The sequence below is a fragment of the Pseudophryne corroboree genome, chromosome 6, assembly GCF_028390025.1.
Source record: "Pseudophryne corroboree isolate aPseCor3 chromosome 6, aPseCor3.hap2, whole genome shotgun sequence".
Taxonomy (NCBI): Eukaryota; Metazoa; Chordata; class Amphibia; order Anura; family Myobatrachidae; genus Pseudophryne; species Pseudophryne corroboree.
This window is the reverse complement of record NC_086449.1, coordinates 391,205,113-391,781,828: the sequence shown is the minus strand read 5'-3', so window position 1 is coordinate 391,781,828 and position 576,716 is coordinate 391,205,113. Positions and strand designations below refer to the sequence as shown.

The window sequence follows — 576,716 nt, the reverse complement described above, 5'->3', positions numbered from 1 at the left end:
AATCTCCTTTCCTCTAACCTGAGCGAGTGTCCACGAGTCCTCTGTGTTGATCTAACCAAAAACAGGTCCCGCGCAAGCTCTGTGTATTGTCCCCTTATATATTTGTAGATTTTGATCATATCCCCTCTTAGTCTCCGCTTTTCCAATGTAAACATGCCTAGTCTTTCAAGCCTTTCCTTGTATTCCATCGTCCCCATGCCCTTAATTAGTTTGGCCGCCCTCCTCTGTACCTTTTCAAGCTCCAGGATATCCTTTTTGTAGTACGGTGCCCAGAACTGTACACAGTATTCAAGGTGTGGCCTCACTAGTGATTTATATAACGGGAGTATAATACTCTCGTCCCTAGCATCAATACCCCGTTTTATGCATGCTAATATCTTATTAGCCTTCTTTGCTGCAGTCCTACTTTGGGTACTACTGCTTAGCTTGCTATCTATGAGGACACCTAAGTCCTTTTCCAGTACAGAATCCCCTAATTTTACCCCATTTAGTAGGTAGGTGTAATTTTTGTTCTTGTTACCACAGTGCATTACCTTACACTTGTCTGTGTTGAAGCGCATTCTCCATTTGGCTGCCCATGCTTCTAATTTAACTAAGTCGTTCTGAAGAGACTCGGCATCCTCCTCTGTATTTATAGCCTTACACAATTTGGTATCATCTGCAAAAATTGACACCATGCTCTCTAGACCTTCTGTTAGGTCGTTAATGAAAATATTGAACAACAGCGGTCCTAATACTGAGCCTTGCGGCACACCACTTAGCGCTTCAGTCCAAGTTGAAAAAGATCCATTAACCACAACGCGCTGCTTCCTATTATCTAACCAGTTTTTGACCCAAGTGCATATTGTGCTTCCTAGCCCTGATTCTTGTAGCTTGTATATAAGTCTCATGTGTGGTACAGTATCGAATGCTTTGGCAAAGTCTAAAAAGATTACATCCACGTCTTTACCCTGATTTAGGTTTGTGCTTACTGTTTCATAAAAGCCAAGTAAGTTGGTTTGACAGGATCTGTCCTTCATAAACCCATGTTGATTCCTTTTAATGACCTTATTGGTGTCAAGGAACTTCTGAATACTATCTCTTAGAATACCTTCCAATACTTTCCCCACTATAGCTGTAAGACTAACTGGTCTATAATTACCTGGTTCAGCTTTACTTCCCTTTTTGAATATAGGCACTACTTCCGCTATACGCCAGTCTTTGGGAACCATACCTGATACAGAGGCAGAACTCTGGGAGGCAACGGAGTCATCTGCCGCCGGGCTCCTGCTCTGAAGGGGGGCACCTCTCCTCCCATTCTGTGACACCAGTGAATTAAGTTAATTGATAGCTGCCGCTATCTTTTCAGAGGCCAACTTCCTCACTAGTCCCTGCACCTTACAAATCACACCCTCTTTATTATACACATTTTACAAGTGTCACACCCAGGATTAGAAACCACAACCTATTACACTGGAAGCAGACACCTTAATGATGAAGCTGTTTGCGCCTGTATAGGAAATATGAGAATTTTAACTATATGAAGATACTTCTCTGACAATTACACATAACTTCATGTAGTTAGCTTTCTCATGCTTCCTCTACAGGAGCAAATAGCTCCATCAGTAAAGTGGGGCACCAATATTTATCTTGCCTCCGGGCAACTGGGACAAACTTACGCCACTGACCTGATATAACTGAATCCTCAAAGATCAAAGATAGCGGTTTTGCCAGTTCAGAGTGAAGCTCCATTAGAACCCTTGGATGAATACCATCGGGCCCTGGTGATTTATTAATCTTTAAATGTTTTAATCGGTCACAGACTACTTCCTTGCTTAAATAAGTACCTATCAGTGTGATATTGTCATTATTGAGATTGTGTGTCAGTCCCTGAATTGGGTCCTCTCTAGTGAATACTGTTGAAAAAAACTCATTTAGTGTGTCCGCTATGTCATTATCATTTTTGCTTAAGACTCCCAACTTGTCTTTCAAAGGGCCTATACTCTCCTTTTTTAATCTCTTGCTATTAATGTATTTAAAGAATTTTTTGGGATTCGCTTTGCTTTCCTTTGCTACTAGTTTTTCAGTTTCTACTTTAGCCGCTCTTATTTCCTTTTTGCAATTTTTGTTACATTCCTTATAGTGCTGAAATGACTCTGCTTCCCCGTCAGATTTGTATTTTTTAAATGCTCGCCTTTTCTTGCCCATAAGTTCCTTAATCTTTTTGTTAAGCCACATCGGTTTATGATTTTTATTCCCTTTTTTGCTACTCATAGGAATATATTTGAGTGTATTTTTAGCTAGCAGGAATTTTAGTACCTCCCATTTCTCCGTAGTATTTTTTCCTAAAAACAAACCTTCCCATTCAATATCCCTGAAAAATACCCTCATCTTTTCAAAATTTGCTTAAAGTTTAAAGTCCTAGTTGAGCCAGTATAGGGCTGTTTGTAGAAACTGATATTGAATGTGACCATATTGTGGTCGCTGTTTCCTATGGGTTCCCCTACTATAATACCCGATACCAAATCCTGATTGTTTGTTAATACCAGGTCTAAGATTGTGTTTGTCCTATCTGCCTATGCTACACCCATTGAGATACTGCATGGCATATGTATCAAAGCTTGGAGAGAGAGAAAAAAAATTACCAACCAATCGACTCCTGACATTTTTGAAACACAGCCTGTAAACTGACAGTTAGGAGCTGATTGGTTGGTATGTTATCTCTGTCTACTTTCTCTTTCCAAGCTTTAAAACATAAGCCACTATGTCCCCTTAGAACACCGGTAATCATGAGTGTCCTTGGAATTCGGTACTACTGGTGGCTATACAGTACCTACATAGTAATATTTATATTACTTATCTTCTGTTTATTGTCTGTCTGCAAAGTTAATTTTGTCTAGCAGGACTTTCATTCTATTGTTTCTGCCACAGACCATTTATCAATATTTATAGATGAAGACTACACACATCTATAAACACAAATTACCAGCACTCTCCATTGCTGTCACTGTATAGTAATTAAATGGAAGGAGGATTTATTGTTTTCTGCTAAAGAGTTTTTTTTTCTCCATACAGTAGAAACGTATGGGTCACCCAAAATAGAGACAACAGGCTGGGAAGGTACTGTATGAACATTTACTACTTTAAGTCTATATTCTATAATCAGATCATTGGAGCAGTACTTATCCAACAGAAACACATACAGGGGTGGATTAAGAGAGGCGTGGGTCTGTGTGCAGCCTCTATGCGGGCCTCCCCTCTCTCGCCAGAACATGCGTAGAGCAGCCTCTTATGGGTTGGGTACGGGATCCCGACAATCAGGTAGGCGATGGTCAAAATACCGACAGCTGCATCCTGACAGTCAGAATCCTGACACATTTTGGTAAGCACCGTAACCCTTACCCTCCCCCTAAGCCTAACCCACCCCTCCAATGTCTTGGGATTCTGACAGTTGGAATTTTGCGGTCGATATTGTGACCATCTACATCCCGACCATGATACATAAACTGATCTCACACATTAAGGGCTCCACCTAGGTTTTTTGTTCCTAGCATGGTAGCAAAAGTATAGCCTAGCAAAAGTATAGGATATGATCTCCTGTACGTGCGCTAGTCTTTCTGCCAAACTGCCACAGCAACAAATGTCTCTGAAAATGTGCCTGTTCCACCCCATTATGTCATATCTTGCTCCATACCTCCCAATTTTACCTTCATGGGAGTCGGGACTATCGCGCGACCCGAAAAGGGGGCATGGCTTTGGCCATGAGGGGTGTGGCCGTGGCCTCACTAAATCGAGCATTTTCCAGCCTTTTGGGGGCATGCCCAGCGCTCCCCAAGCAGCTGGGCAGCCCCCAGCTTTGCAGAGCAGAGCAGTGGGTAATCAAAGGCTCCCCTAACTGCCCCCACCCCCACACACGGGACTCCCCGCTCCCCCACCCACGGGATACTGCTCCCCGCGGGAGTGACAGCGGGACAGTGTCCGAATAGCAGGACTGTCCCACTGGAATCGGGACTGTTGGGAGGAATGTCTTGCTCCACAAAATTTTATATAATTTCTACCCTGTTTCACAAATCACAAATGAACACGTACAGTTGTTTGCTATGAACACCTCTACTCAGTCCACCCAACACCACTGACTGTGCAAACTTCTACCAATTTGCCTAAGACACAATTTAATCTAAGTGCAGTGAGGGCTAAAAGCTGTTTTTGAACGATGGTGCAGCCATTTTGCGATTTGTAAGTTATCTCCCTCTTAATAAATTCTAGTTTGTCACGACTTCTGGAAATAGTCCCATAGTCAGGCGCTTACCTACTCTGGTGAGACGCCAGCATGCTCTGGTGGTCAGTGGTCACGTAGCTCTTACCGCTAAGATGATCTCTGCGGTAGACTCTGTGGAAGCCACTGCTATCGAACCACGAGGCCGGTTGTGAGATCCGGGGTACAGGCCTGGCGATCTACATGGCGACGTTTATGCTGGGACAGCAGCATAGACAGCGCAATCTTGTTCAGCATCATGTGATGTCATTTTGACCAATCCTGCTCAGTCTGTCAATCAGCCGATTGCTCCAGCCAATCCGAGCATGGCCAAGATTGCGAGTTCCATAAATCACACAGCTCTGTGTATGAGCGTTGTAGCTGTGTTCCCCTGCTGTACCAGTCTATTCCTGAGGACGTAGCCAGTGACCCCGACTCTTCCTGTGCTAAACTTGGTGACAGCATTAATCCAGTGTATATTCCTGACCATCGTTGCAAGTCCAATATTCCTGGCCATCAGTGCAAGTCCGACATTTCTGACCACTGGTTCAAGTCCGACACTCCTGACCATCAGAGCAAGTCTGATATTCCTGACCCTCGGTGCAAGACTGATATTCCACACCATCTGCGCAAGTCCGATACTCCAGATTCCTGATCATCGGTGCAAGTCTGATACCCCTACCCACCAGTACTAGTGCAACTCTCCAGACCATCGGAGTCATCCAACATTAGAGCTCTAGTCTAGTCTAGTCTGTTGTCTACTTTAGCCTAGTACCAGCCCCAAGTCTTCAGTCATTGGAAACAAGTCCGATATCCCTCGGTCATCGGTCACTAGACCTATTCCCATTCTCACTTTCTAGTGCTAGCACAGGTGACTCAGACAGGAGACCACGATCGGCCCATCAGGTGCAGTCGAGCCCAAATTTCTACGCGGGAATCCCTGGTGAAGACCACCGGCAGGGTATGAGTCCACGCTTATGCTCTGGGTCTTCGCCAACTACCTCTTGCTAGTTTTCATACACGTATTAATGTACCTTCTCTGTAGTTCCACCCGCCACTATCACCTGAATGCGAAGAAGCTATATAAAACCCTCCAGTTTTACATATTCTTCCAACCCAACTCCGTCCAGTTCTGAGTCAGAGTTGGATACACAAATATCCCAAATCCTGACATAGTTATTATTAGATATGAGCGGGTTCGATTCTCAGAGAACCGAACCCTACCGGACTTCACGTCACGAGCTCGGATCCGAGTCAGGCTCGGGTTTTCGTGTCTGACTCGGAAACCAGAACGAGGCAAAACGTCATCATCCCGCTGTCGGATTCTCGCTGGATTTGGATTCCATATAAGGAGCCACATGTCGTGGCCATTTTCACTACAGTCTCGGAGAGTCTAGTGAGAGGACGTGTCTCCGTCCTCAGTGTCTGTGTGGGCGGGAAAGTGGGGTGGCGATTCTAGTACTGTCTTGTGCTGCTCAGTCCAGTGTAGTCAGTGTCTTATGCTGCATCAGTTCAGCCAGTCACAGTGTTGGTGTCCTCTGCTGCTATATGTCCTCAGTGCTGCTGTATAAATCCCTTGCAGTTTTGCTGTGTTGTCTTGCATCAGACCAGGGGTAGTGTCTCTCTTGTGCAGCATCAGTTCAGTGACCAGTCACAGTGGTGGTGTCCTCTGCTGCCATATATCCAGTGATACTGGCGTATAATTCCTGTGATATTGCCATATAATTACAGTGATATTGCCATATAATTCCCGTGATACTGGCTTATAATTACAGTGATATTGCCGTATAATTCTCGAGATACTGGCATATAATTCCTGTGATATTGGCGTATAATTACATTGATATTGCCATATAATTACCGTAATACGGGCATATAATTACAGTAATATTGCCGTATAATTCTCGGGATACTAGCGTATAATTCCTGTGATATTGCCGTATAATTCTCGAGATACTGGCATATAATTCCTGTGATATTGCCGTATAATTACATTGATATTGCCATATAATTACCGTAATACAGGCATATAATTGTAGTAATATTGCCGTATAATTCTCGGGATACTAGCGTATAATTCCTGTGATATTGCCGTATAATTCTCGAGATACTGGCATATAATTCCTGTGATATTGCCGTATAATTACATTGATATTGCCATATAATTACCGTAATACGGGCATATAATTACAGTAATATTGCCGTATAATTCTCGGGATACTAGCGTATAATTCCTGTGATACTGCCGTATAATTACAGTGATATTGCCATATAATTCCTGTGATATTGCCGTATAATTACAGTGATATTGCCATATAATTCCTGTGATACTGGCGTATAATTACAGTGATATTGCCATATAATTCCCGTGATACTGGCGTATAATTACAGTGATATTGCCATATAATTCTCGGGATACTGGCGTATAATTCCTGTGATATTGCCATATAATTACAGTGACCTTGCCATATAATTCCCGTGATACTGGCTTAAAATTACAGTGATATTGCCGTATAATTCCTGTGATATTGCCGTATAATTCCTGTGATACTGGCGTATAATTCCTGTGATCCTGCCGTATAATTACAGTGGTACTGGCGTATAAGTCCAGTCCAGTGATACTGGCGTATATGTCCAGTGATACTGCCATATATGTCCATTGATATTGCCGTATATGTCCAACTGTACTGCCATATAAATCCAGTGATCCTGCCGTATAATTACAGTGATCCTGCCGTATATATCCATGTGTTCCTGCCGTATAATTACAGTGGTACTGGCGTATAATTCCAGTACAGTGATACTGCCGTATATGTCCAGTGATACTGCGATATATGTCCATTGATACTGCCGTATATGTCCAGCGGTACTGCCGTATAACTCCAGTGATCCTGCTGTATAATTCCAGTGATCCTGTTGTATAATTACACTGGTACTCGCGTATGAGTCCAGTCCAGTGATACTGCCGTATATATATATATATATATATATATATATATATATATATTTGAAACAACAAAATTCAATTTCTGCGCTGCATGTCCGTGTTTTCCAGAGTCTCTTAGAAATTAAATTATTCCAGTGCCGCTCAATCCAGCTCCCAGCCAGGGAGCAAGGGGTATTGGTGCTAGAAACAAATCAGGAGAGCGCACCGGTAAATGTAAAATAATTCACTTTATATAGAAAAAAGTAATATCCACATACATTGCAGTTTAAGCTTCCAAGCTCCGTGAAATTCACACGATCAGCAGGTATATGCTCAATCGAGCTGGAACTGTCTCGTCGGCTCTGGACCCGGCGGCTGACGTCACAACGTCCTCAGCAGTTAGCCACGCCCAACGCGTTTCGACCAATCACAGTCTTCGTCAGGGGATGTGGTTAATGTGCATAGGCAAGATGTTATATACCCATTCCGATTCAAAACAGCTGTTGCTCAATCATTATGCTATTTAGTCACACATTCACATTTAGTGATCGTATGAAGTTATAATAGAGAAAGATGAAAATTTTCTCTCCAAAAGCAGAATATACATGCAGGTTTTTCAGTGAGAATTGTCTATCCCATTTATTGCACATCCTTTAGTTTATAATTCATTATACTACAAGTATCTAGAAACATTAATTACCACATGCAGGTCTCCCACAATCAAGCTATTTGCTAGTAACAGCAGTTAATCCCAGCTGTTCATTCAAGCGGCAGAAAATGGGATTGACACCTCTCACTTCACAAACTTAAAAACTATCTATACCAGTACTAATTCATTTTAATAGTATATACAATTTAAACCGTTAAAAACATATGCACGAAACATAATTTTAAAAATATGACCATAATTATTATATTCATTACAGAGGCTTATATGTAACATTTTACTGCAATCGATATTTTAATACTCAGCACTGCGATTTTTCATTAATTTTTTTCCCAGTTAGTGGAGGTTTTAAGAGCATCGATCAACTTTCAACTGGAATCTAGCATCACTAGCTAAGGAGGAATTTATGTGCTTTAATATATAATGTGTCAGCCACAAATCCCCTCATAGATCCATTCGCCGGGACTCCACCACTGCCACGTCTGGATCTTCAGAAGGGGTCTGACTTACACATTAACAGTGTAGGAAAGGTACTATATCACAGCCCTCATTCAGACCAAAGGGTACAAATGTATTCAATGTATAAATCCAATAGGTTTCTCTCTGACTAAGTTTTTTCAACAAATCCCCACCCCTCTCATCCAAACACACTTTCTCTATTGCCTTAAAAGAGAAACCATTTATACTGGATTTAGTGCATTCTGCAAAGTGACGTGGAACACTATGATTATCTACTTTATGTAGTATATTACGTGTATGTTCTAATATACGTAGTTTCAACGTGCGCTTGGTCTTTCCAATATAGCGCTTCCCACATTTACACTCCAGCATGTAGATCACATGAGTGCTCAAGCAGCTTAATTTGCCCTTGATTTTCCAGGCTTTATTATTACATGAATTGGAGAATTGTTTGTTGTCTCTGTTTACAAATTGACACATTTTGCATTTGTTGCAGGGAAAAAAGCCTTCTAATCTATTTCCACTTATATCATTAACAACTTTCTTCAAATTGCTGGGAGCTAAACGGTCCTTCAGGGAACATGATTTTTTATATATGATCCTAGGATGTTGTGTAATCACATCCTTAAGTAAAGGGTCAAGGCATAAAATGCCCCAATGTTTATTTAAGTTTTTCTCCATCTCCCCCCCACCTTTACTAAACCTGGTCACAAACGGTACTCCAAGCCTATCATTAAACTCGTTATCTTAGAAACTGGCCCAAACAAAGAAAGGATTGGAATAAAGATGTTAAATCAAATTATCAATACAAAACACAATATACAAACAGGAGGTATTATAAGGGTAATGATAGAGAAGAATATAGGATCCCTTTGACAAATAGATTTGAAACATTAACTACACCAGACTACAGAAAACAGAATACACATTTTTTTCAGAAAGATCGGAATTGGAGGGAACGGAGAAACTTATACAACAGGGAATCGAACCCCAGCCCAATAAATGGGACAAAAAGAAAGAAAGACGAACAAAAAGAGGAAAGAGAGGAGGAAAGAGGGGTAAAAATGAGGAAACAGAACTCCCATTAAAAACAGATGTTTTCAATCTATCAAATCATGTGTTAAGTAAAGACGAAATTTCTCTGTTGTCAAAGGGTTTATCCTTTGCCCCTAACACTGCTCCAAAAGGTTTCGAACTATTTATAGATATAAACAAGTTCACTAGAAACCTCACTCTGAAACGTCATTTTGCTAAAAATAAAAAAATTACTGAAACAGGAGAGACTGTAAAGATCTCTAATGCCTTTAAAAAGAGATCTAATTTCTATCCAGTAGAATCAAGGGGAAATTTTATTGACACATTTTCTAATTTAGTTAAAAAGGATTTGGATAAAATGTGTAGTAATGAATTTAGATTTAAAGACAATTTAAATAAAGGAGAGAGAGTAGCTCTAAAAAGTTTGGAGAATGACCCCCTACTTGTCATTAAAATGGCAGATAAGGGGGGGGGGTATAGTTTTATTAAATAGAATGGATTATCTGATGGAGTGTGAGAGACTCCTGAGTGATAATAAAACATATAAAAAATTAACAGAAGATCCCACTGAACGAATTGTTGAAGAAATCAGATTACTTCTGGATAGGGGTGTAAAAAATGGCAGTATAAATATGGATGAACTTGGTTTTATGTTTAATCCACATCCTCGGGTTCCTTTATTTTATAGTCTACCTAAAATCCATAAGCGACTGGACAAACCCCCCGGTCGCCCGATAATCTCGGGAATTGGATCCGCTTCGTCAAACATGTCTGAATTTATTGATGCGCATATAAAGGATTATGTTTTAGGTTTAACGTCTTATGTCAAGGATTCCACACAGGTCCTTAAAGAAATTGGTGACTTAGAGTGGAAAAGTGAGTATAATTGGGTAACGATTGATGTCGAAGCCCTTTATACGAGTATTCCACATGATGGGGGAATTAGTGCTGTAAAAATGTTTCTGGATGAAGATGTGAAATTGAGTGGTAATAAGAAAGAGTTTATTTTGGATTGTATTAATTATATACTTAAGAACAACTACTTTAATTTTCAGGGAACATTTTTTAATCAGGAGTGCGGCGTAGCAATGGGGACGCCGTACGCTCCGAGTCTAGCAAACTTGTATATGGGGAAATGGGAAAGGGAGTTTATATTTAATAACAATCCATTTCTGAAATATATACACAAATATAAGCGCTTTATAGATGATATCATTGTAGTATGGTCGGGAGGCATAGATCTGTTGGATCAATTTATGGCTGAATTGAATAATAATGAATATAACCTACACTTTACTTATAAGTATAATAGTGACACTATAGAATTTTTAGATCTGGTATTGGACAGTAGAAAATCAAGTGAGGGAACAGAGATTGGTACCTATACGTATATTAAAGATGTAGATCGCAACAGTTATATACACTTTCAAAGTTGCCATTATAAAAAATGGATAGAGAATATTCCCTATTCGCAGTTCGTTCGATTGAAACGTAACTGTTCTGAACAAGAGAAATTTAAAGAACAGGTTCAGATCTATAGTGAAAGGTTTAGAGAAAAAAAGTACCCAGATAAGCTTATACAGAAATGCTATGAGAAAGCTTCAAATAGAGATAGACAAGAACTTCTAGTATATAAAGATAGAACAAAAGATAACGAGTTTAATAATAGGCTTGGAGTACCGTTTGTGACCAGGTTTAGTAAAGGTGGAGGGGAGATTAAGAAAATCTTAAATAAACATTGGGGCATTTTATGCCTTGACCCTTTACTTAAGGATGTGATTACACAACATCCTAGGATCATATATAAAAAATCATGTTCCCTGAAGGACCGTTTAGCTCCCAGCAATTTGAAGAAAGTTGTTAATGATATAAGTGGAAATAGATTAGAAGGCTTTTTTCCCTGCAACAAATGCAAAATGTGTCAATTTGTAAACAGAGACATCAAACAATTCTCCAATTCATGTAATAATAAATCCTGGAAAATCAAGGGCAAATTAAGCTGCTTGAGCACTCATGTGATCTACATGCTGGAGTGTAAATGTGGGAAGCGCTATATTGGAAAGACCAAGCGCACGTTGAAACTACGTATATTAGAACATACACGTAATATACTACATAAAGTAGATAATCATAGTGTTCCACGTCACTTTGCAGAATGCACTAAATCCAGTCTAAATGGTTTCTCTTTTAAGGCAATAGAGAAAGTGTGTTTGGATGAGAGGGGTGGGGATTTGTTGAAAAAACTTAGTCAGAGAGAAACCTATTGGATTTATACATTGAATACATTTGTACCCTTTGGTCTGAATGAGGGCTGTGATATAGTACCTTTCCTACACTGTTAATGTGTAAGTCAGACCCCTTCTGAAGATCCAGACGTGGCAGTGGTGGAGTCCCGGCGAATGGATCTATGAGGGGATTTGTGGCTGACACATTATATATTAAAGCACATAAATTCCTCCTTAGCTAGTGATGCTAGATTCCAGTTGAAAGTTGATCGATGCTCCTAAAACCCCCACTAACTGGGAAAAAAATTAATGAAAAATCGCAGTGCTGAGTATTAAAATATCGCTTGCAGTAAAATGTTACATATAAGCCTCTGTAATGAATATAATAATTATGGTCATATTTTTAAAATTATGTTTCGTGCATATGTTTTTAACGGTTTAAATTGTATATACTATTAAAATGAATTAGTACTGGTATAGATAGTTTTTAAGTTTGTGAAGTGAGAGGTGTCAATCCCATTTTCTGCCGCTTGAATGAACAGCTGGGATTAACTGCTGTTACTAGCAAATAGCTTGATTGTGGGAGACCTGCATGTGGTAATTAATGTTTCTAGATACTTGTAGTATAATGAATTATAAACTAAAGGATGTGCAATAAATGGGATAGACAATTCTCACTGAAAAACCTGCATGTATATTCTGCTTTTGGAGAGAAAATTTTCATCTTTCTCTATTATAACTTCATACGATCACTAAATGTGAATGTGTGACTAAATAGCATAATGATTGAGCAACAGCTGTTTTGAATCGGAATGGGTATATAACATCTTGCCTATGCACATTAACCACATCCCCTGACGAAGACTGTGATTGGTCGAAACGCGTTGGGCGTGGCTAACTGCTGAGGACGTTGTGACGTCAGCCGCCGGGTCCAGAGCCGATTGAGCATATACCTGCTGATCGTGTGAATTTCACGGAGCTTGGAAGCTTAAACTGCAATGTATTGTGGATATTACTTTTTTCTATATAAAGTGAATTATTTTACATTTACCGGTGCGCTCTCCTGATTTGTTTCTAGCATATATATATATATATATATATATATATATATATATATATATATACATATACATATACATATACATACACACTGCTCAAAAAAATAAAGGGAACACTAAAATAACACATCCTAGATCTGAATGAATGAAATATTCTTATTAAATACTTTGTTCTTTACAAAGTTGAATGTGCTGACAACAAAATCACACAAAAATTATCAATGGAAATCAAATTTATTAACCCATGGAGGTCTGGATTTGGAGTCACCCTCAAAATTAAAGTGGAAAAACACACTACAGGCTGATCCAACTTCGATGTAATGTCTTTAAAACAAGTCAAAATGAGGCTCAGTAGTGTGTGTGGCCTCCACGTGCCTGTATGACCTCCCTACAACGCCTGGGCATGCTCCTGATGAGGTGGCGGATGGTCTCCTAAGGGATCTCCTCCCAGACCTGGACTAAAGCATCCGCCAACTCCTGGACAGTCTGTGGTGCAACGTTGCTGGATGGTACAAGACATGATGTCCCAGATGTGCTCAATTGGATTCAGGTCTGGGGAACGGGCGGGCCAGTCCATAGCATCAATGCCTTCGTCTTGCAGGAACTGCTGACACACTCCAGCCACATGAGGTCTAGCATTGTCTTGCAAGCAGAACGTTCTCCTTGGCGTCTCCAGACTCTGTCACGTCTGTCACATGTGCTCAGTGAGAACCTGCTTTCATCTGTGAAGAGCACAGGGCGCCAGTGGCGAATTTTCCAATCTTGGTGTTCTCTGGCAAATGCCAAACGTCCTGCACGGTGTTGGGCTGTAAGCACAACCCCCACCTGTGGACGTCGGACCCTCATACCACCCTCATGGAGTCTGTTTCTGATCGTTTGAGTAGACACATGCACATTTGTGGCTTGCTGGAGGTCATTTTGCAGGGCTCTGGCAGTGCTCCTCCTGTTCCTCCTTGCACAAAGGCGGAGGTAGCAGTCCTGCTGCTGGGTTGTTGCCCTCCTACGGCCTCCTCCACGTCTCCTGATGTACTGGCCTGTCTCCTGGTAGCGCCTCCATGCTCTGGACACTACGCTGACAGACACAGCAAACCTTCTTGCCACAGCTCGCATTGATGTGCCATCCTGGATGAACTGCACTACCTGAGCCACTTGTGTGGGTTGTAAGTAGGTCATACAGGCACGTGGAGGCCACACACACTACTGAGCCTCATTTTGACTTGTTTTAAGGACATTACATCAAAGTTGGATCAGCCTGTAGTGTGTTTTTCCACTTTAATTTTGAGGGTGACTCCAAATCTAGACCTCCATGGGTTAATAAATTTGATTTCCATTGATAATTTTTGTGTGATTTTGTTGTCAGCACATTCAACTATGTAAAGAACTTAGTATTTAATAAGAATATTTCATTCATTCAGATCTAGGACGTGTTATTTTAGTGTTCCCTTTATTTTTTTGAGCAGTGTATATATATATATATATATATATATATAGTCCACACGGACCGGCACTCCCACCTTCTTCTGTATACAGGCTCCGGTGCCCTCCAAGGGCAATCCACAAATAGCAAAAAAAGAGGCGGCACTCGGAGACTTTAAGGTGCAGATAAATTGTATTCCACAAAAAGAAGACTAACGTTTCGGGGTCACAATACCCCTTTGTCAAAGTGAACAAAGTGTATATAAAAACAGTGACGTACCTTAAATACATGAGAATCCCGCTCAGTGTTCAGACGCCGTCCCGGCCGCGCTGGCTGCTGCTTAACTTCCGGTCTCCCTTAGATGACGTCATCGGTATCGCGTCTGGTTACCTTGGTAACCGTAGACTCCAGGCGGCCGGGCTGCGGCGCTGTATAAGTGAGAAAGAGTGTTGTTAAGTACAGTACCCTGCTACCATAATAGAAACAGAAATAGGTTGGTAAAGCCACTACTGAGACATCAGGCAGAGATGTAATGATATGATTATTGTCTTTTAGAACGCATACTAAGTGTTAATAAAGATCGCACAAGCGCTCCCACTGCCTATAGATCAAGATTCATGGGAACACTGGGGCCCCACATGGCTATATAGATAAATAATTTATGAAATAAAACTTCTATATAATTCCCCCTAATATATTAAATCGGGGTTCTGACTGAAGTGTCAATAATAGATCAAGATACACATATTCCCTAGAAAGGGACAGGGGTGAAATATTGAGGTAGGAAAAGAAAGGGTTAAAAAGAAAAAAGGGGTCTGTATTTGAAAATATTCAGACTCAATTTCTCATTAAGACCATAGGGACTGGTGGTCCCGAGTTCAAAAATCCATATTGGATTCAGGTCTGGGGAACGGGCGGGCCAGTCCATAGCATCAATGCCTTCGTCTTGCAGGAACTGCTGACACACTCCAGCCACATGAGGTCTAACATTTTCTTGCATTAGGAGGAACCCAGGGCCAACCGCACCAGCATATGGTCTCACAAGGGGTCTGAGGATCTCATCTCGGTACCTAATGGCAGTCAGGCTACCTCTGGCGAGCACATGGAGGGCTGTGCGGCCCCCCAAAGAAATGCCACCCCACACCATTACTGACCCACTGCCAAACCGGTCATGCTAGAGGATGTTGCAGGCAGCAGAACGTTTCTCCTTGGCGTCTCCAGACTCTGTCACATCTGTCACATGTGCTCAGTGAGAACCTGCTTTCATCTGTGAAGAGCACAGGGCGCCAGTGGCAAATTTGCCAATCTTGGTGTTCTCTGGCAAATGCCAAACGTCCTGCACGGTGTTGCGCTGTAAGCACAACCCCCACCTGCGGACGTCGGACCCTCATACCACCCACATGGAGTCTGTTTCTGATCCTTTGAGTAGACACATGCACATTTGTGGCTTGCTGGAGGTCATTTTGCAGGGCTCTGGCAGTGCTCCTCCTGTTCCTCATTGCACAAAGGCGGAGGTAGCGGTCCTGCTGCTGGGTTGTTGCCCTCCTACGGCCTCCTCCACATCTCCTGATGTACTGGCCCGTCTCCTGGTAGCGCCTCCATGCTCTGGACACTACGCTGACAGACACAGCAAACCTTCTTGCCACAGCTCGCATTGATGTGCCATCCTGGATGAACTGCACTGCCTGAGCCACTTGTGTGGGTTGTAGACTCCGTCTCATGCTACCACTAGAGTGAAAGCACCACCAGCTTTCAAAAGTGACCAAAACATCAGCCAGAAAGCATTGGAGCTGAGAAGTGGTCTGTGGTCACCACCTGCAGAACAACTCCTTTATTGGGGTGTCTTGCTAATTGCCTATGATTCCCACCTGTTGTCTATTCCATTTGCACAACAGCATGTGAAATTGATTGCCAATCAGTGTTGCTTCCTAAGTGGACAATTTGATTTCACAGAAATGTGATTGACTTGGAGTTACATTGTGTTGTTTAAGTGTTCCCTTTATTTTTTTGAGCAGTGTATATACTAGAGATGAGCGGGTTCGGTTTCTTTGAATCCGAACCCGCACGAACTTCACTTTTTTTTCCACGGGTCCGAGCGACTCGGATCTTCCCGCCTTGCTCGGTTAACCCGAGCGCGCCCGAACGTCATCATGACGCTGTCGGATTCTCGCGAGGCTCGGATTCTATCGCGAGACTCGGATTCTATATAAGGAGCCGCGCGTCGCCGCCATTTTCACTCGTGCATTGAGATTGATAGGGAGAGGACGTGTCTGGCGTCCTCTCCATTAGAATAGAGATAGATAGATTAGATAGAGAGAGATTGTGCAGAGTCGCAGACAGAGTTAGTTTACCACAGTCAGTGACCAGTGCAGTTGCTAGTTAACTTTTATTTAATATAATATATCCGTTCACTTCTCTCTGCTATATCCGTTCTCTGCCTGAAAAAAAAAACGATACACAGCACAGTCAGTCACACAGTGTGACTCAGTCTGTGTGCACTCAGCTCAGCCCAGTGTGCTGCACAGTCATCAATGTATAAATTAAAAGCTTATAATTAATTGTGGGGGAGACTGGGGAGCACTGCAGGTTGTTAGCAGGAGCCAGGAGTACAATTATATTAATTAACAGTGCACACTTTTGCTGCAGGAGTGGTGACCAGTGCCTGACCACCAGTATAGTATTGTTGTATACTACTAATATCTCTTTAAATATCAACCAGTCTATATTAGCAGCAGACACAGTACAGTGCGGTAGTTCACGGCTGTGGCTACCTCTGTGTCGGCACACGGCAGGCAGTCCGTCCGACCAGAATTGTATTATTTATTATTATATACCTACCACCTAACCGTGGTTTTTTTTTCATTCTTTATACCGTCATAGTGTCATCCTAATTGTTACGAGTATACTACTATCTCTTTATCAACCAGTGTACAGTGCGGTAGTTCACGGCTGTGGCTACCTCTGTGTCGGCACACGGCAGGCAGTCCGTCCGACCAGAATTGTATTATTTATTATTATATACCTACCACCTAACCGTGGTTTTTTTTTCATTCTTTATACCGTCATAGTGTCATCCTAATTGTTACGAGTATACTACTATCTCTTTATCAACCAGTGTACAGTGCGGTAGTTCACGGCTGTGGCTACCTCTGTGTCGGCAGTCGGCAGGCAGTCCGTCCATCCATAATTGTATTATTATTATAATATATACCACCTAACTGTGGTTTTTTTTTCATTCTTTATACCGTCGTCATAGTGTCATACTAGTTGTTACGAGTATACTACTATCTCTTTATCAACCAGTGTACAGTGCGGTAGTTCACGGCTGTGGCTACCTCTGTGTCGGCACACGGCAGGCAGTCCGTCCGACCAGAATTGTATTATTTATTATTATATACCTACCACCTAACCGTGGTTTTTTTTTCATTCTTTATACCGTCATAGTGTCATCCTAATTGTTACGAGTATACTACTATCTCTTTATCAACCAGTGTACAGTGCGGTAGTTCACGGCTGTGGCTACCTCTGTGTCGGCAGTCGGCAGGCAGTCCGTCCATCCATAATTGTATTATTATTATAATATATACCACCTAACCGTGGTTTTTTTTTCATTCTTTATACCGTCGTCATAGTGTCATACTAGTTGTTACGAGTATACTACTATCTCTTTATCAACCAGTGTACAGTGCGGTAGTTCACGGCTGTGGCTACCTCTGTGTCGGCACTCGGCAGCCCGTCCATAATTGTATATACCACCTAACCGTGGTTTTTTTTTCTTTCCTTATACATACATACTAGTTACGAGTATACTATCTCTTTATCAACCAGTCTATATATTAGCAGCAGACACAGTACAGTGCGGTAGTTCACGGCTGTGGCTACCTCTGTGTCGGCACTCGGCAGCCCGTCCATAATTGTATACTAGTATCCAATCCATCCATCTCCATTGTTTACCTGAGGTGCCTTTTAGTTGTGCCTATTAAAATATGGAGAACAAAAATGTTGAGGTTCCAAAATTAGGGAAAGATCAAGATCCACTTCCACCTCGTGCTGAAGCTGCTGCCACTAGTCATGGCCGAGACGATGAAATGCCAGCAACGTCGTCTGCCAAGGCCGATGCCCAATGTCATAGTACAGAGCATGTCAAATCCAAAACACCAAATATCAGTAAAAAGCCTCTTTTTTTCTTTGCGTCATGTGCTGTTTGGGGAGGGTTTTTTGGAAGGGACATCCTGCGTGACACTGCAGTGCCACTCCTAGATGGGCCCGGTGTTTGTGTCGGCCACTAGGGTCGCTAATCTTACTCACACAGCTACCTCATTGCGCCTCTTTTTTTCTTTGCGTCATGTGCTGTTTGGGGAGGGTTTTTTGGAAGGGCCATCCTGCGTGACACTGCAGTGCCACTCCTAGATGGGCCCGGTGTTTGTGTCGGCCACTAGGGTCGCTAATCTTACTCACACAGCTACCTCATTGCGCCTCTTTTTTTCTTTGCGTCATGTGCTGTTTGGGGAGGGTTTTTTGGAAGGGACATCCTGCGTGACACTGCAGTGCCACTCCTAGATGGGCCCGGTGTTTGTGTCGGCCACTAGGGTCGCTAATCTTACTCACACAGCTACCTCATTGCGCCTCTTTTTTTCTTTGCGTCATGTGCTGTTTGGGGAGGGTTTTTTGGAAGGGCCATCCTGCGTGACACTGCAGTGCCACTCCTAGATGGGCCCGGTGTTTGTGTCGGCCACTAGGGTCGCTAATCTTACTCACACAGCTACCTCATTGCGCCTCTTTTTTTCTTTGCGTCATGTGCTGTTTGGGGAGGGTTTTTTGGAAGGGACATCCTGCGTGACACTGCAGTGCCACTCCTAGATGGGCCCGGTGTTTGTGTCGGCCACTAGGGTCGCTTATCTTACTCACACAGCGACCTCGGTGCAAATTTTAGGACTAAAAATAATATTGTGAGGTGTGAGGTATTCAGAATAGACTGAAAATGAGTGTAAATTATGGTTTTTGAGGTTAATAATACTTTGGGATCAAAATGACCCCCAAATTCTATGATTTAAGCTGTTTTTTAGTGTTTTTGGAAAAAAACACCCGAATCCAAAACACACCCGAATCCGACAAAAAAAATTCGGTGAGGTTTTGCCAAAACGCGTTCGAACCCAAAACACGGCCGCGGAACCGAACCCAAAACCAAAACACAAAACCCGAAAAATTTCAGGCGCTCATCTCTAGTATATACCCTGTTGCAAAGCAGATTACTGAGGCCATAACAACTACGCTGGTGTTAGATGTGCGTCTGGTATCTGCCACTAGTGCAGTGGGACTGCAGTGCCAACCCTAGATGGGCCAGGTGTTTGTCCCGCACACTTGTGTTGCTTAGCTTAGTCATACAGCTACCTCATTGCCCTCTTTTACTTCTTGGCATTATGTGCTGTTTGGGTACTAGTTTTTTTTTTAAGTGCCTCATGTCTGACACTGCAATGCCACTCCTAGATGGGCCAGGTGGTTGTGTCGCTTAGCTTACTCATACAGCTACCTCATTGCACCTCTTTTACATCTTTGCATGATGTGCTGTTTGGGGTCTTTTTTTTATATCTGCCCTCCTGTCTGACACTGCAGTGCCCCTCCTAGATGGGCCAATTGTTTGTGTCGCTTAGCTTAGTCATACAGCTATCACATTGCCCTCTTTTACGTCTTGGCATGATGTGCTGTTTGAATACTATTTCTTTTTAAGTGCCCTCCTGTCTGACGCTGCAGTGCCACTCCTAGATGGGCCAATTGTTTGTGTCACTTAGCTTAGTCATACAGCTACCTCATTGCACCTCTTTTACATCTTTGCATGATGTGCTGTTTGGGGCCTTTTTTTATATCTGCCCTCCTGTCTGACACTGCAGTGTCACTCCTAGATGGGCCAATTGTTTGTGTTGCTTAGCTTAGTCATACAGCTACCTCATTGCCCTCTTTTACTTCTTGGCATGATGTGCTGTTTGGGTACTATTTTTTTTCAAGTGCCATCCTTTCTGACACTACAATGCCACTCCTAGATGGGCCAATTATTTGTGTCGCTTACCTTACTCATACAGCTACCTCATTGCACCTCTTTTACATCTTTGCATGATGTGCTGTTTGGGGCCTTTTTTTATATCTGCCCTCCTGTCTGGCACTGCAGTGCCACTCCTAGAAGGGCCAGGTGTTTGTGCCGCACACTTGTGTCGCTTAGCTTAGTCATATAGCCACCTCTGTGCAACCTTTTGGCCTAGAAACAATATTGTGAGGTGTGAGGTGTTCAGAATAGACTGGATATGAGTGGAAATTAATGTTATTGAGGTTAATAATACCATAGGATCAAAATGACCCCCAAATTCTGTGATTTTAGCTGTTTTTATGTTTTTTTCAAAAATCATCCAGATCCGAAACCAAAACCAAAACACGAAAGGGTGGTTTTGGCAAACCCAACCTAAAACCACAACACGAGCGGGGAATTAGAACCAAAACCATAACACAAAAAGTGCCCGCCGCACATCTCTAGTTATTATAGGTTTTGGCTTATCTAAGCTGTAGACACATACAGGTAACATCATTTTGAGAGCATTTTGTTATGTAAGGATCATTATTTGGAACCAGGTGCATGGTGGCAAACAGCGCAAATCTGGGCATCTTAGCTTACATTCTGATAACAATGCAAATAGAGAACATAAAGCAGATGCACACTCTATAGTACCAAGCACTGCTAATCAGTATATTTATAATGAACTGTACAATCTAACATAGAGCAAAATAGAGGTGCTTGGCATTCTGTTTGGCCAAAAAATATGGGCCCAAAAAACAGCATCCAGATTACCTCATCTGGTAGGTCCCTAACACTAAGGTTCAAGTCCAGGGTGCGGAAACCCACCAAGTCAGCAAAGGCTAGCCGCCTCAAGGCACCACAATAGTGAGAGGCTAAGGTGTTCGTGTCAATAAAAAAAGCAGCATGAGCTATGTGTTAAGGAATGTTCCATAGGTGAAATTGCTAAAAAGTGTTATTAGTAAAAAAAAGTATATAATAAAGTGCTAAATAAAATGTTACAATGTGATGCGGCACCAAGTCAGAGGCTATGGCATACCTCCCAACTTCGCCTCGTCTACCCTAAAGGGGCGTGGACTCATCAAAAGGGGGCGTGGCTTCACGTGGATGCTGCAATCACCTGCCACGCCCCCGTTTTCTCTGTGAGCTGCTGGCATGCCCCCTCTTCCTCTGTCCCCTGTGAATAGACCTAGGTTTCTAAACACGGTTCCAACCCAGATTAGACCTGGATCAGACCCAGTTTACATTGCAACTGGGACCCAGGGTATTCCCGGATCAGCCTAGTTTACACTTAACCGGCGTCTACCCTACATGTCACTTACAGACACTCCCTTGAGGCAGACCTCTGCATACACAACCAATCAGCAGTTTGTAAGAATAGTTTGGGTCGAATAACCCAGCTTGCGCTGTTTAAACTGCAGCCTTACCCAGGTCCGACACTGGTAGTTAGCTACAAGGGTGAGATTTCTGGGTCACTCCACCCGGCTTATTTTTCAAGGACCCTTTTACACTGAGCCATGACCCAGGTGGACCTAGCAATAACTTAGGTTTTTTGTGGCAGTGGAAAAGGGGTAAAAGAAAGAAGCATAAACTATATGTTAAGTAGTGTTCCATATGTGAGGGCCTCCCCCTATATAAAAAAAAAAAATGCAAGATAACCATTGTTTCACCGAATGTTATTTAGGCTACAGTTTAAAATATAGTAAATTAATTTATACACCTCTTTGTTTCTTGTTACAGCTGCATACATCACTCTTGGTGTTCTTTTCCTTGTTGTGGTGATATTTTTATCTTCATTCTATGGAAAAGGACAATGGTGCGTATTCGTGCAAAGTATATATTTTTTATGTTAATATAATATAAACTTCTTTGGTTTATTAAAAATAACCCAGTAAAGCCTACTGTCCCTGTTAATGAAACAGTATATTAAAATTTATTTTCTTTTTTTATGCAGTTTCCGTCCATCCTGTCTTCATGACTGAAAGGATCGCTGAGCTGTTATATTGCTAAGTAACAGGCAAGATATTTGCTTTTAGCACATTATGTTTTCTCTAAAATTCAGGTTATTGTACAACTCTAGATCTTACTATGAGTTGTGGGACTGATTCCAAGTGAGTAATATGCATAGTCTATGTTGCGTACATTTGCATGTCCATAAAAGTGCCCTTACCTACAGTATATGGGCCCATGCAGATTTGTGTCATTCTGACGCTTACGCCTGATTGTATCAGGATAGAGGGGACCGGGTGCGACAGGGTCGTTCTAAGGTAAGCAGAGTAAAGTAAGTACTTGCTCACATAGTTATGGGCAGATGCAGAGTGGGGTACAGACTCGGACTGTTCTGCTGGGGAGTTGGGGTATTCCCCGATGGGCCACAGTAACCATAAGCACTTCCCCCGACAGTGGGGAGGATTGACCTGTGGGTGGTAGGGCGACCACTGTGCCTCTGTGCCTCTTTTACTATCCCTGTTGTTGGCAGACAGGATGTTACAGGGTGGTCAGGGCGAGCACTGACTGTGATTAACCAGCACGGGAGATAACTAAATTGATAGCAGTGGAATTGGCACTGCAGGGAAGCAGCAGCAGCCTGCAAGTGCTGCCATCAGTAAGGGTAGAGGAGATCTGTGTGCTGACCCCCCACCGTGTGAGTGCTCCCATCCATTGACTGCAGCTCAGTGTCTGTACTCTGGGGAGCAGCGTAAGTACAGAGCGGGACACTAATGTGGAATAATGCGGGTGTCCTGCTGCCCCACCATACACCTGCTACTATATTTCTCTCCAGCACCATGGGAAAGTCCAGACATTCCCCTGCACTGATTGAACATCTGGACCTGTACCCATTCACAGTGGGGGTAAGCTCCATTAATTACATTATTCCTTATTAATAGTTGTCCCTGACTGACTTTTTTCTTTTTCTCTCATCTTCATCTCTCTCTCTCTCTCTCTCTCTCTCTCTCTGTCCTGTTTGGCAGTAAACAGGGCTTTTCTCTGCTTAGTGCCATTCTTAGAGCGGCTTTCCATGGAGAAGTTATTTACTTCTTCGGTGGCACCCCTCCTTCATAGCTGAATCGCATTGCTGTACTTTGGTATGGTGAGTGTGATTCATAAAAGGACGAACAGCAGAGCTTTCCGTTTTTCCAGTGTGTTCAGATTCACCATCTTAGGATAGCGTAGTCTGAACACTGACGAAACAGGCATGGAAATTGCTTAGTCCCCTGTCTACTGGCCGGCATCCATTCTGGCCCCTTGATAGAATATTATGAAATGTACAGTATCACAATAACAATATGCAGGTATCTTAATAAATATCAAATTAGCATCTATACAACACAGAGAGCCATCTAATGACTCCTCATCACTGCAGAGGGTTTTTCTGTGACCCCCTGCACAAAACAGAACCATCCAGTGACTCTTGCAAAATGCAGAGAACATTCATTTGACCCATGTGCAATACACATAGACTTCCAGTAACCACTACACATCCTATCCAACCTGATGGAGCTTGAGAGGTGCTGCAAAGAGGAATGGGTGAAACTGCCCAAAGATAGGTGTGCCAAGCTTGTGGCATCATATTCAAAAAGACTTGAGGCTGTAATTGCTGCCAAAGGTACTTCAACAAAGTATTGAGCAAAGGCTGTGAATAATTATGTACATGTGGTCTCTTAGTTTTTTATTTTTAATAAATTTACAAAAAATCTTAAAAAAGCTTTATTCACATTATCATTATGGAGTATTGTGTGTAGAATTTTGAGTAAAAAAATAAATGTATTCCATTTTGGAATAAGGCTGTAACATAACAAAATGTGTAAAAAGTGAAGCGCTGTGAATACTTTCCGGATGGACTGTACTGTCCATCAGTTGTTTATTTAGTAAGTTGGTAACCTCCTACTCTAGCTGCCAGATGCAAACATAGATTCCCCTGTTTCTAGTGTTTTTTTTTTATCTATACCTATAATAATACTCTAAGAGTTGTGTTTGTACATAGCAATTTTTTTTAGAATTATACTTCTAGAGACTTAGTGGTGGGAAAAAAAAACAAACGGAATTTTTATTTGTTTGTTCCGTCATCACGCAAAAACTGCTGGATGAATTTGGATCGCGTTTTCAGTATGGTATAACTTAGTGACCTTGAAAAAAACTGAAGTATGTATGATCTCGATGTAACATCAGGGAGAGAAGCAATAAAGATAAAAACAGCCGCTCGGCACGTGCAGTGTGCAGGCTCCTTAAGTTCAAAATGTCTACTGTATCTGTGTGGAATTTCTCAATTCACTTAGGGCCTAATTTAGACCTGATCATAGATGTGCTAAATTTAGCACATCTATGATCAGTCTTCAGACATGCGGGGGGACACCCTGCACAGGGCTAGTCTGCCCCGCATGTGAGGCCCTACCGACCCCCGCCTTGCACAAGTTCAAAAGCATTGCACAGCGGCGATGCATTTGTACTGGAAGAGTAGCTCTCTACCAGCGCAGCCACTGCAGCCTGCCCCCTAAGCGGCAGCCAAACGCCACCGACCCGCCACCTCCAGCACAGCAACCACCTCTGCCTGTCAATCAGGCAGAGGTAATCTCAGGGATAAGACAGCCTGCGCATGCGCAGTTCAGACCTGATCGTTGTTGTGCGAAAACGCACAGCAGTGATCTGGTCTGAATTAGCCCGAGTGCAGCTGGACTTCCAGCACACAGTATTGCACTGAAAGTTGGTGTTCCGATCATGCTTCTGCAGATCTTGACTCAGCCCAAACCACAAACTTTTCATATAACGTAAATATAAAAACTAAATAAAAACACACAAATACAGAATTTGTGTTCAGGGTAACATGGACATCTTAGGCATTTAGTTTGCATATAGTCAAATGTCATAGTTTATTGCATATATATAAGCTAAATACTTAAGAGGTATGATTTTGGTATCACGCTTTTATTTCATTCTATCTTTTTTCATTCTCTCAGAAGGTCAATATATTGTAGGTTGTTGCCCAAACTCATTGTTACATTGTAGACCATGGTGTGGAGCTAATGCAGTCCTGCTGTCAGTGTATCTGAACTAAAGCAGGCAACTTGTCAGCCTTCAGAACAGTTGAAGAAATAAACACAACATATTACCCAAGCAGTTATGATTATGCATCAATAACACTCCACGTTTAGGGTCAAGCCGCCCCTAGGCACAACATTATTGGTCGCCCTCATCACATCACTGACCCCTTCATGTAAGGGCCTCACGACTGCCAAAGCAAGACTTACCTCACCCCCCACCCCTTCACCACCACAATTTACTGATCATTGCTTCCCGGTTTCCCTCACCGTTTACAAAATAAAAAAAATAAGTTGTAGTGATGAAACCTAATAAAAAAAAAATCACCTGACCATCAGCCTAGCTTGGCTCTCAGACAAGTGCCACCCGTCCCATAAAGTGTGACCCGCTAGGCAATTTAAAATCAGAGACCTGATTCTGTACACAACTGTAACACACAAAAAAAAATCTAACTACACTACACTACCCCACATAACTCACACACAAGTACCACATACTGCACTCACAGCCTAATTCACTATAAATCGCTATTGAGGATGAATTAGCAATTTTTACTAACCTGCTTTTGCTAAAATTTGCATGTGAAGAGATGCCCAGAAAGAGTAAAAGACACCCATTGTCTTGCATATGCGTTAGCAGAATCGCAATGCATACGCAAAAAAATGAGCACCATCAACAGTTGCAGCTGACCCCAGCATACTCTGATCAATGAGAATGCATTGCACCGTGTGCCATGTTTTTCAATGCAGCGTTTGCAGATGATGTCAAATACATGCCCCGAAAATGGCCTGCGTTTTCCCAATCACTTCAAACAAACACAATGTTACTACCCACAAACAGTCACTTCCTGTTAATCAAAATGCGTTGTCTTTACAATTAGGCTTCATACGCAGTGTTATTCTCATGTTGCCCTTCTGCCGATAATCGCTCACTGTGTGCAATCTCACATTTGAAAACGGTAGTGAATCAGTCCCTTGGACGCCGATTTATACATTATTTTCCCCGTGCAACAGCGGACCACAGAAGCTGGCAGTGGCGTCAGGGGCAGATTGGGATGGAAAACCGGACCGAAAAATTTATGGAAGCAGCCCTAATGGGGGCTACATCTGTTGTGGGGGTGCTGCTGTTGTGTCTGTGAATCTATATGCTAATGACGCTACAATGCAGTTCCCTGGTTTACATTCGTGCAGCCAAATATGCAAGGACTGAGATCCCTACTGTCAGTGTCTGCAGATGAATCAATCATGCTTTGTGCATCTCTAGATGCCCCCATTGGTCGCACCATTGAAACTATGCTAGGTGCAGTTCATCCGTCTGCTTATTGCCTTCAATGTGAGCATTTCCACGTCTCTATATGCAACCATTTTCAGCAAAACGCACCCACACTAGGTTACATATGTGTGATGAGACAACCCCCTGTAACCACACAGGAATGCCCAACATATTTCTTTTTATCGGAAATATTTTTATTGAAGGAGAGATTTTTTTTTATTGCAGACCTTTCAAGACAATATAAACATACAAATGTTATAAAACACATAAATATCCAATCTGTAATAATATTAAAGTAAACAATAAGGGGGAAAGAAGAATAAAAGAGGGAGAAAAGGAAATAACAAATGTCAATTATAGATGTAACAATTGATCAATCAATGATTATGTGCATGCCCTTGATTTAGATCAATTAATCCATGTGAATATAGAATATAAAATTTGTGACTTGTTCAATAAAATTAAAAACCTTGGTCCATAACGGTTTAATTTTCAGACATCACCAGCATATATAAGTCCAGTGGCGTAACTACTGCCCCCGCAGCCCTCGCGGTGGCTTGGAGGCGCAGGGCTGCGGGGGCGCCGCCACTGATTTAGCGCAGATTGACTAAATTGTCAATCTGCTGTCTCCTCTCCCTCCTTCCCTCTGGCTCCAACCCTCCGCTGCTGCCGCTGCTGTAAGGAGGGACACGGAGGGCACAGCGCGCGCCTCTCCTGTGTCCCTCCTGTCTATTGAATGAAGTGCCTGTTCGTGAGCTCTGATTGGCTCACGAACCGGGAATTAATTTAACACACACGCCGGAGATGCAGGAGGGACACAAGAGAGGCGCGCGCTGTGCCCTCCGTGTCCCTCCTTCACAGCCGCGGGGAGCTGGGAGGGGGGGGGGGGAGCAGTACCTGGTACTGGGGCAGGGGGAGCATATTTGGCACTGAGGGGGCATATGTGACACTCGGGGGTATAAGTGTACCTGGCACTTGGGGGGGGGGGCATATTTGGCATTGGGCGAATGTGTGTACCTGGCACTGTGGGGGAATATCTGGCACTGGGGGCATGTGTGGCACTGGGAACACAGCCCTAGCAACAAGCATTACCCCCTAGCAATGAGCATGACACTCTAGCAACGAGCATGACACCCAGTGCATGAAACCCCTGGCAACGAGCATGACACCCAGTGCATGAAACCCCTGGCAACGACCATGACACCCAGTGCATGAAACACCTGGCAACGAGCATGACACCCTGAGCATGAAAACCCCTGGCACTGTGCATGGAACCAAGAGCATGAAACCCCTGGCAACGAGAAGGTAATTTAAAAGTAATTAGTAGCCTTACTGTAGGACTTAATGTGTAATGGGCATAGCGGTGTGTGGCATAATGTATCACGGACATTGCGGTGTGTGTCATAATGTGTCACAGGCATTACGGTGTGTGGCATACTGTATCACGGGCATTGTGGTATGTGGTATAATGTCTCAGGGGCATTGCAGTGTGGCATAATGTATAACGGGAATTGCGGTGTGTGGCATAGGGTATAACGGGCATTGCGGTATGTGTCACAGGCATTATGGTGTGTGCTATACTATATCACGGGCATTGTGGTATGTGGTATAATGTCTCAGGGTCATTGCAGTGTGTGGCATAATGTATCACGGACATTGTGGTGTGTGTCATAATGTGTCAGGCATTACGGTGTGTGGTATACTATATCACGGGCATTGTGGTATGTGGTATAATGTCTCAGGGCCATTGCGGTGTGTATCATAATGTGTCACAGGCATTGTATGTGCTATAATGTATCAGGGGCATTGCAGTGTGTAGCATAATGTATAACGGGCATTGCGATTCCTGTCATAATGTGTCACAGGCATTACAGTGTGTGCATATTGTGTCATGTGCATTATTATGTGTGGCATACTGTCTAAGGGCCATTGCAGTATGTGGCATAATGTATACTGGGCATTACTATAAGGAGGAAAAATGACAAATAATGTAAGGGGCATGAATCAGGATTATTATTCTTTCCTGTGGTGGCCAACGTATGGGCGTGCAGGGTGCAAAACTGGGGTATAAGGTAGTCTTTTCCTGCAATGCCACGCCCCTTTTTGCAAAGCCACGCTCATTTCAACAAAGCCACGCCCCTTTTGTGGCACGCACGCCCCCTTTACTAGTGCCAATTATGGGGATGGAGGAAGGGGGGGGGGGCCTACCAGATAATTTTTTGGCTTGGGGGAGAAAAATTTCTAGTTACGCCACTGTATAAGTCAGAGTATCTTCCACACCACAATGCCTCCAACAACATTTAGGAGGCTCCGGACGAATTTTATGCAATTTATCTGGGGTGTGGTAAAGGCTGTGTATTAATTTAAACATCATATCTGAATGATTAATGCATCTAGACATTCGAAAAACCAGCTAAAAATACTTTATTCCAATCATCTGACAATAGGATATTCATTTCTGATTCCCATCTAACTTGTATTTGAAGTTTTGATTCATCATGAGGAGCTAAGAGAGTGACACACCATAAGGAAATACCACTTTTGTGACCTGGAGTGGAAAATTTAGATAGCACATATGGTGGAGGAGAAGGGAGAGAATGTGAAACAGATGAGTTTGCTATAATCTAGTGTCTGATGTGTAAATACTTATAAAGTCCTTGATCTGGACAGAATATTGTGTTTGTAGTTGTTGGAAGGATTTGAGACCCGCATTATCATACAAATCTTTTATTGAGAATATTCCTAAATCTTGCCAATTCTGTAAAGAAATATCAGAGATTAATTTCGATACTGTCAAAATGGATAAACTGGAAGAAGGAAGGGAGAATTAACTAGTAGAAGTAATTAATTTATCCCAAACTACTAGGGTATTTGAGACACTCTTTGAGAGCATAGCAGAGGATGATCTATGAGAATTCTCAGTCCAAATTAGGTCACCTAGAGGAAAACCCTGGCACATATGTCTTTCGATATCCACCCAAGGTTTCGTATGACTAGGTGGAAGCCAGTCTTTCAATTGATCAAGTAAAGAGGTGTGCTGGTATAGCTCAAGGTTAGGGAAAGAAAGACCCCCGCTTTCATTTAGACCTGTGTAGAACAGATCTGGCCATCCTAGGTCTCTTTCCTAGGTTGACATAACTGTATAAAATGTATTAAGTAGGGTACGTGGAACCAATATAGGATGGCTCTGAATAAATAAAGGATTTTAGGGAGGAGCATAATTTTGATATAAGAGAGGCACACCATCCAGGTTATGTCATCATTTATCCACTGGTTAGTGAGTTCTGTACACTGGGTGAGAAGGGGTAGGTAATTAATTAATATTACATCTTAAAAGTTTAGAGGGATTCTGATTCCTAAATATTGAAGAGGTTTCCCAAGAATAATTATAATGAGATTGCAAGTAAGAGATTAAGCGATACCCAAAGGAAGCGCTTCAGTTTTAGAAGTGTTTAGTTTGTAGTATGCTATATTGGAGTAGTCCTGAAGAATACTACGAAGAGCTGGAAGGGATGATTTAGGGTTTGTTACAAATAAGAGGATATCATCTGCAAATAGGCAAATCTTATGGTGTATCTATCTGCGGTGAAGTTCTGATTTTTTCTGCCAAGGGTTCTATCCCTTGGCGAGTTCCATTGGTCGGTATCAAGTATCTTCCATTGAAATCCACCCACTTACTTTCCAATTGAAAAGGAGATGATGTATGAAAGAGTATAGCTACTCTGTTTCTCCTATGCTTGCCATACACTAGGTAGGTACCGTGTATGAATACGCAATATCGACCTATCATTCAACCCATTGCATGCACATCGTGCATGTTAATGGGTGTTAATACGATGCGATGCGCTGCCCCGCTAGTTGCACGTTGCATCAGCTGATCATATGTGTTGCACATATAATCAGCAGTTCCTGGCCGCCAGCAATTGCAGAGGTATGATAGATTGTACGGTGCAAAAGTACCGTACAATCTACTGCATGCCCCATAGCTGGCAGGGGGATCTTTAGTATGACTCGTATCTAGGTGGTCATTCCGAGTTGTTCGCTCGGTAATTTTCTTCGCATCGCAGCGATTATCCGCTAACTGCGCATGCGCAATGTTCGCACTGCGACTGCGCCAAGTAAATTTGCTATGCAGTTAGGTATTTTACTCACGGCATTACAAGGTTTTTTCTTCGTTCTGGTGATCGTAATGTGATTGACAGGAAGTGGGTGTTTCTGGGCGGAAACAGGCCGTTTTATGGGAGTGTTTGAAAAAACGCTACCGTTTCTGGGAAAAACGCGGGAGTGGCTGGAGAAACGGAGGAGTGTCTGGGCGAACGCTGGGTGTGTTTGTGACGTCAAACCAGGAACGACAAGCACTGAACTGATCGCACTGGAAGAGTAAGTATCGAGCTACTCAGAAACTGCACAGAGAAGTCTTTTCGCAATATTGCGAATCTTTCGTTCACAATTTTGCTAAGCTAAGATTCACTCCCAGTAGGCGGCGGCTTAGCGTGTGCAAAGCTGCTAAAAGCAGCTTGCGAGCGAACAACTCGGAATGAGGGCCCTAATGCGAGTTGTACTGATCTATGGCCAGCATTAAACGGGCCACAAGAGATATAAGATGTTAGATAATTATTATTGGAGTATTGAGGGGGGAAGTGCAATGGAAAATGGGACTCCTGTATACCAACAATTTCTGCTTTCTGATCTGCAAAGTATTTCAGCACCAGACACCTCTTTAAACCTTTAAGATTTAAGACTTAAATATTTCACCATGCAGGAAAGAGGACATGTTGTGATGCAAAACAGTTAAGAACATCTGCAAATAATTTATATTTTGGGGCATGCGCATACTTTACAAATGACAAAAGACCAAAATATGCATCACATAATGGTAAAGACAAAACAGGACAACAGAGAAAAAAAAAAAAAAAAGGGAAAAAACAGAAATATCATCCATATAGGAGCTAGAGACTCCATCAGAAGGACTACGTGATGGACAATTAATTATATGTGGGAGGCAGGTCAGCTGTGTATACCCACTGTCGCCTCCTAACTGCCACAATAGAAAATACAGCTTATAGTCATCCTAGCTGTAAAAAGTCAACATCATATCAAGAAAAGAAAAAGTGGCATCTAATCTAGGGTAGTCTTCCAATGTACTTAAGCTCAATGAAACCTATAGGTCAAAACATGGGAAAGGGACTATATCATTGAGCATAACGTGGTCATAAAAAAAAGAAAGGAAAGCAAAACATAAATCAAGTTATGTACAGTACTTGGAACCTCAATAATACCCCAGTATATAGTTAAGTAGACAATATCAGTAGCAAAGCCCATAAGGCATAACCTATTTTAACTCAATAAAGAGAGAGAGAGAGATAAAGAGACATCAAAACATAATCACCCTACTTTCTTGTTGCTGTAGAGTTTAATTTGAAACCAGAGACCACTCTTCAGGAATTCTTTTAGGTGGTGTAGCCAGTTGACTGTCAACAGATATGTGCCATTTTTTATTAAATTGCAGGGCCATTTTCAGGAGGGTGGATCACAGTAGAGGTACCATTTCGTAGAACTATCAGTTTGGTTGGAAAGACCCATTTGTATTGCAGACCTGCTTTCCTCAAAGCAGATGTGATAGAATAAAATGACTGTCTCTTAGCAAGGGTTGCAGGGGAAACATTCGGAAGAGCCAAAAAGAGTCCAAACAGTCCGCTGAGGGTAGTGCAGCTTGGAGAATCCATTCTTTAATATGAAAAAAATGGACTCTGAGGAGAGTATCTCTAGGTGCTTCAGTGGGGGCCTGCTTTGAATTCGGGAGTCTATGAAGTCGATCAATCAATAAATCCGATAGAGGTAGCTTCTGAAAAAGATCTGTAGTGAAGTTGCAGTACAGCATTTGTAACAGAAATCAGGGATACCTCTTATCTTTATATTATTTCTTTAAGATTGATCTTCTAAATCCATGACTTTCCCAAGGATAACAGTTACCTCCTCTTGTAGAGAGTCATGAGCGGAGATTAAATCATTATGTGACGCAACAAGTTCAGCCATTTTATTTTCTATATGGTCAGTTCTAGTACCAATCTGAGAAATGTCAGAGTGTAAGGCTTGAATAGTAGACTTAAGTTCTGCAGTATTGTCCATTTTGAAGGTAGAAAGCATAGAATTTATAGAGCGTAGTATAACAGGACCATCCAGTTAATCCATATCCCCTTGTGAGAGTGTAATTGGGCTGTGAGAATTTGGAGAGGAAGCCTGAGAACTCAAAGCTGACTCTGAAGTAGCAAGGTGGTGGGTGAGATTTGCCCCAAGATGACAAGTGGTCAAAGATATGAACAGATGGGGCTGATTTGTTCCCTTTTACCTTTTTCGGAGGCTTATTGATGAGACTCAGTACAGTATTATAGAGGTAAATGTAGGATGACTAGATCAGGAAGTACTTCAAATAGGAGACGACAGTGGTGAAGAACCCACATTATCAAAAGGCCATGCTTTGATGCAGGAAGATTAGTAAATTGCAGTATCCAACGTTATCCAGTAGATGGCACCTGAGTGTCAGCACTGAAGAATTACAGTATATAGAATCCCTTTCAGAGAAAACGCAGATAGACTTTTCAAGTATGTCCCCGGACTAGTCGACAGAACACACAACTTTATTTTTATAAGATATAATTGTCAGGAGGGGGAAGGCGGAAAAAAAGATACTCCAAAGTGCTGTAAGGTTTGTACCTGGTAGAAAGATGGCGTCCTCCCAATCTTACATCACCACCGGGCTCCGGAGTCTCCTCAGTGCCCACTTTCACAGCGTCGCTATACCTCGGCGGTGAATGCCATTTGGAATGCTTAAGTATGTATCCAGCAGCAAGGGGGAAATGACCAGAGGAATGTCAAACTGGTAGTGCACAGGATGTAGGGCTGGAGATGAGAGTGGACTTATGCTTTTTTCTGTGTACCTCCAGTTGGTATTCTCAGCTGCTTAAAATCGCGGCTTCCAAGTCAGAGGAGGTCCACAACCTGCGAAGACTCCATGAGTGTCTTCCGGCTCTGTGGATTAAACGCTTATAATTCCACAATTTATTATTTATATCCATATAATTCCATCAATCCCTGCCTGGCCCTTAGGTTAGCTTGGGAGGGAGAGGTTGGATTGCACAGTTTTTATTGTCAGCAGCCAGTGTTCAGTGGATCTGCTGACCTAGAGCAGTACTACACCAAAGGCTCCAAGATAGCATCCACCCATTACTCACAGGCTCCCTCACCACTAGTTTCAGGCATCAGAGGATAAGACTGGGAGCGGGGTCTGTGTATCCCACTGCAGGGGGGTCCAGGGAAGCTGCCGACTCACGTGGTGGAGGCCATGGCAGGGGGTGACAGGAGTCGCGCTAACAAGGCCCTGTACTCCAGACCGCGACTTCAGGACTTGTAATAGTACGCGGCTGGAGCATGTTGTCTTGTTGCAACGTTGCACAAGCAGAAGAGAAATGAGTATCGGTTACTCGGCAAGGCTCGAGAGGGGAAAAAGTTGGGGGTGAGGGAAGAGGGAAAATAGACCTGAAGTTGTGGGTTGTGAAGGAGCTGCAACAGAACGCATCCTTTCCGGCTGGCAGCTCCCCAACACATTTCTAATACACTTCTTGGTGTGTGCGACTCTATACTGCAACTCTGTACAAACACCACTGTGGTGTATGCATGCATGGAGCAACTCAGATGCAAACGTAGATGAAAATCATTGCACAAGAAAAATATAACACATTGGTCCTCACAGGAAAAAATACACACATTGGGCCCCACAGAAAATCCATAAACATATTGCCCCCAACAGGATTTTTTTTTTAAATGTATAACATAACTTTTGGTATTACAATTTGTTTCAAATTTCCAATGCTGTTTGAAAGGCCCAGTGACACCAAGAGGTTTAATAATTCTTGTCTATAACATATATATAGTCATTTATTTATTAACATTTATGTTGCACTAGCATATTCCATTGGACTTTCTTTCAAAGTCGGGCAGGAGTGGATTGGGAACTAAAAGTGGCCCTGGAAAAATCTGCGGAAGTGGCCTCACATGGGTAGCACCAGAGGTATACCATATAACCATGGTGGTAGCACCACCCCTCACATATCAACAAACAAAACAGGCCCCACATGCACATCTTCCCTACGAACCCCTCACATGTCAACAAACAAAACAGGCCCCACATGCACTTTTCCCTACGAACCCTATGGCCAATCCGCCCCTGCTGGACGTCTTTTAACACATATTTTTGTCAATATATCCTATTGACGTAGAACAATAGGCACCAGCGGAAAGTAAAATGGAGGAAAAGCCAGACAGTTTACCCTTAAGCAGGTTTGGAGGTTTATTCAGGATAATAGCAGTTGTCAGCGGTAACAGTGGTAACACAATGTAGTACAGTTTAAGCCATTATGTCACCAGAGAAGGTGGTAGCAGTAGTGCTAGTGGTGATACCTGTGGCAAGACTTCCCTGTAGGAATATGTGCTGCATGTCCGTGTAGTACATCATTGTCTGATACGCACAGTAAAATGATGCAGGGGCCCGCATGCACAGTAAATACTGTAGCATCCATCTTAGTAAGGGCATACTTACCTACATTTTGGCTGCTCTCTGCGGGAGAGAGCAGCCAGGTCAGCTCAGAGGGCGGGCAGGGGAGGCTGTGACGTCGTGGAGGGGGTGGGCCGGAGGCGGGACGGGGCGAAGAAAGGGCGGAGCGGGGGCGGAGCAAGGGTGGGGTCATGACGATGCCTCTCTTAAGCCATGCCCCCGCTCTGTAATGCCGCGATCACCGGCATTACACGGCAGGGGGCGTGGCTATGATGACGCGATTCAGCAAGAATCGCGTCATCAACTGCCCGGACCGCCCACTTTACACACTAAGTGGGCGGACGGGCAGGGGGGACCCCACGAATCGGAAGACTTGCCTCCTCTTCCGGGGGGCCGGGAGGGTCACCCGATTTTCGGGAGCCTCCCGGCCATTCCGGGAGAGTAGGCAAGTATGAGTAAGGGTGTCCGTCTGCCTTCAATGTAAGGAGTAGGAGATAGCATTAGAGCACACCCCTCAGTCTCTAACAATTTTTGCACTTTTTTTTATGCCCACCACACCATCATATAATTTATTTTATGCCCTTCTCTTCCTCCACCCCATACTGTATATGGCATGCAAATCATCCCCTTCATATATGTTATATGCCCATCATCCGTCTCATATTTTTATGCCCATCACTGCACCCACCTCTTATATTCTGTTTGCCCATCACACACCTTATATTTTCCATGCCCTGACCCCCTTATATATTTTATTGTCATCTCTTCCCCCACCCCATTCTGTTTATGGTATGTCGATCATCCCCTTGATATATTTTATGCCCATCATCCATCTCATATTGTTATGCCCATCAACCCTTTGCCCGTAAACCTAGATATATATTTTTAAAGACATCACCCCCCCCCATAATACCCCTTATATTTTGATGCCTGTGCCCATTAGCACCTTGCCAATCATCACCCTTATATTTTGCACCACCACCCCCTTGCCAGTCATACCCCTTATATTTTGCTAAGCATACCCTTAATTCCCCTTGCCAATCATCCCCCTGATATTTTGCTAAACATAACCTTAATGCCCCTTGCCAATCAATCCCCTAATATTTTGCTGCATGTGCCTATCACCCTTTTGCCCATCTCCCACCTTACATTTTACATCATACCCCCTTGCCAATCATCCCTCTTATATTTTGCTACCCATACCCATAATGCTCCTTGCCAACCATCCCCCTTATATGTTGCTGCCTGTGCCCATCATGTCCCATTGCCCATCACTCCATTTATATTTTGTCGCCTGTGCCCATCATGCCCCCTTGCCCATAATCTACCCATTATTTTGTTGCCAATCACCCCCTCAACTTATTTTTATGTGTGTTATCATTTGGTGGCTGCTGCTGGGAGCAGATGGTTTATCATGTCCCTGCAAGGAGCTGCCCTGGCTGTCGGTGAGTTGCAGACTAGGGCAGCACAGCTGGTTTGTTGCATGCCATGCATGGCTTTCTTGCTCTGCACTGTACAGATCTCACTACTTAAACAATTGGAAATCTTGGAATAGATAAAATATCAAACATTAATAGGGGTCAATTTACTAAGCCTTGTATGGAGATAAAGAAGATGAAGATAAAGTTCCAACCATCCAGCTCCTAACTGTCATTTTTCAAACCCAGCCTATAACATGGTAGTTAGGAGCTGATTGGCTGGTACTTTATCTCTGTCGACTTTATCTCTGTCCAAAGCATAGTAAATAGACCCCATAATCTTTAATTAATAGCCTTGATCAGACTTAATCAATAGTGGTTCTATTCTTGTTTTTCAGGTCCAGAAATGATGAGGGCCCCATCAATTGTCTCCAGAGGAACACTGGCTTTTTGTCAAAACTTAACTTTTTAAAGGAGACTGTAAGCAATAGTGCGATATAAGAATTTGGGATGGGTTCTATTGCTTCAACCAGGTTCATATAAAGAGGGATATGCTTTGTCTGACAATACATTCATAAGTTATTTCTTTGTGGCTTTGTCATTCTTGGAATGTTAGTGGACCCCATAACCACCTACAGCCATTGGTTCTGCAACTGGCACTTATGTTCTAGCAAATGAGGTAATGCAAGATCAATAAATTCCTCAAATCCAGTGGGGGAATCTATCTATGAAAACAAGTTCATCTTTAATGTTGTCATTGAGACCCATCCAAAACTGATGATGTTTAACCGCAGGCAGGTACTTATTCATCATGCAGTACCATCGGGGAGGCATCTGATTGTCTCCAAATGTATTCTGCACACGACCCCAAACATGCAGGCAATGTCATTAAGAACTATCTTCAGTTGAAAGAACAAGGAGTCCTGTAAGTGAGGATATGGCCCCCACAGAGCACTGATCTCAACATCATCAAGTCTGTCTGGGATGAATAAAACAGAAGGATTTGAGCAAGCACACATTCACAGAAGATCTGTGGTTAGTTCTCCAAGATGTTTGGAACAACCTCCCTGCCTAGTTCCTTCAAAAACTGTGTGCAATTATCCCTAGAAGAATTGATGCTGTTCTGAAGGCAAAGGATGGTCACACCAAATTTTGATTTGATTTAGATTTCTCTTCTGTTCATTCGCTTTGCATTTTAATTGATCCAAATAAACTATTGACACTTCTATTTTTTAAAGCATTCTTACTTTGCAGCTTTTTTTCCACACCTGCCTAAAACTTTTGCACAGTTCTGTATGTTTATTTCAGTGCCAATCGTCTATGAGAATTCAGTTAGAACTTTAAATTACAATTATCAGGTGCCATTGACCCTAGTTACACCCTTTAAGTAATGTCAGACTGAATACAACCTTTAAAGAATTAACAATTAACAATTATCAGGTGCCATTGACCCTAGTTACACCCTTTAAGTAATATCAGACTGAATACAACCTTTAAAGAATCTTGGAAGACGAAACCACACTGAGCAATAAATTGTAAGACCACAATTCCTATTCCTATTCAGTAGCTGGATGCTTTTATCTTTAATAGCAGCTGCAGGTTAACATCTTTGTGCTACAAGGGATAGTTGTATAGTAATTATCTGCATATCTTCTAACCTGGTTTGAACAACAGTTAATTGAATTTGTATAGCCTTGATTAGGTGATTCTGTCACTCTGTAATTATAAGTACTGGATCCCAATGACAAAAAAAAAGCTCAATAGTAAGCTGCAATTACACAGTAATTAAACTTATAATGAAACTTCTAACATGCTCACAGGGGCGGATCCAGACTAAAATGACAGGGGGCACTATAAGTGACGGAAGGGGGGTAGATCCAAGGGGAGGGGGGGGGGGGCAGTGAATGAGGGAGATATCACCATGAGCCCATAGTGACTACTGGGTTTTCCAGCAGTTAATCCAATACACCCAGGGATGGACTAAGGCTAACAAGTGGCCCTGGCATTACTGTCATGCCCACACTGTAGACATGCATGCCAAAAGGGGGCATAGCCATGATTCACTAGGGTGTGCTGCGAGTCACAGAGGTGTGGCCATGCGTTACGTTATGTCTTCGAGCTACTCCCTCGGACCCTCAGTATGACATCACATCACATCTGAAAATTAAAAAAAGATTGCCAGCCAAGCAGAGTGCCGGGACGCAGAATTGCTCACCACCAAAACAACTATACATACAAAACCCAAAATACATACAATACACAATGCCAAGATAAGTCATGTGCTACCTGCACTTGCCGCTTTGAAAACGTGCTGCAACTGCCAACTAGTGTTCTAGGTTCTGTTGGGGCGTGTATAAATTATGGAGAGTTACAGGCCTGGAGAGAGTAATAACCACCTCTTAAAAAGTCAAATGAATGAACATCCTAGCCCGCACACTGTCATTATCCCTCCCTCCATATCTGTCTCATCAGCACCTCCATATCTGTCACTGCCCCTCCATAGTTTCCTCATTGCCACCTCCAAAGCTCTCTCATTGCCCCCTACCTCTGTACGGTATATTTCTGCCTACTTCCTCCATAGCTGACTTGTCACCCTATGAGCACCACTCCATACACAGCTGTCTTATTACATACTCTGTATCGCTCACTGCCCCTCAATATCTTATTACCCCCTCCATATCTTTCAATGACCGCAATGTCTCTCTCTCATTGTCCCCTCCATAGATCTGTATTACCCTTACTATAGCTCTCACACTGCCCTCTCCGAGCCCCCTCTCTCCAACTCTTACTGCTTTCCCCTCGATAGCAGATACAATTACCCGCCTGAGACCCCTCCCTCCGTATCTGTCTCATCGCCCTGATCAAACAATTTTATAAACTGCAGTGAGCGATCAGGTCAGAATGACCCCCATTGCCCGAAATAACCAATATCTTCATCAGGTCCAAGGGATCCACAGGGTTAACCTTGTGATATGCTTGGTGGAGACCAGGATCAGGCACCGAACAGCAAAGCTTTTGAGCCTCCCAGGATGCACTGGGCCCCTCTTCCCATATACCCAGCCCAGAGCTCAGGCACATTGGCTCTGCATGACCATCTCACAGGCTCACATGCAGGCTGATCTTCCAGTTACAAGTACAGTCTCTGCTCACTGTACTCGCTCTGTGGGTCCTTCGCGGGCAGCATGCCATGGCGTGTCTGCTGAACAACTGCGCAAGGCCACTACGTGGTCTTCTGCCCACACGTTTCTTAGGTTCTATGCCTTTGATACGTTTGCCTCTCAGGATACAACCTTTGGCCGCAATGTCCTCTTTTAGCTTAGGAGCATTCCCTCCCTATTACAACTGCTTTGGAACATCCCCAGGGTTAACCCTGTGGAGATCATGAACCCTGAAGAAGAAAATAAGAGTTATGGTAAAATTAACCCTTGTTAACTCTTTTTATTTGAGGTCCATGGGATCCACAGGGCGCCCACCCTGACGCATATAGCTTCAATGGGTGAACCTTCTCGGTCACCAGTTGCTGTTTCCTGACTGTGAGAGTGTGTTTTCTGTGTGTACCATTTTTCCTGCTCTCTTCTCCAGCTACTGCTTTGGACTTGTTAACGAAAACTGGAGAGCCTGAGCTGTGGGTGGGGTATGAGCGGAGAGGGACCCATTGCATCCTGGGAAGCTCAAAAGCTTTTCTGTTTGGTGCTTGATCCTGGTCTCCATCAAGCATACCCCAAGGTTAACCCTGTGGATCCCATGGACCTCAAACAAAAAGAGTTAACAAGAGTAAGTTTTACCATAACTCTTATTCTGTCATACCGATTTGCCCAAAAACTACAAATTGGGCAAATCCGTCCACTTTATCTCTCTTCAAGGCTTAGTACATTGGGCCTAATTCAGACCTGATAGCTCCTCTGCAAGTTTGCAGAGGTTTGCGATAAGATAGTCGCGGTCCAGACAGAGTGAATACCCACCCCGTGCAAGTCTGCGTACGCAGTGCGAAAAGCTTTGCAAATGCCGGTCAGCTGTAAATCCATTCGCAACTCACTCATCATCAAATGTTTTTTTTTTCCAGTCTGTGCGTAGCTCAGAACCTACTCCTACTAAGCGATAGAAACAGGCTGTTTGGGGCCAGAGCTGACGTCACAAACCCTCCCTAAAAATGCTTGGGAACGCCTGCGTTTTTCTTGACACTCCCTGAAAACGGGCAGTTACCACCCACATACTGTATGTCTTCCTGTCAATCAACTTGCGTACGCCTAGCGATAAAAAAAGAAGCTGAATTCTTATGCAGTTTGCATAGCGGGTGCGCACCACGATCCGTATGCATGCGCTGTCGATCAATAATCGGCCACCTTGCGAATTCGCACAACAGAGATCAGGTCTGAATTAGACCCATAGACCCCAAAGTACCAATGAGCTCCAAGCCATGTGCAGAAGAGCTCCCGTGTCCTAAACCCGGAAGCTGTTCTATTGCAAATGACAGCTCTTATCAGGATGGCTGTCCTTTGTGAATTACATCACATTTCAAGTACATAACCAAAAGGTATGCACCCAAAGTGTGGTGGGATGTACCGCATTATGGATGTAATGCTTAGTACATCCCGCTCCACTTTATCTCTCTCAAAGGCTTAGTATATCTGCCCCTTAGTTATGTATGATCCACTGTGCTGGAGGACAGTAAATACATACCCTCCAACACTACTCATACCCTCCAACATTTTACACATAAAAATCGGTACAAATGAGAAAAGGGGGCGTGGCCACGGGTAAAGGGGGGGTGTCCACGCTCATTTTCCTATACTTTCAACGGAAGTTTGGAGAGCCAAAAATCGGTACAGACCATAAAAAAAAAAAAAAAAAAGGTACTGTACCTATTAAAAAGGTACAGTTGGAGAGTATGCACTACTGTGCTGAAAACCTGTACAAATTCAGAAAGTGGGCATGGCTCTGTGACGCTCCCATAGAAATGAATAGGAGTGGGAGACACCAAAAGTCGGTGCAAAGCTCTTTTGGACAGTACAGACCATAAAAAAGCAGTACTGTACCAGCCAAAAAAGTACAGTTGGAGGGTATGTAGATATGTTATAGGGGCAATGTTGGCTAATGTCTATGATATAGTTACCAGTGGTGGAATAGATGCTTGTGTTGGATAATATATTTGGTAGGTGAATGGGGATGAGGTTAAGCCCTAACCCTAATAGAGTACAGGTACGAATGCTGCCTCTTGCACTCTAAGGCTACAGCCACACATAGCTGCTAAGCGGGAACCGCTTGGTCGCAAGGCGCCCACACATGTGCGGCAGTCCCGCCGTCGCCGGCTTGGACCGCAGCATGCTGCGGTTGGGATGGATGACAGGACGGCGGGATTTCATAGTGAACACATACACAGTTGCACAGGATCCGTGTGCACACAAACCCCCCCCCCCCCCCCTCTCGGTCAAGGGTGGCGGATTATCCTAAAGGTACTAAAATGGATTCAAAGTTCCCTGACGTTTTATTTATTTTTTTGATCACATACAAACAGAAGAATAAACAGGATTTTAATATCTACCGGTAAATCCTTTTCTCCTAGTCCGTAGAGGATGCTGGGGTCCACTTCAGTACCATGGTGTATAGACGGTTCCGCAGGAGCCATGGGCACTTTAAGACTTTTTCAGAGTGTGAACTGGCTCCTCCCTCTATGCCCCACCTCCAGACCTCAGTATAGGAACTGTGCCCAGGCAGACGGACATTTTCGAGAAAAGGATTTACTTTTAAGTTAGTAGTGAGATTCATACCAGCTCACACTTCAACCATGCCGCACAACATGGCATTCAACAAAACACATGCCAACGGGCATGAACATTACAGCAAATGTGCTGAAAACATTTTCAATAAATTAACAACTGCAGGTAAAGTACGCACTGGGCTGGGTGCCCAGCATCCTCTACAGACTAGGAGAAAAGGATTTGCCGGTAGGTATTAAAATCCTGTTTTCTCATACATCCTACAGGATGCTGGGGTCATCTTCAGTACCATGGGGTTATATCAAAGCTCCAGTATGGGCAGGAGAGTGCGGATGTCCCTGTAGCACTGATTGACCAAACTTTAGGTCCTCATCGGCCAAGGTGTCAAACTTGTAAAACTTAGCAAACGTGTTTGTCCCTGACCAAGTAGCTGCTCGGCAAAGTTGTAATGCCGAGACCCCCCGGGCAGCCGCCCAGGATGAGCTCACCTTTCTAGTAGAATGGGCAGCCACCGAATTCGGTATCAGCAATTCTGCCGTGGAATGAGCGTGCTGAATCGTACCTCTGATCCAGCGCGCAATAGTCTGCTTAGAAGCAGGACACCCAATCTTGTTGGGAATATACAGGACAAACAGAGCCTCTGTTTTCCGTATCCGAGCTGTTCTTGCGACATAAATTCTCAAAGCCCTGACCACATCCAGAGGCTTTGAAGCAGCGAAGGTGTCAGTAGCCACTGGCACCACAATAGGTTGATTTATATGGAAAGAAGAAACCACCTTTGGAAGAAATTGCTGACGAGTTCTTAACTCAGCCCTATCTTCATGGAAAATCAAGTAAGGGCTTTTGTGAGACAAGGCCCCTAACTCAGACACCCTCCTTGCAGATGCCAAGGCCAACAGCATGACCACTTTCCAAGTGAGAAACTTCAACTCTACCTCCTGGAGAAGTTCAAACCAATCCGATTGAAGGAACTGCAACACCGCGTTAAGATCCCATGGTGCCACAGGAGGCACAAATGGAGGTTGGATGTGCAGAACCCCTTTAACGAATGTCTGAACTTCTGGAAGGGTTGCCAATTGTTTCTGAAAGAAAATGGACAAGGCCGAAATCTGGACCTTGATTGAACCCAATCGTAGGCCCGCATCCACATCCGCCTGGAGAAAACGTCCTAACTGAAACTCTTCCGTTGGAGCCTTCTTGGTTTCACACCAAGACACATATTTTCTCCAAATACGGTGGTAATGTCTAGACGTTACTCCTTTCCTGGCCTGAATAAGAGTGGGAATGACTTCTTTGGGAATACCCTTCCGGGCTAGGATCCGGCGCTCAACAGCCATGCCGTCAAACGTAGCCGCGGTAAGTCTTGATACACGCACGGCCCCTGCTGCAGCAGGTCCTTGCGAAGAGGAAGAGGCCGAGGATCTTCTATGAGGAACTCCTGAAGATCTGGATACCAAGCCCTCTTTGGCCAGTCTGGGACAATGAGGATCGCTCGAACCCCTGTTCTTCTTATGATCTTTAGAGCTTTCGGTATTAGTGGAAGTGGAGGGAAGACATATACCGACTGAAACACCCACTGGGTCACTAGTGCATCCACTGCTATTGCTTGAGGGTCTCTCGACCTGGAACAATAACTCTGAAGCTGCTTGTTGAGACGAGATGCCATCATGTCTACTTGAGGAACCCCCCAAAGACTTGTCACCTCTGCGAAGACTTCTTGGTGGAGGCCCCTTTCTCCTGGATGGAGATCGTGTCTGCTGAGGAAAGCTTGAGGGTCTCTCGACCTGGAACAATAACTCTGAAGCTGCTTGTTGAGACGAGATGCCATCATGTCTACTTGAGGAACCCCCCAAAGACTTGTCACCTCTGCGAAGACTTCTTGGTGGAGGCCCCTTTCTCCTGGATGGAGATCGTGTCTGCTGAGGAAGTCTGCTTCCCAGTTGTCCACTCCCGGAATGAAAATTGCCGACAGAGCTCTTGCATGTCTTTCTGTCCAGAGGAGGATCTTTGTCACCTCTGCCATTGCCGCTCTGCTTTTTGTTCCTCCCTGACGGTTTATGTACGCGACTGCTGTTACATTGTCCGACTGCATCTGTACGGGTTGATCTTGAAGAAGATGCCCTGCTTGTAGAAGGCCGTTGTAAATGGCTCTCAACTCCAGAACGTTTATGTGAAGACAAGTTTCTTGACTTGACCATCTTCCTTGGAAGCTTTCTGTCACGATCCAGGTAATTCCTTATCAGTATTTACCTTCCAAATGTCTCCTGAGACTGTCCCAGTGTTCCAAGCCTGGATTCCATCTGCACTGTCTGTGTGCAGCACGCTGCATCTCATTGTTTCTAATCTCTTTACTGTGATTCTGGCAGCATCAGGGTTAAGTTTCACATGCAAGTTACAAACAGTCTTTCCCTCCAAGTTCAAACATGGGCGCAGCCATGTTTGTTTTCATCACATGTTACTTTTCAGCCTATCAGCTGTACTCTGCTCTCGGCCTGATTACCCAGCAGCTGCACTCTGGACTCTGCTTAATCAGCCAGCCAATCCCTGTTTCCCAGCTGGTATAAATATCTTGTTCCTGGGCTGGAAAGAGTTGTCAGTGTTTCAATTGTCTTCAGTGATTCCAGTGTGCAGTCCTCCCATGGACTTTCTCTGCAGTACAGCCTGACTCTGCAGTGTCTCATCATTGCATCCTGTGACTGGCAGTTACCTGAGACCGGCTTCCAGCTTCTAGCTTCCAGCGGTGCCCTGCCCTGCCAGTAACCATCGGTGTTCCGCCATCGATCCCCAGTAACCATCGGTGTTCCGCCATCGATCCCCAGTCTCCATCGGTGTTCCGCCATCGATCCCAAGTCCCCATCGGTGTTCCGCCATCGATCCCAAGTCCCCATCGGTGTTCCGCCATCGATCCCAAGTCTCCATCGGTGTTCCGCCATCGATCCCAAGTCACCATCGGTGTTCCGCCATCGATCCCAAGTCACCATCGGTGTTCCGCCATCGATCCCAAGTCACCATCGGTGTTCCGCCATCGATCCCAAGTCTCCATCGGTGTTCCGCCATCGATCCCAAGTCTCCATCGGTGTTCCGCCATCGATCCCAAGTCTCCATCGGTGTTCCGCCATCGATCCCAAAGTAACCATCGGTGTTCCGTCATAGATTCCAAGTCACCATCGGTGTTCCGTCATCGATCCCAAGTATTTCTCTGAACTGTGATTCCTGTTACCTGTACCAAGTCATCAGTATTCCTCTGAACTGTGTTTAATAAACCTTTGAACTTTCCTTCGTTGTCTTGGTCACGCCTTCGGGCATTTGTTCTAAAGGTTCCCTGCATGTCTAAGAAACCTGTACTGCCTCCCAGGTACACATATACCTCAGCCCCTACAACTGAGGCTTCCCCCTGGTCAGCACCAGCCCTCAGTTGTGACACTTTCCCCCTGTGTGACTGCTCCCCAGCCTCGGAGACTTGCATCCATGGTTACTAGGGCCCAGTCCTGAATCCCGAACCTGCGTCCCTCTAGTAGGTTTGAACTGTGTAGCCACCACAGGAGCGAAATTCTGGCTTTGGATGACAGGATTATCCTCTGATGCATGTGTAGATGGGATCCGGACCACTTGTCCAACAGGTCCCACTGGAATACTCTGGCATGGAATTGGACAAACTGTATGGCCTCGTAGGCCGCTACCATCTTTCCCAACAACTGAATGCATTGATGAATCGACACTCTTGTTGGTTTCAGAATTTGTTTGGACCATTCTCTGGATTTCCCGAGCCTTTTCTACTGGAAGAAATACCCTCTGTACTTCTGTGTCCAGTATCATCCCCAGAAAAGACAATCTTGTCGTCGGTTCCAACTGTGACTTTGGAAAATGTATGATCCAACCGTGTCGTTGAAGTACTGACAGGGAGAGTGCAATGTTCTGCACCGACCTTTCCCTGGACCTCGCTTTTATCAGGAGATCGTCCAGGTAAGGCATTATATTGACTCCTTGCTGTCGAAAGAGGACCATCATTTCCGCCATCACCTTGGTGAACACCCTCGGTGCCGTGGAGAGTCCGAACGGCAACGTCTGAAATTGGTAATGACAATTCTGTATTGCGAATCTCAGATAAGCTTGATGTGGAGGATAAATGGGAAAATGTAAGTAGGCATCTTTTATGTCCACTGACACCATGAAGTCCCCTTCCTCCAGACTGGAAATCACTGCCCTAAGAGGTTCCATCTTGAACTTGAACCTTTGCAGGTAGAGATTCAGAGTTTTCAGGTTTAGAATCGGTCTGACCGAGCAGTCCGGCTTCGGAACTACGAATAGGCTTGAATAAAACCCTTCTCCTTGTTGTAACAAGGGAACCGGGACAATAACTTGATCCTGACACAATTTTTGTATTGCTGCCGCTATCACTTCCCTGTCTGGGATAGAAGCTGGTAAGGCCGATTTGAAAAATCGGCATGGGGGAATGTCTTGAAACTCCAGTTTGTACCCGCGGGACAATATTTGTACGACCCACGGGTCCATGCCAGATTGAACCCAGAACTGACTGAAGAGTTTCAGACGTGCCCCCACCTGAGCGGACTCCCGCAAGGGAGCCCCAGCGTCATGCTGAAGATTTGGCAGAAGCAGAGGTTGATTTCTGCTCCTGTGATCCTGGAGACGCTGTTCCTTTTCCCCTTCCTTTACCCGCAAAGAAAGGGGAACCTTTACCCTTTTTGTATTTATTGGGCCAAAAGGACTGCATATGGGAGTGATGAGTCTTTTTTTTTTCCGGCGCAGGAGCATTAGGCAAGAATGTTGACTTACCCGCGGTAGCCGCAGAAACGAAAGCATCCAGCCCATCCCCAAACAGGCCTCACCTTTATACAGGAGAGCCTCCATATTCCTTTTGGAATCTGCGTCAGCATTCCATTGGCGAATCCGCAACGCCTTCCATGCTGAGATTTCCATGGTAGCGGCTCTTGATCCCAAGAGACCAATATCTTTGATGGCTTCTAGCATGTACGCGGCAGCGTCTTTGATATGACCTAACGTTAGGAGTACTCGTCTTTATCTATTGTGTCAATGTCTGATGACAAGTTTTCTGACCACTTTTCAATAGCACTACTCATCCACGCACAGGCAATGGTAGGCCTGAGTAGTGTCCCATTGGCCACATAAATAGATTTCAACGTATTCTCTAACTTGCGGTCTGCCGGCTCCTTAAATTAAGCCGTCCCAGGCGCAGGGAGAATCACCTTTTTTGTTAACCACGACAGGGCACTGTCTAAAACGGGGGGTGACTCCCACCTTTTCCTGTCCTCTGCAGGGAAAGGGCAAGCTACCTGAATTCTTTTGGGAACCTGAAATTTCTTTTCAGGATTTGTCCATACTCCCTCAAAGAGACCGTTCAGCTCATGAGATGGAGGAAAAGTTACATTAATTTTCTTATCTTTACAAAAGTAAGCCTTCTCCTCTGGTAAAGGAGGGGCCTCCGTTACTTCTAACACCTCCTTTATAGCAACAATCATTTATTGAATGTTTTTTGCTAACTTTGGATCTATTCCCCTGGAATCACTAGTGTCGACACAGGAATCAGAGTCCGTGTCGGTATCAATTTGTACTATTTGTGCAAATTACCTTTTATGTGACCCAGAAGGATGAAAAGGCAGAACTATTAAAAATCACATCTTCAACAGATTTTCTCCAGTTTTCTGCATGAGACTCAGACTTATCCAATCTCTTACTGATATGATTCACAAGATCACGTAATTCTTTCACCCATTCAGGCTCTTGGTGTGACAGCAGCGCCACCACATTACAACTCTGTGTCCCTAAAATGGCTCCCTCAGGTGAAGAGCTCCCTGCCTCAGACATGTCAAACACGTGCACAATCACACCACAGACACTCCAGGGCTTATAGGGGACAGACCCACAGAAAAATCTGTCAGAGGGACACAGAAAGGAATTGCCAGTCCACAACTCAGCGCCTAAAGAAAAAATCCCTGTGTTGTGTACTTTGTACACAGAGACTTTCCGCGCTATATATATTGCCAATAATAGGTTATAGTACCACAATATACACTTTCCCCCCTTTTTGCCCCCTGATACTTGATTCAGAAGTGGAGAGGAGGATCAGCGTTTCTTCCCCTGCTGTCTGCTGGAAGAAACTGGCGCTGAGCAGTGTGCTGGCTGCCTTAGGAAGAAGCCCCGCCCCCTACAATGGCACGTTTTTCCTCAGCTATTGAACTAGATATTTATACTGGCGGGGGTGTAGGACTGTGCCACAGCATCATATGCCAGTGAGAGTAGGTTTCATGCTGCCCATAACATAAAGTCTTTTAGTGAAACTCAGTAGAGCTCCACTAGAGTGCGACCAGTCTGCCTGGGCACATTTTCTAAACTGAGGTCTGGAGGAGGGGCACAGAGGAAGGAGCCAGTTCACACTTTGAAAAAGTCTTAAAGTGCCCATGGCTCCTGCGGAACCGTGTATACCCCATGGTATTGAAGTGGACCCCAGCATCCTCTAGGACGTATGAGAAATATAGTTAGCATATGAAATCACAAGTTAAATGTAAATGAAAATGAGTAAAAAAAAAAAAAAAAAAAGTGTACTGTGTCTTTAAAAAATGTTGCGCATCTGCCTTGTTACAAGCAACATGTATGGAAGTAAAATTGAAAGTGAAAGTGCTGCTATACCTATGCATCTGTTCCAGGCTCTGTCTACTAGCCGCCTCCATTACGCGTTGTGCAGTGAAACATGCTGGACTCCCAAGTGCCTCTCCGCAGGTGTCGATGTGCAGCAGTATACATGTGTAGCGGATGTGTAAGAGCACACATGTGCAGTGGCTGTGTAGCCCTCCGCGGCTAGCTGTCGGTTGTGTGCTGCAGGCTCTGATGGCCCTGGCTGCTAGCAGCACTACTACAAACCATGCTGCTTCCATGATTGTTTTAGTGGTTGTGACACTGCAAATGCTCCTCACAAAAGGCAGCAGGCAAGGTAAGTGGATCATTTACGTGACTGCAGCTGACTCTAATCGTTTCCCATTTATAAGTGATGCAAGTTTTGTGCAAGTGGTAGAACTTGTGAAAGATACAGATAATGAGTGAGGGCAGAAGGAATTACTGACACGACTTCTACTCTCCAAGCTGCTCTGTGACTATAGAATGTTGTGAGACTATATAAGGTTGTTCCCTATAGGTGATTATAAGGAATTTGTGCTCATTGGTCTTGCTCTGCTAGTTGGCATTAAAATGTATTTCTCTAACGTCCTAAGTGGATGCTGGGACTCCGTAAGGACCATGGGGAATAGCGGCTCCGCAGGAGACTGGGCACAACTAAGAAAGCTTTAGGACTAACTGGTGTGCACTGGCTCCTCCCACTATGACCCTCCTCCAGACCTCGGTTAGAATCTTGTGCCCGGCTGAGCTGGATGCACACTAGGGGCTCTCCTGAGCTCCTAGAGAGAAAGTATATTTTAGGTTTTTTATTTTACAGTGAGATCTGCTGGCAACAGACTCACTGCAGCGAGGGACTAAGGGGAGAAGAAGAGAACCTACCTAACTGGTGGTAGCTTGGGCTTCTTAGGCTACTGGACACCATTAGCTCCAGAGGGATCGACCGCATGGAACCGGCCATTGATGTTCGGTCCCGGAGCCGCGCCGCCGGCCCCCTTACAGAGCCAGAAACAAGAAGAGTCCGGAAAATCGGCGGCAGAAGACATCAGTCTTCACCAAGGTAGCGCACAGCACTGCAGCTGTGCGCCATTGCTCCTCATACACACTTCACACTCCGGTCACTGAGGGTGCAGGGCGCTGGGGGGGGGGGCACCCTGAGCAGCAATAAAAACACCTTGGCTGGCAAATATATCACAATATATAGCCCCAGAGGCTATATATGTGATAAATACCCCTGCCAGAATTCATTAAAAAGCGGGAGAAAAGTCAGTCGAAAAAGGGGCGGAGCTATCTCCCTCAGCACACTGGCGCCATTTCTCCCTCACAGCACCGCTGGAAGGAAGCTCCCTGGCTCTCCCCTGCAGTCTACACTACAGAAAGGGTAAAAAAGTGAGGGGGGGCACTAAATTTAGGCGCAATATACATATAGCAGCTATAAGGGGATATAATTTAGTTAATCCCTGTATTATATAGCGCTCTGGTGTGTGCTGGCATACTCTCTCTCTGTCTCCCCAAAGGGCTTTGTGGGGTCCTGTCTCCTGTCAGAGCATTCCCTGTGTGTGTGCGGTGTGTCGGTACGGCTGTGTCGACATGTTTGATGAGGAGACTTATGTGGAGGCGGAGCAAATGCCTGTAAATGTGTTGTCACCCCCTGCGGGGCAGACACCTGAGTGGATGGACTTGTGGAAGGAATTACGTGAAAGTGTCGACTCCTTACATAAAAAATTTGATGACATGCCAAATGCGGGACAGCCGGCTTCTCAGCTCGTGCCTGCCCAGACGTCTCAAAGGCCATCAGGGGCTCTAAAACGCCCGCTACCTCAGATGGCAGACACAGATGTCGACACGGATACTGATACCAGTGTCGACGACGAAGAGACTAATGTTATGTCCAGTAGGGCCACTCGTTACATGATTGAGGCAATGAAAAATGTTTTACACATTTCTGATGTGACCCCAGGTACCACAAAACAGGGTATTATGTTTGGAGAGAAAAAACTCCCAGTAGTTTTTCCCCCTTCTGAAGAATTAAATGAAGTGTGTGAAGTAGCGTGGGCTTGCCCAGATAAAAAATTGGTAATTTCTAAAAAGTTACTAATGGCGTACCCTTTCCCGCCAGAGGATAGGTCACGTTGGGAAACACCCCCTAAGGTGGATAAAGCGCTTACACGCTTATCAAAAAAGGTGGCACTACCGTCTCCGGATACGGCCTCCCTGAAGGAGCCTGCTGATAGAAAGCAGGAGGCTCTCCTGAAGGCTATATATACACACACTGGTATTATACTGAGACCAGCTATTGCTTCAGCATGGATGTGCAGTGCTGCTGCTGCATGGTCAGATTCCCTGTCAGAAAACATTGACACCCTAGACAGGGACACTATATTGCTGAACGTAGAGCATATTAAAGACGCTGTCTTATACATGAGAGATGCACAGAGGGATATTTGCCGGCTGGCATCTAAAATAAGTGCACTGTCCATTTCTGCCAGGAGAGGGTTATGGACTCGGCAGTGGACAGGTGATGCAGATTCTAAAAGGCACATGGAAGTTTTGCCTTATAAGGGTGAGGAGTTGTTCGGGGATGGTCTTTCAGACCTAGTGTCCACAGCAACGGTTGGGAAGTCAGCATTTTTACCACATGTCCCCTCACAACCAAAGAAAGTACCGTATTATCAGGTACAGTCCTTTCGTCCCCAAAAGAGCAGGCGGGGTAGAGGCGCGTCCTTTCTGCCCAGAGGCAGAGGTAGGGGAAAAAAGCTGCAGCATACAGCCAGTTCCCAGGAACAAAAGTCCTCCCCCGCTTCTTCTTCTAAGTCCGCCGCATGACGCTGGGGCTCAACAGGCGGAGCCAGGTACGGTGGGGGCCCGTCTCAAAAACTTCAGCAATCAGTGGGCTCCCTCACAAGTAGATCCCTGGATCCTTCAAGTGGTATCTCAGGGGTACAGGCTGGAATTCGAGACATTTCCCCCCCGCCGTTTCCTCAAATCTGCCTTGCCAACAACTCCCTCAAGCAGGGAGGCTGTGATAGAGACAATTCACAAGCTGTATTCCCAGCAGGTGATAGTCAAGGTGCCCCTACTTCAACAAGGACGGGGTTACTATTCCACAATGTTTATGGTACCGAAACCGGACGGTTCGATGAGACCCATTTTAAATTTAAAATCCTTGAACACATATATAAAAAAATTCAAGTTCAAGATGGAATCGCTCAGGGCGGTTATTGCAAGCCTGGAAGAGGGGGATTACATGGTATCACTGGACATCAAGGATGCTTACCTGCATGTCCCCATTTACCATCCTCGCCAGGAGTACCTCAGATTTGTGGTACAGGATTGTCATTACCAATTCCAGACGTTGCCGTTCGGCCTGTCCACGGCACCGAGGGTATTTACCAAGGTAATGGCCGAAATGATGATACTCCTTCGAAAAAAGGGAGTTTTAATTATCCCATACTTGGACGATCTCCTGATAAAGGCGAGGTCCAGTGAGCAGTTGTTGGTCGGGGTAGCACTATCTCGGGAAGTGCTACAACAGCACGGCTGGATTCTAAACATTCCAAAGTCACAGCTGGTTCCTGCGACACGTCTACTGTTCCTGGGGATGATTCTGGACACAGTCCAGAAAAAAGTGTTTCTCCCAGAGGAAAAAGCCAAGGAGCTGTCATCTCTAGTCAGAGACCTCCTGAAACCAAAACAGGTGTCGGTGCGTCACTGCACGCGAGTCCTGGGAAAGATGGTAGCTTCCTACGAAGCTATTCCATTCGGCAGGTTCCATGCCAGAACCTTTCAGTGGGACCTGTTGGACCAATGGTCCGGATCGCATCTTCAAATGCATCGGCTGATAACCCTGTCTCCATGGACCAGGGTGTCTCTGCTGTGGTGGCTGCAGAGTGCTCATCTCAGAGAGGGCCGTAGATTCGGCATACAGGACTGGGTCCTGGTGACCACGGATGCCAGCCTTCGAGGCTGGGGGGCAGTCACACAGGGAAGAAACTTCCAAGGACTATGGTCAAGTCAGGAGACTTCCCTACACATAAATGTTCTGGAACTAAGGGCCATTTACAATGCCCTAAGTCAGGCAAAACCCCTGCTTCAAAACCAGCCGGTACTGATCCAGTCAGACAACATCACGGCGGTCGCCCATGTAAACCGACAGGGCGGCACGAGAAGCAGGACGGCGATGGCAGAAGCCACAAGGATTCTCCGATGGGCGGAAAATCACGTGTTAGCACTGTCAGCAGTTTTCATTCCGGGAGTGGACAACTGGGAAGCAGACTTCCTCAGCAGGCACGACCTCCACCCGGGAGAGTGGGGACTTCATCCAGAAGTCTTCCAAATGATTGTAAACCGTTGGGAAAGGCCACAGGTGGACATGATGGCGTCCCGCCTAAACAAAAAGCTAGAAAAGTATTGCGCCAGGTCAAGAGACCCGCAGGCGATAGCTGTGGACGCTCTAGTGACACCGTGGGTGTACCGGTCGGTTTATGTGTTCCTCTCTTCCTCTCATACCAAAGGTACTGAGGATAATAAGGAGAAGAGGAGTAAGAACTATACTCATTGTTCCGGATTGGCCAAGAAGAGCTTGGTACCCGGAACTTCAAGAAATGATGTCAGAGGACCCATGGCCTCTGCCGCTCAGACAGGACCTGCTGCAGCAGGGGCCCTGTCTGTTCCAAGACTTACCGCGGCTGCGTTTGACGGCATGGCGGTTGAACACCGGATCCTGAAGGATAAGGGCATTCCGGAGGAAGTCATTCCTACGCTGATTAAAGCTAGGAAAGAAGTAACTGCAAACCATTATCACCGCATATGGCGAAAATATGTTGCGTGGTGTGAGGCCAGGAAGGCCCCAATGGAAGAATTTCAGCTGGGTCGTTTCCTGCACTTTCTACAGTCAGGGGTGACTATGGGCCTAAAATTGGGTTCCATTAAGGTCCAGATTTCGGCTCTTTCGATTTTCTTCCAAAAAGAACTGGCTTCACTACCTGAAGTTCAAACTTTTGTTAAGGGAGTGCTGCATATTCATCCCCCTTTTGTGCCTCCAGTGGCACCTTGGGATCTCAACGTGGAGTTGGATTTCCTAAATTCACATTTGTTTGAGCCACTTAAGACCGTGGATTTGAAGTATCTCACGTGGAAAGTGGTCATGTTGTTGGCCTTGGCTTCGGCCAGGCGTGTATCAGAATTGGCGGCTTTGTCATGTAAAAGCCCTTATCTGATTTTCCATATGGATAGGGCAGAATTGAGGACTCGTCCCCAGTTTCTCCCTAAGGTGGTATCACCTTTTTACTTGAACCAACCTATTGTTGTGCCTGCGGCTACTAGGGACTTGGAGGACTCCAAGTTACTGGACGTAGTCAGGGCCTTGAAAAATTTATATTTCCAGGATGGCTGGAGTCAGGAAGACTGACTCGCTATTTATCCTGTATGCACCCAACAAACTGGGTGCTCCTGCTTCGAAGCAGACTATTGCTCGCTGGATTTGTAGCACAATTCAGCTTGCGCATTCTGCGGCTGGCCTGCCGCAGCCTAAATCTGTAAAAGCCCATTCCACGAGGAAGGTGGGCTCTTCTTGGGCGGCTGCCCGAGGGGTCTCGGCTTTACTACTTTGCCGAGCTGCTACTTGGTCAGGGGCAAACACGTTTGCAAAATTCTACAAATTTGATACCCTGGCTGAGGAGGACCTTGAGTTCTCTCATTCGGTGCTGCAGAGTCATCCGCACTCTCCCGCCCGTTTGGGAGCTTTGGTATAATCCCCATGGTCCTTACGGAGTCCCAGCATCCACTTAGGACGTTAGAGAAAATAAGATTTTACTCACCGGTAAATCTATTTCTCGTAGTCCGTAGTGGATGCTGGGCGCCCGTCCCAAGTGCGGACTGTCTGCAATGCTTGTATATAGTTATTGTTACCTAAAGGGTTATTGTTGAGCCATCTGTTGAGAGGCTCTGTTATGTTCATACTGTTAACTGGGTATAATATCACGAGTTATACGGTGTGATTGGTGTGGTTGGTATGAGTCTTACCCGGGATTCAAAATCCTTCCTTATTGTGTCAGCTCTTCCGGGCACAGTATCCTAACTGAGGTCTGGAGGAGGGTCATAGTGGGAGGAGCCAGTGCACACCAGTTAGTCCTAAAGCTTTCTTGGTTGTGCCCAGTCTGCTGCGGAGCCGCTATTCCCCATGGTCCTTACGGAGTCCCAGCATCCACTACGGACTACGAGAAATAGATTTCCCGGTGAGTAAAATCTTATTTTTTCTTTATTTTTTAACAACCTAAAGTCAGTGGTTTTCACTCATTTTCCCCTATGTACCCCCTGACAGCCCATTTATATTATTTGTATCGCCAGCATTTGCAAAGCTATACATTTGTAATTAATATATCTGTTATATACAAAAGCAATAAGGGGCATATTCATCATCAGCCACATTTTTAATGTGGATGGGACATGACAATTATGGGGTATATTCAATTAGTGCCGAGTTTTCCAACAGTCAGAAAATCAGCACTAATTCAACATGGGTGTATTCAGTAGCGGGTGTATTCAGTAGCGGGCGTTTTCGCCCGTTTTTTTAATTAATTTTCACCCAAGCCTTTTCATTAAAAAATTTTTTTGTTGAATTATCATGGGCAAAAACAAACCCAAAAACTGTCAAACGCCCGCAAATACGACAAAATATGTGGATTGGCTGCGAATTCGCTGATCCACGTGGTTTTCACCTGTGCAGACCAGCCGGAAAAAAACGGCATGGGCATTGAATAGGTCGAATGTGAAAAATACATTTTTTTTTGACTGATCGAAAAAACTGCACTAACTGAATACCACCCAATGTGCCAATTTGTGATGCAGTAATGAAGATTATCACTTGCATTTAGTATTCTCTAGATTCCAAGACAGATCTTCTGATAAAGCCCTGTTTCAGCGAATGACTAGAAATAAAGTGCTATCCTCCGCCAGGGCCAGATTAAGGGGTAGGAGGGTGACGGGCAGTTCCTGCGAGGCCTCCCCGCACAGGGTTGGTGTGACCCTGCAATTGCAGAGAACAGGTGCCCAGAGTTACCTGTTCCTGGGTGGGGGCTGTGGCGGCTGTTCTGCATTCACAGTCAGTGCTGCAGTGCATATAGCACAGAATGCCATATGTTCTTTTTCAGGTACACAGACAGATTTTTTAATTTCTGTTATCAGGGCACACTGTGATGCCTTTGGTTAGCGATCCCTAGGACACAGCTTTTACTATGTGTCTTATACCCCTTTTACACTCGCAGAAAAATCCCGGGATATTGCACGTGAACGCGCATCATCCCGGGATTTTTCTCAGTGTGAATGGGTACAGGGTCCATTTCCCGGGACGAGCATCCCGGGATTTCATCCCAGGTCTCGACCAGGGTTGAACCCGGGACCGTCCCGGGAAGCTGGCAGTGTAAACTGGTATACCGGGTCAAGGCGACCCGGCACCCGTTCTCTTCATAGGAGGAGGCGGTGCTTGGAGAAGATTATCTCCAAGCACCGCCTCTGGGAGACTCAGTGGTGACGTCACTGACCCGGCAATATGCCGGGTCAGCCCGCTAATGTGAAAGGGTCATTCCCGGGAATGTGTCCCTGCAAATATACCGGGACACATTCCCGGGAATGAACTTCACTGTGAGTGTAAAAGAGGTATTACACCTGGATGTCCTGCCCCACCGTCACAGGAAAAATTTCAAGTACCCTACATTGAGAACCACTGCCTTAGGTAATTTATGACGTGTAAATTAATCCCACAAAGCTGGTGTACGCCAGCCTTTGTGCTAGTGAGACTAGATTTTCACTGGGGTTCATAGGTTTGGAGAGCAAGATGGATGCGTTGCTCAAGGAGCATCTGAGAGAAGTTGGGCACAGTGTAGTAATTCTGAAGAAAACGGAGTGGGCAAACCAGCGTTCCTTGTTTACTTGTTACACTACAGGAATGAGCTGTGAGGTAGGGCGAAGGCATTTTCAAGAGAATTCCTTCCTATATAGATAGGCACGCAAACATTTCCTCTCCTTGTTACTGTGTCTTGTACACTTTAAATAAACCCATTTTGAGCCTGCCTTTTACACCTACGCTATGGCAGAGGCTTCCTAGCTGGTGCAAAAGTGAATCTCCTTGTGTCCGCTCCTCAGACTTTCGTTGTATGGCATCACGTGTATGGTCAGACTTAGGGCCAGATGTACTAAGCCTTGAAAAGTGATACATTTCACGGTGATAATGTGCCAGCCCATCAGCTCCTAACTGCCATGTCACAGGCTGGGGTTGAAAATTGATAGTTAGGAGCTGGATGGTTGGCTGGTAGGTAATTTATCGCTTTTCAAGGCTTAGTACATCTGACCTTATGGGATCAGGTTCTAAACTACACTTGAATTATACGGATGCGGTTATGTGACCGGCGGTCATGAGACCGCCGGCCACAATACCGACGCCAGGATCCCAGCATCTGAAAATCCCGCTGGTCGGCATGCTGACCAAAAGGGACTATTCCTACTCGTGGGTGTCCACGACACCCATAGAGTGAGAATAGAACCTGTGGTGAGTGCAGCGAGCCAACGATCCCACAAGGGGCTTCGTTGCGCTCGCCCCCCCCGCAGGCCATGTAACAGCCGGGATCCTGCCATCCTGCCTGTCACACATACCCAACCCGAATTATACATTACACATGTTACATTATACGGGACTGTGGTGTATTCGCTACAGTGCATTGCTGTTATTAATCTGGTACATTATAATGCATGCACTAGCGTTATTTACTAAATAGTAAGGGGCCCAGACCATGCAATCTCTAATGGTATCTGGTCTTTCTGTTGACTTCACTTAGGGCGACCACTATTGGTTGACATGCTTTAGGTCGACTTGAAAAGGTCGACACATGAAAATATCGACATGGGTTTTAGAATTATTATTTTGCTTAGTTTATTTAAATTATTATTTTTCTTACTTTACGATGCACGTGGACTACGATTGGGAATCGTTACCTGTGCTGAGTGCAGTGGTAGCGGAGCGGGGCACCTTGCCCACAGCATGGCGAGCGTACATGGGGGGGGGGGGGGGGGGTGTAATTCAGCAAATTTGTTAGTAGTTGGGCAAAACCATGTGCAGAGAGAGTTATGGGCCCTACACACTGGGCGACAATAGTGAAAGATATGAACAATCTCATTCATTAATGAAAAAGATACCGTTCATATCTTTCAACGTGGAGGCACCAGCGATGAACGATGCGCGGTACCGCGCTCGTTCATCGCTGGTGCCCCGTCGCTTGTGCATGCAGGTCAATATGGATGAGCCGGGTGACGGAGGAAAGTGAAGAAACTTCACCCCCCCCCCCGTTACTGCTCCCCAGCCGCCGGGTCGACCGTCGGCTGTATCCGCCGCCGGGGCAGACGGCGGCGGATCGCAAAGTGTGTTGGGCCCATTAGATTTGGGTGGGGTGTGTCCAAACTGAAATCTAAATTACAGTGTAAAAATAAAGCAGCCGGTATTTACCCTGCACAGAAACAAAATAACCCACCCAAATCTAACTCTCTCTGCACATGTTATATCTGCCCCACCTGCAGTGCACATAGTTTTGGACAACTGCTAACAAATTTGCTGCTGCAATCCACTCTGAATTACCCCCGCGGGGCACTAATTGGGGTTCCCAGTCACTTATGAAGAAAACAACATAAAAAAAAACCCTCTAAAAACTCATGTCGACCTCTTTCCATGTTGACCTTATGACTGTGTCAACCTATTCCAGGTGTCGACCTAGTCACTGTCGACCAATAGTGGTCAACCTAATGACTGTCAACCTAGTTAGGGTTGACCCAATGATCCACACCCATCTCTAATGGTTAGCCAAACCTCTGTGGTGGCTGGCCACGTCTCCTGCAGAGACTGGCCACATCCCTAAACATGGTCTCCTACCAGTGCATTCCCCAGGTGGGCCCTATATGCCCCAGTCCGACACTGGATGTGACGTTTTAATAACGCTGCCAGAGTACCACTACTGGAAGGCTTGGATACTAGGTGAGTATTAGATTACTATGATGTAGGAGGTAACAATACATGTTGTGAATAGCTGCTTTACAACTGATTGGCATATGGGGCCAATTTCTGTAGATTGACATACAGGGCCGGCGCTACCACTAGGCAGCTTTAGGCAGCTGCCTATGGGCGCCGGCACTTGAAGGGCGGTGCTGAGTAAAACAACATAAAAAAATATATATATGTAAGGCCACCGCTCTCTGCTCACCACTTCTTCACTGCTGCGTCGTTCACTCCCCCTCCCTTCTGTTACCCGCCCCGATGACCGGGGGCGGCACCTTCACCCAGGGAGGAAAGGACTTTTTCCACTAACGGCAGATCCGTCACCCCTTGCAGAGGGTGGGCGGGTCCCTGGGACGCGCTCCACAGCAGCCTGGCTGGATTGGACTGGATGGAGGGACTGGATGTTTCCGCAGCGATGGGGGAGTGGTTCCCAGTGTTCCCGTGGCTGGTGCGCAGGGGGGTTTGGAGAGGACGCGAGGCCGGGCGCTCTGCTCCTGCGGGGATAAATGGCATCCTGCTCAGTGTCCCCGTGTCTGGTAGGCAGCCGGGGGAATGTGGGTCCTGATGCTCAGTGCTCGGCTTCGGCGGGGGAGAGTTGCAGCTGGCTGTGTGCTCAGTGTCCCTGTGGCTGGGGGGGGGAGAGGAGACGCGCTCATCGCTCTGGTGGGTGTAAGTGGCAGGTGTGCTTATTGTTCCCGTGGTGGTGATGGCGGGTATCTGTGTGCTCTGTGTCCCAGTACTGCCCAATCTGCCATCTACCCTTACCCCCTCCCTACTCTCTAGCACTGCGTGCCCCTAGCCCTCTCCTTACCCTAACTGCCATCTACCCCAACTCCCCAGCACTGCCCATAGTACTAGCTGTCTTTAACCCCCTCTTTTCCCAAGTACTGCCCCAGTTATATACCCCTACCCCCCAGGCACTTTCTATAGTACTGCCTATCTCCCCTTGCCCCAGCTATCTAATACCCTTCCTACTCCCCCAGTACTGCCTCTCCCAATAAACCTCCTTGCCCCCAATAGTGCCCTAACTACTAGCCACCCTTACCATCTCCCTACCACTCAGTGTTACCTGTCTCTAACCCCCTCCTTGCCCTCCAGTATTGCCCCAGCCGCTATCTACCCTTACCCCCGCCCTATCCTCAGCACTGCCAACACATCTGCATGACCCCCTCCCCCACACACACACACAAACACGCCAATAATATGTTATGGGACCCAGAAATGGTGAAGTGTGACCCCAATTTTCTATAGTGAGGGGTCCCAGGGACCCACAATTATTTGCTCCGTGCGATCACTGATGTTGCTCCCGTCCCTGCTCGGCTGCTGGCGGCTGTGTAGAGCGCTGTACTAGCTCACAGCCAGACGCCGCTCACCACCACCAGCCACTCACTGCTCACCGCTCACCATCTGCCAGCCACCAGCCACTCAGCCGCAACAAATGAGTCAGGTAATGTTCCCCTGCTGTCACCCTCTCTCCCTGTCGTTACTGTCCCTGTCCCTACTGTCACTCTCTCTCTCCCTGTCATCACTCTCTCTCTCCCTGTCATCACTCTCTCTCTGCCTGTCGTCACTCTCTCTCTCTCTGCTGTCACAATTTCGGCTCATTCAGTGTGCTATAATGTGTTATTTCGGCTCATTCAGTGTGCTACAATGTGAATTTGGGCTCATTCAGTGTGCTACAATGTGAATTTCGGCTCATTCAGTGTGCTACAAGGTGAATTTCGGCTCATACAGTGTGCTACAATGTGAATTTCGACTCATTCAGTGTGCTACAATGTGATTTCGACTCATTCAGTGTGCTATAATGTGAATTTTTGCTCATTCAGTGTGCTACAATGTGAATTTCGGCTCATTCAATGTGCTACAATGTGAATTTCAACTCATTCAGTGTGCTACAATGTGAATTTCGGCTCATACCGTGTGCTACAATGTGAATTTCGGCTCATTCAGTGTGCTATAATATGAATTTCGGCTCGTACCATGTGTTATAATGTGAATTTCAGCTCGTACCGTGTGCTATAATGTGAATTTCGGCTTGTACCATGTGCTATAATGTGAAAGGGGCACCAGTACTAGATAGTATAAGGGGTTCTACTACACTGGATATACCCCCCCTTTCTGGAGCGCGCGCGCATAATTGCGTCCTTGACTCTTGCATACCCCCACTTAAAAATTTCCACTTCGACCACTATATATATATATATATATATATATATATATATATATATATTTATAATATACATGCATACATACTCCTCTTAAGGTAAATACGTGCTGCGGTGCCCTCCCAGGGGAATGAATCCTCTATGCATAAACGTGGAAGAAAGGCGGCACTCGGACAGTATATATATATATATATATATATATATATATATATATATTCTCTAACGTCCTAGTGGATGCTGGGGACTCCGTAAGGACCATGGGGAATAGCGGGCTCCGCAGGAGACTGGGCACTCTAAAGAAAGATTTAGTACTATCTGGTGTGCACTGGCTCCTCCCTCTATGCCCCTCCTCCAGACCTCAGTTAGTTAGAATCTGTGCCTGGCCGAGCTGGGTGCTCCTAGTGGGCTCTCCTGAGCTTGCTAGAAAAGAAAGTATTTTGTTAGGTTTTTTATTTTCAGAGAGCTTCTGCTGGCAACAGACTCTCTGCTACGAGGGACTGAGGGGAGAGAAGCAAACCTACTCACGGCAGCTAGGTAGCGCTTCTTAGGCTACTGGACACCATTCGCTCCAGAGGGATCGTACACAGGTACCTAACCTTGATCGTCCGTTCCCGGAGCCGCGCCGCCGTCCCCCTCACAGAGCCAGAAGAACAGAAGCAGCAGAAACAAGAAGACATCGAAATCGGCGGCTGAAGACTCCTGTCTTCACTTATGGTAGCGCACAGCACTGCAGCTGTGCGCCATTGCTCCCACAGCACACCGCACACTCCGGGCACTGTAGGGTGCAGGGCGCAGGGGGGGGGGCGCCCTGGGCAGCAATTAAGTGCCTTTTTGGCAAAAAGAAGCATATATACAGTCTGGGACTGTATATATGCCCGAGCCCCCGCCATTTTTTACACATTAAAGCGGAACAGAAGCCCGCCGCTGAGGGGGCGGGGCCTTCTTCCTCGGCACACCAGCGCCATTTTCTCTTCACAGCTCCGCTGGAAGGACGCTCCCCAGGCTCTCCCCTGCAGTATACAGGTGCATTAAAGGCTTTTTTGGGGGACTAGCCCCATAAAGAATTCCTTTTTGGCGCACTTTTAAATAAATTTAAGAAAATATGATGTAAAGATATGATGTATATGATTAAAACGTAACCTTATTTCTTATTAGCATAATATATATAAGGAGGAAAAAAAAATTATTTGTACACGCCGCGGGGACCGGAGGGACACTTGTGAAAAAAAGAGAAGAAAAAGAGGGAAAATGTAATATATTACCAAATCTTCGATCACAATTGTTGTAACAAAATAACGAGGTTAAGATCTTTTTTTCTATCAGCACTGCAGTATTTCCACTCTCACTCTTCCTCCGCTCATATGATGAGGGAGGGCAGCAGATGGGAAGATCTGCCATATATGCTGTACTAATTTTATGATTTTCTTTTTTCTCTATACACTCCATTGATTAATAGGCTTTATTAGCTGTAAAGGTTCACTTTGAATTTGAGACTAATTCTTGTATGCACTAATATTGATGTCTAATTATATGCCTTTTTTAAATAATGGAAACATTGATGCTGCCAATGCTTGTGCACAGACTCTACAAATAAGATGTGTTTAACTGTGGATATGGAATTGATACTTTGTATGCTTCTGCGAGAAAAAAATTGATGCTCTTTTAGAGGATGCGGATACATTGTATTGCAGCATAAGAGACACCTGTATACTTTTATAATTGTTTAGAATTGTCCTGAGGGCTATAAAAAGATTATCTCTCTTACGAGCTGAATTCATACCTAATGAGAGGTTTATGTGTGGGTTATTAATTACTAATGAAGTGGTAATTGAATTCATGGGTTATGGTCGGATGCTTACCAATATTGCTACCTTACAGAGACATAATTTTAAATATGACAATGTCATTACATACTGTTGCAAAGGTATAATTGTGTTAAATGTAGCAGCTTTGAAGGAGCACTACATGCATAAGAGAAAGTGATTGCTTGATATTTCCTATTGCATTTGTTCTAGCTGTAGGACTCATTTTTATATAACAAGGAAAAAATTTGATAACATCAATTATAACAATTATTATAAACAGCGACCATTAATATCCATGCTTTTGTGAACCCCATTAACCATCAAGCCATTAGCCCCCTTTTTTGCCCCCCCCCTTCCTAGGAGGATATATATGGTTTTATTTATGTGTTGTTAGGGTCTAGAATCTTTGAAAGCATTTGACCCCAGTAAGGAGAGAAAAGAATATATATTTCTGTAGTGTACAAATAATTTTTTTTCCTCCTTATATATATTATGCTAATAAGAAATAAAGGTTACGTTTTAATCATATACATCATATCTTTACATCATATTTTCTTAAATTTATTTAAAAGAGTGCTCCAAAAAGGAATTCTTTATGGGGCTAGTCCCCAAAAAAAGCATATTCATGTGAAGTTTTTTCATAATTCCAGGAGCACCTCCATCTTAAATAAATTATATACAGGATTTTCCTGTAGAACCCTTTTCTAGCTGGTTATAACTTGATATTTTCAATACTCATAGTCTGGTGCAGGAATCAACCTTAGCTTTAGAAGGTGCATTAAAGGGTAAAAAAGAGAGGGGGGCACATAAATTTAGGCGCAGTATATATATTAACAGCAGCTACAGGGTAAACACTAAGGTACAATGTAATCCCTGGGTCATATAGCGCTGGGGTGTGTGCTGGCATACTCTCTCTCTGTCTCCCCAAAAGCCTTTGTGGGGTCCTGTCCTCAGTCAGAGCATTCCCTGTGTGTGTGCTGTGTGTCGGTACGCCTGTGTCGACATGTTTGATGAGGAAGGATACGTGGAGGAAGAACAAGTGCAGCTGAGTGTGGTGTCGCCGGCGACGGTGCCGACACCTGATTGGATGGATATGTGGAAGGTGTTAAATGATAATGTAAACTCCTTGCATAACAGATTAGATAAAACTGTAACCGGGGGACAGTCAGGGTCTCAACCCATGCCTGATCCTACAGCGCAGAGGCCGTCAGGGTCTCAAAAGCGCACACTATCCCAGATAGTTGACACAGATGTCGACACGGAATCTGACTCCAGTGTCGATGATGATGAGGCAAAGTTGCAGCCTAAAATGACTAAAGCCATCCGCTACATGATTGTAGCAATGAAGGATGTATTATACATTTCTGAGGAAAATCCTGTCCCTGACAAGAGGATTTATATGTATGGGGAGAAAAAGCATGAAGTGACTTTTCCCCCTTCACATGAATTAAATGAATTATGTGAAAAAGCGTGGGATTCCCCTGACAGGAAGGTGATAGTTTCCAAGAGATTACTTATGGCGTATCCTTTCCCGCCAACGGACAGGTTACGCTGGGAATCCTCCCCTAGGGTAGACAAGGCGTTGACACGCTTGTCCAAGAAGGTGGCCCTGCCGTCTCCGGATACGGCCGCCCTAAAGGATCCTGCGGAGAGAAAGCAGGAAGCTATCCTGAAGTCTGTTTATACACATTCTGGCACACTGCTGAGGCCAGCAATTGCTTCGGCCTGGATGTGTAGTGCGGTAGCTGCATGGACGGATTCTCTGTCTGAGGAGTTAGATACCCTGGACAGGGACACTGTTCTACTGACCCTGGCACATATCAAGGACGCGGTCCTATATATGCGGGATGCCCAGAGGGACATTTGCCTGCTGGGCTCTAGAGTTAACGCAATGTCCATTTCTGCCAGAAGGGTCTTATGGACTCGGCAATGAACAGGGTATACCGAATCTAAAAAACACATGGAGGTTTTACCTTATAAGGGTGAGGAATTGTTTGGGGACGGTCTCTCGGACCCAGTTTCCACAGCTACGGCTGGGAAGTCAAATTTCTTGCCTTATGTCCCTCCACAACCTAAGAAAGCACTGTATTACCAAATGCAGTCCTTTCGTTCTCAGAGGAGCAAGAAGGTCAGAGGTGCGTCCTTTCTTGCCAGAGGCAGGGGTAGAGGAAAAAAGCTGCACCATGCAGTTAGTTCCCAGGAACAAAAGTCTTCCCCGGCTTCCACTAAATCCACCGCATGACGCTGGGGCTCCACAGGCGGAGCCAGGAGCCGTGGGGGCGCGTCTCCGACTTTTCAGCCACCAGTGGGTTCGCTCACAGGTGGATCCTTGGGCTATACAAATTGTGTCTCAGGGATACAAGCTGGAATTCGAGGTGATGCCCCCTCACCGTTACCTAAAATCGGCCTTACCAACTTCCCCCATGGAAAGGGAGATAGTGTTGGAGGCAATTCACAAACTTTTTCTCCAGCAGGTGGTGGTAGAGGTCCCCCCCCCCTTCAACGGGGAAGGGGCTACTATTCCACTATGTTTGTGGTACCGAAACCGGATGGTTCGGTCAGACCCATTTTAAATTTAAAATCCCTGAACATTTATCTGAAGAAATTCAAGTTCAAAATGGAATCGCTCAGAGCGGTCATTGCAAGCCTGGAGGAAGGGGATTTTATGGTGTCTCTGGACATCAAGGATGCTTACTTGCATGTCCCCATTTATCCGCCTCATCAGGAGTACCTCAGGTTTGTGGTACGGGACTGTCATTACCAATTCCAGACGTTGCCGTTTGGCCTGTCCACGGCACCGAGAGTTTTTACCAAAGTGATGGCGGAAATGATGGTGCTCCTTCGGAAGCAAGGGGTTACAATTATCCCATACTTGGACGATCTCCTCATAAAGGCGAGGTCCAGGGAGCAGTTGCTGATCAGCGTAGCACACTCTCAGGAAGTGTTGCGTCAGCACGGCTGGATTCTGAACATTCCAAAGTCGCAGCTGATTCCTGCGACGCGTCTGCCCTTCCTGGGCATGATTCTGGACACAGACCAGAAGAAGGTGTTTCTCCCGGAGGAGAAGGCTCAGGAGCTCGTGACTCTGGTCAGAGACCTCCTAAAGCCAAAACAGGTGTCGGTGCATCGCTGCACGTGAGTCCTGGGAAAGATGGTGGCGTCATACGAAGCCATTCCCTTCGGCAGGTTCCATGCGAGGATCTTTCAGTGGGATCTGCTGGACAAGTGGTCCGGATCGCATCTTCAGATGCGTCGGATGATCACCCTGTCCCCCAGGGCCAGGGTGTCTCTTCTGTGGTGGCTACAAGGTGCTCACCTCCTCGAGGGCCGCAGATTCGGCATACAGGACTGGGTCCTTGTGACCACGAATGCAAGCCTCCGAGGGTGAGGGGCAGTCACTCAAGGAAGAAACTTCCAAGGGTTGTGGTCAAGTCAGGAGACTTGTCTGCACATCAGTATCCAGGAACTAAGGGCCATATACAACGCCCTGAGTCAAGCGGAGCCTCTGCTTCGAAACCAACCAGTGCTGATTCAGTCAGACAACATCACGGCAGTGGCCCATGTAAACCACCAGGGCGGCACAAGAAGCAGGGTGGCAATGGCAGAAGCCACCAGGATTCTTCGGTGGGCGGAGAATCACGTACTAGCACTGTCAGCAGTGTTCATTCCGGGAGTGGACAACTGGGAAGCAGACTTCCTCAGCAGACACGACCTCCACCCGGGAGAGTGGGGACTTCATCAAGAAGTCTTCGCGCAGAATGCAAATCGATGGGAACTGCCACAGGTGGACATGATGGCGTCCCGTCTCAACAAAAAGCTAAAAAGATATTGCGCCAGGTCAAGGGACCCTCAGGCGATAGCTGTGGACGCACTAGTAACACCGTGGGTGTTCCAGTCGGTCTACGTGTTTCCTCCTCTTCCTCTCATACCAAAGGTGCTGAGAATTGTAAGAAAAAGAGGAGTGAGAACAATACTCATTGTTCCGGATTGGCCAAGAAGGACTTGGTACCCGGAATTGCAAGAAATGCTCACAGAGGACCCATGGCCTCTGCCTCTCAGACAGGACCTGTTACAACAAGGGCCCTGTCTGTTCCAAGACTTACCGCGGCTGCGTTTGACGTCATGGCGGTTGAACACCGGATCCTAGCAGAAAAGGGCATTCCGGAAGCAGTTATTCCTACGCTGATAAAGGCTAGGAAGGACGTGACAGCAAAACATTATCACCGTATATGGCGAAAATATGTTGCTTGGTGTGAGGCCAGGAAGGCCCCTACAGAGGAATTTCAGCTGGGTCGATTCCTGCACTTCCTACAGTCAGGTGTGACTATGGGCCTAAAATTAGGGTCCATAAAGGTCCAGATTTCGGCCCTATCCATTTTCTTTCAAAAAGAACTGGCTTCACTGCCTGAGGTTCAGACGTTTGTTAAGGGAGTGCTGCATATTCAGCCTCCTTTTGTGCCACCAGTGGCACCTTGGGATCTTAACGTGGTCTTGGCTTTCCTGAAATCCCACTGGTTTGAGCCACTTAAGTCGGTGGAGCTAAAGTATCTCACGTGGAAAGTGGTCATGCTGTTGGCCCTAGCCTCAGCTAGGCGTGTGTCAGAATTGGCGGCTTTGTCATGTAAAAGCCCCTATCTGGTTTTCCATATGGACAGGGCAGAATTGCGAACTCGTCCACAGTTTCTGCCAAAGGTGGTGTCATCTTTTCATCTGAACCAACCCATTGTGGTGCCTGCGGCTACTCGTGACTTGGAGGATTCCAAGTTGCTTGATGTAGTCAGGGCTTAGAAGATCTATGTTGCCAGGACGGCTGGAGTCAGGAAGACTGACTCGCTGTTTATCCTGTATGCATCCAACAAGCTGGGTGCTCCTGCTTCAAAGCAAACCATTGCTCGCTGGATCTGTAACACGATTCAGCAGGCTCATTCTGCGGCTGGATTGCGGCATCCAAAATCGGTAAAAGCCCATTCCACAAGGAAGGTGGGCTTTTCTTGGGCGGCTGCCCGAGGGGTCTCGGCATTACAGCTTTGCCGAGCTGCTACTTGGTCAGGTTCACACACATTTGCAAAGTTCTACAAGTTTTATACCCTGGCTGAGGAGGACTTGGTGTTTGCCCATTCTGTGCTGCAGAGTCATCCGCACTCTCCCGCCCGTTTGGGAGCTTTGGTATAATCCCCATGGTCCTTACGGAGTCCCCAGCATCCACTAGGACGTTAGAGAAAATAAGAATTTACTCACCGGTAATTCTATTTCTCGTAGTCCGTAGTGGATGCTGGGCGCCCGTCCCAAGTGCGGACTTTCTGCAATACGTGTATATAGTTATTGCTTAATAAAGGGTTATGTTATGTTGGTATCCATTGGTTGATGCTCTGTTGGTTGTTCATACTGTTAACTGGGTAAGTTTATCACAAGTTATACAGTGTGATTGGTGTGGCTGGTATGAGTCTTACCCGGGATTCCAAAATCCTTTCCTTGTAATGTCAGCTCTTCCGGGCACAGTTTCCTTAACTGAGGCCTGGAGGACGGGCATGGAGGGAGGAGCCAGTGCACACCAGATAGTACTAAATCTTTCTTTAGAGTGCCCAGTCTCCTGCGGAGCCCGCTATTCCCCATGGTCCCTACGGAGTCCCCAGCATCCACTACGGACTACGAGAAATAGAATTACCGGTGAGTAAATTCTTATATATATATATATATATATATATATATATATATAAATATAATTCGTTTTTTCATTTGGTTTTCTTTGAGGAGGGGGTGGGGGGATTTGCCGAAGATTTGCCTATGGTGCTGGGAAACCTTGCACCGGCCCTGTTGACATATCTGTAGAATGTCAACATATCGGTAGGCATATGAGTGGCATAGTGATACTATTAAGCATTGTTAGTAATCCAGTATCTTTCTCGACTTCAAGGAGGCGGTAGCAGGCTCTGGGGACATATGTTCTAGATCTCTGCTATTTCAAGCAGGTAGAGAACAGCCTCTGAGTGCACATCCTGTACTTCATTAAGTGCTTCTGTTCCAGTTTGAAGCTCCTACTTAATTTCATCTGTGTTAATTTTGTTTGTTTTAGCAGATTGTAAAGTGTTAACTTCCCTTTTGCGATTCATCTTGAAAAGTTGCATGAATGCATTTTACAATCCTCTTAGCACAGGTTCCAATGACCACAGATGGCCTGGGGGTTTTTTTCTTACTGTTTATTATTTTTCAAACACAGAATACAGGACACAAAATGGTCAAAAAATTATTCAACACATGCAGAATAATAATATATGGACTCAAACACAGATTAATCATCAAAACACAAACAAAATATAGCAAGAGACTCCAAACCAGTACCCAGTATAAAAAAGACAAAACATGCAAGACATTTAAAAAAACAAAGAAGCAATTAAACAAGTAAACAAAAGCAAAGACATCACACAAATAGCCCCGATGCGGTTCACTCCTCCCCTGGATGTCGGCACTTATCAGTGATTATGTTTGGGGTGCCCCAGGATGTAGTCAAAAGGTCGACAATGGGAATGTTGACATTCATGATGTCAATACCAGTGTTGACTGTTATGTTGAAATTTCCAAAATGTCGACCAGCAATGTGTCAACATTTTCAGAATGTTTATAATACAAGTAAAAAAGGAGTCACATCAAAGCACAATTTATTTATCTGGACCAACCCAATCTCAAATCATCACATTCAATAAATATCTTTCCATATAATTAGTGGTGTGCTACTCCATGGCACAAAACAATACAACCACTATAGACTTTATATGGAATTTTCCATTTAAAGGACTTTTCATATAGTGATTCTCAGAATGACTAGAGGTGATAAGTCAACGCTGTTAGATTGTAGTCATTAGGGTTAGGTGTGGGGGAGATTAGACTACTGGGGAGGTTAGGCACTAGAGGTAAAATTAGGGTTAGGGATTAGAGTTAGGGACAGTGGAGAAATACTCACCTGAATGTCAGTCACATGACCGCCGGGATCTGAAAGATGCAGCTGCCAGGAGCAGGTAAGTAATCGTAGGGACATCAGGGACGCTATGTCGACATTTATTATTTATTATTATTTTCTCTTACGTCCTAGAGGATGCTGGGGACTCCATAAGGACCATGGGGTATAGACGGGCTCCGCAGGAGACATGGGCACTATAAAGAACTTTAGATCTGGTGTGCACTGGCTCCTCCCTCTATGCCCCTCCTCTAGACCTCAGTTAGATCCTGTGCCCAGAGGAGACTGGGTGCTTTCAGGGGAGCTCTCCTGAGTTTCTCTGTAAAAAAGAATTTTGTTAGGTTTTTTATTTTCAGGGAGTCCTGCTGGCAACAGGCTCCCTGCATCGTGGGACTGAGGAGAGAGAAGCAGACCTACTTAAATGATAGGCTCTGCTTCTTAGGCTACTGAACACCATTAGCTCCAGAGGGATCAGAACGCAGGTCTCACCCTAGCCGTTCGTCCCAGAGCCGCGCCGCCGTCCTCCTTGCAGAGCGGGAAGATAGAAGTCGGGTGAGTATAAGAAGAAAGAAGACTTCAAAGGCGGCAGAAGACTTCTGATCTTCACTGAGGTAACGCCATTGCTCTCACACACACACACACACACACACACACACACACACACACACACACACACACACACACACACACACACACTCTCTCTACAGGCACGGATGGGTGCAGGGGGGGCGCCCTGGGCAGCAATAAAACCTCTTGGCTGGCAATATTAAGTGTATATTTTGCTGAGGCATTCAAATATACGACCCCCGCCAGTTGTTTGTATTTTTGAGCGGGACCGAAGCCCGCCGCTGAGGGGGCGGAGCTTGATTCCACAGCACTAACCAGCGCCATTTTGCCATTTTCACCACAGCACTGCTGAGAAGCTGGCTCCCTGGACTCTCCCCTGCTGAACACGGTGACAGAGGGCTTAAAAAGAGGGGGGGGGGGCACATATATTTGGTGCAGTGAGTGTATATTGAATATATATATATAAAAAGCGCTGTGTATCTGGGAATTGTTTTTTCCAGGGTCATTTGGCGCTGGGTGTGTGCTGGCATACTCTGTCTCTCCAAAGGGCCTTTTTGGGGGAACTGTCTCCAGATTAGATATTTCCCTGAGTGTGTGGGGGTGTCGGTTCGTGTGTGTTGGCATGTCTGAAGCAGAAGGCTCTTCTAGGGAGGAGGTGGAGCAAATGAGTGTGGTGTCTCCGTCGGCAACGTCGACACCTGATTGGTTGGATATGTGGAATGTTTTAAATGCTAATGTAAATTTATTACATAAGAGGTTGGACAAAGCGGAGTCCAGGGAAAATGCAGGGAGTCAGTCCTTGCCTTTCACTGTGTCACAGGGCCCTTCTGGGTCTCAGAGACTCCCACTATCCCAAGTAGCAGACACTGATACCGACACGGATTCTGACTCCAGTGTCGACTACGATGATGCGAGGTTGCAGCCAAAATTGGTAAAAAGTATTCATTATATGATTATTGCAATAAAAGATGTGTTGAATATCACAGATGACCCCTCTGTCCCTGACACGAGGGTACACATGTTTAAAGAAAAGAAACCTGAGGTTACTTTCCCCCCTTCTCATGAGCTGAATGAGTTGTTTGAAAGGGCTTGGGAAACTCCAGACAAAAAACTGCAGATTCCCAAGAGGATTCTTATGGCGTATCCTTTCCCGGCTAAGGACAGGATGCGATGGGAATCCTCCCCCAGGGTGGACAAGGCGTTAACGCGCTTATCTAAAAAGGTGGCGCTGCCGTCTCAAGATACCGCAGCCCTCAAGGATCCTGCTGATCACAGGCAGGAGACTACTTTCAAGTCGATTTATACACATGCTGGTACCTTGCTCAGACCGGCGATAGCGTCGGCTTGGGTTTGTAGCGCTGTAGCAGCTTGGACAGATACCTTGTCTGCTGACATTGATACCCTGGATGAGGATACCATTTTATTGACCTTGGGTCACATTAAGGATGCTGTCCTATATATAAGAGATGCTAAGAGAGACGTTGGCCTACTGGGTTCAAGAGCCAACGCCATGGCGATTTCTGCTAGGCGAGCCCTGTGGACCCGCCAATGGACGGGTGATGCCGACTCAAAGAGGCATATGGAGGTTTTGCCTTACAAGGGTGAGGACTTATTTGGGGAAGGTCTCACGGACCTGGTTTCCACAGCTACTGCAGGTAAATCTACTTTTTTACCTTATGTTTCCTCACCGCCAAAGAAAACGCCACATTATCAGATGCAGTCCTTTCGGTCGCATAAGTCCAAAATGAGTACGGGGATCTTCCTTTCTCGCCAGAGGTAAGGGCAGAGGGAAAAAGCTGCCAGCTAGTCCAGTTCCCAGGAGCAGAAGTCCTCCCCGGCTTCTACTAAATCCACCGCATGACGCTGGGGCTTCGCGGAGGGAGTCCGCCCCAGTGGGGGCACGTCTTCGACTTTTCAGCCACGTCTGGGTTCAATCACAGGTGGATCCCTGGGGAATAGAAATTGTATCCCAGGGTTACAAGCTGGAATTCGAAGATGTGCCTCCTTGCCGGTTTTTCAAATCGGCCCTACCAGCTTCTTCCCCAAAAAGGGAGGTAGTTTTAGATGCAATTCAAAAACTGTGTCTTCAACAAGTGGCGGTCAAAGTTCCCCTGCTTCAACAGGGGACGGGGTACTACTCAACCCTGTTTGTGGTCCCGAAACAGGACGGTTCGGTCAGATCCATTCTGAATTTAAAATCCCTAAACCTTTACTTGAAAAGGTTCAAATTCAAGATGGAATCACTCAGAGCGGTCATCGCCAGCCTGGAGGGGGGGGGGATTTTATGGTGTCACTGTACATAAAGGATGCGTACCTTCATGTCCCCATATATCCTCCTCATCAGGCGTTCCTGAGATTTGCTGTACAGGATTGTCATTACCAATTTCAGATGTTGCCGTTTAGGCTTTCCACGGCCCCAAGGATTTTCACCAAGGTGATGGCGGAAATGATGGTGCTCCTGCGCAAGCAGGGAGTTACAATTATCCCATACTTGGACGACCTCCTGATAAAAGCAAGATTGAGAGAACAGTTGCTGAAAAGCGTGTCACTCTCCCTGAGGGTGTTGCAGCAGCACGGCTGGGTTCTCAATCTGCCAAAGTCACAGTTGGTTCCAACGACCCAATTGACTTTCTTAGGCATGATTCTGGACACTGAACAAAAAAGGGTTTTTCTCCCGATAGAAAAAGCCCAGGAACTCCAGACCTTGGTCAGGGACCTGTTGAAGCCGAAAAGGGTGTTGGTCCATCAATGCACTCGAGTTCTGGGAAAGATGGTTGCGTCTTATGAGGCCATTCCTTTCGGCAGGTTCCATGTGAGGACTTTTCAGTGGGACCTTCTGGACAAGTGGTCTGGGTCCCATCTACATATTCATCAGAAGATCAGCCTGTCCCCCAGGGCCAGGGTATCTCTCTTGTGGTGGCTACAGAGTGCTCACCTTCTAGAGGGTCGCAGGTTCGGCATTCAAGACTGGGTTCTGGTGACCACGGACGCGAGCCTCCGAGGATGGGGAGCAGTCGCACAGGGAAGAAACTTCCAGGGACTGTGGTCAAGCCAGGAGGCTTGTCTACACATAAATGTACTGGAATTGAGGGCCATCTACAACGGCCTACGTCGGGCGGAGACTCTTCTTCGCGGCCTGCCTGTTCTGATTCAGTCAGACAACGTCACAGCCGTGGCTCATGTAAACTGCCAAGGCGGGACAAAAAGCAGAGTGGCGATGGCGGAAGCCACCAGGATTCTTCGCTGGGCGGAAAGTCACGTAACCGCGTTGACAGCAGTCTTCATTCCGGGAGTGGACAACTGGGAAGCAGACTTCCTCAGCAGACACGATCTCCATCCGGGGGAGTGGGGGCTTCACCAAGAAGTCTTTGCAGAGATTGCAAGTCAGTGGGGACTTCCTCAAATAGCCATGATGGCGTCACGCCTCAACAAGAAGCTTCCGAGGTATTGTGCCAGGTCAAGGGACCCTCAGGCAGTAGCAGTGGACGCCCTGGTGACACCGTGAGTGTTTCAGTCGGTCTGTGTGTTCCCTCCTCTTCCTCTCATCTCAAAAATATTGAGAATCATAAGACGAAAAGGAGTACAGGCAATTCTCATTGCTCCAGATTGGCCTCGAAGGGCCTGGTATCCGGATCTGCAGGAAATGCTCACAGAAGATCCGTGGCCTCTTCCTCTCAGAGAGCACCTGTTGCAACAGGGGCCCTGTCTGTTCCAAGACTTACCGCGGCTGCGTTTGACGGCATGGCGGTTGAACGCCAGATCCTAGATGGGAAGGGCATTCCGGATGAGGTCATCCCTACTCTGATTAAGGCTAGGAAGGAGGTGACAGCGAATCATTATCACCGTATCTGTAGGAAGTATGTCTCTTGGTGTGAAACCAAGAATGCTCCTCCGGAAGATTTCCATCTGGGACGTTTTCTCCACTTCCTACAGACTGGAGTGAATATGGGCCTAAAATTAGGCTCCATTAAGGTTCAGATTTCGGCCCTATCCATTTTCTTTCAGAAGGATTTGGCTTCTCTCCCAGAAGTCCAGACTTTTGTGAAGGTAGTGCTGCATATCCAGCCTCCTTTTGTGCCTCCAGTGGCACCATGGGACCTTAACGTGGTGTTACAATTCCTTAAGTCTCCCTGGTTTGAGCCTCTTCAATCCGTGGAACTAAAATATCTCACTTGGAAGGAGGTCATGTTGTTGGCCTTGGCATCGGCAAGGCGAGTGTCTGAGTTGGCGGCTTTGTCTCACAAAAGCTCCTATCTGATTTTCCATGTGGATAGAGCTGGGTTGCGGACTCGTCCTCAATTTTTGCCTAAGGTGGTTTCCTCTTTTCATATGAACCAACCTATTGTGGTGCCTGTGGCTACGCGGGACTTGGAGTATTCCGAGTCCCTTGATGTGGTCAGGGCTTTGAAAATTTATGTAGCCAGAACGGCTCGGATTAGGAAAACAGAGCCACTGTTTGTCCTGTATGCAGCCAACAAGGTTGGCGCTCCTGCTTCTAAGCAGACTATTGCTCGCTGGATCTGTAACACGATTCAGCAGGCTCATTCTACGGCTGGATTGCCGTTGCCAAATTCGGTAAAGGCCCATTCCACTAGGAAGGTGGGCTCTTCTTGGGCGGCTGCCCGAGGTGTCTCGGCATTACAGCTTTGCCAAGCGGCGACTTGGTCGGGTTCAAACACCTTTGCAAAATTCTACAAGTTTGATACCCTGGCTGATGAGGACCTTGTGTTTGCTCAATCGGTGCTGCAGAGTCATCCGCACTCTCCCGCCCGGTCTGGAGCTTTGGTATAATCCCCATGGTCCTTACGGAGTCCCCAGCATCCTCTAGGACGTAAGAGAAAATAATATTTTAAAACTACCGGTAAATCTATTTCTCCTAGTCCGTAGAGGATGCTGGGCGCCCGTCCCAGTGCGGACAACATTCTGCAAGACTTGTATATAGTTATAGCTTGCATAAGGGTTATGTTACAGTTTGATCGGTCTGTGACTGATGCTGTTTGTTTCATACTGTTGACTGGTTCGTATTTTCCAGGTTATACAGTGTGGATGGTGTGGGCTGGTATGAATCTTGCCCTTGGATTAACAAAATCCTTTCCTCGTACTGTCCATCTCCTCTGGGCACAGTTTCTCTAACTGAGGTCTGGAGGAGGGGAATAGAGGGAGGAGCCAGTGCACACCCATTCTAAAGTTCTTTATAGTGCCCATGTCTCCTGCGGAGCCCGTCTATACCCCATGGTCCTTAGGGAGTCCCCAGCATCCTCTACGGACTAGGAGAAAAAGATTTACCGGTAGATTTAAAATCTTATTACCAGTTATTTATATAGCGCACACATATTCCGCATGCGCTTTACAGTGAATATTTGCCCATTCACATCAGTCCCTGCCCCAGTGGAGCTTATAATCTATATTCCCTACCACATGTACACACTGACACAAACTTGCTAGGGTTAATTCTTGGTGGGAGCCAATTAACCTACCAGTATATTTTTGGATTGTGGGAGGAAACCGGAGTACCTGGAGGAAACCCACGCAAGCACAGGGAGAATATACAAACTCCTCACAGTTAGAGCCATGGTAGGAATGGAACCCATGACCTCAGTGCTGTGAGGCAGTAATGCTAACCATTACACCATCTGTACTGCTCGACATTTCATCCGTCTACATTATGAATGTTGACACTTAATGTCGAACATTATATAGCTATGTTGAATGAATGTCCACATTATAACTGTTGACATTTCATGCCCAACCCTTATTGAGTTATTGACACACAAATGACAGAGCAGACAGGTACAACTTTATTTTATAGTTACGAACAATATAGTACTGGGCTGCACACTAGATATGCATCATAAACCTACGAATGTAGCCATGCTCTTCTTTGCTACTGAATGGCATGCCAGGCTGTGACTATTTGCAGCTGGCGATCACTCCATTTGTTCCTAATGGAATTAATGGAGCGATCGCCATCTGTGAATAGTCACAGCCCAGCATGCCGCATTGCAGCAATATGGAGGTCATTCCGAGTTGTTCGCTCGCAAGGCGATTTTAGCAGAGTTGCTCACGCTAAGCCGCCGCCTACTGGGAGTGAATCTTAGCATCTTAAAATTGCGAATGACGTATTCGCAAGTTTGCGATTACAAACTTCTTAGCAGTTTCAGAGAAGCTTCAGACTTACTCGGCATCTGCGATCAGTTCAGTGCTTGTCGTTCCTGGTTTGACGTCACAAACACACCCAGCGTTCGCCCAGACACTCCCCCGTTTCTCCAGCCACTCCTGCGTTTTTTCCGGAAACGGTAGCGTTTTTTCCCACACGCCCATAAAACGGCCTGTTTCCGCCCAGAAACACCCATTTCCTGTCAATCACACTACGATCGCCTGAGCGAAGAAAAAGCCGTGAGTAAAAATCCTAACTTCATAGCAAATTTACTTGGCGCAGTCGCAGTGCGGACATTGCGCATGCGCACTAAGCGAAAAATCGCTGCGATGCGATGAAATTTACAGAGCGAACAACTCGGAATGAGGGCCTATAAGCATAGCTACATCTGTTTGTTGCTACATTTGTTTTACTGGAGCGCATAGCAGCAAGTTCGGAAGAGTTGCATTCTGAGCCAATAAAGTAAAGAAAATCTTTGGCACATAATTATTCAGATGATTAAAAATGTAAAAAAAAATACAAAATTCCTATATAATAAAAGGCTAATGCTGCTTTTTACCTCTATGGGAGGAATTCAAGTGTTTTGCTCACCAGCGGCCACTAGATGTCGCTCGACAGATAAGTCTGTCTTGCTGTGTTCGGGCAGGCACAGCTGCCGGCGCTGATATTACTGTTATGTTGACCGTCTATCTGACAGGCTGGTAACTAGTAGTATAAAGTATAATATAATATTCTTCTGTAAATAATGTTTAAAGATGTGTCCTCCTACAGTTATGCTCAATACGCCATGAAGCATGAGACACTTGGCGTGAGTGAGCTGCTGGGTCCTGTGCGACTCTGCTTGAGAGTGTCTTTCATGTACTTTTCACCTGAAAATGTCTTGGTCGCGATGCGACTAGGACGCACCAGGAAACTGCACTGGTTTAATATGTGACATTTGTATATCTATGTGCGACTGAGGCTGTTTATGTAGCACAGGGGTGTCCAAAAGCTAGATTGCGATCTGCCGGTAGCTCGCGGAGCATCCAACAGTAGATCACGACCAACTTAACTAAACGTAACCAGCTCCCAACAGTGCATCGCGCCAGTGACGTCATGGTTGCACCCGCGCGCTGTGAGGAGCCCACCACCTCTGCTTCTCTTCCTTCGACTGCCTGGGCTGCCTGTCAGGATTTGCTGTCATGGGGACCTGCTGTTCCTCCTGGCTGCCTGCTTGGTAGGTAGTATTTGGCGGTGTTCTTGAAGTGTTATATGGGAAAGGGGGAGGGGGGAGGAGGATCGAGGGCTGAGGCAATTTAATATATGTTTTATATTTTTTGTGGGGGACAATTGTGTTTCTCTATCGTCCTAGTGGATGCTGGGGTTCCTGAAAGGACCATGGGGAATAGCGGCTCCGCAGGAGACAGGGCACAAAAAGTAAAGCTTTAGGATCAGGTGGTGTGCACTGGCTCCTCCCCCTATGACCCTCCTCCAAGCCTCAGTTAGATTTTTGTGCCCGGCCGAGAAGGGTGCAATCTAGGTGGCTCTCCTAAAGAGCTGCTTAGAAAAGTTTAGCTTAGGTTTTTTATTTTACAGTGAGTCCTGCTGGCAACAGGATCACTGCAACGAGGGACTTAGGGGAGAAGAAGTGAACTCACCTGCGTGCAGGATGGATTGGCTTCTTTGGCTACTGGACATTAGCTCCAGAGGGACGATCACAGGTACAGCCTGGATGGTCACCGGAGCCTCGCCGCCGGCCCCCTTGCAGATGCTGAAACAAGAAGAAGGTCCAGAATCGGCGGCATGAAGACTCCTCAGTCTTCTTAAGGTAGCGCACAGCACTGCAGCTGTGCGCCATTTCCTCTCAGCACACTTCACACGGCAGTCACTGAGGGTGCAGGGCGCTGGGAGGGGGGCGCCCTGGGAGGCAATGAAAACCTATTTTTGGCTAAAAATACCTCACATATAGCCTCCGGGGGCTATATGGAGATATTTAACCCCTGCCAGAATCCGTTAAGAGCGGGAGACGAGGCCGCCGAGAAAGGGGCGGGGCCTATCTCCTCAGCACACAGCGCCATTTTCCCTCACAGAAAGGCTGGAGGGAAGGCTCCCAGGCTCTCCCCTGCACTGCACTACAGAAACAGGGTTAAAACAGAGAGGGGGGGCACTAATTTGGCGTTAGAAATATATAAAAAAGATGCTATAAGGGAAAACACTTATATAAGGTTGTCCCTATATAATTATAGCGTTTTTGGTGTGTGCTGGCAAACTCTCCCTCTGTCTCTCCAAAGGGCTAGTGGGTCCTGTCCTCTATCAGAGCATTCCCTGTGTGTGTGCTGTGTGTCGGTACGTGTGTGTCGACATGTATGAGGACGATGTTGGTGAGGAGGCGGAGCAATTGCCTGTAATGGTGATGTCACTCTCTAGGGAGTCGACACCGGAATGGATGGCTTATTTAGGGAATTACGTGATAATGTCAACACGCGCCAAGGTCGGTTGACGACATGAGACGGCCGACAAACAATTAGTACCGGTCCAGACGTCTCAAAAACACCGTCAGGGGTTTTAAAACGCCCGTTTACTTTAGTCGGTCGACACAGACACAGACAGGGACACTGAATCCAGTGTCGACGGTGAATAAACAAACGTATTCCTTATTAGGGCCACACGTTAAGGGCAATGAAGGAGGTGTTACATATTTCTGATACTACAAGTACCACAAAAGAGGGTATTATGTGGGATGTGAAAAAACTACCGTAGTTTTTCCTGAATCAGATAAATTAAATGAAGTGTGTGATGATGCGTGGGTTCCCCCCGATAGAAAATATGGGCGGTATACCCTTTCCCGCCAGAAGTTAGGGCGCGTTGGGAAACACCCCTTAGGGTGGATAAGGCGCTCACACGCTTATCAGAACAAGTGGCGGTACCGTCTATAGATAGGGCCGTCCTCAAGGAGCCAGCTGACAGGAGGCTGGAAAAATATCATAAAAAGTATATACACACATACTGGTGTTATACTGCGACCAGCGATCGCCTCAGCCTGGATGTGCAGAGCTGGGGTGGCTTGGTCGGATTCCCTGACTAAAAATATTGATACCCTTGACAGGGACAGTATTTTATTGACTATAGAGCATTTAAAGGATGCATTTCTATATATGCGAGATGCACAGAGGGATATTTGCACTCTGGCATCAAGAGTAAGTGCGATGTCCATATCTGCCAGAAGATGTTTATGGACACGACAGTGGTCAGGTGATGCAGATTCCAAACGGCACAAAGGTGTATTGCCGTATAAAGGAAGAGGAGTTATTTGGGGTCGGTCCATCGGACCTGGTGGCCACGGCAACTGCTGGAAAATCCACCGTTTTTACCCTAAGTCACATCTCTGCAGAAAAAGACACCGTCTTTTCAGCTTCAGTCCTTTCGTCCCTATAAGAGTCATATCTGCCCAGGGATAGAGGAAAGGGAAGAAGACTGCAGCAGGCAGCCCATTCCCAGGAACAGAAGCGTTCCACCGCTTCTGACAAGCTCTCAGCATGACGCTGAGACCGTACAGGACCCCTGGATCCTACAAGTAGTATCCCAGGGGTACAGATTGGAATGTCGAGACGTTTCCCCTGCGCAGGCTCCTGAAGTCTGCTTTACCAAGGTCTCCCTCCGACAAGGAGGCAGTATGGGAAACAATTCACGAGCTGTATTCCCAGCAGGTGATAATTAAATTACCCCTCCTACAACAAGAAAAGGGGTATTATTCCACACTATATTGTGGTACTGAAGCCAGAAGGCTAGGTGAGACCTATTCTAAATCTAAAAAAATTTGAACACTTACAAAGGTTCAAATCAAGATGGAGTCACTCAGAGCAGTGATAACGAACCGGGAAGAAGGGGACTATCTGGTGTCCCGAGACATCAGGGATGCTTACCTCCATGTCCCAAATTTGCCCTTATCACTAAGGGTACCTCAGGTTCGTGGTACAGAACTGTCACTATCAGTTTCAGACGCTGCCGTTTGGATTGTCCACGGCACCCCGGGTCTTTACCAAGGTAATGGCCGAAATGATGGTTCTTCTTCGAAGAAAAGGCGTCTTAATTATCCCTTACTTGGACGATCTCCTGATAAGGGCAAAGTCCAGGGAACAGTTGGAGGTCGGAGTAGCACTATCTCGGATACTGTTACAACAGCAGGGGTGGATTCTAAATATTCCAAAATCGCAGCTGATCCCGACAACAAGTCTCCTGTGCTTAGGGATGATTCTGGACACAGTCCAGAAAAAGGTGTTTCTCCCGGAAGAGAAAGCCAGGGAGTTATCCGAGCTAGTCAGGAACCTCCTAAAATCAGTGCATCATTGCACAAGGGCCATGGTAAAAAAATGGTGACTTCCTTCGAAGCAATTCCAGTCGGCAGATTTCATGCAAGAACTTTTCAGTGGGATCTGCTGGACAAATGGTCCGGATCGCATCTTCAGATGCATCAGCGGATAACCCTATATCCAAGGACAAGGGTGTCTCTCCTGTGGTGGTTACAGAGTGCTCATCTTCTAGAGGGCCGCAGATTCGGCATTCAGTTTTGGATGTTGGTGACCACGGAGGCCAGCCCGAGAGGCTGGGGAGCAGTCACACAAGGAAAAAATTTCCAGGGAGTGTGATCAAGTCTGGAGACTTTTCTCCACATAAATATAGCTAAGGGTAAATTTATAATGCTCTAAGCTTAGCAAGACCTCTGCTTCAAGGTCAGCCGGTATTGATCCAGTGGGATAAAACATCACGGCAGTCGCCCACGTAAATAGACAGGGCGGCACAAGAAGCAGGAGGGCAGTGGCAAAAACTGCAAGGACTTTTCGCTGGGCGGAAAATCATGTGATAGCACTGTCAGCAGTGTTTCATTCCGGGAATGGAAACTGGGAAGCAGACTTCCTCAGTAGGCACGACCTCCACCCGGCAGAGTGGGAACTTCATGGGGAAGTTTTCCACATAATTGTAAACCGTTGGGAATTACCAAAGGTGGACATGATGGCGTCCCGTCTGAACAAAAAATGGGACAGGTATTGCGCCAGGTTAAGAGACCCTCCGGCAATAGCTGTGGACGTTCTGGTAACACCGTGGGTGTACCAGTCGGTGTATGTGTTCCATCCTCTGCTTTTCATACCTAAGGTACTGAGAATTATAAGACGTAGAGGAGTAAGAACTATACTCATGGCTCCGGATTGGCCAAGAAGGACTTGGTACCCGGAACTTCAAGAGATGCTCACAGAGGACTTATGGCCTCTGCCGCTAAGAAGGGACTTGTTTCAGCAAGTACCATGTCTGTTCCAAGACTTACCGCAGCTGCGTTTGACGGCATGGCGGTGGAACGCCGGATCCTAAGGGAAAAGGCATTCAGGAAGAGGTCATTCCTACCCTGGTCAAAGCCAGAAAGGAGGTGACCGCACAACATTATCACCACATGTGGCGAAAATATGTTGCGTGGTGTGAGGCCAGGAAGGCCCCACGAAGAAATTTCAACTCGGTCGATTCCTGCATTTCCTGCAAACAGGAGTGTCTATGGGCCTCAAATTGGGGTCCATTAAGGTTCAAATTTCGGCCCTGTCGATTTTTCTTCCAGAAAGAATTGGCTTCAGTTCCTGAAGTCCAGAAGTTTGTCAAGGGAGTATTGCATATACAACCCCCTTTTGTGCCTCCAGTGGCACTGTGGGATCTCAAAGTAGTTCTGGGATTCCTCAAAACACATTGGTTTAAAACCAGTCAAATCTGTGGATTTGAAGCATCTCACATGAAAAGTGAACATGCTCTTGGACCTGGCCTGGACCAGGCGAGTGTCAAATTGGTGGTTTTTTTCTCAAAAAAGCCCATATCTGTTTGTCCATTCGGACAGGGCAGAGCTGCGGACTCGTCCCCAGTTCTCTCCCTAAGGTGGTGTCAGTGTTTCACCTGAACCAGCTTATTGTGGTGTCTTGCGCCTACTAGGGACTTGGAGGACTCCAAGTTGCTAGATGTGGTCAGGGCCCTGAAAATATAGGTTCCAGGACGGCTGGAGTCAGGAAAACTGACTTGCTGTTATCCTGTATGCACCCAACAAACTGGGTGCTCTTGCTTTTAAGCAGACTTTTGCTAGTTGGATGTGTAATACAATTCAGCTTGCACATTCTGTGGCAGGCCTGCCACAGCCAAAATATGTAAATGCCCATTCCACAAGGAAGGTGGGCTCATCTTGGGCGGCTGCCCGAGGGGTCTCGGCTTTACAACTTTGCCGAGCGGCTATTTAGTCAGGGGCAAACACGTTTGTAAAATCCTACAAATTTGATACCCTGGCTAAGGAGGACCTGGAGTTCTCTCATTCGGTGCTGCAGAGTCATCCGCACTCTCCCGCCCGTTTGGGAGCTTTGGTATAATCCCCATGGTCCTTTCAGGAACCCCAGCATCCACTAGGACGATAGAGAAAATAAGAATTTACTTACCGATAATTCTATTTCTCGGAGTCCGTAGTGGATGCTGGGCGCCCATCCCAAGTGCGGATTATCTGCATTACTTGTACATAGTTACAAAAAATCGGGTTATTATTGTTGTGAGCCATCTTTTCAGAGGCTCCGCTGTTATCATACTGTTAACTGGGTTCAGATCACAGGTTGTACAGTGTGATTGGTGTGGCTGGTATGAGTCTTACCCGGGATTCATAAATCCTTCCTTATTGTGTACGCTCGTCCGGGCACAGTATCCTAACTGAGGCTTGGAGGAGGGTCATAGGGGGAGGAGCCAGTGCACACCACCTGATCCTAAAGCTTTACTTTTTGTGCCCTGTCTCCTGCGGAGCCGCTATTCCCCATGGTCCTTTCAGGAACCCCAGCATCCACTACGGACTCCGAGAAATAGAATTATCGGTAAGTAAATTCTTATTTTTTTTTGTGTGTGTTTTTTTACTTGTAAGGGGCACTGTATTTTTACTGTTGTGTGGGGGCAATGTGTTTTTACTATTAGGTGGGGGCCAATGTGTTGTTACTCCTGTGTGAGGGCCAATGTGTTTACTCCTGTGTGGGGGCCAGTTTGTATTTACTACCGTGTGGGGGTCAGTGTGTTTTTTTACTCCTGTGTGAGGGCCAATGTGTTTTTACTCCTGTGTGAGTGCAAATGTTTATTTACTACTGTGTGGGGGTCAGTTTGTATTTACTCCTGTGTGAGGGCAAATGTGTATTTACTACTGTGTGGGGGTCAGTTTGTATTTACTCCTCTGTGAGGGTCAGTGTGTTTTTACTCCTGTGTGAGGGCCAATGCGTTTTTACTCCTGAGTGGGGGTCAGTGTGTATTTACTACTGTGTGGGGGTCAGTTTGTATTTACTACTGTGTGGGGGTCGGTGTGTTTTTACTCCTGTGTGGGGACCAGTGTGTATTTACTACTGTGGTGGGGGTCAGAGTGTTTTTACTCCTGTGTAGGGGTCAGTGTGTATTTACTACCGTGTGAGGGTCAGTGTGTTTTTACTCCTGTGTAAGGGCCAATGTGTTTTTACTCCTGTGTGGGGACCAGTGTGTATTTACTACCGTGTGGGGGTCAGTGTGTATTTACTACCGTGTGGGGGTCAGTGTGTATTTACTACCGTGTGGGGGTCAGTGTGTTTTTACTCCTGTGTGAGGGCCAGTGTGTTTTTACTCCTGTGTGAGGGCCAGTGTGTTTTTACGCCTGTGTAAGGGCCAGTGTGTTTTTACGCCTGTGTGAGGGCCAATGTGTTTTTACTCCTGTGTGGGGGCCAATGTGTTTTTACTCCTGTGTGGGGGCCAATGTGTTTTTACTCCTGTGTGGGGGCCAATATGTTTTTACTCCTGTGTAGGGGTCGGTGTGTATTTACTCCTGTGTAGGGATCGGTGTGTATTTACTACTGTGTAGGGGCCGGTGTGCATTTACTACTGTGTAGGGGCCGGTGTGCATTTACTACTGTGTAGGGGCCAATGTGTTTTTACTCCTGTGTGGGGACCAGTGTGTATTTACTACCGTGTGGGGGTCAGTGTGTGTTTACTACCGTGTGGGGGCCTGTGTGTATTTACTACCGTGTGGGGGGCCGGTGTGTATTTACTACCGTGTGGGGGCCAGTGTGTATTTATTACTGTGTGGGGGCCAATGTGTATTTATTACTGTGTGGGGGCCAGTGTGTATTTTTTACTGTGTGGGGGCCAGTGTGTTTTTGCTCTTTTGTGGGGGGGCATTGTGTATTTACTCCTGTGTGGGGGCCAGTGTGTATTTACTCCTGTGTGGGGGCCAGTGTGTATTTACTCCTGTGTGGGGGTCAGGGTGTTTTTACTACTGCGTGGGGGGCCAGTGTTTTTGAGGTTTTCACCTGTGGGGAGGCCAATTTGTGATTTCGGGTGAGACAGTCCCTACACCCTATGCAGGGAGGAGGTCACGCCCACTTTTTTGTTATGCCATGCCCCTTTTCAGGCACACGCCTGTGGCACGCGTTATTGTCCCACTTCACTAGATCACAAAAGCTTTTCAGCTTTCAAAGTAGATCGTCACCTCCAAAAGTCTGGCCACTCCTGATGTAGCATAACAAAACTTGGCGTGGTAAAAAAGTCGTGGCTGCTGCTTTCTAGCACTCCGTTACAGATTGAGACTGAGTCGCACACAGATATGCTGTACAAGTGTCATATATCAAAGTAATCAGTAGAGTCTCCTGGTGCATCCGAGTCACATTGTGTTGTGAATAAGACAAAAAGATGCTAAAAAGACACCCAGCGCTCACAAATTTGCACTGGACCTGGCACGCCGAGAGGGGCTGTTTGGCACAACTGCAGCAATAGTGTATGAGGACACATCTGTATATTACAGTTCAATTCAATGTGATGAAAGGCTGCTAGATCAGTCCAACCCAAGAGAAGCTCACTTATTGGTGCACTCTTTTCTGTGTCTAATGAGAATTAATAAGACTTAACTTTTAATATATATGCTTAAACTAGAGGGACAGATAAACACATGATAAACATACACAACAATTATAAAAACAATTTGTTTCATTCAGAGGTTGAATTTCTCATATAATAGTAGCTCATACATTAGAGGTTAAATGCCTCCTGAAGTTGTGGCTCAATGCAATATCCCTTTAGATACCAACAGATTATATTTTTATATGTATTAACAGAGGGGATGATTCAGACTTGATTGCTGGGCTGCAGACTTTGCTCTCCTGTGTTCAGATAGTCGCCGCCTACAGGGGGAGTGTAAATTTGCCGTGCAAGTGTGCGATCCCATGTGTACTCAGATCTGCAAAAATCCACTTTGGCAAGTCTCTGCGCAGCCCAGGACTTACTCCTACAGTGCGATGAGAAGAGGCTGATCGGGGCCGGAGCTGACGTCAGACACCCTCCCTGAAAATGGTTGGTCACGCCTGTGTTTTTCCGCACACTCCCAATAAACGGTCAGTTACCACCCACAAACGGCTTCCTCCTTTCAATCACCTTGCAACGCTCGTGCGATCTGATTTTTCGCACCATCCCATCGCTGACCGGCGGCGCCTTTTGTTGTTGTCTGATGCGCATGCGCATTGCGGTGCATACGCATGCGCAGTTACTACCTGATCGCCCACTGTGCGAAAACGCACAGCAGCGATCAGGTCTGAATCACTCCCAGAATGTCTTAATATATAGATATCACTGAAGTTGGCAGAGGATATACACGTCCTCATAAGTATAACTGATACCTAAGCCAAAGCTTGGTGAAAAATATATATGAAAGTCGGATGCAATCAATTTGTTTGCTGTCCGGATCCCGGCTGTCAGGATACCGACGCCGGAATCCCGACAGCTGGCAATGCCGACAGCCGGAATCTCGGTGCACAGGGGCTATTCCCACTCGTGGGTGTCCACGACACCCATAGAGTGAGAATAGAACTTGTTGCGCTCCCTGCTGCTGGCATGCTGGCAGACGGGATGCCGCTGTTGGGATCTTGACAGCCGGCATCCTGCCGGCTGGTAAATAGTATGTAATCCATGAAAGTATACCAGTCATTGTTTAAGGGAGTACTTATATGCACTTTAGCATACCAACATGTAGTTTTGTACTTCTTTGGACAATACTCATTTATGTGGAGTATACTCGGTTATCTCCCACTGGTATAAAACATGGGAATACCGCCGTGATTTCTGCCGTGTACCTCTAGTGGTTTGTGGAAATTATTTCCCTATGAATTAATCTCACCTGCCTATATGTATACATATACATGAATTGAATGCAATTTATTATTGTGTGTGGATACTATTGAAGCAATGAGTATAACAATATTGTTTTACAAATAGATGACGTGTCACATTGTGTTTAAACAATAAAACAAGTGATTACACAATGCCATAATCTCAAGAGTCTTTTGTTACAGTATGATCCATAGAAACAAAACCGTTCACAGATTGTGAAATTACATGGTACAAATGTTATACACTAAGAACATAAGGCATGACATTTGACACTATGGGTTTGAAATAAATCTATAGTCATTAATTAAAACAGGGAAAAGGAAAACAACTTGTGCTCCCCCCACCCCCCCCCCCCCCAAAAAAAAAGAAGACATACCACACAGTACTGCATAGTGAGCCGTGAATTTGTGATCTAATAGCATTAAAAAAAGTTTCCACTTTCTTATCTCTTTCCAGCACCACTCCCACCCACTCCATTCAGAAAAGATGAGTTTGGTCTTAATTAAGGACCTGTCCCTATATTTTAAGCATATATATTAAAGGTTAAGCCTTATTAATTCTCATTAGACATAGAAAAGAGTACACCTGCGAGTGAGCTTCTCTTGCTTTGGGTTGATCTAGCAGCCCTTCATATCTAATTGAACTGTATATTTCTCACTGGTGCACCTCCAACCGTCTATACAATAGTTAAAGGATCACTGGATACAATAATGTTTTATAGGGTTTTTTTTATTATTGTTATAAACCATTTTTTATTGTGCATATTCTATGCAAGTTTTTACATCTGTATATTAGTGTGAAGAGAAAGAGAAAACAGCTGCTTGTATATTTTTTATATATGTAAATTACATTATTTTCTCTGACGTCCTAAGTGGATGCTGGGACTCCGTAAGGACCATGGGGAATAGCGGCTCCGCAGGAGACAGGGCACAAAAGTAAAGCTTTAGGATCAGGTGGTGTGTGGTTTGTTTTGGAATATTACTGGCGCTTCATTTGACACGGTGGCAGCCTCTTTACTTCACGATTTGACTTATCCCAATTTAGTCAAAAAATGATTCTAGTGAAAAATATGGAAGTTGTGAAAAAGATGGCGCTACTGTGATGGTGAGGATGGAAAAAATAGTGGAAAGAGGAACTCAGAGGTATACTTACTGGCAGATATGTGTGCAGTCTAAGTCCCTTAGTCTATCCCTTATTATACCTTCTAGTGTTTTCCCCACTGTAGATGTCAAACTTACCAGTCTATAGTTACCGGGATAAATTTTAGTTACCTTTTAAAATATTAGGACTAGTACTTCTCCCCCATAATTTGGTAATCCGCCTGTATGTGTATGTGTGGTTGTATGCATCTCTGCAGACAGACCGCCCCTATTTGTACCCTTGATTTCATAGCCGTTCTCATCAGTGCACACTTGCAACAACCATATCCTTGGTGTAAAGATCCATCTTAAAACAAGCGTAATTACTCATATGCAAAATTCTGCATAGCCTGCAATCCCGTCTAAGGGGGGTATCCAATTACCTGTGGTCAATGACCGCAGGTAATTGCATCGCTGGGGGCTATCCTATTAGCCTTGATGTGGTACGATCCTCCCCCCGATGCCAGCACTTATTGCAGATTATGCTTTGGGTGCCTCAGGCTGCCGAAGCCATGATAGCTCATGAGATCGGGGACTTATTACGGCTTTAAAAATCTGGCCAGACTCGCACAAAATCACACACTTCCTGCTTCTCGCTGGCTATTACATTTAGCCAAAAGTATCAATCAACTCCTAACTTTCATTTTTCAAACACAGCCGTAAAATGACATTTAGAAGCTGATAAATCTCCTCTTTAGACGTAGAAATCACAGGATTAGCTCTGAAAGTAGAGTATACAGGTAGTGCAGCTGATTCCTCAAACATCAACTGAAAAATATATCTAATATTACCAACAGGAATCAGATACCTTAAAATAAGAATTTACTTACCGATAATTCTATTTCTCGTAGTCCGTAGTGGATGCTGGGACTCCGTAAGGACCATGGGGAATAGCGGCTCCGCAGGAGACAGGGCACAAAAGTAAAGCTTTAGGATCAGGTGGTGTGCACTGGCTCCTCCCCCTATGACCCTCCTCCAAGCCTCAGTTAGATTTTTGTGCCCGAACGAGAAGGGTGCAGGCTAGGTGGCTCTCCTGAGCTGCTTAGAAGTAAAAGTTTAAATAGGTTTTTTATTTTCAGTGAGACCTGCTGGCAACAGGCTCACTGCATCGAGGGACTAAGGGGAGAAGAAGCGAACTCACCTGCGTGCAGAGTGGATTGGGCTTCTTGGCTACTGGACATTAGCTCCAGAGGGACGATCACAGGTACAGCCTGGATGGGTCCCGGAGCCGCGCCGCCGGCCCCCTTACAGATGCTGAAGAGTGAAGAGGTCCAGAAATCGGCAGCAGAAGACGTTCCTGTCTTCATTAAGGTAGCACACAGCACTGCAGCTGTGCGCCATTGCTCCCAGCACACTTCACACTGCGGTCACTGAGAGTGCAGGGCGCTGGGGGGGGGGGGGCGCCCTGGGCAGCAATGTAAATACCTCCTATGGCAAAAAATACATCACATATAGCCCCTGGGCTATATGGATGTATTTAACCCCTGCCAGTTTTCCAGATAAAAGCGGGAGAAGAGCCCGCCGTGAAGGGGGCGGGGCCTATCTCCTCAGCACACGGCGCCATTTTCCCACACAGCTCCGCTGGTAGGAAGGCTCCCAGACTCTCCCCTGCACTGCACTACAGAAACAGGGTACAACAGAGAGGGGGGGCACTTATTTGGCTAAAAATATATATAAGCAGCTATAAGGGATAGACACTTATTATAAGGTTGTCCCTATACAGTTTATAGCGCTTTGGTGTGTGCTGGCAAACTCTCCCTCTGTCTCCCCAAAGGGCTAGTGGGGTCCTGTCCTCTATCAGAGCATTCCCTGTGTGTGTGCTGTGTGTCGGTACGTTTGTGTCGACATGTATGAGGAGAAAAATGATGTGGAGACGGAGCAGATTGTCTGTAATAGTGATGTCACCCCCTAGGGGGTCGACACCTGAGTGGATGTACTGTTGAAAATTACGTGACAGTGTCAGCTCTGTATAAAAGACAGTGGTTGACATGAGACAGCCGGCTACTCAGGTTGTGCCTGTCCAGACGTCTCATAGGCCGTCAGGGGCTCTAAAGCGCCCGTTACCTCAGATGGCAGATACAGACGCCGACACGGATACTGACTCCTGTGTCGACGGTGAAGAGACAACCGTGATTTCCAATAGGGCCACACGTTACATGATTGAGGCAAGGGAAAATGTTTACACATTTCTGATAATATGAGTACCACCAAAAAGGGGTATTAAGTTTGGTGAGGAAAAACTACCTGTAGTTTTCCTGAATCTGAGAAATAAAATGAGGTGTGTGATGATGCGTGGGTTTCCCCCCGATAACAATTGATAATTTCTAAAAAGTTATTGGCAGTATACCTTTTCCCGCCAGAGGTTAGGGTGCGTTGGGAAACACCCCCTAGGGGGGATAAGGCGCTCACACGCTTGTAAGAACAAGGGCTCTACCCTCTCCTGAGATGGCCGCCCTTAAGGATCCTGCTGATAGAAAGCAGGAGGGTATCCTAAAATGTATTTACACACATACTGGTGTTATACTGCGACCAGCAATCGCCTCAGCCTGGATGTGCAGTGCTGGGTTGGCGTGGTCGGATTCCCTGACTGGAAATATTGATATCCTAGATAAGGACAGTATATTATTGCCTATAGAGCATTAAAAGATGCATTTCTATATATGCGTGATGCACAGCGGAATAATTGCCGACTGGCATCAAGTATAAGTGCGTGGTCCAATTCTACCAGTAAAGTGGTCAGGTGAGGCGGATTCCAAACGACATTTGGAAGTATTGCCTTAAAAAAGCAACAGCTGGGATATCCACGTTTGTACCCCAGGTCGCCTCTCAAAATAAGACGCAGTATTATCAGGCGCAGTCCTTTGTTGGCAAGCGGACAAAAGGTTCCTCTTTTCTGCTCGTGACAGAGGGAGAGGAAAAAGGCTACAGAGATTAGCCAGTTCCCAGGAACAGAAACCCTTTCCCGCCTCTGCCAAGCCCTCAGTATGACGCTAGGGCTTTACAAGCTCAGGCACGGTGGGGGCCCGTTCTCAATGAATTTCAGTGCGCAGTGGGCTCACTCGCAAGTAGACCCCTGGATCCTTCAGGTAATATATCAGGGGTACAAATTGGAATTCGAGACGTCTCCCCCTCGCCGTTTCCAAAAGTCGGTTTTACCGACGTCTCCCTCTGACAGGGAGGCAGTTTTGGAAGCCATTCACAAGCTGTATTCCCAGCAGGTGATAATCAAGGTACCCCTCCTGCAAAAGGGAACGGGGTATTATTCCACACTATTGTGGTACCGAAGCCAGACGGCTCGGTGAGACCGATTCTAAATCTAAAATCTTTGAACACTTACATACAGAGGTTCAAATTCAAGATTGAGTCACTCAGAGCAGTGATTGCGAACCTGGAAGAAGGGGACTACATGATGTCTCGGGACATCAAGGATGCTTACCTTCATGTCAAAGAAATTTACCCTTCTCACCAAGGGTACCTCAGGTTATGGTACAGAACTGTCACTATCAGTTCAGACGCTGCCGTAGGGATGGTCCACGGCACCCCGGGTCTTTACTAAAGTAATGACCGAAATTATGATATTCCTTCGAAGGAAGGGAATTTTAGTTATTCTTTACTTGGACGATTCCCTGATAAGGGTAAGATCCAGGGAACAGTTGGAGGTCAGTGTAGCACTATCTCAGGTAGTGTTGCGGCAGCACGATTGGATTCTCAATATTCCAAAATCGCAACTGGTTCCGACGACTTGTCTTCTGTTCCTAGGGATGATCCTGGACACAGTCCAGAAAGAAGGTGTTTCTCCCGGAGGAGAAAGCCAGGGAGTTATCCGAGCTAGTCAGGAACCTCCTAAAACCGAGCCAAGTCTCAGTGCATCAATGCACAAGGGTTCTGTGTAAAAATGGGGGCTTCCTACGAAGCAATCCCATTCGGCAGATTCCACGCAAGAACTTTCCAGTGGGACCTACTGGAAAAATGGTCCGGGTCGCATCTTCAGATGCATCAGCGGATAACCCTGTCACCAAGGACAGGGGTATCCCTCCTGTGGTGGTTGCAGAGTGCTCATCTTCTAGAGGGCCGCAGATTCGGCATTCAGGACTGGGTCCTGGTGACCACGGATGCCAGCCTGCGAGGCTGGGGAGCAGTCACACAGGGAAGGAATATCCAGGGCTTATGGTCAAGCCTGGAGACATCACTTCACATAAATATCTGAAGCTAAGGGCCATTTACAATGCTCTAAGCTTAGCAAGACCTCTGCTTCAAGGTCAGCCGGTGTTGATCCAGTCGGACAACATTACGGCAGTCACCCACGTAAACAGACAGGGTGCCACAAGAAGCAGGAGGGCAATGGCAGAAGCTGCAAGGATTCTTCGCTGGGCGGAAAACCATGTGATAGCACTGTCAGCAGTATTCATTCCGGGAGTGGACAACTGGGAAGCAGATTTCCTCAGCACGACCTCCACCCGGGAGAGTGGGAACTTCACCCAGAAGTCTTCCACATGATTATAAACCGTTGGGGAAAACTCGACAGGTATTGCGCCAGGTCAAGGGACCCTCAGGCAATAGCTGTAAAGGCTCTGGTAACACCGTGGGTGTACCAATCAGTGTATGGGTTCCCTCCTCTGCCTCTCATACCCAAGGTACTGAGATTGATAAGATGGAGAGGAGTAAGCACTATATTCGTGGCTCCGGATTGGCCAAGAAGGACTTGGTAACCGAAACTTCAAGAGATGCTCACGGAGGATCCGTAGCCTCTACCTCTAAGAAGGGACCTGCTCCAGCAAGGACCCTGTCTGTTCCAAGACTTACCGCGGCTGCGTTTGACGGCATGGCGGTTGAACACCGGATCCTGAAGGAAAAAGGCATTCCGGATGAAGTCATCCCTATCCTGATCAAAGCCAGGAAGGATGTAACCGCAAAACATTATCACCGCATTTGGCGAAAATATGTTGCGTGGTGCGAGGCCAGTAAGGCCCGACGGAGGAAATTCAACGATTCCTACATTTCCTGCAAACAGGAGTGTCTATGGGCCTGAAATTGGGGTCCATTAAGGTTCAAATTTCGGCTCTGTCAATTTTCTTCCAAAAAGAACTAGCTTCAGTCCCTGAAGTTCAGACGTTTGTAAAAGGGGTACTGCATATACAGTCTCCTTTGGTGCCTTCAGTGGCACCTTGGGATCTCAATGTAGTTTTTGGGTCCCAAAAGTCACATTGGTTTGACCCACTTAAATCTATGGAGTTAAAATATCTCACAGAAAAAGTGGTCATGCTGTTGGCTCTGGCCTGGGCCAGGCGCGTGTCAGAATTGGCGGCTTTATCCTGTAAAAGCCCTTATCTGATTTTCCATTCGGACAGGGCGGAATTGAGGACTCGTCCTCAGTTTCTCCCTAAGGTGGTTTCAGCGTCCACCTGAACCAACCTATTGTGGTGCCTGCGGCTACTAGGGACTTGGAGGACTCCAAGTTGCTAGACGTTGTCAAGGCCGGAAAATATATGTTTCCAGGACAGCTGGAGTCAGAAAATCTGACTCGCTGTTTATCCTGTATGCACCCAACAAGCTGGGTGCTCCTGCTTCTAAGCAGACGATTGCTCGTTGGATTTGTAGTACAATTCAGCTTGCACATTCTGTGGCAGGCCTGCCACAGCCAAAATCTGTTAAAGCCCATTCCACAAGGAAAGTGGGCTCATCTTGGGCGGCTGCCCGAGGGGTCTCGGCTTTACAACTTTGCCGAGCAGCTACTTGGTCAGGGGCAAACACGTTTGCTAAATTCTACAAATTTGATACCCTGGCTGAGGAGGACCTGGAGTTCTCTCATTCGGTGCTGCAGAGTCATCCGCACTCTCCCGCCCGTTTGGGAGCTTTGGTATAATCCCCATGGTCCTTACGGAGTCCCAGCATCCACTTAGGACGTCAGAGAAAATAAGAATTTACTTACCGATAATTCTATTTCTCGTAGTCCGTAGTGGATGCTGGGCGCCCATCCCAAGTGCGGATTGTCTGCAATACTTGTATATAGTTATTGTTACAATAACATCGGGTTGTTTATTGTTGTGAGCCATCTTTCAGAGGCTCCTACGTTTTATCATACTGTTAACTGGGTTCAGATCACAAGTTGTATGGTGTGATTGGTGTGGCTGGTATGAATCTTACCCGGGATTCAAAATCCTTCCTTATTATGTACGCTCGTCCGGGCACAGTATCCTAACTGAGGCTTGGAGGAGGGTCATAGGGGGAGGAGCCAGTGCACACCACCTGATCCTAAAGCTTTACTTTTGTGCCCTGTCTCCTGCGGAGCCGCTATTCCCCATGGTCCTTACGGAGTCCCAGCATCCACTACGGACTACGAGAAATAGAATTATCGGTAAGTAAATTCTTATTTTAAGGTATCTGATTCCTGTTGGTAATATTAGATATATTTTTCAGTTGATGTTTGAGGAATCAGCTGCACTACCTGTATACTCTACTTTCAGAGCTAATCCTGTGATTTCTACGTCTAAAGAGGAGATTTATCAGCTTCTAAATGTCATTTTACGGCTGTGTTTGAAAAATGAAAGTTAGGAGTTGATTGATACTTTTGGCTAAATGTAATAGCCAGCGAGAAGCAGGAAGTGTGTGATTTTGTGCGAGTCTGGCCAGATTTTTAAAGCCGTAATAAGTCCCCGATCTCATGAGCTATCATGGCTTCGGCAGCCTGAGGCACCCAAAGCATAATCTGCAATAAGTGCTGGCATCGGGGGGAGGATCGTACCACATCAAGGCTAATAGGATAGCCCCCAGCGATGCAATTACCTGCGGTCATTGACCACAGGTAATTGGATACCCTTAGACGGGATTGCAGGCTATGCAGAATTTTGCATATGAGTAATTACGCTTGTTTTAAGATGGATCTTTACACCAAGGATATGGTTGTTGCAAGTGTGCACTGATGAGAACGGCTATGAAATCAAGGGTACAAATAGGGGCGGTCTGTCTGCAGAGATGCATACAACCACACATACACATACAGGCGGATTACCAAATTATGGGGGAGAAGTACTAGTCCTAATATTTTAAAAGGTAACTAAAATTTATCCCGGTAACTATAGACTGGTAAGTTTGACATCTACAGTGGGGAAAACACTAAAAGGTATAATAAGGGATAGACTAAGGGACTTAGACTGCACACATATCTGCCAGTAATGTGAGGTGCTACCTACTGAGATTTGTAGTTTTACAGAAAAAAAGGGGGGTGTTGTAGGTGCACTGTCTCTAGCATTACTGATATCATACAGCTTAGCATATAATAAATAGTGGAGTTTAGTTATGTATTGATCAATGCATGTAGCTGCAGCCCCATGGCAAGGGACTCCACTCTGCTGCAGTACCTAACACTATAGGGGTTCAAACCTAGGGCACGGGACCCCCCAAACCACCACAGCCAAATGCTAGAGACAGTGCACCTGTAGTACTTGGATGCCTAAAAGGTCTGGTCCCTCCTGCGTTTCTCTGGACACTCCTTAAAAATGGTCAGTTGCAACCCACAAACGGCCTCTTCCTGTCAGTCACCTTGCGATCGCCTGTGCAATCGCTTTTCTCGCACTATCCCGGCGCTCCCCATCACTGCGGACCGACGCGCCTGCGCATTGTGGTGCATACGCAGTTCAGACCTGATTGCAGGCTGTACGAAAAACGCAGCCTAGCGATCAGGTCTGAATTAGGCCCTATGTCACTATAGTGCCATTTATCGTGCTGCTATAGTTCTCCAACTGCTTTGTCTCTTATTGAGGTAAAAACACAGAGGTGTATTAAAATCTTGGGAGCCAAAGTGGGGAAGAGAAAACTGTGCACTCAAGCAACCTCTGCAAGACCCACAGGGCATCGGCCATGATAAACCACAAAAGTTTGCTCATCGTTTTTTAATGACATATGAATGATTTTACATGTGACAGCAAAATTGTTGAGTGCAGATAACATGGAAAAATTAGATTTCTCTATCGTCCTAAGTGGATGCTGGGGTTCCTGAAAGGACCATGGGGAACAGCGGCTCCGCAGGAGACAGGGCACAAAAGTAAAGCTTTTACAGGTCAGGTGGTGTGTACTGGCTCCTCCCCCTATGACCCTCCTCCAGACTCCAGTTAGATTTTTGTGCCCGGCCGAGAAGGGTGCAATCTAGGTGGCTCTCCTAAAGAGCTGCTTAGAGAAAGTTTAGCTAGGTTTTTTATGTTACAGTGATTCCTGCTGGCAACAGGATCACTGCAGCGAGGGACTGAGGGGAGAAGGAGTCAACTCACCTGCGTGCAGGATGGATTGGCTTCTTGGCTACTGGACATCAAGCTCCAGAGGGACGATCACAGGTACAGCCTGGATGGTCACCGGAGCCGCGCCGCCGGCCCCCTTGCAGATGCTGAAGACAGAAGAGGTCCAGAATCGGCGGCTGAAGACTCCTGCAGTCTTCTAAAGGTAGCGCACAGCACTGCAGCTGTGCGCCATTTTCCTCTCAGCACACTTCACACGGCAGTCACTGAGGGTGCAGGGCGCTGGGAGGGGGGCGCCCTGGGAGGCAAATGAGTACCTATAAAGGCTAAAAATACCTCACATATAGCCCTAGAGGCTATATGGAGATATTTAACCCCTGCCTGATTTCTCAAAATAGCGGGAGACGAGCCCGCCGGAAAAGGGGCGGGGCCTATCTCCTCAGCACACGGCGCCATTTCCTCTCACAGCTCCGCTGGTCAGGACGGCTCCCAGGTCTCTCCCCTGCACTGCACTACAGAAACAGGGTAAAACAGAGAGGGGGGGCAAATTTATGGCGATATTTTTATATAACAAAGCAGCTATAGGGGAGCACTTATTATAAGGCTATCCCTGATATATATATAGCGCTTTTGGTGTGTGCTGGCAAACTCTCCCTCTGTCTCCCCAAAGGGCTAGTGGGTCCTGTCTTCATTAGGAGCATTCCCTGTGTGTCTGCTGTGTGTCGGTACGTGTGTGTCGACATGTATGAGGACGATATTGGTGTGGAGGCGGAGCAATTGCCAAATATGGGGATGTCACCTCCTAGGGGGTCGACACCAGAATGGATGCCTTTATTTATGGAACTACGGGATAGTGTCAACACGCTAAAGCAGTCGTTTGACGACATGAGACGGCCGGACAATCAATTAGTGCCTGTCCAGGCGCCTCAAACACCGTCAGGGGCTGTAAAACGCCCCTTGCCTCAGTCGGTCGACACAGACCCAGACACAGGCACTGATTCCGGTAGTGAAGGTGACGAATCAACCGTATTTTCCAAAAGGGCCACACGTTATATGATTTTGGCAATAAAGGAGATGTTACATTTAGCTGATACTACAGGTACCACTAAACAGGGTATTATGTGGGGTGTGAAAAAACTACCAGTAGTTTTTACCGAATCAGAAGAATTAAATGACGTGTGTGATGAAGCGTGGGGTGCCCCGATAAAAAACTGCTAATTTCAAAGAAGTTATTGGCTTTATATCCTTTCCCGCCAGAGGTTAGGGAGCGCTGGGAAACACCTCCTAGGGTGGACAAAGCGCTAACACGCTTATCAAAACAAGTGGCGTTACCCTCTCCTGAGACGGCCGCACTTAAAGATCCATCAGATAGGAGGATGGAAAATATCCAAAAAGGTATATACACACATGCAGGTGTTATACTACGACCAGCTATTGCGACTGCCTGGATGTGCAGTGCTGGGGTAGTTTGGTCAGAGTCCCTGATCGAAAATATTGATACCCTGGACAGGGACAATATTTTACTGTCGTTAGAACAAATAAAGGATGCATTTCTTTATATGCGTGATGCACAGAGAGATATCTGCACACTGGCATCACGGGTAAGTGCTATGTCCATTTCGGCCAGAAAAGCTTTATGGACACGACAGTGGACAGGCGATGCGTAGAGGAGTTATTTGGGGTCGGTCTATCGGATTTGGTGGCCACGGCTACGGCCGGGAAATCCACCTTTCTACCTCAAGTCACTCCCCAACAGAAAAAGGCACCGACCTTTCAACCGCAGCCCTTTCGTTCCTTTAAAAATAAGAGAGCAAAGGGCTATTCATATCTGCCACGAGGCAGAGGACGAGGGGAGAGACAGCAACAGGCAGCTCCTTCCCAGGAACAGAAGCCCTCCCCGGCTTCTACAAAAGCCTCAGCATGACGCTGGGGCTTCGCAAGCGGACTCGGGGGCGGTAGGCGGTCGTCTCAAGAATTACAGCGCGCAGTGGGCTCACTCGCAGGTAAATCCCTGGATCCTGCAGATAATATCTCAGGGGTACAGGTTGAAATTAGAGACAGAGCCACCTCGCCGTTTCCTGAAGTCTGCTTTACCAACGTCCCCCTCAGAAAGGGAGACGGTTTTGGAAGCCATTCACAAGCTGTATTCTCAGCAGGTGATAGTCAAGGTACCTCTTCTACAACAAGGGAAGGGGTATTATTCCACTCTTTTTGTGGTACCGAAGCCGGATGGCTCGGTAAGGCCTATTCTAAATCTGAAGTCCTTGAACCTGTACATAAAGAAGTTCAAGTTCAAGATGGAGTCACTCAGAGCAGTGATAGCGAACCTGGAAGAAGGGGACTTTATGGTATCCTTGGACATCAAGGATGCGTATCTCCACGTTCCAATTACCCCTCACACCAGGGGTACCTCAGGTTCGTTGTACAAAACTGTCACTATCAGTTTCAGACGCTGCCGTTTGGTTTGTCCACGGCACCTCGGGTCTTTACAAAGGTAATGGCCGAGATAATATTTCTTCTTCGAAGAAAAGGCGTATTAATTATCCCATACTTGGACGATCTCCTAATAAGGGCAAGGTCCAGAGAACAGCTAGAGATGGGTTTAGCACTATCTCAAGAGGTGCTAAAGCAGCACGGATGGATTCTGAATATTCCAAAATCCCAATTAATGCCGACAACTCGTCTGCTGTTCCTGGGGATGATTCTGGACACAGTTCAGAAAAAGGTTTTTCTTCCCGAAGAAAAAGCCAAGGAGTTATCTGACCTGGTCAGGAACCTCCTAAAACCAGGAAAGGTGTCTGTACATCAATGCACAAGAGTCCTGGGAAAAAATGGTAGCTTCTTACGAAGCAATCCCTTTCGGCAGATTCCATGCAAAGGGATCTGTTGGAAAAATGGTCAGGGTCGCATCTTCAGATGCACCTGCGGATAACCCTGTCGCCGAGGACAAGGGTATCCCTTCTGTGGTGGTTGCAGGAGGCTCATCTATTGGAGGGCCGCAGATTCGGCATGCAGGATTGGATCCTGGTGACCACGGATGCCAGCCTGAGAGGCTGGGGAGCAGTCACACAGGGAAGAAATTTCCAGGGAGTGTGGTCGAGCCTGAAAAATTCTCTTCACATAAGCATTCTGGAACTAAGAGCAATCTACAATGCTCTAAGCCAGGCGGAACCTCTGCTTCAAGGAAGACCGGTGTTGATCCAGTCGGACAACATCACGGCAGTCGCCCATGTAAACAGACAGGGCGGCACAAGAAGCAGGAGGGCAATGGCAGAAGCTGCCAGGATCCTTCGCTGGGCGGAGAATCACGTGATAGCACTGTCAGCAGTATTCATCCCGGGCGTGGACAACTGGGAAGCAGACTTCCTCAGCAGACACGACCTTCACCCGGGAGAGTGGAGACTTCATCCAGAAGTTTTCCACATGCTATTAAACCGTTGGGTAAAACCAATGGTGGACATGATGGCGTCTCGCCTCAACAAAACACTGGACAGGTATTGCGCCAGGTCAAGAGATCCGCAGGCAATAGCTGTGGACGCGCTGGTAACACCTTGGGTGTACCAGTCGGTATATGTGTTTCCTCCTCTGCCTCTCATACCAAAGGTATTGAGGAGTATACGGCAAAGAGGAGTAAGACTAGTGGCTCCGGATTGGCCAAGAAGGACTTGGTACCCGGAACTTCAAGAGATAGTCACGGACGATCCGTGGCCTCTACTTCTGAGAAGGGACCTGCTTCAGCAGGGTCCTTGTCTTTTTCAAGACTTACCGCGGCTGCGTTTGACGGCATGGCGTTTGAATGCCAGATCCTAAAAGGAAAAGGCATTCCAGAAGAAGTCATTCCTACCTTGATAAAGGCAAGGAAGGAAGTCACCGCGAAGCATTATCGCCGTATTTGGCGAAAATATGTTGCGTGGTGCGAGCAGCGGAGTGCTCCGATGGAGGAATTTCAACTGGGTCGTTTTCCTACATTTCCTGCAATCAGGATTGTCTATGGGTCTCAAATTGGGATCTATTAAGGTTCAAATTTTCGGCCCTATCAATATTCTTCCAAAAAGAATTGGCCTCAGTCCCTGAGGTCCAGATTTTTATCAAAGTAGTACTGCATATACAGCCTCCTGTGGTGCCTAAGGTGGCACCGTGGGATCTAAATGTAGTTTTAGATTTCCTCAAATCCAATTGGTTTGAACCACTAAAGAATGTGGATTTGCAATATCTCACATGGAAAGTGACTATGTTACTGGCCCTGGCTTCGGCCGGGAGAGTATCTGAACTGGCGGCTTTGTTTTATAAAAGCCCTTATTTAATTTTCCATTCGACATAGGGCAGAGCTGGGGACGCGTCCGCATTTTCTCCCTAAGGTGGTATCAGCGTTTCACCTGAACCAGCCTATTGTAGTGCCTGCGGCTACAGACGACTTGAAGGACTCCAAGTTGTTGGACGTTGTCAGAGCCTTAAAAATATACATTTAAAGGACGGCTGGAGTCAGAAAATCTGACTCGCTGTTTATACTGTATGCACCCAACAAGTTGGGTGCACCTGCTTCTAAGCAGTCGATTGCTCGTTGGATTTGTAACAAAATTCAACTTGTACATTCTGTGGCAGGCCTGCCACAGCCTAAATCTGTTAAGGCCCATTCCGCAAGGAAGGTGGGCTCATCTTGGGCGGCTGCCCGAGGGGTCTCGGCATTACAACTCTGCCGAGCAGCTACGTGGTCAGGGGAGAACACGTTTGTAAATTTTTACAAATTTGATACCCTGGCAAAGGAGGACCTGGAGTTCTCTCATTCGGTGCTGCAGAGTCATCCGCACTCTCCCGCCCGTTTGGGAGCTTTGGTATAATCCCCATGGTCCTTTCAGGAACCCCAGCATCCACTTAGGACGATAGAGAAAATAAGAATTTACTTACCGATAATTCTATTTCTCGGAGTCCGTAGTGGATGCTGGGCGCCCATCCCAAGTGCGGATTATCTGCAATACTTGTACATAGTTATTGTTAACTAATTCGGGTTATTGTTTAGGAAGCCATCTTTCAGAGGCTCCTCTGTTATCATACTGTTAACTGGGTTTAGATCACAAGTTGTACGGTGTGATTGGTGTGGCTGGTATGAGTCTTACCCGGGATTCAAAATCCTCCCTTATTGTGTACGCTCGTCCGGGCACAGTACCTAACTGGAGTCTGGAGGAGGGTCATAGGGGGAGGAGCCAGTACACACCACCTGACCTGTAAAAGCTTTACTTTTGTGCCCTGTCTCCTGCGGAGCCGCTGTTCCCCATGGTCCTTTCAGGAACCCCAGCATCCACTACGGACTCCGAGAAATAGAATTATCGGTAAGTAAATTCTTATTTTTTCTTTATCGGTTTTCATTCATACCGATGATCCTTGTGTCATATAATGCTTAGCTTATTATTTTTCACTTTCACCACTTCTTACATCTATACCTTAGTTCTGAACATGCAGTTATGGGTGCATCGCCGGACTGGCCATCTGGCACATGCCAGAAGCGCCGATGGGCAGGTGGGCCGAATCGGTCGCTCAGAGAGCCAGGAAGGCCGCGCGCAGCGCAGCCTCCGGCTCTCTGGTTCCCTGGTCTCCTTGGAAATGGGGGCATGCCGCGAGTACACGCCCCCGGACTCGCGGCGCGACCCGCCCCCAGCAGCCGTCGCCATGATAATGGGGGCGTGCCACGAGTCCACACCCCATACGTCGTGTGGCGCGCCCCCCCCCCCCCCCCGTGTTCACAAATGCTAGGGCCGAATCGAGGCCCTAGTCCGTCGCTGTATGAGTCACTTGCATTTAACTCTGTGTCAACCCTAGACTGTACAATAATACCATATGTGACCGATTTGTTAAGAATAATATGGAAAACAAGTGGTTTTATGCAAGGTTAGCTCACATTGAGTTAACTCTTTAAACCACTGCTTGCATTCTGTTGAGTTAGTAACATTATTTATATTTAACAGTAATTCACGTAGATGTTGTAATTGGAAAGCTGCCTCTTATACATTTTATCTTATTATTGGCACACATATTACTTTGCTGTACATTTTAGCTCACTTTAGGCGCTTTCTTCTCACCCTCCCCATATATCAGCCGGTTTCTTCGTGGTAAGTAACCCAATTTTCTGTCCAGCACTTATACTGTCAAAGGCGTTGGGTATGAGATCCCCGCACATGTGATTCCGGCTGTCAGAATACAGATGCCGGCATCCTGATGATGAAGATCCCAACAGGAGTGAGTTGAGCATTCTAACTCGCTCCCCTAAACCTCCAGTACTGCAGCCTAACCCTAACCCGCCCCCCACACACATTAGTGCCTAACACTAGCCTCCATGGTTAGTGCCTAAACCTAACCCCCCCCCCCCCCCCCCGGTGGTGCCTAACCCTACCCCCCCCCCCCCCCACACACACACACACACACACTTCCTGCAGCCTGACCTTAACCAGCCTAACCTTAATGCCCCCAGTGGTGGCTAAAGGTACCCCCCCCTTCCCCCACACACACCTCCCCCCACCATGTAGCCTACCCTCCCGGCTATGCTTACCTTCGGGATTCCGGCTATCGGGATTCTGACTGTTTTTTTTTTTATACAATCTGTTTTTATTGAAAATACTACAGACATAAATCGATATGTAGTCACACCAAACATACAGTATTGAACACATAGAAAGCAGTCTTACACATCAGTGTACAATCGTATAGACGGAATTCAACAATGTGTCCAATATGGCAAAAGTCTGCAATAATATATTTTTAAAACAGAAAAATAAGAAAGGGACAGGGGAAGAGGGAAGAAAGAAAGAGAAAGAAGGAAGGATAGGAAAGGTGACCTAGCCGAGAATGCAAAGAAAAACGTATCTAAATACATATACTAGGAACAATTTAATAACCACATCATTTCAGGGAAGCTATATAAGTTTTGTAGGGCTCAGAGGATTTATATTCAATCCAAGGAAGCCATATGGTTATAAAATCGGTCTGTCTATCTCTAGAGCCTAATAAGATATCCTCCATATTCATATAGTAATCCAGTCTAGAAAACCAGATGTTCCGAGTAGGGGGATTAATGGACTTCCACAAAGTAAGAATCACTGTGCGGGCGGCATTGCCAAGGTGTCTCAACAATGTTATCTTGTAAGTGGATAGAGGTGTAGAGTAATGGTTCAATAACCAAAAGGCCGAGACGGATGGGACAGGAGTATGTAGGATATCACTGGAGATGGAAACTACATCATCCCAAAAAGTTTTAATAAGGGGACAAGTCCACCAAATGTGTAACATAGTACCTAAGTCTTTATGGCACCTCCAACAGGCGGGGGAGATAGACGGAGACATAGCATGTAGAAGAGAGGGATGTCTGTACCATCTCATCAGTATCTTATATTGCGTTTCCCTCACTTGTATACAAATAGAACTCCCATGTGCCTTAAGAAATATAGATTCCCATTCCCTCTCTGAAAGTGAGAGGTTAAGATCGCTCTCCCATTTCTGAGTGAAAGGAGGAGGTGTTAGAGTCAGAAATTGTAGGAGTTTATAGAGGGTAGAAATCGTGTGCAAGGGGTGTACATGTGCAACACACATCCTTTCAAATGGGGTCATCTCCCGAGATGCTTGGCGGTAAATATTGCCCGTATACAAGAAGTGTCGCACCTGTAAAAACTTCCAGAAATCAGCCTGTGGAATATCCCATTTTGCCCTGATATCTGAAAATTGTTTAACCCCAGATGTTTGTGTTAGCAGACCTACTCTAAAAAGTCCGCCCAGAGCCCAGTTTTGATAGTAAACTAGAGAGAGGCCAGATGGGAAAGATGGGAAAGCAGGGTTGCCCAAAAAAGAAGTGAGGGGGCCAAATTCCGAAGAGAGAGACGATCGTCGTCTCATCACTTTCCAAAAGGTGAGATAGTCGGGTGGGGTTGTGGAAGCTTGGGAAGGGTCGGGAGCCAAGGGAAAATTTCAGGGTATTGTTGAACATATAAGCCTTCCAAGACCACCCATTGTTTAACCTCGCAACTCCTGGTCCAGTCCAAGATCCTGTTCAACAGGATTGCATGGTAGTAATTTTTGATATCTGGGAGTTGAAATCCGCCTTTTCTAGGTAGGCGAGACAGAATGGATCTGCTAATCCTGGGCATCTTCCGAAGCCAGATAAATTGTTGGATCAAGGATCGTATGGACCGAAACCAGGAGTCCAGGATTTGGATCGGCAATGTTTGGAGGAGATAGAGCAGCTTGGGCAGGGGGTTCATCTTCACAACATTTATTCTGCCTAGCCAGGAGAGATTATTATGTTGCCATCTACAGTAGTCCTTTTTAATGAATTGGAGTAAAGGGTAAAAGTTCAGGGACAGTAGGCGCGATAAATCACTGGGAAGCTGGACCCCTAAGTATGTAATATGGGAATCCCTCCATATGAATGGGAAAGTAGATTTTAAAAAGGCTAATGTCGTGTGGGGGGTTGAGATGTTAAGGGCATATGATTTAGATGCATTAACCTTGAAGCTGGAAAGTGAACTGAAAATGTCCAATTCACACATGAGGTGTGGAAGCGAGTGAGTGGGTTGCGTGACGACTGTCAGTAAGTCATCAGCGAATAAGGCGAGTTTATAGTCCGTATCACCCACTCGCAGCCCGATAATGTGATCATTTGCTCTAATAGCCCTGGCCAAGGCTTCAATACAAAGGACGAATGTCAGGGGGGGATAAGGGGCAACCCTGTCTTGTTCCATTGCTGATAGGGAAACTGTCGGAGAGGACCCCATTAACCCGAACTCGAGCTGATGGCCGTGTATAAAGGGATAACACTCTGTGAAGTGCTTGTGGACCCAGCCCTATATGCTCCAGTACAGCCCTCATGAAGTCCCAGTTGACCCTGTCAAAGGCCTTTTGGGCATCTGTAGAAAGTAATATAGTAGGGATCTGACTTTTAGAGGCCAAATGGATAAGGCTGAGGATCTTTGTAGTATTATCTTTTGCCTCACGGCCTGGGACAAAGCCTACTTGATCGTTGTGGATAAGAGATGGGAGGAACTTATTCAGCCTAAGAGCCATCCATTTTTTTTGCGAAAAATTTAAGATCCACATTGAGCAAGGATATGGGTCTATAACTGGAGCACACTGAGGGGTCTTTCCCTGGTTTAGGAATCACAGTGATTTGGGCTTCCAAGGATTGATCGGAAAAATGCGCATCAGCCGAGATGGAGTTAAAGGCCTATAACAGTCTGGGGGCTAGAGCATCTCTAAATACCTTATAGTAAGCGGCGGTAAAACCGTCTGGGCCCGGACTTTTACCCGAGGGCGTAGAGGATATAACTTGTTCGACCTCTTGCAAGGTAAGGGGTTGTTCTAAGGAGTCTCGATCAGAGCAAGACAATTGAGGATATGCCACTTTTTCTAAATATTTCCTAGATCTCAGCATATTAGAAAGGGGATCGTGAACTGGGGAGGGGTCACCTAGATTATATAAAGTGTTGTAGTAATGTTTAAAGCACGCAGCAATCTCAGGCGTTCTAAAGCAGACAGCACCTGCACTATTTTTCATAGAGGGAACAAAAGAGGCCGCTCTCTGGGATCTAAGTGCCTGTGCCAGCAAACGGCCTGGTTTATTACCCCATTGATAGTATTTATTACTGCATTTACGCAGAGAGAGTTGGGTTTTGTTGCTGAGAATTTTCTTAAGGTGTGCTCGGGCCTCAGACAACTCCACTAAATCGGAGGGAGACAGGGAGGATTTATGAAGGGTCTCTAAGGAATGAATTTTATGCAATAGTGCGGTGGTTAGGGCTAGTTTATCTTTCTTCACATAAGAACCCAATTGGATCAATTTGCCTCGTATAACACATTTGTGAGCCTCCCAGATAGTTATGTTGGATACTTCTTCTGTGTCGTTAATGGAAAAATAATCCGCAAGTGTCTTATCCAGTACGTCCTTGCAGAATTTCTCATATAGGAGGGATTTATTAAGGCGCCAAGTCCAAGGGCCAGGGGATCGGGATGGAACTGAGAGAGACAGAAACACCGGGGCATGGTCTGACCACGTAATGGAGCCAATAGAGGCTTCTGCTATAAGAGGGAGGTTAAAACACAAAAAAAAGTTGTTGTGAATCCCTAGCAAATGGCGCAAAAAAGAGCAGCCCGTAGGCCGGTTCACCACACTAGAACCTCACCAAAAAGTTCAAATAACACAATTTTTGAATACAAATGTGTGGGACACCAGAATAACAGGCACTTAACAAATTTAAATATCGAAGTATACTTAGTAACACGTCCCTGGAATGTACAGGAAAGGTGGAGCTTCAAATTGTCGTGTGGACGGGCGTATTTCCCTTTTCTGAAGCGATTCTTTCTCCTCAACTCGATGTTAACATGAAAGAGATGGTATATATATATACATGTGTAGTAATGTTTCAATAATGAATAAGTCTCTTTTAATGTCAGAGATATACAACACAGGAAAGGCTATATTCATCCTTCGGTGAGGCGTACCCCAACTCACTTTCCAAACGAAAGGAAAAAGCCTATCAAGGTATCTTTGTCCTATCCACCTCGGTGTTTGGAAATCACAGGTTTAAGTAGTGAACCCCTTTTACCAAGGAAATGAGCGTACCTCACTCACACAAAAAGAGGGTGGTTGACACACATAAAGGTATCTTTCATTCCTTGTATGTTAGATGTAAGGCGTACCCTACTCACGGAAGTAAAGATTATATTCAAGCACATCTGGGTTTCTTTCGATGATCAGACGTGTTAGTGATTAACACTAGTTTCCCTCATGTATGGATGGTTCCCAAAATCAAAAAAGAATATGGTTCACGATGTATCCACATGAAAAAGGTTTATATTTTATTAAAAAATGCCCCATACATAAGGGGTGAAGACAATGAACAACAATAAAAACGGTGTGCACAGTCCAATAGATATTATAGCAGCATGGACAATGTATCCAAAAACATAACAGAAAAAAATTCTAAGTCCAAGATTTAAATAAAAAATAGTAAAAACAATATCAGTTCATACCTAAATGGTATAATAGAAGGTCCACACTCTCAGCTGGTCAACATGTTTCGGCCTGTCATAGGCCTTTATCAAGACATTAGGTATGAACTGATATTGTTTTTACTATCTTTTATTAAGAGTAGGTTGTAGGAAAGATCTCATTCCCGGCTGGGTCATGTCTGTGAGGGATCCCATAAATACATCCGCAGAATCACGAGGGTCCTCCAATGCGGTCACCCTGTCAGAAAGCTGTGGGACATCATGTTTGATAGACGCCAACTCTCTACGCATGGTATCCTGGAGATCTTGCTTAGTGGGTAGAGTTTTCATTAACGTCAAAATGTCCTGGATTTAACAGGAGTAGGTTGTAGGAAAGATCTCATTCCCGGCTGGGTCATGTTCACCCTAGGTTGTGTTGTATTACTTTTTTTTCCCCGGATCTGACCATGCTGAGAGTAAAACAGATGACGAGGCGAGGTCATACGGCAGAGGGTCGAGCTGCAAGGGAACTGCTCAGAACGCTGTGAAGTGCCTTCAGTATGGTGACTCCCAGTGGAATGGCATTAGCACGCCATTAATCAATTTTCAGCCGATAGGGCAGCAGGAACACATTGGGTACAGGACTCGTCATTCCTCGGGGAGGACGAATCGAGTAAAGGACAACAACTGCACCACTAGCACACCCAAAATAATTTGCAAAATCTGTCAATGCGAATATATCCAAGAAAGGGCAATGGAATTACAGAAATGTGTCAGTGCATCCAGGTGAGCCGCTAGGGGGAGCTCCAACCCAGCATATGGACTGTACAATGAAAATCCACTGTGATGTAGGAGGCAGATAGTAAAAGGTAATAGCCACTGTGCCAAGTGCAGTGGGAACAAATGATCTTTCAAATAGTGGTGTAACAATAATGAAATAAAATAAAATAAAAGGGGGGCCAGCAGGGGTAGAAGTAATGGTAAAAGCTCACCAGCGTAGAGGAACCCCTTTTTTAGGCTGCATCAAATTTTCTCAATGGATGCCAGTCAAGTACAGCTGCATAAACGGGAGGCCTCAGTAGATAAACTCCTCCGCACCCCTCTACATTAAGGAGGCAGGCGGGCGGGACGAGATCCCGCAGTACGGAGGGCTACAGCGCCGAACACAGGTCCCAGCAGGAGGGAGCCACGGCAGTGACTGGCGTCACTGGAGGAGTTCAGAGCCGCGTCTATGGCTGTGCGCTGCAGACAGCGGGAGCAGACGCTGGCTGGCGGCAGGATCGGAGCAGGGGGACAGACTCCGTGGGCCTGGCGGTAAAGGTATGTGGCGGGTCAGGAATGGAGGAGGCACTCGGGTATCACCAGCAGGGTGCAGGGAAAAATTGAGTCCCCGGCCTCGGCAGAGGAGGCAGGCCGCAACCTGCAAAGGGGTAGGAGTCCCCTCCCGGCTCCGCGGACCCGGCTCCTATAGCAATGTAGATGTCCTGGCGCTGAGAGGATACTCGGGGAGGCAGTATAATAGGAGTAAGCCCCTGGGAAAAGGTATTTTAAGGCTGTATATCTGGAGCTCCCAAAAATCCAGTCCCACTTCAATGGCTGCCAAGCCATGCCCCGAATCTGACTTTTTATGGATTCCAGTGTCGGTGTTCGGACGGCTGTCGGGATTCTGGTGTTGGTATTTCGGCTGCCGGAATCACGGCAGCCAGGATCTTGAACGTAACCCCTGTAAAAGTACCACAATAAAGTATTGGTAAAAAGTAGCAAAGTTGAGGAAATAGTACACAGCATGGGAATCACACGAAGCTTATTACGCCACATGGCAGAAAAGAGATATGTGTATGAGGACACCTTAAATGTTTGTTTTTGTTGGTAATTACTTTACGGGAACTAAATATACTCAAGGTTCTAACTAAAGTTGATTACCTTATTTCAAATTTTTCTGCATATCTTTGAATTTTGAGCTTGGTAGGCGTCAATGGTACCACCATACTGGTTCATAGTACTGATCTGTGGTGCCTGAAAGGAGTTTAACTTACTGGAAGAGGTCAGCTGTTCTACACATATGTACATTTTGCGTAATGAGGTGATATTCATATAGATTAGCCAGAAGTCATATATCAACACGGACAATGCAATTAGGCTGTAGCAAGCCAATGATTGGATGATTGAACTATTAGGACAGGAGCTGGGAAATGACTTTCTCCCGCTTATAGGGCTTTACTAAACTAAAAACGCACTATTTGTTGCTAGTTCAGTAATGTCCATGGTACCTACTGCTTAATTAGTCATAAGACCATCTACTTTTTACTTCTTGTGTAAGTTCCAACTGCCATCTTCCCTTTCAGAGATGATCAGTGTAAATCTCAGTCTTTTTTCCCGCAAATCTCTGGAGTCCAGTCACATTCTATAGCAACTCACTGATAATTCGCCAGATTCCTGCCAGTTTCCTCAAACAGTAGGCTATTACATGCTGGCCAGAATTTAGCTCATGATTAAACTTTATCATGGCAGCAGGGGACATGGGAATTCTGATACTGATTGCATGCAGAGCATTTTGTATTTTACAGTCAATAGTGGTGTACTTAGAAATGTAATTTCCTTCTGAAGGTGGGATCAAAATGCATCCCATTGGGACTAATTCATGCCTGCATGCAATGGGCGATGTTCACACAATGGGGTGATTGGTGGCAGACTGCGTACGTGCTGTGATTGCAATGGGCATGCGCCGAGGTGCCGCATGTATCCAGCTTGCAATGAGTATTTCATGGCAAAGTGATTGACAGGAAGTGGCCGCTTGGAGGTGTTAACGGGGAGTTTACGGAGAGTGGCGTCAAAAATGCAAGCGTGTCTTTGCCGTTTTCTTGGTGTGGATATGCTTTTAGCTGTAATCATGTACACAGAAACATGGCGCCAACGCCGCTGTTGCTTCGTCCAGTCTGCATAGGACAAACCTAGCAGTCGATGTTCTCCTTTATTGTGTGTATGCTGCAAACGTCTACAAAAGAGTTGCGATGGCTCCAGTGGACGCCATTCCTGAACGTCCACTTCACTTGCTTACTTTAGCAGCTTAGACAATCGCAGTTGCGTACAAACATGAATTGGCCCTGTGTGAGATCCATTCTCCACCAACTGAGAGCTGAGCTAAATTCAAGTCTTTTTGGAGAATGGAATAAACCATAGAGCCTTCTTTACACTGAGGTAGTTCCACATAAATATCTACTTCCCACCACTATATATCATTTCTTGTGCCACAAATTGAAATACCATTTTTGCACGAAACTTCCTCACTTCCCACATCAACAAATGCAAACTACACTGCAAATGCCACAGCCTTGATCTGTAAACATATGCTATGCCAGTACTTCCAGAACGGGCGCTGCGCCGTGCCTCAGCTGCTTTGCACTACGTATACCTGGCACATTGCGTTACTCTTAGTGAGTGCATCTGCCTGCACTCACATAATGGAGAAGTTATGTCACACTGTGTAAGCCAAGTCTGCCTCCCAGACTGTGCCTATTTGCTGTTCATAGCCCATCACTATGTTGCGATAGTGATTATAACTTATGTGACCAGTGCACATGCCCTCCATCATGTTTTTAAATGACTGAAAACCAACCGATTGGTCCATTTTATGTCCTCTACCTAGCAGATCTCTACTGGAGTACCAAAATGACGTTTTCTTCAAGTCCTATCGCAGCAGTGCATGAAGGTGCCTCATTCCTATAAATTGTTTGGGTAATTAACATGACTTGTGTTCTTGGAATTGGACTCTGAGCAGATTGCTGAGAGTTGTCTTTATACTTTTCCAGGTGAAACTGCTGTACAGTCAAGAGGAAAACCTACAGTATTTTCCAAATGTCACGCACTGCCATGATAGAACTTTAAGAAAATAGTGGTAAGTAAATTAATACGCCTTTAACAACGTGTGGTCAGTTTTACTGGGATTGTCATCACACACTTAATGCAGCCTGATTATATTCTGACATATGATGCACACACGCACTCACTCAGAACCACACATGCTGACAAGTGGATGGCTTAAGCTGGGTGAACACTGGTCCGATGTCAATCTGAGATGTAGGTTCCGATGTGCTCTACATCAAACCTAGCGATAACGCTTGTGACCACAGCATATCTAATGACGGAAGGAGTGATATGTTGCTCTGACCTTCATTACCTCGCTCAGTGTGTACCCAGGCAATGACATATCGCCATATCAGGCAGATATATTGCATTGGTGCACATCGCATCAAATAATAAAATGGTAATATACTTACTTTAATGCGTTTTTGTTCTGCTGCTGTACCATATGTAAACACTTGCTTACATATATATAAAATATACAGTATTATGCAAAAGTTTTAGGCAGGTTTGGAAAAAATGCTGCAAAGTAAGAATGCTTTAAAAAAGAGAAGTGTTAATAGTTTATTTTTTATCAATTAACAAAATGCTAAATGAATAAACAGCAGCAAAATCTAAATCAAATTATTATTTCAATATCTAAATCAAATCAACCTTTGCCTTCAAAACAGCATCACTTCTACTAGGTACACTTGAAGCAACTCCCTGCTGGTTGTTCCAAGCATCTGGAGAACTAACCACAGATCTTCTGTGGATGTAGGCTTGCTCAAATCCTTCTGTCTCTTCATGTAATCCCAGACAGACTTGATGATGTTGGGGGTTCTGTGGAGGCCATATCATCACTACCAGGACTCCTTGTTATTCTTTACACTGAATTCTTATTGATTGAGCAAGCCTACATCCACAGAAGGTATGTGGTTTGTTCTCCAAGATGTTTGGAACAACCTCCCTGCCGAGTACATGTTTGAACATCCCTGCCTTAGAGGGTGTAATAACAGTGTGTTCCAATACTGCTTTTATACAGAGAGCTTGTGATTAACAAAATTTGGGACACATGTAAGAATTGTTTGCATCAATTTTTTTTTAGGCTAAATTTACTTCTATTGCTGCAGAACAACTGTAAGTTCTTAACCCATTACTTGTTCCTTGAAATATGGCTTTATATTTTTTTATAATGTTGAACTTTACATAATTTTTCCGTTTTTGGTAACCTAAATTCTTTTTTCTAACATCTACTGTAGCAGTTTACTGCTTGCATTTGTACTATTTCAGGTTATTTATTGGACTTGAACTCTTACATTTCAAAATTGGAGTGTTCTAAAAGTTTTGACCAGTAGTTTATTTGGAAAACTGTAGCACAACTTAAAAAGTGTGTTGTATACTACCCTACCTGGTTATACAATCACAGGTACCATGCAGCGATACAAGTAAAGATGCAGTATAGGAAGCAGTTAGACAATAATCTCCATATCTTACCTTTAATAAACCAAGAAGCTTTTTACTAAATCAGATAAACTAATTTGGCCCTAAAAGGGAGATCTCACTTAACTGCCTAGTCCTAAAAAGATCACCTGTTTTGGGTAGGCAAAAGACTTAACTAATACATAGTTATGTTACAAAGAAAAACAAAGGTAAATAACAAAACATACAATTATGAGATGCACAGAGTGACTTCAAGTAAATAAAATGAATAAAAAGCCAGAAGCCTAAATAATTTTATTCTGAGGTTTTCGGTGATCTGTGTGGGGAGACCGCATAAGGCAGAAGATGGGACTCCTAGCACAATTCTACTCCTTTGTAGAGTCAACACTCGGGAGAGTGTGTTTCTGATCCTTATAGTTCCACAGCCACACTCCGCCTAGTAGCCTCCCTCTCTTGTGATTTTATGACCCTTTCAAAATCAGAATTGATTGTTTGTACTTCAGTATCTGAAGGTCCTTTGTGTGTCCATAACCTCTGGTGTTTCCCTGTCAAGTGGGCAGGGGATACAAAAATTTACAACCTTTGTCAGAAGTGTCTTTAGTTTATGACCAGCTGAGCCCAGCCATGGCAGGAACCATGGCACTTCCCTTTGTCTTCAAAAGACCTTGTCATGACTGAGGTTTTGTGAACCCGGTGTTAGTGAAGTCTGTGCGGGCGACTGGAGGACTATGTGAATACTTTCACTGACCTGGTTTGGGGGTGTTGTGGGCTTGGGGTTTCTTCCGGTGACCAGGAAGAGGGACCGCAGCAGAGATGACCGAATCTAGGTTCTCCTCATGCAGGATTTGGTCGGCAGACAGGAAGCAGGTATGGATGCTGGAGGTCTCCTGAAAGAGAGAACTTGAAAAGGTGCTGAGGAAAGAATTAAGGAGTACCGGATGCTGGAGACACCAACTACGCTTGTGAGCACTGGGTTTTTGGAGGCACTGAGGTGCTAGGAGGCACTGAGGTGCAGAAGTGCCTGGAGGCACGGAGGTGCTTGGAGGCACGGAGGTGCTTGGAAGTACGGAGATACTTGGAGGCACGGAGATACTTGGAGGCACGGAGATAATTGAGGCACGGAGATGCTGAGGCACGGAGATGCTGAGGCACGGAGGTGCTGAGGCACGAAGGTGTTGAGGCACGGAGGTGCTGAGGCACGGAGGTTCTTGGAGGCACAGAAGTGCTGAGGCACGGAGGTTCTTGGAGGCACGGAAGCCACAGGGATACGGGAGCTCTGGAGATCACAACTACAACAGCAGTAAAACTGAAACACGGCAGCTGTGGTTTACAGTGGAGACTATGGAATACAGTACTGTGCCTTTAAGATGAACCACTGCAGCTGTGCCTTTACATTGAGACTCATGGAAATAGTGAAAATCAGTGGCAACACAAAAGTAAACCAAACAGGGTAACAAGGGAACAGAGTTTCCACAGGAACTTAAGTACAAAGGTTACCTTTAGGGAGCTCAGCTTTAAGACTCACACAGAGCTGTGTGTGACACGAGGAACTGGCCCAGTTTCTAACTCAGCCTCCCAACTTATACTTTCTGGTCCTTGGTGATTGGTGAGCAGGATTAGGTGATGCAGAGAGTCTCAGGCTGGCAGAGGATTGGATAACTCTGGGTCAGGTAAACAGTCACTGTCATGTGACTACTCTAGACTAGGCTGTGATGTAGAATGAGGCCTAGCAGGCCGAGAGAACACTGAAGCCTGAACTTCTGCAAAACATAGGATGCTGGCTTTTAGGCCTAAACTTCAGATTACTGAATTCAGCCTCACACAGGAGCTCACCACAGGTGGAGCTAATTAACTATTACCTTTCAGGCAGAGAACTCAGGAAAACTCATAGTGCTGACAAGCTGTTTAACTCAGTGAGTAAAAAGACACAGGATCCGGGACAGATGGCAGGGGTAAGTCACCAAATATGAAACCTACAGTCAGGATTGTGACAGTATCCCCCTCTTCAAGGGTGGACTCCGGACACCCATCTTGAATCTTAGAGGAACTTGAGAAATTCATATAGAAGAACTTAGGACCTTCGTTGATGCCTCTTCTTCTTACCGGAACATTTGGTTTTGACCAGGGAGAGCGGAATCTCCTGTAAAGAAAAAACTTCCTTAGAAAACATGGGACCTCCCCTGAAAGAAGTAGCATGAACTGGATCAAATTCAGAGACTGAGTCCAAGTCTAACGGAAAATACGAATCTCCTTTAGATACACAGTTTGAAAATGACAAAGAAGTGCACTGTAGCTTTGAATTTTTTGGCGGAGAACTTAGTATTGGGCTAGGAGAGACTCCTACATGACCAACCTTAATGGTCGAATTCTTACGGAAGGAGATACTTGGATTATCTTTGGCAGGACTGCACAAACTTACTTTCTCTGACGTCCTAGTGGATGCTGGGAACTCCGTAAGGACCATGGGGAATAGCGGGCTCCGAAGGAGGCTGGGCACTCTAGAAAGATTTATGACTACCTGGTGTGAACTGTCTCCTCCCACTATGACCCTCCTCCAAGCCTCAGTTAGATTTTGTGCCCGGCCGAGGTTGGATGCACACTAGGGGCTCTCCTGAGCCTTTAGAAAGAAAGTATAGAAATTAGGTTTTTTATTTTCAGTGAGACCTGCTGGCAACAGGCTCACTGCAGCGAGGGACTAAGGGGAGAAGAAGCGAACCTGCCTGCTTGCAGCCAGCTTGGGCTTCTTAGGCTACTGGACACCATTAGCTCCAGAGGGATCGACCGCAGGCCCAGCCTTGGTGTTCGGTCCCGGAGCCGCGCTGCCGTCCCCCTTACAGAGCCAGAAGCAAGAAGAGGTCCGGAAAATCGTCGGCAGAAGACATCAGTCTTCACCAAGGTAGCGCACAGCACTGCAGCTGTGCGCCATTGCTCCTCACACACACTTCACACTCCGGTCACTGAGGGTGCAGGGCGCTGGGGGGGGGCGCCCTGAAAAGCAATAATAACACCTTGGCTGGCAAAAATACCACAATATATAGCCCCAGAGGCAATATATGTGGAAAATACCCCTGCCAGAATATAGGAAAAAGCGGGAGAATAGTCCGTGGAAAAGGGGCGGAGCTATCTCCTTCAGCACACTGGCGCCATTTTTCCCTCACAGCTCCGCTGGAAGGAAGCTCCCTGGCTCTCCCCTGCAGTCTACACTACAGAAAAGGGTAAAAAAGAGAGGGGGGGCACTAAATTTAGGCGCAGTATACATTTATATAGAAAAAGCAGCTATAGGGGACATAACTCAGTTAGTCCCTGCATTATATAGCGCTCTGGTGTGTGCTGGTATACTCTCACTCTGTCCCCCCAAAGGGCTTTTGTGGGTCCTGTCCTCTGTTAGAGCATTCCCTGTGTGTGTGCGGTGTGTCGGTACGGCTGTGTCGACATGTTTGATGAGGATAATGATGTGGAGACGGAGCAGATGCCTTTAGAAGGGATGTCACCCCCTGCGGGGCAGACACCTGAGTGGATGAGCTTATGGAAAGAAATGAGTGCACGTATAGACTCCTTACATAAGAAATTTGACGACATGCCAAATGTGGGACAGCCGACTTCTCAGCTCGTGCCTGTCCAGGCGTCTCAAAGGTCATCAGGGGCTCTGAAACGCCCGCTACCTCAGATCGCAGACGCAGATGTCGACACTGATACTGACACCAGTGTCGACGACGATGAGTCTAACCTGATGCCCACTAAGGCTATTCACTGCATGATTGAGGCAATGAAAGAGGTGTTACACATTTCTGATATAAATACAGGTACCACTAAAAAGGGTATTATGTTTGGGGAGAAAAAACTACCCGTAGTTTTTCCCCCATCAGATGAATTAAATGAAGTGTGTGAAGAAGCGTGGGCTTTCCCTGATAAAAAAATGGTAATTCCTAAGAAGGTACTAATGGCGTTCCCTTTTCCCGCCAGAGGATAGGTCACGTTGGGAAACACCTCCTAGGGTGGATAAAGCGCTCACACGTTTGTCTAAAAAGGTGGCACTACCGTCTCCGGATACGGCCGCCCTCAAGGAACCTGCTGATAGAAAGCAGGAGGCGATCCTGAAGTCTGTATACACACACTCAGGCATTATACTTAGGCCAGCTATTGTGTCAGCATGGATGTGCAGTGCTGCCGCTGCGTGGTCAGATAAACTGTCAGAAAATATTGACACACTAGACAGAGACACGATCCTGCTAACCATAGACCATATCAAAGACTCAGTCTTATATATGAGAGATGCACAGAGGGAAATCTGCCGGCTGGCATCTAAAGTAAGTGCATTGTCCATTTCTGCTAGGAGAGGCTTATGGACTCGCCAGTGGACAGGAGATGCAGATTCTAAAAGGCACATGGAAGTTTTGCCTTATAAGGGTGAGGAATTATTTGGGGATGGTCTCTCGGACCTAGTTTCCACAGCAACGTCTGGGAAGTCAGCATTTTTACCCCATGTCCCCTCACAGCCTAAGAAGGCGCCGTTTTATCAGGTTCAGTCCTTTCGGACCCAGAAAAACAAGCGTGGAAAAGGCGGGTCTTTTCTGTCCAGAGGCAGAGGTAGGGGAAAAAGGCTGCAACAAACAGCAGGTTCCCAGGAGCAAAAGTCCTCCCCCGCTTCTTCTTCCAAGTCCGCCGCATGACGGTGGGGCTCCACAGGCGGAGCCAGGTACGGTGGGGGGCCGCCTCAAGAATTTCAGCGATCAGTGGGCTCGCTCACAGGTGGATCCCTGGATCCTTCAAATAGTATCTCAGGGGTACAAACTGGAATTCGAGGCGTCTCCACCCCACCGGTTCCTAAAATCTGCCTTGCCGATTGCTCCCTCAGACAGGGAGGCGGTGCTAGCGGCAATTCACAAGCTGTATTCCCAGCAGGTGATAATCAAGGTACCCCTACTTCAACAAGGCCGGGGTTACTATTCCACATAATTTGTGGTGCCGAAACCGGACGGTTCGGTGAGACCCATTTTAAATTTGAAATCCTTGAACACACACATAAAAAAATTCAAGTTCAAGATGGAATCGCTCAGGGCGGTTATTGCAAGCCTGGACGAGGGGGATTACATGGTATCCCTGGACATCAAGGATGCTTACTTGCATGTCCCCATTTACCATCCTCACCAGGAGTACCTCAGATTTGTGGTACAGGATTGCCATTACCAATTCCAGACGCTGCCGTTTGGACTGTCCACGGCACCGAGGGTATTTACCAAGGTTATGGCGGAAATGATGATACTCCTTCGAAAAAAGGGAGTTTTAATTATCCCGTACTTGGACGATCTCCTAATAAAGGCGAGGTCCAAGGAACAGTTGTTGGTGGGAGTAGCACTATCTCAGGAAGTGCTGCACCAGCACGGCTGGATTCTGAATATCCCAAAGTCACAGCTGGTTCCGACGACACGTCTACTGTTCCTGGGTATGATTCTGGATACAGTCCAGAAAAAAAGTGTTTCTCCCGGAGGAGAAAGCCAGGGAGTTGTCATCTCTAGTCAGAGACCTCCTGAAACCAAAACAGGTATCGGTGCATCACTGCACGCGGGTCCTGGGAAAGATGGTAGCTTCTTACGAAGCAATTCCCTTCGGCAGGTTCCATGCCAGAATCTTTCAGTGGGACCTGTTGGACAAATGGTCCGGATCGCATCTTCAGATGCATCGCTTAATAACCCTGTCTCCAAGAACCAGGGTGTCTCTACTGTGGTGGCTGCAGAGTGCCCATCTTCTAGAGGGCCGCAGGTTCGGCATACAGGACTGGGTCCTGGTGACCACGGATGCCAGCCTTCGAGGCTGGGGGGCAGTCACACGGGGAAGAAACTTCCAAGGACTATGGTCGAGTCAGGAGACTTCCCTTCACATAAATATTCTGGATTTAAGGGCCATTTACAATGCCCTAAGTCAAGCAAAATCCCTGCTCCTACACCAGCCGGTGCTGATCCAGTCAGACAACATCACGGCAGTCGCCCATGTAAATCGACAGGGCGGCACAAGAAGCAGGATGGCAATGGCAGAATCCACAAGAATTCTCCGATGGGCGGAGAATCATGTACTAGCACTGTCAGCAGTGTTCATTCCGGGAGTGGACAACTGGGAAGCAGACTTCCTCAGCAGACACGACCTTCACCCGGGAGAGTGGGGACTTCATCCAGAAGTCTTCCAGATGCTGGTAAACCGTTGGGAAAAACCACAGGTGGACATGATGGCGTCCCGCCTCAACAAAAAGTTAAAAAGATATTGCGCCAGGTCAAGGGACCCTCAGGCGATAGCTGTGGACGCTCTAGTGACACCGTGGGTGTACCAGTCGGTTTATGTGTTCCCTCCTCTGCCTCTCATACCAAAGGTATTGAGAAGAATAAGAAAGCGAGGAGTAAACACAATTCTCGTGGTTCCGGATTGGCCAAGATGAGCGTGGTACCCGGAACTTAAAGAGATGATCTCAGAGGACCCGTGGCCTCTGCCGCTCAGACAAGACCTGCTACAGCAGGGGCCCTGTCTATTCCAAGACTTACCGCGGCTGCGTTTGACGGCATGGCGGTTGAACGCCGGATCCTGAAGGAAAAGGGTATTCCGGAAGAAGTCATTCCTACGCTTATTAAAGCCAGGAAAGATGTTACGGCAAATCATTATCACCGCATATGGCGGAAATATGTTGCATGGTGCGAGGCCGAAAAGGCCCCAACAGAGGAATTTCAACTAGGTCGATTTCTGCATTTCCTGCAAGCAGGAGTGAATATGGGCCTAAAACTAGGCTCCATTAAAGTACAGATCTCGGCTCTGTCGATTTTCTTTCAAAAAGAACTAGCTTCAGTACCTGAAGTTCAGACATTTGTGAAAGGAGTGCTGCATATTCAGCCCCCGTTTGTGCCTCCTGTGGCACCTTAGGATCTCAACGTGGTGTTGAGTTTCTTAAAATCACATTGGTTTGAGCCACTAAAAACCGTGGATCTGAAATATCTCACGTGGAAAGTGGTCATGTTATTGGCCTTGGCTTCAGCCAGGCGAGTGTCAGAATTGGCGGCTTTATCATGTAAAAGCCCTTATCTGATTTTCCATATGCAAAATTGAGGACTCGTCCCCAGTTTCTCCCTAAGGTGGTGTCAGCGTTTCACCTGAACCAGCCTATTGTGGTGCCTGCGGCTACTAGGGATTTGGAGGACTCCAAGTTGCTAGACGTTGTCAGGGCCCTGAAAATATATGTTTCCAGGACGGCTGGAGTCAGAAAATCTGACTCGCTGTTTATCCTGTATGCACCCAACAAGCTGGGTGCTCCTGCTTCTAAGCAGACTATTGCTCGCTGGATTTGTAGTACAATTCAGCTTGCACATTCTGTGGCAGGCCTGCCACAGCCAAAATCTGTAAATGCCCATTCCACAAGGAAGGTGGGCTCATCTTGGGCGGCTGCCCGAGGGGTCTCGGCTTTACAACTTTGCCGAGCAGCTACTTGGTCAAGGGCAAACACGTTTGCAAAATTCTACAAATTTGATACCCTGGCTGAGGAGGACCTGGAGTTCTCTCATTCGGTGCTGCAGAGTCATCCGCACTCTCCCGCTCGTTTGGGAGCTTTGGTATAATCCCCATGGTCCTTACGGAGTTCCCAGCATCCACTAGGACGTCAGAGAAAATAAGAATTTACTCACCGGTAATTCTATTTCTCGTAGTCCGTAGTGGATGCTGGGCGCCCATCCCAAGTGCGGATTGTCTGCAATACTTGTAAATAGTTATTGCTAACTAAAGGGTTATTGTTGAGCCATCTGTTGAGAGGCTCAGTTGTTTTCATACTGTCAAACTGGATATAGTATCACGAGTTGTACGGTGTGATTGGTGTGGCTGGTATGAGTCTTACCCGGGATTCAAAATCCTTCCTTATTATGTCAGCTCGTCCGGGCACAGTGTCCTAACTGAGGCTTGGAGGAGGGTCATAGTGGGAGGAGCCAGTGCACACCAGGTAGTCATAAATCTTTCTAGAGTGCCCAGCCTCCTTCGGAGCCCGCTATTCCCCATGGTCCTTACGGAGTTCCCAGCATCCACTACGGACTACGAGAAATAGAATTACCGGTGAGTAAATTCTTATTTTTGTATCAGACTGTGGTAGTTTGAATGAAGACGAACTGAGATTCTTTTTGGAGCATGATCTTTTAACTGAGTCAGATTCCGAGGGCTTTGGAGTAAATTCTTTAAAGACTGCATTACTAAAAGTCTGTAAATCATGGAACACAGGATCATTACTCTCAAAAAGCATGTTGGCCCACTCCAAAGCTCTTCCTCTGAATGCCAGGAACAGATATCGAGTAACGTTGGAAGGAGTTACTGCACCTGAAGGATCAGACTCCATCAGAGAGAGAAATTGTTCAACCAGAGCGGCATATTGCAATAAATCTCCATCAAAGTAAATAGGTGGTAAACCATCAGACGAAAGCTTAGAGGCTGAAACTGGAGAAATCTTTGGCTGGCGAGTAGGACTGGATTGGATCCGAGGATACTTGAATTGGCTGAAGCCAACAGAGACTGACCAGGCAGGGCCTGGAGTATCGCTGGAACCGGGACGGACTGACCTGGCGGAGCCTGGAATATTGCTGGACCGGCAGGAGCCCCCTCTTCACGGGGCTGGGCTGAGGCAGGAGCCCCCTCTTCACGGGGCTGGGCTGAGGCAAGAGCCCCCACTTCACGGGGCTGGGCTGAGGCAAGAGCCCCCTCTTCACGGGGCTGGGCTGAGGCAAGAGCCCCCTCTTCACGGGGCTGGGCTGAGGCAAGAGCCCCCTCTTCACGGGGCTGGGCTGAGGCAAGAGCCCCCACTTCACGGGGCTGGGCTGAGGCAAGAGCCCCCACTTCACGGGGCTGGGCTGAGGCAAGAGCCCCCACTTCACGGGGCTGGGCTGAGGCAAGAGCCCCCACTTCACGGGGCTGGGCAGCACTCTGTAGACTCTCTGGCTGGGCAGCACTCTGTAGACTCTCTGGCTGGGCAGCACTCTGTAGACTCTCTGGCTGGGCAGCACTCTGTAGACTCTCTGGCTGGGCAGCGCTCTGTAGACTCTCTGGCTGGGCAGCGCTCTGTAGACTCTCTGGCTGGGCAGCGCTCTGTAGACTCTCTGGCTGGGCAGCGCTCTGTAGACTCTCTGGCTGGGCAGCGCTCTGTAGTCTCTCTGGCTGGGCAGCGCTCTGTAGTCTCTCTGGCTGGGCAGCGCTCTGTAGTCTCCCTGGGGCTGGACCCTCTGAACCCCTCACTGGGGCTGGACGCTCTGAACCCCTCACTGGGGTTGAAGACACAGACGCCCCTCCTTGGGCTGAAGACACGGACGCCCCTCCTTGGGCTGAAGACACGGACGCCCCTCCTTGGGCTGAAGACACGGACGCCCCTCCTTGGGCTGTAGACACGGACGCCCCTCCTTGGGCTGTAGACACGGACGCCCCTCCTTGGGCTGTAGACACGGACGCCCCTCCTTGAGCTGTAGACACGGACGCCCCTCCTTGGGCTGTAGACACGGACGCCCCTCCTTGGGCTGAAGACACGGACGCCCCTCCTTGGGCTGAAGACACGGACGCCCCTCCTTGGGCTGAAGACACGGACGCCCCTCCTTGGGCTGAAGACACGGACGCCCCTCCTTGGGCTGAAGACACGGACGCCCCTCCTTGGGCTGTAGACACGGACGCCCCTCCTTGGGCTGTAGACACGGACGCCCCTCCTTGGGCTGAAGACACAGACTCCTCTATGACTCTAAATGGCTTGAACATTCTTCTCTGGACACCCAACTTGGGATAAGGTCTTTTAATCACCGGACCCCAGTCATAAATTTGAGTCTCTTTCAGAGTAGCCATCTTGATACCCCTGTCAGCAGTAGCAGGATCGGCTACTGTGGATGACTTGTAGACATGAGCACTGTGATACTGAGATTTGTCACCATTCCCTGGCTTACGAAGAATGCAATCTTTAACAAAATGACTGGAATTTCCACAGTAAAGACAGAGGTGTAGCTCCCTACGCCGCTGACGTTCAGCTTCAGAGGGTTTGGGCCGTGGATAGCTCTGATGAACAACTTTTCCTTGCACAGAGGAAGAGACTCTATTAACTGGATGGGACAAAACAGGATCAACAACGTTGGTAGTATTCCTGAAGAGATCAGGCATCACAGAAAGAATACTAGACAAAAGTTCTTGTAACTGTAATAACATCTGGTAGAAAATCTGCAGTTGGTCAGGAGTCTTAGTGCAGAAGGTCAGAGAATCTCTGGAGAAAGAATTCCGCTGCAGACACTGTGCTAATTGACGCTGAGTCGACTCCAGACCTTCCAAGCATCCTGCAATATTGCTTAGGAGGTCCTGGGTCAGACAAACACTTTCGGCCAGTTCCTATTGTCATGACTGAGGTTTTGTGAACCCGGTGTTAGTGAAGTCTGTGCGGGCGACTGGAGGACTATGTGAATACTTTCACTGACCTGGTTTGGGGGTGTTGTGGGCTTGGGGTTTCTTCCGGTGACCAGGAAGAGGGACCGCAGCAGAGATGACCGAATCTAGGTTCTCCTCATGCAGGATTTGGTCGGCAGACAGGAAGCAGGTATGGATGCTGGAGGTCTCCTGAAAGATAGAACTTGAAAAGGTGCTGAGGAAAGAATTAAGGAGTACCGGATGCTGGAGACACCAACTACGCTTGTGAGCACTGGGTTTTTGGAGGCACTGAGGTGCTAGGAGGCACTGAGGTGCAGAAGTGCCTGGAGGCACGGAGGTGCTTGGAGGCACGGAGGTGCTTGGAGGCACGGAGATACTTGGAGGCACGGAGATACTTGGAGGCACGGAGATAATTGAAGGCACAGAGATAATTGAAGGCACGGAGATGCTGAGGCACGGAGATGCTGAGGCACGGAGGTGCTGAGACACGGAGGTGCTGAGACACGGAGGTTCTTGGAGGCACGGAAGTGCTGAGGCACGGAGGTTCTTGGAGGCACGGAAGCCACAGGGATACGGGAGCTCTGGAGATCACAACTACAACAGCAGTAAAACTGAAACACGGCAGCTGTGGTTTACAGTGGAGTGCACAGCCTTATTGTCTCCTGGAGAGCACAGTTGTTAAATAAGTGTCTCCTACACTTGACTTCATGCTGTGAAGAGCAGATATTCAATTCCTTTTATTTTTTTATATACATTTTTTATTAAGAATTTGGATCAGATATCCACTTCCTTACAACCAAATGGTTTAGAGCAGAACCTGGCTTGTAATTTGTCATGAGAGAACAATATACATTTTGCGAGCACTATAATAATTTTCATCATGGTCATGGCCAGGCTATTAGTCATAGGACCGTGAGCACAGTTTACCCAGGGCACACAGAATGCATACAGTGATACGTGACTTTGAGGAATTGCTGTAACCCATGGCGACTACCACAGTCCCCTTTTCCCACAAAGTTTCCAATGACCTCTACTGTACATCAGCTGTGATAACCAGGTTAAGTCTTCCTTATGGGGGCACTCCATTCTCAGCTGAGCTCATTTACACTACTGGGGGTCGTGGCTGGGCACAGCTCCACAGATGAATGGAATAGACTTCAAGCAGTTGTGGTGGTAACTCATACAGTAAAAAAAATTGAAGAATGCATGGGACAAACATATGCGCCCCCCAAAAAAACAGACGAAAATATAAAAAAACAAACACAGAGAAAAAAGAGCATGAATCTGTGTGTTCTTTTCTTTCATCAAGTGTAGTGTTTATCGCTATTTGGACAGTGGGCAGTGTGTATGGATTTAAAGGGAGAGATTCAAATGTTTGAAAAGTCGGTTGGGTGTCTGTTTTTTCCTGTCTGTTAGATAGGAAAAACAGACACCCAACTCACTTTTCAAACATTTGAATGTCACCCCATGAGTCTTTCAGATTTGACTTCTGTTTAGGAGTACATACTATACATACTGTGCTGTGTAAGTCTTGTCACATTGTAAAAAAAAGTTTAAAAAGCGTAAGTATTGTTGTATCCAAATAGTGTTATGGCTTTGATTCTATTCTTTGTTTTTTGTTTTTTTTTACATTTATGTGTTTATGAATATATATATATTTCTATTTCTCACTAATTAGCCTGCAGTGCCCCAAAGAGCGTGGAAAACACTGTGTGTCCTGAAACTCAAACCTATTTGGCTAATGAATACTTTCGTTATGTGTGCAAAGATGGCTTCAAAAGGCAAGCTGGTACATCAAATCTCGCTGTTTGCTTTTTTAATACCACTATTAAGGAATTAGAATGGAAATATGGAAACATCTCATGCATCCGTGAGTACTAATGTTATGAAGTAGAACTAAAGAGATTTTATTACTTTTTTGACTTTAGCATAAATAATTCACATAGTGTTGTTGTATTCTGCTCCTGTGCACATGAAAACAAATATTATTATACTTGTTCCCTGAGTCGTAATATTGCCCCAAACCACCACAGGAATATTAGGTATGAAACTGTATTTTACTACCAACTTTAGAGTACCTTTGCCCCAAACTCAAGGATTAAACGCATAAATGTTCTCAACTAGGTTTAGTATTGCCCAAAATGGAGGTGCGGAATATAATGTACCCGTGGTTTTCACAAGGAGTCCCCCGCAAGGGAATTTGGACTTCGCTGTGACCGATGCGCAGGTCTTAGCCCTCTGAGTATCCTGTTTGACAGGCTAGTACCCAGAATGGATGCAGGAGAGTAGATGGCATTGCCTATCGGGTCCAAACTTTCCAGCATTTGGTACATATGGATGATGCAAGCAAAGCTCAGAAAACTGCATTTTCAGGGGTTTGACTGCATTTTTCACATTGATGTATCCCGCCCATAGGATCAGATGCAGAGCTACCAGGGAGATCCTGTCACCGCTTCTTGAGGCGCGTGCCAGGGTCTCCGGCTACAAGGACATCAGTCCCTGGGTCTGTCCCAAGGCAACTGCGTGCGGCTTGCGTTAGAGTCACCTTCGGCCACACCGCCACTGGTCAGCATGACAGCGGTGAGTATAACCCGGCTAGCGGGGAATCCAGGAGAAGACAAGGTGGTACTTAGGGTCAAAAGCAGTCCGATAACATGCTCTGCAAACTACCAGTGCTTAGTATAGCCGTCTGTATACAGCGGCAGTGCTGCTCGGCAGAATGCTACAAACCAAGTATTGATCTCTGGCTTCAGGTCTAGTCTAGGGACACATAGCCACGGCCACCGCTATTTCATGCAAAGAGCTACCTACGCACATCGGGGAGACATCTCCCGCAGACTCCATTGTTTTGGTTTTTTTTTTATTGGCGCCTGAAGCGGATATCGGAAGGGGCGGAGCCTAGCTCCGTGTAGATTTCCAACTCCTGGACTCCCCAGCGCTTCCTGTTAGTTACAGGACAGCCCATGCAGCTTAGACCGGGGAACAGGGATGCTGATATGCTGTTGTTGACCTCGCTGCTATGTACTGTAAAGCGCTGACACTCCTCTTCAAACAAATGTGAGTCTCATTCTCGGAGGTGGTGATAGGGGGAGACCACGTTATAGAAGGCTGCAAAAGCCTAAAGGGACCCATACACTACAACAATATGTCCTGAGGCTGAAGTCGGAGGCGATTTGCCTTGAACTCTCCCGGGAGCTTCCCGGGAGTGGTTCCATAGGACTCCATACAATTTGGTACATTTTGCATGAGATATATCATATGCGATCCCAGCCATGCCTGCGGGAACCGACATATCACAAGTGCAGCACTAAAGATCTAGGGGAGCCGATCCGACCCTCACGGGAACGCGGATTGGAAACACCTCCAAAATGCCTGATTTCACCCGATAGATCGGCCCAAATGCCCGAAATTGGATGAAATCGGGCATTATCGTTTTTTTGTGTAGTGCCCATAAGGGGCTTATGCTCAGGCATACTACTCTAGATTGCCTGGTTTCACTGAAATGCTGTGCATGAGCCCAGTGAGCATGAACATGAAGGGACTGCTTCATTTAACTAAAAAGTCTACTGTTTATACACCTGGAGGATTTAAACAGCAGTGGGGAGTGTGTTCCAGCATGTATCCGCTCTGTCCCTATAGGTGTAGTTAGGCACAACCCACCCAACGTCATTAGGTTCTGGTACAGCATGGAAGGCTCATACCTTTCCCGAAGTTACACATGTAACCAACTCAGGGTCTCCGGTTCCTCGGATGGTATTCAACACACCTTCTAGAGGGCTGTCACTTAGAGCATGGCCCTTGGTTTCAGAATGAGGTGCTGTGAAGAGGGGTGGGGGGTCACTGCCAGGGGCGCTGGTCTCATCAGGAGTTCTTCCTACCAATCAACACATGGACACTCTTGGCAGTATACAAGGTCCTTCGTCTGTAACTTCTTTTACTCTGAAAATCGGGTTACGTAACACAAAACTGATGGAACTCTAAGCACAGGGCAATGCGAGAGGTACATAGCATCCTCCTGTGGGCTGCACAATTCGCCATAGCGTTCTCTGCGGTATTTCGCTGCATAGAAATTCATGAGGCAGTCTACCTCCGTCATCAGAATCTTCAATCTGAGGAACTGGATGCTCCTTCCACCACTCTTCACACAATTAATCCATAGTTGGGGTGGGCCTTAACAGTCTTTGGTACTGCTCCGGACCTCTGGGTTGGGAGGCCAAGGCTGTGGGCGCCTTAATGGGAGGCTGAGCTGCTGTTAAGATGAACAATCTTCTATCATACTCCACTCCACCATCAGGTGATGGTTCGAAGTCACCTCCCAATTTTATTAAGTCTCCTTGACCGTTCCTTAAGTACTTGACTTTCTGCCTCAAGTACTCTAATGCTGAAAGTGCAAGAATGCAACAGTCATCCTGTTGGCTCCATATTGACCTTGCATGGTTTGATACACTAACTGTGTCTTATTCGCGTAGACATCTCGTGTCCACTGTCTCTATGGGAGATCCTTTTCTAACAAGCTCCACTGGTCGGTACACACTTACAGCATTCGTGGTGTAGCTGATGAGGCCAAGATGAGGAGTGCGTGGAATTTTCCCTGGTCTTTTCTTCCCACTATGCTTCGTGTTAGACAGACGGTGACTTCCGTACAATACTTCCAAAACTGGAAGTGATATCTGGCATGGTGTAAAAGGCGATGATCTCCTACTACGTTGTTCAGGTTGTCCCGTGTATTTTTTTTTTCTCTTCAGTCTGGACTTTAGACGGGTTTAAGGTTGGGGTCCTTAGCGGTACACTCCCCTCTCTAACCTTTTGTATTTCAGAGACTCAGCTTTGCTACAGGAAGGGCAGACTTCTCTCCAGAGAGCGTTTCACATTCAGTCCCTCTCTCTCTCACTCTGCCCATTTGGTATTCTCTGTCCTCTGGTCATACTTTTTGACTCTTGGGAAGCAGTTTACTTAGGATTTCCCTCCTGGAAGACTTTGCTTCTAAGCACCTTTTGGCTTCGGATACCTGGGTTTTTCCGACCTACTAGTTCTGTTGTATTGCTTTCCTTTTCTGGTCTTCCATAAGGATCAAGCTGTACTCTGTACGATACTGGATTTTTTATCCCTACAGTAGTCTCTTCTTGATAAATGAACCTGTTCTGTCGTGAGTTCCTCAATCCTTTCACTCCTTGGACGTGGTACGGACCCTATGTATATACACAGATAGGGCGGAGAATGGATACTATTTTGTCCTCTTTTATGCAGCTAAGCCAGGATTGGCTGGCATCTCAACGGATGTTGGCTCACTGCATTTGACTGGCCCTTCCACAATCATCCTCCTCGAACTCTGCCAGCATCCATTTTTTCTGCACACTCCAGGCGTGCTATGGGTCCCTTGTCAGTGGTTGTCCAAGGGAATCTTTTACTGTGCACGACTACTCTGTGTGGTTTCCTGGTTAGTCAACAACACTTTTGTCCAGTCATACTGGTTCTATTCTTTGCGGTCCCTGAATCTTGCTTTGACCGCTGTGGTGCAGGTGTCTCAACGCTCTCCCGACAGAGGAGGGTGCTTTAGGACGTCCCCACTGTCTTAAACCTCCAGTGTCCCCTGGTGGATGAAGGAGAAAACAGGATTTTGGTACTTACCAGTAAATCCTTTTCTCCGATTCCACAGGGAGCACTGGACGCCCGCCTAGCGCTGTTTTTCCTGCCCTGGAATGTTGACTCTTGGTTGTGACTACTTCTGTTATTACAGATTGTTTTGCAGATACTTGTATTCCGTTTTCTGGTTTCACCTCTTTCTCTAAAGTTCTGTTCTTTCCGACTCTCCTCTGGCTCAGTTTCTCTAACTGGTCTGGAGGTGGGGATAGAGGAGGAGGAGCCAGTCACACTTTATAACATTAAAGTGCTGGCTCCCATCCACCACCATCTATACCCCCAGTGTCCCCTGTGGAATTGGAGAAATGGATTTACCAGTAAGTACCAAAATCCTGTTTTATGGCATCCGCACTTACAAGAGGGGAGGCACAAACTGTTTTATAACAGGTCGATCTTGCGTAAGCAAAGTTCAGTGAGGGTTTGTTTACACAAATGCAAGCTATGCAGAACTGGATGTAAGTGAAAATACATCTGGTTGAAAGTATATTTACACTTAGTATAGGGTAGATACAAGTTTGCATTAGTGATAATGACAAGTAGTAAACCAGACGCACACATGTTCATTCACCTCTGCCTTTGGAGCATATGTGCATTGTTTCTATGCAGTTTCTTTTTTAATGAAGTCATGATGCTTAAGACTAAAAATGGTGATTACATTTTGATGCAAAAACATAATTACAAACATTCTTTAAAAATAGTATTCAAGAAATGGAAGCAAACACACACACACACACACACACACACACACACACACACACACACACACACACACACTTTTACATAATCTACCGCTTAGGGAATAATAGTATGTGTGGACAATTCTTTAGTAGAAGAGTTGTCCATACATAATATTAAGTTGATCCCCAAAAACTCAAATCATTTCTAAAATCAATTTATTGCTTCAACTTTTTTTCTTGCTAATTTGCCCCTTTTGTGATGTCACAACAAGAGGTTTGCTGGTATACAGTGCATCTGGAAAATATTCACAGCGCTTCACTTTTTCCACATTTTGTTATGTTACAGCCTTATTCCAAACTGGAATAAATTCATTTTTTCCCCTCAAAATTCTACACACAATAACCCATAATGACAACGTAAAAAAGTTTTTTGTGATTTTTGCTAAGTTATTAAAAATAAAAAAACGACGAAATCACATATACATAAGTATTCACCGCCTTTGCTCAATACTTTGTTGATCCACCTTTGGCAGCAATTACAGCCTCAAGTCTTTTTGAATATGCTGCCACAAGCTTGGCACACCTATATTTGAGCAGTTTCACCCATTCCTCTTTGCAGCACCTCTCAAGGTCCGTCAGGTTGGATGGGAAGCGTCGGTGTACAGCCATTTTCAGATCTCTCCAGAGATGTTCAATCGGATTCAAGTCTGGGCTCTGGCTAAGCCACTGAAGGACATTCACAGAGTTGTCCTGAAGCCACTCTTTTGATCTCTTGGCTGTGTGCTTAGGGTCGTTGTCCTGCTGAAAGATGAACCATCGCCCCAGTCTGAGGTCAAGAGCGCTCTGGAACCGATTTTCATCCAGGATGTCTCTGCACATTGCTGCATTCATTTTTCCCTCTATCCTGACTAGTCTCCCAGTTCCTGCCGCTGACAAACATCACATCATGATGCTGCCACCACCATGCTTCACTGTAGGGATGTTATTGGCCTGGTGATGAGGGGTGCCTAGTTTCCTCCAAACGCCTGGCATTCACATCGAAGAGTTCAATCTTTGTCTCATCAGACCAGCGAATTTTGTTTCTCGTGGTCTGAGAGTCCTTCAGGTGCATTTTGGCAAACTTCAGGGAGGCTGCCATGTGCTTTTTACTATGGAGTGGCTTCCGTCTGGCCACTCTACCATACAGGCCTGATTGGCGGATTGCTGCAGAGATAGTTGTTCTTCTGGAAGGTTCACTTCTCAGAGGAATGGTGTAACTCTGACAGAGTGACCAACAGGTTTTTGATCACCTCCCTGACTAGGGCTCTTCTCCTCCGATCGCTCAGTTCAGACGGCCGACAGCTCTAGGAAGAGTCCTGGTGGTTCCGAACTTCTTACGTTTACGGATGATGGAGGCCACTGTGCTCATTGGAACCTACAAAGCAGCAGATATTTTTCTGTACCCTTCCCCAGATTTGTGCCTCAAGACAATCCTGTCTCAGAGGTCTACAGACAATTCCTTTGACTTCATGCTTGGTTTTTGTTCAGACATGCACTGTCAAGTGTGGGGCCTTATATAGACAGGTGTGTGCCTTTCCAAATCATGTCCAATCAACTGAATTTACCACAGGTATAGCTCTCTTGGCATAGTGGTATCACTGATGGTTACCATGTACGTGAACTAGGCTTCAATTCCCGCAAAGGACACATTTGTATTGTATAGCTATGTAAAAATTACCATCCACAGTTTTTTTTTCTAATTTTCCCAAAACAAGTTCTGTCATACTTTGTATACAGACTCAGACATGCACACAGATATACAGTTCAAAATTAGAAAAAAACTGTAGGTGCTACTTTTTGCCAAAAGGCAGAAAAATATGTACACTGAACTTTCATGTAAAGTCTAGAGAGATTCCGCATAAAATTAAACTTTTCTCATAACTTTTCTTACGGACCACAGCAATTCCAAAACTGCATTTACACAAAGCCTTGACTAGTTTGATGCCAGTTTAAATGCCTTCTGTTGGCCATAATATAGATCTCCAAATTCTCTTGAAAGGCTGCATGGATGAAATGTGTACACTGTGAATTGTACAGATTTTATTTTATTTTTAAAATTCCACATGCAATGCCAGTTTAATTGTTTTTATTCATTTTAGGAGACCCATCTATTCCAATCACCCCAGCCACTGTTCTAAATACTCCACCCACAACATCGGGTAAGTATTTTTTTTTTTCTTCCCTTTTTAATGCTCTGCCAAGTTATAGCATTGTATCACAATTTATTTCTTAATGTGCATGGCACTCATTAAATCCCAAACTGATTGCTTCATCTGAAATATATTGTAAACAATTATGAATCGTTGTGTAAATACTGCTGCTTACAGCGACCAGTTTCAAATGTATTTTTTAGCATGTCAAAGAGCTTCAGGTCCTCATTTATAAGTAAATCAGTCTGTAGCCAGGACACATGGAAGGGTCCTTACAATCCTTAAGGCCCATATACACTAGAAGACTTGATCGATGTGGAAGGTGAGCAATTTCCCTTGAACTCCCTGACAAACGATATTAAGTTTACAGACTGAGTTTTTTTACAAACGATTTGAACGACAAACAATCTTGTCTGCTGGGATTGAGTTGCATGCATGGACGACTGACAACCTGCTTCCAACGACCACGGGTGCATGCATCATTGATCATTTGCTTTGTACACACTAGAACGATTTGATCATTCACAACCGTCCTCATATCTATGGAAAATATCTTCTTGTGTGTATGGGCCTTTAGAGTTGACCGCAATATGTGTCTCCAATGATTGACAGGAAAATAACCAGCGGTATCAGAAATATCATTAGTGGCAGCCAGCAAGGAGCCACTTTTATTATGAATGGCTTTATAGCCGTTAATGGTGAAGCCATCAGGGCCAGGCCTTTTGCGGGAAGGGGTAGACTTTATAACCATCTCCAGCTATCCTAAGGTAAAAAAAAGTGCTCCAGCTCATCTCTGTCCTCTGCCGAAAGTGTAGGAATCCCAATTCTATGTCGGTTAGAAGCATTCAGTCACTTGACCACGACCCTGTCCAGATTGTGAAACATTGTAAAGGGAGGAGCAGTAGGAGCAAAATACCCTCGGTGTCATGATACGTCTTGCCTGTGTCATGATACGTCTTGCCTGTGTCATCTGATTTCGCGTATAAAGGTAGCAGCTCTCTGGGCTCTTAGAGCCCTAGCTAACAAATTGAATGGCTATCACACCAGTGGAAGTAACTGCAACACTTCTGAATTGAGTACTTAATTTCATCTAGAAGTAATTGTCACGGGAGAGGGAGACCTTATGAGTTGTCTCCACCTGCCAAATACCTATTTAAGTCATGTATCTTAGTGGTTAAGGGGGACATGTACTAAGCAGAGATAAAAGTTGAGAAGTAAGCCAGTGGATAAATTGCCCATGGCAACCAATCAGCTGCTCTGTATACTTTTTATAGTATGCAAATTATAAACGTTACTTCAATGCTGATTGGTTGCTATGGACAACTTCTGCACTGACTCACTTCTCCACTTTTATCACCGTATAGTACAGTACAGTACATATCCCCCTATATCAGCTATTTATACTTTTATATTAGATAACTTCTAGAAACCTTTTGGACTTACTCGTTCCTCTGTCTGTACTGAGGGGGATAATGACAGTATATATGATAAGAGTGTATCTAACATGCATGATGAGGCTGAGGGTCTGCTTGCTGAGCTGCAGGCAATACTGATGTTCACATAGTTAAGCGATTATTTGCAACAAATCTGAATTGCAGTGTAACAATAAAGCAGCTCGTATTTACCATGCACAGAAACAGTATAACCCACCCAAATCTAAATCTCTCTGCACATGCTACATCTGCCCCACCTGCAGTGCAACATAGTTTTGCCCAATTGCTAACTTTTTTGGTTTGCTAACAACTTTGAATAACCCCCATAGGCCTCCTCCTCCCTCAAACTGACTGTGTGTGTGTGTGTGTGTGTGTGTGTGTGTGTGTGTGTGTGTGTGTGTGTGTGTGTGTGTGTGTGTGCGTGTGAATTGTCTCTTGATTACAGTCACAGTCGTTGTTCTTATACTCTGTTTTAAAATATTACTGCACTGCTACAAGTTATTGTTCATTTTCTGAACCACCCTAGAAATATGGAGAACACCTTTCCACTACAGCTTGTTATAGTCATTTGCATTACCCTTTTTATTACGTGTGCCTGGTGGTTTGTCCCAAACCAGGTGTTATCTACCTTACTAATTTACTAAGTGGGCATTTCCCGGAGTATAATTCCTTGTAGTAATCTGACAATACTGCTACTTTGTTCTTTTGGTTGCTTAGCTGAAAATTGCCCATAGTTTTTTTTTTTTGTTGTTGTTTTTTTTTAAATATAGTGTGTAGTATTTAAGAGAATAACTGTTAAGGCCTGCAGTCAGGCCTTGGCCAGCATTTTAAGGGGTATATGCAATTAGCGGCGAATCGCGGCAATTTTTCGGCCGTTTTTTAATTCGACACAATTCGACCGTCTAATTTCGGCAAGTGGGTGCCGAAATTGACCATATTCAATAAAAAACGGATTCGACAGTCCCGCTGACGAAAAACGGCCGATTTGACGGATTTTGTTCCGATTTTTAAAAAACGGGAAAAAACCCGGAAAAAAATTGCGTCGGGTCCCCCCTCCAAAGCATAACCAGCCTCGGGCTCTTCGAGCTGGTCCTGGTTCTAAAAATCCGGGGGAAAAATGGACAGGGGATCCCCCGTATTTTTAAAACCAGCACCGGGCTCTGCACCTGGTGCAAAAAATACGGGGGACAAAAAGAGTAGGGGTCCCCCGTATTATTTACACCAGCATCGGGCTCCACTAGCTGGACAGATAATGCCACAGCCGGGGGTCACTTTTATACAGCGCCCTGCGGCCGTGGCATTAAATATCCAACTAGTCACCCCTGGCCGGGGTACCCTGGGGGAGTGGGGACCCCTTCAATCAAGGGATCCCCCCCCCAGCCACCCAAGGACCAGGGGTGAAGCCCGAGGCTGTCCCCCCCCCATCCAAGGGCTGCGGATGGGGGGCTGATAGCCTTGAGAAAATGACAAGAATATTGTTTTTTCCTGTAGTACTACAAGTCCCAGCAAGCCTCCCCCACAAGCTGGTACTTGGAGAACCACAAGTACCAGCATGCGGGGGGGAAATGGGCCCGCTGGTACCTGTAGTACTACTGGAAAAAAAATACCCAAATAAAAACGGGACACGCACACCTTGAAAGTAAAACTTTATTTCATACATGCCGACACATACATACTTACCTATGTTGACCCGCCGACTGCCACGCCCCCTTCGTCACTGAAGAATCCGGGGTACCTGTGAAAAGAATTATACTCACCTCAATCCAGTGTCCAGGTTATAATCCACGTACTTGGCAAAAAAAGAAAACGAACACCCGGACCAAACGGACTGAAAGGGGTCCCATGTTTACACATGGGACCCCTTTCCACGAATGCCGGGACCCCACGTGACTGCTGTCACAGAGGTCCCTTCAGCCAATCAGGAAGCGCTACTTCGTTGCACTCACCTGATTGGCTGTATGCGCGTCTGAGCTCAGACAGCGCATCGCACAGCTCCCTCCATTGCTTTCAATGGTGGGAACTTTGCCGTCAGCGGTGGGGTTACCTGCGGTCAGCCGCTGACCGCGGGTGACCTCACCACTAACCGCAAAGTTCCCACCATTGAGTATAATGGAGAGGCTTTGCGATGCGCTGTCTGACAGCTCAGACGTGCAGCCAATCAGCAGAGTGCCAGGACGTTGCGCTCGCTGATTGGCTTAAGAGACCTTTCTGTGACAGCAGTCACGGGGGGGTCTCTGCATTCGGGGAAAGGGGTCCCATGTGTAAACATGGGACCCCTTTCAGTCCGGCTTGGTCGGGTGTTCGTTTATTTTTTTTGCCAAGTACGAGGATTTATATCTGGACACTGGATTGAGGTGAGTATAATTTTATTCACAGGTACCCCGGATCGTCGGATCAGGAGACGTGGCAGTCGGCGGGTCAACATAGGTAAGTATGTGTGTGTCGGCAGGTGTGAAATAAAGTTTTACTCTCAAGGTATGTGTCTCCTGTTTTTATTTGGGTATTTTTTTTCCAGTAGTACTACAGGTACCAGCGGGCCCGTTTTTCTCCTGCATGCTGGTACTTGTGGTTCTCCAAGTACCAGCTTGCGGGGAGGCTTGCTGGGACTTGTAGTACTACAGGAAAAAAACAATATTCTTGTCATTTTCTCAAGGCTATCAGCCCCCCATCCGCAGCCCTTGGATGGGGGGGGACAGCCTCGGGCTTCACCCCTGGCCCTTGGGTGGCTGGGGGGGGGACCCCTTGATTGAAGGGGTCCCCACTCCCCCAGGGTACCACGGCCAGGGGTGACTAGTTGGATATTTAATGCCACGGCCGCAGGGCGCTGTATAAAGGTGACCCCTGGCTGTGGCATTATCTGTCCAGCTAGTGGAGCCCGATGCTGGTGTACAAAATATGGGGGACCCCTACTCTTTTTGTCCCCTGTATTTTTTGCACCAGCACCAGGCGCAGAGCCCGGTGCTGGTTTTAAAAATACGGGGGATCCCCTGTAATTTTTTCCTCCGGATTTTTAGAACCAGGACTGGCTCGAAGAGCCCGAGGCTGGTTATGCTTTGGAGGGGGGACCCCACGCCATTTTTTCCCGGGATTTTACCATTCCATCTAAAAAAATATATATATATATTTTTAAAAATATATAAATAATACTTGTGCCTCCCAAAAAGACAAACCAAGCACCTAATCCCTTCTAATATAAATAGATATGCTATTACCAATAAAAAAAACACCAAAAAAAAAACGTTTTAATTTTTTTTTATTAGATTCACCCACCAAAGTGTGGCGGATTGAAAATGACGAATTTACTGTCTAAAAGCACTGTTGTCGAATTTCCAAACTTCAATTGAATATACTTTTGGCGAATTGCCGCATTTGTACCATTGCAGAAATGTCGAATTTGACAAATGTCAAATTTCAAAAAGTTGAATTTTGAAAGTCCGTTTTTTTGACGGAAAGTACTGAATTGCATTGTCGATATTTTTTTTTTTGGGCGAAAAAGTACAGTTTTTCGACAATTTCGGGAATTCGACCGCAATTGCATATACCCCTAAGAGTGTCATTTCAAGGATGCAGTTAGAACCGGAGTTTGAACTGGGTTTGAACTACTCTAGAATCTCAAATGAAGCAATATTTTCAAACACTGCAGTTCAGTATCATTATGTGGCCTCTCCCTACCACTGCCAAGAGATCACCAGGACCAGGCCTACTACCCCACCATCTGAAGACAGCAGTACTGTCCCCAGGCCTACCCCTCAGGGTGAGCAGGGAGCTGAGGGAGGAGAGCACCAGGACCAGGCTCAGCAGGGACATATGCATCGGACATTAGTGTGCTCCCCACATTCTCACAACCATCCGTACTGCTCCCATGAGTCCAGGACACTTAAAATTTATTTTAAAAATAATATTCTATCCTGATTTTCTTCCATCCATCTGTACCTCACGTGAATCTTTCCGTACAGGGTACAGCTGTAGCCATGCTCATCTTTTCTGCAATGCAGCATACTGCCACATGGCTTGATGCATGACGTGACAGGAAGCGACTATACACGTCTGGCACGCCATACAGCATGCCGTGATGCAACATCTCGCATCACAGTAAAATGAGCATGCCTACATCTATATATCATACTACTACACAAGTGCCTGTTTTCCCATATATACATTGGGCCCTTGTATGGCTCACCTCCCACTGTGTATCCTTCTTTGTGCGCACAACATGACTGCCTTATCTGGTGCGTTGGTGGAAGGGTTGACAAATAAATGGACCTGACTGTTTTGTGAGACCCTTCTCTGAGCATTAGGACGCTGCAATCACCCCATTTTGTGTCATCTCTTATAGGGGTAGACTATTCCATTCAGGATAATCCTGCGCAGTGCGTCAAAGATGGCTGCATCACCTTGTACCTTGTGAGGGTGGAATACACAACCCATGGAAGTTATTACCTAAAATGCCTACACCAGTCCTACATTATGCTTACTGTGCGCTTTAGGCTTTCATTTTTTTTATGTCTATGTGGCTTGTGTATTGCTGTATTACTTAAATGTGCATTGTTTTTGATGTCTGTAAAGCATATTGAGTCCTGTTGGTGAAGGAGCGCTATATAATTAAAATTATGTTATTATAAATCTTTTTATGGAGGTTATACATAACCATATACAGAGAGAGATTCATAGAAACCATAATGCACAAGCATTAAGAGGAGTACAAAATAGAAATAGCACATTATTCAGGAACAGCAAGTAGATGGAATGAAATAATGTTGAGGAAAAAAAAGTCTGCATCCCATATACTGGGACAATCACAAGTGTGAGTTACAGTATATAACCCTTTATGACAAAAGGCAAAAAACAAATTAGGAAGAAGAAATAAAAAAAAAAAAGTAGAGGGATGACAAAAACATTAACAAATGAGAAAATGCTAACTAGGAAAGGAAAGAGGATAAGAGAATGAAAAGCATCATATTCATATAAGTCAAAGACAAAGATAATACCCCTTTTCCACTAGCTTTAAAAACACTGGTAAATGCACGGGGGCGCGCATTTACCTGTGGTTTTTCCTAGTGGAAAAGGGTCCCCCTGCAAGTTCCCGGATCATGTGATCTGGGAATCCTACCCGGGTAGCTTGCCGGGTTGAACACGTGGTAAGCTGTGTAGTGTGAACGGGAGCCGTGTCGATGCGACACAGCTCCCGTTCACAGTGTATGGAAGGGCGACGCTGGGAGATCATGTGCTCTTCCAGCGCCGCCCCTGCCGCGTCACTAGCAGCGTCACCAACCCGGCAATATGCCGGGTTGGTGAGCGCTGTGGGAAAGGGGGCTGTAGCACGGATCGCAGCCGTGTCAGGCTCCCGGCTGCGACCCGTGCTACAGGTGGAAAAGGGGTATAAGTTTCATCAGATGACCTAACGTGGTGAACAGAAGTGTCTTATTGGCAACCTGGTTGAGAATATCTTTCAGGTCAGGTATTGTAATATCAGAAAATGTGAATGTAACTTATATCAGTCCTGGTTCAGTAAGAGTTTGCGATGTAAACACCACTCTGTAGACCCAAATAGTCTGAATATATGTTTCTGGTCATTACGATTACTTTGATACAGTGTAAGTGTCCCATTTATTGTAAAACTTCACCATCCCTTTCTCAATATCTGGCAGGGACGCTCATCTATCAAAAACAGAGCAACTGTAAAATTTTCTATTTAACCATTACTAGAAGGAGAGGATCTAAAAGTCCAATGAATGAGAATTATTTTTTGGCAACAGTCACCATTATTGTGAGGATCGGAAATAACTTGTTTTTCTTTGGGCGTAATGGCTTGTTGGAAAAGTTGAGCATAAACCGGCCAAAGGATCTGGGAGCAGGTGTACAGAGAGTAGAATTTATAAATCCTTGGCGCTTATTCCAGAAACGCTTGATATTGCTACAGTCCTAAAAGCAAAGCATAAATCTTACGTACGAAGAATGGCATTTGCAGCAATTTCCCAGTGCTATTGGGACCACATGTTTACATTGCAATGGGGGCATGTAGGCGAGTGAAGTGGGGGTTTCTCGAGTATAACCCCTTGTAGTAATCTGACAATACTACTGCTTTGTTCTTTTGGTTGCTTAACTAAAAATTGACCATAGTTTAAATACATGGATACCTCATGTCCAGAGTGATAGAACTTGCTTCAGAAGGATGATTGTACATCATTATGCAAAGTGATTCAATCACAGTGCAGAATTGCAAATGTTTTTGTGATCAGCAGACAGTAGTAGGGGGCAGATGTTAGGGAAAAAACAGGATTAGCAATTACAGTAGATGGGAAAAAGAATGTAGATGAGTGGGAGCAGGAATACAGGAAGAACATTATAATGGGGAGTAATAACCAAATTTAGAGAAACATTCTGGCATGAGAGACCTCAGGAAGGGAGCAAGGTAGCATATTTGCAAGCTGGAGCTACAATATTTGCATGACAGGCAGGATGGGAATGCAGCAAGTGTGTATTGGAACTGGCTTATTATGCACTACTACTCTGTATTACTTCTATCATACTTATTACTGATGACCTGTGTACCAGACCTGGGCTGTTCAGATTACTCTTCTGTTTATGTTATATAACTGTGTCCAAGGTGCATAAGGTTTTTTTCCCTTCACTAATGAAGGACACAGTGAAATCTATTCAGGTATGACACATTATTGTGGAGGCTTAGCTGCTCTATTCCTCTAGCACAGTGGTTCTCAAACTCGGTCCTCATTACCCCACACAGTGCATGTTTTGCACGTAACCCAGCAAGTGCACAGGTGTATTAATTTCTCACTGACACATTTTAAAAGGCCCACAGGTGGAGCTAATTATGTCACATGTGATTCTGTGAAGAGATCTGCAAAACATGCACCGTGTGGGGTCCTGAGGACCGAGTTTGAGAACCTGTGCTCTAGCATATAACCATAGTGTATGCGTGGATCTGGTAGCCAACACTTCAGCTGTCCGGTACCCTGGTCTAGGGAGATAATTAACAAGTAATTTTGAATAGAATTGTATTTATACAATACATTTAGGGGTCTATTTACTAAGCCTTGGATGGAGATAAAGTGGACAGAGATAAAGCACTAGCCAACCAGCTCCTAACTGTCATGTGTAACTCTGTAAGGGAACAAGGTGCCGTTTCCTGGGGTAAATGTCAGCAAGCAGCAGCTGAGGAATCATACAAGTCCAGGTTGTGGTGCAACTGGCCACAACCAGTTTTATTAAACAGAAAATAAAACTTTCATCAAAAGAAAATACCTTGCCTGTCCGGCACTAACTAAACACAAGATGTTCCTAACTGTCTCTAAACAAAAACACAAAGTTTTCCAGTCAACACTGTATGGCTCACTTGTATAAGGAAGTGTGTTTCTCTCACAGAGATTATCCAGTCTCCTCAGGCAGTCTGCACATACTAATCAGGCTAGGAGCCATATAAGGCTCTTGCACAGCTGAAAGCCCTGATTAATCCTCTGTGAGGCAAAAGATCCGAACTGGGCATTTTCCTAGAAGTTTTCATTTTCTAAAACATGTAAGACAAGGACCTGGGACAAACATACCTGCCCTCAAACACTATTCCAGTGTTCTTGTCACATATCCCCCTCCCCTGTTTCAACCTAGGGGCCGGAACACTTGTAGCCCCCAAACAGAAGATGCGGGACAACGCATCTGCGTTGGCCAATTGTGTACCCGGTCTATGTTCAACAGTAAACTTAAAATATTACAGCGCTAGAAACCATCTAGTTACACGAGCATTCTGACCTCTATTTACATACATCCATTTTAAAGGGGCGTGATCTGTCACTAGTCTGAACTGTCTACACAAGAGGTAATATCTCAAGGTATCTAATGCCCACTTAATGGCCAAAGCCTCCTTTTCTACAATGGCATACCTTTTTTCATGCTCATTGAGTTTCCTACTCAAATAAATTATAGGGTGTTCGTCCCCATCTCGGGTTTGGGACAACACGGCCCCTATGCCTACCTCTGAGGCATCCGTCTGTACAACAAATCATTTTGAAAAATCTGGTGTTATCAATACAGGTTGTGAACACAAAGCCACTTTTAACGCTTGGACCGCTTTTTCTGCATCAGGGTTCCATTTAACCATATTTGACTGCTTCCCTTTGGTAAGGTCTGACAACGGCACTGCTGTAGTCGCAAAATTGGGAATAAACCGTTTATAGTACCCAGTTATTCCCAAAAAAGCCCTTACCTGTTTTTTATTCCCTGGACGAGGCCAGTTTTGAATAGTATCCATTTTATTCAATTGGAGCCTAATCAGACCTCTGCCTATGGTGAAGCCCAAGTATTTAACCTCCTCCATTGCGAGGCAGCACTTCTTTGGGTTAGCAGTTAACCCTGCTTCTCTGAGTCCAGTACGGCTTGTACTTTAACCAAATGGGACCCCCAGTCCGTACTGTGAATTACCACATCATCCAAATAGGCAGCTGCATATTTTCTATGTGGCCTCAAAATTTTATCCATCGCCTGTTGAAAGGTTGCTGGAGCCCCATGCAACCCAAAGGGTAACATCTTATACTGGTATAGCCCCTCCGGAACCGAAAAGGCTGTTTTTTCTTTTGCGCTATCAGATAAAGGTATTTGCCAGTAACCTTTGGTCAGGTCCAATGTGGTGAGAAACTTGGCTGTTCCCAGCCTTTCTATAAGCTCATCCACACGGGGCATGGGGTATGCGTCAAGTTTGGACACCTCATTTAACTTACGAAAGTCATTACAGAAGCGTATGCTACTGTCTGGCTATAGGATAAGAACTATGGGACTGGGCCACTCACTGTTAGATTCCTCTATGACTCCAAGTTCTAACATGTTTTTAACTTCTTTAGAAACAGCTTCTCGCTGAGCTTCAGGATTCCTATATGGCTTTAAATGGACCCTGACCCCTGGTTCTGTGACAATGTCATGTTTTATTATGGTCTTTCGGCCAGGCAGCTCTGAAAATATCTCCCTATTTTGGATGAGAAATTCTTTAACCTGATTTGTTCTGATCAGCTGATAATGTCTCTGACACCTTTACTGCGAGAAGCAACCGAGTTGAAGACACCGAAGGGCAAGGCTCCGCTGACAGAGACAACCTATCTTTCCAGGGTTTGATTAAGTTAACATGGTAGATTTGTTCGGGTTTTCTCTTTCCCGGTTGGTATACTTTTTAATTAACCTCATTCACTTTTTCCCTAATCTCAAATGGACCCTGCCATTTAGCTAGGAACTTGCTTTCCACGGTGGGTACCAAAACAAGAACTCTATCTCCAGGAGCAAATTCCCATATCTTGGCACTCCGGTTATATACCCTCTGTTGAGCACTTTGGGCCTGTGCCATGTGCTCTCTGACAATAGGTACCACGGCTGCAATCCTATCCTGCATTTGTGTTACATGTTCAATTACGCTTCTATATGGAGTGGGCTGTCCTTCCCACGTCTCTTTGGCAATGTCTAACAGCCCTCTGGGGTGTCTACCATACAACAAATCAAAAGGAGAAAACCCCGTAGAGGACTGAGGAACTTCTCTGATGGCCATTAACAAGTAGGGCAACAAACAATCCCAGTTTTTCCCATCTCTATCAACAACCTTTTTTAACATACTTTTTTAATGTTTTATTAAACCTTTCCACCAACCCATCAGTTTGGGGATGGTAGATGAACGTCCTGAGGTGAGTGACCTTAAATAATTTGCACAATTCTTTCATGATCCTTGACATAAATGGAGTACCTTGGTCAATCAAAATTTCTTTTGGTATTCCCACTCTACTAAAAACCTGCACCAGCTCCCTAGCTATCGCCTTGGTTGTGATAATGCGTAAAGGGACAGCCTCAGGATATCGAGTGGCATAGTCCATTATTACCAGGATATACTGATGACCCCGAGCGGACTTTAAAAAGGGCCTCCCGAGATCCATGGCTATTCTGTCAAACGGGACCTCTATAATAGGCATAGGAACTAGTGGGCTCCTGAAATGGGGTCTAGGGGCATGATACTGGCATTCAGGACAGGAAGAACAATATTCAGACACTTCTTTATAAACCCCTGGCCAAAAGAACCTTTGTAAAACTCTTTCAGTGGTTTTTTCTGCCCCTAAATGTCCTGCTGTAACGTAACTATGAGCTAAATCTAGTACCGTTCTCCGATAAGGCTGGGGAACTGCCAGCTGTTCCACCACATCCTCACCCCTTTTGACAATGTGGATCAAGAGCTCATTACAGATGGCCATGTGGGGATACGTAACCCTGTCACCTGGTACCACAGGTTCCCTATTAACAATCTTACACGTCACACATTTGTTTTTCCAGCTCAGGTGAAGGTACCACAGTACAGGCTAACCTAGCAAAGAAAGACATTCTGCGACATTCAAAGGCAGCATCATATTGCATGGGTTCTTGCATGACTGGGCAATTGGCAATAACATGACCTGGCATACCACACCTAAAACATTTAACCACACGATTATCAACCTGTTTGGGCAGCATAGACCTTTCTAGCCCCATTGGCCTGTCTCCAGGGCCAGTATTTACAGTCTCTCCAGCCTTGCGTTCTCTTAACCGCCCAGCAACGTTTTCCCATGGAACAGTCTTACCAGTCTTTACGGAAGGGCGCTGTCGAGGATCTATGGGTTGCTGGGTGGTCATCAGTAGTTCCTCTGCCGCCAAATACCTCTCAAATACCTCTCTACCATGTCCACTAATTGGTCAGCAGTATCCGGGTTTCCATGGCTCACCCACTTGCGCAGGACCACGGGCAAAGATCTCAAATAGCGGTCCATGACGACTCTTTCAACCATCTGGGGACCAGTTAATGTCTCTGGCTGTAACCATTTTTTTGTTAGCCGAATAAGGTCGTGCATCTGGGAGCGAGGAGGCTTCTCCATGGCGTACACCCAACGGTGCACCCATTGTGCTCGTACTGACAGCGTGACTCTCAGGCGGGTCAGGATCTCAGTCTTTAGTTTATCATAGTCCCAAGCCTCAGCAGGGCTTAAATCAAAGTACGCTTTTTGGGGCTCACCTGACAGAAAAGGTGCCAGCAGACTGGCCCACTGTGCTTTCGGCCAGTTCTCACGCTCGGCTGTCCTTTCAAACGTGGTCAGGTAGGCTTCCACATCATCAGCCTCTGTCATTTTCTGCAGGAAGTGACTGGCCCGTATAGAACTAGAGCTGGTCGGAGCACTGACGGCCACATCTCCAATCCGGGCTACAAGGCTCTGCACCACTTCTGTTAAGGCCTCTCTATCCTGACGCTGTTGCCTGTAAAGTTCATCAATAGCCACCTGCTGCTGTCTCCTATTTTCCTCCATTGCCACCTGCTGCTGTCTGTTGGCCTCCTGCTGAGCTGCTGTAGCTTGCAGCAAGGCTTTGAGCAGTTCCTCCATGTCGACAGATTTTTCAGGCGGCTTTGCAGCTGCTTTCACCCAGGACATATATCAAATCCTCAGGGCGAGTCTCAGCAACTTCACACTGGACTGTATCTGCATAAACCACCGTCTTCTGCAGGCCTCATAAAGCTGCTGCTTTCACTTATGCGCAGAACGGAGTGCTCACATTCTCCACCAAGTTGTAACACTGTAAGGGAACAAGGTGCCGTTTCCTGGGGTAAATGGCAGCAAGCAGCAGCTGAGGAATCATACAAGTCCAGTTTGTGGTGCAACTGGCCACAACCAGTTTTATTAAACAGAAAATAAAACAAACATCTAAAGAAAATACCTTGCCTGTCCGGCACTAACTAAACATAAGACGTTCCTAACTGTCTCTAAACAAAAACACAAAGTTTTCCAGTCAACACTGTATGGCTCACGTGTATAAGGAAGTGTGTTTCTCTCACAGAGATTCTCCAGTCTCCTCAGGCAGTCTGCACATACTAATCAGGCTAGGAGCCCTATAAGGCTCTTGCACAGCTGAAAGCCCTGATTAGCCCTCTGTGAGGCAAAAGATCCGAACTGGGCCCAATGTCTGGAACTCGCCCTATCTCTCTCTCAGGGCCCTTATCCAGCTTTTCCAGCAAACTGAAAAGGTTCTAACAAAACAAGAGCATTTTCCTAGAAGTTTTCATTTTCTAAAACATGTAAGACAAGAACCTGGGACAAACATACCTGCCCTCAAACACTATTCCAGTGTTCTTGTCACACATGTCACAGGCTGGGATTTAAAAATGACAGTTAGCAGCCGATTGTCTGGTGCTTTAACCCCGTCCACTCCATCCCCTTAGTTCTTTGGTGCTTCCCTGTTGGTTAATTCAATACGTACTTCTTATTACTTGTTATAACCCCACTAGAGTTATTGCTTGTGGTAACCCCAATAGGTAATAGTGAATGCAAGCCATTACGTTAGCAAACCTTGTATGCTCCTTAATTCTTAGCCATGAAAATTTGAATCGATTTGCTTGTAGCTGTCAGATAACAGTAGACCTTAGATGGACATGTGCTGTAATATTTGGACAATAAAGGCACACAATGCATACAGTATATATGGTATATACAGTATGAGCCTGTAGTTGAAATTTATCAGTATATGGCTTTTTAATTTTGATTTTATTTGATGGTTTTCTCTCGCACTATGTTTACGGGATCTTGTCAGAATTCCGGCATTCAGGATCCTGGCAGTCTGAATACCGATGCCGGGATGTTGACATGGATCACAATGCCAGCGCCGGAATCCTGTACATTAGTAAACCAGGCCTGCTGGGGGCCAGGCTGCTGGTAAGGGGGTTAGGGATAGGCACCACTGGGGTTAAGTTTAGGCTATAGGGGGGGTTAATGTCAGGCGGTGAGTGTGTGTGTGTGTGTGGGGGGGGGGGTCTTGGGGGTTAGGGTACGTCTTGGGGGTTAGGGTAGTTACCTAACAGGTGCTGGCATCCCAAGCTTACTACTATGTATAATTACTGTTATTAGCAAGTTAGCATAAGTCCAGAGGGGGTTTGGTATATTAGGTCAACATTTATCATGTTGACATTCAGCATGGTCAGATTGTCAACACTGACTGCTTAAAATAAGCCTAATCCTAACCCTACCACTAACCCTAATACTGACATTGGCAACATTTCATATGTTGGCATTCTGTTCATGTGAACATTTTAACCATGTTGCCATCATAACGGTCGACATTGTGATTGTTGACTTCAGAGGATATTTAATGCAGTTTTGTATTTAGTTTGGTTTCTGTGTATATTGTAGTGTGCTGTTCACTCTAATAAAATACATTAAAGACCATTTCTGAACTTGGGAGCCTGTAATACAGATAACATTGTGCTTCTTCCGTTGTGATGCCCAGATGTATTTTACACAAAGTTTCCCGTTTATGGTGTGAGTCTGTGTTAGTATGTATAGATAATGCCTTTTGCCAAGGATTGAAATGTTGTTGATGTTGTTCATGTCTTTATCTTCTCCCAAGTACTGTCTTTTCAGTCTCATTGGTGTGTGAGTAGTTCTAGGCCATTTCCCAGTGGCAAGGCAGACATCATGGTGGGGTGTGACATCAGTAGGATGTGGCCTGACCAGGAAAAGACTGAACGTAGGTCAGAGAGAAGGCACAGAGGTGGCAGGTACAATTATCTCAGCTTTCCATTAGGTTGCACAGGTATGAATTCACCAAGTCGACATTCACTAAGTCTACACCAGAATATTGAATGTTATGGTGTGGACATGGTTAAAATGTCCACATCTAACATGCAGACATTGGAAAATGTTGTCATTCGTATTATGGTTAGCTGTTTACATTGTGAACATGTCTACATTATGGCATTGTCGACATGTTACAAGTTGCATATATAGTGGCAAGCTGCTCAATCAGATTGGGATGTCACACCCTAACACTTTATTAACACTTATGATTTTCCCTATCACTTTGTATATATTTTTGTATTATTTTAATCACACTTCACTTACATAGCACGTATGTGCTTCTTATTAACCCTTATTAATTTTCACCTGTGTGCTGACCTGGGGTAGCCGACCTGTGCCGACGTGATGGGGTCCTGCTCCCCGGACCCACACCTAGTATTAGGGTCCCCCAGTGACGGAGACGCCTTGCCGATCGGCCTGGGGGCTTAACCCTATATCTGCAGATATACGCAACTAAGATCTCCGTATCATCTGATTATTATGTAGTATTATTTTTCACTCAGTGTGCATTAGGGAACACAAATTGTTTTTATGTTACAAGTTGACATTGTGCATTTTAACGTGATGAACATGTCGACATGTACTCTGATGACATAAATTACATTATGACATGATTTAGTTAACATAAATTCTAACCGCCAATATAACATATGTATCCTCTGTCACAGAGTGATAGTATACATCTGTATATAATATTATAATCGCTTGTTCTACCCCAAATCAGCAAAGAAACTATGAGGTCTTACATTTCTTTTAAGATATAAATTGTGTTTGTGGGTGGATTTTAGGAAAGAAAAGGGATGATTGAATGAGTGACGGAATTGGTCCAAAGTAGAGGAAGCAGAGATTTCAGGGGACGTCTCTTACTCTGCAACATGCAAATCCCTAGCATGGACCACAGTGTTATTGCACATTATAATTATACAACATTTGGTAGCCTTTTGTGACTTGAAATTAAAAAAAAGTAATTTCTGATTTGGTTATTGGTCAGTACACCTTTTAATTTAAATGAAATGTTATGGTGGATACACACTGGTAGATATATCTGCAGATCAATGGATCGGCAGATATATCCATAGGCGGATCGAGCAGTGTGTTGTGCATACACACTGTGCGATCCGTCGTGACTAACGTCGCAAACTGGGCGGGCATTTACACCCGCCCAGTTGAGCCGCCAATCACCGCCGGCTTGTGCAGGAAGTGTACGGGTGGTCGGCTGAGCACCGTACACACAGAACGATGCACCAGTATATCTGTAGCTAAATTGGTCATTGTGTGTGCTGCAGGGGCAAAGCGATATGTCTGTGAACAACGGGGTTCACAGAGATATCGTTGGTACACACTGGCCGACGGGCCCGCAATATTTCTGCCGTTCAATATCACAGATAATATATCGGCCAGTGTATACCCAGCTTTAGCAAATAAACCATATTGTTTGGCATAAGAATGTTAAAATTGTACTTTGTGTAAAAATCCCAGTAAGTTTATGGGGTATATGCAATTGCGGTCGAATTGCCGAAAATGTCGAAAAACGGGGCATTTTCGACAAAAAAAAAATTTCGACAATGCAGTACAGTACTTTTCGACAAAAAAACAGACTTTTCAGATACGACTTTTTTAAATTCGACAGGTGACAAATTCGACATGTCTGCAATGGTAAAAATGCGGCTTTTCGACAAAAGTATATTCAATTGAAAAATGTCGATTCGACAACAGTGCTTTTCGACAGTAAATTCGTCTATTTCATTCCGCCTCACTTTGCTGGCGGAATCTAATAAAAAAAAATTAAAACATGTTTTTTTGTGTGTTTTTTTTTATTGCTAATAGCATATCTATTTATATTAGAAGGGATTAGGTACTTGGTTTGTCTATTAGGAGACACAAGTATTATTTATATATTTTTTAAAATAATATTTTTTTTTAACTGACTAAAATAGAGAGCGCATGGTTTTCAGTGGGAAGGGGCGGGAATGGGTTAAAATTCTGGAAAAAAAATGCGTGGGGTCCCCCCTCCTAAGCATAACCAGCCTCGGGCTCTTTGAGCCGGTCCTGGTTGTAAAAATACGGGGGGGAAATTGACTGGGGATCCCCCGTATTTTTAGAACCAGCACCGGGCTCTGCGTCCGGTCCTGGTGCAAAAAATACGGGGGACAAAAAGCGTAGGTGTCCCCCGTATTTTTTGAACCAGCACCGGGCTCCACTAGCTGGGGAGATAATGCCACAGCCGGGGAACACTTTTATACCGGTCCCTGCGCCCGTGGCATTAAATACCCAACTAGTCACCCCTTAAATCAAGGGGTCCCCCCCCCCCCTCCAGCCACCCAAGGGCCAGGGGTGAAGCCCGAGGCTGTTCCCCCCCCCCCCCCCCCCCATCCAAGGGCTGCGGATGGGGGGCTGATAGCCATGTGTAAAAATAAACGAATATTGTTTCTCTAACGTCCTAGTGGATGCTGGGGACTCCGTAAGGACCATGGGGAATAGACGGGCTCCGCAGGAGACAGGGCACTTTAAGAAAGAATTTGGATACTGGTGTGCTCTGGCTCCTCCCTCTATGTCCCTCCTCCAGACCTCAGTTTGAATCTGTGCCCGGACGAGCTGGGTGCTACTTAGTGAGCTCTCCTGAGCTTGCTATAAGAAAGTATTTTGTTAGGTTTTTTTATTTTCAGAGAGATCTGGCAACAGACTCTCTGCAGCGTGGGACTGAGGGGAGAGAAGCAGCCCTACTCACTGAAGATATGTCCTGCTTCTTAGGCTACTGGACACCATTAGCTCCAGAGGGATCGTACACAGGATCTCACCCTTTGTCGTCCGATCCCAGAGCCGCGCCGCCGTTTCCCTCGCAGAGCCGGAAGACAGAAGCCGGTGACAGAAGCAAGAAGACTTCAAAAGCGGCGGCAGAAGACTCCAGTCTTCAAACTGAGGTAGCGCACAGCACTGCAGCTGTGCGCCATTGCTCCCACATTAAACCCACACACTCCGGTCACTGTAGGGTGCAGGGCGCAGGGGGGGGCGCCCTGGGCAGCAATTAGGAACCTCTTGGCAAAAAGTAGCATATATACAGTTGGGCACTGTATATATGCATGAGCCCCCGCCATAATTTTACACACAAACGCGGGACAGAAGCCCGCCGCTGAGGGGGCGGGGCTTCTTGCTCGGCACTCGCCAGCGCCATTTTCTCTCCACAGCTCCGCTGAGAGGAAGCTCCCCAGGCTCTCCCCTGCAGAAACACGGTAGAAAGAGGGTAAAAAGAGAGGGGGGGCACATAAATTAGGCGCAAAAAGCTTTATATACAGCAGCTACTGGGTTAACACTAAGTTACTGTGTGATTCCTGGGTCATATAGCGCTGGGGTGTGTGCTGGCATACTCTCTCTCTGTCTCTCCAAAGGGCCTTGTGGGGGAACTGTCTTCAAAAAAGAGCATCCCCTGTATGTGTGTGGTGTGTCGGTACGCTTGTGTCGACATGTTTGACGAGGAAGGCTATGTGGAAGCAAAGCGGGAGCAAATGAATGTGGGGTCGCCGCCGACGGCGCCGACACCTGATTGGATGGATATGTGGAAGGTTTTAAATGATAATGTTAATTCCTTGAATAAAAGGTTGGATAAAGTTGAAACCTTAGGATAGTCAGGGTCTCAGCCCATGCCTGATCCTATGTCGCAGAGGCCGTCAGGGTCTCAGAAGCGCCCACTATCCCAAATTGTTGACACAGACACCAACACGGAGTCTGACTCCAGTGTCGGCTATGATGATGCAAAGTTACAGCCTAAATTGGCTAAAGCTATAAGTTATATGATTATAGCAATGAAGGAGGTGTTGCACATCACAGAGGAAACCCCAGTCCCTGACAAGAGGGATCATATGTATGGGGAAAAAAGGCAGGAGGTGACCTTTCCCCCTTCACATGAGCTAAATGAGTTATGTGAAAAGGCTTGGGAATCTCCAGATAAGAAACTGCTGATTTCCAAACGGATGCTTATGGCGTATCCTTTCCCGCCAACGGACAGGTTACGCTGGGAATCCTCCCCTAGGGTGGATAAAGCTCTAACACGCTTATCCAAGAGGGTAGCCCTGCCGTCACAGGATACGGCCACCCTAAAAGATGCTGCGGATAGAAAGCAAGAGGGTACCCTGAAGTCCATTTATACACATTCAGGTACCTTACTAAGTGCATGGGTTTGGGGAGTGGTACCCCCCAGGTCTGGTGGGGCTGGGCCACCTTGGGGTAGCACGCCATATTATTTATTTAGCACTTATGTAACACTCCTATTTTTTCACTAATATTACTCTTTTGAGTATTTTATGAACACCCTTATTTTTGTAGCACTTTCTAACCCATAGCTTCTGCTTCTTTCTTAACACATATTAACACTTTAGTATTTCAATGGTGTGCTGCCCTAGGGTGGTCGGGCCTGAGCCGATTTTGTGGGGTCCAAGCCCTGGACTTATGCTTAGTTAGGGACCTCCAGCAATAGAGCAGCCGTGAAGTGGCCTGGAGGCTTATCATATCTTTTGCAAAACATATGTAACGAAGAGCTCTAAATTTTCTATTATTACATGGTGTATACAGTTCTTCTTACTAACAGCCAGCAGAGTACGTGGGAAAAATCCCTTTTGTATTTCTTGTCTAGAGTAACCCCCTCCCGCAGCATCTGGGGATTGTTACCAGCTTGATTAGAGCAGTTTTCCACAATTTATTGCAGTTCAGTGAGGCATAGATGGAGCCAGCATTAGGAGGGCATGCTGGGTCCTGTGGTGCCATTTGGAGGATATAGGGGTGCCTCCAGGTAAACTAGCTCTCAATCTGGATATGTTTTGTATGTGCCATTATCATGTGGCCATACATTAAGCAATTGTATGACCCATAGTGGATGTTATTATTATTATTATTATTATTATTATTATGCGGTGCATGGGTTTGGGGAGTTGCACCCCCCAGGTCTGGTGGGGCTGGGCCACCTTGGTGTAGCACGCCATATTATTTATTTAGCACTTATGTAACACTCCTATTTTTTCACTAATATTACTCTTTTGAGTATTTTATTAACACCCTTATTTTGTAGCACTTTCTAACCCATAGCTTCTGCTTCTTTCTTAACACATATTAACACTTTAGCATTTCTATGGTGTGCTGCCCTAGGGTGGTCGGGCCTGAGCCGATTTTGTGGGGTCCAAGCCCTGGACTTATGCTTAGTTAGGGACCTCCAGCAATAGAGCAGCCGTGAAGTGGCCTGGAGGCTTCTCATATCTTTTGCAAAACATATGTAACGAAGAGCTCTACATTTTCTATTATTACATGGTGTATACAGTTCTTCTTACTAACAGCCAGCAGAGTGCGTGGGAAAAATCCCTTTTGTACCTTACTAAGGCCGGCAATTGCGTCGGCCTGGGTGTGTCGTGCTGTAGCAGCATGGACGGATACTTTATCTGAGGAACTGGATACCTTAGACAAGGATACTATATTAATGACCCTGGGGCATATAAAAGACGCTGTCCTATATATGAGAGATGCTCAAAGAGACATTAGCCTACTGGGCTCTAGAATAAATGCAATGTCGATTTCTGCCAGAAGGGTCCTGTGGACTCGGCAATGGACAGGCGATGCCGACTCAAAAAGGCACATGGAGGTTTTACCTTACAAGGGTGAGGAATTGTTTGGGGAGGGTCTCTCGGACCTGGTCTCCACAGCTACTGCTGGAAAGTCAAATTTTTTTGCCATATGTTCCCTCACAACCCAAGAAAGCACCGTATTACCAAATGCAGTCCTTTCGTTCACAAAAAGGCAAGAAAGTACGAGGTGCGTCCTTTCTTGCCAGAGGCAAGGGTAGAGGAAAGAAGCTTCACAACACAGCTAGTTCCCAGGAACAGAAGTCCTCCCCGGCTTCTACTAAATCCACCGCATGACGCTGGGGCTCCACAGGCGGAGCTAAGCCCGGTGGGGGCACGTCTCCGAAATTTCAGCCACAAGTGGGTTCACTCCCAGGTGGATCCCTGGGTAATAGAGATTGTGTCTCAGGGATACAAGCTGGAATTCGAGAAGATGCCCCCTCACAGATACCTCAAATCGGCCCTGCCAGTTTCCCCCTTAGAGAGGGAAATTGTGTTAGCTGCAATTCACAAATTGTATCTTCAGCAGGTGGTGGTCAAGGTTCCCCTCCTTCAACAAGGAAAGGGTTATTATTCGACCATGTTTGTGGTTCCGAAACAGGACGGTTCGGTCAGACCCATATTGAATTTAAAATCCCTGAACATATACCTGAAAAGGTTCAAGTTCAAGATGGAATCGCTCAGAGCGGTCATCGCAAGCCTGGAAGGGGGGGATTTTATGGTGTCTCTGGACATAAAGGATGCATACCTTCATGTCCCCATTTATCCACCTCATCAGGCGTACCTCAGATTTGTGGTACAGGATTGTCATTACCAATTCCAGACGTTGCTGTTTGGTCTCTCCACGGCACCAAGAATTTTTACCAAGGTAATGGCGGAAATGATGGTGCTCCTGCGAAAGCAAGGGGTCACAATAATCCCATACTTGGACGATCTCCTCATAAAGGCGAGGTCCGGAGAGCAGTTGCTGATCAGCGTAGCATGCTCTCGGGAAGTGTTACAACAGCACGGCTGGATTCTAAATATTCCAAAGTCGCAGTTGATTCCTACGACTCGTCTGCCCTTCCTGGGCATGATTCTGGACACAGACCAGAAGAGGGTTTATCTCCCAATGGAGAAGGCTCAGGAGCTCATGACACTGGTTAGAGACCTATTAAAACCAAAACAGGTGTCGGTGCATCACTGCACGCGAGTCCTGGGAAAGATGGTGGCATCATACGAGGCCATTCCCTTCGGCAGGTTCCATGCGAGGACCTTTCAATGGGATCTGTTGGACAAGTGGTCCGGATCACATCTACAGATGCATCGGCTGATCACCCTATCCCCCAGGGCCAGGGTGTCTCTCCTGTGGTGGCTGCAGAGTGCTCACCTTCTCGAGGGCCGCAGATCCGGCATTCGGGACTGGGTCCTGGTGACCACGGATGCAAGCCTCCGAGGGTGGGGGGCAGTCACACAGGGAAGAAATTTCCAAGGTCTGTGGTCAAGTCAGGAGACTTGCCTTCACATCAATATCCTGGAACTAAGGGCCATATACAACGCCCTGAGTCAAGCGGAGACCCTGCTTCGCGACCAATCGGTGCTGATTCAGTCAGACAACATCACCGTAGTGGCTCATGTAAACCGCCAAGGCGGCACAAGGAGCAGGGTGGCGATGGCGGAAGCCACCAAAATTCTTCGCTGGACGGAGAATCACGTAAGAGCACTGTCAGCAGTGTTCATTCCGGGAGTGGACAACTGGGAAGCAGACTTCCTCAGCAGGCACGACCTCCACCCGGGGGAGTGGGGACTTCATCAAGAAGTCTTCACTCAGATTGCAAGTCAGTGGGAACTGTCACAGGTGGACATGATGGCATCCCGCCTCAACAAAAAGCTACAGAGGTATTGCGCCAGGTCAAGAGACCCTCAGGCGATAGCTGTAGACGCACTAGTGACACCGTGGGTGTTCCAGTCGGTTTATGTATTACCTCCTCTTCCTCTCATACCCAAGGTGCTGAGAATCATAAGAAAAAGAGGAGTGAGAACAATACTCATTGTTCCGGATTGGCCAAGAAGGACTTGGTATCCCGATCTGCAAGAAATGCTCACAGAGGACCCATGGCCCCTGCCTCTAAGACTGGACTTGTTGCAACAGGGGCCCTGTCTGTTCCAAGACTTACCGCGGCTGCGTTTGACGGCATGGCGGTTGAACGCCGGATCCTAGCAGAAAAGGGCATTCCGGATGAGGTTATTCCTACGCTGATAAAGGCTAGGAAGGACGTGACGGCTAAACATTATCACCGTATATGGCGAAAATATGTTGCTTGGTGTGAGGCCAGGAATGCCCCTACGGAGGAATTCCAGCTGGGCCGTTTCCTTCACTTCCTACAGTCGGGAGTGACTTTGGGCCTGAAATTGGGTTCCATTAAGGTCCAGATTTCGTCCCTATCCATTTTCTTTCAAAAAGAACTGGCTTCTCTTCCTGAAGTTCAGACGTTTGTAAAGGGAGTGCTGCATATTCAGCCCCCTTTTGTGCCTCCTGTGGCACCTTGGGATCTTAACGTGGTGTTGAGTTTCCTGAAGTCACACTGGTTTGAGCCACTCAAAACCGTGGAGTTAAAATTTCTCACGTGGAAGGTGGTCATGCTATTAGCCTTGGCTACAGCTAGGCGTGTGTCAGAATTAGCGGCTTTGTCACATAAAAGCCCCTATCTGGTTTTCCATATGGACAGGGCAGAATTGCGGACCCGTCCACAATTTCTGCCAAAAGTGGTGTCATCTTTTCATATGAACCAACCTATTGTGGTGCCTGTGGCTACTCGTGACTTGGAGGATTCCGAATTACTAGATGTGGTCAGGGCTTTGAAGGTTTATGTAGCCAGAACGGCTAGAGTCAGGAAAACTGAGTCGCTGTTTATCCTGTATGCATCCAACAAGCTGGGTGCTCCTGCTTCAAAGCAAACTATTGCTCGCTGGAACTGTAACACGATTCAGCAGGCTCATTCTGCGGCTGGATTGCCGTTTCCAAAATCAGTAAAAGCCCACTCCACAAGGAAGGTGGGCTCTTCTTGGGCGGCTGCCCGAGGGGTCTCTGCATTACAGCTTTGCCGAGCAGCTACTTGGTCAGGTTCGAACACTTTTGCAAAGTTTTACAAGTTTGATACCCTGGTTGAGGAGGACCTTGTGTTTGCTCATTCAGTGCTGCAGAGTCATCCGCACTCTCCCGCCCGTTTGGGAGCTTTGGTATAATCCCCATGGTCCTTACGGAGTCCCCAGCATCCACTAGGACGTTAGAGAAAATAAGATTTTACTTACCGGTTAATCTGTTTCTCGTAGTCCGTAGTGGATGCTGGGCGCCCGTCCCAAGTGCGGACTTCTTCTGCAATACTTGTATATAGTTATTGCTTAAATAAGGGTTATGTTGTGGTTGCATCAGGGTTGATCTGATGCTCCGTTGTTGTTCATACTGTTAACTGGGTAAGTTTATCACAAGTTATACGGTGTGATTGGTGTGACTGGTATGAGTCTTGCCCTGGATTCCAAAATCCTTTCCTTGTACTGTCAGCTCTTCCGGGCACAGTTTCTCTAACTGAGGTCTGGAGGAGGGACCAGTATCCAAATTCTTTCTTAAAGTGCCCTGTCTCCTGCGGAGCCCGTCTATACCCCATGGTCCTTATGGAGTCCCCAGCATCCACTACGGACTACGAGAAATAGATTTACCGGTAAGTAAAATCTTATTTCTCTAACGTCCTAGTGGATGCTGGGGACTCCGAAAGGACCATGGGGAATAGCGGCTCCGCAGGAGACTGGGCACAAAAGTAAAAGCTTTAGGACTACCTGGTGTGCACTGGCTCCTCCCCCCATGACCCTCCTCCAAGCCTCAGTTAGATTTTTGTGCCCGAACGAGAAGGGTGCAGTCTAGGTGGCTCTCCTGAGCTGCTTAGAAAAAAGTTTAGTTTTAGGTTTTTTATTTTCAGTGAGACCTGCTGGCAACAGGCTCACTGCATCGAGGGACTAAGGGGAGAAGAAGCGAACTCACCTGCGTGCAGAGTGGATTGGGCTTCTTAGGCTACTGGACATTAGCTCCAGAGGGACGATCACAGGCCCAGCCATGGATGGGTCCCAGAGCCGCGCCGCCGTCCCCCTTACAGAGCCAGAAGAGCAGAAGAGGTCCGGAAAAATCGGCGGCAGAAGACGTCCTGACTTCAATAAGGTAGCGCACAGCACCGCAGCTGTGCGCCATTGCTCTCAGCACACTTCACACTCCGGTCACTGAGGGTGCAGGGCGCTGGGGGGGGGCGCCCTGAGACGCAATAAAAACACCTTTTTTGGCAAAAAAATACATCACATATAGCTCCTGGGCTATATGGATGCATTTAACCCCTGCCAATTTTTCCATAAAAAAGCGGGAGAAAGGCCGCCGAGAAGGGGGCGGAGCCTATCTCCTCAGCACACTGGCGCCATTTTTTCCTCACAGCTCCGTTGGAGGAAGGCTCCCTGACTCTCCCCTGCAGTCCTGAACTACAGAAACAGGGTAAAACAAGAGAGGGGGGGCACTAATTGGCAGATCAATATATACAGCAGCTATATCAGGGAAAAACACTTATATAAGGTTATCCCTATATAGCGCTCTGGTGTGTGCTGGCAAACTCTCCCTCTGTCTCCCCAAAGGGCTAGTGGGGTCCTGTCCTCTGTCAGAGCATTCCCTGTGTGTGTGCTGTGTGTCGGTACGTTGTGTCGACATGTATGAGGAGGAAAATGGTGTGGAGGCGGAGCAATTGCCTGTGTTAGTGATGTCACCCCCTAGGGAGTCGACACCTGACTGGATGGTCTTATGGAAAGAATTACGTGATAGTGTCAGCACTTTACAAAAGACTGTTGACGACATGAGACAGCCGACAAATCAGTTAATACCTGTACAGGCGTCTCAAACACCGTCAGGGGCTCTAAAACGCCCGTTACCTCAGGTCGATACAGACACTGACACGGACACTGACTCCAGTGTCGACGGTGAGGAAACAAACGTATTTTCCAGTAGGGCCACACGTTACATGATCACGGCAATGAAGGAGGTTTTGAACATTTCTGATACTACAAGTACCACAAAAAAGGGTATTATGTGGGGTGTGAAAAAACTACCCGTAGTTTTTCCTGAATCAGATGAATTAAATGAGGTGTGTGATGAAGCGTGGGTTTCCCCCGATAAAAAACTGCTAATTTCTAAAAAATTATTGGCATTATACCCTTTCCCGCCAGAGGTTAGGGCGCGTTGGGAAACACCCCCTAGGGTAGATAAGGCGCTCACACGCTTATCAAAACAAGTGGCGTTACCGTCTCCTGATACGGCCGCCCTCAAGGAACCAGCTGATAGGAAGCTGGAAAATATCCTAAAAAGTATATACACACATATTGGTATTATACTGCGACCAGCAATCGCCTCAGCCTGGATGTGCAGTGCTGGGGTGGCTTGGTCGGATTCCCTGACTGAAAATATTGATACCCTGGACAGGGACAATATATTATTGACTATAGAGCATTTAAAGGATGCATTTCTATATATGCGAGATGCACAGAGGGATATTTGCACTCTGGCATCAAGAGTAAGTGCGCTGTCCATTTCTGCCAGAAGAGGGTTATGGACGCGACAGTGGTCAGGTGATGCGGATTCCAAACGGCATATGGAAGTATTGCCGTATAAAGGGGAGGAGTTATTTGGGGTCGGTCTATCGGACCTGGTGGCCACGGCAACGGCTGGGAAATCCACCTTTTTACCCCAGGTCAACTCTCAGCAGAAAAAGATACCGTCTTTTCAGGCTCAGTCCTTTCGTCCCCATAAGGGCAAGCGGGCAAAAGGCCACTCATATCTGCCCCGGGGCAGAGGAAGGGGAAAAAGACTGCAGCAGACAGCCTCTTCCCACGAACAGAAGCCCTCCCCCGCTTCTGCCAAGTCCTCAGCATGACGCTGGGGCCTTACAAGCGGACTCAGGCACGGTGGGGGCCCGTCTCAAGAATTTCAGCGCGCAGTGGGCTCACTCGCAAGTGGACTCCTGGATCCTGCAGGTAGTATCTCAGGGGTACAAATTGGAATTCGAGACGTCTCCCCCTCGCCGGTTCCTGAAGTCTGCTTTACCAACGTCTCCCCCCGACAGGGAGGCGGTATTGGAAGCCATTCACAAGCTGTATTCCCAGCAGGTGATAATCAAGGTACCCCTCCTACAACAGGGAAAGGGGTATTATTCCACGCTGTTTGTGGTACCGAAGCCGGACGGCTCGGTGAGACCCATTTTAAATCTGAAATCCTTGAACACTTACATAAAAAGGTTCAAGTTCAAGATGGAGTCACTCAGAGCAGTGATAGCGAACCTGGAAGAAGGGGACTATATGGTGTCTCTGGACATCAAGGATGCTTACCTCCATGTCCCAATTTGCCCTTCTCACCAAGGGTACCTCAGGTTTGTGGTACAGAACTGTCACTATCAGTTTCAGACGCTGCCGTTTGGATTGTCCACGGCACCCCGGGTCTTTACCAAGGTAATGGCCGAAATGATGATTCTTCTTCGAAGAAAAGGCATCTTAATTATCCCTTACTTGGACGATCTCCTGATAAGGGCAAGGTCCAGAGAACAGTTAGAGGTCGGAGTAGCACTATCTCAAGTAGTACTACGACAGCACGGGTGGATTCTAAATATTCCAAAATCGCAGCTGATTCCGACGACACGTCTGCTGTTCCTAGGGATGATTCTGGACACAGTCCAGAAAAAGGTGTTTCTCCCGGAGGAGAAAGCCAGGGAGTTATCCGACCTAGTCAGGAACCTCCTAAGACCAGGCCAAGTGTCAGTGCATCAATGCACAAGGGTCCTGGGAAAGATGGTGGCTTCTTACGAAGCGATTCCATTCGGCAGATTCCACGCAAGAACTTTTCAGTGGGATCTGCTGGACAAATGGTCCGGATCGCATCTTCAAATGCATCAGCGGATAACCCTGTCTCCAAGGACAAGGGTGTCTCTCCTGTGGTGGTTACAGAGTGCTCATCTCCTAGAGGGCCGCAGATTCGGCATTCAGGATTGGGTCCTGGTGACCACGGATGCCAGCCTGAGAGGCTGGGGAGCAGTCACACAGGGAAAAAATTTCCAGGGCTTGTGGTCAAGCATGGAAACGTCACTTCACATAAATATCCTGGAACTAAGGGCCATTTACAATGCCCTAAGTCAGGCAAGGCCTCTGCTTCAGGGTCAGCCGGTGTTGATCCAGTCGGACAACATCACGGCAGTCGCCCACGTAAACAGACAGGGCGGCACAAGAAGCAGGAGGGCAATGACGGAAGTTGCAAGGATTCTTCGCTGGGCGGAAAATCATGTGATAGCACTGTCAGCAGTGTTCATTCCGGGAGTGGACAACTGGGAAGCAGACTTCCTCAGCAGACACGATCTTCACCCGGGGGAGTGGGGACTTCACCCAGAAGTCTTCCACATGATTGTGAACCGTTGGGAAAAACCAAAGGTGGACATGATGGCGTCCCGCCTCAACAAAAAACTGGACAGATATTGCGCCAGGTCAAGGGACCCTCAGGCAATAGCTGTGGACGCTCTGGTAACACCGTGGGTGTACCAGTCAGTATATGTGTTCCCTCCTCTGCCTCTCATACCCAAGGTACTGAGAATCATAAGAAGGAGAGGTGTAAAGACTATACTCGTGGCTCCGGATTGGCCAAGAAGGACTTGGTACCCGGAAATTCAAGAGATGCTCACGGAAGACCCGTGGCCTCTACCTCTAAGAAAGGACCTGCTCCAGCAGGGACCATGTCTGTTCCAAGACTTACCGCGGCTGCGTTTGACGGCATGGCGGTTGAACGCCGGATCCTGAAGGAAAAAGGCATTCCGGATGAAGTTATCCCTACCCTGATCAAAGCCAGGAAGGATGTAACTGTGCAACATTATCACCGTATTTGGCGTAAATAATATGTTGCGTGGTGTGAGGCCAGGAAGGCCCCTACAGAGGAATTTCAACTGGGTCGATTCCTGCATTTCCTGCAAACAGGACTGTCTATGGGCCTCAAATTAGGGTCCATTAAGGTTCAAATTTTGGCCCTGTCAATATTCTTCCAAAAAGAACTAGCTTCAGTTCCTGAAGTTCAGACGTTTGTCAAGGGGGTACTGCATATACAGCCTCCTTTTGTGTCTCCAGTGGCACCTTGGGATCTCAATGTAGTTTTGGGATTCCTAAAATCACATTGGTTTGAACCACTCACCACTGTGGACTTAAAATATCTCACATGGAAAGTGGTAATGCTGTTAGCCCTGGCTTCAGCCAGGCGTGTATCAGAATTGGCGGTTTTATCCTATAAAAGCCCTTACCTAATTTTTCATACGGACAGGGCAGAATTGAGGACTCGTCCTCAATTTCTCCCTAAGGTGGTTTCAGCATTTCACTTAAACCAGCCTATTGTGGTGCCTGCGGCTACTAGGGACTTGGAGGATTCCAAGTTGCTGGACGTAGTCAGGGCCCTGAAAATATATGTTTCCAGGACGGCTGGAGTCAGAAAATCTGACTCGCTGTTTATCCTGTATGCACCCAACAAGCTGGGTGCCCCTGCTTCTAAGCAGACGATTGCTCGTTGGATTTGTAGTACAATTCAGCTTGCACATTCTGTGGCAGGCCTGCCACAGCCAAAATCTGTAAAAGCCCATTCCACACGGAAAGTGGGCTCATCTTGGGCGGCTGCCCGAGGGGTCTCGGCTTTACAACTTTGCCGAGCAGCTACTTGGTCAGGGGCAAATACGTTTGCAAAATTCTACAAATTTGATACCCTGGCTGAGGAGGACCTGGAGTTCTCTCATTCGGTGCTGCAGAGTCATCCGCACTCTCCCGCCCGTTTGGGAGCTTTGGTATAATCCCCATGGTCCTTTCGGAGTCCCCAGCATCCACTAGGACGTTAGAGAAAATAAGAATTTACTTACCGATAATTCTATTTCTCATAGTCCGTAGTGGATGCTGGGCGCCCATCCCAAGTGCGGATTGTCTGCAATACTTGTACATAGTTATTGTTACAAAAATCGGGTTATTATTGTTGTGAGCCATCTTTTCAGAGTATATAGTTATTGCCTAACTAAAGGGTTATTGTTGAGCCATCTGTTGAGAGGCTCAGTTGTTATCATGCTGTTAACTGGGTTCAAATCACAAGTTGTACGGTGTGATTGGTGTGGCTGGTATGAGTCTTACCCGGGATTCAAAATCCTTCCTTATTGTGTACGCTCGTCCGGGCACAGTATCCTAACTGAGGCTTGGAGGAGGGTCATGGGGGGAGGAGCCAGTGCACACCAGGTAGTCCTAAAGCTTTTACTTTTGTGCCCAGTCTCCTGCGGAGCCGCTTTTCCCCATGGTCCTTTCGGAGTCCCCAGCATCCACTACGGACTATGAGAAATAGAATTATCGGTAAGTAAATTCTTATTTTTTTTTGCAGAAGAACTACAAGTCCCAGCAAGCCTCCCCCGCAAGCTGGTACTTGGAGAACCACAAGTGTCAGCATGCAGGGGGAAACGGGCCCGCTGGTACCTGTAGTTCTTCTGCAAAAAAAAATACCCAAATAAAAACAGGACACGCACACCTTGAAAGTAAACTTTATTACATACATGCCGACACACACATACTTGCCTATGTTCATACGCCGACTGTGTCCACGTCTCCATCTGTCGACGTCTCGGAATCCGGGGTACCTGAAAATAACATTATACTCACCTAAATCCAGTGTCCTGTTATTATTTGTAATCCACGTACTTGGCAAAAAAACAAACCGCATACCCGGACCACGGACTGAAAGGGGTCCCATGTTTACACATGGGACCCCTTTCCCCAAATGCTGAGACCCCCTGTGACTCCTGTCACAGAGGGTCCCTTCAGGCAATCAGGGAGCGCCACGTCGTGGCACTCTCCTGATTGCCTATGCGCGTCTGAGCTGGCAGACAGCGCATCGCAGAGCCCCTGCATTATATTCAATGGTGGGAACTTTGCGGTCAGCGATGAGGTTAACCATTTTTGCGCCGTCGGAAAAGTCGAATCCAGGACGCACTTATCCGTCAATTGGTCTGTTTTTCGACAGCGGGACTGTCGAATACGTTTTTTATTGAATATGTCGAATTCCGGCACCCGCTGTCCGGAATTCGACGGTCAAATTGTGTCGAATTAAAAAACGGGCGAAAAAAAGCCGCAATTCGCCCGGAATTGCATATTCCCCTATATGTTGTATTGGTCAATTTTAGCTTCTGATTTTTGTATGTCTGCACATATATCATGTTACTTTATATGATAGAATCATAACAGAGATGCACTTTCTCTAGGGTCAAAGTCAAGCCATGTCTCCACTTTTCCATCTACCCATGTGGAGACAATCACAACAAGGTTAACAACACCATCAGTGAAAACTCGTGAGACACCGACATCGAAAACAAAAGTAACACAATTAGTGCATGATCCTGGACTTACTCCCGTAAGATATCTAACCACTATTTATGATCACACTACACCGGGACAAACATCAGCCATTCCAGGTTAGTTTATACCAATGTAGCAGTACAGCAGATTGGTGACAGCAGATAGGGCCATGGTGCCTTCCTAAGAATTTTAGCCACAGTTAGGTATCCAACGCTGGAAAGATCAGGCGGCATTCCACGGACTTATAAACTGCAATTAGTGTTTTATTATAATTGCAGAAGTTTCAAGACTGGGAAAGGTCTTTTCATCAGGGTGCATAAAAATAAATGTCCAGTTTTGCTTCAGTTATATTACAAAGTGTTTCTGATAGTGTCCACATGTGTAGAATGCTGCTGGGTGACATGGTGTTAGTGTGTATGTACTGTGTATATATAATATGTAAAACTTTACTATCAAGCACCTTTACATGAGCAGCATACAGCATAATCCCTAAAACATGTACATACATGTATTAGGCATTTATATACCATTGAGATATAGAGAAAAAAAACTGTGTGTTAGCATAAATAATCACACTTACAGAACCCTATTCATTTTTTATATATATATATATATATATATATATATAAAATTTATTTTGAATCTAGGGTCAAGTTCAAGCCATGCTTCCACTTCATCTACACAAATAGAGGAATTCACAGCTAATTTATCAACATCAGCTGAGCAGAGCCATGAGACCTTTACATCAAATTCAAAATCAACACCGGTAACGAAAGCTCCTGGACAGACTCCTGCCTTAGAACAAACCACTACGGATGAAACACAAGGATGGAGAAACTCGACAGGTTAGTTAAATTACACTATTACCACAATAAAAGAAAAAACATAGCTTTTCTTATTGAACAAGCATTTACAGCATGGTGGTGTGACTGTCTTAGTTTCACTACCAATGGAAAGTACTGTAGAAACAGATCCTTTTAATTACCAGCCCAGATTCCAAACTTCATAGAGTAATTGAAGTTGTGCCAGTCAATAAAACTGAGGGTTTCCTAGTCTGATTATCTTTCATGGTCAGATTGGCCAACTAATCACATAAATGGGAAATGATTTGAAATATTGTCCACATTTTTGATTGATTGGCAGATGAGAGTCTTAAAGACTGTAGGTTACTGGCTAGGGGGGGTAAAATATTAAATTTTCAGGATCCTTTTTGCGTTCTTTGATTTTGGTTGTGACAATCCCTGTCGGTGCAAAACCTCGTAGGATTAATATCAGGAAAGCACAATATGTTGTTTTGGTTTTTTTTTTTATGATAAATGTTTGAGTGAGATGAGGAATTAGTGTTATACAAAGTCTGTGTATGTGTTTATTCTAACTTTGTTTTTAGGTATGATGAACTGTTGGCAACCAAGAAAATGTTCTCTACATAGTACTGGCAACCTGTTGCTCTTCAGCTGTTGTGGAACTTCAAATTCCAGCATTCTGAGACTTGAAGTTCACAATTGCTAGAGCTGGAGAGCTGCAACAGTCACGGCCAGCTGAGAGGGGAGGAGCAATGCTGTTGCAATTTCCCCTAAAGGTGGGTAAATACCTGAAGATGTATCTGCCGATCAATTGATCAGCAGATATATCTATGGACGAATCGAGCGGTGTGTTGAGGACCGTCGGGGACTGATGTCATGAACTAGGCGGGCATGTACACACGCCCGCCCAGTTCAGCTGTCAATCACCGCCGGCCGCCGCAGCCTGTGCGCCCGTACAGACACAGCGACGCGCCAATATATCAGTAGATATATTGGCCGTCGGCTGTGCAGCGGGGCCGACGCGATACGTCTGTGAACTACGGAGTTCACAGACGTATCGGCCGTACACACTGGCCGACGGACCCGCGATATATGGGCCGTTCAAGAGAACGGCCTATATATCGGCCAGTTTGTATGGGCCTTAAGACAAGCATCAGAGGATTATTGCCCTCCATGAAAATGTAGCCTGATCACTACAGTAAAGCAGGCTCTAGTGACACTGACATGTATCCTCTAATGGGCAAATGCTGCAGAGCATAGTCTATTCACGTAAGGAGCTGCAAGGAAGAGCATAAAAGTATAAAACACTATTTAAAAAAGGTTCAACAAATTGGACCACAATCTACATTTCAGTGAGACCCCAAGAGGGGGAGGATCATGGTGATAATGATGGTGTACATGGCATGGTTATAAACACATTACACATTGTGGATTAGTTGTTTGCTTTCGCTTTTTAAAATATATGTTCAGGAAAATTCATGGGCATATGCTTTTGTTTTGTTTTTTGTTTTTCTCTTAAGTGGATGCTGGGGACTCCGTAAGGACCATGGGGATTAGCGGCTCCGCAGGAGACTGGGCACAACTAAAGAAAGCTTTAGGACTACCTGGTGTGCACTGGCTCCTCCCACTAAGACCCTCCTCCAGACCTCAGTTAGATTCTTGTGCCCGGCTGAGCTGGATGCACACTAGGGGCTCTCCTGAGCTCCTAGAAAGAAAGTATATTTAGGTTTTTTATTTTACAGTGAGATCTGCTGGCAACAGACTCACTGCAGCGAGGGACTAAGGGGAGAAGAAGCGAACCTACCTAACAGGTGGTAGTTTGGGCTTCTTAGGCTACTGGACACCATTAGCTCCAGAGGGATCGACCGCAGGACCCGACCTTGGTGTTCGTTCCCGGAGCCGCGCCGCCGTCCCCCTTACAGAGCCAGAAGCATGAAGAGTCCGGAAAATCGGCGGCAGAAGACTTCGGTCTTCACCAAGGTAGCGCACAGCACTGCAGCTGTGCGCCATTGCTCCTCATGTACACCTCACACTCCGGTCACTGATGGGTGCAGGGCGCTGGGGGGGGGCGCCCTGAGGGCAATATATGACACCTTGGCTGGCAAATCTACATCATATATAGTCCTAGAGGCTATATAGATGTAAAATTACAAAATACACAAGAAAAAATAAAACAAGTGAGCGCTAGTAAAATTGGCTATGAGACAACTATACTTTACATTGACTGCAGCTTCTCAATTTGAGGTGCTGAACCTCAAAAAATCATGGACAATGGTAAAAAACAAAGAAGCGCTGTCATTGAAAGTATTATACAATTTATTAAAAATATATATATATGATAATCACAAAAATAAAACCTGGTATCCTGTAATTTGATAACACAGCATATATAGTATAGCAAGCATCAATACTTATTAGTAGCAGCAAATGATGGACATATTAACAAAATCCCCTAAAACGATATAACCACCTGTGCTTCAGATGGTAATATAGCACTTGTAATTAAAAAAAGGGCTCCTTGCTGGGAGCTCCACATGTGGGTTAATTAGACGTATAGGCTCATAAGATGATTTTATGGATTTAAAAGTCCATCCGTGGTGTGAATATAAACAGTTCACCTTTGTTTTGTCCACTTTATAATATCTGCTCCCAATACTTATTCCGTATTTTAAAAAAGGCTTTTTACGGGTGATTTTAATTAGCACAATTCCGTGCACAGCACAATGACATTTAAGCATGGAACGCTATTTTGACAGTCTCGTATTGTGCTTACCCCAGCCTCTGCTGATTGCAATTATTCGGTATTTCCTTTGAAAATGTTGGGCGCCGGCTGCCCACGCCGCTTGACTGCGGCACCGAAGGGATGAAATAAAGCAGAATGTATTGGTGAACTGAACGCTCGGAACCGCTCACTTGCAGTGATATAGCGGGAGCCGTCAGAGACGTGCCTGTAGCTGGAGCCGTTCGAAGACGTGCTTGTAGTCTCTGGTGGTGGAGAGAAGCAGGATACCAGACAGGATACTGGGAGGAATGCTTGACGCGTTTCTCAGCCTCAATCCTGGGGCTGTTTCATCAGAAGTACCGCCTCCAGATCCTTGGGCATTTTTATACTCCTAGCCTCACTAATCATTGATACAGCTGTCTATAAACAATTAAGCAATTAAAAACTGATATAATGAGTGTTTGCAAGCTTCTATTCATATAGCAAGACAATCTAGGGAAATATAAATAATAAAAGGTTTTTATACCTCGCCATTTAAATCATTATACAATATTTAGAATAAATAAAACCAAACAGTGAGGCAGGAGAATTATAACAAAACAATTATTAAAATTTAAATACATAAATATACCTGTGGATGTCTCATAGCCAAATAATTACCATATATTTGTTCTATTAGAATGGTAGTGTCAATAGTCATTATAATAATAAAAAAAAAAAATATATATATATATATATGTATATTCCTGATAATATAATTTCTAAAACTTAGATACGCTCTCAAGGGCCAATGGGCTCCTCTAACGATTCTTTAAGGATTTTTTATAACTTCAGGAAAAACAGCAAAGTGGAAAAACATTATTGCATTGATTTTTCAAGAACCCTTAGATATAAATATCCAATTAGATCATATCACGCCTATATGTAAACATATGTGTATAGTATCAAATTTTTTTATTTTTTATTTTTTTTTTAAATATATTTTTATTTATTTTTTTTGAAAAAACATAAAAACTACACCCAATTAGAACTACTGATTAAATTAATGCGGAGCTACCTAACCCAGTATAATATTGGGGGGTCTAGATGATCATTGGGGCTTCGCCAGTCCTTTTCAGAACTTCCTCAATGTTCTAAACTTACTAAACATTATAACCTGAAAATAAAGGGAGAGATAGAACCGAAACTGTGTTTGGAAGTCTGCTAAGGGGGAGAAATAAGGAATTTTTTCTGGAAATGATGGAAAAGGGTAGTGCACCTGGGATGCCTATCTATAGCCTCTATTCACACAATTAAATATTGTTGAGCTCGATAGTATCATTCAGGCCCGCAGGAACCATAGTTCCAAGTTTGTAGATCCAAAAGGCCTCCTTGCGGCACAACTTCTTATATCTATCTCCCCCTCTGGTCGATGGGGGGATCTGTTCAATAGCTTGTACTTTAATGTCCTTGAGAATCCCCTTAGGACACAATCCAAAATGGCAAGGTAAACTATGTGTTCTATTATCTTTAATAAGAAGCCTCCTATGTTCCAGAAACCGAACATTAAGTGTTCTCGTGGTACGGCCCACATATTGAACCCCACACCCACATGAGATGACATAAATAACATAACATGATTGACAGTTGAGAAAAGATTCTAACTTATATGATTCATTATTGCTAAATGATGTGACGGTATTACATCGATGTGCTGCATGATCACATGTATGGCACCTTGACTTGCCACATCTGAAAAACCCTTTTGGTTTCGGGTTTGACCCCAACCAATTCCCCGTAATCGCCTCTTTAGTGGAATCTGGTCTCAGCATACTTGGTGCTAATTTAAGTTTTAGGCTATCTGCTTTCCTATATATATATATATATTTTTTTTTTTATTATTATAATGACTATTGACACTACCATTCTAATAGAACAAATATATGGTAATTATTTGGCTATGAGACATCCACAGGTATATTTATGTATTTAAATTTTAATAATTGTTTTGTTATAATTCTCCTGCCTCACTGTTTGGTTTTATTTATTCTAAATATTGTATAATGATTTAAATGGCGAGGTATAAAAACCTTTTATTATTTATATTTCCCTAGATTGTCTTGCTATATGAATAGAAGCTTGCAAACACTCATTATATCAGTTTTTAATTGCTTAATTGTTTATAGACAGCTGTATCAATGATTAGTGAGGCTAGGAGTATAAAAATGCCCAAGGATCTGGAGGCGGTACTTCTGATGAAACAGCCCCAGGATTGAGGCTGAGAAACGCGTCAAGCATTCCTCCCAGTATCCTGTCTGGTATCCTGCTTCTCTCCACCACCAGAGACTACAAGCACGTCTTCGAACGGCTCCAGCTACAGGCACGTCTCTGACGGCTCCCGCTATATCACTGCAAGTGAGCGGTTCCGAGCGTTCAGTTCACCAATACATTCTGCTTTATTTCATCCCTTCGGTGCCGCAGTCAAGCGGCGTGGGCAGCCGGCGCCCAACATTTTCAAAGGAAATACCGAATAATTGCAATCAGCAGAGGCTGGGGTAAGCACAATACGAGACTGTCAAAATAGCGTTCCATGCTTAAATGTCATTGTGCTGTGCACGGAATTGTGCTAATTAAAATCACCCGTAAAAAGCCTTTTTTAAAATACGGAATAAGTATTGGGAGCAGATATTATAAAGTGGACAAAACAAAGGTGAACTGTTTATATTCACACCACGGATGGACTTTTAAATCCATAAAATCATCTTATGAGCCTATACGTCTAATTAACCCACATGTGGAGCTCCCAGCAAGGAGCCCTTTTTTTAATTACAAGTGCTATATTACCATCTGAAGCACAGGTGGTTATATCGTTTTAGGGGATTTTGTTAATATGTCCATCATTTGCTGCTACTAATAAGTATTGATGCTTGCTATACTATATATGCTGTGTTATCAAATTACAGGATACCAGGTTTTATTTTTGTGATTATCATATATATATATTTTTAATAAATTGTATAATACTTTCAATGACAGCGCTTCTTTGTTTTTTACCATTGTCCAAGATGTAAAATTACCCCTGCCAGTATTCCAGAAAAAGCGGGAGAAAGTCCGCCGAAAAAGGGGCGGGGCTTCTCCCTCAGCACACTGGCGCCATTTTTTCTTCACAGTGCAGCTGGAAGACAGCTCCCCAGGCTCAAAGGGTTAAAAAGAGAGGGGGGGCACTAAATGTAGGCGCAATATATGTATACAAGCAGCTATTTGGGGAAAAATCACTCAGTTATAGTGTTAATCCCTGCATTATATAGCGCTCTGGTGTGTGCTGGCATACTCTCTCTCGGTCTCCCCAAAGGACTTTGTGGGGTCCTGTCCTCAGTCAGAGCATTCCCTGTGTGTGTGCGGTGTGTCGGTACGGCTGTGTCGACATGTTGGATGAGGAAGGTTACGTGGAGGCGGAGCAGAGGCCGATAAATGGGATGTCGCCCCCTGTGGGGCCGACACCAGAGTGGATGGATAGGTGGAAGGTATTAACCGACAGTGTCAACTCCTTACATAAAAGGCTGGATGACGTAACAGCTGTGGGACAGCCGGCTTCTCAGCCCGCGCCTGCCCAGGCGTCTCAAAGGCCATCAGGGGCTCAAACAACGCCCGTTACCTCAGATGGCAGACACAGATGTCGACACGGAGTCTGACTCCAGTGTCGACGAGGTTGAGACATATACACAATCCACTAGGAACATCCGTTACATGATCTCGGCAATGAAAAATGTGTTACGATTTTCTGACATGAACCCAAGTACCACATAAAAGGGGTTTTATTTTTGGGGAGAAAAAGCAGCCAGTGTTTTGTTCCCCCATCAGATGAATGAATGAAGTGTGTAAAGAAGCGTGGTTTCCCCCGATAAGAAACTGGTAATTTCTAAAAAAGTTACTGATGGCGTACCCTTTCCCGCCAGAGGATAGGTCACGTTGGGAGATATCCCTTAGGGTGGATAAGGCGCTCACACATTTGTCAAAAGGTGGCACTGCCGTCTTAGGATACGGCCACCTTGAAGGAACCTGCTGATAAAAAGCAGGAGGCGATCCTGAAGTCTGTATTTACACACTCAGGTTATATACTGAAACCTGCAATTGCCTCAGCATAAATAGTGCTGCTGCAGCGTGGTCTGATACCCTGTCAGATAATATTAATACGCTAAGACAGGGATAATATTTTGCTAACATTGAGCATATTTAAGACGTTGTCTTATATATAAAGGATGCACAGAGGGATATTTACCGGCTGGCATCCAGAATTAATGCACTGTCCATTCTGCCAGGAGGGTATTAGAAACCCGGCAGTGGACAGGTGATGCTGCATTTAAAAGGCACATGGAGTTTCTGCCTTATAAGGTGAGGAATTGTTTGGGGATGGTCTCTGGGACCTCGTATCCACAGCAACAGCTGGGAAGAAAAAATGTACCTCAGGTTTCCTCACAAAAGCCTAAGAAAGCACCGTATTTTCAGGTACAGTCCTTTCGGCTTCAGAAAAGCAAGCGGGTCAAAGGCGCTTCCTTTCTGCACAGAGACAAGGGAAGAAGGAAAAAGCTGCACCAGTCAGCCAGTTCCAGGATCAAATATCTTCCCTCGCTTCCTCTGAGTCCACCGCATGACGCTGCGCTCCACAGGTGGAGACAGGTGCGGTGGGGGCGCGTCTCGGTAACTGCAGGGACCAGTGGGCTTGCCCACAGGTGGATCCCTAGGTTCTGCAAGTAGTATCACAGGGATACAGGCTGGAGTTCGAGACGACTCCCCCTCGCCGTTGCCTCACATCAGCCTTGCCTGCTGCCCTTGGAGAAAGGTAGTACTGGCGGCAATTCACAAGCTGTACTTCCAGCAGGTGAAATCAAGGTACCCCTCCTTCAACAAGGCCGGGGTTACTATTCCAAAATGTTGTGGTACCGAAACCAGACGGTTCGGTGAGACCCATTCTAAAATTGAAATCCTTGAACACTTATATACGAAGGTTCAAGTTCAAAATGGAACCGCTCAGGGCGATTATTGCAAGCCTGGAAAATTTCAGGGTATCACTGGACATCAAGGATACTTACCTGCATGTCCCTATTTACCCTCTTCACCAGGTGTACCTCAAAATTGTGGTACAGGATTGTCATTACCAATTCCAGACGTTGCCGTTGGTCTGTCCCCGGCACCGAGGGTATTTACCAAGGTAATGGCCGAAGTACTTATCCCGTACTTGGACGATCTCCTTATAAAGGCGAGGTCCAGGGAGCAGTTGTTCGTTGGAGTAGCACTATCTCGGGAAGTGCTACAACAGCACAGCTGGATTCTGAATATTCCAAAGTCGCAGCTGGTTCCTACGACGCGTCTACTGTTCCTGGGTATGGTTCTGGACACAGAACAGGATAAAAAGGGTTTCTCCCGGAGGAGAAGTCCAAGGAGTTGGCGTCTCTAGACGGAGACCTCCTAATACAAATACAGGTATCGGTGCATCTATGCACGCGAGCCTTGGGAAAGATGGTAGCTTCTTACGAAGAAATTCCATTCGCCAAGTCCCATGCAAGGATCTTCCAGTGGGATCTGTTGGACAAGTGATCCGGGTCGCATCCTCAGATGCATCGGCGGATAACCCTGTCTCCAAGGGCCAGGGTGTCGCTGTGGTGGTGACTGCAGAGTGCTCATCTTCTAGGGGGCCGCAGATTCGGCATACAAGACTGGGTCCTGGTGACCACGGATGCCAGCCTTCAAGGCTGGGGGGCAGTCACACAGGGAAGAAACTTCCAAGGCCTATGGAAAAGTCAGGAGACTTCCCTACACATAAATGTTCTGGAACTATGGGCCATTTACAATGCCCTAAGTCAGGCTAGACCCCTGCTTCAACACCGGCCAGTGCTGATCCAGTCAGACAACATCACGGCGGTCGCTCATGTAAACCGACAGGGCGGCACAAGAAGCAGGATGGCGATGGCAGAAGCCACAAGGATTCTCCGATGGGCGGAAAATCATGTGTTAGCACTATCAGCAGTGTTCATTCCCGGAGTGGACAACTGAGAAGCAGACTTTCTCAGCAGACACGACCTCCACCCGGGAGAGTGGGGCCTTCATCCAGAAGTCTTCCAAATGATTGTACACCGTGGGGAAAGGCCACAGGTGGACAGGATGGCGTCCCGCCTCAACAAAAAGCTACAAAGATATTGCGCCAGGTCAAGGGACCCTCAGGCGATAGCTGTGGACGCTCTGGTAACACCGTGGGTGTACCAGTCGGTGTATGTGTTCCCTTCTCTGCCTCTCATACCCAGGGTAATGAGAATAATAAGAAGGAGAGGAGTAAGAACTATACTCATTGTTCCGGGTGGCCAAGAAGAGCTTGGTACCCAGAACTCCAAGAAATGATCTCAGAGGACCCATGGCCTCTGCCGCTCAGACAGGACCTGCTGCAGCAGGGGGCCTGTCTGTTCCAAGACGTACCGCGGCTGCGTTTGACGGCATGGCGGTTGAACGCCGGATCCTGAAGAAAAAGGGCATTCCAGAGGAAGTTATCCCTATGCTATTTAAAGCTAGGAAAGAAGTGAACGCAAACCATTATCACCGCATATGGCGGAAATATGTTGCATGCTGTGAGGCCAGTAAGGCCCCAAAGGAGGAATTTCAGCTAGGTCGATTTCTGCACTTCCTACAAGTCAGAGGTGACTATGGGCCTAAAATTGGGTTCCATTAAGGTCCAGATTTCGGTTCTTTCGATTTTCTTCTAAAATAGAACTGGCTTCACTGCCTAAAGTTCAGACTTTTGTTAAGGGAGTGCTGCATATTCAGCCCCCGTTTGTGCCTCCTGTGGCACCGTGGGATCTCAACGTAGTGTTGGATTTCCTGAAGTCGCATTGAGTTGAGCCACTTAAATCCGTGGAGCTACAATACCTCACGTGGAAAGTGGTCATGCTGTGGGCCTTGGCGTCGGCCAGGCGTGTATCAGAATTGGCGGCTTTGTCAAAAGCCCTTATCTGTATTTTATATGGATAAGGCGGAATTGAGGACTCGTTCCCAATTCCTTCCTAAGGTGGTAGCAGTTTTTCATGTGAACCAACCTATTGTGGTGCCTGCGGCTACTTGGGACTTGGAGGATTCCAAGTTTCTGGACGTAGTCAGGGCCCTGAAAAGTATATGTTTCCAGGACGGCTGGAGTCAGGAAAACTGACTCGCTATTTATCCTGTATGCACCCAACAAGCTGGGTGCTCCTGCTTCTAAGCAGACTATTGTTCGCTGGATCTGTAGCACGATTCAACTTGCACATTCTGCGGCTGGACTGCCGCACCCTAAATCTGTGAAAGCCCATTCCACGAGGAAAGTGGGCTCTTGGGCGGCTGCCCGAGGGGTCTCGGCTTTACAAATTTGCCGAGCTGTTACTTGGTCGGGTTCAAACACTCTTGCAAGAGTCTACAAGTTTGATACCCTGGCTGAGGAGTACCTAGAGTTTGCTCATTCGGTGCTGCAGAGTCATCTGCACTCTCCCGCCCGTTTGGGAGCTTTGGTATAATCCCCATGGTCCTTACGGAGTCCCCAGCATCCACTTAGGACGTTAGAGAAAATAAGATTTTACTCACCGGTAAATCTATTTCTCGTAGTCCGTAGTGGATGCTGGGCGCCCATCCCAAGTGCGGATTGTCTGCAATACTTGTATATAGTTATTGCCTAACTAAAGGGTTATTGTTGAGCCATCTGTTGAGAGGCTCAGTTGTTATCATACTGTTAACTGGGTATAGTATCACGAGTTATACGGTGTGATTGGTGTGGCTGGTATGAGTCTTACCCGGGATTCAAAATCCTTCCTTATTGTGTCAGCTCTTCCGGGCACAGTATCCTAACTGAGGTCTGGAGGAGGATCTTAGTGGGAGGAGCCAGTGCACACCAGGTAGTCCTAAACCTTTCTTTAGTTGTGCCCAGTCTCCTGCGGAGCCGCTAATCCCCATGGTCCTTACGGAGTCCCCAGCATCCACTACGGACTACGAGAAATAGATTTACCGGTGAGTAAAATCTTATTTTTTACTCCAAAATGTACGGTATGTTTATCTGCCATGCTTCTTTCCTGGAAAAGGACATAGGGAGAGGAGATAAGCTTTCAGCAGGGATGTAATATTCACTTCATTCTACATTTAGATGTGCAGTTTGTCATGTTTCACAAGTGGAATGTGTTCTTAAGGGCTCTCAGTCCTCTCCAAACCACACATAGTCATCGTTATCATCATCATCATCATCATCATCACAGCTCTCTTTGTAGACTAGATAGACGATGCAATAGAAATTTACAAATGCAAAGCATAATGGAGAATGTACCGGCAATGGTTTGCGCCTATGGGCAATGTTATTTTACAAAAGTCAATTCTCATAAAATGTCTGCCAATTGCCCAGTCTCGAATCACAACAGATTATTGGTCCTTCAGTCATTGCAACAATCTTACCCAGCATGACACTCAGCAACCGAGCTACAAGAACGAAGGGACGAATAAAGTGCACCACTCTAACACTAATACCTACATTTTATCGTACTCTCATTGGCATAAGAAGGTTTTCATGTTTTTGGATTTAGTTAATTTGAAAGTTATGTACTGGCCAGAAAATAAAATCAATGGTAATTATAGAGATACAAAAATTGCTATGGGAAAAAAATTGTCTAAGGGCACATGTGCATAGGTAATTGCCCTGCGTATTCTGGTGCTTTGCTCTGTGTATCTTGCGTGATGCGGAATAGAAATTGACTTAGGACACACCACAGATATGTCTTCTAATTAGAAATGTTCACATTATTATTTAAATCAGTAAGAACTTCGGTCAAATTTGCCCAGTTCCAGGGCCCCAAACTAATTTATAATAAAATCAAATTTTTTGTCCAGTTCTAAGGTTAGATCTCGTTATTCAGTGTTAAAACAAATAGCAAAAAATAAACTATGAAATGTTGCCTGTTGGAGCTTCAATGGCCCCATTGTAATGTATGTGAATTAAAACGGCAAACATTATTCTGTTTAAAGTTTAAGTTAACTGTTCCCATGGAATGGAAAACCATTAAATACACTATACAGCTGTTTAAGCTGGAACATAACCAAATGTGTTCATTTTGGTTGAACTTCGCTAAAGTTCTTTAGTTTAAAGTTTGAGACTTTATCGCACATTTTCTACCTCTTGAAATTATTTTATGAACCCATTGAAACCATTCTGACCATGGGGGTCATTCCGAGTTGATCACTCGCTAGCAACTTTTTGCAGCGCTGCGATCAGGTCAAAATGCGGCAAAACTGCGCATGCGTATATGTGTCGTACGGGTACAAAGTGGATCGTTGCGGGCGATGGATTTAATGAAGAATCCATTCACACAGCCGATCGCAAGAAGATTGACAGGAAGAAGGCGTTTATGGGTGTCAATTGACCGTTTTCTGGTAGTGTTTGGAAAAATGCAAGCGTGTCCAAGCATTTGCAGGGCAGGTGTCTGATGTCAATTCTGGGACCGGACAGGCTGAAGTGTTCTCAAGGGCTGAGTAAGTTCAGAGCTACTCAGAAACTGCACAAACTGTTTTTGTAGTGCTCGGCTGCAAAGGCGTTCGCACACTTGCAAAGCTAAAATGCACTGTGGGCGGCGACTATGCGTTTGCGCGGCTGTAAAAAGTTGCTAGTGAGTGATCAACTCGGAATGACCCCCTATGTCTGTTTCTAATGTCCCTATGACGAGCACATGGGACATACAGCAAAACGGAAAGTATCCTAGATCTGGCCAGACAGGCCCAAGCGACAGATCTCTGACAGATTTGACCATACACTTACTGTATATGTGTGTGGTTTAGTCTGTAAAATCAGGCAGTTCAAGACAAACAAACTGATCCAACAAGGCACAAGTAGCATGGTGATACAATGACTGCATGCGTTATTATAGAATAGCTGCATATGTGCCCATATTCTAGTTGATAATTTATTGCCTTTCGATAAGATTTCACGCAGATTTTGGCCCCGTTTCCGATAATCTCAATCCTACTTTAAAAAAGTTAGATTGAGGAGATGAGACTTGGAGTGGGGGCATGTTTTGTGGGGTGTGGGGAAGGGGGAGGATAGCAGGAAGAGAAGGCGGGCAGGTGAAGAGGACGGGACAGGAGATGGGTGAGGAGGAGCTGAGATGGGTTGTGACCTCTACTGTACATTCAGTGCCGGAGCCGAGACCTCGCTTGCTGGAGCCGGGTAGATGCCAAGTGCCGTGAGGTCTGGCGGCGCCGCCCCATCCTCCTGCTAGCGGAACGGAGCCACGTCTTTACCAAGAGGGTCTGTCTGTGTCCTTTCAGACAAAAGTCAATCCGACTGCCGGATTTGGACGTTCATTGAATACTGCTATGTCGGATCCTTTCCAACAATGCTTGTCGGAAAGGATCCGACTTCAGTTGAATATATCCCATAAGGTGCATACACACTGTGCAATATTTTAGAAAATAAGGCTAATTTTCCCCCTTCAGAGTGATATTGACTAAAATATTGCACAGTGTGTATGCTGCAAATGCCCCCCTCTATTGGCCGTACACGCAGCTCAATTTACCAATTTCGGCAGAAGCTGCATGTACAAGCCGGCCGCGCCCTGACGTCACTGAGTGATATTGTTTGCTGTATCGCTCGGTATGTATGCACGGGCTGCCCAGCTCATGGGCCGTATATGCACCTTTAGTCACATTATATATTGTCATCTTATCACTGTACAAATGTAGTCGAATGTAAAATTGTCACATACAGATACATGCATGGTTAATTAGGTAAATGTATCTAGGTGTGTTTATTGTAACCAATTATAGAAAGGTATATCTAACATTGTTTGTTCTTATTTTACATTATCAGAACATATGGAGCCTCAAACTAAAACAATAGGTAAGAAAAAGATGTAATGAAACACAGTTACACATTCAGAGTGCATGACATCAGTGTAATTTCTGCTCTCTGTTTAAATAGTAGGCATATCTGGGGGCTTTGTAGTCCTTGCAGTCGTCATCCTGCTCATTTATTCCATGATAAGGTATGTGGATTTATTTTTGTGACTTTTTTCATTTATTTATTTTGGTTTACATTTTGGACATTTATGTGTTGTATAGAAGAAATTGAGCAAGAGACAAAGAAAATTAAGCGACTATGACCTGCACAATTTCCAAACACACAACCACTAGTTTCCAACATTATACACCTTTCTGCCTGCTTATGTAGTCTGACAATGTGGCTCTTTTACTTTTTTTTGCATATGATATGGGTGTGCTGGTCTGTTTAGCTCTTGATCGAGATGAGAATTCTTTGTTGAGCTTTGAGTCTCGCACCTTTTGGTATATTTTCCTTCTATATTTGGATGAGTGTGGACTACAAAGCAAAAACAAGGTCACACCACCATAAGGAAAGAAGATCTTTGTAAGCCGAGAATATACTGTATGACTGGAGGACATTGATTACACGATCTTCAAGAGACTACCTTGGATTTCGTTATATTGATTGAGACTTTCTTCATCCATTAAGGTTTACTCTCCCAGGGGTTGCGCACAATTGCAAGTATTTGACTATGGAGCACAAAACATATTCATGATATCCTGCTGATAATATTGGTCAACATGATTTTTTTCCACAAGAAACCTGATTAGTGACTAGTTTTTGTTTTAAATTCTGAATTCAAATATGTGATTAGAATTTGTCCATAAGGCATAGTGTGTTTGTGAGAGTTACTTTTCTTTTTTCATATTCTATTGTTCTTAATGACCTGTCATTCACACTCAGACATTAGAAAACAATAATTGGCCTAAATGTGAATCTCTTATTCCTAGGCAGAAAGACATGTTAAACACTCATTAAGTGGATCATAAAAAAGTGTGTTTACCTCCACTGCAGATTAAACTAGGACTGATGATACAATTTGTAAAAGCAATTGATAAAAACTCTGCTGCACTTTATGCATGTGAAATTTAAATTTCCAAAAGTAAGTGATGCAAAACTGAAAGAAGGATTTTTTATAGGGCTACAAATAAGATCAGTAATGGATGATGAAAATAATCAGTAACTGTTAAATCCACTGGAAAGCGCAGCCTGGTTGTCATTCAGAAATATCTGTTCTTGTTTTTTGGGAAATCCTAAAGCAGAAAACTATCGTGATATGGTGAGTGATCTAGTGAATTCATACAAAGCTATGGGATGCAATATGTCTTAAAAACATCACTTCTTAGACTCCCACCTAGATTTCTTCCCAGAAAATCTGTATCTGTATGATAGGCCGACAGTCAATAGGTCAACACCAAATGGTCGTCATGCATATGATCGGCATGGTCAAAAAGGTTGACATGACAGTGGTTGACACACCATTTGGTCGACATGGGTTCTTTTTTAATTATTTTCATTTATTCAAGTTTTCATACTTTACCATCCACGTGGACTACACTTGGGAACGGTAACCTGTGCCGCACACAGCAGTAGCGGTGCCAAGGCAAATGGAGTCCCAGTATGCTGGCTGACTATTGCTGGACCATGAAGAGAGACTCATGGGCAAAATATGACAGAAAATCATCATCTACAACTTTTTAGGTCAGCCAGAATGAGGTGTATATTTATCATTTAGACTTACGCAAGTACTAATTTCTTAAAACTTTAAACGTATGCCACAAAAATCCCTGCCTGATGGTAAAAATCTGAATGCCTATTTGAATTCAGCACAAATTTTTTTTATTTAGATTCAGTTTATTTAATTCTTGTGAAAGAAACAAAGTTGTTTTTTTAGCCCAGTGTAATCCTTCATGACTCCAGGTTAAATAAGAAGTTTTTCCAGCAGTTCTTGGGTATGTATGGAGCATCTTGAAGTTGCCCTCATAAGTGGGCAACTTACCACAATGGCCAGAGTATCACAGAGTCAGCCCTCGAGGTTGGTTCCCGGGCAGATGCTTTCTGACATGGCAGACTGCCTGGTTCTGGCGGAGGACTTTCCGTCATACCACACTGTGGGTCACCACCATTACAGGCTAGCGGCGTGTGTTTTTGTGTGTGGGGAGTTCTGCCTACTCCCTCAGACTGGGGAAGTAATGCACATGCATGGCCCCTGCTGGTCCTCCTTGTAACTACTTGTTGACATCACCGACAGTATCCTATTCAAGGGGAGTCAGTGAAGCATTTATTGTTTGATTATTATTCAGGTTTCCTGCTGTCAGGGTATACCCCTGGTTCTTGGTCAATCCTTATTCCTGCTTTGTTTCCTCAACTCCACGTGTACTGAAGCCTTGTTGTCCAAGTCCTTGTCTGTTCCCCGCTAGTCTGAATAACTACACGTGTGCTGAAGCCTTGCTGTTCTGTCTCTGTCTGTACCTCACCAGTACAGATGTAGCCACACTAGGTACGCCGCATATTCATTCATATGGCCATGTGCTTACAGACTAGTCGAGCCAGCTTTGCTGCCGAAAAGACACTTGGCAGCAAAGCTGAGTGTGGCTACATTTGTACCTTGATAAAGAACTTACACTTAAGTCACATTGGTTCCAGCTTAGAGTCCAACACCATCCACAGAAAAAATCTCGCCAGCTATGACAGTTATGTCCCTTACATGACGTGCAGTTATACAGTTGTGTGACACAGTTTGATATTTGATATTTTTTGTTTTGTTTATTTCTTTTTCATCCACTAGGGGTCACTGGAGTACTCTTGGGATATGGACGGTTTCCGTAGGAACAGGGCACTGAATATTTAAATTTAGAACACTCCACCCCTCCATATCCCCGAGTACCTCAGTGTTTTTTCTGTGCTCGAAGTAGCAACAGGTCATTGTGGCTGGGTCCACGATTCTTTTGAATAATTTTTATTTTAAGCCTCTCACAAAAGATCAGTCGTATTTACTAAACGACAAAGAACTCCAATAAGTTTTCCTGTGTCGGAGTCTCTTAATAAGATGTTAGTAGAAACACGACAGACTCCAGATAAACGGTTTTCTATACCTCGAAGATTTAAGTCTAGTTACCCGTTTCCAGACTAGGTGACATGTACATGGGTGAATCCACCAATAGTTGATTCGTCAGTGTCGAAGCTTACAAAGAAATTAACCATACCAGTGCCAGCGGCTACTACGCTTAAAGACCCTTCAGATCGCAAAATAGAAACTATGCTAAAGTCCATGTATGTAGCAGCAGGAGGGCTGCTGAGACCTGGCTTGGTTGGTATCTGGGTCACTAAGGCGCTCATAGTATGGATAACACTGCCCTACATGACGAACACCTTATACTTCTTGCTGATCAAATGTGTGAGGCTGCGGAGTATCTCTGTACAGCTTCTACTGACGTCTGTCAGCTCACTTCTCGTATTTCATCGTCGCTAGTTACGGCACGACGAGCACTCTGGCTGCGTTCTTGGCAAGCGGAGGCAGAGGTCAAACGAGGTATAGAGGCGTTACCTTACGATGGCAAGAAGTTGTTTGGTCCTGAATTGGACACATGGATTTCTGAGGCTACGGGAGGAAAGTCGGTTTTCTTACCATTGCCTCCACCGGTACCAAGAAGGAGGTACTCTGGACCTTCGTTCAAATCCTTTAGACCTCAGTCCTTTCGAGGACGTGGCAGAGCAACAGCCACGCCTGGTAGACGTGGTCGTGGACGTGGTTTCCAACAAACCAACACAAGTCGTCAGGACGCTAAGGTTACCGACAAGCCAGTGGCATGACTGGCTACCAGCCCATCTCTGTTCTCCGATGTGGGAGCACGCCTTCAAACATTCCAGTTGGCGTGGTTCCAGACATCCGCGGATGGGTGGATCCGCAATTTAGTGTTAAAAGGTTACAAAATAGAGTTCGATTGTCTTCCGCCACTGCGGTTTTTCAAGACAGGATTGCCTCTGTCGGACGACAAGAGGGCGGTTCTGCAAATTGCCATTCAGTCCCTACTGGATTCAGCAGTTTTGATTCCGGTCCCTGTACACCAACAGGGTCAGGGTTATTATTCCAGTCTGTTTGTGGTACCGAAGCCGGATGGCTCAGTCAGACCAATATTGAACTTAAAGGGTCTCAATCGGTACGTAACTTACTACAGATTCAAGATGGAATCTCTGCGGTCAGTGATTGCAAATTTAGAGCCAAGGGAGTTCATGATTGCGCAAGATCTCAAGAATGCGTACTTACACATTCCGTTTTGGCAGCCTCATCAGAGGTTCTTGCGGTTTGCAATACGCCACAACCATTAACAGTTTCAGGCTCTACCGTTTGGCATCTCGTCAGCGCCTCGGGTATTCACCAAGGTGATGTCTGTGATGAGAGCTCATCTCAGATCCCTGGCAGTGACAATCGTTTCGTACTTAGAAGATGCTCCTCCAACTTGCGCTGCTAACGTACACCACGGTTGGAGTGTCAACTTCAAGAAATCGCATCTATTTCCGTCTCAACGACTTCAATTCCTAGGTATGATTCTCGATACGGTAAATCAAAGAATTTACGTACTACAACAGAAAGTACAGATTATTCGCCATCTGGTACAATTAGTGCTCAAGTCACGCACACTCTCGGTACATTTGTGTATTCGCCTATTAGGAACAATGGTGGTGGCTTTCGAAGCGCTTCAGTTCGGAAGATTTCACTCGCGTCCTTTTCAACAGCATGTGCTCGCACAGTGGTCGGCCTCGCATCTGCAGAGGATCACGACAGATTGCTGTCTATAAATGTCCTGGAACTCCGCGCAATTTACAATGCACTACGACAAGCAGTACACATGCTTCTCTCTCAGACTGTCCAAGTGCAGTCAGACAACGCGACGGCAGTCGCATACATCAATAACCAAGGAGGAACGAGAAGCCGCATGGCAATGCGGGAAGTAGCTCGAATCCTCAATTGGCCAGAATACCACCAGGTGATATTGTCGGCAGGGTTCATTCCGGGAGTGGACAACTGGGAGGCGGATTATCTCAGTCGTCGGGATTTTCATCCAGAAGACTGGGCCTTAAATCCAGAGGTGTTTCACATTTTGGTCCACAGGTGGGGTTACCCTCAGGTGGACCTGATGGCATCTCGCCACAATTACCAAGCGCCCCAGTATGTGTCCAGAACGAGAGATCCAAAGGCAGTGGCGGTGGATGCTCTCACAATCGCGTGGCCGTACAGCCTCGTGTATCTGTTTCCACCGTTTCCGCAGCTCTCTTGGTTGCTAAAACAGATCAAAAGAGAGTCCGTCACAGTCATACTAGTGGTGCCTAATTAGTCTCGGAGAGCTTGGTTCTCGGATCTCCGCGGACTACTCGCATAAGATCCTTGCCCGCTCCTACTACGTCCAGACCTGTTACAACAGGGTCCGTTCTTTTACCCCGATTTAGCGCGGCTGCGTTTGACGGGGTGGCTGTTGAGACCGCACTCTTAAGAAGAGAGGACATTCCAGTATCGGTTATACCAACCATGTTACGAGCTAGGAAGCCGGTTACGGCAGCTCATTATTACAGAATTTGGCGTGCCTATATAGGTTGGGGTGAAGTTCGGAGGTTTCTGACATCATCTTTCAAGTTATCCCGTCTTTTGTTATTTCTACAGACGGGGTTAGATGGAGGACTGCGTTTATCTACACTAAAGGTGCAGGTATCTGCGTTGTCCATTTATTTTCAAAAACGATTGGCTCTATTGCCGTCGGTACACACTTTTCTGCAAGGTGTCCTCAGAGTACAGCCTCCATTCTTTCCACCTACAGCGCCATGGGACTTGAATCTGGTTTTAGATTTCTTACAGTCTTCATATTTTGAATCCTTACAACAAGTGGATATAAAGTTTCTCACTTGGAAAACAATTTTTCTTCTAGCCTTAGCTTCGGCAAGGCGTGTTTCAGATTTGGGTGCCTTGTCATGCAAGCCACTGTATTTGGTGTTTCATGATGACAGAGCGGAACTTCGGACGAATCCCGTTTTCTTACCAAAGGTAGTGTCATCTTTTCACATCAATCAACCAATAGTAGTTCCTGTGTTAACAGCACATTCTGGAACTCTGGATGTGGTACGCGCATTACGCGTTTATGTATCCCGAACGTCTACAGTTCGTAAGACGGATACGTTGTTTGTTTTCTATGATGCTGCCACGATGGGTTGGCCAGCTTCTAAGCAGACCTTATCCAGATGGATAAAACGGACTATACATCAGACTTACCTTAATGCTAGGTTACAGCCGCCTACATCAGTAACAGCTCATCCCACACGTTCTGTGGGAACTTCATGGGCAGTTGGTCGTAGAGCTTCTACGACGCAGCTTTGCCGTGCGGCTACATGGTCTTCAGTGCACACGTTTGTGCGCTTTTACAAGTTTGATACGTTTTGCGGCATCAGCATCTAGCTTTGGCCGCCTAGTGTTACAGGTGTCAAACAGCTCTCCTGCCCACGGGGGAAGCTTTGGTACGTCCCAAGAGTACTCCAGTGACCCCTAGTGGATGAAAAAGAAAATAGGATTTTGGTACTTACCAGGTAAATACTTTTCTTTGAATCCATAGGGAGCACTGGACGCCCACCCAGAGCAGTTTTACCTGGTTTGTAGTAAGCTCAGGGGATCTTATGGTAACACCTTTTCACCGACTGGTTCAAATTATCAAGTTCTATCGGTTATGGTGTCAACTGTTTAGTTATCAGTAACGTTATGTGTCAACTTCGTTGTTGTCCGTTATGTTATATGTAATACTCCATTGTCAACCTCTCTATAGTTCCTGTTCGGCTCAGTAAAAAACACTGAGGTACTCAGGGATATGGAGGGGTGGAGTGTTCTAAATTTAAATATTCAGTGCCCTGTTCCTACGGAAACCGTCCATATCCCAAGAGTACTCCAGTGCCCCCTATGGATTCAAAGAAAAGGATTTACCTGGTAAGTACCAAAATCCTATTTTTTTTATTTTTTTGCATTCATTTCTGTAGTTCTCTTTGGTTGCATTTATGTTTGATTCACAGTGTGCTGGTAAAGAATATAACTGTATAATTCTGGTAAAGGATAGAACTATGTAATTAAGCTAATTATGTAATTACATTTTTATGCTAATATACTTAAGGCCCATACACACTGGGCGATTTTGAGCTGAAAGCAGGTCACGTTTGGTGTTTTGAGCTGCTTTCAGCTCAAAGCCGCCCAGTGTGTATGCCCAAATGATGAGCGGTGTGCGCTGATGCGCGCTCCCACTTTATCGCTGGCGGCCGCCGTTCATCTACTGGTATTACCAGTAGATGAGCGGCGAGGTGAATGGCTTTCCATAGTGTCCTGCTATGGAGAGCTGCTCACCCCCGCTGACATCGCTGGGCAGGGGGGAAAGCGCTCAGTCTGTATGCACTGAGCAATTTTCAGCCCAGTGATGTCAGCGATCATCGCTGTGCATACACGCTGGGCGAAAACACCCAGTTACTAGCATTAAGGCTATGTCTTACAGTTCTTTTATTTCCCCCTATTCATTTGCTCATCCTCCCATATTTCTTTTCTACCTTAGTTCTGTTGGGTTGTTGCCTTGTGCGGATTGTTGCTAAACATTTATAATGATAACATATTGCTTATTTTCTCGCCAGGCACAGGAATAGACATTCTCAGCCAGTTACTGCAGATATCCATGTGCCACTTCATCATAGTAATACACATGACAGCTCTTTGTCTCCTAATTTGACAGTGAATGAAGAATCAGGATTTCTGTAATGTACTATCATGGCAATTATGTATGTAGCAGATAATATTGTTTCCCGACACTGTCCAGCGTTTCTGCACATCATCTGTGAGCGTCTGTACTATGGGCATAGTCCTGAAGAAGAGAAAATGACAAGTGTCTGAAAATGGAAGACTGGCTGGGCCAAGTGGTTCTTATCTGCCATCAAATTCTGTGTTTCTGTGAGAAGGATTAGCATGTGTGAATTACAGAGACAACGCAGCAGTATATAAGATGGGAAAAGTCTGGACACATGATACTTGCATTGGCCGTCAGAGTGCGTACTGCCGAAAAAGAATCAGCAAGTGGTGGCATTATGTATTTGGTGCAACACTGATACATTGCTTTTCCTCTGCACTGGAATCTAGATCTGTGTTGTTGAGACATACCAGAGTCACAGACCAGACACAGAATCTCCGTAGGAATGGGATAAAGTGGAGAGAGATGAAGTACCTACCAACCAGCTTTTGTCATTTTTCAAACACAGCCTGTAACATGGAAGTTAGAGCTTTCTCCACTCTCCAAGACTTAGTACATCTCCCCCTATAGACTTTAAAGAAATAATAAATATTGAAAACATTAGCTGTAAACTATATAGATACTGGCAATAAGTATGTAATTGGTAGCCACTCTTAACTCCCTTTGTGCCTTGGCTCTATCACTTGTATCTTAGCATTTCTTTAGTGGTGTTTTTGTGGGCCTAATTCAGATCTGATCGCAGCAGCAAATTTGTTAGCAGTTGGGCAAAACCATGGGGGTCATTCCGAGTTGATCGCTCGCTAGCAGTTTTTAGCAGCCGTCCAAACGCTAAGCCGCCGCCCTCTGGAAGTGTATCTTAGCTTAGCAGAAGTACAAACGAATGTATCGCAGAACGGCTACAAAAAAATATTGTGCAGTTTCTGAGTAGCTCCAGACCTACTCAGCGCTTGCGATCACTTCAGACCATTCAGTTCCGGATTTGACGTCGCAAACACGCCCTGCGTTCGCCCAGCCATGCCTGCGTTTTTCCTGGCACTAATGAAGAAAAAAGAAGCATTTTTCCTGGACGCACTCTACCACTAGTAATTTACTTAAAATGTCTATTCTTTATTAGATATGCATTAAAATGTAAGGAATTGGTGAAATATTAAAATATAGTGTGAAATAAGAAAAACAGATTGTGAAAATAAAAACTACTCGTTTCCGAATGGTGTTTTCTCAAGTCTCAATAAAGGCTATATTGCCTATGACTTTGTGTCCGTGTCTCTAATTAGTGTTGTCCTATAAACTGCTTTTAAATGATTGTAATAGGCTGTCAGTATTATTACTTATCCCCTTGCAACAATTTCTGGTATATTCCCATACAGTGTAGCTATTACTGTTCTTATAAATTGTTGCTTTTAATTGTTGCTACTTTTATTTCAAGGATGTGTCTCTGTTAGTTTTTCTCACAGGAGAAAGATTTCCTCCTCTAATTGTCCTTAATAATCACAGCAACTTATAGATTCCTATATGGTACATTTACTTGATTTTATTACTAACTGCCCAGTTAACTGTGATTAACACACTATCCTTTATGGGTTATGAATAATCCGTTTGCCTATACATGTTAATCATCACATTTCCATCCCATCCCATCAGTGTAATTGTATGTATTTAGTTAGCCGTGCACACCACTGTTTTTTTGCATTATATTCTTTCAATACCACTAACACCTTTAATTCGTTTATTGTCTGAAATTACTGGTTATTTACAAAAGGTAGTGGTATATTAAGATCACAGCACTATATAACTTATAGGCTGCGATCGTGATTGATGCAGGTGAACACAGTGAGCCGGCCGCCCGTCTCAATACCGCTGGTCGCACTGAGCTCAGCGTGTGTTCGGGCTGATGTCGGGACTCCCCGCTCTCTCTCCCCGTCTGACGGCTTCACTCACGAAGCCGCTGCCGGCAGCGGAGATCGCGAGAGGGAGCTATACAGGTCTATTATCTCTTGCTTATCACTGATAGAGGACAACACAATTATGTTACATTATACTTCTAGACACATTGTTTTATATTTTGACTTTGAGTCCTGAGGAAGCCTAAGGTGGAACGGCCGTGGGCTGCTTCCGTATGGTGTGAAACTCAAAGTCAAAATATAAAACAATGTGTCTAGAAGTATAAAGTAACATAATTGTGTTGTCCTCCATCAGTGATAAGCAAGAGATAATAGACCTGTATAGCTCCCTCTCGCGATCTCCGCTGCCGGCAGCGGCTTCGTGAGTGAAGCCGTCAGACGGGGAGAGAGAGCGGGGAGTCCCGACATCAGCCCGAACACACGCTGAGCTCAGTGCGACCAGCGGTATTGAGACGGGCGGCCGGCTCACTGTGTTCACCTGCATCAATCACGATCGCAGCCTATAAGTTATATAGTGCTGTGATCTTAATATACCACTACCTTTTGTAAATAACCAGTAATTTCAGACAATAAACGAATTAAAGGTGTTAGTGGTATTGAAAGAATATAATGCAAAAAAACAGTGGTGTGCACGGCTAACTAAATACATACAATTACACTGATGGGATGGGATGGAAATGTGATGATTAACATGTATAGGCAAACGGATTATTCATAACCCATAAAGGATAGTGTGTTAATCACAGTTAACTGGGCAGTTAGTAATAAAATCAAGTAAATGTACCATATAGGAATCTATAAGTTGCTGTGATTATTAAGGACAATTAGAGGAGGAAATCTTTCTCCTGTGAGAAAAACTAACAGAGACACATCCTTGAAATAAAAGTAGCAACAATTAAAAGCAACAATTTATAAGAACAGTAATAGCTACACTGTATGGGAATATACCAGAAATTGTTGCAAGGGGATAAGTAATAATACTGACAGCCTATTACAATCATTTAAAAGCAGTTTATAGGACAACACTAATTAGAGACACGGACACAAAGTCATAGGCAATATAGCCTTTATTGAGACTTGAGAAAACACCATTCGGAAACGAGTAGTTTTTATTTTCACAATCTGTTTTTCTTATTTCACACTATATTTTAATATTTCACCAATTCCTTACATTTTAATGCATATCTAATAAAGAATAGACATTTTAAGTAAATTACTAGTGGTAGAGTGCGTCCAGGAAAAATGCTTCTTTTTTCTTTTTTCTTCATTAGTGTTATATGAGTCCATGACTCACAAGCATTTGGAGGGCACCTGCGTATAAGGTTATATGAGGTTGAGAAAACATAAAATAATTTAAGCAGCGCAGAAGGTACCACAATACATTTGAACCATATAAGAAAATTATAATTAAAAAACTGGTGCGGGATTACACAAACCATACGTTTTTCCTGGCACGCCTGCATTATTTTGAACACTCCCTGAAAACGGTCAGTTGACACCCAGAAAAGCCCACTTCATGTCAATCACTCTACGGCGGCCATTGCGACTGAAAAGCTTCGCTAGACCTTGTGTGAAAATACATCGGCCGCTGTGAAAGTACGTCGCGCGTGCGCACTGCGCCGCATACGCAGAAGTGCTGTTTTTTTACTTAATCGCAGCGAACATTTTCAGCTAGTGATCAACTCTGAATGACCCCCCGTGTGCACTGCAGGGGAGGCAGATATAACATGTGCAGAGAGAGTTACATTTGGGTGTGGTGTGTACAAACTGAAATCTAAATTGCAGTGTAAAAATAAAGCAGCCAGTATTTACCCTGCACAGAAACAATATAACCCACCCAAATCTAACTCTCTCTGCACATGTTGTATCTGCCCCCCCTGCAATACACATGGTTTTGCCCATTAGCTAACAAATTTGCTGCTGCCATCAGATCTGAATTACCCCCTGTGTCGCTAGTGTACAGGATGATCTCATAGAAGCAAGTCATGGGATAGTTTACCCTCTTCAGGATTCACTAAGGCGTTTTAGGATTGAAGGAATCGGACTGTCATCATTCTCTAGATAACTGACCAAAAGGTGCTACGCTAATAAATCTACTATACTGATGGTTCCAATAAAAAGTATTTTATTATAGTTAAAAAAACTTAAAATATCCAATTAAAACAATACATATCAAAGACCCACATAGGTATCAGATTAGGGTTGTTGTTTTTTTCCCAAACATACAAAAAGCGAATTCAGTTGTGCAAAACAATGAATAGATTTTACTCAGTAGCAATTCTGTCAGACTGCAGCAGTTCCAGATGATAGTAACAATTTTCATCACTCAGAGCTCTGGGAGGGATCAGTACAAAATCCCGCTGGATGGGATCCCGGCGGTCAGAATACCGACACCAGAATCCCGACCAGCACAATCCCGACGGGGGCGAGCGCAACGCAGCCCGTTGCGGGCTCGCTGCGCTCGGCACACTATTTATTCTGCCCATATGGGTGTCGTGGAAACCCACGGAGGGAGAATATGTCTGGATTGTGCCGGTCGGTTTTCTGACCGCCGGGATGTTGACCGCATCCCCTCTGGGAAGCAGATTGATTAGTAACACAATAGGACCGACAATATCTCCAGATGATTGCCATGTTATTGAATCAATGTAACACAAGTTGTTCTTATTATAGACTTCAAACAGAGCACATATTTAGCTGTAGCCAGTGATCATGTAGCTATAACCACTCCTGACATTTATTGAGAGTATATACCCGCAGTCTTTCCGTGTAAAGATTATGTTACAGTGCGCCAAGTTTTTTCTATATATAAAAGCAAGAATAGATAAGTCATAATTCTCCTGGGTGTACTCCACTTTGAGGGTGATTCAGAGTTGATTGCAGCAGCAAATTTGTTAGCAGTTGGGCAAAACCATGTGCACTGCAGGGGGGGGCAGATATAACGTGCAGAGAGAGTTAGATTTGGGTGGGTTATTTTGTTTCTGTGCAGGGTAAATACTGGCTGCTTTATTTTTACACTGCAATTTAGATTTCAGTTTGAACACACCACACCCAAATCTAACTCTCTGCACATGTTATATCTGCACCCCCTGCAGTGCACATGGTTTTGCCCAACTGCTAACAAATTTACTGCTGCGATCAACCCTGAATTAGGCCCTTTGTTAGTGACTGGGAATCGGAAAATGCAGTTGACAATGGCGACTAGCCTTTTAATAGCTCCGTTGGTGTTATTATTTTTACATTTTATTTATAAGGCACAACAAGTATTTCGCAGTGCCGTACAAAGGACAGTACAGTGAGACAAAACTTAGCATTACTGTCAAAAAATACAGTACAGGTAACAAAGAACACCACAATTCTCAAAACATAATACAGCTAAGATGTAAGTAAGAGGGAGTAATATCATACTATTTGGGGCTGGCGGCCATAGATAGAGATGAGCCTTTTTCAGCAGTATAAAAAGCGGGTAAAGATGGTCGCTGAGTAGGAGAGAGCTGTGAGTGAAATGTGTCGAGAAGAGGGCTTTGACAACAAGAGGAAAGAAATCCCTGCTCTGAAGAGCTAACAATCTAGTGGGAAGGGGCGACAGACAGATGACATGAGGTGCAAGCAAGCGGGAGGTACCCTCATGGCAGTATGTAAGCAAAGCAGAGATGTTCAAGGCATGAGGCAGGGGGATGGAGGAGTAGCCTCAGGACTAGGTTATGCATCGAAAGGGTACGCTTTGATGAATAGGTGGCTTTTCAGTGCCCCTTTAAAGCTTTGCAATGTTGGGGAGAGTCTAATGGAGTGGGGGAGCGCGTTCCACTGGAAGGGTGCAGCACGGGCAAAATCTTGAACTCGAGCATGGGAAGCAGTGACCAGGGTAGAGGAGAGGCGATGGTCATTGGCCGACCGTAGGGGGCGGGAGGGAGTATGAAGGGAGAGGAGGTTGGAGATGTAGGGAGCAGTGGAATTAGAGATGGCCTTGTATGTGAGGGTTAGGAGTTTGAAGAGGATTCTGTAGGGGAATGGGAGCCAGTGCAGATTTTGTCAAAGGGGAGTGGCAGATGTGGAGCGGCGGGAGAGGAAGATAAGCCTAGCTGCGGAGTTGAGGACAGATTGGAGGGGAGCAAGTGAGGTCAGTGAGGAGAACATTACAGTAGTCGAGTTGTGAGACGATCAGTGAGTGGATAATAAGTTTAGTTGCATTCTGGGAGAAAAATGGCCTGATGCGAGCAATGTTGCGTAGCTGGAATCGACAGGATTGTGCCAGAGCTTGGATGTGGGGTGCAAAGAAGAGGGAGGAGTCAAGAGTGATGCCCAAGCAATGGAGTTGGGGAACGGGGGAGATGATGGTGTTGTCTATAGTGATAGAGATATTGGTAGGGGGTGTTACTCTGGCTGAGGGAAAGATAATGAGTTCAGTTTTGTCCACAATAAGTATCACTACTTTTATACTCGCTGCACTCATTTGCTGATAATAGTCACTTAGGGGGACATGTACTAAGCAGTGATAAAAGTTGAGAAGTGAGCCAGTGGAGAAGTTGCCCGTGGCAACCAATCAGCTGCTCTGTATACTTCTGTAGTATGCAAATTATAAATGTTACGTCAGTGCTGATCGGTAGCCATGGGCAACTTCTCCACTGGCTCACTTCTCCGCTTTTATCACTGCTTAGTACATCTCCCATTTAGTCTGTAACTCAAATGTATCCACATTATGCCCTCCGACCGTGTAGGTTCCGTTGCACCTGATATTTCAAATGAGCCGGTTTCCCTGAGCATCCACGGTTAGCTGTATATTAGCCGATCAGTGTGCATCCTGGATTGCCGCATCAGTAATAGGGCTACCGGGCTAAATGTGGACTCCTGGAGTAGTGGATCCCAGGTGATTGCTTGGATAGAAAACAAAGTCCTAAATGTGTTTTTTCATTCTAACGTGACTTCGTCAATAGGAATATTTCATCATTCTCTGCACTATGCATTTAAACTTGGTACATAGAGGTTAGTTGAATTCTCCATAATAGCCCATCCTGTTACCTCATATCATGGAATCTTTTAACACATTTCAAAATGCCTCATTCCCATGCTTATTTTAAACTACATTAAAAAACAGTTATGGGGCAGTGCTATACAGTATTTTTATTATTTATTAAACATAACTAAAAGTTATAGAACGAGGCATAAATAATGGTTATTAGTAAATTAATTTTATGTTGTCCAAGATAGTAAGCATACTTGTTATGTTTAAAAAAAATAAAAAATAAATTATATAATTTTGTATATAAAAACCAGCAAGCAATACTATGGGGTATATTTACTAAAAGTCGATTTGGGCCGATGTTGATCGATTTGTGGTCGATTTTTTATTTTTTTTAAATCAAATTTGTGTTATACGTTCTAAATCACACATTTACTAACAGATGATTTTTGACATCTGTTTGACATTTTAAAAAGAAATATGTAAAAAATCATCTGTTAGTAAATGTGGGATTTAGGAGTATATTTACTAAAAATCGACTGGGACAATTTTTGGTTGATATTTGTTCGATTTTCTATTGCAGGGTCTAAATTCCACATTTACTAACAGATGATTTTTGACATTGTTTTTTAAACTATGTCAAAAATACTCTGTTAGTAATCGTGTGGTTTAGACACTTAACACGAAATCAATCAAAAATCGACTTTTCATAAATATAATCCTATATTTAATTTATTTTATTAGTCCATTTTAATAAACCTACAAGGTACAAGTATTCCCAATAATGTGAAAATAAAAACATATCCAATGGTTTCAGAAGTTCACAATGTTGTTATTAAATATACTGTTCGGAATGCTTACGTCCTTTGTCCAGCACCTTTCTTTTCTACTAACCGTATACATTTTTTAGTAACAGTATTTGAGTTAGATTAAAAAAAATAATAATTTGAGAAATGTAATATAAGGAAGTTGCGATTAACTGTATTATATGTAACAAAAACATTTTATATTCTCAGTACATGAAGACATATGCAGACAGAGGTGGAATTATGGACTATATGACTGCCAAGGTCCGTAGAGGTCAGAAGGGCACAGGGACGCTGGTCTACCTCTGTGGAGGTGCCTGCTCTCTTATTACAGTATGAGCTCATTGCTCTCTAGTTGCTGTTCAGTTCAAAAGTGCATCTACATCTAATGTTAATAAATGTTAGTAATGAAGTAAAATTATAGGGTGGTATTCTATAAAGTGAAGGTGTTTTTTTTAACTCATTTTTTTAACTCATCTTGTTTTTGAAAAAACTCCCTGTAGACCAGATAATTTCCTGTTATGATACGGACAGCTGATTCATATTAAACACATTTGTAAAAGGAATACTATTTCTCTAACGTCCTAGTGGATGCTGGGGACTCCGAAAGGACCATGGGAAATAGCGGCTCCGCAGGAGACTGGGCACAAAGTAAAAGCTTTAGGACTAGCTGGTGTGCACTGGCTCCTCCCCCTATGACCCTCCTCCAAGCCTCAGTTAAGATTTTGTGCCCGAACGAGAAGGGTGCAATCTAGGTGGCTCTCCTGAGCTGCTTAGAGTAAAAGTTTAAATAGGTTTTTTTATTTTCAGTGAGACCTGCTGGCAACAGGCTCACTGCATCGAGGGACTAAGGGGAGAAGAAGCGAACTCACCTGCGTGCAGAGTGGATTGGGCTTCTTAGGCTACTGGACATTAGCTCCAGAGGGACGATCACAGGCCCAGCCATGGATGGGTCCCGGAGCCGCGCCGCCGGCCCCCTTACAGAGCCAGAAGAGTGAAGAGGTCCGGAAAATCGGCGGCAGAAGACGTCCTGTCTTCAATAAGGTAGCGCACAGCACCGCAGCTGTGCGCCATTGCTCTCAGCACACTTCACACTCCGGTCACTGAGGGTGCAGGGCGCTGGGGGGGGGCGCCCTGGGACGCAATGAAAATACCTTAAATGGCTAAAAATACATCACATATAGCTCCTGGGCTATATGGATGTATTTAACCCCTGCCAGTTTTCCACAAAAAAGCGGGAGAAAGGCCGCCGAAAAAGGGGCGGAGTCTATCTCCTCAGCACACAAGCGCCATTTTTTCCTCACAGCTCCGTTGGAGGAAGGCTCCCTGACTCTCCCCTGCAGTCCTGCACTACAGAAACAGGGTAAAACAAGAGAGGGGGGGCACTAAATTGGCATATTAATATATACAGCAGCTATATTAGGGAAAAACACTTATATAAGGTTATCCCTGTATATATATATAGCGTTCTGGTGTGTGCTGGCAAACTCTCCCTCTGTCTCCCCAAAGAGCTAGTGGGGTCCTGTCCTCTATCAGAGCATTCCCTGTGTGTGTGCTGTGTGTCGGTACGCTGTGTCGACATGTATGAGGAGGAAAATGGTGTGGAGGCGGAGCAATTGCCTGTGTTAGTGATGTCACCCCCTAGGGAGTCGACACCTGACTGGATGGTCTTATGGAAAGAATTACGTGATAGTGTCGGCACTTTACAAAAGACTGTTGACGACATGAGACAGCCAGCAAATCAGTTAATACCTGTACAGGCGTCTCAAACACCGTCAGGGGCTATAAAACGCCCGTTACCTCAGGTCGATACAGACACTGACACGGACACTGACTCCAGTGTCGACGGTGAGGAAACAAACGTATTTTCCAGTAGGGCCACACGTTACATGACCACGGCAATGAAGGAGGTTTTGAACATTTCTGATACTACAAGTACCACAAAAAAGGGTATTATGTGGGGTGTGAAAAAACTACCCGTAGTTTTTCCTGAATCAGATGAATTAAATGAGGTGTGTGATGAAGCGTGGGTTTCCCCCGATAAAAAACTGCTAATTTCTAAAAAATTATTGGCATTATACCCTTTCCCGCCAGAGGTTAGGGCGCGTTGGGAAACACCCCCTAGCGTAGATAAGGCGCTCACAAGCTTATCAAAACAAGTGGCGTTACCGTCTCCTGATACGGCCGCCCTCAAGGAACCAGCTGATAGGAAGCTGGAAAATATCCTTAAAAGTATATACACACATACTGGTATTATACTGCGACCAGCAATCGCCTCAGCCTGGATGTGCAGTGCTGGGGTGGCTTGGTCGGATTCCCTGACTGAAAATATTGATACCCTGGACAGGGACAATATATTATTGACTATAGAGCATTTAAAGGATGCATTTCTATATATGCGAGATGCACAGAGGGATATTTGCACTCTGGCATCAAGAGTAAGTGCGCTGTCCATTTCTGCCAGAAGAGGATTATGGATGCGACAGTGGTCAGGGGATGCGGATTCCAAACGGCATATGGAAGTATTGCCGTATAAAGGGGAGGAGTTATTTGGGGTCGGTCTATCGGACCTGGTGGCCACGGCAACGGCTGGAAAATCCACCTTTTTACCCCAAGTCACCTCGCAGCAGAAAAAGATACCGTCTTTTCAGGCTCAGTCCTTTCGTCCCCATAAGGGCAAGCGGGCAAAAGGCCACTCATATCTGCCCCGGGGCAGAGGAAGGGGAAAAAGACTGCAGCAAACAGCCTCTTCCCACGAACAGAAGCCCTCCCCCGCTTCTGCCAAGTCCTCAGCATGACGCTGGGGCCTTACAAGCGGACTCAGGCACGGTGGGGGCCCGTCTCAAGAATTTCAGCGCGCAGTGGGCTCACTCGCAAGTGGACCCCTGGATCCTGCAGGTAGTATCTCAGGGGTACAAATTGGAATTCGAGATGTCTCCCCCTCGCCGGTTCCTGAAGTCTGCTTTACCAACGTCTCCCCCCGACAGGGAGGCGGTATTGGAAGCCATTCACAAGCTGTATTCCCAGCAGGTGATAATCAAAGTACCCCTCCTACAACAGGGAAAGGGGTATTATTCCACGCTGTTTGTGGTACCGAAGCCGGACGGCTCGGTGAGACCTATTTTAAATCTGAAATCCTTGAACACTTACATAAAAAGGTTCAAGTTCAAGATGGAGTCACTCAGAGCAGTGATAGCGAACCTGGAAGAAGGGGACTATATGGTGTCTCTGGACATCAAGGATGCTTACCTCCATGTCCCAATTTGCCCTTCTCACCAAGGGTACCTCAGGTTTGTGGTACAGAACTGTCACTATCAGTTTCAGACGCTGCCGTTTGGATTGTCCACGGCACCCCGGGTCTTTACCAAGGTAATGGCCGAAATGATGATTCTTCTTCGAAGAAAAGGCGTCTTAATTATCCCTTACTTGGACGATCTCCTGATAAGGGCAAGGTCCAGAGAACAGTTAGAGGTCGGAGTAGCACTATCTCAAGTAGTACTACGACAGCACGGATGGATTCTAAATATTCCAAAATCGCAGCTGATTCCGACGACACGTCTGCTGTTCCTAGGGATGATTCTGGACACAGTACAGAAAAAGGTGTTTCTCCCGGAGGAGAAAGCCAAGGAGTTATCCGACCTAGTCAGGAACCTCCTAAGACCAGGCCAAGTGTCAGTACATCAATGCACAAGGGTCCTGGGAAAGATGGTGGCTTCTTACGAAGCGATTCCATTCGGCAGATTCCACGCAAGAACTTTTCAGTGGGATCTGCTGGACAAATGGTCCGGATCGCATCTTCAAATGCATCAGCGGATAACCCTGTCTCCAAGGACAAGGGTGTCTCTCCTGTGGTGGTTACAGAGTGCTCATCTCCTAGAGGGCCGCAGATTCGGCATTCAGGATTGGGTCCTGGTGACCACGGATGCCAGCCTGAGAGGCTGGGGAGCAGTCACACGGGGAAGAAATTTCCAGGGCTTGTGGTCAAGCATGGAAACGTCACTTCACATAAATATCCTGGAACTAAGGGCCATTTACAATGCCCTAAGTCAGGCAAGACCTCTGCTTCAGGGTCAGCCGGTGTTGATCCAGTCGGACAACATCACGGCAGTCGCCCACGTAAACAGACAGGGCGGCACAAGAAGCAGGAGGGCAATGATGGAAGTGGCAAGGATTCTTCGCTGGGCGGAGAATCATGTGATAGCACTGTCAGCAGTGTTCATTCCGGGAGTGGACAACTGGGAAGCAGACTTCCTCAGCAGACACGATCTTCACCCGGGGGAGTGGGGACTTCACCCAGAAGTCTTCCACATGATTGTGAACCGTTGGGAAAAACCAAAGGTGGACATGATGGCGTCCCGCCTCAACAAAAAACTGGACAGATATTGCGCCAGGTCAAGGGACCCTCAGGCAATAGCTGTGGACGCTCTGGTAACACCGTGGGTGTACCAGTCAGTGTATGTGTTCCCTCCTCTTCCTCTCATACCAAAAGTACTGAGAATCATAAGAAGGAGAGGAGTAAAGACTATACTCGTGGCTCCGGATTGGCCAAGAAGGACTTGGTACCCGGAAATTCAAGAGATGCTCACGGAAGACCCGTGGCCTCTACCTCTAAGAAAGGACCTGCTCCAGCAGGGACCATGTCTGTTCCAAGACTTACCGCGGCTGCGTTTGACGGCATGGCGGTTGAACGCCGGATCCTGAAGGAAAAAGGCATTCCGGATGAAGTCATCCCTACCCTGATCAAAGCCAGGAAGGATGTAACCATACAACATTATCACCGTATTTGGCGTAAATATGTTGCGTGGTGCGAGGCCAGGAAGGCCCCTACAGAGGAATTTCAACTGGGTCGTTTCCTGCATTTCCTGCAAACAGGACTGTCTATGGGCCTCAAATTAGGGTCCATTAAGGTTCAAATTTCGGCCCTGTCAATATTCTTCCAAAAAGAACTGGCTTCTGTTCCTGAAGTTCAGACGTTTGTCAAGGGAGTACTGCATATACAGCCTCCTTTTGTGCCTCCAGTGGCACCTTGGGATCTCAATGTAGTTTTGGGATTCCTAAAATCACATTGGTTTGAACCACTCACCACTGTGGACTTAAAATATCTCACATGGAAAGTGGTAATGCTGTTAGCCCTGGCTTCAGCCAGGCGTGTCTCAGAATTGGCGGCTTTATCCTATAAAAGCCCTTACCTAATTTTTCATACGGACAGGGCAGAATTGAGGACTCGTCCTCAATTTCTTCCTAAGGTGGTTTCAGCATTTCACTTAAACCAGCCTATTGTGGTGCCTGCGGCTACTAGGGACTTGGAGGATTCCAAGTTGCTGGACGTAGTCAGGGCCCTGAAAATATATGTTTCCAGGACGGCTGGAGTCAGAAAATCTGATTCGCTGTTTATCCTGTATGCACCCAACAAGCTGGGTGCTCCTGCTTCTAAGCAGACGATTGCTCGTTAGATTTGTCGTACAATTCAGCTTGCACATTCTGTGGCAGGCCTGCCACAGCCAAAATCTGTAAAAGCCCATTCCACACGGAAAGTGGGCTCATCTTGGGCGACTGCCCGAGGGGTCTCGGCTTTACAACTTTGCCGAGCAGCTACTTGGTCAGGGGCAAACACGTTTGCTAAATTCTACAAATTTGATACCCTGGCTGAGGAGGACCTGGAGTTCTCTCATTCGGTGCTGCAGAGTCATCCGCACTCTCCCGCCCGTTTGGGAGATTTGGTATAATCCCCATGGTCCTTTCGGAGTCCCCAGCATCCACTAGGACGTTAGAGAAAATAAGAATTTACTTACCGATAATTCTATTTCTCATAGTCCGTAGTGGATGCTGGGTGCCCATCCCAAGTGCGGATTGTCTGCATTACTTGTACATAGTTATTGTTACAAAAATCGGGTTATTGTTGTTGTGAGCCATCTTTTCAGAGGCTCCTTCTGTTATCATGCTGTTAACTGGGTTCAGATCACAAGTTGTACGGTGTGATTGGTGTGGCTGGTATGAGTCTTACCCGGGATTCAAAATCCTTCCTTATTGTGTACGCTCGTCCGGGCACAGTATCCTAACTGAGGCTTGGAGGAGGGTCATAGGGGGAGGAGCCAGTGCACACCAGCTAGTCCTAAAGCTTTTACTTTGTGCCCAGTCTCCTGCGGAGCCGCTATTCCCCATGGTCCTTTCGGAGTCCCCAGCATCCACTACGGACTATGAGAAATAGAATTATCGGTAAGTAAATTCTTATTTTAATACATTCTGTTATTTTATTGAGGTATTCCATAGCAAAATAGGAGTTTTATCGTGAGGTTACATGTCATATATTTGGAAATGGCCGGTTTGCAGTATGAAAGAGTGCTTTGTGGGGTTGTATGATCTGCCAGATAGTAGGTTAATACTAATTGCAGTTATGGATACACATATGGAAAATGTATGTTGAAAGTTGGTTTAGTTGTTTGAGTATAGAAAGAAAATAAATGCAAGTTATGAGTGTACTTTATGGAGGGCTGGTAATTGGGTACAATACCCTAATTCAGTTGAGAAGATAGAATTTAATAAACTTACCTAAAGAGGTAAGTCACAAAGTACCACCTCCCAGGTCACCTGTATTGCTCATAGCATAGCAGGCGGGTTGTGGTCATTGGGGTAGGTTAGGTTTAGGTGCCGCCCGGTGGGGGGGTTGTTAGGGTTAGGCTGCGGGATGGGAAGGTTTAGGGGTAGGCTGCAGAGAGGAGGGGTTTAGGGTTAGGCACCACCAGGGGGAGGTTAGGTTTAGGCACTAAGGGGGGGGGGGGGGTGTTTAGGGTTAGGCACTATGGCGAAGGCTAGGCTGCAGGAGAGGTAGGGTAGTCGGGATTTCAAATCTCAGGATCCTGGCATCGGAATTGTGACCGCCAACATCCCGTCCGGTGGTCAAACATACTGAACCCCTTCATAAAGTGGGATGTCAGGCCCTGCTCTTTTGAGAGCCTAGCACTACAAATAATATTGCTGTATAGGTTACGAAGATCTTTGTAGCTAGCTAACTACCAAACTCTAAACTTGTCTAGAGTCTTTAAGGGTTTAAAACTGTTGTAATTTCGTCTGTAGCGAAGAGTGATATGCCAGGCGACAATTTAACAGTTACTTATATAGCGCCAGCATTTTGTTTCACTTACAATTTACAATTGGAACCACAGAGTAATAAGACAAGACTGGGTAATAACAGACAAAGAGGTACATATAGTAAGAGGGCCCTGCTCGCAAGCTTACAATCTATATTTAAACTAAAATAGTTTCATTGCAAAAACAACCATTGCCTGTGACACAACATGATGGCTTTATAGCTATTAGGCTGTGCTTGCCCTCAGCAGCTTCATGTCCATGGGTCATATGAGGAAAAGCGTCTAATCCACTCTTGTGTGTCCTGTAGCAAAATGTAAGAGGTATGTGCCAAATGGTTGGAAGTACAATGATGGGTCAGATGTACTAACGATCCATGCAGAAATGGATTTTCAATATCTTATATATCTCAATACAAACCTAAAGAAATTACCTTGTTAATTGTGGAAATCTCTCCCATATATGGCAAGCATGTAATTTCTGTAAAGGGATTCCTTTGGAAGTATTTAAATAAAGCTAGCATTGTTCTCCTTTTGTCCAGCTGCTTCTGCTGCGCACTTGGCAATCCACATTAGATGACAATTTTTTACACAGTAGCACATTAACAAATGGAATCCTGGGTACTTTATAGAAGTACTGTATGGAATGTTTGTTTTGTATCAAAATGAAAACCAAGCTTCCTTATACTTGGATGATAAAAAGAAACTAACTAAAATTATTTCTGCACAGTATTATATATATATATGACATTACAATAATGTACAGTATTTGATATAAAGAAAAATATATTTTTGTAGTAAAGTTGAGACCCTGGCCATTTTTTTTAAAATTGTCAGATCCTATCATTTCATTATAAGATGTAATCAGATCTACAAATAACATACATATTAAATTGTCAGATCTTACAAGTGTTTACTTATCGTTCATTTGAAACTTGTTATATTCATGGCAAGCAAAACTGCACATTGTGTTAAGTGCTACTGGTTCTTGTGGTCTTCTGCATTAAAGAGAACTAAATCCACAGAATATAAATATTTCTATACAATTTATAAAAGAGCCTTTATTAATGTACGTGGAGGCGAGGAGCAACATACAGTAAAATGTATCTCCTTTTACCATTTCCATCAGCTACTACCATGAGATGTAGCAGGAAAATTATGACAAGTACTTGACATGTTCACATTTCCTAGAATGTACAGAATTGTGACAGATGACGTAAGTCACAATATGCATGCCACGTGCACTACAGGTGACCAGTTTAATAATGTTTATTGGCTCATTATTAGGAACTCAGGCGCAATTGCATGAGACCCCCTAGAGCCACTGTGAGTATGTTCCACCTACAACAATCCCCTGTTGTTCCCTAAGTGTATTATGTACACACTGGTACTTAGGATGCCGTCAGGTCTTAGGCTTCAAGCAGTAGGGGCCCATACAGTTGGCTGGAAACTACTGGATAATTGCCTGGAGTAGTAACTAAAGGCAGATACAGAAATGATTAACAGGAGTATAACTGTAGAATACAAGGTTTGCTAAGGACTCTGGAGCAAGTAGTTGAAAGGATATCTCAGTGCAGGCAGAGGATATGGGCATTAACTATAAGAGTTGTATTAATCCAGAAGTACAGCACAACACTAAACCTCTAGTGGAATGCAAATGAGAAGTGAATACACAGATCTCTTCCAGAGTTATAATTTCAATAGCAATGGTAAAACACAATGGCAACTGTTGTTCACTAAAAAATGGCGATATACACAGTCCCTTATAATAAAGTAGCAGTGTAATATGTATTAAACAAGAAACCACAATTGAAATCCCAGGCTGATAGGTATGTTGTGTTTGCACAGAAGTCCAAAAAGAAATAGCAGTGGTAATTACCAGAGATTCCAGCTAAGCACAGGTGGTATTCACAACAGTAATTTGGGCACTGAAATCCTGGAAGCAACTAAAGCAAGGTTAGGTAATTCAGGCACTTTTTGGGAGACTAACTTCAGGAACATTGCTAGAATATCAGGCACTGTCAAGGAACAGGGACCGAATAACAAGGTTTCCAACTAGAAACTATTACCAGCAGGGAGGTGCAGTGCTGGCTGCGTTTTACCAGGAGCAGGTACAAATGGAGAGTGCCAGGCAGAGCAGTCGCCTTAATGAAAACTTGGTGCAGCTGAGAAGCTGCATGAACTAACCGGTGTCCCAGCTCCTAAGCCTCCCAATGGGACAGTTGCATACAGGCCTCCTGTCTGGAGTCCCGGTTGCCATACAACCGCTGGGACCATCAGGCAGTGTGGCTGGCATGACGCGGCTCCCTGGTCGCCTGGTAATGATCAGGACCCACTACAGAAATGAGCCACAGCAGCCGCTTATAATACGAAGCTTACCATGCCATCTCTTTAAACTGGGACACAGTTTCTCTAGCTGCTTAAAACCAGGTGCTAGGCAGGTGTAAAGTCAGCCAGCCTCAGAACCTGTGTAATTCATAAGTGTCCCAGTTTAAAGGGATAGTATGGTAAACCTACATAACACTCATATCAGAAGTAGATTAGTCTGGCAGATTTTGTGTGACTTTTTATAGTTTAGGGGGAATTCAATTAGCCGCGGTAATTTACTGCTGACTAATTTATCCCCCATGACTATTAGCCCTGAAGACAGTCCGCAAGCTCCAGTTAATAAGGGATTTTTTGGGGGTTCTGAGCAGATCTAAAAAATAAATCCCCGAAAGCTAGCCTGGTTTTGAGTGCCACAAACCTGTTAACACATATGTCCGGAAACTTAACCCGGATTCTATGTGTTAACGCCCATTAACAGTTAATTTACTGGGCAAGAAAAAAGAAAATCTAATTGAATAACCCCAAGGCTACCACCTTTTTTTTACACACGGTCAATTATCAGGTCTGATTGAATACCTCCCTTAGCCTCTTATCTCTACAACAAGTTATTTGATAATAAAATGCAGGAAAAATAGAAGAGTTGAATGTAAGTAAAGAAATGTTGATGTAACCATGCCAAAGTAACATGGGTGGGGTAAATACAAAAACAATAAAGAACTAGCGCTTCAAACAATAGTGCGACAACAGATGCTGAGGTGGTTACCAAACCAAATGGGCTTTAAAACAAAGTCAAATGTTTGCACACGTGCGCACCCCTGGGGTCATAAATGTTTTGAACTCAATCTCTGTAATACTGTAGATTCCCCAAAATTTGAGATGGCATCAATGAATAGTCTTATACTCAATGTCCTTTCTCCAGACTTCTTCACCTATGAATATCCTATTCCTTCCTTCTGGTAGCGTGACCTTTTATATGCTTTCTGGTCCACAGTTATCCAAGCTTTCCTTCCTTTGTGACAAGACATCTAGAGGTGTACTGGCATGTTGTTGCTCTGTTTTATTTCCCTGTTGTTAAAAGAGACCTCGCCCTGGGTCTCTACTTTCTGATTGCTGCTGACGTCACCTGTAATAGTCGCTGCCGTCTTTCTGAAAGCGCACCTGTCTCCAGCCTGTGTCTGCTTCCAGCTTGCTGCCAAGGTCTTTTTAGCAGAATCTGCAATCCAACCTGAACACTGTAGATATATATACTAGACAATCCTTCAGTGTTTCACCAGATTCTATCAGATAGAAGCTGACAGCTTTTTTTTTTTACAACACAATTTTATTGTAATTTTATAAAGGTACAATCAAATTGAAGAGGTTACATGTGTATGATTTTACCAAGTTGCACTTTAGGTATAACCAGAGATTGCCTATACAAATCAATCAATCGGGTAAAGCATAAAAGAGGGTAAGAAGGCATAAACAAGTATTTCACCAAGTAATGATCTAGCAGCCTTTGTTTCTTTTAGACTCAGGAAAAAATTAATTCAGTGGATATATTATGATATTAAGGAAGGTATCTATAAATATAATGTAGTACGAACTTATTCGGAAGATAGCTTTGAGAAAGGTATAGAGATGAGTCGTATAAATCTCGTAGCATAAGGATAAAAGTTTCATACGAGACAATTTCGGAATAATGGTGAGATAATATGGTTATCAAGCGCAGAGTGTAAACAGATAAAAGAAACATAAATCAAGTAAGTAATGCACAGGGGAAGGAATTGAAGGGGGGGAGGGAAGTACAGCTGGTAGTCATCTTATGAGTAGTACATGCAGTAATGTAGACAAATGAGAGAGGGATCTGAATAAGGTATGACTATGAGTTTGTTATATTTCGAAGAAGTTGCCATTCTGTATTTTCATAACTTTCTAAATACGACTTTGGGTGAGTTTGTCGAGGAAGGTGATAAAAGAACTGCATTTTGAATAGAATGTTTATTAATGTCGGGAAAGGTATCTCTTCTGTCGGAGTAGAGGAGTTGGAGTAGTTTGAGCTTAATGTCCTGCAATGCAGGGGATGAGGTGGAGATCCAATGTATGAGGATAATCTTTTTCGCCAATTTTACAATGGTTACCAGTAATGGAATTTGATCTGAAAGCTGCTGATTAATGGTCCAGTTTTTGAAATTCGCACATATACTTGCTAAAGAATCAAGTGGGAGATGAATTTGAAAGATAGGGTTAATATAGTTTAAAATTTTGTTCCAGAATTTCGTAATTTTGCCGCATTCCCAGAAACAGTGGAAGAATGAGGCATGAGCTGGTCATGTTTGGGATCATGTGAGATCTTTGCGTGGGGGAGATATAGGCTCTATGCAATGTTTTCAAATGTACTTCTTGTAGATACGTAGAATTTAACCATTTCAGAGTTTTTTCATATTATTTAAAATAAGGGTGGAGTTGATGTCAGGTATGTCTAATTGCCATGAAGTCACTAGAGACTGCCAGGATTTAGTATCGGAGTAAGGCAGGAGGATAAGGTATAGGAATTTGATGCGATAAGGGGTATTTTGAGTCAGGCGAAGGAAAGAGTAAACAGGACCTGTGGAGTGTGTTGCACGTGTATTAGTGTTTAGAGAGACAGTAAAATGTCTGGATTTGAGATACATGAAGAAGTTATTATTCGGTAGTTGGAATGTCAATTGCAGATCTCAAAAAGTTGTAAGATTTCCACCAGGATCAAAGACTTGTGAAGTTAGGGATAAACCTTTATTTCTCCATGTGTAGTATTGTGAGTTGATCAATGAAGGTGGGAAGGAGGGATTACCCCACAGTATGAACATATGGAGAGGTTAAAGGGTCCCTGGATAATTTCTTGTTAATGGTTTGCCAAGCTATAAATGTCTCGTGAAACATAATGTGGTGAAGGATATGATGAGTAATATCTTGTTTCTTGGAGTGTATAAGGGCGCTGGGGGAATAAGGGGCAAAAAGAGCTATATCTAATGAAAGAGTGGTATATGTAAATTTGGAAAGGAGCCAGTCAGAAATGTTCCTGAAATTAATAGCTTAAGTATAAAGAAGAAGGTTTGGAAGAGATGAACCACCTTCAGATCTGTGGGTATGCAGTTTATGATATGCTATTCTGTGGCGCTTGTTTTGCCTTAGGAATTTAGAAGATTGATGGTCAAAGCTTTTTAGATCAGATTTAACTAGACCTATGGGTAGCATCTGGAGTAAGTAGAATATTAGAGGAAAAATTATGATTTTTATAACAGCCAGTCAACCGAAAAGGGAGAGTTTTAGGTCAATCCAAGAATCGTATAGAGTGAATTTTTGTAAAAATAGGTTTGTAATTTAGTTATATGGTTTAATGTTCAATAAAAAACATTAAAGGAGCGCTGGTATCAAATAAAAAAAACATTTAATAGTAAATATGGTGGAAACAACCACTTTGAGTAATTATTGGAAGTTTAAAAACAAAAATAGTGCAAATACATATACATATATAAGTATATTTCACATTCACAGTGGATGAATTAGCTAAAAAACGGCTTAAGTGCCCATTATATAGTTGCAGTCCACAATCATAGAGTAAGCTGGTTGCTTTCCGTACTGTTGGGGGGTGTAAAAATAGTCTCAACAATTTAATTTGAAATCTGTTGTTAGGTTTAGAACGAAAAGTTGGATTGCAATTGCTCACCCCTGGTGATAGAATCCGTTCTCACCTGTTAGTATGAGCGCTGGTTCCCGTCGATAGCAATCAGTGGAGGTAGCTCTCAGCATCTGACGGTGGCTGTGTCAGGATGTCCAGAAAGGAGAGTCATGCAGACAGCGTGATACCTCGGCAGAACAGGGCCTTTTCAAGCACAGCGGGGGTTTATTTGGCAGAGAATTATTCCAGTTGGGTGATAAGAGAACGTCCAGGGATCCCCAGTCTCAGAGACGGAAAGTCTATGAAGATCTCCAGCAGTGGACAGGAGTGAAAGTAAGCCTCTACGCGTTTCTCCGCCCACGATACCGGCGGTTTCCTCAGGAGGTGTGGATACCTGTTTTTCAGGTGTGCATGTATTTAAATGGTCAACAGCCAATCAGCTTTGTAATCTCTTGATTCACACCTGAAGGTTATAGTTGGATATCACCCTGGGTTGAATCGTTTGCACATGATCTGTTCAATGATTAATTTGTTTGATTTACATCAGGTGTATATATTGAATAGTTACCAGATGATAGTAATAAAAAGCAAAATAAGCTTCATAGAGAAAAATGTAAAAATACATAAAAAACATAAGCATCAAATTGCCGCTGTCAGTATACGAGGTGTCAAGGAAATATATATTAAAGATCTTATAATTTAGATATATATAAATGGTTTATATAGTTAACATATGGAGCTCGTGAGCTTTGCGCTCCTAAAGTATAGAATATACAGGGGTTATCAGATGTCTACTTTTTTGACCACCCTTGATACAGTATAATTTGATTTTTTAGTTTTTTTAGTTTTTATTATTTGATGGTAATCAACATTGTTTCCTCACCTCGATAGTGGCAGCGGCTAATAACATGGGTATGGCATCCCAGAGAGGTTAACTATATATAGAGAACCAATTTATTCTCACAGCTGCGGTAGCCCAGTGGTTATAGCTACGGACTTCAGCCACAGGGTCATCAGTTCAAGGATGAGGACAAGGAGCAAATTCTCACAGTCAGTTTTACGGAAGAATAAGGAGAATTAGTTAATCCTAGTAGTACTATTTTTTATATATATATAATAAATATCTATTCTTATATACAGAGAGAGATGAGAGATCATAACAATCTAACAATAAATATGGTCATACACAGTTCAAATTGGGACCAAGGCTGTGTAGTACAATAGAGGAGAGAGTGCTTCTAGTAAATTAATTTGGTCAGAATATGTGACCAACTCACAAGGACACAAGCATATAAACACCAACCTAAGGCAAATAATCTGTGACAGGTGTGTTGTTCACATACACACCTGTCACAGATTATTTGCCTTAGGTTGGTGTTTATATGCTTGTGTCCTTGTGAGTTGGTCACATATTCTGACCAAATTAATTTACTAGAAGCACTCTCTCCTCTGTTGTACTACACAGCCTTGGTCCCAATTTGAACTGTGTATGACCATATTTATTGTTAGATTGTTATGATCTCTCATCTCTCTCTGTATATAAGAATAGATATTTATTATATATATATATATAAAAAATAGTACTACTAGGATTAACTAATTCTCCTTATTCTTCCGTAAAACTGACTGTGAGAATTTGCTCCTTGTCCTCATCCTTGAACTGATGACCCTGTGGCTGAAGTCCGTAGCTATAACCACTGGGCTACCGCAGCTGTGAGAATAAATTGGTTCTCTATATATAGTTAACCTCTCTGGGATGCCATACCCATGTTATTAGCCGCTGCCACTATCGAGGTGAGGAAACAATGTTGATTACCATCAAATAATAAAAACTAAAAAAACTACAAAATCAAATTATACTGTATCAAGGGTGGTCAAAAAAGTAGACATCTGATAACCCCTGTATATTCTATACTTTAGGAGCGCAAAGCTCACGAGCTCCATATGTTAACTATATAAACCATTTATATATATCTAAATTATAAGATCTTTAATATATATTTCCTTGACACCTCGTATACTGACAGCGGCAATTTGATGCTTATGTTTTTTATGTATTTTTACATTTTTCTCTATGAAGCTTATTTTGCTTTTTATTACTATCATCTGGTAACTATTCAATATATACACCTGATGTAAATCAAACAAATCAATCATTGAACAGATCATGTGCAAACGATTCAACCCAGGGTGATATCCAACTATAACCTTCAGGTGTGAATCAAGAGATTACAAAGCTGATTGGCTGTTGACCATTTAAATACATGCACACCTGAAAAACAGGTATCCACACCTCCTGAGGAAACCGCCGGTATCGTGGGCGGAGAAACGCGTAGAGGCTTACTTTCACTCCTGTCCACTGCTGGAGATCTTCATAGACTTTCCGTCTCTGAGACTGGGGATCCCTGGACGTTCTCTTATCACCCAACTGGAATAATTCTCTGCCAAATAAACCCCCGCTGTGCTTGAAAAGGCCCCGTTCTGCCGAGGTATCACGCTGTCTGCATGACTCTCCTTTCTGGACATCCTGACACAGCCACCGTCAGATGCTGAGAGCTACCTCCGCTGATTGCTATCGACGGGAACCAGTGCTCATACTAACGGGTGAGAACGGATTCTATCACCAGGGGTGAGCAATTGCAATCCAACTTTTCGTTCTAAACCTAACAACAGATTTCAAATTAAATTGTTGAGACTATTTTTACACCCCCCAACAGTACGGAAAGCAACCAGCTTACTCTATGATTGTGGACTGCAACTATATAATGGGCACTTAAGCCGTTTTTTAGCTAATTCATCCACTGTGAATGTGAAATATACTTATATATGTATATGTATTTGCACTATTTTTGTTTTTAAACTACCAATAATTACTCAAAGTGGTTGTTTCCACCATATTTACTATTAAATGTTTTTTTATTTGATACCAGCGCTCCTTTAATGTTTTTTATTGAACATTAAACCATATACCTTTGATTAAGGCACCCAGTTGCCCGTTAGGAGCCGCTATTACAAGAGATATATATACTCTTTATCAGGTGTTTTTAAATATACTTTACTAGCGCCCGATTTAACGGGGTACATACTCCGCGTAACTCTTTTTTTTTGTAATTTAGTTAGTATAATAGAGAGAGGTTTGAGGGGATAAGTATCCCTAGGTATTTGAAGTTTTCTTTATTGGCAGGAAGAGAGGAGAGCGAAGTATGAAGCTGTTGATATGTCAGTTCCTGAAACTTTAAGCATTTCCAATTTGGAGGTATTAATCTTGAATACAGCATGGTCTCCGAACTTAGTTACTAGCGTTATTAGCTTGGGAAGTGAGGAAATAGGATTAGATAAGAACAGTAGAATGTCATCTGCATATAGCGAGAGTTTCAAGTCGACATCTTCAATCCTTATGACAACAAAGTCAGGGGAGTTTCTCATTTGAATTTCGAGGGGTTCAATGGCTACTGCGAAAAGTAGTGGCGAGAGCACAGCCGTGCTGTGTACCTCTATGTATGGTAAAAGGTACCATACATAGAGGTAGTGACCATTGCAAAAAAGTTGTGACGTAGGTGAAGTGTATAAGGTCTGTAAAAGAGAGATGAAGGAAGATGGATAACCAAAGTTTTCCATAGAAAGAAAGAGATGGGGCCATGTTATGAGATCAAAGGCCTTTTCAGCGTCCAGTGCTAAAATAGTTTTATCTTCTGGGGCAGGGTTTAAGGATAAATGATGAATAACAGAAAGGACATTACGTACATTTGTCACTGAGTGATGTCCCGAGATGAATCCAGTCTGATCAGGGTGGATTATGTGAGGGAGGGAGAATTTGTGTCTATCTGCAAGGATTTAAGTCAGGCAAGTCCAAACTGTGGCCCTCCAGCTGTTGTGAAACTACATATCCCAGCATGCCCTGACATAGTTTTGCTGTCAGAGAATGCTAAAGCTGTGTCAGGGCATGCTGGGATGTGTAGTTTCTCAACACCTGGAGGGCCGCAGTTTGGACATGCCTGATTTAAGTAAATATTTTATAGCCTATGTTTAATAAGGATATGGGGCGATAAGAACTGGGAGGGGTCATGTCCTGGTTTTAGAAACACTTTAATAATGGTTAAAATAGAGTTAAAATAGATGGGGAGAGTTATGGATTCCATAATAGATGGAGAGAGTTATGGATTCCGTAATTGATGTGTATAGTGCAAGGAGGTGGGTGTTTATTTTATTGATTAGTAAATTGTAGAATTCACCAGAGAATCCATCTGGGCCAGGTGCTTTATTAGGTTTTAGGAAGCGGATTGTAGCACGTATTTCATCTAGAGTTATTGGTGAGGTCAGAGAGGTAATGAAATCAGGAGGGATCTGTGGTAATTGTGGAAAAGCCCAGGGGAGAGAGGCAGCAGAAGGAGTAATTGGGCTAATCTCATGTGTATTTGATGAGATGAAGGTGTTAGGTTGTGGTGTGATAAGGTGGGTAGCCTTGGTAGGGCTAGAGTATAAGGATTCGTAGAACGATCTCATGATGTCAGCTATTTGCTGTGGATCAGTAGTGAGAGTATTATCATCTAGTTTCAGGGGGTGGACATTAATAGGAGAGGTAGTGCTCTGTAATGAGTTTGTAAGGAGCTTGCCAGTTTTGTTTCTGAATTTATGAAAGCGGAAATCTACTTTAAACTTATATTTGTCACCCATTTTAGTTAAAAATGCATTGAATTGTAATTTCAGGGTAAGGTATGTGTTTTTATGTGATGGGGAAGGGTCGGTTTTGAATGCTTGATAGCCATCGGAAAGGGATTGTTGCATTTTGATATAGGATTGGGCATATTTCTTTCTGAGTGCTGAGGAATATGAAATAATGTTACCTCTCAGAACCAATTTTGCAGTTTGCCAAAATAAAGGAGGGGTTTCTTCCATTTGACACTGATTGGAAAAAAAGAATGAGTCCCAAGCCTTACATAGAAACATAGAATTTGACAGCAGGCAAGAACCACTTGGCCTATCTAGTCTGCCCCTTTTTTTATCCTTTAGGCAATCTCAACCCTTTTTGAACCTTAATTCTTTGTAAGGATATTCATATGCCTATCCCAAGCATGTTTAAATTGCTCTACAGTCTAAGCCTCTACCACCTCTGATGGGAGGCTATTCCACTTATCCACTACCCTTTCTGTGAAGTAATTTTTCCTGAAATTTCCCCTGAACCTCCCCCCCCTCCAGTCTCAGTGTATGTCCTTGAGTCCTAATACTTCTCTTCCTTTGAAGAATGTTTCCCTCCTGAACTTTAAGACCCTTGATATGTTTGAAAGTTTCTATCATATCCCCCCTTTCCCGTCTCTCCTCAAAACTATACATGTTAAGATCTTTTAGCCTTTTCCGGGTAAGTTTTGTGATGTAGGCCATGCACCATTTTAGTTGCCCTTCTTTGTATACTCTTTAATGTATTTATATCCTTCTGGTCTCCAGAACTGGACACAGTATTCCAGATGGGGCCGTACCAATGGCAATACAGTGGCATTATCACTACTGATTCCTCTCTCTGTGCAACCAAGCATCTGACTTGCCTTTCTCATTGCTTTGTTGCATTGCTTTCCTACCTTCAAGTCACTTGAAATAGTGACTCCTAAATCCCTTTCCTCCTCAGTAGTTTCCATTATAGTACCCTTGATACTACAGTATATTTAGCCTTCTGCAGTGAATTGCAAAATTTTTCAGAGCTTATTAAGTAGGAAGGAAATCTCCATTGAGGGGTGGGAGGCCGGGTAAACTGAGTTGTTAGGGAGAACCAAACCAGGGAGTGGTCAGAGACAAGAATGGGTTTGATACAAGATTCTGTGATTGAAGGGAATAGTTGTTGTGAGATAAGCATAAAGTCTATGCACGAGAATGAGTCATGAGCAGCTGAGTGTCGATTTATTTGAAGGCTTTTGGAAAAGTGGGGGATGCCGAATTTGGGGGGTTGGTGTGAAGTGTTTGGGAGTATGGAGAGGATATAAGGTTGAAAGCTCCACAAATAATGAGGTTATCACTACTGTAGGGAGTCAACTTGGTCAATAGATTCTGGAAAAAAGGTTTACTATAAGAGTTTGGGACATAGGTGTTACAAAGTACAAATGGTTGGTCATTTATTGTTGTTTTAACAAGATGGTGACCATTTGGGTCTGCATCTGTGTGAAGTAATTTACAATTCATATTACATTTGGCTAAAAGGACCACTCCTCTGGCTTTTGAATTATAGGGGGTGAGAAGTTCAGATTAATTTCTAATAAATATTTAAAATGCCAGCGCTAATATATGTTGTGGATGCAAGGCGCATCTTATTACCATATACGTAAAAGTGCGCTGTATGTCGCAAACACTACATCCCTTAAGAGAAAACAAGTACACGCACACATTTATGAGTTCCAAAGCTCATTGATGTATATATTTGATATTAAAAGGATATGTATACAATATAACACATGTACAGTATGTGTGTGTGTATATATATATATATATATATATATATACAAACAAAGAACCCAGCACTCACCAAAGTAAACTCACTTATCCTCAACAATTCAATAAATAAATTGAATTGTTGAGGATAAGTGAGTTTACTTTGGTGAGTGCTGGGTTCTTTGTTTGTATTTATTAGAGCGATGTGGTCATGGGCTACATGCACCCCGCCCTGTGAGTGGTAAGTACAGCTGCATATCCCGCTTTTGTGGTGGAGAGTGCTGTGTTACATGCACCACACCCTGTGAGTGGTAAGTGCATAGCTGTGCCCCGCTTCTGGTGTGGTGAGTGCTGTGGTTTTTTCTCTGTGTGTGTGTGTGTGTGTGTGTGTGTGTATATATATATATATATATATATATATATATATATAGTATATATTAACAATCACATAGGAAGCAAGAATCAATACAGTTACAATCGGCTTACAGATACCCCATTTGCTCAATGCACCCTCAGCTCCATTTCCTCCATCTCTCTCTCTCGATGCTCACAGTAGCAGAAAGACAACAAAACAGAACTTCTTGTCTCTGGGATCAGATATACACTGTGTATGTTGGGGGAGTACATGTCTTCTGTTATTGGTCCAGGGGAGGGAACTTTCTCATTCATAATGAGTCATTGGTCAGTTCATATGCAAGCCTTGAAGAAGACATCAAAAGGGTTGGCCTCTGGTTTCCGCCCACACATGCTTACTTTCAGGAATGTCCTTTTGTTCCAATAAGAGGGACTTCATATTCCTACATTTAATCATAACTACTCATTGCAATGTGCTACAATCCAACCACATGCACCAAACCAATCTACTCATTCCTCCGATCATTTTGACACCAAGCACGACATGTCCATCTTTCTTCGCTCCAACAATACACATACATGATGTTATACTCCATTATATAATTTAAATCCTTATAATGTCTAGTGCTTGACATGTTTAATTTGTGTGTTATGAAATATGTGTTGAATATATCCTTGTGGCTTGTCTGTGTGAATGTGTATGCTACCATATATTGCTGTGCTCGCTGCACGTATTCGCATGCATAGCGACTCATCCATGTGGGGTATGTATGTTTTCTGTATGTAATATTTTTAACTTCAACAGTCCACCCTTTGGCAGTAAACAATAACTGCCATAAATTATTAACAGGAGAAAAATATTTCTAACACATAATCGGTGACCTAGACACACGTATATGTATTAATTTTGCAAATCAGACATTTGACTATATTTGGGGAAGACAGGGAGGAGGACGAGACATCCTCTATATGCACTCGGCGGTCACGGGACCACTGGTTGGGTGTGGGACGACATTTAACCTATAGAGTATGCTGGGACAGTGCTATGGCCTATGATGTCTGATTTGAACGAACGTCGCACATACATGTACCTACATCTTTGTACACTGTTGTTCGGATTCGATAGAGGTTCTGCTGGGTAGAGGGAGAAAACACAAACAAATCGTGAAAGAGACATAACATTTTCATGGTATATATATTCCTATAATTTTCTGAACATTGTTTCCATTTCTGGAACGTATGCTAGGTCTGTTTCATCATTGAACAAGTAGTGTCCTTCCTAGATAACATAAACCTTTGGAGTTCGGGGAGAGCCATTCATAAACCTTTCTTCCACATATATTAATGAGCTCTTTATCTGCTATGGGTGAATAGCCATTGTCTGATTGTTCCTGATTACCTCCCAATTTCCTGATTTCCTGAAATTGGTGAGTTTTAAACATTCCAGGGATATATCTATGGTAGTGGTGGATCTTAAGACTAGGGGGGTATAGTTATATTATATTCCTTGTTCACCGGTCCCTCCCCCCCTCTTTCCGTGTTCTTCAAGTACCTCCATCCATTCCGTATGGTTTAAGACCTTACCCACTAGTGAGTGGTAATCACTCAATGGATGTCTGTCAAATGCTGCCTTATTGCTAGACTTACATCTCTGGATGCACTCATCTTCAATTATGGAGTCACAATAATTACAAAATGCAGTATTCCTCAGACAATAGCATATCACGTTACCTCCGAACTCCGTAACTACTAGACCTTTGATTTTCTCTGGCTTTTTTTAAATTCAATCATTTTTATTGGTTTTTCACTTTACAGTCAAACAATACAACAAAACTACTAAACATACAGTGTTCCATATAAGGGAATGCGCAGATTCCCATCCAAAAAGTTTCAATCACAGCGTGTAAGATGTGCAGGCTCCACTCATGCATAAACATTTATAAATCAGGAGAAGTGACATATAAGGAGATACCTTAGTCAGCTATAATAATCATATATGTCTGATTTTCTCTGGCTTTAACAAAGTGATAGGCTGATCCTGGGATCCTATAAAGACATCACTCCTTTCTCCAGAACCAGTTCCAGTCCCACACTCGACTCCTCATGAAAAAAACCTCACAAAAATTGAATGTCCTGAAAAAATGTTTGTCAACTGGAAAAAGAAAAAGAAAGAACAAAACAAATCTTGTCCATAGCAAAGCAATTACAACAACTGGTCTTTCTGTAATCCTTTAGTACGCTCAGGTAGTGTTCAACAGTGCCGCCTCTCAGTCTTCACGGAACAGACTCTCTGGTGATACTTCTGCGATCTCACTCCATTTACGAGTTCCTTCCGTACTACTGACTTTCCTGCAATGGGAATCATGGACCCAGTCTCTCGGCTACTTTCACTGGGATCGTGCGGTCAGGAAAATTGGTACGGTCCTTCCCACCTATCTATCAGGCAACCTGAGCGTAAGAACAATCACACAGTCTCTTGGTTCACAATCAAGACTGTTAGTATTTGGCATACCAGGAATCAACAGTTTTTCAAGTTCTTTTGTCAAGTTCTCAAATGCTGGCTCATCTCGATAAGGTACTATACTGTCACCTCATTGTTGTATTTCTGATCATTGTGCGGATCAATCATGACATGAGGTTGTCTTCCAAAAAAAAATAATTTCGAAGAGGGTGATTCGTTAAGTGGGGATCTGGTAGTGGTTCCGATGCTACATAACACTAGTGGCAGTGTCTATGACCACATTAGTCCAGTTTCAAGCTAAGACTTTGCTCCTACTCCTAAGGATACCATATCTACACACACATTTCTGCACAATTTTCTTTGCGGTAAACAGCAGTATCCGTGGCGGCAGGAAATGCCTCTACCCAGTTTGAGAAAACATCAGTGCACACCAATACATAATTCAAATTCCTACAGGGTGTTAACTGTACAAAGTCGATTTGTGTTACCTGAAAAAGGTCCGTCTGTAGGAGGAGTATGGGATGGCTCTGTTGATACTACCTTACCAATATTCTACCTCAAGCAAGTAAGACAGGTCATTGCTTTCCTGCTTGCCTGAGAAGAGAACCCTGGTGCACGCCAGTAAGCTCTTACCAATTTGCACATACCTTCCCTACCCTAGGTGAGTCAGACCATGTGTCACCTCAGCTAGGCCTGGGAGATACGTCCTGGGGGCCACAGGCTTACCTTGTCCATCTCTCCAGAGTCCTGAGGACTCCTGACCATACCCCTTCGACTTCCAGACCTCCTTTTCCTGTAGGGAACACAAACTTGCATCTTAATTTAACTGTTGTGTGTTTGCAATGTACAGGACCATGAGCATCACTCAAAAAAAGAAAAACATCTCTGGAGGAGAAAAAGGAAAAGGAAAATATCAGGTCTGCGTTCACCAACGGGCTGTGGTCTCGTAGTAAAGGTCTGATTCAGATATTCCATACCATCATTCATATCAGTGTCTATACAAAATTTCCCTTCACCAGTATTCTCATCCTCCACCCTTTGTGCATGACAAGGCACACTGCAGTAATATACTGGTGCCATCGTGCTGGTGAGACATACCGGGTTCGGGCAGAACTTTGAAGGACCAATAAGGCATGTGGTGTATGAATTGTCAAATCATGTACCAGTACTACGTCCAAGGTATTTGACCCTTGTCCTACACAACTGTAGTTCATCCCTTGAGACCTGGTGTCCTGTCTGGAAAAGGCGAAACAGAAACTATTTTGTATCTGCCAGGGACGACTCAAATGAATCAGCGCACAACAACAAGTCGTCAACATTTTGTATCAGCACCGACCCATTCGCAGGCTGAAAGGACTGTAAACAGTCATGCAGGGCTTGGGAGAAAATACTCAGGCTGTCACTCAAAATCTTGGGAGAATCGGGTCCATGTATTGTACCACCCTGTGTGAACGCAAAGGTGAAGAGGTAACTGTGAAGAAACAGAATAGAGGTTGGTGACAGATAGGTTAGTAGAGGTGGAGGGAATTTTATTAAAATGACAAATGGATTGGGCACTACAGGGAATTGATTAACTACTTGGTCTACCCCCCTTAAAGCTTGTGCTTGCTGTGTCACTACTGGGACTATCTCAGCCATCAATCCAGTGTCCTGTCCATCCTAAATTCATAGGGAACCCGGTATCTTGTGAGATAATTTCCTCTACCTGTGATGAACATGAATCTAGAACAGTGGAATGCAACATTAGTCTTTGAGGGTATCTAACATACCTTGTACTTCCTGAGTGGGAGTACAATATATGTAGTTCACATTTAATAAAATCTCTGTCGATTAAGTTAGTCAGGGACCACTGCTGCTAGGAAAAAAAGGAAAGGGTTTAGCATCATAGAGGACCAATCGTAACTTCAGCAGGTTTTGTCAAAGGGTAATGTTGCACTTCTCTCATTCCTCCAATTTGCCGAATTAGTGTTTACCAGTGATCTTATCCAGACGGAGTATGTTCTAGTACTGCAAAAGAAAAAAACAACAACAAGCTTCTAGGTCATGTGAAGTATTCATTCAATCCTTCTCTTGCCGTATTAAGGGTCTGTACATGCTCCAACAAACATTTCTGAGTTCATCTTGACTAGGGCATTACTAGAAATGAATACTTCTTATGTGGTAATTAAAAATAAATACCCGGGGGTTACCCAATCTCTGTCCGCTTTCCTACTGGGAAATACTAATGTGCGGACAGGATATTCTCCATTTATGATGTTACTTTCTTGATTTTTATTTTATTTTTGGGTTTTACTATATATATACTCGATTGACTCCATACTTACCAGTTCCACTAATCTCAGCCACTTCCCCTGCAGGCTTCTCTTTTACCGGTTGGATACTCGTCTGAGTGCATGAGAAATGGCTGAAACCAGTCAGGTCGCCTTCTCCTCCTAAATAAAACTTTGACATTCATTAGCACATATATAGGTTACATTCACATTTTTCATATTTTTATTTTTATTATTTTCTATAGTTTGTATGCTGGCTGTAACTGCTTCCACATCTACATATGGCGGTGTACTTGCTTTCTCTCTTTTCTACTTATTTATTGTTGCTACAAGTTCAGACGGTTATTATGTTTTCGTTCTTATAAGACTTTGGTTAAACATACAGTTGTGCTCATAAGTTTTCATACCCTAGCAGAATTTATGATTTTTCTGGCCATTTGTCAGACAATATGAATGATAACTCACAAACTTTTCTTTCACTCATGGTTAGTGGTTGGGTGAAGCCATTTATTGTCAAACAACTGTGTTTACTCTTTATAAATCATAATGGCAACAGAAACTACCCAAATGACCCTGATCAAAAGTTTACATACCCCAGTTCTTAATACCGTGTATTGACCCCTTTAACATCAATGACAGCTTGAAGTCTTTTGTGGTAATTGTGGATGAGGCTCTTTGTTTTCTCAGATGGTAAAGCTGCCCATTCTTCTTAACAAAAAGCCTCCAGTTCCTGTAAATTCTTGGTCTGTCTTGCATGAACTGCACGTTTGAGATCTCCCCAGAGTGGCTCAATGATATTGAGGTAAAGAGACTGAGATGGCCACTCCAGAACCTTCACTTTATTCTTCTGTAGCCAATGACAGGTCGACTTGGCCTTGTGTTTTGGATCATTGTCATGTTGGATCATCCAAGTACGTCCCAATGCGCAGCTTCTGGGCTGATGAGTGGAAAATTTCCTCCAGTATTTTCTGATAACATGCTGCATTCATCTTACCATCAATTTTGACCAAGTTTCCAGTGCCTTTGTAGCTCACACATCCCGAAAACATCAGCGATCCACCTCCGTGTTTCACAGTAGGAATGCTGTACCTTTCATCATAGGCCTTGTTGACTCCTCTCCAAATGTAACGTTTATGGTTGTGGCCAAAAAGTTCAATTTTGGTCTCATCACTCCAAATGACTTTGTTCCAGAAGTTTTGAGGCTTGTGTCTGTGCTGTTTGGAGTATTGTAAGCGGGATGCTTTGTGGCATTTGCATATTCTGGCGACTCGACCATGCAGCCTATTTTTCTTCAAATGCCTCCTTATTGTGCATCTTGAAACAACCACATCACTTTTTTTCAGAGAGTCCTGTATTTCAGCTGAAGTTATTTGTGGATTTTTCTTTGCATCCTGAACAATTTTCCTGGCAGTTGTGGCTGACCGTGATTTGGTTTCCACCGAATCCCTCATTTTCCACTTATTAATTAGAGTTTGAACACTGCTGATTGGCATTCTCAATTGCTTGGATATCTTTTTTTTTTTTTATATCCCTTTCCTGTTTTATACAGTTCAATAACCGTCCCTGCACCACGTGCGTGTTCCCGTACGTTTAACTCACGTACCGTATCACGTGTATACCGTGCGTTCGCAACTTAATATACCACACTTGATCAATGTGAGCAAAAATTCTGCTGCTCCCTACACAATACACTTTTGTTCCTCACACCGCTGGAAGTCGCCCACACGGGTAATCCTCCTTTGAGTGCTTACCTAAACCTTTTAGACTGGAACTGCATTTTGTGTGTGTTTTACAATTTACCCACTTCAACAAATACACAAAATGTATAACAAATAAAATGTATCCGATTCTTTGCAGATCTATAATAACTATTGACTATAATTTAAATGCTATGATTCAGATTGGATAGCTATCTTGCAGAACATACGCTGATATAAATATACACATAATCATAATATAATATATTTTTTTATATATATATACAGTGTATATATGTATGTGTGTGTGTATATATATATATATATATATATATACAAAAAACCGGGATAGGCGGCACTCACGGACTTTTCAGAAGCTAAATGACCATAAAAGCCTTCTAGCGCTTTACGTTTCGGTTTATTCAAACCTTCATCAGAAGCAATATACATCTTACAAAAAACATACCTTTATACACATACATATCACCACACATGCAAAAATCTCCGGAGCCCCGGAAGCGGATATCCGGTTGCGTCATCTCACACTGACACGCCTGCCCAGATGATGACGCTTCCCGGCCACTGTGTACACCATCACCATAGAAACATCTACAAGATACATGAAGAGTACCGGATACAATATTAAAATAACATGAAGCACTGAATGTATCGGCATAATAACCATGCTATGTACACTTTAATAACACTTATACATAGCAGTGAAACATTCTTACTGATCATAGATAGATAAAGTTAAAACAAGGTTAGAACCATGAACCGATGCCACTGTGTTCCTCAATGTCTGAACAAAGGGATGCTTTTTGCTTATAGATGTTCATATCTTTATTTATATTTATAGAGAAAAGCGTCATCATCTGGGCAGGCGTGTCAGTGTGAGATGACGCAACCGGATATCCGCTTCCGGGGCTCCGGAGATTTTTGCACGTGTGGTGATATGTATGTGTATAAAGGTATGTGCTTTTATGGCCATTTAGCTTCTGAAAAGTCCGTGAGTGCCGCCTATCCCGGTTTTGTGTATTTCGTGAGTTATCACCTTGGATGGCACCAGGCATGCTGTTTATTCCTATGGAAGTGAGTGCCGAATATTTACTATATATATATATATATATATATATATATATATACAAACAGAGAACCCAGCACTCAAAGTAAACTCACTTATCCTCAACAATTCAATAAATAAATGATGGGGGTTTAGTTGGTGGATTGGCCAATGCACGGAAGCCTGTATACCGATTCAAGGTACCCCACCTTCATACAGGTCCTACACTATCACAGAGTCTTAAAACCTGACTACCACACTGCTGCATCATCTGCCTGCTAGATGTAATGTGTACCTGCCACAGACTATATGGCTTTTAAAGGCACACTAGTCACCTATTGCACTGGCTCAAAGATGATTGCTAAAAAACAGCTGAGACAGGTTCAGGATAATGAAGTCCACACAGGGGTGCATGAGAAAGCTAGTGGCCACGGTTAATAAGAGCTAACCATAGATTAACCCCTTCATATACACACAGAGTAAAAACCACAGCACTCACCGCACCAGAAGCGGGGCACAGCTATGCACTTACCACTCACAGGGTGGGGTGCATGTAACACTGCACTCTCCACCACAGAAGCGGGGTACACAGCTGTACTTACCACTCACAGGGCGGGGTGCATGTAGCCCATGACCACATCGCTCTAATAAATACAAACAGAGAACCCAGCACTCAAAGTAAACTCACTTATCCTCAACAATTCAATAAATAAATGATGGGGGTTTAGTTGGTGGATTGGCCAATGCACGGAAGCCTGTATACCGATTCAAGGTACCCCACCTTCATACAGGTCCTACACTATCACAGAGTCTTAACCACCCTGTGAGTGGTAAGTGCATAGCTGTGCCCCGCTTCTGGTGCGGTGAGTGCTGTGGTTTTTACTCTGTGTGTATATGAAGTGGTTAATCTATGGTTAGCTCTTATTAACCGTGGCCACTAGCTTTCTCATGCACCCCTGTGTGGACTTCATTATCCTGAACCTGTCTCAGCTGTTTTTTAGCAATCATCTTTGAGCCAGTGCAATAGGTGACTAGTGTGCCTTTAAAAGCCATATAGTCTGTGGCAGGTACACATTACATCTAGCAGGCAGATGATGCAGCAGTGTGGTAGTCAGGTTTTAAGACTCTGTGATAGTGTAGGACCTGTATGAAGGTGGGGTACCTTGAATCGGTATACAGGCTTCCGTGCATTGGCCAATCCACCAACTAAACCCCCATCATTTATTTATTGAATTGTTGAGGATAAGTGAGTTTACTTTGAGTGCTGGGTTCTCTGTTTGTATTTATTAGAGCGATGTGGTCATGGGCTACATGCACCCCGCCCTGTGAGTGGTAAGTACAGCTGTGTACCCCGCTTCTGTGGTGGAGAGTGCAGTGTTACATGCACCCCACCCTGTGAGTGGTAAGTGCATAGCTGTGCCCCGCTTCTGGTGCGGTGAGTGCTGTGGTTTTTACTCTGTGTGTATATGAAGGGGTTAATCTATGGTTAGCTCTTATTAACCGTGGCCACTAGCTTTCTCATGCACCCCTGTGTGGACTTCATTATCCTGAACCTGTCTCAGCTGTTTTTTAGCAATCATCTTTGAGCCAGTGCAATAGGTGACTAGTGTGCCTTTAAAAGCCATATAGTCTGTGGCAGGTACACATTACATCTAGCAGGCAGATGATGCAGCAGTGTGGTAGTCAGGTTTTAAGACTCTGTGATAGTGTAGGACCTGTATGAAGGTGGGGTACCTTGAATCGGTATACAGGCTTCCGTGCATTGGCCAATCCACCAACTAAACCCCCATCATTTATTTATTGAATTGTTGAGGATAAGTGAGTTTACTTTGAGTGCTGGGTTCTCTGTTTGTATTTATTAGAGCGATGTGGTCATGGGCTACATGCACCCCGCCCTGTGAGTGGTAAGTACAGCTGTGTACCCCGCTTCTGTGGTGGAGAGTGCAGTGTTACATGCACCCCACCCTGTGAGTGGTAAGTGCATAGCTGTGCCCCGCTTCTGGTGCGGTGAGTGCTGTGGTTTTTACTCTGTGTGTATATATATATATATATATACACAAACACCATTTACTGCACTTCTATGAAACTCCTCATCCATTCAGTGCCTCTAATTTGCATATCAAAAAGATGTTCGCCTGCCTGTAATAAAGTGGGTGGTTTAACAGGTTAATTAACATTTCAATGCCTATCTTATAGCAAACAGAGAGTTAACTAAATCCTGGAGGAAAAAAACCTCTTTTTTTATATATATCTGTGTGTAATTCTTACATCAAGTATTCATTTCACTATTAACTCTCACTAGGCCCAATTGAAACTATTTGTAATTGACTATGCCATGGGTTAAATAAATTCATTGGTAGCTTTTAAACGATGTTGGATTTGTACATATATGTTGTTTCTTTGTGACATAGGAAACTGATTGTTTTAAACACACTGAAAGTCAGCTGTTTAGCTAGGTGGATAGGGTGACCTTCCTAAAATGGCCACTACTCCTCCCCCTTGTCCCCAGCCATGTGCTTGGGCAAAATGGTGGAAAGGCCATGTGGCTAGCTCTTTTGTCACAATGAAATCACAAATTATACAAGAACCGGAAGTTACTTTAGGCCTGCGTTTAAAAAGTATGCGAATTGGCTTCAGCATGCTAACACAGCTATATCATACCTATGCACCAACTTTTAAATGCTCTTTAAATTTACTTAACAGATAAACAATCCAATCTGAATCAAACATAATATGACTTATTTGAACTTTGTTTTGCAACAATAAAAATACTCTGTAGCATTTTCAAATAGTGCATTTCTTTGTCATACTCACACAACAAAGAAATATATATTGTCCCTTGAATTTCATATCAGCGCCTTACTGATAACACAAAAACACAAATGGCAAGTGATTCAGCAGCATCAAGATGCGTCCATCGTTAGCTGGTAGACCACAGCAGCTTCTGAACAGTGCATCATTAAGTACGTGATATCCCTGACGTAGCCCCCAACTGAGAAGTTCAGATTAATTTCTAATAAATATTTAAAATGCCAGCGCTAATATATGTTGCATCTTATTACCATACACGATAAAAGTGTGCTGTACGTCGCAAACACTACATCCCTTAAGAGAAAACAAGTGCACACACACATTTATGAGTTCCATTGATGTATGTATTTGATATTAAAAGGATATGTATACAATATAACACATGTATAGTGTATGTGTGTGTGTATATATATATATATATATATATGGTATATATTAACAATTACATAGGAAGCAAGAATCAATACAGTTGCAATCAGCATACAATTACCCCATTTGCTCAATGCACCCTCAGCTCCATTTCCTCCATCTCTCACTCGATGCTCACAGTAGCAGAAAGACAACAAATCAGAACTTCTTGTCTCTGGGATCAGCTATACACTGTGTCTGTTGGGGGAGTACATTTCTTCTGTTATTGGTCCAGGAAAGGGAACGTTCTCATTCATAATGAATTATTGGTCAGTTCATATGCAAGCCTTGAAGAAGACATCAATAGGGTTGGCCTCTGGTTTCCGCCCACACATGCTTCCTTTCAGGAATGTCCTTTTGTTCCAATAAGAGTGACTTCATATTCCTACATTTAATCATAACTACTCATTGCAATGTGCTACAATTCAACCACAGGCACCAAACCAATCCACTCATTCCTCAGATCATTTTAACACCAAGCACGACATGTCCATCTTGCTCCAACAATACACATACATGATGTTATACTCCATTATATAATTTAAAACCTTATAATCTCTAGTGCTTGACATGTTTAATTTATGTGTGTTATGAAATATGTGTTGAATATATCCTTGTGGCTTGTCTGTGTGAATGTGTATTCTACCATATATTGCTGTGCTCACTGCTTGTATTCGTACGCATAGTGACTCATCCGTGTGGGGTATGTATGTTTTCTGTATGTAATATTTCGACTGTTGACAGGGGCAGCAGCTATGAGGGATCAATCTAACATTTTCAGCTTTAATGTTTCAGGATGGGTCAAGTGGGATTCTTGAAGGAAGGCTATGTCAATGTATTGTTTAGATAAATACATTAAAATTTTATGGCATTTCGCTGGAGTGTTACTACCTCCCACATTTAATGATCCATTTTTAGTCTCGGCCATCTACATACCAGTTGAGGGTAATGAAAAGGATCCAATTGATGCCGGTCCTGGTATTGTTGATCTGGATCTGCGTAGGCTGTGTGGAAATGGGGATAGGAGAGGGAGGGTCATAGGAAATCTAAATACAACAAAATAAGTCAGAAACTGGTTCGTTAACCAAACATACTTCCAGTGTACAATAGCAAAATAGTTAAGAGAGCACATTAGAAATTAAGGAGTGATCGGACGTAGAACTCCGGACACTACCTGGCTGCATCACCTATAGTAAAGGATGAAGAATTAGTGAAGGTTTAGCTTACATGTTATGTCATGTCAAAGTTAGACACGGCTTAGAGTATTCTAAAGTAAAACATTATGGGGAAAGAGAGAAGAAGAAAAAAAGAACCCAAACCCTATAATTATTATTATAATAACATTCATAACTTAAGTCAAACAGATTATATTGAAGAGCATTGAATGTTATCTCAAGAGAATTAATAGACAGAAACCATAAAGGCATATACCCAAATTAAGCTAAAGGTGGTATCTTTCTCTTGCTATAGAGTAAGTGAGGGAGTAAAATAAGACAAGCAATAGCTGCATTGCAATGAGGAGAGTGTTATTGAACTTCACGGGAATAATTAGGTCCCAGCAGCAGTAGGACTATCAGAGATATCCTCTTGTTCATCTGTGGATTTTTCATGTAAATAAGCAGCAGCATCATCATCAGGTGAAGTCTATAGGTTTGTCGCCTTCATAAATGCGAAGTTTGGCTGGGTGAAGCATAGCAAATTATGTGTTTTGCAGCAACTAGTTTGGAGCATATCGTGTTAAAGGCTTTGCGTGCCCTGGTGAGCTCTGCAGAGAAGTCTTGAAATGTATATAAGCGGTTATTCTCCTACATTAGGTTACGCTTCTTTCTGGACACCATCCAAAAGGCAACTTTATGTAAATAATTGAGGCACCTGAAAAGGGTGACCCAAGGGTGACTTTCAGAGGTGCGTGGAGGGGGATCCACCCTATGCACCCTTTCAATCACTAAGTCCTTGCCGCGTATGGAAGGGAGGGTTATTTGGACAAAATAATTAAGGTCAGCTCCTTTAACAATTTCTGGTAAGTCTACCAGTCTTATATTATTTCTCCTAGATCTGTTTTCGGCAGCGTCTAACTTGTTCCAAAGGTGATAGTTTTCCTATTCTAGGCGCATAATGCGACCCTGTACATCAGCCATGTCATAGCAGAGGTTTCCAATTCTATTCTCATTCCTGCTAACTGTGTGATAGCAGCTGCTTTGTAATATCATCCACCACTTTAGTGAGCAGCAGGGTCATGGCATTTATTATAGCATCTGTGAAGTCAGCATGCATGAGCGGGGTGTCCAGGGAGCGACTGACCTGAGACACACCAGTGTACTACTGAGCTGGGGTTGCTTTCTTGGGCGCTGGAGAGAAGGGTGGCATTGTAATGCTCTCCTCTTCTGTCGAATTGCTGCCGCGGAGTGAGCTGCTTTAACGGGGGTGCATGGAGCTAGAAATTTCTCCATCGGTGTCAGTGGGGGATGGGTGATTAGAGCCGCCCCTCTGAATGCTGATTAACAGCTGTGTTCCCGGTGATTCAGACGAGGTGCGTCGGAGCTCTTCTGAGGTGCTGGCTTACAGCATGAAGCCGGAAGCGGAAATCCATAAACTGACAGCTTAGTGCATGCCTCGCTGTGTGTAGGTGTAAGCTCTACATCAGTAAAGTGGTTTGTGATCCATTAAACCTTTGGTGTCTGTATAGATGCAGATAAGTACACACAACTCCCAATATCTGAGGTCTCGAAAGTGGGAGGCGGCTGTGTCTGCAGCACAAAGTGTTTGGGTTTCTTCTCAGAAATATTCCATATTTACATGCAATACAGACATGTGGCCAGGGTAGGTTTAAAAGAGGAGGGGACCTACGCGCAGACTAAGTGCAGGCCCCCTCCTTTCTGGCAACGCAGTGAACTGAGACACTGTGCCAGAGAATACTGCACATGCACAGGTCTCCAGGAACATGGTACCTGCGCCATGTACCAGTTCACTTCAATACTGTACAAATCTCTGCAAAAATGGGCGCTACAATGTTTTCCAGGTGCAGCTTGGGCCCCCCATTACCCACGGGTTGGTGAGCACCGCACACCCTGCACCCATTGTAGATTTATAGATACACCAATACACGTAGCTGCACAACACCTGGCCAGTTTACGTAATAGAACATAAACAATAAAGTAGGATTATTAATGGTTCAGCGTAAGAGAAAATCTGTATATGTATATCAAGGGCAGCATGGACGGTGTAATGGTTAGCATTACTGCCTCGCAGCACTGAGGTCATGGGTGTGGTTTTCCATCATGGCCCTGTGTGTGGAGTTTGTATATTCTCCCCGTTCTTGTGTGTGTTTCCTCTGGGTACTCCAGTTTTCTCCCACGATCCAAATATATACTGGTAGGTTATAACCGGAATTAACCCTAGTGTGTAAGTGTGTGCATGTACATGTGATTAGGGCAGATTAGATGGGCCAAGTAGTTCTTATCTGCCGTCAAATTCTATGTTTCTATGTCTATGTACTTTTTTTATTTTTTTAAGATTTTGTAATAAAGTTTTTTCCACAAAGTGTTGATTGCTTATTATTATTACTACTACTACTACTACTACTACTACTACTACTAATAATAATACTATTCATATTATAGACTTATGGGTCTATTAGTGATAATGGCATTCCCGCGTTTAAACTGTCGAGGCTTCATATTGCTAAAAAGATCTATAATATTCCTAAGTATATATTGTCGTATTTCTCTGGTATGCCTATGAACTTGTCTAGTCCATGAATATGGAGGGTTGTTGTAAATGAAGAGTCGTCGTAAATGTCTTTTTGCAAAGTTACATGTGTTAGAGGTTATATTAGGGATGGTCATTGACAGATTAGCCATCCATAGTCGAAGGTGTTTAACCTTCAGGAGGAAACCATTCTTCACCCCTGATCATGTATATACAGACCACTACCAGACTTGCTTAAATCAGCTCTACAGTCATCGTTGGTTGAATGGGAGCTGCCATGTTGATCATACTGAATACTTTGTAAAGCAAATCTAACTGAATGATTTGCTCAGAATGACATATGTAAAAGAGAGTTATGACAGGGACGTATATATTGCCTCTAACTCCGGCTTCATTTACAGTTGAGGCACAGATTTATTTGGTGGGTGCACTAGATTCTACTAAGACATTAATTTGAATAGAAGAGCAAGATGACTGTATTTGTGGATGAGCAGAAGCTTGCTATGTCCAGTAGCAGGAGTTCAGTGAATCGAGATAATTCCTAAGGATTGCCAAGTTTTCCGTAAAAACCTCACCCAAAAATCTACACATAAAACGTTCCTTATGCAATAAAGGGAGTCCCAATATCGCCTGATTCTAATTTTAGCAACGTACAGTATGAGGATAAACTGAGAAGTATTTGAGAAGAAAAAAAAGAAACGCTTATTTTATTAAATGTAGTGGAAGGTGATTGATTGCACTTTGATGCATTAACACATTTGGACTGAGCTCTCCAGAAATGTCCCACTTTCTCGTAATGTAGTGGTATGTAAACATCTTCTGATAGTGGAGAGAAGCAATACACCATACAGTATGAGCGATAGACTCTATCTAGTTGCAAATTGTGCGTGAATCTTGTATATTAAACTTCATTTGGAAATAGTGCAGTATTGCACTAGATCTACACTTCATGGGAGTTGTGGCAAGATTTCATTTATAACATGGAAAGGAAGACCATAAAGAGATGTTGATATGCCTAAAAGCACAGGTTCTCAAACTCGGTCCTCAGGACCCCACACAGTGCATGTTTTGCAGGTCTCCTCACAGAGTGAGTGAAATAATTTGCTCCATCTGTGAACCTTTTAAAATGTGTCAGTGAATAATGAATACACCTGTGAACTTGCTGGGTTACCTGCAAAACATGCACTGTTTGGGGTTCTGAGGACCGAGTTTGAGAACCACTGCTAAAAGTCTAAACTTCAGGTAAGTGTATTTAATCCCTGTTGAAAATGGTGCCATGGAATTCATACATCTACGGATCATATCTACATACACTGGAAATTAGGAGAATGCTTTTCATATTTCTATGCAGAGTGTTTTTTTTGCTTTTGCATTTATTAGTTTAGTGCACTATTTGTTGACATGTAGTTAAATGGTTAAAGGCTGCAAACCTGTTTCTTAACTGAGTGTTTTTGTGCATGACTTATAGGGCACAACAACATCACATGTCTGAATTACCAGGCTGATTAGACTGCAGGTGCATGTTGTTTACTTAGCTCTATAAAAGGGCCTGTGTATGCTAAAGCCTGTATTATTGGAGCGTCAGAGTGCTGTACAGTACCAGGGCCGTTTCTAGCCAATTTGGCTCCCAGTGCGAGATTTCAAAATGCGCACCCCCCCCCCCATTGCTATAAAAAAAATGCGCCTCCCCCCCATAGCAATAAAAAGAAAAAGCATGCGTGCGCCGAAGGCACGCGCGCTCCCGACAAGGGTGTGTGACCTGATTAAAATGGGCGTGGTCTCATTAAAGTGGGCGTGGCCTCATCTGATATCATCACGGCCACCACAGGGGAAAAAAAATAAAAATCAAAAAAGTCCCCATTTTACACATTACAGCAGGCAAGTGTCCCCATTTTACACAGTACGGCAGGCAGGTGTCCCCATTTTACACAGCGCAGCAGGCAGGTGTCCCCATTTTACACAGCGCGGCAGGCAGGTGTCCCCATTTTACACAGCGCGGCAGGCAGGTGTCCCCATTTTACACAGTATGGCAGGCAGGTGCCCCATTTTACACAGCACGGCAGGCAGGTGTCCTCATTTGACACAGTATGGCAGGCAGGTGTCCCCATTTTAAACCGTGCGGCAGGCAGGTGTCAAGTGGGGGCGGGGGGGTAGGGAGAGAGAGAGATACTATTTACATAGAGTATCTTCCCGCTCTTCGGGTTCGGACGCCTCACGTCCCTCGTGCCGGCCGCCTCCTCCTTCCAGGCTTATCTCCTCTCCTCCCTCTTTCCGAGCACTCCTGCTCGGGGGGCAGGGTTTGGCGGAATGACGCGATTGCGTCATGACGTCACGACGCAAACGCGTCATTCTGTGAAACTCCGCCCCCCGAGCAGGAGTGCTCGGGAAGAGAGAGGAGATAAGGACACACAAAGTGCCGCAGCGGGCGCCCCGTGCGGTTGCATGGTCGCCCGCCGCTAGAAACGGCACTGTACAGTACGTATGGTCTGAGTCAGAGAAATATGTTAATGCAGCTGGAAGTGCGATTTTCTCCGCAACACAACTGATATCAGCAAGTGCCATCCAGAAATGAAGAGAGATGCCCATCAGAGCTATCGCATCTCATTCGCAATTGTGTGCCAATACCCAAGAACAAAGAACATCATGGTTAAGGGTAAACCTATGGCTATGCAGACTGACCCGGCAGTAGTCATGCAGGTGCCATGTATTTGTACATTAGTGCTCGCAGCTGACGTGATACACTCCCTGAAAATGGCCATGGCACACCTGCATTTTTACAGCCACTCCCCACTAGCACTATGTTAACACCCCCAAATGGTCACTTCCTGTCAATCACTTTGCAGTGAAATCCTCATTTCTGCAGCAGGGTACAAAGATTTCCACAAGGAAACATCTGGGTGGAGAGTGGATCTTGATCCAGAGGCATCAACAGGTAAAGCTTTAGCTGTCCCAGGATGCATAGAGGCCTCCTCTATAACCATGCCTCACACTCACTGGGCAGGGACCCCACTAGACCATCAGGGCATTCGGCGCACAGGTCATGTGTATTAACACCTGTTAGTAAGACTCCACAGTACCTGGGGTGGAAGTACAGCATAGGGGAGGCGGTGCTTGACATGAAGCCCCGGCCCAGGTAACAATCTCCTAACAGATTTCCCACCCCGGAGCTGCCTCACTCCCTCACAGAGAGTCTGGGTAACATCTTAACAGCATAGCTGGAGCAGGTCTCCGGGATTGCAGGGCAAGGTCTCCCATGTAAAGCCGCCTGTGTACAGCGTTGAGACTTTACATTCACTTGAGTATCCTACAAGTCTTAGAGACAGCGTTAGTTGAGAAAAGGTGTACATTGCACAGTATATTGGCCCTCATTCCGAGTTGATCGCTAAGAGTCATCGCATCGCAAATGTACGAAATGTAAGTATCTGCGCATGCGCAAATGCGTGATTACGCATGCGCGAATACATACGTACGACAACTGTGCAAAATTACTCAGAAAAAATAAAGCCGTAACTGCCAAACGAAAACGAGGAGTGGCGTGGGCGTGGCGGAGGCGAGACTTCGCAATGCTCCGACAAGGGCGTGAAAGTGGGCGTACAGTGTGGGAGTATTCAACTCGCAATGGGCGTGTTTTTCGCAAATAAACATTGTCGCTGTTAAAACTAACATAGGAAACCGTAGCAACATTCACGCAGCAGCAGAGTAGGTCTGCAGTTACTCTACATTTGCGAAGTACTGGTACAAGTGTGTATGCAGTTAATTGGATATCACATTCATCTGATGTCCAATTACTTGTTAATTAATGAGCAGATGAAAGTTACCAACCAGCAATTGTCTGAACACACATTACATGTTTATTCTACTCACATATAAATCTCACACACTGCCAAATAAGGGTGTGTTTTTTGTTGAATTTGTTGTGTAAGCATTTTTTAAACTTGTTTTAATGTGTGTAAGACTCCCAAATACAAGCAAGTGAAAATATTTGTGAAAGTGTTTGAAATCTGCAACATTTGTTACAAATAAACCAACACCCACATAATGCAGCATACACTTTAATTTAGTCTTCAAAGTCACAATAATATTTGCTTATAATATCTCACAATGTTTGAAATGATGTCCTGTTGACCATAGATATTTATAAAAAGCGTCGTGTCTGTTTACTTAATATGGACATTAAAGTGTGGTGCAAAGCATACCTTTTTTTTTTTTTTTTTTTTTCAATTTTTAAGGAGAATTAGCAGATTGGTCTACAAGTGTCTATATGCTGACCTAATCTTTCTGGAACTGCATTACCTTGAAGAAACTGCTCAAATTTTTACAATATATTTTTTATTACTATCATAATATTTCACAACCTTTAAACAACATGGCTCCACGTGAGTCGCACAGGCAGAGATGGACCAAGCAGCAAGCAGATGGCACTGACAATCATTAGATAGCAGAACTCAGTACTCTGCAAACTTCTGCTTCTGACAAAAGTATATTTTTAAAGCATAAATAAAACATGACACACCCTGCCACACACAAATTTTAAACCAAATGAGAAAGAATTAGGATCCACCACACAAACACAACAATACATAGCACACTAGTAAGAGGAAGATGGCTCTGGTGTTTATACACATAAACTCACAGGCTACAATACATCCAAACAGAAAGAATACATTTCACTAAGAGGGAGTTATCCATTCTGGTCACACAAGCCAGCTCCAAAAATACATAGAGGCAACATCAAAAACATGGGTGCTGGCCATCTGGAGAGACATCACTTTCTTCTTTTTCTCCCCGCCTGAGGCTGTTCTTCTTTGGAAGGTCTGCGGAGCGACCTTCGTTGGGCCTGCCCAGTGGGCTGTTCTTCCTGGGCAGGGGCAGGGGAGGTAGCCGATGTGGGTGGCTCTCTGCCACTGTGGGCAAGGGAGACAGCGATGGCCTGGAGCCCTTGCAAGATGTTATTTGCAAGGGTTTGGAATGAGGAGGCAAGTTGTTCTTGGCCCTGCCTGATCTCTGCCAGACGTTGGCAGAGTTGAGCAACACCTTGCTCAACACAGGTTCGGTGCTCAGTGAGCCGGACAGCTATCTGGCTTACCTCCCGGATGACCCCGTCTTGAAACCGATTTAGGCTCTCACCATACCTAGCGATTTCAAGCAGGATCTCCGGGATAGCAGAGGGTTGGGTGGGGGGGCCAGTAGGAACCTGCAGAGGTGGGATTTGTTGGCCCACACTGCCAGACTCACTAGGTCCCTCCACCTCAGCCTCAACCACATAACCGTCCTGTGACTCAAACGGATCACCCCCCTGTGCTGTGTTTTGTGGCAAGCAAATAGAAGAATGTGTGGGGAAAAAGTAGGATACAAAATTAGTTTGTTATTAGAAATACTGTCAAAATTACAGCCAACTAAATGTGTAAACTTACCTTCCAAGTCATGTCCCGTCAGGATCTCAGGCAGGTCCGTGTCCATATGAGACACCCCTTGGCCCTCCTCATAACTGACACAGGGCATCGCCATCTCCTCCAAGTCAGTATACTCCACAGCGACAGGTGCTCCTCCACCTGTAGCCCTTGAGGCATTCCACTCCGCAGCCCTCTTTGCCTTCAGGCGGGATTTGAAGTCGGCCCACCTACATATGTATTGTGAAAGAGGGACAAAGTAGAGTCTTATTATTTGTCTAAGCTAATATATAGGACACGTGTTCTGCTTGTGTTTGCTAGACATAACATCACATGTAACTACATTTTTTAGTCAACTTAGCACAGAAAAAGGACTGTCAATATGCACTTACCGTCGTCTCACTTCCTGTGATGTTCTGACGACAGAGCCAACGTCATTCACAGATTTTGTGATGTCTCTCCAGATGCGAGCTTTTGAAGCTGCCCCCATGTTTTTTGGGCCTCTATGGATTTTGGACATGGCCTGCGTGACCAAGACACGCAACTCCCTCTTAGTGAATGCAGGCTGTCTTTTCTTCCGTCTGGAGGTAGCCTGTGAGGTTTCTTCTTGTTGGTCATCACCATCTTCCTCCTCACTAGCAGCTTCTGCCTGTTGTGTTTGTGTGGCTAAAGCCAATTCTTCCTCAGTTTGGTCACTTTGTGTGTGTGGCAGGGTATCCCCACTCAATTGTTGTGGTTCAGAAGCAGACATTTGCAGAGTACTAGGTCCTGCCTCTTCAACATCCGCAGAGGCGTATTCCAGCATGCGCCTTTGGCAATCTAGGCGTCTTTTCCGCAATGCCATCTCCTGCTCTGCAATGCGGTCCATCTCTGCTGCGATTTGCTCACGAGAAGCCATGTTTGTGATGACGTGTACGGCGAGGTGTGTGCGCTTATATACCTACGTGCGAAGCGTTAATTCACACAGGTGTACACAATCTGGTTGATTGCACTGCTTATTTAAGGGCCTACTTTGCACGCTGTGAGTGTAGGTAGTTTGGAGTTTCACTTGAGTTTGTTGGCTTGTGCGTGAAGGTGCTATAGGAATTTGCAGAGTGAGTAATTGTCAAGCATACATTTGTCCTTTCGTTTGCGTTTTGAATATAGACATTTTTTTGTTGCGTTTTTTCGTTTGTGAGTATTCAGGAAATCTTCTTGGTAATTTTTTGAATTATAAGTTTTTTTTTTTTTTTTTTTTAAATGATTACCTACTTACACTTACAATGACAAAACATGCAGTGTTGTACTGTTTGAAATCTTGTACCAAGGACAAAAATTTGTGTTTTTCTTCATGGTGTACATGTTGCATTTACATATTTGTGAGTGTCATTATATGTACAGTGTTTATGTGTGCAATGTTTTGTGTGTCCACTCTAGGTTGACACTCATTAGGTAGCCAGGGTTGCCAGGACAACAGGGTTTATATGTGGGTTTTTTTCTGGGAAACAGTTAGACCTGAGTGGAGTTTAGTATGTTGTTGGTCTTTTACACTTGTGCCTGTGTAGTCTTAATATTTGCACTTACAAAACACATGCTTCACTTTGTTATGCAGCCTAATGACACAGTGATTTGTGTTGTGAAAGTTACACTCACAAAATGACTATTTGTTAAAGTCAAACCTGTTTGCAATTATTTAGTAAGGGCAGCTTTCAGGGAGTGTGGGAATGCTAGGATATGTTGGCCTTCTGAAGATGTTGATATGCAGTGTGATGATGCAGCACCAAACCCCTTAAAAATATAAAAAAAACACTCCAGATGTGAATGAATGCCAACATGGTGTAACAGTGACGAAGATGGTAGTTATCTTTAACATGGGATGTCGCCCATAGCAACCAATACAAATAAACTTTACAATTGGGGAACCACTTCTACAAGATAATCATCTTATTTTGGCTTGTTTGCTATGGGCAACGCTCCATCTTAAAATGAACTCACATAGTAGTAAATGTAGCCCATGGTCTAGAATACTGTAAAAAGTATCCAAAAAAGCCTGAGCAGGCTTGTGTGTTTTTCTGCTAATGATTGTACCATAAAACAGCCATGATGTATAAACTTTGCCATTAAGCATGCCTGTCCAAACTGCGCAACTGCAACTGTAGAGAAACTACACATCCCAGCATGCCCTGACACAGGTTTGGCATTCCCTGGCCCCAAAACTGAGTTAACGCATGCTGGTATATGTAGTTTCACACCAGCTTGAGGGATGCAGTTTGGACATGCCTGCATTAAAGTGTGCTTTGTGCCTTGCTTGTATAATAAGCAATGTGAGTAAGTTAGTAATGTTTATGTTATCTTTTAATTTCAGATGTTGCCGTTGGAGATCCCACATCGTTGCGGGAGATTGTGGGAAACATGAGGCGACATCTCCAGGCCTTGCTGGGTCTGCTAGATGATATGGAAAATTTTTGTTAATTTTTTTATGTTTTTTAAAACCAAAAATTATCTTATCATTTCTAAAAATCTAAAAAAAAAAATAAAAGAAAATTATTATACTTAAGCGGGTGTTTATTATTTAATAATGCAATAAAGGAACAGCAGATTGCAGAACAAACATTTCTTACATTAAACATTTCATACAGCTAACGTAAGTTATTTTAAAAATCTAAAACAAACATGTTATTGGCTAAATAAACATGCAAAAACCTTCATTCACATACAAAAACTCTACTTTAATAAATACACAAAACACATTAGACCAAGCACATTGCAAACATCTATATTTATATTAAACATGTAAATAGAAATAGGTTCTTTTATGGCTACAAAGTGTTCTTCAGGTATTTATAAAATACTTAATTGATCTTGAACATTACAATTCAGTCACTAATTGGATTTGTAATTGAGGAGGGCTTGTGGACTTTTAATTGGAAGGTGTTATTCCACTTAATAGTAAAAAAAAAACAATGTGGTGCGTTTCTCCGCAAAAGTGAGCACTTTAACTGATAAATGTGTAAATCTACGACTACCTAGTATTTTTACGAATAAGTATGTGTTAATGCGATGGGTTCGCATTGCTGCGATGTTTTTGCATTGCTGCGATGTCATTTGGCGTACGCCCACTTTGTGTAATAATGCGTGCGAATGAGCAAAAATACGTTGGGGGCGGATGTTCGCAAAATTACTACATTAACGCAACTTTACTAATAGGTTGTGCGAACGAAAAACTTAGCGATCAACTCGGAATGAGGGCCATTGTACGAGTATTCTGCTATATCCTCCGGTCTGTGACCGTGCTGTGATATATATATATCTGTAGTGGGGTACACTGTGTCCCACAGGGAAAACATCGGGGGTGTAGAGTGGGATCTTGATCCAGAGGCCCCATCAGGCAAAGCTTTGACTGTCCCAGGATGCATTGGGGCCTTCTCTATAACCCCGCCTCCAGGCACTTAGAGCTCAGTTTCGAGTGGTGTCTGCAGGTAGCAGGTCACCTAACAGGCGGGCTGCACTGGGTAGCCCTGAAAAATCTAAAAGAAGACTTCAAGGGCCACAGCACTGTTATGTCAGGGTAACATTCAGTGCTGCGTCTCCGTCACCTCCCAAGCAGCGCCGCATACTCCCGGCGGAGACGCTCAGGCTTAGGCATATGGTCGCAGACATTCTCCTGGTTCGCGTGACTGCTACGAAGGGAGGAGGTAAGAGGGTCCCCCAGGTGGGAGCCGCCACTAAATTGCGTTCCGGGTCGCAGTCTAGGGAGACAGACTGCAATGCTGGCGTGGACACTGTCACCAAACAGGGACCCCAATTTATCCCTCAGGGCATAGGAGTACAGGTCGGGTGTACTAACGCCCCTATTGATAAGGCTCCATAGTACCGGCGGTGAGGACCAGCATAGGGGAGCCGGCGCTTGACCTGTAGCCCCTCCCCTGGCCCAGGGCGCCGTCTCCACGCAGATTTCCCACCCTGGAGCTGTCTCACACTCTCCCTCAATTCCTGACAGAGACGCTGTGTGCCATCTTCTGAGCATAGCTGCTATTGGTCTCTGGGATTCCAGGGCAAGGTCTCCCCTGTAAAGCAGCCTGTCCACAGCGCTGAGACTTTACATACACTTGAGTATTCTACATGTCTTATTACAGTGTTAGTTAAGAAAGAGTGTACCTATTACAGAATATATTGTACGAGTATTCTGATATATACCTCCGTATTAGGACCGCGCTGTGTGATATATACTAGTCCAGTGCAGTTTTACTGTGTTTAAAATAATCTCTGCATTGCCTGTGATTGTATGTGCCTGTACCTGCTGTATGGTTTCCCCCTCATGTGTATCCCATCTAAGGTAGCTATCACTATATTCTATACCCGAAGGGACTAGGTGCGTCAGGGTCCTCTAATATAGTCTACACCAGGCATGTCCAAACTGCGGCCCTCCAGCTGTTGAGAAACTACACATCCCAGCATGCCCTGACACAGCTTTAGCATTCTCTGACAGCAAAACTGTGTCAGGGCATGCTGGGATATGTAGTTTCACAACAGCTGGAGGGCCGCAGTTTGGACATGCATGGTCTACACAGTAGTTATCGCTATACAGATATTTTACTGTGTTACAGTCATGTACACCAGGATTTAGTTCACAAGTTTGCATATTCTGACGCTGGTCCGCAAGTCGTGTACTCTGTCTGGCTTCGTCATACTCTGAGCCTAATTGTTGCTTTATTACAATGTCTAACAATAAGGGCAGTAAAACTCTGGAAGCTCCTGTAAGTTACAAGGTATGCTCCAGTGGTTTACCTGGGGGGGGGAGTATTGTGTGATGGTCTGTGTGCTAAATGTCATACACCTCCCAGTCAGCCAGCAGCTCCTGTAACTACAATGGAGCCACCCTGGGCTATGTTCACGACCCTCCTGGGAACTCTGGTGGACCGTTTATCCCCCCTATGAGATCTCCGGTGTCACTGCCACCACAAGTTGTCCCTATAGTAAATCCACCTTGGGCGGAAAATTTGTCTACACAGCTGCAACAGTTAAATCAGTATTTGGTTAGACAGAAATCTACTCCATTTCACTCCTGTGTCTCTGGGTCCTCTAAGCGGGCTGCTTCCTCCTCACAATCTACTAACCTCTCTGATGTTTCATCTGACGAGGAGGGCGAGCATACGGTCCTGTCAGACTCTGAATCATGTGTTACTGACGAGGATTCTACCTTAAAGGTTGATGTCCCTGCCCTGGTGCATGCTATTAAGCAGAACCTTCAAATCACTGAGGATGAGGATTCCACTACAGTGGCCAAGAAAACTGATATGTTGAAACAACAGAAGGTGGTTAAAACTGTCTTATCCCATTCTGATAATCTTGTGGACAGCAGGAAGGAACCCTGGTCTACCCCAGGTAAGAAATTCCCGCTCCCTAAATGGGCTTTGGCTCGCTATCCTCTCCCTGCAGAGTTACAGTATGTGGTAACTGGGAAAAACCACCGGTGGTGGATTCTCACGTCACTCGTCTCGTGGTGTCGTCTACTCTGCCTGTCACCACTGTCACCTGCCTGAAGGAATTGACAGATAAGCATGAGGAGGGATGCCTGAAGTCTATATATTCCCTCGCAGTGGCCATTCATAGGCCCACCATAGCTGCCTCTTGGGCCACAAAGGGTATTGAGGCGTGGGTTCAGGCGTTAGAGGATGAGATGCCCAAGGATATTTCTAACAAGGCCAGACAATACCTGTCTCACATATGCACCGCCACCTATTACATTCAGGAGGCGTCCTCTGAGGCGGGGGTACTGGCAGCCAAAGCGTCATACATGTCTGTCCTGGCTCGCTGCATACTGTGCTTAAGGTCGTGGAAAGTGGATTTGGACTCCAAGAAGACCTTGGAGGTACTCCCCTTTACTGGGGGCATTTTATTTGGAGTGGACCTGAATAAAATAGTGTCTGAATTAGCAGCTGCTAAGACTGCTTTTCTTCCTCCTACTAATCCTTCTGCTCAGAAGACGAAGACTACCACTTTTCGTTTCTTTCAACCTCAAGGGAGGGCCAAGGGTTAGTCTTACCCCAGACAGTCTCGTGCTCCCAAGACCACCAAGCCCAAGATGAAACAGTCCTGGGCAGCCCGTCAGCCTGCTTCGAAACAAGACAAGCCTGCTGCCTGAAGGGGCGGGTCTTCACCTTTGGGCACCCCAGGGTGGGAGGCCGACTTCTACAGTTCGCCCAGATGCTTTGGTACTGGAAGTTGTCTCTCACGGGTACGCTGTCTCCTTCAAAAGACGTCCCCTTCACCAGTTCTGTACTATGGTACTCCCGTACGGTACTCCTTTGAAGGCGCAGGCTCTTCAAACGGTGGTAGGTTCTCTCCTGAGTACAGGAGTGGTTTTGCCGGTACCTCAGTCCCAGCGTGGCAGAGGCTATTATTCAACAGTTTTTTGCGCAGAAACCCAATGGGTCGTTTCGGCCTATACTTAACCTCAAGTCACTGAACAAATTTGTGAGGGTCGCCAAGTTTTGTATGGAAACATTGCGCTCTATTGCAGTGGCGCACTCAGGGGGGGTTTCCGAGTACCTGGAAACCCCCCACCCCCGTCCCCCTGATGAGCCGAGATTTCTATTTTGAGACGGAGACAGCTTTGTCTCCGTCTCAGCAAAAGCCGCAATCGCGACCGCGGAGCTGCAGCAGCAAGAGAGAGCTGTGGAGCTCTCTGCTTACAGAATGTACCGGGGGAGCTGCTGGCTTCGCATGCTCAGCAACAGCAGCTCCCTCCGCTCTGTCCTCACTCTGCCTGCTCCCAGGCCCTGATGGATCATGTAAGTTTGCAGCCAGTGTTTATGTGTGTATTTGTATGTTTGTATGTACAGTATGCCTGTGTGTTTGTGCACTGGTGTATGTACAGTATGTATGTATGGATGTGTACTTGTGTATATGTGTGTGTTTGTGTATGTATATTTTAATGTGGTATGTATGTATGTTTGGGAGTGTGTGTGTGTATATATATATATATATATATATATATATATACACACACACGTATGTGTGTGTGTGTATGTATATAAGTGGCGATCCTGCTGCACATTGTGCTCCCCGTCCCTGCGTGGCGGCTGGCGGCAGTGTAGAGCGCTGTATTAGCTCACAGCCACCCGCCACCACCAGTCGCTCACCGCACGCTGCTCGCCGCCCAGCCACCAGTCGCCCGCTGCCCAGCCACCAGCAACAAATGAGGTAATGTTCCCCTGCTGTCACCTCTCTCCCTGTCATCACTCTCTCTCCCTGTTGTCACTCTCTCTCCCTGTCGTCACTGTCGTACCCTGTTGTCACTGTTGTCACTCTCTCACCCTGTCATCACTCTCTCTCCCTGTCATCACTATCGTCACTCTCTCTCCCTGTCGTCACTCTCTCTCCATGTCGTCACTGTCGTCACTCTCTCTCCCTGTCGTCACTCTCTCTCTGTCGTCACACTTTCTCTCCGTCGTCACTCTCTCTCCCTGTCGTCACTCTCACTGTTGTCACTCTCTCTCCCTGTCGTCACTCTCACTGTTGTCACTCTCTTTCTCCCTGTCGTCACTCTGGCTGTCCCTGCTGTCACAATTTCAGCTCATTCAGTATGCTACAATGTGAGTTTCGGCTCATTCAGTGTGCTGCAGTGTGAATTTCGGCTCATTCATTGTGCTACAAGGTGAATTCCGGCTCATTCAGTGTGCTACAATGTGAGTTTCGGCTCATTCGGTGTGCTACAATGTGAATTTCGGCTCATTCAGTGTGCTACAATGTGAGTTTCGGATCATTCAGTGTGCTACAATGTGAGTTTCGGCTCATTCAGTGTGCTACAATGTGAATTTTGGCTCATTCAGTGTACTACAATGTGAGTTTCGGCTCATTCAGTGTGCTACAATGTGAATTTCGGATCATTCAGTGTGCTACAATGTGAGTTTCGGCTCATTCAGTGTGCTACAATGTGAATTTCGGCTCATTCAGTGTGCTACAATGTGAGTTTCGGCTCATTCAGTGTGCTACAATGTGAATTTCGGCTCGTACCGTGTGCTATAATGTGAAATTCAGCTCGTACCGTGTGCTATAAGGTGAAAGGGGCACCAGTACTAGATAGTATAAGGGGTTCTACTACACTGGACACGCCCCCTTTTGGGTGACCACACCTCTTTTGGGTGACTACGCCCCCTTTCTGGAGCGCGCGCCTTTGGCGCGCATAATTACATCCTTGACTTTTGTGTATATATATATATATATATATATATATATATTACACATACATGCACATATACATACACACCCACGGAAACCCCCCTTGCTAAATCCTGTGTTTGCCACTGTATTGTGCTGGCGATGAAACCCGGAGATTACATGGTATCCCTGGATATACAGGATGCTTACCTGCATATTCCTATTGCCATATCGCAACAGCAGTTCCTGTGGTTTGCTATTGGCGACAGTGACTACCAGTTCCAGGCTCTGCCACTTGGACTGGCCACAGCTCTTCGGATCTTCACCAAGATTATGGCCGTGATGACGGCACACCTCCGTCGCCAGAGAATCAGAATCCTGCCGTACTTGGACGACCTGCTGATTCTGGCTAGTTCCCTGTCACAACTGAGGGCCTGAGCTGACGGGAGGCAGCCTCAGTTGTAGGGGCTGAGATGTAACGGAACCTGGGAGGTTGTATCAGACCCCTAGACATGTAAGTAACATGTAGAATAACTGCCCGAAGGCGTGACCACGACAACCAGGATAAAAGTCAATGATGTTTATTATGACATACTCCGTAACACAGCAGCAAATAAGAAAACATAAAACTCAGCAGGGAAATAATACAGTTCCTGGGTACTACAGGGTGGCAAGGACCACAGGGCTCTGGTAGTATGAGATAGTTCTTAATAATCTTCTAGGTGGAAAGTCCTTACCAGGGCCGACTGTAGCAATGGAAATAGCCCAGGATCGTACCAGCTGGTGTTCCAGGAAAAGCTGGGCTGCTGTATGTAAAACGGCTGCTGTGGATACTGGCTGAAACCAGACTGATGTTGACACGGAGTGAATACTGGCTGGAACCAGTTAAATAATAAATGTAGCTTGAGAGCGATGAAATATGGAATGATGTGTGGAGCTTGAGAGCGGTGAAATAATAACCAAAGGTGAATGGTAATCTGCAGAAAAGGGTACCGGCACTTTAAGAAGAGCTGACCTCTGCTGGAAGCTGGATGCTGTAAGCAGGTGGATCTGTGGCTGGAAGCAGATGAGTCCAAATGGATAGGAGAGTCAGGCTACACCGCAGGTGGAAATGCTGGTGCGGGTCTCTTTAGTGGAAGTGTGGAGATAGGAGCTGGAACCTGGAAAACAACCACAGGAGAGAGACAAACTGGAACTAGGTTTGACAACCAAAGCACTGACGCCTTCCTTGCTCAGGCACAGATTATTTATACCTGCAGCAAGGAAGGGATTGGCTAGGCAATTATGCAGATTAACATTGCAAACAACAGATTGGTGGAAATGAACAGATGACAGAATCCAAGATGGCTGCGCCCATGCAGACACTTGGAGGGAAGTTTGGTTTGTAATCCATGTGGGAATTAAAACAGTAATGGCGGCGCCGGCCACAGGAGACAGGAGACGCCAGACTGATAAGTGCACATTTAACCACGCGGGCACAGCGGAGGCCGCGGCTGACGTAATCACCACTCTGATATTCTGCATGCAGAAACTCAGGAACAGCGGCGGAGGCCGCGGGAGACGCCATTCCGGATGCAACAGGCGTCGCGGTGACCGCGTCTCAGAGTGACAGGAGAGGAGGCAGGAATGTGGACATCAGTACAACAGACGGGATCCGGTCCTGGAACGCTGAGCCAGCCTTAGGAGGCATCTGAAGGGTAAGTAATGGCGTCCAGATACCCGGATCGTGACATTCCCACTATGTCCTCTTCAGTCATCTACAATTGAAGGTGAGTTGCTTACAACTAGATGGATGATCAATTGGAAGAAGTCCTCGCTGGTCCCAGCTCAGTGCATGGTGCCCCTACGGGCGCTTCTGAACACACACAGTCAGAGACTGTTCCTGTCTCCAGACAAGGACCTGAAAATCCAGGACAGGATAAGACACTTCACCCATCTCCCTGATGGTGTCGACGTTCGACATGGTGGAGTACACTCAACTTCATTCTTGCCCTCTGATCTTGTTGACTCCGGAAGTTCATTTGTCGCTGATCTGGTGGCTCCAGGACCGGCAATTGAGCAGGAGCCATCCCTTCTGGATCCCCGACTGGGTCCTCCTGACAATGGATGCCAGTTTGAGGGGATGGGGAGCGGTGTTGGAGCAGCACTCATTTCAGGGTCGGTGGACCAGGGAAGAATCACTCCTCCCAATAAACATCCTAGAGCTGAGGGCAGTGTTCAATGCATTGTCACTCGCCCTGCCTCTGGTACAGAACAGACCGGTTCAAGTACGGTCAGACAACGCCACGACAGTGGCATACATAAACCATCAAGGTGGGTCTCGAAGCCACTTGGCTTTGTTGGGCAGAACACTATCCTTTGTTGGGCAGAACACTATTTGCCAAGTATATCGGCAGTGTACATTCTGGGTGTCCTGAACTGGGAAGCGGACTACCTCAGTCGCCAGGATGTACACGCCAGTGAGTGGAGTCTTCATCCAGAAATCTCTCAACTCCTAGTGGACAAGTGGGGTCCACCGGACGTAGACCTAATGGCGTCTCAATACAATCACAAGGTTCTGGTCTTCGGATCAAGGACAAGGGATCCTCAAGCAGCGTTCGTGGATGCACTGGCAATTCCATGGAACTTTCGGCTGCCTTACGTGGAACCCTGGGCAGGAGTGACACTGGAGGGAAAATCCAGTGTCACTCTTGCCCAGGGTTCTACTGAAGTTCAAACAGGAAGGCGGATGGCTGCTTTTAGTTGCTCCAGTGTGGCCCAGGTGGCATTGGTTCTCAGAACTGCAGGGCCTATCGATGGGGCATCCCCTTCTACTTCATCAACGACCAGACCTCCTCGTGCAGGGCCCTTGTCTCTACCCAGACCTGGAACATAAAGGGAACGGGGGAAAGGGATATGGTCTACACCAGCTGAGTATTTGATATTATTTTGAAAAGGAAGCCCCAACCAATGTCAGTCAATGAATCATCCACTTATTACTGGATATTCGGGGGTGCTACCAGAGACAAATTGTATTGCACAGAAAAAAAGGGAGAAAAAGAATGCGCCAGCAAAGAGACATTCTTTTTCTCCCTTTTTTCTCTACCCAGACCTGGCCAGACTGGCTTTGAAGGCATGGCTCTAGAAGCATCACTCCTGAGAGCCAAAGGATTTTCAGAGGCGGTTATCCAAACAATGTTGAAAGCCTGCAAACTGGCCTCTGCATGGATTTATTACAGGGTTTGGAATTCTTACTTCACCTGGTGTGCTGAGAAGAATTACAATGTCCATAGATTCAGAACTTCCAGAATTATGGCTTTTCTGCAAAGAGGCATGGACTTAGGTCTGTGTCTGGCCTCTCTCAAGGTTCATATATCTGCCTTGTCGGTTTGGTTTCAGAGAAAAATTGCCTCTATACCTGATGTTCAGATGTTCATTCAGGGCATTATTTGGATTCAGCCTCCGTATGTCCCTGCTGTGGCTCCATGGGATTTGTCTGTTGTGCTGAATGCTCTGCAAGAGACTCCATTTGAACCTCTTTAATCGGTGGACCTTAAATGGCTCATGTCCAAGGTCCTGTTCATGCTGGCCATTGCCTCTGCAAGACGGGTGTCTGACTTAGGCGCTTTGTCCTGTCGTCCACCCTTTCTCATATTCTACCGGTACTGGGCAGTTCTACGAACTCGCCCAAGTTATCTGCCTAAGGTGGTGTCATCTTTTCACCTTAACCAAGAGATTGTGGTTCCGGCCTTTGTCTCTTCGGATTTGTATCCCAAAGAATGTTCTTTGGACGTGGTTAGGGCTCTCCGTATCTATGTGGAGAGGACTGCCTCTATCAGGAGGTCAGATTCCCTTTTTGTTTTGTTTGGTTTCACAAACGTGGTTGGCCTGCGAATAAGCAAGCCTTGGCCAGATGGATTAGAATAGTGATTTCACAAGCTTATGCGCAGGCTGGACTCCCAGATCCTGTTAAAGTTAAAGCCCATTCTACTTGGTCTGTTGGACCTTCTTGGGAGGCCTGTCGTGGCGCGTCCCCAGAACAAATGTGCAAGGTGGCTATGTGGTCCTCAGTGAACACGTTCATTAGGTTCTATACCTTTGATACTTCTGCTTCCCAGGATGCTTCCTTTGGATGCCGGGTTCTCTTACTCGCTAGGGCGTGTCCCCTCCCTTGAGGAATTGCTTTAGGACATCCCCGATGGTTTCCCTGTGGTACACAGTCTTCCCTGCTGCAGAAAAGGAGAGTTATGGTAGACTTACCATGGTTAACTCTCTTTCTGCAAGTTACACTGAGTTCCACAGGGCGCCCACCCTGACGCACCTAGCTTCTTTGGTTTGTATGGCATTAGCCGCTGATACCCTCTCCTGTCATGAGATTGTGGTTCTATGTGACTAATATCTGCCTTCTCTTTTACCTGCTTCTACATTGGACTGGTTAACGAAACTGAGCTCTCAGGGGCAGATGTATTAACCTGGAGACGGCATGAGAAAGTTATAAAGCGGTGATAAGTGCAAGGTGATAAACGCACCAGCCAGTCAGCTCCTAACGGTCAATTTACATATGGGAGCTGATTGGCTGGTGTTTCCCAAATGTAATTGTCACTATATTCTGTACCCTGGGCTAGGTGCGTTTGGGTCTTACAATATAGTCATACACAGTATGTATCTATATATCAACAGGGTCGGAATGGCCCACAGTGGTACAGGGGAATCCCCCGGTGGGCCCTTCATGCCCCAGTCCAACACTGTTTATCAATATAAGTATATTTCTACTGTGTTACAGTCACATTATACCCTGTTTTATTCCACAGGTATTTGCTTTTGTTTAGCTTAATAATTGTACTGTGTTAGCCCATTTGTTGCATTTATAATGTGTAACATAAAGGGCAGTAAATCTGCGGAAGCTCCTGCATCATGCAGAGCATGCTCCAATGATTTATCAGAGGGGGAAGTGTTGTATGATGATCTCTGTACTGCTTGTCATGCACCTCCCAGTCAGTCCACAGCCCCTGCCATTAGTCATGAGCCTCCATGGGCAGCATTCACTACCCTGATGGGTACTCAAGTGGAATGCCTTGCGCCCCCTATGGGGCCGCCTGTGCCATTACCCCCACAAATTGTGCCCATGGTTAATCTGCCTTGGGCGGAAAATTTTCTAACAAACTGCAGCAACTAAACCAGTCTCTGGTCCCTCTAAGCGGGCTGCTTCCTCCTCACAGTCTACAAACCTCTCTGATGTCTTATCTGAAGAGGAGGGGAAGCATACGGTCCTGTCAGACACTGAATCCTGTGTTACTGATGAGGATTCTCCCTTACAAATTGATGTCTCTGCCCTGGTGGTTGCTCTCAAGCATATCCTGCAAATCATAGATGAGTAGGATTCCACTACTGTGGCAAAGAAAACTGATAAGTTTATACAGCAAAAGGTGGTTAAAACTGTTTTGCCTCATTCTGATCATTTAGTGGACATCAGACGGAAACCCTGGTCTAATCCAGGGAAGAAATTCCCTATTCCTAAATGGGCCTTGGCTCGCTACCCTCTCCCTGCAGAGTTTTGTAACAAATGGGAGAGTCCACTGCTGGTGGATTCTCATGTCACCTAGAGGTGTCATCCACTCTGCCTGTCACCACTGTCACCTCACTGAGGGAGCCGACATATAAGAGTGTTGAAGGGTGCCTGAAATCTGTGTATTCCCTTATGGGAGCTATTCATAGACCCACTACAGCTGCCTCTTGGGCCGCAAAAGGTATTGAGGCGTGGGTTCAGGCATTAGAGGAGGAGCTGCCTAAGGATATTTCTGACAATGTCTGACATTACCGACGCCTCTCTTTACATTCAAGAGGTGTCCTCTGAGGCAGGAAAATTGGCAGCCAAGGCGTTGGCTACGTCTGTCCTGGCGCACCGCATACTGTGGTTGAGGTTGTGGAAACCGGACCTGTACTCCAAAAAGACTTTGGAGGTCCTCCCCTTCACTGGGGATATTGGCCTAAATAAAATTGTGTCTGAACTGGCAGCTGCAAAAACAGCTTTTCTCCCAAATACTAATCCTTCTGCACAGAAGGCAAAGAGTACCACTTTTTGTTCCTTTCGGACTCAAGGGAAAGCAAAAGGTCAGACATACCCAAGACAATCTTGTGCTCCCAAAACCACCAAGCCCAAGGTGAAACAGTCTTGGGAAGGCCGTGAGCCTTCTGCAAAACATGACAAGCCTGCTGCATGACGGGGCAGGCCTCTACAGTTCGCCCAGGTCTGGCTCACGACCACTTCAGATGCATGGGTACTGGAAGTAGTCTCTCACGGGTACACTGTCTCCTTCAAGAGACGTCCCACTCACCAGTTCTGCACTACGGCTCTCCCTTCGGATCCGTTGAAAGCACAGGCTCTGCAAACGGTTGTAGGTTCCCTCCTGAGTACAGGAGTGGTTGTGCCGGTACCTCAGTCCCAGAGGGGCAGAGGTTACTACTCAACCCTGTTTCTAGTCCCGAAACCCAATGGGTCTTTTCGGCCTATACTCAACCTCAAATCTCTGAAAAAGTTTGTGAGAGTGTCCAAGTTTTGTATGGAAATGCTGCTCTCAATTGTGCTAGCTGTGGAACCCGTAGACTATATGGTATCCCTGGATATACAAGATGCATATCTGCATATTCCTATTGCCATTTCGCATCAGCAGTTCCTGGAGTTTGCTATTGGCAACCTTCACTACCAGTTCCAGGCTCTGCCTTGTGGACTGGCTACGGCTCCTTGGATCTCCACTAAGGTGATGACTGCCCACCTCCAGGGACTCAGAATCCTCCCGTACTTGGATGACCTGCTGATTCTGGCAAATTCTCCCGAAGTCCTCCTCAGTCATCTGCAACTGATAGTGAATTTCCGGCAAGCCCATGGGTGGCTAATAAATTGGAAGAAGTCCTCGCTGGTGCCAGCTCAGAGCATGGTGTTCCTGTCTCCAGACAAATTCCTGAAACTTCAGGACAGGATAAGACACTTCATTCGACGCCCCAGAGTGTCGATACACTCGGCGATGAAAGTCCTTGGCCTCATGGTGTCGTCAACACGGTAGAGTACACTCAATTTCTCGTCCTCTGCAATGGTTGATCCTGTCAAAGTGGGACTGCCTACCTCATCGGATCAGATACCAGATGGTCTCGTTGCTGGTGGCTCCAGGACCAGCAATTGTGCAGGGGCCGTCCATTCTGGATCCCCAACTGGGTCCTACTGACAACGAATCCCTCCTTCTGATCAACATTTTGGAGCTGTGTTCAATGCACTTATCTCTTGCCCTGCCTCTGGTATGAAACAGGCCTGTTCAGGTACAGTCAGACAATGCCACCACGGTGACATACATAAACCATCAAGGCAGTACTCGAAGCCGCATGGCAATGATGGAAGTGTCAAAAATCCTTTGTTGGGCGAAACGCCATCTGCCAGCCATATCAGCAGTGTTCATTCTGGGCATCTTAAACTGGGAAGCGGACTTCCTCAGTCGCCAGGACGTTCACTCTGGAGAGTGGAACCTTCATCCAGAAGTCTTTCAACTTGTAGTGGACAGGTAGGGCCTACCAGACATAGGCCTCATGGTGTCTCGACACAATCACAAGGTTCCGGTCTTCGGATCATGGACCAGGGATCCCTAGGCAGCATTCGTGTCACTCCTGCCCAGGGTACTGCGGAAGTTCAAGCAAGAAGGAGGAATGCTAATTCTAGTCGGTCCAGCGTGGCCTCGAAGGCATTGATTCTCAGACCTGCAGGGTCTGTCGACAGAGCGTCCCCTTCTACATACAGGGTCCTGGGGTAAATTTACTAAGATGGGAGTTCTGTTTAAGATCGGATGTTGTCCATAGCAACCAATCAGATTACAGGTATTATCTTCTAGAAGAAGATAACCTGATTGGTTGCTATGGGCAACACCCCATATTAAATAGAACTCCCATCTTAGTATATTTACCCCCTTGTCTCTACCCGGACCTGGCTAGACTGGCTTTGACGGCGTGGCTCTTGAAGCAGCACTCCTGAGGACTGAGGCTCACAAACCAGCATCTGCCCAGATTTATTATAAGGTTTGGCATTCTTACTTCACCTGGTGTGCTGATAAGAATTATGACGCTGGTAGATTTAAAACTTCCAAAATTATGTTTTTTTCTGCAAAAAGGTTTGAATTTAGGTCTTCGCCTGGCCTCCCTCAAGGTTCACACATCTGCCTTGTCAGTATGGTTCCAACGCATGATTGCCTCTATACCTGATGTTCATACATTCACTCAAGTTGTTCTAAGTATTCAGCCTCCCTATGTTCCCCCTTTGGCTCTATGAGATCTTTCTGTTGTGCTGAATGCCCTACGAGAATCTCCTTTTGAACCTCTTGAATCATTGAAATTCACATGGCTCACGGCCAAGGTCCTGTTCTTGCTGGCTATTGCCTCTGCAAGACGGGTATTGGACTTATGCACTTTGTCCTGTCGTCCACCCTTTCCGATTTTTCACCGTGACCGGGCAGTACTATGAGCTCCTGAATTATATCACTAAGCTAATTGAGCATCTGACAGTCTATATGTTTGTTGTGAGAGGCAGAGAGGACTTTATATTAGGAGGAGATGCAAGTCCTGATATGCCATATGGAGCATTATGCGGTTGCTCTAAGGTAGGTAGCTCTTAGCTTAGATATATTGTAGCAAGGTGCCATTATCATGTGGCTCCTTGCTGGTTAATCATAGACCCAGATTGGGGTTGTGGAGGTGTGGTGCCCCTGGATTGGCTGAGCTGGATGACTTTAGTGTGGCATACCCTTACACTTTATTAACACTTATCACATACTAATTTCTTTAACACTTTTTCTTATTTTAATTACATCTCATTTTTTTTTTAATCACTTTCTTTATAGCTTAGGCTTCTAGATATAGCACTAGGGACCCCCAATATCTACAGAGAGGCCTTTACGCGGCTTGGGGGCTTATACATACATTTGCACAGATATATGTAACCAAGATCTCTTAATTCTAAGATATTGTGTAGGATTTAAATCTGGTTACTGCTATTATTCAGGGTGCTGGGGGAAACAAAATTAGTTCTACGAACTCGTCCAGTTTTTTTGCCTAAGGTGGTGTCCTCATTTCACCTTAACCAAGAGATTGTGGTTCTGGCCTTTATCTCTCCAAACTTGTCAACCAAAGAACATTCTTTGGATGTGATCAGGGCTCGCCATGTCTATATGGAGAAGACTGCTTTTAGTAGGTGGTCAGATGCCCTCTTTGTCCAGTTTGGTTGCCACAAACTTGGCTGGCCTGCGAACAAGCAAACCTTGGCCAGATGGATTAGAATGTTGATTGCACAAACTTATGCGCAGGCTGGACTCCAAGCTCCTGCTGCAATTAAGGCCCATTCTTCTCGGTCTGTTAGACCTTCTCGGGCGGCCTGCCATGGCACATCCACAGAACAATTGTGCAAGGTGGCTACGTGTTCCTCAGTGAACACGTTTCTTAGGTTGATACCTTCGCCTCCCAGGATGCTTCCTTTGGACACCGGATTCTCACATCCGCTAAGGCGCGTCCCCTCCCTTGAGGAACTGCTTTAGCACATCCCCGATGTTTCCCTGTGAAAACCTGTGTACCCTGCTGCAAAAAAGGTTGAAGGGTTGAAGTCACGGGAATTATAACCCGGTTCGACCCTTTCACACAGAAAAAGGACCCGTGTGTTTCATGAAATTACCGGGTGGAACCGCTTCACCGGTTCCACCTGTAATTTCATTTTCTGTCTGAAAGGGGTATTAGAGACACATTTGGTGGGCAGTAGGACTTTGGCTATATAAATCTTGGATTGGATGGGCCTACCATTCCACATATACCATGTATTTTAGGGGTGTCTTGGTTCTCATTCACTAAAGAGTATGTTTTTGTTTTAGATTCAAACAGATCCAATTGGGCGTTTTGTGTTTCTTAGATATACAATTAACTTCTGGTCTGTCTGTATTTTTATGATTTATATTTCCCCACCATAATCTAGTGAGGTGCTTAAAACGTGCAGTGAGTTTATTGTTCTTTTCCCTGAAACGATCATTCTTTGTGTGGAAGTTTTCAATAATATATTGGACCATGCCCTTGACAGATGGTGAGAACACCCTTCTGATGTACCTCACACCAATCATTCCTTCTTTAATGTGGTGAACGATCTTGGATTGGTTTGGTGCATCCGCCATCCTTAAATGGCTCAATATCCCTTAATATGCTTATCACCATTCTTTTTCTACAATTGACTTTGCACTTGTTTTTTTGCAAACTGGCATCTCTAGTTGGGGGAGTGGAATATTGGGCTAGAGGGGTATCGGATTGTGCTACTTTACTGTTGTAACTGAGTTCACCTGTATTCAAGCATGCATATCATTAAAAACTGGACTGTTAGTGTGCCTAGAGGACTAAGGTTTGGAATGCCTGCTCTAGAGGAATTGCTGGCTTACATGGGGGGGTGTTGATTGCCCTCTCTGTAGATCCTTCCTAGATTCTCCAGTCACATTAGAAGAGATTGATAGTGTGCTTTCCTACTGGTCATTCCCCAGGTGTGGATGGGATATCTGTTGAGCTGTATAAAAAGATGTTCTTTCATCCGAGGAGCTTAAACATATTTAATGGGATTAATGAGCTAAGTACTGTACCCTTCAGGCTATGATTGTGGTGATTCCCAAGTCAGGGAAGGGCTCACTTGATCTTGGATCCTACTGTCTGATCTCCCTACTTACGACCAATATAACGATACTGCTACGGTCCTTGCCATTCAATTTAATTTCATCATTTGGGAGGTGGTTCACCCAGACTGGAGGATTTTACACTCATTTGCAATTGAAGTACAACTTGGAGGAAAATGTGGTGGTGGACTTTAGATCCCACCATGTAATGGTTGATTTAATTGAATGGCATTAGTTGTGGGAAATTCTCTATAGATTTGGTATGGGCCATAAATATATATTCTGGGTTAAAATATTGTACTCTAATCCTGTTGGTAGAGCCTGTATTAATGGATATGTGCCTGCGCCCTTTAAATTGGGGAGGAGGACAAGGCAGGGCTATTTGTCCTTGCAATTGAGCCACTGGTTTGTGTAATAAATATGATGTTACTTTAATATATATGGATTGTGGTTACAGCAACCGGTGAACAAGGTGGCCCACTACACAGAAATATTATTGTTCCTGTCTGATGTGTTGGGCTCCGTGGCTTTTCCCCTCTCAGTAGTTGATAACTGTATTATTTTTGAGCCTACCAATTATTTGATGTAAATCAAACATTCTCTCTTTGCATGATGATCCCCTCCCACAGCCTTGGCCACAGACCTCCCTCTTACATGGATGTCTAAAATTAAATACCTGGGCATTTGGGTTAAGATGAATATGGCTGATTTTAAATCCTTTCATGTGCAACCCCAGATAGACTGTATAAAGATTATATTGCAGACTTGGAAAAAAACAAAAAAACTCCCATTGATGGTCACAGGCCATTTTAATTAAGATGATTATTCAATTCAAATATCTTTCTGTGTTAGAACAGCCCCCATCCTCATCCCTCCACAGGTATTCCACCTCTTTGACTCATATATTGTATATGTTCCCTGGTTTGGGCAGATAAGGAGGTCAGGATTAATCTTGGTAACAACGTAGGATTAATCAAATTGGGTGGTCTAGCACTTCTTAATTTTAAACTTTATTATCTTGCCTCTCAATTGGCCCATTTGCATGGATGGGTCTCAGTCAGGAGTTTAATTCCTTGTTGATTCAGTAAGAGGGTCTAGGGTATTCATTAAAGGCACTCTTGGGTAATGACAGTACCAGATCAGTTGACCCACTGGCTGCGTCGGCTATCACAATTTGGAGACAGACTTCTAATTTAGCTATAGGGGAAGGCTTGGATCATGAAGCTACTTTATGGAGGCTCTCTAGGCTCCAGGAGCTTATCTTGCTTGAAAGCTCCTTTTTGGATTCACTATATTGTTTCTTTTGGGAATACATTTTCTAATGGAACAATACAATCCTATGAACTACTAAGAGGTAAGTTTGGGATTCTGACCACAATGCTTTTTTTGTTTTGCTTTTATTTAATAATCAAGTACATATTTATTAAGAATTTAAGGATATATTTAATAAGGATTTTTTTAAAAAATATATACACCAAAAAGAAACAAACCAGATCCAAATTGAATAAAGATATCTGTACAAGAGGTGATAAATGTATAAAAAAATTATAATGTATAAGGCAGGGCTGGCCAAACCAGTCCTCGAGATCTACCAACAGGTCATGTTTTCCAGGCCTCCTGGAGATCTGTAGGCTTGTCAGTTAGGAATGAATGCAGCACATCTTAATTGGTAATGACTACACCTGTGTACTAGCTAGGTGGTCTGGAAAATGTGAACTGTTGGTAGATCTTGAGGACTGGTTTGGCCAGCCCTGGTATAAGGAAGAAAAAAAATCGCAAAACAGTTTTGAAAAAAGTCCAGTGAAGGTCAAGTCCTAGGACCAACAGTCAGAAATATACATAAAATATTAGAAAACAAGAAACAGAATGGGAAAATGTAGAACAGCATGTGGGGTGACAACCAAGCAGGGGATAAGGAAGAGAGGATGGGGACGTAGAGGAGGAAAAATAAAATGTGGCAAAGAGTTAAGATAGTATTAGGTGCAGGTCCGTGAAAGCCCAGATGAAACCTAGACCACCTATCCCACAATTTGTGGAACTTCAGAACTGCCAATTAAATCATTAACAAGGGCCCGCCACTTGTGTATATCACAGGTACATGGGGCTAACTACGATCTGGCAAAAATTACTTTGGCTGGTGAAGACCGTCCCAGGACATATCTGTATATAGTAACATTAACAAGTTCCTCAAGGCCAAGACCAAAAAGGCTTAACCTTGGGTCAGAAAAGGGTAGCAATACAGCAGTATACTTCATATCAGACCATAGGTAAAAAGAAATTAGGAAGATAAGGGCGCTTCAATATAAAATGTTGCTTCCCCTCAACAGCAGTAAGAGGATTTATCCAAGAAATCCAAAAAGGTGTCTGTGAGAGGTTGCAGTGCAGGAGATGGCGCTACCTTTTTAAGGGACAGTTTGTGATTTCTGGGAAGGGTATAATAAAGATTATACGTATCCAGGTTAGGTGGAGGCTAGTTCTCTTTCTATGATCTTGGTTATTAGAACAGCTGGTTGCTGTCGGGGGAGGTGGTGTACCTCACTTACACTCGTAAGATGCATGGTTAGGCTCATAAAGGTTTCTTTTATGAGAGACCGGACAGTGCATACAGATGCTCATGGTGTATGAGGTGATGTCACATACATAGCTGGAAACCAACAAAAAAAAGGGGGAATATTACAGCACTCAAGGAATTACTATACACAATTTATTAAAATACAATAGTCATAAAACATATAAAAATATCACATTCACCGGCCGATGTTTAGATTTCATAAAGCTGCATCTGATACTACAGTAAATAAATGGATATAATGCAGTATCAATTTCACATGTAGCAAGGCATTTTTCTTCTTTGTAATCCAATAGTTTATGGCTACTTTTTCAGTGTTTGTAGTGCTATATCATCAGCAGTTACTCTATTTCATGTAGCTCATTTGTAACAGATGCTTATAAAAAACTGTTGCAGTAATCAATAATGAGGTCACCACATTGACTCCTCTGTATTCAAAGTATACAGGCTTAGTAAGAATTATTATATGTCTGGCCAGACAGTTAAAATGCCATGGTATCTGAATATTGTATTTTAATAAATTGTGTATATTAATTCCTGAGCGCTGTAATGTTCCCCCTTTTTTTTCTTTGTTTCCAGTACGATTCACAGGGTTGGGCAACCCCTATATTACTGGCAGCACAGGAATTAAGTTGATAAGCACGTGGTCAAAATTTGTGTGTGTTTCACATACATAGCTGTTTCTTTACTTCATGGAAGCGAACTACTGGAGATGTCCTTATAATAAAATAATTTATTTCCATAAAAAAAAAAACCTTTTAATAAAACAAAACATAAAAACATATATAGTATTCGTAGATGTGGGAGGGGGGTGGATTTGGCGGCTAGCAGTGACTTGAAAATGCAGTATACCTTACAATGAATACCCAGCTCCGGTTCCTGAATCTCTAAGAAATAGTAAATAAAAGGTCATACCTCTTCTAAAGTATGCAGAACCGAATCCCACCTCAGGACCAATGCGTTTTAAGTGGATACACTCTTTATCAAAGCTCAGAGGGATGTCCCGCAAACTCAGATATATGTAGTAAATGACTAATGATCCAAAACGGAGGTACCTCCGGTTCCAGTTTTCAAGACCGGAAGCAGAAGTCTGATTTTTACATCAGTCTCTATTTTTATGCAGAAAAGCAAGGGAAATGGCGCTATGATGTATCTCCAATAATAAAGAGTGGATGGATAAATAAAAATTATTTATTTAGCAATATATGTTTAAAAATGACACTAATAGGTCACAATTTAAAAGCATAGATATAATACCGAGAAGCAGAAAATAGGATTTTATTTACCTACCCGTAATCCTTTTCTCGTAGTCCGTAGGGGATACTGGGACTCCATTTAGTACCAAGGGGTATAGACGGGTCCACTAGGAGCCATGGGCACTTTAAGAATTTGATAGTGGGCGCTGGCTCCTCTCTCTATGCCCCTCCTACCAGACTCAGTCTAGGAAACTGTGCCCGAGGAGACGGACATACTTTGAGAGAAGGATAGCTAAGGATAGTGGTGAGATTACGTACCAGCATACACAGAGGAAAGCCAAGCTAACCAAACTTGAAACATGAACAGCAACAGCTGAACAAACCAGAATACTTAACCAAGTCACAGTGCAGAAAGAACGAACCACTGGGTGGGCGCCCAGTATCCCCTACGGACTACAAGAAAAGGATTTACCGGCAGGTAATTAAAATCCTATTTTCTCTTACATTCTAGGGGATACTGGGAATCCATTTAGTACCATGGGGAAGTACCAAAGCTCCCAATCCGGGTGGGAGAGTGCTGCGGTTCCTGCAGAACTGATTGACCAAACTGAAGGTCCTCAGAGGCCAAAGTATCGAACTTGTAACACTTAGCAAACGTGTTCGAACCAAGTAGCTGCTCGGCAGAGCTGTAAAGCTGAGACACCCCGGGCAGCTGCCCAAGAAGGACCCACTGACCTAATAGAGTGGGCCTGTACAGATTTTGGAACTGGCAAGCCTGCCATGGAATAAGCATGCTGGATAGTAAGCCTGATCCAACGAGCAATTGACTGCTTTGAAGCAGGACACACAATTTTATTGGGATCATAGAGAACGAACAGCGAGTCCGATTTCCTGTGACAAGCTGTTCTCTGTACATACACCTTCAAAGCCCTCACAACATCCAAAGACTTTGAAGTAGCAGAGGTGTCCATAACAACTGGAACCACAATAGGTTGGTTGATGTGAAACGCAGACACCACCTTAGGAAGAAATTGCGGATGAGTTCTGAGTTCAGCTCTGTCCTCATGGAAAATTTAGAGGCTCTTGTGAGACAACGCCCCTAACTCCGACACATGTCTTGCTGAAGCCAAGACCAACAGTGTGACGGTTTTTCATGTAAGGTACTTTACGTTTACCTCCTGTAATGGTTCAAACCAGTCCGAATAGAGAAACTGCAGCACCAAATTGAGATCCCAAGGCGCCGCGGGAGGCACAAAGGGAGGTTGGATGTGCAGAACACCTTTCAAGAACATCTGTACCTCAGGGAGAGAAGCCAATTGTTTCTGAAAGAAAATAGACAAGGTAGAAATCTGGACTTTTATGGAGCCTAGACGTAGGCCCACAACCACTCCTGACTGCAGAAAAAGCAGGAAACGTCCCAGATGCAATTCCACCGCAGAATATTGTCTGCTCTTACACCAAGTGACATATTTCCTCCATATACGGTGGTAATGTTTAGACATTACCCCCTTCCTGGCTTGGATCATAGTCGGGATGACCTTGTCAATAATCCCTCTCCTGGCTAGAATCAGCCGCTCATCTTCCATGCCATTAAACGTAGCCACGGTAAGTCTTGATAGACGAATGGGCCCTGTTGCAGAAGATCCTCACGAAGAGGTAGAGGCCACGGATCTTCGAGCACCATCTCGAGTAGATCCGCATACCAGGCCCTTCGTGGCCAGTCCGGAGCAATGAGGAGTGCTTGAACTTTTTCCCTTTTTATAATTCTTGGGATCAGAGGAAGTGGAGGAAACACGTACACCAGCTGGTAGACCCACGGAGTTGTCAGAGCGTCTACCACCACTGCTTGTGGGTCCCTCGACCTGGAACAATACCGCTTGAGCTTCTTGTTGAAGTGAGAGCCATCATGTCGATTTGTGGATATCCCCACTGATGTGTCAACCACCAGGACACCTCTGGGTAAAGGCCCCACTCTCCCGAGTGCAGGTCGTGTCTGCTGAGGAAGTCTGCTTCCCAGTTATCTACTCCCGGAATGAAGACCGCTGACAATGCCACGGTGCGTTTTTCCGCCCCGAGGAGAATTCTTGACACCTCTGACATTGCAGCTCTGCTTTTCGTTCCGCCCTGATGCTTTATGTGCGTCACTGCCGTCACATTGTCCGACTGGACCTAAATAGCCTGATTCTGAGGAAGAGATGAGGCCTGCAGAATAGCATTGTATATAGCCCTGAGTTCCAGGATGTTTATTGGAAGGACAGCTTCCTGACTTGACCATCTTCACTGAAACTGCACCCCCTGGGTGACTGTGCCCCAACCTCTGAGGCTTGCGCCTGTGGTTAGCAGAATCCAATTCTGAATCCCGAACCTCCGACCCTCTACTAGATTAGAGATCTGTAGCCACCACAGGAGGGAGATCCTGGATTTTGGCGACAGACGGATCCTCTGGTGCATGTGAAGATGCGATCCAGACCATTTGTCTAACAGATCTAGCTGGAAGGGACTCGCATGAAACCTTCCGTACTGAAGCGCCTTGTAAGAGTACACCATTTTCCCCAGAAGGCGGATGCACAGATGCACCGAGATCTGGGTTGGCTTCAGGACAGCCCGAACCATCGACTGGATTATCATTGCCTTTTCCAAAGGAAGGTACACCTTCTGAGACTCTGTGTCCAGTATCATTCCCAGGAAAGGAAGCCTCTGTGTTGGTTCCAGGTGAGATTTTGGTAGGTTCAGAATCCACCCGTGATCCAGGAATAGTCTGGCTGAGAGGCCAATGCTATCCAACAAGCGCTCTCTGGACGGTGCCTTTATCAGAAGATCATCCAGGTACGGAATTATGTTAACTCCCTGTTTGCGGAGTAAAAACATCATCTCTGACATCACTTTGGTGAACACCCTCGGTGCCGTGGAGAGACCAAATGGCAGGGCCTGGAACTGGTAGTGACAGTCCTGCAGTGCAATCCGTAGAAAAGCCTGATCAGGTGGCCAGATCAGAATGTGAAGGTCGCCTCCGTGATAGCCAGAGACACTAGGAATTCCCCCTCCTCCGCTCTCAGAGACTCCACCTTGAATTTGAACACGCATAAGTACGGGTTCAACGATTTGAGGTTCAGAATCGGTCTTACAAAACCATCCGATTTCGGTACTACAAACAAGTTGGAATAGTACCCCTTGTTTTGCAGATGAGGTGGAACTGGAACAATGACCTGAGTCTGTACCAGTTTTTGACCGGTGTCCTGTAAAGTTATACTATCTAAGAGGTGGGAGCTCCTGGAACTCCAGTCTGTAGCCCTGGGAAATAAGATCTATGACCCAGGGATCCTGGCACGAATTTGTCCAGATGTGACTGAAGAATTTTAGCTGGGCTCCCACCTGCCAGTCTTCCAGGCATTGCGGTCCACTGTCATGGTGAAGGTTTTGAGTAAGCAGAGCTTGAGCCCTGTTCCCGTGAACCGGCAATGGCTGGTTTGCGCCTCTGGTGGTGGTAGAAGAACCTTTTGGTTTGCCCCTAAACTTGGCAGTCTGAAGGAACTGTAAATTTGGACCTGAGTAAGCCTTCCTAACTGGGGGAGCCGCAGAAGGAAGATATGTGGACTTACCCGCAGTAGCTTTGGAGATCCATTTGTCTAGTTCGTCTCCAAATAAGGCCTCTCCTGTGAAGGGTAGACCTTCCACGCCTTTACTTGAGTCTGCCTCAGCAGCCCACTGGCGTAGCTATAAGTCCCTGCGTGCTGACACTGCCATAGCAGTGGTGTGTGCATTAAGCAAGCCTATTTCTTTTATGGCTTCCACCATAAAGTTCACAGAGTCCTGTATATGTTGCAGGAGTAAAATAATCTCCCCTTGAGGCAAGGTATACCAACCATTTGGCAATGGCTCTTGTAATCCACCCACATGCTATGGGCCACCCCAGCAGCTGTATACAAAGATTTGAGTGTGGTCTCAATTTTACGATCAGCCGCGTTGTTTAGAGAGGCTGCACCCAGGATAGGCAATACAATTTTTCATGACAGCCTGGATGCTGATGCATTCACTATCGGTGGATTTTTTCCTATCCTCAGGAGGAAAAATAGGATTTTAGTACCTACCGGTAAATCTTTTCTCCTAGTCCGTAGAGGATGCTGGGGACTCCAAAAAGACCATGGGGTATAGACGGGATCCGCAGGAGCTTGGGCACACTGAAAAGACTGACTGGCTGTGAACTGGCTCCTCCCTCTATGCCCCTCCTCCAGACCTCAGTTATAGGAACTGTGCCCAGGAGAGACGGACATTTCGAGGAAAGGATTTTTGTTTAAACTAAGGGCTAGAAACATACCAGCCCACACCACAACATACCGTACAACCGGAGTAACAGTAAACCAGATAACAGTAAGAATTAACTACAGCAACAAGCTGAAAAAAAAACAAATGCACAACCCGTGTGTAAACTAATGCAACCAGCAAGAATACACTGCAAGTAACAGTCCGCACTGGGATGGGCGCCCAGCATCCTCTACGGACTAGGAGAAAAGGATTTACCGGTAGGTACTAAAATCCTATTTTCTCTTACGTCCTAGAGGATGCTGGGGACTCCAAAAGGACCATGGAGCCTATACCAAAGCTCCAACACGGGCGGGAGAGTGCGGACGACTCTGCAGCACCGATTGAGCAAACATGAGGTCCTCCTCAGCTAGGGTATCAAACTTGCAATACTTAGCAAAGGTGTTTGAACCCGACCACGTAGCTGCTCAGCAAAGCTGAAGTGCCGAGAACCCTCGGGCAGCCGCCCAAGATGAGCCCACCTTCCTGGTAGAATGGGCCTTTACTGATTTCGGCACCGGTAGCCGAGCCGAAGAAAGATCTTGCTGAATCGTACTACAAATCCAGCGTGCAATAGTCTGCTTCGAAGCAGGATGACCAATCTTGTTGGAAGCATACAGGACAAACAGCGCCTCTGTTTTCCTGGCAACAGCCGTTCTGGCGACGTAGATCTTCAAAGCTCTCACAGCATCAAGAGACTTTGGAACTGCCACAGCATCCGTAGCCACAGGTACCACAATAGGTTGGTTAATGTGAAACGAAGACACCACCTTCGGCAGAAATTGTTGACGAGTCCTCAATTCCGCTCTATCCTAATGGAAAATCAAGTACGGACTCTTATGAGATAAGGCCGCCAACTCTGACACTCGCCTGGCAGAAGCCAGAGCCAACAGCATGACCACCTTCCAAGTGAGAAACTTTAATTCAACCTTATGCAAAGGTTCAAACCAGGAAGACATAAGAAAGTGTAAGACCACTTCAAGATCCCATGGTGCCACAGGGGGCACAAACGGAGGATGGATATGCATCACTCCCTTCACAAAAGTCTGAACCTCTGGGAGGACAGCCAATTCCTTCTGAAAGAAAATAGATAAAGCCGAAATCTGCACTTTGATGGAACCCAATTTCAGGCCTGCATCGACGCCTGCCTGCAAAAAATGGAGAAACCGACCCAAGTGAAATTCTTCCGCAGGAGCAGTTTTAGTCTCACACCACAAAACATACTTTCTCCAAATACGGTGATAATGTTTCGCCGTAACCTCCTTCCTCGCCTTAAGGAGAGTGGGAATGACCTCCCCGGGAATACCTTTTCGAGCTAAGATTTGGCGCTCAACTTCCATGCCGTCAAACGCAGCCGCGGTAAGTCTGGAAACACGCATGGTCCCTGCAATAACAGGTCCTCTCTTAGAGGGAGCGGCCAAGGATCTTCCACAAGTAATTCCTGAAGATCTGAATACCAGGCCCTTCTTGGCCAATCTGGAACGACAAGAATCGCTTGAACCCTTGCTCGTCGAATGATTCCCAGTACCTTTGGAATGAGAGGAAGCGGAGGGAACACGTACACCGACTGAAACACCCACAGGTTTACCAGGGCGTCCACTGCGCTGGCTTGGGGGTCCCTTGACCTGGAACAATACCTTGGAAGCTTCTTGTTGAAGCGAGATGCCATCATGTCGATCAGCGGAATTCCCCAACGCTTCGTCACTTCTTCAAATACCTCTTGGTGAAGAGCCCACTCTCCCGGATGGAGATCGTGTCTGCTGAGGAAGTCTGCTTCCCAGTTGTCCACTCCCGGAAGGAAGACTGCTGACAGAGCGCTTAAGTGCTGTTCCGCCCAGCGAAGGATTCTTGTAGCCTCCGCCATAGCCGCCCTGCTCCTTGTTCCGCCTTGATGGTTTATATGCGCCACCGCTGTTATGTTGTCCGACTGTATCAGGACAGGCCGACCCTGAAGAAGGCTTCTTGCTTGTAGCAGGCCGTTATAAATGGCTCTTAACTCGAGAACATTTATGTGGAGACAAGATTCCTGGAGCGACCATTTCCCCTGGAAATTTCTTCCTTGGGTGACTGCGCCCCAGCCTCAGAGACTTGCATCTGTTGTCAACAGGACCCAATCCAGGATACCGAATCGGTGCCCTCCTAGGAGGTGAGAACTTTGTAGCCACCACAGGAGAGAAATCCTGGCCCTGGGAGATAGACTTATCTTCCGGTGCATGTGCAGGTGAGACCCGGACCATTTGCTCAGCAGATCCCACTGAAACACCCGGGCATGAAACCTGCCAAACGGAATGGCTTCGTACGCCGCAACCATTTTCCCCAGAACCCGAGTACAGTGATGAATCGACACACTTGTCGGCCTCAGAAGCTCCCTGACCATCGTCTGCAGTTCCAGAGCTTTGTCTTCCGGAAGAAACACTCTCCGTAAGTCCGAGTACAGAATCATGCCCAGAAAGGGCAGCCGAGTGGTCGGAATGAACTGAGACTTTGTCAAATTTAGCAGCCAACCGTGTTGTCACAGAACCGACAGAGACAAATTCACATTTCTCAGCAACCGTTCCTTGGACCTCGCCTTTATCAGGAGATCGTCCAAGTACGGGATAATTGTAACCCCTTGCTTGCGAAGGAGAACCATAATTTCTGCCATGACTTTGGTAAAAATCCTCGGGGCCGTGGAAAGCCCAAACGGCAACGTCTGAAATTGGTAATGAGAATCTTGTATCGCAAATCTGAGGAAAGCTTGATGCGGAGGATATATCGGGACGTGTAAGTAGGCATCCTTTATGTCGACTGACGCCATAAAATTCCCCCCTTCTAGGCTTGAAATCACAGCTCGAAGAGATTCCATCTTGAACTTGAAAACTTTCAAGTATGGATTGTGGGATTTTAGGTTCAGAATCGGTCTGACCGAACCGTCCGGTTTCGGTACCACAAAGAGGCTCGAGTAGAACCCCTCCCCCCGTTGGGACGGGGGGAACGAGAACAATGACCCTCTGATGGCACAGCTTTTGTATTGCTGCCTTCACCACCTCCCTGTTGGAAGCGCTGCTAGAAATAACAATAATTATGCACCAATAACTGTGCCCCCCCCCCCCCCCGATTAGCTCCCTGTTACTTGAAGTGGAGCTTGGAGGTCCCGGGCCAGCGTCTCATGCAGCAGCGTGGATGAGAGAAAATGGCGCTGGTGAGCTGTGCGGGTAAGCCCCGCCCCTTCCCGACGCGCTTCAGCCCGTTAAAATTTAAACATGAAAATGCTGGCGGGGGTACCAAAAAAACGGTGCCGAGGTACCGAAAAGCCTTCTGCCAGCTTCCCAGACCCAGTAACATGCTGGCCAGGGCGCTCCCCCCCCCAGCGCCCTGCACCCTGTGAGTGCCGTTGGTGAAGTGTGTGGGAGCATGGAGCGCAGCGCTACCGCTGCGCTGTACCTCGTTACTGAAGTCTTCTGCCGTCACTGAAGTCTTCTTTCCTTCTGCATACTCACCCGGCTTCTTTCTTCTGGCTTCTGTGAGGGGGGTGACGGCGCGGCTCCGGGAACAAGCAGCTAGGCGCACCAAGTGATCGAACCCTCTGGAGCTAATGGTGTCCAGTAGCCTAAGAAGCAGAGCCCTTAACTAAGTAGAAGTAGGTCTGACCTCTCCCCTCAGTCCCTCGCTGCAGGGAGCCTGTAGCCAGCAGGTCTCCCTGAAAATAAAAAACCTAACAAAAGTCTTTTCTAGAGAAACTCAGGAGAGCTCCCCTAGTGAGTGTCCAGTCAGTCCTGGGCACAAAGTCTGAGGTCTGGAGGAGGGGCATAGAGGGAGGAGCCAGTTCACAGCCAGTCAGTCTTTTCAGTGTGCCCAAGCTCCTGCGGATCACGTCTATACCCCATGGTCCTTTTGGAGTCCCCAGCATCCTCTAGGACAGAGGTTCTCAAACTCGGTCCTCGGGGGCACACACAGTGCATGTTTTGCAGGTAACCCAGCAGGTGCACAGGTGTATTAATTACTCACTGACACATTTTAAAAGGTCCACAGGTGGAGCTAATTATTTCACTTGCAATTCTGTGAGGAGACCTGCAAAACATGCACTGTGTGGGCCCCCGAGGACCGAGTTTGAGAACCTCTGCTCTAGGACGTAAGAGAAAGGAAAAGATGATATCAACCGTTTAGGGATTTGAAACTTCTTATCAGGATTAACCCACGGTTCTTCAAACAGGGTATTTAGTTCCTTTGACACAGGAAAAGTGGTTGAGGATTTATTTTTTATATTAAAATAAGATTCATCACTCTCCTCTGTCACCTTATCAGGGATATGCAGAACCTCTCTGATAGCCTCTATTCCTTGTAACAGAGTACTCTCCCCCACCTCTGAGTCCACCTCCCCCTCATCCATGTCTGACCCCTCATCATCAGAGTCAGACTGCAGGATATGGGCCAAAGTACATTTTTGCTGACAAATGGCAGGGGACTGAGATGCTGGTTTGGGTACTGAGTCTCTTTTCATAAACTCAGTCATCGATTGTCTTAAGTGTTGCGTCTCTTTCTCATTGCGGGACAATTTAGTAGAAATGTTAGAAATCATTCCCCTAATGGAGTCCAGCCATGCTGGTTCTGCCCTGCTAGCCTAGGAAGGGATACTACACTGAGTACACACTAGTGAAGTCCCTGGAGAAGAGGAATACTGTGCCTTACATAAAACACACTCTTTGCCTTACATACTGTAACAGTGACAGCGCACACACACACAGGAAAAGGTTAAAAGCACAATTAACCCACAAAGAGCCCTTCCAGGGAGGCACAGAGAGAGTATGGAGCCAGCACATGGCACCCTTACCGCTAATGCCAAGCTTAGCAAGGTCGCAAGATTAGGGACTTAGACCCTCATTCCGAGTTGATCGCTAGCTGCCGTTGTTCGCAGCGCGGCGATCAGGCAAAAAATCAGCACTTCTGCGCATGCGTATGGTGCGCACGTGCGAAGTACTTTCACAAAAGCCGATGCAGTTTCACACAAGGTCTAGCGATTCTTTTGAGTCGCACTGCTGATCGGTGAGTGATTGACAGGAATGGGGCGTTTCTGGGAGGTAACTGACCATTTTCCGGGAGTGTGCTGAAAAACGCAGGCGTGTCAGATAAAAACCACAGGCGTGCCTGGGGAAACGGGGGAGTGGCTGGCCGAACGCAGGGCGTGTTTGTGACGTCAAAACAGGAACTAAACAGACTGAAGTGATTGCAAGGTAGGAGTAGGTCTGCAGGTACTCTGAAACTGCTTGAAAATTTTTTGCCGCCGTCCTGCGATCCTTTCGGTCGCACTTCTGCTAAGCTAAGATACACTCCCAGAGGGCAGCGGCTTAGCGTTTGCACTGCTGCTAAAAGCAGCTAGAGAGCGATCAACTCGGAATGAGGGCCTTAGTACACTAATAACCGCTCCCCCCCTGCTATGACCCCCTGGTACCGCTGAGGTAATCTGGACTCTCTACAGAGGAGCTGCGCATCCCTGTCAGTCAGCGTCTGTGTCAGCTGCAGATGGAAAATGGCGCTGGTGAGCTGCTGGATCCGCTCATAGTGAAGCCCCGCCCCTTCAAAGGCACGCGGTCTTCCTGCTCTTTTTTATACTGGCTGTTTGTGTCTGAGTGCATAAAATGGAGACAGACTCCTTTTATGGCTTTGTTGCCAGTCTATAATTAATCTGCACACACCTGACTAGTGTCAGGTCATTAAGGGGGCTTAAATAGACGTTCTATAGAGAACTACTTCTGATGAAATTAGGTGACCGTGCCTAGAGAAACGCGTTAAGAACGTAAGACTGCCGCTGCATACTTCCACTTGATTACGGACCCAGATATGGACTATTAAAGACTCCCTGGACTTTGAAAACTGTCATTGTGGGACCATATTGCACCACAGCACTAACTGGAAAAACCCAGTGGACTACACACAGACAGTTTGCTTGCTGAGTATCCAAAGTGTATTTGGACACAATCATCACGACGGGTAAAACCAGCTGAATTCTTTTGGTACCCCACAGGGAGCATTTGCCATTTAGTCCGGGATCCAAATGTGGATTAATATTTGGGCAGTTGTTACCACTTTTTCTGCTTCTCAGTATTATATCTATGCTTTTAAATTGTGCAAATACAAAACCACAATAGCAGCGCTAATGTAATAACTAATGAATAAGAAGGATTGAGTGAAAAAGTTAATCACAATTTAATTACACACAGTTTAAAAACACATTAAAAAACACAAACTTGCCAATATTTAAATGTAAAATTTGCCCAAATAGCTGCCTTTCTGGTGTGGTCCGTTCCTATTTAGAATGAACTGGTAAGCATATGGGTGAAAAGACTGGAGTTGGACCAAAATTACAGTCCCAAATGATTATTTTTTTACATTTAAATATTGGCAAGTTTGTGTTTTTTAATGTTTTTAAACTGTATATAATTAAATTGTGATTAACTTTTTTCATTTTTAACATATATTGTTAAAAAAAATTATTTTTATTTATCCATCCACTCTTTATTATTGGAGATACATCATAGCGCCAGTTCCCTTGCTTTTCTGTGTATTTTCTATAGTGGGACTAACAATCCCAATACTGGCAGCTTTGACAGCACATCTGGGATTTACCTATATATTGATTTCTTTATTTTTATGGGTGCTCAATAGTTATAATTAAAAGTTATTCCCCCTAGTTGCTGGTTGGAACAATATCGTTGTAGTGTATGGCCAGCATAAGACTCCTGGAAATTACTGCTAATGCACTTTTAACCTGAAGCCAAAAGATAAAAACACAGGGACAAGGCCAGAGCAGATTCCAGAAATCACAGGGACACAACACAGCACTTAGGATATGGATTATGGTCACGAGCACCCATCCTGCCAGGCCTACACAGGTAAGGTATGACCTATGTAAAAATATTCGTTGGAATCTGACACATCGGGACATATTGGATGTGTAATATGAACAGCAAAAATTGGGCATTGTGGCAAATTTTAAATTACTGTTGGTATTTGCTCTCCCAATACCAGTGGTATGTAATAGAAATACTGTAAATTGGTTGCCAAATTTTTTGCAGCCAAAACCCGCAGTGGTGAAAAGAAAAATTTGAAAATCGTACTGTATTACGGTGTGTGTATATGTGTATATATATATATATATATATATATATATATACATACACACATACATATATACATACACACACACACACACATATACACACACTGCCTGCTTAGGCCCGCTCCCTGCCGCCTATCACCTCTCTTCACCACCAACTGCAGACACGCTGGACCCATCCTCGTGGAAGAGGAATGCAGAGGCTGGACCACAGCCAGACCAGCAAGAATGTCGGGGGCTGCAGCCCAGCAGCAGAAGTTTGGGACACCATCAACTCCAGGATAGGAAACAGAAAAAGAAATGAGAGCAATGTCAAGTGCCTACACAGTTAAGGAGGGGTCCAAAAATACAATATCATCCACAAGCCAGGCAGATCAATTTGTGTTAAGTAATCGCTGAGTTGGGATACAGAATATGTAGCCTTACTGGCATACAGTGAAGAATAGTACTGCATGAATGCAGTAACTATGCCCCTTTCCATGGAATGTATCACATTAGAGGTCATGAGGTCACAAGTCATGATGGCAAGATAGCTGCCCCAATTTCTGCTTGAGAACACAATGGTTTTTTTTAAATACAGGTTGAGTATCCCTTATCCAAAATGCTTGGGACCAGAAGTATTTTGGATACGGGATTTTTCCGTATTTTGGAATAATTGCATACCATAATGAGATATCATGGTGATGGGACCTAAGTCTAACCACAGAATACATTTATGTTACATATACACCTTATACACACAGCCAGAAGGTAATTGTAGCCAATATTTTTAATAACTTTGTGCATTAAATAAAGTTTGTGTACATTCACACAATTCATTTATCTTCCGTATACACCTTATACACAACAGCTTGAAGATCATTTAATACAATATTTTTAATAACTGTGTGCATTAAACAAAGTTTGTGTACATTGAGCCATCTCAGTCTCACTCAAAAAATTCTGTATTTCGGAATATTTGGATATGGGATACTCAACCTGTACCTCTAATTATACCTTGCCCTTAAATAGCAATTTGTTTCAGGACTCCCGAATGTTCAGAATTATCCCATTAAAATTATTTTGTGCTCAGTGGGTGACAGGAGACTTCTTTCTGTTTTGTACTCTTCTTTCCTTGCTGAATCTGATCAACATGCTTTATCAGCACTTAAAATTTAAATGAGGAGATGATGACAATTAGGTGCTAAGTAGTCCGATCACGGATACCTTGTCTTATAAATTTCTATTAATACAGTTCTACATATTACATAGAGGTTATCATAAGGTGCATATTGTTAAAAATATGGGACTGGTAATGATAGTTTATTTGTGGGATTTGATTATAGTCTTTTGGACATAAAATTTCTAATTCTAGATTTATGTATACTGGACGAAACTGCCTTTTGAAATAGTAGCAGATTTAGAACCCTTGGTTGAACTCTGAACATGATTTGATGACTGGGATGACTCTTGACGGGCAAGTGGGATGCCTGGCTAGACAGACGGTCAGTAATTGAATTATCATATGATTTTGTGTTTATTTCAGCTTGTGACTCACACCTCTTTTTTGACATGTACTAATTGCCTTTGGTTCCTCTTTATTACTTGTATATAACCTGTATCTATGCTGCAATTTCTTTACAAGACATTTTGGTTTCTTTTCCTGCCCTATTGTTCAGTGGAGATATTAGGATGAGTGGCATTATTTTACCTTGTATGTTTTGAAAAACAATAACATTATTATCTACGTCTGGTTAAGATTTATTTTTTTAACTCTTTAAAAAAAAAAAGATTTTACCAATATAAATATTTTAAGAAACTTTTTTCATGTGTTAGAAATTGATTTACACAAACATACATTACATTTGAACGCAAGCGCATGAGTCAGACCTGAGAGCTACACAATAAAATTGGCATGATTCGATGACAACACATGAAAGAAGAAATACTATAAAATACATACACATTATGAAAAAGAAAAAAAAAACATGTTGTTGGAGGATAATAGCAGATACATTCAGATGCCATTCAGTGGCATCCTAATGATTTCCATTATACATTTCCTAAAGTTGATATCTGCAAGTGCCATTAGTTAGTTTAAATAGCTTGCATTAGCAATTCTTGGTGTCTGTTGAGAACTATGTTCTCTAGTTTAACTTCCATGGTTTCCAAGACCTCTGGAGATATCATCAGTTGTGTTATTGGGCCAACCCGCTGCTGCACACAGGCATGGCATATATATCCGCCTTTATCCTCGCTTTTGTTGCTCTGTAAAGGAGAAATTAAACAAGGTTTACACATAAAAATAGACAAAAATAAAAATGTACAACTCATAAAAACAAACAAAGCAACAAAATGTTTACTCTACACTCTAAAAGGAATTTGATCACTAATGAACAAATTATCTGTCAAATAAGAAAATATTAAATTGGATATAGTCCACTTTTCTAGGCTATAATAAACATAAATACTAGGATATTCAGAATGTATGTTATCAGAACATACTAGACAGATCCTTTAAGGATTTATTTCAGCATTCACAGAACAACTCAGTGTTTAGAGTTTACAGATGCAGCAAATGAAAAGAACATCTGCTTCAGTAAAATGGCAGGCAGCTGCGGTCACCTGGGAATAGATTGAACTGTTTAAGCAATAGCAGTGGTTCTTCAGTCAAAATTCACAGGAGCTGTTAGGCAATAGCTGTTGTAGTTTTGGATAACACATACTTTGGAAATATTGTCTTTGAAGGCTTGGACAAATGGAAACAAGGATTTTAAGGCTCACAGGGCTACATCATATTAATCACAACTTTCTGTTTACTCTGCCATAATATGTCCTTGTAGTCTGCACAGAAGATGACTAATTTTCACATTAAATTAAAAAAACTCCTTTCACATATTACAGACCTTCCATACCAGTGAGAAGGGGGAACTTGCAATGCTTTCTCCACTTTATCTAATGGAATAAAATGTGTACACGCTTGTTCTATTTTACAACAGGTGACTGGAAGGATGACCAGTGCTCGCACAGAGCTCATGGACTGGTTTGCAGACTGACAGTGCACACCAGACTAGTAGAGATTACCTCAATGTGATAAAGTTAGGTGCAGCACTTAAGTTCAATGAAGAAAAAACTTGATTTGCTTTATTTTCTTAGGCATTACTAATGAATCTGTTGTCTGGAAGAGTGTAAAGGCGAGTTTTCATGGCAGGAATATTGTCTGGAAGTCTAGGCAAATGCCTGAATGAGCATTGCAGGGAATATCAAAGGTTGGGAGCAGTACCACAAAGGCAGGAGTGGGACTAGACAACCAAAGAGGAGGAGAAGCAAAGTGTAGCAGGCAGGAGGGAGTGTGTGGATAGGAGGTTGGAGAAGCGTGTGAGCCTGTTTCTGGAAATATAAAAGAGGTGAAAGCAGCAGAATTAGGAGAGGGATTTAAATGGGGGTGAATGAGAAAGATGACACCCAGACTGCAGAGTTGGGAGACAAAGATGTCAAAGGTATTGTCAAGAGAGAGGGAGAGGGGTGGTGGACAGAGAACCTTGGAGGGAAGAAGAACAAGGAGTTCAGTTACAGGGTGACAATTATGAAATCTTCTGGAGAAGAGCAATGGAGCGGTTGCCAATAACAGCAGATTCTATCTAGTACATTATATAAAATGATAGCTAGAATCTGATTGGTTGTTCTGGGAAACACCTCCACTGTCCATCCGCAGAAAGTTTGATAAATCTCCCACTTCCAGGTTTTAGGCCATCTTGTAGAAGGTCTTTATTCTGCAAGTAGTGTCTTAAACGTCTATTGTATTTTGCATCTTTAGAATGTATGAAAAAGAAACAAACAGGAAACAAAAACCCTTCCATATTTACTTACACATTTGTAAAAATCCACTGGTGTCACTATAAATAAAAGTACAGAGACAGGAGTGAAAAAATAAGAACCTAATTGTAAAATAAAGGAAATGCCTTACATAAGTTATTGGCAGTTTTCTCATGGTTAGGAGTGTCTGTTGCGGGATGGCATTCTGGCAGTGCTGCAATGCACAGAATGCAGGGCCCTCCTTCAATGCCTGACTTGTCAGCTCTGCTTTTAGGAAATACTCCTAGAATGAGGCAGTAAAAAATGAATAAGCATCTAAAGCAAATATGTAGTCTGAAAAACAACTTAAATAGTATATACAGTATATTGATAGAAAACATGCAAGTATTACACAGTGGTAACCCAGGGGAAACTCTGGCTCTCCCTTGTTAGGAAGCTGAAAGTGCCAGCAGTTTCACATGAAATAAACGTTTTGTATTCTTATTACAGTCTTTTTAAAATATACAATAATAAAGCATGAACTAATTAATTTAAATAATGATTATACAATGTTAACGCATATCTTATGTCAAGACACCATGTAAAATGTAAATGGTATTATACAAAGATTAGCAGCAATTACATGAGATATATAGCTATATAAAGGCTGATCTTTTTTTGGGTGTAATCATGTTTTAAATCTTTACATTTTGCTACTTAGAACAATTAATTATATCACAAAGTCAACAATTTTGTACTTTTTCCAAAACATGGGCACAGTTTATTATTGGTCAACTTTTGTTTTGTTTCTCCCCATAGAACATAAATGGAATAATTTAATAACTTGCAATGATGAATTCATTAAAGCCAGGTACACACTAGACAATATCATAGATGATGTGCCTGATTCCGACACATCGCTCATGATATCGCCTAGTATGTATCCACTTGTCGTTAGCGTGCATGCAGGTCCAATGGGCAACATCAACAGCGAAACCAGCAGCATTACCTTCCCCCACCACCATCTCTGTGATGCCGGCCCGCCACTGATGATATTACGTTGGGTACACATCGTTTAATGTGTACCCAGCATAAGATGACAAAAGAGAGAGATAATTTAACAAATGTTGAATTGATAAACACATATGTTAACATCTTTTGTGACTTTGATCCCAAAAATCAAATAAAAATGTTAAACTTTATTATTATTTTGCTACAGATATACTCCACAATTTGTGAATACAATGTTGAATTAATTTTAGACTTCACTCATTTTTAAGATCACTTATTTGTCGTCTTAGACCATGTGAATAAAGAGTGAATGTGTAAATTCCCACATTTCCTAGAGCATTCATTCAGGGGGTACACATGGAGAGATCCGTTCTTAAAATCTAAGCAATCTGACTAGATTGCTTAGATTTTAAGAACGGATCTCTGGTGTGTGTGCCCCACAGCGATATCGCCGGTATCAGATTGGCCTGCATGCAGGCACAATCTAGCACCATCGCCCATTTCACCCGCTGGGTAAAATGAGCGCCCGTCTGTCCGTCCTTCCCCCGCTCAGCACACATCGCGCTGTGACAGACCCTAAACCAGGGGTGGGGAACCTTTTTTCTACCAAGGGCCATTTGGATATTTATAAAATCCTTCGGGGGCCATACAAAAATTATCAACATAAAAATTACCCTGCCCCCCAGTAGTTATGCCCCTTAGAGGTACTGAGTGTGCGCGGCGAAGGCGCGCGCCATAAAATGGGTGTGGACAATTAAAATGGGACGTGATACACATATGCCCCCAATAGTGCAGTGCCAGATACACATATGCCAGTGCAGTGCCAGATACACAAATGCCTCCACAGTGCCAAATACATAAATGCCCCCACCGTGCCAGATACACAAATGCCCCCATCGTGACATATACACAAATGCGCCCACAGTGCCAGAAACACAAATGCCCCCACAGTGCCAGAAACACAAATGCCCCCACAGTGCCAGAAACACAAATGTCCCCCCACCCCACTGTGCTGCTCACCGCTGCTGCTGCAGCTCTGTCCGGCTGCTGCTCCGTCCGGCGGCGGCGTGTCCCAGCTGTCAGGGCAGGGTGGAGAGCGCAGCTATGTCTGGCGGCGGCGTGTAGGATCTCAAACCAGCTGCCAACTCGTGAGCCAATCAGAGCTTGCGGACCAGCAGCGGTGGCTCCTGATTGGCTGCCGGTCCGCGAGCTCTGATTAGCTCACGAACCGGCGGCTGGGTTGAGATCCTACCCACTGCTGCCACCGGACATATAGCTGCGCTCTCCTCCCTGCCCTGACAGCTGAGACACGCCGCCGCCGGAGTGAGCGGCGGCGTGTTTCGCTGACACACAAGCGGGTGGGCCGGAACAAACGGCTTTGTGGGCCTTAAACCAAGGAACCGAAGTTTACAAACCAACAGCCACAGACAGCACACCAAAGACCATCAACACATGCAATACGGTACCAAGTGGCCAACACACTGCAGACAACACCACTGCACCGGGAGGACATCCAGTGTCTCCCGTGTAATTTGAGAAATGGGTTTATCAGTAAGTTCCAAAATACTGTTTTCCCTTTCATCCACTGGGGGAAACTGGATATGACACTGGGGATGTCCTAAGGCTGTCCTCATGGGCGAGAAGGCACTGTAGAAGCCTGCAGCACCTAATGGCCAAAACCAGATTCCTTGGATGCAAACATATGAAACCTGTACAACTTGATAAAAAAAAGTGTGTATGCAGAACCAGTGGCAGCATGACAGAGCTGCTCAGCAAAAGCCCAGCGCAGCCCACGAGGCATCAACCAACCTAGTGGAATGCGCAGAGACAGACAGAGGTGGAGGGCAACCACCGGAGAAATAGGCCTGATTGATGACAAAACTAATCCATCTGTTTGAAGATAATAGTACAGGGAAAGATAGAGAATACTGAACTTTACTTCAACACTTGAACAGCTACCTCCAGACAGAGTTCATGCAATAGTTCACATCAAACCAAAATAATAATAAAAAAGGCTGTTTACATTAGGTCAATTGACCATTTGTTTTTACTGGGGTTTTTTTTAGATGCTTTTCATCTTACCCTTCCCCCTCCTTTAATTATTATTTTCTTTTATTTTCATTATTTAATTTTATTTTCATTATTATAATTTTTTTTAAATTATTTTTACTTATACTAGTGCTTGGTCACAGTTTTCTCTGTAATTCACATAGTTATTTATATGTAGCAAGTGAAGATTCAGTTGCATCCGCTCTAGAGCTAGATGCAGCAGAAGATAATCTATCGAGGTGAACATCCAAGGCTGAAATCCCCCATTATCATTAAATGTCCCTTACGTAATGACAGTGTACACATGCCTGCAAACTTCTCTGCATAACTCAATGTTGCCCTCCTGCATCACAGTACACTGAAGACAGCAAGCCAATCTACACCCTTCCATGCGTTGCATGCAACAGAGTGATTATGCACTGCCAACTGCACTCAAGTCCTTAATACATTAAGTTAGTACTGCTATAGACATAATGTACAGCATGATGTGGACCAACGAAATACAAAAATCCTGTGATAACTCTCCCTTGTAGACATTGTCGTGTTCCAATCATCAGTTTTTTGTCTATTGACTGCTTTAGCAAGGGATCCTTAGCCAAATGACAAGAAAGTTTCACAATGACAGCATGTTAATAAGCAAAATATAAGAAATATAGAATTTGACAGCAGATAAGAACCATATGGCCCATCCAGTCTGCCCTTTAGGTTTAGGGTATAAGGGTTAGGGTATTAGCTTTGGTTTAGCAGTAAATACATGCATCCTCTGATTTTGTAGCTTCCCTGGAGAAGACGGACTACAGTTTTGATAATTATAATAGTTATCCTAGAAATTTTTATTATGAGAAAATTAGGCAATTATTTACATTCTATCAACCACATCTGTGGTTAAAGCTTTTTTTTTTTGTATTTCCATTTGGTACAAGTCATTCAAAACTTAAGAAGAAACTTTACGGTGAAACATTCCTGCCAAGGCCATCCTTACCCCAGCCAGAGTCAGGATATTTTCCACTGATTTGGTTATAGTGATGTGTTTCTTTGCACGGGTTACAGCCACATAGAGCAAATTCCATTCATCTTCCACTGACACATCTGCAACAGAGGCACACATGGTTTGACCTGCTGTGAGATTCAAGTGAACTATGGATTTTCTAATTAATATCTTACCACCACTGGGAGAGGGCAATAACACAAATGCCAGTAATTTTGCAAGGAACAATATCCTCAATTAGCGTTTTTCCATAAGTAGTGTTCAGACACATACCCTATAATCATTGCACATATCACACAAGCACTTCATAGTCATTAATTAAGGCAAGATGACATTGGCTGGCAAAACTCTACATGAAGGAAGCAGTTAGTTAAAGGTGTACACAAAGCCATTTTAACGATGCCCAGATTATGGTCCCACTGTGAGTGTCACGTAGATTAATTGCCTGGGACACTATAGTGGATTTGGGGCCTAATTTAGGCCTGATCGCTGTGCTGAAAATTACACTGTCCTGCGATCAGATAGTCGCCGCCTAGGGGTAGTGAAAATTTTCTCCATGCAAGTGTGCAGTTGCATGTGTACACTGTGTGAAAATTCCCCTCAGTGAGTGGACAGCTGCAAAACCGTTTGCATCACGCTCACCATCGAATGTTTTTCCCATTTTGTGCAGTCTGTGCGTAACTCAATACTTACTCCTCCAGTGCGAAGAAATCAGGCTGATCGGGGCCAGAGCTGACATCACACACCCTCCCTGAAAACGCTTGGGAACACCTGCATTTTTCCTGACACTCCCTGAAGACGGTCAGTTACAACTCACAAATGTCCTCTTCCTATCATTCACCTTGTGAACGCCTGTGCGATCAATAATTTCGCACCATCCTGTCGCCGCTGTCCGTCGCACATGCACATTGAGGTGCATACGCATGTGCAGTAGTTCGATAATTGTCTGCTGTGCGAAAACACACAGCAGCGATCAGGTCTGAATCGGGCCCTTGGACAGCTTGTAGCATTTTCTGTACCTGTGGTAGCGGACCAGACGCTGGGTACAACAAAACACATCTGAGGGATTGGTTAGTGTTAGGTCCCATATGTAGGTCACAAAAGTACAGCAGTTATAGGTGTCTGATAATAACAGAGTAGACTATTTTAGTGGCAGTTCTATTTATTGCTGAAAAATAGCTTTTAAGAACTGTTACCACCAAAAGGTAAAGTTAGTGAAGATTTATAGGCGTTTACCTTTTAAACAGTGTTCGCACAACATACTGGCATTCATGTCAACACGGCCATACTTTTTGCGACATTCATGTCAACACCGCCATACTGTCAGAAACTGATGGAATGTCGACAAAACATCCATATTGGTCTAGTGGTGAATTACTTGGTCTGGTGGGCTTCGCGTCTCCAGCGATGTCTTCTGGGTACGGCGGTCAGCTGTTGATGACTTCTGCAGTATAAGGCTCTTCCGACGGTGCGTATGCCTAATACCTAACAGTCCTCTTAGTGTACTACCATCCCTGAAGATCCAGTATTCTCTCTGTTTAGCCATTTTAACATCCATATTATATTGTATAGGAACACCTTCTTGCATCCCCTCCTAAATGCCTACACACTGGATATCCCCAAAGCCTCTCCTTGCTGCTGTCACCTTTGCAATATCTTTATAATTAGACCCTTCCATGCCATGGATACCACCAAAACGCAGATTAGTGCCCTTGTCATCTCCCATCTAGACTACTGCACTCTCCTCCTCTCTGGTCTTTTTCTCACCCATCTCTCCCCACTACAATCTATCATGAACACTGACGTTTACCTCAAGTACCGCTTGCCAACTGAGTTGGCCTCTCCCTCTACAAACTGCTTCCAAGTCTCATCACAGAATATTTTAAACTCCTCACCCTTATTTTATAAAGCCCTCAATCACTCCACTCCTTCCTACAACTCTGACCTCATTTAAGTCCATCCTCCCTCCTGCCCCCAACCAAGATTTCTCCCATGCTGCCCTCTACTCTGGAACTCCCTCTATCTACTGTACTCCTTCTGCCAGCCTCCACACCTTCAAATGAACCCTTAATACTCACCTTTTCATACAAGCATATCAAGCTTTCTCAGCTCTTCTGACCACTCACCAACCCCAGTCTATATTTTTCCCACTGGTTGTTCTTTCCGCCCACTTAGAGGGTACAGGCTCACTGAGTTCTGTTTGCTCCATAACTCTCTATCAATTTTGCAAGTTTTAATGTGTCTCCCTACCACAACCTCTACTCCTGTCTTTGGTTTTATTATTGTGGTTTCGTGTTTATCATATGTATTTGTAAGCTTGTGAGCAGGAGCCTTTTACCTCTTTATTACCCAGTACTGTATTGTTTTATTACGGTTTGTTCCAAATTGTAAAATGCAACTGTACAAGTTGGCGCTATAGAAATAAATATTAATTAAATATTGATGCTATATTTAAAAGCATAATTGCTCTCATCACTATACGGTGCTGTGGAGACCTTGTTAAGCACTACTAATAAAAGATAATAAAAATAAAAAAGCACCATAGAATGTGGAGGAGAGTGCTCTCCTCATATGTCCCATGTCCCCATAGTAATGAGAGTGCACTACTGACCCAATGTGCCTTCTATGCATGAGCGCCATTACCTTGTGTCGTCTTCTACAGTTCTCTGAATAGTAAGGACGTGTCATTGACTGTCTCCCAAGAGGAGAGCCATAGGAACTGCTGGGTACACTTAAAGCCACTTTGTTACCACCGCTTACCATCCGGTGTGTTTCGTTACCGTCACCTGCATTAATACGCTCCTGGCAGGATCGGTTTTATACTGCATGTTCCTGTGTTGTGCTGAATTAACCCAGTGTTGTCTCACATCCTGCTGTTCTATCTGGTTAATAAACCAGATTAAGCTATTCATCATTTGGACTAACCTCCATTACTTACTGTTGTCACCTACTGTATCAACATAGAGGTTCACAGATCATATAAGAAAAAGAAAATAAATCATGCCAATAGCGGAAAAAGTAACAATGCATTCTGACAGAGTTACTCCTTGACAGATGGAGTAACTAAAGTAATCTGAAAATGAGGTTCATCTCTCACTTTCTTGGATCTGACACCGATGACTCCCTCTCCCCTTCCCCTTAACCCGTCTTTTTCCTCTTCTCCTCCTTTCCGTTTTTTATTCTTACCTCTTGATGACAATATCTGCAGGATGGAAATGCTTTGTTTTGTTTTGCTTTTTTGCTAACTTAATAGTGCAAATAAGTAGTTTTGCTACTTGTATAACTCATAAAAGGTTTAATAAAAAGTATATACAAATGCAAATACTAGGATGATGTATATTACTGATATTACCAGCTGAAATAGGAGAATAAACTTGTATGCTATCACAACGGCATCTTACCTAGCCAAGAAATTCTTTTGTTTAGGTCTTAGAAAAATAGAAGTCTTGTGTTCACATTTAGTAAGCACAATGTCCAAAGACAGCTATATCTTGATCAAAATAATTCAACCAGCAACTCTTTTACAAATGGAATTTAGTCAGCACTTACCAAAAGTTACCTGCGTGCAAGTGTTCTGTACTACAGAAGGTATAAAAACCACCTTAGCATGCACTATTTCTAGTGAAGGTACGGTTACTCACTAATTGGGATCTGTAGCCTCTGTAGGTTGTGTCTGGCACATGGAACTTTTATAAAATCATCAGTAACTGCCACAGAATCAAACTCCATTCCTTTAGCTTTATGCACTGTTCCCAAAACATAATCTGAAAAATAACGGATAAGGGAAGGGTAGTCATATTTCATGCAAATAAGACAAATATTCATGCGATACACAGCATTTACATAGTAGAAAATAACAGATAAGCATGGGTATCAATGTATACAACAGCACTGACATGGTTTATATTGATTACTGTTGCTATCTGGAAATGTACCAAGTGTGAAAATAAGCAAAGCAACCTGGGCATTCCTCTTCTGTACTTCCGTGCGACAGACTGAGCAGACCCTGCAACGCTCATCTGCACATTTGAGTAATGCTCAAGTGTGCTGGTGGACCCGATTACTTCACCATTGATGCACCAATTTTCACAAAATAACAGCTCCTGTAGCAGCCCCTGCCTGGCGCAAAGTGCCCCTTGTAACTTTCTCAAAATATGGCCACTGTGCTGTGGTGCTACGCAAGAGATCACAGCCACATGCCCATGACACCTCTTCTTTTTGCCATCTCAAATCATAGTGATAGCAGTCTCTCAATTGTTCTATCGGAGAAACGGTTGGCAAATCAGTGACATAGATTACTAATCAAAAGCCCCAATTGGTCGCTGACATATTTTGTGATTCTGATCACTTTTTGATTGGAATCGCCAATCGGTAAGCCCAACACATCTGAGATTGTTTGGGACAATCATCTTCAAAATGTAGAATTCTCCTCATTAACTGCTGATGTATGGCTATAATGATAAATGTAAAAATGTGGCATATTTACTTTGTGGTCTAACTTTGGTGTCTAGCCTTTTCCTTCTCATTATACGGTTTCCTCTATATTCTATTAAAAGAAATTGAATTGGGAAAAAAAAACAAAAACCCTTTCCAAAGCCCAGACTATCCCATGTAGTCTATCCTCTTCCCAGTCTTGTTGACCATTTATTATATTCAGTATAGATTGCATGGTGGCGCTTTTTAGTTACAAGTAATCACAATACATATAATAGCTACAATTAAGGAATATTAGACACAAAAAAATTATAAAAAACTAGGTTGGGGAAGACTGCTTTCAATTGTACATTTTACTCCAATATGTAAAAATGAGAAGAAAGAAAAGCCTTAGCAGAAACTATTTCTGGAAGTTGGAGTATATAGATAAGGTATCTCAGAAATTATGTTTTTGTTATAGTGGATTAGATTTAGAGTTTTCTATCAGAGGTCCGCTGCCGATCCAGCACTCCAGCGGTATAACCATCTGCTAATTTCAGGACATCATTCAATCCAGTACTCAGCCTGACCCCATTGCCGATCCAGCACTCCAGCGGTATAACCAACTGCTAACTTCAGGACATCATTCAATCCAGTACTCAGCCTGACCCCATTGCCGATCCAGCACTCCAGCGGTATAACCAACTGCTAACTTCAGGACATCATTCAATCCAGTACTCAGCCTGACCCCATTGCCGATCCAGCACTCCAGCGGTATAACCAACTGCTAACTTCAGGACATCATTCAATCCAGTACTCAGCCTGACCCCATTGCCGATCCAGCACTCCAGCGGTATAACCAACTGCTAATTTCTTGACACCATTCATTGTGAGTCGGTATCTTATTCAACTACCAAGACCCATCACCTAAAACATCCATCCAAACCACAGATATTAAAGTCATATAGGAACAGGACACCTTTATCTGCTACCAATTTTGGATGTGAATCCCATACAAGGGGTGACTATTATATTACATTTTTTCATGCTTACAATATATATTTTTTACCCATAGTTTTATGATAGTAATTTCATAAATGTTACGTGCACGGCTGTTACAGATCTTTCCAATAAATGTTTATTTGATCCTACTTCACCTGTGAACTATTTTCTTTCCTCAATGAAGCACAGTGTTCCTTTTGTCTTTTGCCTTACATTGTCCCCTTTTAACAACACAGCTGCTTGGTGAATTGAGCCCAACGTAGCGCCAAATCGAAATACTTGGTTATCTCTTCCATTTACCATTGCCGAAAGACGTTGCTAAAGTATAAAGAGATATTGCAACCATCCTTTTGTAGGAGGCACTGCCTAAGAGAGGGAGTCTGACCACTACATAAAACTAGAGAAACTTTAAGATGAAAGGCCTTAATGAAGTGTTGTAATTAAACAGCTGTATTTTCTAAAAGGCCAAGAACAGCAACAGCATTAATTGGACTAAACCTTAATGTTTATATGATGTTAAAACTAAATATCTAATCCCAGGTTGTTGTAAGGGTGGGACAGCTTCACATGGAGTATGTAAATCCTCAAGCAGAAATGTGACGTGGACCAGATACTGTATGAATCTGTACAGTAGTTTCTTTGGCTTTCTATATTCATACTCTCGATGTAATATGCTGCAGCTGTTCTAACTTTAGACCTCTGAAAAAAGGATAATAATACATTTAATCAATTAAGGAAATTCTTAATGTAAACAATAAACATACAAATCTGCAAAGTAAACAACCTAGCAATAATTATGCTTTGTTATATAGTGACTCTGCTACTGAAGAGAGCAATTGACCGCCGGACAATTGTTGTCAGGATTTTGACCGTCGAGATTTTGATTGTAGGTATTTTCATGCCGATCCTGTGTATATCTTCAGTAACGGTTAATCCTCAACCCGAGAAATTTTTCAGATTAACCATGTTTGTGGTCAGAAAAGTGTCTAACCCCAGCGAGAATTGGTTGGTAGCTGTTACACTGGGAGCTTTGGTTTGCCTTCCTATGGATCAATATGATTAGACTTTATGAAAAACTGAACTTTATAGGACCAGTGCTATATTAAGTTGTGCAATGTGAGAAATCTTTATTGTTCTCAATAAATACAATATTTTGAGCAGGACCACAATGTGACCGGACAATAACACGTAAAAGGGAATAACATTTTAAAGATATTAATACTGTGATTAACGGAGCATAAAAGTATTGCAAAAACATGATGCAGCAATATTATAGTAAAATATTGGATACATATATCTTTCTAGTGATCTTTGCCTTCAGCTACTGTCAGAGCATGGGGTTTAGACTGATTTGTTGGTGTGTGTATTTGACAATCTGGTAAACCGACTCAAAATCACCAGAAATTTTACTTCACGCACAAATAGAACTTTAAATAGACCATTAGTACTTCCCCATAGACATCAATAGGAAAAGCTCATTTACTAACAGTCAATTTGAAAACTGAAGCTCAATAGAAACAAAAGTCGACCCAAAATCACCATTTTCATTAGAACCATCAGAAACAGTTCTATTTGATTTTATATCATGTGGAATTGCCTGAAATCTCAATATGATGGAAAAACATTGGAGAGAAGCATGTGGGGCACACTGGCTGCATAAATCATGGCACTGAAAGGTACAGCAATGATTTTAAAAAATTGTAGATATGCAAATTAGCTCAGGAATGAAGGTGTTTGTGGGCAATAAAGTGCATGTGTCATGTTTTAGCCAATAGGAATGCTTTTGTATAATTTTGTCGGTTTTGGATAAAAAATTTTTATTGATTTTTGGTGACTAGAACACATTTAGAACTTCAAATAGAACTCACATCAGCGATTTTAAAATGGAACTCAAAATAGCTTTTTAGTAAATGAGTTATTTGGAATAGAAAACACTGTAGTCGATTTTGTGGGGATGCTGGTTATATTCTGTTCAATTTTAATTAGACCCCAAATCGACTTTTAGTAAATATACCCCGTTAGGTTTATATAAGGATATCTGATGGCAAGTTTCCAAACTATTCTATAGGGGGTCAATACATACTGTATATCTGGTAGGAGTTCTAATGAGAAATTAGGACAACAGGTACTGCAGAGTATGTGCTAGACCAGTGGCTACCAAACACGGTCCTCAGGGCAGGTTTTAAGGATATCCATGACTTAATTAGTACGAGTCAGTTTTATTAGATATCTATCTATATTAGTTACTGTGGTTAGCTTTCACCCTATGCGACTTTTAGTTGTAGGAACTTTGAAGAACCATGTGTGAAGGGTGTCACAACTTGTAAGATTTGAAAAACAGCAGTATGTGTCATGTGCTGGCTGTTCCGCTGAATGTTACATTCTGCTATAGAGGATGCTGTGGAATGAAAGACACACTGTAAAACTGTAGTGCTATTCAAGTGATTTTTACTTGAAACATTGCCACCTGGTGGCATAATCTGTATCATACAGTATATCTTACTTTTCAATAAATGGTTTGTACCGCCTTGAACTTTGTTTTTTATTACGCAGTCTTGTTTTATTACTGTACTATCATTAATTTTTGCTCCCAACTGCAAAGTATAACAGAATATGCTGGCACTATTTAAGTAAATGTTAATAAATATTTTTTTGTCCAAATTCTTTATTATTAAACTTGCTCCAGAGTTCTCTAAGTAGGCATACTTTCATTTAACAGCTGTGATTGTAACAATAATAAATAAGCCAACTTTTCCATCAAACCATCCAATTTGTAATCTTTTATTGCTATCATTAAGGATTCCATGATTATGACAAAGATTAAGGGGTGTACTCAATTCAAGTCACATTTCCCGACTTGTCGGATTAATGGGAGTTTAAGGTAGAATCCAGATTTGACCTATTCAATCATACTCCCATTCATCCGACAAGTCAGAAAATCCGACTTGTCGGAAAGCACGTGGATCGGCGGCTTAAGTTGCCGATCCACGTGTTTTGTCGGATTTGCGCCAAAATCGGACACATTTTAGCCCCGTTTCCGACAATGTCAAGCCAACTTTAAAAAAAGTCAGATTGGGATTGTCGGTAACAGCCAAGATGTTGGATCCTTTTCATCAGAAAAGATCCATCATCAATTGAATACATCCCTATCACTATAAGTAAAAGCTAGGGAAACGATAAAGGGCTGTATCCTATTAGCAGCAGTACTGCTGCTAACAGGATCGCCGGGAGCTTGATAGGAACAGCTGTCATCATAAGAACTGGTTGGATTCTATACCAAACAGCCAGTTTAAGAGAGTCTGACGTAACTATTCAGAAGAACTAGTATATAAACAGATGGATGACTTAGAAGAAAGATTCCAAAGGTGTGGATATAATGAGACCTCCATAAAAAAGAGAAAGAAGAAGTAATTAACTTGGATAGAAGTGAATTATTAAAAGAGAAGACAAAAACAAAAGGGGAGTCCAACCGGTTTGAATATGCTTTTATAACAGACTATAATGTAGGATCCCACCCTGGAAGGGTCATACCGCCCTATCTCACTCCTCAACCAGGATTTTTAAATCCTAACTAAAATAAAGGCTAACAGATTGCAGACTTGCTTGCCCCGCTTGATTTCACCTGCACAGTTGGGGTTTGTCAAGGGTAGACAATCCACCCGGAGAATAAGAGCGGCCTTAGCTGCAATATCTCACACTCATCTCAGTCAAGCCAAAAGTAATATTAATATAAATCTAGATGCAGAAAAGGCGTTTGACAAGATCGCCTGGCCTCATCTGACTAGAGTACTTGCCCACCAACGCTTTGGCACGTTGTTCTGTAACTTAGTGCGGACCATATACACTAACTCTGTAGCGCAAGTTTTAGTTAACAATGTGACATCCGCCCCTTTCTCGCTGGAAAGAGGCACCAGATAAGGATGCCCTTTATCGCCCCTTCTTTTTAATTTGGCGTTAGAGCCCCTTATAAGATATATTCTGTTGCATAGGGATTACAGGGGCATTGCAGTGGGCACTCAGGAACTGAAGGTGGTGGCGTTCGCTGATGACCTTCTCCTTTTTATGTCCGATCCTCACCTTTCGATTCCACGGTTAATTGCCGCGATTGACCGCTTTTCTTCATTCGCAGGGTTTTCTATTAATTATGGGAAGTCAGAGGCATTGGCCATGTTTGGACAGGCGAGAATGGGATGGGGACACACATTTCCTTTTAAATGGGCGACTGCTTATATAACCTTTCTAGGAGTGGCGCTCCCCTCTCATCCCTCTCATTTATACCGATACAATATTACCCCAGTCTTGTTTAAGAAAAAAACTGAGCTTGGCCTTGGCAGGCCCTCCCTCTTAACTTGCTGGGGCGTTGTAACCTGTTCAAGATGGCCAGCTTCCCAAAACTTCTCTATATCTTACTGATGACTCCTTTATTATTATCTAGTCCGGATCTATCCTCACTAAATGCCTCCATTACCAAATTTATCTGGTCTGGCAAGCGACCCCGGATCAGTATGAAAAAACTATCCCAAACGATATCCAGAGGTGGAGTTAACCTACCTAATATCAAACAATACAACCTTGCTTGTCTCCTCCGCATTGCCATGGATTAGCTTGCTGATCACAACTACTACACGGATTCCATTCTGGACTCTCAATTCTGCGTTCCTCTATCCCTCAGTTATCTTCTCCATGCCCGGCTTTCCAAATTGACCTTGAATATAACTGATAATCTATTGTTATTTCCTATTATACAAGCGTGGAGAATGGCGCGTAAACCTCTTAAGCTTCAATGTTTTTATTCACTTTCGCTACCCCTAGTCGGCAACCTGGAGTTTCAGGAGGGGAGGGCCTTAAGACCCTTCACTACCTGGCATTCTTCTGGTGTACGCAACCTACGCGACTTACTTAATGCATCCCACCTCCCACTATCCTTTGCAGAAGCGAAGGATAAATATGGCTTACACCCTCGACAGGAGTTTTCTTACTTTCAGGCAATTCACTACCTTAAAACTGTTTTGCCCAAACTGACAGATTATAACTTTCTTGATCCCCTTACCACACTTCTCCATTCTGGTTTCTACTCCATCTCGACTATATATGCACGTATCCGCACAGAATTTGACCCAACACGGATCTTCCGGAACTGTCCCAGTGGTCCTCCCATTTTCCATCAGTCACCCCTGACTCCCTCTTAAACCATTTTCAGTTAACTCTGAAACTTATTCCAGCTAGCTCATATCAAGAAATGGCCTATAAAATGCTTCATAGAGCTTATATCTCACCTAAACGCTGTCATTTAATGGGCATCTCGGAAGAGGCGAGATGTACTAAATGTTTAACAGATGGGGCGGATCTTCTACATTGTTTTTGGGATTGTAGTTCGGTAAAAAAGTTTTGGCATGAGGTACATCGATATGGCACTGCGACCCTCGGCATATCTTTTCATTGTACTATATCCTGGACACTTATTTAGCGGACCAGACGGATATCCCTAGGACCAATAAAAAACTTCTTGTGATATTGTCAGCGGTTAGCAGGAAAGCAATCCTACAACAGTGGATTCATAACTCTGTTCCCACTCTCTCAATGGTGACATCTAGATTATTTTTTTTTATTTACCATGGACTGGCTGGAGGCATCTATCCATAAGGAAACACTCACTCCAACTCTATTCCAATGTTGGGATAACTACATTCAGACACTCCCCGTACACACTAAACAGGCAATTCAAAACTGCTTCCAATATACTTCATGGTATTTACTTCACACTATAGACCATCCAAACCCCTTGGGCCTTTGATTACTATACCTTCATACCTCTTTTTTAGTTTTCTTTCTGCTTCTCTCTATGTTTTCTTGTATACCGGGCTGCTTGGGAGATTGATCTCCTAGATTTGGAGATGTCTCCGTGGATGGATTGACGGCCCGTGACTTCTGGCAGGTTTTAAATGTTTTCAGTTTTTTCTAATTTTATTTTAGTTATTGTGTTTATATCTGGAGAAATTGATGCAATGTATCTGTACTGGTGGAAATTATCACTCTATATGTTCTTTCGCTTTTTCATTTATATTGTGCTCACAAATTCTATACTCCGCTATTATCTGTTACACACACGTTCTTTTTATTGGAATGTTTAAATGTTTTACTTGTGGAAAATTTTGAAAATGTGTTTTTGATTTCTCCTTGTTCTATTGTGAGACTGAATATTCCATATCCTACTGTCCTCTGGCGGGACAACCCTATGTTCGCACTGTTATACTTTACTATTTCAATATTCTCTGTCTCGAGTTGCTATATTTTCATTTTTGTAATGTGAGAAGTCGGCATAAAAATATTTTTTTTAAAAACCCCCAGACTATAATGAACACCACAAGACATTAGAGCGATCTTTTAGTAAACATTGGGTGATTTTGAAAAAATACCCTATTTTGAGGGAAGTCCTGCCATATCAGCTAGCATTTATTTATAAAACGGCCCCCAATCTGAAAAATAAATTAGTCAGGAGTGACCTTCCAATATCAAAAAAAGAAAGGGAGAATAAACACAAAGGGGGGAATGTAAATGTTTTAAAAGTCAGTTGGGTGTCTGTTTTTTTCCTACCTAATAGGAAAAACAGACACCCAACTGACTTTTCAAACAATTGAATTCCCCCCAAAGGTTTTCCATAGGTGCAGGTGCTGTGGGTTGTAGAGAAATGAAAACTGATAAAGGAAAGAAATTGGAAAAGTTCGAGATAATGGTCAGATACATGAAATAAGAGATTTTGTAACCTGCAACGTAAAAAATGTGATCTATGTAACAGAATGTCCCTGTAATTTGTTTTACATAGGACGCATGTCAAGGCCCTTCAAGATACGATTGGGGAGCACATTGGAAATATAAGGAAGGGTCTAGAGACTCATGCATTGTCTAATCATTTTAAAACATATAATAATTGTGACCCAAGACAAATAGTGCGTTTTGCAGGTATAAAAAGGGTTGAATGTAACCACCACCAGCAGAATATGTCTAAACTTCTGGCAAAAACAGAGATGGAGTTAATCTATAAATATAATACATTAATGCTAGAAGGAATAAACGCGGACTTTGAATTGAAGTGGTTTTTATAGATTTTAAGAACATTTTGAAACGATTTATAACATTATTAAGTGTTTTGAGAAAAAGAGATTGTTTTAAATGGATTCATGAAAAGATATACATGCAAGATATTTAAAACGATGTTTATTTGTGTTTTTTTTAGAGCTACTTGCATTAATATGTCTGACACATTGGAAAAATCTACTAAGACATCTGGATTTTGTTATATTTATCTGTTGCTAAGTGATACTGATTAGAAGTAAATGATGGGACATTGCCGTTTAAGAACAAAAGATCTAGTGCTATTCCGCATGATTAAATCAATTAAATGGTGGGACCTTGATAGTGGAATTTCGACCCATCAATGGATTGACTGGAGATGTGATCAACTCTATATGTTGGAATGGAGAGAAAGACACTGCAGAGAAAAGCACATTGTGATCGTTACCAGGAGGCTTTGCCATCACTTAGCAACTGAGATCCGGAAGTGACGTTCCGTTCTGTGTCCTATTATAAAAAGTATGGTCTGCGATTGCCAGGCAACACAGAGGGAGACTCGAGAAACAGAGATTCGGAAGTGACGTTCCGCTCTGTGCCCTATGATGAGAAGTACGGTCTGCGGTTACCAGGCAACACAGAGAGACGCGGAGACTAAATAGTCCATTGTGCCCTCTCGTCACGGTTACCGCAGCGATGGGGGGCTGTGCTGGAAAGCGTATCACAGGAACGTAAATAATCTCTGTAATATTCGGCATCATAACGGTCAGCATTATGACTATTGACATGTTGACTGCATCCCACCAATTAGTGATATTATGCTAGGGGCTCAAGTGTCTAGTCACTATTCAGGGATATTGCGGTCCAGAAGTTAGGGGTCTAGTTACTAAACTTTGGATGGAGATATAGTGAACAGAGATAAGTACCAGCCAAACAGCTACTAACTGCCATGTTATAGGTTGTGTTTGAAAAATGACAGGAGCAGGTTGGCTGGCAAATTTTCTCAGCAGAAGTTGTTCTTTTCATGTCACACAATAGAGCCTTAGTTAATTTTATGCCCTATAGCAGAAGCTTCTGTTCAAATGTTGCCACATTAAAGTGCACCCAATTCACATGGGCAGGGTTAGGGTGTTTGGCACCACCCTGCAAATTATAAATTTGTGCCCTCCCATACGTAAAAAAAGGGACAGTACTCTCACAAGGGAGGAGCGTGGCCACACAATAGTACCCCCAACTCAAATTACGCCACACATTCACACAATCTCATTCACATTACACCACACATAGTGGCCCTGATTCTTATTACATCACATAGTAGTGGCCTCTATGCACATTACTTCACACAGGAGTGCCCCTTATACACGTTATGCTACACTATAGTACACCTTATACACAATGCCCACAGTAGTGCCCCTTACCCATAATGTCCACAGTAGTAGTGCTACAACACATAATGCCCACAGCAGTAATGTCCCTTACACATAACACTCACAGTAGTAGTGCCACACATAATGCCCACAGTAGCAGTGCCACACATAATGCCCACAGTAGCAGTGCCACACATAATGCCCACAGTAGTACTGCCCTTTACACATAACATCCATAGTGTTAATGCCCCTTCTACACATAATGCCCACAGTAGTAGTGCCTCTTGCACATAATGCCCATAGTAGAAGTGCCACCCGTAGTGCCCACAGTAGAAGTGCCACACATAATGCGCACAGTAGACGTGACACATATAATGGCCACAGTAGTAGTGCCCCTTACATATAACACCCACAATAGTAGTGCCACACATAATGCCCACAGTAGTAGTGTCACACATAATGCTCACAGTAGTAGTGCCCCTTAATCATATATCTTCAGGAGGGGAGGGTAGAGAGGGGTGAGTGCGTTACTTACACAGATCAGCAATGGATTTGACATTGAAGAGCTGCCGCTTCAAGATGTCGGCGCCGCTGTCACAAGTGCAGTGAAAAGGAGGGGGAGAAGAGAGGAGGGCAGGAGCTGGAAACTGACACAGTGAGCTGTGCTACATGCTGCCGGCGCCGCTGCCTGTTCTCCAGTTTGATGAGTGCAGTGGCAGCAACAGCAGTTTAGCAGAGTGAGTAGAGCGCCTCTTCAGCCAGGCGCCTCCCTGCTTTGCATACCCTTGCTGAGTGAGTAACGCCAGCTCTACACATGGGGCCTGGTTCAGGTTTGTAAACAAAACAAAAAAACACACAACTGGGCAAAACCATGCTAAACTGCAGGTGGGGCAGATGTAACATGCAGAGAGATTTTGATTTTCATATGGAACATTAGAGTAAGCAATATCAGAGGATTTAATATATAACTGCACACGATTTGCCCAAGGACTGAGGTGTAACAGAGTTTGGGGATTAAGCTAGCTCAGAAGATTGCAGTTACTGGCCTTCGGCTTCATCAAAATCTGCAAACTGGAAATTAAATTCTTGTTTCTAGCCTCACCCACTTCTGGATGAGTAGTCGCTTCGTAGTGATTACTGGTTATTACAATTAGTTTTGTCCTGTGAGACATGGGGTGGGATGTAATGCCGCCCCGAGTTTGGCTGACGTGCGGGATTCCGGACGAACTCGGACATTTTTTAAAGGGGTAATCACTTACAAGTTAAAACCATGCCTTGTAAGTGATTGCCCCTTCAAAAAAACGTCAGCGTTCATCCGGAATCTGGCATGTTGGCTGAACTCGGATTAGATTACATCCTGCCCATGCAGTCTTGGCACAAAATAAATGTCTTGCTCCATTAACTCTACCAGCTATATGACAGTGAATGTCAGTCTAGAGAGAGACTTACAATGTCAGTCTATGACGGCTTGTTCCTTATAGCTTAAAATAATAAATGATCTATAGCTTTCTCAATCATGAAATGTTTGAGAATGACAAAGATCATTCACAGCAGAGAGCAAACCATTATACGTAATTAGTGTGATTTTATACATTTTCATCTGTGATTTAGCATCGCAAGAAATGATTTATATGAACCAGAAGTAAAGTGGTAAGCATAAACCAGAGACTACCTATTGCACAAGGATCAGAAATAGAACACTGTGGAACATAATTCTACTACTGTAGCAAATATTTAGTGCCCAAACCTGCAGATGTTGCATCAGATGTATGACATCTTTCTATTCTCTTCACCAGCTCAGGGATTCGGTTGTTGTATTTTTCAACAATTGCAATTTTGCCTTCCAATTCTTTATCTTCCGAACTCACTGCATAATTTTTTAAAGCTGAATAGCCTTTTTTTGTCCATGTTGCTATAAAACGGTCTTTTATACGATATCCTCCTATCAAGAAATTAAAAATAATGATGCTCTCATCAAATGCGTCACAAAGGTTACAGCTGTAAAAAAACAAATTGTGGACTATGCTTTTTACAATGAAAAGAGAAAACATGAGTTATTCACACCTAAACATTCAATACATACTGTCAATGGGGGTCATTCACATCTGAACGCTGCTGTGCATTTTCGCACAGCGAGCGATCAGGTACTAAATGTGCATGCACCGCATTGCGCACGTACGTCGGACAACAACGAGCATCGCCAGTCAGTGATGGTGCGAAATTTCCATTCGAACGGGCGTTCGCAAGGTGATTGACAGGATGAAGCAGTTTGTGGATGGAAACTGACCATTTACTCGGAGTGTTTGGAAAAACGCAGGCGTGCCCAAGCGGTTTCAGGAATGGTGTATGACGTCAGCTCCAGCCCCGATCAGCCTGATATGATCGCACTGGAGGACTTGGGCTGCGCAGAGACTGCACAATGTGAATTTTAGCATCTCGGCGTACACATGCAAATGCACACTTGCATGACGAATTTACACCCCCTGGAGTGGCGACTATCTGAAAGCAGGACAGCAAATTTAGCAGCCCAGCGATCAGATCTGAATGACCCCCAATAATATAAATGAACTATGCTGCTCCTGGAAATCTGTTATGTCCAATAAGCAAATAATACCTATGAGACTGTCCATGTTTTAAACATAAAAATAATTAAACTGATACATGTAACATTAAACTATTATAAAATAATTGCACATTGTGTCATCAGAAGGGAACAATGCATTAGAGCAGAAATTGGTACTGTACCTTAATTATGTTGCTGTACAGTATTAGTCCACTGTTTTAAGGAACATATCTTGATGGTGGAACTGCCGTGCCAAATGGTTTCTCCTAGAGGATAGGAATGCCCCACTAGTATCATCTAGGGAGGCCAATCCGGGGCCAATTTTTCAATCCCGGGTATCGCGATTGAAAAATAGTAAATCCCGAGATTCCGGGATTGACCGGGGGCGGGTGATAAACATCAGCTTCTCTCTCCCGGCGGCAGTCAGCAGCGGGTGACGGCGCAGCGTGACCTCTCACTGCACATCACACTGCGCTGGGGAGCCGGAAGGAGGAAGCCGAGCAGTGTTTGAGCGTCCTGAGGACGCTCAACGCTGATCCCTCAATCCCCGGGATTGAAGTTTACAAACCCGAGATTGAATTATACGTAATTACAAAGAATTAAGGTTCAAAAAGGGTTGAGATTGCCTAAAGGATAAAAAAAAGGGGCAGACTAGATGGGCCAAGTGGTTCTTATCTGCCATCAAATTCTATGTTTCTATGAATTCCGCCCATTTTTGGGCCTAAATCCTGGGATCCCGCCGATCCCGGGATTGGCCTCTCTAGTATCATCTTACACTGTATCTTGTGACAATTTACAATGCCAAACTCTATTAGTTACTGACGGGTATTGGGCCGGCTATTATATAGAGGAACTGGTTCCTGATTGCAAGGAGCTTTAAAGTGGGATCGCGATGGAGGTCCCGATTTTTTAGAGTCTTACCCAAACATCCGATTAGCACCTCTGCTGGTTGAGATGTGGTTCCAGAATTCGTCCCTCAAGCGCTTCACCTGTCATTGTGTGTGGATGGGAGAGTCCAAGATTTTTCATTTTTGTCCTCCATGAACTCATATGTAGGTTCTTGGATGTACGAGACTGGGACTGGTTTTGTAACTACACTGGAGGTTGAGACTTGGCCTGGTTAACACGTTACAGCTCATCACCTTGTTCTAAAGTTAGGTCACACTATATGCTTAGTTAATATTTTGTATCCTATAATTTTGTTAATTTCTGTTTGTGCCAGATACATATTAATACGACATCTGGTGTTAAATAAGTGAGAACTATAATATTCTTATACAATGGGAGAGCTGGGCTTAACCTAGCTAAGAGTCATTAATACGTAGCCCTCCATATGTCTTATTATCTTTCATATGGGTGGGGTTCAAATAGTTAGTGTAGATTAGTTAAGAGGGAATTGTAAAGGGTTCCAGGTAAGCCATGGTTTGGGGTTATGGTCATACAGCAGCCTTTTTAAACCAGTGTGCCGTGGCACACTAGCGTGCCGCGACCAGTTGCAAGGTGTGCCGCGGAGCCAGAGCAGCTTCCTGCACCTTCAGAGTGAACTGTTGACCCGGGCTCTTCTTAGAGGATCAGTTGTGCTCTGGCCGTGACCTATGCCTTGAAGACGCGGCGGTGTGATATCATAGGTCACAGCCGCCGGGTCTCACCACCCACCCAGCCAGCCCACCCGCCCGCATACACATCTTCCAGTTCCTGCCTGCATACACAGCTTTCCTTGCCCACCCACATCCACACCTGCCCGACTGCCCACTGCTCAGTATTCGCAGCACTCCCCTATGAACAACCCCCGCCACAGAGGGACAGGGAGGAGGACAGTGTGGTTTTTTTTTTTTTACTGTGTGGGCCAATGAGTGTTTTTTTCTGTGGGGAACTGATGGTGTGCCTTGGCAATTTTAAAATATTGTTCGGTGTGCAGCGAGTAAAAAAAAAAGGTTGAAAATCACTGTCATACAGGGTGGAGGGTTATGGTGGGAGGGGGAGTATTGTTTTTTCTTTTGGTTTTTCTCTTTTCAGTTATTGGGTAGATGTGTACTTGCTATTATCCTTTTTCTTATTCTGTTTTGCTATGTGTCTTGTGGAGTGACTATTTGATTGTAAGGGCATGAGTGTTACATACTATGGGGTATATGCAATTGCGGTCGAATTCCCGAAATTGTCGAATTTCGGGTCATTTTCGACCAAAAAAAAAATTCGCCTCTGCAATTCAGTGCTTTCCGACCAAAAAACGGACTTTCAAAATTCGACTTTTTGAAATTCGAATTTTTGCAAATTCGACTTTTCTGCAATGATATAAATGCTGCAATTCGACCAAAGCATATTCAATTCAAGTTTGGAAATTCGACAGCAGTGCTTTTAGACAGCAAATTCGTCATTTTCAATCCGCCACACTTTGGAGGGTGAAAACAAATAAAAAAAATTTAAACATGTTTTTTTTTGTGTTTTTTTTGGGGGGAATAGCAGATCTATTTATATTAGAAGGGATTAGGTACTTATTTTTTTTTTTTTTTGGAGGCACAAATATTATTTATATATTTTTTAAAATATTATTTTTTTTTATTTTATTTTTTATTGCTGGAACGGTAAAATCCTAAAAAAAAATGGCGTGGGGTCCCCCCTCCAAAGCATAACCAGCCTCAGGCTCTTCGAGCTGGTCCTGGTTCTAAAAATGCGGGGGGAAAATTGACAGGGGATCCCCCGTATTTTTAAAACCAGCACCGGGCTCTGCGCCTGGTGCTGGTGCCAAAAATACGGGGGACAAAAAGCGTAGGGGTCCCCCGTATTTTTAACACCAGCATCGGGCTCCACTAGCTGGACAGATAATGCCACAGCCGGGGGTCACTTTTATGCCGTGCCCTGTGGCCGTGGCATTAAATATCCAACTAGTCACCCCTGGCCGGGGTACCCTGGGGGAGTGGGGAGCCCTTCAATCAAGGGGTCCCCCCCCCCCAGCCACCCAAGGGCCAGGGGTGAAGCCCGAGGCTGTCCCCCCCCCATCCAATGGGCTGCGGATGGGGGGGCTGATAGCCTTTTGTGATCATGAAAAGAATATTGTTTTTTCCAGCAGTACTACAAGTCCCAGCAAGCCTCCCCCGCAAGCTGGTACTTGGAGAACCACAAGTACCAGCATGCGGGAGAAAAGCGGGCCCGCTGGTACCTGTAGTACTACTGGGAAAAAAATACCCAAATAAAAACAGGACACACACACCGTCGACAGTAAAACTTTATTTCATACGTCGACACACACATACTTACCTATGTTCACACGCCGACATCGGTCCTCTTCTCCATGTAGAATCCACGGATACCTGAAAATAAAAGATCAATATACTCACCTCAACCAGGGTCCAGAGATAAATCCACGTACTTGTAGAAAATAACAAACCGGACACCCGCTCCATGCCGGACTGAAAGGGGTCCCATGCTGACACATGGGACCCCTATCCCCGAATGCAGAGAGACCTCTCAGTGACAGCTGTCACAGAAAGGTCCCTTCAGCCAATCAGGAAGCGCTACTTCCGTGGCGCTCACCTGATTGGCTGTTCGCTGTCTGTGCTGTGACAGCGCATCGCAAAGCCGCTCCATTACTTTCAATGGTGGGAACTTAGCGGCTAGCGGTGAGGTCACCCGCCGGTCAGCGGCTGACCGGCGGGTGACCCCACCGCTACCCGCAAAGTTCCCACCATTGAAAGTAATGGAGCGGCTTTGCGATGCGCTGTCACAGCACAGACAGCGAACAGCCAATCAGGTGAGCGCCACGGAAGTAGCGCTTCCTGATTGGCTGAAGGGACTTCAGTGACAGGAGTCACGTGATGTCCCGGCATTCGGGGAAAGGGGTCTGATGTGAAAGCATTGGACCCCTTTCAGTCCGGTATGGAGCGGGTATTTGCGTTTTGTTTTTTTTACAAGTACGTGGATTATCTCTCTGGACGTGGATTTATCTCTGGACGCTGGAAGGTGAGTATAATTTTTTCACAGGTACCCTCGGATCGTCGGAGACCGTGGCAGTCGGCGTGTCAACATAGGTAAGTATGTGTGTGTCGGTAGTGTGTAATAAAGTTTTACTATCAAGGTGTCTGTGTCCTGTTTTTATTTGGGTATTTTTTTTCCAGTAGTACTACAGGTACCAGCGGGCCCGTTTTTCTCCCGCATGCTGGTACTTGTGGTTCTCCAAGTACCAGCTTGCGGGGGAGGCTTGCTGGGACTTGTAGTACTACTGTAAAAAACAATATCTTTTTATTATTACAAAAGGCTATCAGCCCCCCCATCCGCAGCCCATTGGATGGGCGGGGGACAGCCTCGGGCTTCACCCCTGGCCCTTGGGTGGCTGGGGGGGGGGGACCCCTTGATTGAAGGGGTCCCCACTCCCCCAGGGTACCCCGGCCAGGGGTGACTAGTTGGATATTTAATGCCACGGCCGCAGGGCACGGCATAAAAGTGACCCCCGGCTGTGGCATTATCTGTCCAGCTAGTGGAGCCCGATGCTGGTGTTAAAAATACGGGGGACCCCTACTCTTTTTGTCCCCCGTATTTTTGGCACCAGCACCAGGCGCAGAGCCCGGTGCTGGTTTTAAAAATACGGGGGATCCATGCCCAATTTTTCCCTGCATTATTAGAACCAGGACCAGCTCGAAGAGCCCGAGGCTGGTTATGCTTTGGAGGGGGGACCCCACGCCATTTTTTTTCCGGGATTTTCCCGTTTTTTCCCGTTTTTTAAAATCGCGGCAAAATCCGCCAAATCGGCCGATTTTCGCCCGCGGTTCTGGCGAATCCATTATTCATTGAATATGGTGAATTCCGGCAGCCACCTGCCAGAATTCACCTGGCGAATTGAGTCGAAAAAAAAAACGGCGAAAAATTGCCGCGATTCGCCGTGAATTGCATATACCCCTATATGTCACACTTTTTTTTTCTTTTGTCCTGTGCATCTGAATGGCGCCTTCAGGTGCTCGGTATACTATTCTCCTGTACTGTGTTATATGTCTATATGTCCTCTCCAGCATATTGCAAACTTATATAAAGCATATCCATTCCTGTAGTTTTTTGCTTTCCTCTATGTAATACTCTGTACTGACATGTAAGTTCGAAACTCTCTAATAAAAATGACTCAATTAAAAAAAAATATATATTTTTTGTGTTATAAATGAATATTCTCATTTAATCTCTGCCAGCTCCCGGTCCGAGTAGACATGCTCTCAGCTAGGTCCCAGAGATGAACAACTTCTGGGTCCCACAGTCTACTGGAGAAATCCAGGACCTGCTCTGCTGGCCCCATTCCACAGCTCTGCTACTGACATGTTCAAACATGGGGCGCACTGCACTGCCTCATCCGCATTGCCCTATACAGTGCTACCAGCCTGGAATACAACACTAATCTGGGCTCCACTGCATACTCCAGCCTACCTGGCACTACAGTCTGACCTGTCCTATCAACCCTCTGGACCCCACATCACATCTCTCTGGACCTCCACATGCTGCAACTTCATCCACTGCATCGGCCTCTGCTCCTATTGACTTCCTCTCACCTACCTCTGAATGTCCTTTGGCATTCCTGGTCATCTCTCTGATGTCTCCCGTAAGGAAACACTGGTCAACAACCACTAGACTCCTGCTTGACCTTTGGTATTCCTCCATGCATCGGTCCCAACATCATAGCTTGGAACATCGTCCACCTTATCCCTCCTGGATTTGTATGGACTCTACTACAGCATCCTGCCTACAGCCCTGTGTACTTTGGCCCTCATTCCGAGTTGTTCGCTCGCAAGGCGATTTTAGCAGAGTTGCTCACGCTAAGCCGCCGCCTACTGGGAGTGAATCTTAGCATCTTAAAATTGCGAACGATGTATTCGCAATATTGCGATTACACACCTCGTAGCAGTTTCTGAGTAGCTTCAGACTTACTCGGCATCTGCGATCAGTTCAGTGCTTGTCGTTCCTGGTTTGACGTCACAAACACACCCAGCGTTCGCCCAGACACTCCTCCGTTTCTCCGGCCACTCCTGCGTTTTTTCCGGAAACGGTAGCGTTTTTTCCAACACGCCCATAAAACGGCCTGTTTCCGCCCAGAAACACCCATTTCCTGTCAATCACACTACGATCGCCTGAGCGAAGAAAAAGCCGTGAGTAAAAATCCTAACTTCATAGCAAATATACTTGGCGCAGTCGCAGTGCGGACATTGCGCATGCGCACTAAGCGGAAAATCGCTGCGATGCGAAGATTTTTACCGAGCGAACAACTCGGAATGAGGGCCTTTATTCCCTCAAGTGCCATGGAAAGCCTGGACTGTCTACTCTCTGCTCATATTTGACTTCATTATCCCCTGCTCTCACTGCTATCTCGTAAAGGACTTTACTATATACCCATTCCCTCTCTAAAATCATCACATTCTCTCTTGCCTTTAGTTTCTCCCTGACAGTCATCCCCTTCCTCTCCCAAGGTCACTCTAACCAAACAACTTTGACTGTCTTCATCAGGACTTGTTCTCTTCTCCCTGCTACCTCCAACCTTTCCTGACCTGCCAAAGCGGTCTCCCTCTATAACACCTCCCTCATGTCTGCAACTGACACTTTTGTCCCAGCTATTACGATTACCATCTGTCGATCAGCACCCCAAACCTGGCAATCCTGCAGAAATGCTCATACCCTCCTACAGCTCTGTCTCCACCAAGACTACATAGTCCTAATTTAAGTCTGTAATCTCTTCTCATTGGAATCTTTGCCACCTCCAACTCCTACTGTCATCTCACTCTTCTGGCACCTACTTCCATCTCGGCACTCAACTTTGCCACCATCTTCATGTCAAAGTTTAATATTATCTGCAAGAATATCACATCCTTACTTTTCCTCTTTTGTCTTTCTTCTCCATTATTACTGGGAAGTAGGTTGAAGACTTCCTTTCATCATTTCACCCATCCACATGCTTCTGGATCCTATACCCTCTCACCTCCTTTGCTCCCTCTCTTCTGCTGCCTGCTCCCACTTTGCCCACCCGTTTAACCTGTCACACCCATCTTTAAGAAACCTCAATGGACCATGAGTTTCCTACTGCCACATCTCCCTCTTGGTTGTCTACCAAGTTTGCTACCCATGTATCATGTTTGACTCCTCCTTTTCCTTCATCCTGCCCATTCAAAATATATTCTTTTTGCCTCCAACTCTTCAACATTTCTGAGATTGGGCCTTTTCTTACCAAAACTCTTGTCCAGGCACTTATCTCCTGAACCCTGCTGCACATCTCATTTTGTATTCTAAACACTTTTCCGACCTGATCCTTCTGTAAACTGCACCACTGGCTCTCTATCCCCCCAAAATCCTTAATAACTCTCCACCATCCTACATATTTGTCCAAATTGCTGCCTGCCCCACTCTTCCTCTAACTGGTGCCTCTACTGTCAGTTCCATTCACACCCACCTCCTCTAGAACTCACTTACACTTCATGTCAGACTTTTTGAGAGTCTCCATATATTCAAAAGTTCACTTAACAGTAGGATTTATGGTCTTACCTTGTAAAATCCTTTTCTTCGACTCCCTAGGAGGCATAGGGATGAACTTGGGTATTGCCAGGAGAGGAATGCCTGGGCACCAGTTAATTTTAATTACCCAGCAACCCAGGGTTTCCTCTCCCCTATACCCCACCCCCAGGCCAAGTTAGCAAGTATATGGGCAAAAAGTGAGGAAAGAGAGAGAAGACAGACACACACACACACACACAGAAACATACTCAAAGGCAAAGTGCATAGAGAACCGGTATCACAGAAACTAAACCTCTATAGAAGCACCATGTTGAGCTGCCCAATAAGCTGCCAATGACCTGGAGGAATGAGCAGTTACCACGGCAGGGGCAGGAAGATCCCCCTCAGATTAGGTGTGTGGATAATCAAATGGAGGTACCTGGCCAAAGTCTGTTTAGAAGCCGGCCAGCCCCGCTTGTGAAAATCATACAGGACAAAGAGAGAACCTGATTTATTGATATCTCTGGTCCTGTCTACATAAATCTGGAGAGACCTTACCACATCCATAGAGGCTTCCTCCGGCAAAGAACACGGAACACTGAAAGTTGGTACCACAATCTCCTGGCTGATGAGCAACCGAGATACAACCTTGGATAGAATACCCAAGCGAGTCCTCAAGACAGCCTGATTAGAATGGCAGATCAGAAAGGGGGAGCAACAAACAAGGCACTCAGGTTGACATTTGCCCAGCTGATGCAATGGCAAGTAATAAGACAGTCTTCCAGGTAAACCAATATCCATCCCTATGCAAAGGCTCAAAATGAGCCGACTGGAGAGCATGAAGGTTCCATGGGGCTACTGGCGGAACAAATGCCAGCTGCACATGAAGGACTCCCTGAAAAAAGTCCTTACATTCCGTAAGAGCGCAATCTGCCGCTGACAAGAGTACAGACAGGGCAAAGATCTGTTCCATCAAAGAAGAGAGATGAAGACCCAAATATAGACCTGGTTGCAGAAAAGAGGATTCTAGAAAGCCAGAAAGACCAGGCGTGGAAACCTCCGACTGAACACTACACAAAGTAGGTCCACCAAACGCAGTGATAAATTCTAGTCGATGACTGTTTCTGGGCATTACGCATGTATGGATAACTCTCCTGAAAAACCTCTTTGCTCTTAGGGCGGATGTCTCTAAAGCCACCCCATCAAAGTGAGACAGGCCAGATGTAGATGAAAGCACAGACTCGGAGACAGAAGGCCCTGCCACATAGGCAGGCGCAGAGGACTGTCGATGGAAAAGCCTAGAAGATCTGCATACCACTGTGGCTAATCCGGAACCACAAGTATCACCGTGCCTACCTCCAATTTGATCTTGCGGAGCACTTGCTGGATCACAGAGACTGGAGGGGAGACACAGATGAGCGGGAACACCCATGGCACCGTCAGAATGGCAATGAGGAGTGCTCCTGGATCCCCAATGCAGTGTGAGACAGAGCCGAAAGGTGACGCTCTGTACAGTGGAGGATACAAGTGACCTCCTTCATAGCGCCACAACTGCGAATGCCATCCTAGTGGTTATACAGGCTATAGCTTTTGCGTTGTCCGACTTGTCCTCAATCAGACGCAACTGAAAAAAAGGCTGAGATAAGAGCTCTGCACACTGCCTTGAGTTCCAGGACATTTATGGATAGTTGGCTCTCCTGAGTCATCCACCATCCCTGGAATGTCTGCTGACATGACACAGCCCCCTATCCACAAAGACTTACATTGGTGGTGAGTAGGACCCAGTCCTGGATCCAAAAAGGGCAGCCCTTGTTCAGGTGAGAGCAGTGTAGCCACCACAAGAGGGAGTGACGAAACTCCTGCAAGAGAATGGTAGTCTGTGCCCTGAGGTACAGATGGGACCTGTTCCACCTGGCCAGCATCTCCAGTTGAAGAGGACGGGAGTGAAACTGGGCATACACCACCATGTCGAATGTGTAGACCAAGGAACCAAGGATTTGCATGCAGGAGTGCAGTGGTTCTCAAACTCAGTCTTCAGTACCCCACACAGTGCATATTTTCCAGGTCTCCTTACAGAATCACAAGTGAAATAATTAGCTCTACCTGTGGCTCTTTTAACATGTGCCAGTGAATTAGTGCACCTGTGTTCCTACTAAGTAACCTGGAAAACGTGTGCTGTTTGGGGTCCTGAGGACCGAGTTTGAGAACCTATGGAGAAGTGGATCGACACCCAACGATGACTGAGGAAAGTGCGAACCTTGGATAGCGAGGCCTGAATCTTGCCTGCTGGAAGGAAAGCACACTGAACCTTGGCATCCAGCAGAGCTCCCTAATGCAGCATCTTCTGAGACGGCATCAACATAGATTTTTCAGCGATTAATTATCCACCTATGTGATTCTAGAAGATTCACTGTCACTTGAATGTGAGCCCCCATGACATCTGGAGACTTAGCCAGGATAAGATTGTCCAGATAAGGCAAGATTCTGACACCCCTTCAACAAAGGTGCACTGTTATACCCCACCATAACCTTCATGAACACACAAGGTGCCGTGAACAGTCCAAATGGTAATGCCTGAAACTGACAGTGAACTGATTGCACCGCATACCTGAGAAAGTGATAGTGGTTGACTTCGATGGGGATGTGTAAATAGGCATATTATCCCCCGGTTCCATAGCCAAAATGATGGAGCAAAGAGACTCAAAGCGGAATCTGGGAATCCACAGATACCTGTCCAGGACTGTTACACTGAGAATCAGCGGAAATGAGCCATCCAGCTTCTGGATCAGGAAGAGGTTGGCATAGAAACCCGTACTTCTTTGAGACAGGTGGGACCGGTATGATGACCTTGGTAGCCAGAAGGAAGTGAACTGACTCACTAAGAGCTCTTGCTTTTCCTGGATCTGTTAAAAATCCTTTGGAGAAGAATCATGCTGGAGGACAATTCTGAAAGGTCAATGCATTTTCCTGAGAGACTAAGCTTCTGACCCAAGTGTCTGCCATGGTTCCCAGCCAAACTTCAGCAAAAATTAAAAGCAGGCCTCCCACACTGATGTATCACAAGTGGAGGCCAGCCCATTATGTGTCAAGCCTGGTTGATCAATGCTGCCAACCTAGGGACCTATAGTCCTTGGAGGAGGATGGTCTTGCAATGAATTAAGCCTTACATGGAGTTTACCTCTTGCTTTGGGCTGCATACCCAAACAAATTCTGGGAGCTTGACTCTAGGGGAAAAAAAAGCAACAAAATAGATGTTCTGAACTCCCTCCGGCCCGCACCAGGAAAGAAAGTTGCAACAATCCTCCAACTTCAGACCAAAGAGGACCTCCTTCTCTCCTGTCTAAAGTCTTCTTAGAGACCATGTCAGACCCCCAAGAACACAGCCAGAGGGCTGTACTGGTAGCCATAGCAGATGACGACACGAAAAAGGGTCAAGACACCAGAGTCAATAACCGCCTCTCAGTTTAGGTAGAGGCCTGCCTTAATTGTGCCACACTAGAGACAATAACCCCTTTCTGTTGTACCAGAACTGAGGCCTTCCCCTTGTGCAGCTATACAGCAGCTACTAGTTCTAGGGTTGGCAATCACAACCGCAATAGCACAGATTGTCTTGAGGAAACTATCCAGCTGCCTATCCCAAAGGGAAGCCATATGCGGAATAGGGATGATAGAAGACCTAACGAGACGGGTAATGTGATCAGCAACTAAGATGGGACTCTCACTAGGCCCGATCCGCAGTAGGTAGCGGTTAAAATGATTGCTTAACTGCGGCTCTGAGTCTGGGGTCTACTTGGAATGCGTGATAAAAAAAGTGCACATTTAACTGCCTTTAGCTGTGTTTCTACATTCACTCTGCTAGGGACTCCTCTACAGAAGAGAAGGTCCCAACATCTGAGAAAATTGAAACATTAGTTTCTTGCTTCGAAGCAGTGACCCAACCAGACAAGGCATAGAGCTGTGTCATCTGGGAGGATGAACAATCTCTGTTGAGCATTTGCAAGAAAGAAGCAAACTGCTGCACAATCGCTGACAATGTAAAAGATCACATCCAAAGTGGCACTATGGCAGACAGGCTTAAATGAATAATCTGGGCCACACCTGGAAATATACTATACTGAAATGAGGGACCACAAAAGCAGTTCCTCCAAAATGGTGCCCTTCCTTGCCTGCTCCAAACAGAATACTGGCTGACCTGGGGCTGGGGTATAGGAAAGAGGAAGCCCTGGGCTGCTGGGTAATTAAAATTAACTGTTTTCAATACTCCACGAAAAGCTTGGCCTAAGCAAGGTTTCTGCACTCTGGGTTCCACATCAGCTGTCTCGAGAGTAGGAGGAGGCTCGGGTGACATAGTGCTGCAACATGTTGGCCAGGTTTGATGGCAGTCGCTCAAACTCTGGGAGATCATTAGTGGCAATTAATTGCTGGATCCACAGTTTCGACCTCGAGGTCAAACAGTCAGCCCAGCTGGAGGTGCGCCGCCATAGAAATTCCAACGTGAGCACAATGTGGCCAAGCAGATGGTGGCTTTTTGTGGCAAAGATTGATCATGTAGCTACTGTGCCACTTGTGCAGCAGCGCACTGTCACTGAGGACTGGTACGCCAACCAATGCCTGCCATAATCCATTTCCAGGTGCCGTTCAAAAACTCACTCCCATGGTGCCCTTCTCCATCGTGACAATGCACCTGCCCACAAGTGGCGGATTTTCTGGCCTATAAATGCATCCAGAAGCTTGTTCATCCACCATACAGTCCAGACATGGCTCCCCGGGACTTCTTAGTGTTCCCACAAATCAAGCACAAGATGCGTGGGGATCTGTTTTGAGTCACTAGAAGCTGCAGTGGAGACCTTCATCCAGCATGCAGAAGACTTAACTACTTCAGACTGGCCCAGCTGCTTCACCAAGTGGTTTGAGAGACAGCAACATTGCAGAGAAACCTCTGGCGAATACTGTTCACTTTGTTTGTAAATAGAATACTTTTTGTGCATTTGGAAACTTAAGGAGGGTACACTCTAGAGAGACGTGTGATGAGCGATTTATCACAGACCGCTCAGCACTCAGCGCGATGTGCGCTGAGCGAGGGGACGACGACGGGGGGGTGCTCACTTCACATAGCGCTGAAGTGAGTGACCCGCAGGCTCAATCTAGCACCGGTGATAGCGATAAGCGGGGCCACGCATCGCTATTGCTGGGGGGCATACACACGAGAGATCCCTGCTTGAAATCTAAGCAATCTAGTCAGTTTGCTTAGATTTTAAGCAGGGATCTCCCCGTGTGTACCCCTCCTTAGTGCACACTGCTCATATTGCCTGTATGGCAATGTGGAAATTATGTGACACCTTAAAAATAATAATATTGATTATATGCTAATAGGATAGGTACAGTTGTGTCCTCATATTCCTAGCTTCTACACACCACACAGCATGAAATGCCTGGCGCGACTCAGCTGCCCTGACAGGATTTGCATACCATATTTATCTTACAATTCTGCATCTTATTTTCATCACATACGCAGTGAAACACCACACAATATATACCACAGATGCTGGACTAAGGCTATAACCTCACAAAAATAGGTTTTCAACAAATACAAAGTCGCAGATGAAGCACAGCGGAACTTGGCCTAAGAAAAAGGTGAGACAGCTGCATTGTAGCACCTGGTATATTGTCGTACATCAAATTGATCAGTTTAATCTAGCTAAGTAGTTTTGTCACTTCCAGTTGTTTTATCTATGCGAATAAGATGCACATTTTGAGCGAGAAAGATTCTCGGGGCGGCCAAGTCGCCTGAGATCTGGTATAACATGAGGGGCTGTTTTGCAGGACTGAGGACACATCTGTAACTAAATAGTGGTGTTTATTTGTATTTCTGGATGGTTTTTGTACAGTATTTTACATTTCCTAAGTAGCTTTTAAAAACAGTTTAAAAGGGAACATTTATAAAATCTGGTGCTCAGAGAAGAGGCTGTTTCTATCAGTAAGCAGATTTACTATTATTTTTTAAGATACAATTAAAAACAAAAGCAACACCTTTATGCCATGCACCATTTTTTTCTGTACGGATTTAAATGTACCTAAATGCTTATAAACTAGAAACTTACCTTTTTGTCTCACAGATTCTGCCTGCAGTAATACCCATATATCAAGGATTTTGCCTAATCCAAAATTTTCTGGTCCCTGAAATGAAATAGGAAAGGTTAAAGCACCCCATTTAAAAAATGGCCAAGTCCCTTACTAGTGTGATCACACAGAACAGGATGAAAAGGAATACTATAAACAAGACACTCCTGCAGGGACAACCCTTATGGAAGGCACGGCATACCCCAATAATATGTATTCTTGAGGGATTTTCTCCGTCGGTAACAGAGACAGCTTGTTCAAACACACAGGCATTACTTCTGGACAAGATTGCAACGTTTGTTTGGGAGCAGTCACGAACAGTACCTATAACAAAACAAATAAAAAAGGTGATAAACTGACATATCAGAACATATGTTAAATTATGTGTATGATAACTCATGTAGCCACCTTTAAGTCTGCCCACTCAGTGGCGCACGCAGGGGGGGTTTCTGGGTACCCAGAAACCCCCCCTGATGGACCAAAAAGCTTTTTTAGAGCTGCCGGCAGGAAGTGTCCGGCAGCTCTTATCGCGGGGGTGACGCGGCTGGTGCAGACGGAGACCGCCGGCAGCTCTGATCGCGGGATGCCGCAGCTGGTGCAGACGGAGACAGCCGGCAGCTCTGATCGCAGGGTGCCGCGGCTGGTGCAGACGGAGACAGCCGGCAGGAAGTGTCCGGCAGCTCTGATCGCGGGGGTGCCGCGGCTGGTGCACTCATCAAAGGACAAGCTGCAATTTGTAATGTAAGTATGCTACAGTATGTGTAATGAATGCTGTGTATGCATGTATGTATGGTACGGTATGTATGTATGTATGTATGTATGTGTGTGTGTGTAAGTATGATGTGTATGTCTATGATGTGTGTGTCTGTGTAATAATGATGTGTGTCTCACAAATTATTTATATATAAATATATCTGGCACTCCACCCACCAGCATAAATATAGACTTCGGTGCCCCCTGGAAGTGATGTAGTGCAAATGTAGAAAGGCAGCGGCACACAGATAACTTTTTCATTATTCACAATTGTATTAAAACATTACAAAATATTACAAAAGTATGCGAACATTTAAGGGCTTAAGCACCACAAAGGTCCGCTTGAGCCCCGAAACGTCGGCATTAATACAAATGAATACAATTTGAATATTGAAAACAATTCTGAGTACTGCTTCCCATATATATATATATATATATATATATATATATATATATATATATATATATACACATACATACACGAATATGTGTGTGTATAATATAGATACGGAAACCCCCCCATAAAAATCCTGAGTTTGCCACTGGCCGCAGCTGGTGCAGACGGAGACAGCCTGCAGCTCTGATAGCAGGGTGCCGCGGCTGGTGCACTCATCAAAGGACAAGCTGCAATTTGTAATGTAAGTATGCTACAGTATGTGTAATGAATGCTGTATATGCATGTATGTATGGTACGGTATGTATGTATGTATGTATGTATGTATGTATGTATGTATGTGTGTGTGTGTGTTTGTAAGTATGATGTGTGTGTCTGTGTTTGTGTAATAATGATGTGTGTCTCACAAATTATTTATATATAAATATATCTGGCACTCCACCCACCAGCATAAATATAGACTTCGGTGCCCCCTGGAAGTGATGTAGTGCAAATGTAGAAAGGCAGCGGCACACAGATAACTTTTTCATTATTCAAAATTGTATTAAAACATTACAAAATATTACAAAAGTATGCAAACATTTAAGGGCTTAAGCGCCACAAAGGTCCGCTTGAGCCCCGAAACGTCGGCATTAATACAAATGAATACAATATGAATATTGAAAACAATTCTGAGTACTGCTTCCTATATATATATATATATATATATATATATATATATATATATATATATATATACACTGCGTTTGCCACTGCCACTTAAGGTACTTAATACAATGAAAAGAGAGGAGACTGGATTATAAGATGTTTGTAGAAGCACACACAAACCAGTTCTCTGATGTTTGGTTTGCAATCGCCATATTTCTAAAAATGATTTAACAACAAACATGATGTTCTATTATAAGGAAACATGTAGGAAAAGAGGACAAATAACATGTAAGGACAGAATCTAACTGTTGAGTCTGTAAAGTGTCAGTCATGGTTTGTACTGTAGGAAGAATTCCTTGAGGAAATGTTCTGTGAATATGGCCTAGTTCTCACCTTCCTGGTTGCCTCCAACTAAAGCTTTATGTCGCACTTTCTTACAGGCATCAAGTATTGTAGCGCCTATATAAGCTATTTCAGCACCGAATCGGAAGCTCTAAAACACAGAAGAATACAATTCTCAGATTAAACCATTTGTAATAATGTAATGTAATATCTAAAGACACCAGTTGAAATAATGTCCTAATTTAGATTTAGGAGAATATGCAGTGCCAATGATTGCTTTGGACATTATTACCCTGGCATAAACCAGTACCAAGAAGGGACCTGATGCTGCTCACTATTAGGCCAATCATCTCTAGGTGAGGGGGCATGATCACTTATTAGTCTCTCTGTAGATGACAAGGCCCAATGCTGAGCAGTATTGGGCTCCTACACAATGTAAGTGGGAGGTGGAAGGTTAGGGGTTTGCAGCTTCAATATATCTGATGTGGTCTGAGTTTTCAGCCCCCAAACTGCAAAATTGTGGTTTGGAACTGAAGAACCTTCTAATGTGTGGTGGTTTGCAAATTACATATGAAACCGCTGTTTAGTAAATATCACTTTTGCTATCTATTTTAAATAAAAGTAAAGCGAGAATACAGACTATTCCTAAAAATTCACATACAATCTGGACATTGGTTTATAAAGCATAAGAATTTATCACAGAAACATACTTACCTGAGTAAGATAGAACAGGTGAGTATGCGGTACCTCACAAAGAGCATTTACAGCCCCACGGAAAGTATAAATCTGCTGGTGAGGATCTCCAACAAAAATCTTCCCACACCTCTGGGACAGTACAACCTCCATAATAGCTTCAAACAAATGAATATCAATATTAGAATGTTATTAGCCTGTTCATCTTACTAAAATACATAGCATTGCGGATTTTATCTGCAGGATTGGAGTCCGTATCAGCTTAATCAGTTTAAAGGTGGATACTGCTTAACAACTATATGAAGTATTATTACATTTTATTTATAAGGCGCCACAAGTGGTCTGCAGCGCCATACAAATACAGCAACAGTAGGACAGTACAGGGTACATAGGCCACTGTTTAACATTACAGTAACCAAGAAATAAACAGCACAGGTAACCATTAGCACTGCAGATCTGTACACAATACAGCTGGGAAGCAAGGTGAGCGAGGGAGTAATCAATGAAGGGTGGAACCTGTCTACAATAGTGATGGCACACTGAGTAGGTGAAGGCTGTCATTGAAGTGCTAGCGAAGAGGGCTGTGAGGAAAGGAGGGAGGACCATGCTTCCTTCTGACAGATGGAATGTGGATGTGGACCTGAGAGAAGGAGGTAGGTGAGGTAGAGATGATTGAGGTAGGAGGGTGGGGCGAGTGACCTGGTGACAAGGTTAAGTGATGGAAGAGTACGTTTTGATGAATAGGTGAGATTTCACTGCACATTTGAAACTATGAATGGACGGGAAGAGCCCGATGGAGCTTATTCCAGTTAAGAACCACATGGGCAAAGTTTTGGATTTGAGTGTGAGATGCAGTTATCAGGGTAAAGGAACAGAATGGCCATGGTTGACCGGAGAGGGCGGGAGGAAGTATGTAAGGAGATTCATGTTTTCTAGGTCTCCTCACAAAATCAGAAGTGAAATAATTGGCTCCACCTGTGGACGTTTTAAAATGTGTCAGTTACTAGTGAGTACACCTATGCACCTGCTAGGTAGCCTTGAAAACGTGAACTGTCTGGGGTCCTGAGTACTGAGTTTGAGAACTACTGCTGTAGGGGAATGGGAGCCAATGCAATACTATGGTGGGTATCCAATCAACCGAACCTAACGCCTCCAAAAAATCAGCTTATTGCAGCCAGCGTTCTCTCATTTATCGCCCTTATACTATTCCAAAATGGCAAAAAATAAGATTTTAAACCTACCGGTAAATCTTTTTCTCCTAATCCGTAGAGGATGCTGGGGACTCCGTAAGGACCATGGGGTATAGATGGGCTCCGCAGGAGATATGGGCACTACAAAGAACTTTTAGTATGGGGGTGCACTGGCTCCTCCCTCTATGCCCCTCCTCCAGACCACAGTTAGAGAACTGTGTCCAGAGGAGATGGACAATATGAGGAAAGGATTTTGTTAATCTAAGGGCAAGATTCATACCAGCCCACACCATCCACACCGTATAACCTGGAATATACGCAACCAGTTAACAGTATGAACAAAAACCAGTATCAGCTAAAGACTGATCTCAACTGTAACATAACCCTTATGTAAGCAACTATATACAAGCCTTGCAGATTTAGTCCGCACTGGGACGGGCGCCCAGCATCCTCTACGGACTAGGAGAAAAAGATTTACCAGTAGGTTTAAAATCTTATTTTCTCTTACGTCCTAGAGGATGCTGGGGACTCCGTAAGGACCATGGGGTTTATACCAAAGTTCCAAACCGGGCGGGAGAGTGCGGATGACTCTGCAGCACCGACTGAGCAAACGCAAGGTCCTCCTCAGCCAGGGTATCAAACTTGTAGAATTTAGCAAAAGTGTTTGAACCCGACCAAGTTGCTGCTCGGCAAAGCTGTAATGCCGAGACGCCTCGGGCAGCCGCCCAAGATGAGCCCACCTTCCTAGTGGAATGGGCCTTTACAGAATTTGGTAACGGCAATCCAGCCGTAGAATGAGCCTGCTGAATCGTGTTACAGATCCAGCGAGCAATAGTCTGCTTAGAAGCAGGAGCGCCAACCTTGTTGGCTGCATACAGGACTAACAGAGCCTCTGTTTTCCTAATCCTAGCCGTCCTGGCTACATAAATCTTTAAGGCTCTGACCACATCCAGGGACTTGGAGTCCTCCCAGTCCCCCGTAGCCACAGGCACCACAATAGGTTGGTTCATGTGAAAAGAAGAAATCACCTTAGGCAAAAATTGAGGACGTGTCCTCAACTCAGCTCTGTCCACATGGAAAATCAAATAGGGGCTCTTGTGGGACAAGGCCGCCAATTCGGACACCCGCCTAGCAGATGCCAAGGCCAATAACATGACCACCTTCCACGTGAGAAATTTTAATTCAACTGTTTGAAGAGGTTCAAACCAGTGAGACTTCAGAAAGTTTAAGACCACGTTAAGGTCCCACGGTGCCACTGGGGGCACAAAGGGGGGCTGGATGTGCAGCACTCCCTTCACAAATGTTTGGACTTCTGGGAGAGAAGCTAATTCCCTCTGAAAGAAGATAGATAAGGCCGAAATCTGTACCTTAATGGAGCCTAACTTCAGGCCCATATCCACTCCTGTCTGTAAAAAGTGGAGAAATCGTCCCAGATGGAAATCTTCCGTAGGAGCATTCTTGGCTTCACACCAAGAAACATATTTCCTCCAAATACGGTGATAATGCTTTGCCGTCACCTCTTTTCTAGCCTTTAGTAGAGTAGGGATGACTTCCTCCGGAATACCTTTTTCAGCTAGGATTCGGTGCTCAACCGCCATGCCGTCAAACGTAACCGGGGTAAGTCTTGGGTTACACATGGCCCCTGCTGTAACAGGTCCTCTCTGAGAGGAAGAGGCCACGGATCTTCTGTGAGCATTTCCTGAAGATCTGAGTACCAGGCCCTTCGAGGCCAATCTGGAACAATGAGTATTGCCTGCACTCTCCTTTGCCTTATGAGTCTTAACATTTTTGAGATGAGAGGAAGAGGAGGAAACACATAGACCGACCAAAACACCCATGGTGTCACTAGGGCGTCTACTGCTACTGCCTGAGGGTCCCGTGACCTAGCGCAATACCGTCGAAGCTTCGTGTTGAGGCGTGACGCCATCATGTCTATTTGAGGAATTCCCCAAAGACTTATCTCTGCAAAAACTTCTTAATGAAGTCCCCACTCTCCTGGATGGAGATCGTGTCTGCTGAGGAAATCTGCTTCCCATTTGTCCACTCCCGGAATGAAGACAGCTGACAGAGCGCTTACGTGATTTTCCGCCAAGCGAAGAATCCTGGTGGCTTCCGCCATCGCCACTCTGCTCCTTGTCCCGCCTTGGCGGTTTACATAAGCCACGGCTCTGACGTTGTCTGATTGAATCAGAAACGGGAGGCACCGAAGAAGATTCTCAGCTTGTCGTAGGCCGTTGTATACGGCCCTCAACTCCAGTATGCTGATGTGTAGACAAGCCTCTTGGCTTGACCATAGTCCCTGAAAATTTCTTCCTTGTGTGACTGCTCCCCTTCCTCGGAGGCTTGCGTCCGTGGTCACCAGAACCCAGTCTTAAATGCCGAACCTGCGACGCTCTAGTAGGTGAGCACTAGTAGGTGAGCCCTGGGGGACAGGATTATTTTCTGATGAATTTAAAGATGGGACCCGGACCACTTGTCCAGAAGGTCCCACTGAAATGTCCTCGCATGAAACCTGCCGAAGGGGATGGCCTCATAGGTTGCCACTATTTTTCCCAGTACTCGAGTGCATTGATGGACTGACACTCTTTTCGGTTTTAACAGGTCTCTGACCATGTTCTGGAGTTCCTGGGCTTTTTCCATCGGGAGAAAAACCCTCTTTTGTTCCGTATCCAGAATCATGCCTAGGAACGATAGACGAGTCGTCGGAATCAATTGTACCTGTGGCAGATTGGAGCACTTTCAAGGAGAGCGACACGCTCTCCAGCAGTTTGTCTCTCGATCTCGCCTTTATCAGGAGACCTGTTTAGGCGATAAGAACACACATGCACACCCTTCCATACAAGAAGGAAGAGGTTTTAGTGATTGTCTAGATCCTCAAATCAGATACGTCAGGGTGGGATCCCCGTGGATACCTGTGGACATAAGAGAAATCGCGTTATCAACGGTAAGTTCTTACCATAACGTACATTTCTCTGGCTGGGTCCACAGGATTATCCACAGGATAACATTGGGATTCCCAAAGCCATTTTAGTGGTGGGGACGCTCCTGATTGCACAGGAGGACCTTTCGCCCGAAGTCTGCATCATGAGAGGCAAAAGTATCCAAGGCATAATGTCTAATGAATGTGTTTATGGAAGACCATGTGGCTGCCCTACATATCTGTTCTGCTGAAGCACCCTGTTGTGCTGCCCAAGAAGGACCTACCTTACGTGTAGAGTGTGCAGAGACATTAGCCGGAATAGGGAGATCTGCATGAGAATAAGCTTCTGATATGACCATTCGGAGCCATCTCGCCAGCGTCTGTTTACTAGCAGGCCATCCTCTTCTATGGAATCCGTAGTGGATGAAGAGAGAATTTGTTTTCCTGATGGCACTAGTACGATCTATGTAGATTCTTAAAGCCCGGACCACGTCCAGCGACGCTTCTCCCGCAGATAGTCCCGATACCTGAAAAGCTGGGACTACAATCTATTCATTCAGGTGAAACTTTGATACCACCTTTGGAAGATAGCTAGATCTCGTTCTGAGAACTGCTCTATCTGGAAAAAAACTTAGGAAAGGAGACTTACAGGATAATGCTCCTAAATCTGACACTCTTCTGGCTGACGCCATTGCCAGTAAAAAAAGAACTTTAACCGTTAACCACTTAAGATCTGCTCTCTCAAATGGTTCAAACAGAGGACCCTGGAGAAATTTAAGAACTAAATTCAAATCCCAGGGAGCTGCAGGAGGAACAAATGGAGGTTGAATATGTACTATTCCTTGAAAAAACGTACGTACATCCTGTAAATCAGCTATCTTCTGCTGAAACCATAGAGTTAACGCTGAAACTTGAACCCTCAAAGAAGCAACTTTCAACCCTTTATCCAATCCTGCCTGAAGGAAATCCAAAATCCTAGCTACTTTAAAAGATCTCGGATTTAAATTTTTTCCAGTACACCAGTGAATATAGGCTTGCCATATTCTATGATACACACGGACCGAAGATGGCTTTCTTGCTCTAAGCATGGTTTGGATTACTTGTTTCGAAAATCCTTTAGCCTCTTAGATAGAGGTTTCAACAGCCACGCCGTCAAAGATAGGCAATCCAGATGACTGTGATAACAAGGACCCTTCATTAACAGATCTGGATGTTGAGGGAGCAGTATCGGTGCTTCCACTGACATTCTCAACAGATCTGTGTACCAATGCCTTCTTGGCCAAGCTGGAGCTATTAGAATAATTGCTCCTTTTGCCTGTTTTATCTTTCGCACTACTCTGGGTAACAGAGATATCGGAGGGAACAGATATGCCAGCTGAAACCTCCATTCTACTGACAGTGCGTCTACCAGGACCGCTCCTGGGTCCCTTGTTCTTGATCCGTACCTCGGAACTTTGTTGTTTAGACGAGACGCCATAAGGTCTATCTCCGGTAGACCCCATCTGTTCACCAGTGTCTGAAACACTTCTGGGTGTAGTGCCCATTCGGTTTCCTAAATGGTGTGCCGACTGAGAAAATCCGCTTCCCAATTTAGTACACCCGGGACAAATACTGCTGACAATGCCGGGAGATGGATTTCTGCCCATTTTAGAATGGGAGTTACTTCCTCCATCAGACTCTTGCTGTGAGTTCCTCCTTGATGATTGAGGTATGCTACTGCCGTCGCATTGTCTGAGCGGATCTGGACTGGTCTTCCTTGTAGATTGTCCTTTGCCTGAACTAGAGCCAAGTCAACGGCCCTTATCTCCAACAGATTTATCGGCAGGCGACTTTCCCTTGTGGTCCATTTTCCCTGGAACTATAGGCTTCCGAGTACCGCCCCCCAGCCTTGCAGGCTGGCATCTGTTGTCAGGACTTGCCACTCTTTTATCCAAAAGGGTCTCCCCTTGTTTAAATGGTCTGTCTGTAGCCACCACGCTAGAGACCTTTTTACATTTACTGGAATCTTTATCATCTGCTTCATTATCGTTTGATGATTTCCGTTCCATTTGGTCAAAATCAGGTGCTGCAATGGTCTGGAGTGGAATTGCGCATATTCCACCATGTCGAAGGTTGATACCATCAGACCCAACTGTCGCACTGCTGCATGACTGACATTGTCTGGGCTTGCAACGTTTCCGAGCCATGACCTGCACTTTGACTATCTTTTTCTCTGGCAAGAGAACTTTCTGTAGGTCTGAATCCAATATGGCCCCCAAATGAACCATCCGCTGTGACGGATTAAGAGACGACTTCTCCCAATTTATGAGCCACCCGTGTCTCTGTAAACAAACTATCGTCTGTTGAAGATGGCTCAACAGTAAATCTTGCGACTGTGCTAAGATTAACAGGTCGTCGAGGTATGGGAATATTCTTATCCCCTGCTTGCGCAGACAAGCTGCCATAACCACCATAATCTTGGTAAACACCCTGGGTGCTGTAGCTAGCCCGAAAGGCAGAGCTTGGAACTGGAAATGTTCCTGGAGGATGGCAAACCTTAGGTAACACTGATGTGACAGTGCTATAGGCACATGTAGGTAAGCATCCCGTACATCCAGAGATACCATGTAAACTCCCGGTTCCATAGCCAACATTATGGAGCGTAACGTCTCCATGTGGAACTTCGGGATCCATATGTATTTGTTCAACATTTTCAGATTTAGAATTGGTCGATATGACCCATTTGGTTTCTGGATTAGAAATAGATTGGAGTAATACCCCTGTCCCTTTTGTGATGGAGGTACTGGGAGAATCACACCTGACTGCAGTAATTTTTGGACTGCTTCTTGCAGGGCATTGGCCTTCGACTCTATACAAGACGGGCTGGTGCAAAAAAATCTTTGAGGAGGCTGCCTCCTGAACGGGAACCCATACCCCTGAGATACTACCTTCTGCACCCAGGCATCCGCTGTTGACTGTTGCCATATGAGTGCAAATTGAAGGAGTCGGTCCCCAACCCTGAAAATCCTCTAGGCGGAGGGTTTCTGTTCAGGTTTGGAAGCTGGCTTTTTGCTAGCCCACTGCTTCCTACCCCTGGATTTAAACTGAGGTTGTTTAGGCTCCTCTTTTGCTTTCGCTTTGCCAACGAAAAGAGCGAAATTTTAAACCCTTGGACTTAGGGTTATAGGTAGCCGGAACTCTGACCTTTTTTTTTTTATTCAGCCTCTGATTCTAGGATATCCGATAAAGGTTTTCCAAATAATATATTACCCACAAAAGGCAATGCTTCCAATTCTTTCTTGGATTCCGCATCTGCCTTCCAGGTACGTAGCCAAATTGCTCTGCGAGCAACTACTGTCAAGGCTGAAGCTTTAGAAGCAACTGTACCTACATCAATTGCTGCTTCTTCCAAATACTGGGCAGATTGTCTTAAACGGCAAAAACGATCCTCTTGCTCCCCCGAAGGAGAAGGGATGCTGTTCTCTAGTTCCTCTATCCATTCGCCCATAGCCTTTGCTACCCAGGCCGAAGCCATAGCAGGTCTTACCACTGCTCCTACTAGAGAAAAAATATTTTTCAAAAGGCTCTCTACCCTTCTGTCTGTGACATCATTCAAAGAGGTAGATGACTGTGGTAAAGCAGATTTATGCACAAGTCGCAGAACATGTGCATCTACTTTTGGAGGAACTTCTCTCTTCGAACAATCCCCAGCAGGAAATGGATAATAAGAATCCCATCTCTTAGGAATCTTATACTTTTTACTGGGCGCTGCCCAAGACTCATCCATCATTTCCGTCAACTCATCTGACGCTGGAAATTCAGCTTTCACTGATTTTGTTCGTTTAAATACAGGTGCTTTTACTTTTAACGCTGTCTTGTCTGGCTCTTCCAAAGAAAGCACAGCACGGCATTAATAAGTTCAGCTACATCTTCTGAACTAAAGCTCTGCGACTGATTATCATACGGAGTTGAATCTACTGTTTCCTCATCATCATCCGACGTATCATCTTGTGTAGTCTGCCACACAGACGTATCTGTCTTAGTCTAACCTGCCCCTTGGTTGCTTGTAGAGGCTACTGGAACCAAACCATAGGAAGGGAGCTGCATGTATGGGTTCATAGTGTAACCTAACCCTTGAGGTGGTGCTACCGGAGCTAACCTGTCCGCTATTGAAGACAGAGTCTTTGCGAACATATTCCATGGTGGCTGTTGGTGGTTGAACCAACTCCTGTTTTTTACTTCGCTGAAAAGCGAAACAGTTTGCACACAAACCCTCATAAGTGACCAATTGATTCATATCAATTACCCCTGACTTACAAGATAAGCATGTTAGGGCTATAGGAGTGCTTGATAAATTCTCCTCATCACTTTTGCCGCTCACAGACATGGTATTAACCTGTTATCGACTACACAATTTGTGACTGAAGAACACCCTATATGTCAGTATATAGAGGTGAGATCAATCTGACCACAGTGCACCTGATTTGAGGGTCAGAACAGGACTGACATTACACAGAAAAGTCAGCACACATACTAGCAGTCAGTCACATGTTAAAGCATTAGACATTGTCATATGAGAATACAACCTCCATAACAATTTATACATAAGTAGGAAAATTGTACTTCTGTTTTAACTGGTTCTATTTTCAACATAACATGAAGAAAACACAGTAATATACAGGTCTCATATGCAATAGGTACTAAAAATTAACAATGCATACTAAGAAGTAGAGAGAATTTCTAGTACTGTATACCCTGCCTCCAGAGAGCGGGATACAAGAAGACTCACCACACTTCCATATCCAAGCAAATACGCTCGTAAGACGCTGAGTGGATTCAGACGCTACTGGTGTACACTGCCGCTCTTGATAACTGATACGGACGCTCACCAATGGACACGGACGCTGAGCGACTTCCACGTGTATGCAGACGCTAAGGCCTGCGACTCGGTCTGGGCGGGTTTATATCCAGTGTACACAACCGCAGCGTCTAAGCTGCGACCGAGTACCCTCGTGGTAGCGTCTGAGCCGGAAGTGAGGTCACTCAGTTCATGAAACGAGAGACACGCGGGAACTGGCCATGAACTCGGAGGAGGGACGGCCAGGAGAGCGTCTGAATCCCCCCGTTGACTTAAACTCCCGGGATCGCGGCCTCTACCTAGTCCTGGCGCCTATGATATCTGGAGCGTAGCGCTGTCACACTCGAGATGTTCGGCGCATCAACACACTGTTTGTAGTCTCCACCAAATCAGTGTAGCTGTGTCCTGACCCCTCTAGTAACCGGGGTAAGTCTTGGGTTACACATGGCCCCTGCTGTAACAGGTCCTCTCTGAGAGGAAGAGGCCACGGATCTTCTGTGAGCATTTCCTGAAGATCTGAGTACCAGGCCCTTCGAGGCCAATCTGGAACAATGAGTATTGCCTGCACTCTCCTTTGCCTTATGAGTCTTAACATTTTTGAGATGAGAGGAAGAGGAGGAAACACATAGACCGACCAAAACACCCATGGTGTCACTAGGGCGTCTACTGCTACTGCCTGAGGGTCCCGTGACCTAGCGCAATACCGTCGAAGCTTCGTGTTGAGGCGTGACGCCATCATGTCTATTTGAGGAATTCCCCAAAGACTTATCTCTGCAAAAACTTCTTAATGAAGTCCCCACTCTCCTGGATGGAGATCGTGTCTGCTGAGGAAATCTGCTTCCCATTTGTCCACTCCCGGAATGAAGACAGCTGACAGAGCGCTTACGTGATTTTCCGCCAAGCGAAGAATCCTGGTGGCTTCCGCCATCGCCACTCTGCTCCTTGTCCCGCCTTGGCGGTTTACATAAGCCACGGCTCTGACGTTGTCTGATTGAATCAGAAACGGGAGGCACCGAAGAAGATTCTCAGCTTGTCGTAGGCCGTTGTATACGGCCCTCAACTCCAGTATGCTGATGTGTAGACAAGCCTCTTGGCTTGACCATAGTCCCTGAAAATTTCGTCCTTGTGTGACTGCTCCCCTTCCTCGGAGGCTCGCGTCCGTGGTCACCAGAACCCAGTCTTAAATGCCGAACCTGCGACGCTCTAGTAGGTGAGCACTAGTAGGTGAGCCCTGGGGGACAGGATTATTTTCTGATGAATTTAAAGATGGGACCCGGACCACTTGTCCAGAAGGTCCCACTGAAATGTCCTCGCATGAAACCTGCCGAAGGGGATGGCCTCATAGGTTGCCACTATTTTTCCCAGTACTCGAGTGCATTGATGGACTGACACTCTTTTCGGTTTTAACAGGTCTCTGACCATGTTCTGGAGTTCCTGGGCTTTTTCCATCGGGAGAAAAACCCTCTTTTGTTCCGTATCCAGAATCATGCCTAGGAACGATAGACGAGTCGTCGGAACCAATTGTACCTGTGGCAGATTGGAGCACTTTCAAGGAGAGCGACACGCTCTCCAGCAGTTTGTCTCTCGATCTCGCCTTTATCAGGAAACCTGTTTAGGCGATAAGAACACACATGCACACCCTTCCATACAAGAAGGAAGAGGTTTTAGTGATTGTCTAGATCCTCAAATCAGATACGTCAGGGTGGGATCCCCGTGGATACCTGTGGACATAAGAGAAATCGCGTTATCAACGGTAAGTTCTTACCATAACGTACATTTCTCTGGCTGGGTCCACAGGATTATCCACAGGATAACATTGGGATTCCCAAAGCCATTTTAGTGGTGGGGACGCTCCTGATTGCACAGGAGGACCTTTCGCCCGAAGTCTGCATCATGAGAGGCAAAAGTATCCAAGGCATAATGTCTAATGAATGTGTTTATGGAAGACCATGTGGCTGCCCTACATATCTGTTCTGCTGAAGCACCCTGTTGTGCTGCCCAAGAAGGACCCACCTTACGTGTAGAGTGTGCAGAGACATTAGCCGGAATAGGGAGATCTGCATGAGAATAAGCTTCTGATATGACCATTCGGAGCCATCTCGCCAGCGTCTGTTTACTAGCAGGCCATCCTCTTCTATGGAATCCGTAGTGGATGAAGAGAGAATCTGTTTTCCTGATGGCACTAGTACGATCTATGTAGATTCTTAAAGCCCGGACCACGTCCAGCGACGCTTCTCCCGCAGATAGTCCCGATACCTGAAAAGCTGGGACTACAATCTCTTCATTCAGGTGAAACTTTGATACCACCTTTGGAAGATAGCTAGATCTCGTTCTGAGAACTGCTCTGTCTGGAAAAAAACTTAGGAAAGGAGACTTACAGGATAATGCTCCTAAATCTGACACTCTTCTGGCTGACGCCATTGCCAGTAAAAAAAGAACTTTAACCGTTAACCACTTAAGATCTGCTCTCTCAAATGGTTCAAACAGAGGACCCTGGAGAAATTTAAGAACTAAATTCAAATCCCAGGGAGCTGCAGGAGGAACAAATGGAGGTTGAATATGTACTATTCCTTGAAAAAACGTACGTACATCCTGTAAATCAGCTATCTTCTGCTGAAACCATAGAGTTAACGCTGAAACTTGAACCCTCAAAGAAGCAACTTTCAACCCTTTATCCAATCCTGCCTGAAGGAAATCCAAAATCCTAGCTACTTTAAAAGATCTCGGATTTAAATTTTTTCCAGTACACCAGTGAATATAGGCTTGCCATATTCTGTGATACACACGGACCGAAGATGGCTTTCTTGCTCTAAGCATGGTTTGGATTACTTGCTTCGAAAATCCTTTAGCCTCTTAGATAGAGGTTTCAACAGCCACGCCGTCAAAGATAGGCGATCCAGATGACTGTGATAACAAGGACCCTTCATTAACAGATCTGGATGTTGAGGGAGCAGTATCGGTGCTTCCACTGACATTCTCAACAGATCTGTGTACCAATGCCTTCTTGGCCAAGCTGGAGCTATTAGAATAATTGCTCCTTTTGCCTGTTTTATCTTTCGCACTACTCTGGGTAACAGAGATATCGGAGGGAACAGATATGCCAGCTGAAACCTCCATTCTACTGACAGTGCGTCTACCAGGACCGCTCCTGGGTCCCTTGTTCTTGATCCGTACCTCGGAACTTTGTTGTTTAGACGAGACGCCATAAGGTCTATCTCCGGTAGACCCCATCTGTTCACCAGTGTCTGAAACACTTCTGGGTGTAGTGCCCATTCGGTTTCCTAAATGGTGTGCCGACTGAGAAAATCCGCTTCCCAATTTAGTACACCCGGGACAAATACTGCTGACAATGCCGGGAGATGGATTTCTGCCCATTTTAGAATGGGAGTTACTTCCTCCATCAGACTCTTGCTGTGAGTTCCTCCTTGATGATTGAGGTATGCTACTGCCGTCGCATTGTCTGAGCGGATCTGGACTGGTCTTCCTTGTAGATTGTCCTTTGCCTGAACTAGAGCCAAGTCAACGGCCCTTATCTCCAACAGATTTATCGGCAGGCGACTTTCCCTTGTGGTCCATTTTCCCTGGAACTATAGGCTTCCGAGTACCGCCCCCCAGCCTTGCAGGCTGGCATCTGTTGTCAGGACTTGCCACTCTTTTATCCAAAAGGGTCTCCCCTTGTTTAAATGGTCTGTCTGTAGCCACCACGCTAGAGACCTTTTTACATTTACTGGAATCTTTATCATCTGCTTCTTTATCGTTTGATGATTTCCGTTCCATTTGGTCAAAATCAGGTGCTGCAATGGTCTGGAGTGGAATTGCGCATATTCCACCATGTCGAAGGTTGATACCATCAGACCCAACTGTCGCACTGCTGCATGACTGACATTGTCTGGGCTTGCAACGTTTCCGAGCCATGACCTGCACTTTGACTATCTTTTTCTCTGGCAAGAGAACTTTCTGTAGGTCTGAATCCAATATGGCCCCCAAATGAACCATCCGCTGTGACGGATTAAGAGACGACTTCTCCCAATTTATGAGCCACCCGTGTCTCTGTAAACAAACTATCGTCTGTTGAAGATGGCTCAACAGTAAATCTTGCGACTGTGCTAAGATTAACAGGTCGTCGAGGTATGGGAATATTCTTATCCCCTGCTTGCGCAGACAAGCTGCCATAACCACCATAATCTTGGTAAACACCCTGGGTGCTGTAGCTAGCCCGAAAGGCAGAGCTTGGAACTGGAAATGTTCCTGGAGGATGGCAAACCTTAGGTAACACTGATGTGACAGTGCTATAGGCACATGTAGGTAAGCATCCCGTACATCCAGAGATACCATGTAAACTCCCGGTTCCATAGCCAACATTATGGAGCGTAACGTCTCCATGTGGAACTTCGGGATCCATATGTATTTGTTCAACATTTTCAGATTTAGAATTGGTCGATATGACCCATTTGGTTTCTGGATTAGAAATAGATTGGAGTAATACCCCTGTCCCTTTTGTGATGGAGGTACTGGGAGAATCACACCTGACTGCAGTAATTTTTGGACTGCTTCTTGCAGGGCATTGGCCTTCGACTCTATACAAGACGGGCTGGTGCAAAAAAATCTTTGAGGAGGCTGCCTCCTGAACGGGAACCCATACCCCTGAGATACTACCTTCTGCACCCAGGCATCCGCTGTTGACTGTTGCCATATGAGTGCAAATTGAAGGAGTCGGTCCCCAACCCTGAAAATCCTCTAGGTGGAGGGTTTCTGTTCAGGTTTGGAAGCTGGCTTTTTGCTAGCCCACTGCTTCCTACCCCTGGATTTAAACTGAGGTTGTTTAGGCTCCTCTTTTGCTTTCGCTTTGCCAACGAAAAGAGCGAAATTTTAAACCCTTGGACTTAGGGTTATAGGTAGCCGGAACTCTGACCTTTTTTTTTTTGATTCAGCCTCTGATTCTAGGATATCCGATAAAGGTTTTCCAAATAATATATTACCCACAAAAGGCAATGCTTCCAATTCTTTCTTGGATTCCGCATCTGCCTTCCAGGTACGTAGCCAAATTGCTCTGCGAGCAACTACTGTCAAGGCTGAAGCTTTAGAAGCAACTGTACCTACATCAATTGCTGCTTCTTCCAAATACTGGGCAGATTGTCTTAAACGGCAAAAACGATCCTCTTGCTCCCCCGAAGGAGAAGGGATGCTGTTCTCTAGTTCCTCTATCCATTCGCCCATAGCCTTTGCTACCCAGGCCGAAGCCATAGCAGGTCTTACCACTGCTCCTACTAGAGAAAAAATATTTTTCAAAAGGCTCTCTACCCTTCTGTCTGTGACATCATTCAAAGAGGTAGATGACTGTGGTAAAGCAGATTTATGCACAAGTCGCAGAACATGTGCATCTACTTTTGGAGGAACTTCTCTCTTCGAACAATCCCCAGCAGGAAATGGATAATAAGAATCCCATCTCTTAGGAATCTTATACTTTTTACTGGGCGCTGCCCAAGACTCATCCATCATTTCCGTCAACTCATCTGACGCTGGAAATTCAGCTTTCACTGATTTTGTTCGTTTAAATACAGGTGCTTTTACTTTTAACGCTGTCTTGGCTGGCTCTTCCAAAGAAAGCACAGCACGGCATTAATAAGTTCAGCTACATCTTCTGAACTAAAGCTCTGCGACTGATTATCATACGGAGTTGAATCTACTGTTTCCTCATCATCATCCGACGTATCATCTTGTGTAGTCTGCCACACAGACGTATCTGTCTTAGTCTAACCTGCCCCTTGGTTGCTTGTAGAGGCTACTGGAACCAAACCATAGGAAGGGAGCTGCATGTATGGGTTCATAGTGTAACCTAACCCTTGAGGTGGTGCTACCGGAGCTAACCTGTCCGCTATTGAAGACAGAGTCTTTGCGAACATATTCCATGGTGGCTGTTGGTGGTTGAACCAACTCCTGTTTTTTACTTCGCTGAAAAGCGAAACAGTTTGCACACAAACCCTCATAAGTGACCAATTGATTCATATCAATTACCCCTGACTTACAAGATAAGCATGTTAGGGCTATAGGAGTGCTTGATAAATTCTCCTCATCACTTTTGCCGCTCACAGACATGGTATTAACCGGTTATCGACTACACAATTTGTGACTGAAGAACACCCTATATGTCAGTATATAGAGGTGAGATCAATCTGACCACAGTGCACCTGATTTGAGGGTCAGAACAGGACTGACATTAGACAGAAAAGTCAGCACACATACTAGCAGTCAGTCACATGTTAAAGCATTAGACATTGTCATATGAGAATACAACCTCCATAACAATTTATACATAAGTAGGAAAATTGTACTTCTGTTTTAACTGGTTCTATTTTCAACATAACATGAAGAAAACACAGTAATATACAGGTCTCATATGCAATAGGTACTAAAAATTAACAATGCATACTAAGAAGTAGAGAGAATTTCTAGTACTGTATACCCTGCCTCCAGAGAGCGGGATACAAGGAGACTCACCACACTTCCATATCCAAGCAAATACGCTCGTAAGACGCTGAGTGGATTCAGACGCTACTGGTGTACACTGCCGCTCTTGATAACTGATACGGACGCTCACCAATGGACACGGACGCTGAGCGACTTCCACGTGTATGCAGACGCTAAGGCCTGCGACTCGGTCTGGGCGGGTTTATATCCAGTGTACACAACCGCAGCGTCTAAGCTGCGACCGAGTACCCTCGTGGTAGCGTCTGAGCCGGAAGTGAGGTCACTCAGTTCATGAAACGAGAGACACGCGGGAACTGGCCATGAACTCGGAGGAGGGACGGCCAGGAGAGCGTCTGAATCCCCCCGTTGACTTAAACTCCCGGGATCGCGGCCTCTACCTAGTCCTGGCGCCTATGATATCTGGAGCGTAGCGCTGTCACACTCGAGATGTTCGGCGCATCAACACACTGTTTGTAGTCTCCACCAAATCAGTGTAGCTGTGTCCTGACCCCTCTAGTAAGAGGAAGTCCGTAGACTCACCGTTTCCCCATGCTCCGGCCACAGCCTGGTTACGTCTGCTAGACCTGCTACAACATCCGACACAGACACCCGTCGAGACAGCACTGATACCCGAAGGTAAGCGTTGTTGCGACCCGGTGGGGAGTTGTTGGAGCGACTCTTTCTAATATGTGTTTAAGACGCTGTTAAGAGAAGTCGCTCTAAAAAAACATTATAGTAAGTCTATCAAAATAAAGTAATGAAAACTTGAGGCTGCTTTCACAGCAGCCCTGTGACCATGCGGCTTCCTGCCGCACCAAGCAAAAAACTGATCTGACCGAGTCAGTGGGCGGGACTATATAGTGGAGGCCCCAATGCATCCTGGGGCCAGAAAGCTCGTGACCGTGTTGGTGCCATTTTCGCTGTCGCTCGACAATATCCCAATGTTATCCTGTGGATAATCCTGTGGACCCCGCCAGAGAAATAGCCATTGCATTGGCTCTGGAACCCAGCAGCCCAACGTCTCTTTGAGCGTCCCTCATAAATAAGACTGCGTCTTTAATGTGGGCTAATGTTAATAAAACGGTATCCCTGTCTAGGGTATCAAGGCCCTCTGACAAGGTATCTGTCCATGCTGCAACTGCGCTATATACCCATGCCGATGCTATTGCTGGTCTGAGCAAAACACCTGTATGCGCATAAATAGACTTTAAAGTAGTCTCCTGTATGCGATCAGCAGGATCCTTGAGGGCTGCCGTGTCCGGAGACGGTAGCGCCACCTTCTTGGACAGGTGCGTTAAAGCCTTGTCCACCCTGGGAGAGGATTCCCAACGCACCCTGTCCTGAGCAGGGAAAGGATATGCCATAAGAATCCTTTTGGGAATCTGCAGTTTTTTATCTGGAGTTTCCCAAGTTTTTTCAAATAACTCGTTAAGCTCATGAGATGGGGGAAAGGTTACCTCAGGTTTTTTCTCCTTATACATGCATACCCTTGTGTCAGGGACAGAGGGGTCATCCGTGATATGCAAAACCTCTTTCACTGCAATAATCATACACTGAATACCCTTTGCCACCCTTGGGTGCAATCTTGCATCATCATAATCGACACTGGAATCAGAATCCGTGTCGGTATCAGTGTCAGCTATTTGGGATAGGGGACGTTTTTGAGACCCCGACGGCCCCTGTGACCCAGCCCAATCCGTGGATTGACCCCCAGCTTTTTCCCTGGACTCTGCCAGGTCCAGTCTCTCATGTAATGAGGCCACACTTGCATTTAACAAATGCCACATGTCCATCCATTCATGAGTCGGCGTTGCCGACGGAGACACACCACTCATTCGCTCCATCTCCTCCTTGGACGAGCCTTCCGCTTCAGACATGCCGACACGCACGTACCGACACCCCCACACACACAGGGATATATCTATAAGGCGACAATTCCCCAACAAGGCCCTTTGGAGAGACAGAGAGAGAGTATGCCAGCACACACCCAGCGCCTACAGATACTGGAAAATAACCCAGATAGCGCTTTTATCACCAATCAATGTGTAATACACTCACTGCGCTTTGAAAATGCCCCCCCCCCCCCCCCCCCCTCTAATCCAGCCCTCTGTCACCGAGTTCAACAGGGGAGAGTCCGGGGAGCCAGCTTCTCTGCAGCGTTCTGTGGAGAAAATGGCGCTGTTAGTGCTGAGGGATCAAGCTCCGCCCCCTCCAGCGGCGGGCTTCGGTCCCGCTGTAATTTTCAAAAATATGGCGGGGGATCTCTACATTTACTGCCCAGCAGCCTAATGTGCCCTGAAATGCCAGTCAGGAGGTTTATTGCTGCCCAGGGCGCCCCCCCCTGCACCCATCAGTGCCTGTACTGTGTGTGTAGTGTGTGGGAGCAATGGCGCGCAGCGTTACCGCTGCACGCTTACTTCAATGAAGATCTGAAGTCTTCTGCCGCCTTCAAGTCTTTTTTTCTTCTTATACTCACCCGGCTTCTATCTTCTGGCTCTGCGAGGAGGACGGCGGCGCGGCTCCGGGACGAACGGCGGGGTGAGACCAACGTTCCGACTCCCTCTGGAGCTAATGGTGTCCAGTAGCCTAAGAAGCAGAGACTATCATTTAAGTAGGTCTGCTTCTCTCTCCTCAGTCCCACGATGCAGGGAGCCTGTTGCCAGCAGTGCTCCCTGAAAATAAAAGACCTAACAAAATTCTTTATTTAGAGAAACTCAGGAGAGCTCCCCTGTAATGCACCCTATCTCCTCTGGGCACAGGAGCTAACTGAGGTCTGGAGGAGGGGCATAGAGGGAGGAGCCAGTGCACACCCATACTAAAAGTTCTTTGTAGTGCCCATGTCTCCTGCGGAGCCCGTCTATACCCCACGGTCCTTACGGAGTCCCCAGCATCCTCTAGGACGTAAGAGAAACAGGATTGCACAATAATTGTAGCAGGCAAAAGCAGAGATATCAGGAGAAAATGGGGAAATCTGTCTCTACCCCCCAAAAAGCCAAACTAATATAGGAAGACATTACAGAAGTCTATTATTGTCCATTATTAAACTATTTGGTGTAATCAAATCGGGTCAAATGGCTGATATATGCAATTTTTTTTATAAATGTGAATAATTATAGAAAGCTATTTTTTTTTCCATTAAAATAAGCGTGCTTATTAAATTTGGGGTATATAAAAATAAGTAAAAATATATATTTGGGTCATTTTAGGGGAATTTAAAAAAAAAAAGTGTCTTAAAAAAAAAAAAAAAAGTCTAAAATCACTTGTCCCACTCGTAAAGCACCCCAATAAACCTGTCCCATACCTTGTACCCCAATTTACATCACTTTGCTTTTTTGACACCAAAAAGTATATGTCATTATTGGCCAATTAAAAATAATGAAAGACATCTAAGTGCCTAATTAGTCATTCAGGAAGGGTGTCCCAGGGGTTCTGGATCAAAGTCTAACATTTTTATCTTAAAATAGCGATTTCAAACTACTTACCACCTGCTCAGATGATGGTGAAGAGAAATTCACTATAAACTCTATGGAGACTTATTGCCGATAATGTTTCGCAGCTAATTGGTTACCTAATTATCGCAAATGCGAAAAATTTATTGTGAAACCGTGTTATCGTGGCTAATTGGATACTCCCTAATTAGGTATAACCACATTATTCAGATATTAGGTTGGAAAACTTTATAACACAATGAGGGCAGATCTTAAACAGGACACATGAAAAGATCATATATGTCAGAAGGAATATAGCAAACTACACAGCTAATCCAGACCAGAAAAAAAGCTGTGTGTTTATCATAAGATACTTCCCTTATGCACTGCAAGCAATATATATATATATATAAATATATATATAAAAGGATGACTATTAAGATAATCATGTGATAATCCAATCTCGCTTGATCGTTAACCTTTCACCAATTTATGTGGAGTTATACTCACAAGGAGTACAGTCCTGAGCTTCATCTACAAATATAGCATCATAATAAGAGAGATTCGGTTTTTGGAGCTGCCAAAGCTTCAGATATCCTACAAACCAAAAAAATAAATAAATCATGATTAGAAATAATGAATTAAATGACACATTATTATGCTAAACAAAAGCTACAGAGTAAAGGTTGCCCACTTGCAAATACCACAATAGTAAATGTTCTTTATATTCTCACAATGAGAGGCATTTAGACTTAGGGCTGGATTCAATTAGTTAAATATATCAGATATTTACTTGTAGCCTCAGACTTTTAACAACGGAGGCTATTCAATTACAAGTCCATTTCCTTGTGTTAAACCCTAGAATCCGGGGTTAAATACCTGGAGCTATGGGCTAACGTGTTCTGTGGCTGCGAAATAGCCTCAGGCATGGCTCCAAGCCTGCGTAAATTAGCACAGCTAATTAAATCCGGTCCTTAGGAGTAAACCCAAAAAGAAGGTACTCTATTTCTGTGCTGTGTACAAAAGCACACAGAAGTATACCTCCATCAAAATCATCGCATTCTCCTTCATTGCATTGCAACATTGTTTATTGGGTGAAATTTGCACAATTTAGCTGTATTTTCTCTAGTCGAAGCCCAAACAGTGTATATTATAAATATGGTGTATCTGGACCATACATGCCTACCTGAGCCTCTCCATGAGGGAGAAAATGCTCTGTTCCTGGACTATCCTGGTAATGTATGATTGCCATCACCTGTGGTGAGCTAGTTAATTGATAAGAAAGGTGTTTCACCACAGGTGATGGCAATCATACATTACCAGGAAAGTCCAGGAACAGAGCATTTTCTCCCTCATGGAGAGGGTCAGGTAGGCAAGTAAGTTCTGGACAGAACTGTGGTTCTGATTCTGATTTGGAAGTAAAGCAAAAAAAGCAAGTAACTATGCACCTGGGCAACGCCATATTGCACTGTAGGTGGGGCAGATGTAACATGTGCAGAGAGATTTAAATTTGAGTGTGATGCAGCCAAACAGTAATCTAAATTGCAGTGTAAAAATAAAGCTTACATTTATGAACTACATGCAAAAGTAGCCAGTATTTTACCCTGCACAGAAACACCATAAATGTATGTGGTCCCCTTGCATTGCAACATGGTTTGTTCCAGATACATAGTTACTTGCTTGTTTTGCTTTACTTCCAAATCAGAATCAGCATACATACCTCTAAAGAAATGGTCACTTGTAGCTTGGACCCTTGCACACCGGAGGGTGCCGGAAAGGAGGATGCGGCATCAGATGTGTATGAGCATGACTTTAGGTGAGAGGGCATGGCCTCATGGCATGTCCCTCGCTTTCATCACTCTGGAGGCGTGCCCAGTGCTGCCTGAGCAGCTGGGCTGCTCCCAGGCTCACCTCCTTGCACTGTTTGCATGCAGTCTATTTAGGATTCACATGTTGCTCTGCTGTCCAGAGAAGTGGTGATGTAATGCTCCCCCAACCTTCCCCCTGCCCTTGGGACACTGTGGGACTGTACTGCTGAAACTGGGACAGTTTGGAAGTATGACTATATACCATAAGTAAAATGACTTCTAAAAATATCATGCAAAGTAAAGCGTCAAATAACTGTATGGCAGTAAACCATGAAAAGACAGAGGTCTAAACACTACATTCCCATATATAAACACGAACTGTCATAAAAGACATAACAGGATGTGAATGCTGAGTGCACCTGAAAAGCAGCAGATAACAGAGATCCTTGGTCATTTGGTGGAAGGGAAGAGCAGTGGGCCTGGCAAATGTGTGAAAACCTTTATCCTCTGTTCTGTCCCAATGCTGCAGGTGAATATGTAGCATATTACATTCTATTCATTTGGTATATCAGACCCCCCTACATATAATACTTTAGTTTAGTGTCCCATAAACATAGTGCAGATGTGAGAGATCAGGGAAACTTTCTTACCATCATGGGTCATTTTGTAAGCTGGCTGACGCGTTTCATCAAGACTTTTCATCTTTTGCCAAATTTTATCCGCTTCTCTCACAGCAAACTAAATAAACCAAAATGTATATCAGAACTATCTTTATTTAATCAATGATTTAAAGGTTTATATACTAAAAGCATAAAGTTTGTTTGCCGCAGGAGTGGTTTGTTTTTTGATGTACAGTCTGATACCACGCAACTATCTTTCTCTTCCTACATCTGGGGGATACTTCATTACACATGGGGTTAGAGTGATGTAGAGGCCTCAGTACTTAATGAGCTACACATTTAGCTCCATAAAAGCTCCTCCCTTCTAACCCTCCTCAGTTTTTAATTAAATGCTGAAGATGGGACTTCCGGTTCCGGCTCCCATGTGATCGGGAGCCTGGCGTGAGAGCTCCGTTGCTACCCCGGCCAGCACAGCAAGCAGCGCCGCGCTCGCGGACGCAAACCCGGCGGTTCCCGCAGCCTCAGTGAGGGGAAGGTCTCCTCCACCATATGGAGAAGTTTCTCACCTCTTCCATGCCGGCAAAGCAGCAAAGATCCCGCTCTGAGCAGCGCCGGGCAGAATCCAATATGGCCGCCGCACCGGACACACGGGATGGTTTGCAGCTGGATGATGGGTCTTGGCCTGCCTCTCCTGACCCTGCAGCCCCAGTCTCATATGAGGATGTCGTGAAAGCTATCAAGGTAACGATGGTGCCCCTCATGGACACACACGCTGCTAAGTTAATGCAGGTGGCACAGGACATTAAGTCTCAGATGAAACAGCTGTCCCAGAGGGTATTAGTCACGGAGCAGAGATTGGGGGAAGTGTTCCAAGATGTAGCAGAATTGAAAACAAATGCTGACACTATGCAGAAATCTTATTACCAAGTTATTAATAAATTAGACGACCTGGAGAACAGATCGAGGAGGAATAACCTCAGGGTCATGGGCCTAGCAGAATCTCTTAAAGGGCAAGACCTATACCGTTTTCTACAGGAGTCTCTTCCGGAGTTGCTGGACATTAAGGATACATGTGCAGACATGGTACTGGAGAGGGCCCATCGTCTCGGACCGCCCAGGACGGGTCAGAACGCGAGGTCACATGTGGTGATTTTTCGCTGTTTAAACTTTCTGCAAAAAAGAGGCTATTTGGTCTGCTTCCAGGAGACACAGAGCTCTGGCATGGGATGGTAGGGACATTCGTCTCTTTCAGGATTACTCTGCAGAAGTCTCCCGAGCCCGCAAGGATTTCTCCCAGATTTGCACTGTTGTACCCTGCACGATTACGGCTCTTTGAAGGGGACTCATTTTGTGACTTTTCTAATGCGGCTGACGCAGCTGGCTACCTGTCTGAAGGAAGAAAGTCGGGACATTCATCCTCTCCGGCCTCTCCACGTTCCACATCATAGGCCCTGTGCTGAGAGATTCACGCGTTACTTGATGGAAGGCCTGGAGGTTCCGGATGGGACTGCTTGCATGCCTGCTATTTGTATGGTATCCATATGCAGGGAAAAAACTGCTTAAGTGATTCTCATACAGTTTACAAGTACTAAACACCCTCTTTTCCTTAATCTCAGTTTAGTTTGCTCAGTTGGGCTGGGGGGAAGCTGGGATTTTCATTTTTTCATTGAAAGTAGCTATTGACCGGGGTGTGCTAGGGGTAAGCACGCCATGTTTGAAGTTAACATTACGGATTTCTAAATGGCCGGAAGTCCTTATTTCTTGGATGATGGAGGCGAGTTGCAGCCTCCTGTCCTGTTCTGCTTTTTTGTTTCTATATGTTGTTACCCTCTCTGTGTCTTGTCTAGTCCCCCCTGTATGTTTGCTCAAGTAGCGTGGTGGGTAGCGCAGCGGTGGCTGGACCACCATTGCATTTATGTGCTCGTCATTACTTCACTGGGTTTATTTAGATTGGCTGCATGTCGTCTTTAACGATTAGCACATGGAATGTAGGGGGTATTAACTCCCCGGCTAAGAGGAAAAAAATTCTTATGTATCTGAACAAGCTCCGTATGGATATAGCTTTCCTGCAGGAAACGCATCTCCTTCCTCCAGAGATGGCCAAACTTAACACACTTCGGTGGTCAGTGTTGGCCTCGGCCCCATACTCCTCTAAGGCACAGGGGGTAGCCATATTGATTAGACAGTCTCTTTCTTATACTGTTCATTCTGTAAAGGTGGACCTGCAGGGTCGGTATATTATTGCAGACGTCACAGTAGACTGCACACGCCTATTGCTATGTAACATATATGCTCCGAATAATCGCCCCAAAGTGTTTTTTCTAGAAATGCTGAACAAACTGTATGGTCATATAGATTCCAACATTGTGTTAGGGGGGGATTTCAATGTGGTTTCGTCTCATGTTATGGATAGGAATGTGGCTTCCAGTCGGGGGCATAGTGACCCTAAAGTGGGTGTTAACTATATAACCCGCCGGCTGCGGGTGGTGGATGTGTGGAGGGCGTGCTATCCGCTAGAACGGGATTATACTTGCCTGTCAGCTGCATATGGTACGCTCTCCCGCATTGATTACTTGCTGTTGTCAGAACATATGTTCCCTAAGGTTATGGATGCTGGGATCGAAGCTATGAGTATTTCGGATCATGCCTTATGTTGGATTAAGCTGGCGGTGCAGGTGGATAAGGGTCCGGTGCGGCAGTGGCGGTTCCCGGCACATCTGGCTAATTCATTGAAATTTCGTAACATGTTGGAGGCGGCGTGGCTAGATTATGAGAGTAATAACGCAAGTTATGAGCCTGAGAAGCCTCTGACATTCTGGCAGGCATCTAAACCCGTCATGAGAGTGGTAATTAGGTCTTACTGTGCACACAGGGACAGGCAATTAGACGGCTCATACTTGGATGCTCAGGCAAACTTAACGACTTCCTTTCAGAGGTTTAAGCATTCACCTACTCCAACTAATAGGGCTGATTATAATAACAAAAAGGCCGTTTTTGATAATATTCTGAATCACTTAGAAGCCAAGCACACTTTCTATAGGACTGCTTCTTTTCACAGATATGGTAATAAACCGGGTAAATGAATGTCCTTCTTATTGAAAGGGCGCCATTCTTCCTCAGTAATTAAATCCCTCCGCACTAGTGACAGTACTAGGGTCAGGTCTAATGCCAAAATAACGGAGGTGCTGAGCTCTTTTTATGCCCAACTGTTTTCTCAGCCTCCTAGCAATCTGCCCAATAAAGAGGCCTTTTGGGCTAATATGAGTTTACCTCAGATGTCTGACAGCCAGGCCTCATCCCTTATGACACCCATCTCGGGGGAGGAGGTGGAGAGGGTGATTAAGGCACTGAAAACTGGAAAGGCGCCGGGACCGGATGGCCTCTCCAATCATTATTATAAAATCCTAATGCCCCATATCCGGGACACATTACAGGTATCTTTTAATGAATTACTCTCCGGTCGGGCCCTGTCTGGTTTCTTTAACTCAGCGTTCCTCAGGGTGTTGCCGAAGCCTGGCAGGGATCCGGAACTCTCAGGATCTTATAGGCCTATTTCCCTGCTTAATACGGACTATAAGCTGTTTACCAAGATATTAGCTGACAGGGTAAAACTTGTATTGCCCTCCATTGTCCACCCAGATCAGTCGGGATTCATTTGGGGCCGCCAGGCGGTTGTTAATATAAGAAAAGTCTTAACAGTAATGCAGAGGTTACAGTCTTCCCCAGATACGGGCACCAATGTAATCTTATCACTTGACGCTGAAAAGGCATTTGATATGGTGACTTGGGACCATTTATTTGATACCCTACATAGGTTCGGGGCCCCGTCAGCCTTTGTAGAAATGTTGGTCCGCCTATACACAGACCCGGCCACGCAAGTATTAGGCAATGGCTATATTTCTTTCCCCTTCTACATCCAGAGAGGCACCAGTCAGGGCTGCCCTCTATCCCCTCTGCTATTCGCCCTGGCCCTGGAGCCACTGGCGATAGCCCTCCGTGGCGCGTCTTCCTTTAGAGGCATTTTGGTGGGCAGGCTGGAGGTTAAGATAGCGTTGTTTGCTGACGATATGTTGCTATTTATCGCTGACCCCAGCAGGTCGATAGGACCTATAGTCTCCATCATTGATGGCTTTGGATCCTTTGCAGGTTACAAGGTTAATCTTTCCAAATCGGAACTCATGCCTCTATCGGGAGATGCGTGCTTCTTTAATAGGCACCCGATATTATCCCAGTTCCCTAGGACCCGGAGGGCTCTCAAGTATTTGGGGATAATGATACCCACATCACTGGAACTGTTGTATACAGTTAACGTTGCCCCGGTCCTGACGGCTGTCCGGGCTCTCCTAGACAGGTGGGTAAATTTGCCCTTGTCCTTGCTGGGAAGGGCCACGGTCCTTAAAAGTGTAGTGTTCCCGAAACTCTCATATATTTTGCAGATACTGCCATTACGCCTTACAAAAAAAGACTGTAGGTCTGTAAATTCCATGTTCTCTAAATTCTTATGGGGGGGAGGAAACCAAGGATTTCTTATGCTAAACTTCAGATGCCAAGGGCGGAGGGGGGGCTGGGGATTCCAGACTTGGAAGCGTTTAGTAGAGCGGTGATGTTCCGCTATGTCACAGACTGGTTATGGCAGCGTTCTTGTTTTACCAATTATACATTGGAGGAGGAACTGTTTGCCCCCTTCTCTCCCAGCGCCCTCCTTCACACCCCAAGGAACAAGCTGCCGGCATCACTTAAGACGAATATTATCCTTTCAGATACTCATGGAGCCTGGCACTATTCCAATTCAAAATTACATAGAAACCCGGCCTCCTCCCGTTACACAACTTTCTGGCGGAATCCCTGCTTCAGACCTGGGCTGGAAAATGCTAACTTTAAGCAGTGGCGGGAGCGGGGAATTTTGTCTATTAGAGACGTATTTGACCCTGGGGGAAGGCATATGCTCTCCTTTGAGGAATTAAAGTCCAAATATGGTATAGCAAACTCAAATTTTTATAAGTACCTGCAAGCCCGACATTTTGTCATTACTATGGCTGTCCCTATGACCTCGCCAGACAAACAGGATCCGATAGCCACTCTCCTCACTCTCACGAATGCCTCTGCTTATCGTTTATCTTATTATTATGACCATTTACGGGTGATACAGACGGAAAAGCTATGGAAACGTACGGTTTCTAGTTGGGAGGGGGATGTACCGGACTTCCCGGAGCAACCAATTCTACTGAAATCCTGTCAGTATACATTTAAATATCTACACTCGGCTCAGCTTCAGGAAGTGTACTTTAAGTTATTACACAGCCCCGGCCCAAAGAGTGCATATGATCCCGGATGGGAATAGTGAATGTTTAAAATGCCACATGTCAAAGGCATTCTTTTTTCATTGTTTTTGGACATGTAGGAAGATTGCTACGTTTTGGAACAAAGTTATTGTATTTATTTATAGAACTCTCTCATTGGGGGTCGCCAGAGACCCTATAGCTTGTTTATGCAACTGTTTTGAGGGTTGGCCTCTTGGCCCGGATAGGAAGCGAGTTACGCCCATTCTCACGGTCATCCTCACGGTGGCTAACAAGGTTATTTTGAACCATTGGACAAAGAAGTCATCTCCCTCTTTGGGGGAATTAAAAAATGTTCTTTTACGGGTTCTCTACTTCGAGCGCCAAGCCACCTTGCCAGACATTGAGAGGGGAGTCGCTCGCTTTTACTCGAAATGGGAGCCTTACATTGACAGTCTAGACATTGATACACAGGGCCATATTGAAAGGCTCTTTGAAAATACTTCCTGGGTTCTTCACAAACATGTAGATGCTAATTGATATGAGTTAATACTTTGCTGTATCGAGGTTGATGGGCACATGGAATGGGGTAATGTATGTATGCCACGCGACTAAGGAGTGAATTGTCTTGTATTGTCTTGTCTCCCCCCTTACCTTCTCCCTTCTTGTGTTCTCCCTTATTATTTTATGATGTTTATAAGTGGGTGATGACAGTTTACAGTGTATTAGTATACGATATGCGAAATTAAGTGGTACGAGTTGCAAGGTACAGAGACACTCACAGTTCTGTTAATGCTGAAATGTATGTATGTATCTTTGCCATTCCGATATTTTTTCATTTTGACTCACCACTGTATGTAAAATTTTATATCATAAAAATAAGAAAATAAAAAGTTTTACAAAAAAAAAAAAATGCTGAAGATGGTGGTCAGCATTTTGTTTGGGGAAGGATTTTTGTCTTTCCCAGTTTTTTTTTTTTGAGCTTCTCTCTCTATAAACCTTTCTGCTCACTGTTGATCCGTTGCTTATGACAGGAAAACCAAGTGCATCACCTTACCTCAGGGCAATCTTAGGAAGATTGAGCCGTTGTCTATGAGGTGAGGTGCGCAGATGCAAAGTAGAGCTGGACTCTAGGTGGACGGCATTGAGCTGGGTACCGGAGTCGGCAGAGAGCACCGGTGGACACAGCCATTACCCACGTGGGAATGGAAGATCAGCAATCAGCCGGTGTGAGTGCTCGTGGGGTGAGAGAGAGAGAGAGAGAGAGAGAGAGAGGGAGGGGCACAGTAACTGTAGCAGCCGGAACTACACAGGATGCAGGCGGCGTCATAGCCACAGGAAGCCGCATCCAGGAAGAAGAGCAGGATCAGACCTCACTCCCACAGAGCAAGGGTGGCTGGATCTTGAAAGTCTGGCCTCTCTATCACCCTAACAATCGGGTAGTTAGTAGGGCAGGAAACGCTTAGTGCCTAGCCTAGCATAGTCATCCGGCCAGCTGGCACAGCAAGACCAGAAGGAGCAACACTATCCTTCAGATGGGTTCAGTCCAACAGCTTCCTTCCCCCCTCTTCAGTTACTCCAGGGAGTGTGATAAGTATCTGAGATTATTTTTATTCTGATTTAATTAAGATATTTATGTTATATCTCTGTGGGTGTGTATATACAGTATATATATATATATATATATATATACACATACACATACACACACACACACACACACACACACACAGAAAAAACGAGGCAGCACTCCAAGACTGGGTAACGGTGAAACAACTTTTAGTGAACACACATCAATGTTTCGGGGAACGTATCCCCATCATCAGGATAGAGTGTACAGTGCATAAAACAAACATTTATACTTACACAGGCCGCCGTCCCGGAGTCAAGCGCGGCACTTCCTGGTTCCGTATACGTCACAAGAAGTGACGCTCCCACGTGACCGATAACGGGAGGAGGGCTGGGAAAGGAGGCACAAGTGGTTACCATAACAACTGCACAACACTGTGACCTAAATAGAATGTAAGGTGCAAGCTACAACACTTGCACAAGAGAATAAATACAACATTAAAGCCATACAAAGCGTCAGAGCCTATATCACATGCTATTAAAACATACATAAAGAAAAGAATAACAGTTAAATAAGCTATACAATATCATTAAAATATGCAATCCTATAGCCTGGCATATACCAAATACGCTATGTTGCTAAGTAGCCTCCCCTGCTGCTAAAAGTAAGCCATTTAGTTTAAAGAAGAAAACAATCTTAGACTAGGAATCATAAAAGCATGAAGCCTCCTATGCTGGGCAATTCTTTCTTTGTCTTTGGGCAAGACAGAGAGGGGCTGCGCTGATCTTGGGTTACAGTGATTAAACTAAGTGGCTTACTTTTAGCTTGAAGAAGAAAATCTTATACTAGGAATCATAAAAAGCATGAAAGGCTGAGGGACTCATTAAGACCTTTCGGACTGACCGTATCTAAGGTGAAGATCCACCTAGCCTCCAATTGTAGAAGTTTCTTTGCCCTATCCCATCTTCTCAGTGAATTGGGTATCTGGGCTATCATCCTTTAATGAAGCATAGCTAAATTATGCCGAGCCTGCCCAAAATGATGGGCCACCGCTTGATCACTGTAACCCAAGATCAGCGCAGCCCTGATGGCAGTCCTATGCTGGGCAATTCTTTCTTTGAACTTCCTCTCTGTCTTGCCCAAAGACAAAGAAAGAATGCCCAGCATAGGAGGCTTCATGCTTTTTATGATTCCCAGTCTAAGATTGTTTTCTTCTTTAAACGAAGTATCTTACTTTTAGCAGCAGGGGAGGCTACTTAGCAAAATAGCTTATTTGGTACATACGCCAGGCTATAGGATTGCATATTTTAATGATATTGTATAGCTTATTTAACTGTTGTTCTTTTCTTTATGTATGTTTTAATAGCATGTGATATAGGCTCTGACGCTTTGTATGGCTTTTATATTGTTGTATTTATTCTCTTGTGCAAGTGTTGTAGCTTGCACCTTACATTCTATTTAGATCATGGTGTTGTGTGGTTGTTATGGTAACCACTTGTGCCTCCTTTCCCAGCCCTCCTCCCATTACCGGTCATGTAGGAGCGTCACTTCCAGTGACGTATACGGAACCAGGAAGTGCCGCGCTTGACTCCAGGACGGCGTCCGGTGAGGAGGCGGCAAATGGAGGCCTGTGTAAGTATAAATGTTTGTTTTATGCACTGTACACTCTATCCTGATGATGGGGATACATTCCCCGAAACGTTGATGTGTGTTCACTAAAAGTTGTTTCACCATTACCCAGTCTTTGAGTGCCGCCTCATTTTTTCTGTATACATGTGGGATCTACACCCAGGAGGACACCCAAGCAAATTCTAACATTTGGGGTACAGCTGGCCCTGTGGAGTGACGGGTTTGTTTTGGACTTGGATATATATATATATATATATATATATATATATATGGTCCACTGATGCAGCACTCCTGGCGGCTTGTGGAATAAACAGCAATATCGCATAGTTGAGTACAACGTTTCAATGCCTTTATTCTGGCATTGTCATCAGGTCACCTAAAGGTACTGAAACATTGTACTCAACTATGCGATATTGATGTTTATTCTGCAAGACGTCAGGGGTGCCACAAATACGGACCCTCTATGCTACTTTATAGTGGAGGCACCCGGCGCAGTAATGTATACCCTAATGGGAAAGCCAGGCATAACGGGATATATATCAGTATTATTGGGTGGATTACTTTGCATGCATAATGTGTGATAAGGGTAATAGCACCAAGACTAAACCTGGAGGTGGAAAGGTTAATGTCGTTCCTGAGCCTCAGTTAAACAACCAGCCTGGGTTAAATCTTTCGCAATGTCTATAGCCTCAGTAATGAGAGAAGAATTGTCTAATTTTGTGGCAAACCAAAGTCCCTTTAAGTCTGATCAGAAAATAGTTGGTGCAGAAAGTGCACATTACCTACTTTATTTCTTCATGGACTAAAGCCATGGAAAGGACAGCTCTGGGTTTAGAAAAAAAACTTTCCATTGAAAAAATGCTGGCCTCTGAGGGTACTATGTCTTGCAAGAGGCAGAGCATTGAGGAAGGGCAATTAGATAACTCGGCCATAGATTCTGTATCTTTTAAAAGTTTTAATTAAGATAATATGAGTGTACAGGGTATAGACAACCTAATAAGAGCAGTTTGCCAAGTGCTTGATCTAAATAATAACTACATATCAAGAGGTTATTGCTATAGATTTATTTACAACTAAAAAGGTTAAGAAAAGATCTGTGTGTTTTCATTCCTCTGTTTAGTTAAAAGAGATGATCTCTGAACCGTAGGAGAATTTGGATAAGAAATTTCAGGTTCCTTGCAGGTTTCAGTCTATGTACCCTGTGGCGGATCAGGACATTGTTATTAGAGAACAGACACATAAAGTTGATGTTCTAATTGCAAGGTTATTTAAGATCATGGCTTTACCTATACTGGATGGTGCTTTTCTTAAAGATTAGGCAGTTCATAAATATGAAAGCACTCTCAGTTCAATTTATTTTGCAGCAGGCGTCTCTCTTAAACCAGCTTTGGCTTCTGCCTTGGTGGCTAAAGCTATGGGAAAATGGATTGATATTTTAATGAATGGTATTCAGTCAGATTCATCTAAAGCCAGCTACACACAATGCGATGCTGATATGCCGGCGTTGAATGATATATCGGGTACACACTGAACATTATCGTTCAACGATAACGATCAGTGACATCACTGCCGGCATTCCCAGACATGCAGCGCAGCGTGACATTGACGGGTTGAGCTGCATGTCAGCTCAATATTGATGATCACTGAATGACATGCGGGAGTGTGCATCATTCATCGTTCACCAATATTACCCCCATATACACTGGACGATATAAGCCTAAAAATAAACCATAACAACATTTATGTCATTATCATTTATTTTTTAGGATGAAATCGCCTACTGTGTACCCCGGCTTAAGTCTCAATTGTTGTCTATGGCAGATCAATGCAGAGCAGGGGTTGAGTATTTAGAAGAGGCTGTTTTAGATACTGCAATCATGCAATCTAAGATTTCCGGTCTAGCCGTGGTTGCTAAAAAAGGGTGATGTGGTTAAAAGCTTGGGAGGCAGACTAAAACATTTTTTGGAACATTTGCTTAATGATGATGAGCTTGTTTAGGCCAGAGTTAAACAAAATAATTTCTGAGGCCACAGGTTAATTTTTACCATTAAAAAAGTAATTCAAAACTAAAGCTGGGTACACACTATATGATAGGTCACCCGATCTGGCGGACTGGACCGAAATATCGGGCACATCGTCTACTGTGCACCCGTTATGGTGCAGACAACACGAGCTCCTGCGTATCGTCAGCAACATCTTAACACGCGCTCATGCGCATAACCACCAAACAGACTGTGGTTATGAGATCGCAAGCATCTATATTAACACGGACTCTGCTGAAGTGACAGTGCTTTTCATTGGAAACTGCTTTTAACCCTGGCTTGTTGGACTGATGGACAATATTTGCATTGCCAATACTAATATACTGCTAACAGCATTTAATTAATTTTAGAGTGGCTGAGTTATTATATGTGAACAAATTTTATTGATCTAATCACCGGCCGTGTGGTATTGCATTAGTGCATTGTATGTATTGTATGTAATAAATGCTTTAAATGGTATATTGAATCAGGCAGCACTTTATTCTTTTTTATTTCTATTTACTGATGTGCATATTAAGAGTTTCAGTGACCTCTTTTGATGAAGCAGCAGCCTTGATCCACTGTGAGCAAGATTGTGCATTGTCAGCGCCTGAGGGATGTGTGTATATATATATATATATATATATATATATATAATAAGAATTTACTTACCGATAATTCTATTTCTCGGAGTCCGTAGTGGATGCTGGGGTTCCTGAAAGGACCATGGGGAATAGCGGCTCCGCAGGAGACAGGGCACAAAAGTAAAGCTTTTACAGGTCAGGTGGTGTGTACTGGCTCCTCCCCCTATGACCCTCCTCCAGACTCCAGTTAGGTACTGTGCCCGGACGAGCGTACACAATAAGGGAGGATTTTGAATCCCGGGTAAGACTCATACCAGCCACACCAATCACACCGTACAACTTGTGATCTAAACCCAGTTAACAGTATGATAACAGAGGAGCCTCTGAAAGATGGCTTCCTAAACAATAACCCGAATTAGTTAACAATAACTATGTACAAGTATTGCAGATAATCCGCACTTGGGATGGGCGCCCAGCATCCACTACGGACTCCGAGAAATAGAATTATCGGTAAGTAAATTCTTATTTTCTCTATCGTCCTAAGTGGATGCTGGGGTTCCTGAAAGGACCATGGGGATTATACCAAAGCTCCCAAACGGGCGGGAGAGTGCGGATGACTCTGCAGCACCGAATGAGAGAACTCCAGGTCCTCCTTTTCCAGGGTATCAAATTTGTAAAAATTTACAAACGTGTTCTCCCCTGACCACGTAGCTGCTCGGCAGAGTTGTAATGCCGAGACCCCTCGGGCAGCCGCCCAAGATGAGCCCACCTTCCTTGCGGAATGGGCCTTAACAGATTTAGGCTGTGGCAGGCCTGCCACAGAATGTACAAGTTGAATTTTGTTACAAATCCAACGAGCAATCGACTGCTTAGAAGCAGGTGCACCCAACTTGTTGGGTGCATACAGTATAAACAGCGAGTCAGATTTTCTGACTCCAGCCGTCCTTTAAATGTATATTTTTAAGGCTCTGACAACGTCCAACAACTTGGAGTCCTTCAAGTCGTCTGTAGCCGCAGGCACTACAATAGGCTGGTTCAGGTGAAACGCTGATACCACCTTAGGGAGAAAATGCGGACGCGTCCGCAGCTCTGCCCTATGTCGAAAGGAAAATTTAAATAAGGGCTTTTATAAAACAAAAGCCGCCAGTTCAGATACTCTCCCGGCCGAAGCCAGGGCCAGTAACATAGTCACTTTCCATGTGAGATATTTCAAATCCACATTCTTTAGTGGTTCAAACCAATTGGATTTGAGGAAATCTAAAACTACATTTAGATCCCACGGTGCCACCTTAGGCACCACAGGAGGCTGTATATGCAGTACTCCTTTGATAAAAATCTGGACCTCAGGGACTGAGGCCAATTCTTTTTGGAAGAATATTGATAGGGCCGAAATTTGAACCTTAATAGATCCCAATTTGAGACCCATAGACAATCCTGATTGCAGGAAATGTAGGAAAACGACCCAGTTGAAATTCCTCCATCGGAGCACTCCGCTGCTCGCACCACGCAACATATTTTCGCCAAATACGGCGATAATGCTTCGCGGTGACTTCCTTCCTTGCCTTTATCAAGGTAGGAATGACTTCTTCTGGAATGCCTTTTCCTTTTAGGATCTGGCATTCAAACGCCATGCCGTCAAACGCAGCCGCGGTAAGTCTTGAAAAAGACAAAGACCCTGCTGAAGCAGGTCCCTTCTCAGAAGTAGAGGCCACGGATCGTCCGTGACCATCTCTTGAAGTTCCGGGTACCAAGTCCTTCTTGGCCAATCCGGAGCCACTAGTCTTACTCCTCTTTGCCGTATAATCCTCAATACCTTTGGTATGAGAGGCAGAGGAGGAAACACATATACCGACTGGTACACCCAAGGTGTTACCAGCGCGTCCACAGCTATTGCCTGCGGATCTCTTGACCTGGCGCAATACCTGTCCAGTGTTTTGTTGAGGCGAGACGCCATGATGTCCACCATTGGTTTTACCCAACGGTTTAATAGCATGTGGAAAACTTCTGGATGAAGTCCCCACTCTCCCGGGTGAAGGTCGTGTCTGCTGAGGAAGTCTGCTTCCCAGTTGTCCACGCCCGGGATGAATACTGCTGACAGTGCTATCACGTGATTCTCCGCCCAGCGAAGGATCCTGGCAGCTTCTGCCATTGCACTCCTGCTTCTTGTGCCGCCCTGTCTGTTTACATGGGCGACTGCCGTGATGTTGTCCGACTGGATCAACACCGGTCTTCCTTGAAGCAGAGGTTCCGCCTGGCTTAGAGCATTGTAGATTGCTCTTAGTTCCAGAATGCTTATGTGAAGAGACTTTTTCAGGCTCGACCACACTCCCTGGAAATTTCTTCCCTGTGTGACTGCTCCCCAGCCTCTCAGGCTGGCATCCGTGGTCACCAGGATCCAATCCTGCATGCCGAATCTGCGGCCCTCCAATAGATGAGCCTCCTGCAACCGCCACAGAAGGGATACCCTTGTCCTCGGCGACAGGGTTATCCGCAGGTGCATCTGAAGATGCGACCCTGACCATTTGTCCAACAGATCCCTTTGCATGGAATCTGCCGAAAGGGATTGCTTCGTAAGAAGCTACCATTTTTTCCCAGGACTCTTGTGCATTGATGTACAGACACCTTTCCTGGTTTTAGGAGGTTCCTGACCAGGTCAGATAACTCCTTGGCTTTTTCTTCGGGAAGAAAAACCTTTTTCTGAACTGTGTCCAGAATCATCCCCAGGAACAGCAGACGAGTTGTCGGCATTAATTGGGATTTTGGAATATTCAGAATCCATCCGTGCTGCTTTAGCACCTCTTGAGATAGTGCTAAACCCATCTCTAGCTGTTCTCTGGACCTTGCCCTTATTAGGAGATCGTCCAAGTATGGGATAATTAATACGCCTTTTCTTCGAAGAAGAAATATTATCTCGGCCATTACCTTTGTAAAGACCCGAGGTGCCGTGGACAAACCAAACGGCAGCGTCTGAAACTGATAGTGACAGTTTTGTACAACGAACCTGAGGTACCCCTGGTGTGAGGGGTAATTGGAACGTGGAGATACGCATCCTTGATGTCCAAGGATACCATAAAGTCCCCTTCTTCCAGGTTCGCTATCACTGCTCTGAGTGACTCCATCTTGAACTTGAACTTCTTTATGTACAGGTTCAAGGACTTCAGATTTAGAATAGGCCTTACCGAGCCATCCGGCTTCGGTACCACAAAAAGAGTGGAATAATACCCCTTCCCTTGTTGTAGAAGAGGTACCTTGACTATCACCTGCTGAGAATACAGCTTGTGAATGGCTTCCAAAACCGTCTCCCTTTCTGAGGAGGACGTTGGTAAAGCAGACTTCAGGAAACGGCGAGGTGGCTCTGTCTCTAATTTCAACCTGTACCCCTGAGATATTATCTGCAGGATCCAGGGATTTACCTGCGAGTGAGCCCACTGCGCGCTGTAATTCTTGAGACGACCGCCTACCGCCCCCGAGTCCGCTTGCGAGGCCCCAGCGTCATGCTGAGGCTTTTGTAGAAGCCGGGGAGGGCTTCTGTTCCTGGGAAGGAGCTGCCTGTTGCTGTCTCTTCCCTCGTCCTCTGCCTCGTGGCAGATATGAATAGCCCTTTGCTCTCTTATTTTGAAAGGAACGAAAGGGCTGCGGTTGAAAGGTCGGTGCCTTTTTCTGTTGGGGAGTGACTTGAGGTAGAAAGGTGGATTTCCCGGCCGTAGCCGTGGCCACCAAATCCGATAGACCGACCCCAAATAACTCCTCTACGCATCGCCTGTCCACTGTCGTGTCCATAAAGCTCTTCTGGCCGAAATGGACATAGCACTTACCCGTGATGCCAGTGTGCAGATATCTCTCTGTGCATCACGCATATAAAGAAATGCATCCTTTATTTGTTCTAACGACAGTAAAATATTGTCCCTGTCCAGGGTATCAATATTTTCGATCAGGGACTCTGACCAAACTACCCCAGCACTGCACATCCAGGCAGTCGCAATAGCTGGTCGTAGTATAACACCTGCATGTGTGTATATACCTTTTTGGATATTTTCCATCCTCCTATCTGATGGATCTTTAAGTGCGGCCGTCTCAGGAGAGGGTAACGCCACTTGTTTTGATAAGCGTGTTAGCGCTTTGTCCACCCTAGGAGGTGTTTCCCAGCGCTCCCTAACCTCTGGCGGGAAAGGGTATAAAGCCAATAACTTCTTTGAAATTAGTAGTTTTTTATCGGGGCACCCCACGCTTCATCACACACGTCATTTAATTCTTCTGATTCGGTAAAAACTACTGGTAGTTTTTTCACACCCCACATAATACCCTGTTTAGTGGTACCTGTAGTATCAGCTAAATGTAACATCTCCTTTATTGCCAAAATCATATAACGTGTGGTCCTACTGGAAAATACGGTTGATTCGTCACCTTCACCACCGGAATCAGTGCCTGTGTCTGGGTCTGTGTCGACCGACTGAGGCAAGGGGCGTTTTACAGCCCCTGACGGTGTTTGAGGCGCCTGGACAGGCACTAATTGAGTGTCCGGCCGCCTCATGTCGGCAAACGACTGCTTAAGCGAGTTGACGCTATCCCGTAATTCCACAAATAAAGGCATCCATTCTGGTGTCGACCCCCTAGGAGGTGACATCCTCATATTTGGCAATTGCTCCGCCTCCACACCAATAACGTCCTCATACATGTCGACACACACGTACCGACACACAGCAGACACACAGGGAATGCTCTATACGAAGACAGGACCCACTAGCCCTTTGGGGAGACAGAGGGAGAGTCTGCCAGCACACACCAAAAAACGCTATATATGACAGGGATAGCCTTATGATTAAGTGCTCCCTTATAGCTGCTTTTATATTAATATATTGCCATTTATTTTGCCCCCCCTCTCTGTTATACCCTGTTTCTGTAGTGCAGTGCAGGGGAGAGACCTGGGAGCCTTCCTGACCAGCGGAGCTATGACAGAAAATAGCGCCGTGTGCTGAGGAGATAGGCCCCGCCCCTTTTTCGGCGGGCTCGTCTCCCGCTATTTAGTACATTTAGGCAGGGGTAAATATCTCCATATAGCCTCTGGGGCTATATGTGAGGTATTTTTAGCCTTTTTAAAGGTTTTCATTTGCCTCCCAGGGCGCCCCCCTCCCAGCGCCCTGCACCCTCAGTGACAGCGTGTGAAGTGTGCTGAGAGGAAAATGGCGCACAGCTGCAGTGCTGTGCGCTACCTTAAGAAGACTGCAGGAGTCTTCAGCCGCCGATTCTGGACCTCTTCTTGCTTCAGCATCTGTGAGGGGGCCGGCGGCGTGGCTCCGGTGACCATCCAGGCTGTACCTGTGATCGTCCCTCTGGAGCTTCATGTCCAGTAGCCAAGAAGCCAATCCATCCTGCACGCAGGTGAGTTCACTTCTTCTCCCCTCTGTCCCTCGTTGCAGTGATCCTGTTGCCAGCAGGAATCACTGTAAAATAAAAAAACCTAAGCTAAACTCTCTAAGCAGCTCTTTATGAGAGCCACCTAGAATTGCACCCTTCTCGGCCGGGCACAAAAATCTAACTGGAGTCTGGAGGAGGGTCATAGGGGGAGGAGCCAGTACACACCACCTGACCTGTAAAAGCTTTACTTTTGTGCCCTGTCTCCTGCGGAGCCGCTATTCCCCATGGTCCTTTCAGGAACCCCAGCATCCACTTAGGACGATAGAGAAATATATATATATATATATATATATATATATATCTTTATAAAGACTATTTGCTTTTCAAGGCAGAATCAGAAGAGAAGCTTTATAGTACTATGGTTGGATAATCAATTGGTAAAAATCCAAATTGATTACCAGTCGGCAGATAAACTTTTTGGGTTTAAGGTTTGACACAGAAGTGGCCAGAGTTCTTCAGATTGAGGAAAAGATCAGGAAAATTCAGACTCTGGTAATCAGAGTGTTAAGGATCAGAAGTCCGTCCGTTCTCACTTGAATGAAATTACTAGGGATGATAGTTTTCTCGTTCGAGGCCATTCAATATGCAATGATTCATTCCAGGATGTTCCAATTAAATATTCTAAGAGGTTGGTCAAGATCCAACCACCAATTGGCAATACAGTTCCTTTTCCTTTCACAAAAGACAAGACAGTCTCTCAGGTGGTGGAACAAAATATAAAACCTGAACAAAGGCAGAAGTCTCCTCTCTCTGAAATGGACAGTGATTGCCACGGATGTCAGTCTCAGCGGCTGGGGAGCTACATTGGGAAATTACTACTTTTAGGGAAAATGGTCTCCGACAGAAGCAACGCTTCCAATCAAAGTGTTGGAATTAAGAGCTGTTTTAAACACATTGAGGGAGGCAGAGATTCATTTTGAGAGACCCAATAAGAATTCAGTCCGACAATGCTACAGCAGTAGCGTACATCAATCACCAGGGTGGAAAAAAGGAGTTTCTTAGCCATGAGAGAAACTTTTCAGATTCTGTCCTGGGCAGAGACAAGAATTCCAGCAATATCAGCAGTCTTTATTCTGGGAATAGAGAATTGGGAAGAAGACTTCCAGAGTCACCGGACAATTCTGCCAGGGAAACGGTTTCTGCATCCAGAGGATTTTATGGGTTTGGTGGACTTCCTGTCTTGACGGAGATAGATCTGATGGTATCCAGGTTCAACAAAAAAAAACGGATAGATTTTGTTGTAAAATCAGGTATCTGTTAGCATTTCACAAAGAGGTCATGGCAATTTAATGGGTCCTCCATATGGCATACATATTCTCACCAATTCCTATGCTTCCTTTGGTTATAAGAAAAATAAGAAAGGGAAAAAATTCCAGTAATTATGGTAGCACCAAACTGGCCAAAGAGAATGTGGCATGCAGACATAGGGGGTAATTCAGAGTTGATTGCAGCAGCAAATTTGTTAGCAGTTGGGCAAAACCATGGGGCTAAATCAGACCTGATCTGTGCTGTGCGTGTTTGCACAGCAGCGATCAGGCCTGAACTGCGCATGCGCCGGTGCATGCCAGACAGCCAACAGCTGTCTTTAGCTAGCGATCGCATCTGCCTGATTGATGGGCAGAGGCGGTCGCTGAGCGGGAGGGGGCGGGACGGCAGCGGTAAGCCACCATTTAAGGGGTGCGGTCTGGCCTACGCAGGCATGGCCGGACTGTGCCAGGGGTGTGCAGCGGCGGCTGCTTGACGTCACACACAGCCGCTGCGACCCTGGCCGCAACGAGAAGCTCCCGACCAGCGCGCAGGAGCTGTGCTGGCTGGGAGCTACTCCTGAAGTACAAAAGCATCTCCGTTCTGCAATGCTTTTGTACTTCTGCGACGGGGCAGGGACTGACATGCAGAACGGACTAGCCATGTGCTGGGTGTCCCCCCGCATGTCAGTGTGACTGATCATAGCTGTGCTAAATTTAACACAGCTACGATCAACTCTGAATCACCCTCCATGTGCACTGCAGGGGGGGGGGGGGGGGGCAAATATAACATTTACAGAGAGAGTTAGACTTGGGTGGGTTATTTTGTTTCTGTGCAAGGTAAAATAAGAATTTACTTACCGATAATTCTATTTCTCGTAGTCCGTAGTGGATGCTGGGACTCCGTAAGGACCATGGGGAATAGCGGCTCCGCAGGAGACAGGGCACAAAAGTAAAGCTTTAGGATCAGGTGGTGTGCACTGGCTCCTCCCCCTATGACCCTCCTCCAAGCCTCAGTTAGGATACTGTGCCCGGACGAGCATAATAAGGAAGGATTTTGAATCCCGGGTAAGACTCATACCAGCCACACCAATCACACCATACAACTTGTGATCTGAACCCAGTTAACAGTATGATAAAACGTAGGAGCCTCTGAAAGATGGCTCACCACAATAAACAACCCGATGATATTGTAACAATAACTATATACAAGTATTGCAGACAATCCGCACTTGGGATGGGCGCCCAGCATCCACTACGGACTACGAGAAATAGAATTATCGGTAAGTAAATTCTTATTTTCTCTGACGTCCTAAGTGGATGCTGGGACTCCGTAAGGACCATGGGGATTATACCAAAGCTCCCAAACGGGCGGGAGAGTGCGGATGACTCTGCAGCACCGAATGAGAGAACTCCAGGTCCTCCTCAGCCAGGGTATCAAATTTGTAGAATTTAGCAAACGTGTTTGCCCCTGACCAAGTAGCTGCTCGGCAAAGTTGTAAAGCCGAGACCCCTCGGGCAGCCGCCCAAGATGAGCCCACTTTCCTTGTGGAATGGGCTTTAACAGATTTTGGCTGTGGCAGGCCTGCCACAGAGTGTGCAAGCTGAATTGTACTACAAATCCAACGAGCAATCGTCTGCTTAGAAGCAGGAGCACCCAGCTTGTTGGGTGCATACAGGATGAACAGCGAGTCAGATTTTCTGACTCCAGCCGTCCTGGAAACATATATTTTCCGGCCTTGACAACGTCTAGCAACTTGGAGTCCTCCAAGTCCCTAGTAGCCGCAGGCACCACAATAGGTTGGTTCAGGTGGACGCTGAAACCACCTTAGGGAGAAACTGAGGACGAGTCCTCAATTCCGCCCTGTCCGAATGGAAAATCAGATAAGGGCTTTTACAGGATAAAGCCGCCAATTCTGACACGCGCCTGGCCCAGGCCAGAGCCAACAGCATGACCACTTTTCCTGTGAGATATTTTAACTCCATAGATTTAAGTGGGTCAAACCAATGTGACTTTTGGGACCCAAAAACTACATTGAGATCCCAAGGTGCCACTGAAGGCACCAAAGGAGACTGTATATGCAGTACCCCTTTTACAAACGTCTGAACTTCAGGGACTGAAGCTAGTTCTTTTTGGAAGAAAATTGACAGAGCCGAAATTTGAACCTTAATGGACCCCAATTTCAGGCCCATAGACACTCCTGTTTGCAGGAAATGTAGGAATCGTCGAATTTCCTCCGTCGGGCCTTACTGGCCTCGCACCACGCAACATATTTTCGCCAAATGCGGTGATAATGTTTTGCGGTTACATCCTTCCTGGCTTTGATCAGGATAGGGATGACTTCATCCGGAATGCCTTTTTCCTTCAGGATCCGGCGTTCAACCGCCATGCCGTCAAACGCAGCCGCGGTAAGTCTTGGAACAGACAGGGTCCTTGCTGGAGCAGGTCCCTTCTTAGAGGTAGAGGCTACGGATCCTCCGTGAGCATCTCTTGAAGTTCCGGTTACCAAGTCCTTATTGGCCAATCCGGAGCCACGAATATAGTGCTTACTCCTCTCCATCTTACCAATCTCAGTACCTTGGGTATGAGAGGCAGAGGAGGGAACCCATACACTGATTGGTACACCCACGGTGTTACCAGAGCCTTTACAGCTATTGACTGAGGGTCCCTTGACCTGGCGCAATACCTGTCGAGTTTTTCCCAACGGTTTATAATCATGTGGAGGACTTCTGGGTGAAGTTCCCACTCTCTCGGGTGGAGGTCGTGCTGAGGAAATCTGCTTCCCAGTTGTCCACTCCCGGAATGAATACTGCTGACAGTGCTATCACATGGTTTTCCGCCCAGCGAAGAATCCTTGCAGCTTCTGCCATTGCCCTCCTGCTTCATGTGGCACCCTGTCTGTTTACGTGGGTGACTGCCGTAATGTTGTCCGACTGGATCAACACCGGCTGACCTTGAAGCAGAGGTCTTGCTAAGCTTAGAGCATTGTAAATGGCCCTTAGCTTCAGATATTTATGTGAAGTGATGTCTCCAGGCTTGACCATAAGCCCTGGATATTCCTTCCCTGTGTGACTGCTCCCCAGCCTCGCAGGCTGGCATCCGTGGTCACCAGGACCCAGTCCTGAATGCCGAATCTGCGGCCCTCTAGAAGATGAGCACTCTGCAACCACCACAGGAGGGATACCCCTGTCCTTGGTGACAGGGTTATCCGCTGATGCATCTGAAGATGCGACCCGGACCATTTTTCCAGTAGGTCCCACTGGAAAGTCCTTGCGTGGAATCTGCCAAATGGGATTGCTTCGTAGGAAGCCACCATTTTTACACAGAACCCTTGTGCATTGATGCACTGAGACTTGGCTCGGTTTTAGGAGGTTCCTGACTAGCTCGGATAACTCCCTGGCTTTCTCCTCCGGGAGAAACACCTTCTTTCTGGACTGTGTCCAGGATCATCCCTAGGAACAGAAGACAAGTCGTCGGAACCAGCTGCGATTTTGGAATATTGAGAATCCAATCGTGCTGCCGCAACACTACCTGAGATAGTGCTACACTGACCTCCAACTGTTCCCTGGATCTTACCCTTATCAGGGAATCGTCCAAGTAAAGAATAACTAAAATTCCCTTCCTTCGAAGGAATATCATCATTTCGGTCCTTACTTTAGTGAAGGCCCGGGGTGCCGTGGACCATCCCTACGGCAGCGTCTGAACTGATAGTGACAGTTCTGTACCATAACCTGAGGTGCCCTTGGTGAGAAGGGTAAATTTTTTGACATGAAGGTAAGCATCCTTGATGTCCCGAGACATCATGTAGTCCCCTTCTTCCAGGTTCGCAATCACTGCTCTGAGTGACTCAATCTTGAATTTGAACCTCTGTATTCAAAGATTTTAGATTTAGAATCGGTCTCACCGAGCCGTCTGGCTTCGGTACCACAATAGTGTGGAATAATACCCCGTTTCCTTTTGCAGGAGGGGTACCTTGATTATCACCTGCTGGGAATACAGCTTGTGAATGGCTTCCAAAACTGCCTCCCTGTCAGAGGGAGACGTCGGTAAAACCGACTTTTGGAAACGGCGAGGGGGAGATGTCTCGAATTCCAATTTGTACCCCTGAAATATTACCTGAAGGATCCAGGGGTCTACTTGCGAGTGAGCCCACTGCGCACTGAAATTCATTGAGAACGGGCCCCCACCGTGCCTGAGCTTGTAAAGCCCTAGCATCATACTGAGGGCTTGGCAGAGGCGGGAAAGGGTTTCTGTTCCTGGGAACTGGCTCATCTCTGTAGCCTTTTTCCTCTCCCTCTGTCACGAGCAGAAAAGAGGAACCTTTTGTCCGCTTGCCAACAAAGGACTGCGCCTGATAATACCGCGTCTTATTTTGAGAGGCGACCTGGGGTACAAACGTGGATATCCCAGCTGTTGCCGTGGCCACCAGGTCTGAAAGACCGACCCCAAATGCCTTTTTTAAGGCAATACTTCCAAATGCCGTTTGGAATCCGCCTCACCTGACCACTTTACTGGTAGAATTGGACAACGCACTTATACTTGATGCCAGTCGGCAATATTCCGCTGTGCATCTCGCATATATTTTAAATGCTCTATAGGCAATAATATGCTGTCCTTATCTAGGATATCAATATTTCCAGTCAGGGAATCCGACCACGCCAACCCAGCACTGCACATCCAGGCTAAGGCGATTGCTGGTCGCAGTATAACACCAGTATGTGTGTAAATACATTTTAGGATACCCTCCTGCTTTCTATCAGCAGGATCCTTAAGGGCGGCCATCTCAGGAGAGGGTAGAGCCCTTGTTCTTACAAGCGTGTGAGCGCCTTATCCCCCCTAGGGGGTGTTTCCCAACGCACCCTAACCTCTGGCGGGAAAAGGTATACTGCCAATAACTTTTTAGAAATTATCAATTGTTATCGGGGGGAAACCCACGCATCATCACACACCTCATTTTATTTCTCAGATTCAGGAAAACTACAGGTAGTTTTTCCTCACCAAACATAATACCCCTTTTTGGTGGTACTCATATTATCAGAAATGTGTAAACATTTTCCCTTGCCTCAATCATGTAACGTGTGGCCCTATTGGAAATCACGGTTGTCTCTTCACCGTCGACACAGGAGTCAGTATCCGTGTCGGCGTCTGTATCTGCCATCTGAGGTAACGGGCGCTTTAGAGCCCCTGACGGCCTATGAGACGTTTGGACAGGCACAACCTGAGTAGCCGGCTGTCTCATGTCAACCACTGTCTTTATACAGAGTTGACACTGTCACGTAATTTTCAACAGTACATCCACTCAGGTGTCGACCCCCTAGGGGGTGACATCACTATTACAGACAATCTGCTCCGTCTCCACATCATTTTTCTCCTCATACATGTCGACACAAACGTACCGACACACAGCACACACACAGGGAATGCTCTGATAGAGGACAGGACCCCACTAGCCCTTTGGGGAGACAGAGGGAGAGTTTGCCAGCACACACCAAAGCGCTATAAACTGTATAGGGACAACCTTATAATAAGTGTCTATCCCTTATAGCTGCTTATATATATTTTTAGCCAAATAAGTGCCCCCCCTCTCTGTTGTACCCTGTTTCTGTAGTGCAGTGCAGGGGAGAGTCTGGGAGCCTTCCTACCAGCGGAGCTGTGTGGGAAAATGGCGCCGTGTGCTGAGGAGATAGGCCCCGCCTCCTTCTCGGCGGGCTCTTCTCCCGCTTTTATCTGGAAAACTGACAGGGGTTAAATACATCCATATAGCCCAGGGGCTATATGTGATGTATTTTTTGCCATAGGAGGTATTTACATTGCTGCCCAGGGCGCCCCCCCCCCAGCGCCCTGCACCCTCAGTGACCGCAGTGTGAAGTGTGCTGGGAGCAATGGCGCACAGCTGCAGTGCTGTGCGCTACCTTAATGAAGACAGGAACGTCTTCTGCCGCCGATTTCTGGACCTCTTCACTCTTCAGCATCTGTAAGGGGGCCGGCGGCGCGGCTCCGGGACCCATCCAGGCTGTACCTGTGATCGTCCCTCTGGAGCTAATGTCCAGTAGCCAAGAAGCCCAATCCACTCTGCACGCAGGTGAGTTCGCTTCTTCTCCCCTTAGTCCCTCGATGCAGTGAGCCTGTTGCCAGCAGGTCTCACTGAAAATAAAAAACCTATTTAAACTTTACTTCTAAGCAGCTCAGGAGAGCCACCTAGCCTGCACCCTTCTCGTTCGGGCACAAAAATCTAACTGAGGCTTGGAGGAGGGTCATAGGGGGAGGAGCCAGTGCACACCACCTGATCCTAAAGCTTTACTTTTGTGCCCTGTCTCCTGCGGAGCCGCTATTCCCCATGGTCCTTACGGAGTCCCAGCATCCACTTAGGACGTCAGAGAAATACTGGCTGCTTTATTTTTACACTGCAATTTAGATTTCAGTATGAACATACACCTCCCAAATCTAACACTCTCTGCGCGTTATATCTGCCCCCCCTGCAGTGCACATGGTTTTGCCCAACTGCTAACAAATTTGCTGCTACGATCAGGTCTGAATTAGGCCCATAATAGAAATTGGACGTAGGTCAGTGAGTCAGACTCCCTCTACAGTATGTCTGACCTGCTATCACAGGGTCCTGTTTCATGTCAGGAAACACAAAAGCTAAATTTAATGACATGGCTTTTGAAGCCAAGATTCTGAAAAGATTTTTCAGATTCAGGTGTTCAGACAATGATTAAAGCAAGGAAAAGGGTTTCTGCAAATAATTATCATAGGGTCTGGAAAAAAGATATATTAATTGGTGCGAAGAGAAAAAAAAATCTGATTCTTCTTTTTCTCTACCAAGACTTCTTTCTTTTCTACAGGATGGGTTTTCTTTGGGCCTTAGCCTAGGTTCTCTCAAGGTGCAGATTTCAGCTCTTTCGGTTTATTTTCAGAAAAAATTCTCGGTTATTCCAGAAGATAAAACTTTGCTGCAAGGAGTGTCACACATTAAACCACCCTATAGACACCCAATGAACCGTGAGACTTAAATCTGGTTCTTACAGTAATTCAGGCTACTCTGTTTGAGCCTGTGGAGGAGGTAGGAGATCAAATGGGTAACCTGGAAATAGTTTTTTTCTCCTAGCCGTTACATCAGCTAGGAGGGTGTCTAAATTGGGAGCTCCATCTTGTATATCTCCATATTTAATCATACATATAAACAGGGCTGTGTTTATTACACATTCCTCATTTCACCCTAAGGTAGTCTCAGATTTCGATTTAAACCTGGACATAGTTATTTCCTCCTTTCCTAAGGCAGACAGGGCCATCATCAGCAAAGAAAAATTATCATTGCTAGATGTGGTCAGAGTATTAAGAATTTACTTGGACAGGACCTCAGATGTTAGAAAGACAGATTATCTCCTAATTCTGTATGACGCCAAGAAACAAAAATGGCCACCTTCTAAGCAGATTATAGCGAGGTACTTACCAGTTAAATCTCTTTCTCTGACTTCATCTGGGGGACACTTCGATCCCTCCCTCATTTGTTGAATGTATGAGTAAGATGGTTAGGAATTGTGCCAACCTATCCTTCAGGCTTTTAATTTCAAACTGAGGGGGGTTAGAGGGGACAAGCTTTTATAAAGCTAAAAGTGTAGCTGACGCCTCAACAGCACTCTAACCCCATGTGTAATGAAATGACCCCCAGATGAAGTCAGAGAGAAAAATTTAAGTGGTAAGTACCATAAATCTTGTTTTCTCTAATCCCATTGGAATACTGGCATGGGATGTAATGGAGTCAGAGATCTCCGGAGTTGTGGGATGCTGTCCGATCTCTGACTTTTTTTAAAGAGGCTATCACTTACAAAGCATGGTTTTTCATTGTAAGTGTTTGCCCCTTTAAAAAACGTCAGAGATCGGCCAGTATCCCGCACCTCCAGAGATCTCGGACTCCATTACCTCCTGCCGATTATGTGAACATGGATATAAACAACCATATACCAAGAACATATAAAGCATAGCACTCCTTTAGTATATGATATTCAAGTTAACCAAACTTTACTTGGAAACAGTGCAATATTGTACAAACCCAGATGATAATTGCTTTTACATATGTGTATATTACTCCGTGTGTATTTAGCACATGTGTTTTATTTTCACCCTAATATATTACTAGTGTTACATTCTCATCACAGACCTGAACAAGCAGGGAAAAGCTACACACCTTCGTATATAATTCTTATAGGCCTAATAATCTTTTTGAGCAGTAAATACATACCTGCTGTTCCTGTACAGTAACCATCGCATTTTCTCCATTGGTATTTTTGGACCATATAGGAACATGGTCTCTCTCAATTGTGGCATCAGCAGAAGAGAAAAAAGTCTCTAATGTTTTAACAACTAGTTTTGCTCTAATAAATCCAGCATTCCCTTCAGGAAGAACAAAGTTAACAAAATATGAAGTAATCTTGAATGGGTTCAGCTTCTTCCTTTGTTGGTACCTAAAATACATGTGTACATATTCAGTTTATTTGTTATACTGCATACACTAAGTACAAACAGATATTTGTTTCTTAAAATATATTATTACCTGGGGCTCTCCAACGTCCCAACGCAGGAATCCCGAGACTGGTCAGAACACAGACGCCGGGATCCCGACATCGATCACAATGCCAAAGCCGGCATCCCGACTGTCGGAATCCCAAACGTACAAGGGTTAGGGCTAGGCTGTGGGTTGGAGGGAAAGGGATAGGACAGGTAGAGATGGAGAGATAAAATACTCAACTACCAGGTGTCAGGATTCTGCATGTCCGGATGCCACTGTCTGTATTCTGACTGACGGCATCTCAAACGTCGGGATCCCGATACCATCCCTATAAGTGTTGTGTATTTCATCTTTCTTTCTTTTTTCGAACAGCTTTTATTGAAGTATCGCATCATATCAGATACATCATTCATCTAAAGTCACATTTTACAAATACACACACAATATCAGTGTTAGATCATAATATTACATCCAGAAATTAATTGCAGCATATTTCTAGGTAAGATAAGCCTTGTACAATGAATTCAGGCTTACCAGTCAACAGATACAATATAAGAATGAGTCATAATAATAAAATGGAGAAATCACCACAAACCTTTGTACCATAAATATGCACACCCTAACACACCAATATTATAGGAGGATCTCCCAGTAAGATTCCAGTTTCGTACCATTCCGTATTTTGAACAGAACGTTTAATCCTATCCTGGAAGTTTGTTGATAGTATGGCTATATAGCTTTCCCAGGATTCAAAACATTCTGAAACTTTCTTATATTTTTCTAAGGTAATTTCTTCCCAGTCCATTTGAAAAATATGGTGAAGTTTCCCCTTAAAAAGATTAATTGAAGGTGGAGTGGGGTGAATCCATGTCTGCAAAATCGATTTTCGGGCTGCAGCGCTAATTACCAGCAGCAATTTCTTACATCCCTTGGAGACACTCTGGCAGTCAAGTACAATACTGAAAATTGCCTATTCTACAGTAAATGGTATATAATTTACAAGATGTTCTATTGAATATTTCCTAATCTGCAACCAAAAATGGCTCAATATAGGACATTCCCAGAAGCTGTGAAATAAATCCGCCTCTGGTTTGCGGCATCTTCTACATTCATGAAAATCAGTTATGCCTGCAAGATATTTTCTATGGGGAGAATAGTACGCTCTATGAAATATATTTCTCCTGCAGGATCCACAGGTTATCCACGAGATAACATTGGGATGAGGTAGTGACAACGGATTGGCACCAATCAATCAAAGCTTTCGGCCTCCCCGAATGCAATGGACCCGTCCCTATATTCCCGCCTCCTGGCTCAGGCAATTCAGTTTTTTGTTTGGTGCGGCAGGAGCCAGATCATGGTCAATGGGCTGCTGGTTTTAAGTAGCCATAAGCTTTTTTATTTTATTTTTATAGTCTTACTATATATTTTTTGAGCAATCTTTCTAAAAAGTGTCTTATACGTACCTTAGAAAGAGTCGCTCCAACAACTCTCCGCTGGGTTGCGACAATGCTTACCCATGTGTACAGTGCTGTTTCGGCGGGCGTCTGGGTATGATGTACTTGCAAGTCCAGCAGACATTACCAGGCTGTGGCCGGTAGCACGGGGAGAATGTAAGGCATCGGTTCCACTTAGTAGGGAAAACGCGACACAGCTGCACTGTTTCGGGATGGAGACTACTGAACAGTAGCTGACACGACTGCCACCTTGGGTGCACAAGCGCTAGACCGCAGGGATCATAGGCTCCAGGGAGTGTGTGAGGCCGCGATCCCTAGGGTTGATGTCAGCAGTGGGCAGTGAGATGCTCCCTTGGTCGCCCCTCCCCACGGTTCATGACCAGATGCCTCCGAGTTTCCCGCCATGAACTGAGTTCCCGCTTCCGTCTGAGATGCTGTGTATCTAAAAGGACCCAGTCGTAGCATAGGCAGCTGTATGACTGGTGCGTCTGTGTTCACTGTAGGTTCACGGGGCGATTGTGTACACTAATAGCGTCTGGATCCACTCAGCATTCCCCAACGTATTTATCGATCCTGGAAGTGGAGTGAAGTCTCTCTGTATCCCACTCTCCTGAGCTGGGTGATACAGCACTAAGTCTCTATCTACCTTTGGTATGAATAGTTGGATAAGTGCCTGATGCATATGAGTCTGTAAACTATTGCTGCTGTTTTCTTTCGCTGTGTGACTGAATATGTTTAAACTCCTATATAAGGTAATGCAGTAATATGTTTCTCCTACATACTTGAAATGTATATGTAGTTGATTATGTGCTCATATTGCTTATTATACTAATGTATAATCTGTGACTGATTGCTAGTGTGATTGCTGACTTCACTATTTTCTGTCAGTTTCTGTGTATTCCGATCCTCAATGCTGGTGTAAAGCAGGGAGGGATCGGATAGTGTATCACTTTAACAAAGTTGAAAGTGATTGCAGTCACAATTTGTGTAGTTAACACTGTAAAGGTGTGTGATTTATTTAGCATGTCTAAGAGAGGCAAGGGTGAGGAGGATACACTCTCCACAGCAGCACCAACACTCTTATCATGTTTGTCTTGCAAAGCTGGGTTAACCCCTCAGGATCTGGTTCAAAATGGATTAAGTGCAAATTGGTTTGGCTTTCACTTTGAATAATCCGAGGAAGGCACAGGTTCAGGTTGAACCCCCATGGGCTACGTTGGCACAGACATTATCCAGTATAGCTGAGCGGATAATGGCAGCTCCTATACCAAGGATTAACCCTTACATGCAACATTCCACCTGGGGGTTATCACATCCAGTACAGGAATCGGCAGCCTCTCAACAGAAACAGGCTGAAAGGCTGGTGGTAAGTAAATCACAGACATGAAAAAACATCTTCACAGTCTACACGTTTCAGATGAGGACTCATTGCACTCCGGGTCTGCATACAGAGAGGAGGAGGAAGGCCTTAGCTCATTGGACATTCCTGAGCTAAATTATGCTATGAAAGCCATTCTATCCTTAGAGGAGGCAGCAGAGCCTTTGTTAAAATCTAAGGCACCTGTTTTTAAACGTCCCAAAATAGTTAGGACTGAGTTTCCTGGGTCAGAACAGCTGACGGAAATTATGCAAGAGGCTTGAATTATACCAAGTAAAAAGTTTAGAACTCCAAGGAAATGGAATTCCCATTATCCTCTTCTGGCTGGGGACTGTTTTAAGGGAGGTGGCTCCCAAACTAGATATGCAAGTCATCCGACTGGTGCGAAAATCTACATTACCTTTGCCTTCAACATCATTAAATGATGTCACGGATAGGAAAATAGATGGTTTTCTTAAAACCATTTTCTCCTTGTCTGGGGCAATCATAAGACCAGCCATGGCTTCAGTTTGGATGGCAAAAGCAGTGACAGACTGGGCTGATGCATTGGAGGATGACCTTTCAATGGCACCTAGAGAGCAAAAATCCCATATTGCACATATCAAACAGGCAGCTATTTTTATGGAAGAAGCAGCCTTGGATATAGGTACACTTGCTTCTTAGGCATCAGCCTCAGCAGTAGCAGCTCGCAGAGCGGTTTGGCTATATACATGGAAAGCTGACTCAGAATCTCAGAATCCAAGAAGGTTCTGGAGTCTTTTCCTTTTAATGGAGATATTCTTTTTGGCAAATAATTAAACAGTATTTAGGTGTCAGAAGCAGACTCCAAGAAAGTGAAGTTTCTTGCACACAATTCCAAGGCTAGATTTCCAGCTTTTCGGCCCTTTCGGACTCAAAGAAAAGCAAAAGGAAAGGGTTATGGCAAACAGTCTCAATATGACAAGTCTGATGAGCCTAAAAAGCATTGGGCTACCAGAGGGCCAGCTTCCAAATCAGAAGATAAACCATCAGTCTGATGGTGCGGGCCTCCACCTGGGGGACCCCAGGGTGGGAGGCCGACTTCTTCAGTTTGCACAGATCTGGCAGCAGTCTACCACAGATGCCTGGGTGTAAGAAGCAGTATCTCTTCAAGAAACAAAGGTTTTTTTGTACCACCCCGTCTTCAGTGGAAACGAAGGCCAGGGCTTTGCAAGAGGCAGTTCAGAAGTTGCTTTAGTCACGAGTGATAATTCCAGTTCCTCCTGCACAACGAGGACAGTTTCTAGTCCAGAAGCCAAATGGGTCGTTCCGGCCCATACTCAATCTCAAAGTGCTGAACAAGTACATTTGGGTGCCTTGGTTTCATATGGAGACTTTACGTTACATTATTTTGGCCATGGAGACGGAGGATTTTATGGTATCCCTGGATATCCAGGATGCTTACCTTCATGTTCCTATAGCACTGTCCCACCAGCGCTATCTCAGGTTTGCTATCCTCCAGCAACATTTTCAGTTACAGGCCCTACCATTTGGACTGGCCACAGCTCCCAGAGTGTTCATCAAAATTATGGTGGTAATGGCATCTTATCTCTGTCTGCAGGTAATAAGGATTTTTCCTTACCTCTATGATTAATTAATCCTGGCACAATCTCAGGAATTGCTTCACAGTGCCAGATACAGATATGACCCCACAGTTAGATTTGGGTGTGGTGTGTTCAATCTGCAATCTAAATTGCAGTGTAAAAATAAAGCAGCCAGTATTTACCCTGCACAGAAACAATATAACACACCCAAATCTAACTCTCTCTGCACATGTTATATCTGCCCCCCCTGCAGTGCACATGGTTTTGCCCAACTGCTAACAAAGTTCCTGCTGCGATCAACTCGGAATTACCCCCAATGGCAATTTAATTTAGAACGTAATACAATGAACTTTATAACACAATTTTACATTTTGATAACAGTTATACGTACTGAACTGTGGGAAAGTACATTTCTTAGTTTCGCACAATATTTATTAGTACTTCGCTGAGAAAACTTTTGCTGCAGTTACATACTTGCCAACACTGGTGGCCAGTGCGGTCGGGGCCTTTGGCATTCCGACAGCGCACCCGCATCAGAAAAGGGGCGATGCCTAAGGAAAAGGGACGGAGTCTTGTGTCACTCACTTTTCCATCACTGTGGGGGCGTGCCCAGCACTCTCCGTTATGCTGGGCTGCCCCCAGGCTCTATCTGTATAGATGCTGTGTGCATGTGCACAGCGTCAATTCATCTGCTGCTTACCCACTACTCTGCATAGTTTCTGGCCCCCCAACTGCTCCCCCCTCCCCACTGCAGGACACTGATGTATTTGCTGTTATTTAAAGTGCCACTGATCACATACATTTGTCCCACACCTTTTGCTGTCATACATTCCCATAGTATAACACTAACTGGATGCTTCACAGCAGGTGTTGTGCACTCAGGCAGCAAATTTTCTCCAATTCTTCTGCGGACATATTCCATTCCATCACTACCAAATATGGATATTCTGGTTTCGTCACTCCAGATGACACTGTTCCATTATTCTTCTGACCAATTAATATTCTTTTTAGACCATTCTAATCTTTTCTGTCTTTGAGAGATAAAAGTGACTTTTTCCTTGGGATTCTGGCGTTTAATGCAAAATATTGAAGTCTGCGTCAAACAGTCCTGGCACTGGTGTTTACACCACATTAATGTAAATCATTTTGGATTGCCTCAGATGATTTTTTGTTCTGTCTCTCAAGCACAGTTTTTTCTATCACAGCATGGTATTGTGGATCTTTTCTCACATTTACCAGTTTGGTTTTGAATGGACAGAGTCTCCTTTGCCACCTACTTTTCTTATAATTTTGTTGTGTTACTTTCTTCACATGAAGTAATTATTTTGTATCTATTTCTATGAAACCAGTCAACTCTCCTTACATTACTTGTCATCCTAAATAAGTTACACAGCATACTTCAGGACATTAAAGTAAAATAAATGCATAAAAAACAGCAACCAATTTAGTGATAATCAAACAACTAAATAAGATGTTTTACTATCAATTCTGGTAGCAACACATGTGAGCTCTCTCATGCTAACACCTTATTGGATCCATTTTGTGGCATTACACCACCTGATTGGTTCTCAGAACAAACACTCCTATTGGTCAGTTTTAAGTTGAAGAAATCCCCACTCTTAAGAGATAAAGTTGCCCTATCTTTATTTAGCTATAACTTTTTATGTACTAAAGATAATGCATTGTGGTGAATTGTATTATATTGTCTATAAAATTATCTTTCCATTGATATATACCTTCATAGGATTTTCTTTAAAAATAATGCAGATATACACATTTAAACTCTAAAAACAGACGTTTTAAAAAAGGTTTCCACAATTCTGGCCACTACTGTTATGATTCCTGTACTCCAGACCGGAGGAGATCTTATGGCAGGGATCTGAGTACAGGAAAATAAGCTGGTTGTGGGAGCTGGATAGCCTAGTAACCCCTGGCGCCCTAACTCCGTTGTCTCGCCCGTGTTATCAGAAATCCCCTGCGAGACTATGGTTGCTTGAGCCCATGGCAGCCGCGTTCGAAGGGCGGATTATGTCTGCCCAACCCCGATGCCCCCGCAGGTCTTAATGGGAGACAAGGGGAAGTCCGAGACAGGGTGATAACAAGGGGCCCTCTGACTAAGCAACCAGGCCAGGGGTTACAAGCTAACTAACTAAATCAAAAGGTATGTGCGGACTAGCCGCCAGGAAAAAGGACAACCAAGGATCCACTGATCCGACACTCCTATCCGGCTCCGCCGGACACCAGAGTGGATCTGTGGAAGCGGAATCCTCCGCAAAGCTCCAGAACACAATTAAACAAAATAATAAACAGAAGCGGACAAGCCGCAACACACGGCTGCGCCGCGACTCACGAACACCACCAGATGTTAAAGGTGCTCGGTCAGACTCCAGGAACAGATGGTAACTTCCGAGTACAGGATCTCTGAGGACAGGAACAACCGAAAAGACCGGGACTAGGAACTCTCTGCAGCAGACACAGGCAAACAGGAAGCTCAGGAACTAGCAGGAACCAAGCTCAGAACTCAAGCAGACTGAAAACCCAGAAATATCACCAGCGTCTGTGAACTGCAATCAGCCAGCATATAACAGAGAGGCCTAATTAATAATCCAGAGCAGCTGGCCTATTGCATGATTCCAGCTGACAAGATGCAATTAGCAGCCAGGTGAGGCTGAACACATGGAACAAGCTGCAATTACACAGACTAACCAGCGGCAGCAGACAAGAGCATACTAAAACAGAGCAACAGGAAATCCTGGCATGCAAGACAACTTAATAAACATAAAATAGAAATGAACCACTACCTGTGGTTCATAACAGTATCCCCTCCTTAAGGGTGAGCTCCGAGCACCCCATGATACCCACGGGGAACATAAACAGAAGTATAACATAAAATACAGAACCAAAATGCAAAACAGGAATGAGCCACAGCCGTGGCTCATAACAACTACTGTATTCCCCACAGTGCCTGATACATATAAACCCCCAGTGCCAGATACACATGTCCCCACAGTGCTAGATACATATATGCCCCACAGTGCCAGTTATATATGTCCCCACAGTGCCAGAGACATATATGCCCCACAGTGCCAAGAACACATATGCCCCACAGTGGCAGATACATATATGCCCCCAATGCCAGATACATATGTCCCCACAGTGCCAGATACACGTCCCACACATTGCCAGATACATATATGCCTCCAGTGCCAGATACACATGTCCCCACAGTGCCAGATATGCCCCCAGTGCCAGATACATATGTCCACACAGTGCCAGATATGCTCCCAGTGCCAGATAATCATGTCCTCACAATGCCAGATACATATATGCCCCCAGTGTCAGATATGCCTCCAGTGCCAGATACATATATGCCCCTGTGCCAGATACACGTCCCCACGGGTGTGATATGCAAGGTCGACAGTGTCTAGGTCGACCACTACTGGTCAACAGTAAATAGGTCAACATGGTTTCTAGATCGACAGGGACTCTAGGTCGACATGTACTAGGTCAACATGACAAAAGGTCGACGAGTTTTTGCACTTTGTTTGGTGTAGTTTTCTCCGTACCGTGACCGGGATCCCCAATTAGTACACCGTGTCCGCTCGCCATGTTCGGACAAGGTGCCTCACTGCGCTCAGCACAGGTTACCGTTCCCAATTTAGTCCACGTGGATCGGAAAGTTAGAAAAAGTAAAAAAAAAAGTGAAACACTCTTGTCGACCTTTTGTCATGTCGACCTGGAACATGTTGACCTAGAGTCCCTGTAGACCTAGAAACCCTGTTGGCCCACTTACTGTTGACCAATAGTGGTTGGCCTAGAGACCGGATAGCGTCCCCACAGTGCCACATATGCCCCCCAGTGCCAGATACACATGTCCCCACAGTGCCAGATACACAGATGCCCACACAGTGGCAGATATAAACATGGCCCACAGGGCCAAGTACATGTATGTCCACACAGTTCCAGATACACATATGCCTACACAGTGCCAGATTCACATATGTCCCCACAGTGCCAGATATGCCTCGCCCCCCCCCCCCAGTGCTGCTCACTGCGCTGTTGATGGGCTGTGCCTTTGTTGTTTGAGGGGAGAAAAGCACAGCACGCGCCTCTCCCGCCCCTCAGTCACCTCCAGCGGCAGTGAGTGTGTGTATCAGGCGCTGGTTCGTGAGCCAATTAGAGCTCGCGGTCCAGCAGCCAATCAGGAGCTGCAGCTGCCAGTCCGCGAGCTCCGATTGGCTCATGGGCCGGCACCTAAACACTGCTTCACTAGCAGTGTGCCGGGCGGGCGGCTAGCGGCGGGACCACCTGGAGCAGGGAGCCAAGCCACATGTGGAAGGAGAAAGAGTTGCGTGTTGGCCACCGCTGATCTAATCTCTGCTTCACCAATACGAATCCCTTCAAATATAGTAGAATTTTTTATAATTCTAAATAGTGGATCTATAGATAAATTAAAGATTAATGGAGAAAGAGGGCAGCCCTGTCTCGTTCGTTGTTGCATTATAAATGGGTCGCCTCTCATCCCATCAACTAAGGTAGAAGTTGTTGGAGTTGTATAAAAGTATCTAAAATGCTCATCGTACTCTTTATTTTCTAATACTTTAAATAGATGGGACCAGGCCACAGTATCAAACGCCTAAAGGGTGACCAGGCTAAGAAGCATCTGTTCAGTTCCTTTACGTTTTGCCAACACTACGATCGCAGCAATTGCCATACGTATTGCTTTGACAGAGTGACTTCCCTGTACAATGCCTAACTGATGAGGTGTTAAAAAATCCGGAAGGATTTTTTGTAGTCTGCTAGCTAATATCTTAGAGAAAATTTTTAAGTCTACATTTAATAACGTAATTGGTCTGTAGAAATCAACCAACATAGGGTCTTTGCCTGGTTTTACAATAAGGGTCGTAAATTATTTTGTAATGGGTAATCAGGAGTGTACCTGTAGATTGTGTTAAAGAGCTCTACCAGAGTTGGTATTAACTCATGTTTAAGAAATTTGTAATAAATTCCCGTTAACCCGTCCGGGCCTGGGGCCTTATGTGGCATCAAATCAGCCACCACTTTACTTAATTCTGCTTCTGTAACCTCCCCTTCTAAAATATTTTGTTGTTAGGTAATGCTGCCTCAGATAAAAGTTGACTGTGTAATCCTTCCTGGGAAGAAATGGGACTATAAAAAGCAGAGTAAAACTTATGAAAGTAGCATGAAATTTCTTTTGTTTTGAGTATAGGTTTTCCCTAAAAATGGATCCCTTAGAGCAGTGAGTTTCAACCTTTTTAAACTCGTGGTACACTAAACAAGATTTTAATCTAATATTTTTTGTCCCTAAGATAAATCTCCAGGTTTTGATCGGAGTGGTATTCCTTATATTTATTTTAATTTTCGGACACAGCATCTTTGAGAAATTTTTATTTTATTATATTGTCTCAACGTACTTTAGATACATAGCTGATAATACTTCCCCTCATCACCGCCTTTGAAGCCTCCCAGAATAAAACCGGGTTGTCCTAATGATCAATATTGTCGTCCATATAATAAGACCATGCATCGGACAAATACTTCTTAAAATCTTCTGATTTGGAGAGGAAGTCTGGGAAGTGCCAAAAGCGGTCTACTCCATTCAAAAGTCGCAGTACACCCATTTGTTTCAAAAACTGTGTAGGAAATGGGAAAACTGAATACTCCAGTAAGGTATGGGTGAGGTGGGCTATATTTTAGGGTATGTACTGAACATGTGCGCCATCTTGAAATCGGCCAGTTTGAATCTAAGTCAGTTCTTTCAAATGTAACATGTCAAACAACATCAGAATTTACTGAGAAGTTTATTGCTACAAACAGATTTGAAATAGCAGTTACACGACCCCCTTTCCATTTAAATACACTAACTTAGATTCAAGACGGCACCCATGTTCGGTACATACCCTAAAAGATTGCCCACCCTACCCATACCTTTCTGGAGTATTCAGTTTTCCCATTTCCTGTACAGTTTTTGAAACAAAAGGGTGTACTGCGACTTTTGAATCTACCTTCCGGGTCAAGTGTAGAATGAATGGAATAAAATTGAAACTCATCTGGATTTAGGGCCTAATTCAGACCTGATCACAGCAGCAAAATTTTTCACTAATGGACAAAACCATGTGCAGTGCAGGTGGGCAGATATAATATGTGCAGAGAGTGTTAGATTTGGGTGGGGTGTGTTCAAACTGAAATCTAAATTGTAGTGTAAAATTAAAGCAGCCAGTATTTACCCTGCACAGAAACAAAATAACCCACCCAAATGTAAAGGTGGGTACACACGGCGAGAGGTATGCTTAATTTCTAAGCAATCTGACTAGATTGCTTAGAAATTAAGCATGGATCTCTCCGTGTCTATGCGTCAGGGTGGGCGCCCTGTGGACCCTATGAACTTCGAAAAAAGCGAGTTAACAAGGGTAAGTCTACCATAACTCTCCTTTTCTTCAACAGGGTTCATATGTTCCACAGGGAACATCTGGGATGTAGTTAAAGGGAGGGGACGCGCCTGAGAGGATAAAAGAATCCAGCGTCCAAAGGAAGCATCTTGGGAGGCGAATGTATCAAAAGCATAAAACCTAAGAAACGTGTACACCGAAAACCACGTAGCCGCTTTGCACAACTGTTTGGTGGACACTCCACGGGGTGCTACCCATAAAGGTCCAACAGAGTAGAATGGGTCGAAATTGAAGCCAGGACAGGTAGACAGCTTGACGGTAGGCATGTTTAAGGACTATTCTAATCCATCTGGCCAGCGTTTGCTTATTAGCAGGTCAACCACGCTTATGAAACCCAAAAAGAATGAACAGAGCATCAGATCATCTGATGGAGCTAGAATAGTCTACATAGACACTCAGAGCACGAACCACATCCAAAGAACATTTCTTTGGTGAGAGGTCTGTGGAGACAAAGGCCAGAACCACAATCTCTTGATTTAGATGGAAATGAGAAACCACTTTAGGGAGGTAATCCGGCCTAATCCTGAGAACCGCTCTGTCATAATGTCCTGTTATTTGAGGTCGGCTGTTTCCAACGGTTTGGTGGGGGGGGGGGGGGGGGGGGGTTGTTCTCTGTAAGAGCGTCCAGTACAACGGACAGATCCCATGGAGCCACAGGAGGGAAATAAGGTGGTTGTATGAGGAAAAACTCCCTGAAGGAATGTGCGGACATCCGCAAGTGAGATAATGCCAAAACCTGCATTTTGAGAGAAGCAAGCCCATAAGCCTAGATCTAAACCACATTGCAGGAAGGCAAGTACTCTTGAGATCTTAAAGATATGTGCATCATAGTGCTTGTCAGCGCACCAAGCAAAGTAGGTATGCCTCACTCTATAATAGATGCTCGCTGAGGTTGGTTTACGTGCCTTAAGCATGGTTTAAATTACAGATTCCAAAAATCTTTTCGTCTTCAGGATTGATGACTCAAGAGCCACGTCAAAGACAGACAGCCTAGGTCTGGATGGAGACAAGGACCTTGAGGTAGAAGGTCTCGTCGTTGAGGAAGTAGAAGTTGTCCTACAGAGAGAGCCTGCAGATTGGAGAACCAATGCCTCCTTGGCCAAGCAGGGGCTACCAGAATGAATGATCCTCGAATGAATGTTCTTTCCTTGAGTGCTGCTTGAATTTTTGCAGCACTCGAGGACAAAGAGCAACCAGAGGGAAGATGTACAGTAGACAAAATGTCCATTGAATTGACAGGGCATCTACAAACACTGCCTAAGGGTTCCTGGACCAGGATTCGAACACAGGAACCTTGTGGCTGTGGCGTAAGGCCAAGAGATCCAAATATGGAAGACCCCATCTGTCCACGAGGAGCTGAAAGATCTCCGGGTGTAGAGCCCATTCTCCAGTGTGAACATCTTGATGACAAGAGGAAGTCTGCTTTCCAGTTGAGAACGCCTGAAATGAACACTGCTGATAAATGCTGGAAGATGTTGTTCGGCCCACCGAAAAATCTTGGTCACCTCTTGCATCGCCAGTTTGTTGCTAGTGGTGTCCTGAGGGTTGACATATGCCACTGTCATGGCGTTATCTGACTGAATTTGAACAGGTCTGCCCTGAAGCACTGTCCAACCTAGAATTAACGCCTTGTACACTGCCCTCAATTCTAACATATTGATTGGCATCTAATATTCTGCGATGTTCCATCTCCTCTGGAACGATTATTGTTCTGTTACCGCTCCCCAGCCGTGAAGGCTGGCATCCGTCACAAGTAACACCCAGTTGAAGATCGAGGACGATCGTCCCCTGCTTAGTTGGTGATCTAGTAACCATCAAGTTTGGGAAGGTCGAACCTCCAGAGTTAGGGGTATCATCTGTGACTTGATGCAATGCGGTTGACCATTCCATTTGGAGAGAATCAGTCGCTGTAGAGGGCGGGAATGAAACTGAGCATATTCGACCATGTCGAATGATGATACCATCAGACCAAGAACCTGCATTGCCGCATGAACGGACACTCAAGGTCGGTGAAGGAACTGGTGTATTTTTGTGCTTCAAGTTCAAAATCTTGTCTGGTGATAGGAAAAGTCGTTGACTGTGAGAGTCAAGAAGCGATACCAGGTGTATCATCTGCTGTGATGGTCCCAGTGAGGGAATAAATGGATTTGAGGCAGTTTTCAATATGCCTATCTGTTGGCTCTTTTAATGAAGCGACAGTAGTGACAGGCAACGCGGATGTCATTATTAGACCTGTGACATGAGAATCCACTGGGGGTGGAGGTTCCCACTTTGTACATACTGCTGCAGGGAGAGGATAACGAGCCAATGTGCGTTTAGACAAAGGGAACTTCTTGGCAGGATAATTCCAGGGATCCTGTCTTATTTCCATTAGATGATCAGAGTGTGGAAACTCTGATCTGAGTATGTTTTGTTTCTTGAACACATCAGTTTTCTTAGCAACTGGTGTAGATTCCTTGCCAGACAGTTGAATATAAAAAGAATCGGAGTTTCCTACTCGGCGCAACACAAAGCAGCCACTTCACCAATCTGAGTAATACACCAATCACTCTACAACAAGCAGGAAAAAAAGATTGATTGGATAGAAGATGGCACTATGAATGGAAAATAAAGGGTAACCTTACTCCCCTGTAAGACTGTACTCCTCGTTGTCCTCACAGATATTGATTCAATAATATGCAAAAGAAAAAAGACAACGAAAATAGTGTAATCCTGTTACAATATTACAATGAGTAACAATAAATGTGCTCCAATTTAACACTTTACCTTTCTAATATTACGGAGGTGTTCTCCTATCCTTACTTTTAGGGGTCTTGTCATTCTCCCTATATAAACATTTTTACATGTACACTCAATAGCATATATTACATCTTTGCTAGTACAGGTTATAAATTCCTTTATGTTATGTGGTTTACTGTTGATCATTACTGTTTCACATTTTTTTGTTGTATTTCCCCTAATGTTTTTGCAACCTATACAGGTACCACACCTATAAAAACCCATTGACATGATTTGCCCCAATTTTTTGTCTGAATTCAGGTGTGCACTTTGTACTAAGCAGTCCTTTAGATTAGAAGCGTTTCTATATATGTAGCTGGGTTTCTTTGGGATCAAGGGTCCTATAACTAGATCTCTCAGCAATAACGGGCAGTACTTTCTGAGAACATGTTCAAATTGTTTGTGATCATTCCATTGCTGTGGAATAAATTTGTGATTTATATCTAACATTGGTGGTCGCACTCTGTAATAAAACCGGAACCCATTGTGGATTCGATAAGGAGAACGCCTGGAGTGTTTTATTACATGCAGATATAACAAGTGGATCACAGTGAGTTGACTGCAGAGGGGGCAACCCCATCACACTTATCCTTGTGGTGGTGTTAACCAGTTAAAAGACACTTGAAGTGCTTTTAAACAGCATTCCAGCTGTGAGTGTATTGTGTGGGGGGCAACCCCAATAACAGTGTACACAGGCGAGGTGGTGGCATAACTCTTTAAACCTATTAAAGTGTTAAATTGGAGCACATTTATTGTTACTCATTGTAATATTGTAACAGGATTACACTATTTTCGTTGTCTTTTTTCTTTTGCATATTATTGAATCAATATCTGTGAGGACATCGAGGAGTACAGTCTTACAGGGGAGTAAGGTTACCCTTTATTTTCCATTCATAGCGCCGTCTTCTATCCAATCAATCTTTGTTCCTGCTAGTTGAAGAATATGTTTAATAGCATCACCCAATGCAGGTACATCAACCATAATGGGAACATCCACCTCATCGGCACAAGAATCTGTGACAGAGAGCTGTATCCTCACCCTCTTCCTCAGATGATATTAGAATCTGAAATCACAGTGGATTGAGAGGAAGATGTAGCTTGTCTGGAGGAACCAGTGGCATTTTTATGTCCTGTCAGATGCTTTTATTTAGGCAAAGTCTGTGTTAACTGCTGAACCTGATTAGAAAGTGTATCCACCCAGGGTGGATGTGCAATTGGTACTAAATTGGGTAGTATTGACATAGGGGGGCCCATAGCCGGAGTAAGTTGGCCCACTAAAGTACCTAACATTTGTGAAAAGGCTGCCCAGGGGGGCTCTTACATGGGAGCAGGAGTAGTGGACTGACCAGGAGATGTAAAACAGTTAACACAAAGGCCATCCTGATTAAAATAATCTGCAGACAATCCTGCAGAGCAAACTCTACAGGAGAGTAGCAGGGGGGAATCAGCTTGTTTGTAACCATTTTTGTTAGACATTTTATGCAGAAACAAGTTGGGTGCCTTTACACTCTGACACAGAGTGTGGTATGTAACTAGACACAGCTAATTAAGTGCTGTGAACAATTTATTTGAAAGCACCTGTGCCCAGGGTATAGAAATAACAGTGATAAGTATATACTGTAAAGCAGAAAAGAAAAGCAGAAAGCAGAACTAGCACACAGTCACATACAATGCAGAGAAATGTACAATTACACTGCAATGAGCACTCGAAACAACTACTCAGCTTGTATATTAAGCAGGAAAGGATGTAAGCCTTTGTAAAAACCTGGCTTGACGTTTTTACAGGGAGACTTAGAGCCCAGCGTTCCCGGAGACCTGCTTGCTGCCGGTTCTCATGAGGGAAGGAGGGAGAGTGAGGCAGCTCAAGGGCGGGAAATCTGTTACATACTGGCGCCCAGAGCTTGGGGAGGGGCTACAGGTTAAGTGCCACCTCCCATGTGCTGGTCTTCCACCCCAGATACAATGCGGGCCTTGTAAATGGGTGCAATTTACACCCTAACCTGTGCCCCTAAACGCCCTGGTGAAAGCTTTAACTGTTTGGTGCCCGGACTCTCCATCCACCACTACAACCCCGATGTTCCCTGTGGAACCTATGAACCCTGATGAAGAAAAATTATATACTGAATAAACATACTATACTTTTGGAGAGTCATACAAGCAGAACTAGGAGCAGGGACAGGCAGGAAAAGAAGGGTCTGAGTGCAGGATCCAGGGGCTCATCTACCCGGGTGTCACACAGTGGATTTGCACATCTCCACTAAGTGGGAAAAGTTGAAGCTGTAGCATCTGCAACAGGATGAACCATGAGGACATGTCACCATTGATCAGACTCAGATATGGCTGCAAGCGCAACTCTTTACCCTTCACACCTGTATCACCTGGTGCAGCAGAAGGGAGTGTGTCCAGAGTGGGTCACAGCTATGTGGGGTACACCCACGTACAAAGTATTACATACCTGCACCAAGTTCTCTCTGGGCATGTCTCACCTGTTGCGCCAAAGTCTGCACTTGTGTTCAATAGGCATTGTTCTCTTGTTTCTCAGTGGAGTGGAAAATATTTATTTTTTTTCTGGGGGGGAGGGGGGCGCACTGTAAACTGGTGATGGACTGTAAGTTGGTGAAGCACGTGTGAGGCAGTTGATTTTAATTTGCAGTATTTCAGGTTTTGCGCTGCATTCAGTTGTGGTGATACAAATGATTAACATGTGACAACATTGTGTAGCAAATGCAATTTATCGTAGTAGCTCTGTGTTGCCATTCTAGTCTTTTGTTATTAACAGCACCTGGACAAAATTAACTATTAGGGTAACGTTAATTTGATTAGATTGCAAGCCTTTAACTATGCAGAATGGATTTAGAAATGTATGAGTTTGGAAGCCATTGTACTATATAAAGAGATTTTCATTGCTGTATTTTCTACATTCTTTTCTTGATGCTATTCTTTATTAAACATTGGGGTCCAGTGTACTAAATACAGATATGTACAATGTCAAAGTGAATGAGGTTCTTTCTGAGGGTAATTAGTGTGACCCCCTAACCGTCTGTGATCATCATTTATAAAGGATTCTATCGTTTCTGTCACTTTCAGATTAGAATAACAAAGAAGGATCTTTGTGTAGTTGTTCTCCAGAGTGCACAAAGTTCTGCGCTCAGCCACACTGTCACTGGCTGTACCTTGATCAGAAATTTTCCCTCCAGCAGGTTCTGCATGTGGTAAAAAACAGGCTTAAGGGGGGTACTCACGGAGCGATATTCTAAGCAATCTGACTAGATTGCTTAGAATATCGGCATGATCGCTCCGTGTGTAGCCCCCTCGGCGATAGCGATGCGCGGCCCCGCACATCGCTATCGCTGCTGCTAGATTGGCCTGCATGCAGGCCAATCTAGCGGGTCGCTCACTTCACCCGCTGGGTGAAATGAGCGGCCCCCCCGTCTCCCCCCGCACGCTCAGCACAGATCGCGCTGTGCTGAGCGGCAGGAGAGATGTGTGCTGAGCGGTTCGCTCAGCACACATCTCTCCTGCATCGGCCCGTGGGTACTGGGCTTTACACAAGTGCTATTGCTGCTGCTTAAAAATCTGGAACTAAAAGTACATTGCTATCAAAAATGAATGTTTGCATGGGATGATAATACTTAGTCAAAAGTTTACCATTAAAAAGTGCTATATATCAACAATCAACATGCATGCTATATGCGGCCAGACTGCACGTTAATGATATTATGTTTCAGAACTAAAGTAATGTGTGTGTGTGTGTGTATATCTATGTACTACACGTGGATCTATTCATACAGGGTATAATATACCACTACAAATGTGTCAGTTTTCCCATATATGCCTTGGGTCATTATATAGCTTATCTCCCACAGTGTAACCTTCGTAACACATCCAACATGGCTGCCTCACATGGTATGCTCATGGACAAGATGAAAAATACATGGACTCTATTTCTAGCATTAGGATGCGGCAACAACCCATTTTGTGTTCTCTCTTCTAGGTGTGACCTATTCCACCCAGGGTAATCCTACATAGTACTCCCAAGATGGCTGCCTCGTCTTGTACCTTTTGTGAGTGGAATATATACCGTATATACTCGAGTATAAGCCGACTTTTTCAGCACTTTTTTTGGTGCTGAAAAAGCCACCTCGGCTTATACTCGAGTCAGCTTTAGGAGGGACACGGAGAGCGCAGCGCGCGGCTCTCCTGTGTCCCTCCTGCATCTCCGGCGGCAGTGGCGTCTGTGTGGTAAAGGAAGTGCACGAACCGGCACTTCCTTTAACACACGCTGCTGCCGCCGGAGACGCAGGAGGGACACAGGAGAGCCGCACGCTGCGCTCTCCGTTTCCCTCCTTCAGAAGACAGCGCGGGAGCGACGGAGGGTAAGTATCTAGCACTGTGGGGCATATCTGGCACACCTGGCACTGTGGGGCATATCTGGCACACCTGGCACTGTGGGGCATATCTGGCACTGTGGGGCATATCTGGCACTGTGGGGCATATCTGGCACTGTGGGGCATATCTGGCACATCTGGCACTGTGGGGCATATCTGGCACTGTGGGGCATATCTGGCACATCTGGCACTGTGGGGCATATCTGGCACTGTGGGGCATATCTGGCACTATGAGGTCTGTGTACGGGTAGAGCTGCATTTCCCACACTAGGCTTATACTCAAGTCAATAAGTTTTCCCAGGTTTTTGTGGTAAAATTAGGTGCCTCGGCTTATATTCGGGTCGACTTATACTCGAGTATATACGGTAACCCATGGATGTTGGTACCCAAAATGTCTGTACCAACCCGACAGTATGCTTATTGTGCTATAGCTTTTGCTGTTTAATTATTTCTATGTGATTCTTTTACTGGCTGTAATTCTAAATCCTTGTTCTATGTACTATGTTTGATGTCTGTAAAGCGACTCTGAGTCCTACTGGAGAAAAGCACTTTATAAATAAAATTATTATTAATTATTATTATAAGGACAAAATGTGCTATACTGATATAATCACACTTACAGTACTCCTGTCTTCTGATAGGCCAATGAGTGGAAAGTTTTGCAGGTCACATTGCTGGGGAAAAGTTTCCTAGCATGCACTGCAATAGATTTGTTGAATGTTGCATACAAAAAGCGAAGACCTGGTCTCTTCTCTGCATACTTAATAAGGGTAGAGGTTTTTCCAGTACCTACACAAGACAGGAATAATCATCAATAGGGGAAAAAAAGATTTTACAAAAGTTACAAAAATGAAGCATGATAAAACATGGTTTCATGCAATAAAGCCCAAACACACAGGATAAAAGTATAAACGTGCAGCAGTGTAAAAAGAGGTATTGTCAACCTCACAGGAAATCGGTTCTGGTATAAATGGTGGACAATGTTAAGGTCGACACTCATTTGGTCGACTACTATTGGCCGACATTGACAAATGGTCGACACATTAAAATGGTCGACACGTGGAAAGATCGACATGAAAAGGTTGACATATTTTTTTTTTGCTTTTTTTGGTGTAGTTTTCTGCGTAGTGACGGGGAACCCCAATTAGTGCACCGCTTCGCTCGCCATGCCTCGGGCAAGGTGCCTCGCTGCGCTCAGCACAGGTTACCTTTTCCAATCGTAGTCCACGTGGATCGTAAAGTATGAAAACGTTCCAAAAAGAATAAAAATTGGAAAAACTCATGTTGTCCTTTTCATGTGTCAACCATTTTCATGTGTCGACCATTTGTCCATGTCGGCCATGTCAATGTCGACTAATAGTGGTCGACCTAATTAGTGTCGACCATCTGAACGGATACCCAGGAAATCATACATAACACAAATAACTGCGCTGGTGTTTATTAAATTGGATGGTATTTATGTAAACCAATAGTATTTATAATAAGAATTTACTTACCGATAATTCTATTTCTCGTAGTCCGTAGTGGATGCTGGGGACTCCGTAAGGACCATGGGGAATAGCGGCTCCGCAGGAGACTGGGCACATCTAAAGAAAGCTTTAGGACTATCTGGTGTGCACTGGCTCCTTCCCCTATGACCCTCCTCCAAGCCTCAGTTAGGATACTGTGCCCGGACGAGCGTACACAATAAGGAAGGATTTTGAATCCCGGGTAAGACTCATACCAGCCACACCAATCACACCGTACAACTTGTGATCTGAACCCAGTTAACAGCATGATAACAGAGGAGCCTCTAGAAAAGATGGCTCACTACAGCAATAACCCGATTTTTTGGTAACAATAACTATGTACCAGTATTGCAGACAATCCGCACTTGGGATGGGCGCCCAGCATCCACTACGGACTACGAGAAATAGAATTATCGGTAAGTAAATTCTTATTTTCTCTAACGTCCTAAGTGGATGCTGGGGACTCCGTAAGGACCATGGGGATTATACCAAAGCTCCCAAACGGGCGGGAGAGTGCGGATGACTCTGCAGCACCAAATGAGAGAACTCCAGGTCCTCCTCAGCCAGGGTATCAATTTTGTAGAATTTTACAAACGTATTTGCTCCTGACCAAGTAGCTGCTCGGCAAAGTTGTAAAGCCGAGACCCCTCGGGCAGCCGCCCAAGATGAGCCCACCTTCCTTGTGGAGTGGGCATTTACAGATTTTTGGCTGTGGCAGGCCTGCCACAGAATGTGCAAGCTGAATTGTACTACAAATCCAACGAGCAATAGTCTGCTTAGAAGCAGGAGCACCCAGCTTGTTGGGTGCATACAGGATAAACAGCGAGTCAGATTTCCTGACTCCAGCCGTCCTGGAAACATATATTTTCAGGGCCCTGACAACGTCTAGCAACTTGGAGTCCTCCAAGTCCCTAGTAGCCGCAGGCACCACAATAGGTTGGTTCAGGTGAAACGCTGAAACCACCTTAGGGAGAAACTGAGGACGAGTCCTCAATTCCGCCCTGTCCGAATGGAAAATCAGATAAGGGCTTTTACAGGATAAAGCCGCCAATTCTGACACGCGCCTGGCCCAGGCCAGGGCCAACAGCATGACCACTTTCCATGTGAGATATTTTAACTCCACAGATTTAAGTGGTTCAAACCAATGTGACTTTTGGAACCCAAAAACTACATTGAGATCCCAAAGTGCCACTGGAGGCACAAAAGGAGGCTGTATATGCAGTACCCCTTTTACAAACGTCTGAACTTCAGGGACTGAAGCTAGTTCTTTTTGGAAGAAAATTGACAGGGCCGAATTTGAACCTTAATGGACCCTAATTTCAGGCCCATAGACACTCCTGTTTACAGGAAATGTAGGAATCGACCCAGTTGAATTTCCTCCGTCGGGCCTTACTGGCCTCGCACCACGCAACATATTTTCGCCAAATGCGGTGATAATGTTTTGCGGTTACATCCTTCCTGGCTTTGATCAGGATAGGGATGACTTCATCCGGAATGCCTTTTTTCCTTCAGGATCCGGCGTTCAACCGCCATGCCGTCAAACGCAGCCGCGGTAAGTCTTGGAACAGACAGGGTCCTTGCTGGAGCAGGTCCCTTCTTAGAGGTAGAGGCCACGGATCCTCCGTGAGCATCTCTTGAAGTTCCGGTTACCAAGTCCTTCTTGGCCAATCCGGAGCCACGAATATAGTGCTTACTCCTCTCCATCTTATCAGTCTCAGTACCTTGGGTATGAGAGGCAGAGGAGGGAACACATACACTGACTGGTACACCCACGGTGTTACCAGAGCGTCTACAGCTATTGCCTGAGGGTCCCTTGACCTGGCGCAATACCTGTCGAGTTTTTCCCAACGGTTTATAATCATGTGGAAGACTTCTGGGTGAAGTCCCCACTCTCCCGGGTGGAGGTCGTGCTGAAGAAGTCTGCTTCCCAGTTGTCCACTCCCGGAATGAATACTGCTGACAGTGCTATCACATGATTTTCCGCCCAGCGAAGAATCCTTGCAGCTTCTGCCATTGCCCTCCTGCTTCTTGTGCCACCCTGTCTGTTTACGTGGGTGACTGCCGTGATGTTGTCCGACTGGATCAACACCGGCTGACCTTGAAGCAGAGGTCTTGCTAAGCTTAGAGCATTGTAAATGGCCCTTAGCTTCAGGATATTTATGTGAAGTGATGTCTCCAGGCTTGACCATAAGCCCTGGATATTCCTTCCCTGTGTGACTGCTCCCCAGCCTCGCAGGCTGGCATCCGTGGTCACCAGGACCCAGTCCTGAATGCCGAATCTGCGGCCCTCTAGAAGATGAGCACTCTGCAACCACCACAGGAGGGACACCCTTGTCCTTGGTGACAGGGTGATCCGCTGATGCATCTGAAGATGCGACCCGGACCATTTGTCCAGCAGGTCCCACTGGAAAGTTCTTGCGTGGAATCTGCCGAATGGGATTGCTTTGTAGGAAGCCACCATTTTACCCAGAACCCTTGTGCATTGATGCACTGAGACTTGGCTCGGTTTTAGGAAGTTCCTGACTAGCTCGGATAACTCCCTGGCTTTCTCCTCCGGGAGAAACACCTTTTTCTGGACTGTGTCCAGGATCATCCCTAGGAACAGAAGACAAGTCGTCGGAACCAGCTGCGATTTTGGAATATTGAGAATCCAATCGTGCTGCCGCAACACTACCTGAGATAGTGCTACACCGACCTCCAACTGTTCCCTGGATCTTACCCTTATCAGGGAATCGTCCAAGTATGGGATAACTAAAATTCCCTTCCTTCGAAGGAATATCATCATTTCGGCCATTACCTTGGTAAAGACCCGGGGTGCCGTGGACCATCCATACGGCAGCGTCTGAACTGATAGTGACAGTTCTGTTGAAATTCATTGAGACGGGCCCCCCACCGTGCCTGATTCTGCTTGTAAAGCCCCAGCGTCATACTGAGGGCTTGGCAGAGGCGGGAGAGGGTTTCTGTTCCTGGGAACTGGCTGATTTCTGCAGCCTTTTTCCTCTCCCTCTGTCACGGGGCAGAAATGAGGAACCTTTTGCCCGCTTGTCCACGAAAAGACTGCGCCTGATAATACGGCGTCTTCTCATGTTGAGAGGCGACCTGGGGTACAAACGTGGATTTCCCAGCTGTTGCCGTGGCCACCAGGTCTGAAAGACCGACCCCAAATAACTCCTCCCCTTAATAAGGCAATACTTCCAAATGCCGTTTGGAATACGCATCACCTGACCACTGACGTGTCCATAACCCTCTACTGGTAGAAATGGACAACGCACTTAGACTTGATGCCAGTCGGCAAATATTCCGCTGTGCATCACGCATATATAGAAATGCATCTTTTAAATGCTCTATAGGCAAAAATATACTGTCCCTATCTAGGGTATCAATATTTTCAGTCAGGAAATCCGACCACGCCAACCCAGCACTGCACATCCAGGCTGAGGCGATTGCTGGTCGCAGTATAACACCAGTATGTGTGTAAATACATTTTAGGATACCCTCCTGCTTACTATCAGCAGGATCCTTAAGGGCGGCCATCTCAGGAGAGGGTAGAGCCCTTACAAGCGTGTGAGCGCTTTATCCACCCTAGGGGGTGTTTCCCAACGCACCCTAACCTCTGGCGGGAAAGGATATAATGCCAATAACATTTTAGAAATTATCAGTTGTTATCGGGGAAAAACCATGCATCATCACACACCTCATTTAATTTCTCAGATTCAGGAAAACTACAGGTAGTTTTTCCTCACCGAACATAATACCCCTTTTTGGTGGTACTTGTATTATCAGAAATGTGTAAAACATTTTTCATTGCCTCAATCATGTAACGTGTGGCCCTACTGGAAGTCACATTTGTCTCTTCACCGTCGACACTGGAGTCAGTATCCGTGTCGGCGTCTATATCTGCCATCTGAGGTAACGGGCGCTTTAGAGCCCCTGACGGCCTATGAGACGTCTGGACAGGCACAAGCTGAGTAGCCGGCTGTCTCATGTCAACCACTGTCTTTTATACAGAGCTGACACTGTCACGTAATTCCTTCCAACAGTTCATCCACTCAGGTGTCGACCCCCTAGGGGGTGACATCACTATTACAGGCAATCTGCTCCGTCTCCACATCATTTTTCTCCTCATACATGTCGACACAAACGTACCGACATACAGCACACACACAGGGAATGCTCTGATAGAGGACAGGACCCCACTAGCCCTTTGGGGAGACAGAGGGAGAGTTTGCCAGCACACACCAGAGCGCTATATATATACAGGGATAACCTTATATAAGTGTTTTTCCCCTTATAGCTGCTGTATCTTTAATACTGCGCGTAATTAGTGCCCCCCCTCTCTTTTTTAACCCTTTCTGTAGTGTAGTGACTGTAGGGGAGAGCCAGGGAGCTTCCCTCCAACGGAGCTGTGAGGGAAAATGGCGCCAGTGTGCTGAGGAGATAGGCTCCGCCCCCTTATCGGCGGCCTTATCTCCCGTTTTTCTATGTATTCTGGCAGGGGTTAAATGCATCCATATAGCCCAGGAGCTATATGTGATGCATTTTTTGCCATCCAAGGTGTTTTTATTGCGTCTCAGGGCGCCCCCCCCCCAGCGCCCTGCACCCTCAGTGACCGGAGTGTGAAGTGTGCTGAGAGCAATGGCGCACAGCTGCAGTGCTGTGCGCTACCTTGTTGAAGACAGGACGTCTTCTGCCGCCGATTTTCCGGACCTCTTCTGCCTTCTGGCTCTGTAAGGGGGCCGGCGGCGCGGCTCTGGGACCCATCCATGGCTGGGCCTGTGATCGTCCCTCTGGAGCTAATGTCCAGTAGCCTAAGAAGCCCAATCCACTCTGCACGCAGGTGAGTTCGCTTCTTCTCCCCTTAGTCCCTCGATGCAGTGAGCCTGTTGCCAGCAGGTCTCACTGAAAATAAAAAACCTAAGCTAAAACTTTCACTAAGAAGCTCAGGAGAGCCCCTAGTGTGCACCCTTCTCGTTCGGGCACAAAGATCTAACTGAGGCTTGGAGGAGGGTCATAGGGGGAGGAGCCAGTGCACACCAGATAGTCCTAAAGCTTTCTTTAGATGTGCCCAGTCTCCTGCGGAGCCGCTATTCCCCATGGTCCTTACGGAGTCCCCAGCATCCACTTAGGACGTTAGAGAAAAACACATTTATAAAACCATACACAGATACAAACAATGGTTAAACAGATGGATTCAACCACAGATACAGTAGTACATCTCAATCTTTAATATACTGAACTCTTAAATAAGCAACAATGTAGCAGAACTAATAATGGGCCTGATGCAACATATACAGTATTTCTTGATATCCGGTTGACAGATCTATAGTAAAGAGAGAGACAGTCAATGAGTCGACATGTAAAAGGTCGACAGGTAAAAGGTAGAAAGTGCTTAAGGTCGACAGGTTCAAAGGTCGACAGGACAATGGTCACCATACATATCGTCAAGAGAAGTTTTTTTTTTTTTTCATCCTTATTTACCATCCACGTGGACTACTGTTAGGAGCAATAACCTCGCCTTAAGCGTAGCAAGTGAAGTGAGCCTGCGAGAGTACATGTATTTACACGTCGACCATATGGGATCGACCCATTGACTGTCTATCAATTCACTGTGATCTATTGAACCACACCTATATTTCTTAGTTCTTAGTGTTGTAGCATTCACAATTAAATAAAGTTTATTGAAAGATACAAACTAAAAGTTTGTACCAAGTGTAACAAGCCCATCCATAAAAGAATTATCTAATATGCTAGAAGATTCAGTGGAATCTTACAAGGATTTACCAAATACTCATCACTCTAGCCTGAATAAGAAAATAATTTAAAGCTCAACATGAACATAGCAAACATACAGATGTCATTATCCAGCAAACTGATAACGGAGGATCCATAAATCTAAAAGATTTAACAACATATAAAGAAAAATGTATGTGACAACTAAATGACTAATGGGCCCTACACATTCAGCGACCCGCCGCCAAGCGGCCCGACGGCCGATACGGCAGACGGGCAACCCAGTGGCTGGGGGGAGTAACATTTCTTCACTCCCCCCGTCACCCGGCTCCATAGCCCTGCACGCTAATATGGACAAGATTGTCAATTTTGGCCTGCATGCATAAGCGACCCGGCACCAACGATGAACAAGCGCGGGGCCGTGCATCTTTTAGCGTTGGTGCCTACACACTGAACGATATGAAAGAGTTCTCGTTTATTAATGAACGAGAACGTTCATAACGTTCAGTTTTATTGACTAATGTGTAGGGCCTATAGCACTTATTGACAACTTCTTTAAGATCTAACCAAAACTTTCAAACAAGAACTAGACAATGGGGGTAATCAAGAGTTGATCGCAGCAGCAAATTTGTTAGCAGTTGGGCAAAACCATGTGCAGTGCAGGGGGGGCAGATAAAACATTTGCCAAGAGAGTTAGATTCGGGTGGGTTATAGTCCAAACCATATAGCACAGATTGTATAGGCTCAAATCTCACCTAGCACAAATAACACCATGTGTGGGCCCCATGAGATTTGGGGGGGTTATATTGTTTCTATGCAGGGTAAATACTGGCAGTTTTATTTTTACATTGCAATTTAGATTTCAGTTTGAACACACCCCAGCCAAATCTAACTCTCTCTGCACATGTAATATCTGCCCCCCCCCCCCCCCCCCCCTGCAGTGCACATGGTTTTACCCAACTGCTAAAAAATTTGCTGATGTGATCAACTCTGAATTAGGCCCAATATTCTTAATGAAACAGACTCCACTGGAACTACATCACCCAAAAGACACAAAATAAGATTTTACTTACCGGTAAATCTATTTCTCGTAGTCCGTAGAGGATGCTGGGGACTCCGTAAGGACCATGGGGAATAGACGGGCTCCGCAGGAGATAGGGCACTTTAAGAAAGACTTTGGATTCTGGGTGTGCACTGGCTCCTCCCTCTATGCCCCTCCTCCAGACCTCAGTTAGGGAAACTGTGCCCAGAGGAGGCAGACAGTACGAGGAAAGGATTTTAGTTAATCCAAGGGCAAGATTCATACCAGCCACACCAATCACACCGTATAACCTGTGATAAACTACCCAGTTAACAGTATGAACAACAACATAGTCTCGGTTCAAACCGATGAAAACATAACATAACCCTTATGTAAGCAAAAACTATATACAAGTCTTGCAGAAGAAGTCCGCACTTGGGACGGGCGCCCAGCATCCTCTACGGACTACGAGAAAAAGATTTACCGGTAAGTAAAATCTTATTTTCTCTAACGTCCTAGAGGATGCTGGGGACTCCGTAAGGACCATGGGGATTATACCAAAGCTCCCAAACGGGCGGGAAAGTGCAGATGACTCTGCAGCACTGATTGAGCAAACAGGAGGTCCTCCTCAGCCAGGGTATCAAACTTATAGAACTTTGCAAAGGTGTTTGACCCCGACCAAGTAGCAGCTCGGCACAGCTGTAGAGCCGAGACTCCTCGGGCAGCCGCCCAAGACGAGCCCACCTTCATAGTGGAATGGGTCTTAACCGATTTCGGTAACGGCAAACCTGCCGTAGAATGCGCCTGCTGGATCGTGACAGATCCAGCGAGCAATAGTCTGCTTTGAAGCAGGAGCGCCAACTTTGTTGGCTGCATACAGAACAAACAGAGCTTCAGTCTTCCTGATCCTAGCTGTTCTGGTCACATAAATCTTCAAAGCCTTGACCACATCCAGGGACTCAGAATCCTCTAAGTCCCGTGTAGCTACAGGCATGACAATAGGTTGGTTCATATGAAAAGATAAGACCACTTTTGGCAGAAATTGAGGACGCGTCCGCAATTCTGCCCTATCCATGTGAAAAACCAGGTAGGGGCTTTTATGTGACAAAGCCGCCAATTCCGAAACACGCCTTGCAGAAGCCAAGGCCAACAACATGACCACTTTCCAAGTGAGATATTTCAACTCCACAGTTTTGAGTGGTTCACACACCAAGGTGACCTGAGGAAGCTTAATACCAAATTAAGATCCCACGGCGCCACCGGAGGTACAAAAGGAGGCTGAATATGCAGCACCCCCTTCACGAATGTCTGTACTTCAGGAAGAGAGGCCAATTCTTTTTGAAAGAAAATGGATAAGGCCGAAATTTGGACCTTTATGGACCCTAATTTTAGGCCCAAATTCACTCCTGTTTGCAGGAAGTGAAGCAGAAGACCCAAATGGAACTCCTCCATAGGAGCAGCCCTGGCCTCACACCAAGAAACATTTTCGCCATATACGGTATAATGTTTCAATGTCACGTCCTTCCTAGCCTTTAATAGCGTAGGGATGACCTCCTCCGGAATACCTTTTTCCGCTAGGATCCGGCGTTCAACCGCCATGCCTTCAAACGCAGCCGCGGTAAGTCTTGGAACAGACAGGGCCCCTGCTGCAGCAGGTCCTGTCTTAGAGGAAGAGGCCACGGATCTTCTGTGAGCAACTCTTGCAGATCCGGATACCAAGTCCTTCGTGGCCAATCTGGAACATTGAGGATTGTTCTGACTCTGCTTAGTCTTATTATTCTCAACACCTTGGGTATGAGAGGTAGAGGAGGGAACACATAGACCGACCTAAACACCCAAGGTGTCACTAGAGCGTCCACCGCTACCGCCTGAGGGTCTCTTGACCTGGCGCAATACCGCTTTAGCTTTTTGTTGAGACGGGACGCCATCATGTCTATCTGAGGCAGTCCCCACCGACCCACGATCTGTGCGAAGACTTCTGGATGAAGTCCCCACTCTCTCGGATGCAGGTCGTGTCTGCTGAGGAAGTCCGCTTCCCAGTTGTCCACCCCCGGGATGAATACTGCTGCTAGGGCGCTTACATGGCCTTCCGCCCAGCGAAGAATCCTGGTCATTTCTGCCATGGCCACTCTGCTCCTTTTGCCGCCTTGGCGGTTTACATGAGCCACTGCTGTGACATTGTCCGACTGAATCAGAACCGGTTTGTCCCGAAGCAATGCCTCCGCTTGGCGTAGGGCGTTGTATATGGCCCTCAACTCCAGGACGTTGATGTGGAGACAAGTCTCTAGATTTGACCAGAGACCTTGGAATTTTCTTCCCAGTGTGACTGCTCCCCAACCTCGGAGGCTTGCGTCCGTGGTCACCAGGATCCAGTCCTGAATTCCGAACCTGCGGCCTTCTAGGAGGTGAGCACTGTGCAGCCACCACAGGAGAGATACTCTGGCTCTGGAAGACAGGGTGATCCTTTGATGCATTTGTAAATGGTACCCGGACCATTTGTCCAGTAGATCCCATTGAAAGGTCCTCGCATGGAACCTTCCGAAGGGGATGGCCTCGTACGATCTTCCCCAGGACACGCGTGCAGTGATGCACTGAAACCTTTTTTAGCTTTAATAGGTTCCTGACCAGGGCTATGAGCTTCTGAGCCTTTTCCATCGGAAGAAAAACCTTTTTCTGGTCTGCGTCTAGAATCAGGCCCAGAAAGGTCAGAGGCGTTGTAGGGATTAGCTGGGACTTCGGTATATTGAGAATCCAGCCGTGCCTCTGCAACATTCTCACCGACAGCGACACACTGTTCAGCAACTTCTCCCGAGATCTCGCCTTTATGAGGAGATCGTCCAAGTATGGGATAATTGTGACCCCCTGCTTGCGCCGGAGCACCATCATTTCCGCCATTACCTTGATGAAAATTCTCGGGGCTGTGGAAAGCCCAAACGGCAACGTCTGAAATTGGTAATGACAGTCCAGTACTGCAAATCTCAGGAACGCCTGGTGAGGAGGGAAAATCGGAACATGAAGGTATGCATTCTTTATGTCCAGGGACACCATCCAATCCCCCCCTCCAGGCTGGCGATGACCGCTCTGAGCAATTCCATCTTGAACTTGAACTTTTTCAAGTACAAGTTCAGGGATTTTAGATTCAAAATGGGCCTGACCGAACCGTCCGGTTTCGGGACCACAAACAGGGTTGAGTAATACCCCTTTCCTTGTTGGAGAAAAGGAACTTTGACTATCACCTGTTGAAGATACAATTTTTGAATTGCAGACAACACTAACTCCCTCTCTGACGGGGAAGCTGGCAGAGCCGATTTGAAAAACCGGCGAGGAGGCACGTCTTCGAATTCCAGCCTGTATCCCTGAGAAACAATCTCTATAGCCCAGGGATCCACCTGTGAGTGAACCCAGACCTGGCTGAAAAATCGAAGACGCGCCCCCACTTGAGCTGACTCCCCCCGGGAAGCCCCAGCGTCATGCGGTGGACTTTGCAGATGTAGGGGAGGACTTCTGCTCCTGGGAACTAGCTGCATGCAGCTTTTTTCCCTTGCCTTTTCCTCTGGCAAGGAAGGACAATCCCCGTACCTTCTTGCTTTTATTGGAACGAAAGGACTGCATTTGATAATGAGGTGCCTTTTTAGTATGCTGCGGGGGGACATAAGGTAAGAAATTCGATTTACCGGCCACAGCAGTAGAGACAAGGTCTGAGAGGGCTTCTCCAAACAACTCCTCCCCCTTGTAAGGCAACGACTCCATATGCCGTTTTGAGTTGGCATCGCCCGTCCACTGTCGGGTCCACAAGAGACGCCTAGCAGAAATAGACATAGCATTTATTCTGGAGCTTAGTAAACAAATGTCTCTTTGAGCATCCCTCATATATAAAGCAGAATCTTTGATATGCTCTAGGGTCATTAGAATGGTATCCTTATCTAGGGTGTCTAATTCCGTAGATAAGGAATCTGTCCATGCTGCGACAGCACTACAAACCCAGGCCGATGCCATAGCCGGTCTAACGATAGTACCGGAATGTGTGTAAATGTGCTTCATGGTAACCTCCTGCTTACGATCAGCAGGATCCTTGAGGGAAGCTGTATCCTGAGAAGGCAATGCCACCTTCTTGGATAAGCGTGTCAGCGCCTTGTCTACTTTAGGCGAAGATTCCCATCGTATCCTGTCCTTTTTTTGTGGAAAGGGATACGCCATAAGAATCCTTTTGGGAACTTGTAGCCTCCTGTCTGGAGATTCCCAAGCCTTTTCGCACAATTCGCTTAGCTCAAACGAGGACGGAAAAGTGACTTCAGGCTTTTTCCCTTTATACATATGTACCCTCGTGTCAGGGACAGGGGGTTCCTCAGTGATATGCAAAACCTCTTTAATGGCAACAATCATGTAATGAATACCTTTTGCCACCTTTGGCTGTAATTTTGCATCCTCATAGTCGACACTAGAGTCCGTATCTGTGTCGGTATCTGTGTCAGTGATCTGGGAGATTGTGCGTTTTTGAGACCCCAAAGGTCCTGGCGTCCCTGGGACAGGCATGGTCTGACTGCCTGACTGATCCCTAGCTTCAGCCTTGTCTAATCTTTTATGCAGTAAATTAACATTTGCATTCAAGACATTCCACATATCCACCCAGTCCGGTGTCGGCGTTGCCGACGGCGACCTGACAATCATGCACTCTGCCTCCTCTTTAGGTGAGCCTTCCTCGTCAAACATGTTGACACACGCGTACCGACACACTTCACACACACACACACACACACACACACACACACACACACACACACACGGAATCTCTTTTCTGAAGAGAGGTTCCCCCCTAGGCCCTTTAGAGAGACAGAGAGAGAGTATGCCAGCACACACCCCAGCGCTATATGTCCCTGGAGAAAAACACAGAATATTTACCCAGTAGCGCTGCTGTAGTGTATAAACGCCAATAATGTGCCCCCCCTCTACTTTAAAACCCCCTTTCACCGTGTGTCAAGCAGGGGAGAGTCCGGGGAGCTTCCTCTCAGCGGTGCTGTGTAGAAAAAATGGCACTGGTGAGTGCTGAGGGAGAAGCCCCGCCCCCTCGGTGGCGGGCTTCTATCCCGCTCAAACTTATTAAAATATGGCGGGGGCTCTTTTATATACATGTACAGTGCCCACCTGTACATGTATATTCACTTTTGCCATAGGAGAGGTGTTTATTGCTGCCCAGGGCGCCCCCCCTGCGCCCTGCACCCTTACAGTGACCGAAGTATGTGAGGTGTAGTGGAGCAATGACGCACAGCTGCAGTGCTATGCGTTACCTCTGTGAAGCACCGAAGGCTTCTGCCGCCTTAGACGTCTTCTGGCTTCGTTTCTTCTGGCTCTGTGAGGAGAACGGCGGCGCGGCTCTGGGGGTGAACGCCCAGGACGAACCTGTGTTCACTCCCTCTGGAGCTAATGGTGTCCAGTAGCCGAGGAAGCAGAGCCTATCATTTAAGTAGGTCTGCTCCTCTCTCCTCAGTCCCTCGATGCAGGGAGCCTGTTGCCAGCAGTGCTCCCTGAAAAAGAGAAAAAAAATCCTAACAAAAATGCTTTCTAAGCAGGAAACTCAGGAGAGCTCCCTGCAGTGCACCCATTCTCCTCTGGGCACAGTCTAAAACTGAGGTCTGGAGGAGGGACATAGAGGGAGGAGCCAGTGCACACCCAGAATCCAAAGTCTTTCTTAAAGTGCCCTATCTCCTGCGGAGCCCGTCTATTCCCCATGGTCCTTACGGAGTCCCCAGCATCCTCTAGGACATTAGAGAAATAGCTTTAATTGTAGATCACCCTATCAAACCTATATTTTACAGTGACCAAGATCAGTGCTTAAAGTGGTCCTAGAGAGGTGGTGGAACTCAGCCCCCCTCCCCCACACCTGTGAAATAAAAGGATTGCGCTCGCGCCGCAAAAAGTTATATCTGCCCCACCTAAAGTGCACTTGGTTTCACCCAACTGCTAACACATTTGCTGCTGCGATCAGATCTGAATTACCCTCTTTGTTTTTGAGAGGGACTTATACACGATTTAATGACATAATACATAAACATAATGCAACTAGTAGTCCAATCAAATTCACATTCAGAACTAGTAATAGTAGGGCTATTTTTTGGGATGCAACCATCAAGAAAAAATAGGATTTTGGTACTTATCAGGTAAATCCTTTTCTTTGAATCCATAGGGGGCACTGGAGTACTCTTGGGATATGGATGGCTTCCGCAGGAACAGGGCACTGAATATTTCAATTTAGAACTCTCCACCCCTCCATATCCCAGAGTACCTCAGTGTTTTTTACTGAGCCGAACAGGAGCTACAGAGAAGTTGACAATGGAGAATTACATATACCATAACGGACAACAATAAAGTTGACACATAACTTAACGGACAACTAAACAGTTGACACCATAACCGATAGAACTTGATAATTTGAACCAGTCGGTGAGAATGTGTTACCATAAGATCCCCTGAACTTACCACAAACCAGGTAAAACTGCTCTGGGTGGGCGTCCAGTGCCCCCTATGGATTCAAAGAAAAGGATTAACCTGGTAATTATCAAAATCCTATTTTCTTTTTCATCCACTAGGGGTCACTGGAGTACTCTTGGGACGTACCAAAGCTTCCCCCGTGGGCGGGAGAGCTGTTTGGCACCTGTAATACTAGGCGGCCAAAGCTAGATGCTGATGCCGCAAACGTATCAAACTTGTAAAAGCGCACAAACGTGTGCACTGATGACCATGTAGCCGCACGGCAAAGCTGCGTCGTAGAAGCCCCACGACCAGCTGCCCATGAAGTTCCCACAGAACGTGTGGAATGAGCTGTTACTGATGTAGGCGGCTGTAACCTAGCATGAAGGTAAGCCTGACGTATGGTCAGTTTTATCCATCTGGATAAGGTCTGCTTAGAAGCTGGCCAACCCATCTTGGCAGCATCATAGAGAACAAACAACGTATCCGTCTTACGAACTGTAGACGTTCGGGATACATAAACGCGTAATGCGCGTACCACATCCAAAGTTCCAGAATCTTCTGTTAACACAGGTACTACTATTGGTTGATTGATGTGAAAAGATGACACTACCTTTGGTAAGAAAGCGGGATTCGTCCGAAGTTCCGCTCTGTCATCATGAAACACCAAATACGGTGGCTTGCATGACAAGGCACCCAAATCTGAAACACGCCTTGCTGAAGCTAAGGCTAGGAGAAAAATTGTTTTCCAAGTGAGAAACTTAATATCCACTTGTTGTAAGGGTTCAAAATATGAAGACTGTAAGAAATCTAAAACCAGATTCAAGTCCCATGGCGCTGTATGTGGAATGAATGGAGGCTGTACTCTGAGGACACCTTGCAGAAAAGTGTGTACAGACGGCAATAGAGCCAATCGTCTTTGAAAGTAAATTGACAAAGCAGATACCTGCACCTTTAGTGTAGATAAACGCAGTCCTCCATCTAACCCCGTCTGTAGAAATAGCAAAAGACGGGATAACTTGAAAGATGATGTCGGAAACTTCCGAGCTTCACACCAACCTATATAGGCACGCCAAATTCTGTAATAATGAGCTGCCGTAACTGGCTTCCTAGCTCGTAACATGGTTGGTATAACCGATTCTGGAATGCCCTCTCTTCTTAAGAGGGCGGTCTCAACAGCCACCCCGTCAAACGCAGCCGCGCTAAATCGGGGTAAAGAAACGGACCCTGTTGTAACAGGTCCGGACGTAGTGGGAGCGGCCAAGGATCGTCTGCGAGTAGTCCGCGGAGATCCGAGAACCAAGCTCTCCGAGGCCAATGAGGCGCCACCAGTATGACTGTGGCGGACTCTCTTTTGATCCGTTTTAGCAACAGAGGGAGCAGCGGAAACGGTGGAAACAGATACACGAGGCTGTAAGGCCACGTGATTATGAGAGCATCCACCGCCACTGCCTTTGGATCTCGCGTTCTGGGCACATACTGGGGCGTTTGGTGATTGTGGCGAGATGCCATCAGGTCCACTTGAGGGTAACCCCACCTCTGGACCAACATGTGAAACACTTCTGGATTTAATGCCCATTCTCCTGGATGAAAATCCCGACGGCTGAGATAATCAGCCTCCCAGTTGTCCACTCCCGGAATGAACACTGCCGATAATATCACTTGGTGATGCTCGGCCCAAATGACGATTCGAACTACTTCCCGCATTGCCATGCGGCTTCTCGTTCCTCCTTGTTTATTGATGTACGCGACCGCCGTCGCGTTGTCTGACTGCACCTGGACAGTCTGAGACCGAAGCATGTGCACTGCTTGTCGTAGCGCATTGTAAAATTGCCCGGAGTTCCAGGACATTTATAGACAACAATCTTTCGTGATCCGCCCAGAGACCCTGGAGCTGACAATTTTGAACTACAGCTCCCCAACCTCTGAGACTCGCGTCAGTCATTAGAATTATCCAATTCCAGGCGCCGAACCGTTTCCCTGCAGTTAGATTGTGTACTTTGAGCCACCAGAGTAGAGATACCCTGGCCCGTGGCGACAACCTCACCCTCTGGTGAATCTGCAGATGCGGGCCCGACCACTGTGCGAGCACATCCAGTTGAAAAGGACGTGAGTGAAATCTTCCGAACTGAAGCGCTTCGAAAGCCGCCACCATTGTGCCTAAGAGGCGAATGCACAAATGTACCGAGTGGCTTGAGCACTAATAGTACCAGATGACGAATAATCTGTACTCTCTGTTCTGGTAGGTAAATTCTTTTATTTACCGTATCGAGAATCATACCTAGGAATTGAAGTCGTTGAGACGGAATTAGATGTGATTTCTTGAAGTTGACAATCCAACCGTGCTGAACTAGTACATTGTACGTTAGCAACGCATGTTGGAGGAGCATATGTTGAGACGGAGCTTTGATGAGCAGATCGTCCAAGTAAGGAACTATTATCACTCCCAGGGATCTGAGATGAGCTATCATCACAGACATCACTTTGGTGAATACCCGAGGCGCTGACGAGAGGCCAAACGGTAGAGCCTGAAACTGGTAATGGTTCTGCCGTATCGCAAAACGCAAGAACCTCTGATGAGGTGGCCAAATCGGAATGTGGAAGTACGCATCCTTGAGATCTAGCGCAATCATGAATTCCTGTGGCTCTAAACCTGCAATTACTGACCACAGAGATTTCATCTTGAATCTGTAGTAAGTGACATACTGATTGAGACCCTTTAGGTTCAATATTGGCCTGACGGAACCATCCGGCTTTGGTACCACAAACAGACTGGAATAACAACCTTGACCTTGTTGTTGTACAGGGACCGGAATCAAAACTGCTGAATCCAGCAGGGGCTGAATGGCAATTTGCAGAACCGCCCTCTTGTCGTCCGACAGAGGCAGTCCTGTCTTGAAAAACCGCAGTGGCGGGAGACAGTCGAACTCTATTTTGTAACCTTTTAACACTAAATTACGGATCCACCCATCTGTGGATGTCTTGATCTATGCCAAATGGAACGTCTGAAGGCGTGCTCCCACAATTGGAGATCCGAGATGGGCTGGGAGCCCGTCATGCCACTGGCTTGTCGGTGACCTTAGCGTCCTGACGACTGGTGTTGGTTTGTTGGAAACCACGTCCTCGACCTCGTCTACCAGGCGTGGCTGTTCCTCTACCACGGCCTCGAAAGGGCTGAGGTCTAAAGGATTTGAACGCCGGGCCAGAGTATTTCCGTCTAGGTACCGTTGGAGGCAATGGTAGGAAAACAGATTTTCCTCCCGTGGCCTCAGAAATCCATTTGTCCAATTCAGGACCAAACAACTTCTCGCCACCGTAAGGTAACGTCTATACCTCTTTTGACCTCTGTCTCCGCTTGCCAAGAACGCAGCCAGAGTGCTCGTCGTACTGTAACTAGCGACGATGAAATGCGAGAAGTGAGCTGACAGACGTCAGTAGAAGCTGTACATAGATACTCAGCAGCTTCACAAATTTGATCAGCAAGAAGTATAAGGTGATCGTCATGTAGCCCAGACTTGAGTTCTGTTATCCATACAATTAACACCTTAGTGACCCAAATGCCAACCAACCCAGGTCTAAGCAACACTCCTGCTGCTATATACATGGACTTTAGCATAGCTTCTATTTTACGGTCTGAAGGGTCTTTAAGCATAGTAGCCGTTGGTACTGGTATGGTTAATTTCTTTGTAAGTTTTGACACAGACGAATCCACCATTGGCGGCTTCTCCCATGTACATGTCACAGACTCAGGAAACGGGTAACTAGACTTAAATCTGCGAGGTATAGAAAACCGTTTATCTGGATTCTTTCGTGTTTCTACTAACATCTTATTAAGAGACTCCGAAACAGGAAAACACATTGGAGATCTCTTTCGTTTAGTAAAGACGACTTCATCATTTGTCAGAGGCTCCTCAGTTTCCGTAAACTTCAGAGACTGACGCACCGCTCTGATGAGATTATCAATGCCTGGGCTGTCAAAATCTTCACTATCTGACTGCTGGTCTACTTCGCCCTCCTCACCCTCATCTTGCGCAGTGAGGTCGGGCATAGAATCGTCAGAATGCAACATAGCAGAAACTGGTAAATCATAAGACAAATTAAATTTATCCTTTCTACCCAAAATGGAATTGGACTTTTGGCAAGGGTGAGACGCCTCCGGTAGTTCTGGCGGTCTCAGCCGAGACTCAGATCTTGCCGCTTCCCGCTCTTGTCGAGCGGCGGCCAATTCTGATTGCAATCCAGCCATGACATCTGTTAGCATAGCCCATGGAGGGTCCGGAAATGAAACCGGCTTTGAAACCGGAGCGGAAATTGTATTCGTAGCTGAATTCACAAAACATACTGTACATGTGGTAGATCCATCCGGTAACACACTGTTACAGACTTTGCAGTGAAACTGCTTTTTAGTTTTTGCTGGTGCCTTACTCATTATGCAGACAAACAATACAATACACAAGAACAGACAACTTGCACGACTCAGTAAAAGTGTACTAAGGTGTGTCTATATATATATCTGGCCAAGTGCAGTGAACGTGGCCAGACCTATATGAAATCTGATCCCAAATTCCCACTAACACCCCTGCGCCATCCGGTGGAGTAGAGATGTAGGACAGGAACGTTCTGGAATCACAAACAGGAAGAACAGGAAGCATGGTTAAAATGGCCCCCATGCCATGCTTACACTAATAATCACAGTACAGGTTATAAATAGTAAAAAACATATATAACCTGGGAATAATTTGTTTAATAGCAAATCCTGTTAATAAAGGCTTAATAGCCTATGCTGTCTTATAACCCATGCAGCGTTTCATATTGCTGCTGCTATGGGTACTTCTCCCCTCCGTGCAGCTGCGTGTGCTGTGAGACTTCTCCCTCCCACCCCACCCCTGTGCTCCGTGTACTGCTGTCTAGTACACGGAGCCAGGGAACGTACAAATAACCAGGGCGCGCTGTAGAGGGAGCCGGGGAGCGGGAGCCGGGGAGCGCGCTCCATAGAGCCGTGAAGCGGCGTGCGGCCGGCGCGGCTCTGAGCGGTGGGACTGAGCAGCTTAACAGCAATCAGTGGCGGCGGGCGGCTTACATATCGGCGGGCGGCGCTTCACAAAACAGAGTCCATACACAGCGGGGCGGCAGCGTGAGCTGACCGCCCCGTCCCCCAACATACCTGGACGCCTGTGGAGAGGGGCTATGACGGGGCTTCTCTGCAAGCTCCGTCCAGACTTTCCTGCAGGTAGTCTGCACTTGGCTGTGAGGGTGCTCTGTAGTGAGGACCGACACGCCACAGCTGCTTGTAGCAGCTTCCACTATCCCGGACCCTCGCCTTTTGGAAGGGGGGGAAGGGATGTGGATAAAGTGAAAAATCAAAATAAAAAATAAAATAAAAAAATAAAAATATATTCAAAATAAGTGTGGAAGCTCAACACAAGCCTGTTGCTACGTCGAGCACAGAAAAAACACTGAGGTACTCTGGGATATGGAGGGGTGGAGAGTTCTAAATTTAAATATTCAGTGCCCTGTTCCTGCGGAAGCCGTCCATATCCCAAGAGTACTCCAGTAACACCTAGTGGATGAAAAAGAAATGAAGTGACATTAACAATGTCCGTCTTTATTAAGTCAAATGACTAACACAATGTTGCGTTGTGACAGCTTTCATCCTAAAGCAAGAGTGTGACGGAGCTGCCGTATTCACAATTCATAAATTTCATTAAACATCATCCTTGAACAATTTATTCAAAGGGCAATCATTGAGAAGAACTAGAAATAAATAAAAGAAAGCATTTAAACCTACCACGTAACAATACCTTTTTCCCTAGAATTAACAAAGCACTGACACAAAGAGTACCATGGAATGCGCAATATACTACCTTTAGTACATATACAGCAAACATTGCCACACAATTATGGTCAATCATTAAAACAGACATGGACATACCAGTATTGTACAACACGAGCATCATGCCTAGCTATACTCGGGGGGGGGGGAAACAAAAGATTATCGGGTATATGCAATTCACGGCGAATCGCGGCAAATTATCGCCGTTTTTAAATTCGACACAATTCGACAGGTGAATTCCGGCAGGTGGCTGCCGGAATTCACCATATTCAATGAAAAACGGATTCGACAGTCCCGCGGGCGAAAAACGGCCGATTTGCCGGATTTTGCCGCGATTTAAAAAAACGGGAAAAAACGGGAAAAACACGAAAAAAAAATGGCGTGGGGTCCCCCCTCCAAAGCATAACCAGCCTCGGGCTCTTCGAGCTGGTCCTGGTTCCAAAAATGCGGGGGGGAAATTGGGCAGGGATCCCCCGTATTTTTAAAACCAGCACCGGGCTCTGCGCCTGGTACTGGTGCAAAAAATACGGGGGACAAAAAGAGTAGGGGTCCCCCGTATTTTTTACACCAGCATCGGGCTCCACTAGCTGGACAGATAATGCCACAGCCGGGGGTCACTTTTATGCAGTGCCCTGCGGCCGTGGCATTAAATATCCAACTAGTCACCCCTGGCCGGGGTACCCTGGGGGAGTGGGGACCCCTTCAATCAAGGGGTCCCCCCCCCCCAGCCACCCAAGGGCCAGGGGTGAAGCCCGAGGCTGTCCCCCCCATCCAATGGCTGCGGATGGGAGGCTGATAGCCTAGAGTAAAATGACAAGAATATTGTTTTTTCCAGTAGTACTACAAGTCCCAGCAAGCCTCCCCCGCAAGCTGGTACTTGGAGAACCACAAGTACCAGCATGCGGGAGAAAAACGGGCCCGCTGGTACCTGTAGTTCTACTGAAAAAAAAATACCCAAATAAAAACAGGACACAGACACCGTGACAGTAAAACTTTATTTCATACTGCCGACACACACATACTTACCTATGTTCACACGCCGACATCGGTCCTCTTCTCCATGTAGAATCCACGGATACCTGAAAAGAAAAGATCAATATACTCACCTCAGCCAGGGTCCAGAGATAAATCCACGTACTTGGCAAAAAAAGAAAACGGACACACGGACCACCGGACTGAAAGGGGTCCCATGCTGACACATGAGACCCCTTACCCCGAATGCCGGGACACCACGTGACTCCTGTCACTGAAGTCCCTTCAGCCAATCAGGAAGCGCTACTTCCGTGGCGCTCACCTGATTGGCTGTGCGCTGTCTGTGCTGTGACAGCGCATCGCACAGCTCCGTCCATTATATTCAATGGTGGGAACTTTGCGGCTAGCGGTGAGGTCACCCGCCGGTCAGCGGCTGACCGCGGGTAACCCCCGCAGACGGCAAAGTTCCCACCATTGTAAGTAATGGAGAAAGCTGTGCGATGCGCTGTCACAGCACAGACAGCGCACAGCCAATCAGGTGAGCGCCACGGAAGTAGCGCTTCCTGATTGGCTGAAGGGACTTCAGTGACAGGAGTCACGTGGTGTCCCGGCATTCGGGGTAAGGGGTCTCATGTGTCAGCATGGGACCCCTTTCAGTCCGGTGGTCCGTGTGTCCGTTTTCTTTTTTTGCCAAGTACGTGGATTTATCTCTGGACCCTGGTTGAGGTGAGTATATTGATCTTTTCTTTTCAGGCATCCGTGGATTCTACATGGAGAAGAGGACCGATGTCGGCGTGTGAACATAGGTAAGTATGTGTGTGTCGGCAGTGTGTAATAAAGTTTTACTGTCACGGTGTCTGTGTCCTGTTTTTATTTGGGTATTTTTTCCCCAGTAGTACTACAGGTACCAGCGGGCCCGTTTTTCTCCCGCATGCTGGTACTTGTGGTTCTCCAAGTACCAGCTTGCGGGGGAGGCTTGCTGGGACTTGTAGTACTACTGGAAAAAACAATATTCTTATCATTTTACTCAAGGCTATCAGCCTCCCATCCGCAGCCCTTGGATGGGGGGGGACAGCCTCGGGCTTCACCCCTGGCCCTTGGGTGGCTGGGGGGGGGGGACCCCTTGATTAAAGGGGTCCCCACTCCCCCAGGGTACCCCGGCCAGGGGTGACTAGTTGGATATTTAATGCCACGGCCGCAGGGCACTGTATAAAAGTGACCCCCGGCTGTGGCATTATCTGTCCAGCTAGTGGAGCCCGATGCTGGTGTGAAAAATACGGGTGACCCCTGCTCGTTTTGTCCCCCGTATTTTTTGCACCAGGCGCAGAGCCCGGTGCTGGTTTTAAAAATACGGGGGATCCCTGCCCAATTTTTCCCCGCATTTTTAGAACCAGGACCAGCTCGAAGAGCCCGAGGCTGGTTATGCTTTGGAGGGGGGGCCCCACGCCATTTTTTTTTTTAATTTTACCGTTCCAGCACTAAAAAAAAAAAATATTTAAAAAAATATATAAATAATACTTGTGCCTCCAAAAAAAAAAAAAAAAAGTACCTAATCCCTTCTAATATAAATAGATATGCTATTCCCCCCCAAAAAAACACCAAAAAAAACATGTTTAAATTTTTTTTTATTGTTTTCACCCTCCAAAGTGTGGCGGATTGAAAATGACGAATTTACTGTCTAAAAGCACTGCTGTCGAATTTCCAAACTTGAATTGAATATGCTTTGGTCGAATTGCAGCACTTGTATCATTGCAGAAAAGTCGAATTTGCAAAAAGTCGAATTTTGAAAGTCCGTTTTTTTGACGGAAAGCACTGAATTGCATTGACAATTTTTTTTTTTTGGCGAAAATGACCCGAAATTCGACAATTTCGGGAATTCGACCGCAATTGCATATACCCCTATGTTATGAAAACAGATGTTACAGGAATAGATTCTAAAAACTAGAGTAACGTTTTGCAAACCAGAAAAGGATGCCATAGACGTTTGGAATGTTTCACATGTGATTGTTCATTTTACTAGTATTTAGGTAAAAATATATAAAGCACTCACTTGCAGTTCTAAATTACATACCTTCTGTCTTGCCCATGTGGGTTACACAACGTGGGCAAAACAGGAAGATATTTCAAGGAGCGCATGACTCAACAGAGGTCTACATACGAGCAGCCATTCAAGCAGGAGCCAGTGATCAACTGGTGGCAAGGCATTTTTCCTTGGCCAAACACGGATTTGCTTCAGTAATATACCACATCACAGATCAGGCAGTGCTTAAATTAAGTGGGGGAGATCCAGCCAAAACATTACTTTAATAAGAAACAAAATGGAATTTTGCACTAGACACCATACACCCCTTAGGGACTGATAAATAATCAATAGGGATGAATTGTTTTTTGTAGTGAATTCTTTATTCTGTAATATGGCTTGATATAATGTGCAATAAGCAAGATTAGTTGTAAGTAATGGAATTAGATTGCGGCATATTACTGTTTCACTAGGAATACTCGCTTTATTACCATAATTTTATTTCTGATTATGTGTAATGGTGATAGTAAGAGACCTACTTTTATTGATATGCTAATCTGTGGTTGAGCAAGAAGACATCATGTACATACACATTGTTGTACAATGGACACCAACGCCCATGCCACATATTGTGGCAACATGGATCAAAACTGTAAATTTTCTATTACCTTTTATGTGCTAATTTAGAATATGACACTAAAAATGGAATCAGATTGTTTTAAATACAAGAAAAATATATTTTTAAAAAATGCTTGAAAATACTTCCAAATTTATAATGTAGCCTGTAATTGTTGCCTATCTATAAATTTGCCAAATAGTTTTTGCTAAATTTGTGGCTCTGCAAAGATGTAAATGGCATGATGGATGAACTAGGGCTTCATCATTACCCTGAAGAATGCAGCTTATTCATTGATACTTCTAAATGGAGTTTAAAAATAGGATTTTAATTACCTACCGGTAAATCCTTTCTCATAGTCCGTAGAGGATGCTGGGGTCCACATTAGTACCATGGGGTTTAGACGGTCCACTAGGAGCCATTGGCACTTTAAGAGTTTGAGAGTGTGGGCTGGCTCCTCCCTCTATGCCCCTCCTACCAGACTCAGTCTAGAAACTGTGCCCGAGGAAAGGGATAACGTTGAGAGTAGGATTTTACACAGAGATAGTGGTGAGATTCACACCAGCTCACACATACAAGGCAAACCAAGCTAACCAGCTTGAAAACTCATCAACGGCTGAACCAAATTGCTTAACCAAGTAACAAAATAGTACTTAACCAAGAACTAAGCAGTACTGAACTAAGTAACCACTGCAGGATCACGAAGCGCTGGGCGGGCGCCCAGCATCCTCTACAGACTACGAGAAAAGGATTTACCGGTAGGTATATTAAAATCATATTTTCTCTTACGTCCTAGAGGATGCTGGGGTCCACATTAGTACCATGGGGATGTACCAAAGCTCCCAGAACGGGAGGGAGAGTGCGGTGGCTCCTGCAGAACTGACTGACCAAACTTCAGGTCCTCAAAGGCCAAAGTATCGAAATTGTAAAACTTAGCAAACGTGTTTTACCCAGACCAAGTAGCCGCTCGGCAAAGCTGTAAAGCCGAGACACCCCAGGCAGCCGCCCAGGAAGAACCCACCTTACGAGTAGAGTGGGCCTTAACAGATGTAGGGCACGGCAATCCTGCCGTAGAATACGCATGCTGGATAGTGAACCTGATCCAGCAAGATATAGTCTGCTTAGAAGCAGGACACCCAATTTTCTTGGAATCATACAGGACAAACAGAGTCCAATTTTCTGTGAAGAGCAGTCCTCTTCACATAGATATTCAGAGCCCTTATAACATCCAAGGACTTTGATGAAATTGAGGAGTCAGTAGCAACTGGCACCACAATATGTTGGTTGATATGAAATGCAGACACAACCTTCGGAAGGAACTGCTGACGTGTCCGGAGCTCAGCCCTATCTTCATGGAAGATCAAGTAGAGGCTCTTACAACACAAAGCCCCCAATACTGACACACGTCTATCTTCTTCGATAAAGCTCTGGTAAGAGCGAAACGCATCAAAGGCCATTGGTGACTGCTTGTCTGATTCCGGGGACACTTCGTTATTTGGACACCAATCCACCTGCACGGCTAGATGGCATCGGGCGACTATTGGAAGTAGTAGCGGCATAAGCATTGGGGAGAACGGAGACATCCGGTGTCTCCCAGCCGGCTCCTTTCAATTCAACTATTGCTGACCCTCTCTTTGAACATTGTGCAAGTGCGTCTTGGTGGTGAGCTTGGTGTGATCCATTCATGATTTGAACATATATACCGGTCTACTGCACTATTAATTTATCATCAAACTCATTGAAAGAATATCTTCAGTGCTCGGGACTAGCACCTCTGGGGATAATAATCCAGTCTATTTATGGGACTGCTGCTAATTGAGACCCTATATTGAATTTCTTCAGTGTACTGATTCATTTTAGGCTGATCCACCTCTTATTAGGAATAGTGAAAATTACCAATTAATATTGAATATTATGTACAACAATTAATGGGTAATATTTAGTGGGATGCTATTTCTGCTATGTAATTTACTTGACCTGGTTATGCATATGTATATATATATATATATATATATATATATATATATATATATGCAAATTTGGAACGCACACACCTTCAATCGTTTTGTCAGGGTGCTCGGTCCAATGTTAACATCCAAACGTTGTGACCAAGATCCACAAAAACCAGCACACCTTATGTAGCAATGAACAATTTACTGAATCCTCATTTTAAAGTGCACCGTGCATAAGATAGTACAAATCGTATACTTAGCAGTTCAATTCACAATGGTAACCCCGCATATTGGCAACTCCAACAGCTGTTTCGGTGCAGCAGCACCTTCGTCAGGGAAAGCCAGCATACTGCTGGCTTTCCCTGACGAAGGTGCTGCTGCACCGAAACAGCTGTTGGAGTTGCCAATATGCGGGGTTACCATTGTGAATTGAACTGCTAAGTATACGATTTGTACTATCTTATGCACGGTGCACTTTAAAATGAGGATTCAGTAAATTGTTCATTGCTACATAAGGTGTGCTGGTTTTTGTGGATCTTGGTCACAACGTTTGGATATATATATATATATATATATATATATATATATATATATATTCTTTGCACTTTTTATTGTGGTTGATATTTTGTGTTTTAAGGTGTATTATATTAAACATATTATATTAATATTATTGCATGTGTTTTCAATCATCCTATGGACCATATGGTATTTAGCGCAGAGTAACTATATATTTTTGTCTAAGTGTCCTTTCCTGTAGCAACAGTGGTAGGTTACTATTATTTATGCTCACACAGGCATAAAATTGATACTCTGCAGCTGATTTATAATTGTAGTCAAATTGACTTTGGTAGTTATCTTTCTGTTTAATTAAGCGCCAAGAGACAGATTGGTTTCTATAATGTCAAATGAATGTGTTAATGGAAGACCATGGGGTATATGCAATTGCGGTCGAATTCCCGAAATTGTCGTAAAACGGGACTTTTTCGCCAAAAAAAACAAAACGACAATGCAATTCAGTACTTTCCGTCAAAAAAACGGACTTTCAAAATTCGACTTTTGTCAAATTCGACTTTTCTGCAATAGTACAAATGCGGCAATTCGACAAAAGTATATTCAATTGAAGTTTGGAAATTCGACAACAGTGCTTTTAGACAGTAAATTCGTCATTTTCAATCCGCCACACTTTGGTGGGTGAATCTAATAAAAAAAAATTTAAACATGTTTTTTTTGGTGTTTTTTTTATTGGTAATAGCATATCTATTTATATTAGAAGGGATTAGGTACTTGGTTTGCGTTTTTGGGAGGCACAAGTATTATTTTTATATTTTAAAAAATATATATATTTTTTTAGATGGAATGGTAAAATCCCGGGAAAAAATGGCGTGGGGTCCCCCCTCCAAAGCATAACCAGCCTCGGGCTCTTCGAGCCGGTCCTGGTTCTAAAAATCCGGGGGGGAAATGGACAGGGGATCCCCCGTATTTTTAAAACCAGCACCGGGCTCTGCGCCTGGTGCTGGTGCAAAAAATACGGGGGACAAAAAGAGTAGGGGTCCCCCGTATTTTTTACACCAGCATCGGGCTCCACTAGCTGGACAGATAATGCCACAGCCGGGGGTCACTTTTATACAGCGCCCTGCGGCCGTGGCATTAAATATCCAACTAGTCACCCCTGGCCGGGGTACCCTCGGGGAGTGGGGACCCCTTCAATCAAGGGGTGTCCCCCCCCCAGCCTCCCAAGGGCCAGGGGTGAAGCCCGAGGCTGTCCCCCCCCATCCAAGGGCTGCAGATGGGAGGCTGATAGCCTTGAGAAAATGTAAAGCATATTGTTTTTTCCAGTAGTACTACAAGTCCCAGCAAGCCTCCCCCGCAAGCTGGTACTTGGAGAACTACAAGTACCAGCATGCGGGAGAAAAACGGGCCCGCTGGTACCTGTAGTACTACTGGGGAAAAAATACCCAAATAAAAACAGGAGACACACACCTTGAGAGTAAAACTTTATTGCACACCTGCCGACACACACATACTTACCTATGTTGACACGAAGCAGTCGGTCCTCTTCTCCAAGTAGAATCCACGGGTACCTGAAAATAAAAGATAATTATACTCACCTGATCCAGGGTCCAGATTATAATCCACGTACTTGGCAAAACAACAAACCGGACACCCGCACCAAACGTACTGAAAGGGGTCCCATGTTTACACATGAGACCCCTTTCCCCGAATGCCGGGACACCACGTGACAGCTGTCACCGAGGTCCCTTCTGCCAATCAGCGTGCGCAACGTCCTGGCACTCTGCTGATTGGCTGCACGTCTGAGCTGTCAGACAGCGCCTCGCAAAGCCTCTCCATTATACTCAATGGTGGGAACTTTGCGTCAGCGGTGAGGTCACCCGCGGTCAGCGGCTGACCGCGGGTAACCCCACCGCTACCCGCAAAGTTCCCACCATTGAAAGTAATGGAGAGGCTTTGCGATGCGCTGTCTGAGGTCACACGCGCATACAGCCAATCAGGTGAGTGCAACGAAGTAGCGCTTCCTGATTGGCTGAAGGGACCTCGGTGACAGGAGTCACGTGGTGTCCCGGCATTCGGGGAAAGGGGTTTCATGTGTAAACATGGGACCCCTTTCAGTCCGCAGGATCGGCTGTTCGTTTTCTTTTTTTGCCAAGTACGAGGATTTATATCTGGACACTGGATTGAGGTGAGTATAATTTGATTCACAGGTACCCCGGATCGTCGGATCAGGAGACGTGGCAGTCGGCGGGTCAACATAGGTAAGTATGTATGTGTCGGCAGGTGTGCAATAAAGTTTTACTCTCAAGGTGTGTGTCTCCTGTTTTTATTTGGGTATTTTTTTTCCAGTAGAACTACAGGTACCAGCGGGCCCGTTTTCCCCCCGCATGCTGGTACTTGTGGTTCTCCAAGTACAAGCTTGCGGGGGAGGCTTGCTGGGACTTGTAGTACTACTGGAAAAAAATAAGAATTTACTTACCGATAATTCTATTTCTCGTAGTCCGTAGTGGATGCGTAAGGACCATGGGGAATAGCGGCTCCGCAGGAGACTGGGCACAAAAGTAAAGCTTTAGAACTACCTGGTGTGCACTGGCTCCTCCCCCTATGACCCTCCTCCAAGCCTCAGTTAGGATACTGTGCCCGGACGAGCGTACACAATAAGGAAGGATTTTGAATCCCGGGTAAGACTCATACCAGCCACACCAATCACACCGTATAACTCGTGATCTAAACCCAGTTAACAGCATGATAACAGAGGAGCCTCTAGAAAAGATAGCTCACTACAGCAATAACCCGATTTTTTGGTAACAATAACTATGTACCAGTATTGCAGACAATCCGCACTTGGGATGGGCGCCCAGCATCCACTACGGACTACGAGAAATAGAATTATCGGTAAGTAAATTCTTATTTTCTCTAACGTCCTAAGTGGATGCTGGGGACTCCGTAAGGACCATGGGGATTATACCAAAGCTCCCAAACGGGCGGGAGAGTGCGGATGACTCTGCAGCACCAAATGAGAGAACTCCAGGTCCTCCTCAGCCAGGGTATCAATTTTGTAGAATTTTACAAACGTATTTGCTCCTGACCAAGTAGCTGCTCGGCAAAGTTGTAAAGCCGAGACCCCTCGGGCAGCCGCCCAAGATGAGCCCACCTTCCTTGTGGAGTGGGCATTTACAGATTTTTGGCTGTGGCAGGCCTGCCACAGAATGTGCAAGCTGAATTGTACTACAAATCCAACGAGCAATAGTCTGCTTAGAAGCAGGAGCACCCAGCTTGTTGGGTGCATACAGGATAAACAGCGAGTCAGATTTTCTGACTCCAGCCGTCCTGGAAACATATATTTTCAGGGCCCTGACAACGTCTAGCAACTTGGAGTCCTCCAAGTCCCTAGTAGCCGCAGGCACCACAATAGGTTGGTTCAGGTGAAACGCTGAAACCACCTTAGGGAGAAACTGAGGACGAGTCCTCAATTCCGCCCTGTCCGAATGGAAAATCAGATAAGGGCTTTTACAGGATAAAGCCGCCAATTCTGACACGCGCCTGGCCCAGGCCAGGGCCAACAGCATAACCACTTTCCATGTGAGATATTTTAACTCCACAGATTTAAGTGGTTCAAACCAATGTGACTTTTGGAACCCAAAAACTACATTGAGATCCCAAAGTGCCACTGGAGGCACAAAAGGAGGCTGTATATGCAGTACCCCTTTTACAAACGTCTGAACTTCAGGGACTGAAGCTAGTTCTTTTTGGAAGAAAATTGACAGGGCCGAAATTTGAACCTTAATGGACCCTAATTTCAGGCCCATAGACACTCCTGTTTGCAGGAAATGTAGGAATCGACCCAGTTGAATTTCCTCCGTCGGGCCTTACTGGCCTCGCACCACGCAACATATTTTCGCCAAATGCGGTGATAATGTTTTGCGGTTACATCCTTCCTGGCTTTGATCAGGATAGGGATGACTTCATCCGGAATGCCTTTTTTCCTTCAGGATCCGGCGTTCAACCGCCATGCCGTCAAACGCAGCCGCGGTAAGTCTTGGAACAGACAGGGTCCTTGCTGGAGCAGGTCCCTTCTTAGAGGTAGAGGCCACGGATCCTCCGTGAGCATCTCTTGAAGTTCCGGTTACCAAGTCCTTCTTGGCCAATCCGGAGCCACGAATATAGTGCTTACTCCTCTCCATCTTATCAATCTCAGTACCTTGGGTATGAGAGGCAGAGGAGGGAACACATACACTGACTGGTACACCCACGGTGTTACCAGAGCGTCTACAGCTATTGCCTGAGGGTCCCTTGACCTGGCGCAATACCTGTCGAGTTTTTCCCAACGGTTTATAATCATGTGGAAGACTTCTGGGTGAAGTCTCCACTCTCCCGGGTGGTCTGCTGAGGAAGTCTGCTTCCCAGTTGTCCACTCCCGGAATGAATACTGCTGACAGTGCTATCACATGATTTTCCGCCCAGCGAAGAATCCTTGCAGCTTCTGCCATTGCCCTCCTGCTTCTTGTGCCACCCTGTCTGTTTACGTGGGTGACTGCCGTGATGTTGTCCGACTGGATCAACACCGGCTGACCTTGAAGCAGAGGTCTTGCTAAGCTTAGAGCATTGTAAATGGCCCTTAGCTTCAGGATATTTATGTGAAGTGATGTCTCCAGGCTTGACCATAAGCCCTGGAAATTCCTTCCCTGTGTGACTGCTCCCCAGCCTCGCAGGCTGGCATCCGTGGTCACCAGGACCCAGTCCTGAATGCCGAATCTGCGGCCCTCTAGAAGATGAGCACTCTGCAACCACCACAGGAGGGACACCCTTGTCCTTGGTGACAGGGTTATCCGCTGATGCATCTGAAGATGCGACCCGGACCATTTGTCCAGCAGGTCCCACTGGAAAGTTCTTGCGTGGAATCTGCCGAATGGGATTGCTTCGTAGGAAGCCACCATTTTACCCAGAACCCTTGTGCATTGATGCACTGAGAGTTGGCTCGGTTTTAGGAGGTTCCTGACTAGCTCGGATAACTCCCTGGCTTTCTCCTCCAGGAGAAACACCTTTTTCTGGACTGTGTCCAGGATCATCCCTAGGAACAGAAGACGAGTCGTCGGAACCAGCTGCGATTTTGGAATATTGAGAATCCAATCGTGCTGCCGCAACACTACCTGAGATAGTGCTACACCGACCTCCAACTGTTCCCTGGATCTTACCCTTATCAGGGAATCGTCCAAGTAAGGGATAACTAAAATTCCCTTCCTTCGAAGGAATATCATCATTTCGGCCATTACCTTGGTAAAGACCCGGGGTGCCGTGGACCATCCATACGGCAGCGTCTGAACTGATAGTGACAGTTCAGTACCATAAACCTGAGGTACCCTTGGTGAGAAGGGTAAATTGGGACATGAAGGTAAGCATCCTTGATGTCCCGAGACATCATGTAGTCCCCTTCTTCCAGGTTCGCAATCACTGCTCTGAGTGACTCAATCTTGAATTTGAACCTCTGTATGTAAGTGTTCAAAGATTTTAGATTTAGAATCGGTCTCACCGAGCCGTCCGGCTTCGGTACCACAACAGTGTGGAATAATACCCCGTTCCCTGTTGCAGGAGGGGTACCTTGATTATCACCTGCTGGGAATACAGCTTGTGAATGGCTTCCAAAACGGTCTCCCTGTCAGAAGGAGACATCGGTAAAGCCGACTTTAGGAAACGGCGAGGGGGAGACGTCTCGAATTCCAATTTGTACCCCTGAGATATCACCTGAAGGATCCAGGGGTCTACTTGCGAGTGAGCCCACTGCGCGCTGAAATTCATTGAGACGGGCCCCCCACCGTGCCTGATTCTGCTTGTAAAGCCCCAGCGTCATACTGAGGGCTTGGCAGAGGCGGGAGAGGGTTTCTGTTCCTGGGAACTGGCTGATTTCTGCAGCCTTTTTCCTCTCCCTCTGTCACGGGCAGAAATGAGGAACCTTTTGCCCGCTTGTCCACGAAAAGACTGCGCCTGATAATACGGCGTCTTCTCATGTTGAGAAGTGACCTGGGGTACAAACGTGGATTTCCCAGCTGTTGCCGTGGCCACCAGGTCTGAAAGACCGACCCCAAATAACTCCTCCCCTTAATAAGGCAATACTTCCAAATGCCGTTTGGAATCCGCATCACCTGACCACTGTCGTGTCCATAACCCTCTACTGGTAGAAATGGACAACGCACTTAGACTTGATGCCAGTCGGCAAATATTCCGCTGTGCATCATGCATATATAGAAATGCATCTTTCAAATGCTCTATAGGCAATAATATACTGTCCCTATCTAGGGTATCAATATTTTCAGTCAGGGAATCCGACCACGCCAACCCAGCACTGCACATCCAGGCTGAGGCGATTGCTGGTCGCAGTATAACACCAGTATGTGTGTAAATACATTTTAGGATACCCTCCTGCTTTCTATCAGCAGGATCCTTAAGGGCGGCCATCTCAGGAGAGGGTAGAGCCCTTGTTCTTACAAGCGTGTGAGCGCTTTATCCACCCTAGGGGGTGTTTCCCAACGCACCCTAACCTCTGGCGGGAAAGGATATAATGCCAATAACATTTTAGAAATTATCAGTTGTTATCGGGGGAAACCCACGCATCATCACACACCTCATTTAATTTCTCAGATTCAGGAAAACTACAGGTAGTTTTTCCTCACCGAACATAATACCCCTTTTTGGTGGTACTCGTATTATCAGAAATGTGTAAAACATTTTTCATTGCCTCAATCATGTAACGTGTGGCCCTACTGGAAGTCACATTTGTCTCTTCACCGTCGACACTGGAGTCAGTATCCGTGTCGGCGTCTATATCTGCCATCTGAGGTAACGGGCGCTTTAGAGCCCCTAACGGCCTATGAGACGTCTGGACAGGCACAAGCTGAGTAGCCGGCTGTCTCATGTCAACCACTGTCTTTTATACAGAGCTGACACTGTCACGTAATTCCTTCCAACAGTTCATCCACTCAGGTGTCGACCCCCTAGGGGGTGACATCACTATTACAGGCAATCTGCTCCGTCTCCACATCATTTTTCTCCTCATACATGTCGACACAAATGTACCGACACACAGCACACACACAGGGAATGCTCTGATAGAGGACAGGACCCCACTAGCCCTTTGGGGAGACAGAGGGAGAGTTTGCCAGCACACACCAGAGCGCTATATATATACAGGGATAACCTTATATAAGTGTTTTTCCCCTTATAGCTGCTGTATTGTTAACACTGCGCCTAATTAGTGCCCCCCTCTCTTTTTTAACCCTTTCTGTAGTGTAGTGACTGCAGGGGAGAGCCAGGGGAGCTTCCCTCCAACTGAGCTGTGAGGGAAAATGGCGCCAGTGTGCTGAGGAGATAGGCTCCGCCCCTTTTTCGCTGACTTTTCTCCTGCTTTTTTATGGATTCTGGCAGGGGTTAAAATTCATCCATATAGCCCTGGGGGCTATATGTGATGTATTTTCGCCAGCCAAGGTGTTTTTATTGCTGCTCAGGGCGCCCCCCCCTAGCGCCCTGCACCCTCAGTGACCGAAGTGTGAAGTGTGCTGAGGAGCAATGGCGCACAGCTGCAGTGCTGTGCGCTACCTTGGTGAAGACAGGACGTCTTCTGCCGCCGATTTTCCGGACCTCTTCTGTCTTCTGGCTCTGTAAGGGGGCCGGCGGCGCGGCTCTGGGACCCATCCATGGCTGGGCCTGTGATCGTCCCTCTGGAGCTAATGTCCAGTAGCCTAAGAAGCCCAATCCACTCTGCACGCAGGTGAGTTCGCTTCTTCTCCCCTTAGTCCCTCGATGCAGTGAGCCTGTTGCCAGCAGGTCTCACTAAAAATAAAAAACCTAAAACTAAACTTTTCACTAAGCAGCTCAGGAGAGCCACCTAGTGTGCACCTTCTCGTTCGGCACAAAAATCTAACTGAGGCTTGGAGGAGGGTCATAGGGGGAGGAGCCAGTGCACACCAGGTAGTTCTAAAGCTTTACTTTTGTGCCCAGTCTCCTGCGGAGCCGCTATTCCCCATGGTCCTTACGGAGTCCCCAGCATCCACTTAGGACGTTAGAGAAACAATATGCTTTACATTTTCTCAAGGCTATCAGCCTCCCATCCGCAGCCCTTGGATGGGGGGGAACAGCCTCGGGCTTGACCCCTGGCCCTTGGGTGGCTGGGGGAGGGGGGGGGGACCCCTTGATTGAAGGTGTCCTCACTCCCCCAGGGTACCCCGGCCAGGGGTGACTAGTTGGATATTTAATGCCACGGCCGCAGGGCACTGTATAAAAGTGACCCCCGGCTGTGGCATTATCTGTCCAGCTAGTGGAGCCCGATGCTGGTGTAAAAAATACGGGGGACCCCTACTCTTTTTGTCCCCCGTATTTTTTGCACCAGCACCAGGCGCAGAGCCCGGTGCTGGTTTTAAAAATACGGGGGATCCCCTGTCCATTTTTCCCCCGGATTTTTAGAACCAGGACCAGCTCGAAGAGCCCGAGGCTGGTTATGCTTTGGAGGGGGGACCCCACGCCATTTTTTCCCGTGTTTTTTCCCGTTTTTAAAAAAACGGAACAAATCCGTCAAATCGGCCGTTTTTCGGCAGCGGGACTGTCGAATCCGTTTTTTATTGCATATGGTCAATTTCGGCACCCACTTGCCGAAATTAGACTGTCGAATTGTGTCGAATTGAAAAAATAAGATTTTACTCACCGGTAAATCTATTTCTCGTAGTCCGTAGTGGATGCTGGGAACTCCGAAAGGACCATGGGGAATAGCGGCTCCGCAGGAAACTGGGCACAACTAAAGAAAGCTTTTAGGTCACCTGGTGTGCACTGGCTCCTCCCACTATGACCCTCCTCCAAGCCTCAGTTAGGACAGTGTGCCCGGACGAGCTGACATAATAAGGAAGGATTTTGAATCCCGGGTAAGACTCCTACCAGCCACACCAATCACACCGTATAACTCGTGATACTATACCCAGTTTAACAGTATGAAAACAACTGAGCCTCTCAACAGATGGCTCAACAATAACCCTTTAGTTAACAATAACTATGTACAAGTATTGCAGACAATCCGCACTTGGGATGGGCGCCCAGCATCCACTACGGACTACGAGAAATAGATTTACCGGTGAGTAAAATCTTATTTTCTCTGACGTCCTAGTGGATGCTGGGAACTCCGAAAGGACCATGGGGATTATACCAAAGCTCCCAAACGGGCGGGAGAGTGCGGATGACTCTGCAGCACCGAATGAGAGAACTCAAGGTCCTCCTCAGCCAGGGTATCAAATTTGTAGAATTTTGCAAACGTGTTTGCCCCTGACCAAGTAGCAGCTCGGCAAAGTTGTAAAGCCGAGACCCCTCGGGCAGCCGCCCAAGATGAGCCCACCTTCCTTGTGGAATGGGCTTTTACTGATTTAGGATGCGGCAGTCCAGCCGCAGAATGCGCCAGCTGAATTGTGCTACAAATCCAGCGAGCAATAGTCTGCTTAGAAGCAGGAGCACCCAGCTTGTTGGGTGCATACAGGATAAATAGCGAGTCAGTTTTCCTGACTCTAGCCGTCCTGGAAACATACATTTTCAAGGCCCTGACTACGTCCAGTAACTTGGAATCCTCCAAGTCCCTAGTAGCCGCAGGCACCACAATAGGTTGGTTCAAGTGAAAAGCTGATACCACCTTAGGGAGAAACTGGGGACGAGTCCTCAATTCCGCCCTATCCATATGGAAAATCAGATAAGGGCTTTTACATGACAAAGCTGCCAATTCTGACACACGCCTGGCTGAAGCTAAGGCCAATAACATGACCACTTTCCACGTGAGATATTTTAGATCCACGGTTTTAAGTGGCTCAAACCAATGTGATTTTAAGAAACTCAACACCACGTTGAGATCCCAAGGTGCCACTGGAGGCACAAACGGGGGCTGAATATGCAGCACTCCTTTCACAAACGTCTGAACTTCAGGTAGTGAAGCTAGTTCTTTCTGGAAGAAAATCGACAGAGCCGAGATCTGTACCTTAATGGAGCCTAATTTCAGGCCCATAGTCACTCCTGCTTGTAGGAAATGCAGAAATCGACCTAGTTGAAATTCCTCTGTTGGGGCCTTTTTGGCCTCACACCAAGCAACATATTTCCGCCATATGCGGTGATAATGCTTTGCAGTTACATCTTTCCTGGCTTTAATCAGCGTAGGAATGACTTCCTCCGGAATGCCCTTTTCCTTCAGGATCCGGCGTTCAACCGCCATGCCGTCAAACGCAGCCGCGGTAAGTCTTGGAACAGACAGGGCCCCTGCTGCAGCAGGTCCTGTCTGAGCGGCAGAGTCCATGGGTCCTCTGAGATCATCTCTTGAAGTTCCGGGTACCACGCTCGTCTTGGCCAATCCGGAACCACGAGTATTGTTCTTACTCCTCGTTTTCTTATTATTCTCAGTACCCTTGGTATGAGAGGCAGAGGAGGGAACACATAAACTGACTGGTACACCCACGGTGTCACTAGAGCGTCCACAGCTATCGCCTGAGGGTCCCTTGACCTGGCGCAATATCTCTCTAGTTTTTTGTTTAGGCGGGACGCCATCATGTCCACCTGTGGCCGTTCCCATCGATTTACAATCAGCGTGAAGACTTCTGGATGAAGTCCCCACTCTCCCGGGTGGAGGTCGTGCCTGCTGAGAAAGTCTGCTTCCCAGTTGTCCACTCCCGGAATGAACACTGCTGACAGTGCTAGTACGTGATTTTCCGCCCATCGGAGAATCCTTGTGGCTTCTGCCATTGCCATCCTGCTTCTTGTGCCGCCCTGTCGATTTACATGGGCGACTGCCGTGATGTTGTCTGACTGAATCAGCACCGGCTGGTGTAGAAGCAGGGATTTTGCCTGACTTAGGGCATTGTAAATGGCCCTTAGTTCCAGAATATTTATGTGTAGGGAAGTCTCCTGACTCGACCATAGTCCTTGGAAGTTTCTTCCCTGTGTGACTGCCCCCCAGCCTCGAAGGCTGGCATCCGTGGTCACCAGGACCCAGTCCTGTATGCCGAATCTGCGGCCCTCTAGAAGATGAGCACTCTGCAGCCACCACAGCAGAGACACCCTGGTTCTTGGAGACAGGGTTATTAGGCGATGCATCTGAAGATGCGATCCGGACCATTGGTCCAACAGGTCCCACTGAAAGATTCTGGCATGGAACCTGCCGAAAGGAATTGCTTCGTAAGAAGCCACCATCTTTCCCAGGACCCGCGTGCAGTGATGCACCGATACCGGTTTTGGTTTCAGGAGGTCTCTGACTAGAGATGACAGCTCCTTGGCTTTCTCCTCCAGGAGAAACACTTTTTTCTGGACTGTATCCAGAATCATACCCAGGAACAGCAGACGTGTAGTCGGAACCAGCTGTGATTTTGGAATATTCAGAATCCAACCGTGCTGGTGTAGCACCTCCTGAGATAGTGCTACTCCCACCAACAACTGCTCCTTGGACCTCGCCTTTATTAGGAGATCGTCCAAGTACGGGATAATTAAAACTCCCTTTCTTCGAAGGAGTACCATCATTTCCGCCATTACCTTGGTAAACACCTTCGGTGCCGTGGAGAGTCCAAACGGCAGCGTCTGGAATTGGTAATGGCAATCCTGTACCACAAATCTGAGGTACTCCTGGTGAGGATAGTAAATGGGGACATGCAGGTAAGCATCCTTGATGTCCAGGGATACCATGTAATCCCCCTCGTCCAGGCTTGCAATAACCGCCCTGAGCGATTCCATCTTGAACTTGAATTTTTTTATGTATGTGTTCAAGGATTTCAAATTTAAAATGGGTCTCACCGAACCGTCCGGTTTCGGTACCACAAACAGTGTGGAATAGTAACCCCATCCTTGTTGAAGTAGGGGCACCTTGATTATCACCTGCTGGGAATACAGCTTGTGAATTGCCGCTAGCACAGCCTCCCTGTCTGAAGGAGTAATCGGCAAGGCAGATTTTAGGAACCGGTGGGGTGGAGACGCCTCGAATTCCAGTTTGTACCCTTGAGATACTATTTGCAGGATCCAGGGATCCACCTGTGAGCGAGCCCACTGATCGCTGAAATTTTTGAGGCGGCCCCCCACCGTACCTGGCTCCGCCTGTGGAGCCTCACCGTCATGCGGCGGACTTGGAAGAAGCGGGGGAGGACTTTTGCTCCTGGGAACCTGCTGTTTGTTGCAGCCTTTTTCCCCTACCTCTGCCTCTGGACAGAAAGGACCCGCCTTTTCCACGCCTGTTTTTCTGAGTCCGAAAGGACTGTACCTGATAAAACGGCGCCTTTTTAGGCTGTGAGGGAACATGGGGTAAAAATGCTGACTTCCCAGCAGTTGCTGTGGAAACTAGGTCCGAGAGACCATCCCCAAATAACTCCTCACCCTTATAAGGCAAAACTTCCATGTGCCTTTTTGAATCTGCCTCCCCTGTCCACTGGCGAGTCCATAAGCCTCTCCTAGCAGAAATGGACAATGCACTTATTTTAGATGCCAGCCGGCAGATCTCCCTCTGTGCATCTCTCATGTATAAGACTGAGTCTTTTATATGGTTAGCAGAATAGTGTCCCTGTCTAGGGTGTCAATATTTTCCGACAGGGAATCTGACCACGCAGTGGCAGCACTGCACATCCATGCTGACGCAATAGCTGGTCTAAGTATAATGCCTGAGTGTGTATATACAGACTTCAGGATCGCCTCCTGCTTTCTATCAGCAGGTTCCTTGAGGGCGGCCGTATCCGGAGACGGTAGTGCCACCTTTTTAGACAAACGTGTGAGCGCTTTATCCACCCTAGGGGGTGTCTCCCAACGTGACCTATCCTCTGGCGGGAAAGGGAACGCCATTAGTAACTTCTTAGAGATTACCAATCTTTTATCAGGGAAAGCCCACGCTTCTTCACACACTTCATTTAATTCTTCTGATGGGGGAAAAACTACGGGTAGTTTTTTCTCCCCAAACATAATACCCTTTTTAGTGGTACCTGGGTTTATATCAGAAATTTGTAACACCTCTTTCATTGCTTCAATCATGCACCGAATGGCCTTAGTGGACATTAGACTAGACTCATCGTCGTCGACACTGGTGTCAGTATCCGTGTCGACATCTGCGTCTGCCATCTGAGGTAGCGGGCGTTTTAGAGCCCCCGATGGCCTTTGAGACGCCTGGACAGGCACGAGCTGAGAAGCCGGCTGTCCCGCATTTGGCATGTCGTCAAATTTTTTGTGTAAGGAGTCGACACGTGCACGCAATTCCTTCCATAAGTCCATCCACTCAGGTGTCTGCCCCGCAGGGGGTGACATCCCTTCTATAGGCATCTGCTCCGCCTCCACATCATTATCCTCATCAAACATGTCGACACAGCCGTACCGACACACCGCACACACACAGGGAATGCTCTAACAGAGGACAGGACCCACCAAAGCCCTTTGGGGAGACAGAGTGAGAGTATGCCAGCACACACCAGAGCGCTATATAATGCAGGGACTAACTGAATTATGTCCCCTATAGCTGCTGTTATATATACTGCGCCTAAATTTAGTGCCCCCCCCCTCTCTTTTTTACCCTTTTCTGTAGTGTAGACTGCAGGGGAGAGCCAGGGAGCTTCCTTCCAGCGGAGCTGTGAGGGAGAAATGGCGCCAGTGTGCTGAAGGAGATAGCTCCGCCCCTTTTTCGCGGACTATTCTCCCGCTTTTTTATGGATTCTGGCAGGGGTAATTATCACATATATAGCCTCTGGGGCTATATATTGTGGTATTTTTGCCAGCCAAGGTGTTTTTATTGCTGCTCAGGGCGCCCCCCCCTAGCGCCCTGCACCCTCAGTGACCGGAGTGTGAAGTGTGTATGAGGAGCAATGGCGCACAGCTGCAGTGCTGTGCGCTACCTTGGTGAAGACTGATGTCTTCTGCCGCCGATTTTCCGGACCTCTTCTTGCTTCTGGCTCTGTAAGGGGGACGGCGGCGCGGCTCCGGGACCGAACACCAAGGCCAGTTCCATGCGGTCGATCCCTCTGGAGCTAATGGTGTCCAGTAGCCTAAGAAGCCCAAGCTAGCTGCAAGCAGGTAGGTTCGCTTCTTCTCCCCTTAGTCCCTCGCTGCAGTGAGCCTGTTGCCAGCAGGTCTCACTGTAAAATAAAAAACCTAATTATATACTTTCTTTTTAGAAACTCAGGAGAGCCCCTAGTGTGCATCCAACCTCGGCCGGGCACAAAATCTAACTGAGGCTTGGAGGAGGGTCATAGTGGGAGGAGCCAGTGCACACCAGGTGACCTAAAAGCTTTCTTTAGTTGTGCCCAGTCTCCTGCGGAGCCGCTATTCCCCATGGTCCTTTCGGAGTTCCCAGCATCCACTAGGACGTCAGAGAAACGGCCGATAATGTGCCGCGATTCGCCGCTAATTGCATATACCCCCATGTGGCTGCCTTACATATCTGTTCAGCTGAAGCACCATGTTGTGCTGCCCATGATGGACCTACCTTACAAGTAGAGTGAGCAGAGACAGTAGCCGGAACAGGGAGATCACCTTGAGCATATGCTTCTGAAATCGTCATCGGAAGCCACCTCGCCAGTGTCTGCTTGTCAGCAGGCCATCCTCTCTTGTGAAATCCGTAGAGAACAAAGAGAGAATCTGTCTTTCTGATGGCACTGGTACGATCCACGTAGATCCTTAAGAGACGGACTACGTCCAATGATGCATCTCCTGCAGAAAGGTCCAGCCCTTGGAAGGCTGGGACAACAATTTCTTCGTTAAGGTGGAATTTAGACACCACCTTAGGAAGATAACCAGATTTGTTTCTGAGAACCACTCTATCTGGATGAAAAATCAGAAAAGGAGGGCGACATAATAATGCCCCTAAATCTGAAACTCTTCTAGCTGAAGCAATAGCCAGTAGAAAGAGCTTTAGCTGTCAACCATTTAAGATCCACTTACTTTAGTGGTTCAAATGGAGCAACTTGAAGCACTTTTAGGACTAAACTTAAATCCCAAAGCACTGCAGGAGGAACAGTGGGAGGTTGGATGAAAGTGCGAACATCCTGTAAGTTAGAAAATTTATTTTGGAACCATACAGTCAATGCTTACACCTGCACTCTCAAGAAAGCAAACCGTAGACCTTTGTCCATTCCTGCCTGAAGGAATGCTAGGACTCTGGAATCTCTGAAAGACCTAGGGTCAAATTTACAGTCACTGCACCATTAAATATAGGCTTGCTATATTCAGGGCAATACTGTGAGTGCCGGAAGCATGACAGATTACTGTCAAAAATCAATATGCAGGAGCGTTGGACTATAGGTAGTACGGTGGAGGCAGACTGCTGCTGGCATAGTATGTACACTAAAGCATATTTGCCTATTCTCCCAATTTTCTGCTCCCCTGGAAGAGTCATCATGCCTCCCTGATCCCGCCCACTATCCAGTGAAGTGGGCAGAGTGAGGAAAATAATACCTGGACATGGTCTAGTGACGTGATTCTCTGGTAATCGCGTCATTCTGGCCCCACTCCTTACCCAAATATGCGTAATTTGCTGCATTTTGCAATGAGGGGTGGGGCCTAATGATGCAAATAGTCTGGCCACACCTCCATCAGAGCCCACCTGCATCTCCTCTCCAGGCTTCTACCTGAGAGACAACTTCAAAAGTAGGCAAGAATGCACTAAAGGCAGACACCTTATAATGATGTAGATTAGTGCAATTGAGGCATACTGCAGATTGTACTGGAACAGAGTGCTTGTCACAATTGATGCAGGCTGCAGATGATGTTTGATTCCTTATAATCTAGCCAGAAAAAAGTGGCTACAGATTCTGATTATTTATCCATCACCGACAAATGTTTCCATAATTTTATTGATACGCCCATCTCAATGTACAAAAATAATAAAGAGGCTGAAACATAAATCAGAAAACACTTCAATCCCCACAAAGCTTTTAGAAACCTTATATGGCAGTTTGCCAATATGCTGTATTTGACATTCCCAACAAATATTAGCAGGGGTACCAGATGAGAGCTAACATCAGCAGGGTGAACGTGGAACATTTTGTGAAGCTTAATCAGACCTCTGTACCACCTGGTTATGATGGGCATGCCAGTCAGACTGGCAGGCATTTTATAAGGCAGCCTGACACCCTCACACGGTATGGTACCCGATATATGCATTCAATTCCTGGGGAGGAAACTTTTCCCCGTTCCTTCTCATGCGTGGGAACAGGGGAAATGTATGTTGGTTTACCACGGTGGTGCACATACTTGTCCTATGACTTTAAATGTATAAAATATTGCATCAGATGGACATGGTGGACGATCCAGCATGTACGACTGATTGATATTTGCAGATCAGTCACCCGCATACACTGTACAATTATAGACCGATCCACTAATATTGGATAATTGTATACTGTATCAGATTAAAATAATAATACCGCGCTATGGGGGTCATTCCGAGTTGTTCGCTCGCAAGCCGTTTTTAGCAGCTTTGCACACGCTAAGCCTACGCCTACTGGGAGTGAATCTTAGCATAGTAAAATTGCGAACGATGTATTCGCAATATTGCGATTACACACCTCGTAGCAGTTTCTGAGTAGTTTCAGACTTACTCGGCATCTGCGATCAGTTCAGTGCTTGTCGTTCCTGGTTTGACGTCACAAACACTCCCAGCGTTCGCCCAGACACTCCTCCGTTTCTCCGGCCACTCCTGCGTTTTTTCCGGAAACGGTAGCGTTTTTTCCCACACGCCCATAAAACGGCCTGTTTCCGCCCAGAAACACCCATTTGCTGTCAATCACATTACGATCGCCAGACCGATGAAAAAGCCGTGAGTAAAATTACTAAGTGCATAGCAAATATACTTGGCGCAGTCGCAGTGCGGACATTGCGCATGCGCATTAAGCGGAAAATCGCTGCGATGCGAAGATTTTTACCGAGCGAACAACTCGGAATGAGGGCCTATGGGCGGGATTCAATTCTTTTCACCCCTTTCCACACCCATTCTGTTTCTGCCCTAAGGGATGTTGTATCATTATTTCAGCTCACTACCCCCGAAGTAGCCATGCACCCAACCCTTTACACAGCTAAACCTGATTACTATGGTCGCAATATGCGCGATGACGGAGAGCATTTAGAAAGGAAATTGGGCGTGATATATCATTTGAATCTCACCCTATATGTGTTTCAGCAGCTCCGTAATAATATTAACAATCTAAAATAATGGAGAGGAGCGCTTGATTATGTAAAAGAACGCTCATACCTGTAAAGAGAGGAAATTATTATTATAATGTATACAGCTCTTTTATGATTATTTAAAAGGATCGAGTGTTCTCTATTATGGTGTGCCAGGGGATTCCGATGGTCCGGTTTAAGCCTCCAATAACTGGTGCATAGTAAACTTTCCCTGCTGACCCTACCTGTATTGCCGGCTTCAGTGGTATGATATTAATCAGCCTTCACAGCTGCGGCGCCCGCTACAGCGGCTCCCGTTCTCCTCCGTATCCAGCTCTGGCTTGGTTTCCCCAATGCGGCTAGCAGCTTTTATTGAATGCTGGCGTAATTGTCATTTTTGCTGTCCTCTCCTCAATCACAGTAGTCTCTCCAATGCGTTTCGGGCTGAGACGCCCTTTAACTAGGATTCTAATTTTTAAACTGGTCTCCTTTTTATATTTAAAAAACTTCTCACATAAAACAGAAAATGTTAAAACGGATGTTTTTAACAAACAGTGGCAACCGTGTGCCTATAAAAACATATAGAGCGCAGTAAAACAATAATTATATTATTTTAATTAGTGTGCTATGGTGTTCAATATTTAATTTATGTACTATAAGGGTTATATTATAAAAGTATAAATTAAGTTTAATGATCTATCAAAAAGGCGTTTATATCAATTTCCTATATTTAATCCCTCACATTGTAAAGTTTGCATAAAATAAATCCATTTTGTCTCTTTTCTTCTGAGTTCCATGCTTATATCTCCTCCCCAATTATTTTGTACTTTCTTTAGGCCTATAAATTTCAGGCTAGATGAATCTTTATTGTGACAGTGGTGGTCATTCCGAGTTGTTCGCTCGTTGCCGTTTTTCGCAACGGAGCGATTAGGTGGAAAATACGCCTAGTGTGATTGACAGGAAGTGGGTGTTTCTGGGCGGAAACTGGCCGTTTTCAGGGAGTGTGCTAAAAAACGCAGGCGTGCCAGGTAAAAACACAGGAGTGGCTGCAGAAACGGGGGAGTGGCTGGCCAAACGCAGGGCATGTTTGTGACGTCAAAGCAGGAACTAAACGGACTGAAGTGATCGCAATCTAGGAGTAGGTCTGGAGCTACTCAGAAACTGCAAGGAATTATTTAGTAGCAATTCTGCTAACCTTTCGTTCGCTATTCTGCTAAGTTAAGATACACTCCCAGAGGGCGGCGGCCTAGCGTGTGCACTGCTGCTAAAAGCAGCTAGCGAGCGAACAACTCGGAATGAGGGCCCGTCTTTTTAATGCTTGGAGACACTATAGTCTCCAGTCCTTTTTGTATATTGTATATATGTTCAGCGATCCTTATTCGTAATTTCCGTTTCGTCTGTCCAATATACTGATATACATGTGGGCATTGTAGAAGATAAATAATTCCCTCTGACTCACAAGTAATTCTTTCTTTTATTTTTGTAAGTTTTCTTTGTTGTGTTTGACCCAAATTCTGTTATAGGTTTCATAGAGTTATTTTTTGTTATCTTACAGGCTCGACAGTTTAAACAATGGAAACTGCCCTTTTCCTCAATTCGGTTATGTATTTCTGTTTGTACATAACTTTTTACAAGGTTCTGTTTCAGCTTTTTAATATATGATTTGTGGTTTCTCCTTTATGTACGGGGCCAGTTGTTTGTCTAATTGTAAAACATGCCAATGTTTCTGTAATATAGATTCAAAATGTTGATGTTGGCTATTGAATGTTGTGACAAAAACAGTACTGAAATCATTATCGTTCGTTCTCGGTCTATATTGAATCATGGTTTTTCTATCCAGGGATGAAATATGGTCAATTTCCTTCTGCAAAATTGTGTCTTTATATCCTCTCTCCACAAATTTATTTTTCATAATTTGACTTTGTTGCTGATATGTTTCTTGATAAGTACAATTTCTTCTTAGTCTTCTGAATTGACCGTTTGGAATATTTCGAAGCCAATTTGCATGATGGTTACTTGTTTGGCTAAGCATATTGTTGCCACTGCACTCTTTTATATGATTTCTTGTGCAAACCTCCTTATCCTGTAAAAAAAATCTCCAGATCCAGGTATACCACCATTTCTTTGCTCACAGTCGAAGTAAATTCCAAACCATATGTATTGTCCTCCATATATTTCTGAAACTCTGTTAAGGTTTGTTGTGGGCCACTCCATACAAACAGCAGGTCGTCTATAAACCTTTTCTATATCACAATGTGTTTTCCGAACGGGTTGTTGTTCCAAATTTTTTCCTCCTCCGACCTAGCCACAAAGAGGTTAGCATAGCTAGGTGCGAAGGAGGAACCCATTGTGGTTCCCTTCACTTGAGTATAGAACTGGCCATCATTCCAGAAATAATTTCTGTACAATGTGTACTGTATACAGCTAATTATGAATTTTATCTGAGTATTAGATAACTCTGTACAGTTTGAAAGAAAAAAATCCACTTGCATACTATATGCCCAGCTTTAGAAATGTATGCATCTATTATGAAAACCCCTTGCTGCTAGACTGCGTTGTAATCCTAATGTATTTAGCATTCAAATTTCCCGACAAGCCATAAAGAAGCTATGTTATGCTCACTATAACCTGACCTATTTCTTCTCTTCCTGTGGTCTTTGATGAAATTTGCGCCTGGTCAACTGTCTAACTTTAAGATTAACTCAGATAAAACTCCCTCTGCACATTGAACCCAACACACTACTCCAGTTGTAAAATACCTTTGGCTTCCGCTGGCATACTCATTACCCCACCCCACCCCTCTTGGAGAAAGCTCGTCGTGACCTCGGCTCTTGGTGAACTTATTTCATATCTTGGATTGGCAGCATCAATGCCATTAAAATTAATGTCCTTTCGATACTTCTATATCTTTTTCATACATTCCCAGTTAGAGTCCATTCACCGTTTATTGTGCAGATTTATATGGTCAAGCAGAAGGCCTATAGTAAGCTTTCGAGTATTGTGCCACCGTACTAGAGGCAGCGGTCTAGGCTTCCCAAATTTTCACAAATATTACTTGGCAACCCATTTCACCTAAGCGGTTCTTGTGCACGTTAATCCTCAAACCAGAGACTGGGTCTACATTGAGGCTCACCTTGTCAATTTTCACTCCTCTACTCACTTTACTAGATGCTCCCCAGACACCGCCCCCCCTTTTCAAGCCTCCCTCCAAACCTGTGCTTCTTCCTGTCGATTTGGGAGTATTGTAGTCCAAAACTGTCCCTTCATGACCCCGCAATGGAATAACAAAGGGTTGATTAACCCTTAAATGGTTATTTGTCTCTATTAAGAAACTGACTTTACTATCAACATTGCCACTTATCTGTTGGAATTCTACTAACAGGACTTTTTTTGTAATAGGAATGCATGTTTCCTGTGTTTTATAATTGTCATTTTATGTTAAGTGCAGTACACTTGTCTATTGGCTTTCCATTTTATTATACACTTGCGCACAGCACTGCTTCTGTATATACTTTATCTGCATTTGACACTCAATTTATTTAGAAATAATTTTAAAGATATTGTTGCTACCATTCTAATATTATTGCAATAATTGTTACCATTAACGTTAATATCGATGTAATACAAATTTGAATTGCAAAAGCTCTGCAGTCGTGATATGGTTAAGGTCGCTTCACTTTTGACAAAAAACAATATCAACATGTTATAGTATGAGTAAATAATCCATAAATTAAAAATGCATTGTTATAGAGTATTATAAATTACTACTACATTGAAAACATAATTTAACATTTTGAAAATTGGTGTCAAACCTGGAGGGTATAAAATAAAATACATTTCAAGTAATAGTGGTAACTCATTATTACTTTGTTAAACAGTTTACTTCTACAATTGATGGACTTCCCATTTGCTTTATCTTATAGTAATATTATGTTGTTGCTATTCTAGTGCTACTACATACTGTACAACACAACTGCAGCAATAAAAAAAAAAGAATGAAAAACCTGGATGACAGTAAAAACAAATAAAAAACTGAAATACTGTCAGGGTATATACGGTGTCGTAAAATGTGAGAAAAGATAGTGTCAAACTCCGTCTAATAGGTTTCATTGAAATACAATATTGTATAAGGCAGAGGTTCTCAAACTCGGTCCTCGGGGGCCCACACAGTGCATGTTTTGCAGGTCTCCTCACAGAATCGCAAGTGAAATAATTAGCTCCACCTGTGGACCTTTTAAATGTGTCAGTGAGTAATTAATACACCTGTGCACCTGCTGGGTTACCTGCAAAACATGCACTGTGTGTGCCCCCGAGGACCGAGTTTGAGAACCTCTGGTATAAGGGGTCATACAAAAAAAAAAAAAAAAGAAGAAGAAGAAGAGTAATTAAGTGTAAAGTGAGGAAATGAAAACAAAAATGGGTTTGGATCTATTATAATGCTTTATCATTGTAAATAACTTGGTACTTTAAATACCAAAACTGATAAACTTTTATAATTTTCTTACCTGCAAAAGCCATAATTTTTACAACTTGTCCGCATTTGATATCATGGTTAATTATATGCTGCTGCTCGTTTGTGAGTTTGAAGGCAGATTTATTTCTAGAATTTAAAATTAAGAATTAAAATCTATATGTAAACATTACTTCTGCTATATCTACATCAACACCTAAAAGTTCCCACTGATCTAGCATTTCTCCATGAAGTGACCTTGTGTAAAATCTAGCAAAATGTGGCATAGCGTTAACGTTAGGACGCTGCAACCATCCATTTGGTGTCATCTCTTCTGGGCGTGACCTATTCCACCCAGGGTAATCAGACGTATTGCGCGCAAGATGGTTGCCTCACCTGATACCTTTCATGGGTGGAATAATAAGAATTTACTTACCGATAATTCTATTTCTCATAGTCCGTAGTGGATGCTGGGGACTCCGAAAGGACCATGGGGAATAGCGGCTCCGCAGGAGACTGGGCACAAAGTAAAAGCTTTAGGACTAGCTGGTGTGCACTGGCTCCTCCCCCTATGACCCTCCTCCAAGCCTCAGTTAGGATACTGTGCCCGGACGAGCGTACACAATAAGGAAGGATTTTGAATCCCGGGTAAGACTCATACCAGCCACACCAATCACACCGTACAACTTGTGATCTGAACCCAGTTAACAGCATGATAACAGAAGGAGCCTCTGAAAAAATGGCTCACAACAACAATAACCCGATTTTTGTAACAATAACTATGTACAAGTAATGCAGACAATCCGCACTTGGGATGGGCGCCCAGCATCCACTACGGACTATGAGAAATAGAATTATCGGTAAGTAAATTCTTATTTTCTCTAACGTCCTAGTGGATGCTGGGGACTCCGAAAGGACCATGGGGATTATACCAAAGCTCCCAAACGGGCGGGAGAGTGCGGATGACTCTGCAGCACCGAATGAGAGAACTCCAGGTCCTCCTCAGCCAGGGTATCAAATTTGTAGAATTTAGCAAACGTGTTTGCCCCTGACCAAGTAGCTGCTCGGCAAAGTTGTAAAGCCGAGACCCCTCGGGCAGCCGCCCAAGATGAGCCCCTTTCCGTGTGGAATGGGCTTTTACAGATTTTTGCTGTGGCAGGCCTGCCACAGAATGTGCAAGCTGAATTGTACTACAAATCCAAACGAGCAATCGTCTGCTTAGAAGCAGGAGCACCCAGCTTGCTGGGTGCATACAGGATAAACAGCGAATCAGATTTTCTGACTCCAGCCGTCCTGGAAACATATATTTTCAGGGCCCTGACTACGTCCAGCAACTTGGAATCCTCCAAGTCCCTAGTAGCCGCAGGCACCACAATAGGCTGGTTTAAGTGAAATGCTGAAACCACCTTAGGAAGAAATTGAGGACGAGTCCTCAATTCTGCCCTGTCCGTATGAAAAATTAGGTAAGGGCTTTTATAGGATAAAGCCGCCAATTCTGAGACACGCCTGGCTGAAGCCAGGGCTAACAGCATTACCACTTTCCATGTGAGATATTTTAAGTCCACAGTGGTGAGTGGTTCAAACCAATGTGATTTTAGGAATCCCAAAACTACATTGAGATCCCAAGGTGCCACTGGAGGCACAAAAGGAGGCTGTATATGCAGTACTCCCTTGACAAACGTCTGAACTTCAGGAACAGAAGCTAGTTCTTTTTGGAAGAATATTGACAGGGCCGAAATTTGAACCTTAATGGACCCTAATTTGAGGCCCATAGACAGTCCTGTTTGCAGGAAATGCAGGAAACGACCCAGTTGAAATTCCTCTGTAGGGGCCTTCCTGGCCTCGCACCACGCAACATATTTACGCCAATACGGTGATAATGTTGTATGGTTACATCCTTCCTGGCTTTGATCAGGGTAGGGATGACTTCATCCGGAATGCCTTTTTCCTTCAGGATCCGGCGTTCAACCGCCGTGCCGTCAAACGCAGCCGCGGTAAGTCTTGGAACAGACATGGTCCCTGCTGGAGCAGGTCCTTTCTTAGAGGTAGAGGCCACGGGTCTTCCGTGAGCATCTCTTGAATTTCCGGGTACCAAGTCCTTCTTGGCCAATCCGGAGCCACGAGTATAGTCTTTACTCCTCTCCTTCTTATGATTCTCAGTACTTTTGGTATGAGAGGAAGAGGAGGGAACACATACACTGACTGGTACACCCACGGTGTTACCAGAGCGTCCACAGCTATTGCCTGAGGGTCCCTTGACCTGGCGCAATATCTGTCCAGTTTTTTGTTGAGGCGGGACGCCATCATGTCCACCCTTTGGTTTTTCCCAACGGTTCACAATCATGTGGAAGACTTCTGGGTGAAGTCCCCACTCCCCCGGGTGAAGATCGTGTCTGCTGAGGAAGTCTGCTTCCCAGTTGTCCACTCCCGGAATGAACACTGCTGACAGTGCTATCACATGATTCTCCGCCCAGCGAAGAATCCTTGCCACTTCCATCATTGCCCTCCTGCTTCTTGTGCCGCCCTGTCTGTTTACGTGGGCGACTGCCATGATGTTGTCCGACTGGATCAACACCGGCTGACCCTGAAGCAGAGGTCTTGCCTGACTTAGGGCATTGTAAATGGCCCTTAGTTCCAGGATATTTATGTGAAGTGACGTTTCCATGCTTGACCACAAGCCCTGGAAATTTCTTCCCTGTGTGACTGCTCCCCAGCCTCTCAGGCTGGCATCCGTGGTCACCAGGACCCAATCCTGAATGCCGAATCTGCGGCCCTCTAGGAGATGAGCACTCTGTAACCATCACAGGAGAGACACCCTTGTCCTTGGAGACAGGGTTATCCGCTGATGCATTTGAAGATGCGATCCGGACCATTTGTCCAGCAGATCCCACTGAAAAGTTCTTGCGTGGAATCTGCCGAATGGAATCGCTTCGTAAGAAGCCACCATCTTTCCCAGGACACTTGTGCATTGATGTACTGACACTTGGCCTGGTCTTAGGAGGTTCCTGACTAGGTCGGATAACTCCTTGGCTTTCTCCTCCGGGAGAAACACCTTTTTCTGTACTGTGTCCAGAATCATCCCTAGGAACAGCAGACGTGTCGTCGGAATCAGCTGTGATTTTGGAATATTTAGAATCCATCCGTGCTGTCGTAGTACTACTTGAGATAGTGCTACTCCGACCTCTAACTGTTCTCTGGACCTTGCCCTTATCAGGAGATCGTCCAAGTAAGGGATAATTAAGACGCCTTTTCTTCGAAGAAGAATCATCATTTCGGCCATTACCTTGGTAAAGACCCGGGGTGCCGTGGACAATCCAAACGGCAGCGTCTGAAACTGGTAGTGACAGTTCTGTACCACAAACCTGAGGTACCCTTGGTGAGAAGGGCAAATTGGGACATGGAGGTAAGCATCCTTGATGTCCAGAGACACCATATAGTCCCCTTCTTCCAGGTTCGCTATCACTGCTCTGAGTGACTCCATCTTGAACTTGAACCTTTTTATGTAAGTGTTCAAGGATTTCAGATTTAAAATGGGTCTCACCGAGCCGTCCGGCTTCGGTACCACAAACAGCGTGGAATAATACCCCTTTCCCTGTTGTAGGAGGGGTACCTTGATTATCACCTGCTGGGAATACAGCTCGTGAATGGCTTCCAATACCGCCTCCCTGTCGGGGGGAGACGTTGGTAAAGCAGACTTCAGGAACCGGCGAGGGGGAGACGTCTCGAATTCCAATTTGTACCCCTGAGATACTACCTGCAGGATCCAGGGGTCCACTTGCGAGTGTGCCCACTGCGCGCTGAAATTCTTGAGACGGGCCCCCACCGTGCCTGAGTCCGCTTGTAAGGCCCCAGCGTCATGCTGAGGACTTGGCAGAAGCGGGGGAGGGCTTCTGTTCGTGGGAAGAGGCTGTTTGCTGCAGTCTTTTTCCCCTTCCTCTGCCCCGGGGCAGATATGAGTGGCCTTTTGCCCGCTTGCCCTTATGGGGACGAAAGGACTGAGCCTGAAAAGACGGTATCTTTTTCTGCTGCGAGGTGACTTGGGGTAAAAAGGTGGATTTTCCAGCCGTTGCCGTGGCCACCAGGTCCGATAGACCGACCCCAAATAACTCCTCCCCTTTATACGGCAATACTTCCATATGCCGTTTGGAATCCGCATCCCCTGACCACTGTCGCGTCCATAATCCTCTTCTGGCAGAAATGGACATCGCACTTACTCTTGATGCCAGAGTGCAAATATCCCTCTGTGCATCTCGCATATATAGAAATGCATCCTTTAAATGCTCTATAGTCAATAATATATTGTCCCTGTCCAGGGTATCAATATTTTCAGTCAGGGAATCCGACCAAGCCACCCCAGCACTGCACATCCAGGCTGAGGCGATTGCTGGTCGCAGTATAATACCAGTATGTGTGTATATACTTTTAAGGATATTTTCCAGCTTCCTATCAGCTGGTTCCTTGAGGGCGGCCGTATCAGGGGACGGTAACGCCACTTGTTTTGATAAGCGTGTGAGCGCCTTATCTACGCTAGGGGGTGTTTCCCAACGCGCCCTAACCTCTGGTGGGAAAGGGTATAATGCCAATAATTTTTTAGAAATTAGCAGTTTTTTATCGGGTGAAACCCACGCTTCATCACACACCTCATTTAATTCATCTGATTCAGGAAAAACTACGGGTAGTTTTTTCACACCCCACATAATACCCTTTTTTGTGGTACTTGTAGTATCAGAAATGTTCAAAACCTCCTTCATTGCCGTGATCATGTAACGTGTGGCCCTACTGGAAAATACGTTTGTTTCCTCACCGTCGACACTGGAGTCAGTGTCCGTGTCAGTGTCTGTATCGACCTGAGGTAACGGGCGTTTTATAGCCCCTGACGGTGTTTGAGACGCCTGTACAGGTATTAACTGATTTGCCGGCTGTCTCATGTCGTCAACAGTCTTTTGTAAAGTGCCGACACTATCACGTAATTCTTTCCATAAGACCATCCAGTCAGGTGTCGACTCCCTAGGGGGTGACATCACTAACACAGGCAATTGCTCCGCCTCCACACCATTTTCCTCCTCATACATGTCGACACAGCGTACCGACACACAGCACACACACAGGGAATGCTCTGATAGAGGACAGGACCCCACTAGCCCTTTGGGGAGACAGAGGGAGAGTTTGCCAGGACACACCAGAGCGCTATATATATACAGGGATAACCTTATATAAATGTTTTTCCCTAATATAGCTGCTGTATATATTAATATGCCAATTTAGTGCCCCCCCCTCTCTTGTTTTACCCTGTTTCTGTTGTGCAGGACTGCAGGGGAGAGTCAGGGAGCCTTCCTCCAACGGAGCTGTGAGGAAAAAATGGCGCTTGTGTGCTGAGGAGATAGGCTCCGCCCCTTTTTCGGCGGCCTTTCTCCCGCTTTTTTGTGGAAAACTGGCAGGGGTTAAATACATCCATATAGCCCAGGAGCTATATGTGATGTATTTTTAGCCATTTAAGGTATTTTCATTGCGTCCCAGGGCGCCCCCCCAGCGCCCTGCACCCTCAGTGACCGGAGTGTGAAGTGTGCTGAGAGCAATGGCGCACAGCTGCGGTGCTGTGCGCTACCTTATTGAAGACAGGACGTCTTCTGCCGCCGATTTTCCGGACCTCTTCACTCTTCTGGCTCTGTAAGGGGGCCGGCGGCGCGGCTCCGGGACCCATCCATGGCTGGGCCTGTGATCGTCCCTCTGGAGCTAATGTCCAGTAGCCTAAGAAGCCCAATCCACTCTGCACGCAGGTGAGTTCGCTTCTTCTCCCCTTAGTCCCTCGATGCAGTGAGCCTGTTGCCAGCAGGTCTCACTGAAAATAAAAAAACCTATTTAAACTTTTACTCTAAGCAGCTCAGGAGAGCCACCTAGATTGCACCCTTCTCGTTCGGGCACAAAATCTTAACTGAGGCTTGGAGGAGGGTCATAGGGGGAGGAGCCAGTGCACACCAGCTAGTCCTAAAGCTTTTACTTTGTGCCCAGTCTCCTGCGGAGCCGCTATTCCCCATGGTCCTTTCGGAGTCCCCAGCATCCACTAGGACGTTAGAGAAATATAAGGTTATGACTAAATCCAAGTTGGCTAAAGGAACTCTGATGTCATCAGGGGGAGGATGAAGGTCAGAACATGGGACCCGAAATGTACCCTCGTGAGCTTGCCACGCTTCGGGCTCGGTGGCTCACTCCACTTGCCACCGGGCTACTGAAGGGAGTAGTTGTTGACGTGAATAATGAAAGTGCTATCCCACCGGCCTTGCTCCTCCCCTTGACATCAGAGGTCCTTTAGCCAATTGGATCTAGCATCTACCAAATATATAACTCACAGACGTTTTTTCCCAAAATTACTGCACCTACCCTCCAGTATGCTTATTGTGCTCTCTAGGTTTAGTTATTCTCAGTTATTCCAGTATGTTTGTTTTTTTTCAACTTGCTGTAATTCTTATGCCTCCATACAATGTGCTATGTAAAGCGACTTTCAGTGCTGTGGGAGGAAAGTGCTATATAAAATAAGATTTTACTCACCGGTAAATCTATTTCTCGTAGTCCGTAGTGGACGCTGGGGACTCCGTAAGGACCATGGGGAATAGACGGGCTCCGCAGGAGACTGGGCACTCTAAGAAAGATTTAGTACTACTGGTGTGCACTGGCTCCTCCCTCTATGCTCCTCCTCCAGACCTCAGTTAAAGAAACTGTGCCCGGAAGAGCTGACATTACAAGGAAAGGATTTTGGAATCCAGGTTAAGACTCATACCAGCCACACCAATCACACCGTATAACTTGTGATAAACTTACCCAGTTAACAGTATGAACAAACAACAGAGCATCAACCAAAGGATGCCAACATAACATAACCCTTTATTAAGCAAAAACTATATACACGTATTGCAGAAAGTCCGCACTTGGGACGGGCGCCCAGCATCCACTACGGACTACGAGAAATAGATTTACCGGTGAGTAAAATCTTATTTTCTCTAACGTCCTAGTGGATGCTGGGGACTCCGTAAGGACCATGGGGATTATACCAAAGCACCCAAACGAGCGGGAGACTGCGGATGACTCTGCAGCACCGAATGAGCAAACACAAGGTCCTCCTCAGCCAGGGTATAAAACTTGTAGAATTTTGCAAATGTGTTTGAACCCGACCAAGTAGCAGCTCGGCAAAGCTGTAATGCCGAGACCCCTCGGGCAGCCGCCCAAGAAGAGCCCACCTTCCTTGTGGAATGGGCTTTCACTGATTTTGGATGCGGCAATCCAGCCGCAGAATGAGCCTGCTGAATCATGTTACAGATCCAGCGAGCAATAGTTTGCTTTGAAGCAGGAGCACCCAGCTTGTTGAATGCATACAAGATAAACAGCGAGTCAGTCTTCCTGACTCCAGCCGTTTTGGTTACATAAACCTTCAAAGCCCTGACTAAGTCCAGCAACTTGGAGTCCTCCAAGTCACGAGTAGCCGCAGGCACCACAATAGGTTGGTTCAAATGAAAAGATGACACCACCTTTGGCAGAAATTGCGGACAAGTCCGCAATTCTGCCCTGTCCATATGGAAAACCAGATAGGGGCTTTTACATGACAAAGCCGCCAATTCTGACACCCGCCTAGCCGAAGCTAAGGCCAACAGCATGACCACTTTCCATGTGAGATACTTTAGCTCCACGGTCTTAAGTGGCTCAAACCAGTGGGATTTCAGGAAACCCAACACCACGTTAAGATCCCAAGGTGCCACTGGTGGCACAAAAGGGGGCTGAATATGCAGCACTCCCTTAACAAACATCTGAACCTCAGGAAGTGAAGCCAGTTCTTTTTGAAAAAAAAATGGATAGGGCCTAAATCTGGACCTTTATGGACCCTAATTTTAGGCCCATAGTCACTCCTGACTGTAGGAAGTGCAGGAATCGGCCCAGCTGGAATTCCTCTGTAGGGGCCTTCCTGGCCTCACACCAAGCAACATATTTTCGCCATATACGGTGATAATGCTTTGCTGTCACGTCCTTCCTAGCCTTTATCAGCGTAGGAATAACTTCATCCGGAATGCCTTTTTCCGCTAGGATCCGGCGTTCAACCGCCATGCCGTCAAACGCAGCCGCGGTAAGTCTTGGAACAGACAGGGCCCTTGTTGCAACAGGTCCTGTCTGAGAGGCAGAGGCCATGGGTCCTCTGTGAGCATTTCTTGCAGTTCCGGGCACCAAGTCCTTCTTGGCCAATCCGGAACAATGAGTATTGTTCTCACTCCTCTTTTTCTTACGATTCTCAGCACCTTGGGTATGAGAGGAAGAGGAGGAAACACATAGACCGACTGGAACACCCACGGTGTTACTAGTGCGTCTACAGCTATCGCCTGAGGGTCCCTTGACCTGGCGCAATATCTTTTTAGCTTTTTGTTGAGGCGGGACGCCATCATGTCCACCTGTGGCAGTTCCCATCGATTTGCAATCTGCGTGAAGACTTCCCGATGAAGTCCCCACTCTCCCGGGTGGAGGTCGTGTCTGCTTCCCAGTTGTCCACTCCCGGAATGAACACTGCTGACAGTGCTTGCACGTGTTTCTCCGCCCACCGAAGAATCCTGGTGGCTTCCGCCATTGCCACCCTGCTTCTTGTGCCGCCCTGGCGGTTTACATGGGCCACTGCAGTGATGTTGTCTGACTGAATCAGCACTGGTTGGTTTCGAAGCAGAGGCTCCGCTTGAGTCAGGGCGTTGTATATGGCCCTTAGTTCCAGGATATTGATGTGCAGACAAGCCTCCTGACTTGACCACAGCCCTTGGAAGTTTCTTCCCTGAGTGACTGCCCCCCATCCTCGGAGGCTTGCATCCGTGGTCACCAGGACCCAGTCCTGTATGCCGAACCTGCGGCCCTCGAGAAGGTGAGCACTCTGCAGCCACCACAGAAGAGACACCCTGGCTCTGGGGGATAGGGTGAGCAGCCAATGCATCTGAAGATGCGATCCGGACCACTTGTCCAACAGATCCCACTGAAAGATCCTCGCATGGAACCTGCCGAAGGGAATGGCTTCGTATGACGCCACCATATTTCCCAGGACTCGCGTGCAGTGATGCACCGACACCTGTTTTGGTTTTAGGAGGTCTCTGACCAGAGTCACGAGCTCCTGAGCCTTCTCCGCCGGGAGAAACACCTTCTTCTGGTCTGTGTCCAGAATCATGCCCAAGAAGGGCAGACGCGTCGTAGGAATCAGCTGCGACTTTGGAATATTCAGAATCCAGCCGTGCTGTTGCAACACTTCCTGAGAGTGTGCTACGCTGATCAGCAACTGCTCCCTGGACCTCGCCTTTATGAGGAGACCGTCCAAGTATGGGATAATTGTAACTCCTTGCTTTCGAAGGAGCACCATCATCTCCGCCATTACCTTGGTAAAAATCCTCGGTACCGTGGACAGGCCAAACGGCAACGTCTGGAATTGGTAATGACAGTCCTGTACCACAAACCTGAGGTACTCCTGGTGAGGTGGATAAATGGGGACATGCAAGTAAGCATCCTTGATGTCCAGAGACACCATAAAATCCCCCTCTTCCAGGCTTGCAATGACCGCTCTGAGCGATTCCATTTTGAACTTGAACTTCTTCAGATAAATGTTCAGGGATTTTAAATTCAAAATGGGTCTGACCGAACCATCCGGTTTCGGTACCACAAACATAGTGGAATAGTAACCCCTTCCCTGTTGAAGGAGGGGAACCTTTACCACCACCTGCTGGAGATATAACTTGCGAATCACCGCTAACACTACCTCCCTTTCCATGGGGGAAGCTGGCAGGGCCGATTTTAGGTAACGGTGAGGTGGCGTCACCTCGAATTCCAGCTTGCATCTCTGAGACACAATTTGTATAGCCCAAGGATCCACCCGTGAGCGAACCCACTGATGGCTGAAATTTCGGAGACGCGCCCCCACCGCTCCTGGCTCCGCCTGTGGAGCCCCAGAGTCATGCGGTGGATTTAGTGGAAGCCGGGGAGGACTTTTGTTCCTGGGAACTAGCTGCATGGTGCAGCTTCTTTCCTCTACCCCTGCCAAGAAAGGATGCACCTCTGACTTTCTTGCTTTTTTGCGAACAAAAGGACTGCATTTGGTAATACGGTGCTTTCTTTGGCTGTGAGGGAATATATGGTAAAAAATTTGACTTCCCAGCCGTAGCTGTGGAAACTAGGTCCGAGAGACCGTCCCCAAACAATTCCTCACCCTTGTAAGGTAAAACCTCCATGTGTTTTTTAGAGTCGGCATCACCTGTCCATTGCCGAGTCCACAGGACCCTTCTGGCAGAAATCGACATTGCATTTATTCTAGAGCCCAGCAGGCAAATGTCCCTCTGGGCATCCCTCATATATAGGACAGCGTCTTTGATATGTCCTAGGGTCAGTAAAACAGTCTCCCTGTCCAGTGTATCTATCTCCTCAGACAGAGTATCTGTCCATGCTGCCACAGCACTACACATCCAGGCCGAAGCAATTGCTGGCCTCAGTACAGTACCAGAATGTGTATAAACAGACTTCAGGATACCTTCCTGCTTTCTATCCGCAGGATCCTTTAGGGCGGCCGTATCCTGTGACGGCAGGGCCACCTTCTTAGATAAGCGTGTCAACGCTTTGTCTACCCTAGGGGAGGATTCCCAGCGTAACCTGTCCGATGGCGGAAAAGGATACGCCATAAGTAATCTTTTGGAAATCAGCACTTTCCTATCAGGAGAATCCCACGCTTTTTCACATAATTCGTTTAATTCATGTGAAGGGGGAAAAGTCACTTCTTGCTTTTTCTCCCCAAACATATAAACCCTCTTGTCAGGGACAGGGTTTTCCTCCGATATGTGCAATACATCCTTCATTGCTATAATCAAGTAGCGGATGGCTTTAGTCATTTTAGGCTGCAACTTTGCATCATCGCCATCGACACTGGAGTCAGAATCCGTGTCGATATCTGTGTCAACAATCTGGGATAGTGGGCGCTTTTGAGACCCTGACGGCCTCTGAGCTGTAGGATCAGACATGGGTTGAGACCCTGACTGTCCCAATGCGTCAGCTTTATCCAACCTCTTATGCAAAGAGTTCACGTTATCATTTAACACCTTCCACATATCCATCCAATCAGGTGTCGGCACCGTCGTCGCGACACCACATTCATTTGCACCTGTTCTGCCTCCACGTATCCTTCCTCGTCAAACATGTCGACAAACGTACCGACACACCGCACACACACAGGGGATGCTCTAAATGAGGACAGGACCCCCACAAGGTCTTTTGGGGAGACAGAGAGAGAGTATGCCAGCACACACCCCAGCGCTATATAACCCAGGGATTACACAGTAACTTAGTGTTTACCCAGTAGCTGCTGTATAATGATAAATGCGCCTAAATTTATGTGCCCCCCCTCTCTTTTTTACCCTTTTTCTACCTCGAGACTGCAGGGGAGAGCCTGGGGAGCTGCCTCTCAGCGGAGCTGTAGAGAGAAAATGGCGCTGGTGAGTGCTGAGGAAGAAGGCCCCGCCCCCTCAGCGGCGGGCTTCTGTCCCACTTCTGTGTAAAAATAATGGCGGGGGCTCGTACATATATACAGTGCCCAGCTGTATATATGTGCCTTTTTGCCAAGAGGTATCATAATTGCTGCCCAGGGCGCCTCCCCTCTGCGCCCTGCACCCTACAGTTACCGGAGTGTGCGGGTAGTGTGGGAGCAATGGCGCACAGCTGCAGTGCTGTGCGCTACCTCATGTGAAGACAGGAGTCTTCAGCCGCCGATTTCGATGTCTTCTTGCTTCTGCCTTCTGGCTCTGCGAGGGGGACGGCGGCGCGGCTCCGGGAACGGACGACCAAGGTTAAGATCCTGTGTTCGAACCCTCTGGAGCTAATGGTGTCCAGTAGCCTAAGAAGCGCAACCTAGCCGCAGTTAGTAGGTTTGCTTCTCTCCCCTCAGTCCCACGTAGCAGAGAGTCTGTTGCCAGCAGAAGCTCTCTGAAAATAAAAAACCTAACTAAAATACTTTCTTATTAGCAAGCTCAGGAGAGCCCACTAAAAGCACCCAGCTCTGGCCGGGCACAGATTCTAACTGAGGTCTGGAGGAGGGGCATAGAGGGAGGAGCCAGTGCACACCAATAGTACTAAATCTTTCTTAGAGTGCCCAGTCTCCTGCGGAGCCCGTCTATTCCCCATGGTCCTTATGGAGTCCCCAGCATCCACTAGGACGTTAGAGAAATAAAATTATTATTATTATTTTTACAAAATACTTTCAAGTTTACATATATTGTAGCTTGCATTTACAATATCAAACGATGTCTGCTTCCTGTCTCTGACTATGTGTAGAATCATACACCATACCTGCAAGCACACTGACTGTTTGTGATTCTAGCTTCTGATGAGAGCAGGAGGATAAGTTTAGTGAGCACTCACCCTCCTTGCAGACTAGTTGCCTGGAAGCGTTACAACCAGAGGCGTATCTAGCACGGGGCGAGCAGGGCACGTGCCCTGGGCGCCATGGCAGCCCCAACAGAGGGGGGCGCCACCGGCACCTGCACGGCCCACTCGCCCCATGCTTCAGGGATTCCGCCGGCGCTACCCGCGGCGCTTTCCCTGTCTCCCCGGCTGCTGTGCCTGTCACAATAGACAGGCAGCGGCAGCCAGGAGCCTCCTCCTACTCCCCCCTGCAAAGTGACTGTGTGTACGCGATCGCGTGCGCGATCGCGACCGCGGAGGTGCGCGCATGCGCGTGCGCGACCTGGCGTGCGGCCCCTGCCCTGAACAGCAGTGAGTGCAGGTGAGCGGGAAGGGGGTGCGGGACATTTTTTGTGTGTGTGTGTGTGTGTGTGTGTGTGTGTGTGTGTCGGACAGTGTGCGTGTGTGTTGTGTGTGGGACATTGTGTGTGGGACAGTGTGAGTGTGTTAATTGTGTGTGTGGGACAGTTTGAGTGTGTGTAAATTGTGTGTGTGACTGTTTGTGTGTGTGGGACAGTGTGCGTGTGTTAATTGTGTATGTGTGGGACAGTGTGTGTGTGTTAATTGTGTGTGTGTGTGTGGGACAGTGTGAGTGTGTTAATTGTGTGTGTGGGACAGTTTTGAGTGCGCGTTAATTGTGTGTGTGTGGGACAGTGTGAATGTGTTAATTGTGTGTGTGTGGGACAGTTTGAGTGTGTGTTAATTGTGTGTGTGTGGGACAGTGTGCGTGTGTGTTAATTGTGTGTGTGTGGGACAGTGTGCGTGTGTATCAATTGTGTGTGTGTGGGACAGTGTGTGTTAATTGTGTGTGTGGGACAGTGTGCGTGTGTGTTAATTGTGTGTGTGTGTGGGACAGTGGGAGTGTGTTGTGTGTGTGTGGGACAGTGCGTGTTTGTTAATTGTGTGTGGGACAGTGTGCGTGTGTTATTTGTGTGTGTGGGACAGTGTGCGTGCGTGTGTGTTAATTGTGTGTGTGTGTGTGTGTGTTAATTGTCCCGGCGGTTATTGGCGTCTGTAGTGTGCGCCCCATCCTCCTCCGCTGCCGCTGACAGGAGCGGCGGTGTGCGGCTCTCCCCCTCCTCCGCCGGCTCCGTCCTCCCGTCGTGGCCCTGCAGTGTGTGCCGGTCTCCCCAGCAGCAGGTTAGTCTCTCCCCCCCCCCCCCCCCTCTCTCTCTCTCTCTCTCTCTCTCTCTCTCTCTCTCTCTCTCTCTCTCTCCTCCTGTGGATTGCAGTTTGTAAGTATCATTTTAATTTTTACAGGTACCCCTATTGAATTCTACTGGACAAGTGGACGTGATCGGCGTGGGATGTAGGTAAGTAATCTGTCTCTTATTTTTACAGGTACCCCTATTGGATTCTACTGGACAAGTGGACGTGACCGGCGTGGGATGTAGGTAAGTAATCTCTCTCATTTTTACAGGTACCCCTATTGGATTCTACTGGACAAGTGGACGTGACTGGCGTGGGATGTAGGTAAGTAATCTGTCTCTCATTTTTACAGGTACCCCTATTGGATTCTACTGGACAAGTGGACGTGACCGGCGTGGGATGTAGGTAAGTAATCTGTCTCTCATTTTTACAGATTCCCCTACTGGATTCTACTGGACAAGTGGACGTGACCAGCGTGGGATGTAGGTAAGTAATCTGTCTCTCATTTTTACAGGTACCCCTATTGAATTCTACTGGACAAGTGGACGTGACCAGCGTGGGATGTAGGTAAGTAATCTGTCTCTCATTTTTACAGGTACCCCTATTGGATTCTACTGGACAAGTGGACGTGATCGGCGTGGGATGTAGGTAAGTAATCTGTCTCTCATTTTTACAGGTACCCCTATTGGATTCTACTGGACAAGTGGACGTGACCGGCGTGGGATGTAGGTAAGTAATCTGTCTCTCATTTTTACAGGTACCCCTATTGGATTCTACTGGACAAGTGGACGTGACCGGCGTGGGATGTAGGTAAGTAATCTGTCTCTCATTTTTACAGGTACCCCTATTGGATTCTACTGGACAAGTGGACGTGACCGGCGTGGGATGTAGGTAAGTAATCTGTCTCTCATTTTTACAGATTCCCCTACTGGATTCTACTGGACAAGTGGACGTGACCAGCGTGGGATGTAGGTAAGTAATCTGTCTCTCATTTTTACAGGTACCCCTATTGAATTCTACTGGACAAGTGGACGTGACCAGCGTGGGATGTAGGTAAGTAATGTGTCTCTCATTTTTACAGCTACCCCTATTGGATTCTACTGGACAAGTGGACGTGACCGGCGTGGGATATAGGTAAGTATGTGTGAGTGTGTCAGTGTGCTTTAATAAATTTTTACTGTCACGGTGTGTGAGTTGTGTTTTTATTTGGGTATTTTTTCTGTTGTAGAACTACAGGTACCGGCGGGCCCGTTATTTCCCTGCATGTTGGTACTTGAGGTTCTCCAAGTACCAGCAAGCGGGGGAGGCTTTCTGGGCCTTGTAGTTCCACAACAAAAAACAATATTCTTTTTTTACTTGCATGGCTATCAGCCTCCCATCCACAGCCCACGGATAGGGGGGACAGCCTCGGGCTTCACCCCTGGCCCTTGGGTGCCTGGAGGGGGGGTGACCCCTTGATTTAAGGGGTCCCCACTCCTCCAGGGAACCCCGGCCAGTGGTGACTAGTTGGGGGGGTAATGCCACGGCCGCAGGGACCTACATAAATGTGTCCCCCAGCTGTGGCATTATGTCCCTGGCTAGTGGAGCCCGGTGCTGGTTTTAAAAATACGGGGGGACCCCTACATCTTTTGTCCCCCGTATTTTTGGAACCAGGACCGGACTAAGAGCCCGATGCTGGTTGTCTAAATACGGGGAACCCCTGTCCAATTTTTTCCCAGTATTTAAACAACCAGGACCGGCTCAAAGGGCCCGAGGCTGGTTATACTTAGGAGGGGGACCTCACGCAGTTTTTTTTTACATTTTTAACCCATTCAGACCCTTCTCCATTAAGTTAATGGAAACCCTGGACAACAAAATTGCATTCATGTCCTCCTCCCACTCCCTTCCCAGTCCCAAACACTGATTATTATTTTTTTCTATAAAAATGTACAATATATCATAAGTATGATGAGCAGGCATGCAGCGGGCATTGGCGACTTTGGACTGAGTTGCAAATTAGTGGCGGAGGGCTGGGTCAGTTGATGGTGGGCGAGTTTGTAAGCCATTGGTGGTGGCAGCGGGCATCGGCTCAGAGGCAGTGGCGGGCATTGGCTCGGTGGCGGTAGGGTTCATCGACAGGATTCGGCAGACATTATGGCTGTAGTGCCTCACCGCACGCCACTGACCTCACCGCACGCCACTGGTGTGTGGGACAGTGTGCGTGTGTGTTAATTGTGTGTGTGGGACAGTGTGAGTGTGTGTTAATTGTGTGTGTGTGGAACAGTGTCAGTGTGTGTAAATTTTTGCAGTCCAGTGTGTGTGTGGGGGAGAGGAAAGTATGAGAATGTGTGTGTGTGTAGTCTGAGTGGGTGTGTGTAGGATTTGGGGGTGGCCAGTCTGTGTGTGTGTAATCAGTGTGTGTGGGATGTACTAATGGCCATTTACCGAAGAGAGATATGTATTAAACCACGGGCACTGAGATGCCCTTCTCACTCACCATCCAGCTGGGTGGGCGAGCCGGGCGGGTGGAAAGCCAGCAGCAGGGGCAGCATGCCGGATATCAGCAGCCGAGGGTGGGGGCTGTAATGCACATGCGGAGCCCAAAGCCGGAGATCAGCAGCATGCTGACCGGCAATAAGCAGCTTCTGCTTCCGCGTTCAACATGCTGCTGATCTCCGGCTTTGGGCTACGCAGGGTTCGGGGGATGGGTGTCCTTTGCCGGTGTACTGCAGCTCCGGGGGTGCGGGCTCCAGAGGCTTTCAGCACTGTTGAATATCCAGCTGCCTCAAGTATGTACAGCCCGCACCCTCTGCTGCTGATATCCGGCATGCTGCTGCTGGCTGTCCCCCCGCCCGGCTCGGCCACACAGCTGTATGGTGAGAAGGGCATCTCAGTTCCTGAGGTTTAACACATATGCCTCAGAAAATGGCCTCTGCGGTAAACGATACTAATGCTTACCGTGACAGTAACAGCGGGGAGGAAGGCGCACATCGGGATCCTGCAGCATGAAACAAGAACCCCTTCGGAGCGCAGCAGGCCACACTGAAAAGGGTGCATACCCGGTGCGGTGCTCTGCATCCCGGGTGGTGCCGAAGATGTGGAGTGTCGGAGGTGGCAGAAGCGCCGCAGCTTGGGGTGAGAAACCGCTGCAGCCCTTCCGCTGCTAAACTCCGCAATTAGCCTATTAAGGGGGTGGGCTCCCCTCATCATAGTGCCCCACAGGCCATGTTAATTCTGGGGGTAGGATCCCCTAACTCTATAATGGGAATTTTGGCTCATATCATGTGCTGTAACGTGAATTTTGGCTAATACCGTGTGCTATAATGTGAATTTCGGCTCATACTATGTGGGGTAATGTGAATTTTGGCTCATTCCGTGTGCTGTAATGTGAATTTCGGCTCATACCGTGTGCTGTAATGTGAATTTCTGCTCATACCATGTGGGGAAATGTGAATTTTGGCTCATACCATGTGGAGTAATGTGAATTTTGGCTCATACCGTGTGCTATAATGTGAATTTCGGCTCATACCGTGTGCTATAATGTGAATTTTGGCTCATACCATGTGGGGTAATGTGAATTTCGGCTCATACTGTGTGCTATAATGTGAATTTCGGCTCATGCCGTGTGGGGCAATGTGAATTTTGGGCTCATACTGTGTGCTATAATGTGAATTTCGGCTCATACCGTGTGCTAGAATGTGAAAGGGGCACCAGTACTAGATAGTATAAGGGGTCCTACTACACTGAAGGACACGCCCCTGTTGAGTGACCACGCCCCTTTTCCGGAGCGCGCGCGCCTTCGGCGTGCGCATAATTGCTACCTGCACTCTTTCATTCCACCTTCAAAAATTCAACTTCGACCACTGCACCTACATACACATACATACACACCCTGACATCTTTATATGCAGTGACACCGGTGGCGTCTGCACATACTTTCCTTTTGTATTTTTTTTTTATTATCATTTTATTAATTTATTATTTTTATTAAGAAAAAATTATTATTATTTTTTTTTTTTTTTGGGGGGGGGGGGGGGGGGGCGCCATTATTGATCTTGCCCTGGGCTCCAAAAACCCTAGTTACGCCTCTGGTTACAACAATACTGTGTGGATCACACCCCAGTCTGCTTACTGAGCGTGACTTTGAATCAATCAAAGAACATAAAGGAGGTTGAACACAGCATTAACCTCACACTGACAGCTAGTGCGCTCCCTCCCTGCATCTAACAGCTGTATGGAAGTTATCACTATACCAAGCACAAGGTTGAGCATAGCACAGACTTGGAGCTCAGTCTGTGTTCTCCCCTGTCTGGATATACTATGTGATTAATTGGTCCATTTTCATTTAACCTTGGAGCAAGCACCAATAACTACAACTTGTGTGGCATTAATTATGACTGAGTTTTCAAATATTAATATCACCACCTTGCATATTGGTCACTGTGTTTATCCAATTTCCTAGAAAGGGCCATTTTAGCAGAAGTGATTTTAATTGTGGCACTTGATATTTACCATTTATATATTTATTACTTTTTGAGTTTATTGTGTATAAATGTATTTTAATATGGAACTATGCAAATGTATTTGATTGCTTTCTAATAGGTAATGGGCTCCAATTAGTGAGGTATCTCACTATGGGGCAGATTTATTAAGCCTGGTGAAGTGATAACGTGGAAGGTGATAACGCACCAGCCAATCAGCTCCTAACAGCCATGTTACAGGCTGGGTTTGAAAAATAACAGTTAGGAGCCGACTGGCTGGTGTGTTATCACCTTCCACTTTATCACTTCTCCAGGCTTAATAAATCTACCCCTATTTCCCCTATCCTTTTCAGAGTCGGTTAACCTAGTGCTAACTAGGTGGAGCTGCTATATTGGTTATTTAAATATCAGGACTTTTAATCACATTGCGCCTGGATATTATATTTATTATATACAGTATATACTTTCTGTTTAAGCAATGTAACAAAGCAATGAGGAAGGCTAGTCAGATGGTTGGTTGCATAGGGAGAGGAATCAGCAGCAGAAAGAAGTAATAATGCCAGTGTATAGGTCATTGGTGCGGCCTCATCTAGAATACTGTTCTCAGTTCTGGAGGCCATATCTCCACAAGGACATAAATACATTAAACACTGTACACAGAAAGTAAAACTAAAACGGTGCATGGCCTACATCACAAAACTTACCTGGAAAGACTAAAAGATCTTAATATGTATAGTTTGGAGCAGAGAAGGGAAAGGGAGGACATGACAGAAACTTTTAAATATATTAAGGGTTATAACAAGGTGAAGGAGGGAGACATTTTTCAAAGGAAGAGTAGTAGTAAAAAATTACTCCACAGAAAGGGTAGTGAATAAGTGAATATCCTCCCATCAGAGGTAGTAGAGCGAAGACAGTAGAGCAATTTAAACACACTTGGGATAGGCATATGGATATCCTTACAAAGAACTAAGGAACAAATGGGGTTGAAGTTACCAAAAAAATAAAAGAAAAAGGGTCAGACTAGATGAGCCAAGAGGTTCTTATCTGCCTTCAAATTCTATGTTTCTAATCACCGTTTAACCATTCCATACTGAGGGATTTCTGTCCCCTGGGCTGAGGCCATTTTTGGATATCAGCACTTGTCACATTTCAACATCACAGATTTTTTTCCCCACAGAACTCATCCAAATTATACCTTGTTTTATTTCAGAAGAGTTTGTATTTTCCAAAAATATGACCAAACTTTTTGCTCATTGTAACACGTCAAATAAAATGTAACTAAAATGGCATTGCTGGAAATATATATTTCTGTAGAGCAGGTAATATTGTCTGTTGATCACAGGTAATCACCAACCTATACCTGCTATGGGGCTGCATAATTTGAAATAGAGGACTCCAGTCTTTCAAATGCGTTGCCTCATATATGCAGTCACATTCGTGGGGGAAGACAAATGGGACTCTACACAGCAAAGGGTTTAATAGGGGTTTTTTTCCACATTTATATAGTATAGTATAAAGGCTTCAACTATTAACTGCATTTTCACAGTGCTTGTTTTATGTATGGTATTGCAAGAAAATATTCACAATTTATTCTGCTACTATAATGGCACAGACTGGAGACACAGTCTTGTCTTGGGAATATGTGAAGGAATAGTACTTATAGAGGATAGTTCCTGCTCTGTTACATCTTAGGAGGAATCAGACATTCAGAGCTCCAGCCAAAACTTTGACATCAACTATTCTTTTAGAAGAGAGTATTATCCTGGCCTTATTCATGGGGACTTCGCTACAGACACTCTCTTTCATATTTGATTATGAGGTCCTCCTATAACCCAATACATGTCACAGATAGTGAAGTGGTAAATAAGTGAAAAATAAAGAAATATGTACACACCTGTCACTTCTATTAGGAGAGGTTTTCTGTTGGGAGCTGCTGTTCTCTAGTAGATATAAGCTATAGAAGATATTGTAGTGAATCCTGTAGAAATAGCAAAAGCAGAGTTAACTATAAACACAATTCAAGAAAAATGTAAACTGACTGCATGCTAAACTTTTGCTATTGTATAAAGTTTCAAATGTAACCTCAATATTCATTGAAAATATTAATAGTAAGTAATGTTGATCTACGTGACAGAGAAATGTTAGCAATGTTGAGTGGCAGGGGACACAAGTGTGCTGGATTCTTAACTATGCAATGAACTCAGTACCCCTACCCAAATAAAACATTCATAACCCACACACATAACGTTCAATGCTTCCCTATCCAGATACATTCCCTCTGCACAGTCCCCATAACCTCACATTTTGTATTCCAACATTGCTGGGTGATCATATCATACAACCCACTAAGAACCTAGCAATCTGGGGAAACATTATGTAACAGGTTGCATCTATCCTTGTGTATCAATACCTATTTCCCTATAGATTGTAAGCTTGCGAGCAGGGCCTTCCTACCGCTATGTCTGTCTTTGCCCTGTTTTGTTCTATAACTGTTGTTCTAATTGTAAAGCGCAACGGAATATGCTGCGCTATATAAGAAACTGCTAATAAATAAATAAATAAATTCATACCAATTTCAAAGACACCTTCAAATATGCACACACTCCACTTCCACATACAAAAATAGCCGCACAGAGGACCCTTTCCATCAGTCCACACTAATATCTATCACTGTACCAGATCTGTTGAGACTCCTACAGGTGGTCTAAATGCACGCCCCACCCCATCCTGAATGCATGTTTTCCAGAGAAAAACACTGAAATATGCATGTATGAACTTAAAAACTATCATCGTGCACATGGTCCAAACACAAAAACTGACTTGCTCACAAATCCAAAGGACAACACAGCAGAGGCTTTTATTGAAAGGATAAGCCATGTCAGAACATGGTCCAGATACACAATGGTTTCAATACAATACAAACGGCTTTCTTCAGCAGTCCCTGTTAGCTCTTAAAATAAGGATATAGATGAGGAAGTATATAGGAGTATATAGAAGAAGGTGGTCCCTGTCTAAAGAGGAGAAAAAGGAAAGTAGGATGCACTGCAGTTATATTCCTTTTCCACTGATCTCTAAATACCGGGTTACTGCAAGTGAACGTGCGTTAACCCAGGATTTAGCTCAGTGGAAAAAGGGTCTGCCCAACTCCAACCCTGGTACCTAGTGGGGTTTTACCCAGAAGGTACCTGGGTGAGCTGCAGTGGAAAGTGGTAACCTGGAACCCGTTCACAGCATGGGTAGATCCGCTTTCCATGCTAAAGGTGATGATGTCAACTCCAAGTGCTAGCACTGCGTTCCAAATCCTGGTTTAGACTCGGGACTTAGGCGGAAAGGGGTACCCAGTAAATCTCAAGAGAGCATAATATTTCAAGGCCCCTTAGCAGTTGTACCAGTTTCGGTAGTTCATCTCTCCAAAAGCAGCCATTGCAATATGGCATAAGGTTTTAAAGGTGTATATGAACAAAATACAGTGCTTCTGGCTCAATGTCCTCTGCATAGAACACAGTAACATCGAATGGTTTGATCTTATTTCACAAAACCATGTTTGTCATAATAATAATTTTATTCATATAGTGCTTTTCTCCAGCAGGACTCAAAGTTGCTTTACAGGCATCAAAAACATAGCACAGCGGTTTAGAATTACAGCAAGAGGAAAACAAACCAAAAAAAAAATAAACAATGAATGTAGCGTACATAATGAACTTAATGCAGGGTTGGTGCAGCCATTTTGGGTAATAAATTCCACAGGCTACATAACCCACTCATGAAAGGTACCAGACCGGGCAGCCATTGTGGGTACACTACATAGGTTACCCTGGGTGGAATAGGACATGCCTAATCATGCTCTTTTATTTGAGTGGAGGGAGATTTATTGCTCATTTTTTTCAACATTCAAATTGTTCTTTAACAGACTCCTGTATTTTAAGTTTTATTTATGAATAATAGCGAATGTGTATTTTCCAAATAAAAAAAATCGCTATAAGCATGGGCTTAAGTGTATTTAATACATGACTAGCAGGCGCATGAACTACTGCTGCTAAACTGTACGTATCTTGCAATTGTTGCATTTTTGTATACAGTAAGCATGCAATTGCAATTTTGTTGGTGAACACAAAATGAGTCTGCATTATGGAGCAGAACACTATGCCATTTCCGTATGAAGTAATGAGATTTGCTAGGAATTCTGATACAGTCATCATATCATCTGGCGTAACCTCCAGGCAATCTGGGTCTGCAAGATATTGGATCCAAATAACTACAGATATAAAAGTTCTAGTGCACAGGGGAGATCCATCTGAGCCTAAACTTATCATAGGGTCTCCCAAAGTATGAGAATATATGCACGCATACATTAGCACTTTAGTTAACCTAACAATAACCAATTATAGGTTTCAAGTACACACAGATGTATGTGTTTATTTTTTGATAAACACTTCTTAGTTCAGAGAGAGGAAGATTTATCTAGATTATTTGTAAATGTTACTGTTTCCTTGTTACCTGTTACTTATAAGAATATTCTGCTCTCTCATTGCAAAAAGAATTGTTGCCAGGCAGTATAAGGCTTCCATGATTTCAACCAGTCTTAGTGTTGAGCTAGAATGCTGCAGACATCTTATGAGCCTCTGGAGATCACCTACTTCAGTTGATAGAAGTAGAATTACTGCCACTACAGCCCAAGCATTGACTGTCTGCAAAACACAAAACATTATAAGATTGGAAAGGAGGGTATTAATAATAATAATAATAATAATAATAATAATAATAATAATAATAAAAATAATATTTGCCCATTCCTAGATGTTTTAGACAGAGATAAAAATTATATTAAAAAAGTAAACAAATAATGCTAATATGTTTTGCTAAATTATGTAAGTAACATACTCTTATGAGGTAAACAATAATCTGCCACATACTACACAAATAGAGTACTACTGCCATCTACTGTCTACAGGTAGATCAATAGTCTACAAAACGGAAAAAAGTAGATTATAACTGATTATGATACTTAAAATGCTATATAAAGACTATAGCTTGGGGAGTTCATTGGAATCTCACATGTGAAGTAAAAAAAAAAAACAACAACATGCACCCAAATGCCAAGAAATGTGGTCTAAATTGAATAAAGCAGACGACCTAAGACTGTGCCTTGTGGTATTCCAACTAACAGAGGTAGAAAAGAGGAGGTAGATTCAGGGAAGCAGACACTGAAAGCGTGATTAGATAGGTAGGATGAGAACCAAGAAAGGGCTGTGTCCTGAAGACCAAGGGATTGTACTGTTTATATGAGAAGAGAGTGGTCAACAGTGAGAAAAGCAGCAGAGAGATGTAAAAAATTAAGTAGAGAATAGTGGCCATTTGGACTTAGCAGTGACCAAATCATTCACTACTTTAGTCAGTGCTGTCTCAGTGGAATGTTGGGAACGAAAGCCTGACTAAAGTGGGTCCAATAAGTCGTGTGAGTTAAGAAAGTGTGTAAGGCGAGTGTAGGCATGACTCAAGTAGCTTGGAGGGGCATGGGAGCTGAGAGGTGGGACAGTAGTTTGACAGAGACTGTGTCAGAATTTTGTTTTTTTCAGAATGAAAGTAATCACAGCATGCTTGATCGGTGAAGGAAAGATACCAGTAGAGAGAGAGAGAGAGAGAGAGAAAGATTACAGGGTTTAGATAGTGTTGTGATGAGCACAGGAGACAGAGCTTTACTTACTGTATTTGTGAGGATATAGGCTCTAGAGGAGAGGTAAGTAGCAGGATAAGAAGAGTGTTGATATTTCATCTTCATTTTTGGGATCAAATGAAGAGAAAGTGCCAAAGAGTTCAGGTGGGGAATTGAGCAGATTGCTGACTGAGGAAGAGCATACCATTACATCTCAGATTTTAGCAATCTTGTCCTTGAAGCAAGATCTTGTGCACTGATATTGGCTAGTGAGTTGGGTGAGGAAGGGTTGAGAAGTGATTTTAATGTATTAAAAAGTTGCTTGGGGTTAGAGGTTTGAGCAGAGATGAGAGTTTGGAAATATTTCTGTTTGACAGTGTCCAGAGCAGGGTCTACTATGCTTGGCCGGCAGTCGGGAATCTGGCACACAGCATACCGGCGCCGGGATCCGACTGCTGGAATGCCGGCAGCGGGGCGAGCGCAAAAGAGCACCTTGCGGGCCCTCCAGGAGTGTCGTGAACACACCAAGAGGGAAAATATTTGTCGGTATCCCGGCAGTCGGGATCACGCCGCCGGTATGCTGAGTACCGGGATCTCGACAGCCGGGATATCGAGTGCCACCCTCCAGGGCATTACGATAGGAGTGGCATATAGTCTTTCATTTTTTATTTTATTTTTATTGAAGCACAAGCACAATTTGCAGACATCATGCATAGTAAATATAAATGTGGCATAGTGATATGAATACATTGATCATAATATGACAATATAGTTACAAGTTGTTAAAAAAAACACATTAAAAAACATAGTGCAGAACAAAGAGAAACAAAAATCCACTTGAGAATCATACATAATACAATGATGTCACATGATGCTCAGCTTCACCACTACTACTTCTAATTTTTCCAACCAAAGGAAATGGGAAGCAGCTGCTGCTCTGCAGTCTACTACTTTGAAAAAATGACACAAAACATTGAGTTATATAAAACCAGCATATTGTTAAAGCTTACCTAATAGGAATGAGGGCCAATATGGCTACATGCAAAAGATATAAAGTGAGACTGGTGGAGCTAGCGAGAGCCACCAGACCTTCCATATAGACCATGCTGAAAATAACGTCGAAATAATATGAAGTGGTAGTGCTTAAGTTGCAAGGAATGTCATTATATAGACAATAGCAATAGGGCCCAAAAAAACAAATTATATCTGTAAAACACTATAAAAAAGGTGTGCTAAGTGAGCTGGACATAACATTTTTTTTTTTAAATAAATAAAGATAAAACAGAATGGGAAAAGAAAACAGGGGGGGAAGTGGAACAGGCTAACAGAAGGCAGTATCAGGCACCTGTCCTAACTAGCTTAGTGGATAATGCAGTTTTCAAGTAATTATGTCTTTTACTTCCTGACTCAACCCATCAGACAGCGTGGGAACCTATTTAGAAAATGATGCAATAATAATAATAATAATAATAATAATAATAATAATAGAATAATGACCCATTAACTTAGGTAGAACGCGCTATTGTGGTCAAGGCCTAAAAGTAATATTAGAATAACATATCCAAACCCCAGAAATATTGGACTGATAAACTAAGCAGGACTCGCTACTGTATTCAGTGTTTTAAAAAAAAAAAAAATGCCAATATTAAGGTTAAGCTGACTAGAAATACTGTGAAGGTCAGGAAATAACAAAGGTACACGTTTTACTGCTGAAAATACCATCGTCATCAAAGACAACCGAATACAAATTATGGTTATGCTACTTGGAGATGTATAAGAAACCAGTTGAACTGTACTAGCTAGAAATCATCATGAATTGAAAGGGAGAGGCATAGGGAAGGGGAGGAGAAACAGACAGAAAAACTACTGAACTCAGTTATAATATGAGAATAAAAGCAACACAGGCAACCCTTCACTGAGAGAAAGCTCCAGGAAATTCAGAAAATGTCTCTAATTAGAAAGGGTATCAAGATAAATCACATATCACACGCATATCCAGTATAATAGAAACATAGTTAGCAGGAGAAAAGCAAAAAAAAAAAAATTTCGTGGGCACCACTTTATCTAATTGCCCCTAAAAGGCCTATAAACTGCAATATGACTAACATGGCGGGGGTAAAGATTCCTCATGGGGTGCATCATAGTTAGTGTACTGCGGGGATGCTCCCATCCCCATATACTGATCTTGAATGCCACAGAAATGAGAATCAGGATTTGCACCATAACTGTACATTTCGGTAATGCGAAGATAAGATGTTGGTACAGAAAATAGGATTTTGGTACTTACCAGGTAAATCCTTTTCTTTGAATCCATAGGGGGCACTGGAGTACTCTTGGGATATGGACGGCTTCCATAGGAACAGGGCACTGAATATTTCAATTTAGAACTCTCCACCCCTCCATATCCCAGAGTACCTCAGTGTTTTTTACTGAGCCGAACAGGAGCTATAGAGAGGTTGACAATGGAGAATTACATATAAGATAACGGACAACAATAAAGTTGACACATAACGTTACTGACAACTAAACCGTTGACACCATAACCGATAGAACTTGAAACTTTGAACCAGTCGGTGAGAATGTGTTACCATAAGATCCACTGAACTTACCACAAACTAGGTAAAACTGCTCTGGGTGGGCGTCCAGTGCCCCCTATGGATTCAAAGAAAAGGATTTACCTAGTAAGTACCAAAATCCTATTTTCTTTTTCATCCACTAGGGGTCACTGGAGTACTCTTGGGACGTATCAAAGCTTCCCCAGTGGGCGGGAGAGATGTTTGGCACCTGTAACACTAGGCGGCCAAAGCTAGATGCTGATGCCGCAACCGTATCAAACTTGTAAAAGCGCACAAACGTGTGCACTGATGACCATGTAGCCGCACGGCAAAGCTGCGTCGTAGAAGCCCCACGACCAGCTGCCCATGAAGTTCCCACAGAACATGTGGAATGAGCTGTTACTGATGTAGGCGGCTGTAACCTATCATGAAGGTAAGCCTGACGAATGGTCAGTTTAATCCATCTGGATAAGGTCTGCTTAGAAGCTGGCCAACCCATCGTGGCAGCATCATAGAGAACAAACAACGTATCCGTCTTACGAACTGTAGACGTTCGGGATACATAAACGCGTAATGCGCGTACCACATCCAAAGTTCCAGAATCTCCTGTTAACACAGGAACTACTATTGGTTGATTGATGTGAAAAGATGACACTACCTTTGGTAAGAAAGCGGGATTCGTCTGAAGTTCCGCTCTGTCATCATGAAACACCAAATACGGTAGCTTGCATGACAAGGCACCCAAATCTGAAACACGCCTTGCTGAAGCTAAGGCTAGGAGAAAAATTGTTTTCCAAGTGAGAAACTTAATATCCACTTGTTGTAAGGGTTCAAAATATGAAGACTGTAAGAAATCTAAAACCAGATTCAAGTCCCATGGCGCTGTATGTGGAATGAATGGAGGCTGTACTCTGAGGACACCTTGCAGAAAAGTGTGTACAGACGGCAATAGAGCCAATCGTCTTTGAAAGTAAATTGACAAAGCAGATACCTGCACCTTTAGTGTAGATAAACGCAGTCCTCAAGCTAACCCCGTCTGTAGAAATAGCAAAAGACGGGATAACTTGAAGATGATGACGGAAACTTCCGAGCTTCACACCAACCTATATAGGCACGCCAAATTCTGTAAGAATGAGCTGCCGTAACTGGCTTCCTAGCTCGTAACATGGTTGGTATAACCGATTCTGGAATGCCCGATTCTGGAATGCCCTCTCTTCTTAAGAGGGTGGTCTCAACAGCCACCCCGTCAAACGCAGCCGCGGTAAATCGGGGTAAAGGAACGGACCCTGTTGTAACAGGTCCGGACGAAGTGGGAGCGGCCAAGGATCGTCTGCGAGTAGTCCGCGGAGATCCGAGAACCAAGCTCTCCGAGGCCAATGAGGCGCCACTAGTATGACTGTGGCGGATTCTCTTTTGATCTGTTTTAGCAACAGAGGGAGCAGTGGAAACAGATACACGAGGCTGTACAGCCACGCGATTGTGAGAGCATCCACCGCCACTGCCTTTGGATCTCGCGTTCTGGACACATACTGGGGCGTTTGGTGATTGTGGCGAGATGCCATCAGGTCCGCTTGAGGGTAACCCCACCTCTGGACCAACATGTGAAACACCTCTGGATTTAATGCCCATTCTCCTGGATGAAAATCCCGACGGCTGAGATAATCCGCCTCCCAGTTGTCCACTCCCGGAATGAACACTGCCGACAATATCACTTGGTGATGCTCGGCCCAATTGAGGATTCGAGCTATTTCCCGCATTGCCATGCGGCTTCTCGTTCCTCCTTGTTTGTTGATGTACGCGACCGCCGTCGCGTTGTCTGACTGCACCTGGACAGTCTGAGACCGAAACATGTGTACTGCTTGTCGTAGCGCATTGTAAATTGCCCGGAGTTCCAGGACATTTATAGACAGCAATCTTTCGTGATCCGCCCAGAGACCCTGGAGCTGACAATTTTGAACTACAGCTCCCCAACCTCTGAAACTTGTGTCCGTCGTTAGAATTATCCAATTCCAGGCGCCGAACCGTTTCCCTGCGGTTAGATTGTGTACTTTGAGCCACCAGAGTAGAGATACCCTGGCCCGTGGCGACAACCTCACCCTGTGGTGAATCTGCAGATGCGAGCCTGACCACTGTGCGAGCACATCCAGTTGAAAAGGACGTGAGTGAAATCTTCCGAACTGAAGCGCCTCGAAAGCCGCCACCATTGTGCCTAAGAGGCGAATGCACAAATGTACCGAGACTGTGCGTGGCTTGAGCACTAATTGTACCAGATGACGAATAATCTGTACTTTCTGTTCTGGTAGGTAAATTCTTTGATTTACCGTATCGAGAATCATACCTAGGAATTGAAGTCGTTGAGACGGAATTAGATGTGATTTCTTGAAGTTGACAATCCAACCGTGGTGAACCAGTACATTGTACGTTAGCAACGCATGTTGGAGGAGCATCTGTTGAGACGGAGCTTTGATGAGCAGATCGTCCAAGTAAGGAACTATTGTCACTCCCAGGGATCTGAGATGAGCTATCATCACAGACATCACTTTGGTGAATACCCGAGGCGCTGACGAGAGGCCAAACGGTAGAGCCTGAAACTGGTAATGGTTCTGCCGCATTGCAAAATGCAAGAACCTCTGATGAGGTGGCCAAATCGGAATGTGTTAGTACGCATCCTTGAGATCTAGCGCAATCATGAATTCCTGTGGCTCTAAACCTGCAATTACTGACCGCAGAGATTCCATCTTGAATCTGTAGTAAGTGACGTACTGATTGAGACCCTTTAAGTTCAGTATTGGCCTGACGGAGCCATCTGGCTTTGGTACCAAAAACAGACTGGAATAATAACCCTGACCTTGTTGTTGTACAGGGACCGGAATCAAAACTGCTGAATCCAGCAGGGACTGAATGGAAATTTGCAGAACCGCCCTCTTGTCGTCTGAGAGAGGCAGTCCTGTCTTGAAAAACCGCAGTGGCGGAAGACAGTCGAACTTTATTTTGTAACCTTTTAAACACTAAATTGCGGATCCACCCATCTGTGGATGTCTGGAACCACGCCAAATGGAACGTCTGAAGGCGTGCTTCCACAATTGGAGATCCGAGATGGGCTGGGAGCCCGTCATGCCACTGGCTTGTCGGTGACCTTAGCGTCCTGACGACTGGTGTTGGTTTGTTGGAAACCACGTCCTCAACCTCGTCTACCAGGCGTGGCTGTTCCTCTACCACGGCCTCGAAAGGGCTGAGGTCTAAAGGATTTGAACGCCAGACCAGAGTATTTCCGTCTTGGTACCGTTGGAGGCAATGGTAAGAAAACAGACTTTCCTCCCGTAGCCTCAGAAATCCATTTGTCCTATTCAGGACCAAACAACTTCTCACCACCGTAAGGCAACGCCTCTATACCTCTTTTGACCTCTGCCTCCGCTTGCCAAGAACGCAGCCAGAGTGCTCGTCGTACTGTAACTAGCGACGATGAAATGCGAGAAGTGAGCTGACAGACGTCAGTAGAAGCTGTACATAGATACTCAGCAGCTTCACAGATTTGATCAGCAAGAAGTATAAGGTGATCGTCATTTAGGGCAGACTTGAGTTCTGTTATCCATACAATTAGCGCCTTAGTGACCCAAAAGCCAACCAACCCAGGTCTAAGAAACACTCCTGCTGCTATATACATGGACTTTAGCATAGCTTCTATTTTACGGTCTGAAGGGTCTTTAAGCGTAGTAGCCGTTGGCACTGGTATGGTTAATTTCTTTGTAAGTTTTGACAGACGAATCCACCATTGGCAGATTCTCCCATGTACATGTCACAGATTCTGGAAAAGGGTAACTAGACTTAAATCTGCGAGGTATAGAAAACCGTTTATCTGGATTCTTTCGTGTTTCTACTAACATCTTATTAAGAGATTCCGAAACAGGAAAACACATTGGAGATCTCTTTCGTTTAGTAAAGACGACTTCATCATTTGTCAGAGGCTCCTCAGTTTCCGTAAACTTCAGAGACTGACGCACAGCTCTGATGAGATTATTAATGCCTGGGCTGTCAAAATCTTCACTATCTGACTGCTGGTCTACTTCGCCCTCCTCACCCTCATCTTGCGCACTGAGGTCTGGCATAGAATCGTCAGAATGCAACATAGTAGAAACGGGTAAATCATAAGACAAATGAAATTTATCCCTACTACCCAAAATGGATTTGGACTTATGGCAAGGCTGAGACCCCTCCGGTAGTTCTGGCGGTCTCAGCCGAGACTCAGATCTTGCCGCTTCCCGCTCTTGTCGAGCGGCGGCCAATTCTGATTGCAACCCAGCCATTACATTGGCTAGCATTTCCCATGGAGGTTCCGGGGATGAAACCGGCTTTGAAACCGGAGGCGAAATTGTATTCGTAGCTGAATTAACAAAACATACTGTACATGTGGTAGATCCATCCGGTAACACACTCTTACAGACATTGCAGTGAAACTGCTTTTTAGTCTTTGCTGGTGCCTTACTCATTATGCAGACAGACAATACAATATACAAAAGACAGACACTTGCACGACTCAGTAAAATTGTACTAAGGTGTGTGTAATATATATATATATATATATATATATATATATATATATATATATATATATATATGTATATATATATATATATATATATATATATATGGCCGAAGTGCAGTGCACGTGGCCAGTACTATATGAAACCTGATCCAAAATTCCCACTAACACCCCTGCGCCATCCGGTGGAGTAGAGATGTAGGACAGGAACGTTCTGGAATCATAGGAAGACACAGGAAACATGGTTAAAATGGCCCTCATGCCATGCTTACAGTGAGAATCACAGGTCAGGTTACAACACATGTCTTTATAACCTGTACCTAACTGTGGAATCAATATAGGCTTAACAGCCTATTTGCAGCATATGCAATATTTAAACCCATGCAGCCTATTATAACGCCTGCAGCACGGCATGCAGCCTATGCTCTGTGAGCAGCCTTCTCCCCCCCCCTTCCCACCGTGTACCGCTGCGAGTGGATGCCGGTGATCGGTTGGTACCAGAGCTATTGCAGTGAGCCTGGGAGTCTTCTAGCAGGGAGAGCGGACGTGCTGCAGAAGTCTGCCCGGCGGGTGTGACCGCATGCGGCGGCCGGAGCAGCGGAGTAGCGCTAGTTGGAGCGGTTGTGTCGGGCGCTGAGCCCCGTACAGCGTGATGGTAGTAGCGGCTGGGGCGGGCGCCTGTTAGGAGCGGCGGGTGCGGGCGGCTTGTTACAACATTTTCCTCACACAGCGGGGCGGCAGCGTGTGACCGCCCCGTCCCCCCAGCATACCTTGACTCCAGTAGCGATGGCTGTGACGGGGCTTCTGTCTGGAAGCTCCGTCCAGCTCTTGCAGCAGTCAGTGGGCTGCGTGTGGCTGTGAGGGTGCTCTTTGTGAGGACCGACACGCCATGCGCTGCCTCCGTGCAGCGGCACTATCCCGGACCCACGTTTTTTTATAAACTGGGAAGGGATGTGCTGAAAATTGTAAAAAGTAAAAATGAAAAATAAAAAATATTCAAAAGAAGTGTGGTTGAGCTCCACACAAGCCTTGTTGCTACTTCGAGCACAGAAAAAACACTGAGGTACTCTGGTATATGGAGGGGTGGAGAGTTCTAAATTTAAACATTCAGTGCCCTGTTTCTGCGGAAGCCGTCCATATCCCAAGAGTACTCCAGTGACCCCTAGTGGATGAAAAAGAAATAAAAGAATGCAACATCAGAGATGCATACTGGCAAAGAAGCAGAAGACACGGCTCCAGGGTTAACATGAGTAGCATTGATAGTCTCTGTGGCTGGGTCAAGTTACTCGGGCAAGGAGCTTTTACTATCAAATGGGCCAGGTCATGCCCTGAATCAGGAGATTGGACTGCCATATGAAAAGGGTCACGATCAAAAAGTGATAGTATTCTATCAAATTGGGTATCAGTGTAGGGTATCATGATCTCAGCTAACTCTGTTGCCAGCTGGGTTGCAAAAGCTGCAGTGTGCGACACTGGCAACAGGACTGTCAATACCGATGAAGCTTAAGGGACAGTGGGTAGCAGAAGGCATTCTTCCTGCTGAGGAGCCTCAGACATATTGCAGGGCATAGCGTGAGATGCCAAAAAGCAAACCCATACATATGCATATTACAGAATGCTAATAACAAAGATGCAATTACAGTACCCACTACTATAAGGATGGCAGTGTAAAAAATGTAAATAAATAAATAAATAAAAAACAGTAGGAGGCAAAAACCCCCAGCACACGATAGTGGTAATATACAAAACAAATAAGGTAGCAGTCACAGAAAATAGGATGATGATAATAGAAGACCACTGCTTTTAGAGAGGTGACAGTCCCCACCAACCTGAGCAAAACAGTCCAGGTAACGTCCACTGTGTCTAATAAAAGAGTGTGGTGAACTTCAACAGAGAAGTGATAACAACAGGAAAAGTTAATATAGCAGACAGAAATTATATCCCCAGAGAGCCCCTATATCAGAAACCTGTGAAGAGAAAGTTAAGGACTCCGACTCAGCTGCTTGAATGTTGTTTAGGCTCCAATAAGCAGCAGCAAGTGCAGGATGCAGCCACAGACAGCAAGCTCTGGTGTCCACAGGCATCCAGTAGAGTCACTCACGTGTAGCCAGCTGCACAAAAAAGCCGAGTGTAGCAAAAAGCAGAGGAATTTGAAGGAATATTCATTAACTTCAGGCTGGGTGTAGGAGCGCCTGAAGCATCCAGCATAAATAGTGAGTCTACCATACGTCCCCCGTCTGAGAGATCTAAAACTCCAGGCACAGCAGAAGGACAGCAGATTTGGGATCACAGCTGTGACCTCCAGCAGGGACCAATCCAGAAGGTAAGTTCTCCAGCAGTGTATAATGTAGCCCAGCCTCCTCACCAATTTGCAGTATCCGTAGTTCAGCAACCTCCGATGGATACACGGTAGTGAATGAGGGATCAGGCCCCACTCATGCAGAGTCCCTACAAAAATCGGAAGCCGATAAGCACAGGGCAACTTTGCAGCATGTTATCGACTATAGGAGAGCTGTACAAGCAGCTTACACTGTCTTGCAGTCAGGCAGCATCTGTGATCTGCAGTCTTCAATGCAGGGGAAGAATATCAACCAGGGAGGTCACCCACAGCAGAAGAGGCTCCCAACTTCTGTCAGCTTTTTCGCACCCAAGATGGCGGGGGGCGGTCATATAAGCCTCTACCTTACAGGCTTGACTCCTGTGAAGAAATAGGGGCTCCAGATCCAACAGCAGGAATAAACCACTTCTTAATATAGTGGCACTGCAACAGTCAGCTCTGAAGAGTTAACTCACCCGAATGACTCCCGTGCCAGGTCAGATGAAAGGTCTAAGGCTAGAGCCCAGATGCGGCCATGCTGGGTGCCCGGCCCACCGGAAGTCCTGGTAGATAGTCTTATGCATGAGGCAGTCACTTGGTGTATGAGATTTACGCCACTGATGTTCAACTTTACGTGAGAGTTTTTGCAGGTGTCTTGTTAAAAAGGATTTTAATTACCTTCCGGTAAGTCACTTTCTCGTAGTCTGTAGAGGATGCTGGGGTCCACATTAGTACCATGGGGTATAGACGGGTCCACTAGGAGCCATTGGCACGTTAAGAGTTTGAGAGTGTGGGCTGGCTCCTCCCTCTATGCCCCTCCTACCAGACCCAGTCTAGAAACTGTGCCCGAGGAGACGGACATCTTCGAGAGAAGGATTACACAAATAGTGGCGAGATTCACACCAGCTTACACACAAGGCAACCCAAGCTAACTAGCTTGAAACATCAGCAATGGCTGAACAAGATTAATTACCAAGTAACAAGACAGTACTTACCCAGAACTAAGCAGTACTGAACTAAATAACCACTGCAGGATAACGAAGCGCTAGGCGGGCGCCCAGCATCCTCTCCGGACTACGAGAAAAGGATTTACCAGTAGGTAATTAAAATCCTATTTTCTCTTACGTACTAGAGGATGCTGGGGTCCACATTAGTACCATGGGGATGTACCAAAGCTCCCAGAACGGGAGGGAGAGCGCGGAGGCTCCTGCAGAACCAATTGACCAAACGTAAGGTCCCCAGAGGCCAAAGTATCGAACTTTGCGAACGTGTTCGACCCCGACCAAGTAGCTGCTCGGCAGAGTTGTAACGCCGAGACACCCCGGGCAGCCGCCCAGGAAGAACCCACCTTACGAGTAGAGTGGGCCTTAACAGACGTAGGACACGGCAAGCCTGCCGTAGAATACGCATGCTGGATAGCGAACCTGGTCCAGCGAGAGATTGTCTACTTAGAAGCAGGACATCCAATTTTCTTGGGATCATACAGGACAAACAGAGAGTCCGATTTTCTGTGACGAGCAGTCCTCCTCACATAGATTTTTAGAGCCCTTACAACATCTAAGCACTTTGATGAAATTGAGGCGTCAGTCACAACTGGCACCACAATAGGTTGGTTGATATGAAATGCAGACACAACCTTCGGAAGAAACTGCTGACGTGTCCGTGTTGGAAGATCAAGTATGGGCTTTTACATGACAAAGCCCCCAACTCCAACACACATCTAGCAGAAGCTAAGGCCAACAAAGTGACAGCCTTCCACGTGAGAAACTTGACCTCAACCTCCTGTAGAGGTTCAAACCAGTCCGACTGGAGGAACTGTAACACCATGTTAAGATCCCAGGGCGCCGTAGTCGATACAAAGGGAGGTTGGATGTGCAGAACTCCCTTCAAAAAAGTCTGAACCTCAGGGAGGGCAGCTAACTGTTTCTGGAAGAAAATGGATAGAGCCGAAATGTGGACCTTTATGGATCCTAACCTCAGGCCCATATCCACACCTGCTTGCAGAAAGAGGAGAAAACGTCCCAGTTAAACTCCACCGTAGGAAACTTCTTGGACTCACACCAAGACACATATCTTTTCCAAATACGATGGTTATGTTTAGACGTTACTCCTTTCCTAGCCTGTATCAGGGTAGGAATAACCTTGTTCGGAATGCCCTTCCGAGCTAGTATCTGGCGTTAAACCTTCATGCCGTCAAACGTAGCCGTGGTAAGTCTTGATAGGCGAACGGCCGCTGCTGCAGCAGGTCCTCCCGAAGAGGAAGAGGCCTCGGCTCTTCTAGCAGTAGATCCAGAAGATCTGCGTACCAAGCCCTTCTTGGCCAGTCTGGAGCAATGAGGATTGCCTGAACTCCTGTTCTCTTTAGGAGTTTGAGAACTCTTGGAATGAGTGGAAGTGGAGGGAACACGTACACCGACTGGAACACCCACGGAGTCACTAGGGCAGTGATGGCTAACCTTGACACTCCAGCTGTTGTTGAACTACACATCCCAGCATGCCCTGCATCAGTTTTAGCATGGCCAAATAGCAAAACTGTAGCAGGGCATGCTGGTATGTGTAGTTCAACAACAGCTGGAGTGTCAAGGTTAGCCATCACTGCACTAGGGCATCCACCGCCACTGCTTGCAGGTCCCTCGACCTGGAACAATACCAACAAAGCTTCTTGTTGAGACGAGAGGCCATCATGTCGATTTGGGGTACTCCCCAAAGATCGGTTACCTCCTTGAACACCTCCGGATAGAGATCCCACTCCCCTGGATGGAGATCGTGTCTGCTGAGGAAGGCTGCTTCCCAGTTGTCTACTCCCGGAATGAAGATTGCGGACTGCGCAAATGCGCCTTTTTCTGGCTAGAGGATGATTCTGGTTACCTCTGACATTGCAGCTCTGCTCTTCGTTCCGCCTTGTCGGTTTATGTAAGCCACTGTCGTTATGTTGTCCGACTGTACTTGAACAGCCCGATTTCTCAGAAGATGTGTCGCTTGGAGAAGACCGTTGTATGCGGCTCTTAGTTCCAGAATGTTTATCGGCAGACCGGCTTCCAGACTTGACCACCTTCCTTGGAAGGTTTCCCCTTGAGTGACTGCGCCCCAGCCCTGGAGACTTGCATCCGTGGTTATAAGGATCCAGTCGTGAATCCTGAACCTGCGGCCCCTACAGAAGGTGAGGTAATTGCAGCCACAAGAGGAGTGAAATCCTGTCCTTTGGTGACAGACGTATTCTCTGGTGCATGTGTAGATGAGATCCCAACCACTTGTCCAGGAGATCCAGTTGGAAGGACCGAGCGTAAAAACTCCCATAGTGTAGAGCCTCGTAAGAGGCCACCATCTTCCTTAGAAGGCAAATACACTGATGAACCGACATCCAGGCTGGCTTCAGGACATCCCGGACTATTGATTGTATCACCAACGCTTTTTCCTCTGGAAGAAACACCCTCTGCACATCCGTGTCGAGGATCATTCCCAGAAAGGAAAACCTCCTGGTTAGTTCCAAATGTGATTTGGGGATATTCAGGATCCAACCATGTTCCTTGAGAAGCTGGGTCATGAGAGCTATTGACTGAAACAGCTTCTCCTTGAACGATGCCTTTATCAGCAGATCGTCCAGATACGGAATTATGTTCACCCCGTCTGCGGAGGAGAACCATAATTTCCGCCATCACCTTGACCCTTGGTGCTGTGGAGAGGCCGAATGGTAGGGCCTGGAACTGAAAATGACAGTCCAACAGAGCAAATCGGAATGTGGAGGTACGCATCCTTGATATTCAGGGATACCAGGAATTCCCCCTCTTCCAGACCTGATATCACTGCCCTTAGAGACTCCATTTTGAACTTGAACTCCCTCAGAAAGGGGTTTAGTGATTTTAAGTTCAGAATGGGCCTGACCGAACCATCCGGTTTCGGTACCACAAAAAGGTTCTAATAGTAACCTGTGTTCTGCATTTGAGGAGGGACTGGTACAATGACCTGGGCCTCCACCAACGTCTGGATGGCTCCCTGTAGGGTAGCCCTGTCTGCTGGCAAAGCTGGCAAGCCCGATGTGAACAACCGATGACGAGGGAGATCTTGAAAATCCAGCTGGTACCCCTGGGACACAATATCTAGTACCCAGGGGTCCAGGCCGGACGACACCCAGACGTGACTGAAATGTCTGAGTCTCGCCCCCACCGACCCTACCTCCAGGCTGCGCTGTCCACCGTCATGCGGAGGATTTTGGCGCACCTGAAGCAGGCTTCTGTTCTTGGGAACCTGCCGCAGCAGGTGTCTTGGATTTTGGTCGGCCCCCTCTAAAGAAGATGTTGGCCGGTTTGGTCTTTCTTGGTTTAGAAACCCGAAAGGACTGAGATGCAGGTGAAGAAAAAGATTTCTTCGTAGCAGGAGCTGCTGAGGGAAGAAAAGGGGACTTACCCGCTGTAGCCGTGGAGATCCACACATCCAATGCTTCCCAAAGAGAGCCTGACCTGTGTAGGGTAGGGTCTCCACACCTCTCCTGGATTCCGCGTCGGTAGACCACTGGTGCAGCCACAGTCGTCGACGAGCTGAGACGGACATGGAAGAAATTCCTGCACCCATTGAACCCAGGTCTTTCATGGATTCCACCATAAAACCTGTAGAATCCTGAATGTTACGTATCCAAATCCTCAAGTAACGTGCCTGACCACTTTACTATAGCTTTAGAAATCCATGCACAGGCAATAGTAGGACGGGATATCGCCCCTGAAGCCGTGTATATGGATTTGAGCGTAGTATCAATCTTGCGATCAGCCGGCTCCTTTAAGGCGATTGATCCTGGGACAGGTAAAACCACCTTTTTTGAGAGTCTGGATACAGACGCGTCCACTATGGGTGGGATTTCCCATTTTTTTTCTATCCTTCTCAGGGAAGGGGAAAGCAACCAGAACCCTCCTAGGGATCTGGATTTTATTCTCTGGATTTTTCCATGCTTTTTCAAATATAGCATTTAATTCTTTGGACGCAGGGAAGGTTAGCGAGGCTTTCTTATTGTCAGTGAAGTAAGCCTCCTCAACCTGTTCAGGTGTTATGTCAGTAATATTCAACACATATCTAATAGCCTCTATCATCAACTGCACCCTTTTTGCAAGAGATGCAGCCCCCTTGAGCACGTCCCCATCACCGTCTGCCGTGTCAGAGTCGGTATCCGTGTCGTCTTGCATGATCTGGGCAAGAGCACGTTTGTGGGCCTGAGGTAACAGAACCGGACCAAACTGCCACAGAATTCTGTAAAACCTGAGTTGCAGATTCATTCTGAGCAACCCTAGCAGAAATCTGAGAAATCATAGTTTTGATAGAGGATAACCACTCCGGCTCCCTTGTTGGTATCTGCGTTACAACAGTGCAATCCTGATTACATGGAATGAGATCATCCTGAGAGGACATATCCTCTGCAGCATATGACACAGAGTCCCTGGACATAGCATAATGGAGATCACAGACACTACACACACACACACACACACACACACACAGGGTAGGTTAGACAGAGTTTCCCCCCTGAGAACGGCAAGAGAGACACAGAGATCAGAGCCAACCCACTCACAGCGCTGTTATATATAAAGGACACCCCTTATCAGCGCCCACTGTGTACTGTGTTGCACAGATCTAATTCACCGCCTCCCCGCCTTCCCTTCTACAACCCCCTGATACCACACAGGATAGCTGGAGTTGCTTGGGGGGACAGCTCTGTCAGCGTCTGTGTCCAGGAACTGCAGGCAGGAAAATGGCGCTGAACGCTGCTGGGTCTGCTCTGAGGAGAAGCTCCGCCCTTTGAAGATGGCGCGTCTTTCCACACAAATTCTTTATACTGGCCTGGGGATTCCGTTCCCTGTTGAGCGTCTGAGTACGGAGGATTGTGACGCTAGCCTGGGGATTCAGTCTCCAGTTAGCGTCTGTGACTAGTGTAGGGTATTAAGTCGCTGGCTCAGGACGCCCCTCAAAGCGCCAATACTGTGTGCCGCTAAGCCTTCCCGGAGCGCAGCCGCTCAGAGCTGCGCTCCTACCACTTGGATCAGGTGAGTATATAATTTTATATTCAGGTACCCCGGACGTCGACAGACGGAGACGTGGCCAGAGTCGGCGTGTCAACATAAGTAAGTATGTATGTGTCGGCATGTATGTAATAAAGTTTTACTTTCAAGGTGTGTGTGTCCTGTTTTTATTTGGGTATTATTTTTTTTGCAGTAGAACTACAGGTACCAGCGAGCCCATTTCCCCCCCGCATGCTGGTACTTGTGGTTCTCCAAGTACCAGCTTGCGGGGGAGGCTTGCTGGGACTTGTAGTTCTTCTGCAAAAAAACAATATTCGTTCATTTTTACACAAGGCTATCAGCCCCCCATCCGCAGCCCTTGGATGGGGGGGGAGAACAGCCTCGGGCTTCACCCCTGGCCCTTGGGTGGCTGGGGGGGGGGGACCCCTTGATTGAAGGGGTCCCCACTCCTCCAGGGTACCCCGGCCAGGGGTGACTAGTTGGATATTTAATGCTACGGCCGCAGGGTGCTGTATAAAAGTGACCCCCGGCTGTGGCATTATCTGTCCAGCTAGTGGAGCCCGGTGCTGGTACAAAAAATACGGGGAACCCCTACTCTTTTTGTCCCCCGTATTTTTTGCACCAGGACCAGGCGCAGAGCCCGGTGCTGGTTGTTAAAATACGGGCGATCCCCTGTCATTTTTCCCCCCGTATTTTGGCAACCAGGACCGGCTCAAAGAGCCAGAGGCTGGTTATGCTTAGGATGGGGGACCCCATGCATTTTTTTTTCTGAATTTTACCCCATTCCATAAAAAAAAAATATATATTATTTTTAAAAATATATAAATAATACTTGTGCCTCCTAAATAGACAAACCAAGTACCTAATCCCTTCTAATATAAATAGATATGCTATTACCAATAAAAAAAACACTAAAAAAAACCATGTTTTAAAAATGTTTTATTAGATTCCGCCAGCAAAGTGTGGCGGATTGAAAATGACGAATTTACTGTCTAAAAGCACTGTTGTCGAATTTACAATCTTCAATTGAATATACTTTTGTCGAATTGCCGCATTTGTACCATTGCAGAAATGTCGAATTTCAAAAAGTCGAATTTGGAAAGTCCGTTTTTTTGCCGAAAAGTACTGAATTGCATTGTCGTATTTTTTTGGGGGGCGAAAATGTCCCGTTTTTCGACATTTTCGGGAATTCGACCGCAATTGCATATACCCCATAGAGGTAGGAAGGCCCTGCTCGCAAGCTTACAATCTACAGGGAGATAGGCATTGATAGAGTTGCAGAGAATTTGGATCCCTTGTCAACAGTCTGCAAGCTTAAATTATTTGATCAAAATATGAACAAAATCTCCATGCTTTTATTTGCTAGATACACACAGATTTGTAGTATATTATTGTTAGTGCCAATTGAAAAAGTCTTTCTATTTTGCATACATATACAGCAATAATACTGCCACGCAGCTGGTGGGTGTGGTTCATTAGGTCGACACGAGTTAGGTCGACATGATCACTAGGTTGATATGGTCATTAGGTCGACATGTGCTAGGTCAACATGGAAAAAAGTAGACATGAGGTTTTTTTTACTTTTTTGGTGTAGTTTTCTTCGTAAAGTGACTGGGAACCCCAATTAGTGCACAGTGTCCACTCACCATGCTTCCAGAAAGGTGCCTTGCTCTGCTACAGCTGCGCCTGGCAAAGGTTACTGTTCCCAATTGTAATCCACGTGGATCGGTAAGTATGAAAATGCTCAAAAAATTAAAAAATAAATAAATAAAATTGTGAAAAACTCATGTCGACCTTTTTTCCATGTCGACCTAATGATCATGTCGACCTAATGTGGTCGACCTAATGACCACCATCCCAGCTGGTACCATGTGTATGGCTCAAACCTAGTTTGGGCATATTTTTCCTCTACTTTTTAAATTCAGCCTGTGATATGCAATGGAAAAGTGGCTAGAACAATTATCTGTTTGAAGGCTTCACAAAAACCTGCAAGGTTCCTTCTCTTTCAAAAATATAACTAAAAACAAACAATCAAAAAACCAAGACAGTAAGCAAGTTACTATACTGGATGCCCTTATTCTATACAATTAATGCTGGTAAACATATGCAAGACATGTAATGTACCTCAGTGTTAGTCTTCAGTTCTGGCAGTCTGTGAGTAACACATGTTTCAGCCATCTCAAATAAATGATGACTCTTCATACAGGCCAAAGTTTTACTGAAGTCAGACATTCTGGAACACATCAACATAGCAAAGCACCTACAGGAATGTTAGAAATAAATATTATTAAAACTGAAAATGACTCCCTATTTAATAAAACTGAATGTAATAGTTTTTACATAGTCAGATTGGAACATTACCAAGAATGTTGGTAAATAAGGTTGGAAAATGAATCAACAAGAATGTAGCAAGCGTAAGGGCAGGTTTGAAGACAGAAAAGTAAAACATGATAGGCACTATTTCCAGGTGCAGCAATACTATAGTAACAAGTCATCTTTAGGAACGCAACATTACAGACATTAAACTTTATTTAGTTATATAATTTTGGTCTCTGAGTAAAATAGCTTAAGCGTAAAACATATTCCAGCTATGTAGGAACAAATGTGTTAGAGATTACACATATGTCCTCATACATCTTTGCTGCAGTCACAACAAACAACCCCAATTGCTACGCCAGTGCCCGTGAGACTAGTATTGGGCGTCTTTTTTATCAAAATAGATTCGCCAGGAGCTATCCTATTAGCCCCGATAGCAGACGCTAATTCCCCGATGTTGGCGAATATTGGGGGGTTTGGTATCGCCTGCCTCAGGCAAAGCCAAATCCGCAATATGCTGGGTTTTTTCTTTTTCTTTTACACATGAAAAACGGGGGTATTAGTGCATAACAATAGGATTGCAAAGCACCCCTTTTTTCGCCAATGCAACATTTTGGATACCAGGGTCTTGCACACATAGTTGCATTTTCTTCATATACAATTGCACACAGATATACAAGTGTCACATAGCAAATTAATCAGAACAGTCTCCTGATGCATCCTAGTCACATCATGTTGCAACCAAGACACATTTTCGGCAAACAAAAAGATGCCCGAAGCTAGCAGAGTTGCACGGGACCAGTCAGCTCTCTGGTGCCAGGCATCTTCCGCTGCAAGGGCGTATTGAGGCTATATGTATGAGGACACATCTGTATAACGTTCACTTAGCAAAAGAATAGGATCAGCCAGCCCTTACTTCACTAAATTCAGTATACAGAGGGAGTTGTCTGCAGTTATTCCATTCTTCTGAAGAATATGTTCAATTTCCATGATAGCGTTCCCCTCTTTCTTAAGGTACCGGTGATACAGTTTTTTCCATGGGATAAACTGAAATGGAAGGCGCATAGTGATACTCATCAATATTTATCTACAAGTGTATAAGCTAGTGACCAAAGAACAAGAGCACCTTTAGACAGTTTTACAACAAATTACTATTATTAAATAGCAAAAAAATGTTGCAAGACACGATAAGCCAACAGCCAGTGACTTTTGTGTAATAATTATGAGTGACTTGATGTAGTCATTATGTCTTGATGGAAAATGTACTTTGTAACTGCGGAGAAGAGGCCACGAGACTGTGAAACAGCCATACATTCATATAGCTGTTCTACATAGTGCTTTAAATTTGCATCAGAGGTTTTCAAAGTCACTGTGTCTGTGCACTGTGGATTTAAAGAGGCAATTATATTCAGTGCAAAAACACACCTGGCTTTGTATTAAATACATAAAATGTCTGTAAATTCAGTGTCCAAAAAGGCCATAGTGGCAAGAAATATTGATAAGCACCACATAGTATACTAAGCCAGTGACTTCTCAAATGTACTCCTACACATGTATAAAACTTACATAATTTAAAACACATCCACTTCCTAATATTGTCTCATAGTATATAGTATGCTTGTCTCAAGCCAGGTACACACTACAGGGTCAATTTACTAAATGTTCTAAAAATGAAAAGTTGTGATGTTGCCCATAGCTACCAATCAGATTCTGTCTATCATTTTCTAGGATGCAACAGAGAAATGATAGACAGAATCTGATTATTTGCTATTGGCAACATCACCACTTTTCATTTTAAAACATTTAGTAAATTTACCCCTAGGTGATTAATTGGATGATATATCATTCCGACGCGGATCGGAACGATGTATCAGTCACCTAGCTTGTGTGTACCCGCCAATGTGCACTCCCGCAGGTTGTTCCCTGGCTCGTCCTTTTGGGGCGTGCTGCATGCCCAATGGGATGATCCAGTGAATGTCAGCATGCATTTTAAATGTGGCGGGCATCGATACATTGCATCGTCGTACACTGTGTGCACAGATTATGCAGTCGACTTTCATATATACTAACATCTGTCAGCTGACTAGCGGAATGGAAGGCTCTCTGCACTGCTGCTGATTGCCCTACAACCTCATGTCCTCCAAGTCAGGTAGACTACTGTGGTATTTCCAGAACCCAGAGCACTCAAAGGAAAAAAGCCACAATGCAGTTGGCTAATGCTGGGTACATACTACATTGTGATATTCGTACACACTGCACAATGCAGTCGACAATGGCGCAATATATAGTTGCCCGCTGTATTTAAAATGCATGTTGTCATTCCCTGGATCGTCCCATTGGGCATGTAGCATCCCCGACAGGAATACACAGGTAATGAGTATGACCCAAGGGAGCAGACGATTGTGGGTACACATTGAGCAATGTGGCCGATTCATCGTTCTGAATGACATATCTTTGATCACCTAGTGTGTTCTCGGTTTATGCCCAGATTTATCAAGCCTTGGAGAATGATAAATTACATGGTGATAAAGTACCAATCAACCAGCTTCTAACTGCCATGTTACAGGCTGTGTTTGAAAAAATGAGAGGAGTTGATAGGTCAGTACTTTATCACCGTGCAATTTATCACACGCCCAGTCTTGATAAATCTGGCCCTTAAGTCTGAAAATATAGTGATGTCAGCTGGATGACAAAGATGGGAGTGAAGGATGCAACAGCCAATCTTCACTAATTCTGGACTCAATGTCATCCATGGTCTTCCAAGTTAATATTACAATAGAAGGCTTTACAAATGGTCAATTTGATTACAGAGATAAGCAATTATATATGTTTAGCATCATAAATCATTTTTCATCTTGCATAGCATATGGAGTAAGTAAAACATAATAAAAACAGATTTTACTGGAAATATATACAAACCAGTGTATCGTCGACGAGTGCCTTCCATTTTTGACAAACCAAACTCACATTCTGATACAGGTCAACTATTGGAAGGAAGCCAAATATACTCTGCAAAAGTTCATCAGGGAATTGATTTATTTGCACACACAGTGGCTTATGATCAGTCACACCCAGTAGTCCATAGCAAGAATCCATCAAAAGACTCATTTCATGATCATCCTCATCATCTCCCTCCTTCCACAAGTTGCTGGAAGAAGTCATAGCTTTATCTCCTGACGTATGTACATTTGTATCTTGGCTCCAACTTTCCACAGAAGAAAATTGACGTTTTCTGCTTAAAGTGGGTTCTGAAGGCGGGAAATCAGCCTCACTGTCAAAGTGTGCTGCGTACTCATCCATATGACTAGAGAATAAATCTTCTTCCATCTCAGCTATGTCACTGCTGTTTGTAGAACTGCAGCATGCAACATCTGTGGGTTTATAATCAGATAAACTCTTGAAAGTACCCTCTCTTGTTTTTCCTGTACAAAATAAACAAATAAAATTAAAAAGTTAACATCTTAAAATATAAAAGGCCCATTAAACCTAAAATTAATTTTGATTTCTATATAAGAGATATTTATCCAATAAATGGGTCAACTTCAGGGTATTACAGTAAGTTAAACATCACTTAATTTTGCTTGCTTCTTTATGGGGCACTTGCAAAAATAAGCAATGTTTCTTTACCACAATGGGGGTAATTCAGAGTTGATGGCAGCAGCAAATTTGTTAGCAGTTGGGAAAACAATGTGCACTGCAGGTGGGGCAGATATAACATGTGCAGAGAGTTAGATTTGGGTGGGTTATTTTGTTTCTGTGCAGGGTAAATACGGGCTGCTTTATTTTTACACTGCAATTTGGATTTCAGTTTGAACACACCCCACCCAAATCTAACTCTCTCTGCACATGTTATATCTGCCCCCCCCCCCACACACACACACACACACACTGCATATAGTTTTGCCCAACTGCTAACATATTTGCTGCTGCAATCAACTCTGAATCATACTTGCCTACTCTCCCGAAATGGCCAGGAGGCTCCCGAAAATGGGGTGACCCTCCCAGCCACCCGGAAGAGCAGGCAAGTTTCCCGATTCTTGAGGTTGCTCCTTGCTGTCCACCCACTTAGTGTATAAAGTGGGCGGTCCAGGACAGTCGATGACGCGATTCTTGCTGAATTGCGTCATCATAGACACACCACCTGCAGTATAATGCCGGTGATCGTGGCATTACAGAGCGGGAGCGTGGCTTAAAGGAGGTGCTGCTGTAACCCCACCCCCATCCTGCCTCCACTATACAATATCTTGGCAAAACTTTAGATGTTTCGCTGTCTATTCTATTATTTAGTTAATATCCTTTTACAATCATATTTGTAAGAGATATTAACAGTAGTTTTATATGAATCAACTTTGTATTTTGGATTTTGTGATCCTACAAGTAAAAGGTAAACCATGCCGCCTACCTCTGAACCACCGCTCAGTCCTACTACGTGGATATAGGCCTCTGTGGACATTGCTGTTGGTCTTCCATTGGTTAAAAGGTTGAGTAAGAGAGCACAAACCCTCCTTGCTTTGAGATAATTCCTGACAATCCCTTTCTGTGAGATGCTTCCACCTTCTCACTGTTTGTAAAGAAGAAAAGTTTAATACAAAGAAAAAAAAACTGCAACAGTTTCTACAGCTTTGCATTGATAGCTGCAATATAGCGAATACACACACACTTTTCCATTTCTGTATAGCTTTGCAGGTTACTATCCTATTCACAAATAAGCTCTGCATTTATCAAAAACAGTGTCTTGCAACAATCATTGCTTAGTTAGTGCAAAAGTTATGGGAATACATCTGATTTGCCGGCGTTTGGTATGTCGGCAGCCACATCCGACCACGCCATCCCGCCACTTAACATACTAACATCGAAGGGGGTATTTCCACCACTCCCCACCCTAACCCAAACCTTCGGGGGGAGGGGTCTAGGGCTAACTATCAGGGGGTATATGGCTAGGACAATTCCCCCCCTCCAACACCCTTTTATTGCATTGGAAGTTTTTAGAAAACTTTTTTGGGAGTTACTCATGGGGCAGTAAGCCAACATTAATAATAAAATACAATATACTGTACTTGCTCTGGTATACCCTAATTATGGGTTTGTGCCTAGGAGCTAACTACTACCATTTCCTTAGAGATGCCACATAAATATATATAGTGCACACATATTATATAGCACTTTACTGAGAATATTCGCCCATTCATATCAGTCCCTTCCCCTGTGGAGTTTACAATCTTCCTTAGCACTTGCACATAAATATATACATTAGGGTTTTTGTTTTTAAGTAGGCTATTACAGTAATGGTTTATATTTAGGTTGTGGGAGGAAACCCTCAGGCATGAGGAGAATATGCAGCCTTCCCACAGTCAGGGCAGTGAGGCAATGATGCTAACTATTACATCCACTGCGCTGCCCCACTTAAGTACCAAACCCAATAAAATGTGGGAACTAATGACACTTTAGGTGTGTGTGCTTAATGTCTTTGAATTGGTAAGAACTGAGACTACAATAGAACAGCTGAAACACTAGATACAAATGGATATTGTGTGTGTAAAAATCAAGTTGGAACTTTTATGATTAAGCCATTCATTTTTTTTTCCTTTTTGCATATGAGAGACTGAGTTGTTTCTATTATAAGTCAATTGGCAAACAATGGTAAAATGTATTTTTTGCAGGTAAAATAAAATGTTTGAAATATGGTGATAAGTGAGATGTGACGATGATGTGTGCCTAGAGCTAGAGAAAACGTGTGCACTACTGTTGCCGATCAGACCGCATGTCAAGCTCTGGGGGATATTCAATTGTTTGAAAAGTCAGTTGGGTGTCTGTTTTTTCCTATGTAATAGACAGGAACAGACATCCAACCGCCTTTTCAAACATTGTAATTTCTGTGTTTTGGCAGCAATGTGCTACTTCTGTGCATTAGGTTTTTTTCCAGCGTAAATTACATTCATTTTGGGGCCTCCTCTGCATTAAGGCCAGGAAGTGCTGCCAGTAGCAGCATGTTATGACAAGAATAACTGCACAAAAGGAGAAAAAAGATCAAAGGGCCACAATGTTTATTAAATTCCAAATGATAGACACAGAACCTACATGTAAGTTATATCTGACAGGCTGCAAAAACAAATCACAGGCAAATTGGAGACCAGAGTGCTTTATGTTTATAGACGGCAAGGAGCAGACCTGCTGACCTGTACTTGCCATTGAAAGAGAAAGTGAAAATAGTATAAAGGAAAATGGTGCCGTCCCCACATTCCTCCACTCTGGCTCTGAGGGTGGATAACCAGCAGGTCACTCACACTCAGAGTGTTCCCCACAGGCTGCAACATTTACCAGGGACCCCGGGCTACAGCAGGAGCACCTACGCCGGATAGCCTGTTCCAGAAGCTCAGACCCTCAGGCTCACTGATCAACCGTCGATCACACCCTGCTCCCCACACTCATCGCCAATAACACACACAAACAAACACCACAGGGATAGTGAGAGAGCGCGGGCGGATAGTCAGTCGAGGCCGCCGCAGCTGCTCTCTCCAGTGATGGCTGTGCGACAGGGACACTACACGACCGACTGTGTACAGGGAAATAACCTCCTAGCACAGACTATGACCCGGCCCCTTACTCTGCGCGGCAGCAGCGCTCTCCACTACTCTTCTCTTCCGTAGAAGTCCGTACAATGAATCATGATTCACATTTACACAGTAGATAATGCACCGGGGCTGCCGGCGCATGCGCACCGGACAAACGTTGCGTTCCAGACCATCCAAGACGTGCCAGCGTGATCAGACTGATACAGTCGTGGAAGCTTACAGAGCCAGTTATATCATTCGCCGCCAGTGTAATTAGAGATCGCATATGGTGCTGGTGCTGGATGTGTGTTCTGTAGCGGCCCCGCAGCGTTGCTGACACCGTCTTGTGACACCCCAGTATCGGATATTCCTGAGACCTCTGCAGCGAGTGACACAGTGCAGGTGGTGTCAATGACAGTATGGAGGAGACGTATCTCAGGGTCCGAGCATGAGCTGCATGACGCCTGTCGCCTCTGTGTGGTGATGCTGTAATATATATAATTCCTAATTGTATATGTTGCCTGTAGTGCGGGCTCCAGGGAGGCGCTGCTATGTCGGGGGATGAGCAGCAACAGAGACACATCCTGAAGTTAATTCAGGAAGGCAAATTGCTTCTTCTCCAAGAGGAGCTCCAGAAGGACCCCAGCCTTCTCAGGGAGCTGTCTAGTAGGCATTACGGGAGATCTGGTGATACTTTGTTGCATTATGCTACAAGACATGGGCATCTCCATATACTGGCTTATTTGGTGGAAGTGGTGGGCATGGATGTGGAGGTTCTCAATAGTGATTACAAGAGACCTCTCCATGAAGCTGCATCTATGGGTCACAGAGACTGCTTGTTGTATGTCCTAAGTAAAGGAGCTGAGGTGGACTGCCTGAAAAAGGCTGACTGGTAAGAGAAAGCCATATGGAGCAATACCTGTTATACTCCATGTTCTGTCCCCAGACACAGCAATTATACATTCCAACCTATTTCATTGCCTAGAACAGGGGATACCCTTTGGCTTTCCTTCGAGATTTATTAACCTCCATAAAATACTTTAAAAAGATAATATAAAAATACATATGTGAATATACAATTACAAAAAATCATGCAAAATTTCTCTTACGTCCTAGAGGATGCTGGGGACTCCAAAAGGACCATGGGGTATAGACGGGATCCGCAGGAGTTTGGGCACACTAAAAAGACTTTGACTGGGTGTGAACTGGCTCCTCCCTCTATGCCCCTCCTCCAGACCTCAGTTAGACTTTGTGCCCAGGAGTGACTGGACACACACTAGGGGAGCTCTACAGAGTTTCTCTGGAAAGACTTTTGTTAGTTTTTTTATTTTCAGGGAGACCTGCTGGCTACAGGCTCCCTGCAGCGTGGGAGTGAGGGGAGAGAAGTCAGACCTACTTCTTCTTAGTTAAAGGGCTCTGCTTCTTAGGCTACTGGACACCATTAGCTCCAGAGGGTTCGATCACTTGGTTCGCCTAGCTGCTTGTTCCCGGAGCCGCGCCGTCAACCCCCTCACAGAAGACAGAAGTTGAGTATTAGAAGAACCAAAGACTTCAGTGACGGTAGAAGACTTCAGTAACAGAAGGTACAGCGCAGCGGTAGCGCTGTGCTCCATGCTCCCACACACATCACCAACGGCACGTGCAGGGCGCTGGGGGGGGGGCCTGGGCAGCAGTTACTGGGGTTCATTTCTGGCAAAAAGCACGGTATATGGTGTCGGGCAGCCAGTTTGCAAGTTTGAATTTTAGTGGGCTACAGCGTGTCGGGAAGGGGCGGGGCTTAGCCGCACATTGCTCACCAGCGTAATTTTATGGTATCTCTACAGGCTGCAGAGACGCCGGCCCGGACCTCCAAGCTCCCGCAAGTACACAGGGAGGAAAAACGGGGGCTTTCATTTATGTTTATCAGCGCTGATCATATATACTAAGTTTTTGTTTTGGTGTATGGGCGCTGGGGTGTGAGCTGGCATACTCCCTCTGTGTTCTCCCTAAGGGCTTCTCTGTGGGTCTGTCCCTGGGCTTGTGGACTGTGTGAGTGTGGGTGTGTCGGCATGGGGTGTCGGCATGTCTGAGCCTGGGTGTTCCTCCCCGGAGGAAGTTATGGGGGGTGCAGAAAAGGATTTGAGTGTGTCTCTGTTGGCACAGCCGACTGCTGATTGGATGACTATGCTGAGTACGTTGAATGCGAATGTGGCTTTATTATCTAAGAGGCTGGATAAATCTGATTCTCAGACACAAACATGGAGGCAGTCAGTGAAGGACGCTTTGTCTCAGGTACAGACAGTCTCAGGGTCACAGAAGCGTGCTTTTGGCCAGATGGCAGATACAGGTACCGACACGGACTCCGATGACGATTTGAATGAGACTTCCTTGCATCCACGGGTTGTCAAGAGTATTCAGTACATGATTATTGCCATTAAAGATGTTTTACTTATATCTGAGGAACCTGCTGTTCCTGACACAAGAGTTTGTTTATTTAAAGGGAAAAGACCTGAGGTAAAATTTCCTCCCTCTCATGAGATGAATTAGCTTTGTGAAAAGGCTTGGGAGTCGCCTGAAAAATTGTGGCAGATTCCCAAGCAAATTTTGATGGCATATCCTTTCCCCTCTGACGATAGGGATAAGTTGGAGTCGTCTCCAAATGTGGACAAAGCTATCTCACGATTGTCCAAGAAGGTGGCGCTTCCGTCTCCTGACACGGTTGCTCTCAAGGATCCGGCAGATCGCAAGCTGAAGACGACATTGAAGGCTATTTTCGTTAATACTGGTGCATTGCTCAGACCTGCTGTGGCGTCGGTATGGGTGAGTAGTGCTATTGCAAAGTGGGCTGAAAATTTGGCTTCTGATATGGATGCTCTTGATAAAGATAATATTCTTTTGACTCCTGGTTATATCAAGGACGCTGCAGATTACCTAAAGGATGCGGCGAGGGATGTTGGTCTCTTGGGATCAAGAGCCAATGCCATGTCGATTTCGTCCAGGAGGGCCCTGTGGGTTCACCAATGGAATGCTGGTGCCAACTCCAAGAAGAATATGGAAGCTCTCCCTTTTAAAGGTAGTGTCTTGTTCGGTGACTGCCTGGCTGACCTGGTGTCGACCGCTACGGCGGGTAAGTCATCTTTTCTTCCCTATGTTCCCACACAGCAGAAAAAGGCGCCCCATCAGCAGATGCAGTCCTTTCGGCCTAATAGATACAAAAGAGGTAAGGGCTTGTTCTTCCTCGCTTCAAAGGGTAGAGGTAGGGGAAGAAAGTCGCCTGCAGTGTCAGGCACCCAGGACCAAAAGTCCTCCCCTGCCTCTACCAAGTCCACCGCATGACGCTGAGGCTCCCCTGGGGGAGTCCCTGCCGGTGGGGGGCCGTCTCCAATTCTTCAGTCAGGTGTGGGCTCGTTCGGCCCTGGATCCTTGGGTCTTAGACATAGTATCCCAAGGGTACAGACTGGAGTTTCAGACATGCCCCCCAACCGGTTTTTCATATCGGCCTTGCCGACTTCTTTTCCCGAAAGGGAGGTGGTGAGGGATGCGATACAAAAGTTGTATCAACAGAGGGTCGTGGTGCCGGTTCCCCCATCAGATCGGGGGAAAGGGTTCTGTTCGAGCCTCTTTGCTGTACCAAAGCCGGACGGTTCGGTCAGACCGATTCTGAACCTAAAATCCCTCAATCCATCCCTCAATCCATACTTCAATCAACACTTTCAAGTTCAAGATGGTGTCTCTTCGAGCGGTGATCTCCAGCCTCGAAGTGGGGGATTTTATGGCGTCAGTCAACATAAAGGATGCTTACTTACACATTCCGATATTCCCTCCTCATCAGGCTTTCCTGAGGTTCGCGGTACAGGATGGTCATTACCAATTTCAGGCGTTGCCATTTGGGCTTTCCACGGTCCCGAGGATTTTCACCAAGGTAATGGCAGAGATGATGGTCCTACGCAAGCATGGGGTCACAATTATCCCGTACTTGGACGATCTCCTGATAAAGGCGAGGTCCAAGGAGCAGTTGTTAAGAAATGTGGATCTCTCTCTGTCGTTCTGCGACATCACGGTTGGATACTGAACTGCCAAAGTCTCAGTTGATCCCGGCCACTCGGCTGCCTTTCTTGGGCATGGTCCTGGACACGGAGGTACAGAGAGTGTTTCTTCCAGAGATCAAAGCTCTGGAAATCAAGACCATGGTCAGGGAGCTTCTGAGACCGACGAGTGTGTCGATACATCAATGCACTCGGGTACTAGGGAAGATGGTTGCGGCTTACGAAGCCATTCTGTTTGGCAGGTTTCATGCCTGGGTGCTTCAGTGGGATCTGCTGAAAAAGTGGTCCGGGTCTCACCTGCACATGCACCGGAAAATTATTTATTTATTATTTATTTATTACCAGTTATTTATATAGCGCACACATATTCCGCAGCGCTTTCCAGAGAATATTTGGGCATTCACATCAGTCCCTGCCCCAGTGGAGCTTACAATCTATATTCCCTACCACATGTACACGCACACACATTCATGCTAGGGTTAATTTTGTTGGGATCCAATTAACCTACCAGTATATTTTTGGATTGTGGGAGGAAACCGGAGTACCCGGCGGAAACCCACGCAAGTACGGGGAGAATATACAAACTCCACACAGTTTGGCCATGGTGGGAATCGAACCCATGACCTCAGTGCTGTGAAAATAAGTCTATCTTCCAGGGCCAGGATTTCGCTCCTGTGGTGGCTGCACGGCTCTCACCTTCTAGAGGGACGCCGATTCGGAATCCAGGACTGGGTCCTACTGACAACAGATGCAAGTCTCCGAGGCTGGGGCGCAGTCACGCAAGGAAGAAATTTCCAAGGAAAATGGTCAAGCCAGGAATCTTGTCTCCACATAAATATTCTCGAGCTGCGAGCCATTTACAACAGTACGTAAACCGCCAAGGCGGAACAAGGAGCACGGTGGCTATGGACGAGGCCACAAGAATCCTACGCTGGGCGGAACAGCACGTGAGCGCTCTGTCAGCAGTCTTCCTCCCAGCAGTGGACACCTGGGAAGCAGACTTCCTCAGCAGACACGATCTCCATCCGGGAGAGTGGGCTCTTCATCAAGACGTATTTGTAGAAGTGACAAAACGTTGGGGAATTCCTATGATAGACATGATGGCGTCTCGCCTCAACAAGAAGCTTCCAAGGTATTGTTCCAGGTCGAGGGACCCCTAAGCCAGTGCAGTGAACGCCCTGGTGACTCCGTGGGTGTTTCAGTCGGTGTATGTGTTCCCTCCGCCTCCTCTCATTCCAAAGGTGCTGAAGATCGTTCGACGAACAAGGGTTCAGGCGATTCTCGTCGTTCCAGATTGGCCACGGAGGGCCTGGTATCCGGATCTTCAAGAATTACTAGTGGAAGATCCCTGGCCGCTTCCTCTAAGAGAGGACCTGTTGTTGCAGGGGCCCTGCGTGTTTCCGGACTTACCGCGGCTGCGTTTGACGGCATGGAAGTTGAGCGGCAAATCTTAGCTCGGAAGGGTATTCCCGGGGAGGTCATTCCCACTCTCCTTAAAGCTAGGAAGGAGGTTACGGCAAAGCATTATCGCCGTATTTGGAGGAAGTATGTTTCATGGTGTGAGGCCAAGGTAGCTCCAGCGGAGGATTTTCACTTGGGTCAGTTTCTCCATTTTTTGCAGGCAGGCGTAGATGCAGGCCTGAAATTGGGTTCCATCAAAGTGCAGATTTCGGCTTTATCTATTTTCTTTCAGAAAGAATTAGCCGTCCTTCCCGAGATTCAGACTTTTGTGAAGGGAGTGCTGCATATCCACCCTCCATTTGTGGCGCCGTGGGATCTTGAAGTGGTCTTGTAGTTCCTTATGTCTCACTGGTTTGAACCTTTGCGTAAGGTTGAGTTAAAGTTTCTCACTTGGAAGGTGGTCATGCTTTTGGCTCTGGCGTCTGCCAGGCGGGTGTCAGAGTTGGCGGCCTTGTCTCACAAGAGCCCTTATTTGATCCTCCATTCGGATAGAGCGGAATTGAGGACTCGTCAACAATTTCTTCCGAAGGTGGTTTCTTCGTTTCACATTAACCAACCTATTGTGGTGCCTGTGGCTACGGATGCTGTGGCAGTTCCAAAGTCTCTTGATGTTGTAAGAGCTTTGAAAATGTATGTCGCCAGAACGGCTCTTACCAGAAAAACAGAGGATTTGTTTGTCCTGTATGCTTCCAACAAGATTGGAAATCCTGCTTCTAAGCAAACTATTGCTCGCTGGATTTGTCATACGATCCAGCAAGCCCATTCTTCGGCTGGGCTACCGTTGCCGAAGTCAGTAAAGGCCCATTCTACCAGAAAGGTGGGCTCGTCTTGGGCGGCTGCCCGAGGGGTCTCGGCACTTCAGCTTTGCCGAGCGGCTACGTGGTCGGGTTCAAACACTTTTTTGCTAAGTTTTACAAGTTTGATACCCTGGCTGTTGAGGACCTCATGTTTGCTCAATCGGTGCTGCAGAGTCGTCCGCACTCTCCCGCCCGTTCTGGAGCTTTGGTATAGACCCCATGGTCCTTTTGGAGTCCCCAGCATCCTCTAGGACGTAAGAGAAAATAGGATTTTAATACCTACCGGTAAATCCTTTTCTCCTAGTCCGTAGAGGATGCTGGGCGCCCATCCCAGTGCGGACTGTTCCTTGCAGTTGTATTGATACTGGTTATATTTGTTTACACATGGATTATGTATTAGTTATATTCAGCTTGTTGCTGTTGTTAATTCATACGGTTATCTGGTTTCATGCTACTCCAGTTGTACGGTATGTTTGTGGTGTGGGCTGGTATGTTTCTCGCCCTTAGTTTAAACAAAAATCCTTCCTCGAAATGTCCGTCTCTCCTGGGCACAGTTCCTATAACTGAGGTCTGAAGGAGGGGCATAGAGGGAGGAGCCAGTTCACACCCAGTCAAAGTCTTTTTAGTGTGCCCAAACTCCTGCTGATCCCGTCTATACCCCATGGTCCTTTTGGAGTCCCCAGCATCCTCTACGGACTAGGAGAAAAGGATTTACCGGTAGGTATTAAAATCCTATTTTATATATGGTGGATAAACCTCAGGGTAAATTAGCAGCATCTAAAACTAGGTACTCCCATTCAGTATTTGTTATTGTAGCATATACATTGTGTAATATATTAAGTCAGTGATGGCTAACCTGACACTCCAGCTGTTGTTGAACTACACATCCCAGCATGCCCTGCATCAGGTTTGTTATTTGTCCATGCTAAAACTGATGCAGGGCATGCTGGGATGTGTAGTTAAACAACAGCTGGAGTGTCAAGGTTAACCATCATTGAATTAAGTCCTCCGTGCTGGCTTGCGTGCCTCTAGTCACCTGACCCGTTTCTCTGCTCCTGCCAGATTTATTACAGAACTTCACTTTGATAAAGCTGCCAGGAGCAGCAAAACGCGTCCGGTGACTAGAGGCACGCAAGCCAGGATGGTGGACTTAATCAGTGGATTAATTTATTGCACAAAGGCTGATAGCCACGGCAGTGTGCTCCAGCCCAGTAGACCCTCTGTGAACCAGGACTCCAATTAAGGTTTTTGGCTGCCAACACTACATGGGCCATCAACAAATTGGACTCCGATAATTGGACCACGGAACGGGTAATTGCCATAAAAGCAGGATAACGATATATGAGAAATATTAAGCAATGAACTGTCCTTTCACTGACTGCTAAATACAGGACCAAACTACTGACCAGTAGCAGTTGTTAATAGGACGCCAATGTAAATGCTGTAAGTACAAATACTGAATGGTAGTACTTAGCTTTAAATGCTACTAATGTACCCTGAGGTCTGTCCACCGTATAAGAATTTTGCATAGTTTTTATATTGTATATTTATATATGTATGTTTATATTACCTTTTTAAAGTATTTTACGAAGGTTAATCTTGAACCGTTATTTGAACTTGTTTTACTATCAAGTAGCGCTGTGTTTTCCTATATACAACTGTACCATTTACTGGGGAGTATGGCTATCTCCCAATACACACAGCTGCTTGGTAAAAACTCCTCAAAGTAGCACCTGAGCTATATATACTTGTTATATATAATCTTCTTCACCCTGTGGCTCTCCATCTGCAAAAAACTGCATATCCCAGCAGGCCCTGTCTAGTTTTAGCTTTCCTTAATGGCAAGACTAACAGGGCATGTTGGAAGGTATAGTGCCGCAGATTACCTACCCCTATCTCATTTTGCTTACAGTAAGTTAATGTTCACCATGGGATCAACAGTCTCATTAAATATGCTGTTGTGTATTTTCTTGATCTAGTACCTCAAAATCAAATCATATATTATTTAATCAAAAATTCATATAAAAACAATTAAAAATGTAACAGTCCTGTGTATCCATATTCAGCTCCGCTATAAATCCTAAAAAGCAACTTTGAAATTGCAACACTGTTACAAATTGCAGTACACAAATATACACACGGGGTATCCAATTAGTCACAATAAAGGTGCATGCACACTGTGTGATTTCCACCCCCCTCCTCTCCCCTGCCTAGCGCTGTCAGCGGGGGTGAACAGCTTTCCATAGCAGGATGGTATGGAAAGCTGTCCATCCCGCCGTTCATCTGCTGGTAACACCAGCAGATAAAGCAGGGGCACGCATCATCTCTCATCGCCGGGGCATACACACTGGCCGTTTTTTTTCTAAAAACAGCTCAAAACACCACCAAAAGTGAGCTGCTTTCAGCTCAAAATCGCCCAGTGCTGTATCTACTGTAATTGGATACAGAGTGAATCGCCCTGTACTCTGTATCTAATTAGCTGCAAAAAGTTAGCAGCAAAAAGTCTCCATAGGGTTTATCGCAAATTTCTCGTCTCCATCTCTGAGCAGGTCATAAGTAATGCAAAATCCCTATTTTAAGGTAAAAATATGTGGATTTGGTTCAGAACCCCTTGGACACCCTCCCTGAATGACTAATTAGGTGCGTAGAAGTTTTGAATTATTTTTAATTAGCCAATAATGTAATTTTTGGGGTCAAAAAAATGCAAAGTGATGGAAATTGGGGTACAAGATATGGGACAGGTATATTAGGGTGCTTTATGAGTGGGACAAGTGTTTTTAGACTTGCCGGTGGGAGTATTCGGTCTGTTTCTGCTTTTTTTTTTAAAGTCCCCTAAAATGACCCAAATATATACCTATACCTATTTTATGTACCCCAAATTTAATGAGATCACTTATTTTGCTGAAAAAAAATTAGCTTTCACCCTGTTTAATTATACCAAATAGATTTTATTATGGACACTAATAGACTTCTAGAATGTTTTCCTATATTAGTTTGACTTATCTGGGGGTACAGGCAGATTTTTCCCATTTTATCCTATACTTATTTCTGATTTTGCCAGCTAGAATTATCACCTGAATACCGTTTCACCTTTTTTGGTATAGGATAGGTGCGAAATATGGGAGTGCCCAGTTGGTGATAAGCTATTTTTTGGCAGAAAGGTTTGATAACGCGTTCCACGATCACGGCTAATTGGATACTCCCCATAATAATGTATTCTTAATAGGCATAATGACTGTGATTAAGACGAACATTCTGCTTTTCAAAATATCTCCCACTGGAATATTATTTTGCACTTCAAAAACTAAACCTTGGTCTTAAGGGCCCTACTCACTGGCCGACCCGCCGCCGAGCTGCCCGACGGCGGATACGGCCGACGAGCGACCCGGCGGCGGGGGGGCAGTGACGGGGGGAGTGAAGTTTCTTCACTCCCCCCGTCACGCGGCTGCATTGAAGTGCAGGCAAATATGGACGAGATCGTCCATATTGGCCTGCATGCACAGCCGACGGGAGACCAGCGATGAACGAGCAGGAGTCTCCACACTGAAAGATATGAACGAGTTCTCGTTCATTTATGAACGAGATCGTTCATATCTTTCAAAAAATCGGCCAGTGTGTAGGGCCCTTTAAACGCAGAGTCATTACTCCTATTAAGGATACATAATTAGTTCCTCTGTGTTGTATTTGTGGACTGTGAAGTTGTAACAAATTATTTTACAATTTGCCAAGTTGCTATTTAGGATGTATAGAGCTGAAACATACTGTACTGTTTATATTGCGATGTTATTTGTGTTTGTATGATTATTTGTTTAAATAATAGCTTTCATTTTTTAATAAGCAGTCAGCTATTCATCGGCTACAGTCACACTCTGCCAATATATCTATACTAAATTAATTAGTGCCCCTCCCTTCTTCTGCTTCTAGTTTAGCAATTGTATGTTTGTGGTGCTGCAATACCCCGTGAGGCGGTATCTTTTATTTAATTTTTAATTATATTTTACCTTTGTGCCAGAGAACAATACTTTTTTGTTAAGAATAGCACCTCATCTAAATACTAACAGGTTTGTTTAGCAATATGATTTTTTTCTAAAATAATGTCAAAAATGTGTCTTTTCGCATTATTATTGTATCACCTAAAAGTACTAATGGGCAGTTCAAGAATTCTCAGAATTTGCCTCCAACTTCTTAATATTGCATTAAAAAAAATGTAGTAAGCAGATCGCATTTCCCATACTTGTAATGCTTTAGATTTACTAAAATCTAATTGTAAAAAAATACTGAAAGTGAGCACTGTGATAACTCCACCCTCAGATGGCGTTATTAGGGCTTTCCATTTCACCTACTCTAGTTCAGCCTTTCCTACCTGTTGGCAGGGAAAGCATCAGGGGTGTATTAAGAGAGGAGGGGGCTCATGTATAGTGTCAATCTGTGCCCCCACCACTCTAACTGGTAGTGCAGGTCTAAAGGAAAATGAAGACTAGAGCATGAGTATGTCTTCGGGAAAGTGGCATGGCGAACATTTTCCCAGCGATTTTCTTACTGCCCATGCTCAAAATGCCAGGAAAATGTCTGCAGCACCATTTTCCTGGTGATTTGTGTAGCAGTGCTGCAGCCTACATAGTACTCTGGGGAGGTACAATGACCCAGGGACCCGTGTTCATAGCACTCTGCACCCATTATAGATATGCAACTGGAAAGCAGAGCTCTGTGTCAATGCCTGCAATCAGCCATGTGCGTCTGACCACAGGATGATGACGGGGATTGGTCATCGGTGATCTGGTGACTGTTGTCGGTCAGCTGATCGCTTTGCTCTGTTACCCCAGGAATCTGATCTGTAAATTGAAATGAGATGCTATGAAGTCCTGGCCAGCATGTCACTTCACTGCACAGATCTAATGTGTGTGGTCACAGCAGGAGCACATGATCAGGTGACCAGAGATCGCTGTTCACCGGTCCTGGGTGCTTCGGAGATGCTGGGCTGCCCCCAGAGACTAGAGCCTGCAATACCAGCTCCATCTCAGTGACAGGAGCTAGTTGCTGCAGGCTAATGTCACACTGCGGCACCTGTCACTGCAGAAGAGCCGGTATTTTAGTGACACCGGGTGCAGACCGCACCCCAATTGTGACGCCTTGGCATACTTGCGATGTATTCAGATTTCTCTGACGTCCTAGTGGATGCTGGGAACTCCGTAAGGACCATGGGGAATAGCGGCTCCGCAGGAGACAGGGCACATCTAAAGAAAGCTTTAGGATCACCTGGTGTGCACTGGCTCCTCCCCCTATGACCCTCCTCCAAGCCTCAGTTAGATTTTCTGTGCCCGACGAGAAGGGTGCACACTAGGGGCTCTCCTGAGCTCTTTGTGAAAGTTTTAGTTTAGGTTTATTATTTTCAGTGAGACATGCTGGCAACAGGCTCACTGCATCGAGGGACTAAGGGGAGAAGAAGCGAACTCACCTGCGTGCAGAGTGGATTGGGCTTCTTAGGCTACTGGACATTAGCTCCAGAGGGACGATCACAGGTTCAGCCTGGATGGGTCACCGGAGCCGCGCCGCCGGCCCCCTTACAGAGCCAGAAGAGCGAAGAGGTCCGGAAAAATCGGCGGCAGAAGACTTTCCTGTCTTCAGATAAAGGTAGGCGCACAGCACCGCAGCTGTGCGCCATTGCTCTCAGCACACTTCACACTCCGGTCACTGAGGGTGCAGGGCGCTGGGGGGGCAGCGCCCTGAGACGCAATAAATCGATAGAAAACCTTTTATGGCTAAAATAAATGCATCACATATAACTCCTGGGCTATATGGATGCATTTAACCCCTGCCAAAACATACAAGAAAACGGATGATAAGGACGCCGAGAAAGGGGCGGAGCCTATCTCCTCAGCACACTGGCGCCATTTTCCCTCACAGCTCAGTTGGAGGGAAGCTCCCTGGCTCTCCCCTGCAGTCACTACACTACAGAAAGGGGTTAAAAAAGAGAGGGGGGCACAAATTAGGCGCAGTATAAACAATACAGCAGCTATAAAGGGAAAAACACTTATATAAGGTTATCCCTGTATATATATAGCGCTCTGGTGTGTGCTGGCAAACTCTCCCTCTGTCTCCCCAAAGGGCTAGTGGGGTCCTGTCCTCTATCAGAGCATTCCCTGTGTGTGTGTGCTGTGTGTCGGTACGTTTGTGTCGACATGTATGAGGAGAAAAATGATGAGGAGACGGAGTAGAGTGTCTGTAATAGTGTTGTCACCCCCTGGGGGGTCGACACCTGAGTGGATGTACTGTTGAAATAGCGTGACAGTGTCAGCTTTGTATAAAAGACAGTGGTTGACATGAGACAGCCGGCTACTCAGCTTGTGCATGTCCAGACGTCTCATACAGGGGCTCTAAAGCGCCCGTTACCTCAGATACAGACGCCGACACGGATACTGACTCCTGTGTCGACGGTGAAGAGACAACCGTGATTTCCAATAGGGCCACACATTGCATGATTGAGGCAATGGAAAAAGTTTACACTCTTCTGATAATATAAATACCACCAAAAAAAAAAAAAAAAAAAGGGGTATTATGTTTGGTGAGGAAAAACTTCCTGTAGTTTTCCTGAATCTGAGAAATAAAATGAGGTGTGTGATGATGCGTGGGTTTCCCCCCGATAACAATTGATAATTTCTAAAAAGTTATTGGCAGTATACCTTTTCCCGCCAGAGGTTAGGGTGCGTTGGGAAACACCCCCTAGGGGGGATAAGGCGCTCACACGCTTGTAAGAACAAGGGCTCTACCCTCTCTTGAGATGGCCGCCCTTAGGGATCCTGCTGATAGAAAGCAGGAGGGTATCCTAAAATGTATTTACACACATACTGGTGTTATACTGCGACCAGCAATCGCCTCAGCCTGGATGTGCAGTGCTGGGTTGGCGTGGTCGGATTCCCTGACTGGAAATTTGATATCCTAGATAAGGACAGTATATTATTGCCTATAGAGCAAGACTTTCCAGTGGAACCTACTGGACAGATGGTCCGGGTCGCATCTTCAGATGCTTCAGCGGATAACCCTGTCACCAGGGACAAGGGTATCCCTCCTGTGGTGGTTGCAGAGTGCTCATCTTCTAGAGGGCCGCAGATTCGGCATTCGGGACTGGGTCCTGGTGGCCACGGATGCCAGCCTGCGAGGCTGGGGAGCAGTCACACAGGGAAGGAATATCCAGGGCTTATGGTCAAGCCTGGAGACATCACTTCACATAAATGTCCTGAAGCTAAGGGCCATTTACAATGCTCTAAGCTTAGCAAGACCTCTGCTTCAAGGTCAGCCGGTGTTGATCCAGTCGGACAACATTACGGCAGTCACCCACGTAAACAGACAGGGTGCCACAAGAAGCAGGAGGGCAATGGCAGAAGCTGCAAGGATTCTTCGCGGGGCGAAAAACCATGTGATAGCACTGTCAGCAGTTTTCATTCCGGGAGTGGACAACTGGGAAGCAGTTTTCCTCAGCACGACCTCCACCCGGGAGAGTAAGGACTTCACCCAGAAGTCTTCCACATGATTATAAACCGTTGGGAAAAACTCGACAGGTATTGCGCCACGTCAAGGGACCCTCAGGCAATAGCTGTAGATGCTCTGGTAACACCGTGGGTGTACCAATCAGTGTATGGGTTCCCTCCTCTGCCTCTCATACCCAAGGTACTGAGATTGATAAGATAGAGAGGAGTAAGCACTATATTAGTGGCTCCGGATTGGCCAAGAAGGAATTGGTAACCGGAACTTCAAGAGATGCTCACGGAGGATCCGTAGCCTCTACCTCTAAGAAGGGACCTGCTCCAGCAAGGACCTTGTCTGTTCCAAGACTTACCGCGGCTGCGTTGACGGCATGGCGGTTGAACGCCGGATCCTGAAGGAAAAAGGCATTCCGGATAAAGTCATCCCTATCCTGATCAAAGCCAGGAAGGATGTAACCGCAAAACATTATCACTGCATTTGGCGAAAATATGTTGCGTGGTGCGAGGCCAGTAAGGCTCGACGGAGGAAATTCAACTGGGTCGATTCCTACATTTCCTGAAAACAGGAGTATCTATGGGCCTGAAATTGGGGTCCATTAAGGTTCAAATTTCGGCTCTGTCAATTTTCTTCCAAAAAAGAACTAGCTTCAGTCCCTGAAGTTCAGACATTTGTTAAAGGGGTACTGCATATACAGCCTCCTTTTGTGCCTTCAGTGGCACTTTTGGGATCTCCAGGTGGTTTTTGGGTTCCAAAAGTCACATTGGTTTGACCCACTTAAATCTGTGGAGTTAAATTATCTCACAGAAAAAGTGGTCATGCTGTTGGCTCTGGCCTGGGCCAGGAGCGTGTCAGAATTGGTGGCTTTATCCTGTAAAAGCCCTTATCTGATTTTCCATTCGGACAGGGCGGAATTGAGGACTCGTCCTCAGTTTCTCCCTAAGGTGGTTTCAGCGTTCACCTGAACCAAACCTATTGTGGTGCCTGCGGCTACTAGGGACTTGGAGGACTCCAAGTTGCTAGATGTTGTCAGGACCCGGAAAATATATGTTTCCAGGATGGCTGGAGTCAGGAAATCTGACTCGCTGTTTATCCTCTATGCACCCAACTAGCTGGGTGCTCCTGCTTCTAAGCAGACTATTGCTCGTTGGATTTGTAGTACAATTCAGCTTGCACATTCTGTGGCAGGCCTGCCACAGCCAAAAATCTGTAAATGCCCACTCCACAAGGAAGGTGGGCTCATCTTGGGCAGCTGCCCGAGGGGTCTTGGCTTTACAACTTTGCCGAGCAGTTACTTGGTCAGGAGCAAATACGTTTGTAAAATTCTACAAATTTGATACCCTGGCTGAGGAGGACCGGGAGTTCTCTCATTGGGTGCTGCAGAGTCATCCGCACTCTCCCGCCCATTTGGGAGCTTTGGTATAATCCCCATGGTCCTTACGGAGTTCCCAGCATCCACTAGGACGTCAGAGAAAATAAGAATTTACTTACCGATAATTCTATTTCTCGTAGTCCGTAGTGGATGCTGGGCGCCCATCCCAAGTGCGGATTGTCTGCAATACTGGTACATAATTATTGTTACCAAAAAATTCGGGTTATTGTTGTAGTGAGCCATCTTTCTAGAGGCTTCTCTATTATCATGCTGTTAACTGGGTTCAGATCACAAGTTGTACAGTGTGATTGGTGTGGCTGGTATGAGTCTTACCCGGGATTCAAAATCCTTCCTTATTGTGTACGCTCGTCCGGGCACAGTATCCTAACTGAGGCTTGGAGGAGGGTCATAGGGGGAGGAGCCAGTGCACACCAGGTGATCCTAAAGCTTTCTTTAGATGTGCCCTGTCTCCTGCGGAGCCGCTATTCCCCATGGTCCTTACGGAGTTCCCAGCATCCACTACGGCTACGAGAAATAGAATTATCGGTAAGTAAATTCTTATTATCTCATTGCAAATGTGGGTGGTTTTATCACATTCATCTGCATCCGAGATGCGGATTTTGCTAAATATGCAAGTGTGGATTCACAGAATGGAGATGTTGCCCATAGCATCCAAACAGATTCTAGCTATTATCTTCTAGAAGGTGCTACATAAATTAGTAGAATTTGATTGGTTTCTGTGGGCAACATCTCCACGTCTGTAAATATACCCCCTGTAGTCTGAGCAAACGTCTAAATGTTTTCTGCCCATTAATGACATTATGGTCAGGATATATATATTTCTCTGACGTCCTAGTGGATGCTGGGGACTCCGTAAGGACCATGGGGAATAGACGGCTCCGCAGGAGACTGGGCACAATTAAAGAAAGATTCAGGACTATCTGGTGTGCACTGGCTCCTCCCCCTATGACCCTCCTCCAGACCTCAGTTAGATTTCTGTGCCCGGCCGAGCTGGTTGCACACTAGGAGGCTCTCCTGAGCTCCTAGAAAGAAAGTATATTTTAGGTTTTTTATTTTACAGTGAGACCTGCTGGCAACAGGCTCACTGCAACGAGGGACTAAGGGGAGAAGAAGCGAACCTACCTAACTGGTGGTAGCTTGGGCTTCTTAGGCTACTGGACACCATTAGCTCCAGAGGGATCGCACACAGGACCCGACCTCGTCGTCCGGTCCCGGAGCCGCGCCGCCGTCCCCCTTACAGAGCCAGAAGCAAGAAGTGTCCGGAAAATCGGCGGCTGAAGACTTCTGTCTTCTCCAAGGTAGCGCACAGCACTGCAGCTGTGCGCCATTGCTCCTCATGCACACCACACACTCCGGTCACTGATGGGTGCAGGGCGCTGGGGGGGGGCGCCCTGAGCAGCAATATTAACACCTTGGCTGGCAAAACTGACACCATATATAGCCCTAGAGGTTATATAGGTGTAAATACCCCTGCCAGATTTACACAAACAGCGGGAGAAAGCCAGCCGAAAAAGGGGCGGAGCCATCTTCCTCAGCACACTGGCGCCATTTTCCCTCACAGCTCCGCTGGAAGGATCGCTCCCTGGCTCTCCCCTGCAGTCCTGCACTACAGAAAGGGTAAAAAAGAGAGGGGGGGGGGCAATAAATTTAGGCGCAGTATATATAATACAAGCAGCTATAGGGGAAAACACTCTGTATAGTGATATCCCTGTGTTATATAGTGCTCTGGTGTGTGCTGGCATACTCTCCCTCTGTCTCCCCAAAGGGCTTTGTGGGGTCCTGTCCTCTGTCAGAGCATTCCCTGTGTGTGTGCTGTGTGTCGGTACTGCTGTGTCGACATGTATGATGAGGATAATGATGTGGAGGCAGAGCAAATGCCTGTGAATGTGATGTCACCCCCTGCGGGGTCGACACCTGTGTGGATGGACTTATGGAAGGAATTACGTGGCAGTGTCAGCTCCTTACATAAAAGGTTTGACTACATAGGACAGCTGGCTACTCAGCTTGTGCCTGTCCAAGCGTCTCAAATGTCATCAGGGGCTTTAAAACGCCCGCTACCTCAGATGGCAGACACAGATGTTGACACGGATAGTATCGTCGGATACCGACTCCAGTGTCGACGACGATGAGACTAGTGTACCTTCCAATAGGGCCACCCGTTACATGATTGAGGCAATGAAAAATGTATTACACATTTCTGATAGTACCCCAGGTACCACAAAAAAGGGTATTATGTTTGGTGAGAAAAAACTACCAGTAGTTTTTCCTGCATCTGAGGAATTAAATGAGGTGTGTGAGGAAGCGTGGACTTCCCCCGATAAGAAATTGATAATTTCTAAACGGTTATTGGCAGCGTACCCTTTCCCGCCAGAGGATAGGTCACGTTGGGAAACACCCCCTAGGGTAGATAAAGCGCTTACACGTTTATCAAAAAAGGTGGCACTACCGTCTCCGGATACGGCTGCCCTAAAGGAACCTGCTGAGAGAAAGCAGGAGGCTACCCTAAAAGCTATATATACACACACGGGCATTATATTGCGACCAGCGATTGCATCGGCATGGATGTGCAGTGCTGCTGCTGCGTGGTCAGATTCCCTGTCGGATAATATTGATACTCTGGATAGGGACAATATTTTGCTGACAATAGAGCATATAAAAGACGCTGTCTTATACATGCGTGATGCACAGAGGGATATTTGCCGGCTGGCATCAAAAATAATCGCAATGTCCATTGCCGCCAGAAGGGGGTTATGGACTCGGCAGTGGTCAGGTGATGCCGATTCAAAAAGGCACATGGAAGTTTTGCCTTATAAGGGGGTGGAACTGTTTGGGGATGGTCTTTCAGATTTCGTTTCCACAGCTACGGCTGGGAAATCGACATTTTTGCCACAGGCTACCCCACAGCAAAAGAAAGCACCGTATTATCAAGTACAGTCCTTTCGGCCCCATAAAAACAAGAGGGCTAGAGGCGCATCCTTTCTGCCGAGAGGCAAAGGTAGAGGGAAAAAACTGCAGCATACAGCCAGTTCCCAAGAGCAGAAGTCCTCCCCCGCGTCCGGTAAGTCCACAGCATGACGCTGGGGCTTCACAGGCGGACCCGGGTACGGTGGGGGCCCGTCTCAGAAATTTCAGCGCACAGTGGGCTCTCTCACAGGTGGATCCCTGGATCCTTCAAGTAGTATCTCAGGGGTACAGGCTGGAATTCGAGGTGTCTCCCCCCCGCCGTTTCCTAAAATCTGCCTTACCAGCAACTCCCTCTGCCAGGGAGGCAGTGTTGGTGGCTATCCAAAAACTGTATTCACAGCAAGTGATTGTCAAGGTACCCCTCCTTCAACAAGGAAAGGGTTACTATTCCACAATGTTTGTGGTACCGAAACCGGACGGTTCGGTGAGACCCATCTTAAATTTAAAATCCTTGAACACATATATCAAAAGATTCAAGTTCAAGATGGAATTGCTCAGGGCGGTTATTGCGAGCCTGGACGAGGGGGATTACATGGTCTCCCTGGACATCAAGGATGCCTACCTGCATGTCCCCATTTACCCTCCTCACCAGGAGTACCTCAGGTTTGTGGTACAGGACTGTCACTATCAGTTCCAGACGCTGCCGTTTGGGTTATCCACGGCACCGAGGGTCTTTACCAAGGTAATGGCCGAAATGATGATACTCCTTCGGAAGAAGGGGGTTTTAATTATCCCGTACTTGGACGATCTCCTGATAAAGGCGAGGTCCAAGGAACAGTTGTTAGTGGGGGTAGCACTTTCTCGGGAAGTGCTGCAGCAGCACGGCTGGATTCTCAATATCCCAAAGTCACAGCTGATCCCGACGACACGTCTTCTGTTCCTGGGAATGATTCTGGACACAGACCAGAAAAAAGTGTTTCTTCCAGTGGAAAAAGCCGAGGAGTTGTCATCTCTAGTCAGAAACCTCCTAAAACCAGGACAGGTGTCGGTACATCAATGCACGCGAGTCCTGGGAAAAATGGTAGCTTCGTACGAAGCAATTCCATTCGGAAGGTTCCACGCAAGGATTTTCCAGTGGGACCTGTTGGACCAATGGTCCGGGTCGCATCTCCAGATGCAGCAGCGGATAACCCTGTCGGCAAGGACCAGGGTGTCACTACTGTGGTGGCTGCAGAGGGCTCATCTACTAGAGGGCCGCAGATTCGGAATACAGGACTGGGTCCTGGTGACCACGGATGCCAGCCTTCGGGGCTGGGGAGCAGTCACACAGGGAAGAAATTTCCAAGGGCTGTGGTCAAATCAGGAGATTTCACTACACATAAATATCCTGGAGCTAAGAGCCATTTACAATGCCCTATGCCAAGCAAGTCCCCTGCTTCAAAACAAACCGGTTCTGATCCAATCAGACAACATCACGGCGGTCGCCCATGTAAACAGACAGGGCGGCACAAGAAGCAGGAGGGCAATGGCAGAAACCACAAGGATTCTCCGATGGGCGGAAAATCACGTGCTAGCACTGTCAGCAGTGTTCATTCCGGGTGTGGACAACTGGGAAGCAGACTTCCTCAGCAGACACGACCTTCACCCGGGAGAGTGGGGGCTTCATCCAGAAGTCTTCCGATTGATTGTAAACCGTTTGGAAAAACCACAGGTGGATATGATGGCGTCCCGCCTCAACAAAAAGCTAAAAAGATATTGCGCCAGGTCAAGGGACCCTCAGGCGATAGCTGTGGACGCTCTAGTGACACCGTGGGTGTACCAGTCGGTTTACGTGTTTCCCCCTCTGCCTCTTATTCCCAAGGTGCTGAGAATAATACGAAGGGGAAGGGTGAGAACTATACTCGTGGTTCCGGATTGGCCAAGAAGAACTTGGTACCCGGAACTACAAGAGATGCTCTCAGAGGACCCATGGCCTCTACTGCTAAGGCGGGACCTGCTGCAGCAGGGGCCCTGCCTGTTCCAAGACTTACCGCGGCTGCGTTTGACGGCATGGCGGTTGAACGCCGGATCCTGAAGGAAAAAGGTATTCCGGAGGAAGTCATTCCTACCCTGATCAAGGCCAGGAAGGATGTGACTGCAACCCACTATCACCGCATTTGGCGGAAATATGTGGCTTGGTGTGAGGCCAGGAAGGCCCCAACGGAGGAATTTCAACTGGGTCGTTTCCTGCATTTCCTGCAAGCAGGGGTGACGATGGGCCTCAAATTGGGGTCCATTAAGGTCCAGATTTCGGCTCTGTCGATTTTCTTTCAAAAGGAACTGGCTTCGTTGCCTGAAGTTCAGACTTTTGTCAAGGGAGTTCTGCATATTCAGCCTCCTTACGTGCCTCCTGTGGCACCTTGGCATCTCAATGTGGTTTTGGGATTCCTGAGGTCACATTGGTTCGAGCCACTTAAAACCGTGGATTTGAAATATCTCACGTGGAAAGTGGTCATGTTGTTGGCCCTGGCTTCGGCCAGGCGTGTATCAGAATTGGCGGCTTTGTTGTGTAAAAGCCCTTATCTGATTTTCCATATGGATAGGGCAGAGTTGAGGACTCGTTCTCAGTTTCTCCCGAAGGTGGTATCAGCGTTTCACTTGAACCAACCTATTGTGGTGCCTGCGGCTACTAGGGACTTGGAGGATTCCAAGTTGCTGGACGTAGTCAGGGCCCTGAAAATTTATGTTTCCAGGACGGCTGGAGTCAGGAAAACTGACTCGCTGTTTATCCTGTATGCACCCAATAAGCTGGGTGCAGGGCCGGAGCTTCCACTAGGCAGCTTTAGGCAGCTGCCTAGGGGCGCCGGATCCTGAGGGGGCGCCTGCTACAGCTGCCTGAAAAAGGTAGCATGGTCCTACCTCACAGTCGCCGCAATCCCCCCGGCACTAGTATCTTACAGTAGTCGCAACTGGCAAGCTCCCGTATTGCAGCCTCCAGCTCCGCCTCTACCTGGCACAATAAGTTTCCTTGACAGCTCCTGGAGTCCTGGCTGGGGGTGACATGTGGCGCTGCTCTTCATTGCAGGCTCTTTTGCAGACTACTCAGTCCCAACTCTGCATCGCATCCCGCAGGTATGGTGGCGGCACAGTGCACTCTCTGCATTTGATAAGGAAAGAGGGGGAGAGCAGCAGAGCAGCAGTCTGGGGAGGGGGGGGGGCAGCAGGCATGCACACAGTCTGGGGGGGGGATGAGCAGCAGCATGCACACAGTTGTGGAGGAGATAGAACAGCAGCAGACATTTAACAGAGTGGGGGGGGGGGGTGAGAGCTGCAGGCACCCACACAGACTGGGGAGATGGGGAGAAGAGAGCAGCCCTGCAACAGACTGGGGGTGGGGGTGAGCAGCAGCATGTCTTTCACCTGAAGGGCGAGTAGGGGGAAGGGGCAGTAGGCAGAAGTTTTGCCTAGGGTGACAAGAAACCTTGCACCGGCCCTGGCTGTGTGCTCCTGCTTCTAAGCAGACCATTGCTCGCTGGATTTGTAACACTATTCAGCTTGCGCATTCTGCGGTAGGACTACCGCAGCCAAAATCAGTAAAAGCCCACTCCACAAGGAAGGTGGGCTCATCTTGGGCGGCTGCCCGAGGGGTCTCGGCACTGCAACTTTGCCGAGCGGCTACTTGGTCAGGGTCTAACACTTTTGCTAAATTTTACAAATTTGATACCCTGGCTGAGGAGGACCTTGAGTTTGCTCATTCGGTGCTGCAGAGTCATCCGCACTCTCCCGCCCGTTTGGGAGCTTTGGTATAATCCCCATGGTCCTTACGGAGTCCCCAGCATCCACTAGGACGTCAGAGAAAATAAGAATTTACTCACCGGTAATTCTATTTCTCGTAGTCCGTAGTGGATGCTGGGCGCCCATCCCAAGTGCGGATTGTCTGCAATACTTGTAAATAGTTATTGTTCCAAAAATCGGGTTGTTATTGCGAGCCATCTGTTCAGAGGCTCCGTTGTTATCATACTGTTAACCGGGGTTCATATCACGAGTTGTACGGTGTAATTGGTGTGGCTGGCATGAGTCTTACCCGGGATTCAAAATCCTTCCTTATTGTGTCAGCACTTCCGGGCACAGTATCTTAACTGAGGTCTGGAGGAGGGTCATAGGGGGAGGAGCCAGTGCACACCAGATAGTCCTGAATCTTTCTTTAATTGTGTCCAGTCTCCTGCGGAGCCGTCTATTCCCCATGGTCCTTACGGAGTCCCCAGCATCCACTACGGACTACGAGAAATAGAATTACCGGTGAGTAAATTCTTATTTATATTGTCATATACCAATACCATCTTTTCATTTTAGGACACCCCTGATGATGGCTTGTACCAGAAAAAAATTAAATGTGATCAAAGATCTCATTAAGCACAAAGCCAACCCCAACCTGAAAAATAAAGATGGCTGGAACTCTTTTCATATTGCATCCAGGGAGGGAGACCCCACTATCATCAAGTATCTGCTTGATGTCTTCCCTGACATTTGGAACACTGAAAGCAAGATTAAGAGAACACCACTACACACAGCAGGTACTGACCTCCGATATCCTAAAGATAGATGAGGACTTATGTTTAACAAAATCTTTTCTGTAACAAAACAAGAGTGAAATGTGACTTATAAATAGATACATTATTAATGTGTTATTCACACCATGTAATACATTTTTCTATTCGGCTACAGTGTTATAAAAGGTGTGTAGGGCCTCTGTTGCAGAAAACGTATGCATTAAACCTGCCTTTTAACAAGTGGGGAATTACGTAGGTTTTGAGGTTGGTAAGCAGAAATGTGTGAAAGTCTACTTTTGGTCACCCATACTGCCCAATAGTTTAGAAGGGTTTAGCTGCTTTACATTTATAATCCTGGTTCACGTGCCAATGAATAGTGTGCGCCCGAAGCACTCGCACTCATCAGCAAAACTATTTAATATTGCCCACTGGGAACGTAAAAACAATTGAATTCCCTCCTAAGTGTGGTATATGGCATGCCATTGTTCATCGGATCTAGGGATTTAAATGTACCGTAAATTGTTTCAGAATTGATTTGACATGTATAACAATTACGTTTACAGGGACTGTCAAATGACCCATATTAATTACCAATCGCCCTTATTTTAGCAATCTTTTCCATAGATTCGTAATTTATGAGATATCTACTTTTGCTGTTTTGTATCTCATGCTAGGTTTATTACTACAGAGTTCATAGAGGGGATTGACAAACAAATATCCATCTAGTTAGTAAGTGCACCTAAACCGTAACATCGGGTGTAGTATGGTATGCCGGCGATCGGGCTCCCGGCGACCAGCATACCGGCGCCGGAGCCCGACCGCCGGCATACCGATAGTGTGGCGAGCACAAATGAGACCCTTGTGGGCTCGCTGCGCTCGCCACGCTGCGGGCATGGTGGCGCGCTATGCGCGCCACGCTATTTTATTCTCCCTCCAGGGGGGTCGTGGACCCCCACGAGGGAGAATAAGTGTCGGTATGCCGGCTATCGGGATTCCGGCGCCGGTATACTGTGCGCCGGGATCCCGACAGCCGGCATACTAAAGACCACCCGTAACATCATATGTTTGCACCTTTGTCCACCGCTCATTAGCTCTGCCACTGTCACGTGTACAGTAAACACACCACTGATTATAGTGGATAGAGCAGTGGTTCCCAAACTTTTTTGAATCACGGCACCCTAGAGTATCATTATTTTTTTGACTGCGCCCCTAGGCTAAATGTTTCTTATTGATAAATTTAGAAAGAAATATTACATTAAGTAATTTGTGTTTGTGTCATCCTAGGTTAAGTTGTGTGGTGAGGGACAAGATTTGCTTCTGTTTGTCCACATATTTTATGACTGTCAGCCGCCAGCACTGGTTTTGTCTATTACATTGACCATACATAATTTTTATTGGTCTTGGACCACCAACCCAGGGTAAACCTTAGTGTCCCGAGGCTCCCCAGGGTAAACCTTAGTGTCCCGAGGCTCCCCAGGGTGCCACAGCACACAGTTTGGGAACCACTGGGTTAGGGTTTATGGACAACTTCATATTAGCTTTTTATTTGTCTTCTAGGCAGATTGTCTGCCACACTAGTAATGACTGTGACAACATAATCAATACATTAGCCCACCAACACATTTTCTACAGGACGACTCTTATTACTTTTTCATTTTGCACTTTATTCTATTATATACTGCTGAAAAATGTTTGTAATGCATGCTTTACGTGAGTATCTGATTTATTGTCTCGTATGTGGACAAAAACTTGCGCTAAAGAAACTGAATACAGCTAAGTTTAGTTTCAAAGCTTTCCATGATATTACTGATTTAAACAGGAATCTGAAAATTACATTGTTTAGGCTTTGTGTTCAACTCTTGGGACCAAAGAGTTATGTTTACATAACATACATATATGTATGTATTTTCTAACCATAGCTTTTTTTCTTTTTTTTTTGTCTTGACCAGCAATGCATGGATGTTTTGATGTAGTGAAGAGCCTTCTAGACAGGTAACATAAGCAACATTTTACAGTTCATTTTTTTTTAGATAATTAATGTTTTATAGTATAGTATACTACTGCTTACATGAATTCAAGTTTGTGTATGTGTGTAAATATATATATATTTGTGTGTGTAAATATATATATTTGTGTATGTGTGTGTGTATATATATATATATATATATATATATATATATATATACTGCTCAAAAAAATAAAGGGAACACTTAAAAAACACAATATAACTTCAAGTCAATCACACTTCTGTGAAATCAAACTGTCCACTTAGGAAGCAACACTGATTGACAATCAATTTCACATGCTGTTGTGCAAATGGAATAGACAACAGGTGGAAATTATAGGCAATTAGTAGGACACCCCCAATAAAGGAGTTGTTCTACAGGTGGTGACCACAGACCACTTCTCAGCTCCTATGCTTTCTGGCTGATGTTTTGGTCACTTTTGAAAGCTGGCGGTGCTATCACTCTAGTCGTAGCATGAGACTGAGTCTACAACCCACACAAGTGGCTCAGATACTACAGCTCATCCAGGATGGCACATCAATGCGAGCTGTGGCAAGAAGGTTTGCTCTGTCTGTCAGCGTAGTGTCCAGATCATGGAGGCGCTACCAGGAGACAGGCCAGTACATCAGGAGACGTGGAGGAGGCCGTAGGAGGGCAACAACCCAGCAGCAGGACCGCTACCTCTGCCTTTGTGCAAGGAGGAACAGGAGGAGCACTGCCAGAGCCCTGCAAAATGACCTCCAGCAAGCCACGAATTTGCATGTGTCTACTCAAACGATCAGAAACAGACTCCATAAGGGTGGTATGAGGGCCCAACGTCCACAGGTGGGGGTTGTGCTTACAGCCCAACACCGTGCAGGACGTTTGGCATTTGCCAGAGAACACCAAGATTGGAAAATACGCCACTGGCGCCCTGTGCTCTTCACAGATGAAAGCAGGTTCTCACTGAGCATATGTGACAGACGTGACCGAGTGGAGACGCCAAGGAGAACGTTCTGCTGCCTGCAACATCCTCCAGCATGACCGGTTTGGCAGTGGGTCAGTAATGGTGTGGGGTGGCATTTCTTTGGGGGGCCGCACAGCCCTCCATGTGCTCGCCAGAGGTAGCCTGACTGCCATTAGGTACCGAGATGAGATCCTCAGACCCCTTGTGAGACCATATGCTGGTGCGGTTGGCCCTGGGTTCCTCCTAATGCAAGACAATGCTAGACCTCATGTGGCTAGAGTGTGTCAGCAGTTCCTGCAAGACGAAGGCATTGATGCTATGGACTGGCCTGCCCGTTCTCCAGACCTGAATACAATTGAGCACATCTGGGACATCATGTCTCGCTCCATCCACCATGCACCACAGACTGTCCAGGAGTTGGCAGATGCTTTAGTCCAGGTCTGGGAGGAGATCTCTCAGGAGACCATCCGCCACCTCATCAGGAGCATGCCCAGGCATTGTAGGGAGGTCATACAGGCACGTGGAGGCCACACACACTACTGAGCCTCATTTTGACTTGTTTTAGGGACATTACATCAAAGTTGGATCAGCCTGTAGTGTGTTTTTCCACTTTAATTTTGAATGTGACTCCAAATCCAGACCTCCATGGGTTAATAAATTTGATTTCCATTGATAATTTTTGTGTGATTTTGTTGTCAGCACATTCAACTATGTAAAGAACAAAGTATTTAATAAGAATATTTCATTCATTCAGATCTAGGATGTGTTATTTTAGTGTTCCCTTAATTTTTTTGAGCTATGTGTATGTATATGTGTATATAATATATATACATAAGTATTATACATAAGTATTATACATAAGTATTATACATAAGTATTATACATATATATATATATAATATAATTCAGATTGTATTTTATTTGTATAGTTTTAACATATTATGCAGCATTTTTCAGAGCAAATGGAGCCAAACATCACAACATTCCCTTCCCCATTGCCAATTACAGTCTAAATTCCCTACCACACACACACACACACACACACACACACACACACACACACACACACACACACACCCCCCCCCCCCCCCTATAGATCCATTTTGTTAGAATCCTATTAATCTACCATAAATTTGGATAGTGGGTGGAGCACATGGAGGAAACCCACAGAAACATGAAATGAACATCCAAACTCTGCACACATTGTGCCCTTTTAGGAAATGTATGTATGCATACAGCTGGTAAGTACTTTCAGTAGGTGCTGACTTTTATATTTGAACATTCACACAGAGTATCACAGTGCAAAGTGTCAACGACAAAATATAAAAACTATTTCCAACATGTCTTTAAGAACTATTCACTCCTGTCAGTGCCGAAGCCATAGTTTGTATTAAAAAAAGTATATATTCTTTTGAAGGTGCAACTATGAGGCAGACTGCAAGGACAGCTGCGGAGTGACCCCATTCATGGATGCAGTGCAGAATGGTCACCTCCACATTGCCCAGTTGCTTATAGAAACGAAAAAGGTATGACTGAAATTACTTCACAATGTTAAAGAGTTAGTGCACTGCACAATTTGAATTATAAATGGATAGAAACAATTTGGTACATCAAGAGTTTAGCTACATAAGAACAAATTGTTGAAAATTCTGTAAAGCTAGGTACACGCTACACAATAGTACCAATTTGCCAATAATATGGTGCTTGGCCACTTTTTTTTTTTTATAGTGTGTGCATGAATGAACGATCTTTTCGATGATACACCGGAAAAATTTTGCATACAAACACGCACCCTCGATTATCCAATCGGTCAGTAAAGACAAAGGATTCTGGGTATTCAGAACTCCACCCCCCAGTAGGCGCCGCTGATTTTTATATACCATTTAAGCAATGCAACTGGCTGTATGTTAATATATTTGCGGTCTGTTTACCTATATCCAGGGGCATTTTGTTTTTGGGGGATTCTCTATGACTTTATGAAAGCAGACCCGTTGATTTGATAGCCTATGGCATGTCAAAACTGTTGATATTCGGTTTTGAGCAATGGATTTAAAGCATGAACTGTAATGTTGACCTTACAATTTAGCTGTTATGGGATGAAGCACAGTGGGGGTACTATTGTTAGGTGTCATTTTTCAGATTTATCTATGTTGATCTTCTATTTGAAAAGGAAGCTATAATTCTGTGTTACCTGATAGAGGTTTAGGAGAGAGAGATGTGGTTTAGTAACCGATGACACCTGCTTAAAGTATGATCCTTGCTCCCAGCTGAGATACTAACACAAGCGGAGAAAGTACTGTATAGTGGGTGCACAAAAAGAGTAAAGTAGTAAAACTTAACTTTTAATAGCCATATTTGTTAAAATTATGCGACTTTGGAAAAGACTCCAGGTATTTGGAATCCTATAGGCCTATTTCTCTTATTCCTACCAATAGCAAGATCCTGACAAAACTCCTAGCTGTTAGGCTAAATGCTTTTATTAAAACTATTATCCACCCAGACCAGTCTAGCTTTATGCCCGGTATGTCCACCTCTGTCAATCTACACCGCTTGTACACTGTTCTTCAAGCCCCGCATGACCTCCCTTCTGCTTCGGTTGTTGTCTCCTTAGATGCGGCCAAAGCTTTTGACAGTGTGGAGTGGTGTTACCTCTGGGAGGTTATGCATAGTATGGGTTTCAGCCCGAATTACTTACGCTGGACTAAATTGCTCTATCATCAGCCAGGATCTCGGTGAACGGGTATATTTCTTCCTCTTTTTCTCCATCTTGCAGTACTTGTCAGGGCTGTTCGCCATTGCCATTGAGCCTTTGGCGTGCATCGTCAGGTCCCACCCTGGTATAATAGGGATATGTACTGGCATTAGATCCGAAAAAATTGCCCTTTATGCGGACGACCTGTTACTATTTTTGCGGTACTATGCAGTGTCTATGCCTGTTCTAAAAGAATTTGGTGGATTTCCTGGCCTTCGTATCAATTGGGCAAAGTCGTTTATAATGCCAGTAATTGGCCCTCCCCCTACTGTCCCTAAAATCCCCCTACCTCTTTGTTGGACTACCCAATTTAAATATCTCGGCATTCAGATCACTAATGACCCATCTGACTTCATTCCATTAAATCTAAACCCGTTAATGCAGCTTATTACTCGTAAATCCAGGTCTTGGTGTAGGCTCCCACTGACGGTGACTGGCAACCTTATCAAAATGTTGTTTTTGCCCAAGATTCTCTATATCCTGTTACAGTCTCCAGTATATGTATTCTGTGAATTTTTTTGAAAATGAAACCGTGCCCTGTCCTCTCTAATTTGGGCTAACAGACAACCTATAGTTCAGTTTAAAACTCTCACTAGAACCAGGCCGGATGGCGGGCTGGCGCTCCCCAATTTACAACTGTATTATTATGCCGCTCAGATTTTACACATGAGAATTTAAGGGTGTTAACTAAGTTTGGTGCCCTTGACCCGGATACTCCCCTTTGGTATTCTCGCTGGCTCCCTGAACTACAGTCCTTAGAAGGACGTTGGGTGTGGTCTCCCAAGTCTGTAATATCGGTATACCAATTATACTGTGAAGTTACACTGAAATCCTTCCAGCAATTGAAAGACGAGTTTCACCTACCCAACTCCTACTTCTATCGTTTCCTCCAACTTAGGCATGCATTGCAGGCACAATTTAGGGATGCACCACCTACACTCCTTCCCCTTAAGTCCTTTACCATCAACCTGGGTCAAGCCAAAGCGATCTTGATTGCCTACCTATACCTCCTTGCTATATTTCATGCTGACCCGCTCTCTAGACTTCGTGAGAGTTGGGAGGGTGATCTGGGTCACATTGAGGAGGATGAGTGGGATCGTGCCCTGGAATACCCACGCACTGTCACATGATCGATTAAATTCCAGCAAATTCAGTTTTTTTATACTTCATAGGTCTTACATGAACCCGGCAAGGTTAGTTAAGATGGGGACTGGGAGTTCTGGTATTTGTCCTAAGTGTGCTATTGCTACTGGCACCTTTTGGCATCTCCTTTGGGAGTGTCCACCCATACAAGCTTTTTGGTCCCGGGTCAGGTCGATTCTGGAGGATACTGGTATACCCATGTGTGTGCTTACACCACGGCTATGTGTCTTGGGGATAGGGAGTTTTGACCCGCTATCTAAATGTGAGTTGTACACTCGCAACATGTGTACTTTGGTCAAGGTGTTCATTGCACGATTGTGGATGGCCCATACCAACCCCACTTTCCCCATTTTTAAGGCATTAGTGAATGATTCTGTCTCTACAGAACGTTATGTCTACATGCAAAATAATGGCAGTCATAATTTTGAAAAGTTATGGTCCCCCTGGGTAGGGTCTGTCTATTCCTCCCCTGATCTCTCCATGTAACACTCCTATGCCTTATTTCATATTCCTCACTACCTCTCTACTGTACAACTGATTTGCGGGTAGTGTAATGAATGCTTTGTGGACTGTACGCCCCAGAGTCTGTCTCTGTCGACCCCTTTGCTTTGCCTTTTTTTAGTTGTTTCTTCTTCTTTTTCTTTTTTTTTCTTCCTTTTTTTTGTATATTGTCTGTTGTACTAGTACAGCGGTTTGCTTAGGTAAGTGTAGTTTAGTTGCTGTAATTAACGGAAATTTGTTATAACTGACGACATATACAACTACGGATTTACAATGCATTTGTTTATTGATCTGCAAAACTGTGAACACCTTATACAGATATTTGTATCTCCTATATTTTGGATTGTTAACACTATGGTATATGCTTGTAATTTAATTTACTTTGATATCTGGATTTTCTATAATCTGTAATTGCCAATATTCCTTTTTAAATAAAAGTCTACTTTATTAAAATAAAAAATCATGCAACTGTTAGTCACAGTTGGTGTGACTTTCACACTGCACCTTTTAATAAGGGATGTCAGTTCAGCTATGCTGCATTCAGATCGCAAATGCCGGATCCTACCCGGAAAGAGAAACGCGTACTTACCGGGTGGGATCCGGCATTTGCGCTCCGTTGCTGGCTTTCCGACCCGGCAATATACCGGGTCGATTGCCATAGCAGCGGAGGGCGCAGCAGGGGCGGGGGTGGAGGCGGCACTGGGAGATGAGCTCATCTCCTGCGCCGCCTCTCCCTATGCTGTGAATGGGAGCCGTGTCGCATCGGAACGGCTCCCATTCACACTGCGCCTGACCCGGTAATCAACCCGGTAATAACCCTTCTTTTTTACCGGGTTGAATTACCGGGTCAGGCGACCCGCTAATTCTGAAAAGGAGCTTTCACACCGCACACTGACCCGTTTCGACACGGCAATATGCCGTGTCGATACCGGGTTTTTAGTGCGATGTGAAAGGGGTACTAGTCTTAAATAAGTGAATTATTAATTATATACACTTAGAGTGTAATTAAATTATTGCAGACTAGCTGAACTGACATCCCTTATTAAAGGCGTAGTCGCACCTACCATTCAGTGTATTGATTTATGGGTATTACTACTACTCCTCCCTTCTTGGTAAATTATTGATATTTGAGACAAGACAAGAGTACCGTCCTTATGTCTTTATGGAGCAATATAGCTACAAATTTAGTGACACTGAACGTTAAAATGTTTTGAGATAAGGCAAATAATCTATAAGCCAATACCCAAATTTTACCAAAACCTATAAACATACACAATTAATGTGGGTTTAAAATGTAAAGATATTTCAGTTTTGTAACCCAAATTTGTGAAATCATGATAATTTGGTAGAGGGATCAACAAATTGAATAGGACACTAACAGGTGGACACTGCTTTCTCTTTTTTAATCTATACTACACTCTTTATTTTCTGCAGCACATATTTGTATATATTCGTCAGTGCAATTTTTAGCCTCTATTCACTGTTACACCGAACCCAACTGTGACTAAAAGTCGCAAGAGTTTACCAAATATGGCTATTTAAAACAATCTAAAAAAAGAAGGGGTGTGGGCGCTAGTATGCTGGCTGAAAAATACTCAACGGGCAAATGTATATACCTTATAAATTATAAAAATATTGTCACAGGCTGCAGCTACTAAAATTTGAGGAGCTGTACCTAAAAAAAAGATTTGATACAAATATAGATAAACAAGAAGAGCGCTGTCCGCTACTGGTTTCAATGAAGTTACAATTCTAAAACAAGCAGAGAAAGCACTGTATAATGGGCGCACAAAAAGAATAAATTAGTAAAACTTAACTTTTAAAAGCCATGACGACATTAGTTAATTTAATGAAAACTTAATACATATATTCAATACAAAACAGACTAAACATACATAAAATTACATATATCGAAGTGACTACTGCAGAATATACCGCAATGGGTTAATTTTAGCCAAAGCTTAAACAAAACTCCATTCCTCTTATTTGATTACTGTTATATTCCAAGAGTCATCAATTAGATATGTTTCTCTTCTAAAATAAAACAATCTTTGTTGTGAAGTAAATGAATGAATGATTGAAACGATGTTGTAATTTCATAACACAGATGAAAGTCTCTTGGAGATGAATATAAAGTCACAAACCAACATGTTTCTTTAGATCAGTGTAATAGAGGAAAAAAAGCTTTCTCCACATTGATCACCTCTCCCAATATTCCGGCTCTTAAGTGTTTCTAACAATTAGCTTTTGGTCCCATATTTTGCGCACAATTATTAGGGATAATACCACTTTTAATCTATTGGAAGCAGCATAAATGTACCATATAATTAATTGTCTTTGTCCGGTATACTAAGGTATCACTTCACATATGCGGTGTGTGGGAAATAAGTATTATTAGCTTACCCGCTTGCTATTCAAGGAACCACCGGAGGTCCTGTGGGTCATCCGTTGTTTAATCACCCCGTCAGCTGACTCTGGGAGGGACTGATAGCGATCACTGGAGATCACAAACTAAGTCGGGAGTCACGTGTGTGGCTATCCAGTGTATGCAGGCGTCACAGGAATAAGCAGTGCTTGACTCGTTTCTCAACCACAGATGGGGGCTGTTTCTTCAGAAGTCAAACTCCAGAGTCAGCAGCCGAGGCCTGGGTCAAGACAGCGGGACTTCTGGCGGCTTTATGATAAGAAGCGTTAGCCATCTAACAATACCAAGTGTCGGGCACACAGCTTCCTGCTTGGATAAAAGCCACTGTTGTATTTCAGCTGACGGGGTGATTAAACAACTGATGACCCACAGGACCTCCGGTGGTTCCTTGAATAGCAAGCGGGTAAGCTAATAATACTTATTTCCCGCACACCGCATATGTGGAGTGATCCCTTAGTATACCGGACAAAGACAATTAATTATATGGTACATTTATGCTGCTTCCAATAGATTAAAAAGTGGTACAGGTTGAGTATCCCATATCCAAATATTCCGAAATACGGAATATTCCGAAATACGGACTTTTTTGAGTGAGAGTAAGATAGTGAAACCTTTGTTTTCTGATGGCTCAATGTACACAAACTTTGTTTAATACACAAAGTTATTAAAAATATTGTATTAAATGACCTTCAGGCTGTGTGTATAAGGTCTATAGGAAACATAAATGAATTGTGTGAATGTAGATACACTTTGTTCAATGCACAAAGTTACAAAAAATATTGGCTCAAATTACCTTCCGGCTGTGTGTATAAGGTGTATATGTAACATAAATGCATTCTGTGCTTAGACTTGGGTCCCATCACCATGATATCTCATTATGGTATGCAATTATTCCAAAATACGGAAAAATCCGATATCCAAAATACCTCTGGTTTCATGCATTTTGGATAAGGGATACTCAATCTGTATTATCCCTAATAATTGTGTCCAAAATATGGGACCAAAAGCTAATTGTTAGAAACACTTAAGAGCCGGAATATCGGGAGAGGTGATCAATGTGGAGAAAGCTCTTTTTCCTCTATTACACTGATCTAAAGAAACATGTTGGTTTGTGACTTTATATTCATCTCCAAGAGACTTTCATCTGTGTTATGAAATTACAATCGTTTCATTCATTCATTTACTCCACAACAAAGATTGTTTTTTTTTTAGAAAAGAAACATTATAGCTAATTGATGACTCTTGGAATAGCTTTCAGGTGATATATCAAAGGTAGGGAGTCATTGTAAAATCTAGGTACAAATTAAAAAAATCTTTTGGGGAGTCCTTAGATGAGATGAAAAAGGTTTGGTATTCATCTAGGTCAATATGTATATGCACATATGCATTTAAATGTGTATAATTTATGGTTTTGCTTACAGAGGAATCTGCATAGTGTGCCCCATCTACATATGTGTGTACAATCAGTGAGACTTGTATCGTCTATTCGGCTAGTCTCTTGTTGTTAATGGACTTGTATATGTGTGCGCTATTACTATGATACAATGAGATCTGGTACCAAGGTAATTTGACTACATACACATCAACTAAAATGGGTGCGATTTGCCTGTCAGTTAAAATAAAAATTATGTGGAATTATATGAATTCTAAAAAATCCTATATATCTGTATACTGCTAATAGATATAGGGTAACATGGAGTGGGAAGTTCTCTCACAGAAGGGAACATGAGAGGGTAATTATCTTAATTGTACCCCAGCGATTACAGGCAGGTGACAACAATACCTGATAAATTTTATTGAGAGTGGATTTGAGGAATGACGTAAACAATGGACTTTTTGAAATCACGTTAGGCTGAACTGGTGAGCAAGCCCGTGTGTGGTGAAACGTACGTCCAGTGAAATCAATTTGATGACTGCAGGCAACGGCTCCTCACTGCAGGAGGAAGCCGTGCTCAGATGATAACTAACTGCTGACAGCAGCACGGTGATATACTATCCTCTGCTCTCTCTCTTTTTTTCTCAAGTGTCCACACCTCCCTGCAGGCGCATTTGGACCCTGCAATGCTTGTAGTATCAGGGTCCATCTAACACCTGATACAGGGGTACAGCAGTGGCGCTGTGGCTTAATTTCAATCGGCTTGGTATCTGTCCCTACTCTCGCCCTTATCCGCTCTATGAAGATGTTGGGAAGCAGATGGGGGCATGTGCGTAACAAGCTGACTATCTATCCTTCATACTAATTAAGGTTACTTTCGATTGACATACATACTATCTCTATTCATTTTCATCTGTGCATCAAATACCTCATGAGGATAGGTTGAGCAACCTTAGACGTAGCAGTGAAGAAAACACAGTGGGTATAATCCCACTTTTCACTGCACGTATTTCTGCTGCTATACATGAATGAGGGGTACCCCGTTAATAACTGATATTCGAATTATTATTCTGTGTTCTAGAAAGGTACTCTCAATGGTTAAATTATTTATTGTGATGATCTTCCCACATTGACATGGTAGACTATAGACCAGGCCTGGCCAACCTGTGGCTCTCCAGCTGTTGTGAAACTACAAGTCCCAGCATGCCCTGCCACAGTTTTAGCATTCCCTAATAACAAAACTGTGGCAGGGCATGCTGGGACTTGTAGTTTCACAACAGCTGGAGAGCCACAGGTTGGCCAGGCCTGCTATAGACAGTAACTATCATTTTTTATAAACACTCTAAAAACCATTGATATAGTTCACTATAAATGTGCACGGAACACATGACAATAGTGGATGATTCATAATTGTAAATAAGGGACCCTCGATTGGTGTCCTTCAGGCATTTTTACACTATATGTTCTGAAGTATCGCAGCGGAAGGAGATTTGCTAACTTAGATGAATGTGTTTTACTATTGTGGGTGACAATCCAGCGGGCTGAATCTAACATTTGATTGTGATGGTTGCTTTGAAACACTGCAGGGAAATGGTGTTTGCTAATTAAGATAAAGTCTATAATTGTGAGTGATAATCCAGCGTGGTGAACTCCATATATTACTGTGATCGATGAAAAGATATTGTTTTATGCATTAATTATAAACAAATATTGCTGCTAACACATGCACTGCTGAAATCTTCTAAGGGGTCTGAATGAGTGACAATTCAGTATGCTAAATATAGTGCACAACTGTGATGTTTGGTAAAAATAATTTTGTTTCAAGCACTAATTATACGTTCTGAAGTATCGCAGCGGAAGGAGATTTGCTAACTTAGATGAATGTGTTTACTATTGTGGGTGACAATCCAGCGGGCTGAAACTAATATATGATTGTGATGGTTGCTTTGAAACACTGCAGCGGAATGGTGTTTGCCAATTAAGATTAAGTCTATAATTGTGAGTGATGATCCAGCGTGGTGAACTCAATATATTACTGTGACGATCAATGAAAAGACATTATTTTATGTATTAATTATATATAAATATTGGTATCCGGACTCCAGGTCGACAACAAAAAGGTCGACACACCTTATGTCGACGCCAATTGGTCGACACACCTTAGGTCGACATGGACAAACGGTCGACAGGAACAAGGTCGACATGGAAAAAGGTCGACATGAGTTTTTCACTATTTTCTTCTTTTTTGGAACCTTTTCATACTTAACGATCCACGTGGACTACGATTGGAACGGTAATCTGTGCCAAGCGGAGCGAAGGCACCATGCCCGAAGCATGGCGAGCGAAGCAGTGCACTAATTGGGGTTCCCGGTCACTCTACGCAGAAATTGACACCAAAAAAACATAAAAAACTCATGTCGACCTTTTTCCATGTCGACCTTGTTCCTGTCGACCTTTTGGCCATGTCGACCTAAGGTGTGTCGACCAATTGGCGGCGACCTAAGGCGTGTCGACCTTTTTGTTGTCGACCTGTAGTCCCAGACCCATAAATATTGCTGCTAACACATGCACTGCTGAAATCTTCTAAGGGGTCTGAATGAGTGACAATTCAGTACACTAAATATAGTACACAACTGTGATGTTTGGTGAAAAGAACATTGCTTCTTGCATTAATTATACGCGAGCAGTGCTGTTAACATGTGCACTGCTGAAACCTCTTAAGGGGCTCTAAATGAGCTTTTGGAATAGTACAACAGACAGCAGTAGCAGGCAGGATATTTTCTGCTGTTTAAAGATCTAATCTCAGAGATGTTGACTTACGTGTCTGTGCAGTGTTTGCAGTGAAAGTGTCTGTGATTTTTCTACACACATTTTTCAGACTAATATAACTGAGACAACTTAGAAGAGTAATGTTTCATGCTGGTATGTATCACAGGTAGTAGGCACTGGCAACATTTGTATCATCTGCTTGCATTCTTCAGTCCGCAATGACTGGGATAATTGACAAAAGCAACATTGTTTACTGCTGTACTCACAGAAAGTAGGCATTGGTAACATTTGTATCATTTCAACTCGGAGGATTCTGAGACAGGCTTAATTTAGCAAACCCAGACACGGTGATTATTTAAAAAGAGATGGTGGTAGAGGGCTTTATATTAGATTCTATTTAATCATTATATTTAGTATATGACTATGATGATGATTGTAATAACTCTGTTGTATACATTATCCTTAAAAAACAAAACAAAAAAAAAACATTAACATATGCACTGGTGTAACTCTTTAAGAGGTTTTGAATAAGCTTTGGAATAATATATTGTTAATAACAAGTTACAAACTCTTTGTTATTGAAGACCCAATCTCAGTGATATTGATTGCAGTGTACATGTTGTGTGTTTGATTAAAGTGACTGCATTTTTTCCATACATGTCACACAGTCTTATGCATTAACGCTGTTTTAGCAGTGTTGAGTTTAACAATCCAGACAAAGTTGACCATTATCTAAGACAATAGTGCTTTACGCGGCCCTTACAGATAGTAGGCGTCGGTAACATCCATATCACCAGAATCTTTTGAGGATTTTAGAACATGGCAATCCAGCCAATTTGGACATACTGGGGTAAATTTACTAAGATGGGAGTTCTATTTAAGATGGGACCAATCAAATTCTACTTCTCATTTATCTAGCACCTTCCAGTGGCAAACGCAGGATTTGCTTGGGGGGGGGGGGGGGGTTCTAGAACTGGGCGGAGCCAATCACGGGGGTGGGGACTGAGGTGACCCAGTATATGCTGGGCCCGTAAAACTAGTGTGTGTGTGTGTGTGTGTGTGTGTGTATATATGTATATATGTATATATATTATATATATATATATATACACACATACACACACACATACATATACACATATACATAGCATATTAAACATGCATACATATAACACACACATACAATACACATATATATACACATGTATGTATATATATATATATCATGTGTGTGTGTGTGTGTGTTTATATGTATGTATTTATATACATGTGTGTATATATGTATGCACATGGATATATATGTACTATAATTAAAATAAAGTAAACTTTTATTGCACTTACAAGTGCCACCAGGAAGACAGCAGTCTGCAGAGGACGCTAGACATCCATTAATAATACTCACGCAGCTATTAAAAAAAAAATTTTTTTTTTTTTTTTTAGTGGAGGGGGGTTTCTAGGTACTCGGAACCCCCCCCCCCCCCCCCCCCCTGGGTGCGCCACTGCCTTCTAGAAGATAATACCTGAAATCTGATTGGTTGCCATGGGCAACATCCCATCTTAAATAGAACTCCCATCTTAGTAAATTTGCCCCATTGAGTGTAATAAATAGAGGGTGGTAGTGTGCTTTAAAACAATTTTTTCACAAGCATTGAGAAAAATTACATCATATTTACTGTTGAGAAATTAATAAGACAATAAAGCCGTTTGACTCTTGAAAATACTTATAAGAATAATGTATTAGTAGAATTTAATAATACAATCACACTTAATAATAATATTCACCATAAAGACACAAGACAGTTATATGTCTAATACATTTTGGGGGACTTGATAAAGATATTTATTCTACACATGAGTATATATGTACGATAATTGTGAATTAATTCACACACCCTTTATTCTAAAGAAAATATTAAAAGTTACGTTTTAAATTAATAACCATATCAATACAATATAGATTAATTTTAAAAGAGTGCTCCAAAAAGGCAATCCCTTTCTTTCTCCGGCAATTGCCGGTCTATTGTTTGTTTATAAGGTGTAAACGTGATTGTTGGAGCACCTCCAGCTAATGATGAATAAAATCCCAAATTACTATGGGAAATTTGCTAGATAGCTGGTTATTTAGTAGGCAGTAAACATAAATTTTCAGGTTCTGTGCAGGGTATATTAACATGACTATAGACTCTTGGAATACAACAGTAACCAAATAAGAGGAATGAGTTTTGTTTAAGCTTTGGCTACAATTAACCCATTGCGGTATATTCTGCAGTAGTCACTTTGATATGTCTTTTTTTGTATGTTAAGTCTGTTTTGTATTGAATATATGTATTAAATTTATGAAATTAACTAATATCGTCATGGCTATTAAAAGTTACGTTTTACTAATTTACTCTCTTTGTGCACCCATTATACAGTGCTTTCTCTGCTTATTTTAGAATTATGACTTTACTGAAACTGGTAGCACCCCCTATTGGAATACATTCAACAAGAATATATATTAAATTTAAGCCACTATAGGAGACTTTTCTTTGATATAATATAATTTACACAAGTGTGCAGATACACAACTTCTTGTATATCCCAGCTGATGTATATCCCAGGGATGTGAACAGAAGCCATTCACTAGAACAGGCAGAGGGGTTATGTGTGGTAAGACTCCTATAAAAAGCACCTCCGAACCCCATGCTCTGGCAGGTCTTGTAGGAGTGATATTGGTCTATAATGGCCCAGCTCACAGTAGGATGCCAGTCATGTTTAGAGACAACATCAATATTAGCTCTGGTGGTGACCTCATCAAACAGTTTGCCCAGTAGCAGAGCATTAAAACAGTGGAACATGGGGACAGGGGACATTGAGAATTTATTATAATAGAGGGCAGTTAAGCTAATTGGTCCTGCAGCTGCTGACATCTGAACCTGCTTGATAAGCCATTACAGTCTGCTCGGAGGAGAGAACTTTATTTAGTAATAATATGACTATCCCAGAAGTTCTCAAACACGGTCCTCAAGGCACCCCAACAGTCCAGGTTTTAAATGTATCCATGCTTGGCCACAGGTGACTTAACTAGCACTTCAGTAAATTTAATTTAACCATCTGTGCTGAGCCATGGGTATACCGAAAACCTGAACTGTTGGGGTGCCTTGAGGACCGCATTTGAGAACCTCTGGACTAGCCATTTTTTGGTGTTCATTGGCCTTTAAGAGATCATAACTTGAAAAGCAGACTTCTTGGGGAACTGTTAATGGAGCAGGGGGTAAAGGATGAGCATTCAGTTTCTAATTCTTCAATGCATGGAAGTCGTTTCTATTTTCCATCAGGCCGTGGTCAACCCAATGAGCCTCACTAAGAGAGAGTGGCTTTATGCACTTCTTATAGTATAGAAGGGGCAATCTCAGGGGCTGCATTGAATGCTTAAAAATCTGTTCTAGGCACTGTTCTGTCGTAGCACTCCCAATTTGTGTTTTCCTATGTTTGCATAGGGAGAGAAGAAAAGAAGTAAAAGTTCATGTATTATAATCTGCGAAGAAACCAAAATACATACAAGTCACTAAGATATTTTATTCTCCTTAAGATCTGATATAATCATTATGCACTTTCAATAACCTGTTGTATTAAAATATTTGTATGTCCTATAACTGAATGGGATCTAAGCAGATTATGAAGTGTCCATGTTTCCTGGTGCTAGGTCTGCCACACAGCTATGGATAAAATGGGAGCTCAGGCGTTGCATCGGGCTGCAGTTACCGGAAAATACCAATCTCTTCAGTACCTGGTGTCTCAACTTGGTGTCAATGTAAACGAAACAGCAACTCCAGTCCTGCTGAGCCCGCTACACTATGCTGCCAAGGTCAGGCCTGCAGGCTACTATACTATGCAGAATATTTTATACTATGGACAATAGAATTAGTACACTGAACTACAGAAGCCTCACAATTATTCTTGTTAGCATTTTTTCATTTCATCTTAAATTTCTGTTTAAAGCTTTCTAGCAGGTAATTGTGCTTTTCTTATTTTTTCCTCTCTTCATTATTGTTTTTACCAGATACTGTACCTTGAACACAGAATAAACTCTTGACTTTTCTGTACTTTTAAACCAGCTTTCTTTTACCTCACCATTTTACATTTAGCACTGCTTACAGCATAGCTTTTATAGATGAAATGACATTACACAAACCTTGTGTATGGTTCTCTCTAATACCTCTGTCATTATGAGTAATGCTGACAGTTCTCCAATTCTTGCTCTGATAACACAGGAGGGACATGTCCGTTCTATCTCGGTGCTGTTGTCCCTGGGTGCTGACCTAAAATACCAAGATGCAAAAGGAAGATCAGGTAAGATTTTAATGAACTTCTGCACTTAATTCCACTCTCCACCTAGAGCACAGCACATTAAGTAAGCTGTATATTGAAACTTAAAGGCATATGTATCAAAGCCTGGACAGAGATAAAGAACCAACCAATTCACTCCTGTCATTTTTCAGACATTGGGGTAAATGTATTATGTGTCGTTATGATGAGGGAGAAGTGGTGTCAGCGCACGTTATGTGCACTGATACCGCTACTACCCAACGTGTGCACAGTGAAGCGCCCCTGTCCATATCGGCGCTGCTATCTAAAAGATAGAAGGCCGATATGAGGGGGCAATGTATCCGACACCAGCAGCTATCTATTTCCACAGTGGCGATGCCCATACACCGCAACCTGTAAAGTGACAGGAGCTGATTGGTAACTTTATCTCTCTCCCCTTTCTCACTCCAAGCTTTGATGCATATGCACTACAGCCTTATTAGACTTAATTAACTTAAACAGGTTGAACACGATGGGCAATTTGCCTCTATTCAACCTCAAATACTATGTTACTATGTAATTATGAAGAAACAAAATAATAATGATTTACTCTTCAACCTCACAACTTCTGCTCTTAGGCCCTCATTCAGCTTGGATTGCTATATTCCAAAAACGCAAATCAGCCGATTATCGGAAGACTGCGAACGCACTGCGTGTACACAAAAGCCGCATTGTATTTGCAGTAAACGAAATGCGATTGTAGAGTGATTGACAGGGAGTGACCATTCGTGGGTGTTAACATGGCATTTGTGGGGAGTGGTTGGAAACACGCAGGCGTGTCATGGCTGTTTTCTGGCCCTGTATCGGACGTCAGCTGCGATTGTTTGCGATTAAAAACATAGCACCAGTACTTATTCTAAGTAGGCATGCGTCAATCACATCTTTAGATGGCACCAAGTTTCTGCGTATGGATCGCACCTTTACGCCTGCACATGCAGAGTTGTGATCGCATCAGTGAGCGTCTTTTAACATTTCTGGTCGGCACTTCACATCCAGTTTTTCGCAGTAGCCGTTTTGAGACCATTGTAATTTCAGTCTTAGTAGCGATCCACGCTGAATCTCCCCCTTAGTCTGAACTAGGTCTATTTTATGGCACTTTTTGGTGTTTGTAGAAATGCTGCAATAATCCTGAATTAAGAACATACAAAAAGTGTCTGTTTTCAATGATTTTTTTTTCTTGCGTTAAAATATTTTTGAAAATACAAACTGTAAAAAAAATTTTAGGTTATACTTTTCATTCATAGATCCAATAATGCATATCAGTATTGCTCATTTATGAATTAAGATAGTGCTTAGCTTACAATGTAAAAGTGAGAGGATGAAGGGTTTAGTTTTTCCACACTGGATCCACTAATACTATAGGGCTAAGTTACTATGCTTCTTATAGAATGGATCCATAGGTTTTGTGTTTATGTAGTAGAAAATGTAGATTGTAGGTTTTATTTTGGCAGGGTCAGTTGTGATTGATAACATATTTGGAATATGGACTATGCCAAGTCACTTCAACCCACCCCCAGCCCCCTGTAATATTTACTGTGCCAAAACAATATTCTCCTCTGCTGACCAAAGTAAATGTAATATTGTTGCTGGTGATACTGCTGGTATAAAATAGCAAATAGGGGCAAATGTATTAAGCCTGGAGAAGTGATAAAACAGTGATACGTGCAAAGTGATAACACACCAGCCAATCAGCTCCATTATGCAAATTGCCAGTTAGGAACTGATTGGCTGGTTCATTATCACCTTGCACTTATCCCTGCTTTATCACTTCTGCAGGCTTAAAACATCTGCCCCATAATGAGCATTAAAACATACAATATTACAGGGAATTTAGCAGTATACTACTGACAAAAGTGTATCACCATCAAACAAGCGTCTCATAATCGAAAAAGATACTCTGTGGCCACAGTTAATTGGTCAGTAAGTAACGTCTCTGTTATAGATGATGGTAAAGTTATGCATAGAGCAATAAGGCAGATTTTTATAGATTGGTATCCAAACAATAGGATTGGGTTTTCACTCATATTGCAGCCTTTTAAGTCAATGCTTAACCTTTTGGCGTATACTACATGCTTGAGCTATCTTCAGACTAGTCAGCATGTGATGTACTATGGATACAGGTTCCCTGAAACAACGTGAAGGAAGAGTTTGAGGGAATGTTTAGATACTTGTGTGGGAATACCATATGTACAAATAAGTCTCTCCTCTTTTTAGCTGTGATTGTGGACTTTGAACCTAATTCAGCATGGATAGCTATTAAAAGAAATTGTAAATTGAGTGATTAATCAAATGACTGTGCATGCGTAGCGTTTGCATTGCACACACCTGTGGGGTAATGGCAACAGAAATTGTGTACAGATCATAATCGCAATGTAGCTGCTGTTTAACAGGAAGACAGCATTTCCTGGCGGAAACCTAGCTTTTTCTGGGTGTGTCAAAAAAAAAAAGCGCAGACCACTTCCAGGCAGCCTCAGACCTACTTACATTTGCTCAGACGGCAAAGATTCTTCGATGTTCAGGGAATTGCGTATGCATCTTCGAGTGGATAGCAAACTGCAATGCATTCACAATTTTTCATGGGGCCTTTCTACTTGCAGATAACTGCAATTTTTAGGAATAGCGATCCATGCTGAGTTAGGCCCTTTGGACCTCATTCAGCTTCAGTTGCAGTTTTGCTAATTTAGCAAAACTACAGCTGGCTTTGATTGCATGCTGGGGGCCACTGATCACATCACTGATTTATGGAAGCCCCCCTGCCTCCACAGCCTGGCTGCAAAGGTAGGCGCAGAGCCGCCATTTTTTCGCCAGCCAGAAAGAGGAGATGCACATCTATGAGTAGGGTAAGATAGGGACAGCGCAGCACACTTAACACTGTGCCACCAACGCATCCCTGGGACTGCACCCTTGCAGGACAGTCCTCTCCTTACCATCCAAAAAAGAGCTTCCTAAACGTTCTGTGTCACTTTTTACTTTGTTTTTAGTTACATTAGTTTAAACACATTACTTTAATCAAATTATTTACATTAAAGTGCTCACTATTAACCCATTATTGTAAGAAGAGATTGTCAAAAAGTGGACAACAAATTTACTTATGATCATTATTATAGAGACAGATGGAACATAGATAATACTGGAAGTTCTTCTCAGTTTCAACATGAATTTGCTTAATTTGCCCCATGTTGTTAAGGTGAGTGCATCTCCTTAAATATGATTCCTGAGTGAGATAATCGTGTGTGGACATCCTTGATGCAGTCTGAACCTGCTGCTTGGCTTCAGCAACTGCATTGGTGTTTAATTTGGCCACATGTGTGGGTAGCCGGATTGGACAAACTCATGCTGATTAGCAGATGGGAATTGTAATCCTATACCTGTAAGCTTCACTGCGGCTTCTCAGTGCTATGAGATAGTACAGGCTGAAAGCAGTCATATTCTGAGCGCTTTTTATTTCTCTGACGTCCTAGTGGATGCTGGGTACTCCGTAAGGACCATGGGGAATAGACGGGCTCCGCAGGAGACTGGGCACTTCTTTAAAGAAAAGATTAGGTACTACATCTGGTGTGCACTGGCTGCTCCCTCTATGCCCCTCCTCCAGACCTCAGTTAGAATCTGTGCCCGGCCTGAGCTGGATGCACTTAGTGGGCTCTCCTGAGCTCACTATAAAGAAAAGTATTTGTTAGGTTTTTTATTTTCAGTGAGATCTGCTGGCAACAGACTCACTGCTATGTGGGACTTAGGGGAGAGAAGCAAACCTACCTGCTTGCAGCTAGCTTGTGCTTCTAGGCTACTGGACACCATTAGCTCCAGAGGGATCGAACACAGGGCCCGTCCTCGATCGTCCGTTCACAGAGCCGCGCCGCCGTCCCCCTTGCAGAGCCAGAAGACGGAAGAAACCGGAGAAAATCGGCAGCTGAAGACTCCGGTATTCAATAAGGTAGCGCACAGCACTGCAGCTGTGCGCCATTGCTCCCACAGCACACCACACGCTCCGGTCACTGGGGGGGCGCCCTGGGCTGCAATTAGTATACCTTTTGGCACAAAAAAGCACATAATACAGTGTATAACACTGTATATGTGCAGAAACCCCCGCCATTAACGTTCTAAAAAGCGGGAGAAGCCCGCCGCTGAAGGGGCGGGGCTATCTTCCTCAGCACAGCCAGCGCCATTTTCTCTTCACAGCTCCGCTGGAAGGACGCTCCCCAGGCTCTCCCCTGCAGTATACACTACAGAAAGGGTAAAAAAGAGAGGGGGAGCACATAAATTTAGGCGCAAATTGTGATATAAGCAGCTATAGGGGGAAAATTCACTTTGTGTATAGTGTATATCCCTCTGTTACATAGCGCTCTGGTGTGTGCTGGCATACTCTCTCTCTGTCTCCCCAAAGGACTTTGTGGGGTCCTGTCCTCAGTCAGAGCATTCCCTGTGTGTGTGTGGTGTGTCGGTACGGCTGTGTCGACATGTTTGATGAGGACGCTTACGTGGAGGCGGAGCAGGTGCCGATAAGTGTGATGTCGCCCCCTGCGGGGCCGACACCTGAGTGGATGGATATGTGGAAGGTATTAACCGACAGTGTCAACTCCTCGCATAAAAGGTTTGATGACGCAGCTTTGGGACAGCCGGCATCTCAGCCCGCGCCTGCCCAGGCATCTCAGAGGCCGTCAGGGGCTCAAAAACGCCCGCTACCTCAGATGGCAGTCACAGATGTCGACACGGAGTCTGACTCCAGTGTCGACGAGGATGAGACAAATGTACAATCCACTAGGGCCATCCGATGCATGATTACGGCAATGAAAAATGTGTTGCACATTTCTGACATTAACCCGGTTACCACAAAAAAGGGTATTATGTTTGGGGAGAAAAAGCAGCCAGTGACTTTCCCCCATCTGATGAGTTAAATGAATTGTGTGAAGAAGCGTGGGGTTCCCCAGATAAGAAACTAGTAATTTCTAAGCGGTTACTAATGGCGTACCCTTTCCCGCCAACGGATAGGTTATGCTGGGAGACATCCCCTAAGGTGGACAAGGCGCTCACACGCTTATCAAAAAAGGTGGCACTGCCTTCTCAGGATACGGCCGCCTTAAAGGAGCCTGCAGATAGAAAGCAGGAGGCTATCCTGAAGTCTGTGTATACACACTCAGGTACTATACTGTGACCTGCTATTGCTTCAGCATGGATGTGTAGTGCTGCAGCAGCGTGGTCTGATTCCCTGTCTGATAACATTGATTCCCTTGACAGGGACACTATATTGCTAACCATAGAGCATATTAAAGACGTAGTCTTATATATGAGAGATGCACAGAGGGACATTTGCCGGCTGGCATCTAGAATTAATGCAATGTCCATTTCTGCCCGGAGAGTATTATGGACTCGGCAGTGGGCAGGTGATGCTGATTCTAAAAGGCACATGGAAATTTTGCCTTAAAAGGGTGAGGAATTGTTTGGGGACGGTCTTTCGGACCTCGTATCCACAGCAACAGCTGGGAAGTCGACTTTTTTACCTCAGGTTCCCTCACAGCCTAAGAAAGCACCGTATTATCAAGTACAGTCCTTTCGGCCTCAGAAAGGCAAGCGGGTTAGAGGCGCGTCCTTTCTGCCCAGAGGCAGGGGTAGAGGGAAAAAGCTGCATCATACAGCCAGTTCCCAAGAACAAAAATCCTCCCCTGCTTCCACCAAGTCCACCGCATGACGCTGGGGCTCCAAATGTGGAGCCAGGTGCGGTGGGGGCCCGTCTCCGGGACTTCAGCGACCAGTGGGTTCGCTCACAGGTGGATCTCTGGGTTCTACAAGTGGTATCTCAGGGATACAAGCTGGAGTTCGAGACGTCTCCCCCTCGCCGTTACCTCAAATCAGCCTTGCCAGCTACTCCCCAGGACAGGGAGGTAGTACTGGCGGCAATTCACAAGCTGTACCTCCAGCAGGTGATAATCAAAGTTCCCCTCCTTCAACAGGGACGGGGTTACTATTCCACAATGTTTGTGGTACCGAAACCATACGGTTTCGGTGAGACCCATTCTAAATTTGAAATCCTTGAACACTTACATAAGGAAGTTCAAGTTCAAAATGGAATCGCTCAGGGCGGTTATTGCAAGCCTGGAAGAGGGGGATTACATGGTATCACTGGACATCAAGGATGCTTACCTACATGTCCCCATTTACCCACCTCACCAGGTGTACCTCCGTTTTGTGGTACAGGACTGCCATTACCAATTCCAGACGTTGCCGTTTGGTCTGTCCACGGCACCGAGGGTATTTACCAAAGTAATGGCCGAAATTATGATACTCCTTCGAAAGAAGGGAGTTATAATTATCCCGTACTTGGACGATCTCCTTATAAAGGCGAGGTCCATGGAGCAGTTGTTGGTCGGAGTAGCACTATCTCAGGAAGTGCTACAACAGCACGGCTGGATTCTGAATATCCCAAAGTCACAGCTGTTTCCTACGACGCGTCTGCTGTTCCTGGGTATGATTCTGGACACAGAACAGAAGAAGGTGTTTCTCCCGGAGGAGAAGGCCAAGGAGTTGTCATCTCTGGTCAGAGACCTCCTGAAACCAAAACAGGTGTCGGTGCATCACTGCACGCGAGTCCTGGGAAAGATGGTAGCTTCTTACGAGGCAATTCCCTTCGGCAGGTTCCATGCAAGGATCTTTCAGTGGGATCTGTTAGACAAGTGGTCCGGATCGCATCTTCAGATGCATCGGCTGATCACCCTGTCCCCGAGGGCCAGGGTGTCTCTGCTGTGGTGGCTGCAGAGTGCTCATCTTTTCGAGGGCCGCAGATTCGGCATACAGGACTGGGTCCTGGTGACCACGGATGCAAGCCTCCGAGGTTGGGGGGCAGTCACTCAGGGAAGAAACTTCCAAGGACAATGGTCGAGTCAGGAGGCTTCCCTACACATAAATATTCTGGAACTAAGGGCCATTTACAATGCCCTAAGTCAGGCAAAACCCCTGCTTCAAAACCAGCCGGTGCTGATTCTGTCAGACAACATCACGGCGGTCGCCCATGTAAACCGACAGGGCGGCACAAGAAGCAGGATGGCGATGGCAGAAGCCACAAGGATTCTCCGATGGGCGGAAAATCACGTGATAGCACTGTCAGCAGTGTTCATTCCGGAAGTGGACAACTGGGAAGCAGACTTCCTCAGCAGGCACGACCTCCACCCGGGAGAGTGGGGACTTCATCCAGAAGTCTTCCAGCTGATTGTAAATCGTTGGGAAAGGCCACAGGTGGACATGATGGCGTCCCGCCTCAACAAAAAGCTAAAAAGATATTGCGCCAGGTTAAGGGACCCTCAGGCGATAGCTGTGGACGCTCTAGTGACACCGTGGGTGTACCAGTCGGTTTATGTGTTCCCTCCTCTTCCTCTCATACCAAAGGTACTGAGGATAATAAGAAAGAGAGGAGTAAGAACTATACTCATCGTTCCGGATTGGCCAAGAAGGACTTGGTACCCGGAACTACAAGAAATGATCTCAGAGGACCCTTGGCCTCTGCCGCTCCGACAGGACCTGCTAGAGCAGGGGCCCTGTCTGTTCCAAGACTTACCGCGGCTGCGTTTGACGGCATGGCGGTTGAACGCCGGATCCTGATGGAAAAGGGCATTCCGGTTGAAGTCATTCCTACGCTGATAAAAGCTAGGAAGGATGTGACAGCAAAACATTATCACCGCATATGGCGAAAATATGTTGCTTGGTGTGAGGCTATGAAGGCCCCAACAGAAGAATTTCAGCTGGGTCGATTTCTGCACTTCCTACAGTCAGGAGTGACTATGGGCTTAAAATTGGGATCCATTAAAGTCCAGATTTCGGCCCTGTCGATTTTCTTTCAAAAAGAACTGGCTTCACTGCCTGAAGTTCAGACGTTTGTTAAGGGAGTGCTGCATATTCAGCCCCCTTTTGTGCCTCCAGTGGCACCTTGGGATCTTAACGTCGTGTTGGATTTCCTGAAATCCCACTGGTTTGAGCCACTTAAGACCGTGGATCTAAAATATCTCACGTGGAAAGTGGTCATGCTATTGGCCTTAGCTTCGGCTAGGCGTGTGTCAGAATTGGCGGCTTTGTCGTGTAAAAGCCCTTATCTGATCTTCCATATGGACAGGGCAGAATTGAGGACTCGTCCCCAATTTCTCCCTAAGGTGGTATCAGCGTTTCATTTGAACCAACCTATTGTGGTGCCTGCGGCTACTCGGGACTTGGAGGACTCCAAGTTACTAGATGTAGTCAGGGCCCTGAAAATCTATGTTTCCAGGACGGCTAGAATCAGAAAAACTGACTCGCTGTTTATCCTGCATGCACCCAACAAGCTGGGTGCTCCTGCTTCTAAGCAGACTATTGCTCGCTGGATCTGTAGCACGATTCAACTTGCACATTCTGCGGCTGGACTGCCGCATCCTAAATCAGTCAAAGCCCATTCCACGAGGAAGGTGGGCTCTTCTTGGGCGGCTGCCCGAGGGGTCTCGGCTTTACAACTTTGCCGAGCTGCTACCTGGTCGGGATCAAACACGTTTGCAAAATTCTACAAGTTTGATACCCTGGCTGAGGAGGACCTTGAGTTTGCTCATTCGGTGCTGCAGAGTCATCCGCACTCTCCCGCCCGTTTGGGAGCTTTGGTATAATCCCCATGGTCCTTACGGAGTACCCAGCATCCACTAGGACGTCAGAGAAAATAAGATTTTACTCACCGGTAAATCTATTTCTCGTAGTCCGTAGTGGATGCTGGGAGCCCGTCCCAAGTGCGGAATTCTGCAATACTTGTATATAGTTATTGCTTAACTGTAGGGTTTTTTGTTCTGAGCCATCAGTTTAATGAGGCTCAGTTGTTGTTCATACTGTTAACTGGGTATAGTTATCACGAGTTGTACGGTGTGATTGGTGTGGCTGGTATGAGTCTTACCCTGGATTCCAAATCCTTTCCTTGTAATGTCAGCTCTTCCGGGCACAGTTTCCCTAACTGAGGTCTGGAGGAGGGGCATAGAGGGAGGAGCCAGTGCACACCAGATGTAGTACCTAATCTTTTCTTTAAAGAAGTGCCCAGTCTCCTGCGGTGCCCGTCTATTCCCCATGGTCCTTACGGAGTACCCAGCATCCACTACGGACTACGAGAAATAGATTTACCGGTGAGTAAAATCTTATTTTCTCAAACATGTTTTATAATCTGATCTATTTTACATTAGTCTATTAATGGGCATCCGCCTTATTTTGGGTCATACACACAAATTCCCTTCTATGATTTCTTTGTAGACAGCTTGGGTGGAATTCAAATGTTTGAAAAGTTGGTTGGGTGTCTGTTTTTTCCTGTCTATAAGATAGGAAAAAACAGATACCCATCTGACTTTTCAAACATTTGAATCTCCCCCCTTAAGTCTAATGCAGTAGTTTGTGGGAAAGGTAAAGTGATTGCATAAGAGAGGGCTTTATAAAAATTCTTCAGTTTATTCTTTCTCCACAGCTCTTCACATGGCAAGCTCGGGCCAACATGCAGAATGTGTTACCTTTCTCTTGAAATCTGGGCTCAGTGACACACCTGACTGCCATGGGATGTTTGCTGAGCAGTTGGCAGAGAGACCTGAAGTCAAGCAAGTCTTCACACTTTTGCAAGAACTAAATAACCAAATGTAAAAATGAATTAACTAAAGGACCAGTAAGCCTAAGCTAAAATATATTGATATATATGATATTTTAATCAACTGATTGAATTGCTTGCAAATCCGAGAGGTACATTTTATGAAGGGACATTTAGTCATTTTTTGAAAAAAAAAAAAAAAAAAAATGTATACAGCACATTATATAGATATATAATATAATATAATATAATATAATATATAGATGTATGTGTCATTATCTCAGTAAGGGAACCAAAACGGTGTGATTTTGGATAAGGGATACTCAACCTGTATAGCCAATTTACAATTGTATCTAGTGTGTGTGTGTGTGTGTGTGTGTGTGTGTGTGTGTGTATAGAAACATATACAGGTTGAGTATCCCATATCCAAATATTCCGAAATACGGAATATTCCGAAATACAGACTTTTTTGGGTGAGAGTGAGATAGTGAAACCTTTATTTTTTGATGACTCAATGTACACAAACTTTGTTTAATACACAAAGTTATTAAAAATATTGTATTAAATGATATTTAGGGTGTGTGTATAAGGTGTATATGAAACCTAAATGAATTGTGTGAATGTACACACACTTTGTTTAATGTACAAAGTTATAAAAAATACTGGCTAAAATGACCTTCAGGCTGTGTGTATATGAAACATAAATGCATTCTGTGCTTAGTTTTAGGTCCCATCACTATGATATCTCATTATGGTATGCAATTATTCCAAAATACGGAAAAATCTGATATCCAAAATACCTCTGTTCCCAAGCATTTTGGATAAGGGATACTCAACCTGTATACATAATCACATATATATGGATCAAAGAACATCGTCACTCCGGGGTTTGTGTGAATGTCAAAAATCTATTTAAAAATGTCACATAAATCTCCAATGTTTTGGGGCCTGTAGCCCCTATGTCAAGGTATGAACAAAGGGGCTACGAGCCCTGAAACATTGGAGATCTATATATATTTAGATGAAAGCACTCACCAGTCTTGCATAAAGTGAAAAAAGATTATTTAATCCAACCTCACATCAGCAGTTTGCAGGGTCAGGGTCAACGTTTCGGTCCCTAGCAGGACCTTTTTCAAGACCAGTACTTCAGGCTACCATCGCTGAGGGAGATGGCGGTCCATGCCACCTCCCCGAGGGGGAATAAATTAGTGTGTCACCGGGCTTGCGAGGGGACATGCTACGCTCGCTGTCGGGATCCCTGCATCGAACGTTGGGACCCCATACTGAATCCACATAATATATTATTTTGCCATTAAGTATATGGCAGTAGGGTGATTAAATAAAGGGGTTTGGTATGGGATCCAGACAGTCAGGATGTTGACTGTCAGTTATACAGACAGCAGCATCCCGACAGTTAAGGGCCCTACACACTGGCCGTTTACACTGAAAGATATGAACGCTCTTGTTCATTAATGAACGAGATATCATTCATATCTTTCAGTGTGTAGGCACCAACGATGAACGATGCGCAGCCCCGCGCTCATTCATCGTTGGTGCCGACTTGTTTAAACATGCAAGCCAATATGGACAATCTCATCCATATTAGCATGCGGGGCTATGGGGCCGGGTAACTGATGCAAAATGCTGCTAACACTCCCTCCTGCTGTACCATGATTAGTTTAGTACTCCTAACCTATCCTTGGCCTGGACTGTACAACTACCAACTTTATTAGGATCATTTTATTTTACACTCGCATAGATCAGTCTGGACAAGGGACACTTCACAATGCAGATAGTGTTTTGTTTTGTTTTTTCCTTGTTGGACCAAAGGTTTATTAACATAACATATCGCAAACATTGCTGTGTTTCGTTTTTATCATGGTCATGAAAACATTATTGGCTTTCTCGTTCTGCGGCCAGTATCCTATTAGCAGCGGTAGTTTACCACTGCTAATAGGTTCGCTGGGGGCTATCCAATTAGCCCTGTAAACCGGCATTTATCGGGGATTATGCACCATAAGCATAATCTGCAATAAACAGCCGTCAGAGACACGATAACACATGGGATCGGAAGCTTATCCTGGATCCCATGTGTTATGGCACGATTGCGGGTCTATTTCAGTTGATAAAACCGGCCTATAATTGGATAACGTGATAATGACAATCTGTCAAAAATCAGGCTGTTTTTATCGTCTGAAAAAAGATTGCACCTAATAGGGGGGAGACATTAATTTTGTCGGCTGTCAGGATCCCAACTGTCAGGATACAGAGGCCGGAATCCCGACACCAGGTGAAATACCAGCGGTCGGAATCCCCACTCAGGTGGTAGTCCATGCAATAACCCGGTCGCCACCAGGCCCGAAGCGTGGCAAGCCCACGAGGGGACACGCACTTGTCGCCGGTATTCCGGCTGTCGCAATCCCGGCATCAGTCTCCTGACCGCCGGTATCCTGACAACCGGCATTTCATACTGAGGGGTAAATTTATGAAGCAGTGATAAGGGAGAAGAAGTGAGCTAGTGGAGAAGTTGCACATGGCAACCAATCAGCATTGAAGTAACATTTATAATTTGCATACTATAAAATTATGCAGAGCAGCTGATTGGTTTCCATGGGCAACTTTTCCACTGGCTCACTTCTCCACTCTTATCACTGTTTCATACATTTACCCCTGAATCCCTAATAGGATACCCCCCAGTGTTTGTTTTCTCCAAAATGATCATCAGACTCACATGTTCAGAGACCTGAGATTGATTTGGAACAATTCCTGTACATGTTTTCATGTAAAACTGAATTTCTAGGTTTCTATTTTGAATCTGGAGATGATACACTTCTTATGACTCTACACAAAATTGTTGGTCGCCACAGCCCTGCTTGCTTTAGTATTGCGCTTGTGACTATGGGAATAGCTGTGAGCTGCAAAGAGTGAGTCCAGGTGTAGGAAATGGTAGAGCAAGAGTTATAATTCTGACGTTACTGCTCCTTGATATGTATCACCTTGTTTTCTCTTACGTCCTAGAGGATGCTGGGGACTCCGTAAGGACCATGGGGTATAGACGGGCTCCGCAGGAGACATGGGCACTATAAAGAACTTTAGATGGGTGTTCACTGGCTCCTCCCTCTATGCCCCTCCTCCAGACCTCAGTTAGATCCTGTGCCCAGAGGAGACTGGGTGCATTACAGGGGAGCTCTCCTGAGTTTCTCTGAAAAAGATTTTTTTTTATTTTCAGGGAGCACTGCTGGCAACAGGCTCCCTGCGTCGTGGGACTGAGGAGAGAGAAGCAGACCTACTTAAATGATAGGCTCTGCTTCTTAGGCTACTGGACACCATTAGCTCCAGAGGGTCGGAACGCAGGTCTCACCCTCGCCATTCGTTCCGGAGCCGCGCCGCCGTCCTCCTCGCAGAGCCGGAAGATAGAAGCCGGGTGAGTATAAGAAGAAAGAAGACTTCAAAGGTGGCAGAAGACTTCAGATCTTCTCTGAGGTAACGCGCAGCGGTAACGCTGCGCGCCATTGCTCCCACACACAACACACACTGCAGGCACGGATGGGTGCAGGGCGCAGGGGGGGCGCCCTGGGCAGCAATAGAAGACCTCTAGGACTGGCAAAAAGGCATATATAAGCTGAGGTGGCAATATATATTAAATCCCCCGCCAGTATTAAACAAAGTGAGCGGGACCGAAGCCCGCCGCTGAGGGGGCGGAGCTTGATCCCACAGCACATGCAGAGAAGCTGGCTCCCCGGACTCTCCCCTGCTGAACACGGTGACACAGGGCAAAAAAGAGGGGGGGGGGGCGGCACTTGTAAGGCGCAGTGAGTGTATAGATATATACAGATAATCATATAATAGCGCTGTTATCTGGGAATTTTGTTCCAGTGTCAGTTGGCGCTGGGTGTGTGCTGGCATACTCTCTCTCTCTCTGTCTCTACAAAGGGCTTTATTGGGGAACTCTCTCCACTTAAAAAGGTTCAAGTTCAAGATGGTATCGCTCAGGGCGGTTATCTCAAGCCTGGAAGGGGGGGATTTTATGGTGTCACTAGACATAAAGGATGCGTACCTTCACGTCCCCATATATCCTCCTCCTCAGGCATACCTGAGATTCGCTGTACAGGACTGTCATTACCAGTTTCAGACGTTGCCGTTTGGGCTTTCCACGGCCCCGAGGGTTTTCACCAAGGTAATGGCGGAAATGATGGTGCTCCTGCGCAGGCAAGGAGTCAGTTATCCCGTACTTGGACGATCTCCTGATAAAAGCGAGATCAAAGGAACAGTTGCAGAAAAGCGTGTCGCTCTCCCTGAGAGTGCTGCAACAACATGGCTGGATTCTAAATCTACCAAAGTCACAGTTGGTTCCTACGACTCGGCTGTCGTTCTTAGGCATGATTCTGGACACAAAACAATAGAGGGTTTTTCTCCCGATGGAAAAAGCCCAGGAACTCCAGAACATGGTCAGAGACCTGTTAAAACCGACGAGAGTGGGAACAATTTTCAGAATACAGTGCGCAATAAATACAGAAGTGCAGCTAAAAAATATACATAAGTGTGCATCCAAAAACACACTAAAGGATAGACAGAAGTGGAAGATATGTATATTAATAATAGCGCTCTCCAATAACCATGTTAACTAACACCCATGTGAAAAAAATCCCAACATGGGAGTGAATTCACCGTATAATGAAGGAACAGGGTATCCTTTTTCCTCCTGGTCACATGAAACCAAATGGTCACGATGGAGTGACTCTTTTTTCAGAGGACTCAATGATAGGCCCAATTCACAATCTATGAGAGAGAAAATATAAGCACCCCCTAATCCTTTGGCAAGGATAATTGGTGGAGGTACTTATAGTGCGAAATATAGTGTAGTACGCCTTTTAAAATGGAGTCCCATTTATTTTTTACAAAATGCACGTACAGAAAAAACAACTTAAAAAAGCATGTCAATCTCCATAAGACACATCACCATCGTGAGAATCTTTCCAGGGGTTTCTACTGGCGTCAGATGTCCAGTTCAGAAGTGAGGGAGCTCCGGATGCCCAACACTTACACCATGCAGCATTCACCCTGTGACCGATCAGTGAGTGTAGGAGTCCAAATAAAATACAGCCACGCTTAACGCGTTTCGGACGAGATCCGTCCTTCGTCAGAAGCATGGCTGTATGAGAGAAGCTTCACTAATTTAAACCCTTCTAACTAGGGACATCAGGTGTACACAATTACAATTATAATTATCAGAAACCCACACCTCCCGCATTCATGGTCGCTCACGTCGAAACCGGAAGTTCGTCATGCGCATCAGTCATTCCCGGAACTTCCGGTATTTGCGTTCCATATGCGGTTCACGGCTTGCCGGAAGTCACTGTGTTTGCGTTCCATAGAAACGGACTTTGATCACCAGCCTTAATTCCGGATTCCTTACGTCCTAAGTGTCGTTAGATGTCATCATAATCCAACATTGATTTGTCCATAAGATTTTAATCCATATGATAGTCCTCTCAATATCCATAAAAATTAAAAATGAATAAAAGTAAGTGTTACCATATATGGAAATAATACATATACGTAAATTCACAGTACATATGATCAGAGAAAAAAAGAGTTAAATCAGAAAACATTTTAATTCGAACTCACCGTTTAAGCCTCCAGGTGTTAGAGTGCCCAAACGGTGAATCCATCTGTTCTCTGCCTGTGCAAGCCTTTTCTGCACATCTCTGGTTCTCCATTTTGGGAGAATCATTTGAATACCACAAAAAGATTTTAAACAACATTCTTTTGATTCATGAATTTTTTTAAAATGAAGTGAAACTGTATGGGTATCCAGACCTTTACGGATATTGTAAATGTGCTCAGCCCACCTGACCTTGACACACCTACCCGTTCTACCGACATAAAAGAGTCCACAAGTACACTCCATAATATAAACCACATTTTTGGAGTGACATGTTATAAACTCCTTTATCGGATAAGTCTGGCCATGTACTGTAAATTCAGAAATTTTTCGTAACGGAGTTTTAACTGTCCTACACATTAGGCATTCACCACAGCGGTGAAAACCCTTAGTTCTTATGCTTTGTCTGGGATTATTTTCAATACCACTTTTTACCAACTGATCTTTAAGTGTTGACGCCCTCCTATAGATAAAAAGTGGTTTCTCAGGTAACCTCGGGCCCAAAACTGAATCTTGTTTTAGTATATTCCAGTTTGCCCTGAAAACTCGTTCTATATTTTTGAAAGATCTATCATACTGACTGATGAATGCCCATTGGAAATGTTCATCCTTGGGTTTGGGACTGGGGTTAATTTTGAGTAACTCCTTTCTTTCTATTTTGGCTACTTTTAATCTGGCCGTCTCCAAAAGGTCAGTAGAATAACCTTTCTTTGAAAAAAGTACCGACATTTCATTAAGTTGTTGATCACATATGTGTTCATCAGTGCAATTTCTTTTTATGCGGGCAAATTGGCTGAATGGGATACCATCCAGCCAATTGGCGTGATGCTGACTCGTTCTCTCTATGAAACTATTTGAGTCTGTGGTTTTTCTAAAGGTTCTTGTGTTAATCTGACGATCCCAGATATAAATACTCAAGTCTAAGAAGGTAACTTCCTTCTGACTCTTGTTGAAAACCAATTGTATAGCCATATCATTGTGATTCAAATGTTCACAAAAAGTATCAAGTGACTCTTCGCCACCACGCCATATAAACAAAAATTCGTCGATGTAGCGCTGCCAGGACACCAGGCCCGCCACCAGCCCGCCATCATGCCAAATCTGATGTTCTTCCCAATAGGCCATGAATAAATTAGCGTAGCTGGGGGCGAACCTGGTGCCCATGGCAGTGACCACCCTCTGTAAGTAGAAGGTGCCATCGAAGATGAAGTAATTGTTCAACAAAATAAATTTTATACTGTCCAAAATAAAAGCTTTTAATGGAGTACTGAGGGTACTTGCATTCAAAAAATAGGAGACTGACAATAGTCCCTTATCCAAATCAATGATAGTATACAGTGTACAGACATCCGCTGTACACAAAAAGTCTCCCTCCTCCCACTTATACTGATTAATCCTTCTAAGTGTATCTCCTGTATCTTTAAGGAATGCCCTTGTTTTTTGTACAAGTGGTTGTAGGTGGTAATCAACCATGGCGGATAAATTGCTCGTTAGGCTATTACAGCCTGAGACTATTGGTCTTCCTGGGGGGTGGAGGGGGTCCTTGTGAATCTTAGGGAGAATGTACATGGTGGGAATAGATGGCTCTGATATATTCAAATAGTCAAACTCCTTCTTAGTTATGACATTACTTTCCAAAGCTTTTGTGCTCATGTCTTGCAATGCTTTGGCTATTCTATTAGTAGGATCAGATTTTAATTTTAGATACATTTTGCCATCATTTAATTGTCTATATATTTCCTGCATATACATCTCCTTACCCATCAGGACCACCCCTCCACCCTTGTCCGCAGGCTTAATAACCAGTTCTGTATCATTTTTCAAAGATCGAACCGCCTCATACTCCTTTTTGGTTAAATTTAATTTCACATTCTTGTTTCTATTCTTATTCTTATCTTGTACCACAATCTTTTCTATTTCATCACAAACCACTTTGTTAAAAACCTCGAAACAGTTACCCCTAACCTGCGTGGGATAAAAGGTAGAAGGGGGTTTGAAATGTGAAGTAGTAGCTTCACATTCACCAATTTCTTGAAGACCCTCATTTCCCTTATCCTCTTTAATCTGAAAGAAACGTTTAATGGTTAATTTTCTAATGAATTTTTGAACATCCAAAAAAATATCAAATGAGTTAGCCATACTTGAGGGAGAGAACTTTAGACCCTTACGTAACACACTTATTTCATGAGTGTTTAAGGTTTTATCGGACAAGTTAAAAATCTTTCCCTCAGTAGAATCATCGTCTGTAGGGATTAGTTCTGAAATCATTAAATTTTGGAGCGGGGGGGGGGATTTCTCTTAAATCTCCTATTTTTCCCTGCTCTTTTTCCTCTTCTAGTAATTTTATTTCTCCTCTGTGTGTCCTGTATGACTACCGGAGATTTCCCGGTGTCCTGGGGCCCCCCTCTAAAAAAGAGGAATTAGCCTCTGATAATGGTTGAAACCTATTTGAGGAACTGGCAAGGAAAGATCTATTATCAGGCATTGGTTGTTTAAATGAACGCCTATTTCTCTCCCATCCATCCCAATTCCTATTTGTAATGGGTGAATTTTTTTGTTGTTGTTCCCATGATCTATTCCGTGAAGAGTCCCATTTTCTATAGTTCTGTGGTCCCTGGTTTCTTTGAAAGGAATGGTGACTATCATTCCTTCTCCACAGAGGTGATTCTCTATTTGGAGGAAATCTCCCATATTGAGTTTTGGGAGGAAAAGAGACATTTGGAACCCTATCTTGGCCCTTTTTCATGCTGCCTAATTTAGCTTTATTCCTAATTTTTTTGGCAGGGAACGTTCTTACTGTCCTGATATCAGTCTTCAATGGTTCCAAATTAACATCTGATCCCATTGGTTCGACATCACTCGAATCCCTTTTCAATTTTTTAAGTTTCCTTTCCCTTAATTCCTTTGTACTTTTATCCATTTTCAATAGAAGGGATTTCTCTAGAGTCTTAAATTCTTCTGATTCTTTATAAGGATGTACCAATGTTTGAAAGGTATTTATCTCGTCATTCAACTCTGACAGATTCTATAGGAGGGCGTCAACACTTAAAGATCAGTTGGTAAAAAGTGGTATTGAAAATAATCCCAGACAAAGCATAAGAACTAAGGGTTTTCACCGCTGTGGTGAATGCCTAATGTGTAGGACAGTTAAAACTCCGTTACGAAAAATTTCTGAATTTACAGTACATGGCCAGACTTATCCGATAAAGGAGTTTATAACATGTCACTCCAAAAATGTGGTTTATATTATGGAGTGTACTTGTGGACTCTTTTATGTCGGTAGAACGGGTAGGTGTGTCAAGGTCAGGTGGGCTGAGCACATTTACAATATCCGTAAAGGTCTGGATACCCATACAGTTTCACTTCATTTTAAAAAAAATTCATGAATCAAAAGAATGTTGTTTAAAATCTTTTTGTGGTATTCAAATGATTCTCCCAAAATGGAGAACCAGAGATGTGCAGAAAAGGCTTGCACAGGCAGAGAACAGATGGATTCACCGTTTGGGCACTCTAACACCTGGAGGCTTAAACGGTGAGTTCGAATTAAAATGTTTTCTGATTTAACTCTTTTTTTCTCTGATCATATGTACTGTGAATTTACGTATATGTATTATTTCCATATATGGTAACACTTACTTTTATTCATTTTTAATTTTTATGGATATTGAGAGGACTATCATATGGATTAAAATCTTATGGACATATCAATGTTGGATTATGATGACATCTAACGACACTTAGGACGTAAGGAATTCGGAATTAAGGCTGGTGATCAAAGTCCGTTTCTATGGAACGCAAACACAGTGACTTACGGCAAGCTGTGAACCGCATATGGAACGCAAATACCGGAAGTTCCGGGAATGACATGCGCATGACGAACTTCCGGTTTCGACGCGAGCGACCATGAATGCGGGAGGTGTGGGTTTCTGATAATTATAATTGTAATTGTGTACACCTGATGTCCCTAGTTAGAAGGGTTTAAATTAGTGAAGCTTCTCTCATACAGCCATGCTTCTGACGAAGGACGGATCTCGTCCGAAACGCGTTAAGCGTGGCTGTATTTTATTTGGACTCCTACACTCACTGATCGGTCACAGGGTGAATGCTGCATGGTGTAAGTGTTGGGCATCCGGAGCTCCCTCACTTCTGAACTGGACATCTGACGCCAGTAGAAACCCCTGGAAAGATTCTCACGATGGTGATGTGTCTTATGGAGATTGACATGCTTTTTTAAGTTGTTTTTTCTGTACGTGCATTTTGTAAAAAATAAATGGGACTTCATTTTAAAAGGCGTACTACACTATATTTCGCACTATAAGTACCTCCACCAATTATCCTTGCCAAAGGATTAGGGGGTGCTTATATTTTCTCTCTCATAGATTGTGAATTGGGCCTATCATTGAGTCCTCTGAAAAAAGAGTCACTCCATCGTGACCATTTGGTTTCATGTGACCAGGAGGAAAAAGGATACCCTGTTCCTTCATTATACGGTGAATTCACTCCCATGTTGGGATTTTTTTCACATGGGTGTTAGTTAACATGGTTATTGGAGAGCGCTATTATTAATATACATATCTTCCAAAACCGACGAGAGTGTCAGTACATCAAAGCACTCGAGTACTGGGGAAAATGGTGGCGACCTACGAGGCCATCCCCTCCGGCAGGTTTCATGCGAGGACTTTTCAGTGGGACCTTCTGGACAAGTGGTCCGGGTCCCATCTTCAAATACATCAGAAAATAACCCTGTCCCCCAGGGCCAGGGTGTCTCTCCTGTGATGGCTGCAGAGTGCTCACCTTCTAGAGCAGGCATTCCCAACCACGGTCCTCAAGGCACACCAACAGTGCAGGTTTTAGTGATATCCAGGCTGCAGCACAGATGGTTAAATCAAAATAACTGAGGTACTAATTAAGTCACCTGTGCTGAAGCCTGGATATCACTAAAACCTGCACTGTTAGTGTGCCTTGAGGACCGTGGTTGGGAAAGCCTGTTCTAGAGGGTCGCAGGTTCAGCATTCAAGACTGGGTTCTGGTGACCACGGATGCGAGCCTCCGAGGATGGGGAGCAGTCACACAGGGAAGGAATTTTCAGGGACTATGGTCAAGCCAAGAGGCTTGTCTACACATCAACATACTGGAATTAAAGGCCATATACAACGGCCTTCGACAAGCGGAAAATCTTCTTGTAGACCTACCGATTCTGATTCAATTAGACGTCACAGCTGTGGCTCATGTAAACCGCCAAGACGGGACAAGGAGCAGAGTGGTAATGGCGGAAGCCACCAGGATTCTGCGCTGGGCAGAAAATCACGTAAGCGCTCTGTCAGCTGTATTCATTCCGGGAGTGGACAACTGGGAAGCAGACTTCCTCAGCAGACATGATCTCCATCCAGGAGAGTGGGGACTTCATCAAGAAGTTTTTGCAGAGATAACAAGTCTTTGGAGACTTCCTCAAACAGACATGATGGCGTCACGCCTCAACAAGAAGCTTCAGAGGTATTGTGCCAGGTCAAGGGACCCTCAGGCAGTAACGGTGGACGCCCTGGTGACACCATGGGTGTTTCAGTCGGTCTATGTGTTCCCTCCTCTTCCTCTCATCTCAAAAATATTGAGAATCATAAGACGAAAAAGAGTGCAGACAATACTCATTGTTCCAGATTGGCCTCGAAGGGCCTGGTATTCAGATCTTCAGGAGATGCTCACAGAAGATCCGTGGCCTCTTCCTCTCAGGAAGGACCTGTTGCAGCAGGGGCCCTGCGTGTTCCAAGACTTACCGTGGTTACGTTTGACAGCATGGCGGTTGAACACTGAATCCTAGCTGGGAAAGGTATTCCGGAGGAAGTCATCCCTATTCTGATAAAGGCTAGGAAGGAGGTGACGGCGAAACATTATCACCGTATTTGGAGGAAATATTTATCTTGGTGTGAAGCCAAGAATGCTCCTACGGAAGATTTCCACTTGGGCCGTTTTGTCCACTTTCTACAGACAGGAGTGGATATGGGCCTAAAGTTAGGGCCGAAATCTGTACCTTAATGGAGCCTATCTATATTCTTCCAGAAGGAATTGGCTTCTCTCCCAGAAGTCCAGACTTTTGTAAAGGGAGTGCTACACATCCAGCCTCCTTTTGTGCCCCCAGTGGCACCATGGGACCTTAACGTGGTGTTACAGTTCCTAAAATCTCACTGGTTTGAGCCTCTTAAAACAGTTGAATTAAAATTTCTCACTTGGAAGGTGATCATGTTATTGGCCTTGGCATCTGTAAGGCGGGTGTCCGAATTGGCGGCCTTGTCTCATAAGAGCCCCTATCTCATTTTCCATGTGGATAGAGCTGAGTTGAGGACTCGTCCTCAATTTTTGCCTAAGGTGGTGTCATAATTTCATATGAACCAACCTATTGTGGTGCCTGTGGCTACGGGAGACTTGGAGGATTCCAAGTCCCTTGATGTAGTCAGGGCTTTAAACATTTACGTAGCCAGGATGGCTTGGATTAGGAAAACAGAGGCACTGTTTGTCCTGTATGCAGCCAACAAAGTTGGCGCTTCTACTTCTAAGCAGACTATTGCTCGCTGGATCTGTAACACGATTCAGCAGGCTCATTCTATGGCTGAATTGCCGTTACCAAATCCGGTAAAGGCCCATTCCACTAAGAAGGTGGGCTCTTCTTGGGCGGCTGCCCGAGGCGTCTCGGCATTACAGCTTTGCCGAGCGGCTACTTGGTCGGGTTCAAACACTTTTGCTAAATTCTACAAGTTTGATACCCTGGCTGATGAGGACCTCATGTTTGCTCAATCGGTGCTGCAGAGTCATCCGCACTCTCCCGCCCGTTTTGGAGCTTTGGTATAATCCCCATGGTCCTTACGGAGTCCCCAGCATCCTCTAGGACGTAAGAGATAATAAGATTTTAAACCTACCGGTAAATCTTTTTCTCCTAGTCCGTAGAGGATGCTGGGCGCCCATCCCAGTGCGTACATATTTCTGCATGACTTGTATATAGTTGTTGCTTACATAAGGGTTATGTTACAGTTAAGATCAGTCGTTGACTGATACTGTTTTCTTCATGCTGTTAACTGGTTGCGTATATTCCAGGTTATACGGTGTGGATGGTGTGGGCTGGTATGAATCTTGCCCTTAGATTAACAAAAATCCTTTCCTCGTACTGTCCGTCTCCTCTGGGCACAGTTTCTCTAACTGAGGTCTGGAGGAGGGGCATAGAGGGAGGAGCCAGTGCACACCCATCTAAAGTTCTTTATAGTGCCCATGTTTCCTGCGGAGCCCGTCTATACCCCATGGTCCTTACGGAGTCCCCAGCATCCTCTACGGACTAGAAGAAAAAGATTTACCAGTAGGTTTAAAATCTTATTATCACTGCTATTAAGAATTGTGCTAGAGGAGTGAGTGGATTATTGTGCAGAAGGAATGTAGAAATATTTTTTTTGTACAAGATATAGGGACTAGTTCAGCATGGATTGTAGATGTGTGAAAAATCGCACATGTACGAGCCCGGCAGCGGTCAAGTCCACCTCACAGGCCGGGCCCTGCACACCCCTCCTTCCCCCCCGCAAACATGTGAAATCATTGCACAGTGGCGCACACTAGACCTTTCCATGTGTTGTCCGTTCCGCGCCTCCCCAACGCTGCCGAGATGCCCCTAAAAACTCAGTCGACGACCCCTCCCACCCAGCGAATGCTTCTGCCTGTCAATCAGGCAGAGGCGTTTTGTACAAGCGCACACTTTACAAGGCTTCAGCATGCGAATGTTGCCGCAGCAGAGTTCCATGCTGAATTAGGCCCCCTACATTTGTTTCATACCAAATTGCACTGCACCAAAAATGTCTGTCTATTCACAGCATATTTACAGTATATGCTAAGCACCTGACAATTTGGCGGTCCTCTGTTCAGCAGCACCCACAATTTAGTCAGAACTAAAGAGGAAAGGACTGTTCTAACAAACTAAAGAGGAAAGGACTGTTCACCAGACACTGTTAGGGATGGTAAGGGCAAGATGGGCATCAAATAATGGGGACAGAGCCACTATCGCAACAGGACTTGCCATAGCATGTAGCTATTGCAAGTTAACTATTAATGGTATTTTGGTCTGCATGCACCATGTAACCAGAAACTTAGCACATGTACCCTGGAGCTGTGCTATGAATTCTGCTACCGGGGTAGCTGCAGCTGAATAGAGGCGATGTATGGCCGGTAGAGTATCAGAAAAGAAGCAGAAGATGGTGGCAGCTATCGCAATCTCTGCATCAAACTGAAAAACCATTTTCCTCAAGCTGGGTAAATGTATAGTTGCTAACCAACGGTTGCTATCCCTACACCCTGTTTATGCCAAGCACCAGAGGGTTCACACCCAGAACCCCATAAAATCATATTAACTTTGTATTTATTACTAGATTTCCTGTCTAAACTGTGATAAATCTGATATTGGACAATATTTTTGAGAGTGAATGTAGCAGTGGATTGAAATAGGACTGTGCACCATTAGGGCCAGGGGCGTCATATGAGGTAGCAGGGGAATTGTTTCATTGTTATTTCCTTAGAAGAGCATTCAGAGCAGGAAAAGAAACGAGGCACAGCAGGGATTATATGTGGTTTCACACAATAAAGACATTGATTCCATGTTACTTGACAATGAACCACTATGAAGAAATATAGACATTATCCTGTTCCTGAGGAAAAAGAAATATTGTATAATAGTGAAATGTTAAACCTATGGAAAAAAAACTCAGACAATTGTACCAGTCTTGTTTATAAAAGGAAATCTCCTTGTGGAAGGGAAAATGGATTTGTACCAGATAATAACGGTATCTGTAGAGATTAAAGGAAAGAACGCTGCACTGAAATTACTATTACAGTACCTGGCCTGACTGAGAAAGTCCATAGGCTTGCTCACATTGGTAAGGGGAGTATGGTGGCAACAGTTCAGCTTTCTTTTCCTATGACTGTAATGGGATGCAGTCATGCCTTCATTGTCTAAAGAGAGAATACCCCGCTCTACACAAGGACCTTTCCCAGGCACTACAGAATAACACTATCCACTTTTATAAGAAATATGTCTTCGTATATTGTAAAGTGTTTAGCGGACAGCCAGAAGCACTGGTTGGCCACATTTTTATAGACAAATATGTATATTTAATCATAAGAGTCTAATCCACAAGCACACTGCCCTATAGGTCTTTGGCCTCAGAGAGTCCCACCATGGTAATGATTTTGTTATCAACAGTCACAGGGAACACAGTGGAGTTGGCATAGTCTTGCATACACACCAGTTGATGTCTATTGCTCCACTAACCCTGTTCCCAAGAACCTGTTTCCATATTAGATTTTCATTGGCACATCCCCCATATACTCCTATATAACAACAGGCATCAAATTGTATAGGAGGATCGGATAAAAATATTTTAGTCTCATACCACAAGGCCATTTTGAAACAATTCTGAATGTTTTTTTTTGTGTTTTTTTTTCAAAACAGTTTATTGGACAACTGCACATTATAGGTACATAAAGAAGCCAGTGACAATGAGACATTTTACATACAGTAGGTAATGTGTGGATAATACAAGTGATACAGTGGAGTTCAAGGGTCATTAGTATGAAGGTCAGTCAACCAATAGGGGCCATAGAGCCCAAAGATATTATAGGTATGAATAGGAAAATACGTTCCTAGTAAAGGAGGTTAAAAGGGTGGGTGGCCTAATGCAAGACTTTCAAGATTATACCAGGAGGTGAGTGTTATAGCCTTCCTAAGAGAGTACTTCACAGACTCGGGTACCATTCGAACATATGGGAGCCAGATAGCGAAAAACTTCTCTATTCTCTTTTCCTTATTTATCGGGATCCCCAACCATTCCACATGGAACAAGAATGATAAGCGAGGTAATAACAAAGCCAGGGAGAGAGTATCTGTGGATATCCATTGCGATAGAATGGTTTTCTTACCAGCAGCAGCTATTTTAGCTAGCAATATACGTTGTCCTGGCAGTGGTTTGGGTGAGGTGCAGTAGGTGTATGTCCCAAAAAGCCCACTCGGGAGATATGTCAATGTTTATGTCTAATTTCTCCCGTATAAAGGTTTGGATTTAGCTCCAGAATTTAAATACCTCCGGGCAATTCCATAAACAATGATATATATCAGCGTCTACGATGCCACATTTGAAGCATTTAGAGTCAGATGATACGCCCATTTGAAATCTTAATTTAGGGGTAATATAGGAGCGGTGCAAGATTTGGTAATTCATTTCAGCATAAGAAGCTGAAATAAGGCACTTATTCAGACGATTAAAAGCTTAAAGGATTGTAGAGATCGTGATGGACGGGAAGACGTTGGACCATTTAGATAGTCCCGTTGGAGTGGTTTCCCAATCAATAGCCTTTCTAATATAAGTACATAGTAATGATGTGGAGTAATTCCCTTCTGGAGACAGTCTCAATAATTTATCGAGACTGTTGGCTTTATCATCTTCCGTTAGAGCAGTCAATAAGGCGTTAATATAACGACGTAATTGAAAATATACAAATAAAGGAATATGCGCGTTAGGGCACATTGCACAAATATCCGTGTAAGGGTAAATTAAAGTGTGTGGTGGTCTAACAACTGGAATAGTAATCGAATGTTTTGTCGAGACATATCAGTTAATGTGGAATGGGTGGCGGACTCCCGGAATCCTGCGTTATGAAGTAGTGGGAGAAAAATTGTGTTATGACTGGAGATGCCCAACCTAGAACGTGTAAGTCTCCATGCCATGCATGTGGACGTTATTAGTAAATTTTCTTTTATTGAATCAGGAAATGTAGAGGGGCGCATATGTAACAGACTAACCAGCGATTTTCCGGGGCTCAAGGCCTGTTCCAAACCAGTACTAGCAAAGTTTTCCGTCATATGTATCCAGTCGACAGCATAACGGTAGTTTGTTGCCAACATGTAACTCTTGAGACAGGGCAAGTTAACCCCCTCCTAGCTTTGGTGACTGACTAAGTTTGAACAGAGAGATTCTGGGTTTTTTGTTAGCCCAAATAAACTCAGTAAAGGCCTTGTTCAATACCGCCAAATCCGCTTCCGACAATAATAAGGGTAGCATCTGCATTGGGTATAATAATCTCGGGAAGGTGATCATCTTGATCAGTTTGCACCGTCCCAAATAAGAAAGAGGCAGGCGTTTCCAAGCGCGAAAGTCTGCAAGGGTGCGAGCAATAAGTTGTGGGAAGTTGGACCTATATAGTTGCGAGGGGAGAGCGGGGATATGAAGCCCTAGGTATATTTTTTTATTTGCCCAGCGAAAGGGGAACTGGGTTTTCCAGTCCTGAGCTGCTTTTGGGTGTAAGGCCAATGCTTCCGTCTTTGTTTTGTTAATTAAGAATCCCGAAATAGATTCAAATTTTGTTAATAGTTGTAACAAACTGGGGAGAGCGATATGTGGGTTTGAGAAGTACAATAGTAAGTCGTCAGCATACGCAGAGACCTTGAGGTTGTAGGATCCTATTGTAATGCCTTGCCAGGTAGAATTTAGATAGCAATGTCGAATGAGCGGGTCCAAAGCAAGGTTAAAGAGAAGTGGGGATAAGGGGCATCCCTGTCTGGTGCCTCTGTGCAAGGCGAAAGCATCGGTATTCATCCCATTCACAGTAAGGAATGCAGATGGTGAGGTATATAAGATGCAAAAAAAACGGACAAAGCCCGTGCCAAACTGTTGCCAGTGAAGCACTCGTAGTAGATGGGACCAGGACACCCGGTCAAACGCTTTGTTAGCATCGCAACTTACTAGTAAAGACGCACCATGCGGTAACTGAGCTGATTTAGTCAAAGCAGCTATCAGATGTCTTATATTATGTACCGATGTTCTCCCCTTGACAAAGCCAGTTTGGGATGGGTGGAGTAGTCTATCCAAAATGGGTTGCAATCTATTTGCCATAAGAGCAGATAAGAGTTTAAAGTCTTGATTTAATAAGGAAATCGGGTGGTAGGGTTGGACTAGGGTAAGGTCCTTGCCTGGCTTCGGCAAAACTACGATGCGTGCTTGATTAAATGTGGGAGGGGCGTCATTACCCGATAAAATAGAATTGAACAAAGCTAGTAAGTGAGGTGTTACGTGTGGTAATAGCTTATAATACTCAGTGCTGAGGCCATCAGGGCCAGGACTCTTGCCATTAGCAAGGTTCTTGATCAGCGTGGCTAATTCTATGTCAGTAACAGGGTCTGTAAGGGAGGTACGTTCCTCCTCCGTCAATGTAGGCGAGTCTGCCGATCTGAGGAAGGCCATGCCCCCAGCAGGATCATCCGGGGGAGCTGTGTATAGGTCTTTATAGTAATCCAAAAAGGCATTAGCGATATCCCCAGTCAGATAATGTTCGGGTAGTAGTGTTGAGGGTGAGGATATTAGTTACAGAGCGTTGACCTCGAACTACATTAGCCAAAAGTTTTCCAGCCTTGTTGCCCCACCTAAAGTATTTATGTTTTTGGTAATCTAAGGCGTACTGTGCTCTCTCTGTGCATAGGGTATCAAAAAGTTGTTTCGTTTCAAGGTATACGTTACGGTTAACCTCTGTCGGTGAAGACAAGAAGGAAGCATAAGAATTAGTTGCATACCTAAATCCTGGAACCTAAGAGCAAGTGCCTTGCGTTTGTTCGCAACGTACGCTATAATGTGTCCCCTCAGTACTGGCTTGGAAGCTGACCAAAAGAGGTTTATATCATCAATGTGCTGGATATTATCATCAACATAGTTCAGAAAATTAGTCTCCAAGTAAGATTTAAAGTCAGGGGCCGTAAATAGATAAGCGGGAAATCTCCAGTTATAAACAGTCAGCTTTGGGGCGGTTAGGGAGAGAGTGAACCATGTCGTAGCATGGTCAAAGATAGCTATGTTTTCCACCTACCTTCCCAGGGTTGTGGAAAGCAACAAATAGTTGATCCTGGAAGAAGTATCATACGGGTGTGAATAAAAAGTGTATTCTCGGCTGTCCGGGTGTTGAAATCGCCACGAGTCAAACAAATTTAGAGAAGACAGAAGGAACTGCAGTGCCGTTGAGATGTTAGGTCCTCTTCCACTAGGAGTTCCGGATCTATCTAGAATTGGGTTTAATGTGGAGTTGAAATCACCTCCCATAATTAAAGTACCCTCAGCCCAATCCTGTAAACGGACATATATATCGGTAAAACAGGTATTATGACCCGAATTTGGAGCATATAGGGTTGCCAGGGTATATAATTCCCCTTCTAACCGAAGCTTTATGAATAAATATCTGCCGTCACAGTCCTCAAGTGTATCTAAAATGGAGTACCTGAGGGACTTGTTGAATATAATCACAACCCCCCGTTATTTCGAAGTAAAGGAGGCTGCCTTATATTCATTAATCCAATTGTCCCTAAGCACATTAGGGTCTCCCGATTTCCAATGAGTTTCTTGCAACAGTGTCACGTCTGGTTTCAGACGTTTCAGGTGTTGTAGTACTTTCCTACGTTTTATTGGTGTATTTAGACCCTCTACATTCCATGTAAGAAATTTTAAGCATGTTTTAGTTCTGGGGAAAGTGGCCATACTTATTTTCATGTTAACTAATACCCGTCCTGTTGGACCTGGTTAGCAGGGAGGAGACCGTAATCATGGCTTCCCAGTGAGTAGGGAATCCAAGAACAACCTACGCCATATGAGTAGTATTGTGAGTGTTGTCAAACCACAAAGTGCAGTATGTCCAGTTTTCATAATCTGTTGAACCCAAAACCTAGGTCTATACAACCTAGCATAAACTAAAAACAGTTTTCCAATCAGAAAGAGAAAGGGGGTAGTGGGAAACGTGGAGGGGGGTGAGGAGAGGGGAGAACGGGAAAAAGGAAGGCAAGGAAACATAGTCTGAACAGTCCAGAGAGAACACAGGCATGGAAAATCAAGGGACATAACAGTATCAATATAACTGAGCATAGAAAACATCAACAATAACGTGGTGCCACGCATATATGCATTAAGGGGGATGTAGAACGTACTATTCGTGCAGTCAGGGTATAACATCAGTCCCCGAACCTAGAGGCGGGAGAAGAGGCGCTTTGTAAGGAATCAGCAAAAGTTTTGGCGGCAGTCATTGTGTCAAAAAAGTGGAACTTTCCATTGTACTGCACCCGAAGTTTTGCTGGGTAGAGTAGTGCAAAGCGGATCCCTGTATTGAATAGGGCTTTGCAGACAGGTGAGAATTCCCGTCTCCTCATGGCCACCTGATAAGAAAAGTCCTGGAAGAGAATAAGCTTGTCACCATGGTAGGAGAGCTCCTGCGTTTTGCAGTATGCCTCCATCACTTTGACTTTATCCATGTAATTGAGGAATTTAAATATGATGGGTCTGGGTCTACGGCGGTCCGCTTGATGATCAGGGCCTATGCGATGGGCCCGTTCAATGACCAGCGTTTCTCCATCGGCCATGCAGCCCAGCTCTGTTGGCATCCAAGTAGAGACCAGGGCCATCAAGTCTTTGGGTTTGACAGTCTCTGGTAAGCCAATCAGACGTAGGTTGTTATGACGGTTGCGATTCTCTAAGTCCTCAAGCTTGTCGTGCATGGCTGCGATGGAGGCTTCATCGGTATCTATGATGGAGCGAGCTGTAGTAAGGTCATCTTCAAGATTGTAGATGCGTTGCTCAGCCTCGTCAAGCCGAGTGCTATGTTCCTTCAATTGCGTCATGGTGGAGTCAATAGCCTCTTTTAAACCAGCAAGCTTCTTATCCAACAATGGAGAGAGCAGGTCAGAGATCTCCTGTGCTCTGGCCACAGAGGCCGTCGCATATTTGGAGGGATCAGGCACTCCATCCAGGACGTTGTCACCAGGCGATGAAGGCGGGGGGCTAGAAGGCGTCGATGACGAAGCTCTAGTGTCCCGAACTTTTGCCGGAGCGGGTGTCCGCCCCCCTTTTGCATTCTTGGCCACGTATTTGTCCATGGTAGTATAGAAAGTCTAATAGTGGGGTATCACAGAGGAACAATTGAATCGAAAATCCTGCCGCGCAGAGAGTAACGTTTCACTATAGTAGGAAAAGCCGCGCTGTACAGAGTCTGTGTGGTCACAGGGCAGGGCAAAAGTGCGTATCAAAGTGGCGGCACAGCAGGTGATGATGTAATATGTGCGAGGCGCGAAACCAACCAAAGGCTTGCCCTGGAACACAGGTGTCTCAGGGGAAGGGGGAAATGCAGGCGAGGATCCAAACAGTGCGGTGGTAGTATGGAGCGTAGGCACTGAGAGTTGCCAAGGGGAGAGGTTGAGTGCTTCCGCAAATACTTGTGTAGAGTATCACTAGTCGGGATGGTGGAGAGAGAGGCAGTGAGGTGCCAGTGGAGAAAACCGGTAGTACAAATGTGTTTGCTGGCCCCGCCGGGTGGTGATGCTGGCAGTATCAGATATAGAAGGCACCCAGAGGATGTCCCATGGGGGCCACGGGAGCCGGAACCTGGTTGGGGGGCTTAGTGGGGAGCCGAGTGGGGGGTCTAAATAGCAGCCCGTAGCAGGGGAAGTTGTAGTGCCACCAGTGCAGCAGGGGGTAGGGGGAGCACAGCCAGAGTGAAGATGGCAGCATCTGATAATAAAGATCTCCGGTAATGCTGGGATCCCTGAGGTTAATACAGGCAGTGGGCAGCCAGGGTTAGCAGAGTGTAACACTCTTATGGCACCAAGCAACAGAGGGGAACACCAGTGTAACATGCTGCATTGGGGGAGTGCCCAGCCGTGTCTGAAATGGCGGTCACGGGTAGCATGTACCGCAATTTGTGCAGGGGGTCCGGTGGACTGTGCTCGGGTGGCCGCTCACAGTACAGCCTGCTATGGGAGAGGTAGCAGAGTCTCTGTTGCTGCAGGCTGGGAGCGCACAGCCAGAGCCAGGCTGACGGCTATGAGCAGCGCTGAGGTCCCTGGAGCGGAGGCAGCAGAGGGACAGTCAGGGTGTCTGCCAGGGAGGTGAGTCAATGCCGCTCAATGACAGGAGGGTATGCGGGACGAGGTGAGGTGCTGCTGAAGGGCGCCCGGCCGTTGTCAAGATGGCGGCCGCGGGCAGTATGCACCACAGATGGTGCCGAGATTCCAGGGAAGGACGCTGTGGGGAGCCGGGGAGATGGAGCCCTCTTACCCACTGCTATCTCCGACGCCCACCGGTGTATTTTGGAGGTCCGGGCACCGTACAGTCCGCGCTGGGGGTTAATTCAGCTGCTGGAGATGGAGAGCTCTAATTTAAAACGCGGCCATCTTCAGGTCCGCCCACCGGAAGTCTCATGAATGTTTTTTTAAAGAAATGTCTAAAATATCAATAAAAGATTCCCAGACCTCAAAGAATTTTTTAATTCGTTGTTCTTTATGTAATGAGGTCTCCATCCAATCCATTTTGAATACATAAAAAAGCTTTTCTCTGAACATTTGTAGGGAAGGAGGGGAGGGGAGTATCCATTGCTGGAGGATACATTTTTTCACCACAGCCGAGAGAATCAAGAGTACTTTGCGACATCCTGGTGATATTCTAGAGGTTGTTATCAATATGCCAAAAATGGCCCATTCTGGAGACAGTGGTAAAAAAATGAACTAATTCTGAGAGTGCAAATTTTTTAATGTGAATGCAATCCCATAGACAATGGTACAAAGTAGCGTCGGCCCTAGCACATTTTAAACAAGTGGATGTAGGTGATAATCCCATCAAATGGCAGCAGGAAGGCAACAAATAGCCCCTATAAAAAATTTAGAAAAACATTTCTTGATACATAATGGATGATAAAACGCGATTAGAATATAAAAGCGCGGGGGCGTGGCCTGGAGGCTGTCTGAGCAAGATGCACCTCATATGAGCTCCCAGGGATCTGGGAGTTTTTGAACGAATACCTAGCCTTCCCACGTATATTAGCTGCCCTGTGTCCTCTGACTGCTGGTCTGTGTTAGTGGAGAAGGCGAGGAGTTAGTGCTGCGGAGTCGGGGAGCCGGTTTTCTGGCTCCCGCGGATTGCGGCCTACTCCTTGCCCTGAAGCTGGGGCCTCAATTTCTGAGCATACCCCCAGCCGCGCGGTTACCCTCCCGGGACGTCTGGGGAGCCCGCCTGGACCCCGCTCCTGCTGAAGCACCACTGCAGCCTGCCCGGTACTCCTTACTGGGGGACGGGGGTGTTCCGGGACCGGATCGGGGCCGAGCCGCTCGCTCCGAGACACGGGCGGTGGCCATCTTAAGTGCCGAACACCAGGAAGAAACTCAGCGGCGGAGCGGAGGAGACGTCCGACGGCCCCCTGGGTGAGCGCGGCTTGCTTACCCGGCCCCGACGAGGTGACTGCTCGCTCCCCTTCCCGTGGATACTTGCTGGGTGCCCGTCTCGCGCAGCTGCGGGCGGACCGCCGGCCCGGCAGCAGCCCCCCCCCCCCTTGCCTGACTGGAGCTCAGCGGCTCTTGCTGCGGGTGCCCCCCCGTGTACCTGGGACCCGTCAGCGGCGCTTTCCCGCATCCTGGGGTGAGAGCTGCCCCCGGTAGGCGACGAAGACACCCCCCCCCCTCCGGTTCACCTTTGGACGCTTAGGGGACCTGTGACGCCCCTGCCCCTCTGTGGGGCCTCCCACGGCTGTGGGTGACTTGCTGGGCGGTTCTGGAGGTCGACACAGCCTCCTGCGGCCTTCAGCTATTGGGCATTACATACGGGGGCTGAGGGTGGAAGCCCATCATGGCACAGCCGTAGGGGCAAATGCGAAGGACTCGGTCCCCAGCCATACCGACACATCCCTCCTCCGGCCAAAATCCTTCCTTGTGAATGGGCTGCACCCCTATATCTGCACCTGGAGCTGCCGGAAATTCTTCTTCCACGAGTTATAATATCCCTTTGGGGGACACAGATCTTTTATAGCCTGCTGTCCTGGCCTGGGTGTCCCTGAGGTGCTCGGGGGGCAGGAGCTGGGGCTCCCCCTAGTGTCTTTCCTTTTTTTTTTTTTCTATTGTGTGCAACAGGGGATGGCTAGCCTCATAGCCCTGTCAGCCCTGCTCCTGCCAATGTAATTCAAGAGTTATCTCCTACCCCTGCCATTATCTACGTGATGTCTTGATAGTCCCTGAGACAGTGGAGCCTTCAGATTTTCCATCTTACGTGTTTGGAACTGCTGAGCTATCTCCCTCCGGGCCTTATTATGCCTACTAGACGCAACAAACCGTCAAAGCCTGCACAGCAGCTTTCATTTTTCAAGTCATCTCCGAAAATGTCTGGCTCTAAAGTCGCCGGGACCTCTACAAAAGGCGCGGTCCCTCAGACCCCTCCCTCACTGGAGGTGCCCCCGTCTACATCTGCTACGAGCCTGGACAAGGTTGGAGATGGAGAGGCCCTCACTGTGGGCACTATGAAGCTACTTTTGTCTCGCTTTAAGGAGGAGGTGGCGGCTGAGTTCCGTACCACTTTAACGGCATGCCAACAATCTATAGATGACCTGGGTGGCCGCACGGACCATTTGGAAACTAAAATGGAGGAAGTCGTTGGGTCCCATAACGGCCTACTGGACTCTCATGATGCATTAGAAGCAGAGGTGAAGCTTTTACGGGACAAAGTCACAGATCTGGAGGACAGATCGCGTCGCAGCAATCTTAAATTGCGCGGAGTCCCTGAGTCGGTGTCACACAGCAGTCTGCACGATTACGCCGTGGCCCTCTTTAAAGCTCTATTACCTAAATCTCCATCTGCGGACTTCCTTATTGATCGAATACACCGGTTGCCAAAGGCCAGAGCGGCCCCGGGCGATGCCCCTAGAGACGTCCTAATTAAGATGCACTACTTTCATGTTAAAGAGGCCTTACTGAAAGCATCTAGACCGACGTCTGACACATCTTCAGCCCTTCAAGGACTTCAACTCTTTGGGGACTTGTCTGCAGCCACCCTTTACAAACGACGATCATTCCATCAGATCACTGCGGCCCTCAGAAAGGCTGATATCCCATATCGTTGGGGTTTCCCTACCAAGCTGCTGATTCCCCGAGATGGCTCTACTGTCTCTATCGCTACTGCAGATGAAGGAGCAAAATTGCTTAAATCATGGAATATTGCAGAACCCCCTGCGGACTCCTCCCCCCGTCGACTTCAGCAGGACTGGTCGTCGGTGAAGTGAGGACGCCTGCTCTGGGTCGGACAGCTTACATAGCTGTTATGTTCCTACTGTTATGACTCCAGTGACTCTCTAGATTAAGTGGTTTGCTAGGTTAATGTTGCCTTTACCCCTGCCTGAGGGGCCGTGGTGTGTCGGGGGAGGCGCTAGGTATAGCGGGAGATGTGTCCATGTTTTGGAAGTATTTCACTGATTACTCATTTTACTTTACTAGTTGCTCTGTCTTATGGGCGTTGTGCCTGGCGCCTCCCCGGACATAGCAGTTTTCTATTAATGTCGGCCTGTTGGGATAGCTTAAGAGCTTGATACGCAGTAAGAGTCGCTGGACTGATTCTAATGTTAGATTTCTATGTTCTGTTCCCATGTTGGAGCGTTTTTGTTCCGCATTATTTGCTCTTAAGGTTTTGTTTGCACACATGTGCATTCATCTGCTCTTATGTTATCAAGATGTTCTTATGCTCTTTGGTTTCTAATATAAAAGTATGGCGGTGGGTGGGAGTTATGCCACTAACCCCTCCTTTAGCCTACACAGCCGCCACATTATGGCGACTGGTTGTGATCTCATGGGAGATCAATTTAGTTTTGTTTTTTATTTTTCCTATGTTTTCCCTCATGTTCTCTGATGTGTTTCCCCCCCCTCTATCAGGTATATCAGTTTAGGCACAGAAATTGGTTATCGGAGTCATCAGCTCTATTTATAGTTGAATATGGTGAATATAGTCTCTATTAATGCCAAAGGCGAAGAGTAGCCTTGAATTATTTTCATAAGCTTAAGGCACATGTGGTAGCGGTACAGGAGACACACTTTCAGAGCCAAACCCCCCCGTCCTCTTCACTAATTCACGTTACCCCCTTTGCTATACTGCAAATGGACCCGCCAAGAAAGCTGGCGTGGCTCTTCTTATAGCACAACACTGCCCGTTTGTTCTGTCCTCTAAATATGAAGATCCTGATGGGAGATATTTAATCTTAGTAGGTCGGCTAGATAATGTAGAGACCACTCTGGTCTCTTGCTACGCCCCTAATTCCAAACAAATCGCATTTCTTAGAACTTTTTGTAGAATTCTCCAGGAGCATACTAGGGGAGCCCTATTGATCCTTGGAGATTTCAATATGGTGCTGGATCCCATTATGGATCGCTCCCGTCCAACCCGAACCCTTCGTAGCGCTCCGGCCCAGGATCCCTCAGGCAAATTTGGTCAACTGCTAGCTGAGTATGCGTTGTATGATGTATGGAGAGCCAAACACCCTGCAGAACGGGATTATACTTTCTATTCCCACGTGCATAGCTCATACTCTAGAATAGACTTAGCATTAGTTGATAAGTGGACGTTAGCGGCTATAAGTGGGGTGGACATATTACCTATGTCTTGGTCGGATCACTCGCCACTTGTTGTAGTTTGGGATACCAATAAGAGGGTGGTCCCCCATGGACCCTGGAGACTGGGCCCGTACCTTCTTGCCCACCCTGAGGCTCGCCTGGCCATCCAGCAATCTTTAGATTCATATCTGGCTACTAATTGCCCCAAGGATACAACCGTTTTCACCCATTGGTGTTCTCTGAAAGTCGTGGTTAGAGGCTCTGCAATCCAAATAGCGGCTAGACTCAAACGTGAGTATAGACGCAGACACGCCTCGGCCGAAAGAGAAAAATAGCCCTGATAATAAGGCCCTCTTTAAGCGACTCCTTGCTGCCCGGGACAAGGTGAATACATTTGCCCTCTCTGAAGTTCACCGTAATTTGCAGCGGCTTAATCAACAATACTATAGGCTTGGTAACAGAGCGGGTCGTTTGCTGGCGCGTAAACTGAGGGGGCGTAGAGCCAAGGAACGCATACATGCTATCCATACATCTTCTGGAGTTAAAGTAACCGATCCGGTTGAGATAGCTAATGCGTTTGCTGAATATTACTCGCAGCTGTATAACCTCAGGGATGACCCTGATACCCCCCAGCCCTCTGTGGCAGATATTGCTGGGTTTTTGGAGGGGTTGTCGCTCCCCACTATTGATTCTCAGACCCGTGAATCCCTTAATTCGCCCTGGGTACTCGAGGAAGTCGAAGCGGCCATTGATTACTGTCCAGTAAATAAGGCTCCTGGCCCAGATGGGTACCCCTCTAACTTTTACAAAACCTTTAAACCAACCCTTGCCCCACTTTTTACGTCCGTTTTCAATGTAGCCTCTGACTCCACATGTTTCCCGAAGGAGATGTTAGAGGCCCGGATAGTTACCATCCCTAAGCCGGGTAAATTTCCTACAGTGGACCAGAATTATCGCCCAATAGCATTGCTGAACACTGACCTTAAACTGTTCGCTAAGATGGTTGCAAATAGTATATCCCCTCTCCTGTCTAGCTTGATCAACCCTGACCAGGTGGGTTTTGGGCCGGCAAGCGTCAGACAACACACGCAGGGTTATCAATCTGATTGAACGCTGCCAAGCCCGAGGCGAACCTCTCTTGCTCCTTTCTCTGGATGCAGAAAAAGCATTCGATAGGCTCCATTGGGACTATTTACGGGCTACCCTGGGCTGTTTTGGATTTGCGGGTAGGATACTCGACTCTATTTTGGCTTTGTATTCCTCGCCCTCGGCTTCGGTTTTCACCAATGGTTGCAATTCCTCCACATTCGATATTACTAATGGGACTCGTCAGGGTTGCCCCCTATCACCCCTCATCTTTGTTCTGGCTATTGAGCCACTAGCGGAGCGGATTAGGGTGTTGGACTCCATTGTTGGTCCGGTGGTGGGAGGGGTGCACCATAAAATCTGTCTTTTTGCTGACGATATTTTAGTATGCCTTAGTGAGCCTGAATCGTCTTTACCACATTTACACTCTCTCTTAGACTCTTATGCAGCGATCTCCTACTACAAGCTGAACACTACTAAGACTGAGGCCCTCCCTCTGAATGTTTCTGATAACGCTCATAGACGTCTAAATAATGATTACAAGTACGCGTGGCAACTCAGATCGCTCAAATATTTGGGTGTACATATATCTTGAGGGCGGGATTTAATGGGGTGTAACTACGATCCACTCTATCGGACATTTGAACTATTTATTAAAGACTGGATGATGCAGGAGGTTTCCTGGGTTGGACGAGTTGCAGCTGCGAAGATGGTTCTCTTACCTAAATTGATGTACCTTTTCCGTACCATCCCCAGGACCTTCCCTAAAGATATTTGTAATAGATTTAACCGATTATTATCCAACTATGTGTGGGGGGGCTCAAAGCCGAGAATAGCGAAATCCACTTTAATTGCTCCGAAGTGTGCCGGTGGAGTGACATACCCAGATTTAGAGAGATATAATGCTTGTTTACTCGCCCAGGACAGAGATTGGTTCACCCAGGACACTCCTAAACCATGGGTATCCTTGGAACGGAATGCTGTATCCCCCTTTACACTGCCGGACTTTTTCTGGTTGCCTTCCATTTCTATCCCTGTTAGAGTTGCTGAATGTGCCGCGGTCCAAGCAACGTTGTCGGCATGGAAAACCGTACTTAAATCTCTCCCTGCTGGGGCTCTGCCCTCCCCCCAATTGTCTCTCCACGCTATAGCCACCTTGATCCCAGACTTGCATTTACACCATTGGCGGGACATGGGCCTCTCCACCCTGAAGGATGTACTTCGAGATGGAGTTTTAGTCCCCTTTTCCCTACTCCAGGAACAATTTCAGGTACCTAAACAAGATTTTCATAAATATCTGCAACTGAGGCATTGGCTTCAAAGTTGTTCCCCCAACCGAGTCCTCCATACTGGTTTCCCTAAACTGCTGATGTCTCTTCTGATGTCTAGCGGTAATAGGGGTGGCATCTCCAGATGGTACCAATATCTTGTGACTGAGTCCCGTCATGGGGTATTCCCCTCACAGACTAAATGGGAAAAGGACCTCCCTGCGGTCTTTACCGAAGATATCTGGAAAGCTGTCTTTCAATCTTGCTTTACAATTTCTTAATGTGTAAATCACTGTGAAATGTATTATAAATTGGTCCATAGGGTATATTTTACACCGGAACGTTTGCACAAGATTTGGCCTGATGTCTCCGCTAGTTGCTGGAGGAACTGTGGGATGGTCGGAGGTATCCTTCATATGTCCGGCAATTCGGTCGCTCTGGAGGGAGGTGTTCCTTTTCATTTCCCATGTACTGGGAGTAGTCCTCACACCTGACCCCCTTTTGGCACTCTTTCACTATTACTATGGTGAGCTGTCCAGTTGGGATGGATATCTTTTAGGCCACATTCTCATAGCTTCTAAGGCTGCCATTGCCTCCAAATGGAAGTCAGCGGTCGTCCCCACTTTATCGATGATAGAACATAGAGTTCATCAACATTATGTTTTTGAAACCGCAGAGGGCAGTTATTCCTCAGGGACTACCTCTATGAGTAAGAAATGGTGTAAATGGTCCCTATATAGGGAGAGATCGTGCCAAATGGGTGTATCTGGTGCCACGACTGACCTTTCTGTGCTTCACTCTCCGGTCCAAGCTGGACCTTAACTTGATACGTGATTCAGACCTATTCCCCTTCATTATACTCCGATTTCATTGTTGTATTAAGATTTCCCTGATATCTACCCTTCCTCCCCCTTGTCTTTATTAGTTTTGTTGTGTACATGTCTTCTCCCCCCTTTTTGATTTTATTTTTTCATTTACCAATTTAAATGTAATTGTAATGTGTATAAAAACTCAATAAAAATTTAATATTCAAAAAAAAAGAATATAAAAGCGCTTTTAGAATGGTCGACTCATTAAGATTGGGGAAATGCTCCTGCCATCGAGTTATACCAGTTTCATAATGTCCCTCATAATACGGGATACGCAATATTTTGTAAAACATAGAGATGGCTCCTCTAGTGTTATGTGAGGATTGAAAAGCCAAATCCAATTGGTTCACCCAGTCCACGGGAGAAAGGTAAGATTTCACCTTAGATACATAATGTTGAGCCTGGAGAAAGGCTAAATTATGAATTTGTAAAAAGGAGAAATGAGAGTGTGCCTGAGAGAAAGTGAGGGTACGACGTTCTTTTTGGTTCGTGAGATGGCGGATCGTAGTAAGACCCTTTATTGCCCACATATTAAAAGGGGTAGAGGCTAGTCCATGTTGGAAATTTATATTACCCAATAGAGGGAGAAATAAAGAGTAGGAAGCATTAAGATTCCATTTGTTTTGCGGACCGTATGCCACACCGACCATGCTGACATTAATAAAGGATTGTCTAATATTTCACATGGGATTTCGAATTTATGAAGATGTAGAAAACAAACTAAGGACATATTGGTAAGAAAGGATTTCTCTATAGCATAATTAGAATATAGTTCAGAGTGGGAAATCCAATCCTTAATATGTCTGCAGACAGCTGCATAGTTATAGATTTCCATATTTGGAAAATTAATACCACCCTCAGATCTATTTCGCTGTAGTATTCGAAGACTTAGGCGAGGCTTCTGTTTCTTCCAAATACACTGCCTAAAGGCCGCATCAAGTCGATTAATGTCCGCCTTGGTTAATACTACTGGTAAGACCTGAATTGGATACAACAAATTTGGAAAAGTAATCATTTTTAAAAGGTTTGCTCTTCCTAAATTGGATAGTTGCAAATGTTCCTTAAGAGCAGCATCTATTGTTTGTTTAATATTTATATTATATAAATCAGGGCCGTAACTACGTGTGTGCCAAGGCGGCTTGGCACACAGCGCAGTTGCCCTGAGGGCGCAGCGGCATGTAATGAGTCAAATTGACTCATTACATGCCGCTGTGTGCGCCGCCGCCGCGCTGTGGAGGGGAAGACAGAAGCGCCGAGCAGCGGAGAGAAGGAGGGAGGGGGAGCAGGGAGCCGCAGCAGCGCTATTTGATTGGTAGTAAGCGCCGCTGCAGCATCCCCCTCTTTTTCTGTATTGGCTGCCCGGCGCTGCTATGGATGCTGGGATGCGGTTCCTTCATCCCAGCATCCACAGCAGCGCCAGGCAGCCAATACAGAAGAAGAGGGGGATGCTGCAGCGGCGCTTACTACCAATCAAATAGCGCTGCTGCGGCTCCCTGCTCCCCCTCCCTCCTCTTCCTTCTCATCTCACTGCCTGCACCGAGGGAGCTGCCAGCACGAGGAGCCTGTCAGGTAAGTATCTCTCTCTCTCTCTCTCTCTCTTTTAGGGGGACACCGTCTGCCATAATGTGTAAAAAGGGGTCCTGGCTGCCGCATTGTGTAAAAAGGGGTCCTGGCTGCAGCATTGTGTAAAAAGGGGGACTGGCTGCCGCAATGTGTAAAAAGGGGTCCTGGCTGCCGCATTGTGTAAAAAGGGGTCCTGGCTGCCGCATTGTGTAAAAAGGGGTCCTGGCTGCCGCATTGGGTAAAAAGGGGGACTGGCTGCTGCAATGTGTAAAAAGGGGGACTGGCTGCCGCATTGTGTAAAAAGGGGGACTGTCTGCCGCAATGTGTAAAAAGGGGGACTGGCTGCCGCAATGTGTAAAAAGGGGGACTGGCTGCCGCAATGTGTAAAAAGGGGGACTGTCTGCCGTAATGTGTAAAAAGGGGGCCTGGCTGCCGCAATGTGTAAAAAGGGGGACTGGCTCCCGTAATGTGTAAAAAGGGGGCCTGGCTGCCGCAATGTGTATAAAGGGGGACACCGTCTGCCGTAATGTGTATAAACGGGGACGCTGTCTGCTGTAATGTGTAAAAAGGGGGACTGTCTGCTGTAATGTGTCAAAAGGGGGACGCTGTCTGCTGGAATGTATAAAAGGGGCTCTACCTGGTGTAGTGGCGCTACTGTGCAGCGTAATTTGAATAATGTAGACTACTGTGCACCGTAGTATGAATTGCTATTATTTTGTGGCCATGCCCCTTCCCCATGAAGCCACGCCCCTCTAAATTTTTCGAGCGCCTACGGCGCGCACTGCCCCTGTCTTACATGGGGGGGGGGGCGCCACTGTCGTTTCTTGCACACAGCGCTAAAATGCCTAGTTACGGCACTGATATAAATCATAGATGTTTTTAGGCAAACGAATTCCCAAATAGGAAATATCAGAGGTTGCCCATTTTAAAGCACCCACGTCTAACATGGATCTATCAAGGGAGGGACTGAAAGCCATTACCGTAGATTTAGAATGGTTTAGAAATAAAAAGAAGGTCGTCAGCAAAGGCTGCTATTTTGATTTCTGTGTTATCATAAGATATACCCTGAAAAAGAGAGCAAGATTGTAAAACTCTTAATAAGGGTTCTAAAGCAAGATTAAAAAGTAAAGGGGATAATGGGCATCCTTGTCGAGTCCCTCGGAACATTTGAATAGGATCCCCCAGAAGCCCGTTGATTAATAATTTTGTACGAGGTGAATTATAAAAATATTTAATCATATTAATAAAAAAAAGACCGAACACCCTCCTTTGTAAGACAGCATATAAATGGTCCCATAAAATTTTATCAAATGCCTTTTAGGCGTCCAAATTTAGCAGTATGTTAGAGTGTCTTTGGGTTGCTGAGGAATTTTGAGCTGCTACCGCTAAACAAACATTACGAACTATATGTCTCCCATGGGTAACTTGGAGAAGGATTAGTCTTTTCTTCATCAAGCTGGTAACACTGTTTCCCTTGCTAGGTATTATTATTTTTTTTTTCTGCAGCGGGGTACACTAGTATTTCACAAGGAATAACATCGGGGTGTAGAGTTGGATCTTGATCCGAGGCACCTACAGGCTAAAAACGTTGACTGTTCCCAGGATGCTCTGCACTGCCTCCTATATAGAACCCCTCCTCCGTGCGCAGGAGCTCAGTTTTAAAGTTGGTGCCTGCAGTGCAGGTCACTAACAGAGGGGGCTGCCTGAGGCAGCCCTGAAGACTGAAAAATTAAGAAAGCTTTTACTATGCTGACTGAGCCGCAGCACTTCTATGTCTGGGAGACATGCCATGCTGCAGCTCCATCACCTCTCCTTTGCGGCGCTGTATACTCCTGCGGCCTGGTTCCTAGGTACTTACAGCAGAGACGCACCAGTATTTTGGCACACCGCCGCTGCATCACCTCCAGGATCGCGTGGCTGCAGGACTTGGGGAGGAGGTAAGAGGGTCCCCCACGGGGACCCACCGGGTACAAATAGCAACTCGCACGCTGCCCATGTGAGACTGCGCGGTTGGCATGGACACTGTACTGCTCAGGGACCCCACTATATCCACCAGGGCAGTAAACGGAGCACAGGCATATATTTTAGGCTCCACTAAGTACCGGTGGTTTAGTCCAGCACTGTGGGGATAGAGCGCTGCCTGTAGCCCCTTTCCCCAGCTCCGGGCACCATCTACTGCTGATGTTCCCGCTCTGGAGCTGCTTTCCCCTCACTCCCTGCTGAGACCTGGCACCATTTTTAGCTAAGGGCTGATCTCTATGGGATTGCTGGGTGCGGTCTCCTATGCCTGTTCCAGCGCTTTGCTTGTACAGGACACTTGAGTATTCTGGGTGGTCTTCTGAATGCCGGGATCCCGGCGCACAGTATACCGGCGCCGGAATCCCGACACCTGGCATACCGACAGATATTCTCCCTCGTGGAGGTCCACGACCCCCCTGGAGGGAGAATAAATAGCGTGGTGCACGTAGCGCGCTGCCGTGCCCGCAGCGAGGTAGTTTTTCCTCACTCTGACCTTTTAATTGACATACGTCAAGAGGCTTGGGTCTCCCCAGGAAAGAAGTTTGCCCTATCCAAGGAGATGTTGGCTCGTTTTCCTATCCCTGCGGATTTAACTAACAAGTGGGAAACTCCACCTCAGGTCAACTCGCATGTCGCACGGATCGTGGTTTCCTCTTCTCTGCCTGTCACCACTGTCACCTCCCTGAAGGAGCAGACAGATAAGCATGTGGAGGGATGCCTGAAGTGTATTTATTCCCTAACTGGGGCAATTCACAGGCTCACTATTGCGGCCTCCTGAGCTGCAAAAGCTATTGATGCGTGGGTCCAGGTGCTGGAGGAAGAGCTACCTCAGGATATTTCTGACATTGCCAAACAGTGTCTGTCTCATATTACCACCGCCTCCCATTATATTGAAGAAACGTCCTCTGAGGCAGGTATTCTGGTGTCCAAAGTGTCCACTGCGTCTATTTTGGCTCGCCAGATTTTATGGTTGTAGTCCTGGAAGGTGGACCTAGATTCTAAGAAGACTCTGGAGGTGCTCCCTTTTAAGGGAGACATCCTTTTTGGAGAAGAACTTAATAAGATTGTGACTGACTTAGCCTCTGCTAAGACTGCGTGCCTTCCTAATACTGCTCCTTCTGCTCCGAAAGCTAAAAGTACTACTTTTCGTTCTTTTCGGACCTCCGGTAAATCAAAGGGTCAGGGGTACTCGAGCAAGCCTCGTACTTCCAAGACCGGTAAGCCCAAATCTTAACAATCCTGGGCTGCCCGTCAGCCTGCTTCCAAACAGGACAAGCCTGCAGCATGATGGGGCGGGCCTTTCCCTGGGGACCCCAGGGTGGGAGGCAGACTCCTGCAGTTCACCCAGGTTTGGTTAAGGACCACTTCAGATATGTGGGTGCAGGAAGTTGTCTCTCACGGGTATGCGGTCTCTTTCAAGAGCCATCCCCCTTGCCAGTTGTGCAATGGTCATCCCATCGGACCCGTTGAAGGCGCAAGCTCTACACTTGGTTGTCCAATCCCTCCTGGAAACAGGGAGGGGCTACTACTAGACCCTATTTCTAGTACCGAAACCCAATGGGTCTTTCCAGCCTCTTCTCAACCTCAAGTCACTGAACAAGTTTGTGGGAGTTTCCAAGTTTCGTATGGAAACACTGCGCTCCATTGTACTGGCCATGGAACCTGGGGACTACATGGTATCTTACCTGCATATACCTATTGCCATTTCGCATCAGCAATATCTACAGTTTGCTATTGGCAACCTCCATTATCAATTCAGCGCTCTGCCGTTTTGACTGACTACGGCCCCTCGGATTTTCACCAAGGTCACAGCCGTGATGACAGCTCATCTCCGTCAACAGGGAATCGGGATCCTGCCGTATCTGGACAACCCGCTGATCCTGGCAAGCTCCCAAGATGTCCTCCTGAGTCATCTCCAGCTGACGGTGCAATTCCTCACAGCCCACGGATGGCTGATCAATTGGAAAAAGCCCTCCCTGGTCCCTGCGCGGGGCATGGTGCACCTGGGGGCCCTCCTGGATACGCACAGCCAGAGGCTGTTTCTGTCTCCAGAGAAGGTCCTGAGGCTTCAGGACAGGATCAGATACTTCCTCTCTCGCCCAAAAGTGTCTATTCACTCGGCGATGCAAGTACTAGGCCTGATGGTGTCGACTTTCGACATGGTGGAGTATGCTCAATTCCTTTCTCACTCTTTCCAATGTTTAATCCTATCCAAGTGGGACGGTCTGCCTCAGCGACTCAGGTCTCAAATGATGGTCCTGACTCCGGTGGTCCACTTATCCCTGTCCTGGTGACTCCAGGATCAACAGTTGAGCAGGGGCTGTCCATTCTGGATTCCCCACTGGGTCCTCCTGATGATGGATGCCAGTCTGCAGGGATGGGGCGCGGTGTTCGAGCAACACACTCTCTAGGGTCGCTGGACCAAGGAGGAGTTTCTCCTCCCCATCAACATTCTGGAACTGCGGGCAGTGTTCAGTGCTTTGACACTAGCCCTGCCTCTGCTAAGGAACAGGCCTGTTCAAGTACAGTTGGTCAACACCACCGTCATGGCGTACATAAATCGTCAAGGCGGCACTCGAAGCCGAAAAGCAATGATTGAAGTGTCCAGAATTCTTCAATGGGCGGAATACCATCTGCCAGAAATATCGGCAGTGTTCATTCCGGGTGTCCTCATCTGGGAAGCGGATTTCCTCAGTCGTCAGGACGTACATGCCGGAGAGTGGAGCCTTCATCCGGAGGTGTTTCAACTCCTAGTGGACAAGTGGGGCCTACCAGACGTAGACCTGATGGCGTCTCGACACAATCACAAAGTTCCGGTCTTCAGATCACGGGCAAGGGATGTTACGTTCCTGGTGCTCAGAACAGGAGAGATGTTGCGTAGTGAGTCCAGAGCACCAGAACGTGACGCTGAAATAAGGTGTGGTATGGAAATAGCCCCTAGCAGCCTACCTCCATTGTTTCACCCGTGTGGTCAGTTCACGCCTGCGTGACTATGGTTTCTTGGGCCCACGGCAGCCGCGTTTAAAGGGCGGATTAGGTCTGCCCAACTCTGATGCCCCCAGGTCTTAGAGTGAGACAAGGCGTGAACCGAGACAGGATAATAACAAGGGGACCTCTAACTAAAGCAAACAGAAGGCTAGGGGCTACGAACAACCCTAAAACTAAATACATGTGCGGCACGCCGCCAAAGGAAAAGAACAACAAAGGAAATGCTGTCCACACGCCGACACTATACTGTTGTGTACCGGCGGTGACAGCATATGCAGAACCCTCTGCAAAACACCAGTAACAGATATAACCAAGGAATACAGCCGCCTAGGCCGATGGACGCGGCAAAGCCGCTACTCACGGAACCGGTACAAATACTGGCAAACGGATAGGAACCCCCAACGTAGCCGACACAGGCTCTCAGAACCGGAGGACAGGCAGAATCCCAAACGACAGACCGGTGGACACCAAGAAGCCAGATACTCGACCAGGAACAGACAAAGCCACAGGACTTCTGGACAGGAACGCTTCACGGCAGGACATGGGATCAGACACTGGAACCGACACTGGAACCGACACTCAGGAACTGGCAGGAACTAGCTCAGAACTCAAGAACTATCACCGGCGTCTGTGTATTGCACTGAGCCAGAATATAACAGAGAGCCCTAATTAATTGTCGTGCAGCTGCCCTGTTGCATGACTCCAAACTGACAAGATGCAATTAGCAGACAGGTGAGGCCAAACACATGGGAACAGGCTGCAATTACACAGACTCACCACCGACAGCAAACAAGAATCTTCTAACCCAGAGCAAAGGGAAATCCTGGCCTGCAAGAGAACTATAAACATAAAATACGGAAAACAGGAATGAACCACTACCTGTGGTTCATAACACAGCGTTCGTGGACGCACTGGCGATTCCATGGAAATTTCGACTGCCATACATGTTCCCCCCGGTGTCACTCCAGCCCAGGGTTCTGCGGAAGTTCAAGCAAGGAGGAGGAATACTACTTCTAGTCGCTGCAGCATGGCCCAGACGGCATTGGTTCTCAGACCTGCAGGGCCTATCGATGGAATGTCCTCTACTACTTCCTCAACACCCAGACCTCCTCATTCAAGGCACTTGTGTCTACCCAGACCTGGCCAGACTGGCTTTGACGGTGTGGCTCTTGAAGCGTCACTCCTGAGGGCAAAAGGTTTCTCTGAGGCGGTCATCCAAACTATGTTGAAGGCCCGTAAACCGGCTTCGGCTCGGATTTACTACAGGGTCTGGAATTCTTACTTCACCTGGTATGCTGCTAAGAACTACGATGTGTACAAGTTCAGAACCCCATGGCTTCTGACTTTTCTGCAACAAGGCCTGGACTTAGGCGTTCGTCTGGCCTCCCTCAAGGTTCATATTTCTGCCTTGTCGGTGTGGTTTCAGAGGAAACTTGCGTCTATTCCTGACGTTCATACCTTCACTCAGGTTGTCTTACGGATGCAACCTCCCTATGTCCTTCCTGTGGCTCCATGGGATCTGTCTGTTATCCTTCATGCCCTGCAAGGGTCTCCCTTTGAGCCTCTTGATTCGATGGACCTGAAATGGCTTACTATTAATGTCCTGTTCCTGTTGGCTATTGCCTCTGTTAGAAGAGTGTCGGACTTAGGTGCTTTGTCCTGTCGTCCGCCCTTCCAGATATTTCATCGTGACCGGGCAGTTCTCCATACTCGCCTTGGTGAACTGCCTAAGGTGGTGTCATCTTTCCACCTTAACCAAGAGATTGTGGTTCCGGGCTTTATCTCTCCTGGTTTGTCTTCCAAAGAAAGGTTTTTGGTTGTGGTACGTATATATATGTGGAGAGGACTGCCTCCTTTTGGAGGTCTGATTCCCTTTTCGTACTGTTTGGTTTTCACAAACGTGGCTGGCCTGCAAACAAGCAAACTTTGGCCAGATGGATTAGAATGGTGATTGCACAAGCTTATGCGCAGGCTGGTCTACCAGCTCCTGCTGCTATCAAGGCCCATTCTACTTGGTCTGTTGGACTTTCTTGGGCGGCTCGCCGTGGCGCGTCCACAGAACAATTGTGCAAGGCATCTACATGGTCCTCTGTGAACACGTTCATCAGGTTCTATGCCTTTGATACTTCCGCCTCCCAGGATGCCTCCTTTGGACACCGGGTTCTTGTGCCCGTTGCAGTGCGTCCCCTCCCATGAGGAACTGCTTTAGGACATCCCCGATGTTATTCCCTGTGGAATACCAGTGTACCTCGCTGCAGAAAAGGAGATTTATGTTAAATCTCTTTCTGCGAGGTACACTGGATTCCACAGGGCGCCCACCCTGACGCACTTAGCTTCTTTGGGTTTGTATGGCATTAGCCGCTGGTCCCTTCTGTCGTGAGAACGTGGTAATATGTGACTAACATCTACAATCTCTGTACCTGCTACTGCATTGGACTGGTTAACAAAACTGAGCTCCTGTGCATGGAGGAAGGGTTATATAGAGGAGGCGGTGCAGTTCATCCTGGGAACAGTCAAAGTTTTTAGCCTGTTGGTGCCTCGGATCAAGATCCAACTCTACACCCCGATGGTATTTCCTGTGGAAACCAGTGTACCTCGCAAAAAGAGATTTAACAATGGTAATTCTACCATAAATCTCCTTTTTTTGGACAATTCTAGATTCTAGTTCCTTTGGTCCTAATACCATGAGATGTGCATATATTATTGAGTGTTTGCAGCTTTTTTTAAGTTTTATATTTTTTATTGTAATAATTTTTATTACGTTTAACCAGGCTGTATTCAGATTAATTAAAATGTATTCTTCACATTGGGGTATGGTGGTGGAAGCCAAGCACCAAACAGTTAGGCTTTTTGAAGCTCCCAGGATGCCCTGGACCCTCTCCCCTCATACGCCGCCCACAGCTCAGACTCTTCAGTTTTTGTTTGGTGCCAGAAGAAGCTGGTCACCAGTTTACAGTGCGGCTGCCTTTATTTTTTGTATTTTTTCTTTTTCTATTTCAGCAAGCAGCACTAGGAAGTACTTGGTAAGTCAGCACTGCTGCTCCAATGGGATGCAGGCAAAATCCTGCCGGACGGGATCCCGGCAGTCGGAATACCGACACCGGGATCCCGACCGGCACATTCCCGACATATTCTCCCTCTGCGGGTGTCCACGACACCCATAGAGGGAGAATAAATTTGTGTGCCGACCGTAGCAAGGCACCGCGTTCGCAGCGTGGCGAGCGCAGCGAGCCCGCAAGGGGCTGCATTGCACTCGCCCGCTGTCAGGATTGTGCCGGTCGGGATCCCGGTGTCTGTATTCCGACTGCCTGTATCCCGTCCTGCGGAATCTCGTACTGATTCCGCTCCAACACCTCTGACTGATACATGACTCCAAAAAGTAACTTTCATCTGGGACCCCTGCACACCCTTTGCTTGTAGGGCACACACGGGACTCCAGAACTGCTACCAGAGCACAGGGGACAGGTAAGGCGGGGTCCTGCGATAGCGGCAGTTCATACCTCTGGTTCCGGGAGACGTTCTGAAGGTTTGCTGATGTGCACCCAGACCACAGCCTTGGACTGCACTAGACCACCAGGGTTAATTACACTGGCACTGGGGCCAATTATACAGGCCAGGGAACTTGGTGGTTCAAGTCAGCAAGGGAAGGTCGGCACTTCCCCAGCGGCCCTTCCCCCAGCCCAGGGCGCCAATCCTCTGAGGTCTTCACGCCCTGGACTGGTCCTCCTTCAGAGAGATGCTGGTCAGCCATTTTTAGCTCTGCAGGTCTTTGGGAATGCTGGGTCTAGTCTCCCTGGAGACAGGTTGTACACAGTGCTATTTCCTACCAGCTACTGCAGCTGTGTAGTTTAATTTAGTGCCCTCTGCAGTTAAATTGTGATTTCTGCATTGTAAGTGACTTTATGCTACCTCTGCTGTCTGCCTTTTCTTGCTGTACTGTTATATAGCTTTCCCTTTTTTTCTCTCAGTAAACCTCAAATACGTGGTGTGCACAGTGTTCTCTGTTATCCACATTACACATTACTGTATTTGTGGGCACTCATCACATACTATATTGTGTTACACACTGCTCATTTCCATATTGTGTGTACATCTCTCCTTGCAGTTAACAAAGGCAAAGGACCTAAACAGGCTTCGGCACCTACACTGGTATTCTGTAGAACCGGTTCAGAAGGTTTATCACCTCAGGATGTGTTACAAGATGGCCAGTGTACCTCTTGTTATGCTCCACCGGGCCAGTCAGCCCCCCCAGTTCCAGCAGAAGAGCCTCTTGGGCTTCTTTTACCCAGATGCTGGCCAAAATTGCAGACCAGATTGCAGCCCTGGCCATAGCTCCACCTATGGGTCTGCTGCCTCACTTACTGCAACAAATTTATCAACCTATACCAGCCCCACCTGTCCATCCATGGGGGAGAGACATGTTTTCTGCCTCATTGCAGAGCCTCACGGCCTCATCTGCCTCTCACCATATGTTAGAGCCAGGTATCCTTGCCTACTGCCACTACCACCAAGCATCCTGTGCCGTTGTCACAATCTACACCACTCTCAGATTCTGAGGAATCATCTGGTGATGCGGATAATGCAGGCCTCTCCGATGCTGACTTTCCCTCTGGGGAGGAAGAGGTTCAGTCAAAGTTTAACATGGCAGCTTTGGTGAGAATGTTCACCTTTAATTAGAAAATGAAGAACCGGCACCCAAAGCAAAAGACACGTTGTGTAAATGCCAGAAAGCAGTGGTGGCAGATTCAACACACTAAGACCACTTCGCTAATGCTATAGGCGAAGCATGGAAAACTCCTAGCAAGAAATTCTAAATTATTTTTTATCCACTTCCATCTACTGATTGTACTAAGTAGGAAATCCCCATACTATGGATTATCATGTGACACACTTGGTAAAGAGCTCAACTTTTACCTATCCCTACAGCGTCTTCCCAGAAGGGTGTACCAGATAAGCATCTAGTTGCCTGTCTTAAATCTTTATACACCATTACAGATGCCACTTCAAGGCCAGCCACAGCTACGGCCTGGGTGGCTAAGGCTACTGAAAATTGGATTGATGCCCTTGAAAACAGTTTCTCCTCTGAGGCTACCAGGGAACAACTGTCATACATTGCTAACATCAGGGATGCAGCCTTTTACATTGGAGAAGCGGCTTTAAATACTGCCCTCCTGTCCTCCAAGGCTTCGGCTACCTCTGTAGTAGCCCGCTGCTTTGTTTGGCTTCACTCCTGGAAAGCCGACTCAGACTCTGAGAAGGCCTTGGAAGCACTATATTAGAATGTAAGAGGAAAGAAACAGAAGGAAATCTGTATTGTTGACGCACTGAGGAGATATGAATTTATTCTAAAATATAACCTTTATTTGATATGCATTAAAATAGAGTTGGATATCGTCCTGAACAGCAGTGAAACATAAGAGTTAAAATGACAGTACTAACAAATATGTAAATAGAGACTGGAAAAATGTGAATAAAGAGTTAAAAACGTGTCCACATGTGTTTCACGTCTAATTCTTAGGAGTTGCTGAGATGACTTATATATCAATAGTCTTTATCCAATATCAAAAAGGCTGTCACAATCTATGATGTTGGAACCCGCTATATTACATCAGTGGTCTAAATGTTTACTCTTCATGTGTGTATCTTCTTCACTCCATGAAGATTACCATCTGACGGGTACTCCCCCTTGTGCAGTAGAAATATGTGGACTATAGATTCAAATAAATGCACTTATATCACCCAGTTTCAGATAAAATTATCTTTGAGTATATGTGGTTGCTTTAGTCTTAATTTCCCTATTGCTGTAGATATAATTCTCTACTGAAATACGGATCTCCAAGCATCAGGAGTCCTACACACTTACTGTCTATACCTTCAGAGGATCTATTATATGTGTGGGTTAAGTTGCTTCGGAGGTTATAATATTCCCCACTTGTTATGGGAAACGGCCTACGTGTATATTAATACACATCGGCTCTGTTTTAATCTGTCAGGAGTATGGCTAGAAATTGCTTATATTAGGGGTATAGCAGCCCCAATTTTTCTTAGAAAGCAATCCACCTGTAGACTCAACTCATTTCCTGTGCGTCTGTAGTATATTAACACTCAGGATTATTATGTGTATCCTCAATTAATTATAGTGTATTTCTCATTTACATAATGATTTCCCATTAGTCAATGTAAATCACTGTTATGCCATTAAAGGAATAAACCTTATTTGATTGGTTAACAGTAACAGTGAGGTTAATGGTGGGGTATAACAGTCCAAGCTTTAATATAAAGTGACCCACAAATATATTGGTTGTGGTAGCTTTAAGGAATAATTCCTATTTTTTGGCTACCAATATGTATAGAATAATAACTAAGAGGTATAGTACTTTTAATCCTTGTGTCACATAATTATTCTTAAATTGTTAGGCTTCAGGTATAGGGAAATTTATTTTTGTTTGTGTTAAATTTATTACATTCATCAAAAAACCTTAGTTTATAAAGCAACCACTATATAGGGAGACCTGTTATAATTTTAGATCAGTGATAGTCCTAAAATAAAATTATGTATAAATATTGCGGGTATCTCAAAAAGTGTGTGTCATGATGTCATATATCTTGGCTGTCATTTATGCCACAGTCATAAAATTATAACTTTTATTAATGAGAATCACAACTTTAACATAGACTCTTTTGCTGGTAGTTGCTTCAATAATATCTTAGGATACGTAACTGTCCTCTGGCTCCTGTATGTTGCCAGTTCAATTGCTACAGTGTGTTGTGTTCTGTGTATTAAATTGAGACATGCAGCTGCTACTGGCTTCTCAATGTTGCCAGTTTGTTACAATATTCCTGTCTCAGCTATCTGAATGTGTTACAATTATACACAGTTGCAACAATGCTCTATTACAACACTACTGATGTCTGTAGCTACCAGCACAGTGTCAAGTATTTGTAACACTTTACCAGCTATCATTAAGTATGTCCGTTTAAGCAGCTGGTATAGACTTAGCCGCAGCTTAATACAGTCTCCCTCTTCCTAAAGACTGTTAATGAGGACTATTAATTCACCATATTTAAATACATAGATTTCTGGAGATTGGGCAATCAATGTCCCTTCATCTAATCTGTATATTCAGCCCTCTATGCTAAGATGTCCCTGTCACTCACGGCTAACAGCTAGTCTCCTATAATGATTCCTGTATTAGCATCATGACATTACACATAGTTTACAGCCCTCTGCAGTGAGTATCCTTATTGCTGCAGACTGCCAGCTAACATCCTATAATACTATCTTTGCATTGTAGCATTCACACACTAAACACATGTGGACACGCTGTGCCCTACACGCGTGTTTCACTGCGCTTGTCGCAGCTTCGTCAGGGAGCAAACGAGAGCGCTTCCCGAGAGCATGTATAAATTGAGATCATTTGACCCAATCAGTGTCCGTTATCAGGTCATGTGGGGCCGCCAGCCTATCGTAATTCCGCTATGTCCCGATACGTGACATGCGGCTGCCCGCCAATGGAATACATTCATCATTGTCACATGGCACCGCTAGCCAATCGCGGTGCTCCAATATTCTCTGTTGTGTCTATGGAGATGGGGATTTTGTGGTCACCATGCCCCGGTGTCTGTATACCACATAACCATTCGTCATCTGGCAACATGCTTTACAGTTCGGCCGTTATATGCCATAATTTACTGGCACCGCTGTGTTTCTCCATCCTGCAACATCTTGGTAGTTGTATTCCACGTGTCCAGGTTTTGTTATCTTCATTCCATATAAAGTGCTGTGATGGATATATACATGTTCCTGGGTCATTCTTAACATATATCACGTGACACCGCTACCCAATCGCGATGTTCATGCGTTAGTAAGGAAGTGATTTGTATTATATTAAGAAGGATGGAGATTCCATTGTAGCTAGGTCCCGAATCTGTATATGTCATATCGCTCTATTTCCACATAGCATAGCCAGCAGTAGCACCTTTGTATATTCTAAAATTTGCTGACCCCGCTGTATTTTTTCTTCTTACAGCAGGTTGGTTATCCTATATGGTGTATTTAAATTATTGTCCTTATTTCTCATATAGTAATAAATAAATACATGTTCCTGGGTTATTTTTTTTTTTTCTTTTTGCTTATTGCGCCCTATCATGGACAAAGTGTGTGGTCCCTATTCCACACTCATGCTCAATCTGTTATAGTGATGCTGCAAATTCAATTCGATATTTCTGCTATATTTTAATCTACAAAAAATGTGTAAAAGATATGACAAAAAATATAATAAAAAATGTTGTAGTCTGGCTGTGTACTTCTTTATATAGAGTAAACTTTTTATGAAAAAGTACTCCTACATTTCAAGTCCCATTTAAGGTATAGATTTCACATCACTCCGGAAATATATAAGTATACATTAAATATGTAGTTATTAAGATAGCTCATAATTTTGATGTTATAACATTCAATAATAAATAATATCCAATACATTCAGAAGGTAAGTATATCCCTTAGGTAAATATCTAGATAAGTGGATCTAATTCTTTCCCAATATAGCGTATATATCAAGTAAAATGACAGGTAAAGATGCTCGTCCCTTCGTCATTTATCACCTTATAGATTGTCATCTTAAATGGCATCAGGGTAGAATGGTCTAAATTCTCATTATAACTTTATTCTGTTCCCTGTCAATCAATACATTCAGAAGGTAAGTATATACCTTGGGTGAATATCTAGGTAAATGGGTCTAGTTCTCTCCCGATATAGCATATATGTCAGATAAACTGACAGGTAAAAATGCTCGTCCCTTCGTCATTTGTCACCTTATAGATTGTCATCTTAAGTGGCATCGAGGTAGAATGGTCTAAGTTCTCATTATAGCTTTATTCTTTATTTATAAATTTGGGCAGTATTCCAAGAAGAATATTAACAATAATTCCATATGGTGAATAGATGGTATTAAACCATTACTGTCATCTAATGTTGTAAACAATATATAGACATAGATAATTGCCCCATAAGGGCTGTGATTAGGGATGGAAAGTAAAGAAAGGGGTCCAATCAAAAGTGCGTGAGATCTCATTAATGCATAGTGAGGTGGCAGAAGACACTGTAATAAAGTGAATATAGTGGTGGTGTGAAAATCAATTAACCAACGTGCATTAAAAGAATAAAAAAGGTACATGCTAAATGGTGAAAGATGAGTGATATGGTGTCTTCGCATACTATAATTGCAAGAAATACCTGCATAGGTGATAAAATATATATTAAAAGAACGTGTACAATATGTAAAGGATAGGGATTAGTGAGTGGAAAATAGAGTGCATCTCTCTAAACAGTGACATCAACATAATAGGTGTGTGAAGTGCTGAAAGAGGATTAAGGGAATATGCCCTCCTAATTACAGGTACCCACTTCGGATGATATAATCAATTCAAGAAAGAGATGTAACTATTTGATTCGTTCATCCCATATGGGTGTACGGTATTTAGCAGAAAGATCATTTTCGTTTCGAATTTTAATAACTCCTGATCTAAATCCCCTCCCCTGATACCAAGCTGTACATGTTTGATACCAAATGCTCTGAGACCTGTTGGGTCTCCATTATGGTGATTTAAAAAATGTCTGGCTACTGGTGGGAGAGGTTTAAATCTGGCTAGGTCTTTTCTAGCATTCCGGATACTGCCGACATGTTCTAGGAGTCTGACTTTTAATGGTCGTATCGTTTTACCAATGTATTTCTTGTGACAAGGACACTCAAGATAATATACGGTTCCTATCGAGGTACAGGTGATTTTTGAGGATATTATCCATTTTTTGTTATATTTGTCAAAGAAATGCTTCGTAGGTGTCATGAATTTGCAGGCCTTGCAACTACCGCAGGGAAAGGATCCCTTCCTTGCCATTTCATTTGGTGAAATGGAAGATAAATGACTATGTACCACCTTATCCCTCAGATTTGGTGATCTTCGTCAACTGGTAAGTGGTTTAGCAGGAAGTATCCTAGCCAGATCTTCATCTGTGTGGAGAATGGACCAATGTTTCTCTAAAATATTGTTAATTTCTCTCCAATGTATATTGAAGGTTCCCACATATCTGATGGGTTCTTCCTGTTTCGATTTGATTTTAGGCGTTAGTAAGGAGTCCCGTTGGTAAGTCTTAACTTCCTGGATTGATTTATTTATCAATCTATTGCTGTATCCTCTTTTTTTGAAACGTTCGCTCAATTCAGTCTGTCTTGTATGGAAAGTGTCCTCATTAGAGCAGTTTCTTTTTATTCTTAGTAATTCTCCTTTAGGAATTCCTCTAATAGTTGCCGGGAGATGTGAGCTTGTGGAGTGTAGCAGACTATTGGTGGCTGTTGGTTTTCTATAAAGATCTGTTGATATATTCCCATCTTCATCAATGTGGATGGTTAGATCTAAAAAGTTAATTGATCTTTGACTGGCTTCCAGGGTCAATTTTAAATTTAAGTTGTTAGTGTTCAAGATGTCAATAAACTCATTCAATTCTCTGGAGGGGCCTTCCCATAGTATTAGGATATCGTCGATATACCGTAAGTATATCAGTATGTTGTTAGTGTATTTCTCCAACGATTCCTGGAAGACCACCTCTCTCTCCCACCACCCCAGGTAGAGGTTGGCGTACGTGGGGGCACATGCTGTCCCCATCGCCGTCCCTCTAACCTGGAGGTAGTGGCGCTCATTACACGTGAAATAATTGTGAGATAATAAGAATTCCAACAATTCAACAAGGAAGTCGCTTCGCTCATTCTGAGCCTCCATATTGAGGAAATACTTTGTGGCTGCAACACCCTGGACATGATTGATGCTCGTGTAGAGACTCTCTACATCGCATGTTACGAGCCATACCCCTGGATTAACACTGAGATTGTTTATCTTGTTCAGGACATCCATTGTGTCACGTACATAGGAAGGGAGGGAGATAACATGTTTACGTAGATGGTAATCTATATAAATACTCGCATTTTCTGTTAAACTACCCATCCCAGATAGGATGGGTCTACCTGGTGGCTTTTTCTCATTTTTGTGCACCTTGGGTAGAAGGTATAACGTTGGTGTTTTTGGTTTATTCATTTTTAGAAAATCCCAATCCTTTTTAGTTATAACATTGTTGTTATATGCTGTTTGAACAATGTTATTATATTGTTGAAGAAAGGTGTTTGTAGGATTAAAATAGAGTCTTTTATAGCAGTTTTTATCACTCAGCTGTTTCTCAAGTTCCTCCAGATACATTGTTCTAGGCCATAGCACAATGTTGCCCCCCTTATCTGATGGCTTGACTATAGTGTCTTGCCATTTTGTGATCTCATTCAGTGCAGTTCTCTCTCCTGTATTTAAGTTGTCACTGTAGTTCTTATTACCTAGATGTAATTGATCAAGATCTTTACATACAAGTCTTTGAAAGACTTCAACTTGAGGGCAAATTTTGGTATCTGGGAAGAATTTGGATTTTCTCGTTATCCTAGATCTATCCTCTGCTTCATCACTGATTGTTTGAGTAGGGACAGATTCAGTAGTAAGTTCTTCCAACATCTGTAGGGCCAAGAGATCATCGTCATCAAAATTTGTGGTAGGGAAGTGGGCTTTTCTATTCTCCTGATTGGAGAAGAATTTTTTGAGGAGGATTTTTCGCATTCAAACCGATCTGGTTTTCGTGCTGGGGAGAAAGATAGTCCTTTACTTAGGACAGATATTTGATTGGGGGTCAATATTCTCTCGGTTAGATTGATAATTTTCAATTCATCCGTTCTTTCCCCCAGAGTTGTTTCTAATTGGGATGTTACTTCCTGTATTGTCTCCTCTCCCTTGGCTCTTCTCGCCAGTCCAAGGTATCCCTCTTTCTTCTTCCTCCTCTTGCCCCTCCTGATCTTTCACCATCTGTGTTTGAATTGGCCCTGGAGTGTCTTGTGCCCTTCTCTAAAAAATTCCGCCTAAACATCCTATTACTGGTTCCATTGCTTGGGCCCTCACTTTCTGAGGAGTCCATCTCAGAGGTAGAGTAGTTAGTGGACCAACTGGTTTTGTTACGCTGGGTGGATATATTCCCTTTGAACACCCTATTCGATGCATAGTCCATTTTGTCCCTTTGGAATTTTCTACGTTTTTTCTCAATTATTTCCTTCTCAAATTCCTCTACATCCTTCCTATATTTCTCATATCTTAACTGAAACTGCTCCAATGACTCAAAGTTTTTTAATTTCTCTCCTAATAAGGTGATTTCCTGGTTCAATTGCGCAAGTATTATCTCATCATGTTTCATGAGGATTTTTATTAGATCATTAGAACATTGGGTTAGTACTCCTTCCCATTCTCTTTTGAGTGTATCATTTGCTAACTCATAAGCAGGAAACAGTTTGGGTCTCAAACCTCTCGGGATCAGTTTATTACGTAAGTAATTGTCAAAGGTACTTCTGTTCCAACTGGTTTTGCTCTGCTTCATGAGAGCTGTCTTAAGGCTATATAAATCCTCAGTCCAATTGGGATCATTCATGTCCTGTTGGTTGGGATTTGAATTAAAGATGGAATCAATATCATTCTTGAGTTTATCTCGTCTATTTTCTAGATCTTTAGTTAGGCTAAATGTAGACATGATTACGGGTAAACGCTCCCGAGAGAATTTCTTGAGAAGTATCAAATTAACTTATTAAGTTTAGAGGTGCTAGATACAAGAAAGGAATTGGTCAAAGAACCAATAGTAGCATACACACAGATTGGGTATCTGCACACTCACTATGTATTTGTTTATTGTATTTCTTGTGAGTGTATGTGATTCATCACCATACATTCACTTGGCAAACCCCTTTCCTATATCATATATTATTAAATGTACTCAGGGGGTGCTGTCAACTACAGGGTATTGAAACTAGAATGTAAGAGGAAAGAAACAGAAGGAAATCTGTATTGTTGACACACTGAGGAGATATGAATTTATTCTAAAATATAACCTTTATTTGATATGCATTAAAATAGAGTTGGATATCGTCCTGAACAGCAGTGAAACATAAGAGTTAAAATGACAGTACTAACAAATATGTGAAAAGACTGGAAAAATGTGAATAAAGAGTTAAAAACGTGTCCACATGTGTTTCACGTCTAATTCTTAGGAGTTGCTGAGATGACTTATATATCAATAGTCTTTATCCAATATCAAAAAGGCTGTCACAATCTATGATGTTGGAACCCGCTATATTACATCAGTGGTCTAAATGTTTTCTCTTCATGTGTGTATCTTCTTCACTCCATGAAGATTACCATCTGACGGGTACTCCCCCTTGTGCAGTAGAAATATGTGGACTATAGATTCAAATAAATGCACTTATATCACCCAGTTTCAGATAAAATTATCTTTGAGTATATGTGGTTGCTTTAGTCTTAATTTCCCTATTGCTGTAGATATAATTCTCTACTGAAATACGGATCTCCAAGCATCAGGAGTCCTACACACTTACTGTCTATACCTTCAGAGGATCTATTACAGGGGTGGCCAACCAGTCAGAGTCAAAGAGCCAAAAAATCTTGTTAGGTACTTCAAAGAGCCGAAGGCGAGCATGCAAAAATGGGGTGTGGCCTTGTGCCCGCTAGGCCACGCCCTGGTATAAAATACATTGAAACAGCCAGATCCACATAAATACATTTTTAAAGCCAGATCCAACATAAAATACATTGATGAAGTCACTTCCACATAAAATAATTGAAAAAGCCAGAACTATATAAAATATAATGAAAGACGATTCACATAGTACACTTCAGCTCTCCCATGTGTCACTTCAGCCAGCACCCTGCTGTGTCACTCCAGCCAGCTTCCCCACGTGTCACTCCTGCTAACACCCTCCTATGTCACTTCATCCAGTTCTCCCATGTGTTACTCCTGCTAGAACCCTTATGTGTCACTTCAGAGCCCACCCCCCTCCAACTCATGCCATTGTAGCAGCTCCTTATTACCCCTTTCACACCGCACAAATATCCCGGTATCGACCGGGTCAATACGGGTTGGTGTTCGGTGTGAATGGGCCATGGTCGAATTCCTGTGTCACCTGACCCGATAATTCAACCCGGGTTATAAGTAGTGTTATTCCTGGGTTGAATACCGGGTCAGGGGCAGCGTAAACGGGTTCCCAGGTCGATGGGACCTGTTTACTACATAGGGAGAGGCGGCACGGAGATAAGCTCATCTCCCAATGCCGCCTCCACACCCGCTGCTGCCCCCGCCCCTCCCCTGCAGCTATGGCAACCGACCCAGCAAATTGCCGGGTCAGGAAGGACTATTAGGGTCCAATGCCGGATCTCACCCGGGAAGGACCGTTTCTAATTCCCAGGTGGGATCCTGCATTGGCAATGTGAAAGGGGCTTAAGGATCCTCTGTTTGACGGTGGGTGTTTTATCTCTAGTTTCTGGCTTCCTCAGTCCACAGCCCTCGTAGTGCTTCCGCGTGTCTTTCTGGAGTGCAGTGGTTACCAGATCTGTTGTGGTAATGTGACTTCAAGTGTCGGGAGCCACATTTAAAGAAAGAAAGAGCCACATGCGGCTCAAGAGCCACAGGTTGGCCACCCCTGATCTATTATATGTGTGGGTTAAGTTGCTTCGGAGGTTATAATATTCCCCACTTGTTATGGGAAACGGCTTACGTGTATATTAATACACATCGGCTCTGTTTTAATCTGTCAGGAGTATGGCTAGAAATTGCTTATATTAGGGGTATAGCAGCCCCAATTTTTCTTAGAAAGCAATCCACCTGTAGACTCAACTCATTTCCTGTGCGTCTGTAGTATATTAACACTCAGGATTATTATGTGTATCCTCAATTAATTATAGTGTATTTCTCATTTACATAATGATTTCCCATTAGTCAATGTAAATCACTGTTATGCCATTAAAAGGAATAAACCTTATTTGATTGGTTAACAGTAACAGTGAGGTTAATGGTGGGGTATAACAGTCCAAGCTTTAATATAAAGTGACCCACAAATATATTGGTTGTGGTAGCTTTAAGGAATAATTCCTATTTTTTGGCTACCAATATGTATAGAATAATAACTAAGAGGTATAGTACTTTTAATCCTTGTGTCACATAATTATTCTTAAATTGTTAGGCTTCAGGTATAGGGAAATTTATTTTTGTTTGTGTTAAATTTATTACATTCATCAAAAAACCTTAGTTTATAAAGCAACCACTATATAGGGAGACCTGTTATAATTATAATATAACAGTGATAGTCCTAAAATAAAATTATGTATAGATATTGCGGGTATCTCAAAAAGTGTGTGTCATGATGTCATATATCTTGGCTGTCATTTATGCCACAGTCATAAAATTATAACTTTTATTAATGAGAATCACAACTTTAACATAGACTCTTTTGCTGGTAGTTGCTTCAATAATATCTTAGGATACGTAACTGTCCTCTGGCTCCTGTATGTTGCCAGTTCAATTGCTACAGTGTGTTGTGTTCTGTGTATTAAATTGAGACATGCAGCTGGCTTCTCAATGTTGCCAGTTTGTTACAATATTCCTGTCTCAGCTATCTGAATGTGTTACAATTATACACAGTTGCAACAATGCTCTATTACAACACTACTGATGTCTGTAGCTACCAGCACAGTGTCAAGTATTTGTAACACTTTACCAGCTATCATTAAGTATGTCCGTTTAAGCAGCTGGTATAGACTTAGCCGCAGCTTAATACAGTCTCCCTCTTCCTAAAGACTGTTAATGAGGACTATTAATTCACCATATTTAAATACATAGATTTCTGGAGATTGGGCAATCAATGTCCCTTCATCTAATCTGTATATTCAGCCCTCTATGCTAAGATGTCCCTGTCACTCACGGCTAACAGCTAGTCTCCTATAATGATTCCTGTATTAGCATCATGACATTACACATAGTTTACAGCACTCTGCAGTGAGTATCCTTATGTAGCATATACTATATATATATATATTTATCTCACCCATTTGTGAATGTATATTGGGTACATATCATTGCTAGGAATTTGGCCTGTGAGTGAACTGATTAATGTTCCTATATTTATAGTTCTTATAAATCTGTACTCAGATATTTATATTTATTTAAATACATTGAATATAGTTAAATAAGTATATATTGTAGGTATATAACTGTGTAATATCCATGGTGTGATATGGAGGTGCAAACTCATGAGGTAATATGGAACTTTGTGTGAGTATTCCCATTTACCTCATGAGTGTGAGGTAACCATGCTGCATTGAGCTAGATTGAAATCTCCTCTCACCTGATTGGAGGACAGGTGCCCTGAGGTGAAGTTGGGCACATGTATTTGCAGGTGACTCTCGAGACCTCGGCGGGAAGGACCCGCCCCGCGCGACGATACCCTGGACTATAAATAAGGGAGCCTTCGGATGATACGGGGTCTTTAGTCGAGTGCGCAGCCTCTGGAGCTGTTCCCCTTTCTCTGGCATCGCTAGTAGAGCTGATAACTCTCGGCGGTTGCTGGGGGGTGAGGGGGAGGCAACAGCGGGCGGTAGTGCACTGTGCAGGGAGCCGTTTTGCTGAGCCGATGAGAGAGGTGCCGTCAGATGAAGAGGCGGTGCCCACGGTGGAGTGACGGCATGGGGGAGTGAGTGAGACGCGGCTCAGGTGCCGAGCAGCAGCGAGACTTGCCTGTGAGGTGCCAGCACGGTCTCCACTATTATTCAAGGTGACAGAGAGAGAGAGCCGGCCATCCCAGCTGATGCCTATACTCCCCCTCCATACCTGGTAGCCATAACGAGACCCAGTCCGAATGCTCAAGCTGCTACCTGCACGATTCCACAGATTGAAGGTCTGCCAATAAGAGTGCCCTGGGGGCGTGGCTAGTACGGATAACATCGCGCAATTGGCTGGAGCTAATTGAGAAGCCATCTGAGGTCTGTGAAACTATGCACGTAATCACTATAGGTCAGCACTCAGTACTGCTAATACAGATGCAGCACACAGGATTCATACACCTCTCAAATTAGAAAACCAAACAACTGCTACTGATACTAGTGTATTACAAGGCTGTTAAGTGCACCCCCATATTGCCAATTCATAAGGAGAGAGATATAATATTTCCCATCTTGTAAAGTCCCTATCTGCTAACTGACTTATAACAAATAGGGATATTAGCAGCAATCAATTGTTTATTGACACTTGGTCATATCATACAGAATAGTCAAGGAGAGCTATCATTACCAGTGATACCAGCAGACACTAAGTATCTGTTTCCACATTACGGTATAGACTATGATGCTGCTTATATTCTCCATCTGGAAAGCTTACTTGTAGTGACATCTAGTGGATACAATTGGTATTTTAAGCTATTATTCATTTACTTCAGAACTTCAACATTGGATACCAGTTGGATACAATTCTACTTATGTATCAGTAAGAGGATACTTTGCTTAATACAAGTAACTAATTTGTATCAACACCTCCACTAGGCAGGAAAAAAAGGATATTCTGTGAATCAATTCTGGATTAACAAACAGATAGACACAAACCCTAAGTGAGGATCAGCTTCTCCATTCCTATAGGAGTACAGGAAGGATATAAACATATATATGCATATATATATTAACTATAAACTAATATATTAATAAGTTGTAAATATTCTGAATGAACATAATATAGTTAGAGAGTATAAGTTACTAAAATTGCTACAGTAATGAGAGTAAATGCGATATAGTTTACCGTCAAAATATTATCCTAATAGTAAATGAATTATTGATTGCGAGGTAGTAAATGATCAATAATAGCTACAGTGGATAGGAATGTTATAATTTACCAATAATAGTGATAATATGTAAAATATATGCAGTGTCATATAGAATGTAAAGCAATGTTCAATGAGATATTATTGAATGCATATCTGACAAAGTAAATACTCTAACATACAAGCATTGTGGTACTGTGTTTCACTTAACTGGCAGTCAAGAACAAGGAACAGTACTCCAGAGAATACAGGTAAATCTTCATGGTACAGCAGTAATTGTATGACAATATATGGGTTTTCCCAAACTGACCCAAATTACTATATATATATCTATATATCTATATATATATATATATATATATATATATATATATATTTATGTTTACAGTTACCTATTATATTACAATCCGTAAGTTTGGGTGGAGGCACTTAAACTACCTAAAACTCTAGTTCCTGGAAAGGTGAACAGGGGCTACATTTGGAGGCACCGCTTGAGATAATTTTTGTAAGTACTCAGGGATAGGTGAAGCACAGTAGCAAAATTACTCAATGTACAAGAAGTGACGCCTTTGATTGGTGTATAAGGAAGGGAGTAATTCCTGAAAGGAGTTTTGTGTTGACAGGGGATCTCACAGACACCACGGATGGTACTATTATGACAGAGATGTTATTTCTTTTCGGGATAAAGCAACCAAGGATTGCTGATAAACAGTTTAGAGAAAGTGGAGAGATGTGGGCTGTATTAATAACTACAAGTCATGACTTAGAGTCTGAGTTGCTTCCAAAAGTGGTGGCTGTGAGGTCTAACCCTGATCGTAGGTGGAAAATTTTATGGCCTGAAAAGGACAGCAGTGAAAGGGCTGCTGAACCATTAATGGTGGGTGACATGTCTTATCCAGTTAGTGGAGACCCCTCTACAGCTGTGGGAGAAGGGAGTCAATCGCAGGGCCTTGAGGAAAAGCTAGGGAATCAGTTAGAGGTTATAGCTAATAAAGTAGAACATCAATTAGAACGGTGGCACTATGAGGGTAGCTATAGGCGATTGAGACTTTTATCAGGAATACTTCCTGTGCCTGTCGGGGAGGAATCTTATGAGGCATGGAGAGAGGCAGCCATACAACAGTCTGAGGAGTGGCATTGTCCTGACCACATAAAGAAACAAAGAATAGTGGAAAGTCTACGGGGACCCGCTATGGGAATTATCCAGGCTACTAGAAAAAAGTAATCCCGAAGCTGCGGTAGCTGACTACTTCCAAGCCTTAGATTACACATATGGGACATTGGAGGATGTAGGTGATTTGGTTGCCAGATTTCACCATACTTATCAGGAGACAGGAGAAAAGTTATCGCAGTATGTGTATAGATTAGATAAATTAATACATAAAATTATAGATAAAGGAGGGTTAGCTCCTGCTGAAGTTAATAGCAGCCGATTGAAACAGTTAATTAGGGGAGCATTAACAACTGACCCTGTAGCTCAATGGTTGCGTTGTACATCTTTATTATTAGGAAGTCCCACCCTTAATGATTTAATTAAGGAGATTACTCAGGAGGAAGCTTTAATTGCTACTAGAGAAAAGACTCATGCTAAGGCTGTAAAAGTGGTGGTACCCTCCCCTGAGGCTCAAGGATCACGGGAGGATAAGTTAGTTACCTTGGTAGTGGAACAAAATAAGAAAATAGACCAGCTTATTCTTGCTTTAAATCAAAGGGTGGTACCCTCCAGCCTTAATTCCAGTAATTCCACTAGGGGGTTCAACAGTAACAGGGGGAATTTTAGGAGAGGTGGAAATTTTATAAGCAGAGGGTGTTTCCGATGTGGACAGTTAGGACATAGAGCAGTGGAATGTTCTATAGACTGGGGAATGAATGAAGTGGGAACTAACGTTCAGTCAAATAATTCCTCTCATCAGGGAAACGATGGTGGGAGATTGGCGGGCCCCTCGCCGTCTCCCAGAAATTAGATGTAGATTCAATGGGGAGTGCCCAGTGGAGTAATTCTATTCCGGATGGTATGATAGGACCCGCTCCACGTGTGGTAGTTAAATTAAATGGACATCCCTGTCCTGTGTTGTTGGATAGTGGGTCCCAGGTGTCCATTATATTCGAGCATTGGTATAGACATTATCTCTCTGATGTCCCTATCATGCCCCTGGAAGGACTGGTAATTTGGGGATTGAGTGAACAGAAATACCCTTATTTAGGTTATGTGGTAGTCAACATAGAGTTTCCTGAGGAATTTATGGGTGTGTCGGAGCCATTACCTCTAATTGCTCTGGTATGCCCAGAATCCCCAGGTGATAAAACTGTAATGCCCGTGATTATTGGGACTAATGCTCATTTATTTAGGGTCCTCAGTGATTGGTGTTTAAAAAGGTGTAGGGAAGCGACAGCCATTACTATGGCGAATTGCCATGAAAAATACAGGGACGGGGAGTCTGAGCACAGAGATTCCTCACTGGCTCAGGGTCTGTCCATAGAAGACTTAACCACATGTTTCCAGGGGAGTGACATTGGGTTGGTAGAACAAAATATTTTATGCGAGGAATTGATGAAACGAAGGCATGTCTTCTCTCTTGGGGAATGGGATTTAGGAAAAGCTAAAGGTGTTGAACACTGTATAAAGCTGACTGATGAGACTCCTTTTAGGGAGAGGTCACGCAGACTTGCTCCTGCTGATTTCGATGATGTCAGACAGCATCTTCAGACTCTCTTGGAAACAGAGGTTATTCAACACTCTGAAAGTCCATATGCATCTCCTATCGTAGTGGCCCGTAAAAAGAATGGCAAAATTAGAATGTGTATTGATTATCGCACACTTAATCAACGCACTGTGCCCGATCAGTACACAGTTCCTAGGATAGAGGAGGCATTGGACTGTTTACAGGGGAGTCAGTGGTTCACAGTGTTGGATCTGCGGAGTGGGTATTACCAAATACCTATGAGTCACCAGGATAGAGAAAAGACTGCTTTTATTTGTCCTTTGGGTTTCTTTGAATTTTTGAAGATGCCCCAAGGAATCAAGGGTGCCCCGGCCACTTTTCAGAGAACCATGGAGCAGACGGTGGGTGATATGAATTATCGTGAGGTATTAGTTTACCTTGATGATATTATCGTTTTTGGGTCCTCACTGCAGGAACATAACCACCGTCTGCTCAAGGTACTGGATAGATTATTAAAGAAAGGCTTTAAACTTTCTGTGGATAAATGTAAGTTCTGCCTGCCCTCGGTTACTTACTTGGGACATGTGGTGAGTCGACAGGGTATTTCTACCGATCCAACTAAAGTTGAAGCGGTGAATGAGTGGCCTAGGCCCACGAAATTAAAGGAATTAAGATCTTTCCTTGGGTTTTGTGGGTACTATCGCCGTTTTGTGCCCTATTATTCTGTAATATGTCGTCCTCTCACTGATTTGACCAAGGGATATCCGCCAGTTGGTAAACCTACAAAGGTATCATCATGTAGAAAGGAGGGATATTTTAAACCATCTGAAGAATTTGGGGATAGATGGACACCTGAGTGTGAGGAGGCCTTCCTTAAATTAAAATGGAGTCTTACCAATGCTCCTGTATTGGCCTATGTTGACCCCACTCTGCCTTATACATTACATGTGGATGCATCCTTTGATGGTTTAGGTGCAGTGTTGTACCAAACTCATGAAGGAAGGTTACAACCTGTATTTTATATCAGCCGGGGATTGTCCAATAGTGAGAGGAGATATCCTGTCCACAAATTGGAGTTCCTTGCTCTTAAATGGGCTGTTGCTGATAGATTTCATGAATATCTGTATGGGGCAAATTTTGAGGTGTTCACTGACAATAATCCTCTGACATATGTGCTTACCACAGCTAAATTAGATGCCACCGGGCACAGATGGTTAGCCGCTTTGTCTATCTATGACTTTAAGATTAAATATCGCCCAGGTATTAACAACATAGATGCAGATTCTTTGTCTAGATTATCTAGACTTGAGAGTGAAATAGATGGATCTGAGTGGATTGAAGTTCCTGCAACCACCATCAAGGGATTGTGCTTTAGCATTTCATGTGTAACGGCAGATAATGGGGAATGCATTAGTGCCCTTGGAGCCTCAGACCGGGCATTACCTCTGGCCTATTGTTGGTTAAGCCAACTAGAATTAGAGGGCTTGCCACATATCGGTCAGGGAAAGATCCGTATGGAACAACGTAATGATCCTGATATTTCCATTGTTATACTCTGTCTTGAGTCTGGTCGTGCTGAGTGTGATATGAGTTCTCTAACCCATGCCTCAAAATTATTGATGCGGCAAATAAAGCAATTGACCCTAAAGAATGGAATACTGTACCGTGAATTAGTTAAATCCAATGGGAAATTCAAATCACAATTAGTTACTCCACAGTGTTATAGAGAAACTATTTTGAACGCATTACATGATCAGCACGGCCATCTCGGGGTAGAAAAAACAAAGGGACTGATAACTGATCGGTTTTATTGGCCCTTGATGGAACAGGATATTGAAAACTACTGTAGGACATGTGGTAGTTGTATATTGAGGAAGACTCTCCCCACCAAGTCCGCCTCTCTTGTTAATCTTCAGAGCCATGGTCCCATGGATCTAGTATGCATTGATTATTTATCATTGGAAACATCACCTGGAAAGGAATGTAACATACTGGTAGTAACGGATCACTTTACCCGTTATGCCCAGGCTTATGTTACTTCTGATCAACGGGCTGTTACTGTAGCAAGAACTTTATGGGAACGGTTCTTTGTTCACTATGGTTTACCAGCCCGATTGCACTCCGACCAGGGGCGGGATTTTGA

At 45.1% G+C, this 576,716-nt stretch overlaps 3 protein-coding genes and 2 long non-coding RNA genes across 14 annotated transcripts in view; 3 read left to right on the top strand and 2 right to left on the bottom strand.

Moving 5' to 3' along the window:
• LOC134932413 (uncharacterized) overlaps nt 1-48,825 on the bottom strand; it is a 58,508-nt gene extending 9,683 nt beyond the window's left edge. The window contains exons 1-2 of the long non-coding RNA XR_010179352.1: nt 48,744-48,825; nt 14,301-14,449 (exon numbers count right to left, since the gene is read on the bottom strand). This is a non-coding gene — a long non-coding RNA (uncharacterized LOC134932413). The remainder of the gene's footprint in view (nt 1-14,300; nt 14,450-48,743) is intronic.
• LOC134932415 (uncharacterized) lies at nt 3,012-22,100 on the top strand. The gene is made up of 3 exons (XR_010179353.1): nt 3,012-3,099; nt 21,823-21,898; nt 22,037-22,100. It is a non-coding gene; the product is annotated as an uncharacterized LOC134932415 (long non-coding RNA).
• IL15RA (interleukin 15 receptor subunit alpha) lies at nt 48,765-234,017 on the top strand. Of its 6 annotated transcripts, none has more exons than XR_010179351.1 (9): nt 48,765-49,044; nt 124,254-124,445; nt 131,031-131,090; nt 162,059-162,268; nt 162,800-162,997; nt 176,515-176,544; nt 176,626-176,689; nt 192,164-192,266; nt 233,927-234,005. XR_010179351.1 is itself a non-coding variant. In XM_063926797.1 (9 exons), the coding sequence occupies exons 1-8, from the start codon at nt 48,867-48,869 to the stop codon at nt 192,168-192,170; spliced, it is 939 nt and encodes a 312-aa protein (XP_063782867.1). In that variant the 5' UTR covers nt 48,765-48,866; the 3' UTR covers nt 192,171-192,217; nt 233,927-233,989. The 6 variants fall into 6 exon arrangements, 4 of the variants coding, with proteins under 4 accessions (XP_063782867.1, XP_063782865.1, XP_063782866.1 ...); XR_010179350.1 differs by lacking the exons at nt 192,164-192,266; nt 233,927-234,005 and adding exons at nt 177,666-177,805; nt 184,177-184,253; XM_063926797.1 differs by having other exon boundaries at nt 192,164-192,217; nt 233,927-233,989.
• Nucleotides 234,018-266,284: 32,267 nt separating this feature from the next.
• FBH1 (F-box DNA helicase 1) lies at nt 266,285-468,091 on the bottom strand. Of its 2 annotated transcripts, XM_063926789.1 has the most exons (21): nt 467,968-468,091; nt 465,766-465,924; nt 464,283-464,785; nt 462,280-462,410; nt 461,172-461,307; nt 442,478-442,668; nt 439,875-439,958; nt 419,980-420,074; nt 372,341-372,509; nt 353,424-353,646; nt 327,469-327,556; nt 325,521-325,607; nt 306,189-306,325; nt 305,526-305,625; nt 303,540-303,661; nt 303,319-303,394; nt 288,950-289,144; nt 276,994-277,116; nt 273,347-273,453; nt 269,477-269,608; nt 266,285-267,777 (listed from the first exon to the last, which is right to left on the bottom strand). In XM_063926789.1, exons 1-21 carry the CDS (start codon nt 468,074-468,076, stop codon nt 267,607-267,609), a joined length of 3,138 nt encoding a protein of 1,045 aa, XP_063782859.1. In that variant the 5' UTR covers nt 468,077-468,091; the 3' UTR covers nt 266,285-267,606. The 2 variants fall into 2 exon arrangements, with proteins under 2 accessions (XP_063782859.1, XP_063782860.1); XM_063926790.1 differs by lacking the exon at nt 273,347-273,453 and having other exon boundaries at nt 267,688-267,777.
• On the top strand, nt 468,082-519,001 carry ANKRD16 (ankyrin repeat domain 16). 4 transcript variants are annotated; one of them, XR_010179349.1, is made up of 8 exons: nt 468,082-468,806; nt 490,306-490,526; nt 492,452-492,494; nt 494,872-494,980; nt 508,105-508,266; nt 508,673-508,751; nt 511,874-511,953; nt 518,212-518,298. XR_010179349.1 is itself a non-coding variant. In XM_063926793.1 (7 exons), exons 1-7 carry the CDS (start codon nt 468,326-468,328, stop codon nt 518,379-518,381), a joined length of 813 nt encoding a protein of 270 aa, XP_063782863.1. In that variant the 5' UTR covers nt 468,082-468,325; the 3' UTR covers nt 518,382-519,001. The 4 variants fall into 4 exon arrangements, 3 of the variants coding, with proteins under 3 accessions (XP_063782863.1, XP_063782862.1, XP_063782861.1); XM_063926793.1 differs by lacking the exon at nt 511,874-511,953 and having other exon boundaries at nt 468,082-468,354; nt 518,212-519,001; XM_063926792.1 differs by lacking the exon at nt 511,874-511,953 and having other exon boundaries at nt 468,082-468,402; nt 518,212-519,001.
• Nucleotides 519,002-576,716: the final 57,715 nt, after the last annotated feature.

Excerpts from the sequence above, each read along its gene's own strand:
- IL15RA (XM_063926794.1), top strand. The coding sequence starts at position 48,867 with ATGTGTAAGAGCACACATGTGCAGTGGCTGTGTAGCCCTCCGCGGCTA. Across the intron at positions 131,091-162,058 it reads TACTCCACCCACAACATCGG|GGTCAAAGTCAAGCCATGTC; the intron begins GTAAGTATTTTT and ends CACTTTCTCTAG. Across the intron at positions 176,690-184,176 it reads CTCATTTATTCCATGATAAG|GCACAGGAATAGACATTCTC; the intron begins GTATGTGGATTT and ends TTTTCTCGCCAG.
- FBH1 (XM_063926789.1), bottom strand. The coding sequence starts at position 468,076 with ATGCGCCGGCAGCCCCGGTGCATTATCTACTGTGTAAATGTGAATCAT. Across the intron at positions 303,395-303,539 it reads CAAGAATACATATTATTGGG|GGACCAGAAAATTTTGGATT; the intron begins GTATGCCGTGCC and ends ATTTCATTTCAG. Across the intron at positions 277,117-288,949 it reads ATCTGATGCAACATCTGCAG|ATTATGTTTTGGGAACAGTG; the intron begins GTTTGGGCACTA and ends GTTATTTTTCAG.
- ANKRD16 (XM_063926791.1), top strand. The coding sequence starts at position 468,466 with ATGTCGGGGGATGAGCAGCAACAGAGACACATCCTGAAGTTAATTCAG. Across the intron at positions 468,807-490,305 it reads TGCCTGAAAAAGGCTGACTG|GACACCCCTGATGATGGCTT; the intron begins GTAAGAGAAAGC and ends TTTTCATTTTAG. Across the intron at positions 508,267-508,672 it reads CGCTACACTATGCTGCCAAG|GAGGGACATGTCCGTTCTAT; the intron begins GTCAGGCCTGCA and ends CTGATAACACAG.